Genomic DNA, 495,708 nt, shown 5'->3' with positions numbered 1-495,708 from the left:
GTTCGTTATGCCCTTCCTGGGAGGAGGACTCGAGGGGTACATGGTGCAAGAGACCATGGGCGGGGCAGGCGTGGGAGGGCCGAGCAGGAGAAAGGCTGTCCGGCGCAGAGGAAGAGCACGAGAGAACAGCCTCCTCTGCACAGTCCCCGCCTCCGAGGCCCCACGACTTCGGGGACCTTCGGCCCCGGACAGCGGAAGAGTAGGGAGCGGAGAATTGGGGGAACCATCGGCGGCTTAGATGGACAGCGGGGGAGTCCACGCTGGCGCCCTCTGGCGTCTCTGCTGGGGCTTGCACGATGCTGCCTGACCATCCCACTTACAGACTCGAGGCCCATGCACCTCCCCCCCACAAGACCTGGCCATACGACTCTTGCAGGACACAGGAGTTCCTGAGGATGTTCCCGGCTCCTAACCTGCCCTCCTTCCGTCCTTTCCTCGAGTCCGGGGTCCTCCTGTTGACGGTTCTGACCTCGCCGCCCTCCAGTGCGCGGGCCTGCGCGCTGTCTAGCAGCGCCCTCTGGCGGGGGTTTCTGAAAAGTACAGGCGCACTGCGGCCGGGACAGGAATATGCCTGCAGATCCGCTGGGCCTCGGCCTGATTGTTGAGAGCATGGTTAGAGGGGACAGAGATGCAATGGCCTAATGAGAGCTGGGCATCTCTTCCCACTCCTGTCTATTCTGGGCCTCTCAGCCTGCACGCAGATTATCTGCTCATGAACATGGGGCCCTCTTATCCGTCAGGAAAAAGGCTCTCAGGTGATGGGGACATCAGTAAGACAGCCAGTCTGCAAGCCTAAGCTCTCCTCTTCTCCCTGGGCCTGGGGCCTCTGCTGTCCTGGCTTCCTTAGGGAAGGTCCCATGGAGACTGAGGTGGATCAGGCAGGCTTGGGACATTTCCCAGGGTTCTTGGAAAGCTGTGCAGGCAAGCTGTACCCCTTGTCCCCATGGCAGTGTCATTCTTCTTCCAGCTCACCCTCCCCACCTCTGCAGTTTCTCTTTCAACCAGAGTCATTCTCAGATGTGTATAAGCTCAGAAAACTAAAAAAAGCCTTTCTCATTAGGTCTGAGGATCTCTTTCTCCAAAGGTGAATGAGGGATGGACAAGAGGAAAAAGGGATTTTCAGGGGAAGCCTAGGTTTGGGAGAGTTTTTGTTTTTGTTAATTGAAGTATAGTTGATTTACAATGTTGTGCCAATTTCTGCTGTACAGCAGCAGTGTCTCTGTCATACGTATTCTTGACTTAATATTATTTTCCATCATGGTCTATCCCAGGCAATTGGATAGAGCTCCCTCTACTATACAGTACGGACTTATTGTCTATCCATTTTATTATTTATTTATTTATTTATTTATTTATTTATTTATTTATTTATCTTTTTGTCTTTTTAGGGCCACACCCATGGCATATAGAGGTTCTCCGGCTAAGTGGTCTAATTGAAGCTGTAGATGCCAGCCTACGCCAGAGCCACAGCAACGCCAGATCCAAGCTGCGTCTTCCACCTACAGCACAGCTCATGGCAACGCCAGATCTTGAACCCACTGAGTGAGGCCAGCGATCGAACTCGCAACCTCATGGTTCCTGGTGGATTCGTTTCTGCTGCACCACAACAGGAACTCCCATGTCTATCCATTTGAAATGCAGTAGTTGGCACCTATTAACCCCAAACTCCCAGTCTATCCTACTCCCTCCCCCACCGCCTTGGCAAGTCTCTTTGGAGAGTCTTGAGATTCATCTCCCCACCCAACCCAGGCTCATACCTCCAATGGTAGAAGCCTCTCTGTCCACCCAGGCATGATCTTCTGCTTTCAATCTGCCATAAATTCTGATAGGCTCTTGACATTCATTCAGTAAATTTATGCTAGGTTTCTACTGTATGCTTCTGGGGACAAAACTCAGGATAGGTAACTTGCTGAAAGTCACACAGCTGGAAATTGCTAGAGCCAAGATTCTGCTTCAGGTGTGTGCCACCTTAGCCCCGCCTCTCCTCTTGCACCTGGATGATTTCAGAGGTCTCCTTATTAGCCAGGGCTCCACTTCAGAACTCAGCCCCCTCCAATATGCCATCCACACCCTTTGCTTAAAAACCTACAGTGGGGTCTACTACTTTCAGGATAAAATCCCAAGTTCTTGGGAGGCATACATGCTCCCCTGTGACCTGAACAGTGTCTCCCTTTTCTGTGTCCCCAACACTCCCACCATTCCAGGTGTCTTCATTTCTCAGACTCTCATGCCACCCACTTCCTGCCTCTGTGCCCACTTGCAGTTTTTCTGCCTGTAATACTCTTGTCTTTCTCTCTCTCTCTCTCTTTTTTTTTGTTTTTGTTTTTGTTTTTGGCCTTGTCCGGGGCCAGGGATTGAACCCACACAGCAGCAACCCAAGCCAAAGCAGTGACAACACTGAATCCTTAACCGGCTCAGCCACCAGGGAGCTCCTACTCTTCTTTCTTGAGTATTTTTTAGATTCCAGGCAGATGTCACCTGCTCCATAAAATCTTCTGACCCAGACCTATCTTCTTTTGATAAAAGACCAGCTGAGCCTGCGGGGCCATGTCTGCCTCTCCTGCATTTTCTTCTCCTCCTGCCAATCCATTGACTCTATCAGGTATAGCCACCGGCCCACTGGGACTAAATCACTGGCCCACCCTGAGGCTCTCCTGAGCACTGAAGTGAGACGGGGCTGGGAGGGTCCAAAGTGGCCTGATGGAGTCAGTGCTGTGCCAGCACAGGCGATGAGGGAGCAGAGAAGTGGAGAGGAGAATGGAGCAGATACATAGCAAGGCCAGGAGGAAAAGCCATGGGGCTCCAGAGAGAGAGAGAGAGGGTGCCCTAGACCTTCTCATGGGGGCTTCTGCCCTCCCTGGCAGGAGTCTTGCAATGAGCCCCTTTCCGTTGGCCTGCCTCGAGTAGGATTCTGTTCCCTGCCACTGCCAGCTCCCTGGCCCAGATTCCTCCTGCCAAGCCCCGCCATCCTCCCCCATGTGCCCTCCCACGTGGGCAGCACCTGGCAGTGGGCACATCTCACCAAAATGGCCCTCCTGAGGACCTGGCAAGAGTGCTTCTGTTGAGCCAGCTGCAGGGCGCCACCGTGTGGCGGTTGTGACAAGCACAACTTACCATCCTGTACGTAACCAGCTCAGAATGGTGCACTTAGTGGTTCACCTTGGTAATAGCTTAGGATTTGCCTTTTCCAGATTTGTTCACAGGGTGAGAATTTGCTAAGAGCTAACTGAGTGGGCATGTTGTACCCACTTACAATATGTGGGTTGTATTCTAAGCGCTTCATGATTTTTTTTTCTTTTGTCTTTTTAGGGCCATACCCGCAGCATATGGAGGTTCCCAGGCTAGGGGGTCGAATTGGACCTGTAGCCACCAGCCTACACCACAGCCACAGCAGTGCAGGATCTGAGCCCCATCTGTGACCTACACCACAGCCCACAGCAACTCGGGATCATTAACCCACTGAGCAAAGCCAGGGATCGAACCCGCAGCCTCATGGTCCCTAGTTGGATTCGTTAACCACTGAGCCACGACGGCAACCCCCTAAGCGCCTCATGATTAATCTTTACAACCATCCATATGCCACAGAGGCTCTGACTTGCCTCATTCAACAGATGAGGAAACCAGGGAACAGAGATTAAGTAATTTACCCCAAGTCACAGGTAGTCAGTGACTAAATCAGGATGTGAAGCCAGAGTTCAAGTTCTTTTTTCCTATTTTCTTTTCTTTTTTTTTTTTTTTAGGGCCAAATCCTAGGTATGTGGAAGTTCCCAGGCCAGGGGTCAAATTGGAGCTGCGTCTGCAACCTATACCACAGCTCATGGCAACACCAGATCCTTTGCCACTGAGTGCGGCCAGGGATCGAACCCACAGCCTCAAGGATACTAGTTGGGTTCGTTTCTGCTGAGCCACAGTGGGAACTCCTTTTTTCCCATTTTTAAAGTTTTATTGATGTATGGTTGATGTATAATGTTGTGTTGATTTCTGCTGTATGATGTTATACATGTACACATATCCATTTTTTTCCAACTTCTTTTCCCATACAAGTTATCACCCAGTACTGAGTAAAGTTTCCTGTGCTCTACAGCAGGTCCGCATTGACCATCCATTCCACATATATGTAGTGTGCATATGCCAATCCCAAACCCCTCATCTATCCCTCCCCCCACTTGTCCCCTTTGGTAACGCTACATTTGTTTTTGAAGCCTGTGAGTCTGTTTCTGTTTTGTAAATAAGTTCATTTGTATCATTTTTTTTAAGATTCCACATATAAGTGATATCACAAGATGTTTGCCTTTCTCTGTCTGACTTCACTCTGTATGATAATCTCTAGGTCCATCCATGTTGCTGCAAATAGCATTATTTCATTCTTTTTTATGGCTGAGTAATATTGCATGGTGTATATGTACCACATCTTCCTCATCCACTCCTCTGTCAATGGACATTTAGGTTGCTTCCCTGTCTTAGCTATTGTACATAGTGCTGCAGTGAACATTGAGGTGCATGTAATGTATCTTTTCAAATTAGGACTTTCTCCGAATATATGCCTAAGAGTGGGATTGCTGGATCATATGGTAGTTCTATTTTCTTTTTTTTTTTTTTTTTCTTTTTTTTTTCTTTTTGCCTTTTCTAGGGCCGCACCTGCGGCATATGGAGGTTCCCAGGCTAGGGGTCTAATCAGAGCTGAAGCCGCCAGCCTATGCCAGAGCCACAGCAACGCCAGATCCAAGCCGCACCTGCGACTTACACCACAGCTCACGGCAACGCCAGACCCTTAACCCACTGAGCAAGGTCAGGGAGCGAACCTGCAACCTCATGGTTCCTAGTCAGATTTGTCAACCACTGCACCACAACGGGAACTCCTATTTTTGGTTTTTTAAGGAACTTCCATACTGTTTCAGTTATACCAATTTATTTATTTATTTAAAAAATTCAACTCTTCCAGTTTATTTACTATTAATTATTTTATTATTTTTGTTTTTATTTTTTTGCTTTTTAGGACCACACCTGCAGCACATGGAGATTCCTAGGCTAGGGGTCGAATCGGAGCTGTAGCCGCCGGCCTATGCCACAGCCACAGCAATGCCAAATCTGAGCTGCGTCTACGAACTACACCACAGCTCATGGCAACGCTGGACCCTCAACCCACTGAGTGAGACCAGGGATCAAGCCTGCAACCTCATGGTTCCTAGTCGGATTTGTTTCCGCTGTGCCACAGCGGGAATTCCTTTTGTTTTCTTTTTCAGCTTCCCTGCGGCATATAGAATTCCTGGGCCAGGGATCATATCCAAGCCTCAGTTGCAACCAATGCTGCAGCTGTGGCAACGCTGGATCCTTTAAACACTGTGCCAGCCCAAGATCAAACCTGCGTCCTAGTGCTGCAGACATGTTGCCAATCCTGTTGCGCCATAGCGGGAACTCCTAGGTTAAACTGCCTCTTGACAATAGTTTTCCATTGTCCAATTTCCTGTTCATATTATCCAAATGTCCATTAAAAAAAAACCCAGCCAGCACTTTTTTTTTTTTTTTTGTCTTCTTGCCATTTCTTGGGCCGCACCCATGGCATATGGAGGTTCCCAGGCTAGGGGTTGAATCAGAGCTGCAGCCGCCAGCCTACACCAGAACCCAGCCGCATCTGCAGTCTACACCACAGATCACGGCAACGCCGGATCTTCAACCCACTGAGCAAGGCCAGGGATTGAACCTGCAACCCCATGGTTCCTAGTTGGATTCGTTAACCACTGAGCCATGACGGGAACTCCGAAATCCAACCAGCATTTATCAGACTTTACTGCGAGTCAACTCATCTGTTTCCCCCACATGACTCTGAGCCCAGGGAGGGAAAAAATCGTGTCGTATTCATCTCCACATTCTCAGCATCTAAATTCAGAAGACACGGGCAACATTTGATGTCCCGGAAAGCTGCACACTTCTAGGGATAAGATGCTGCTGAAACAAACACTGTGCAGAATTTTGCCTCTTTTCATTACTCCCATGGCAAATTCTGGCATCTCTCTTTCAGAGACGGCAACAGGAGTCTTTGAATTATTGCACAGAAACCTCCTCACATGGTGTTTTGGAGAAAAAAACCTTGTCACTAAACAGCCACAGCAACACAGGATCCGAACCACATCTGTGACCTACACCACAGCTCACAGCAATGCCAGATCCTTAACCCACTGAGCAAGGCCAGGGATCGAACCCCCATCCTCACGGATACTAGTTGGGTTTGTGACTGCTTAGCCATGATGAGAATTCCCATGATGTCTTGACCAGGACTACAAAGGACAAGCTTTGGGGTATAACTCACACCCCAGGGCCTTCTTCAGGAATAGGCTGAGGCTAGGACTTTGCTGGAAATCCCATGTTTGCTGGGCTTCTGCCCCTTCCCTGTCCTGCTTCCCTCACTCCCTTCCCCCTTCTGCTGGAGCACGTCCATAGCCCATGCACTCTTACCTTGAAGTCTGGTTTTGGAGAAAGCTGACCAAAGATGGCTTCTTAATTTAAAAGGGGCTTTGACTGACAGAGTGGTCAGGCCTTTGGGGACTTTTGTCCTCAGGCTGTGGAAACAGCAGGGCCTAGGGCAGGGGGGAGGGGTTCTGCCTGGAAAGAAAAGACTAAGGGGATGCTTGTCCATCGAAGGTGCACCCAGAAGCCAGAACTGCCCTGTGATGGTTAATTTTGTGTCTCAAAACTTGACTAGGCTTGGTGCCTGGTTGCATGGTCAAATACCAGTCTAGATGCTGCAGCGAAAAAGTTTTTTTTTTTGGTTCTTAAGGGCCGCATGTGCATCACATGGAGAGTCCCAGGCTAGGGGCCGAATGGGACCTACAGCTGCCAGCCTACACCACAGCCACAACACCAGATCTTTAACCCATTGAGCAAGGCCAAGGATCAAACCCCCATCTTCATGGGTACTAGCTGGGTGCGTTACTGCTGAGCCACAACGGGAACTTCTGTGAAGATGTTTTTTTAAAGATGTGATTAATATTTAAATCAGTGGGCTTTGGGTAATGCAAATTATCCTCTATGGTTTGTGTGGGCCTTGTCCAATCAGTTGAAGGCCTTAAGAGAAAAAGACTGAGGTCCCCTGAAGAGGAAGGAATTCTGCCTCCACGCTGCATTGGACTCAAGATTGTAGCAACAACTCTTTCCTGGGTCTCCAGCCTGCTCTGTGGATTTCAGACTTGCTAGCCCCCATATCTATATAAACAGATTGCTCGCTCGCTCTCTCTCTCTCATTTTTTTTTTTTTTGGACTTTTTAGGGCCCAACACATGGCATATGGAACTTCCCAGGCTAAGAGTCAAATCAGAGCTGCAGCTGTGGGCCTACACCACAGCCACAGCAATGCGGAATCCCAGCTGCATCTGTGACTTACACCGAAGCTCACAGCAACACCAGATCCTTAACCCACTGAGCGAGGCCAGGGATTGAACCTGCGTCCTCATGGATACTAGTTGGGTTTGTTGCCACTGAGCCATGACAGGAACTCTACTATCTCACTCTCTTACTCTCCCTCTCTCTCACATGTGTAGTTCCTCTCTGTCTCTGTCTCTGTCTCTGTCTCTCTCTCTATACACATATACTATTGGTTGTATTTCTCTGGAGAAATCTGACTAATTCATGCCCCAGGCCAGGGCCAGGCTCTAGGTTGACAGCACCGTAGCAGGGTTCACCACAGGAAGGATGACAAGCCAGGACAGTGAAGGACCTGAATGCTAGGTGGAGGCCCAACCCCCCCCAGGAAAGGAGTTCCCATCATAGTTCAGTAGGTTAAGAATTCAACTAGTATCCATGAGGACGCAGGTTCAATCCCTGGCCTCACTCAATGGATTAAGGATCTGGTGGTGCTGTGAGCTTCAGTGTAAGTCACAGATGCTGCTGGGATCCCACATTGCTGTGGCTGTGGTGTAGGCTGTCAGCTGCAGCTCCGATTTGACCCCTAGCCTGGGAACTTCCATAGGCAGCAGGTGTGGCCCTAAAAAGACTAACAAAACAAAACACAAACAAAGAAAAACACCCCAGGGATGGGCAGGCAGATGGCACCAACCAGTCCCAAAGCCTCACTGAAGACATCCCCCCACACCCCAGCTGAGCAGCCAAGCAGAAGCCACAGTACAGTGGAGCAGGGTGACCAACCCCAGAGCCTTTCCTGGCATCACCAGGGAGATGTGCGTTGACCACTGTGGCACCTGCCAAGGAGGAGGCTGGAGCTGCCAACAGCACGGCTGGGGACCCCGAGCCTGACACCAGCCTTCTCAGAGTCCCCGTTCTCATCTCCACTCCCCACGCGATATGCTGTGGGCCTTTGGGCCACCGATAGCTTTTTTGCACTTGAATTTTCATACCTGTAGAATGAGGGTGGTGGTGTTCTCTCTTTGGGGAGGTTATTGAAAGGATTAAATGGGATATTGTTAGAAAGCGCTGAGGATAATGCTTGTATGCAGTTGATCAATCCGTGTTAGATGCCAGCTTTTATTATAGCCACAGCCCCACTCTCAGGCCACACTAATCTCACGAATAATCTCACAAATCGGAGATTTCAGTAACTTGATCTGCCCAAACAGGAAATGGGCTTCCTGCTAAGGTAGTGAGCTCCCTGTTGTTGGAAGTGGGTAAGCAGAGCCAAGAGGGTGGGTGAATGGGACAGGGATCCCCTCAGGCTATAGTTCAACTGGGGCTTCGGATGAACTGTATTTTTGTCCGTTTGTTTGTTTTTTGGCATTTTAGGGCCATACCTGCAGCATATGGAAGGTTCCCAGGCTAGGAGACGAATCAGAGTTACAGCTGCTGGCCTACACCACAACCACAGCAATGCCAGATCCGAGCCGGGTCTGCGACCTACACCGCAGCTCATGGCAACACCGGATCCCCAACCCACTGAGCGAGGCTAGGGATCAAGCCCTCAACCTCATGGTTCCCAGTCAGATTCGTTGCTGCTGCACCATGTCGGGAACTCCTAAATTGTGTTTTTAAAGCCTGTGTTTTGGAGTTCTCATTGTAGCTCAGCTGGTATCCATGAGGACATGGGTTCAATCCTCGACCTCGCTCAGTGGGTTAAGGATCTGGCGTTGCCCCGTGGGTTGTGGTGTAGGTAGCCGATGTGGCTCAGATCTGGTGTGGCTGTGGCTGTGGTGTAGGCCGGCAGCTGAAGCTCCGATTCAACCTCTAGTCTGGAAACTTCCATATGCTGCAGGTGCGGCCCTAAAAAGCAAAAAATAAAAATAACAAATAAAGCCTGTGTTATGCGCCCAGCCTGCACACGCCCCTCCTGATTTTAGCCCTTAACGGGCTGCTGGTCTCCTTCTCCTTTGCTTTCTCCTTCTCCCTGATTCTCTGCAAAGTCCCTATGACTTGGCTCCCTCTTCTCCCCTTTTGGTGATTGAAGGTACCTTCTGCTTAGGCCAGGGATGCCAGCCGAGGCCTGGATCCCTCCCTTAGGTCTGAAACAAGGAGTTTTCAGGTCCTTGCTTTGGCTTCAGAAGGAGTCTGGCAGGCACTCTGCCTCTCTGCAGATATCTCTGCCTGCCTTGGCAACTGTGGTCCCCACCCTGTGGCAGTGTAGCTTTGATCATTTGAGGAGCAACTGTGTTCAGCTAGGTTTGCCTCCTGAGCCAGGGCCCCCGTGGACAGTTGTGCAGGTTGTGTACTGCTTTACTCCAGGGGGTGCCATTCATATGTGCTCCGGTCCTTCTCCTCAGGGTTGCATGTTGCAGAAGGAAGCGAAGCATGTCAGAACCTTAGGGGAGGAGGAATGTCATTTTATGTATGTAGGTATGTATTTTTGGTCTTTTTAGGGCCGCACTCAAGGCATATGGAGGTTCCCGGGTTAGGGGTCCAATCAGAGCTACAGCTGCCGGTCTACACCATGGCCACAGCAACATGGGATCCAAGCCGCATCTTCGACCTACACCACAGCTCATGGCAACGCAGGATCCTTAACCCACTGAGCGAGGCCAGGGATCAAACCTGAGTCCTCATGGACGCTAGTCAGATTCATTTCTGCTGAGCCACAGTGGGAATGCCAGGAATGTCATTTAAAAAAGTACATCCAGGAGTTCCTGTTGTGGCACAGCAGAAATGAATCCAACTAGGAACCATGAGGTTTCGGGTTCAATCCCCGGCCTCACTCAGTGGGTTAAGGATCCTGCGTTGCCATGAATTGTGGTGTAGGTCGAAGACGTGGCTTGGATCCCATGTTGCTGAGGCTCTGGCGTAGGCTGGTGGCTACAGCTCTGATTCGACCCCTAGTCTGGGAACCTCCATATGCCGTGGGTGTGGCCCTAAAAAACAAAAAGACAAAATAATAATAACAATAAATAAATAAATAAATAAATAAAAAGTACATCCAATATTGGGATAAAATTTCCTTTTTAGAAAAATGAAATCCTGCACTCTTTAGGCAATACAACTCCGGAGAGTAAAGGTGGACTAAATCTTCTCTTCTGATAGGGTCTGTGGAGAAGATCTTGATGCTTAGCGATGTGTGCAACTGATCGGGGAGAGAAGGAGATGTTTATGTCTGTTAAAAGGTGATCAGAGAGCAAGTTCCCGTTGTAGCACAGTGAAAATGAATCCAACTAGTATCCATGAGGATGTGGGTTTGATCGCTGGCCTCGCTCAGTGGGTCAGGGATCTGGCTTTGCCTTGAGCTGTGATGTAGGTCACAGACTTGACTTGGATCCCATGTTGCTATGGCCATGGTGTAGGCCGGCAGCTGTAGCTCTGATTGGACCCCTAACCCGGGAACCTCCATATGCCTTGAGTGCGGCCCTAAAAAGACCAAAAATACATACCTACATACATAAAATGACATTCCTCCTCCCCTAAGGGTTCTGACATGCTTCGCTTCCTTCTGCAACATGCAACCCTGAGGAGAAGGACCGGAGCACATATGAATGGCACCCCCTGGAGTAAAGCAGTACACAACCTGCACAACTGTCCACGGGGGCCCTGGCTCAGGAGGCAAACCTAGCTGATTCCACCCCTAGCCTGGGAACTTCCATATGCCGCAGGTGTGGCCTGAAAAAGAAAAAAAAAAGTCTATGACTCTCCATGTCTGTGAGGCTCTTTCTGTTTCATAAAAGTCCATTTGTGTCATATTTTAAATTCCGCATATAAGCGACATCGTGTAGTAATTGTCTTTCTCTGTCAGACTTACTTCACTTAGTATGATAATCTCTAATCCCATCTATGTTATTGCAAATGGAATTATTTTGTTCTCTTTTATGGCTGAGAAATATTCCACGTATATTTTTATCACATCTTTTCTATCCATTCTTCTCTTGATGGACATTTAGGTTGTTTCCACGTCTTGGCTATTGTGAATAGTGCTGCTATGAACATAGGGGTGCATGTATCTTTTTTTTGTCTTCTTAGGGCTGCACCCATGGTGTACGGAGGTTCCCAGGCTAGGAGGCAAATCAGAGCTGCATCTGCCGGCCTACACCTCAGCCAAAGCAACACCAGATTAGAGCCGTGTCTGTGACCTACACCACAGCTCATGGCAGTGCTGGATCCGTAACCCAATGAGTGAGGCCAGGGATCATACCCTCATCCTCATGGATATTAGTCAGGTTCATTCCTGTTGAACCACAATGGGAATTCCATATCCATCTTTTTGAATTATAGTTTTGTTCAGTTTTTTTTGTTTGGTTGGTTTTTGGTTTTTGGGTTTTTTTCTGCACTTTTTTGTGGCCTGATGTGGGAATCTCAGTTTCCAGCCCAGGGACTGAACCCTGGCTGCAGCCGTGAAAGTGCCAAGTCCTAACCAGTAAACCTCCAGGGAACTCCCAGTCCAGATATTACTTTTTTTTTTTTTTTTTTTTTTGTCGTCTTTTTGTTGTTGTTGTTGTTGTTGTTGCTATTTCTTGGGCCGCTCCTGAGGCATATGGAGGTTCCCAGGCTAGGGGTTGAATCGGAGCTGTAGCCACTGGCCTACACCAGAGCCACAGCAACGCGGGATCCGAGCCGCGTCTGCAACCTACACCACAGCTCACGGCAATGCCGGATCGTTAACCCACTGAGCAAGGGCAGGGACCGAACCCGCAACCTCATGGTTCCTAGTCGGATTCGTTAACCACTGCGCCACGACGGGAACTCCCCAGATATTACTTTTTTTATGTCACTTTTTAAAAAGACTCTGTCTCCAAATGTAGACACATTCTGAGGTACTTGGAGTTAGGATTTTAACCTACGAATTTGGGGGAACCCAGTTCAGCCTACAGACGAGCTGCATCCCAGCCCCATTTCCCATCTTGGCAGGTGAACCCCAGCCTGCTGGGACCAGTTGGGGCTGGAGAGAGAGGGATGATCACACTGCAAAGACCATCCCCAGGGAATTTCCGTCATAGCACAGTGGAAACAAGTCCAACTAGTATCCATGAGGACACGGGTTTGATTCCTGGCCTCGCTCAGTGAGTTAAGGATCCGGCGTTGCCATGAGGGGCAGTGTAGGTCACAGATGCGGCTCGGATCTGGCGTTGCTGTGGCAGGGATGTAGTCTGGCAGTTGTAGCTCCGATTCAACCCTAGCCTGGGAACTTCCATATGCTGTGGGGGGGCCCTAAAAAAAAAAAAAAGCAAAGATCATCCCCATCCACCTGCTAACGTATGCAGTCTAAGTGCATAGGTCTTCCCTGGTCTCCAGGTCACTGGACTCTCTTGTTCCCCCTCCCCAACCCCGCTGCCATCCTTCCCTGAAGCCTAGTGCGGTCCCTCACTCCCTGAGGGTCCTGCTGTCATTTCCTGATCCACACCCACCAATCCCCACCTCACACATGCTCAGAAATCTGCCACCGTCTCCTTTTAGCCATCAAGTCCCGCATTCACCCTGGAAACTTGGACCGCTCCAGGCTGACGCTGGCCCTGACTTCAGCCTGCTTTCGGAGGGAGACTCCGTTCTTTTGCATTTTCCCTGTCCTGCCCCTGCAATGCGGCCAGCCAGGGCCAGCAGTGGGCATCACTTCACTCCAAGCTAGAACGAATCATGAGGCCTCTCTCCCCCATGGCCTATTGTCCTCTGCCTAAGGCCTTTTGTTCTAGAGATCGGCTGGTTCTAGATCAGCAGAGATTCTTGTGGCATAAATCAGGGCCATGTTGCCAGCAGCCTGGGCAGGTGGCGTCCGTGGGTGTTTGAGTTTCAGCTAAACTGAAACGCAGTGATGCCAACCTTCTGGGCCACAGGGGCAGCTCCCAGCCCTGCTAACCAGTTAGTCATCACCTTGGCAGAGCCCGAAGATCCACATAAACCATCTGGAGTGAGGAAAGCTCAGTGGAGTGAGAGATCAATGGAAAACAGCCAAGGGTCCAGGCAGTCACAGATATTCCTGTGTAAATGATTATAGGCAACCACAGAATAAGAATCATTCTGTTCCCCCCCCCACCACCGCAGTTAGTCTCCATCCCTAGAAGAGGGGATCGAGGCAGAACACTAACTGGGATAGTCAGTGTAGGAGCAGGGGCTTTGAAGCATTCTTTGATATGGCCATTGATGAACATTTGTGACTTAAGGGCTCCAGGGAGTAACATCCCCACAGGCCTTGTTTACTGTAGGGAGTGTACCTACAGTATGGACATTAATCCCTAACCCCCTGTGACCCCATTTACGGGAAGAGAAGGGCAAAGAAACCATGAGACTTACAGGACATTTCCACCCCTAAGACCCCTATTGGATAAGGACTGATACAGGTAATTGGGCAAGGCCAATGGGAGAAAACCACATCTTTTTGGACCCCACATTGGTAACCTCCTCTTTAAGGGATCAAAACCCCTATAGGACAATGGGTGGGCTCTTCTCTTGGCTCCCAGCTGTCCTGGAAGCTATTTGCTTTCCTGTAAAAAAGACTTTGCTTTCTTGCTGAAAGAAAGAAAGAAAGAAAGAAGGAAGGAAGCAAGCAAGCAAGCAAGCAAGCAAGCAAAGAATCACTCTGTAGTGTCAGGTGAAAGACAGGGGGAGAATGTCCACTACATGAACTGAAAATTACGCATGTAGCAACTTCAAGAAGTACACACACCAGAGTTCCCTTCATGGCTCAGTGGTTAGCGTACCTGACTAGGATCCACGAGGATGCATGTTCGATCTCTGGCCTCGTTCAGTGGGTTAAGGATCCGGTGTTGTGGTGAGCTGTGTGTCACAGATGCGGCTTAGATCCCATGGTGCTGTGGCTGTGGTGTAGGCTGGCAGCTGGGGCTCTGATTCAACCCCTGGCCTGGGAACCTCCATATGCTGCGGGGTATGGCCCTAAAAAGCAAAAAAAGAAGAAAAAGTACATGCACCAAAGCATCCTCAGTGATCATCATCTATGGGTTATTATGGGCTTAGGAAAGGTTCAGATTCTCTGTTGGTTGGTTGCTACTGGGGGCAGGCATGGCAAAGGCAACCTGGGTCTAAGTGGGATGCAGACAGTCTGGGCTGGCCTTGTAGACCAATAGCGCTTATAACCAGAAGGCTGCTCTCATGTGACCTTTGGGAACTACAATTCTTGCTTCACCTTCCTGCCACCCAAAACTCTGGTCCCCAACTCTAGCATGTGTAGGGGTCTCCCCATATCTCCAAGCGACTGTCGGACTCCAGCCGAAGGTCCTATAATTCAGATCAGTTCTAATGTCTTCCACCCAGAGAGCATCAGATTCCACAGGTTAAGCCCTCAGTCTCCCAAGACCACCTTCGACTTCAGATGCTGGGTGCAAGTCCGAGGCGCCACCTGGGCTTCTGATCAGGTGGCTATAAATCAGAGGTTTTTGCCACTTTGGGTTCGATTGATTTGCTAGAGCAACTCACAGAACTCAGGAAACTAGTTTATTCACTAGACTACTGGTGTATTACAAAGGGTATTAAAGGATATGAATCAATTACTGGATGAAGAGATACGTAGGGCAAGGTCCTGAACAAAGGAACTTCTGTCCTCTTAGAGTTTGAGGAGTTGGAGGCCCGGCATGGTAGCCTGTGGGAGGGTTCTGGTTCACCGACTTACTGTCCTTTTGGCTTTTTATGGTGGCTCCATGACGTAGGCATGTTTGATTCACTCATTGACCGCAAGTGGTTAATTCCATCTCTCTATTCCCTGATGGTCACAGAGGGAGACAGAAAGTTCCACCCTTCTCTTCCAGGTTAGTTCCTCTGGCAACTGGCCCCCCATCTTTAGAGGATTTCCAAATGTCCCTCATTAACATGAAACAGTTGTGGTGGAAAGGAGCTTATGAATAATAAGATGCCCATTTCACTCTTCTGACTCTGAAATGATTTCAGAAACTGAGGACTAAGAGACTAAATATTAGAACAAAAGTTGCTCCTTTTTTTTTTTTTTTTTTCCTTTTCTAGGGCCGCTCCTGCAGCATATGGAGGTTCCCAGGCTAGGGGTCCAATCGGAGCTGTAGCTGCTGGCCTATGCTGGAGCCACAGCAATGCGGGATCAGAGCCGCATCTGTGACCTACACCACAGCTCACGGCAACACTGGATCCTTAACACACTGAGCAAGGTTAGGGACCGAACCCGCAACCTCATGGTTCCTAGTCGGATTCGTTAACCACTGCGCCACAAAGCGAACTCCTCCCCTTGCTTTTATTGCTCAGGAAAATCCTAGGGTTTGGGGAGTCTTGAGCCGGGATCCATAGATAAGAGCCAAATGTACATCTCTTACAAGTCACAACATCACAGGAATCTTCTGAAAGTTTATAAATTCTGTAATAACAATGCTAATAGCTCATTTCCATGGACTTTACAAGGGGCCAGGTATTTGCCAAGCCGTTTGTTTTTTTCTTATGGCCGAGCCTGTGGTATGTGGAAGTTCCTGGGCCAGGGACTGAACCTATGCCATAGCAGTGACCCAAGCTGCCACAGAGACAATGCCAAATCCTTAACCTTCTGTGCCACAAGGGAACTCCACAAAGCCCTCTCCAAGCAGTTTGCTCTGATTTTTTTTTTCTTTTCTTTCTGTCTCTTTTGGGCCATGCCCACCACATATGGAAGTTCCCAGGCCAGGGGTCTAATCCGAGCCACAGCAGTGACCTATGCCACAGCTGTGGCAATGCCAGGTCCTTAACCCACTGCACCACAGCCCGGAGCTCCCAGTTTGCTTTGATTTTGATGCACAGGTGCCACTGGCATCCCCATCCTACAGATGAGGAACCCGAGGGCCGGTGAGGTTGCATAACTCATCAGAGTCACACAGCGCTGAGAACCCTGATTTTAGCCACAAGCTCTGACCGTGAGTCACAGTTCCCTGTGATCTTGGGAATGGCCTCCCTCCATCTTCCCATTCAGGGAGACAGGTGCTCAGGGTGTGTGCTGGGGGCCAGCTGACAATGCAGACAGACCTCAGTGGGTTGACAAACTGTGCAACTTGTCCCTGAACCCATATGACATGTCCCCAGAGGCTCTGAGGAGTACTGAGGGGTGAGACTGGGGTGGGGGGCAACAACACCTGCAGGAGTGAGGAGCACTATTGTCACAGTCATTCCATCTGTACCCACAAGGGGGCGCTGCCAGGAGAGAGGATTTAACTGCTTTTTGTCTGCGGTAGGAAACTTTCAGAAGTTACAGAGTTCCTGCCTGGAGCAGTGGGTTAAGAATCTGACTGCAGGGAGTTCCTGTTGTGGCTCAGCAGAAAAGAATCTGATTAGGATCCATGAGGATGAGGGTTCGATCCCCGGCCTCGCTCAGTGGGTTAAGGATCCAGCGTTGTCGTGAGCTGCGGTGTAGGTCACAGATGCGGCTTGGATCTGGTGCGGCTGTGGTGTAGGCTGGCAGCTGTAGATCTGATTCGACACCTAGCCTGGAACTTCCATGTACTAAGGGTGGTGCGGCCCTAAAAAAAAAAAAAACAAACAAACCCAAAAAACAGAATCTGACCGCAACAGCGGCTCTGGTCACTGCGGAGGTTTGAGTTAGTTGGATCCCTGGCCCAGCACAGTGGGTTAGAGGATCCAGCGTTGGTGCAACTGTGGCTGGGATTCAGTCCTTGGCCCAGAAACTTCTGTATGCCCCGGGCAAGGCCATAAAATGGAAAAAAAAAAAAAAGTGACACATGCCTGTCATAATAAGGCAGAAGTGTACAAAGAAAAAACCTCGTCGTCAATCCATCCCCTCCCCCATCCTCGTCCCGTTCCCCCCGCTGCCTCCTGGTTCTCCCTCCACCCAGGAAAGCCAGGTTGAATCTCTCCGCTCTCTTCTCCATGTTCCACCAACCACAGAACACACAGGTGGGAGTTGTTGTTGTTTTTAAACATTGCTTTATTTGTTTATTGTACTTTTTACAGTATAGGATCCTTTTTTATACTATAGGATCATCCTAAACTTCGTACTCTGCAACCTTCAGTTTTCATTGGGCTGAATATCACAGCATCCGTCCAGATTAATGAACGGGTGATTTGCGTCATTTAGCACGCATGCTCTATAAAGTCCCATGGGAACGGGGACTAGCAAAGGCTGAACTAGCGTTCCTAGAGCAACATGGGTTAGGTTCCTGCCAGCCTCAGATCCTCATCTTCTTCCTGGATGAATCAGTAGGTGATTATAGAAACTTGTTTGGGGGATGTTTCTACATCAAGGTATCTTCTTTACTGTGTATCGTAGGTTCATTAACGTTGCACTCAGGGTTAGCAGCACTACGAACCAAGCTAATCTAACACAGGTATTTTCTCCTTAAGGCCCATGGCAGCCTAAGTGGCTCCACTTAGAACACCAGACAGTCTTTCACTCACCGCTATGCTTGCGGGTCACGTTAGAGAACGAAATCACCCACAAAAAGTGCATACATGTGAAAACAAACAAAAAAAGGTGGCCCTGAGTAAACCGCCAAAAGGACATTTGTTTGTGGTCGGAGAGATGAAACAAGAAGGCAAAATTCAGAGTTCCTGTCGCGGCGCTCAGCAGAAACGAATCCGACTGGTATCGTTGAGGATGCAGGTTCGATCCCTGGCCTTGCTCAATGGGTGAAGGATCCGGTGTTGCCGTGAGCTGTGGTGTAGGTCGAAGAGGTGGCTCGGATCCTGCATTGCTGTGGCTGTGGTGTAGGCCAGCAGCTGCAGCTCCAATTTGACCCCTGGTCTGGGAACTTCCATATGTCTTGGGGGCAGGCCTGAAAAACAAAAACAAAAACAAAAACAAAAAAAAGAAAAAGAAAAAAGAAGGGAAAATGCTGCCTTTTTGGACCTCAGCTGGAAACCCCAGGGCGCCACAGGCTCTGCCTGTGTTCAGTATTGTGGAAATCACACCACATATTGATTTTGGGGTCACAGATGAATTTTAGAGAATAAGTGAATTCACAAACACATATCCTATGAATAATGAGTATGGATTGTATATTGATTCAGATATATTTTCTATGGAGTTGTCTTGTGGCACAGTGGTTTTAGGATCTGATGCTATCACTGCAGTGGCTTGGGTTGCTCCTGTGGTGCGGGTTCAATCCCTGGCCCAGGAAGTTCCACGTGTCTCAGGCATAGCCAAAAAAAAAAACAAAAACAAACAAACAAAAAAAACCCAAAAAACAAAAAACAAGCTATGTTTTCTAAAATTTCTACAATCAGGAGTTCCTGCTCTTGTGCAGTGGGTTAAGGATCTGGCATTGTCTCTGCAACAGCATGGGTTCAATACTCGGCCCTGCACAGTGAGTTAAGGATCACAGTTAAGCTGTGTTGCAGCAGCTGTGGTATAGCTTACACCTGTATTGCATAGTTACACCTGTATTGCATAGGTGTAGGTTACACCTGTATATGGCAGCAGCTGTGGTGTAGGTTACAGCTGTGGTGTAGGTGGCAGCTTTGGCTTGGATTCGATCCCTGCTCTGGGAACTTCCATGTGCTGCAAGGGTGAGGCCAAAAAAGAAAAAAAAAATTTCTATAAGAAATGTGTAGGTTTTTTGGTTTTGTCGGGGGTGGGGGGAGGTGGTAAACAGACAAAATATTGGTTACTTAAAAAAAAAAAAAAAGCAGAGTTGGTGGGCGGTGGTTATGTTTTCACCTCCCCTGTTAATGCCATTTGCTGCTCTGGTCCTTCATGCAGAGTGAAAGTGGAAGCCACCTAGCTGGTCCCAGGAGGTAGCCCTGGGCATGGGCTGGCTGGGGCATATGGGAGGCTACAGCTCTCCCCGCAGGGCGCACAGAACTGTGATGAGAGCCAGAGCTCTCCTCACCCTGAAGCTCCCACACCTGAGGGCTCCCCTAGCTGTGTGGGAGGCAAAGGCTGCTTTTCTCCCCATATTGCAGATGAGCAGTGGTGGTTCTCAGAGGTCTGCTGCTGAGGCCCCATAGTGCTCTATGCAGCCTACCTCGGGCTCAAGCCTTTCTGTTTGTTGCATCATGCTGATGTCTGTGGAGTCAGAGCCACTTCAGTGCCTCTGGGTTTGAAGAAATTTGTGTGGAGTTCCCATCGTGGCTCAGCAGAAATGAAGCTAACATCCATGAGGATGTAGGTTTGATCCCTGACCTTTCTCAGTGGGTTAAGGATCTGGCGTTGCTGTGAGCTGTGGTATAGGTCATATCCCTTGTTGCAGTGGCTTTGGTGTAGACTGGCAGCTTCAGCTCTGATTCAACCCCTAGCCTGGAAACCTCCACATGCCGTGGGTGCAGCTCTAAAAAGACAAAAAGAAGAAGAGAAGAAAATTGTAGGTTTTCTCTTCCTTTCCAGGTGGGTCTGGCTAGAGACCCTGTTGGGCCTAAGGGGCTGCCCCAAAGAGCAGCAGAGCCTGTGGCAAGGCCAAGGGGAGGTCTGTGAAAACAATGAGTTTGAATCCTGCCTCAATCCTGTGACCTCACGTAAATTGTACTAGAAACCGCTGGGCCTCAGCGTTCTCATCTCTTGAAGGGCAAAGTCATGGCCTCATCGGGCACTTGTGAGGTTCAGCTGCAGTAACCTCGGCTGCCTCCTTACCCAAAGAGGATCTGGTTGTCTGCCCACACCCCCTGAGCTGGCTGGCCCAGCAGCAGGGCAGGTGATGGCAGGACGGGCCAGAGAAGGGGGCCAAATGCCTTTTCTTCATTTGGCCCATTCCCCTGAATGCAGTGTCCCAAGAATGAGCCATTCTGCCTGACACTGAGGGATTGGGCTATGTCACATCCAGGCCAGACCCCCACTCACTCCTGGGCATGATGGCACGGGCCTTGGGACCCCAGATGCCAAAGTCACCAGGACCCCCACAGACCAGCTGGTCTAGCCCCTTGTTTTTACTGAGGGGAAGGCCAATCACTTAGGATTCTTTTGGCTACAAGCAACAGAAATCTGATTCAAACTTGTTTTGGCAGACAAAGGGGGAGTTGATTGGCTGACACAGCCAAACTGAAGCTGGGGAAGGGACGCCCGGAACCTGATGTCATCGAGTTCCGATCTGGCTCTCCTTTCCTCTCTGCAGGTCAGACCAGCTGCCACCTCACCACAGGTGCATGGCTGCAGCAGGTTGGAGACCTGACTCTTCTAACCACTGTTTAAAAAAAAAATCCGGAGTTCCCGTCGTGGTGCAGTGGTTAATGAATCCAACTAGGAACCATGAGGTTGCAGGTTCGGTCCCTGCCCTTGCTCAGTGGATTAACGATCCGGCATTGCCGTGAGCTGTGGTGTAGGTCGCAGACATGGCTCAGATCTGGCATTGCTGTGGCTGTGGTATAAGCCGGCAGCTATAGCTCTATATTCGACCTCCAGTCTGGGAACTTCCATATGCCTCAAGTGCAGCCCTAGATAAGAAAAAAAAAAAAAGAAAGAAAGAAAAGAAAAAGAAAAAGAAAAATCCCAAGCAAAGAGCCTTATGGGTTCCCTTTGGCTCACCTGCCACCTGTAGATCAGTCTCTGTGGTCAAGGTGTGGCTGAGCTTTTACAGACCACCTGTGGGTGGTGGGGTGCATGCACAGGGTGGAGGGGAGCAGTTACACAGAGGGTCCTTCCAGAAGAATCATGAAGACTTAACTGTCCCCTGCAGTCAAGTTGAATATGTGTCAAACCAAGGAAGTGGAGAAGAAATGGAGGAGAGGAATGACTTCTTTCTCTTTTCTTTCTTTCCTTCTTCCTCTCCCCACCCTTCCTCCACACCTATAGCAAACGGAAGTTCCCAGACTAGGGGTCGAATTGGAGTTGCAGCTGCCAGTCTACACCACAGCCACAGCAATGCCAGATCCGAGCCACATCCATGACCTACGCTGCCGCTAATGGCAACATGGGATCCCTAACCTGCTGAGGGAGGCAGGAATGGAACCTGCATCCTCACGGATGCTTGTTGGGTTCTTAACCTGCTGAGCTACAATGGGAACTCCTTTCTTTTTCTTTTTTAAAGTTTAATGTATTTTTGTTTGTTTTTTGTCTTTTTAGGGCTGCACCTGTGGCATATGGGAGTTCCCTGGCTAGGGGTCGAATCAGAGCTACAACTGCCAGCCTCCACCACAGCCACAGCAATGTGGGATCCGACCCGCATCTGCGACCTACACCACAGCTCATGGCACCACTGGGTCCTTAACCCACTGAGCGAGGCCAGGGATTGAACCTGTGTTCTCATGGATCCTAGCTGGGTTCGTTACTGCTGCGCCACTGCGGGAGCTCCTAATGTATTGTTTTTGAACAGTAACAAGTTCACCTTCAAAATTCAAAAGCTATGGCAGGATTAAAGTGAAAAGTCAACCCCTGGTCCCTGCCCCTGGGAGGCATTGATGGTGTCTGGCATTTCTGGGAAGACAAAGAGCCTCTGCCTCTCCCCTGAGGACCTCCAGGGTGGAGGGGAGGCCGAGGAGAGGACCACGAGCTGGGGTTTGCTGCTCTGGTCTGGCCCAGGGGCACCTGCCTCTCCTCCCCCTCTGTCCTCAGCAGCTGAACCCCGGGAGGAGCACGGGTGACCTGGGTGCCAGGGTGTGGAGGGTCCTGACTGGGGCTGTTCTGTGTCGGCAGCTTCCACCACACCCTCTCCTTTCTACCCTCACCTGCTGGGGCTTCAATTCCCATCCAGGGAGTCTGGCCTGATCGTGGCCTCCCCTGTCCCTACATCTCTCCATAGCCCAACAGACCCAGGACTGGCAGGGAGTCAGGGCACCTGGACGGGTGGTCACAGTCTGCCCTCTGCCAGCTGTGGGCTGCCAAATGGACCAGACCCACCCCGACCTATGCAGGAGGTGCTGAGCCAGAACAGCCAAATCCCACCCACCTGGATAGTTGAGGAGCGAGGAGCCCTGTGCCAGAGGGTCCGGGCAGCCACTGTTGCCCTCTGACCTTTGAAGCGGAGACATACTTTTCCCTTGGGTTCCTGCTGGGAGTCACTGCGTTTCTCCGCAAACCCAAGAAGGGGCAGCTGGTCTCTGCCTTCTCTCTCTGTGGTTTCCTGGGGCTCCTCGCTTTGCCCAGGGCCCCCCACACCAGGCACACCCCTTGTCTGGAGCCACCAGGCTTCCTCAGCAAGGTCCCCAGAGTTCCTCGTCTGCCTGGTCAGCCTGCCCTCCTGCCAGCTTGTGTCCCCTGCTTTCCAAGATGCTGCTGGTCTCTGAGCTGAGGTGCTTCAGGTCCCAGGTCTGGCATTCAGCCACTCTTCCCTCTCAACTCCAAGTAAGTAGGGGTCAGAAATTGGGGGGAGTTTGCTGGCAGGTTTTTTTTTTTTTTTTTTTTTTTGGTCTTTTTAGGGCCATATCTGCGGCATATGGAGGTTCCAAGGCTAGGGGTCTAATTGGAGCTGTAGCCACCGGCCTAAGCCACAGCCACAGCAACACCAGATCCGAGCTGCGTCTTCAACCTATACCACAGCTCATGGCAACACTGTATCCTTAACCTACTCAATGAGGCCAGGGATCGAACCCACATCTTCATGGATGCTAGTTGGTTTCATTTCCACTGCATAGCAGTGGGAACTTCATTTGCTGGCAGTTTTTAAGGGTAGCCAGGCAGTCCCTCTCCTGGATCCCCATTCCTGGGGACCTGCAGAAGCTGTTGCAGAACTTAGCCAGAAACCTCAATGAGCCCTTGTTCTCAGACCATGGGCCAGGCTGAGGGCAATGAGGAAACAGCCCCTGCCTTCAACGCTGAAAGCCCGTGGGCATTTCCCTGATGCTCTTGCAGCCTAGGTTCTGGGGTGATTTATATTCTGCCTGGGCAGTTCACTCTGAGAGATCTGAGAGGCCAGAGAGAGGCAGGGGCTGCCTTCCTGTGGCCTTGGCACAGACCTGCCCGCTCTGGCTACCAAGACTGTTGTCACAGCCCAACTCGATGTGTCACTCTCTAGTCACTGGATTTACATTGTGGTGGCAGCAACAGTGGTAGCCGTGGCAACAGTGGCTTCCTTTCCCCTAGAATCTGGCTCCAGATCCCAGCCACAGTAGAGTGACCTTGAAGTAAGTCACCTGCTGATACCCCCTCTGCCAGCCCTTCCAGCCATCTTTATTCACGCTAGCAAAGGTCTGAACCACATCTCGGTTGGTTTGTTGCTTGTTTTTTGGGCGGTTTCTTTCCCCCTTCCTTCCTTTTGCTAAAACACAAAAGGGCTGCACCTGCAGCATGTGGAGGTTCCTAGGCTAGGGGTCTAATCAGAGATATAGCCGCCGGCCTACACCAGAGCAACGCCAAATCCAAGCCCTGTCTGTGACCTACACCAAAGCTCACAGCAACACTGGAGACTTAACCCACTGAGAGAGGCCAGGGATTGAACCCAGAACCTCATGGTTATGAGTTGGATTCATTTCTGCTGTGCCACGATGGAAACTCCTCTCTCTTTCTCTCTCTCTCTCTTTTTTTTTTCTTTCCAATTGTGCCTTCAGCACATAGTAGTTCCCAGACCAGGAATTGAAGCCGGGCCACAGCAGTGACAACACCAGATCCCTAACCCACTGAGCCACACAGGAACTCCCACATCTTGTTTTGCTTGAAATAACCAGTGTTTCCTAGTTCTTGCTCTGAACTTGGAATGACATGATGGATAGAAAGGTGAATGAGAATTTATTCATGGAGTTCCCTGGTAGCTCAGTGCATTAAGGACCCAGTGTTGTCACTCCTGGGGTGTGGGTTCGATCCCTGGCCTGGGAACTACTGCATGCTGGAGGTGTGGCCAAAAAAAAGAATTTATTCTCACTGGGGAGATTCCTTGGTTCATGCAACAAATATTGATGGGGCGCTTCCTGCCCTGTTCTAGGTGCTGAGGATGTAGAAGAGACCAGACACAGCTCTTGCTGAGCTCATAGCTGGGTAGATGGGGGTAGGATTTAAACTACCACAGCCATGTGATCCGTACCACAGGGGGCAGAGGGAGCCTAGAGGAGGGTCTTGGTATCAATCAACATTCAGTTTCAGGAGACAGAGACTTTTCCAGATATTTTATTTTTATTTTTTTAGGGCCGCACCCACAGTATATGGAAGTTCCAGGCTAAGGGTCGAATTGGAGCTGCAGTTGCTGGCCTGCACCACAGCCACAGCAATGTGGGATCCAAGCCGCGTCTGCAGCCTATACCACAGCTCGTGGCAACGCTGGATCCTTAACCCACTGAGGGAGGCTGGGGATTGAACCTGCATCCTCATGGATACTAGTCAGGTTCATTTCTGCTGTGCCATAATGGGAACTACTAGGTATTTTAATACAAAAGGGCTCAGTACAGGGAATTGGGTTTTTACAAACCTTTGGAAGGGCTGGCCCTCTAGCTAAGCAACCATCACAGCCATGCCTGGAACTTTGCATCAGTGTAGTGCTCTGAGGCTGGGGCGGCCTGCCAGGCTCATCACCACATGATGAGCAGCAGTGCAGCAGTAGTTCTGGTGACCTTGGGCCTCTCGTGTTCTTAGATGAGAATGGCCGTGGCCCCCTCACACGTCCTGAAAGAACATGCAATCAATATTCTTGGTCATCTGGTTTAGATCACCTCTGTTGATTAGGCCTCACTTCATTGATGTTTAGTCTCTTCCAAATCTGGCTGGTGCAGAGCTACCTTGGCTCAGGTACCTCATGCCTGAGTCCAGACGGCTGTGGTTAGGGGAGCACTCAGCCAGTTCCCTGGGGGAGTGGGGCTTTGGGCCTAGCAGGCCCTCGGAGCCTCCTGGCAGGACCCTGTGCTGCTCACTCCCATATGCCGCGGGAGTGGCCCTAGAAAAGGCAAAAAGACAAGCAAAAACTTTGGCAAACGAATTGCTAGGAACCCACTTAACCATCTCTGGCAGGCGCTGTCGGTCAAGGCTGGGTGGGCAGTGCTATGCTCATCCGCAGGGGGCGCTGTTGGCAAAGCCGGGCCTGGCCAGGCTCTAATAGATGAGGACTTGGGATCGAAGTTTTGCCGCTGGTGAAACAGGCCCCAAGCTCTGGCCAGAGCCCTGGGATATTTCACTGCTTCAGGAACTGAGGGTTCTGCCCTTCTCTGTCTGGAGAGATAGACTGCACTGATGACATGGCCCCCAGGATGGATGCTGGTGGGGACTTTTTTTCCGTGATTTGTAGAAATGTCACTTCCGTAAATCGGCATTTGCTAAAAATGTGGAGAATAAGTATGCAAATGTATTTTGTAGAAGGCAGTTCAGTCACCTTTTTGGTGTAGATTGAGATGGTTGGGGTTGATTAACATCATTTCAAAAATGAAGTTGTCTTTTTTTTTTTTTTTTTTTTGTCTTTTTAGGGCCGCACCCGCGGCATATGGAGGTTCCCAGGCTAGGGGTCTACCCCCCCGCCCCCCGGGTCTACCCCACCCCCACCCAGAGCCACAGCAACGCCAGATCCGAGTCGCGTCTGCAACCTACACCACAGCTCACGGCAATGCGGGATCCTTAACCCACTGAGCAAGGCCAGGGACCGAACCCGCAACCTCATGGTTCCTAGTCGGATTCGTTTCTGCTGTGCCATGACAGGAACTCCAAAAATGAAGTTGTCTTTTTGACGGAGAACTTCATCTTTATCTTAAACTAAGATACAGTAACTGAATGTCTCCTTATTATATACTATTCAAAACGTTTCATTCTTCTGATGGAGGGACTTATTTTCAGGTATGGATTTTTGTAAACTGGTTAAATTTCTTTCTGGTGTTGTTATTTATAAATTTTATATATTAAGAAGTTCCCATTGTGGCTCAGCAGTAATGAACCCAACCAGTATCCATGAGGATGCAGGTTCCATCCCCAGATTTGCTCAGTGGGTTAAGGATCTGGCATTGCCATGAGCTGTGCTGTAGGTCGTAGACATGGCCCTAAAAGGCAAAAATAAATAAATTGTATATGTTAAATTCTCTATTCAATGTATATTTAATATATAAAGTTTATATTATATGTATTCAAATTTATAATGTGGTAGTTTTCAATTTACGATAGAAATAAATCAAGTTTTCTTTTCTTTTCTTTTTGCTTTTCAGGGCAACACCTGCAGCATATGGAAGTTCCCAGGCTAGGAGCTGAATCAGAGCTACAGCTGCTGGCCTGCACCATAGCCACAGCATATCTTCATGGATAATAGCCAGTTTTGTAACCCACTGAGACACAGTAGGAACTCCAAGTTTTCTTTTATTATTATTATTATTATCATCATTGTCTTTTTAGGGCTGCACCCAAGGCATATGGAGGTTCCCAGGCTAGGGGTCAAATTGGAGATGTAGCCACTGGCCTACACCACAGCTACAGCAACACCAAATCTGAACTTCATCTGTGACCTACACCACAGCTCACAGCAACACCAGATCCTTAACCCACTGAGCAAGGCCAGGGATCAAACCCACATCCTCATGGATACTAGTCAGTTTTGTAACCCACTGAGCTACAGTAGGAACTCCAAGTTTTCTTCGAAAATACTTCTCTGTATCAGAGATATTTCCAGTATTATAAATTGTTGTGGAGCTAAGGTGAAATTACAGCAGCTTGCAAACTGCAAACTGCAGGGCACCTTGCAAATGAAAGGATCTTATGCATGGCCTGGTCTTACCTCAGTGAAATTTACTTCAGTGAAATTTAGCTTAAGATATATACAAAAAAGCTCAATCATGTGTTCAGCAAATATTTAATGAGCATTCCCTGAAAGTTCTTTCCATCACAAGCAACTGGAAATCCAACCCAGAGGAGCTAAAGCAAAAAGGGACTCTTGCCATTGGAAATGTCAGCATTGACTGACTCTTTGACGATATGAAAGAGATACTGTTCATTTTTTGGGTGGAATGCCTGATAGACGTGGCTTCACTAATAAGCCCAGTCCCTGGCTGTGGGGACTGAGTCAGCTCCTCAGCCCTGGCCAGGAGTCAGGGCAATAAAGAGCCACCTCTGTGTGTCAGGTTTCATGCTAGGGACACACAAATGGGACGGGGCACTGTCTCTTCCAGGTAGGAAGCTTCTCATCTCAAAATGATTTGCACTTCCATCTATTCCTTCTTTCCCCTCAGATGACATGAGCCTGACATAAACCATTATCCTTCTGAATTATGAAGCGTATTTTGAAAATAGGTTATGCCTCTCCTCCCGAATTGCACACACATCCCAGTTTGATCCCCTATGTGTAGACCGAGACCTGGAATGGCAGAAGCTGACCCCAAATGCGCTCCCCCCCTTTTCACGTGTTTGTGCTAGAAACAGCTCAAAAGAGATTGTTGCCTTCTACCTTCTGAAGCCCAGTAGCGCAGGTCTGGTTATTTCAGGGACAAACACCCTAGAGGTGTAGCACAGGCACAGCTTTTATGGAGGTGCTGACATAAGAATTATCACACCTGCTATTTTGTGAGTGGTTGCTCTGGGCCAATTACCGTTCTCAGTGCTTTACACAGAGAATTTTTTTTCCTTTGGTCTTTTAGGGCCCACATCTGCAGCATATGGAAGTTCCCAGTCTGGGGGTCTAATTGGAGCTGCCAACTACACTACAAGCCACGGCAACACTGGATCTGAGCCACATCTGTGACCTACACCACAGTTCACAGCAACACTGAATCCTTAAGCCACTGAGTGATGCCAGGGATTGAACCCGAGTCCTCACGGATACTAGTCAGGTTCCTCACCACTGAGCCACGATAGGAACTCCTACACGGTGAAGTCATTTGACCCTCAGAGCAACTCCATGGTGTTGGTGCTTTAACTGCCCCATTTTACGGATGAGGAGATTTATGATCTGCAAAGTAAATACTATTTGGTTACAAGACTTCCCCTTCTTCTTCCTGTTCCTCTTGTTCAGCTCCCTTGGGGGGGGGGGTCCCACTGGTCAAGCACAAAGGAGGAAGTCTCATGACAAATATTAGTAAACTTGAATGTTGTTTTCTGACAAATATCAGAGGGGCAGCTATTAGTGTGACCTGGGATCTTATGTGGACCAGTAGCAAACCCGGGATCAGGGTTGGTTTTCTGTCTCCTCAAACTGGCTTTCTCCCCTGTGGGGTGTTTAATGGTCTTGCAGAAATGGCTGGTGGGTTTGAAATCATACGATGTTTGGGTCCTAATCCAGGCCCTGGACTTGCTGTGTGATTTTTGAGTGAGCCAACCTCATACTTGTTAACAGAGACTTTCTTTTATCCTCTGCAAAATGGAATAATAGGAATTTCCATCGTGGCTCAGCAGTAATGAACCAGACTTGCATCCATGAGGACGTGGGTTCGATCTCTGGTCTCAATCAGTCAGCTGAGGATTTGGAGTTGCTGTGAGCTGTGGTGTAGGTTGCAGATGTGGCTCGGACACCACGTTGCTGTGGCTGTGACGTAAACCAGCAGCTACAACTCTGATTTGACCCCTGGCCTGGGAACCTCCATATGCCTTGGGTGTGGGCCTAAAAAGACGCCCCCCCCCCAAAAAAAAGGAATAAAAATAGTACCCATGTACCAAGAGTACTGAAGGCGTTATTGAGCAGATTAAAGGAGACGGCACTCTAAAGCATTTAGCTGGGTTCATTTGGCAGTGGTAGCTTTTGATAAAGGCAGAGCAGTGATATTTTCTCTCCTAGGCAGAAACTGCTGAAGCTGGGCTTGGCAAATGTGACAGAAAATGGTCAGGAGGTGAGCTCACCAGAGGGACCCAGGAGGAGCAGGCTGTGACCAGAGAGTCCCTGAGTCAGCAGCGGTGATGCAGAGTCTGCACCAGCCTGCATCTCTAGCACCAGCCCATGTCTGGCACATGGCTTTGGAGCAGCGTCCTCGGCTTTCAGGGGTCATGGGTGTTTCCTGTCTAATGGGGCTATTGAAATCCTTGCCCCAGAGCAGTTCTCCCTGGGTTCACATCTTGGGGACACTCTACTACTTACTGCTGTAGGATTTCAGCTTCCCTCCTTCACCATTCTGTGCCTCAGTTTCTTCATCAGTGAAAGAGGATAATAACAATGTCTCTATCCTGTGGTCAATGTGAGGATTAATTAAGATGTAAATTTAATTTAATTTTTTTTTTAGCACCGCAAGTGCGGCATATGGAAGTTCCCAGGCTAGGAATTGAATCAGAGCTATGGCTGCCGGCCTACACCACAGCCACAGCCACAGCCACAGCCACAGCAACACGGGATCCAAGCGTGTCTGTGACCTACACCACAGCTCACGACAGTGCTGGATCCTTAACCCACTGAGCAAGGCCAGGTATCGAACCCACATCTTTGTGGATACTAGTCGAGTTCATTACTGCTGAGCCACAACAGGCACTCCAGGATTCATTAGTTTAGATGCCAGCACCTGACATCTAGTAAGTGCTGGTTGTTACCAAGCTCCAGCCAGGCCCTAGAGCTTCCAGTGAGACACAGGTCTGTCTTCCCAGGAATTGACAGCAGTAGAAGGGGAGATTTTTTAAAAATCTGCTTTTGGAGTTCCCGCCTTGGCACAGTAGGTTAAGAATTTGACTGTAGCAGCTCAGGTCACTGCAGAGGCACAGGTTCGATCCCCGGGGCAGTGGATGAAAAGATCTGGTGGTTGCTGCAGCCTGTAGTGTAGGTCGCAGCTGTGACTCAGATTCAATCCCTTGCTGGAGAATTTTTTGTGGCCATAAAAATAAATAAACGAAAAGTCAGCTTTTGTTCCAACTGAAGTACATGCTTTGCAAGAAAATACAGAGTGTTTTGATTAGGACAGGGGGTTCCTAGTGAATTGGTCATGGATTGTATTAGTGAATTGGTCTCTTGCTATGTGGAAGGAGAGGTCAAGGGAATTGTAGGGAAATGTATGTGGCTTCTCAGGTACCACCAGCAGGCAGCTGGGCAGGAATGGCTCATGCCTCTGGATACCCTCTCAAAGTAGGTACCAGTGTCTATCACTTTTGCCCTTGCTAAAGATTCTAATTCCAGGGCTAGGGTACCAGACTGGCCTGAATTAGCCTTCTGGGAGGGGCAGGCATGTCAATGGGTATTTCCTGGCACTGAACCTAGAGGGAGGGGGGCTCTTCTCCTAGTAGATATCATGCAGGCCCAGCAACAGTGTCCCCAGGAATGACATTCAGTTAGGCAAGGGGAACCTAGCTTTTTTGAGCCATAGACATCTTCTAAGAATAATCCTTGTTTGTTTGTTTTTGCCCTTTATCTGGATAGGGGTCTAATTGGAACTGCAGCTGCGGGCCTACAGCACAGCAACACTGGATCCAAGCCTCATCTGCAACCTACACCACAGCTCGGGGCAACTCCAGATCCTTAACCCACTGAGTGGGGCCAGGGATCTAGCCTGAGTCCTCAAGGATAATAGTCAGGTTTGTTACCGCTGAGTCACTCACAACGGAAACTCCTTAAGAATAATACGGGGTTTTTTTGGTTTTTTTTAGGGCCGCATCCACAGCATATGGAAGTTCCCAGGCTAGGGGTCTAATTGGAGGAGCTGTTGCTGCCAGCCTATGCCACAGCCACAGCAACACCAGATCTGAGCTGCGTCTGCAACCTACACCACAGCTCATGGATTGTATTCGCAACCTCGTGGTTCCTAGTAAGATTCGTTTCCACCACACCACGATGCAAACTCCTGAGAACAATGTTTTTAAATGCATACAAAGGAAATCAAAGATAATGAAACATTAGAAAGAACACAAAGGTGATGTAATTTTTGGTTAACTCATTTTAAAAGGAGGCCTAGGAGCAGCCTAACACACTTCTGTTTTGCAGTACAGATGAGCGTGAACAATCTGCAGCAACTGTAATGTTTTATGGGAATATCTGTGTTTGCACTCAGGGGCAAAGTCTCGGGTACTGCTAACCCTACTGCGGCTGCTCACCTAACCTCATAATTGAAGGAAATGCTAAATCGCAGAAAAAGATTAGAGGAAATAATGAAAATGTTTTCCCCACTTAGGGACTCCCTGAGTTAAGCCTTGTCTTGGCATTTTGTAAAAAATATCAGTGGTAACATGGTTAAGCGACAAGAAAAACCCAGATTATAAAATGCTGAATTTTCAGTTGAGTGTAATTTTTGCCAAGAGAAAGAACCAAATAAAAGTACTTTTCTGTGTATATTAAATATATCTTGGAGTTCCCGTAGTGGCGCAGTGGAAACGAATCCGACTAGGAACCATGAGGTTGCGGGTTTGGTCCCTGATGTCGTTCAGCGGGTTAAGGATCTGGCGTTGCCTGTGAGCTGTGGTGTAGGTGGCAGATGCGGCTGGGATTCCGCGTTGCTGTGGCTGTGGTGTAGGCCGGCAGCTGTAGTTCCGATTAGATCCCTAGCCTGGGAACTTCCATCCATTTGCTGCAGGTGTGGCCCTAAAAAGCAAAAAAAAAAAAAAAAAAAAAAAAAAAATGTATGAATTGCAACGTGTAAACAATATTTCATACTTAAAAATAAAGGGAGGGAGTTCCCTGGTGGTCTACGGAAGGATCTAGAGTAATGCTACTGTGAGGCCTTCACAGACCTTTTCCTGGGGTTTTCTCTGCCTTTCTGGGTGGGTTGTGTCCGCAGGACAGGTGGGGAGTGTGTTTTCCTGGGTATCTCCAAACCGCACCGCTGAAAAATACTGAAGGCCGTTGTCAGATCCTGGTGTCCTGGCACAGGCACGGGCTGGAAGGTGGGGACTGACTTTCGGTGAGGCCTCAGTGTTGACCCTCATCAGCTGTGTGTCCTCAGGTCTGTCTCAGATCGCTCTTAGCCTCACTTTCCAAATCTTCGTAGCTGTGTCTCCAGGATCCAGGTTCTCCCTTTCACATGGGGCTTAATCTGAGTAGTACTTGACAGTTTATCAGCGGGATGCGCGGACAGGAGACCGCAAAGACTGGAGGGCAGCTCCCCGCGCTGGGGCGAGGGCTTAATATCCGGTTGCAGATTCCGGTTCGGTGAAAGGTAGCGTTTGTACCGTCAGAATTGCCCCAGACGGGGAGAGGAAGGGTCTGCCTCAGGTGCCAATTTCCACCATTCCGACACATCTAATGATTTGAAACCAGTGCCTCGGCTTAGGATGCCCGCCAGCTTTACCTTCGTGGAGGTACACGCACGGCAGATGACTGTTAGAACCGTACTGCGGCTTCCCCACGCAGAGGAGCAATTTCGCACCGACGTACGGGGCGTGGTGGATGGGGACCCGTACTTCCCCAGATCTGGGTGTTTCCAGACGTCAGTGAACTGTAGTAATTGGTAACAGCGTCTCGTGCGGTCCTGGCTAAATACCTAGGAAGGTGCAAATCAAAAAGGGTAGCTGAGCTTCCGACCGCGGCAGGACTCGAACCTGCAATCTTCTGATCCGAAGTCAGACGCCTTATCCATTAGGCCACGCGGCCGCCCGCTTGCTGTTACTCTTTGGACAGCCTAAACTATATTTTTACCGCCTACTGTCTTGCCTGGGACCAACCCACCTGCTTCTTGAGCGGGGGAGGTTGGACCTTGATTCCCAGAGTTCCGTAGGGAGAGCCCACCCGGAAGTCCTATTCCCCCCCCACGGGCGGACCGGTCCATTTGTGACTCTCCTATTGGTCGCACTGGGAGTCTCCCGCCTGCCTCTCGGGGTAGCCGCGGGACCGAGCGGGACGCAGACGGGAAGTTGCGGCTGCCAGCGAGGCGGACTGGTCGGGTGGAAGCCACAGGCCACGCCGAGGCTGCAAAGGCCGCGCGAGGGGAGACGCCGCGTCTCTGGCCTGGGGTCGGCAGCCGCCGACTGAGAAGCTCCGGGTGGACTGAGGTTTCCGGAGGGTCGGCGCTGAGGGGAGGTCGGGTCGCTGAGCGGTGGCGAAGGGAGCGCGGCCTTGAGCTGGGCGGAGGCTCGTCCCAGGGCGCACCGCGGCGCTGCCGCCGGGCTCAGGCGGGCTGGCGGCCGGGAGCGCCGGGGGCCTCTGCCGACGCCACCTGCCGGGCTCCTTCGGCCCGCTGGGCCCCGGCCCGGGCGTGGGTGGGGACCCCGCGGGACGGCGGCCTCCCCGGACGGGTTCGAATCCGCGCGCTGGCTCCTAGAGGCGCTAGGGCCTCGGGCTGCGGCGGTCACGGTAATGGCAGCCACCGTTAGCCGAGCATTTGCCCAGGGCTGGGCTGCCCGACCTGGTCGCCCTGTGTCACCCGAAAAGCTGTCTGTATGGCTGGTAGAACTCATAACCCCATTTCAAAGAGTCGGGAACCGGGGCCTAAGAAGCTTGCCCAAGGTCATAGGTCTCCTAGGAGCCGGAGCCGGGATTCAAACCTGTTCAGAGTCTGCGCTCTTAGCCACTAACCTTCATCTTCCCCAGTGAACCCATGTGAGCCCCAGTTTTCCTCTGGAGGGATACTGATCCTTCTCAAGGTTGTCTGATGATTAACTGAGAAAATGTACCCAAAGGCGCCTGGCACACTGCCTGAGACGCAGCAAGTGCTTAAGAGCGATGGTTGTTAATGTAGCACGTGTTGGGCATTTCATAAGTTAACACTGTCGTCTGTCTCCTTTAGGATTTGTTGGGTGGAAGGCAGGCATGATCAGGACCGTTTCACTGACAGGAAAAGAGAGACGGGACGTGTCTCCCTCCACGTCTTCCCGCCAGTAAAAGCTGCCAAGCTGGAGCCCAAAGCCAGGTGTCCTGACTCCCAGCGGGGGGCTCCCTGCACCAACCATGAGCCGCCTGCTCTGGAGGAAGGTGGCCGGCGCCAGCGTCGGGCCAGGGCCGGTTCCAGCTCCAGGGCGTTGGGGCTTCAGCTCCGCCCCCGTCCCCGTCCCCAGCGACGGGCAGCCGCCGCCGCAGCCGCCGCAGGTGCCCTCCTCGGAGGACGGGCAGCTGCGGCACAACCCACTGCACATCCAGATGCTCTCGAGAGGGCTCCACGAGCAAATCTTCGGGCGCGGCGGGGAGATGCCCGGCGAGGCCGCGGTGCGCCGCAGCGTCGAGCACCTGCAGAAGCACGGGCTCTGGGGGCAGCCGGCCTCGCCCTTGCCGGACGTGGAGCTGCGCCTGCCGCCCCTCTACGGGGGCAACCTGGACCAGCACTTCCGCCTCCTGGCCCAGAAGCAGAGCCTGCCCTACCTGGAGGCGGCCAACTCCCTCTTGCAGGCCCAGCTGCCCCCCCGGCCCTCGAGCTGGGCCTGGGCGGAGGGGTGGACCCGGTACGGCCCCGCGGGGGAGGCCGAACCCGTGGCCATCCCCGAGGAGCGGGCCCTGGTGTTCGACGTGGAGGTCTGCTTGGCAGAGGGAACTTGCCCCACATTGGCGGTGGCCATATCCCCCTCGGCCTGGTGAGTAGGGGCTGGGGTTGGGGACTTCAGCACACGTGGGGGGCCCAGCTTAATAGTTTGGTTCAGGGAACATTTGCTGAGCTCCAACGATGTGTCTGATAGGCGCTTTTCCAGGGATTGTGAATTCAGCAGTGAGCTAAAATAAGTTGGACCCCAGCTTGTACAGAGCTTACTTTCTGGTGGGCAGGTGGGTGGTAAAGGACACCCAAGCAAAGGTCAGGTGGTGACAGGGGCTCTGCACAGAATCACAGTGGAGTGCTGGACTTGAAACTGACTGGGAGACCACTTGAGATCACCTTGATTTGGTGCCTTATGGCTTCCTGAGAAGTTGGCCCGAGACATTGGACTGTGTTTCTATCTGGGGATGCTAATGGTTCTTTTGAGCAAGAGAAACCTCCCTTTTGCGGCAGTGTCCCAGGCAGTGTAAGAGGCTTAGCATCCCCAGCTGTTCCCTTGAATGCCAGACTAAACCCCGCCCCCTTCAGTGTTTCCAAATCCTTCCCTCCCCCCAGGTAACACCCCCCCCCATTTGAGAAACAGTGTTTCCTTTCCCCAGCCTCCCAAGGCATTGGTGCAGGCATTTTGGTCCCTCAAAGGTATATCCCATCTCTTTCCTTTTTAAAATAACTTTTCTAAAGTGCTACCCACGTTTCTTTTTCAAACAATGATGGCAGTACTGTTTCTCCCCTTTTTTTATTCTTCATTCCAGGATTAAAATACTATTTACAACCTTAATGCTTTCAGGCATGGCCAGCAAAAAAAGTTGGCAGTTTCTTTATTCCTATTGGAAGCTACATCTTTGTAAAGAAAGCTGCGAAATGTTAAATATGCAGTTGAAAATGGTGAAAACATGGCTAAATAGATAAGGTAGGCATTAATGGCTGAAAAGAGAAAAACTAGATGATTCCTCATTGATTTAGTTGCAGTTAAGATGAGACTCTCAGTGCTTACTGTGTAACTCGATGGTCAGAATAGAGGGAATGCTGTCCATCATTTGAGGAGATGCAGTAGGCTGTGGTGGCTGAAAGGAAATGAGGGAACCAGTGACAAGAAGGACTTGTCTTTTGAACTTTTGGTCATTTGGGGCCACTTTACCCAAAGTCCCCTTTTTCTTTTCGCTGCCTCCTTCTTCCTCGACTAACTTTTCACCTCTTTCAGTTTTCTCTCCCTTTCCCTCCCACCCTCCTCTCATTCTCATTCCATTTCTTGCCAGTGGTACCAGGGGCACTGCTGGGTCTGCCTGGCGGCAGAGGTCATTGCTGAGGAGTGGGCTCGTGTGGGGCCTTCCTGGGAGCTGGGGTGGGGTGGGGGTGGGTTGGTGCCCGATGGGTCCCTGCCAGCAGCCCACTCTTCCTCTGGGCACATCCTTGCCACGGGGCTGGGGAACGTGAGGCTCCAGAGCAGGCCGCGGTTTCCATTGGGAAGGAGAAGCCCATAGGGCAACTTCCCCAAGGCTGCTGGTCAGGGCTTTGGTCATCAGACCAGAGGGACATTGCACAAGCTGTCAGTGCTGATGGACGAGTCACAGGGAAAGTGCAGTATGAATGGCAGTGGTTCTAACTCATCTTCAATTTGCCAGAGGTGTTTGTGTTTTGGCCTCTTTTTTTTTTTTTTTTTTTTTTTTTTTTTTTTTTTTTAAATCACAAGTCACTTTAACAAGGTGGTTCTCATGCATAGCTGCAGCCCTAGAGCTTGACCCCAGTCTGGCTTTTTATCACACCCAAAGTTCCTGTCATCACCCTGGCCTCCAGTATTTGCCATTCTTCATCCTTCTGTGTTGTTTTTAAGGACCTTGACACGCTGAATTGAAAAGGGAGGAGGTTTCAGCTTGAGTCCCTTAGTGTATTCCTACCATTTGGAGTATGAGTTAGGGTTTATTAGGTTTAAAACTGGGAACCTTTTTTTTTTTTTTTTTTTTTTTTGCTGCTAGGCCCTTCCCCGAAGAAACGAATTTTTTGTCATAAGCGTTGAGGCAGATAATCCTCCTCCCCTGTGTAAGGGGAGCAGGGGGGCTCCCTCAAAGCTGTGGTGGCCACTGTGTCACCACATGTGGCCTCGTCACTCACTTTGATACTGAGTGGCTTTGACCCTTTGGCATGATCTGTGGGCCATTGCCCCACACTTGGCCTGGTGGATCTGGAGCCAATTTCAGCCTTTTCCTGAATCCGTGTCAGCCCTATCCCCGTCGTCCCCCTGCCCCCGCCGGCCCAGCACGTATTTCCTAGCCCGTGTGCACATGCTTCCTCCATTCTGGCACTTTCCCTGGTCTCTCACTGAGGGTGGTTGCTTAGAGGCACAACACCTTCAAGGTGTGTGATTTGCTCTTTGTCCTTCCAATTCTTTCCAGGTGTCAGATGAGTCATCCTATACGTGTGTGCAGCATTTGTCTTTTTTTTTTTTTTTTTTTGTCACTTTGAATTACAAAATTCCACTTTGGGTTCTATTATAATTGTCTCTCTCCTTTGCTGGCACTTTGAACATTGGCTGCTTTGAGATCATAGACACGCGGAGTCAAGAATGTTCTAAGATGCCTCAGGGCCAGGCCCAAACTTGGTGAACCCTGGACCTCACAGACACCTTGGGGGGCCCAGGCTGGACGCCTGGCTGGGACACCCGGCCCTTTGGCACTTAGCTCCCTGTCTGTCTGTGGCAGTTGAAAAGTAAAGAAGCATCTGTAACTCCTTCCGCTCTGAACTCAGGCCCCTTCAGGCCCCGCCCAGCCCCCTGGTCTCACGTGTGTCCCCAGCTGCTAGTGCAGGACCTGCATGTGGCAGCAGGTGTGCAGTGGGGGTTGGGGAGCAGAACCTTAAGGCCTCCGTGCCCAAACTGCCTGCCTCTTACTATCCTCAGGTATTCCTGGTGCAGCCGGCGGCTGGTGGAAGAGCGTTACTCTTGGACCAGCCAGCTGTCGCCGGCTGACCTCATTCCCCTGGAGGTCCCTGCTGGTGCCAGCGGCCCCCCACAGCGCGAGTGGCAGGAGCGGTTGGTGGTGGGGCACAACGTTTGCTTCGACCGAGCGCATGTCAGGGAGCAGTACCTGATCCAGGTATGGGTCCCGGGGCCCAATGCAGGTTCTGGGCTGAGAGCCTGTCTCAGGGGCTGGGAGGGCGCTGCGTTTCCAGGCCGAGGCCTCCGTCGCCTTTGTGGTAGCTGCAGGGCCCCCTGTTGAGCAGCCTTTCCTGTGTGCCTAGGCCCAGCTGTTCTGTCACTTGGCTGTGCCTGGCACAGGACCTGAGTTGCCACAGAGTGCCAATGGCCTGCATTTATGTGTGGCATTTTCGAGCTTCGCGTGGGTCTTTGGAGGCTCTAGGCCGCGCAGCCTGGCTTCTCATTCTGCCTCGCCCGTTGGTGAGCAGCCTGAGCTTCTTAGCCATCCCTGAACCTCAGTGTCCTGGCTTGTAGAAAGAGGGAAATAGCAGAAACCGCCTCATAGGGTGGCTGGGACAGTTTGAACAATACACACATTGGACGCTCAGAACCACGTCTGGTGTGTGGTTATGGCAATTGTTAATTCTCTGGAAAGTGCCCTTGGAGAAGGGCAGGGCAGGTGAGAGCAGCCTTAGGCTTTGGCGGGGCTGCTGAAGCGCAGACTCCCAGGGCCCCAGAGCCTGTGAGGGCCGAGCCTGATAGCTCAGAAGGCCTGTTGTGGCCACTCTGGTCCCGAGAGCTCTTGCTAGATGCTGGGAAGGATTGTGTGCTGGGTCCGAGCCAGGCCTGTTCTTTCAAGGGTGGCAACAATTTGCAGTTCCGGTGTGGTGCAGCAGAAATGAACCGGACCAGTATCTATGAGGAGCCTGGTTCGATCCCTGGCCTCGCTCAGTGGGTTAAGGATCTGGTGTTGCCGTGAGCTGTGGTGTAGGCTGGCAGCTCTAGCTCCAATTAGACCCCTAGCCTGGGAACCTCCATGTGCTGTGGGTGCGGCCCTAAAAAGCAAAAAAAAAAAGAGGGGGGTGGGTGGCAAGGATTTGAGAGGGCAGGGCCCTCACAGGTGGAGGGACCAGCGGGTGTGAAGGCTGTGTGCTGGGAGGGGCCAGTTGCTAAAGCACCAAAGTGGCAGCGATGGGCCGGCCGCTGAGCTGCAGCCTCTCCTCCTCAGGGCTCCCGCATGCGCTTCCTGGACACCATGAGCATGCACATGGCCATCTCCGGGCTGAGCAGCTTCCAGCGCAGTCTGTGGATGGCAGCCAGGCAGGGCAAGCACAAGGCCCGGACCCCCCCACAGCGGGGCCACAAGTCCCAGAGCAAAGCCAACGGCCCAGTGGTGAGAACACCCTGGGGGACCGAGCGGGGGGGCATTGGGACCCCCTTACTGGCCTTCTGTCTGGCTTGAGGCCAAACTCATCTGCTGTGTTCCTTGCTCTGGCTTCCAGATCTCATCCTGGGACTGGCTGGACATCAGCAGTGTCAATAATCTGGCAGATGTACACCACCTCTATGTGGGGGGGCCTCCCCTGGAGAAGGAGCCTCGCGAGCTGTTTGTCAAGGGCAACATGAAGGACATCCGTGAGAACTTCCAGGTATGGCGATGGAGAGGGGCTCTGGGGACATGGGCTCTGGCAGACCCCTAGCGACCCTGGGGAGTGTGGCTTCCAGACCTGACCCTGTGACTGGCGGTGGCAGTGGGACGGCTGCCCACCCAGCGCCTTCCTGTCACCTGTGCCAGGACCTGATGCGGTACTGTGCCCAGGATGTGTGGGCCACCTTTGAGGTTTTCCAGCAGCAGCTGCCACTCTTCTTGGAAAGGTGAGGAAGTGCCCCTCTGGGGCCCCTGGGGTTGGGGTTCCTGCTCCCTGGGCCTGCTGTAACCAGGCGGGGGCCCTAGCTTTCCTGGGCGGGTGAAGGGAGCCACTCTGGCCAGTGGTGGCCTTCTGGGCCTTGGACTCTGGGGTTTCTGCAGAGGCCCTGGGTGGGAGGGGGATGAGGCTGTACTTGTTTCAGATGCGTGGTCCTGGTTTGCCAGGTGCCCCCTTTGAACCTAGATCTTGTGCTAAGGGCTTCACTTCCGTCTTGGTCATGTTTGCTGGTGAATTAGTCTTATGATGTGGTTGGTCAGAGTCAAAAGTGTCAGCCAGATCTGGTTCTGGTCTTGACTGTCCTATCCAGCTCATTTGACCTTGGCCAAGGTTACTTGGTTTGTCTGGGCCTTGGTGTTCTTATCTGTGAAACACACCCAAATACCCTGATTATTCCGGCTGTGAGGTTCTTGTATGGGCTCTTCTATGTATGGGGATGTTAGCACAGCACCTGGTGCTTAGTCGTTACTGGGCAAATGGCAGCTCCTTGGTTTTTGTGATCTGTTATTCCCACATTACCCCCGAGGACAGGATGACATTGTTTGCATCTTAGAGATGAAGCAGCTTGGGCTCAGAGAGATGCAGTGCTTACCTAGGGTTCTCGGCTGGGAGGTGGTAGAGTGGGGCTTAATCCCCTGTCTCTCTGACACGTGGGTGCTTGGGTTGAGGCTTGGCAGCTTGGCTCCAGGATTAGGCCAAAGCCTGGCCTCTTGTGGTCATTTATGGCAGCCCTGGTGCTTGTCCTCAAGGTGTCCCCACCCAGTGACTCTGGCTGGCATGTTGGAGATGGGCGTCTCCTACCTGCCTGTCAACCAAAACTGGGAGCGTTACCTGGCGGAGGCCCAGAGCACCTACGAGGAGCTCCAGCGGGAAATGAAGAAGTCGCTGATGGACCTGGCCAACGATGCCTGCCAGCTGCTCTCGGGAGAGAGGTAGCCAGGCCTTGGGTGGCAGGATCCCTGCAGGGGACAGGCAGGTGGAGTGCTGGCCTTGGGCTTGGCCTTAGTCTGCCCTGGGGGACTGGCTGTGCAGGTACAAGGAAGATCCCTGGCTCTGGGACCTGGAGTGGGACCTGCAGGAGTTTAAGCAAAAGAAGGCAAAGAAGCTGAAGAGGAAGGAGCCGGCCACAGCCAGCAAGTTGCCCATCGAGGGGGCTGGGGCCCCGGGTGATCCCAAGGAACAGGAAGGTAGGGAATATGGCAGGAGGGGTGCAGGAGTGGGTCCTGGGTCCCTCCAGCCTTCCAGAGGTGAGTCGGTCACCTGCAAGATCCCTCCCTGGTCCTGATCATCCCCCCCTCTCCTGCCCCCGTGCAGACCCCGGCCCCCCCAGCGAGGAGGAGGAGTTTCAGCAAGATGTCATGGCCCGCACCCGCTTGGAGCAGCTGAGGGGGACCACGGAGCTCCTGCCCAAGCGGCCCCAGCACCTTCCTGGACACCCAGGGTGAGCCCTGTCACCCAGCAGGTCCACAGGCCTCCCTTGGCGCTCCCTTCCCTCTGGGACATGCCTATTCTGGGCCCCAGCGCAGGGTTGGTGTACAGATGGGCCCTCCTTGACCTGCACCCTTTGTCCCTGCCGTCTTTTAGTCCTGCTCTCACTAGTTTTCTCTGAGCTCTGGGTCATTTGACTGACTCAGTACAAGCGCCCTAAGCAACTGCTGTGTGCTGGGCCTCACAGAAGTCACCGAGGTTACAAATAGGGCCGTTAACTCCTTTCCAGTAGCTGCTCCCTGGGAGGAGTTGGTTGTGCAGACCAGCCAGAGCCACTGGTATTTATATCCATGATGAGACAGAAGAGTGATCAGTGCTAAGGCAGTACCTAACTCTGCCTGGAGAAATCCAGGGCGGCTTCCTTGAGGAGGTGACCCTTCATTCAGACCCCAGAGGGTGGCAGAGATGAGAAAGTAGGGGCAGCCAGTGTGCACAGCAGGGTGCCAGTTCTTGTGCGCTGAGTGCCTCACTTGCCTCAGCCTTGTGTTGACTCTGGTGAGCAGCACGTGCGAGTCAGAGCTCTGAAGACCCTGGTGCGTCTGCAGAGCAGGTAGGAGGGCACATGGGCTCCTTTGGTCAGTTTCCCTGCATAAAGAGGAGCTTAGGAGAAGCGCAGCCCTGGGCTGTGTTTGTGGGTCCTGGCTTCTGAGCAGAACAGGGACACTGACATAGGCTTTTTCCTTTTGGGATATTTGAATTCTCTTGGATTCCGTGGGGTTCCTGGCTGCATCCCAAGAGGAGGGGATGTGACTGTAGGCTGAGGTCATACAGAAGGCTTTGGCGTCCCAGAGAGTGGGTGGGGCGCAGTCACAGGAGACAACGCCTTCCTTGCCATCACACGGTCATCGTCACCATTGTGTAGTGTCCCCTTGGTGCCCCCCCCCCCGTGACACTGCTCTCTTTGGGGGTGCAGGTGGTATCGGAAGCTCTGCCCCCGGCTGGATGACCCCGCATGGACGCCGGGCCCCAGTCTCCTCAGTCTCCAGATGCGCATCACGCCGAAGCTCATGGCGCTGACTTGGGACGGCTTCCCTCTGCACTACTCAGAGCAGCACGGCTGGGGGTACCTGGTGCCTGGGCGGCGGGACAACCTGGCCAAGGTGCCGGGCATGGCCCCAGCATCAACAGCAGTGCCCTGTCCCTACACGTAAGGCGCTGGCTCAGGAGCAAGTGGCTCCATTCTAGGAATCCCCTCCCCTTGCTGGAGAGACTCAGCTCAGGCGAACAGGGAGCTTGGTGTGGGTGGGCCAGTTTCCTTCACAGGAACCTGGAGAGGGAGGGCTGTTGGAAGTGACAAGGGGGGATGTTGTGCCCTGCCTCCCCCCACCCCGTTTTGGTCTTTTTAGGGCTGCACCCATGGCATATGGAGGTTCCCAGGCTAGGGGTTGAATCGGAATCACAGCTGCCGGCCTATACCACAGCCACAGCAACCTGGGATCCGAGCCATGTCTGTGACCTACACCACAGTTCATGACAGTTAATCCACTGAGCGAGGCCAGGGATCAAACCCATGTCCTCATGGATACTAGTCAGATTCGTTTTCACTGGGCCATGATGGGAACTCCCTGTGCCCGTCTTTTTGAGTATAAGCTATTGAGCGCTGACTGTGTCCTGGGTACGAACCTTTTACAGTACTCCTCTTGTCTGCTCCCCAAGCAGCCCCATGAGGCAGGATGCTGGTCTTCCTTTTATTTTTAAAATTTTTTTTTATTATTTACTTATTTATTTTTGTCTTTTTGTCTTTTGGTCCTTTTAGAGCTGCACCTGCGGTATATCGAAGTTCCCAGGCTAGGGGTCTAATCAGAGCTGTAGCCACTGGCCTACTCCGGAGCCACAGCCACGCCAGATCCGAGCCACGTCTGCGACCTACACCACAGCTCACGGCAACGCTAGATCCTTAACCCACTGAGCAAGGCCAGGGATCAAACCCGCAACCTCATGGTTCCTAGTCGGATTTGTTTCCGCTGCTCCACGACGGGAACCCCATGGTCTTCCTTTTAGAGTTGGCAAAACAAAGGCCTAGGGAGATGAGTTTATTGTCTGAGATCTCAGCCCTTGAGCTTTGACAGGCGGGGGTTGTGGAGAAGCCCTGGCGCTCTTCAGGTGGCCCAGAATTGAGAATCCTGGCTCTGCGGGGCAGCGTGACCCCCCTGCATGGGGCCTGTGGGCAGAGGGACAGGGATCCACCTGCCCTTTTGAGCTGAAGGATGGACAGCGGGTTGAGGGCAGCCTGTGGGGAGGGGGGCAGGTCTGGCCCTGACCTGGCCCCACTTTGCTGGAGTTTTTCCTGAGGCGGCAGTGGCTCTGGGTGAGAGATGCTTAGATTCGAGTCGGCCCAGGCCTCGAAACCCACCCTGCCACCCATGTGCTATCATCTTCAATTTGTCCCCCTGTCTGTGAACTAAGAAAAGTGCTGTCCATGGGTGCCTCAGAGCTGATTCTGAGGACAAAAAACGGGGATCGTGGAAGGTCCCAGCGAGCTACCTGGCCTGCAGGGACACCCCGTACTCAGCGGCTGCTGTTCTCTGCACAGAGCCATCGAGTCCCTGTACAGGAAGCACTGTCTTGAGCAGGGCAGGCAGCAGCCGGAGCTGCAGGAGGCAGGCCTGGCTGAGGAGTTCCTGCTCACCGACAGCGGCACCGTGTGGCAGACGGTGAGGCCCGAGGGGCAGCGGTGGGGTTGGGGGAGACTGGACGTGCCAGGCTGCTCATCCCGGCCATCCTGGGCCGTCTGTATGTTGGAGGGAGGGGCTGGTGGACTTGGGCTGACTTAGCCCCCTGCTTCATCCCCTTGGGACCTGGGCCCATCCAGGTGGAAGAACTGGGCTGCTTAGAAGTGGAGGCTGAGGCCACGTTGGAGAAGCTGCGAGCGGCAGATCCGGGTCAACCCCCAGCTCTGGTGAGCGGGGCGCCTGCTCAGGGTCCTCTGGGTGGGTGCTGGGTGGCAGGGCTCCCCCTTGCACCCATGTCGCTCTTTCCCTCCATGGAGTTCCCACAGTCTTGGATTGGGGGGCTGGGTGACAGGTGCTCCTTGCCTTTGTTGGAGGCCCGGGAGGAAGCCTGGGGCCTCGTGGCCGTCCCGTCGTCTCCCTGCTCGCCGTTTCAGGCCCGTTTCCCGCCCCCCGTGGCCCTCGCTGAATGCAGGTGCTGGAGCAGGGCCTGATGTGGGTGTGTGGCCCCCACAGACTGCTACGGGCAGCCCCCAAGCCAGCCGGCCAGCTCATCACCATGGCAATGGGCCTTACAACGAGGTGGATGTCCCCGGCTGCTGGTTCTTCAAGTTGCCTCATAAGGTGCGTGTTCCGGTTTGCGCCATGTTCCACGGTGTCCTCGCTGTGCCCCAGGCACACAGTAACCCCCATGACTCACTTGGAGAGCGCCTTTTTGCAGGAGTGCCGGTGGTAGTGGGGCGGAGTGTGATCTCAGACCCAGGTTGCCGTCTCTCTGAGCCCTTGTTTTCCTTCTGAAAATTGGGTGGTGAGGGGCCTGGTGGTGGACTTAAGTGACATTGGGCACGTCGGGTGTTGGCACTACATCTGGTACATGATGGGGTCTGTTGACTGAGGGCTGTTCCTGTGAAGGGAACCAGGTTTCTGTGTGTGTGTTTGTGTGTGTCGGTGGTGGGCAGAGCCCGGGTGTGCAGAACACTGGCTCCCCAGCTGGGGGTCTGCCATGTGCCTCCAGCCCTACTCCCTCTGTTCTTCTCAGGATGGGAACAGCTACAATGTGGGCAGCCCCTTTGCCAAAGACTTCCTGCCCAAGATGGAGGATGGCACCCTGCAGGCTGGCCCAGGAGGCGCCAGTGGGCCCCGTGCCTTGGAAATCAACAAAATGATTTCTTTCTGGAGGAATGCCCATAAACGTATCAGGTGGGCCACCGTGTGGGCAGAGACATGGCCCAGTTAGCACAGCCCCAGGGGGCCCCTGACAGCCCGTGCGGCCCCAGAAGGACGGCCCAGCTGTGGTCCAGAGGCCCAGCTGTTTGCGGTCCTGGTGCCAGGGGACCACAGGCAAGTCTCCTTCCCTCTCCAGCTTTAGTTCCCTGTTCTATACAGAGTGCTACCATAGGGCCTCGGTGGCCCCTCCTGTGGAGGGCTGCCAGACTGTAAGCTCTGTTGGGGGCTGGGTGCCAGGTCCTGGCAAATGGATTGAAGGCTGGTTTCAGGGCAGTTGTGGCTGCCGGCAGCACACGCTTCTGACAAGCTGGTGAAGTCTGTCCTGAGCGTGAAAGAGGTGGTGGTGGCAGGACTGATGTCGGATGCCTCCTGGACACGCCAGGATAGGGGCAGAAGCTGCCTCAGATACCTGGCCAGTTCCCAGATGCCTTATTTTACAGGGTGGTTAATGCTGGCACTCAGACCTTGGCTGCATCAGGGCCCAACCCGAGTCAGAAGGGCTGAGGCCACGCAAGCTGGGCTGAGGAGAGCCGTGTGGTGACGGGGAATGGATTCTTCTCCTCACGGCTGTGCTGAGCAACCTCTCTGTCCCCACAGCTCCCAGATGGTGGTGTGGCTGCCCAGGTCAGCTCTGCCCCGTGCTGTGACCAGGTATGGCCAGCCTGTGGTTGTGGGGGTAGGAAAACCGAGTGGGGCGGGTCCCGGGACCAGAGCAAGCTGTTGCTGAGACTCACGTTCTTCTCACCCCCACCCCCCACCAGGCATCCAGCCTTTGATGAGGAAGGCCGCTACGGGGCCATCCTGCCGCAGGTGGTGACTGCTGGCACCATCACCCGACGTGCGGTGGAGCCCACGTGGCTTACTGCCAGCAATGCCCGGGTACGTGCCCTCTGTACCTCTGGTCCTGCCCTTCCTCTCCTGTGTGTCTAGAAACTGGAGTCGCACAGGGCTTTTACTCTGAGGAGCACAGAAAGGGACCTAAGACCTGGGTCAGGCAGGACTCAATTCGAGTTCAAGTCTAGCTTCACAGCTTACCCATTTCTTCAGCAGACACGTTCTAGGCACCTGCTCCCGGCCAGCCGTTGACAAGGAATGATAAACACAGCTATTGTGGGCCTAGAGGGGCTGTGTATAGAGTCAGGCGTGGAGCAGGGGCTCTTCACCTGTCACCCACACTGCTGCCAGGTGGCCAGCCCTGGAATTGTGGCCTTTGGGGCAGTGCTCCCTGGCATTCCCTAAAACCATTCCCCTGGGAAGGGCCCAGCGTGCAGTCTCGAATGGTGACTGGAGTCCAGGCCTGGGTGGGAGGAGTCTCCCTGAGGGCCTGACCTCACTCTTCCGGCAGCCTGACCGTGTGGGCAGTGAGCTGAAGGCCATGGTGCAGGCCCCACCTGGCTACGTCCTCGTGGGAGCTGACGTGGACTCTCAGGAGCTGTGGATCGCAGCTGTGCTCGGAGATGCCCACTTTGCCGGCATGCACGGTGAGCAGGAGCCGGGGCTGGAGTGGAGGCAGCCTGAAGCCTCGCTGGGTGGGGTTCTGAAGTCGCCTCGTTCACCCCTGCCCTGCCCTCCAGGTTGCACAGCCTTTGGGTGGATGACACTGCAGGGCAGGAAGAGCAGGGGCACCGACCTGCACAGTAAGACAGCTGCCACGGTGGGCATCAGCCGTGAGCACGCCAAGATCTTCAACTACGGCCGCATCTACGGGGCGGGGCAGCCCTTTGCGGAGCGCCTGCTGATGCAGTTCAACCACCGGCTCACACGGCAGGAGGCAGCCGAGAAGGCCCAGCAGATGTATGCGGTCACCAAGGGCCTCCGCCGGTGAGGGTGCCACCCCCATCCAGTTACCCCCAGGGCCGCAGGCTGGCTTTTACGACCCCCAGGGTTATCTCTTCCCATTATCTGACCCCTCACCCGGCCCCTCTCCCTCCAGGCCCCTGTGACCTAGCTCCTGGCTGGTTTGTCTTCAGGTTGTGATGTTTGTTTGCTTAACAGTTTTCTTCATGGGGTTAAAGCTGTACTTTTATGTTGTCACCCAGCAGCAGCTGGTCGGTAGCTCTGGTTGTGCAGAATAAACAGCAGTGTGGGGGTTGCACTCATAAGCCTGCAGGGAATGAGAGTGAGCCGAAGCGGTCGGTGTAGTAAAAGGCTGCTGATGGGAGAGCCTGAGGAACACCAGAGGTTTTAGACTGACATTAGCAGAGGAGGAAGCCTTCCCAGGGCTCCAGTTTGCTTCCTCCGATGGTACCTCGTGTGCTCAGGGCCTTAGGAGTCTCCTAGGAGGGAGCCTGATCTCCTGGTGAAAGACGAAGAGTTAGGTCATAATGGTGTAGTAACAGAAGAGGGGGCCGGCACTGTCCAGTGGGGCGGGGGGCAGTGTGCGCTCAAGGAGGCAGGGCCTTAGTTGTAGAGCGCCTTTGAAGGCTTCAGAGAGGCGTCTGGACTGAGACCCTACATCTTTGAGCAGAGGAGTGACATAGCTCCAGAGCCTTTAGGGGACAAGTCTGGTGATGTCTGAAGTTGGGCTGAGGTTGGGAGTCTGGGGGCAGTGGGACTGGGAAGGCTCAGCCAGGCCTGGTCCTGTGTTCTATCCCCTGCTCCTCTAACGGGCCTCTCCCCTTCAAAGAGCAGCCCCTTCTGTCTGCCCTCCCCCCAGTCTGGGGTGGGAGCCCTTACTGCCTCCTCAACTAGTGCAGGCCACCTGGGGGTCACTCAGCAACACAGGTTCTAAGGCATTAAGGCAATAGTAATGGCAATGACCTTTGTGTTCAAGTCTGTCCTTTACTGGGGTAGCACAACATCCTGGGTTTTTGTCTAGGCTCTGCCTCTCCCTGGCTGTGTGATACCAGCAGGTTGCTTAGCCTGAGCCTCTCCTCCTCTGAAGTTGAGCCTGGAGGGACAGCATGACCCCAGGGGTGTTGTGGAAGTGGAGGGAGGTGGTATTGAATCCTCCAGCCTGGGGTTTGGCACAGAGGAGGCCTCCCCCAGGAATCAGTTGTGACGCTGCCCCCCCAGGTATCGGCTGTCAGATGAGGGCGAGTGGCTGGTGAGGGAACTGGACCTCCCTGTGGACAGGACCGAGGACGGCTGGATTTCCCTGCAGGACCTGCGCAAGATCCAGAGAGAAGCTTCGAGAAAGTGAGTGCCTGCTGAGTGTTAAGCTGGAGGGAGGGTCCGGGTTGGCTCCAGGACAGCTGGGATGCTTTGTTTTTAGCTGAGGCACTGAAAGACCAGGCTTGTCCTCTCTCTGTTCTGGTCCCTCAGGTCACGACGGAAGAAGTGGGAGGTGGTTGCTGAACGAGCGTGGACGGGGGGCACAGAGTCAGAAATGTTCAATAAGCTGGAGAGCATTGCCACGTCTGACACGCCACGTACGCCGGTGCTGGGCTGCCGCATCAGCCGAGCCCTGGAGCCCTCCACTGTCCAGGGGGAGGTATCTGTCTGGCTGCCCTGGGAACCTGGGGAGGGAGGCACGGGGAGGGCCTGTACCACCTCCTACTCAGGACATGAACCGGCGTGTGGCCTTCTCGCCTGTGCCCACCTTCCCTCCAGTTTATGACCAGCCGCGTGAACTGGGTGGTGCAAAGCTCAGCTGTGGACTACTTACACCTCATGCTGGTGGCCATGAAGTGGCTGTTCGAGGAATTTGCCATTGATGGGCGCTTCTGCATCAGCATCCATGACGAGGTTCGCTACCTGGTGCGGGAGGAGGACCGCTACCGTGCCGCCCTTGCCCTGCAGGTCACCAACCTCTTGACCAGGTAACTCTGGCCGTTATGCCAGGCGTGTGGGGCTTAGACCAGGCTAAGCATGATCTGAATGTTCATCTCTCCACAAATAGATGTTCCACCTCTTATCTCAGTTTCTCAATTCATAGGAAATTGAGATATTTTCCTTAATATGTAACCACTAATTCTTAAGTGCCAAGAGTTTGTTATTCTCTTTACCAGCAGAAGAGAAACCATTGTTCATGGGGAAACTCAAATGTGATTTTAATAGTATTCTATACTTTTTTTTTTTTTTTTTTTTGTCTTTTTGCTATTTCTTGGGCCGCTCCTGTGGCATGTGGAGGTTCCCAGGCTAGGGGTCTAATCGGACCTGTAGCCACCAGCCTACGCCAGAGCCACAGCAACACGGGATCTGAGCCGCGTCTGCAACCTACACCACAGCTCACGGCAATGCCGGATCCTTAACTCACTGAGCAAGGGCAGGGACCGAACCCACAACCTCATGGTTCCTAGTCGGATTCGTTAACCACTGCGCCACGACGGGAACTCCGTATTCTATACTTTTTTATATTTAGTTGTATTTTCTTGTATTCTTAGTTTATACAATTGAACTAAATGATATTACAGTTTCATGTTGATCTGTCCTGATTAATGGGTAAGTAAGGTTTTAATAAAGATAACAAAAGGCCTCAAATTCAAACTCTGGCCCAATAATTGAAAGAAATTCTTTATATCAATACAGTGTACCAAGCTGGAAAAAAGGTGTGTTTTGAGTCTATAACTGCATGTTAGTGTCACAGTGGGAGGCATCTGGCTGCTGGACGGAGGGCAGTGCTGGCCCTTCAGCCTTCTTCACTAAGTGAACACATAAGTTGGGTGCAGGGAGGCCCTGCTGGAAGGGATACTGGGTCATTTCTCTGCTCACGACAGGGACGTGACTGAGAGATGGTTCTCTTTCAGGTGCATGTTTGCCTACAAGCTGGGTCTGAATGACTTGCCCCAGTCAGTCGCCTTTTTCAGTGCAGTTGATATTGACCAGTGCCTCAGGAAGGAAGTGACCATGGATTGTAAAACCCCTTCCAACCCAACTGGGATGGAAAAGAGATACGGGATTCCCCAGGGTGAGCACAACATGTTTGTTCCTTGTTACGTGTAGGCCATGAGGCTGACTAGAAAGTAGTCTTGAACAACAGGAGGCCTGGGGCACCAGAGGGTGTGATCCGTTTCTAACGTGTCCTGGGTCTAAAGTGAACATGACGTCCAAACACAAAGGGATGCGTTTCTGGCAAGCTGTTCTCCCATCTATTCTCTTTCCTCTTCAATTACAACAGAAATACTTCAAGATTTATTGTATAAAGTCAAAGTGCAAACTTACATTAAAAAATGGTGCTTTCAATGTCCAACAAGTAAATCACAAAGTTTCTATTTAAAATGTATATAGAACAAACGTGTACCAGAAGAAAGCAGACCCTCCCACATGTACTGTTACCATGCCTGGCAACCTCTCTGAGCACTTCCATCCTTTTTAACATGATGCTCCTCTTCTCACTTAGCTCTGAGCACAGTGTTGAGAAAGCATCCTAACAAATTTGCACTGTTTTCCAGGTGAAGCACTGGATATTTACCAGATAATTGAACTCACCAAAGGCTCCTTGGAAAAACGAAGCCAGCCTGGACCATAGCTCTGCCTGGAGGCTCTGAATTTGCTCCCGTGGAGCTTCATTGGGGCGGTGCAGGCTCTAAACTCAGGCTTTCAGCTGTGCTTTTGGCAGAATGGCTGGCCTTAGGCCAGTCCTTTTTCAGTAGTGGGACCCGCCAAGAACGACTGCCTCCAACTGAAGGTGCAGTTGAGTTCAGTGGGTTCAGAACCAAGATGCCAACCTTGGTGCAGGCTGTAGGACAAGGGGGCGTTTTTGCTTATTGGGTAAAAAGCAAGCAGAAGCCCCAAAGTTCCCATTAACTCAGGCATTTCATTTCTTTTCTCCTTTTCTTCTTGGCTGGTTCTTTGTTCTGTCCCTCATGCTCTGATGAGGTACCCTAGAAGGGAGAGAGGTCATGCTCTAATGTGATCAACCTGCTCAAAGGCCGTGGAAATAAAAACAGAAATCCTTTATCTTCTCATCAAAGCCTGTGTGAGTCATGCTCTCGCCCCTCTGCCACTCGTGGCAGGTAGTTAGGCTGGCGATGGGGGGACCTCGGCAAAAGAGGAAGGTGGTGGTGACCCCTTTCCTTTGGACTGTTTGACCTGGGGGGATAGATACATGGGGACAGGCAGGCAGAGAAGGGGCCTCAAAATGCTAGACTCCCCTGAACTCAGGTGCCCAGGGGCAGAGGGAAGGGTGGGGCCAGGTGCTTTACGACCTGGAGTGTAAATTAAAGAACATAGGTTCTGGTTGTGAAATGCTAGCAAACTGAGGATGTTTTATGTGAACTTCCACTTTGAAATGGAGTGGAGCACTGATCTGCTCCTCCTTTTCTGGACAGACAGGTGATGGAAACTCTAGGTAAGGAAACACCTGCGTCCAAGATGCTGCAGGGCTCACAGTGTGCTAGGCGGCTGCTCTGCTCCCTTTAGTCTCAGCAGAGGAGAAAGGAGGATAAGAAACTGTCATGACCACCTGAGCTGATGACAGGGGGGCCCTACTTTGAATGAGGGTGGGGTAGAGAGGAAGTAAAACAGTTTCACAGGGCTTGAGCTCCTAATTTTCCAATGGTTCAAAAGATCCCAGAGGGAAGACCCACAGTAAGACCTCGTTTTCATCACCTTCTTTCTGGAAATGTCTTCCCACAGTGTACTCAAGCCTGGGCATCAAGGTTCAGCCTTCACAACACCTCTCTTGACACTCCTCAGTGTCACCTTTGACTGCTTTCTGGCCCTTTCCTTGTGGTCGCTGCCCCTCCATTAATCTGGATGTTCACAGAGCAGCTACTAATAACCAGCTGGGAAGGGTAGCTGGGGCTAACTGCACTCCAGTCAGAAGCAGGCACTGACCTCTTCATTTTCATCCTCATCCTCTCGAAGAACCATGTCCAGGATGTTCCCTTTGATCTTGAAGTCTCGGGAGGTGCTGAGCTTTATGTGCTGCATCAGGTTCACCTGTGATAGGATCATGAACACAGGCACGTTTTCCTACCGACTGATGACTGAGCCTGCCCATGAAGGCCTAGGCCATCTCCAACAAACCCTGCAGTGCCTGCCTAAAGAGCCCCCCCCTTTTTTTTTTTTTTTTTTTTTGGCCTTTTAGGGCTGTACCTGCGGCATATGGAAATTCCCAGACTAGGGGTCGAATTGGAGCTGCAGCTGCCAGCCTGCACCACAGCCACAGCAACACCAGATCTGAGCCACGTCTGCAACTTATGCAGCAGCTTGCAGCAATGCTGAATCCTCAGCCCACTGTGTGGCCAGGGATTGAACCGCATCCTCATGGATACTAGTTGGGTTCTTAACCAGCAGAGTCACAACAGAAACGCCAAAGGGCTAACTTTCTTTTCCATCAGTTTCCTTGCACGAATGGTAGGCTTCAGGCCATGAGATCAGAAACAGCGAAGAAACAGAACTAGGTTTTTTTTCCACTACAGTCATGCTGTTTCAGTTTGCCAGGTCCTTGCAAGAGGCAAATGCAATCGGTAGAAAACAACAAGAGTATGTTTACCTTGGATCTCTTAGAAAGGTGGATGAGAAATTTTTCATACTGTTCGATGGCAAAGATGAGATTAGGGATCGGCTTGGTTTCCCGAAGAACTCTGGCCTATAGAGCAAAGAAGAGAAGACCTAAATTTTGGGTTTAGGGATTTTTTGAAGTCCTCTGAACTGTCCATAGCAGATGTGGCTCACGGCTTTGGGGAAAAGCTAATCCATTCAAATGCAGTTTTACTTAAATATGAGTAATTAAGACTGTTCAGACAGTTTAACCATTAAGAGACCTACATGCCATTGGAGACAGCAACAAACCCTCCCATGTATATTTCCTAAGTATTACCTAGAGACTGGCTGAGGGAAGGACGATTTGTAGATACTTGGTTGCCTCTCTGACTTAACATTCTTACAGCAATGAGCTATTTCCCCTCTCTGGTCTCATATTCATCTTCACTGCCAGGATAATCTCTTTTCTCTCAACTTGAATTTTAATTTGTAGATCCCTTTTTAGGCATACAGACATGTTTATATTTATTTTTTTATAATATTTTTTTGCTTTTTAGGGCCACACCTGCAGCATAGGATGGTTCCCAGGCTAGCAGCTGAATCAGAGCTACAGCTGCTGGTCTACACCACAGCTCACAGCAATCTCGGATCCTTAGCCCAAGAGTGAGGCCAGGGATTGAACCTGCATCCTCATGGATACTAGTTAGATTTGTTTCCATTGAGCCACAGTGGGAACTCCTTTGGAGAGAACTCTATGTCTGAACATTTAGGTTTGTACTTTTTCATGTCTACATAGTATTCTATGGTAGAAATGTACTCCAAGTCCTTTCAGCCAGTCCTCTATTAGTGGGTATCTTAGTTTTCCCAGTATTTCACTTTTACTTACAACATTGCTAGGACTATTCTATACATACGTCTTTGCAAATTCTATACCCTAGAAGAGGAACTGTTGCATTAAAGTGTGTCTGCAGTACACCAGACAACCCACTTCCTGCAGCCGCCCAACCCTTCACACCCTGGCACGCACTCACTGTCCGTAAAACCACTTCTTCCCCAGTGGTCATCCCTAAGCTATCTCTATTTTTAAAGAAAGAGCTCAAGACTTTCTGATACTTCGTGAATAAAGCATATGTTTTTTCGTTCAGAGGAAAAAAGATGTGCCATCTGAACATAAATTCCATGAGCTAAGGAAGCAGCCATACAGAAATATTTTTTTCCCAGCTTTACTGAGATACAATTCACACACCATACAATTTACCCATTTACATTGTACAGTTCATTGAGAGAGTTGTACAACCATCACCATAATCAATTTTCGATCATTTTCACATCTCCCCCCTCAAAGAAACCCTGTACCCGTCCTGGCAGGCACCTTTGCAGTTTTTCCAACAACCCACTGCCACCCCACTCCCCAGTCTAGGCAACCACGAATCTGCCTTTTGAGATCTGCCTTCTCTGGACATTTGGTATAAATGGACCACATAGCCTGGGGCCTCTTTCCCGTAGCCCAGTCCCCTGCAGACTCCCGCAGTCACACCCGAGTGACCACCGGCAGCGGCTTACCACGGCCGAGGCACCCGCAGCGGCTTTCTCCTTCTTTTCTCCCGTATGTTTTAGGCTCTTACTCTTCTTGTTCTAAAGAAACAACAACAAATTCTCTCATTCCTGAAGATTTTTCTGCAGCCCGGTGGCAATTTTCTAGTAAGGTGACTACAAAGTCTGGGTGAAGAGACTGTCCTGCAGCAGATGCTGGAAGGTGGGGACATCCTGTGACACTCCATAATCCCCAGATAGTATCTTTGTAGTTTTTGTTGTTGGGAGGTTTACAGTCTTGCTCTTCGCATTGGCACATGAAAGTGAACCACTATTATATCAGCCAGCCCAGGGCACAGCGAGGCACAGAAGGGCTGGGAAAGTGGGGGCTGGCAAGGTGGTAGCAGGGATAGGGGTTTCCCTACTGGGGAGTTAGCTAAAGGGGTGCCTAGAGGAGAGGACGCTGGAGAGGCTGTTCCCGGAGCCATCCGTCCTACATGACAAGTGGTTATGTGCTCCAGGAGGGTTTAAAGGTCACAGGAACACTTGTTTCCCAGAGAATAAAGAGCTCCTAGAGAAAGGAACCAAGAGGTACAGGATTCTGATGAGGCAGAAGAGAACTGAGACATGAATCAGGAGAAACAGGGGAGAAAAACTACCCAAGTGTGAGGTACACAGAGAAGAACCTTCTTCCTGAAGGGGAGTTCTATGCTCTCAAAGAATGGAACATGTCAGGCTCCAAGTAAAAGAAAAATAGACTTGCAAATGGAGAAATTATTTTACTGGCGCCACATGAGAGGCAGGAACATGGTTCACACGGCATGTTCTGGAAAATAAGAAAATGCAGGAACCCCAGAGAGGCTGGTCTGAAGAAACCTATTCTTGGCCTTGGAAGGCAGGGTAGAGGGTAAAGACTTTTTAAAGGAGGGGCAGAGAAACAGCCATAGAACTGTGAACAAATGAGAAGTAAGCCGTCTTCCTAAAGGTTGTACCCAAGATGGGCCCTCACTGAAACTCACCAAATCAACCCCATCTACTGCCCATTTCTGCTGGTTCAGGCAGGACTAAACTGCAGCTAGGAGAGAAGCATCTCTTAAAGGTAGACAGTTTTGAGCAATGGCTTTCATTGCTTTCTTCCTATTAAGATCCGAGACTATGGGGAAAAAAGAAGGGGCTACGAGAGAATAAATAGATCTGAAAGATTGGCAAATGCAACCCAGACTTCTAGATAAAAGTTGGAGTTAATGGAACCATGGGCTCTCTAACAAAGAAAAAATGCCTGTGGATCAGCTGACTTGTCAAGTATGGCTCTAAGTATGGATAGAGAAGGGAAGAAATATCCAGGTTTTTGTGTAATACAGGAAAAAATAGTCTAGAAGGTGCCTGGTGATATGTAGAAGCAAATGCTTGAGACCTGGGTCGAACGCAAAACCCCAAAACCTTCCAACATTTTACATGTCAGCAAGAATCAAGTATGATCCTAGAGCAGAGGGGTTGGGTAACTACAACCTATAGGCCAAATCCAGCCAAACTGCTTGTTTTGAATGAAAAAAAGTTTGGGGAGTTCCCTGGTGGTGTAGTGGTTAGGACTTGGCACTTTCAATGCTGCAGCCGGGGTTCAATCCCTAGCTGAGCTCCCACATTACGCTGCTGTATGCCATGGCCCCCTCCTCTCCCCCAAAAGAAAACTGCTACTGAACACAGCCAAGCTCATTCATTTGTATACTGACCATGGCTACTTTCAACAACAGAGTTTAGTCATGACACCAACTATATGACCTGCAAAACCTAAACGCGCTTACCATCTAGCCCTTTGCAGAGAAAGTTTGCTGACCCCTGTTGCAGAGTCAAAGTACCCAGGTTTGGGTCACAACTTTGCCTCTTAATTTGCTATCTGTCCTTGGCTTTTTAAATAACTAACATTACCATTTGGCAGAACATTCCAAAGCTCAGTCTGGGAAACGCTGCTGTGAGACTACGTTCATCTTACTAGAAGAGGTGACAGGTAGAGACGCTTGCCTGGTGTTGTGTGAAGCACCATCCGTGCGTCACTTCATTCGTCCTCGCTATGCTCGCTGCGGCTTCACTCACATCCCCAAAGGATACCCGACGGCATGGATGTGGAATCATCCAGAAATAAACCAGCTCGCTGAACCCAAGCATGCTTGTTTCTTCCCGGCTCCAAGTGCAAACATCAAATGTGTTTTCTCTAAATCAAACTTTCATTTGTCTTATATATATAAAGATTTCCTCCTGCCTTGGCTTGTTCTCAAATGGGCACCTCTGGCTTATGGTAAACAGGGAACAAACTTCATGTATGCTCAGCTCAAGTGGCCTGGCCGTCGCCTGGGAATGTGAGGGGTCTGTTCTCACTTGAAGATACATTTTGATGCAGGCTCTGACTCACTTACCTGCATGTAGGAAATGAAAGAATAGCACAGAGGGGTCAGATGTGAACCTGAGAGCTTCACCTGCAGCAAAGGAGAAGGAAACCAATGTAATTGTAGGAATAAGATGTTTCCCCCATTCCTAGGAAAGGCATTCTCAACTCACCAGCTTTTCCATATTTTTCGGAATTCCTCCAGACCGCTGACACACCTGGAGATACTAATAAGAGGTTCCAAGATTGGCATGTCAACTTATATAAATGTCCCATGAAACCATAGGTAGGTGACTCTGAGCAAATGGAGTGTGACTTACTACTAAGGGGAGAGGGAAAATAAAACAAGCTACCATATTCACGGAAAATCCTAGACTTAAGGATTCCTCTTCTTCCTCCTCTAAGCTTCAAAAGCTTCCCAGACAGAAGGCGAAAAGGGCTCCTATTTCTGACTTGTGCAGTTTATTGCTTTAAACCAATGACTTTGCTATTTTTCCTTAAAAAAAAAAAAGGTGTCAATTTTGAAGGTTCTCAGTATTTCTACCACAGAAGCTTAATGGCCACACCACACAGCCAGAGCTACAGCTTTACAGAAATAGCTGCACTGCTGTTTGAGTATGTGGTGTAAGGTGGTCCAGCATCTTTCTTGGGTTGTCTGTGTCTAAGTATTTAATGCAAATCATCACTAGAGTCAGAACTAAATCACCAGGTTCTTAACACTCTTTGGATGTCTGTTGAAAATAAAATATTGCCAAGTACAAAGAAAGTTTCTGTTAATAGATTCTAAGAAGCAGTAACCTAAACTCAAGGGTACGTCTGCTTTGAATTTTTTAAAAATAAACTTACTCCCTGCCCTAGTTACCTGACCTGCAAGGCATAACACCTTCCTGTTAAAGGAACAAACACCTTTTCAGTGCCCAGACTGCTTTGAAATAGCCTAATTTTTTGTGCAACTGGAATCCAATTAAATTCTGATTAAATATCAAATTAAATCTGTAGTTTTTGTTTGCTTGTTTTGGTCTTTTTAGGATCATACCTGCAGCATATGGAAGTTCCCAGGCTAGGGGTCTGGGAACTGCAAATTGGAGCTGCAGCTGCCGGCTCATGCCGCAGCCACACCAGATCTCAGCCAGATCCTTAACTCACTGAGTGAGGCCAGGGATCGAACCCACATCCTCATGGATACTAGTCGGGTTCTTAACCTGAAGAGCCACCAACAGGAACTCCTCTATAGCTGCACTCTCAATTGGATGCCACATACTTAATATGCAAAGGAAATAAGGGCCTCTAAAAACAGATTTAGAATTATGCCATCAACTGTTTTTTCCAGGCCGGTGGAGACACCTGCCACCTCCTGATGGAACCATGACTTGCAGAGATGCAGGCGAGAGCTCAGCACAGGGGCTTTCTGCAGCAGTGGGTAGTGGCCTGCTAGGTGGGGCAGGATGGGGGTGATGACCAGTTCTCCAATACTCACGTATCTGACAAGTGCTGTGAGGATGGTGTACATCTTGCAAAGGTCCTTTAACAAGGTTTCCACACAGCTGCCCGATGGCAGAGCCGTCTGCACTAGCTCATGGAAAAAGGTAAGCAGAGTTCCCAGTTGTATGATGATGGCTTTCTCAATGGGATGACTTGGGAGAGTTGTCTGAGAAGAGGCCTCTTCTGAAGGGAAATGAAAATGGCACATTCAAACCCAAGTGGCCTTGTTTTCTAGTTCAGGTGAGATTTAGAAACCAACTGAACATCATTAACTAGGAATCCTGTAGGGAAAATGAGCAGGTAATTCGTCAGGCAGAATCTCTTCATAACTGTGTTGTCATAAGCCACACTGCCTCCTACTTCTTTCGTTCCTTTGGAAATCCAGCACCAACAAACCGATGAACACATAGAGCTCAGGGCCTCTGCCTTCATGTGGGCCTCCATGGCTTTGCTTCGATCACAATTCCTGGAACCACCCCCCCCCCCGACTCATCTTACCTGGTGTGATTTCTTGGCTCACTTGTCCCTTAAGCTTGGTTATAAGCCAGTCCACTTCTTCTAGGACCTTCTCAGCTTGACTCAGAACAACTAGCTGTGAAAGAAAAAAAATGCCTGCCATGGCTCACTGCACCTGGCTGCTGGTATAATACAATAACCATGGCCACCTGCCATGGTTACAGGCCGCAGGATGTGAGCCACTGTAATTCACTCCACACAGGAAGTAAAATGCAAAGTATGACAAGGCTATTGCCCAAGGGTCCAAGATCAACACTTACACAGACTGTAGGGGCAGCTGTTCTCAAATTCACCATTGCAAAGTGGTTTGTTTTCTCCACTTCTACATCCTGGGGAAGGAAAGACAGGTGGGATGTCATGACAGTGAGGCTGTCCCCTGGCCTATTTCCCCAACTCAGGGGCTGTACTGAAGGCTCACGCTGGTACCTGGTCTATGTCTCCAAGATGCCCGTGGATATCCTGGGATAGGTCACGCAGCAGGGTGACAGGACTCTTACACAAAACATGGAGGCTGAAGAGCAAATTCATCAAGCCCTTGCAAAATGAGGCATCCTCTACGAGTAGGAAGGAAAGAAAATTAAGATGTTATAATCTAGTCAGTCTTTTAGAAGGTTGGGGAGCCTCACTGGAACATATAGCCAGTCACGTTTCAGGCGTGAGACCCCTGTGCTGCGCTGTGTCCACAAGCCCCCAAGAAGGGAGACACTTCCCCTTACTGCTATCACTCTCACTGCAACACTAGCACACAGGTCAAGAAACAGAACCCTACCAGCAGCCGGATCCCCCTCATCATCCTACCAAGGAAACAGTTATTCTGACTTGTAACCCCACACCTAGTTTTGTCTGATTTTGAACCTTATCTAAATGGAATTGCATAGCAAGTACTCTTTCTGCGTCTGTTGTTGTTTGGTCAACACTACGTCTGTGAGATTCCTCTGTTATGTGTTAGAGGACTCTGTTCACTTTCACTGCTGTGCAGTATTGCACTGTGACTACACAGCACAATTCCTTTATCCATTCTACTGTGGATAAACACCTGGGTTTAACTTTGCCTATGAGAAGGTGCTGCTGTGAGAATTCTTCCATCTACTTTTGCTGGGAGTGGAGGGGCTGGATCATATGCATATGCTTAATTTTAGCAGTCAGATGTTGCTGAACAATCTTCCAGAGTGTTATACCGACTCGCCCTTCCAGCAGCAGTGAATGAGAAGTTCAAGTGCACTATATTCTTTCCAACTCTTGGGTACTGGTATTGTGTGTTCTTTCATTTTGGCTGCTCTGGTGAAGGTATAATTTTCTAAACGCTGTTTGGTGGGAGTGACTTTATATAAAGCCTAAAAGGAAACACGCCAAGAAACTTACCCCAGCTGTTTTCCTTGCAAATCTTGGATGTCCAGGATAACATCTGCACAAACTAGAGATCATTTAGATATTATAGAAACATGTCAAAAGACAGATGGAGGTGCTGTCAGACTGAAAGAGCCCTAGGCTTTTCCAGGTCTAAGCAAATCATCCAGGCAACACATGCCTAGATCTACAGTGGTAATCTACTAAAAACAGGACAAAAGTCAATCCAAAATTATGAGAAGACTTGATACTTGTCTTAAATGCAGCCTATGACTGAATTTGCAATGTCTACGCCCTCACTAATGGCCAAAGGTCCTGTCTAGGCTCTTACCTCTGTGTTCCCTCTGCCCCTATCCAGTCTGGGGCTAAAGCACTTTTTTCCCTTTCCATGCCCCAGCTTCTGTGCAGTTGAGACATCTTTAAGGATAGTAAGCTGACAGAGATGGGCAAGAGAGTAAGATCCTGACCACAGAGATAGCTGAATTAACTTTCAGGAGCCAAGAAACCACAGGAGGTTAGAAGGAAGCAGGAAAGGAAAAGGAAAAAAGGCAACAATCAGAGTTCGGGTGGGCATAAGGTCTGGGACAATAGGTCCTGCACCGCCAGATGCACAATCGGCTTTCTGCTTCGGTGGTTCTTTGGCACGGGCTTTCAGCCACAGAGGCACTGCAGTGCAGTGATACTCAAGTGTAAAACGACCAGTGAAAATTCAGTTTTTGATCCGTTGGGGGAAAAGAAATTCAGAGTCTAACGAATTGAAAGTTCTCTGTGAACTTATATAAATAAAACAGGACACTGAACAAGCTTTTGTGTGAAGAGAGGTAGGGTTGGGAATAAGAATCTATATTCATATTGCTATACAGGAATAAAACAACTCTTTACATAAGAAACTAAAAGAAGGTATTTATTATTTGGGAGAAAAAGAACGGAACAGATGGAGAACACGAAAAGGAGGGAGACCATTTCCTATAAATCTTCTTATAATTTCTGGTTTCCAAATCATAGGACTTTTATTACCCATTCAAAATTAAATTAAAAAATCTTAGAGAGTTCCCACTGTGGTGCCACGGAATTGGCAGCGTCTCAGGAGCGCTGGAACACAGGTTTGATCTCTGGCCCAGCACAGTGGCTTAAGGATCTGGTGCTGCGAAAGCTATGCCTTAGGTTGCAACCATGGCTTAGATCTGATCCCTAGCCCAGGAACTCCATATGCCGTGAGGCAGCCAAAAAAGAATAGGAAAAAAAAATTTTTTTAATAGACTTACCTGAAGTTATGAGGAGTGGATGGTGAAAATTAAATTTAAAAAAATGTCCTGTTTATATTAGCCCTTCCAAATCTATTTTTCCTCAGATGTCCCTAAGTTCCAATTCTCTGTGTTTCTTTCCTAGCTCTGGGCCCCCTGCAGCAAAAGCAGCAACATGAAAGAATGCAGATGAAAGAAAAGTGGAGATATCTTGTTTCGATCTACGATGAAACAAGCAGAAAAGGGACTTTCTTTGGGCCACATGGAAAAAAAACTAGTCTGCTTTTCAGTGCTCGACACCATAACACACCAGGCTATGGTCTGGCTAACTCTTCCTAAAGCAAGAGCTCACACTCCAACTTGTCTCCTCACAGATCAGGAAGTAGCTGTCGAAGGACCACAAAGCCCTAGGCTCTCAAGGATACTCTTTATTATCCTATAGGGAAATTACTCCTGAATGGAACAGACCTACAAAATGTGGTCCCTCTCTCTCTCTTCTTTTTTGGCCACCCTATGGCATATGGAGTTCCTGGGCCGGGGATCAGAGCCAAGTCACAGGTGCGAATAGTACCGGATCCTTCAACCCACTGTGGCTGGGCCGGGCATAAAACCTGCATCCTGGCACTGCAGAGACACCGCCGATCCCACGGCGACACAGCAGGAAGGCTCATGTGGGTACATACTTTCTGTGTGGAAAGACCCATACACATGTACCTAAAACCTATCTTGGCAGAACTGACCCTGCTTTCTGACTTAGCACCTTTTGCTGAATCTCTCTCAAAGTCAGTACCTGCCACCATGATGAGAAAGCCAACTGCTGAATGTCAGCTATCTTGGTAATTAACATACTTTCACCTTAGAAAAGAAAGCACCAAGAATGGAGAAAAACACAGGTTAAGGCTGTTTTTGTTTTGCTTTTTTAGGGCTGCACCTGTGGCATATGGAGGGTCCCAGGTTAGGGGCTGAACTGGAACTGTAGCTGCTGACCTACACCACAGCTCACAGCAACACCCGATCCTTAGCCCACCGAGTGAGGCCAGGAATCGAACCTTTGTACTCACGGATGCCAGTCAGATTCGTTAACGGCTGAGCCACGACAAGAACTCCTGAAGTCTGGTTTTTCTTTTAGTTTTTTTGTTTTTTAGGGCTGTACCTGCGGCATATGGAGGGTCCCAGGCTAGGCGTGGAATCGGAGCTACACCACAGCCACAGCAATGCCAGATCTGAGCCATGTCTGCAACCTACACCGCAGCTCACAGCAATGCTGGATCCTTAACACACTGATTGAGGCCTGGGATCAAAACTGCATCCTCATGGATGCTAGTCGGGTTTGCTACCCACTGAGCCATAAGGGGAATTACAACAAAGGTTAAGGTTGAAGTGTGTAGAGATAAACAGGATTTTATTTTCTATAGTGTTTACTGTTTACCCTTGACAATGGCCAAACAAAAACTGTAATTATGTCACAGTAGAAACACTATGTAGGGAAGCATACATCTTATAGATCTTATATTAATTCAGGAGCATAACTGAATATATTATTTTAAATAAGTCAGAACTCGGAGTTTCTTGGTGGCTCAGCAGGTTAAAGATCTATCCCTAGCCTGAGAACTGCCATATGTGTGGCCAAAAAACAGCGAGGAGTTCCTGTTATGGCTCACTGGAAACAAATCTGACTAGTATCCATGAGGTTGCACATTTGCTCTCTGCCCTTGCTCAGTGGGTTAAGGATCTGCCGTTGCCGTGAGCTGTGGTGTAGGTCGAAGAGGAGGCTCAGATCCCGTGCTGCCGTGGTGTAGGCTGGCGGCTGCAGCTCTGATCCGACCCCTAGCCTGGGAACTTATATATACTGCAGGTTTGGCACCAAAAAGACAAAAAAAAAAAAAAAAAAAAAAAGCCAAACTTCAAGAGGACATTTAGGTATATACTTTAAGACATAGCACTTCCTGCCTTCTGAGGGATGCGAGGTGGGACTGAATGAGTGGTAGTCTTACCTGAGGGGAGGAGGGCTCCAGTAGCTTGGACAAGCTGGAGAGAACAGTGACTAGTAGGAAGGCTTCTTTGCTATTAAAGTCTTCCTCCTGGCTGCTGAGTATGTTTAACAAGGCCCTCTGAGAAAGGAAAAGCATATACAGAAACATTACCAGACATGTTACTAGCAGGAAGTAGAGACACTTAGCAGAGAGTCCTAACGCTGGGACAGAAAGGATTCAAAAAATACCAAAAATCCAAGAGGATAAAATCGGAAAATAAACTTAGATTGAACAGGTAGTTTCCTATCCTATTTTGGATGGTAAATCTGAGCTTTCTCCTGAAAGCTATGGACTCGTTCTCCTCCAATCCACTGCCAAATGTACATCAGGAATGAACAGTGCACCCAGGATGGGGTAGTTCCGAAAGTCCTGAAGCCCATCCACTGAGCCCAGGGTTAGACCACGTCCCAGTGCTGGCGTTCCCCACACACCTTCCCTGTTTTCCTTTTCTCTGTTCCTCTCCTACCACCTCATACACTCTCTATTTTGTCTGTCGATCTCTTCCCACTATAGTGTAAGCTCTGTGAGGGTAGGGTTTTCTCTCTTATTCCCTGCTGTATCTCCAGCACCTGGAACAGTCGCTGGCACATAATGGGAACTTTAAAATTATTTATTAAAGATATTTTCTGTGGTAAAAGATCCGGAGAGTGTGACAACCAGTGGTTAGAAATTAAATAGGCTTCCTTGCCCAGGCTTTATGCAATCTGGCTGACAAGGACAAATTATAGTTCATACTTCAATGGGCTCCTGGTTACCTCTTAATATCAACTCAGTGATTCTCAGAGGCAAGGAGCACTGCAGATTGGGGTGGCCTCGTAGACATCCTGCCTGGTATCCTTTTAAATGCATCATCTTTCATTCTAAGAGTTCCGTCTGGCTGCCTGGATGATGATCCAGAAGACCCCAGTCCTACCTGCTCACTGCTGGCCCTGCTGCAGCTCCTTTCCAAGGACCCTCACCTGAAACTGCCGGATCTGGAATGCTGCTCTCTGAGTGATGCTGACTTCCACCTCTTCTTCCTCCTTATCTGAGGCATCTAAGAAAGGAAAAGAACTCTATCTTCTTTGAAATGGGTTTTTTTAAATTGCCTGTTCATAGCTAAAATTTTAGAAGACCAGAAAAGTCTGAAGACAAACTTAATTATATTCCTAACATTCTGCAATTTCTTAATATTGTACTCCATTTTCTAGTAACTGTGGTTAAATGTAATCCAGTTAAGTGCCAACTCTAAATCCACTAGATGTCACTCCTTAGCAACATTAGGATTGTTCTCAGGTGTCCTCTGGTAGGTTAACAAACAGAATCAACAGTTTTGTTTAAGGTGTTCCCGTTGTGGCTCAGTGGAAACAAATCTGACTAGTATCCATGAGGATACAGGTTTGATTCCCAGCCTCACTCAGTGGGTTAAGGATCTGGCATTGCCATGAGCTGTGGTGTAGGTTGCAGATGCAGCTCTGATCCTGCGTGGCTATGGCTGTGATATAGGTCAGCAGCTATAGCTCTGATTCGACCCCTAGCCTGGGAACTTCCACACCACAGGTGTGGCCCAAAACACAGACAGACAGACAGACAGACACACACACACACACGATTTGGTTATGAAAGAGAAACTCAGCTCAAGCCAATGTATCAACATTGAAATGCCCACCCAGAGCCCTGAGGAAATGATGAATCTGGGGCTGGTAGAACTGCAGCACGACACTGAATATCTTCTGCAAACCCTCCAAGCACAGCAGTGAGATACTCTTTCCTTTCTCTTTCTTCCCTAACTCTTCCACTGAAGTAGGAATTGAAGTGTATCTCCAAAGCAAGACCCTGGGAAAAAACAATATTTTTAAAGTCAGGTTTACTGAGGTACAATTTACATACACTGAAATTCTGATTCTGTAGATGTATGGGTCTAAGAATTCTGACTACCCTACACAGCTGTACACTCATTCCCACAATCAAGATACTTCCATCATCCCCAAAGTTCCCTCATGCTCCTTTGCAGTCAATTCTTTCCCCGTGGTTTTCTAAGCAACCACTGATCTGTTTCCTGTCCCTATGGTTTTACTGTTTACAAAGTACATAAAAGTGGTATCATTCATTATGCAGCCTTCAGAGCCTGGCTTTGCTCACGGCATATGCTTTTGAGACTCATCTATGTTGCTGGGTATGTTCTAATTGGACCCGTTTTATTGCTGAGTAGGGATATACCTCAGCTCACCCATTCACCAATTTATCCATCAAAAGACTCTTTGGCTGTTTCCAAATTCAGCTATTACAGATAAAGCTGCCATATACAAACCTTTATGTGGATATCTGCTTGCATTCTTTCTGGGTAAAAACCTAAGAGTGGAACAAGTGTATCGGGTGGTAGGTGTGTGCTTGACTTTTTTCAAAAGCGGATGCATCATTTTACATTTCCACCAACACTGCCTAAGAGTTCAGACTCCTCCACACCCATGAGAACACCTGGCATGGTGAGTATTTTTTTTTTTTTTTTTTTTTGTCTTTTTGCCTTTTCTAGGACCGCTTCCGCAGCATATGGCGATTCCCAGGATAGGAGAATAATCAGAGCCACCAGCCTACACCAGAGCCACAGCAACGCAGGATCCAAGCAAGCCGCGTCTGCAACCTACACCACAGCTCATTGCAACGCCGGATCCTGAACCCACTGAGCGAGGCCAGGGATCGAACCCGCAACCTCATGGTTCCTAGTCAGATTCGTTAACCACTGTGCCACGACAGGAACTCCTGGTATTTTTGTTTCAGCATATTAATGGGGTGTTAGTGATATCTCATTGTGATTTTGATTTGCATTTACCTAAAGATTATGTTGATCATCCTTTTCTGTTTTTGTTTTTTTTTTCCTTTTTAGGGCCACACCCTCGGCATATGGAGGTTCCCAGGCTAGGGGTCTAATCGGAGCTGTAGCCACCGGCCTATGCCCGAGCCACAACAACGCCAGATCTGAGCCATGTCTTCAACCTGCACCATGGCTCACGGCAATGCTGGATTCTTACCCACAGAGCAAGGCTAGGGATTGAACCCGCAACCTCATGGTTCCCAGTGAGGTTCATTTCCACTGCGCCACGATAGGAACTCATCATCCTTTTGTGCCCACCTGCGCATCTTTGGTAAAGTGTCTGTTCAAATATTTTACCCATTTTTTATTTCAGTTGTTTTCTTAACAAGTTAGAAATTTCTTTATATACTATGGTTACCAGGCTATCATCGGGTACCAAGGTAATTACATCAGCCTCCTCATAAAACGAGTGGGGACTGTTCCCTCCTCCCTTCTCTCTTTTCTGGGAAAGTCTGTGTAATTGGTAATACTTACTAAAACATTTGGTATAATTCACCAGTGGAGGGAAAATTTTAAATCACAAATGCAATTTCTTTAATAGAGATATGATTACTCAGGCTACCTATTTCTTCTTGAGTAGGCTTTAAAGAAATTTGTCCATTTAAGTTATCAAGTGTACTGGCATAAAGTTAACATTCTGATATCATGAATTTTTCACATTTGTAGAATCAGTAGTGATGTCCCCTCTTCCTCATATACCCAATATTTATAATTTGTATCTTCTCTCTTTTCCTGAACAGTCTGGAAAAGGTTTAAGTTTATTGATCTATGAACCAGCTTTTGCTCTGATTCATTTTCTCTACTGTTTTCTGTTTTTATTTTCAACGATTCCACTTTGCCTTTATTATTTCCTTTCTTTTGCTTACTCTCATTTTGATCTGCTCCTAGGGGTCAAATCGGAGTTGCAGCTGTCGGCCTAAGTCACAGCTTGCAGCAACACCAATCCTTAACCCACTGAGCAAGGCCAGGGATCGAACCCCAGGATCCTCATGGACACCACGTCAGGTTCTCAACTTGCTGAGCCACAACGGCAACTCCTGTTACTGCTTTCTTGTTTAATTCTGTTGTGGTCAGCAAACATACTGATATAAATTTTTTTTTTTTTTTTTTTGTCTTTTTGCCATTTCTTTGGGCCGCTCCCGTGGCATATGGAAGTTCCCAGGCTAGGGGTCAAATCAGAGCCGGAGCCACCGGCCTACGTCAGAGCCACAGCAACGCGGGATCTGAGCCTCATCTGTGACCTACACCACAGCTCACGGCAACGCCGGATCGTTAACCCACTGAGCAAGGGCAGGGATTGAACCCACAACCTCAGGGTTCCTAGTCAGATTTGTTAACCACTGTGCCACGAAGGGAACTCCTCAAATTTTTTTTTTTAAGGGCCGAACCTGCGACATATCTAAGTTCCCAGGCTAGGAGTTGAATCGGAGCTGTAGCTGCCAGCCTACACCACAGCCACAGCAGCACAGAATCCATGCAGTGTCTGCGTCCTACACCACGGCTCACAGCAACACGGTGATCGTTAACTCACTACTAAGCAAAGCCAGGGAATGAACCCGCATCCTCATAGATACTAGTCAGATTCATTTCTGCTGCACCACAACGCGAACTCCCTGATACCAATTTCTAAAATTCGTTAAGTCTTGAGTTCCCTTGGAGTTCCCGCCATGGCTCAGTGGAAACGAATCTATGAACTGGGAGGCTGCAGGTTCGATCCCTGGCCTTGCTTAGTGGGTTAAGGATCTGGCATTGCTGTGAGCTGTGGTGTAGGTCGAAGACGCAGCTTGGATCTAGTGTTGCTGTGGCTCGGGCATAAGCCAGCAGCAACAGCTCCGATTAGACTCCTAGCCTGGGAACCTCCATATGCCACAGGTGCGGCCCTTTAAAAAAAAAGTCTGGAGTTCCCTTTGTGGCTCAGCAGGTTAAGGACCTAATGTTGTCTCTGAGGATGCAGGTTTGATCCCTGGCCTTGCTCAGTGGGTTAAGGATCCAGTGTTGCCAAAAGCTGTGCAGTAGGTTGTAGATGCAGCTTGGATCAGTGTTGCATGGCTGTGGCATAGGCCACAACTGAAGATCTGATTCAACCTCTGGCCCAGGAACTTCCATATGCTGCAGGTGTGGCTGTAAAAAGAAAAATAATTGTTGTTTGTTTTATGGCCCCCAATATGGTCCATCATGATGAATGTACCATGCACACATGAAAGAAATATGGATTTTGAAACTTACTGCATGTTCTATATACGTCGATTAAGTCAAGCTGGATGATAGTGTTGTTAATGTCCTTCATGTCTTTCCTGACTTTTTAATCTAATTCTATTGATTACTGAGAGGGGTAGATTATTTGTGTATTTCTCCTTCAGTTCTAACCATTTTTTCCCAAGCGTTTTGAAGCTCTGCTGTTAGGTGCATGTATGCTCAAAACTGTTACATCTTTTTGACAAATGATTCAGTCATTATGTAACACCCCTCTTTTTTCCTGGTAATAGAATAACATTTTGTATGTGATTAACAATCCACACCAAAACAGGACTAGGAAAAGTATCGTTATTAGTGACTGCGCTTTTACTTTAGGGCATGCCCAACCTCAGACTCCCTTCGTCCCCACCCTACTTTCCTCTCTTGGAGACTCGCAACTAGTGGAACACATTTCTAAGGGCATGTGACTTACCGAGTTATGTCACAGAGGTTCTGAAAGACCTTCTCTGGGTTGTGGCCATCAGGGCCACTCACGTGCCCGGTTTCCTTTAGCTGCTGTACCTTGTGCAGGGCTACACCCACTGCATAGCGCATAAACTCAGTGCTGGACCTCAGAACAGAGAGGCTCTCCTCGTGACTTTGGGCACTGTCCCTACAGAGAGAAAAAGAGAGAGGAGGAGATTCCCCTACTGCCAGTGGGACCTGGGATTAGGTTTTCTAGGGACTGTTCAGAATAGGAGCCCCCAGCAAGCTTTAATTGATAGATTCTAGGCAGCCCGCTGCAGAATCACTGCCATGGCTGTACCATTCTCAGAGTTATCGCACTCTCTCCCCCTCCTCCAATCCTTTAACTTTGATAAACTTAACTTTTTCTTTAGTGGCTTTTTTGTTATTGTTCCTCTGGGGTTTTTTTTGTTTTGTTTTTGTTTGTTTTTTCCCCTTTTTTGGCAATGCCCACAGCATGCGGAAGTTCCCATACCAGGGATGAAAGCCATGCCACAACTGTGACAACCCCAGATCCTTAACCCACTGAGCCCACAAGAAGACTCCATGTTCCTTTAGGGTTTGTTTTGTTTTTGTTTTTTGACGCACCCATTGCATATGGAAGTTCCTGGGCAAAGGACTGCATCTGAGACACAGCTGTGCCAATGCTGGGTCCTTAACCCAGTGCACCAAAGCAGGAACCAATCCTTTGGTTTTTTTTAAATCACATGGGTTTTTTTTTTTTCCCCTTCTCTTTTTATGTGTTAGGCTGTTCGAGTTACTTAGGTAGATTTTCTTACAACACACTGTTGGGATTCATCCCTCTTTCCATTCATGAGTTCCTTGTTACTCATTTTTCCTTTAATAATTCAAGGTATCTCTTTAAATGCCCACGTAGGATTTCTCTGCTTTCATTTTAAGAAAACTGCGAACCTCCTGACTTGCTTCTTACTGTATAATATGTTAGGATTGTGAATCCAAACGACTATCAGTAACTCTCAGTAGGTGTTTTTATCTTCACTGCACTGCTGTGTTTAAGGACTGTGTTAGAACCTTACCTGAAAAGAGCAGTGAGAAGATCAGACACAAATTTCATGGACAAAAAACTATCATTTGTTTTGTTGGCCACTTTAGTTTTGCCTTTACCAGCTTTTTCATTAAGGATGTCAGCGAGTTTCTTGTAACACATAAATAAGCTCAGAATCTTCTCAAACTTGTTCTTACTGTGTAAAAGGAAAAAGAGACCACCAAGGACAAGCATCAGAACACTGTGGTCTACTTTCATACATAGTAATAAGGCAATCACACTGCTTCTTTAGATGTCATAGTTTAGACCCAACATCGCCAGTGAATGGATCTTCACACAGCACTCCCAGGTCAAAACAATCTATCTGGGTTATTTCTTTTTTTTTTTTTTTTGCTATTTCTTGGGCCGCTCCCGCGGCATATGGAGGTTCCCAGGCTAGGGGTCGAATCGGAGCTGTATCTGCCAGCCTATGCCAGAGCCACAGCAACACGGGATCCGAGCCGTGTCTGCAACCTACACCACAGCTCACAGCAAAGCCGGATCGTCAACCCACTGAGCAAGGGCAGGGATTGAACCCGCAACCTCATGGTTCCTAGTTGGGTTCATTAACCACTGCGCCACGACGGGAACTCCTATCTGGGTTATTTCTTTTCTTCCCATATTTACACCAGTCATTGCAGTGCCCACTGAAGAGAACCAAAGTTTAATATGACCACCAATCAAAATTTCTCTACTAAAATCAGGAGTTCCTGAGTTCAGGATCTGTAGAACTTTGAATAAATTAAAGGCTACTGGCAAAACAAAATTCACCAACTTGTGTGGTATACGTTTTGGTGTTTCCTAGTAGAAAGGGCAGAGTTTGGTCTCAGGCTAGATGTCCATGTAAGAAATGGTGTCATGGTCTGTGGTGTGTTCGTACCTAGCATATTGTTAATTAAACTCTCTCTCTCTCTCTCACACACACACACACACACACACACACACACACAAAATGAATAATTCATCAAACTGCAAGCACAGTCATAACTATACCTTACCTGAAATTACTTATGGAGAAATTATATTCTATTAGAACCTCACAAACTCCCATAACAAGAGAAGCACAGATATTATTTTTGATGCCAGTACTAGTGCTCTGAGAAAAATCTGCTGACTTGTCCTAAGAGACACAAAATAAAATTAATAAGCTACTAAAAACTTCCATTACTCAACAGAGCTGAGACTTGGCAATTACCAGTTCAAAGTCCTCTAATTCACTCTTAATCATTCTACTAGTAATAGATTCCAACATGTCATCTAAGTCTTGATAGAATCCTTCTTCTTCTTCCTCCTCTTCTTGCTGTAGGGGCATCACTCTACTCTTATACCAGGCCAAACAGTGCTGAATACAACATAGCAGATAATCCTGTAGAAGAAAGTAACAACTGAATATTCTTGTTAAAAGATAACCCATGAAACTGTTGATAATCACCAAATAATCCTTATCTAAAGGCTAAAGTAAGTCATTCATTAGCATCACAAATTAAGCCAATCTGGATTAACAAAATTAGGAAAAGAATAACTGAACTATTAACAGAGGCATTGTTTTCTGGCCTTTCCTAAGGCACTGGCTTCATAAGTAGCTGACAGGCAACCAATGCAGTTATTAGATGTGCTATCTCTGATCTGGTACAAATATCATGGAGCCAGGGTGTGAACCTAAATCTTCTCTAGCTCCTCTGCATCCCAGAGGCTATTCTAAAGATAAGGGTTCTTAAATTGAGGGAATCTCTGGGAAACCAACATAGCATCTCTGATCTAGGCTGAGGATATCTCAATTGTAAGTCACTTGGGATGAGGGAGTTTCAGTTTTTATCTTTTCTGTCTTTTTGATGGCAGACAACTAGAACAGAAAATCAACCTGTCCTACTTCCTCTGAAGGTTCAACAGGATGCCAGTTCTATCTCAGCCTAAATAATATACTCCAGACTAATGAAACAGGTCCCCTGGGTTCATCTGCTCTTGGTTAACATCTTTCTCCCCATTCTAAAGCTTATTTACTTAGTATATGCAATCAAAGAGCCACCAACAGGAAATAAAACGCTCCTCGGGTGAAATGATGAATGCCTTGATTTAGTAAAGTACTGACATACAGATACCTCATTAACAGAACCAAGGTGATAATGGGTCAGAAAAGATACGCAGGGAAGAGTTAAGAATAAAAATTCATTGACAGTACCAGGAAGAGAGCTTCACAGGGAAGGTAACTCTGACGATAAACCATATCAACGGGGCTGATGTTCGTACTTATGAGTAAAAATAGTGGTTATAGAAGGAGGAAAAAAGTCTTACCAGTGGTTCTTGTAGAGAGATCTGATCTCCTTGGGTCAGAACACAAGCTTCGAATTTCAGAGGTGGCAGCACATCAGGTTCTGGCTCATAGAATTGTTTTAACTGTGTATTTTATGGAAAAAAACACCATGGCTCATGAATGCTTTTCACTCTTTTTTTTTTTTTTTTTTTTTTGTCTTTTTGCTATTTCTTGGGCCGCTCCCGCGGCATGTGGAGGTTCCCAGGCTAGGGGTCTAATCGGAGCTGTAGCTGCCAGCCTACGCCAGAGCCACAGCAACGTGGGATCCGAGCTGCATCTGCAACCTACACCACAGCTCACGGCAATGCCAGATCCTTTAACCCACTGAGCAAGGCCAGGTACCAAACCCGCAACCTCATGGTTCCTAGTCGGATTCGTTAACCACTGTGCCACGACAGGAACTCTGGCAATCAGCACTTTTGATACAGCTTGATGGTTAACAATTTATGCTCTATGATAACAAATGAACATATTTACAAAACAGAAACAGATTCACAGGCTAGAAAACAAACTTATGGTTACAAAATGGGAAACGGGAAGAGGGATAAATTAGGACTTTGAGATAAACATATATATACTATTATATGTAAAATAAATAGAAAACAAGGACCTACTGCACAACAGGGAACTCTACTCAAAATTCATTAATAACCTATCTGGGAAAAGAACCTGAAAAAATGCATATATGTATATATGTATAAATGAATCACTTTGCTGTACACTTGAAAATATGCTGTACCTTGAAACTAATACAACATTATAAATCAAGTATACACCAATATAAAATAAAATTTAAACACTAATCCAAAAAATTATAAGACATGCAAAGAACCAGAAAAATATGATCTACAATAAGGAGAATAATCAATCATTTGGAACAGACTCAAACCCAACTAGTATCCCTTCAATCTCTGGTCTCGCTCAGTGGATAAAGGATCTGGGATTGCCATGAGCTGTGGTGTAGGTTGTAGACATGGCTTGGATCTGGCGTTGCTGTGGCTGCAGCTCTGATTCAACCCCTAGCCTGGGAACTTCCATATGCTGCAGGTGTTGCCCTAAACTCACACACACACACACACACACACAATACAAGAATGCTTTGGAGTTCTCTTGTGGCACAGTGGGTTAAGGCACTGTCATGGCAGCTTTGCTGCTGTGGTGCGGGTTCGATCCCTGGCCCAAGAACTTCCACATGCCATGACCGCATGGCAAAAAAAAAAAAAAAAAAAAAAGAAAGAAAAAGCAAAAGAAAGAAAAAGCGCACAGGCTCTAGAGTCAGAATGGCTGAATCCAATACCCCCACAACCACACACTAAGTCAATAAAGGTGTCTATACCTTGGCTCCTCATCTGTGAAATTAGGAGATTTTAATACAAATGTGTAAATATATATCGCAATTAAACATGCTAACACACGTAAAGAGCTTCAAATACTACTTGCCACATAACAGAGCTCAAAAAAATGTTAACTCAGCCATAAAAAGAAATGAAATAATGCCACTTGTAGCAACATGGATGGACCTAGAGATTTTCATAATAAGTGAAGTAAGCCAGAGAAAAACAAATACCATATGATGTCACTTGTTTTTTACTTTTATTTTTTAAGGGGCCGCACCTGTGGCCTATGTAAGTTCCCAGGCTAGGGGTCGAATTGGAGTGTTAGCTGCTGGCCTACACCCCAGCCACAGCAATGCCAGATCCAAGTCATATCTGTGACCTGCACCACAGCTCACGGCAGTTACTAGATCCTTAACCCACTGAGTGAGGCCAGGGATCCAATCTGCATTCTTATAGATACTAGTCGGGTTCTTAACCTGCTGAGCCACAATGGGAACCCATACAATGTCACTTATATGTGGAATCTAAAATATGATACAGAAATTCCTGTTGTGGCTCTATGAGGATTCGGGTTTGATCCCTGGCCTCGTTGAGTGGGTTAAGGATCTGGTGTTGCCACAAGCTGCAGCGTAGGTTGCAAATGAGGCTCAATCTGGCATTGCTGTGGCTGTGACATAGGCCAGCAGCTACTGCTCCAATTTGACCCCTAGTCTGGAAACTTCCATATGCCCCAAGTGTAGCCCTAAAAAGACAAAAAAAAAAAAAAAAAAAAAAAAAAAAAAAGATACAAATGAATTCATTTACAAAGCAGAAAGAGACAAACAACATAAAAACAAACTTAACAGTTATTCCAGGGGAAAGAGGGTGTGGGAGGGATAACTTAGGAGTTCGGGGTTAGTAGATACAAACTGTGAAACAGAAAAAGTCTTACTAGACAACACAGGGAACTATATTCAATATTCTGTAATAAATCATAATGGAATATGGAAGAGGATATATATATATATATAAAACTGAATCACTTTGCTGTACACCAGAAACTAACACAACATTGTAAATCAGCTATACTTCAACTTAAAAAATCTTAGTTATTGCTTCCCTTTTTCACTTTTAGAGTCTAAAGAATTTTACTGGTCTACATACTAACCTGAGTTGGGAGGCACTGCTCTATGTCTTCAGTCATACTCTGTGATTCTTATTAAATGTGCGAATGTGGATGGACTGATCATTATGGTTTGAAAGATACAACTAACAGGATATATCTTGTATGTAGGATCAAGTCCAAGGCCCACTGAAAAGCTTTTGATGAATAGCATAGGACCTTTCAATAATTTCTACACATCCAAGACCTTATTTTCAAACAAAGGTTGTTCAGCAGAATTATCACAAAGACATAAAAAAAGAAAGAGGGCGAAGGAGCAGGAAGGAAGGAGAGAGAAGTTCCATTTACAGCAACATAGTGGACTTGGGTTCAGAGAAACCCTCCTACACACAGAATGAGAGAAACACTGCATTAAAATCTTTATATAGATAAGTTTTTAAATAGAGAGCTAAGATGATAGTCAAGTAGAAAAAGAATAATGAAATTAAAAACAAAGCCTAGGCCACCACGGGGTGGAGGTGGTATCAGAGACCCTCACATAAAGCTCGAATTCTCAAAAGGAAATAGACGTCATTAGCAGACAAAACTAAAAAAATAAATCTACCACATAGAGGAAGATATGCATCTCTGCGGGTAGGGCTATGTACCTACCTAACCGACCCTTGACATTAGGTGACAGGGGAAAAAAAGTCTCCTCTGGGACTTTCTAACAAGCTAGTCTCCAAATGTAGATTGGGCTTGAATTCACACTACTTATATGGTCTGAAAAATCAAAAGCCAACCATTTAAAGTTTAAAGAAAGTATATAACTTTGAAACAAGTAAGGAAAAAAATGGAATAAGAGAAATAAAGAGACAATTTCAAATTTTACCTAAACTAGAAAAAGAGGGAACATTCCCAATCATTTTACTAAGCTCAGACTAAACCAAGGAAGCTGAGAAATGAAAATTATAGGTCATTCCCTCTTATAAACATATATGTAAAAGTCCTAAATGAAAACTCAACCCACCAGTGTGTGCAAAAAGTAATATATCCTAGTCAATTTGGGTTTATCCCCGGCATGCAAAAAATAAAAAAATCAAACCATACAATTCATCACAGTAACAGATTAACGGAGAAAAACCACATGGTCATTTCTATAAATTAAAAAATGTTATTTGATAACATTTAACATAAATTCAAGAATAAAACAACAGACCTGAAACGGCAGAACAGTAAATAAACTTGAAGATAGATTATGAGAAAATATCAAATTTGAATAGTGTAAAAACACTGAGGAAAAAATGAGACAAGTCTCAGGGATCTACAGAATAATATGAGGCTTTACCACTGAAGTCCCAGAAGGAAAGGAGAGAAAGGAGGAGAGAAAAAAATAGTTGATTAGATACTGAGTGGACACTTCTCAAATATGGTGACAAGCATCAATTTACGGATCCAAGAAGCTTACTCCACCCCATAGGAGAAACACATGCTTGGGCTCTTGAGCCACAAGATCTGGGTTCAAATCCCAACTCTGCCATTTATTAACTCTGTGACCTTGGACAAATTATATTATTTAATAATCTCTCATAGCCTTAAAAATATAAATCTGTAAAATGGAGGTAACAATTCTTATTTCACAGGGTTTTGTGAGGACTAAATGAAATCATCTACCATACAGTGCTTCATAAATTGCTTTGCTCTCTGTAAATGCTGAACATTGGGGACTGTTGTTATTACTATTAGTACATAATTGTATCTTGAACTCTCTCAACATATAAAGATTCATGTAATGAATAAAAGGGAGTACTGAGACACACTACAACATAGATAACCCCTGAAAACACCATGCTAAGTGAAAGAAGCCAGTCACACAAATCCATACATTGTATGATCCATTTATATAAATGTCTAACTAAATGGTATGGGGTTTTCTCTGAGGTGGTAAAATGTTCTAAAATTGATTGTGGTGACAGCCGCACAACTCTATGAATATACGAAAAACTAATCAGTTGTATTCTTTACATGGGTGAATTGTATGGTATGGGAATTATACCTCAATAAAACTGTCAATATAGGGGTTCCCGCTGCGGCGCAGCAGAAACGAATCTGACTAGGATCCATGAGGTTTCGGGTTCGATCCCTGACCTCACTCAGTGGGTTAAGGATCCAGTGTTGCCATGAGCTGTGGTGTAGGTCGAAGACGCGAATCGGATCTGCCACTGCTGTGGCTCTGGCGTAGGCCAGCGGCTACAGCTCCAATTAGACCCCCTAGCCTGGGAACCTCCATATGCCGCGGGTGCAGCCCTGTAAAGACAAAAGACAAAAGACAAAAAAAAAAAAAAAAAAAAAACCTGTCAATATAACATTCAAGAGTTCCCACTGTGGCTCTGCGGTGACAAGCCTGACTAGTATCCATGAGAATGCAGGTTGGATCCCTGGCCTTGCTCAGAGGGTAAAGGATCGGGCGTTGCCATGAGCTGGGGTGTAGGTCGCAGATATGACTTGGATCCGGCGTTGCTGTGGCTGTGGTGTAGGCTGGCAGCTGCAGATCAGATTCAGCCCCTAGCCTGAAAACTTCCATATGCTGCAGGTGTGGCCCTAAAAAGACAAAAAAACCCCAAACACACAAACAAAAAAACCCATTCAAACAAATGCTTAACGAATAAATATTGAGAGTAAAAAAGTCTTTACATCATTCTCCAACTGAATTCTTCTAATCTTGATAGTCAAGTATTTCATAATTTAAAAATTTTTTTAACTGAGAGGTGCAGAAAATAACCCAATAGACACTCATCAATGTCACCGAGATTTAACAAAGTCAATCATTTTGCTATATTTGTTCCAGATCTCACTTTTTCTTCTTTCAGAAATAAACATAACAAAAACAGCTGCTGATGACCTTTGTACAAACAGTTCTTCCAAATGCTCTTCTGACTTAGGATGTAGACTGTTAACTGAGAGGGGTAACTGTCAGATGATGGCAATACGGTAGGTAGATAAGTGGTGATTAAAATAAAAGAACTTGAAACAGCATTGCATACCCCATCCATGTTCACAATGTGCCTGTGGAATTATTTCATATTTTGAAAAGTACAAAAAATGACAATTGCCTCTTAATGCCCCATTATACACAAAAAATATTTTACCTGTGAGAGCAGAGTTTGCATGACTGAATTAGCCAGCTGAGAATTCCTTCGAAGGACATCATAGAAGCCCTAAGAGGAATCAAGTAAAGGACAAATAAGCCCTTTCTCAAGGATACTAGTGATTTGGACAATCATAGCCTTAAAATAATCCTACGTATGTTTTACTCTGTTCGTGGTTCTTTGAAAAAGATGGAGACTGTATTTGCTAGAGAGAGAAACGATTCAGAAAATTTAACTTATTTGCCTAAGCTAAAGAGGGCTCTCTGATCACTGAGAACTGGCTTATAAACTGACCATAATCCTCACCATTTTTAGACATCAGGTCACTTCTATAGCTGTGGAGTATTTTTCTCCTTTACAGTCAGGGATGCTGAGGCCCTCATTCTTTTATAACAGCTGTTCTCTGAAATGACTTCCACTTATCTGCTTGCTAGATTATCTAATGCTCTCCACCCTATGAAATATGTATGCTGAAGTACCCCCGTGCTAAATGCTAGAGACTGCAGTGTAATCCTCCATGACTGCACACTTTCGTTCCCTCTGGCTGGATTATATCCTAAGTACAAGTAGTTATATTTGTTCCACTCATTTGCTGTCATTATAATTATGTGATCTAATCAGATATTCTGTAAACTCTTGAAAACCAAGTGCAAAATGAAAAAACCTGCTTTTATAAAAACTAAGTTGAATGTTTTGGGAAGTCTTAATAAAAGTAAATCTCTAAAACCAATTTCTGATGAATTAAGGGTAACACAATTCTAAAAAGTTAGGAGGAGTTCCCTTGTGGCACAGAAGGTTAAGGAGCTGGATCTTGTCACTGAAGTGGCCCAGGTTGCTGCTGTGGCGTGGACTCCATCCCTGGATCAGGAACTTCTTCATGCCCGTCAGCGTAGCCAAAAAAAAGTTAGGGAAAAAAGCGAATATATCTAGAAGACTTCTGTACTAAGACTATATCTAAAGTGTCTTAAAGTTTCTATCCTGCTTTAGGTAAACAAAACTTGAAATTATAGGCATAAAATTAAGGTTATGGCTTGTTTAAGAGACAGTAAGTTCCAAATGTCAGATTCATTCACAAAAGCAAAAGAACTTGGCCTTAAAACAAAAGATTGGTAAATTTTTTGTTTTAATGGCCGTACCTGCAGCAAACAAAAGTTTCTGGGCCAGGAACTGAATCTAAGCCACATCTGTGACCTATGCCATAGATGCAGCAACGCTGGATCCTTTAAACCACTGTGCTGGGCTGGGGGTCGAACCTGTGCTTCCACAGCGACCCAAGCTGCTGCAGTCAGATTCTTAACTGCATTGCTACAGTGAGAACTCCGAAAGACAAGTAAATTAATAGAATATTTAGGAGTTCCCATCATGGCACAGCGAAAACAAATCTATCATCCATGAGGATGCAAGTTTGATCCCTGGCCTTGCTCAGTGGGTTAGGATCTGGTGTTGCCGTGAGCTGTGGTGCAGGTCACAGAAACAGCTCAGATCTGGCATGGCTGTGGCTGTGGCCAGCAGCTACAGCTCTGATTTGACCCCTGGCCTGGGAGCCTCCATATGCTGTGGGTGTGGCCCTAAAAGAAAAAAAAAAAAGAAAAAAAAATTAGTACATTTAAATATTTCAAATTAAAATAAAACATGTAACTATTCCTTTCGATTCCTCACTAACTACTGGTCCTAACTGCATTAAATAAGAGCATACCTACTGTACTTTTATAGTCAGAAAAAAATTATTAAAATTAAAAGGATTAGTGTGAGGGGGGGAGTACTACATCAACTTACCTCATAAAGCATGAGTCGAACATCAGCCTGCTGACCTAAGCATCTCCTTAAACTATCCATGATCTCAAGGCAAAAGGTTTCATTGGCAACAGAATTGTAACGGCTGTGGACATCCACATGGACCTGAAAGGAAGGGAGGCCAGTTCTCATGTATGTTACCACAGTTAAGTAGCTTTCATTAAGAGGGTAAAAAGAGCTTACACTTAGCTTTCCCCACATGCCAAAACTCAGGACTGAGGCAGAAGTGGTAATCATTACGAGGCCATGATAATATCACTCTTATTTAATTACCGTAAAAAGTTTTGTTTTCTCAGATTATAGGATTTAATAGAAATGCAAAGTAGGAGTTCCCATTGTGGCTTAGTAGTAATGAACCCAACTATCATCCATGAGGACTTGAGTTTGATCCCTGGACCCACTCAGTGGGTTAAAGATCTGGTGTTGCCATGGGCTGCAGTGCAGGTCACAGACGTGGCTCAGATCTGGTGTTGCTATGGCTGTTGTGTAGACTGGCCACTGCAGCTCAGATCTGACCCCTAGCCTGCGAACTTCCATGCGCCATGGTGCAGCCCTTAAAAAAAAAAAAAAGAAAAGAAAAAAAAAAAAAAGGTGCAAAGTAAATACACTATTAAAATAGGGAAAAATAACAGTTATCTAGCCTCAGAAGATTGCTGTGACGATTAAATGAGAAAATAAATGTGAAGAACTTAGCATACTGTCTAGCACAGTGCTGTCCAAAAGAAACATGATACAAATAAAAAATACAAGCCACATAATGTAGTATTAAATTTTCTAGTAGCTAAATAAAGAAAAGTAAAAGAGGAGTTCCCGTCATGGCGCAGTGGTTAACGAATCCGACTAGGAACCATGAGGTTGCGGGTTCGGTCCCTGCCCTTGCTCAGTGGGTTAACGATCCGGCGTTGCCATGAGCTGTGGTGTCGGTTGCAGACGTGGCTCGGATCCCACGTTGCTGTGGCTCTGGCGTAGGCTGGTGGCTACAGCTCCAATTCGACCCCTAGCCTGGGAGCCTCCATATGCTGAGGGAGCAGCCCAAAGAAATAGCAAAGACCAAAAAAAAAGAAAAAGAAAATAAAAGAAACTGGTGAAATTAATTTTACTTAACCCAACACAGCCAAAATATCTCAAAATGTAATCAAAATAAAAATTACTAGATACTTTATATTCTTTTATCCTCACACTAAGTCTTCAATTTGAACTAGCCACATTTCAATCTATGTTTAGTTCAACAGCCACCTGAAGGCTAGTGGCTACCGTATTAAAAAGCAGTTTAATGCACAAAAAATCTGCAATTAATAAGTGTTAGCTGATATCATCATCACCACCACCACCATCATCATGAGACCCTCAGGTTCAGGATCATGTATATAACCAGACAAGAGTAAAAGAAAACAGCCTGTACATCAGCAACTGCTGCATTCGTGCACACACTATAAGCTGGTGTGAGAAAATCCTTACCTGGCTAACACCAATAGACTGACTGCACTGAGAAGACGACAAGCTGCCTAAAACTTTAAAGTTCTTCAGGAGCAGCAAAAACCCAGCAACTGCAGATTTTCGGGCACCAAGTTGGCTAGCTCAGGAATAGACAGAGAACAAGTTACCAAACAGTACTGATTTCACAGGAACAGGCTTCTGGGTCAGAAAAATCCAGTTAATTCTGCCCAGAAGAGGGAAATGAAGCACAGAGCAAAATAAATTGATTATGTACTCAAAACAAGGCATAGCTGTTCACAGCAATTAGAAGCACAGGAATTCAGTTGAATTCTTCGTTATCTACTTAACCTCAAGACACTATACTTTTTTCTGTCCTACTGGTAAGTCCATGTGGTAAATGAGAACAAGAGTTCTGAAAGGCTGTACAATGGGTTGATAACTCAATATAAGTACGAAATAGCAAAAGAAATTGTTGATTTTTTTCTGTGTCTGAAGGAGCACTTCCCCTTTTCAAAGAGGAGTACAGAGTTTGGTGCGTCCATCCAGATAAAGGATACACTCATCTCACTGAGGCTCAATGGTTAATTCATGTTGTAGATGCTACAATGTACAGCCTTGGCCTATTAGATATGCTTTTGCATGAGGACTAACAAAAAACTGTCAGTTCTAGAAAGAGATAAGGCATATGGCTAGCTACTAGTTGGGAGTGTATTATAACAGGTGATATTAATCTGCTATCTTACCCTAAAGTAACAAATGAGTCTCACATATTACTCATCTCATAATATCTTTAGGAGATGATCAACTCTAGCTTAGGTTAGGAATTTGGATGGCTGCTGTGAACAGGTTGTACTAGAGACGAAAACGGAGAGGACTTTAAATATTATTAGAAAGCATCGCTTCCTAGGGTCTCATGAGGTGCTACACACCTGGCAAACATAGATTTCCGAAGAACAAGTATCAAGGAGTCTCTCATTGACATGCTGACCTTGAGAAGGGGCTGAAAGAGGAAGAATCAGTAGGTAAAGAGAATAATTTGTTTATTAGCCTTAGCCCATTACCACTGGCTTATATATCAAAATACGGCTCTGTTTTAAAAACATGCTGCAATGTTTATTACACTTAATAGTAATAAGGACAACCTTATACTTTGAAATGCTGAACTGGAGCTAGTCGTGAATACTTTTCAATCTATTGTCCTCAATTAACAATTTTCTGGGGTTCCCGTCGTGGCTCAGTGGAAATGAATCTAACTAGGAACCATAGGTCGAGGGTTCGATCCCTGGCCTCACTCAGTGGATTAAGGATCTGGCGTAGCCGTGAGCTGTGCTGTAGGTCGCAGACGCAGCTTGGATCTAGCATTGCTGTGGCTGTGGTGTAGGCTGGCAGCTACAGCTCCAATTCGATCCCTAGCCTGGGAACCTCCACATGCCATGGGTGCGACCCTAAAAAACAAACAAACAAACAAAAAAATTTCTAAGAGCCTTTCAATTACTTCACTAACTTTGGTTCACTGAAATGAACCAAATGAGAGAGAATAATAATACTATGAAGGGGGTAAACTTGGAACACAGGGTCTAGCTCAGTGCTCCTGCCCTTTTAATTCAGTTTTGTGTTTTACAGTGAAGGGAAACAGATATCATGTTTATGAAGAAACACATTGGACTTCTACTAGACAGTTCCACTTCTGCTGTGGCAAAGCTCCTTAGGAGTCAGAAGACTTACCTGCACTGCCTTCAGCAGCCCCTGTACAGTCTGAAGGGGCAGGAAGGACAGATAGTCAAAAGTTTCTGTGATTTTAGAAGAACAACTCTGAAGAACTAAGGGTGAATGCACGATGATATCTGAAAGCAGGTCTGAAAAACAAAATCTAGAATCAGTTGCCTCAAATAACTAAGGGTTTCAAGTAAAGTAACATAAATATGGGGAAAGAAATAGTAAAAATTTTTTGTTTCTCAAATAATTCAAGTACACTGCAATACAGATTTTTACTGATCCTAATACTTTTAAGGTCAATGAAATTTTAGTGATACTTTAAAATTTCTTCCAGCAATAGTATAGGACTACAAAAATTAAAGTCTAAAGGAAAGGAAGAAACCTATTATATACTGCCTGAACAAGCAGCACACACTGTCTTATTTCCAAGTTGAAATAAATCAATACTTTTTTATGAATTTTTACTATGTGCAAGCATAATATGGTCCTATAAGGAATATATAAAAGTGAAAAACATGGTCTCTTTTCCTTCAAGAATATTAATTTAGTTGGAAGTCAAGAAAAAAATATTTTAAAAGAATGAAAGAATAATATAAGGATATCAAATATCTAATAATTCCAAACATAGTTTATTATCTAGCAAAAGGTAAAGAAAAGAGTTTAAAAAAGGAGTTCAAAAGAAGAGATCATTGTGAGTTGCTTTAGGAGAGCAAAGAGAAGGAACTTCAGCTGGATTCTACAACATGGGTAACATTTAGATGCACGGAGAACTGGAAAGGACTACCACCTGGAAAGGGAAGAGTATGAGTAAGAGAACAGGAAAGATGAGTGTAAGGCATTCTCAGAGGATGGTGGGGAACTCAGTGGACATAGGGGGAAGGATTCAGGAAAGTAAATTACGGAAGCTAATGTTGGAAAGGTGGGTTGGATCAAATCGTCAAGGACTTTAAATACCAAGATAAAGAGCTGATAATTTACAAAAGAAGGTATTGGTGATTTCTGAGTGACCGAGTGTTATTTCAGCAATACTGATCTGGTAGCAACATGCAAATGAATTGCTACAGAGAGAAAAGAAAGCAGGGAAACCAGTTCGGAAGCTGTGGCAGTAGTCTACATGCAAGGTTACAGGCAATAGGTGTGTGTGGGAGGAGGGTATAAAAAAGACAACATTATGAGGGGGGAAAAAAGATGACACTTAGGTACCAAGTGCATTTTAGAATATTAGAAGGAATTTCAGGCTCTGGGACTCCGAGAGTTGCATTTCAGATAACAGAAATAGGGACAATGGAAAGGGGAATTTGTTTAAGGGAAACTATACTACATTTGAAATAAAAGGAAAGAAAGGAAAACTAAATGGAAATAATCATTTAGCAGGAATGAAAGATTTGAAACTAAGGAAAGAGGAGAGTCTTGACATAAAGATTTGGGAGCCATGCCCACAAAAGTCCACGAAAATAACTGAAATCGTGAGAACAGGTATGATATCTACAAGTAAAAAAACATAAAAAGAGAACAGACACTTTTTATGGAGTAACAGTGACCAGATTTATCTTCCCACTTTAAACATCTATAAGCCAAAGTATATGAAACAATACTTTTTAGGCACTAGACAAAAAGCACTACAGACAATGATCCCTGAGGAAAGGAAAATAAACGAGGAGTCTTATAACTGGCCCATTTTACCACCCAGAGAGTTTCTAGGCAGCATCACAGAGAGGGGAAACTCAGAATCCAGTAGTCTTCCTGAGCCAAAGGGACAGAGGTGAGAATTCAGGAAAGCCAAGACAGCGAGAATTTACAGGACAGAGCGCTGTATGGAAAGCATGCTGGAGATGTACAGGGAGCTACCCTTGTATGTCAGCTGCGTGCTTGTCAGTGCATGTGTGTGAGAAAACTACCTGAAGCCGAGGGAAGAATTGCTGTCAAGGAGCAGGCAAATCCATTCTCAGAGGTCAAAGAGGACAGGAAATAATCCACATTTACAACAACCACAGTGGAGACACCTCATAATATACAAGGATGAATATTCAGAAAGGCACTGCTTTAGTTGTAGAACCAAATTAGGCCTAGATTAAAGGTTGTCTGGTCTTACCTAATACAACACAAACACAATCATCAAAAGGGTTAAATGCTTTCAAAAAAGAAAAAAAAAATTTTTTTTTTTTTTTAAGGGCCGCACCTGAGGTATATGGGCTGTAGAAATTCCCAGACTATGGGCTGAATTGTAGCTGTAGCCACTGGCCTACACCACAGCCACGGCAACATGGGATCCAAGCCTGTCTGCAACCTATACCACACCAGATCCTTTAACCCACTGAGCAAGGCCAGGGATCAAGCCTGTGTCCTCATGAATACTACTCGGGTTCATTACCACTGAGCTGCAATGGGAACTCCCCCCAAAATTTAAAGCTCAAGAATATTGAAGAAAAAAAAATCCAGGAGTTCCCGTCATGGCTCAGTGGTTAAATAATCCAACGAGGAACCATGAGGTTTCGGCTTTGATCCCTGGCCTTGCTCAGTGGGCTAAGGATTCGGCGTTGCCGTGAGCTGTGGTATAGGTCGCAGACATGGCTGGGATCCTGCATTGCTGTGGCTCTGGCGTAGGCTGGCAGCTATAGCCCCAATTGGACCCTTATATGCCTCGGGTACGGCCCTATAGAAAAGACAAGAAAAAAATCCAGCAAACCAACAATGTGAAATTCACAGTGTCTGCCACCCTATCAAAAATTATTGATGCAAAGAAGCAGGAAAACACAACTCAAGATGAAGAGGAAGTACACCAATAAAAACAGATCAGAAGTGATAGAATTAGTAGAGAAGGACATTAAAAGAACCAAAATAAATACATGTCATGTTCAAGAAGGTCAGGGAGGCATGATAACAAGAGGGAGGGAAGATATGAAAGACAAATCAAACGTCTAAAAATGAAATTTTATTGGATGAGATCAAAAGCAGAAGATCTGGGAATCTGCATTTATAGCAATATAAACTAAGATAAAACACAGAGTAAAAAAGATGAAAAAGAGGTCATCTGTGAACTGCATGACAACTTAAGGCTACTTAACATATGTGTAAGCAGAGTCCCAGAAGCCTCTGCATGTGAGAGAGAGAGAGAGAGAAAGTAACCCATAGGTAACCCATGTTAACTATAAAGGTAAGGATGGGGAGTTCCCGTCATGGCGCAGTGGTTAACGAATCCGACTAGGAACCATGAGGTTGCGGGTTCGGTCCCTGCCCTTGCTCAGTGGGTTAACGATCCGGCGTTGCTGTGAGCTGTGGTGTAGGTTGCAGACGCAGCTCGGATCCCGTGTTGCTGTGGCTCTGGCGTAGGCCGGTGGCTACAGCTCCGATTCAACCCCTAGCCTGGGAACCTCCATATGCCGCGGGAGCGGCCCAAGAAATAGCAACAACAACAAAAGACAAAAAAAAAAAAAAAAGACAAAAAAAAAAAGGTAAGGATGAAGATGACATAAAACAAATTTTGAAGAAAAAATACCTTCAGAATTTTCAAACTTGATGAAAACCATAACTTAAGAGATCCAAGAAGGCTGACAAACCCCAACCACAAGAAGCACGAAGGAAACTACCCTAAAGCACATAATCAAATTGCATAAAACCACTGAAAAAGAGAAAATCTAAAAAGAAAAAACATATAAAGGACCCAAGATGAGAGTGAAAGCAGCCTTTTCACTGGAAATGATGAAAGCCCAAAGACGGTTGAGCAATCTTAAAATCTTCAAAGTACTAAAAAGAAAAAAATGTTAATCCAGAATTCTATGCCCAGTGAAAATGTCCTCTAAAAAGTAACACGAGGAGTGGTTGTGTGGCACTGTGGATTAAGGTTCCAGTGTTGTCACTATAGCAAGCTGGGTCACAGCTCTGGTGCAGATTCAGTCCCTGGCCAGGAAATGTCTACATGTCATGGGTGCAACCAAAAAAAAAAAAAAAAGGCAAAATAAAATTGTACATTACTTATAACTATAAAGACATAAATAGTTAAAACTAAAAAGATGCAAAAAATATACCATGTTAATACTGATCAAAACAAAGCTGAAGAAGTTATATTAATATCAAAGTAGACTTCAGAGTAAAGAATATTACCAAGAACGAAAAGGTCATTTCATAACAATTAGTGGATCCATTAACCAAGAGACATTACAATCCTAAATGGATGCCCCAGTAACAGTTTTAAAATACCTGAAGCAAAAACTGATAGAACTGAAAGAAATAGACATTTCTATAAATACGAAGTCAGAAATTTCGACACTCCTTTTTTTTTCTTTTCTTTTTTCGTCTTTTTGCTATTTCTTGGGCCGCTCCAGCGGCATATGGAAGTTCCCAGGCTAGGGGTTGTATCGGAGCTGGAGCCACCGGCCTATGCCAGAGCCACAGCAACGCAGGATCCAAGCTGCGTCTGCAACCTTCACCACAGCTCACAGCAACGCTGGATCCTTAACCCACTGAGCAAGGGCAGGGATCGAACCCGCAACCTCATGGTTCCTAGTCGGATTCGTTAACCACTGCGCCACAACGGGAATTCCTCTTTTTTTTTTAACTTTATTAAAGTATAGTTGATTTACAATGTTGTGTTAATTTCTGTTGTACAGCAAAGTGACTCACTTATACATATATATTCTTTCTCATATTCTTTTCCTTTATGGCTTATCACAGGATATTGAACACAGTTCTCTGTCAACACTCCTTTCTTAATAGTTAACAGAAAAATTAGAAAATCAGCAAGAATATGGAAGACTTGAATAATCTGACTTCAGTGATATAGAAAACTACCTAACAACAGAACACATATTATTTTCAATAACATGTAGAGTATTTATCAAAATGGACCATATTCTAAGAATAAAATAAGTTCCAACAAATTTTTAAAACGTCACATCATATAAAGTATGTTTTAAAGTAACAAATAAAAATCAATAACAGGAAATCTGGAAAATCCAAATCCTTGAAAACTAAACAAAACACTTCTAAATAATGCACAGGTTACAGAACAAATCACGTGGGAAATTGAGTGACTGGATGGAATAAAAATAAAATTTATGGGATGCAGCTAAAGCAATGTTTAGAGGGAAATTTACAGTTTAATGCTTGTATTGAAAAGAAACAAAGGCCTCAAATTAATGACATAAGCTTTTAACCCAAGAAAGCACAGATTAAACCCAAAGTAAGCAGCAGAAAGGAAACAAAAAAGAGCACAAATTGGTAAAACTGAAAACAGGAAAAAGCAGAGAAATTTTATGAAACCAAAAACTGATTCTTGGAGAAAAATCAATAAAACTGATAAATCTCTTGTTAGACTCATCAGGAAAAAGAGAGAAGATGCAAATAACGACTTTCAGCAGTAAGAAAGGGAACATAAATAGAGATCCTGGAGACATAAAAAGGAATATTCTGAACAACTTCGTCATAATAAATTTGCTAAGATGAAATGGTCAAATTCCTTGAAAGACATAAATTACCAAAGTTCACTCAGAAGATTCAGGTAACCTGAATAGCCCAACTTCTATTAAAAGAATGGAATTTGTAGCCAAAACTCTTCACACAAACAAAAGGAACCTTCATACATCAGGAAGGAAAAAATAGCAATATGAATTATCTAGGTAAAATATAATAGACCAGAAGATGGCACTTTTTTTTTTTTTTTTGTCTTTTGTCTTTTTTGTTGTTGTTGTTGTTGTTGCTATTTCTTGGGCCGCTCCCGCGGCATATGGAGGTTCCCAGGCTAGGGGTCGAATCGGAGCTGTAGCCACCCGCCTACGCCAGAGCCACAGCAACGCGGGATCCGAGCCGCATCTGCAACCTACACCACAGCTCACGGCAACACCGGATCGTTAACCCACTGAGCAAGGGCAGGGACCGAACCCGCAACCTCATGGTTCCTAGTCGGATTCGTTAACCACTGCGCCACGACGGGAACTCCTGGCACATTTTTTTCTAACAAAGGCCATACAATAACTTTTTAGGCGTAAGGGGCCATGTGGTATGTGTCACAACTCAACTCTGCTGGTACAGTGTATGTATAAGCAAGATAGACAACACATGAACAATTGAGCATGGCTGCATTCCAATAATACTGTATTTTATGAACTCTGAAAACTAACATTTTCATGTATCAATTCTTCTTTTGATTTTTTTCCAACCACTTAAAACAGCAAGATAAACCCAAAGCAAGCAAAAGAAGTAATAAAAAGCAGAATCTGGTGAAGTTGAAAACAAAAAGCAACTGAGAAAATTCAAACTAAAATCTTATTTCTGGAAAATTAGGAAAATTGACAAGCTTCTAAGCCAGATTGAAAAAGAAAAAAGAAGGAGTTCCCGCCGTGGCGTAGTGGTTAACGAACCTGACTAGAAACCATGAGGTGGTGGGTTCGATCCCTGGCCTTGCTCGGTGGGTTAACGATCCGGCATTGCCATGAGCTGTGGTGTAGATCACAGATGTGGCTCGGACCCCGTGTTGCTGTTGCTGTGGCTGTGGCGTAGGCCGGCGGCTACAGCTCTGATTAGACCCCTTGCCTGGGAACCTCCATATGCCGCGGGAAGTGGCCCTAGAAAAGGAAAAAAAAAAAAAGAAAAAGAAAAAAGACAAATTACTGATATGAGGAATGTCTAGATTTACAGATGATATGATTTCTATGTAGAAAATCCTAATGAATTGCCAAAAAGCTACTACAACTAGTAAGTGGGCTTAGCATGGCTGCAGAATATAAGGTCAATATTAAAAATGCAACTATTTCTACATGGTAGCAAATAATCAGAAATTGAATTTTTTTTAAAATGCCACTTATAACTGTGTCTAAAAAAATGAATTACTTAGAGCTAAACTGACAAAAGATATGCAAGTTCCATACACTGAAAACTACAAAACACTGCTGAAACTGAAGACAGATCTAAATAAAAGGAGAGATATGTTGTGTTCATCAGTTAGAAGGCTCAATATTGTTAAGATGCCAGTTCTCTCCCAAATCAATTCACAGATGTGAGGCAATCTCCACGAAAACTTGAGCAGACGTTTTAAAAAACTTACTGATTAGAAAATTTATTTGGAAATGCAAAAGACCTAGAATAGACAAAACCATTTTGAAAACGAACAAAGTTAAAGAATTTTTACAATATTTTAAGTCTCAATATAAAGCTACAGTAATCAAGACACGAAGAGACACGCAGTTCATTGGAACAGAAGACATTCTTAAAATAAATCCACATTGAGCTCCTGTCATGGCGCAGCAAAAACAAATCCGACTAGGAACCATGAGGTTGCAGGTTCAATCCCTGGCCTCGTTCAGTGGGCTAAGGATCCGCCGTTACCACAAGCTGTGGTGTACCCTGCAGACACAGCTCGGATCCTGCGTTTCTGTGGCTGTGGCACAGGCCGACAGCTATAGCTCCAATTAGACCCCTAGCCTGGGAACCTCCATATGCCGTGGGTGCAGCCCTAAGAAAAAGCAAAAAAATAAAATAAAATAGACCCACACACATATGGTAGTGGTTTCAGTAACAATGCCATGGTACTCAATGAAGAAAAGGTAATCATCATAAAATTGTGCTGAACCAACCAGCTAGCCACAAGCAAAAAAGTGAACCCTGTTACCTCACACCATATACAAAATTTACCAAAAACGTGTCACAGATCTAAGTATAGGAACTGAAACCGTAAAGCTTCTAGTAGAAAACATAGGAGAAAATTGTAGTGATCTTGGGTTTGGCAAAGGTTTTAATACATGACATAAAAAGCAAGAACTATACAAAGAAACTGATGAACCGTTAACAGATAAATTAAAAATATGTGCTCTTGGGAGTTCCTTGGTGGCTTAGGGATTAAGGATCTGGCATTGTCACTGCTGTGGCTCGGTTACTACTGTGGGACAGGTTTGATCCCTGGCCTAGGAACTTCCACATGCAGGTGCAGCAAGAAAGAAATTTATTTTGCTCTTCATATGACACTGCTACAAAAATTAAAGTCAAACCACAGACAGGGGAAGAAACAAAGGAAGAGCAGTCAAGAAACAGTGATGCGGGGGGAGACGAGATTAAGATGGTAGAGGAGGAGGACTGGAGTGTACCTTCTCTCATAAAAGCAACACAATTACATCCAAGTGCTGAACAACCTTCAACCAAACAGATATCCTACAACCAGGAAAGATATCTTACTCAGGAAGACAAAAAGAAGGCTGCATCAAGACGGTAGGAGGGGAGTTCCCTTTGTGGCTCAGCAGCTAAGCAACCTGACTAGGACCCCTGGGGATGCAGGTTCAATTTCTGGCCTTGCTCAGTAGGTTAAGGATCTGGTGTTGTCGTGAGCTGTGGTGTAGGTTGCAGACATGGCTCAGATCCCAAGTTGCTGTGGCTGTGGTGTAGGCTGGTGGCTACAGTTCCAATTGGACCCCTAGCCTGGGAACCTCCATATGCCATGGGTGTGGCCCTAGAAAAGGCAGAAAAAAAAAGACGGTAGGAGGGACATGTACTCCAATATTCACTGCAGCACTCTATGCAATAGCCAAGACACAGAAGCAACCTAAATGTCCACTGACAGAGGAGTGGATAAAGAAGATGTGGTGCATATATTCGACAGAATATTACCCAGCCATAAAAAGGAATGAAATAATGGCATTTGCAGCAACATGGATGGACCTAGAAATTATCATGCTAAGTGAAGTTAGATGATGAGACACAAATATCATATGCTATCACTTGTATGTGGAATCTAAAAAAAGGACACAACAAACCTATTTGAAGAACAGAAACTGACTTACAGACTTTGAAAAACTTATGGTTTCCCAGGGAGACATGTTGAGGGGTGGAGGGATGGGAATGTTGTAAAATTGGGATGTGATGATGGTTGTACAACTACAAACATAGTAAAATTCACTGAGTTAAAAAAAAAAAAAGACAGTCGGAGGAATGATTATACGATATAAGAAACCCCATATCCACAGGGTGGGCAGGCCACAGACTGGAAAGTAACTATATCACAGAGGCTCAACCTCAGGAGTGAGAGTTCCAAGGTCCATGTCCAGTGCCCATGCCTGGGGATCTGGCACTGGGAAGAAGGAACCCCTAGAGCATTTGGTGTTGAGGGCCAGAGGGGCTTGTGCACAGGACCCCCATGGGACTGGGGAACACAGAGACCCCATTCTTGAAAGGTGCACACAGGCTTTCATGGGCACTGGGTCCCAGGGCAAATCAGAGATTCCAAAGGGATCTGGTTCAGATCTGACTGCGGTTCTTGGAGAATCCCTGGGAAAACGGGGTGACTGTGGTTCACTGTGGGGAAGGACATTGGAAGCAAAGGTCTCTGGAATAATCATCAGTGTGAGCTCCTCTAGAGATGACCACTTTGGAAAAACATGGCCCCACCCATCAGGACTGAGAAGCCCCAGGTGGGAACAAACCAGGTGGGAACACAACACCACCCATCAGCAAACAGGCTGCCTGAAGACCCCAAGGCACACAGCCCTCTAATCTCACCCAGAGACAAAGCCCCACCCACCAGAGGGATAAGAATCCAGTGGGCAGGACCAGTTCTTCCTGTCAGGAAGCCTATAGCAAGCCCCTGTACCAACTTCAGTCACAAGGGGGACAGACATCAGAAGCAAGAGAGGCTACAATTCTATTGTCTGCAAAAAGGAGACCACAGCAAAAATCTATACAAAATGAAAAGGCAGAAAATTATGACTCATAAGGGAGCAAGAAAAAAAAAAAAAAAAACAGAAAAATAGCTAAGTGACCTGAAGACATTAGACTGATGATAGTAAAGATAATTCAAGATCATGGAAACCAACTGGAAGCAAAGGCTGAGCAAGAAACACTGAGAAAAGACTAAGCAAGCAGAGATACAAAAGGCTGAGCAAGAAACACTGAGCAAAGATTAAGCAAGCAGAGATGCAAAACACAATAACTGAAATAAAAAATTCATTAAAAGCAACCAATAGCAGAATAGAGGAGGCAGAAGAACAAATAAGCAAGGTGCAAGATAGACTGGTGGAAATCACTGACGTGGAACAGAAGAGAGAAAAAAGACTGCAAAGAAATGAAGACAGGAGAACTCTGGGACAACTTTTATTTTTATTTATTTATTTTTTTTTAGGGCTGCACTAGAGGCATGTGGAGGTTCCCAGGCTAGGGGTCTGATCGGAGCTACAGCTGCCAGCCTACACCAAAGCCACAGCAACGTGGGATCCGAGCCACGTGTGTGACCTACGCCACACAGCTCATGGCAATGCTGGATCCTTAACCTACTGAGCCAGGCCAGGGATCGAACCCACAACCTCATGGTTCCTAGTCGGATTCGTTTCTGCTGAGCCACGACAGGAACTCCTGGGACAACTTTTAGATGCACCAATATCCGTATTATAGGGGTGCCAGAAGGAGAAGAAAGAGAAAGGGCCAGAGACAATATTTTATTTTAAGAGGTAACAGCCAAAAACTTCCCTATTATGGGAAAGGAATCACTCACTCAAATCCAGGAAGCACAATGAGCACCATATAAAATAAACCCAAAGAGAAACACCCCAAAACACATATTAATCAAACTGACCAAAATTAAAGACAAAGAGAAAAAAAATTGCAAAAAATACAAACACGTGGAGACAAAACAATATGCTACTAAACAACCAATGCATCACTGAAGAAATCAGAGAAGAAATTAAAAATTACCTAGAAGCAAATGACAACAAAGACACAATAATCCAAAACCTATGGAATGCAGCAAAAACAGTTCTAAGAGGGAAGTTTACAGGAATACAAGGCTACCTCAGGAAACTAGAAAAAGCTCAGATAAACAACCTAACTTTATACCTAAAGCAACCAGAGAGAGAAGAGCCGAAACTCAAAGTTAGCGGAAGAAATCATAAAGATTAGAGCAGCAATAAATGAAATAGAAATGAAGAAAACCATAGAAAAGATCAATGAAACTAAAAGGTGGTTCTTTGAAAAGATCAACAAAATTGATAAACCCTTAGCCAGACCAATCAAGAAAAAAAAGAGAGGACTCAAATCAATAAAATTAGAAATGAAAAAGAAGTTACAACAGCCATCACAGAAACACAAAGGATCATAAGAGACTACTACAAGTGACTACATGCCAATAAAATGGACAACCTAGAAGAAATGGACAAATTCTTAGAAAAGTACAATCTTTCAAGACTAAACCAAGATGAAACAGAAAAGATGAACAGAACAATCACAAGTTCTGAAACTGAAACTGATTATAAAATTTCCAACAGGAGTTCCCATTGTGGCGTAGTGGAAACGAATCTGACTAGTATCCATGAGGATGTGGGTTTGATCCCTGGCCTCACTCAGTGGGTTGGGGATCCCGTGTTGCCATGAGCAGTGGTGTAGGTTGCGGACACAGCTCAGATACCACACTGCTATGGCTGTGGTGTAGGCTGGCAGCTGCAGCTCCAATTCAACCCCTAGTCTGTGAACCTCTATATGCCACGAGCGCAGCCTTAGAAAGCAAAAAAACAAAAAAAAAACCAAAAAACACAAACTTTCAACAAACAAAAGTCCAGGACCAAATGGTTTCACAGGCAAATTCTATCAAACATTTAAAGAGCCAACAACTATCCTTTTGAAATGATTCCAAAAAATTGCAGAGGAAGGAACACTCCCAAACTCATTCTATAAGGCCACCAGCACCCTGATACCAAAACCAGACAAAGGCGCCACAAAAAAAAGAAAATCACAGGCCAATTTCACTGATGAACATAGATGCAAAAATCCTCAACAAAATACTAGCAAACCCCATCCAACAATACATTAAAAGGATTGTACATCAGGATCAAGTGGGATTCATGCCAGGGATGCAAGGGTTCTTCAATATCCACAAATCCATCAGTGTGATACACCACATTAACAAACTGAAGAATAAAAACCATATGATCCTCTCAATAGATGCAGAAAAAGCCTTTGGCAAAATCCAACACCCATTTCTGATAAAAACCCTTCAGAAAATGGGCATAGAGGGAACCTACCTCAACATAATAAAGGCTATACATGACAAACCCACAGCTAACATCATTCTCAATGGTGAAAAGGTGAAAGAATTCCTGCCGAGATCAGGGATAAGACAAGTATGTCCACTTTCACTACTATTCAATATAGTTTTGGAAGTCCTAGTCACAGCAATCAGAGAAGAAAAAGAAATAAAAAGAATCCAAATTGGAAAGAAAGAAGTAAACCTATCACTATCTGCAGATGACATGATCTATACCTAGAAAATCCTAAAGATGCTACCAGAAAACTGTTAGAGCTCATCAACGAATTTGGTAAAGTTGCAGGATACACAGAAAGGCACTGCATTTCTAGATACTAACAACAAAAGATCAGAAAGAGAAATTAGGGAAACGATCCCATTTACCATCACATCAAAAAGAATAAAACACCTAGGAATACACCTACCTAAAGAGACAAAAGACCTGTACTCTGAAAACTGTAAGACGCTGATGAACAAAATCAAAGATGCCACAAACAGATGGAAAGACATAACCATGCTCTTGGGTTGGAAGAATCAATATTGTCAAAATGACTATACCACCCAAGGCAATCTACAGATTCAATGCAATCCCTATCAAATTACCAAGAACATTGTTGGGTCCAGAACCACAAGAAAAAATTTTTTTTTGTCTTTTTGCCATTTCTTGGGCTGCTCTCGCGGCATATGAAGGTTCCCAGGTTAGGGGTCGAATCAGAGCTGTAGCCAACGGCCTACGCCAGAGCCACAGCAACACAGGATCCGAGCCGCATCTGCAACCTACACCACAGCTCATGGCAATGCCAGATCCTTAACCCACTAAGCAAGGGCAGGGATTGAACCCACAACCTCATCATGGTTCCTAGTCGGATTCGTTAACCACTGTGCCACGACGGGAACTCCAGAACCAGAAGAAAATATTTTAGTTTGTTTGTAAGCACAGAAGACCCAGTATAGCCAAAGCCATCCGGAGAAAGACAAATGGAGCTGGATGAATCAGGTTCCCTGACTTTAGACTACACTACAAAGCTGGTCATCAAAACAGTATGGCACTGGCACAAAGACAGAAACGTAGATCAGTGGAACAGGATAGAGAGCCCAGGATTAAACCCACATACCTACAGTCAACTAATCTATGACAAAGGAGGCAAGAAAATATGATGGAGAAAAGACAGCCCCTTAAATAAGTGGTGCTGGGAAAACTGGACAGCTACATGTAAAAGAATGAAATGAGAACATCCCTAACACCAGACACAAAAATAAACTCAAAATGGATTAAAGACCTAGATATAAGACCAGACACTATAAAACTCTTAGAGGAAAACACAGGCTGAACACTGACATAAACCACAGCAATTATCTTCTCAAATCCACAGCATTACTCCTAGAGTAATGACAATAAATACAATGGGATCTAATTAAACTTAAAAGTTTCTGCACAGCAAAGGAAACCCAAAACAAAACAAAAAGACAATCCACAGAATGGGAGAAAATATTTGCAAATGAAGTGAATGACAAGGGATTAATCTCCAAAATTTATAAACACCTTCTGCAGCTCAATACCAAAAAATATAAACAACCCCATCAAAAAATGGGCAGAGATCTAAACAGTTCTCTAAAGAAGACATAGAGACGGCCAAAAAACACATGAAAAAATGTTCAACATCACTAATTATTAGAGAAATGCAAACCATAACTACTGTGAGGTACCACCTTACACCAGCCAGAATGGCCATCGTCAAAAAATCTACAAACAAAAAGTGCTGGAGAGGGTGTGGAAAAAAATCCTCTTACACTGTTGGAGGGAATGTAAATTGGTGCAACCACTATGGAAACCAGTATGGAGATTCCTCAAAAAACTAAAAATGGAATTACCATTTGATCCACCACTCCCACTCCTGGGCATCTATCCAGAGAAAACCATGACTCAAAAATGTACACATACCCCAGTGTTCATTGCAGCACTGTATACAATCGCCAAGATGTGAAAGCAACCTAAATGTCAGTTGACCGAGATGTGGAAGCAACCCAAATGTCAGTTGACCGAGGAGTGGAGTAAGAATATGTCATACATATATACTCAATGGAATATTACTCGGCCATAAAAAGGAATGAAATAATGATGTTTGTAGCAATATGGATGGAGCTAGAAATTATCGTGCTAAGTCAAGTTAATCAGACAGTGCGGCACAAACATCATATGCTATCACTTATATGTGGAGTCTAAAAAAAGATACAACGAACTTCTTTGCAGAAGAGAAAATGACTCATTGACTTTGAAAAAGTTACGGTTACCAAAAGAGACAGGTTGGGGTGGGGGGAGGGATAGGCTGGGGGTTCGGGATGGAAATGCCATAAAATTGAGTTGTGATGGTCATTGTACAACTATAAATATAATAAAACTTATTGAGTTAAAAAAAAACCCACGGATTGGGAGAAAACATTTACAAAACATTTATCGGACAAAGAACCTGTATTTAGAATATATAAATAAGCCATACAACTCAATAATGAAAAGGCAAACAACTCAATTTTTAAAAACAGACAAAAGATTTGAGCGGACATTTAAAAAAGATGATATTCAAATGATAGACAGTTGTCACTTGTATATCACTTGCATTCACTCAGAGGCCTCTCTCCACAGGCCCAGGCTATAACCCACCAGTACGTTTGCTGACTCAGCTTGAACAATCACCCCCTGCTTCTTCCCTTTTACTCGCCCACTCGCCCAAAGTGTGGAGGGAACAAGGGATCTGGGCAGCTTGAGCCTCTTCCCACAAAGGGATTTGATTTCCCCCATACTCACTTTCTTCTTCCCCTCAGTGATGCCATTACTAAGAAATAAATCAACTGTTATATCCATGCCCCCTGCTCCCCTAAAAAAAGAGTTTGTCAACTACAAACACTGCTGATAGGAATATAAAGTGGTACAACCACTTTGGAAACTAGTCTAGCAGTTTCTTAAACTATTAAACATACACCTACCATATGGGGTACCCATTCTATGACACTGCGTTTCTATATAGAAATGAAAGCATATGTCTTCAGAAAGACTTACACATCCATGTTTACAGCAGCTTTATTCATGATAGCCCCAAACTAGAAACAATCTAAAGACCTATTCACAGGTGAGTGGACAAATAAATTGTGGTTATATTCATTATTAGGAAATATTACTAACAATAAAAAGAAGTCAACTACTGATACATGCGATGCTCACTGAAAAATCTCAAAAGAATTATGCCAAGTGAAAGAACCCAGAACACCACAACCAAAAAGGGAGTGCATACGGAAGGATTCCATTTATATAAAATTTTTAAGATGGCATTTAATTCATACTGAGAGAAAGCAAACCACACTAGAGATGAAGTGAGGAGGGAGAGAAGATGGAGAGCAAACTAAAGAGGCATCAGGAAAACGTTCATTTTGACTGTGGGGATGGTTCCCATTTCACAGGTGCATACATGTGAAAGCCACCAAACTTTCGTACTTTAAATATGTGGACATAACTGTACTTCAATTATATGTCCATTAAGCTGTAAAGAAAGAAAAAAGTAGAATAAAATGTCAGCTACAGAGCTTTGAAGAACCCTGATATTTAAGGGTAGAAGAGAGAAAAGGAAAAAGAAAAACTGGTCACAAGCATAAGATGTAAACTATTACAATTATCAGAGAATCTACCTAAGAAAGCGTCAGGGGAGTTGCAAACAGTGTAGAATGACAGAGAACCTAAGAATGCTGATGACCAAGTTAAGACCAGTGGATTGAGGCGTTAGGAGATACGTGTGAAAAGAGCAAAGAATTCAGAGGTCACCAAAGAAACCAGTACTGAAGTCAAAATATCAAGGGTCAAGAGAATGGGAGGTCCATTAGTGGTGGCAGGAGGACAGCACTCACTTGAGAGGTATGAAAACAAAAAAGAGGGAATGTTGATGCGAGAGAAGTTTCACTCTTTACGCTTCATTCCTTCCTGACAACCAGACAATATAAATGCATTTATGTTTCACTGGCATCATAATCAGAGACTTTATAAAGTATCTTTTATAAAATTACTTTTAATATTATGTATTAATTTTTTTCCTAGGACCGAAAGCATTCTGACATTTAAATGAACATACTCCTGACAAGCTGATCCACCTTTTCCAAATTCAATACCTAAGAAGCGACTGATCGGGGACGATGCTCTGGTAATAACCCTGTTCAGGACTTGCTCTAGAATTTCTTGTCTGATCATCTCATGGATCTAAAAAGAACAGAAGAACCAATAAAATATTCCTTGGTGAGTTTCAGCTTACAATTTTATCAATGCGTGTTAGGCAGCATGAAGAACAGTTTGAATGTGGGTAAAACTGTGAAAACTTATTTCAAAGACAAATAATAGTGTGAATCATCTGGAAAACATCACTCAATTCTACCCTCATTCAGTGCTCAGACAATTCATTAGCAGGGCAAACATTTATGAGCCTAAAAGAGGACCACATGAAACTACATATAAGGCCCAGCATCAAACAGAAATAATTCTACTTAGGTACCCATTATACGCCAACATCCATATTTGATAGTAAGCACAAATTTAATTTAAAATGTAAAAGCCTATGAAAATTCCTAAAAATCTATATTCACCAACCGCTTCTTCAGTTTCTAGAAGCAGAGGAGTTGCCTAAAAGACCTGAATTTTTACTTGAATTTTAGCTACATTTCTTACCTGAACATCATTACTCTGAGGTACAGACTAATTTCTTCCAGACCTCAGATTAATAATTAGATTATTAGTAAACTATATGTTCTACAGATACCCTGATAAAGCCAACATCTGTGTGAAATCAAGTGGAATCTTCTTAGTTTTAAAAAAGACTAATTTAGAAACAAAAACTATTAAAAACTCTTATTCTAAGAATGTTTCTAATTAGATTACTATTAAGAAGAGGCATATGTATCTACACACTTACAACACTTAAGGACATGGCGTTCACTTCACATTTCTGGATCAAAACATTAGTTCTTGTTGTGGCTCAGTGGTAACAAAACTAATATCCATAAGGGTTTGATCCTTGGCCCGCTTAGTGGGTTAAGGATCCAGCATTGCTGTGAGCTGTGGCATAGGTCACAGATATGGCTTGGATCCTGCGCTGCTGTAGCTATGGTGAAGGCAGGCAGCTGCAGCTCCAATTCAACCCCTAGCCTGGGATCTTCCATATGCCACATGTGGGCCCCCCCACCAAAAAAAAAAAAAAAAAATCCACTAGATTTACCTTTAAATTGGCCTCCAAATTTTCAGCAGACACTTTCAGTGTATAGATACACTGAACAACTGAATGTGAAGACTGTTACTTAGAGAAATCACTAGTACAGCAAATTTGTTTAGCCTCAGATATGATTTTTTTTTCACTTGAAAGGAAATGATTTTTTAAAGCTATTTCAGAAATTAAGATTGAGATGACAGTTGTAATATGGCAATGAATTAAAACATTATAAATTCCCATTTTGGATTCTTCAAAAACAATGAATCCATAGCATGATTCTTCAAGCTTGATGTACTACTGTGATCTAACAGATTATTTTTTGGGAGTTCCCCTCGTGGTGCAGTGGAAACGAATCCGACCAGGAACCATGAGGTTAAGGGTTTGATCCTTGGTCTCGCTCAGTGGGTTAAGGATCCAGGATTGCCGTGAGCTGCGGTATAGGTCACAGATGCAGCTTGGATCTGGAGTTACTGTAGCTGCAGAATAGGCCAGCAGGTACAGTTACGATTAGACCCCTAGCCTGGGAACCTCCATATGCCGCGGGTACAGCCCTAAAAAGACAAAAAATTAAAGATTATTTTTTATATAAGGGAATTAAACCCAGAAATAATTTCACTGCTTGGAGGAAGAAGAGAAAGCCATGAGGAAGCTAACTTATATTTAAATTTCTAAGAAATAGTCCCAAAGAACAGAAATTAGAGTAAATGGAAAATTGTTATAGTGAGAAAATAAGCATTCCATTAAACTGGGTGTATAACATTTCAATTACTACCCCAATCTCTGTTCTGGGAGACTACTACATTCTTAAACTGCCCTGTCTCCTAAACTCTCAGGTTAATGCCCTATTTGTAATTTAACAAAATTAGGAAATGGTTGCCAAACTAGAGTCTTACCTTGAAAGTTTCCAACAGGATATTGGCTCCCAGCTTACAGGCATGCTGGTTAGACACTCTAGAAAGACCTGAGCTGGTGTCAATAGCTTTTCCATCAAGAATCTTCTTTGGGCCATAGGAGTCCATTAAAATGAAGCCGAGTTCCACCAGGCCCTGAGTAACATGATCCCAACTATGAACACTGCAAGAAAACAAAGATTAATTACGAAGAAAAACTTAGTAAGATACCTTCCCATTATAGACCTGACCTGGATAACCAACACTCCATATGAAGTTCTTCTCTTCATGTAGCCTTATCTAGCAAAATCCTGAATTCCTAGATGTACAGTCATAGGAATAGTAGGCAAGGAATCTCACTGAGAGAACCCTGAGGAAATCCAGAAACTATACAATAGTAAAAAACATTCGAAGAAACTGGAATATTTCAATGTGCTGAACATTAGAGAGTTTCAGACTAGAACTGCTGCTTCATCTATTCCCCTCCTGACACGAACAACACTCATATTATATATATGCTTATAAGTTTGCTTCCCTCTCTAGACTGAGATTCTCTGTGGTGGAGGGCACATTGTAGTCATATTTTTACCTCTGTGGCCTAGCACAAAGCTGGCATAGAGTAAATATTTATAGTAGGGATATTTATATATTCATTTTTAGAGTATAAACTGATGAATGAGTGGGTTTCAAAAGCATGAGCTAAAACTAGAAATAACCTTTTGTAAAGCAGTAGACTCGTTGGTGATTTTATACCACTTAATGTTACCCACTACAGTAGAAATGGTATGTTCATAATAACCTTTATATCATTATATCTACCTATAAGTAGCAACAAATTAAAATGCAACACTATAAAGAACGAAGGAGGTTGTTGTAAATAGATTCTCATGACATTTTGAGAGATTTTAATAGTCACACTCTGGAGATCTGAGGTCAAGATTTAACAGACTGAGCACATGTGCCATTCTTCCCACCCCAAATACCTACAAATGACAGAAAAGATACACACGCCTGTGTGTGTGTGTGTGTGTGTGTGTGTGTTTATATGTGTATATATACATGACAATGTGGAAAAATAAGGTGTTTTCGACTGACTAGAAATTAGGAAGAATCCTTAAAAAGTGCAAGGAATATAAGAATGAAAGAGGAAGCCCCAGAACACAGTGCAAAATGAAGGACTGCCTATAAAAGCAGATACCAAGGGCAGATATATTGTGAATTCCAAGGAACCCTGGGGAAATTTTTGTGGTGATGGTTGGGACACCTCAGCATGAAAAGTCCGGTACACAGCAGCCTTCTCTTTTTCTCCAAGACTCCCATGTACCTGCAGTTTATACCAAGAAGGCTCAACCATGAGGCTTCCCTGTGCACAGAGGAGCTTGGGCCTGAGAGGCAGAATGGCACTCTGAGAAGATGACAACGTGCTGGAGGATTAGGAAGGCCCCACACCCTGTGCCCTTTGTATATCCTACCACTATCCTCAAACGACAGAGGTAGAATATGCTAAATAGATACGGCACTCAGCGACAAACTAATGGGAACACCACAAACCAATAAGGAGACAACCAATAAATACCAAATACAAGAAAATAATTCCACCATAAAAGCACCAAAGTTAAAGAAAGAGAATTAATCCCTAAGGGAAAAGATTAATGAAACAAACAGAAGATTTTGAAAATAAAGTCAATGAATCAAGAAAAAATACTGTAGCGTGAAACAAAAAATAAACTACTATAAAAAAACTGAAACAAAAAACAATTTTATAAGTAAAAAAAATTCAACAGTTAGAGTGAAAAACTACAGATGGACATAAGAATAAAAGGGGCAGAGCTGAAGAAATAATTACTGAGAAAAGTAAGGGATTTTTGTAGACCTTGACATAAAATGACACAAATACAAAAAGCAGAAATAAACTGAAAAGTTACTTACATAAATTGCGCTAAATTTCAGAATGTCAAGGATAAAAAACAAAGTCTTAACTTTCCCATGAAGAAAATAACAGATTATCTAAAATAATACAAGAATCAGATAATCATCAGACTTTTCATCAGCAATTCTAGATGCAAAAAGACAATGAAAACTGATTACAAACATAGAATCTTTTTATTTTTTATTTTTTGCTTTTTAGGGCTGCATGGGCAGCATATGGAGGGTCCCAGGATAGGGGTTGAATTGGAGATACAGCTGCCAGCCTACACCACAGCTCATAGCAACGCCAGATCCCCGATCCACTGAGCAAGGCCAGGGATTGAACCCGCAGCCTCAGGGATACCAGTCAGATTCGTTCCCACTGCGCCACAACAGGAACTCCAACATAGAATCTTATACATGCTCCAACTATTATTGTTCAAGTGGAAGAACAAAAAACAAAGACATTTTCAGATATGCAAAGTTTACTATCTGTAAACCCTATCAGAAAGAATTACTGCGAAAATCACATATATAAGGTATATTTCTAAGTGGAAAGTATGAGATTCAAAAGATAGATATAAGCGTAGAAAACGGTAAAATTGCACAGTCTAAAGCAGTGTTTGTTAATAATAATCTTAACAGGAAGGAAGTGGAGAAAAAGTGTATGCTGTGTGCTAAGGTTCCCATCTTGGAGGGAAGACACAGTTACAGTGGGTTTGCTACAAATGTCTACCTAACAAGGAAGAGTGCAAACACAGTTGGTAAACAGAGGAGTAAGTATAACCTGGGAGTTGTATTGGTTCACAGGTGATTTTTTTCCCCTAGTATATTAATATTTTGCACCTCCAACTACTTGCAGGTATACACAAAGTCTATCAACGGAGCTGAACGTAGCAAACCATGCAGACGAACCACAGACAAAGCATGGCACAGTAAAGACTGTTAGAATAGTGAATGTATATTCTGAAATACAACAGCAAACATTAAACTGCTAATTCAATTCCATCAGTCCAAAGTAAATAACACTTTGTTTTCCACTCACCTAAAGAGCCAATGAAGACTCAGGTCATAAAGAGTTAAAGTATTGTGAAAGGAGCAAAGGTACATGCTTCAGTTTTGTATTCTTACGACGAAGGTGGCCAAGAAATCAGACCTTTGGGATTCAAGGATTTTCTGATACAGGAAAGCTTGGTTGACCAATTTTAAGAGATTTAAACCTTAATATGTGAGGCAACAGGTGTAGTCATCAGTTTTCTGATGGGCTGTAAGTATAGTACCATATCACATTTTCTGACATTAAATACATTATGAACCTACTAGGGGCATGGGTCATGAACTTACCTATTCTTTACCACTTCCAATATCATAGTTGAAACACAACATCTATGAGGAACCAGATTCTGAAGAAATTTTGAGCCTTGGAGAAGCTGAAGATCCTTGAAGTTTTTTATAACCGAAGACTTTAAAAGGTCAAACACCTAACATAATGCAAAAAATAGGAAAATGAAGCAAAAAATGATAGCCTGTACTCTATATAGACCCTTAACCCTGTAACTATTCCTACTCGCTGCCATACACTCACATCCCTATGACAACGGTCTCACTAAACAAATATGATTCGAAAATTATGACTTTCAGTGGGAACTTAAAAGAGTTGAAGACAGGCCTTCTTTGAGAGAAAAAAAGCTAAAAATCAGCACTAATATTACCCACAACCTAGGAAACACATGTGAGAAAAAGGGTAAAGGACTTTACATTTTCATTCTTGCAAATAACCTAGTCCCATTAATTTCAACCCCGTTAGGGACAATGTCTTAAAAAGCAGCAACATAATAAAACTGCTGTGAACACCCAGCGACACTTCCCAATTTTGCTACATGGACTGTGTGATGCTTCCACTCTTATTCCCATCTATCTCACCACCTGGCTTACCACACAACAGGGAATGGAGGTATAAACCAAGTATCTGAAGATGTTTTTAAGCAGCCCCCAGAAAACAGTGCGGGCCTACATGTCTTATAGGGGAATTTGCTGCTGGTAGGATGGGAGAGGAATAGTTTAGAAAAGGATTAAAAAAAGAGGCTCTTGTACCCTTTATCAACTACAGAAGAAACCATAGTTTCATAAATACCTGTTCCTCAAACCTCTGTACCCTTGTCACAGAGAGCAAGAGGGCAATGCTGAAAGGACATATATTACTACTGAAATCTCCTTGCTGTCCTGCCTAGAACAGATAAACCAAAAAGGAATCATTACTTACATCTTAAAAGTATAACACAGCTTACTTAAACAGGTCCTTAAATGGATCAGAAACCTAAGAGCTAAAACTATAAAACTTTTAAAAAGAGATATAGCCAAAAATCATCAAGACTTTGGATTAAAGATTTCTTAGGTATATAACACCAAAAACAAAGTTTAAAAAAAAAAAAAAAAGGTCTTTGAGCCATAAAAGAAATGATAGCCAAGAAACAAAAGAAAAAAAAAATAAATCTAAAATCAAAGATGAATAAAATAGAAAACCAACAAACAAAAATAAAATGGTAAACAAATACAAAGCTGGTTCTTTGAAAAGACCAATAATAGTGACTATAAACTTAAATAAAAAAGAGTGAACAGATAAAGACAAGATAAAGGAGCTTAAAAGACTAGCTCCCACATCATGGGCTTTAAAACATCCTTTCCTACAAAAGGGACCCAAGGCTTTTTGGAGATACCAGGATGGGGCAAGAAAAGCAAAGGTGGGTCTTGGAGAGCTTATGCCACCAAAGTGCTCAAAAACTAATGGGGTCATGTCAGAAGGACACATAAACCAACCTGAAGGGCCCAGCTGTCCAAATATGGGTCCCTTTGAGTACTGCATACGAGTACCATGAATTTTAAAAGGTTCATTGTTGCATGACAATATCCAAAAAAAATAGAGGGGAGGCTCTCTTCACAGCAGAAAACTAGCTAATAACGTAGAAGGAATGACAGAATTAAAACCCGTCTTGCAACTCCCAGTATAATTACTGATTTAGGCCAAGAATCATCAGTAGATGAGAAAACAAAATCTACTCTGTGAAAAGTTGCTGAGGAAAAGGATTTTCCCATGATCCCAAATTATGAATGATCCCATGGATTACTTCCTAATTACAAAGGGAAATGTATATCTCTGCAATAAAGAAAACTGATGGTCATTGTCTTAACCAAATGATTTGGCTAAGACTGCCTAATACTATGAGCCTTCTAATGTACCCTAATAGAATAGTGGTTGGCAACCTACAGACTCTGGGTCAAATCTAGCCCATCACCTATTCTTGTACAGCCCAGGAGCTAAGACTGGTTTTCACATTTTTAATTGCTGAGGGGGGAAAAAAATCAAAGTAAGAATAATATTCTTGTAACACATGAAAATTAAATAAAATCCAAATTTCAGTGCCCATCTAGTTTCGATGGCATACAGCCACACTCATTCACGTACGTGCTGTCTCTGGTTACTTTCTTGCTTACAACAGTGGAGCAGAGCAGCAGTGACAGAGACCACATTGCCTGCAAAGCCTAAGAATGGTATCTGGCCCGTTAGAGAAAATTGGGTGATCCCTATAAGATAGAGTATACATCACTTACCATTCTTGCCAACAAGGTTTAAATTGAATCTAATCATAAGGAAACAATCAGACAAATCAGACGTGAGACCCAAGAAAACTGGGCTGGAAGCTTCAAAAAATTCAATTAAAATGTATTAATCCTTATTCTTAGGAGACATATATGGAAGTATTCAAGCAATGAAGTGTCAATTTCTTCAATGGTTCAGAAAAAATATATATACTTGAGAGAAAGTAAGATAAGGTAAATGTAACAAAATACTTAAAAAGTTATTTTTTTATATTCACAAATATTTAATGACAAATGACTTGGCTTCAAGAAACACCCTAAGATACTACTAGATATAGGCAATTTCCCTGATTCACAAATAGGAAAACAGAGGTCAAGACTGAAGCTCACTTAAGATAATGATGGAGTTAAGATTAAATTTTGAGTTTCCTGAACAGTCTTCATCTTTTTTTTTCTTTTTAAACTAGAACATTTAAGGTATGATTTTAAAATAGAACTTAAGAATGTAGTGACGTCATATATCTTCAAAGAGATCCTCTAGACCCAAGGTCATTTTACAATATTTCTATGTCATTTCCTGTCAATAGCAAGCATAAAAGAGGTCTGAGCTCAAACATTCCTGTTTCGTAGAGAGATCCTGGATAATTAAGAGTTTGGTGCTACCTTTAAGTGTTTCAGTAGTTCTCTGCCTAGTTCACAGTCCAATTTGATGGCAAACACAATGTGTAGAATAACGGTGCCTTCCACATGACGAAGTTCACCTGATGGCACGGTAACAAGATCCAACAGCCTAAAAGATTCAATGGAAAGGTAGGAGCTATGGTTTGAGCAAGAGACCATAGTGCATATGCTCATATGAACAAACAGAAAAACATAAGCTGAACTAACACGATCACCAGAGGCAGGCAGAAAGTACGACATCTACCGCTTCATTTTCTGCTCCTTTTTTACAAAACTTCTTGAAAGAACGTCTATAGTCATTATTTCCACTTCTTTACCTCTTTCCAGCTCAATCCAGTTCAACAGGCTTCTGCCCCCTCCCTAACCTCCCTTCCAACGCTATTTGCTTATTCTTGCAAGGGTTACAAATGACCTCTATACTGTCAAAACCAATAATCAAGTCCCATCTTAATTAAAGCCTTAGTTTCTAGGGCATTGTCATTGGCCTCTTAATTATTTTTGCTGGCTCATCCGCCCTTTAAACAGCAGAATGCCTCTGAGCTCGGTCTTGGATCTCGTTCTCCTCACGTGTTCCCTCAGTGACCCTATCCAGTCCAAAGGCTTTAGTCCCTTCTACTCTGTATCTCCAGTCCTGGCCTCTCCCTAAAACCCTAGACTGCCTGATCATCCCTCCACATGGGATACTAATATACATCTCAAACGTACATGGGCAAAAATGAGCTTATTTTCCCCTAAACCAGCTTTTCCGTCAGTCTTTCCTAACTCTGTATACAAGACTACCTTCTAATCAACTGTTCAAGCCAAATAACTAAAAGTTATTCTAGATTAGAAGCAGTAAACTGAAATAGGATTAAAAGCCTGAATTGTGCAGTCAAACTGCCTGAATTCAAATCCTAGGTTCACCAATTTATGACTATATAACCTTGGGTAATCTTTTAATTTCTTTGTGCCTTGGCTTCCACATGCATAAAATAGAGGCAAAATAGGGTTGCTGTAAGGTTTAAAGTGCTCAGAACAGCACCTGGCACAGAATGAGCACTGTAGAAATATTTGCTTCAAAAAAATCCTCTTTTTCAGTCACACTATGCTGTGTCCTGCCTTTGTACTCACTGTTCCACCAACAGAGAATATTGTTTTCCCTGACCTACATTGGTGGCTCTTATCATGCAGGCTTCAGTTAAAACAGCACATTCTCAGAGAGATCTTCTCTGACCACCCAATCTCAATTAGCTATGCTGTCATTACCACATCATCCATTTGAAATATCTGCACAGCATCTTCCACAGGAATCTTTTTCTTGTTGCTTACTTTATTTTCTCTTCTCACTAAAACTTAAGCTCCATGACAGCAAGGACCTTGTCTGAGTGATTCATCACCGTAGTCCCAGGACCAAAGAGTTTCTGACACTTTTTTTTTTTTTTTTTTTCCTTTTTAGGGCTGCACCTAGAGCACATGGAAGTTCCCAGGCTAGGGGTCTAATCAGAGCTACAGCTGCCAGCCTACACCACAGCTCACAGCAATGCTGGATCCTTAACCCGCTGAGCAAGGCTAGGGCTCAAACCCACAACCTCATGGTTCCTAGTCAGGTTCATTTCCGCTGCGCCATGACAGGAACGCTCAAGAGTTCCCGACACTTAATAAATAGCTTTTAAGCTCACAACTTACAAAACAATTATTGCTATTTTCCTGAAAGATTAAAATGAAAGAGTTGAAGAGACTGCACTATACTATACTTTTATAATTTCATTACTGAGCAGCTAAGAGGACCAGGGAAACCCATGCTGAGGTGAAGATAGAGGCTGAAGGGTTAGATCAACAATGAGAATTTGGAAAACTGATTTCATTTCTGAATTACTCACTCATCACCACTCTCCTCCTCACTGTGCTGCTTATCCAGCTTGCTGAAAAAAGCTATGATTCCGTCCAAAACCCTCTTTCGGCATCCCTAAAAAAAAGTACATAAGTAAGCTCTCCCCATAAAGGACAAGTTGAACTTAAAGTGCTTTTCAGCTTAAAGAATTTTCAAGTATGAATTTTTTTCTTTTTCTTTCTTTTCTTTTTTCTTTTTATTTTTTTTACCACAGCACGCAGTGGCTTGATGTGGGATCTCAGTTCCCAGACCAGGGAATGAACCTGGGTTGCAGTGGTGCAAGTGCCAAATCCTAACCACCAGACCAGCAGGGAATTCCTCAAGCATGAATTTAAATAAATTATAACCTAGAATCACACTAAGAATTTAAAGAATACTTTCATGTTGAAACTGAGCTTGAAATACATCTTAATGTCAGACTTTAAGGGGCCTAGAGTCCACCCTTTCTGATATCTGTATCGCTTTTTTTTTTTTTTTTGCTTTTTCTAGGGCCGCTCCCGCGGCATATGGAGGTTCCCAGGCTAGGGGTCGAATCAGAGCTGTAACCACTGGCCTACACCAGAGACACAGAAACACAGGATCTGAGCTGCATCTGCAACCTACACCACAGTTCACAGCAACGCTGGATCCTTAACCCACTGAGCAAGGCCAGGGACCGACAACCTCATGGTTCCTAGTCGAATTCATTAACCACTGCGCCACGACGGGAACTCCATCTTTATCGATTTTACGACCACACACACACATACAAAATGTGGTACTGTAAGAGAGAACGTATGTTTACTTTGGCTGAGGACCATGATCTTTTTACTAGATCAAATTATTATATATGAAATGAAAGCATCTATGCTCTGGTATGTAAACCAACAATATGAATAAGCCGAATAGTGCCAACTAGTCATTTTACTAGAACTGAGAAGAAATAATTTTTTATTTATACCTTTGAGGTGAGCACCAGAAGCTGATAGACCAAAGGTGGTATTTCTTGAAGATTCAACTTGGAGAACATGCTCAACACTTTTTCCACCACAAATTCCATCTCTTCTGCAGTCAGGGGAACATCCCTGTGGATCCAACATTCCAAAGGTGAGAGCCTGACTTGGGAGATGTTAGAATATTATAACTACCTCTTTTGATATGTCTCTAATGGAAATATTAGAGGCCAATAGCCTTACCTAAAGGGGACCAATACTTGAGCCAGGAAAAGAGAACATCTATTAAGACTCATGTCAGTAGCTGAAAATGTGGTTCACCTCACAATTCCCCAACAAAAGGAAAAACTAGGATAATTCTTCCTCTGAACAAGATCGCTTTATGCTGTTGGCATCATTATTTCTTCAAAAACTGCAACTCTAATTTTATTTCTGCAGTTGCCTCTTACTTTTCTATGGTCTCATCTGCTAAACTCCAGTTCCCATTACAATGCAATTTCCCATTTTGTTATTTTCTTGGAGTATAATCGACAGGAGCAAAGAAAAGAAAAAAGAAAAGCAGAAAAGAAAAATGGAGGAGAAGAACAGAGCAAATCCGTTGCAAAAAGTGAGACACCAGAAACTAAAAGGCAAGATAAGAAAAAAGGAACAGACAACAGGAGTGCTGGGGCAGGAGAGAGGGAAGAGAGAGACAGACTGAGACTCAAGGGGCATTGTAAGGAAGCCCTGTGTCCACCTGAAGTGTGACTTTATTTGCCCTCATTAAATGTTGGCTTATCTTTGGTAAAAATAAAATAAAGGGGACCAATAACCTTACCTAAGCTAAGTTATCTTGGGGAAAAAAAAAAATCACAAAGTTACACTTTAAATAAGAAATTAAGAAAAAAAGAAAGGGAAATTAAAGTAAAAAAGAGTGGAGGGAAATCCTGTAACAGAAAAGAGGTACCAATACTCTTACTCGGGGGAGAGTGGTACTGAGCTTGCTACACTTCAGTTTCTAGAAGGTAAGTTCTCACAGCAGGATATAAAAAGAAAACGGAATGATGATGCTTACTTGAACATGGAGGTGAGCTGGATTACATACTGAAGATCCCATCTGATGAAAGAAAATGACAAAGAAACTTTGTCATTTTTAACTTATTTACATATTATTTTGTAAAATTAGTAAGGAGGAAAAAAATTAGGGCCATTTTAAGTTTGATTCAGTACCACTGGGAAACAAGACCACAGAAATGACACTGAAAACAAGGAAATAACAGCTTTTAACCTGTCAGACTGGCAAAATCAAAGTCTGTTGATATGCAATGCTGGTGATATCTTGGGAAACATTCTACATACTGTTTTAGGGGAAGTACACAAATGCGATGACCCTTTTGGGAAGACAAGTTGACAGTCTTATCAACTACTTATCATCTTTAAAAATGCACATAACCGGAGTTCCCGTTGTGGCGCAGTGGTTAACGAATCCGACTAGGAACCATGAGGTTGCGGGTTCGGTCCCTGCCCTTGCTCAGTGGGTTAACGATCCGGCGTTGCCGCGAGCTGTGGTGTAGGTCACAGACGTGGCTCAGATCTGGCGTGGCTGTGGCTCCGGCGTAGGCCAGCGGCTACAGCTCCAATTAGACCCCTAGGCTGGGAACCTCCATATGCCGCTGGAAGTGGCCCTAGAAAAGGCAAAAAGACCAAAATAAATAAATAAATAAAAATAAAAAATAAAAATAAATAAATAAGAATGCACATAACCATAGACCCACCCAACTTACTATTAGAAATATATCCCATGTACACGCTTATAAAAGGTCACCTAGGAGTTCCTGTCATGGCTCACTGGTTAACAAATCTGACTAGGAACCATGAAGTTGCAGGTTCGATCCCTGGCCTTGCTTAGTGGGTTAAGGATCCGGCGTTGCTGTGAGCTGTGGTGTAGGCCAGTGGCTACAGCTCCAATTAGACCCCTCACCTGGGAATCTCTACTTGCCACGGGTGCAGCCCTAGAAAAGAGAAAGACAAAAAATAAAATAAAAAATAAAGGTCACCTAGATATATAAGTATGGATACATAAAGAGGGTCACTGCAACCCTTTTTTATTATTTCGGCCACACCCAAAGCATGTGGAAGCTCCCAGGCCAGGGACTGTATCCAAGCCACAGCAGTGACAATGCTGGGTCCTGCTGGGTCCTTAACTGCTAGGCCACCAGGGAACTGGAACTCCAGCAATAATTTTTATAACAGCAAAAAACCAAATAACCAAGATTTTTTTTCTTTTCACAACTGCACCTGCAGCATATGGAAGTTCCGGGCCAGGGGTCGAATTGGAGCTGCAGCTATGGCCTATACCTCAGCCACAGCAATACTGGACCTGAGTCACATCTGCAACCTGTGCCAGAGCTTATGGCAATGCTGGATCCTTAATACACTGATCAAGGCCAAAGATCGAACCCATATTCTCACAGGGACAACATCGGGTCCTAAACCCACTGAGCCACAATAGGAATTCCCAAATAACCAAATATTATTTACTGGCAAAAATAAATAATGCAACAACTGGAATTAGCCAAATAATACAACAGAATATATGGAACTATTAAAAAGAATGATGCAAAGTGGTACAGGCTGACATGAACAGTTGTGTTAAATGAAAAATGCAAGGTATATACAATGTTATGAATGGACTCTTTTGTATAATTAAAAATAAATGAGTAGATAAATATACATGTGCTGATACATGCCTAAAATTATTTCTGTAAGAGATCTTATGCAAGGAACCACAAAAGCAGTTACCTCTGGTTTTGATAATCTTGGGTATGCCCTTCTAGTTCTTTTTAACATACTGAAGTGTGATCACGGTATTATATAACTTAGTATTCTTTTTATTTCACTGACTATACATATTTGACAAACCTCAACTTACTTATCTCTATTATTGTATGCTTAAGTTGAGCATTAATTTCTGTGTTGAAATGTTCATGTACAAGAAATTTCTTGTACGATGTAGTCTTTCCTTAGTCTTTGCAGATTCTCATATTTCTGCTTTAAAGATATAATTATCACTTACAAAAAAAGCATAAAAGATAGAAGCATAGTGACTTTCCAGTCTTAGGGACCTTGGGACTCCAAATAATGCTATAAGACTAAATTGCTATGTTAACATAGATAAATAAGTAGACATTATATGTACAGTCTTAGAACAGAAAATACAGTAAATCTCACAAAAACTCATCAAGGATTAAACAGTTTTATAGTGGTACATCGTAAACAAAAAAATGGAATAAAAACTTCAGCAAGGGAGCTCCTGCCATGGCTCAGCAGAAACAAGTCTGACTAGTATCCTTGAGGACGAAGGTTTGATCTCTGGCCTCACTCAATGGATTAAGGATGCAGTGTTGTCGTGAACTTCGGTGTAGGCCACAGACAAGGCTTGGATCCTGCGTTGCTGTAGCTGTGGTGTAGGCCAGCAGCTATAGCTCCGATTCCACCCTAAGCCTGGGAATCTACACATGTCGTGCAGCCCTAAACACACACAAACACACACACACACACACACACACAGAGTTCCCTTCGTGGCTCAGTGGTTAACGAACATGACTAGGATCCATGAGGATGCAGTATGATCCCTGGGCTCACTCACTGGCTTAAGGATACGGTGTTGCCATGAGCTGTGGTGTAGGCCAGCAGCTGTAGCTCTGATTCGACCTCTAGTCTGGGAACTTCCATATGCTGTAAGTTTGGCCCTAAAAAAGCAAAAAAAAAAAAAAGCTTCAATGATATAAATTCCTGAAACAAACTGTAATTCTATTTTTGGTTACTCGTAGTCCTGAGAAAGCTCTACATATTAATGAGAAATACTCACCTGACAGAACAGAGGGTCTTAATCAACTGCTTCTTATAGTCTTCCCCACTTAGTTCACCTAGAAATACAAAATATACTGAGAAATAATTTGATTAAGTAAAGAGAGAAAAAGCCACTAAGATTGAAAGAAAATTACCTTTTCCATAAGCCTTTTCGGTAGCAAGCGCAGTGAGAATGATGGGTAATAGCTCCAAAGATTTTCCATTTGTTAGGTTGCCCTCTTTGATAGCACCAACAAATTCATTGGCTAATTCAACCAATGATGGTCCAGGAAAATTGTGAACCTACAAGTACATGGGATTAAAAAAATGTTAAGTAGAAACTGAAATATTTGATATCTCTTTCCAAGAAATAGTCTTTTGCTTGGTCCTATAAATGGTTCAGGGAATCATTCTGCTCTGGTGTAAACTTTTAATTTTAAAAGTCCTCCACCACTTCCCAGATGTTTTCAAATATATCACCTCTTCAAAGAGATACATGGCCATGATATCAAAACGTAATGTAAACATTGAGGTGGTTTCATTCATCAACTATTTTGTTTTATAACAGTAGTTCTGATTTATAAATAGGAACCATGCTAGGTTAGGCACATTTAAGTTTCCCTCCCTCAACAAATTACAAACACCCCCAAAATCCACCCAACACCAAAAAAGTTTCTGTTTTTCATCTCACCTCCAGCATTAGTATTCCTATAATTTCAGATGAGACTTCTTTCTGCAAATCCCCTGATTCCAATAACCGGATACAACAACTGTATATCTTAAGTCTCCTAAGAGCTCCAGCTTCCTCAGAACAGGGGGAACCTATTGTTTTAAACAGGTGGTACAGAAACAAAGAAAAAGAAAAGGGAAAAGTCTTACAAGGTCGAAGGGCAAGTAGGAAAAACAAGCAGCTTTGTAGTTGAATAGATACAGAATTATCAAATTACTGATAACTATGGTGTTTGGAACAGCAGTATTTAGGAGCTTTGAAAAATATTTTAGACGGAAAACTGAAATACCACCTTTCCTACTTCTACCTATGACATTAATTTTTAAAATAATTTCATAGGTGCAGAAGAAGGAAAACCTAATATATATCTTACAGCTTTTCTGGGATCCAATAACCCAAAGCAAGTGCTTTTTTTTAACATATTTCGAAACATCATCACCGAGTGATGCCAGCAGGAATGGGAGTCATAAAGACCTCAGAAAATGCTCTCCTCCATAAAAAAAAGAACACTGAAAAGAATAGTGAAAACAAACTTGGAAATTAACCAAAGACTTGCAGTAATCCAGGAAGAGTTTACTTAAGATAAACAGCTGAATCTCAGAAAGAACAACAAGCTTTGTGGTGTTTTAACATGTCCTATTCCCCTTCCTACCCCACCCCTACCAACCCAGCAGTCTTTAAAACCAACAGTTCACACTCATGGTAAAAGCCATCAGCCTGGCAGATTACGACTGGAGCTCCGCCAAAGCCCAATTCCCGGATAAATGTCTAGCTATCCTCTAGAAATTTTCACAAGCAAAGCTTGTCTTTATGTGATGTAACTTAGCTACAATTAGCCTTTTACCAGGGACCTCTGTCTGGATGAGTTGCAACTGATTCCTATTTCAGCTACCTTGACAGCAATGACAGTTGGGTAAGCAACAAGGTGACCAAAAAATTTAAGGAAACCGTGAAGAATATGTGCATAAGAACTCTGAAATAATCTATCATACTCTTGGGAATCTAGAAAGCCATACAAACACTCAGGGCTGTGCACGAGGACAAGGCTGTGTGTGTGGCTGGGCAACACCCGAGAGGATGCTCTCTCACCTCTCACCTCTGGCTGACTTTTAGGCTCTGCACAGCAGAGAGGCTAAGGAGGAGTCATGAAGTACCTGCCTGAGAATTGAAGATGTGCCCCTGACAGGCAAGGGCCCCTTAGCAAAGGCTAGGAAACTCACTGGTTCCAGGCATTAAAGGATATCTCTGAGGAGTTCCCGTCGTGGCGCAGTGGTTAATGAATCCGACTAGGAACCATGAGGTTGCGGGTTCGGTCCCTGCCCTTGCTCAGTGGGTTAACGATCCGGTGTTGCCGTGAGCTGTGGTGTAGGTTGCAGACGCAGCTCGGATCCCGCGTTGCTGTGGCTCTGGCGTAGGCCGGTGGCTACAGCTCCGATTCAACGCCTAGCCTGGGAACCTCCATATGCCACGGGAGCGGCCCAAGAAATAGCAACAACAACAACAACAACAACAACAACAACAACAACAACAACAACAAAAAAAAAAAAGGATATCTCTGCCAAATCATTAGCTGACCACAAAGCTAACCAAGAAGAAATCTCAGTGGACACACAGAACATTGCCCCTACATAACAAACAATACGTATTTTACAAAATTAGTTCAGAAGAGCCATCAAAACAAAAGGAACACCAGAACAGCAAAAACAGATCTGGGGGAGGAAAACTGTATCTGCTTTCCAGAATTTCCACAAAACAGTATTTAAAATGTCCAGTTTTCAATGAAAACAAAAAATAAGACACACAGGGAAACAAGAGCATGGCTTATACACAGGAAAAAAAAAGAACCAACAGAAACTGTCTTTGAAAGCCCAGATATTACATTTACTAGACAAAGATTTGAAATCAGCTATTTAAAATATGTTCAAAGAACAAAAGGAAACCATGTTTAAAGAACTAAAGGAAAACATAAGAATGGTGTCTCACCGGAGTCCTTGCTGTAGCACAATGGAAACAAATCCAACTAGTATCCATGAGGATGCATGTGGATTCAATCCCTGGCCTTGCCCAGTGTCTTAAGGATCTGTGTTGCTGTGAGCTATGGTTAGCTCAGATTCCGTGTTGCTGTGGCTGTGGTGCAGGCCAGCAGCTGTAGCTCCAATTTGACCCCTAGCCTGGGAACTTCCATATGCTGCAGGTGGTGCCCTAAAAAGCAGGGGGGGGGGGGAAGGATGGTGTCTCACCAAGTAGAGAATATTAATATAAAGATATAAAGAGATGGAAATTATAAAAAAGAACCAAGTAAAAATTCTGGAATTAAAAAGTACAACAACTGAAATGAAAAATCCACTGTAAGTGCTCAATAGGAGATCAGACCTGGTAGAAGGAAGAATCCAAGAACTTGAAGATAGAACAATTGATATTATCCAGTCTGAGGGGAAAAATGAAAAAGGAAAAAAGCGAACAGAGTTTCAGAGACCTTCAGGATACTATCATGAGTACCAACATAGATGTAATTAAAGTCCCAGAAGGAGAGGAAAGACAGAAAGGAGAAGAAAAGGAGAAGGAATGGCCAAAAACTTCCCAACGTTAATGAGAACACTAATCTACACATTCAAGAAGCTCAATGAACTTCAAGCAGGATAAACCCAAGAGATTCACACTTAAGCATACCATTGCAAAGTACCAAAATCAAAGACATCTCATCATTAAGAAAAAACAAAAAAAACACTACATGTGAAAAACCCACAGTTAACAGCATACTCAATGAGTAAAGACTGAAAGCCTTTCCATAAGACCAGGAAAAATACAAGGATGCCCACATCTGCCACTTTATTCAAACATAATACTGGAAGTACTAGACAGGGCAATTGTGTTTAGTGCCACTGAACTATACACTTAAAAAAAGCCTAAGACAAAAAGACAACTTTGAAAGCAACATGAGGAAAGTAACACACCTGTACCCAATAGGATTAACAGCTGATTTCTCACTAAAAACATCACTGAGGAACAGGAGGAACTGGGATAACATAGTTGACATGCTAAAAGAGTGTCAACCAAGAACTCTACATAAATAAGAGAATTTGCTGCTAGAAGACCTGCCCTAAAGGGAGTCTTTCAGGTTGGAATGAAAGGAAACCAAACAGTACCTTAAATCCACATGAAATGGAGAACAACACTAAAGGTAACTACATAGGAAAATATAAAAGTCAGTGTAAATGTACTTATTTTTGGCCACACCCATGACATGCAGAGGTTCCTGGGACAGGAACTGAACCTGTGCCACAGCAGCAGCCCAAGCCACAGCAGTGACAATGCTGGGTCCTTAACCCACTGAGCCACCAGGGAACTTCCATGCTTTTCATTTGTGATTATTTTTTCTCCTAGCTGATTTTAATAAGACACCGCCTAAAGCGAAAACTATAAATTTGTGTTGATGGAAACAAATGTGTAAAGATGTAATTTGTATGACAATAATAGCACAAAGGAGGAAGATGGAGAATGAAGTAGAGCAAAGTTTTCTAACTATTAAATCTAAGTTGGTATTAATCTGAACTAGATTGTTATAAATTAGCACATCAGTTGTAATCACCAAGGCAAGCACTGATAACTCAAAATATAGTACAAAAGGTGACAAAAGAATTAAGTTCACTAGAAAATATCTACTTAACACATAATATATAAGGCAGTAACAGAAGAACAAAAAGACACAACATAAAGAAAACAAACAGCAAAAGAGCAGATGTAAATCCTACCTTATCAGCAATTACAGTAAATGTAAAGGGATTAGACACTCCAATCAAAAGGCAAAGATTGGGGGTGAAACAGATTTCTTAAAATCCAATTATGCCCTCAACCAGAGACACAATTTAGATTCAAAATCACAAATAGTTTGAAAATTAAAGGATGGGAAAAAACATACCATGGAAATAGTAATCAAAGAAACCTGATGTAGCTATACAATATCAGGGAAAAAAAGACCTTAAAGGGAATAAAGGGGCACTTTATAATAATAAATGAATTAAAACATAACAATTATAAACATATAAGCACCTAATAAAAGCAATCCAAAATACACAAAGCAACAAATGATAAAACTGAAAGAATAGAAAATTCAACAATTGGAGACTTCAACATCACACTTTCAATAATCAATAGAATAATTAGAAGATCAACAAGGGGAGTTCCTGTCATGGCACAGCAGAAATGAATGCAACTAGGAACCATGAAATTATGGGTTGGATCCCTGGCCTCATTCAGTGGGTTAAGAAGCCGACGTTTCGGTGAGCTGTGGTGTAGGTCACAGATGCAGCTTGGACCCTGAGTTGCTGTGGCTGTGGTATAGACTAGCAGGGGTCTATTTGTAGCTCCCATTAGACCCCTGGCCTGGGAACCTTCATATGCCACGGGTGTGGCCCTAAAAAGCAAAACAAAACAAAAAACAAACAAACAAAAAGGAAGATCAACAAGTAAGGAGCTCCCAATGTGGTACAGTTGGTTAATGGTCCAGTTTGTCTCTGCAGTGTAGGTCAAAGCTGTGGCTTGGATTTGATCACTGGCCCAGGAACTTGCAGGTGCCACAAGTGCAAAGGAAAAAGAAAAAAGAAAAAAAAAAAAAAGATCAACAAGGAAATAGACCCAAACAACATATTAGATCTAACACAGCTACACAGAACACTATACACAACAAAAGCAGAAGACACATTCAAGTGCACAGGGAGCATTCTCCAGGATTAAACCACACATTAGGCCATAAAAAAATTCTCAATAAATTTAAAAGGACTGTAATCATATACCATTTATGTTCTGTGACCACAGTAAAATGAAACTAGAAATCAATAACAGAGGAAATCTGGAAAATTCACAAATATATGGAAATTAACATAATTTTAAATACCAGTGGGTCAAAGAAGAAAACACAGGGAAATGAGAAAAATACCTTGAGATAAATGAAAACAACACATTCCAAAAGTTATCCAATACAGTGACAGCAGTGCTTAAAAGAAAACCTATAGATGCAAATGCCTATATTAAAAAAGGTCTCAAATCAATAACCCAATCACCCACTGTAAGAAATTGTAAAAAGAACTAAATTCAAAGCAAATGAAAAGAATATCAAAGTAAAATCAGACATAAATGAAATAGTGAATACAAGAATAGAGAAAAATAAGGAAACTAAATATTTTTCTTTGAAAAGATCAACGAAATTGAAAAATCCTTAGACTGAAAAAGGGGAGAAGAATCAAATTACTAAAATCAGGAACCAAAGAGGAGCATTACTACCAATGTTACAGAAATAAAAAGAATAAAGGAATACAATGAACAACTGTATACCAATAAATTAGATAACTTGTATGAAATGGATAAATCCCTAGAAAGAAACAAACTATCCAAATTCACTCAAAAAGATAACAGCAAATCTCAACAGATTTATAGATAAAGAGACTAAATTAGCAAACAAAACTTTTCCACAAAGAAGGCCCAGAACCAGATAGCTTCACTGGGGAATTCACCAAACATTTAAAGAATTAACAGACTCTTCCCCCCCAAAAAAAAACAGAAGGGGAGGGAATACTTTCCAACTTATTCTACGAGGCCAATATTATCTTTATATCAAAACCATAAAAGAGCATCCTAAGAAAACCATGGACCAATATCCTTGTGACTACAGATGCAAAAACCTTCAGCAAAATACTAGCCAACTGAATCCAGCAACATATAAGAATTATACCCTATGACAAAGTGGACTTAACCCAAGACTACAAGATTGGTTCATGTATGAAAATCAATGTAATATACCACATAAATAAAATAAAGGATAAAAACCACACGATCATGTCAGCAGACACAGAAAAAGCATTTGAAAATTCCAATACACTTTCATGTTAAAAAACACTCAACAAACTAGGAATAGAGGGACTTCCTTAACCTGATAAAGGGCATCCATGAAAACCCCGCAGCTAGTATCATACTCAATAATAAATAATTGATTTTTGCCTAAGATCAGGAACAAGACAAGGATGCTCACTGTCACCGTTTCTATTCAATGATGTACTGAAGGTTCCAATCAGGGTAATTAGGTAAGAAAAAGAAATAGGAGTTCCCGTCGTGGTGCAGTGGTTAACGAATCCGACTAGGAACCATGAGGTTGCCGGTTCGGTCCCTGCCCTTGCTCAGTGGGTTAACGATCCGGCGTTGCCGTGAGCTGTGGTGTAGGTTGCAGACGCGGCTCGGATCCCGTGTTGCTGTGGCTCTGGCGTAGGCCGGTGGCTACAGCTCCGATTCAACCCCTAGCCTGGGAACCTCCATATGCCACGGGAGCGGCCCAAGAAATAGCAACAACAACAACAACAAAAAAAAAAAAAAAAAAAAAAAATACTAGAATGTTGCAACTAGCAAGACGTTAATTTCCAAAATATACAAACAGATCACAGAACTCAATAACAAAAAAAAAAAACAACCCAATTAAAAAAAAAAAAGAAAAAGAAAAAGAAATAAAAGGCATCTAAACAGAAAAAAAAGTAAAATTATATCTATTCACAGATGACATAATCTTGCTTATAGGTAATACTCCCCAAAAATATATTTTTTTTGGTCTTTTTAGGGCCTCACCCGAGGCATATGAAAGTTCCCAGGCTAGGGGCCAAATCGGAGCTGCAGCTGCTGGCCTACACCACAGCTCACAGCAATGTTGGATCCTTAACCCACTGAGAGAGGCCAGGGATCGAACCTGCATCCTCTCATGGACACTAGCTGAATTCGTTATCCTAAACCATGATGGGAACTCCAAGAAAATATTTTAAGTAGGTGAATTGTATGTCAATTATATCTGAATTTCAAAAATTGTGCACTTTAAAGGGGTGAATTTTTTAGTATGTGTATTATCCAAGATACAGAAACAAATATGCCCCACTGGGAATTAAGAATCCCTATATAAATCATCTACGATACTCCATTTCATTAAAACCCAGAGCTCCCTAGGCTCTTGCTAAGCACAGATTAAGTATTAAACTATTTTCTTCTCCACAATTTTAAAAGCACAAGTAAACCAAGGCAGATTTTAGAAATGCATCCTTTACAGGCTCCAAAACCAGCAATACAATCTCAAGTAGCCACTTCAATCCCCTTCAGCAAAATTATTTAAGTCCACAAGACCAGCGGTTGATTGCTGCCTTAGCTGATTCTGTAAAATCCCCCAAAGAGAAAAGTCTCAGTGGGGCTTCAAACAGTAAGAAAGGCAGCAATGGGGGCCATGAGTTAACAAATACACCAATGACCCCAGAGAGACAGAAGTGGTGTTACTATTACCTTTGAAGATGGCTCTCAGGAGGGCTCCAGCAGCTCTTCCTTTCACGGCCTGATTCTGTAGGAGATTAGCCAGCTGCAAACAAGGAAAGAAAAAGCTCCAGGCCCAGGTAACAATTTCCCCAACCAAACAACCTTAACCCCCAATGTAAAAACCCCTCAACTGTCGGGTTCCCATCCTTCGGAGACTCGAGGTATCACAAATAACATGTTTATTTACATGCAGCAGGGTAGATCTTAATATGAGGTTGGCCTGTCAAGACTAAAATGTCTCCACACATTCATTCTGCAAATATTTATTAAGTATTTAATCACCACTAAGTATCGAGCTATGTTTCGGGGGATACACATTCACTCAACAAATACTCTTGGAACATGTTCTTCTTCCTAGGCATTAGGGACACAAGATGGACATGATCATTTGACTCAGTTTACAGTAGAGCAGGAGGAAAAATGATGCAGAAAAACCATTTCTGTAAAGGAAACGAACGGCCAGGATAGACGGTAACTGAGGAGGGAAGCGAACTCCAGACAGCGTAGTGAGGGAGAGAGTGTCCCTGAGGTAGATGACATCTCCAGAGACGTGGAGGATGAGAAACAGCCAGTTATGCCAAGAGGGGAAAGGAGGGCCTTTCAGATAAAAGTCTCATTATGTGATGTTCAAAGAGTCCCAGATTTAACCAATGGAAGCCCCCACCCCCACCCCAGCTCCCCCTTCCCAGGTGTAGGGTATCAGCGCTATACTTCATAGCAAGCATCTGGAAGTTTTCCCTAGTATGTACATTTCCTTACATACTATACATGCTCTAAAGCAACTTACATAGTATTGGGACGCTACCTTTTACCTCTGATGTTGAAAGGTTTGGTAGAAGTCTCCTCTGAAACTATACCTACCTGGGCCTGGTGTTTTTGTGTAAATTGCTTGATAATTCTTCTTTTCTTCTATGGAAATTGATCTGGTTAAGCTTTCCATCTCAAACTGAGTCAATTTTATTAAGCTGTACATTCCTAAGAACCACTTTCTCTAGATTCTCAAATTTATATCTCTATATATTAGACACTTGCAGAGTAGAAGTCTCTTAGTATTTTTTGAGATTTCTCTATGTATTAACAGTTACTTCCTCCTTGTCTTTTTTTTTTTTTTTTTTTGGCCACCCTCAGCATATGAAGTTCCTGGGCCAGAGATCAAGCCCACACCACAGCAGTGTTAACACTGGATCCTTAACCCACTGAGCCACCAGGGAACTCCTGTCATTTCTTATTTAGAATATTTGTGTTTACTCCACTGTCTTCCTATTTTTTCAAAGAACCATGATTCTGATGCATTAATTTGATCTACTGGTTTTCTGTTCTCCACTTTAGTAACTTCCCCTTTTATATTAGCAGTCCTTTTTAGATTCTTCCATTCTCTCTAAATCCTTGAATGTAAATTTTCCCATTGCTGAATATGTCAGTCTTCATCATGGTCTTCCTTACTGTTTTATAATTTTTTATTCTAAGAAAAATTATGGACATTTTATCAAATGCATTGAATGTACATTTTGCTGGAATGCTTATCAAATTTGCAAGGATATAAAAAGATGATTAACACAACGGTCAACAGAATCAGGACAGAAAAGAAGGATCTTGATGGAGTGAAATGAAATTAATCTAAAAAGATAAATAACAGACTTAAAGAAAAAATTTTAATGTGGGGAGATCCTGTCGTGGCTCAGCGGTAACGAACCTGACTAGTATCCATGAGGATGCAGGTTTGATCCCAGGCCTCACGCAGTGGGTTAAGTAAGGATCTGGCATTGCCGTGAGCTGTGGCATCGGTCGCACAAGTGGCTCAGATCCCGTGTTGCTGTGGCTGTGATGTAGGCCGGCGGCAGCTATGATTTGCCCCCTAGCCTGGGAACTTCCATATGCTGCGGGTATAGCTCTAAAAAAGAATAAATAAAATAAATAAAAATTTTAATGGGGGTTCTAAAAACTAATTATAGTCAGAGATGAAGGAAATTTAGCCCATGTGCAAAAATGACTTAGGGTTTTTAGTTGTTTTTAAGAGCAATGAAACAAAAATATGACATTGCTGCCAAAAAGTTGATTCTGCATTAATAGAAGATTGAAGGAAATATCAGTACCCCTCTACTCCCATGCAGAACACACATGAGCACTGTGTTCACTCTGAGGTATAAAACTTTTAAAGGAAATGTTAACAAAACAGAAAATGTTGAGGACTGTGTTGATATGGGCAAAGAAACTTAAAACCAGAAAGAGCTGAAGGAACTTTCCTAACATTTATTCAGTGTCTACTGGATGCCCACTGAATCTATTAGATATCAGATGCATACATTATCTCATTTCATCCTCACGAAAGCCAAGATAGGATTTTTTTTTTTGTGATGAGCATCAATCAGAGAAGTAATTTATAGCATCTATCATTGATTTTGTCCTGGTTCTTATTTGTGCTTATTTTATACTGTAATGGTAAAGTCTTCTCAAATTCCTTTAGGAAGCAGGTAAAATATAAATTCTAAATAAATACATAAATTGAAAGCTGGTTTCAAATTTTAAATTGTCTATAGGATGATCTGACCTGCAATTCATGCAATGGCTGTTTCAAAAAATGTCACAAAAGCAGTTTCTGGATAATTTCAAAGAAAAGAAAAATCAGAGCACATCCCTACATCAATTACCAATTAGTGTCAGATAACAAATATTAAGATACACCTAACTTCAATGATCACAAAACTAGCATATAAAAATTTCCTTAAAAACAACACTCAAGGAGTTCCCACTGTGGCTCAGTGGTTAACGAATCCGACTAGGAACCAGGAGGTTGCAGGTTCAAGCCCTGGCCTTGCTCGGTGGGTTAAGAATCTAGCGTTGCCATGAGCTGTGGTGTACGTCGCAGACGCAGCTCGGATCCTGCATTGCTGTGGCTCTGGTGTAGGCCGGCGGCTATGGCTCTGATTGGACCCCTAGGCTGGGAACCTCCATATGCCACAGGAGCGGCCCAAGAAATGGCAAAAAAGACAAAAAAACAAAAACACTCAAGGTCTTAACCTGTCTATACATACATATTTATGTTTAAAATTAATCTTGAGGGATTATTTTCCATGTTAGGAATCTGAATAAGCTGAAATCAGTTATGAAGAAAAGAATATTATCAAGAGAGTAGGATTAGAAAGAATAAACAGCCTAACATGTAGGTAATTATTGTCCCATTTTATAATCCTATATAGTGAAGACACACCATGGATTGGTTTTTGCTTTTATAATAATATCAAAATATTTTACTGCTTAAGAATTTAGCTTCTCTAAGGAAAGACATAAAGAAACATCAGAAGTTCTCTTCATGGCTCAGAGTAACGAACCAGATGAGTATCCATGAGGATGTGGGTTTGATCCCTGGCCTTGCTCAGTGGGTTAAAAGATCTGGCATCGTTGTGAGCTAGCTGTGTGTGGTGTAGGTCGCAGATGTGGCTCAGATCCTAAGTTGCCAGGCTATAGCTATGGCTGTGGTGTAGGCTGGCAGCTACAGTTCTGATTCAACCCCTAGCCTGGGAACCTCCAGATGCAACGGTAGAGGTCCTTAAAAAAAAAGAAGCCCTAAAAAAAAAAAAAAAAAAAGACAAGAAGCATCAACGGGCAAATCTAACATCTCCCATCAATAACTACAGGCTGGATATTATCTTCAAATAGGATTGTTCTAAGTATATACATAATTTCCTAGTTCTTTATATATATATGTGTATGTATGCGTGTGTGTATATATATAGTATAAATATATACATTTCTCCTCCTCTTCCCATTTCCTTATATCTGTGAGTTGTTATCAAATAAATCCTTGTCTCCTAAGGAGAGTATGGGGTAGACGAAATGACAGAATTAATTTTTCTAACATGTCCCTTGAATTTGTCATCATGCTTGACATTTGCTTTTGGCAGAACATGGTCCTAATACTCACATCATCTTCTCTCAGGGTTTGAAGAAACGCCTGCAGTCTGTCTGCTGTTTTTTCTGTTGCTAGAGATAAAATTTTCTGGTCCATTGTTGCTCACCTCAAGGAACTGTAAGGGGGAAATGTCAGAGCTAGATGAAACTTCCAGAAGCAAAGAGTTTGATTTTTTCCCTCCTCTACCTGCTGAGTATCTGATACATATTACAATGTATGCAGTGGGTGTTCAATAGGCTAAGGACTGCCTTAACCGAATCAAAATAATCTTGACAATTTCCTGGAATTTCCTTATTAGAAAGCTGTGTTGTAAGCAAGTGGTTTCATAACTTTTGCCCACATTTTTATCCAATTTTTTTTTTTTTTTTTTTTTTTTTTTGTCTTTTTTGCTATTTCTTGGGCCGCTCCCGCGGCATATGAAGGTTCCCAGGCTAGGGGTCTAATCCGAGCTGTAGCCACCGGCCTACGCCAGAGCCACAGCAACGCGGGATCCGAGCCGCGTCTGCAACCTACACCACAGCTCACGGCAACACCGGATCGTTAACCCACTGAGCAAGGCCAGGGACCGAACCCGAAACCTCATGGTTCCTAGTCGGATTCGTTAACCACTGCGCCACGAAGGGAACTCCTTATCCAATTTTTTTAGCATCTACTTAGCATCCTGCCTAGAACAAATCTGTCATTTAACAGTACAGCAAACATATAACAAATTATTATCAACATATAATAAGATTATAACATAATAAAGGAATATTTGACAAATAAACAGCACTGTAAATGCATTTATAACAAGTAAATGATATAAAAACAAACGAGAATTTAACAAGGCCAAGAAATAAATCAAGAAGGCTTCTCAGCAGAGGAAAGCTTGAACTGGAACTTAAAGATTACGTTCAGAAAGTCAAGATAACCAAATGGTATACATTATTGGGAAGGAGCATACCATGGAGAAAGACATCCAGAAGTGAATTTGAAAAACTTACTTAGGGAAAATGAGTAAACTGAAGTACAGCAGTCAAGGAGGGGATTAGTGAGTAGGAAATCTGGAAAGAAAGGCTGAGAATAAACTGTACAAGAACTTAAACGTCAGTTTAAGGAATTTAAGATTTTATTCTGTAAGTAACAGATAATAGCGAAAGTTTTTGGAGTAAAAAAGAATCTGACAAGATTAAAAGGATATTTGAGGAAAGTGAATACGGTATCAATGTGCAGATTAAAGTAGGGAAGGTGTTGGAGCTCCCGTCGTGGCTCAGCAGGTAATGAATCTGACTAGCATCCATGAGGACCCAGGTTTGATCGCTGGCCTTGCTCAGTGGGTTAAGGATCCAGCGTTGCCTTGAGCTGTGGTGTAGGTCGCAGATGCAGCTTGGGTCTGGCGTGGCTGTGGCTGTGGCGTAGGCCGGCAGCTGCAGCTCTGATTCAACCCCTAGCCTGGGAACTTCCATATGCTGCGGGTATGGCCCTAAAAGGCAAAAATAAAATAAAATAAAAAAAGTAGGCAAGATGTAAGGAGGAAGAGCAGAGGCTCAGAGGTTACTGGGGGCAATCTGAGTGTAGTGACAAAGGCCTGTGTTAGGGTGCAACCCTGCGGAGTGGAAAGGAAAAGGTGACAGGGAAGCACATTAGGTGGATAGGACTTAGTGAGTAGCTATGGAAGTATTATGGGAAGGGAGAAAAGCAGCCTGGAGGAAAGAAAACCTGCTCCTCCTCTATTTCCTCCTGTTTCCCATCTCTATAAATTGCACCATCAATCCACTCAGCTGCTGAAACCAGAAACCTGGGCAACATTCTTAACCACTTCACCTTCATCCCCTACACCCACTAACAAACCTTGTCAAATATTACCCCCAAACATCTCTCAAGGTCACTTCTTTCTGAGACCCACTACTACCACATCACTCCAAAGCCACCAACATCTCGCACCTGAACTACTGCACAGCTTCCTCTCTTGTCCCCCACACAGCAGCTAAAACGTTTTTGAAACACAAATCAGATTACGTGCCATATCCTCCCTTCTCCATTTTCATCCCCATCTTGAAACTTGTCACTGGGAGTTCCTGTTGTGGCGCAGCAGAAACAAATCCGACTACAAACCATGTGGCTGCGGGTTCGATCCCTGGCCTCGCTCAGTGGGTTAAGGATACAGTGGGTTAAGGATACGGTGTTGCTGTGAGCTGTCATGTAGGTTAAAGATAAGGCTCAGATCCTGTGCTGCTATGGCTGTGGTGTAGGCCTGCAGCTACAGCTCTGATTAGACCCCTAGCCTGGGAACCTCCATATGTGGCGGGTGTAGCCCTAAAAAGCAAAAAACAAACAAACAAAACAACCCCAAAACTCTTCAGTGGCTTTCCACTGCTGTCCTATCAGTTCAAAATCCTGAAGTCAGGATAAAAAAGTCTGGTTCGTGACTAACCCCCCACTCATCACTCTATACTCCAGCACACTCAATTACTTTCAGTCCTTCAAACCCTCAACTTCATTCTGCCACAGACCCTTACATATGATTTTCTAACTGGAACTTCCATAAATACACCTCCTTTCATCCCTTGCTCACCAATCTTTTATTGTCAATTCCTACAAATCCGTCAGATCTCAGCTCAATCTACACATCCTTAGAAGCTCAGTCGAGGTTAAACGCTCCCCTTCTACATCCTTTCAAGGCAACTGGAACGGCTCTTTCCAAAACCACACTTTTAACATTATATTATTATTAGATTAAGAATTATTAGATTAAGAATTCTATCTCCCACACTACTACAAACTCCAGGAGGGCGAGGGCGGGGTGGGTTGGAGGGGCTTGTCTGGTTTTATCACTGACCCTCCAGTACTTAGCCTAGCTCATAATAGGGAGTCCAATAAGTATTTGCTGAACAAATGAACTATCGAACCACCACAACAGGCAAGACCCTGTTTACACTTTACATGCATTACTTTGATCCTCACCCCTACTCTATGAGGTTGGTGTTATTACCCCCAATTAGATAAAGATCTTTTGGGATTCAGAAAGTCTGAGAAACTTCCCTACGGTTAGAAGGCTAGTAAGTGGCAGAGATACAACTGAAACCTAAGTCTGTCTAGCTCTAGACCCCACATCCCATCCTTTCACCTATTACCTCCTGTTAGGGCCTGGGTGGTCCTAAAAGATGCAGAAAAGGCCTCCCGACCAAAAGAGACGCCTAGCCCTAAGGGGAATATGCTAAACTCCTCATATTTCAGCAGATACCTCTCTAAATTCGCCCTAAAACCGGAGACAGACAGGTGGCTGTGAAGCCCCTGTGCGTACAGCAGATTCCTTATCAAGGAGCCCCCAAAGGGAAACTGCCCGGAGAGCAAGAAGGAAACACAAATAACGAAAAAACACGAGGCAGCCAGCGAAGTGGGCTGGGACCGAACCACAAAGGTGACACGGGGTTAAGAGAAATTTCTCAGACGCAGGGCAGAACCCCGACGGAGAGGAAGACTTTAACGGGAAGGCCGTGAGTGCACGGCGCCTGGGAGCAGGGAGCCGCGAAAGCCCCGGGGCACGCGGGGACAGCGGGGCACGGCGACCCTCCCAGGTCCGGGAAAACGCCAGAACGCCACCGCGGAAGGGGCGCCCTCCCAGACCCGCTCCCTCCCGGGGCTGAGTCCCACCGCCTCTGCAGCGCGCGAAGCCCCTCTGTACCCTCACCTCAGCTTGCCCGCCGCCACGAACTTCCAAAAAAGCCCGCTCAACTAGCCGCCTCCACACTTCCGTTACCCGGAGCAACGGGTCCCGCCCCCCCACCACTCACTTCCGCCGCCCGGGAACCCACGGGTGGGGCGTACCATTAAGGCAGACGGAGAGGGGGGAACTGCTGGAGTCCTTGGATGTGCCCACTCACAGTGGGGGGGGCGCAGCCTGTGAACTTGAAACTGGGACTGCAGAGTGAGTGTGTGCAATGGGACTTGGACGTAGACACCGCGGTGTCTTCACCAGTTAAGCCCTGTGGACTGTTGAGGAAAGGGTCAGTAAGGAAGATGAATCAAGTGATGTCTTTGCACTGGAAGTGCCTGGAAGGCAGAGGAGCGTGCCTTACTCCTGTGCCAGTGGAGGTGCCAGTAACCCCTGTAAAGAGAAAAAAAATGTTGCCTGCCACTACAGTTCTACCAGATCAAGTCATAAGCCACTGCAGTCACCAGCCTTGGTGTTCCTGCGGGGAATTCAGGATGGAGAAAATCAGGAAACCTGTGCTTTGGATAGTCAAGATGCTTATCTAAGGAACAATTTCAGTGAATTCAGATTCCTACACCTGCACATACATAGAAATGCACTTAAATTAACTTGAAATGTCTGTTTTTTGTTATCAGCAGTAATCTTTTTTTTTTTTTTTTTTTGCTCTTTATAGGGCCCCACCTGTGGCAAATGTAAGTTCCCAGGCTAGGGGTTGAATAGGAGCTGTAGCTGCCGGCCTACACCATGGCCAGAGCAACGCGGGATCCAAGCAGTGTCTGCGACCTACGCCACAGCTCAGGGCAAGGCCAGATCCTTAACCCACTGAGTGAGACCAGGGATCGAATCTGCAACCTCGTGGTTCTTAGTAGGATTCGTTAACCACTGAGCCACGACGGCAACTCCAAACAACAGTAATCTTTTGATGTTGGACTACGACCTCTCTCCATCCCGCACTACCACCTGCCCAAAAAACTCATCTATGGCCTGGCTCCTCCCTTAACCCTTCAGAGTGGATCCTCGAAGCTCTCCGGCCTATAGTCCTCAATAAGGTCCCCAGATAAAACTTAATCACAGCTTTTAGGTTGTGATTTTTCTTTCAGTCACCAGCCCTGAGATGTAAGCCCCATGTGACTAGGGGGCTTACTGTGTGCAAAACCTCAGCACTTAGTACACAGCCTGGCAAAGCAGTAAATGCTCAGCAAATTACTGTTAAATAAATAATTGAGAGCAGAGCAAAGACCAAAGGAGGGGAGGGGGCCAAGAGCCTGTATTAGGCTGAAGGGTCGGTTTGTGCATGGGGCCTGACAGCAACAAGTGATTGAGCCCCTGACTGGTTCTGAAGGTGAAGGTGCTTTGGGGAGGGGGCAGGGGGAAAGCATGGGCTTGAGAGTCTTTTTCACATCAGGAGCAAGCAGGGAACAGCTGAAGTGGAAATGATTGTATTCGCTTTGTAGGACCATATTTCTGGCAGCTGAGTGCTGCAGAGATTCAAGAGAGCAGATGAGGATTGGAGGCAGGACCCCTTAGGAGGCTATCAGTTGTTCAGGACATAGGTGGTGGTGGCCCAAGCTTGGGACTCTCCCAAGGGAGCAGTTGAAGGCTATTTAGGCTCAAATGACTGGTCAGGGGGTGGGTTGATACCGTCAATTGACTGCCGCACAGGGAAGGGTGCAAGTTTGAGGGTGATGATGAGGATTTCAGATTTGGACATGCCACATGTGAGATGCCCATGGGATGGCATGTGAAGGAATGCTAAGATCAGGGGGCATTCAGGCTGGAACCCAACTCCCAGTTTCCAGTGGTGGGATGGGTCTACTTTGCCAGTTCTGGAAGCTGCCAGAAGAGAATGATTCCTCTCAGCTGTCTAGGTCTGCTGCTTGCTCATGACCCTTCCTTTTTTTTTATTTTTTGTCTTTTTAGGGCTGCACCCATGGCATATGGAAGTTTCCAGTCTAGGGGTCAAATCGGAGTTATAGCTGCCAGCCTACACCACAGCTCATGGCAATGCTGGATTCCATTGAGCAAGACCAGGGATCAAACCTGCATCCTCATGGATACTATTCAGGTTCTTAACCCACTAAGCCACAATGGGAACTCCTGCTCATGCATCCCTTCTTAAGCATTTTTTACTTCTACCACATTTCTGGCCCAATACTAAACTGTGATATGTGCCTAAAACACAGCAGCTGAGTTGGAATATTACCCCTGAGAGGAATCCTTTGGCTTGCCAAGGAATCAGATGACTTTACCGCATCCTCTTTCCCCACAAAACCAGCCTTCTGGGCTGCTTCTGGGACTAGAACATGCAGCCATGAGTTTGTGTGTCTGGGTAGCTCCAACAGGCTCATTTGCCTTCTTTAACTTCCATTTTTGCATCCCAGATGCATTTAACTGAATCGCCTGTGTGTCAGCAGCATAATGGTATTGAGGGGGGGGTGTTTGCCTCCCTTTGTTGTGTGAATGTATCATCTGTGCTTTCCATTAGTGCTAATGGGTGTTACATTTGCAAAGAAAGAGAACAGATGCTCAAGGAAAATAAGCTTCCCCACCCTGGCACAGGCCTCCTTAGGAAGCAGCAAATCTAACTCATCTGCTTCAACCACATACAGGGCAGTTAGTGTTACACCGATTTAAGAAAATATAGCCAGTTAAAAACAGGTTTACAAGGCTGGATCTTGACAGTAGTTCATGTTTGGGAAATAATATTACACCTATAGATATTTGCAGGAGTCCAGAGAAAAGGTATGAAAGGAGCCCCTTCACCATCATTCCCCACTCAGTCCTGCAGTGTGAGGGGCTTCATGTGCCTATCTGTGGGCACCCAACCTGAAAATCCACACCGTGTCTCTCCCCAAAGCTGTTCTTGGCTGCCCTTTGGGCCTAGGACAGGTCCACTCTGGAGAGGGTGGACGGAGGAACAGGTCTTATAGGCCAGGGAAGCCAGCTTAGGGATGTTTGAGGAGGTACCCAGAGCATGGTCCAAAGGAGGGCATGTAGGCTCCAGTGGGTGCACGCTCCAGGTTCCTCAAACTCCTCAGCATCTAAGAAGAGGGCCACTGAGGCACCCACCCAGCCTAAGTGCTCCAGTTGCCTAGGTTGAAGGGTGGCATTGCTTGAGGGAATAATCGAGGTGGCAGGTATAGAGACCTTAGCACTTAGAAGCATTTAATAGAGTTTGTTCCCTCCAGCAATCCCACTTCTGGGGATGTACACAAGAGAATTGAAATCCAGGTCTCAATCAGTTATCTCTACACCCATATTTGGGGAGGCATTATTCACAGCAGTGAAAAGGTAGAAAAAACCCAAATGTCCATGGACAGATGAGTGGATAAACAAAATGTGGTATAGCCATACAATGGAATACTATTCAGCCTTAAAAAAGGAATGACCTCCTGTCACATGCTACAACATGGATGAATTGAAGGACATTATGTTAAGTAAAGCAAGCCAGCCGTAAAAAGACAAATATTGCATGATTCCACACACATGTGGTATCTGAAGTAGTCAAACTTGGGAGTTCCCATCTTGGCTCAGTGGTAATAAACCTGACTAGAGTGCATGAGGACTCAGGTTCAATTCCTGGCCCCACTCAGTGGCAGTGGGTTAAGGATCCAGTGTTGCTGTGGCCATGGCATAGGTTGCAGACACATCTCTGATCTGGTGCTGCCACGGCTGTGCCTCCAGTGTGCCTAAGCTGCAGCTCCAATTTGACACTTGGCTCAGGAACTTCCATATGGCTGCAGAGGCAGCCATAAAAATAAATAAATAAATAAATAAAATGTTAAATTTCAAAATGAAAAATTTCTCCTAAAAATCTATTACTGGAGTTCCCGTCGTGGCTCAGTGGTTAACAAATCCGACTAGGAACCATGAGGTTGCAGGTTTAATCCCTGGCCTTCCTCAGTGGGTTAAGGATCCGGTGTTGCCGTGAGCTGTGGTGTAGGTCACAGACTCGGCTTGGATCCCACGTTGCTGTGGCTGTGGTGTAGGCCGGTGGCTACAGCTCTGATTAGATCCCTAGCCTGGGAACCTCCATATGCAGCGGGTGCGGCCCTAGAAAAGACCAAAAAAAAAAAAATATATATATATATACACACACACACACACATATATATTATATATATACACATACATATATATTATATATATACACATATATATTATATATACACATATATATAATATATATACACACATACACACACACACACACACACATATATATAATATATATATATACGACCATGTCGCCTCAGCCACTTATTCTCATGGTCACATCCTGAGCCACCTCCAAAACCCTTACATCAGTTTCCTCTTCCCTTGCCCATTCTTCCCACTCACCTATTCTCTAATCTTCACAGTCCCCGACTCCTCCTCCATCTTAAATTCCAAACTTTAATGCTTAAATCACATTTTTACCAGTCTCTTCAACTTTCCATCTGCTCTGTCCCTGTCTGGCAAACCCTAAACCTGTACAAAGCCAGCCACATGCCTTTATCGTGGCTACACTTGGGTTGCTGGGTTGCACAGAAGGATTCAAGTGACTGTGTTCATGGAGCCCTTAAAAAGGCATTGTGATTCATCTCAAGCCTTCAGCATGGCCAATCTTCCCTAAGAAGTTTAGCCTTTTTCTCTACATGAGATTTATTTTATTTATTTATTTTTACATTTTAAGACCGCACCCGCGGCATATGGAGGTTCCCAGGCTAGGGGTCAATTTGGAGCTGTAGCCACCAGTCTACACCACAGCACAGCAACTCTGGATCCCAGCCACATCTGTGACCTACACCACAGCTCCCAGCAACGCCAGATCCTTAACCCATTGAATAAGGCCAGGGATGGATCTTGCGTCCTCATGGATACATCTGGTTCCTTACTGCTGAGCCACAATGGGATCTCCCACCATGGTGTAATTTTAAGGAAGGTTCAGAATGTCCCTTGACTTGGGTTTTCCTAGTTCTCGAAGGAGGGGTTGAGGCCCAGGTACTCCTTAGGGTCCTTCCTGGTCCGGGAGAATTAGTACTGGCCAAAGAGGGAATGACAACGACCAGACTCTTCCCTCCTGAAGCTGCTCCCAGGAAGGGGACCCCAGGAGCCAGGGGCAGTCACACCTGTGCAGCTCTCGCTTTTGGAGAGACAGACTGCCCAGGGTATTGAGTGATGTTGAGTGTGACCAGGACTTGACTCTTTCCCAGCTGTGTGGCTTTGAGCAGTTCCCTCACCTCTCTGACCCTGAGCTCCCTCTTCTGTGACAAGGGGGAATTTATTCTCCACTTCACAGCTGAAAGGACTGATGGGGATAACACTGGAAAGGCTCCTGCCCCAGTACAGAATGGGGACACAGCAAATTCAAGGCCCCTCTCCTGCTGCCTGCAGCCTGGCAGAGAGAGCCAGAGAGCCCACAGTGCCTACCAATGTGGCTGGCACAGGTGTCTGAGCCAAGAAGGGCAGCGTCTCCTCTTGCACAGTGGAGCTATTGTTCCTACCAGAGGAGCTGAACATGAACGTGACTCTTGGGAGGTGGGGAAGAGCAGGGCAGAGGCAGAGGAGGGCTGTGAGCAGAATGCCACAGAAAGCTCTGTTCCTTAAACAGGGCCTTGCAGCCTGCCAGCATCCTGAAAATTTCTGTGGACAGCAGCCCACTGCCATCCAGGCCATGCTATGTACTTGAACGTGTTCTTAGTGCACAGGAATTTTTTTCATGCTGGAGTCCATCACCCAGTTTTTAATTTATTTTTTATTTATTTATTTATTTTTTGTCTTTTTTTTGCCTTTTCTAGGGCCACTTCCTGCAGCATATGGAGGTTCCCAGGCTAGGGGTCTAATCAGAGCTGTAGCCCCTGGCCCATCACCCAGTTTTTTGTGGGGTTTTTTGCTTATTACTTTTTAACAGCTGCACCAGCAGCATATGGACATTCCCAGGCTCGGGGTTGAATCAGAGTTGCAGCTGCCAGCCTATACCACCGCCACTGCAACGCTAGATCTCAGCCGTGGCTTCGACCTATACTGCAGCTCATGGCAACGCCAGATCCTTAACTCACTGAGTGGGGCCAGGGATCGAACCTGCATCCTCACGGATGCTAGTTGGGTTCATTAAGCACTGAGCCAGGACGGGAACTTCCATCACCCCATTTTGACAGAGCCTCTTTTGGGGCCTCGATGGTTACTTCCTATAGGGCACCTGAGCACCCAGCCTCCACCCCACCTCCATTATCTCCCATGAGCCTCACACTCTGTGAAGTACCTGGGGAGAAAAATCCAACATCCCACCTGTATTAGTTTGCGAATGCTGCCATAACAAAGCACCACAGGCTGAATGGCTTAAACAACAGAAAATCATTTTCTCACAATTCTCAAGGCTAGAAGTCCAAGATCAGGAGTCAGCAGGCTGGTTTCTTCTGAGACACCTCTCCTTGGCTTTCAGGTGGCCCCTTCTTCCTGCGTCTTCCCTCTGCAACTGTCTGTGTCCACATTTCTTGTCCTTATAAGGACACCAGTCATATTGGAATAAGGCCCACAGCAATGGCCTCACTTTACCTTAATTACCGCTTAAAGACCCTATTTCCAAGTACAATCACATTCTCAGATACAGGGGGAGAGGACTCCAATATATGAATGGGGGGCAGGAGGAGGACACAATTCAGCTCACATTTCACCAGTGTTACCGCTGAGGCTGGAGACAGTCGATGCCCTGTGGTAGGCAGGGCCAGGCCCAGAATCAGGTCAGGGTACTCTCCTTCTCTGTCCTGTCTCTGCTATCCTCAGTCCCAACTAGGCCACCACTGCCCTGCCCAATGAGGAAGAGGATGGTGGGCGACGGGGGTCCTTAGTCTACTTGCCTACCAATCCTCAGAGCTGATGGGAGGTGAGGTCAGGCCAGTCAGTCACTGGGCTGGGCACAGGCAGGAGAAAGAGAGGCTGAAAACTCTCCAGTGCACTGGGATTCTTGCTAAAATGCAATTCTGACTTAGCCTATCTGGGGAAGAGCCTGAGATGCTGCATTTCATTGGTTTTCTTTTTTCTTTTTGTCTTTATGGCTGCACCTGTGGCATATGGAAATTCCCAGGCTAGGGCTTGAATCAGAGCTGCAGCTGCCAGCCTACACCACAGCCACAGCAAGGCGGGATCCAAGCCACATCTGCAACCCTCACCACAGTTCATGGCAACGTTGGATCCTTAATCCACTGAGTGAGGCCAGGAATCAAACCTGCGTCCTCATGGATACTATCTGGGATCATTACCAATGAGCCATGATGGGAACTCCAAGGTGGTGCATTTCTAACAAGCTCCAATTTGAGGCTAAAGCTCCTAGTCTACAGGCCATACTTTGAGGGGTGACAAGGTTTAAATTAGCACTGCTCATTAGAAATATGATGGGAGCCAATTAAAATTTAATTATAATTAGAAAAATTTTAAAAAGAGTTCCCTGGTGGCTCAGCAGGTTAAAGATTTGGCATTGTCACTGCTGTGGCTCAGGTCACTGCTGCAGCATGGGTTCAATCCATGCCATGGGCATGGCCAAAAGAAAAATAAAAAGAAATGAAGAAAATTAAAATGTTTCTAGTAACCAAGAGTTCCCGTCATGGCGCAGCAGAAACGAATCTGACTAGGAACCATGAGGTTGTGCGTTCGATCCCTGGCCTTGCTCAGTGGGTTAAGGATCCATTGTTGCCATGGGCTGTGGTGTAGGTTGAAGACGCAGCTCGGATCTGGTGTTGCTGTGGCTGTGGCGTAGGCCAGTGGCTACAGCTCCAATTAGACCCCTAGCCTGGGAACCTCCATATGCCATGGGTGAGGCCCTAAAAAAGACAAAATGACAAAAAAAAAATGTTTCTAATAACCACATCAAAAATGGTGAAAAGAAACAGGTGAATTAAACTCTATTCTTAACTCAATATATACAAAACATTATCATTTCAGAACATTAAGCTATATAAAAATTGTTAATGTGAAAAATGTTACATTCTATTCTTTGCCCTACATCTCTAAACTCTAGTGTTTTATACTTACAGCACCTCCTACTTCATACTCTAAATTTTTATCAGAAATACTTGATCACAAAATTTACAGTTGAAAAGTAGAATAACACACTGCGGTCCTTCCAAACATACTCAAAGTTTTCCCAGTAACTGAATCTAGTATCCATTTTCAAATTTAAATTTAAAATTAAATAAGATTGGAGTTCCTATTGTGGTTCAGTGGTAACGAACCTGACTAGTATGCATGAGGACATGGGTTTGATCCCTTGCCTCGCTCAGTGGGTTAAGGATCCGGCGTTGCCCTGAGCCATGGTATAGGTTGCAGATGCACCTTGGATTCCAAGTTGCTGTGGCTATGGCTGTGGCTGACAGCTGCAGCTCCAATTGGATCCCTAGCCTGGGAATGTCCATATGCCGAGGGTGCGGCCCTAAAAAGCAAAAGCAAAAGAAAAAATAAAATAAAATTACATGAAATTTACTATTCAGTCCTTTGGTCTCACTGACACATTTCAAGTGCTGAAAAGGTACATGCAGCAATGGCTTCTATTGTTGGACAGCATGGCCAGGAAGCAGAATGATAGAGATGGGGGATTTCCTAGTTCCCAGGGAGGATGTGGGAGAGTAACAGCCCAAGAGCCAGTCAGCAGCCACAGAGCGAGCCAGGGGAAGAGGCTGTTGGAAGCAAAGGACTGGAGGTTATTCAGTGGCACCCCAAGATCCAAGATCCAAGGCCCAGGCAGCATGGCTGCTCTAGAGGAGGGTGTCCAGAGAGGCCAGTGGGGTTAGATGCTGGTCCCAGGGGCACTCTTACCAGCCCAAGGGTGTCTACAGAGGGCACAGGAAGAAAAAGAATCCCAAACAAATCCAAGTAGGGATGGATTGAAAAAGAAAAACTATTTCTTTTTTATATATAATTTTTTTTTTTTTTGCCTTTCTGTCTTTTCTAGGGTTGCACCCACGGCACATGGAGGTTCCCAGGCAAGGGGTCTAATTGGAGCTGTAGCCACCAGCCTATGCCAGAGCCACAGCCACGCCAGATCTGAAGCGCGTCTGCGACCTACACCACAGCCCACAGCAACGCCGGATCCTTAACCCACTGAGCGAGGTCAGGGATCGAACCCACAACCTCATGGTTCCTAGTCGGATTCATTAACCAATAAGCCACGACAGGAACTCCATTACATATAATTTCTTTATTATATTATAGTTGTACAACGAACCATCACAACCCAATTTAACAAAAACTATTTCTGAGGAAAACCAAAAAGTATCTCTGGGGATGGAAGCTGGAGAATGTCCTGTGCATAGGAGCTTGACCCTGCCCTGGGATCCTCTTTTAAGCAAATCAGGGACTGAAAGTGACAGAAGACTGCTTGGGGCTCAGACCAGGGATGAGCGTGAAAACAGGGAGGACTGGAGTTTCCCTTGTGTGTGGCTCAGAGGTAACAAACCCGACTAGTATCCATGAGGATGAGGGTTCAATTCCTGGCCTCGCTCAGTGGGTTAAGGATCTGGCATTGCCATGAGCTGTGGTGTAGACCACAGACGTGGCTCAGATCCTGAGTCGCTGTGGCTGTGGTGTAGACTGGAACCCGCAGCTCTGATTCAACCCCTAGCCTGGCACCCTCCATATGCCAAGGGTGTAGGCCTAAAAAGTTTTTAAAAATAAATAAATAAATAAAAAATAAAACAGGAAGGACTGGAGTTCCTTTGTGGCTCAGTAGGTTAAGGATCCAGTGTTGTCACGCTTCAGCTTTGGGTTGCTGCTGTGATGCAGGTTCAATTCATGGCCCAGGCACTTTGGCAGGCTGTGGGTGTGGCCCTAAAGAAAAACAAATAAACAAACAAGACACAGGGAGGATTGTCCAGTAGTGGAAACAGGGAGCTCTCTGCCCTTGGAATCGTAGAGAGAGAATGTTTATTTATTCATTTTTATTTTTTATTTTTTTGCTTTTTAGGATTATGGAAGTTTCCAGGCATATGGAAGTTTCCAGGCCAGGGGCCCAATTGGAGCTGCAGTTGCCGGCCTACACCACAGACATAGCAATGTGGGATTTGAGTCACATCTGCAAACCTACACCACAGCTCATGGCAACACTGGATCCTTAATCCACTGAGTGAGGCCAGGTCTTGAACCCACAGCCTCATGGATACCAGCTAGGTTGGTTTTCATTGAGCCACACCGGGAACTGCAGAATGTTACTATTTGGAAGGCATCACCATGCCCCATGCTCTGAATGCCAAAACAGAGTCTGGGAAGCCACCCGCTGAGGGGCCGCAGGAGGAGCTTCTTGCTGTAAAAAGGGTTGAATAATATGAGTCCCCTCCACCCAGATGCTTGTTGTTCCTGTATTTGGAGTAACTGCCAACATTTACTTCGCATTTACACGTACTGTGTATGAGGCATGAGCCAAGCCCTGGGTTGCCGTCTCATCCTCACTAAAGCCATGAGCCTATCCTCTAATTATCCCACTTCTTGGAGGAGGAAACTGAGTCACTGAGTGGTGAGGTCCCTTCTCACAGTGAGACGGTGCTGGAGCTAGGATTTAAAAGTGGGCAATCTGGGAGTTCCCTTGCGGTGCAGTGGGTTGGGTGTCAGGCATTGTTGCTGCAGCAGCTCGGGTCACTGCTGTGGCATGGGTTTGATCCTTGGCCTGGGAGCTTCCATGTACTGTGGGCATGGCCCACCCCCCACCCCCCCAAAAAATTAGTGAGCAGGAGTTCTCATTGTGGCTCAGCAGTAACGGTAACAAACTTGACTAGTATCCATGAGAATGAGAGTTTGATCCCTGGTCTCGCTCAGTGGGTTAAGGATCCGGCATTGCTGTGAGCTGTGCTGTAGTTCGCAGATGTGGCTTGGATCCTGTGTTTCTGTGGCTGTGGTGTAGGCCAGCAGCTGTAGCTCTGATTTGACCCCTAGCCTGGAACTTCCATATGCCGCAAGTGCAGCCCTAAGGAAAAAAAAACAAAAGAGGCAGTCTGGTTCCCAAGCAGGCTCTTCTCAATCCCCATTGCCTATAAGTGGGTCAGCCTGTCTTGTCCTTAATCAGCTGCATTTCCCAACTAGCCCCCCTCATTGGCCCTACCCTGCTGGACTGGGGGAGAAGATGACAGGCTTGGATTGGCCAAGGCCATTGCCATTCCATCTGCAATCATACTTAAAAGTTTCCCTCTGTCTCGTGCATGTCTTACTGTGGGGTGTGCTTTCTCAAACCCCCACTTGTGATGAGAGCGAGGATGGGGAGAACAGAATAGGACTGACCCAGATCCCATCCCCACCACCCGGCTTCCACATGGCTGAGCAGGAACTCCAGAGCAGACACACACAAAGGAGGGCTTTGAGGTGGCTCTAGCCGGGCCCAAGCTGATCCCCTCTCCCCCCAGTGCGTCACTTGCCCCCATCTGGGCCTCCCTGTTAGCCCGATTTAACGGAAACTGTGGGCTGTGAGAAGTTCCTTGTGACACTCTAATCCCAGCCTGCTGACTGGACCACGCCCCCGGCAGAGGCAACCTCCAGGCTCCTGGAGGACACGGGCACCAGGTGCCCCAAGGAGGAGCTGCTGCCTTGGCAGGTAAGTCAGTAGCAGGGGCCCGGCTGGGCCAGGGAGCCTAGGACCGGGGTGAGGGGTTGCTGGGGGGCTGCCTGAAAAACTGAAACCAACTGGCTATTCTCCAGGTAGAGCCAGACCAACCTGATGACCGATTCAGCAAATAAAAATCTAGGCAATCCAGTTCAATGTGAATTTCAGATGAACAACAAATACTTTTTAGTATAAGTATGTCCCAAATATTGTACGGCACATACTTACACGTCAAAAAAATTCTGTTGGCATTCCTGTCTGGCTCAGCAGGTGAAGGATCTGGTGCTGTCACTGCTTTGGCTCAGGTTAATGCTGTGGCACAGGTTCAATCCCTGGCTTGGGAACTTCTGCATGCTATGGAATGGCCAAACAAACAAAAAAGAAAGAACGAAAGAAAGACAGAAAAAGAAAAAAAAGTTTGTTCATCTGAAATTCACATGTAATTGGCATTCTGTATTTTATCTGGCAACCCTAGATGGCAGGGAACAGGCATGGACTGAGGGGTGGGTATTTTTTCACTATATTTATAGCTTGTAAATCAATATTTTAAATATTGAGTTCCCACTGTGGCATGGTAGGTTAAGAATCAGACTGCAGCAGCTGGGGTGGCTGTGGAGGTGCAGGTTCGATTCCTGGCCTGGTACAGTGGTTTAAAGGATCTAGCACTTCTGCAGCTGTGGCTTGGATTCAATCCCTGGCCAGGAACTTCCATATACTGCAGGAGTGGCAATAAAAAAAAATCAAAATTAATAGGTTAAGCATATTTTTTTTTGGCTGCCCCACAGCATACAGAGTTCCCAGGCCAGGAATCAGATCTGAGCTTCAGTCGTGACCTAAGCTGCAGCCGTGGCAATGGCAGGATCCTTAACCCACTGTGCCAGGCCAGGGAGTGACCCTGCATCCCAGGGCTCCCAGGATGCTGCCCATCCCGTTGCACCACAGCAGGAACTCTGATTGAGCGTATTTTTCAAAAGAGTTGCTATACTGATTTTAACCCTCTATTTCTAAGATCTAAGCTCTTGTCCTGAGGATCTGCTTAACTGGCTGGGGAGGGTCTCCTGTCTGAACTCCTTGCTCAGGGTGTTCTATCAGCAGCTCCATTTCTGTTCCAGCAAAACCCATGTGAGAGCACAGCAGCATTTCAGTCTGTCTTGTATCAATGCCTGCATATTTGGAAGTCTATCCGCCAGAAAGGTGACTTAGATTTGGCTCCTGTGGGTGGGTGACAGCCTCCCAGTGGCGTGGGAGAGGCAAGAAATGGGAGATTTGCTGAGATCTCTAAGTATCTCTGTGCAGGTTGCGGTAATGATCAATGTGATGCTAAGAAAGAGATAAGGGCAGTTCCCGTCGTGGTGCAGTGGTTAACCAATCCAACTAGGAACCATGAGGTTGCGGGTTCGGTCCCTGCCCTTGCTCAGTGGGTTAAGGATCCGGCGTTGCCGTGAGCTGTGGTGTAGGTCGCATACATGGCTCGGATCCTGCGTTGCTGTGGCTCTGGCATAGGCTGGCAGCTACAGCTCCGATTAGACCCCTAGCCTGGGAAACTCCATATGCTGTGGGAGGGGCCCAAGAAATGGCAAAAAGACCAAAAAAAAGAGAAAGAGATAAGGAACTATATTTTGGAGCAAAACACTGTGCTAGGGACCCCACAGAAATTCTGTGCTCCTCATTACCATTCTCTTCAGTCACTATGGTTATTATCCCCAATTTGCGGATGAGGACACTGAGGCTCAAAAAGGTTCATTACTTTGCCTAAGGTCATACAGGTGGTATGGTAAGTGACAAACCCTGACTGAAACCTGGGTCTCTCTGACCCTCAAGAGTTTCCTATGACATCAGCTCTCCTAGGGAGTTTGCCTGGAGATGTCTTGGCTCTCGGGGTCAAAGCAAGTCTTGGTGTTAGGCAGACACAGGTTCAAGTCCTCCCTCTGCCGCTTATCAGCAGTGAACAGGTGATGGAACTGACCAATCGGTACCTGGTCAGAGGCAAGAGCAGGTGGTGAAGGGTCTGGGGACATTTAGATGGGCGAGGAGAAACTCTGCAAACAGAAGCACTGTCTCCAAAAATACCCCGTGGGTTGTCAGGTGGGCAACGGATGAAATCTGTTCTGGGAGCCAAGCCCTGATTCTGCATACATTGTTTAATCAGATCTTCATAAGCTTGCATCTCCCTCTTACAGAGGTAAACCAAGATTCAGGTTAAATCTCATAGCTTGCCATTGAAAAAGACAGAATGTTCACCCAGGTCTGCCTTTTGCTACAACAAGCTGCCTCTTGGTGCTGACAGGAAGTCCCAGCTTGGGCTTGAGTCCTGATCCCTGGCTATTTCTGGCTGTGTGACCTTGGGAAAGTCACTATTCTCCGGGGTCTGTTTCCTTCTATGGAAAATGGGAATAATAATGCTGACCCTGAGACGAGGGATTGAACACAGGGCATCACGAGGCACCGAATACATCCTCAGTTATGACTGTGTAACTAGCATCCCCCTCCGGAGAGTAGGGAACATGGACATCTGCTAACTAGGCTGGGAAGTTTCTGAGGTGCTCTGTTGGGCTGGAAAAGGAGGACCACACATAGGAGGAGGGATTGCCTTATCCTGCAGGGAGCATGTAACTGAGAATAGAGGCCAAGCTTAGGCTTCCCCTGGCTGGGCCAGCTCATCTTGGGAACTGAGGTTTGGGGTATTTTTGTGTATATTCCTTCTCAAAGGAGTACCTCCCAAAGTAGAGCCCAAGAATCACCTTTTTCAGAGCCTCTGAAAGTGCCTCTTTAAAATGCAGATTCCCAGAGTTCCTGTTGTGGCGCAGCAGAAACAATCTGACTAGGAACCATGACGTTACAGGTTCGATCCCTGGCCTCGCTCAGTGGGTTAAAGAGCCAGCATTGCCGTGAGCTGTGGTGTAGGATGCAGACGTGGCTTGGTTCCTGCGTTGCTGTGGCTGTGGTGTAGGCTGGCAGCTGTAGCCGCAATTCAGCCCCTAGCCTGGGAACTTCCATATGCCGCTGGTTCGGTCCTAAAAAAAAAAAAAAAAAAAAAAAAAAAAAAATTGAGGTCCATTGTTCTGAAAGAATAATGGAACAGTTTCTCTGTATCACTGCAGCCCCAATGTCTTCTCCTAGGAAGGCAACTGCCTGGACAGGCCAGGACAGAAGAAGTGGAGTCTTTCTTTATCTGAACCCTCCGAGTCTCCCAGAGGCAGCATGTCAGAGGGGGTGAGTACCCCTGCGCCTTGGGGCTCCCCTCCACCCACCCTCCCTCTTTCCCCTTCTCCCTCCTCTTCCTTCACCATCTGGTCTGCCTCTCTGTGGTCCCTGACTCTACCCAAAAGGCAAAAGCTCAACGGTGACCTTGGGCAAAAGCATCAGACCCATTTGAGTGGCTTGCTCAGGCTGATGGTGGCCTCTTCCTGTCTTTTCCTGACTTCCCTCTGCCCAGGCGGGCACATTCCGCATGGTCCCTGAAGAGGAACAGGAGCTCCGTGCCCAGCTGGAGCGGCTTACAACCAAAGACCACGGGCCTGTCTTTGGCCAGTGCAGCCAGCTGCCCCGCCACACCTTGCAGAAGGTGAGGTGGCCCCAGGGTGAGGGGAGGGACAGGGTAGGGAGGCACCAAAGGGGAATGTTAAAAGCATCCCTTTTCCTGAAGAAAGGGTCCAGCACTCGCTCTCCGGGTCATCCTGGATCTAAAGGACTGGCTCATTCTAGGGGCATCTCTGAAGGTCAAGGCTATGGAAACAACTGGGCTGACTAGATGTCCAGGCTTGCCTACTTCAAGTCTACAGCACCTACAGGGCCCCCTGAAATCAATGCCAGGACCAGGATCATCCTACTCTCACATGGGAGGAGCATTGGCTGGCAGGTGGCCTTGGAGAATAGGGATCCAACTGCTGCCCCCACTGGCTAGGAAAAAGCCTGAGTTCTTGTGTGTGTGTGTGTGTGTGTGCGCGCGCGTGTGTGTTTGCCTTTTCTGGGTCTGCTACCGTGGCATATGGAGGCTCCAAGGCTAGGCGTCGAATCAGAGCTTTAGCTGCTGGCCTATGCGGGAGCCACAGCAACGCTAGATCCGAGCTGAATCTGTGACCTACACCACAGCTCACGGCAACACCAGATCCTTAAGCCACTAAGTGAGGCCAGGGATGGAACCCACAAGACCAGGGATGGAACTCGCAACCTCATGGTTCCTATTTGGATTCGTTAACCACTGTGCCACGACGGGAACTCCCTGAGTTCTAATATCAGACCAACTTCCAACTTGCTGTGTTCAGAAAACTGCTATCCCTCTCTGGGTCCATTTTCTTTTTTCCTTTTTTTCTTTTTAGGACATACCTGGGGCATATTGAAGTTCCTAGGCTAGGGGTCAAACTGGAGCTGCAGCTGCTGGCCTATGCCACAGCCACAGCAACTGGGGATCCAAGCCCCATCTGCAACCTATACCATAGCTCATGGCAACACCAGGTCCCTAACCCACTGAGTGAGACCAGGGAACGAATCTGCATCCTCGTGGACATTGGTCGGGCTTGTTACTGCTAAGCCACAATGGGAATTCCCCCTCTCTGGGTCTCGCCTTCAATACTTTTGAACGAAGATTGAGCAGCTCAGAGATTATCAGACTGTGCTGTGTGGAGGGTGGCAGAGCTCTCTTGGGGTTCAGCTGGGCCTGCGCTCCTGGCTTGCATCTCTGTTCTCTGGGCATCTCAAGGGAATGCTCCCCCAGACCTGCCTTCCCCCCACTCATGCCATCCAGAGGACTGTCCCTGGCATGCTGAGGAGTTCTCCAGGTTCAGCCAAGCAGAGAAATGTGAGGCAGATGGCAGCTGCCTGGTATCTTTGCTTTTGAAAGGCTCCAAAATGAGCCTGAGAGGCAGCAGAGTGAAGCAATTAACAGTCCAGCCTCAGGAGTTCCCATCATGGTTTAGCAGGTTATGAACCCGACTAGTATCCACGAAGATGCATTCAATCCCTGGCCTCGCTTAGCGGGTTAAGGATCTGGTGTTGCCGAGCTGTTTTGTAGGATGCAGACATGCCCACATGGCTGTGGCTGTAGTGTAGGCTGGCAGCTGCAGCTCCCTCTCTACCCTTAGCCTGGGAACTTCCATATGCTGGGTGCTGCCCTAAAAAGCAAATAAATAAATAAATAAATAATCAAAAATCTTGACCTCTGCTAGCCTGAGTCTGCTCACCCTGAGAAATGGGAATAAGAATACGACCTTACTGTGATGATTTGCTGCAAAGATTTAAAAGCATAATGTATCTAAAGGACTTAGCAGTGTGGTAAATTAGGGTTCCCGTCAATGTAGGCTTTCACCATTGGAAACATTTAGATCTTTATCTCCTGCAAACAAGCTCAGGACGAGCAGTTCCCTCTAATTTTCTCCAAATAAAACTAGCAGTCCGAGGTACTCCCTGCCCAGATGCTGCCTTTGTGGGCAGAGCGACGGCCCCGGCTGCCGCGTCCTCTGCCCTTCAGCCCACCCGGCTCCACGAGAAGCCCCTCGCCCCGGTGCCTACCTGACGTCGGGCTTGCACCCCACCCCTGTTCCAGGCCAAGGACGAGCTGAATGAGAGGGAGGAGACCAGGGAGGAGGTGGTGCGGGAACTGCAGGAGCTGGTGCAAGCGGAGGCAGCCTCGGGGCAGGAGCTGGCCGTGGCTGTGGCCGAGAGGGTGCAGGGAAAGGACAGCGCCTTCTTCCTGCGCTTCATCCGCGCGCGCAAGTTCCACGTGGGGAGAGCCTACGAGCTGCTCAGAGGTGAGGACTGCACAGAAGGGAAGGCCCTGGGAAGGTTGTGGGGGCTGGGGTGGGAGGGGGTCGGGGAAGAGGTCATGAGGATGGTGTTGACCCTCGTTCAGGCACCGAGGACACTGACCCCTCCACTTCCCTCTCATTCCCTGCCCGGTTCAAGTTACTCTCCCTGAGCCTCCTTACCCTGATCTGTAAAATGGGTGTGTGAACTAAAGAGCTTCAGGATCCCTTCCAGCTCTGATACAATGAATGAGCCTGGTAGGACCAGGTTCCTAGAGATATGCTTCACTCGCTTCTGCCAGTCTCAATGAGTAGAATCGAGTCACCTAAACTGGGTGTCCAAGATGGGGGCATTTCCTCTCCAAGCCCTGTTCTCCTCTCCCCATCTGCCCAGCCTAGGCTTTGGCTCTGGAGCACTTCGGGGGAGGTGGGTATGGGCCTCTCAGCAGGTACCCAAACCTCCTGCAGAGTGGAACTGAAGATGGGGCCAGTCCTGGCAGTGAGCCCTGAGGATAAAACTGTCCTGGCCATGCCCACTGGATGAAGACAAATGTCCTAGGGAGATCAAGTTCCTTTTTTTTTTTTTTTTTTCTTTTTTTGTCTTTTTGTCTTTTTCTAGGGCCGTACTCTCAGCATATGGACGTTCCCAGGCTAGGGGTTGAATCGGAGCTGTAGCCACCGGCCTACGCCAGAGGCACAGCAACGCAGGATCCGAGCCGCGTCTGCAACCTACACCACAGCTCACGGCAACGCCGGATCGTTAACCCACTGAGCAAGGGCAGGGACCGAACCCGCAACCTCATGGTTCCTAGTCGGATTCGTTAACCACTGAGTCACGATGGGAATTCCCAGGAGATCAAGTTCTTGATGCTGGTGGAGAGAAGGGGTGTCTCTGCAACTTAATGATTCTCATTCTTCTTCCTTCCTTCCACATTTTTTTTTTTTTTTGTCTTTTTAGGGCCACACGCATGGCATATGGAAGTTCCCAGGCTAGTTGGTCAAATTGGAGCTGCTGCTGCTGGCCTACACCACAGCCACAGCAACACCAGATCCGAGCCTCGTCTCTGACCTACACTATAGCTCATGGCAGTGCCGGATCCATGACCCACTGAGTGATGCCAGGGATCGAACCCACATCCTCATGGATACCAGTCAGGTTTGTTATGGAGGAGCCCCAGTGGGAACTCCCGCAAAATTTTTTTTTTGCCACACCCACAGCAGCATGCGAAGTTCCGGGGTCAGAGATCAAATCTGCACCCCAGCAGTGACCCTAGCCACAGAAGAGACAATGCTGGGAACTCCTGAAGTGAGCCACCAGGGACCTCCTCTTTCTTGCAGATGTTATTTCACTGCTGTGCTGTGCCAACCGCTGTTTTAGGCCAAAGGATGCCACAGAGAATAAAGCAGACAAGGACTGCCTACCCTTGTGGGCCTTCTGTTCTAATGGTAGAGGTAGTAAGAAGAGATAATGAGAAAAATAAAGGAGGCAGATATAAAGGATTGAGATAAAGATGTTTTAGGTAAAGTTGGCTAGAAAGGTGCCACTGCAAAGGGGACTTTTAAAGAAAAACGGAAATGAGATGCCTGGGGAGAGGCCATATAGCACAGAGGCAAGGACAAAGGCTAGAGTGTCCAGGATGTTGGAGGAACAGTGAAGAGGCCAGTGGCATTTCCTAGGCAAATGCTCCCCACACACCTCCTCTGGGCCTGGTGCCTCCAGGGTTTGGTGGTGGAGACAACCATGGAGAGGCAGAGACCCGATTCGGGATGGATCAGGGTTGGGTAGTAGAAGTGCCACTGGAATCAGAAAGGGCCTGTCCTGGAGTTCCTGTCGTGGCGCAGTGGTTAACGAATCCAACTAGGAACCATGAGGTTGTGGGTTCGATCCCTGGCCTTGCTCAGTGGGTTAAGGATCCGGCGTTGCCGTGAGCTGTGGTGTAGGTCGCAGACGAGGCTCAGATCCCGCGTTGCTGTGGCTGTGGCGTAGGCTGGTGGCTACAGCTCCGATTGGACCCCTAGCCTGGGAACCTCCATGTGCCATGGGAGTGGCCCAAGAAATGGCAAAAAGACAAAAAGACAAAAAAAAAAAAGACAGGGCTTGTCCTGCTTGGGATTGGGATTTTATCTGGGAGTCTCTTCTCCACCCTGGCTCAGCTAACCCTGGGCCCAGGGTTAACTGACAAAAGCCTGTGCCTCCCACTCTGGGAAAGAGAAAAGTGACAGGGAAGAATCGTCCTCAGATTTCGGATTACACCTCATGTCTACAGTTTACAAATGGCAGTTGGAATCTCGTTTGATGATCATGGCAATTTGGTGAGATAGGCCCGGGTTATCCTTCTATTTTTTTTTTAAGGCCACACCTGCAGCATATGGAAGTTCCCAGGCTAGGGGCTGAATCAGGCTGCAGCTGCTGGCATATACCACAGCCACAGCAACTTGGGATCCGAGCCACATTGGTGACCTATACTGCAGCTCACAGCAAAGCTGCATCCTTAACCCACTGAGCAAGGCCAGGGATCGAATCTGTTGATGGTTTTTATTAATGGGTGTGATTTTCGGATATTGGTCATTAGGGTTCTTGTAGTTGAAATACAACGATGATTTTTCATGTCATTGGTCGTGGTTAGATTGGTAAAGACAGGAGAAGCAGCACAGCTGTAATTAGTACTGATCAGACGAATAAAGGTGTTTGGTATTGAGAACTGGGAGTCCTCATGGATATGAGTTGGGTTCTTAACCCGCTGAGCCACGACGGGAACTCCTATCCTTCTGTTCTTTGGACAGGAAACCCAGAGCACAGAAAGGTTGAGTATCCTGCCCAGCTACACACAACAGGCGTGTGGAAGAGCTAGGCAGGAGCCTGGGTCTCTGGACCAAGTGCTACCCCATGTTGGGCCGGCTCCCTAAGGGGCCTCCTCTGCTCTCCGTCTGCCAGGCTATGTGAACTTCCGGCTGCAGTACCCAGAGCTCTTTGACAGCCTGTCCCTGGAGGCCATCCGCTGCACTGTTGAGGCTGGCTACCCTGGGGTCCTTTCCACTCGGGACAAGTATGGCCGAGTGGTCATGCTCTTCAATATTGAGAACTGGGATGCCGAAGAAATCACTTTTGATGAGGTCAGTGGGGGGTCGCCTGGCTCCCTCCCATCCCCTGGGCTGGGTTCCCTTCGGTAAACCTGGCCTCTATGGGACCTTCGTTCCTGGCCCCTCAGGAGCTGAGATTTGTAGGGGAATGGCCAGTAGCCCATGGCACCAAGCCCTTTCCAGGCAGGAGGAGAAGTTTTAGGATGGGCTGTGACAGCTGGAAAACCCAGCAGCTTTGTAGGCAGGGCCCACTGGCCAATACCTGGCTGCCTCCTGCTTTCCTGCCAAGTGGAAGAGACAGCTGTGGGCCATGTGCTGTGATCAGCCCTGGCAAATGCTGAAAGCTGAGAGTGACACAGAACAGGGCTTTGTGGACTGTGGGCTGGGGAGAGATTCTGGAAAACATAGGTTCCAACCTATTTAGCAGCCTGAGTTCTTTGTGTGCATATATATACACGTATATATATATACACACACACATATATATGTATATATATATACGTGTATATATATACACACACACATATATATGTATATATATATATTTTTTTTCTTTCACTTGTCAAGCCCTTGAGAGAGCTGTTCTAGAGGGGGAATTAGGGTTTGTCTTGGGGGAACTTTGGCATATGCCACCAAGCCTTAGAAAAAAAAAAAAGGTACAAACTCATTTTAGAAAATGCTGTCTCGTTGTCGCCATGGCATTTATTTAAAAGTCCATCTTTTTTTTCCCCGATGACTTAAGAGGCCATATTTATCATATTTTGCATTTTCATATGTACTTGGGTCTATTTCTGGATTTTCTATTCTGTGCCATCAATCTGTATATTCATGCTCCAATACCACCCTGTTTTAATGATAAAAATGGTATAGAATGTTTAATATCTGTTGGGGTTAGTTCTGTCCTTAAGGCTCCTCTTTTTCAGGGCTTTCCAGCTATTCTTGCATCTCTGCTTTCCCATATGAGCTTTAGAATTAACTTGTTTAGCTCCAGGAAAAATGTTAAGAGTTTTTATTGGGATAACATGAATGTAAATAACAATCTTGGGGAGAATCTGCATGTTTATGAATATGCAACATCCATGACCAGTGGTACCACATCCACGAACAAGGGATATCTTCCCTTTTACATTTGGAGCTTTTAGGAGTGTTTTAAAGTTTTCAAACAGTATGCACGTTTCTCATTAAATTTGTCTTCAGTATTTATTTTATTGTTATAAGTGGGGCTTTCTATTTTTTGTCTTTGGAGGGCCTCACCTGTGGCATATATAAGTTCCCAGGCTAGGGGTCTAATTGGAGCTGCAGCTGCCAGCCTACACCACAGCCACAGCAACACGGAATCACAGCCGCATCTGCAACCTACACCACAGCTCATGGCAATGCCAGATCCTTAACCCACTGATGGAGGCCAGGGATTGAACCCACAACCTCATGGTTCCTAGTCGGATTCGTTTCCACTGCGCCATGACGGGTACTCCCTAAGTGGGGCTTTCTTTGCCATCTTTTTTTTTTTTTTTTCATGTCTAATTTTATTGATTTGAGTCCTCTCTCTTTTTTTTTTTTTTTGTCTTTTGTCTTTTTTGTTGTTGTTGTTGCTATTTCTTGGGCTGCTCCCGCGGCATATGGAGGTTCCCAGGCTAGGGGTTGAATCAGAGCTGTAGCCACTGGCCTACGCCAGAGCCACAGCAACGCGGGATCCAAGCCGCATCTGCAACCTCCAGCACAGCTCACGGCAACACCGGATCGTTAACCCACTGAGCAAGGGCAGGGACCGAACCCGCAACCTCATGGTTCCTAGTCGGATTCGTTAACCACTGCGCCACGACGGGAACTCCTCTTTGCCATCTTCTAATTGGTTATTTTGTATCAATGAAGATTATTGGTTTTGTATGTTAATTTTGTATCCTGGTATTTTAGTGAATTCTTTGGTTATTCATGTTAGTTGTATAGTTGACTCTCTTGGATTTTCCAAATATACTATCATATTATCTGTAAATAGAGGAAATTGTTTTTCTTTTTCTTTTCTAGTTCTTAGGCCTTTTAAAACAAACAAACAAACAAACAAACTTGATCACATTGGCTAATACTTCCAACATACAGATGAATGGTGATAGGGAAACTGGACATCCTTATCTTGTTCCTGATCTTATTAGGGATGATTTTTGTATTTTCCACTGAGTAAGATACTGACTCTCAGACTGAGGCATAGATATATATATTAAGGAAGAGACTTACAAATATTTTTCTTATTGTATAAGTGATATATACTCATTTTAGAAAATATGAAATACAAATTTAAAATCATTCACAGTTCTACCACCCAGAGATTTCTTTTCCTTTTTTTTTTTTTTTTTTTTTGTGTGTGTGTGTGTGTTTTTGCCATTTCTTGGGCTGCTCCCTCAGCATATGGTGATTCCCAGGCTAGGGGTTTAATCGGAGCTGTAGCCACCGGCCTACAACAGAGCCACAGCAATGCAGGATCTGAGCCATGTCTGCAACCTACACCACAGCTCACGGCAACGCCGGATCCTTAACCCACTGAGCAAGGCCAGGGATCGAACCTGCAACCCCATGGTTCCTAGTAGGATTCATTAACCACTGCATCACAACAGGATCTCCATCCACCCAGAGATTTCTACCACTGACATCCTCCCAGCCTATTTTTTCTAGAAACCTTGAAACAGACATGCATGCCTGCACATGCATGTGCACACATACGCGTGTGCACACACACACACACCTTTTTCTTATAAAATGGGATCATACTCTACAGTGATATACCATGAATGGACACTAGTCTTATATATCACTGTTCCAGAATACTCCATGGCATGAATATACCATAATTTCCCCAGTCCCTTGTTGGTGGGCATGTAGGTTGTTCCACTGTTGTAAGAGTACAGGGATGACCATTCTGGCCTTTACCCATGGATTTGACATTGAAGATTATTTTCTTGGGATACATTCACAGAGGTGGACTGTGCCAGCTCAAAGCCTGTGACAAATTACCTCTGAGAACTGTTTTTGTGTGTTGTTTTTTTTTTAATTTTTAATTTTTTTAAATTTCCCCAATACATTATTTTTTTTCTACTGTGTAGCATGGTGACCCAGTTACACATACATGTATACATTCTATTTTTGCACATTATCCTGCTCCATCATAAGTGACTAGACATAGTCCCCAGTGCTACAGAGCAGGATCTCATGGCTCATCCATTCCAAAGGCAATAGTCTGCATCTATTAACCCCAAGCTCCCAATCTGTCCCACTCCCTCCTTCTCCCCCTTGGCAACCACAAGTCTGTTCTCCAAGTCTATGGTTTTCTTTTCTGTGGAAAGGTTCATTTGTGCCATATATCAGATTCCGGTTATAAATGCTATCATAGGGTAATTGTCTTTCTCTTTCTGACTTACTTCACTCAGTATGAGAGTCTCTAGTTCCATCCATGTTGCTGCAAATGCTGTTTCCTCTGTCCCCAAGATCTTACAGGCATATTGTTTCATCCTGGAGAAGCTACTGGAGAATGAGGAAACTCAAATTAATGGCTTTTGCATCATTGAGAACTTCAAGGGCTTTACCATGCAGCAAGCTGCTGGACTCCGGGCTTCTGATCTCAGGAAGATGGTGGACATGCTCCAGGTGAGGCCTCAGAACCCGATCCTCTCACACGTGGGGAGGCTGGGTCTGGTTTCCTGGTTTAATGGTGCTGGCAGGGACCTGAGGAGATGACCACCTAATGCCAAAATGATCAATAACAATCACAGCCCCGCCCACAAACACTTCTTGGCCAGTGATACTTTGCCACGTGTTCACATTCATTTACTCCTCAAAAGCAACCTCTCCCTGTTTCCCTGCCTCATTGTATAAACCTGGAAACCCAGGCTTAGAGATGAGTGACGTCTCAAGGTTACACAGCCATCAGGTGCTAGCGGCGGGACTTGAACCTGCCTCTTCTGACCTGGAATCCCATTCTCTGTCAGCATATGTCATGCCACCTCGCCTCCCTGTGAACGTGAGTTTATCCTGAGAAACATGTTGCTAATGCTGCCCCAGACAACTCGCTCCTATATACTAATGTGTCAGAAGCCCTTTCTTAGAGCTTATCTTAAATGTGTTTGGGGGAGTTCCTGTTGTGGCTCAGTGTGAATCTAATTAGTATGTGTGAGGATGTGTGTTCGATCCCTGGCCTTGCTCAGTGGGTTAAGGATCCAGCATTGCCATGAGCTGTGGTGTAGGTCACAGATGTGGCTCAGATCCTGTGTTGCTGTGGCTGGGGTGTAGTCTGGGACCCCTAGCCTGGGGACTTCCACATGCCGCAGGTGTGGTCCTAAAAAGGAAAAAAAAAACCTGTTTTGTCTTGGAAAGGAGGACTGGGAGGTGGGGGTCATGGGCAGTGTTGAAAGACACTGAGGCATGACAGTAGCGTCCCTCTGGTCTATAATAGTTTCCAGTCCACTCAGCAGGCACGTGGATTTGAAAAAACTCGTCACCTAAAAACCAAGCAAGGTTACTGTTTCATTTCTTCTCTCTCTTTTTTTTTTTTTTGTCTTTTTGTTGTTGTTGCTATTTCTTGGGCCGCTCCCGCGGCATATGGACATTCCCAGGCTAGGGGTTGAATCGGAGCTGTAGCCGCCGGCCTACGCCAGAGCCACAGCAACGCAGGATCCGAGCCGCGTCTGCGACCTACACCACAGCTCATGGCAACGCCGGATCGTTAACCCACTGAGCAAGGGCAGGGATCGAACCCGCAACCTCATGGTTCCTAGTCGGATTTGTTAACCACTGCGCCACGACGGGAACTCCTCTTTTTTGTCTTTTTAAGGCTGCACCTGCAGCATATGGAAGTTCCCAGGCTAGGGATCGAATTGGAGCTGCAGTTGCCAGCCTACACCACAGCCACAGCAACATGGGATCTGAGCTGCGTCCACAGCCTACATCACAGCCCACAGCAACGCTGGATCCTTAACCCACTGAGCGAGTCCAGGGATCAAACCTGTGTCCCCATGGACACTAGTTAGGCTCACTACCACCCAGCCACAACAGGAACTTCTAGCTGTTTCATTTCTTTGTTCCACCTACTTGCAAGGTTTCCTGCACCAGCAGGGAGAGGGCTGGGGTCTGTGACCTCTGGGGCTTCCTTCTTCTAGTTTGAAGCGACAGCGAAGCCAGGGATCCCCAGTTGCTGGCCCAGGGCTGGGTCCTTGGAGGGTAGCGGTGTGATAATGACAACCGCTGTCCTGTGTCATGGCTCTGAGAGGAAGTGGGGGCGTGAGTGAGACCCTGTGAAGTCTTTGTGGTGGGGTGTTGTCTGTCTTTGCAGGATTCCTTCCCAGCTCGGTTCAAAGCCATCCACTTCATCCACCAGCCATGGTACTTCACCACAACCTACAACGTGGTCAAACCCTTCTTAAAGAGCAAATTGCTCCAGAGGGTGAGTGTGTGGCCGCTCAGGGAAGGTGCCCAGTGATTATCTGGTGTGGGAGTGGGTGAATGGGGCTGTAGCAAGAAAGAGCTTAGGGGATAAGAGGGAGGAGGGTGGAGGCAGAGGGGACCCCACCTGAGCCCTCCTCAGACTCTGTGCCATGGTCCTGAACCAAGTGGATCCCACAGACAGCACAGCAAGGACTGTGGAAAAGGGTGTCACCAGGCAGAGATGGCATTGTATGCCTTTGTCCTTCTGTCCTTCTTCTCCCAACCATCATCCTTAGGGAGCCCCCTTGTTCAGCTCCATCTCCTCTGCTTCCCTGTAGGTCTTTGTCCACGGAGAAGACCTCTCTGACTTCTTCCAGGAGTTTGACGAGGACATCCTGCCCTCTGACTTTGGGGGCACACTGCCCAAGTACGACGGCAAGGTCGTTGCCGAGCAGCTCTTTGGTCCCCGGGCCCAAGCCGAAAACACAGCCTTCTGAGAACGTCTCGTGCCATCTGACCTGTAGTTAGCACCCCTGGGTCTCTCCAAGGCTGTCCTGGACCTAGAAGGCTGGAGAAAGGGCTGCCCGGTGGTGACTGGTTTTCCCTGAATCTCCCTAAGCTTGGGTGAACTCTGGTGTCGCCCTCTTCCCAAGTTGGAGGATAATAAAGCAGGGGAATTCCCTTGAGCGAGAATTGAGGGCAGTTACATTCCTACTGCCTCTGAAGCTTTGGGACAGAGACTTGTGTCCGGGGATTGAGTTTCAAGGATTCTAACCAAGGTTCTCAATGCTTTTGTCGTAGAGCTTTGCCATTTAGGGTCTGTAAAAATAGGCAAGGAGGCTGGGTGAAGAGTCTCTCCCCCACTAAAAATACAAAAAAAAAAAATGATGAAGAGGAGTTATATAAGTGTCAAAGATGTGACAAGTATAACAATCTTGGTGGCCGGAAGGCAGGTGAGGGTTTTCCGCGTGGAATTCCAGGGTGAAAGCTGCCTTGAATGGCTCCATTTTGGGATGGTCTGGTCACCTGCAGTCAGGGGCCCTGTGATGTGTGCAGTGATGATTAGGAACTTGGATCTCCTTCAAGGGTGGCAGCGGTGTCCCTCTCCTTCTGTCCCTGGGATCACTCCACCAAAACTCTCTCCTCCAGACCCCTGGCCTCAACAAACAGTTTTACTTAGGTTTACAGATGGTATCTTCTGAGATCACTCTGCAAGTCCTGAAGTTACACAGTGAAGGCTCTTTGTCTTTGGTTTCAGGCACTTTACAGCAGTGAACTTCTACTTTTAAGTTCTGCCTATTTTGACAAATATAAATGCTTTCTTTCCTTTCTATGGTATTGGTTTTCCACAAGTGTCTGGTGATTTTTGAGTGTGTGTGGGTCATGCTGTTCCCTCTGGGGAAAGGGCTGGCTTCCTCTGGCCTGGGGCTCAAGGGCTGACAGATTCTCCTCCCAAGATCTTACACTGGCCTTCCTCCAAGAGGCAGACCCACGTTCTTGTTGTCTGGCTCATGGTATTCGGTGAGGGTCCATGGGCCTGGCTGCTCCCACTGAAGTACCCCAGTGATCATCCCAAGGCTTCTGTGCTCTTGCCTCCTGGGCATGAAGCACCCCTGATGCTACACATCTCCCTTTGGGGGCAGGACTTTGGGTGGTTTCCTGGCTGTGGGTTCAATTCAGTGCCCTGTGCTTTCACTCCTTTAGGAATTTCTCTGATCCACTGAATTCTCTTTCCTGTTTTCCAGTGTGGCTGTGTACATGTTCACATATATGTGACTGTATATACATAAGCATTTCTCTCTCTTTTTTTGTCCTTTTAGGGCTGCACCTGCAGCATATGGAAGTTCCCAGGCTAGGGGTCCAATCAGAGCTGCAGCTGCCAGCCTACACCACAGCCACAGCAACACAAGATCCAAGCTGCATCTGTGATCTATGTCGCAGTTCATGGCAATGCCAGATCCTTAACCCACTGATCAAACCCTTGTCCTCATGGGTGCTAGTCAGGTTTGTTATAGCCGAGCCACCGTGGGCACTCCTGCATTTCTTATATCTTTTCTTTCATTTCTAGGTTTTGCAGTGTATGCTCATCACCCAAGTACCTTCTTTATAACATTTACAGTCAATAATGTATGGTCATAAATGATACTTACATAGGATTTCAAAGCTGGAGGAGGAATCATAGCAAATTATTGTGGGTGGCTGACCAGTAAGGATTTCTCCCAAGCCCTTCTTCAAACTCTGTAAAAGTGGAAACTTTTCCAGGGAGTTCCTGCTGTGGCACAGTGGGTTTAGGGTCCGACTGCAGTGCCTTGGGTTGCTATGAAGGTGTGGATTTGATCCCTGGCCTGGCACAGTGGGTTAAGCATCTGGCATTGTCACAGTTGTGGTGTAGGTCGCAGCTGTGGCTCGGATTTGATCCCTAGCCTGGGAACTTCCATATGCTGGGTGGCGGGGGAAGCTGAAGCTTTTCCAAATCAAACCTTACATGGAACTCTAGTATTAAGCCTACAAAGGGTGGAGCTGCTCTGGTTGAAGGGGGATCAGGAGCCTCTCTCTCAGCTCTCCCAGAACATCTGGAGCTAAGAAGGCACAAACATGCTGTCAAGGGGTTGCGTGATAAGAGAATGGGGCTTGCATTTGCAAGAACGGGGCACTGGTGACCTGACACTACAGGTACTGGTAGAGTGGGGACAGGGATGAGGCTGAGTTAAAGACATTATCAAGATACAGTTTTAGGAGTTCCTGTTGTGGTGCAGCAGCAATGAATCCGACTAGTATCCATGAGGACCTGGGTTTGATCCCTGGCCCTGCTCAGCTGGTTAAGGATCCAGCGTTGCCATGAGCTGTGGTGTAGGTTGCAGACGCGGATCCAATCCCATGTTGCTGTGGCTGTGGTGTAGACTGCAGCTGTAGCTCTGATTTGACCCCTAGCCTGGGAACTTCCATATGCCATAGGTGCAGCCTAAAAAGCAAAAAAGAAAAGAAACGAAACATTAGCCTTGCTTGATTTTTAGGTGACCGAATTTTTTCAAATCCATTTGTCTGCTGAGTGGACTGCTAACTATTACAGATCAGAGGGATAGTGGGTCCTATAAAGCAAAAAAACAAAGCAAAACAAAAGATACTTACAATTGTTTTGTAAAGGAGTTGGGTCCCCAATTTGCAGAAACCTGTGGGTGATCCCTCTTGGATGATGCCTATCTTTCCCCTGGCTCCTAATTGCCAGGAGCCCTCCTAGTCCCACCCTCTGATTTGTGGGGGCTGTAATTTATAAATGAGATCAGAATGTGGAGAAAACTGCAGGCAGAGGCCTTTGGCATAGCTTTGGCTCTTACTCAAATCCAAGTGGGATGCAGGGGATCCCCCTACAGTCAGCAGGGCTAGAGCCTTTGCTTGGGGTGGGGCCTGGCAAAACCCAGGGGGCCCTAGCAAGAAACTGCAAGGTTGGGACCCAGTGAGTCAGTTCTGACTGTGGACTGCCACTGCCCCCTGCTGGCTGTGTCCTGGCACTGCCTCTCCATGCTCCCAGGGAAAGACAGGGCAACAACAGAGTGAGCCAGTCCTTGCTAGGGAAGTGGTGCTGCCTGAGGGAGAAGGTGCTTGAAGACCATGAAGGTTAAAAATGTTGAAGTCTGGAGTTCCCGTCGTGGTGCAGTGGTTAACGAATCCGACTAGGAACCATGAGGTTGCGGGTTCGGTCCCTGCCCTTGCTCAGTGGGTTAACGATCCGGCGTTGCCATGAGCTGTGGTGTAGGTCGCAGACGCGGCTCGGATCCTGCGTTGCTGTGGCTCTGGCGTAGGCCGGTGGCTACAGCTACAGCTCCGATTCAACCCCTAGCCTGGGAACCTCCATATGCCGTGGGAGCGGCCCAAGAAATAGCAACAACAACAAAAGACAAAAGACAAAAAAAAAAAAAAAAGGTTGAAATCTGGAGTTACTCCAGCTCAGCACTAATGAACTCTCGACTAGTATCCATGAGGACATGGGTTCAATCTCTGGCCTTGCTTGGGTTTAAAGGATCTGGCCGTGAATTGTGGTTAGGCTGGTGGCTACAGCTCTGACTTGACCCCCTAGTCTAGGAGCCTCCATATACCGTGCGTGTAGCTCTAATATATATATATAATATATATATACTATATATAATATATATATACTATATATAATATATATATACTATATATATACTATATATAATATATATATACTATATATATACTATATATATACTATATATATAATATATATATACTATATATATACTATATATACTATATATAATATATATACTATATATAATATATATATACTATATATACTATATATATATACTATATATACTATATATAGTATATATAATATATATATACTATATATAATATATATATAGTATATATACTATATATACTATATATAATATATATATAATATATATAATATATATATAATATATATAGTATATATATATACTATATATATAAACATTTTAAAATAAAAATTAAAAAAAGATTAAAAAAATGTTAAAATCTGATGTGCTCTGTCCCACAAAATCTGAGCCTCCATGCTGAATTCCTAGAAGTGGCCACCAACTCCCCAGTAATGAGAGAAAGAGGGACAATAAAATACACCTAAAAGCCACCAAACATGGGGAGGGTACAACCAAGCATGACCTTTATGTCAACGATTTGCTGCTCAGAACACCTTCCCTTCTAGAGACATCTGGGATGAAGCTGGAATTTGAAAGTAATTTTTTTTTTTTTTTTTTTTTTTTTTTTTTTTTTTTTTGCTTTTTTAAGGGCATATGGAGGTTCCCAGGCTAGGGGTAGATTCAGAGCTATAGCTGCCGGCCTATACCACAGCCACAGCAGCGCCAGATCCAAACCGCGCCTGCGACCTACGCCACAGCTCAGGCAACGCCGGATCTTTAACCCACTGAGCAAGGCCAGGGATCAAACCAGCAACCTTCTAGTCGGATTCGTTTCTGCTGTGCCATGACGGAAACTCTTGAATGTAATTTGAGCAGAGCAAACGTTGGGAAGTCACAGTGATATATTTCTGCTACCTTCTTGTGGACCTTGGGGGAAATACTGTCAGCAGATGGGGGCATTTGCCGAGGTGTGGGTGGAAGTCTCAGTGGGGCAATGGGCCATCAGCGTCAGAGAGCCTCTGAGCAAGACTGGCCACAGCTTAGCGCCTCAAGTGTACCCAAGGGACACTGGGAGGCTAATGCTACCTGGCATCCTGGCAAAGTCTTCCTGGAAGAGGGATACCCAGATCTTCAGGCAACCAGAGAAAGAGCTGAACTTCACCACTTCAGGGTGACTTGCACCACTTTTCATCCCACTTTCCATGGCGGGTGTGGCTCTGGTGTGGGGACAGCTCAGCAGTGCAGGGTCTGGCAGCTCACAGGATATCTGGGAGCCTCACTGCTCCAAGTATGGTCCCAGGAGAGGGTACCTGCCCCACTTGGGAGCTGACTTGTGATGGAGAGAGAATCTTAGGCCTCACCTCTCTGAGCTGCTGAATCATAATCTATATTTTAAGATCCTCAGGGAAAGTACACAGCTTCCTGAGCAGTTTTTTGTAATCTCTTTGCAGGCTAGTCCTCCTGGGGGGGGGGGGCGGGTTATACCTACAGAGGCCTGGGCAGCAAGAGCTTTCCAAGCTCCCCAGGTAGTTTAAATGTGCACTGCTCAAGGTCATTTTTTTTTTTAAGTCTTTTTAGGGCTGCACCTTTGGCATAGGTCCAATCGGAGCTACAGCTGCCGGCCTATACCACAGCCACAGCAACAGGGAAGCTGAGCTGTGTCTGCGACCTACACCACAGCTCATAGCAATGCTGAATTTTTTTTTTAACTTTATATAATGATTTTTATTTTTTTCATTATAACTAGCTTACAGTGTTCTGTCAACTTTCTACTGTACAGCATGGTGACCCAGTCACACACACGTATACATTCTTTTTTCTCCCATTATCATGCTCCATCATAAGTGACTAGACATAGTTCCCAGTGCTACACAGCAGGATCTCATGGCTTATCCACTCCAAAGGCAATAGTCTGCCTCTATTAACCCCAAGTTACCCATCCATCCCACTCCCTCCCCTTCTCCCTTGGCAACCACAAGTCTGTTCTGCAAGTCCATGATTTTTAACCCACTGAGCGAGGCCAGGGATCCAACCTGCATCCTCATGGATACTACTCAGGTCCATTACCGCTGAGCCACAATGGGAACTCCTAGGTCATGTGTTTTGATACAGGGAGGAGATGAGGATTTGGAGGAACCATCGGTTTAATGTTGGATTTAAAGGCAATCTCTGCACTTGGTTCTTCTTGAGCAGAGAATAGAGAGAGCAGGGCTGCAAAAACCATATGGGGTGGCAGCAGTTGCTGCCTGGCTGTCTGTCCCAGAATTAGAGCAATTTCCTCCCTGGGGCTGTGCCCAGAAGTTGCCCTGCCTTCAGGCAGGAAATGTGTAGGGAGGCACACATAATTTCTGAAGGTGATCATATTGAGGAAAGAGGAGATAAGGGCCAGGGTTGGATTTTGCATACACGTGGCTGGTCAGCACTTCCAAGCCCAGGAATGTTTTTGAAAACTACACCCATGCCCATCTCTGCTTTCCTCATGGGCCCAGCAGTTAAGATGTCCCAGTTAGAGCCATATCATGCTTTTCTTCTGGTTTATACACTGTTCCAGAAGGTGACTTATGAGTGGGAACCAAACAGACTGCCCAGAATAACACTAACACTTTGAAAAATATTATTATTTGATCCTCTCAATATCCCAAGATAGGCATTCTTCTTATGATCATTCTAAATCAACTATAATGGAAAAAATAAAAATCATAAAATAAAAAAAATTATTATTCCTATCTTTCAAGTTTTAAAAAAAGGGAAAATCAAGGGTAAATACTGTCGAGGGTCTAAATCGACTATAATAGAATATAAAAATCTGAAAAAAAAAAACACTGATCAGGGTCACAGAGCTAGGAAGTGGCTAGGATGGAACCTTAACCCAGGAACTCTGGGCCCAAAACCCTTGGCTCTGTCACTACCAATGCTTTGTCCCAGATGTGTATGTATTTTTCGGGATACAGAAAATGTAAGTAGAAGCGAGAAGAGGAACCATGGAAAAAGAATTCCATTTATTCCAGGTCAGTTTCATGAACACCTTCAGATAAAGGAGGAAATGCCTTTAACAGGAAACCAGATGGTCTTAGGAGAGACACTGGGGTGTTTCCAAATGGCACAGACGGCGTGAATCAGACAGAAGTGCTGGGTGCACACGGCCGCAGAGAGAGGGGCCCGAGTTGTCTTCTCTGGGGAGAGATGGAGCTGCTCAACATTAAACTTTCCTGGAGTTCCCATCGTGATGCAGCAGAAACGAATCCGACCAAGAACCATGAGGTTGCGGGTTCAATCCCTGGCCTTGCTCAGTGCGTTAAGAATCTGGCGTTGCCGTGAGCTGTGGTGTAGGTGGCAGATGCGGCTCAGATCCCGAGTTGCTGTGGCTGTGGTGTAGGCCGGCAACTGTAGCTCTGATTCGACCCCCAGCCTGGGAATCTCCATATGCAGCAGGTATGGCCCTAAAAAGCAAAAAAAAAAGAAAGTTTAAGGTGCACATAATGTCTTCACAACCACTCAGCTACAAGTAACCCCCCTCCAAAGGGGGATGCCCAAGAAAGAAAGGAGGAGAAAGGCTGTCATACAGATGGAGGGTCATCCAGTTAGGTGTTTCGTTTGTTTGCTTGTTTTTGCTTTTTAGGGCCTCATTGTGGCATGTGGAAGTTCCCAGGCTAGGGGTTGAATTGGAGCTGTATCTGTCGGCCTGCGCCACAGCCACAGCCACGTGGGATCCCAGCCTCGGCTGCGACCTACACCAGAGCTCACAGTAACACCGGATCCCCGAACCACAGGGCAAGACCAGGGATCAAACCCCGAGTCCTCATGGATGCTAGTTGGGTTCATTTCCGTTGAGCCACAGCAGGGAGCTCCCTGAGGGGTCTGTTCATGAAAGGTATGATAAAAGCTATTCTGGGATAGTGAGTGATTATAGACAAATGTCACTGGGAACGAATCTATAACATAGCACCAGGGGAGGCACCGCTTTGTGCCAGCCACGTAGGCAAGCTGTTGGTGTCAACCTGCTGAACACCCTGGACCTGAAACCTCTCCCATGTGGTACTTTTCATAGGTAGGAGTCTTTGCAAGTTGGTTTTTTTAGATCAAAATAGTCTGGCTATTTTGGGGGGCGGATAGGAAGCAGATAGGAAGTTGGCTTACCAGAAAGGGATGCGCTTTGAAATTTGATCTTGGACATTCTTCAGTCATGCACATCCTCCAGAAAAACACTCCCCATTTGCTTGGCTCATCACAGGTTTTGCGTGGCCACAGAGGGAAGGACATTCCAGGTGCAAGGTTCTTGGGGTTGAGGGAGCCTGGCTGGGCCTGTGCTTGGCCCTGGGAGGCCCTTAGCTTGGACGCAGACAGATACAAAGGGGAAGAAAACACCACTGTCACTCAAGTGACCCAATCAAATCTTCATTTAAGTCATGTTCACCCAGTCTTTTCAAAGAATACTCATAGGAAAGCATGTGAATCATGACTGGCAGCCTCCATTTCCATCTCACCTTACATTTTGCCTACATAGTTCACTTTATAGGGTAAGTGATTAAAAATGATGATCTCAGGCCTCGGCTTTCTTCTAGGAGAGGATAATTTTTTTTTTTTTTTTTTTTTTTTTGCTTTTTAGGGCATATGAAAGTTCCCAGGCTAGGGGTCCAATGAGAGCTACAGCTGCCGGCCTACACCATAGCCACTGCAACGCCAGATCCAAGCCGTATCTGTGACCTACACCACAGCTCACGGCAACGCCGGATCCTTAACCCATGAGCAAGGCTGGGGATCGAACCTACAACCTCATGGTTCCTAGTTGGATTTGTTTCCGCTGTGCCACGATGGGAACTCCCGGGTAGGTTTTTAAAGATACCTGTGGGCTGGTCATTTCCTCAGTATTTGCAAGGCTGGGTTAAAAATCAACTGTGATGAGAACTTGGTGTTTTGTCCATTTCTTTCAGGCTTGTGCTTTGTGAAGACACAGGAAGAATCCTTTTAGATAGAAAAATCTCCACTTCAAAGGACACACAGCCACGCCACATTTTTAGTCTTTTATTTTTTTAAGTAAAGAAATTCCATTGAATCAAAGATAATAAAAGTACAGTTTTTGTTTGTAATGATCTTTGTTTACCACCACACAGAATCAAAATAGAACCAAACATAAAATGAGAAGATAAAATGATCAAGGATACCATTGTTTAGTATAGTTTCTTAATAAAGGTAAATATCCTCATATTTAGAAAAAATTGCATTGCTAGTTGCAAATCTTAAACACCTCAGTGCTGGGGGATCCTGTATCCGGCCCTCCCCCAAATCCAGCAGCACGGAGGCTTTCGGAACACAAACTCAAAAAAGACATTATTTTCAGGGCAGCATTTGAAGATTCAGAAAATCAAACAAAAACAACAAACAGAACAACAAAACGAAATCAAACAAAACAAACCAAAGTTAGGAATGTGAAAGTGATGGTTCTCATAAATCAATCTGGAAGCAGATTTGCTAACAGAAGAACATGGTTAACAGGAGTCTAACCAGGAAAGGCGGGAACTGCAAACTGGCTCCTTGCTACCCCCACCCCCCCAGCCCCTGGTGTCACTAAGGCAGCTGCAGTGGCAGACGTCAAAAGCTCAGGTACAGTGAAGGTCTTCCTGAGGCAGTGGGGGGGGGACCCAGAGCATCTGAAACTGGTGTGGATAGGTGACAGGATTCTACGTGGACTTGTGCTTTAGGAAAACTAAAGAGGCCAAAATGCGGACCAAACAAAAGCTAACGCCCACGCCCAGGAGCTTGGTCCACCCACCCAAACAGCCTGGGAGGGAGGTGGCTGGCCCTGGGGCTGAGGGGCAGCAGCACCTCTACGTGGCTGTTGGCTGCTCCACGTGGGTGGTCTGGAAGGAGAATGCCCATCGCGACGAAGGCTGTTTCTGCAGGTGCTCTAAGTGGACCGTCCCCAACTTATGGCGATAGATAAGTTTCTTGGCTAGTGGGGACCGGAGGGGGGTAGGTTCTAGGTTTCCTTACTAAATGGACAGGAATCGAGTGAAAGGACTTAATTCACTGGTTAGAAATTCACTTTTGCTTATTCACTAGACTTAGCTGAACACTTTACCCACTTACATGCTGGGAAAGATGGTTCAGAAGACATGGTGTGTGGGGTGGGGGGGTGGGAGGCTGGTTCCTACAAAAGGGGCAGCTGTCTACTGCCTGGGGTCTGAGAATGGCTGACGAGCTGGGCTCTGCTGCCTGCTTCCAACGGCCACCTGGGGGGATGCCTGGCCGCAGGGGCAGAGGCAGGAGCAGCGACACAGGCAAGAGGAAGCACTGTTAGTGCTGGATGACACTTGGGCTCTCACTGCCCGTGTGGTCTGCTCCCCTTCAAATATAGTTTGGCAAAAGCAACCCTCGTTTGAAGGTGGAGGGGGTACGTCCCTCTGCTTTGATAACAGAGGAAAAAGGAAACTCTCCCTCAATTGCTTGGCCTCTAAATGTCACAGGTAGGCTACTTCTCATGGCTTTTGGAAATATCCAACTCATCCCAAGTGGCTTCAACAATGGAGGGAGGGTGACAGGGAAGAAAGGCATCTGAGATGAGGTGTGTGGCCAGTTCTGGATTGCTCACTGTCACGGGGTGAGGGGTGGGGGTGCCTACTGTAAAAGAGGCTGCATGAAGAAATTCTCTGGTCTTGCTGTGGCTTCATTTTGAGCTTCTACAAAAGAAGAATTTGAATTCCAAAGCCACAAGATCATTGTCATGCCAGGGGCTGTCCTAGAGGCCAGGTAAGGCTTTCTGGGCCAAGAAAATGATGCCAGATGACATTGTGGGCAGACGCTACAATGAAATGCTTCTTAATAACTTCGCTGTCCTGCCTTAGAGGACAAAGATCTGAGTTCTTTTAATTCAACGTGATGTCTCAGTGATCGTTACTTTAGCTCTAAGTCAGGATCGATGCCATGGGAAAAGAAAAGCTTCTCACATCTCAGACATCTGCCTGCCTGGCAAACACAAACAAGAACACATGTATTGTTTGCCTGGAGCCGGCAAAATGAATCTCCAGCCACCCGGTGACAAAGAGAGCGCTCATTCAGATGCCAGGCATATAGGCTCAGCTACCCAGAAAGTTCAGCTTTAATGAAGGCTGTAGTTTTAGAATGAAAGCCTGAGCAGGAAGGATTTCTGTGCTGGGAACTCTCAATGCTTGCCCGAGTCCCATAGAAGGATGGGGCTGGTTGCCTCGTTCCAAGGGTCAGCACCTGGCCCGGTCATAAGACCACCCTCGGCACGGAAAAGATGGTGAGATGACAGTGGAGGCTCTGGGAGAAGCAGGTCAGAGACACAGGGCTCTGGGCCGTGTCAGAGCAAAGACTTCACCAGCAAAGACTGAACACAGTAGCCGCTCTCCAAGTCCCCTCAGGATGAGCCTTGACATACTAGTTTCCACCTGCAAAGGCTGTAGAAGGCGAGTGGGGATGTTCTGGCAGAGGCCGTGTAAATAGGGGAAGGGAACTTAAGTCGAAGATGAGGTAACCCGGGCCCAGGGAGGTGAAGTGATTACCCATAATCCAATGGGGATTAGAGAGAAGACAAGAACCCAGGCCTCCTGGACCCTAGTTCCGTAACACCAGTCAAGAAAGGGATGCTGCCTACTCTTAAGGTGTGTGTAAAACCCTGCAGGGAGGTTCAAAGAATGTAGTGACAACTAACAACTCTGCACCTTCATTCTGCTCTGGAATCACTGGTGCACACTCACAACAAGGAAGGTAACAGGTTTTCTTCAAGTGCGTTACACTCCCTATGACCATAAACGCAGGAAGGAGGCTTGAGACCATATTTCAAGTCAGATAATCCTAATTTGATGGGGAGCAGTTACTCAGTATTGTCTTGAAACTGTTTAGAGGCAGGGAGTACAACCTGGACAAATGTGAAAACCTGCTTTTTTCTTTTTTGTCCCCTTTTGTTTTTTAGGGCTGCACCCACGAGATATGGAAGTTCCCAGGCTAGGGGTCTAATTGGAGCTGTAGCCGCCGGCCTAGGCCAGAGCCACAGCAACACCAGATCCGAGCTGCGTCTGCGATCTACACCACGGCTCACAGCAACGCCGGGTCCTTAACCCACTGAGTGAGGCCAGGGATCCAAGCCACAACCTCGTGGTTCCTAGTCGGATTCGTTTCTGCTGTACCATGATGGGAACTCCTCCTTGGTTTCTAACATGCTCTTCCTGCAATAGAATTGTCTGGGTCTCAGAGTTCCCTGGTGGTCTAGTGCTTAAGGATCTGACACTGTCACTGCTCTGGTTGTGGGTTTGGTCCCCAGCCTGAGAACTTCCACGTGCCTTGGGTGCGCACCCCCCCTACCCCAAAACTGTGTATGTCTCTGCGATTTATATCCTTAATCTGATTTTTTTTCTTTTTGGGTCTGCCCATGACTTGTGAAAATTCCTGCCTGGGATCAAACTCGAGCCACAGCAATGACAACACTGAATCCTTAGACTGCTAGGCCACTGCTAGTTTAAAATCAGGAAACTCCCTGATTTTAAAATACACTATTCAAATGCTCTTTGAAAATTCAGCCTTGTTTTAGCCCTAGTCGAACCTCAATAGCAAGAAGAGCCCACACATTATCATCAGGAATGAATGAAAAGCAAGAAAAGCTGACCTACATATAAAATGCTGCTCCCTTGTTTAGTAGGCAAGCTTGCATCTCTGTAAATTCAATGCCTCTGTGCTCTCATTCAGAGACAAACAAGAATTTTCCTGTAAGACAGCCACAGATACACCCTCATTTCCATGCCCGAGAGCCTAAAGCTTGAACAAAGGGCTTCAGTTGATTTCATGTGAGCCAGAATGGAATATAAGTGCCATTCAGAGTCATACACTAAAAAGATTTCAGCTGGGACACGGCCCCCACAGCCCTGCGGGGTAAGTTCCGGTTGCGTGGTGACAAAGTATGCCCTGAGCCCTGCCTCTCCTACGTGGGCCATCAGAACCGCCATCCAGACTCCAAGGACTTCTGCCCCCCCGCCCCCCCAGGGTGTAACAAGACTGTTTTCTCCTCCTGAGTGGAGTTGGTATCTGGCCACTGCTTCGCTGGAACAGATCAAGAGACATGACCTAAGGCAAATGAAAGGAGCCTCTTGCTTTCCGACCCCGTGAAGTTATTGCTTCGTTTACCTAATTTCACAAAAAGGCTTGAGACACGAAGGTAGGAAATATGACTACGAATCTTCTAGAACACAGCTGCGGTTGGAGGTTGGAGGTTGGAGGGACAGTACCAGGGGGAGGGACTAGCTTCCAAACTGAGGGGTAGATGATAAAGTGCCAAGTTGTGCTAAAAGGATGTGAAAAAGAAATGCACTCGAAAAATAACACCCGGGAGTGAGGGCGTCACAACGATGAATTTGATGTGTGTGAAAAATTGTACCGAAGCAAAGCTAAGACCACAGAAGTCTCAGTCTTGTCAGGTAATAGCAATTTTTGTTGTTATAGGTTGGGACGATCTGGTGATTGTCAGAAAACAGCTTCTGCAGGTTACAGACATTACTGTCGTATGCCTCGGACTGATGCCCAAGTCGCAGCCACCTCTGGCCATGAGGGTGGCATCCAGGCCCCCAGGTGGTTCCCTTTACCCCTTGGACACCCACATGCAGACTCATCATTTATGTTCCTGTCAGTCCTAGAGAAGAGGAGAGGAATCAGGGAAATTTATCTACATCTTTTCACTCATCATTCTGTTTAGTCCCAGAATCTGCTGATTTTTCAAAAAGTGCAGGGTTTTTAGACATTCAAGTACCACAGGGTTGGAGGAAAGGAGTACTTGAAATGCAGAGTGACTTCTCATTTCAGAAGACACACTCTGGAAAGGTCTAGCCAACAAATAGAAACTATTAAACATGTTGCAAAATCACACCCTCTTCAGTTGGGAAGCTGTTTCTCCAAACTCAGATCCAACTTTTGAATGGTTTGATAGCAAAAGCCAGAGTTAGAGAGAACTGGATTAAAAAAATAAAATTATAACTAAGTGCTTTAAAAACAAACAAACAAACCTCTTTCTATGAAATGAGGGAGGAAAAAGAAAAGGCAAATGATGACATCTATATGCTTACACTAGCTCCCAGGCTCCCCTGGAGAGGTGTTCTCTCAAACCTCAGTAAACTGAGTTTGTCATTGAACTTTAGAACTGGTAGTGATCTCGGCAATCTACCTGGTCCAAGCCCCCCACTTTACAGTGAAGAGACTGAAGTTCAAAGGAACGTTTTCAGGGTCATATAGCCAGTGAGAAGCAGCGTCAGGCGTGGCCAGAAGTCCTCGACCAGGCCCAGGCCCCTTCTGAGCTGTCTCACGGCGATCACACCAGAGCAGCTGCACTCGACAGGCCTTGCTGTCTTGGAGGTTCCTGGGAGCTAAGGGACACCTCTGACAGCTAATTTCAATAACACAGGCTACCGAGATGCTTCTAATTTAAAGGCCTCGCTCAGCCGTATTTCCCACGTTTGCCTGGTGATGAGAATCACCTGGGACACTTGTCAAACATTAAAATCCCCAGACCCCTCCCCAGACCCAGCAAGGGGAGGGACCCGGGAGGCTGAATTTTTAACAAGAGCCCCAGAGAACTCTTATCAGCAGCAGGGGGTCAGCAAACTGTCTTAGGAGATCGTGAGGGAGAAACTCAGCTTGTGACGCAAAGGAATTTTCATTGCCACGTGAGAGGCCACAGTCTGGCCTGGGAGGCCCGGGACTTGGGGCTCCCAAGCTGAGCTGCATGTGCAGCATTGGCTATTTTTAGGGTCGAAGTAAGGACACATACAACCACCACAAAATAACATACATTCTTCACTGCCTTCTTGGGGAAAAGCCTTTTGATTGGCAAAGCAAAACTGCTGTTGAGACACATTTTTTTATAGGGAAACTAGATGTAATTGGCTTGAAAGCAATCAGATGCTGAAGCTGGACGGGAGGGTAAGAATCCCGTTGCTCGTCACCATGGCTAACAATGCAATGGAGAAAACCAGGAACTGAGCACAAAAATATGCCTGGAGCTCCCAGGGAAAGCCACCTACTGTTAAGACGGGTGTGCCTGGGGGGTGTTCCCCCGCTGATGGTGTGAGGTCAGATCCAGGTCACTGAGGGAGATGGGAGACCTGAAACAGCCATCATCGTTGAGGGACGCGAGTTCCAGAGGAGGGGGCTGGAGCGCGTCAGAGTCTGGGGAGGGGGGCCTCACTCCAGGTCGGCCTCCACCTGCTCCGTGTCAGAGCACTGCGACTTGTTACGTTCCCACTGGCAAATGGCATTGGCGTACTCCACCACCAGCTTATCCATCCACGTCAGGGGCTCAGGGAACAGCACGGAACCCTCAAAGAAGCCCAGGTGGCCCCCGTGCAGCGGCAGCACAAACATGACATTTTCTCGTTTCTCTGCAGGAGAAAGGCAGCTGAGTGAATCACTGTCCTCCCGTCAGCTCCAGGACAGGAGGTGTGACAGCGAGCTGGCCAGAGTGGCCCAGGCTCATCCCCATGGATGACGGTGTCACCTAGGTGGGCATCTGGCTTCCACTCACTCTGCCTCGTCTGCCAAAGTGGGAGGGCAGGTTTGGTGGGGCAGACAAGATGGTGGGACCTTGCAGGTTTGGGAAGATCAGCTTGGCTCTGGAGCAGGATGGGTAAGTGCATAAGAGATCCTTAGGCCTCTAAGTCATTTGCAAACAGCTGCATATCAGGATCACTCGGGTTTTTTAAAAAAACGATCCTTATGTTGCTCCCAGATTCTGATTTGGGGGTGGTAGGTGACAGAAGAAGCCAGGCCTTGGTGTTGCTAAAACTCCCTAGGTGACACCACTGTATAGCTAAATACTTCCCAACTTCATGCATCTAAATCACCTGGACTACCTTCTTGAAATGCAGATTCTGCTTTGATAAGCTTGGAGGAGCTGAGATTCTGCATTTCTCCCTTCCTTCCTTCCTTTCTTGGGCCATACCAGCAGCATATGGAGGTTCCCAGGCTAGGGGTCGAATCAGAGCTACAGCTGCCGGCCTATACCACAGCCACAGCAACGCGAGATCCGAGCAGCGCCTGCGACCTACACCACAGCTCATGGCAACACCGGATCCTTAACCCACTGAGCAAGGCCTGGGATCGAACCCACGTCCTCATGGATACCGGTCAGGTTTGTTACCACTGAGCCACAATGGGAGCACCTAAGCTTCTGCATTTCTAACAAGCTCCTAGGTAATGCCGATGCTACTGGCGGGGGCCAGGCTTTGAGGGGGGATTCATAATACACTCTTATTTACTAGAGAACCAAATGAATTCAATGGAGTCAATGATGTTTCATTATAGAACTTCATCTTTCAAGACTAAAGCTGCACGTTTTCTTAGACGATGCCCGGGCTCTCAATGGCACATGCTAAAAGGTCATCTGAGAATTACTGAGCTGGAGCTTGACTCTGAGTTCACGTTTAAGTTACTCCCACGTGGGCTAGTAAAACCATTACTGAAGAGGTGTGCAAAACGGGCAGCCAGTACAGTGAGGTGCCACCAGAGGTATCCACCTTCCCAGGGCGACAACTGACAAAGGGGCCCCTGCTGGCTGTTCCAGGCCTCTAAGGAGCTTCCTGGTACACACATTTCTGATTCTTTAGGGCTCTTTTCTTTTTCTTTCTTACTTTCTTTCTTTTTTTTTTTTTTTTTTGTCTTTTTGCTATTTCTTGGGCTGCTCCCGCGGCATATGGAGGTTCCCAGGCTAGGGGTCGAATCAGAGCTGTAGCCACTAGCCTACGCCAGAGCCACAGCAACGTGGGATCTGAGCCGCATCTGCAACCTACACCACAGCTCATGGCAACGCTGGATCGTTAACCCACTGAGCAAGAGCAGGGACCGAACCTGCAACCTCATGGTTCCTAGTCGGATTCATTTCCGCCGTGCCACAAAGGGAACTGCTTAATTTTTTTAATTTTTAATTTTTTTGTCTCTCTAGGGCTGCACCTGCAGCATATGGAAGTTCCCAGGCTAGGGGTTGAATTGGAGCTGCAGCTGCCAACCTACACCACAGCCACAGGATCTGAGCGGCATCTTCGACCTATACCACAGCTCACGGCAATGCTGGATCCTTAACCCACTGAGCAAGGCCAGGGATCGAACCTGCATCCTCATGGATACTAGCTGGGATGGTTTCCGCTGTACCACGACGGGAACTCTCCAGATAGCTTTTTATCACTGAACACACCTGTGACACTTGGATTCACTCTGTCTGGGTGTGGGGGCCTTTGTCTGCTGGCTGTATTATCTACTCTTTAACTTGGGATCATAGGAGAACCGGAAGTACCCCTCGTGATATTGACAAGAGGAAATACAATCAGAGAGAACTGTGTGGGGAAGAGATTAGGTCTGAGGAGTCAGAATTCAATGCAAAGTAGCTTTCTTTGGATTGTGTGTCACCCAAGTGTTTCCTCCTTGTTTGTCTGGTAGCTCCGAGCACGGTGGGAGCCTGTGCCAGCCTTAGACACCGAAACATTCCCACAAGCAACACTCTTTGCTTTTACAGTTGCTTGTATTTTTATCCTCAAAGCAGACGAGGGCGCTGTCTGTGCTAAGAGGTAGCAGAACTGACTTTTTTGTTTTGCTTTTCAGGTCAAGTGTTAAGTCTAATCTCTCTCTCTCTCTTTTGTCTTTTTAGGGCCGCACCTTCGGCATATGGAGGTTCCCAGGCTAGGGGTCTAATTGGAGCTGTAGCCGCCAGCCTACACCACAGCCACGGCAACGTGGGATCAGAGCCACGTCTGCAACCTACACCACAGCTCACGGCAACGCCGGATCCTTGACCCACTGAGTGAGGCCAGGGATCGAACCCACAACCTCATGGTTTCCAATGGGATTCATTAACCACTAAGCCACGATGGGAACCCCAAGTCTAATATCTCTTTAAGTCAAACTGTCAGACTTAATGGAACCACATCCTGGAGGCAGTAATTTCACAGAGCACCAGGGGACACTCCACACCTCTTGGCTATAGATAGAAATGATCCCGTCTCTTGCACCAGGACACAACATGAAAAAGCTCTACCTGGGCTTCATCACAGCCTAGGACTCTCAGGCTAGACTAAATAAGAACACTGCCATGAGATGCCCTGGTCTCCAGGCGATGACGGCCAGGTGAAGGTGACACACTGTGGCAGTTTGCTGAGTGGTTGAGGGCGCAGCAGGGAGAAACACTTACCCGAAAGAGATTTTGGAATGGTCAGAAGACTTTCATGCACCAAGGGGTCATCAGCTGCATTCACCAGCATGAGAGGCACATAAATCTGAAATAAAAAAATAAAGTAGCATTAAACGATCAAATCCCTCCCCCCTTTGTCTTTTTTTTAGTGCCACATCCATGGCATATGGAAGTTCCCAGGCTATGGGGTCAATTCGGAGCTGCAGTTGCAGGTCTACACCACAGCCGCAGCAAGGCCAGACCTGAGCCACTTCTGAGACCTACCTATGGCTCATGGCAATGCTGGATCATTAACCCACTGAGTGAGGCCAGGGATGGGACCTGAGTCCTCATGGATCCTAGTTGTGTTGGTTACCACTGAGCCATGATGACGGGAACTCCTGATCAAATCCCTTTTTGGAACCCCACTGATCCAAGGCTCAAATTCACTACTAGACGTCTTTGAAGCAAAAGGAAGAGGGTAGGTGCTCAGTTTGCTGAACAAACAGACTAAGGACACCTTGGATTCCCTGGATGCAATAGGAATAACCACCACTGTGATGATGGCCCAGGTAGGCATGTGCAGGTGCCTCGTCCTGGGTGACCCACGTGCTCTGATGGATCGAGGGTCAAGACCCTATGATGCTCACTGGCACAACACTTCCGATCATCTTCACGGTATTTCAGATTAGCCATATCTTTCACAGCAATGACTTTACTGAGCGTCATGGACATATTCATTCAATTTACATTGTGGAGAGGCAAAAAGGAGTGTGTGCTTCACTCCAGACAAAGGAGGCTTTCTAGAAGAATCTGAAGGTTGAAAAGAGAAGGCTGGTGGATATCAGGAAACTCTGGCAGGTTTGCAGTCAACGTCCATTTTAGCAAAACAGCCAGTAATATCCTGTGGGTTTTTTTTTGTTGTTGTTGTTATTGTTTGTTTTTTTTAGGGCTGCACCTATGGCATATGGAAGTTCCCAGGCTATGGGCTCTATCAGAGCTGCAGCTGCCTGCCTACACCACAGCCACAGCAATGCCAGATTCTTAACCCACTGAGCAAGGCCAGGGTTCAAACCTTTGTCCTCATGGTCACTAGTCAAGTATGTTACTGCTGAGCCATGACAGGAACTCCAGGAATGTCCTTTATCATTTTAGCAGAGACGGAGCTGATGAGGGTGCTCAGATGTTACTGAACAGCCGTGCCAGGTAGTAGGATGATGGTTGTTTAACTTGGAGCCCCTCGACCTTAGCTCTGGATAGCTCAATGTTTCTGGAATGGCTTAAATGACGACACAAGAAGCCTGGATGGCGATACTAAAAGTAGGAGGGGTGGCGGATAGGACAGATGGCAGAAGTGTGATTTACAGTGATCTGCTTTAGCTGGGGGAGTGGTGGCCCAAACCAATAGGTAGACACTGACAGGGATAAATGGTAAGTCCTGTGTTTGAATAAAAGGAACAATTGCTCAAAGGCAGAATGAGAGGGGCTGGTTTGGTGGTGGTTCGGGTTAAACAAATGAACATGGGGTTATGATTGGCCATAAAGTTACTCAAAGTTGACTGTAGCTGCTAAAAACTTCCTTAATATAAAATTGTCTACCTTGCCGTGAGCTGTGGTGTAGGTTGCAGACGCGGCTCGGATCCTGCATTGCTGTGGCTCTGGCGTAGGCTGGTGGCTACAGCTCTGATTCAACCCCTAGCCTGGGAACCTCCATATGCCGCGGGAGCGGCCCAAGAAATAGCAACAACAAAAAAAAAAAAAAAAAAAAAAAAGACCAAAAAGACAAAAAATTGTCTACCTTGACCAAAAACTTGCTCCTCTAGCATTCTGATACAGAAATGCATTTATTTTGACTCTGTGCTTGCCAGATCACAGCAGGAATTTTGAGTTCAGTCCTTGGCATCACACCCACAAAACACACACTGGCCAAAAAACGGAACTGTAAGATATCTACATGGATCTCCTAAGAGGCACCATGGTAGGACCAGGCAGGATTATTCTGTCAAAAGAAGACTAAGAGAAAAATGAATGTGGCAGCAACTTCAAGGGCGTTCATACAGACTGAGGAGCTGACTGGCCCTGCACTGCGCTAAGGGGCAGCTCTGGGATGATCAGATAGAGGTCACAGAGGAGCTGAGTTGGGCTCAATAAGAAACCCAAGTGAACATTTAGGGCGGTTGGAGGCAGATGCTGGTGCAGGGAAGCTTTAGGAGGGATGCTTGTTATACCATGGGTGGAGCTGGACGGCATGACACCAATTCCGTGGTGCTCCTCCCTGAGCTGGTGCGGCCACTCACCCTGTGCAGGTACCTCATGCAGCTTTCTTCCTCGTAATATTCCTTCAGGGAGTTATAGCCATGAAACTTCCTGAGACACACATACACAAAGGAAAAAGACAAAACAGCACTTGAAATAAACAACACTTGGAATGCTGACTTTTTTTTTTCCCAGTTGATTTTATTACTATGGCAGTTCCCACAGCAACTTGTCATATCAGTAAAATACACACAGGTACCAGAGTAAGGGGTTAAGAGCATCCAGCTTTGGCATCTGGGTTCAAATCCTGGCTTAGCCACTTATTTTTATTTATTGTTTTGGCCTTGCCCAGTGGGCATGTGGAAGTTCCCAGGCCAGGGATCGAACTCACGCCACAGCAGTAACAATGCCAGATCCTTAACCCACTGTGCCACAAGGGAACTCCCTGCCCCTTATTGACTATGTGAACTTAGGCAAAGGGCTTAACCTCTCTGAGTTTCTCCTCTGTAAAATGGAGCTAAGGATAGGATTTTTTTTTTTTTTTTTGTCTTTTTGCTATTTCTTGGGCCACTCCCGCGGCATGTGGAGATTCTCAGGCTAGGGGTCCAATCGGAGCTGTAGCCACCGGCCTACACCAGAGCCACAGCAATGCAGGATCCGAGCTGCGTCTGCACCTACACCACAGCTCACGGCAATGCCGGATCATTAACCCACTGAGCAAGGGCAGGGACCGAACCCGCAACCTCATGGTTCCTAGTCGGATTCGTTAACCACTGCGCCGCAACGGGAACTCCAGGATAGGATCTTTTTTATCAGAACTGAGATTTGTGACATTAAAGCAACATTTTACTAGCACAGTGACTGGCCCAGAGTAGTAACTCAATAAGTGTTAAGGGCAATTATTAGCAGATATTACTTCTCTCTCTCTCTCTCTTTTTTGTTTTTTTTTTTTTGTTTTTGGTCTTTTTTATGGGGCTGCACCTGTGGCATATGGAGGTTCCCAGGCTACGGGTCTAATTGGAGCTGTAGCCACCGGCCTACGGCACAGCCACAGCAACTCGGGATCTGAGCCATGTCTGCGACCTATACCACAGCTCACGGCAATGCTGGATCCTTAACCCACTGAGCAAGGCCAGGGATCGAACCCACAAACTCATAGTTCCTAGTTGGATTCATTAGCCACTGAGCCACGACGGGAACTCCAGATATTATTTCTCTTAAGGCAGCATAAGACCAGGTCCCTGTAGACACTAAGAAACTGCATGTCAAAGGCATTTATGAAGTTCCCTTGTGGTACACTGGTTAAGGACCCAGTATTGTCACTGCTGTGGCCCAGGTTCAATCTCTGACCCAGGGATGTCCACATGCCATGGGTGTGGCTAAAAACAAAACAAACAAACAAAGGCATTTACTAGAACTTTGTTTTCAGAATTCTTCCTGGCAGAGTGACCTGGACTGCTGTGAACTGGAATGAAATATGTATTGGATAAGAGAAATGAGACAGAGATTCAAAGTTACTGACTCTGTCTCCTATGGAGCAGTGGTCAGAGTCACACTGACATGAGCAAACCCTTCAGTGGTCCAGCAAACAGGTCCTGCAGCTTTGCCCTGCCCTGTGCCCTGGGATGCTGGCATCATTCAGCTCAGAGCTCTGACAGCAGCAGGTGGATTCAACTGCAGGTCAGAGGATCTCTGAAAACCTCACTTCTTTCTGATGTATTTCTGGTTTCTGAATGGTGGTGGGTTTTTTGGTTCTGATTGGGATCTTCAAGCTATTTCAGGAGTTCCCTTCATGGCTCAGCGGTTAACGAACCTGACTAGGATCCATGAGGATGTGGGTTTGATCTCTGGCCTAGCTCAGTGGGTTAAGCATCCGGTGTTGCCATGAGCTGTGGTGTAGGTCCCAGATGTGGCTTGGATCTGGTATTGCTGTGGCTGTGGTATAGGCCAGCAGCTGTGGCTCCAATTGGACCCCTAGCTTGGGAATCTCCATATGCCTCGGGTGCGGCCCAAAAAAGAAAAAAAAAAAAAAAATGGGTATTTCGGCTCCCTTGAAGCCGTGGCTCTTCCACTCCCAGGCTCCTTGACATCCCTGCCAGGGAGGGACCCAGGAAGCTCAGGCCAGACTATTGGGGCCAAACTCCAAGGAAGCCAAGTGCAGAGATCATCTCTGGGGCATTTGTCCCCATGAAGGCGGTCCCTGCGCAGTCTCAGTGGGCCAGGAAGGCATGTCAGTCCTCCAGGATTACTGGTGATGAGTTGATGATAAGACTGGCTACACTGGTTATGGTCTGAAAAGTGCTGCTATCCAGCACTGTTAAAAAGGGAAGAGTTTGGGGGAACACTCTTTTGGGCTTAAAACAATCTAGCAGATAGAATGAAATTTAAATGGGTTTGCTTTTTTTCTCATTAGTGCTGCTCTATAGTAAAGCTGCACGCCCTACTGTAAATAAGAGGGGGTAAGTAAAATTCATTTTCACCTTCTGATCACACCAGCAGTTTCCTATTTCCATTTTCACTGAGTAACTGTTCATGAGCACGTTCTAAAGTTACTTGGTGTAAGAAGGCTACAAGAATCCCATAGGGAAGTAAGTACAAATCCCATACCTTCAGGTCAATATCTGCCTATCTACTGGATAAACACCACATTGCTTTGTTTTTGTTTGTTTGTTATTTTTTGTTTGTTTGTTTGCTTTTGGCCATGGTGTGCAGGGGCTTGATGTGAGATCTCAGTTCCAGAACAGAGATTGAACCTGGGCTGCAGCAGGGAAAGCATCTTAACTACTGGACCACCAGGGAACTCCCAACACCAGCTTACTTTTTAAACCATACCTGAAGGTATCAAATAATCATTAGATAAAAAGGATGATGCTTTTATTTTTTATTTTTTAGTCTTTTTAGGGCCGCACCCACGGCACATGGAGGTTCCCAGGCTAGGGGTTGAATTGGAGCTGTAGCCGCCGGCCTACACAACAGCCACAGTAACATGGGATCCGAGCTGTGTCTGCAACCTACACCACAGCTCACAGCAATGCCAGATCCTTAACCCACTGAGCAAGGCCAGGAATTGAACTTGTGTCCTCATGGATACTAGGCAGATTCGTTTCCACTGAGATGATAGGAACTTCTTTTTTTAAAAAAATTTATTTGTATTATTATCATTATTCATTATTATTGTATGTCTTTTTAGGGCCTCTCCCATTTCCACTGAGCCATGACAGGAACTCCAAGAATGATGTTTTGAAAGAGAACGATGACGTAAGAGATCAACTTTACCTTTTCCAGCAAGGCTAACCTTAACCAGAAACTACTGGTGCCAGCAAAGGGGACACTATCAGCGTGGTGACCTCACCTGTCTGGAGAGGCCTGGAGGGGCTGGGCAAGGAAAGGGTAACTCAGAGAAATGGGTGGAGATTGCTTATGACATGCCAAGTCTTCATGTTCCTACAGGCTCTGCTTTTTCTTGCAACACACAGACAGCTCTTTTGGTCTATTTTTGGTTTTTCTACTTTTGATAGAGAGGTAGGCAGGTACAATAAGTATTTCCCTTTCTTTTTTGTCTCTTTGCTTTTTTTTTAGGGCTGCATCTGCGGCATACGGAGGATCCCAGGCTAGGGGTCCAATTGGAGCTGTGGCCGCCAGCCTACACCACAGCCACAGCAACTTGGGATCTAAGCTGAATCTGTGACCTACAGCTCATGGCAATGCTGGATCCTTAACCTACTGAGCGAGGCCAGGGTTTGAACCCACATCCTCGTGGATCCTAGTCGGGTTTGTTAACTGATGAGCCATGAAGGGACCTCTGAAAGCTTCAGTATTTAAACAGTTATATATATGTATATATATATATGCATATATATATATATATATGTATATATAAATAACACCAATGCCCTTAACCCTTAACACCAAAGTGGGCAAAGGAAACCCTTGGTGCCGGGCAGCGCTGGCCTGATGCCTCCCACCCCCGAGCCCAGGCATACCGCATCACATTGTCGTCGATCTGCATCAGGGATGTCGCCGTGTAGAGGCGGCTCAGGTCTGTGTCCTCCAGGCTCTGGGGTTTCTTAACATGGTCTCCAAAAAGAGCTTGCCTAGAATGAGACAAAAAGCAGAGAAGAAAAAGAAGATGACAAACCAAATCATCACGTTTTCCAACAAAGTATCGTATAATTTTGTCAATTATACTTCATTCAAGCTGGGAAAAAAATTTTTTTTTTTCCTCTTTAGGGCCATCCCTATGGCATATGGACGTTCCTGGGCTAGGGGTTGGATTAGAGCTGCAGCTGCCAGTCTACACCACAGCCACAGCAAAGCAGGATCCAGGTGCATCTGTGACCTACACCACAATCTGCGGCAATGCTGGATCCAACCCGCATCCTCGTGGGTATTAGTTGGGTTCTTGACCCACTGAGCCACAACGGGGACTCCAGAAAAAGATTTTTTTAAAGCACATGATAAACAACCACAGCTGAGCTTGCTTCCTTGTCCAGAGGCAAGCCAGGAGAAAGTCTGATAGACTGCATGTGGGTAATTAGGGATGATTTAATCCCTTTGGCCTTCATAATGTCCCAGAGGATAAGCGTGTACGACTGACAGTTGAATAAAGAAGAAGGATGAACGTCAAGACTTTATTTTCCTTTGTGGTTTTTTGTTTGTTTGTTTTGGCTGCATCTGTGGCAGGCAGAAGTTCCGGGGCCAGGGACTGAACCCAAGCCACAGCAGCAACTGAGCTGCAGGAGTGATAACACCGGATCCTTAACCCACTGAGCCACCAGGGAACTCCAAGACCTTATTTTCCTTTGAAGGGGCAGCTAGACAAACCAAAGATTGGGTTTGAGCCTAGATGACTGTTACAAAACCTGCACCACCAAGAGAGGTCTCAGGATGCGCTCTGTGGCCTGGGGTCGACTGTCAGCCAAACAGTGGGAGAACTTAGCCTAAAGTTCTAGGGGCCCCATCTTTACGATGGTGTTGACACCGTCCTCTTTGGCAGAACCCTGTTCACTTTATGAGCTCTTTGTGTCACTTAACAGGGAAGATAAAGATTAATCCATTTAGCACTTGGGCAAATGCACAGCTGTCCAATATGTTAGTTAAAAAGCTGGTGTAGGAGTTCCCGTCGTGGCGCAGTGGTTAACGAATCCGACTAGGAACCATGAGGTTGCGGGTTCGGTCCCTGCCCTTGCTCAGTGGGTTAACGATCCGGCGTTGCCATGAGCTGTGGTGTAGGTTGCAGACGCGGCTCGGATCTCGCGTTGCTGTGGCTCTGGTGTAGGCCGGAGACTACAGCTCCGATTGGACCCCTAGCCTGGGAACCTCTGTATGCCACGGGAGCGGCCCAAGAAATAGCAAAAAGACAAAAAAAAAAAAAAAAAAAAAAAAAAAAAAGCTGGTGTATACTCAGAAGAATAATCACTTCTACTAAAAAAAGATCCATCTGGACAGGATGGCAATAAAAGCAGAGGTAAAAATGTGCACATTTAGGAGCTCCCATTGTGGCTCAGTGGTAACAAACCCAACTAGTATCCATGAGGACGCAGGTTTGATCCCTGGCCTCGCTCAGCGGGTTAAGGATCCTGGGTTGCTGTGAGCTGTAGTGCAGGTTTCAGATGTGGCTTGGATCCTGCATTGCTGTGTCTGTGGAATAGCCACTTGGCCTGGGACTAGCCTAGGAACTTCCATATGCTGTGGGTGTGGCCCTAAAAAGCAAAAGAAAACGAAAACAAAAAGAAAAAGTGCACGTTTAGACTTCCATTTCCAGCAAGGGCTCTCATCATATAGCTGATGAAGAAGAACTGAGGTTGCTTTGTTTGAGGTTTGGCCCTACAATGGGAAAAATTCATCATGGAAACCAAATGTTCTGGTATTCATCCACGACCTCTCCCAAAGATCGGATTTAACACCTTTTTTTCCCCCCCAAAAGAGCATTAGGAAGATTATATAACTATGGGATAGAATTCCCAATTTTAAGTGTCCCTACTACACAGGGATGTATGTCAATTACAGCTCAATAAAACTTGAAAAAAAATTTAAAAAGAGATCATGCTGATGAGAAAAAAATTATAATAACATGTCCCTAAAATCTCTGGACATTTAGCTTTCTGTGGCAAATTTAAAAAATGTAGATATAGGAGTTCCTACCTGGCTCATTGGTAACGAACCCAACTAGTAACCATAATGATGTAGGTTTGATCCCTGGCCTCACTCAGTGGGTTAAGAATCCAGTGTTGCCGTGAGCTGTGGTGTAGGTTGCAGATGCGGCTCGGATCCTGTGTTGCTATGGCTGTGGTGCAGGCCTGTGCCTACAGCTTCGATTCAACCCCTAGCCTAGGAACGTCCATATGCTGCAAGGGCAGCCCTGAAAAAAAAACTGCAATGATGAAATTCATCACTAATATTTTTTGAGTCTTCCCGCAGGCCAGGTGCTGCGCTAAGCACTTGTCAGGGGCTAACCCACCACAGAATTCTGAGCAGAAGAGAGGCACGGTCACTGTGGACAGTGATACTTTCCACCAGTGGCCAGACTCCCATCACACTGCTGCTTGGTCAGAACTCCAAAAGCCAGGAGAGAATGATTCTGCAGCCGTAAGCACAAAAGTATCCTAAGCAGAAAGATCCTAAACGATGATGTGCCACGCTCAGGATTGCCCTCCCTGGGAAAGAATAGCACAGCACCAATTTCTCTTTCTTCTTGGACCTTTTGCAAATTATGGAAGCAGAAAGCGATCTGGTGAGGTTGGTAGCTTGGGACAAGTTACTTTTGAACCTAGTCACAGAGCAGTCAGCTGAGAATTTGTACCACCCCGGCCTTTTTTTTTTTTCTCTCCCCCGAAGAAGGAGGAGTTTTGGCTTTTGGTGACTCTGAAATAAGCTGAGAGAGGAGCCAGCTCCCTAGGGAGGAGGGAGGCACTGCACCTGTGCGAGAGGATAATCCTCTTCATGTTGTCAGCCATGAGGAAGTTGTAGAAGCGCCGACACTGATCCCACTGCATGAAGGTTTCCTGGGCCCTGGAAGAAGCACAAGTGAGAGTGAGCAGGACTGTGTCCCGGAGAGGATGCGGCTGGCGCTGGCGCGGGCGGGATGCAGGGCTATTGCCACTGCAGAGCGCCGGCTCCCTACGCTGCAATGTGGCCTTTGCCGCGGGGTCCTCAGACTCTCTGTAGAGACACCACAACAGCGCTGCTAACGTGAGGCCCTGGCCAGCGACTCTCTGGGGCCACAGGCTTTGCTGGTGACACTCCTGACACCCTCCCCATCACCTTGGCCTTCTCTTTGCCATAGGACCTGGGAGTACCAGAGTCTGCTTCCACTGCAGGCACATTTTTTCTGGAGGACTGTGTAAGGGGGTGGCGGGGGGGGGCTGCAGAAGAACAGTGCAGGGAAAAGCCTACACACACTTCTTTCCATTACTTACATGTGGAATGCAACAAACTAGCGACTATAACAAAGAAGAAGCAGACTCACAGAGAACATACTAGTGATTACTGGAGGCAGGAGAAGGGCCATACAGGGGTCGGGGAAGAGGAGGGTTTTATAGGATTATATGAAACCATGTGCATGAAACTTACAAATTGTAAAGCACCGAGTTCCCATTGTGGCTCAGCAGTAACAAACCCAACTAGTGTCCATGAGGACAACAGTTCGATCCCTGGCCTCGCTCATTTGGTTGGGATTTGGAGTTGCCATGAGCTGCGGCGCTGATCCCACGTTGCTGTGGCTGTGGCGCAGGCCGGCAGCTGCAGCTCCGATTCAACCCCTAGCCTGGGAACCTCCATATGCTGTGGGTGCGGCCCTAAAAAGCAAAAAAAAAAAAAAAAAAAAAGTTATTCAATAAACTTTAAAAAATGAGAAGGAAAAAATTAAAGACACTCCTTTTGTTGCCATTTGCAAGGCAAAGGAAAATGATATAACTTAAGCTTTCTTTTTGATTAGCCTTTAACATTTAAGGGGCAAGGAATGGAAGAAGGAGAGAGGCCACCAACCCTTTCTAGGCACGGCTGCTGGGGCTGGTCCCAAGTCTTTCTGCCTCTAGAGCTAGTGCGTGCTGTTGGCATGGCAAGACTTTCTGATATGGGGGTCACCAGGCAGGTCCCTGCTTCCAGATCAGCAGACCACGGACTCAGAGAGGTCAAGGGATCTGCCCAGGGTCACTCCAGCACAGTCAGGTACGGCTGAGGTTTAAGCCAGGTAGCCTGGCTCCAGCGCCTGTGTTCTGCCACCACCACCCTGTGCGGCAAGGGGACACAGCAAGGCCAGGCTCCTCTCCACGCTGCTGAGGCCCGATGCCCTCGGCCACCTGTGGTGACTCCCAGGCTGTGGCTCAGCCCTCCCCGCTCGAGCTTTCTTCCCTCTGTGAGACCCAACACGGCTGCCACAGAGTCTCTCTGACCTTCATTTGGCAGATTTCTGAGGCCTGAGGTCTGATCATCCCCTGGGAACGGATCTGGGTGTCACTGTTCCCACACAGAATCCCTTGGTTTCATCCCCCTATGGCCAAAGAGGGGACTCTTGAGAGAGAGAGGGTGGCTCATAGGGTTGTGTTTTTTTTTTTTTTTTTTTTAAATCCAGGGAGTTATAAAAGCAATTTCCGGAACCAGAGCTGCCAGACCTCAATTTTGGAATAGGAAACATTTCCCATAATATCGCAGTTAAAAAATAAGGAGCCAGTGGGAAATTAAAAGCAAAGAGCATGTGGATTTAACAGCCTGTGACATGCTCATAAAACTTGGGCTGAAGCTCACATGAAGGCTAACGCTGACTTCAAAGGTCAAAGGGCATTCTATAAATGTTTGGGGGGTGGGGGACGCCCCCAAACACTGCAGGGGCAGAAAAGACAGGCCACACACTTTGGGCAGGATCCCGGCTAAGGCAGAACTGACACCTGCCTCTGGGTCTGAGGGAGGAGGAGCTGCTGCCTCGGCGGCCCCCTCTCCTCTGACCTTGGACCCAAGCTGCCCCTTCCTCAGAGAGCCAGAGGTCTCAAAATGCCAGATTTTTCCTGCCCTCACCCATTTCTCCCTTTGCTGACCATCTAACTGCTTTTGTAAGTACCTCCTTCATATTAAAGGGACCGCAGAGGAGGGAGGGAGGAGGCCCTGACTGTAAACTTGAGCTACGGAAAGACTGCAGATCTCTGGTCGGAAAGGCGCAGAGGTGCCATCACTAGAAGGCTCTGGGGATTCACAGGGGCCCAAGGCTCAAGGGGACCGGGATAAGGATGCTGGGACCAGTGTTTCACCAGGCAATGCTGGCTGACACGGATTCCTCGTGTCTTTGGTTACCACTCAGCACATTTAGGGCTATCTTTCACCATCTTTGGGTATAAACTTGAAGGACTGAAAACAACTTTATATTGGCTTAATAAAACACAATCAAGATCAATATATAATAAAAAATTCATTCCACATATTAAAAAAAAAGCCCTGACTTCTTTAATACTAAAACCAACAAACTGAAAAGAAAGAAAAGGGAGGAGTTCCCGTCGTGGCGCAGTGGTTAATGAATCCGACTAGGAACCATGAGGTTGCGAGTTCGGTCCCTGCCCTTGCTCAGTGTGTTAACGATCCGGCGTTGCCGTGAGCTGTGGTGTAGGTCGCAGACACGGCTCGGATCCCGCGTTGCTGTGGCTCTGGTGTAGGCTGGTGGCTATGGCTTCGATTAGACCCCTAGCCTGGGAATCTCCACATGCCGCGGAAGCAGCCCAAGAAATAGCAAAAAAAAAAAAAAAAAAAAAAAAAAAAAAAAAGAAAGAAAAGGGAGGGGAATCTTACAGACTCAGAGAAACAATAAGTCCAAGGTGTAGACGTTTTGTGGATCGCGATGCCAACAAACCACCTGTTAGAAAACTTCCCCTAGACAATCAAGGAAATCTGAACACAGCCTAGAAATGTGATGATATTAGGAATTACTGTTAATTTTTTAGTGGGAGACTGGCATTGTGATTATGTTTAAGAAAAAGCCAGTGGAGTCTTTTAGTGCTACCTAGTGAAATATTTATGGATGAAATGATATGATGTCTGGGACTTGCTTGAAAATAATCCAGTTTATGGGGGAGCGGATGTGGTGTAGAGGGAACTAAAGCAGCCAAAAGTTAAGCGTAGTTGAAATGGGTGATGGGCCCATGGGGGTTTGATATCCTATTCCTTTTATTTTGTAAATGTTCCATAATAATGAAGGAGGGGGAGGAGAAGAGAGAAGAGGGAAAATCTTTTTGGATTATGAGATACTGAAAATTATTTACTCTGCTGAGGAGACCCATGTCAGCTTTTACTGTTAACCATGAGCCTCTATAAGCATTTGCAGGGATGGCGAAAGACCAGCAGGTGGTCTGGAACCACTACACGCATGGCCCCATCAAGAACCTCACTCGTGCGGTTCCCATCAAAGCCAAACTCCAAATTACCTGCCCTGTTTTTGCAGTGAGAGAAGGCAGGAGACAGAACCTGGCAAGTGAGCTGAGGGCTGGGTGCTGGCAATGGGATAACAGTCTAGCAAGACGTCCAGTCCACCTGGCTGGCAAGGGTCAAAGCAGAGGCTTGAACTGACCCCGCTGGGTAGTCTACCAAACTCTGCAGAAGCCAGTTCACCCCTGTAAGCCTTGGTTTCCTCATTGGTCAAATCGGGAGGGGGAACTAGAGCGGCAATTTTTTTTTTTTTTTTTTGCTTTCTTTCTTTTTTTTCTTCTTCTTTCTTTCTTTTTTGGAGCTGTAGCTGCTGGCCTATGCCACAGCCACAGCAATGCTGGATTGGAGCCTCATCTGCGACCTACACCACAGTCACAGCAACGTGGGATCTGAGCCGCCACAGCTCACGGCAATGCCAGATCCTTAACCCACTGAGTGAGGCCAGGGATCGAATCCGCATCCTCGGGGATCCTTGTCGGGTTCATTAACCACTGAGCCATGAAGGGAACTCCCTAGAGTGGCAATTTTCACAGGCGGATGGCTGTACAGCTGAGGTATGTAGACAGCTCTATCACAAGCCTGATGGAGGCTACCCTGGGGGCCTTGGTGGGGCCTTCATCGCTTGTGTTATCGGTGGCTGGGCTTCTGCAGACAGGGGTGGATGTGGTGAGCAGGGAGCTGGCCAACCGCTGGTGTTAAGGTCTCGGCAGAAGAGACCTGAGGATGGGCGAGCTCCAGGGCATGCATCTCATGAGGACAAAGGGAATGTCTGCCTGGAACCCAGGTGACTCAGTCAAGGAGGTTTAAAGAGAAGGGTGGTGGGTGGTGGGTGAGACCACGCAGATGAGACTATGACCACATAAGGCACCGTGGCAGAATGGCTTCAAGGAGGACAGGGTGATGGGCAAAGCAGTGCCAGGAGACCACCTGGGAAAGGAAGGGGAGGGAGGGATGACCTTTCTAGTCTCAGACACCAATGTGCCAATGGGAAGGGCACACACAGGTGAACTTAACTCCAGAGAGTCCTGAAGATTCCAGAGGGGTCAGTGAAACTTGCTGAGATGGGACCAGGAACCCCTGTGATGGACACTGTGTAGCTATCCAAAAATAAGGAAAACTTTGGAGTTCCCATTGTGGGCCAGTGGAAACGAAGCCGACTATTATCCACGAGGATTCGGGTTCAATCCCTGACCTCGCTCAGTGGGTTAAGGATCTGGGGTTGCCTTGAACTGTGGTGTAGGTCACAGACACAGGTGGGATCTGGCACTGCTGTGGCTGTGGTGTAGGCTGGCAGCTGCAGCTCCAATTTGATCCCTAGCCTGGGAACCTCCCTATGCCATGGGTGTGGCCCTAAAAAGCAAAACCAAAACAAAACAAAACAAAAAAACAGAAAGAGGTAAACTTTGAGGAAGAGAAGCAGAAAAGTGCTAAATGGCAAGAAAATACAGACCAGGGTGGAAAAACAAGTGGAGAAGGTTTGGATGAGATCTCCCAGGGAAAGAATTGTCATCTTTTGATGTGACCCACAAAATGGGCACCAAAGCCAGGGGACTTCAGCTCTCCAGACACTGAATAAATCCCTTACTTGACTACTCAGCAAAATGCCCAAGTTCTTTTTTTTTTTTCAGGACCACACCTGTGGCCATGTCGTCATGACAGAGAGGAAGGCCTGTGTGATCCAGAGTGGACCCCTGTTGGAAGGCAGGTTGGCTTCATCGACTTTAGAGAGAAGCAGGATGACTTACAAATGAGAAAGGAGAGAACCCCAAGACACCAGTAAGCCTTCCCTTGGGGTCTCCTCCCAGAATGACATGCATGGATTTTAAAAAAACTGTATCCATTGATGGATATCTCAGTACTATCAAAATGAATTTGATTATTTTAAAATACCTTTATTTCTCATCAGTGTAACATTACAGAATAAAATATTATCTGTATTGGTTTTCCAGGCGTCTGCTGGTGAGGGTTGTCTCTCTGCAGGGTTAAAAGATTTTTAAAAGGTGTTGTGGAAGGAGATGGATTTTTTTTGTTTTGCTTTTTAGGGCCCTCGGCATATGGAGGTTCCCAGGCTAGGGGTTGAATCTGAGCTGCAGCTGCCGGTCTACACCACAGCCACAGCCACGTGGGATCTGAGCCACATCTGCAACTCAGATATTCATGGCAACACTGGATCCTTAACCCACTGAGCAAGGCCAGGGATCGAACCCACATCCTCATGGATACTAGTCGGGTTCATTAACCGCTGAGCCACAACGGGAATTCCAGAGATGGATTTTTAAATCACATAGAGTCCAAACCAAACAGGGGTCGACAGTTATGTTCAGAGCAATCCATTGGGTAAAGGAGAGCTGAGCCAAATGCTTATGCTGCTGGGGTGCTGCTCAGAGGAAGCTCAACCTCTCCAACTCATACTTTGCAAAATGAGTAGACAAAGCACCGACTAAAAGGAATTAAAGCCGGAAGGGAATGACCTGGGGAAAGAATGCACCTAACACCCCAAAGAATTCAAGTCTCCTGGCTCATACAGATTACAGTGCAGAGCGCTGAGAGGCTGTGAGAACGTCAAACAGCTTTCCTGTGGTCTTTGAGAAAATATGGAGGATGAGAATGAGAAAGGGAAGTTCTGGGATTGGCAAGCATGACTTTCATATTCCAAAAAGAGCAAAGAAGGCAGGGGCACTGCCAATTACGATTGGCGAGGATTTATTAAATATGGTCTGAAGCGATATTAAAAAATATCTTGAAAGTACTATGCGAAAAAAACCTTCAAGCACATTAGGTGTTTTCCCAAAGCCCTACCACACCAACATAACAAACATTTTTATTTGGGGAGGGAGAGGGTTCCTTTCCAGGCTTTACTCATTATCAGTCATTAAAAATTGTTTTTTTAGGAGTTCCCATCGTGGCGCAGTGGTTAACGAATCCGACTAGGAACCATGAGGTTGTGGGTTGGACCCCTGGCCTTGCTCAGTGGGTTAAGGATCCGGTGTTGCCATGAGCTGTGGTGTAGGTTGCAGATGTGGCTCGGATCTGGCATTGCTGTGGTTGTGGCATAGGCCGGTGACTACAGCTCCGATTAGACCCCTAGCCTGGGAGCCTCCATATGTCGAGGGAGCGGCCCTTAGGAAAGGCAAAAAGACCAAAAAAAAAAAAAAAGAAATTTTTTTTTTAGTTGTGGTAAAAACACCAGTCATAAAAAACCCCAACATATCATAAAATTTGCCATCTTTACCCCTTTGAAGTGTCAAGTATATCCACACTGCTGTGTAACAGGTCTCCAGAATTTTTTCATCTTTTTGTTTTTGTGTTTTTGTCATTACTTGGGCCGCTCCAGTGGCATATGGAGGTTCCCAGGCTAGGGGTCGAATCGGGGCTGTAGCCGCTGGCTACACCACAACCACAGCAATAGCAACGTGGGATCCGAGCCATGTCTGTGACCTACACCACAGTTCACCGCAACGCCGGATCCTTAACCCACTGAGCAAGGCCAGGGATCGAACCTGCAACCTCATGGTTCCTAGTCGGATTCGTTAACCAATGGGCCACAATGGGAACTCCCAAAACTTTTTCATCTTGAATCTGAAACTATACACCCATTAAACGACAACTCCCCATATCCCTCTCCCGACAATGATTTTTTTTTTTTTTTGTCTTTTTGCTATTTCTGGGGCCGCTCCTGCGGCATATGGAGGTTCCCAGGCTAGGGGTTGAATCGGAGCTGTAGCCGCCGGCCTACGCCAGAGCCACAGCAACGCAGGATCCGAGCCGTGTCTGTGACCTACACCACAGCTCACGGCAACGCCGGATCGTTAACCCACTGAGCAAGGGCAGGGACCGAACCCGCAACCTCATGGTTCCTAGTCAGATTCGTTAACCACTGCGCCACGACGGGAACTCCCCGACAATCATATTTTGACATAGCCACCTTCCCTCCTACTTTTTTTTTTTTTTTTTCCCGGCTGTGTCCATAGCATGTGGAGTCCCCAGGCCGGGTATGGAACCCGAGCCACCGCAGTGACGATGCAGACCCTTAACCCACAGAGCTAGGAGAAAACAACCCTCTCCCACTTTTAATAGACAGCATTTGCCATTTTATGAATTTCCTTAAATTTTTTTTTTTGTCTTCTGTCTTTTTAGGGCTGCACCTGAGGCATATGGAGGTTCCCAGGCTAGGAGTCGAATTGAAGCTGCAGCTGCCGGCCTACACCACAGCCACAGGATCTGAGCTGCATTTTCGACCTACACCACAGCCTCGCGGCAACACCAGATCCTTAACTCACTGAGTGAGGCCAGGGACTGAACCCGCATTCTCATGGATATCAGTTGGGTTTGTTAACCACTGAGCCACAACGGGAACTCCTGAACTTCCTTAATTTTAAAAAATACAAGCAGCCTTGTTTTCCACTGAATTGATATATCATCATTTACAACCATCCCTGATGCTGGACGTGTGGGTTATTTCTAGCTTGGCCCTACAAGAGAGTCATACTGCAGTGGGGGCAGAGCCAGGACTAGCCTTGAACAGCAAGGCCTCTGGGAGGAAGACGGCAGCACCTCTAGACCCAGGAGACCCTGGCAGAAGCTGGTTGCCCTTCAGAGGCAGGGCTGACCTGCAGAGAGGGCATTACCTCTAGCTAGCTCAGCTTGAGATTGCAAGCAAAAGAAAACCCCTCTCTGCCATAGGGACTGGGTCCCGAATCCTACCTACCTGCCTGGCTGGGCTTTGTGGCATGATGGGGCAGGGAGCTCAGACAAGGGTGAGTGGCCACCTGTCAACCCCCTTTCTTCCTCAGCAGGATGCACTTCTGCACGAATGGGATCCGTGAGTCAAAGGGCTTATTATATACTCTCCTTTTTTTTTTCTTTTTTGACTGCCCTGTAGCATTTGGAGCTCCCCCGCCAGGAATCAGATCCTAGCCATGACTGCCACCTAAGCTGCAGTTTGGCAACGCTGGATCCTTAACCCACTGTGCTGGGCCGGGGATTAAACCTGAGTCCCAGGGCTCCCGAGATGCTGCCGATCCTACTGCGCCACAGTGGGAACTCCCACCCTCATTTTTTCTGACTAAAAAATTTACAGCGAAAAATAGACAAAAGTCCTTGAGGACAAACTGGTTAGCTTCATAACCCAGCGGTGGCAAAGCTAGGAGGTTTCCGAGGTTGGAGTTCTGTCCATGGAGTTTTGTCTCAACTCAGCAGATTTTCCCCCTTTGCTTAGCCCTGATACAAAATTACTGAGTATTAAAATGATTTATAGCTCTACAACTATAAACAAAGATTTGATGAAAGTATAACTCTACAGAGAGACTTTTTGAACACGGTTGCTTTTGTCATAAACTTATCCATAGTCTGGAGTTTGCCCATTAAAAGCAAGAGAGAACATATATACTGCTTGTCAGGGAAAGTGGGGCCTGGTCCTTCCTTGGGACAGGAGAATGAATGTGACCAGCATCCCAAAGGACACAGGTTCAATCCCTGGCCCTGCTCAGTGATTACTGGTGGATTCTGCAATGCAAAATTCCTGAGGGCTTCCTCAGGAATGAAGACTTGATTTTACCTGCAATGAGACCACAGAAGCTTCCCCTATCTCTTTTTTTTCTTTTTCTTTTCAGGGCCACACCTGCAGCATATAGAAGTTCCTAGGCTAGGGGTGGAATCGGAGCTGTAGCCCCCGGCTTATTCCACAGCCACAGCAATGCCAGGTCTGAGCCGTGTCTGTGACCTACATCACAGCTCACGGCAATGCCGGATCCTTAACGCACTGGGCAAGGCCAGGGATCGAACCTGCATCCTCATGGATACTAGTCCTGTTCTTAACCAGTTGAGCCACAACAGGAACTCTTTCCCTTCCCTTTCCTTTAAGCACCACAAGGGCAGGGAATCTATGAGCCTTGTTTAAGGCCGTGCCCCATCACCCAGAGGGGTGTCTTGCAGAATGAATCAAAGAACCAATGAACAAATTAATTGGAGGTAATCTCTTAGCATCACTGCTTCTCCTTCTCACATTCTTGTCTGCTTGTTACTCACTGGGTGAATGTATAATCAAGGAGCTTCATAATAGCGTCAAATGATTAATTAAACCAGAGAGTTGGGCTGAATCTGACCACGTGTTTCCAGGGCTAGTTGGCAGCTGTTCATGCTGAGGGAACATGTTAAGCCAGCTGGATGCCATGTCGTTTCGGGGCATCTGTCTCCCCCCCTCACTGGTTCAGCACCTCATCAGATTCGAGCTTGTTTAGCAGCAGCTAGACTTTGCTACCTACAGCAAGCAGGTGCTGGCTTCTGAGCCTGGAGTTGGCTCTGGCTAGCGGGAGGTGCGCTACTGGGAAGAGAAGCCAGAGGGAACGGATGAATCACTGACAAGCGGGTCTGTAGACTCAGCTAGGAAGGATTTACCAGAAGCATGACCTCCTGAGTGGCCCCTGCAGAGGCAGACGAGCCCTCCCTGCTCCACCTTGACGTAAAGGAAGCATGGCTGCCATCATCTCAGTGCTGAAAAGGCTCATTGCCCTAAAGCCTTGGCAGGAAAGAGAAAACGTTATACTGGTTTAAAGTAAGGCACAGGCCTTCAGCAAGATCTCATTAAAATGTTGAGGGGGAACTCTATCCAGTCGCTTGTGATAGAACATGATGGAAGACAATGTGAGAAAAAGAATGCATAGATACATATGACTGGGTCACTTTGTTGTACAGCAGAAATTGACAGAGCATTATAAATCAACTCTAAAAAAAAATAAATCAACTCTAATGGGAAACATAAAAATCTTTAAAAAATGTTGAGGGGGACCTGAGCCCCAGGCGGCCCCAGCACACACAGGGCAGTGGTATTCCTCTGATGTGCTCTCAGTCCTGTGTAGGGTCACAGGATCTTACTGCTCTAGCGGATAAAGAGGCTTGTTTCTTTCCTCAGTGCGGGAGACTGATGTGACAGTAAGTATGAGTATGAAGATCTTTGAGGTCTCAAAGAGGAGTGGTGTAGACCATGTCTGCAAGACGTATAGCGCCTCAGAGGTGTTGGTTAGTTTCCTGGTTTCTTAAACCTCTTTGATTTATTTTTAACACCTCCGTTTATCTGTGCTTGGCCAGCAGCAGGTGGCGCTGTTGCAGTGAAATGAAATGACGTGGTTGTCATTTACTATTCTGTGGATTGAAAAAAATGAAAAGACGTGTCCCAGCTCCTCCATCAAAGCCAGTGCTCTTGGAACACCAAGTCAGTGTTCCCGGTAATTTCACAGCACTTGGTTTAGGAGGGGACACCCGTGGTTCTGATTTTACAGATGCTAGAAGGTTTGCCCCAAACTGGACCACTCGGCGGATGAGAGAGCAGGTGGGACGTCCTGCCACTCCTTGTTCCCTGGGGTCCCCTGGCCACCCCTCTGCTCGTCTCTCAACTATCCCAGTCACTGGATGGGATGGGCCTTTGGTTAACTCTGGTTATGTCATGGCTACGGATTGGGAGCTGGTTATTTCTAGTCAAGCCAGCATAAAGCAACCTGTCAGGCTCACCAGTGTACAGAGGGCAGTGAAGGGGAGGATTCCCATCAGGAGGACGAGGGGACTGACCCAGTCCTACCCTAGAGCTGGAGAAACCACGGACGCCTCCAGGCCCAATGCACCCACATCTCAGAAGCTACCTGTGCAACGGGCCCAAAAGCAGATACCCGGCCCCGTGCCCCAGGGTCATGAATTAGATCTCCAGGGGTGGGGCCCAAGGGAATGAATTTCTTTCTAGCATGACCCTCCAAGGGATTCTGAACCAAGTGAGGCGGTTCCCTAGACTGGTCTTTGTGATCTCATGTTCTAGCCCACTTCTCATTTTACAATGAGTAATGATGATAATTAACAGTTACCCACTTAACTTTCTACGGGGGTGCTGGCACTGTTGCAAATAATTCATACCCCTGAACTTGTGTGACCCCCACTGTGGCCCAAGAGGTGGGTACTGTTGATTATTACTGTCATCCCCGTATTGCAGGTGGGATCGAACAGGGACTGAACCTGCATCCTCATGGATCCTAGCTGGGTTCATTTCCACTGAGCCACAATGGGAAATCCAATCAGGGAGGGTTTTTTTTCCCTTGGAACTTAGGAAATGACATCAGCAGGGATGTCTTTCATGTCTGCTTTTGGGGACATTGAATTTCTCCTCTTTGCCCAGCTTTAAGGCTCAGGCAGGGGCTGAATTCTAAGCCTGCACTTGCCCTTTGGAGACTTCAAATTCCAGCACTCGATATTTTTAGAAATAACGTGGCCTCTATTCATTAGAAAGTGACAAAACAGGCTTGAACTACACCATGAGAGATATAGGTGAGCCAAAAAGTAAGGATTCATTCATTACCTGTAAGGATTGTTTGTTTGGCATTAGACTGCAGTAATCCGGGAGGGTTTTTTGCTTTTTAGGGCCCCACCCGCAGCAAATTAAAGTTCCCAGACTAGGGGTTGAATCGGAGCTACAGCTGCCAGCCTACACCACAGCTCATGGCAACGCCGGATCCTTAATCCAGTGAGCAAGGCCAGGGATTGAACCCGAATCCTCATGGATCCTAGCTGGGTTTGTTTCCACTGAGCCACAGTGGGGAACTCCAATTGGGGAGGCTTTTTTTTTTTTTTCCTTAACTTTTTTGTGTGACTTTGGATTTCTTCAAGAGATCTTTAATAACTGGTCATACCCATTTGTAAGAAAAAAGACATTATCATAAGGAATGAGTACAGGAAAAAATATGAATGCCTCTGAAGAGTGTGGAGAGTGTGTGAGTGTGCACGTGTGTGAGTGTGTGTTGACTCTGGCGGGATCTAGGACAACAATGATGTTGGAGGGTGGTCAGGGCAGACAATAACGCCGCCCCTGGTGGGGCTCATCCTATGCGGTACTGTTATGAGGGTCTGAGGGGAGAGGTAACCCTTTACTCAGTAGGTCCTCGCTTGCGTGTGAGTCTAGGATGCCTGGGAGAGGGGACTACTTGGAGGTAAGGGTGTGAACGAAATGGCTTCTACTGATCCCTTCCAGATGCCATCTGAGACTCAACTCTTCAGTATTTAGGAGGCATCTGGGCTCATAAGGCCCTGCTCTAGCACCTGGTTTGCCAAGTATCCCATGTTTTCATAAGCTCACAGTTCTGCAAAAAGCTCTGGGGCACAGGTGAAGTCACACCCCAGAGACTTCAACGGGAAACAGCAGCTAGGAAGGGAGGGCTCTGGCTTATTCAGTTATAGATACGATCCCCCAAAACAGCTGCAGAGCCCAGGCTTCCAGGGTCTGATAGGACAATTTCAGTGCATGATGTGGAAGCGAAAAAGGTGAACCCCCGACCCAGAACTTCTACTCAGTCTGCCCCAGCATTTCCCCCGGGGCTTCCAAGGTCAGTGTCTGGTGTGATGGGGCATCTCCATAGATGAGCGCTCACTCGGGGACTGGATGGCAGACAGGAGGGGGAGCACACGGCCGGCATCACTCACCTCAGTGCGCTGTAGCCCTGGCACACGCTGACGCAGCAAAGGACCTTTTCTTGGTTGGCCTGGGTCTCCCCCAAGTATTTACACACGATATTACCGCCCAGGCTAAAGCCCACAACCACCAGCTGGGTGAGGGGATACGTCTTCTTGATGTAGTTGACCATGGCTCCAAATTCCCAGGTACAGCCTGTGGGCATAGAGGTAAGACCACATGGTCATTTCAGGTATAACCAAGACTGGACAAAATGTGAGCTGGAGGGTTACTGAATGGTTGCCAAGATACTGAGAGAGAGAAAGAGAGGGAAAGATGTATGTAGACAGCTAGCCCTCTGTACCTCTCAGTTCTGCATCCACAAGATTCAACCAAACACAGATCGAAAATACTCGGAAAAAAAATCACAGAAAGTTTCAAAAAGCAAAACTTGAAAATGCCATGCGAGGCAACTATTTACGTAGCATTTACATTGCGTTAGATCTAAGTAATCTAGAGATGACTTAAGAGTATACAGGAGGATGTTCACCCGTTATATGCAAATACTATGTCTCTTTATATAAGGGACTTCAGTGTCCATACATTTTGGTATGTACAGGTGTCCTGGAGTTTCTGTCCTGGCTCAGCAGTGATGAACCTGACCAGTATCCCTGAGGATGCAGGTTCGATCCCTGGCCTCGCTCAGTGGGTTGAGGACCCAGTGTTGCCATGAGCTGTGGTGTAGGTCACAGAAGTAGCTCGGATCTGGTGTTGCTGTGGCTGTGGTGTAGGCTGGCAGCTACAGCTCTGATTTGACCCCTAGCCTGGGAGCTTCCATATGGCACAGGTGCAGCCCTAAAAAGCAAAAAAATAAAAAATAAAAATAAAAAAATAAAAAATAAGTAAATAAAAAAAAGAACACAACAACTACAGAGGTCCTGAAACCAATTCCCTGAGAATAATGAGAGACGGCTGTATAGGTGTGTGTGTGTCTGTGTATGTGTGTGGAGAGAAAGAGAGAGAGATACACATACATCTAGGCAAACCTCTCTTTGGCTCCTTCAGAGAAGGTCCCAGATGCCCCTCACATGAGAGGAAATGGGGCATTAGCAGTGCCCATGAAGGAAGGGTCCGTGTATCAAACACACATGTTCAGTGATGCTCCTTTAAGGGTGGGTTGTGAGAGGCCTATCTGGACACTTATGAAAACCAGAAGACATTCAGGGTGTGCATGACCACGTATGTTCACACCCAGATGTAAACCAAAACAAGAGCAAAACCGTCTGGGCTTCACTTCTTAGGCTAGCAGAGAAGGCTGTACCCTTGTGTACAATGATTTGCGGTGCTAAGTACCAAGTGGATGTTATTTACAGGATCGTCTTGTCACTGTGGAGAAGGGAAGGAGAGACAATCTTTATGCCAGAGGGACGGTCATGATGCTCTGTGGGATTAGGACAAAATGTTCTTGGTGACATAGGGACTGGTGCCAAGGGAGGCAAACCCATTCAGAAATGCACAGAGGAGACTTCTGAATGGAGAGGGTGTGAGGGCCTAGTGTGCCCTGGGCGGATGATGTCAACTGGTGTTCCTTTGGGAAGCTATTATTTTTCAGTCTATTTAGGGCCACACCCGCAGCATATGGAAGTTTCCAGGCTAGGGGTCAAATCGGAGCTTCAGCTGCTGGCCTATACCGCAGCCACAGCCACGCCAGATCTGAGCCGAGTCTGTGACCTATACCACAGCTCACGGCAATGCCGGATCATTAACCCACTGAGCAAGGCCAGGGATCGAACCTGCATCCTCATGGATGCTAGTTGAGTTCCTTACCACTGATCCACAACGGGAACTCCCTGAAGTCAAGTCCCAGCAGCTTTGCTAAGAGGAGGAGGTTGGTGGCCATAGATGACTGAAAGGATTCATCACATCCTTCTAAGGCCCACCCCAGATTCTGCAAGGGGGACAAAATAAAACCTAACAGGGGAGGCGAGGGATTTTGGTAAGAAGCATGCACAAGACTGGCCAGCATAAAGACAATAAGGATTTTGTTCATTTAAAAAAAAAAAAAAGATGGGTATTCCTGTTGTGGCTCAGCAGTAATGAATTTGACTAGCATCCTTTAGGATGCAGGTTCAATCCCTGGCCTCGCTCAGTGGGTTAAGGATCCGGCTTTGCCGTGAACTGTGGTGCAGGTCACAGACTCGGCTCAACAACTCCTCTTTGCATCTAGCCTAGGCCAGGCCAGCACAGCCTCATGCAGGGGGTCTCAACCTGCAGGGTATGTGGAACCACCTGGAGCAGGTTTTAAAACTGGGTATTCCCGGGCTTCACCTCTAAAGAAGCTTATTCAGTAAGATGGGGCCCCAGCCCAGGAATCTGCATTAAAATTTTTTGGGGAGTAGGTTATTTGTGTACACGGCACAAAATTCAAATGACATAAAAGACACGGTAAAAGGTACTTTCCTATATTCTTTTAAAAACATCTGGTGTTCCCGTTGTGGCTCAGTGGTTTACGAACCCATTAGTATCCATGAGGACGTGGGTTTGTTCCCTGGCCTTGCTCAGTGGATTAAGAATCTGGCGTTGCCATGAGCTGTGGTGTGGGTCGCAGACGCGGCTCGGATCCTGCGTTGCTGTGGCTGTGGTGTAGGCTGGCAGCTGTAGCTCTGATTAGACCCCTAGCCTGGGAACCTCCATATGCCATGGGTGAGGCCCTAAAAAGACAAAAAAAATCCCACCAATGTCAGCACGCATATTGTTTAGTCCCATGTTTTTAACAGTATGTTTTGGAAGTCACTGTGTAACAATACACAAAAAGCTGCCTTTTTTTTCATTTTTCTTTTTAATGAGGTATAACATATACTCAGGAAAGTGCACAAGCGTTTACACCTACGTAACCACCGCACAGACCAAAATGTAGAATATTCCCAACCTTCCAGGAGGCCCCCAGTACTTTCAGATTGTGATCATGAGTCAGAATCTAGAAAGAAGAATGAGGGTGCCTCCTGGAATGGGTGTTCTTTTACAGGCTCTGCGGGTGATTCCAAATTGCAGTCCAGGTTGAGAAACGCTGGTCTAGGAAACAAGGATCTCTCCTGCTCAAGAAGGGAAAAACATTTAAAAAAGCATATGCCCAAGGTCTCTGGGCCAGTCCTTTTCACTTGCAGTAAGCAACCTTCACACATGGGGGCGCTGCTCTGCTCTTCGGCAGCTTTCCAAATCTTGTCTCAAAGCCAGATTTCCACAGGGGGTGAGCCCCTGCTCAACCCAACCAGGCATCTCTTATGGGCCTATCAAGCTCCTAACAAAAGCAATCTTTAAAGCTCCTTTTTAGTAATGGTTCTTGTAGAGTGAATCAGAAAAGCTGCATTGAGGTTAAATACTATTGCAAGAAAAATGTGCCAGTTTAGTGGTTCTCAGAGTGTGGTCCAACAGCTTTAGAACTGCCTGGGAGTTGTTCAAATTGTAAGTTCTTCTTTTTCTTTTAAATTAAATTACTGTTGACTTACAATGTTGCGTTAATTTCTTTTTTTTTTCTTTTTGCTATTTCAGGGCCTTGGCATATGGAGGTTCCCAGGCTAGGAGTCGAATGGGAGCTGTAGCCACTGGCCTATGCCATAGCCACAGCAACGCAGATCTGGGCTGTGTCTGCAACCTACACCACAGTTCACAGCAATGCCAGATCCTTAATCCACTGAGCAAGGCCAGGGATCGAACTTGTGTCCTCATGGATATTAGTTAGATTTGTTTCTGCTGAGCCACAACGGGAACTCCTATTAATGCTTTTGATAGGACAAATCTCTGGTCCTGCAATTCCACTTCTGGGGACCTTATACTGCAGATGTGTAAGAAGATGTATGCAAATGAGTGCAGACATATGCGCCAGAATGTTCACTGCAGTGCTGTTTGTAGCAGCAAAGGATTGAAACAACCTAAATTTCCATCAATAGATGACTATTAAATGGCTGTGAAAAAGAACAACGTAGAGTCCGGTCTGCTGACTTGTACTGACTCAGAGCCATCTTACCGAGGGGCAAAAACCAGGGCGTCAAAAGCAGTGCCACCATCTCCTGGGTGTACTTGGGCTTTAAAGGGGTTGTACCTGCACACATATCTGATTTGGTATTGGCCGAAAAATGATAGCAGATGTTGCTTTTCTGGAGAGGATGGCTAGGATGGGAGGCAGATAAAGATGTTTCAGTCAGTGCTAAATACACCCAGCATAGCTCTCAGGCTGGAGCAGTGACTTGGTTGGGGACATTATTTGCCTGGGTAAGAAATAGTTCTGAGGGACTTATTTTCAATTATTACTATCCCCATGTCCTTGGGGTCCTGCTGAATTTTGTTCATCCTTTGGTTAATTATTTATATCTTTGTTTCGTTCTAGCGCTGAAGGAACCTCTACTAGATTATAAATGCCATAAAAATCTATTAGATTATAAAAAATCTATTAAATCTATTAAAGATCTATTAATCTATTAAACATCTACTAGATTATAAATGCCATAAAAAAGCAAAGATATTCTTGGTCTCATTCACTGCTGTATCTGCGGGCCCTCAACCATTATCACCTAAATGAATGGGAAAGATGCACTTTGTTCCAGGTCCTGTGCTAGGAACTTAAACACAGATGAGGAAGTGGATTTAAAAAGATCACATGACCCCCAACCTCACACCGTGAGTGAATGAGTGGGAGCCTCAGGCTTTGGACCATGTCTAACTTCAAAGGCCAAGTCCTTTGCCTGATGTCCCAAATCTACCTAAGTAATTGGACTGCCAAACTTTATTTTTTAATTGTTTTTTTAAATTTATTTTTTTTTATTATAATGATTTTTATTTTTATCATTAGAGCTGGTTTAGTGTTCCATCAATTTTCTACTGTACAGCATGGTGACCCAGTTACACATACATGTGTACATTCCTTTTTCTCACATTATCATGCTCCATCATCAGTGACCAGACATAGTTCCCAGTGCTGCACAGCAGGATCTCATTGCTAATCCTTTTAATTGCTAAAAGTCTTACTTTCTCACCATCTGATGCCTTTTGGACCTAGCTTCTTTACCCAGGTTTGAGACTAAATATCTGAAACCGAAGGATGCTCAGATGTCACGGGGCAGTTACAAAACTTGGATTTCGTTACGCGGATTTGCTATGCTGTTAAGGAGCAATTATAGCTAATTGTGTAAGCACTTCAGGAGCCTCAATTTAATTAAATCCAAGCATTTCTGATCTGGATGAAAGGCCAGCCCTGCCTCGTCCCAGACAAGCTGCTGGGCATTTTGTGAGGAGCTGCCTTTTCTTCCAGACAAGGGAGCGGCAAGCACATGGTGTCTTCCCAGCTCCAGGATCAGCCTCTGGTAGATGCTGGGTCATCCCGGGATTTCCACTCCATGTCAGTTACCAAACACCCTCAGGGTCTGGAAACACCTCCCCCTGCTCTGTTATTAAGAGTTACAGCTCAAGTTCCCATTATGCCTGTTGTATAGGTCGTGGCTCGGATCTCGAGTTGCTGCATCTGTGGTGTAGGCTAGCAGCTGCAGCTCCGTTTGACCCCTAGCCTGGGAATTTTCACATGCTGAGGGTGTGGTCCTAAAAAGAAAAAAAAAAGAAAAAAGAAAGAAAGAAAGAAAGGAAGAAAGAAAGAAAGAAAGGAAATTTACAGTGATCTGTTTTTTAATACCAGGAGGGTTTTTTTTTTTCTTTTTTCTTTTCTTTTTTTTTTTTTTTTTTTTTTTTCCTTTTTGGGGCCGCACCCAAGGCATATGGAGGTTCCCAGGCTAGGGGCCGAATCGAAGCTACAGCTGCCAGCCTACAGCACAGCTCATGGCAATACTGGATCCTTAACCCACTGAACGAGGTCAGGGATCAAACCTACATCCTCATAGATACTGGTCGGGTTCGTTTACTGCTCAGCCACGACGGGAATCCAGTAATAGGAGGATTTTAATGAGGTTCTATGTATTTAATCCTTAAGGGATTAGCACCAGTAACAAGATTTAAGTATCTAATCTTGCTGTAGCTTTTTAAGACAAGATGAAACAGAAGCCACTAACCTGGCCTTAGAGACCTGAGTACCACGTGACTATCTTGGAAAAGCAAACTGCCAAGGACAAGAAACCTCTAAACGAAGGCAAGGCTAAGGGTGCCTGAAAACTACTATTTCAAAGGCCATTTCCCCCCAAATGGCACTAACATGACTCAGTCGGCTCAAACACAGGCACCCAGAGACCTGGTGTTCCTAGTGGATGGAGGCTTTGCGTCATCTCTATACCCTCCACGCTGGGCCTGGGCCTGGCACACGGTGGTGGGTGTGCCACCGATGTTAGTTGAATCATGTGGAGCGAAAGCACACAATATCAGCCAGTGTGACTGTGCAGGGAACAGGAGAGAAGAACCTAAATATCTTTCCCACTAAATTTAATCTGAGAGAGTGATCTGGTCAGGCTAATGACATGGCTTGCTGGCAGGTGGCTGGGGGCTGAGCAGCCCCTAGCATTTTCCTGGTGAAGGTATGTGAGTCATTTCTTAGAGCTGCGGGCAGGCTACTGCAGAGCTGAGTCACTCCGGAAGAAAACAGCTATAGAAATAAAGTGAGAGCCCTCTTTGCTCACCATATTCAATGGCCTTGCCTTTCTCTCTCAAAAGATTTTCACAAATGAGTGCTTTGGGTTTTTTTTTTTTTTGTCTTTTGTCTTTTTAGGGTCATACCCTCGGCATATGGAGGTTCCCAGGGTAGGGGTTGAATCAGAGCTACAGCTGCCAGCCTACACCACAGCCACAGAAACGTGGCATCTGAGCCATGCCTGTGACCTATACCATAGCTCACAGCAACGCTGGATCCTTAACCTGCTGAGCAAGGCCAGGGATTGAACTTGCGACCTCATGGATACTAGTCCGGTTCGTTAACCACTGAGCCATGATGGAAACTCCTGGCTTTGTTTACTTGGGTAATCCTGAAAACTGCCCTCTTCTGACTGAAGGTAAACATTCAGATCTCATCCTGAAAGCACAGACCAGTTGATGCTTCTCCACAGTTCTGCTCGGGATATTACTCCCCAACACGTCCCTAAACTCTGGGTCCCTGGGCATCTCAATGCTCGGTGACTCTCAGCGGATGGTCCTGTCAGATGTTTTACTAAGATGCTTGAACTTCTGCACATTCACTGCCTTCACTTCCTCATTCTCTCTCTCTCCTCACCCACTTCCTCCTCCTCCTCCCTTCCCACAGTGTCCTTCTGCCATAACCCTTGACTGTTGCAGAGGCAACACAGTTCAGGGCTGTCGTCTAGAGTCACAAATACAATTCGAAATGGGTCTGTGTCAATGAAAACGGTAGATGTAAGGGAGATCCCATTGTGGGTCAGCGGTAATGAACCCAACTAGCATCCACAGGGATGCAGGTTCTACCCCTGGCTTCCCTCAGTGAGTTAAGGATCTTGCATTGCCGTGAGCTGTGGTGTAGGTTGCAGATGAGGCTCGGACCCTTTGTTGCTATAGCTGTGATGTGGGCTGGCAGCTGTAGCTCTGATTTAGCCCCTACCCTGGGAACCTCCATATGCCAAGGGCTCGACCCTAAAAAGACAAAAGACAAACACAAACACACACACACAAAACACTCTGATTCAACCCCTAGCCTGGGAATGTCTGTATGCCTCCGGGGTGGCCTTAAAAAAAAAAAAAAAAAAGAAAAAAAAAAAACCTTTTTAAAAAGAGAAAATGGTAGACATGAGAAGCTTACAGAAACATTTATGTTCATGATCTAGTTAAGCATCTTCAGGAACAAAGTAGAAGTTCCTTAAAGATCACTGTCTGCAGCTCTTTGTGGCAAGATGTCTTGGATCATGGGTGATCTCTGCAGCATGCTGTGAGCAGGGTGACCACACATCCGTTTTTGCCTGGAGAGTCCTGGGGTCTGTCTGTTATTCTGATGCAGTTAATTAGTAAGATCCTCTTTTACACTCAAAAGTGATCTAGCTGGGATACTAAATTATATGGTCACCCCAGGTACAGGGCCACACTCCCTTCTAAGATGGAACTGCTGCCCCCTAAGCAAGGTAAGGTTTTCTGATCTTACATTGAGGTTCTGAAAGCCAGTTTAACAAAAAATTCCAGGATTAAACCCAACTAGACATGAATGAAGACTCTCCTCCAAGCAACAAAAAAGGCAGCGCTGAACTTTCAGGCACCTCTTCTCCACTTGATATCTAAAACAAGAAAGTCAAGTGCTTCAGAATTAGGAATAAGTGGAGAGCCCACTTCACTGTTTCAACTCACAGGAAAAGGCCACTTAAGTCATTTGATACCATTATCAATGCCAGAGTGTCAAAGTTTTCTTTCTTTTTTCTTTTGCTTTTTAGGGCTGCACCTGTGGTACGTGCAAGTTCCTAGGCTAGGGGTCACATTGGAGCTGCAGCTGCTGGCCTATGCCACAGCCGCAGCCAATGCCAGATCCATAACCCAGAGTGGGGCCAGGGATTGAACCCACATCCTCATGGATACTAGTCAAGTTCATGACTGCTGAGCCTTGACGGGAACTCTGTCGCCTTTATTCTAGTGAGCAATATCCTAAAAAGGCAGTGAACACTGTGACAGAAGCGGTACTGAGTTGGGGTTAAGAATCATGCAGTTTGAATGCTGGTCCTGCCACTTACTGGCAAGGTACTCAACCTCCCTAAGCCTGGGATCTGGGGAAGCTAACGCCTACCTCTGAGGCATCAGGAGGAACCAGGGAACTAATACACGTGAATGCTAAGTGGATGTCTCGCACTGTTAGAGCAAGACAAATGGTAACTGCTGTCATGTGGGATTTTCCTTAATGAATTTATCTTTCAAAGGCAGCATGAAGGATTCTAAATTGCAGAAGTGTCTAATTATTCATCTAGGAAATCCTTGTGTTCAAGAGAGATCCATTTCTAACAATTTCTTTTCTTTTCCTTCCTTCTTCCCTCCCTCTTTTCCTTTCTTTCTCTCTTCTTCCTCTCTTTTTCATTTTCTTTCTTTTCTTTCTTCTTTCTTTCTTTCTTTCTTTCTTTCTTTCTTTCTTTCTTTCTTTCTTTCTTTCTTTCTTTCTCTTTCTTTTCCTTCCTTCCTTCCTTTTTCCTCCCTCTTTCTTTCCTTCCTTCCTTCTTTCCCCATGCCCATGGCATGACAAAGTTCCTGGGGCCAGGAAGCAAACCCATGCCACAGCAGCGACCTGAGCCATAGCAGTGTCAACACCAAATCTTTAACTTGCTAGGCCACCAGGGAACTCCCTCCAACAATTTCCAATCACATTAGCAAAGATGTATAATAACAAGGGATTAGTATTTCAGTGGTTTAGAACAGAGTTATTCTGATAAGGGGAAAAAGGTCTTTTGCAATTTTCTCAGAAAGAGAAGTCTCATGGGGGAGGGGGGTGTTAAAAAGTAGGAAAAGAAGAATGCAGGTTCATACTGATGCCCTCTTTAGTCAGCCTCTGGTCAAGACCACAGTTTCTGAAGGCCAAAAGTGCATCACAGTGACTGGCAGGCCTGCTGTCTGCTCCAGGGTGACATGGTGCACAAGGGCAGGTCACATAATCACGCGACACATCTGCTTGAGACACACTCGTTTGTACGTCACCTCACATCCACAAACCATCCTTCTGCATCCCTGCCCTTGATCCTCCCTTGGCCACACAATGTAGGGAGCACTCTGTATGGGCCAACAGGGTTCGAGGCACGGGCGGGAGGCGGCTACAGCAGCACACGAAGACTGCCGGAGGGAGCTTGTGGAGGGGACTTTGGGGATAGAGACAGGAAGCAGACATGTGAACAAATACACCATTTCACCGAGTCACAAGTGCCTTGAAGAACGGACACTGGGGATTAGACAGAGAATGACTGGGGGTGAGGGGTCATGGAAGGACTCTTCCAGAAGGTGGTCTCTTGAGCAAGATCTGAATGACAAGGAGAAGCCTCAGGAGGACCAGAGAAGGGCCGTCTGCACAGAACTCAGGCAGATGGGCAGGCCCCTTGGGGCAGCGCCTGGCACCTGCACATGTTCTGTATGGGCTGTGGCAGGTCCCAGGGAGCCAGATCCCTCTTCGTGTCACAGCCGGTCACCCCATATGGAGGAGGCTGGCCTGACTGAGGGCTATTTAAAGGGAAGGGAAGGGAATTTAAAAGACATTTTAGGAAACTTTCAGCTGACCACAATGTAATGGACCCAATTTAGATCTAGATTTAATCTAGTCCATTTGACTAATACAGAAATTCAACAGAGGACTTGACAAAATAATTCTAAAGTTCAACTGGAAAAATAAAAATGCAGAAAGACGAAAGCACATGTTGAAGAAGCAATGAATCAGGTGAATCCTATCAGATATTAGGCCATATAACAAAACAGCAATAATTAAAATTTAATAATATTTAGGTACATAAATAGAAGTCGACAAATACACTTGTACTGAAGTACAGAAAGTCCATAAATAGACAACTATTTGACATACAACTAACTGTGATGACGGCTGTTCAGTTCTAGCATGCTAACTCTTGAACTGCCTCAGTTTACCAGTCAGAAGAAACAAACATGGGCTTTGTTCTAATACGGCCAGCTTGGCTGAAGGATTGCTCCTTATTTAATAGTCCAGGAAAATTTATTAAAACTCATTCTTGGAGTTCCCATCGTGGTGCAGCAGAAGTGAATCTGACTAGGAACTATGAGATTGTGGGCTCGATCCCTGGCCAGCGTTGCCGTGAGCTGTGCTGTAGGTTGCAGATGCAGCTCGGGTCTGGTGTTGCCGTGGCTGTGGTGTAGGCCGGTGGCTACAGCTCCGATTGGACCCCTAGCCTGGGAATCTCCATATGCCGCCAGGAGTGGCCTTAGAAAAGGCAAGAAAAAAACAAAACAAAATAAAAAAAACCAAAAAACCCCTCATTTCCTTATTTTTTTATTTTTAATTTTTAACTGAAGCACAGTTGGTGTATAATATTATATAAAATACAGGTATACAATATAGTGATTCACATTTTTTTTTTTTTTGCTTTTTAGGGCTGCATGTACCGCATGTGCAAGTTCCCAGGCTAGGGGTCCAATCAGAGCTATAGCTGCTGGTCTACACCACAGCCACAGCAACGTGGGATCTGAGCCACATCTGTGACATACACCACAGGCTCACAGCAACACGGGATCCTTAACCCACTGAACAAGGCCAGGGATGGAACCTGCATCCTCATGGGTACTAGTCAAGTTCGTTACCGCTGAGTCACACAAAAGCAACTCCATGATTCACAATTTTAAAGAGTATACTTCATTTATAATTATAACATATTTGCTATCTATATTCCCTGTGTTGTACAATATATCCTTTTAGCTTATTTTATATTTAATAATTTGTACCTCTTAGTCTCCGCCCCTTCACTGCCCCTCCCCCTTCCCTCTCCCCACTGGTAACCACTAGTTTGTTCTCTGTATCTGTGAGTCTGCTTCTTTTGTTACATTCACTAGTTTGTTTTATTTTTCAGATTCCACATACAAATGATATCACATAGTATCTGTTGTCTGACTTATTTCACTTACCATAATGCCCTCCAAGTCCATCTATGTTGCTGTGAATAGCAAAATTTCATTTTTTTTTTTCCTTGCTTTTTAGGACCACATCCATGGGATATGGAGGTTCCCAGGCTAGGGATCGAAATGGGGCTGAAGCCACTGGCCTAAACCACAGCCACAGAAATGCCAGATCCAAGCCCCGTCTGTGACCCACACCACAGGTCACAGCAACGCCGGATCCTCAACCCACTGAGCAAGGCCAGGGATCGAACCCTTGTCCTCATGGTTCCCAGTCACATTCATTTCCGCTGCACCACGAGGGGAACTCTGCAAAATTTCACTCCTTAAAAAAACCTTTCTTTTAAGTTAAAGTTGTATCAACAGTACTGAAGGAAGCATAAACACTTTCTCTCGAAGCTACCAAAGATATCTGATTGTTCAAATTTCAACAAAATGTCCGAGTTCTGGATTTTTGACCTAAGGTCACATTTGTTTGGCTTTTTTTTTTTTTTTTTTTTTTTTGACTTTGAAAACAAATTTATTGTTACCAAAGGGGAAACACCTGGTGGGGGGAGGAATAAGGAGTTTGGAATTAACATATACACACTACTGTATATAAAATAGATAACCGACAAGGACCTACTGGTTAGCATAGGGAACTCTATTCAGTATTCTGTAATAACTATATGGGAAAAGAATCTCATAAAGAATGGATATATGTATATGTATAAATGAACCACTTTGCTGGACACCTGAAACTAACACAACATTGTAAATCAACTATGCTCCAATTTAAAATAAAAATTAAACTAAAAAATAGGAATTATTCGGTGTCATTTAAAAATGGTCTCCTTTTAACTATGAAAAGACTGATTTTGTATATATTTAATATCTGAGTTCTCAAGATGGGCTAATGATGCACAAAGCTTATGGTCTCTTCAGAGCCGGTGTTATGAATTAGGACACACATGCTGCAGGTGATAGTGACCCAATAGTAATGCATTAGTTTATTTTAATGATAGTTTTTTGTTCCTTTCCTTTTAGTTGAGAAAGATTTCAAACACATATAACAGTAGAAATAATCATGTAGTCAACTCTCCTTGTTCATGGCCATGGCCAATGGTCTTTCATCTATGCCTTTATTTCCTCCCTCCCCCCATATTCGTTCAAAGCAAACTCAGTGAATTCATCTTTCCATCAAACCTGGTTTTGAAACTTTTTTCACTTTTTTATACCATGGTAAAGATTATTTGCTATGCAGACTTTGAGGAAAGCAAAAATCTGCATTGAAGTTTAAGTAGTTAGATTACAAAAAAAAAAAAAAAAGAATCAAACTCAGAGTTCACTGTTGTATCCACATTCTCAGAGCTCATAAGAGGCAGGGGAGCAGAAACAAGTCTTCTCTGAATCCAAATCCTGCATCTTTTCCCATCACCTTGTCTCTGGCCACTGGGGTAAGGTTTCAGAGAACTATGAGCATTTAGGGCACTATATATTTTCTAGAGGATAATGACCCCAAGACCTCTTTAAAGTGGACCCCAATTGAACAAATGAACAAAACTATCACTCTTGTACCATCTAGGGAAGAGTTACAGTTATAATCTAACTACTTAAACTTCAATGTTTGGCCTTTTTAACCAGTGGTTAAACAACGCACCTCAACAGTTAAAAGACGTAGTGATAAGCAAAAGCACAGCTAGAAAAATCATCCAAATCTTCTAGGTCACCTGTCTTTCTGGAAAGCTACTAAAATGTAATAAACTATAAGTATTTACTTCTAAAATTCTTTGGGTGTCTTTTTAGGGCTGCGCCCTCAGCATATGGAGGTTCCCAGGCTAAGGGTCGAATCAGAGCTACGGCTGCTGGCCTACACCACAGACACAGCAATACAGGATCCAAGCTGTATCTGTGACCTACACCACAGCTCACGGCAATGCCGGATCCTTAACCCACTGAGTGAGGCCAGGGATCGAACCTGCATCCTCCTGGATACTAACTGGATTCATTTCCACTGCACCATGATGGGAACTCTTGCAAGGCAGCTGTGATGCTGTTTCCCCCCACAGCCCACTCCCCTCTATTTAGGAACTCCAACCCTTCCTCACCTTAAGGACCCGGTTCAAAGGTGTTTCCTGGGAGAAGCCTTCCTTCCATGCCCGACTCCTTGCCTGTGAGACAGGCTGATTTCTCCATGTTGCTGCTGCGTGCACAGCAGACCCTCTCACTGGTGCACTCATCACACCACACTGGAATTGCTATTGATATTCCCATCTTCCCCTGCAGCACTCGTCTTATTTATCTGGACCACACAGAGCCCTGCTCATCTCTCACGGGCATTAATGGATCTTTAAGTATTTGAATGAGTCGAATATTTAATGAGTGCTTCCTAAAGGTTAGGCCCTCGATTGCCTGCGAAGTCCTTAGTAACCCATATTTAATTGTACAACGCCAACTCCCACTTTGCAGTTGAAGAATCTGGAACGGAGGTTCAGCAAACTCAAAGCCACACAGCTGGTCAATGGCTGGGCTGGGGAAGCCCCTTGGTGACCAAGTCCCTCACTGAGTCTTCTCTGCTCCTTCCGCCACTAGCCTCCCCAGGTTGCACGCAAATGCCCCCTAATCTAATCCATCTCCACGGCTCAGCCCTCTGGGGCGCGGGGACTAGCAAGGGCGCAGACCCAGCTCTTCTCCGCAGATGGTGGAGGCAGGCGGGGGGCGGAGATTCAGGCTTTCGGTTGGCTTTTCCACTGACGGGCTCTAAGCCCTGACCGAATTACTTACCCTCTCTGTGCTTCAGTCTCTTCGTCACAGTGTTACTTACTAACTGCCTCACGGGTTGCTGTGGAGGTGGATGGGATTACGTCCACCGGAAATAGGGGCACTGTGATGGGCACACATTAAGCGCTCTCGCTGGCATTTCTTGTCTTGTTGTTGGCACATCATGCCGTTTGGCAGCACTCCCATCCCAGGCCCTGTGGCCATGCCACGTCTTCCCACCCTCTACTTGTGCAGACTATTTATCTGCACATCCAAGGAAAGGACCTTATAATTGTTCCCCATTGTTTCATTTTTGTTGGTGTCTGCCTGCTTCTGTCTTTCGGATCCAAACCTGTCTCCCATTTACTCATTATTCGCCATGTGCCTGTGTTCTGAGTAAATCTGGATCTTCACCTAGATCTTCAAGGCACTGACCAAAGGGTTGAACAGAATAGAGTCCATAGAATGGGTATCTTTAGGTGAGAGTGCACACAGAAGAGGAGTGGGATGGGGAGCTCCCAGCCTGGCACAGGGCAGGTGCGTCTGCTCGTGCTTCCCTACCCGCCTTTACATGCCACCAAGGGCAGCGTAAATTGGAGCAACCTCGCTGGAGGACAATCTGACAATGTGTACGAACGTACATAGAGATGTTGACTCCAAAATTCTACTCCAATAAATTCATTCCCAAGAAGTCATGAAAAAGAAGAGAAACATTCTATGCAAAAGATATTTATAGCATCATTATTTAAAATCTGAAAAAACTTTAAATAACCTAAATGGTTACAAAGAAGAACGGTTAAACTATAACAGGGTAATCAGAGCAATGTGGTTCTTAAGAGATTAAATATAATGACTATGCATCTTTATGTTAGTGAATATAGTTATTTAAATTAAGCCACCGTAGATAGACATACTATGACTGCACCTAAATAAAAACTATGCACATAGAAATAAAGAATGGGACGATGAAGAAACAGAAAATCAATTATGCTGAGACAGTAGATATAATTTTCAGTTGCTTCCCGTGAAAGAACATTATAATTGATATGGTTGTAAACATCCCAAATGTTGGTGCATAGACAGACACACAATTTAAGTGTTTATTATTTATGTGTGTATATTTAATTTGAAGGGAGACTTAGATCAAGAACGAACAGTCCAGGAGTTCCCATCATGGCTCAGGGGAAACAAATCTGACTAGTATCCATGAGGATGTGGGTTTGATCCCTGGCCTTGCTCCAGTGGGTTAAGGATCTGGTGTTGCCGTGAGCTGTGGTGTAGGTCATAGATGCGGCTCAGGTCCCATGTTGCTGTGGCTGTGGCGTAGGCTGGCAGCTACTACAGCTTGGATTCGACCCCTAGCCTGGGAACCTCCATATGCCAAGGGTGTGGCCCTAAACAGACAAAAAAAAAAAAAGAACGAGCAGTCCAGAACACAGAGCCTTACCTAACCAGGACTTCAAAGAAAGGCAAGACACATTTGACTAATTATAAGATCCAATTCCTGTCCTCAAATGGCTTGTTTGTTTTGCTGTTTGTTTTTGCTTTTCTGGCTGGGCCTTCCGGTGTGTGTAGTTCCCGGGCCAGGAATCGAACCCAAGCCATGGCCTGGGAACTTCATGTCATGATGATGCCGGATCCTTAACCCACTGAGCCACCAGAGAACTGCTCCAGTGGCTAGGAATCTATTGTGTTGTTAATGTGCCATATGCCCCTCCCGCTGACATCTATGGGCTTTACCACAGCGCTTGCCTGCCAGTCACAAGGTCCCTAGGAATGAGCATTCGGAGAGCATTAACTTACCAGCGGGGGGCCTTGGGCAAGACCTTCCCCTGGGAGCTTATAGTCAGTTTCTGCCCCGATGAGATGGGATGAGATGGGATGGTTATGGTGTTCATCTGAAAGGCTGATGTGGGATGTGGTTTCACCCAGTACATGGTTGATGGCTGCTGTTACAAAGGTGAGCCCCACCATCTCTCGCAATGGAATGCAAGTCTTAAACTTAGAAAAGGAGGGCACAAGCAGAAGCACACCTGCAGGGGGACCGGAAATAAGGGGACCTGCACTTGGCCGCGGCCCAAGCTTACCGTAGGTGAACATGCGTGGCGAGGTCAGCTCAATGTTAGGCAAGGCGCCCAGGTGGTTCAGCACAGCGCACCGGTAGCCATTTTTCTGGGCATAGTCGACAAAGGTGCGGATGTACTGCTTCTCGCTGTGATTGGCAATTCCAGGGCAGATGACCATGGTAACGTCATCTACATGGTAGAGAAAGAGATCCCGAGACAGTCAATAAATCTGACATGGGAAAGGGACACAGCTTTGCTGCCCTGGCTTAGAAAACAGGAGGAGAGAATTTAATATCCATCTTTCACTCATTTCTCTGGGAAAGCATATTGTTCCCTTCCAGCTGGTGCTGTTTGTGAAAGTACTTCCCAGACTATTTATGGTAAAGAGTCCGTTTTAAAAGTTCCAATTCATTAGGGACAGAGGCTTTTGAAAAATAAACTATAGGAGTTCCCGTCGTGGCGCAGTGGTTAACGAATCCGACTAGGAACCATGAGGTTGCGGGTTCGGTCCCTGCCCTTGCTCAGTGGGTTAACGATCCGGCGTTGCCGTGAGCTGTGGTGTAGGTTGCAGACGCGGCTCGGATCCCGCATTGCTGTGGCTCTGGCGTAGGCCGGTGGCTACAGCTCCGATTCAACCCCTAGCCTGGGAACCTCCATATGCCGTGGGAGCGGCCCAAGAAATAGCAACAACAACAACAACAACAAAAAAGACAAAGAAAAAAAAAAAAAGACCAAAAAAAAAAAAAAAAAAAAAGAAAAATAAACTATAATAAAAATTAATTACTAGACACCTGAAACAAAAAATACAAGTCTCAATTTTTTATAATTAGATTCAACAGGTATATAATTACTCATCAAATTGCTACGTGTTTCTGAACATAACTCAATTTCTATATGAATTTCTGTATGAATGAATGAATGCGTGGAAAAATAAAAAGCAGTGTTTGCATAGACCTCTTTGACTCAGCAATTTCACTTTCAGGTATTTATGCTACAGATGTATAGCATATACACAAAACCATATATATACAGTTTAGATTGTAACTGCAAAAGACTGAACATAACCTCAATGTCCAGAAATCGGGGTCTGGTTAAATAAATTTTTACATATCCAAATGATGAAATATTATGTGGCCCTTAAAAACTGGAGTTCCTGTTGTGGCTCAGCAGGTTAAGAACCTGACTAGTATCCGTGAGGATATGGGTTCGATCCCTGGCCTTGCTCAGTGGGTGAAGGATCCAGCATTGCTGTGGCTGTGGTGTAGGCTGGCAGCTATAGCTCTGATCTGACCCCTAGCCTGGGAACTTCCATATGCCACAGGCACCGCCCCCCCCCCCAAATGAGACGTCTTTATATACACTGATATGGCAAGCTCCTCAATAGGTATTAAGTAGAAAAAAACAAGGTGCAGAGAAGGGTTATATGTGCTACCGTTTGTGTGCAGAAAAAAAGACACCTATGATTATAAATGTATACACTAACTCTGGAATCATACGCAAGAATCCTAATAGTGGTACCAGTGGGGAGTAAGGGTGGGAGAGAGACTTATATATGTTTTCTTCAAAAGAAAGATAGTGCTTGGGTTATTAAATCTGATCATAATTTTCCTTCTGAAAGTTTAGATAAAAACAATTTTAAAGATTCTTACACAATATGCATAAAGAACCTCAACATGTTTATAAACCTTGACCTTACAATTCCACATCTTGGAATTTTGCCTTAAATTCTGATTAAGGATGCTTTGCAAAGAATTTAGAAATAACAAAATTATATGCAAGCTAAATGTCTAAAAATATAACGATTAAATTACCATTTGACCACACTGTAGACTATTAAGCAGTCATTAAACTTTTGTTACTGAGACTTTTAGACTTTTAAGACATGGGAAAATACAATATAATGTACAGTAATTTAAATTTTGGAAAAACTTTGCATAGACCTGAAGGTAAATGGAACAAAATGTTAACATTAGCTTGCTGGGTGTGGGATTACAGATGAGTCTTATTTTCTTTTTAAACATTTTCTGTATTATCTACATTTTCTAAAGTATTTATTCCTTTTGTAGTCAGAAAAAATCATAAAAAGGAAAAAGGGGCTGCTTTCCTTAGAGCCTTTCTTGGATGTAAACACCTTCCAGAACCACCCCATCAGTCCTTTCGGGGGGCAGGGGTGACAGAAAGACACAGACATGCACCAAAAAAGAATCAGTGCTTTGTCCTTTTCCACTTTACACCTCTGTCCTGGGAGAGCAGGTTGGTTAAATTAAATTTCGTGCTTTAATAGTAGAAGTCAGAGCATTAGAAACAAGGGGAACGTGTGACTGGGTATATGGTAGAGAAATAAATATTTGAAAGATCAGACACATTGTAAAGGCACAGTGAACGCCCAACCTATTTCTGTTCATTCCTCCTGTGACTGTTCCCTGGACTTTGGGGATGCCTACAGTCTAGCAGTCAGACAATAAACAACTACACAAACAGGTTTAGAGAGTGGCAGGTAGTTCTTCATGGTACCTGCCATGGTACCATGAAGAACTACAGCAGGAGGGAGGGATGGATTTCTTGGGAAGGAAACACTAGTTAGATGGAAGCAGGGACCATCCCTCTAAGGAGGTGACAAGGAGGCAGACCTGAGAAGGTCTGGGACAAGCATTCCAGGCAGAGGGAACATAAGAAACTCTGTCTAGCTACTCAGCAGTTCTAGCTGCTTTAAATAACTGAGAGTTGTAAGATGTTGACTAGAATTTGCCCCTAAATGTCTACTGAGCAGCTATAAAATAAACAAATGAGGTGCTGCTGAATGCTACACAACTCAAAAGACATGTTCTCTTCCGGTAGGACCAGGTTTTATGTATGTATGTATGTATGTATGTATGTATTTATTTATTTATTGCCTTTTCTAGAGCCACTCCTACAGCATATGGAGGTTCCCAGGCTAGGGGTCAAATTAGAGCTATAGACACCGGCCTACACCACAGCTCACGGCAACGCCGGATCCTTAACCCACTGAGCAAGGTCAGGGATTGAACCCTCAACCCCATGGTTCCTAATTGGATTCATTAACCACTGAGCCACAACGGGAATTCCAGGACCAGCTTTTAAAGGATGCAGCCATCTAACTCCACTTCCTCAAAAGCCCTCACTGTGAAGCCTTTTATGAGTGTTCACTGTGTAGCTGGGACAGAGCAATGCGAGTTCCATCAGTAATAGAAATTGTGGTTGTTTCTGAGAAGTAGGTGTCTCAGACCCCTGGAAACCTAAGAAGAGGGCCTCTAAGAGCTTTTGTTTTTTGCTGGTATGCCACAAACAAGACCAGCTACCCTGCATCTAAGCTGCAGTTTCCTCATCAGCAAAGTAAGGATGATAAGGCTCTGACTTCTCAGGATTGTTGGGAGGGTTAAATGAGATGAGAGCATATAAAAAGCACTTAGATAGTCCAGCTTCTGTTGCTGTCATCAAACCAGAGGCCTGGGCCCAGGGCACCGGGGCTCCAAGTTCTTATACAAAGCTTATGTATTTCATAAGAGGATTGAAAAGCTATTCAACAATGCTATTGAAAGCCCTACGGGAGTCTCCTCCCTCACTGACTCAGCCACTCCAATCACAGGACCTAAACCAGCTCACCTCCCACACAGTGCTCAGCCAAGGGTTCGAAGAGGTCAAAGGTCGAAGTGGCTCCATCGGACATGGTGATGAACTTCCGGTGCCCATACGGGTGTGGTGACCTCACCCTTCCCATCTTCCCATACAAGGCTGTCTGGATGTGCCCGCTTTTCCCCCAGATCAACGGTGGAATGTATCTAAGAAAGAAGGAGAGCAGAGGTCAATTTTCCCACATTTCTTCTTTTTTTTGCCTTTTTTTTTTTTAGGGCTGCACCTGCAGCATATGGAGGTTCCCAGGCTAGGGGTCCAATCGGAGCTGCAGCTGCTGGCCTACACCACAGCCACAGCAACGCCAGATCCGAGCCACGTCTGTGACCTACACCACAGCTCATGGCAATGCCAGATCCGTAACCCACTGAGCGAGGCCAGGGATTGAATCCACAACCTCATGGACCTGTCAGATTCGTTTCCACTGAGCCACGACAGGAACTCCTGCATTTCTTGAATAATGCTCTAAAAAACCTTGGAACAAGAGTCTTTCAACCTGTTTAAGACTTTTTTTTCCCCTAACAAATTCTGTACACCAAGCATAAATATGAGAATTTTAAAAAACCTTATATCCATGCCACGGTTTACCCCCTTTCCCCATTTATGCATCAGATTAGCTTTAGAAATCAACCAGAACCTGCTTATATAGACAGGATTTCGAATGCAAGGTGTTAATTAATTCAACATGGGTTATTTCCATAACGTACAATAGAAAGAAAATAATACCTTTGAACACACGCTTCTCTTAGCCTCATTATCGCATGAGCTAATGTATATAAAATAGCTAGCACGGCGCCCACGTGCACCGAATGCTCATTTCTTCGCCTTCGCCAATGAGGTAGCCACAGCGCAGGGGTTCCTCCATAAACCAGACCTGCTGCCTCTATGCAACTCTTTGCAGGTTGGAAACCCTTCTGAGAGCCTGTTGAGTGCCTTGTGTGTGTTTGTTGAGGGGGGGGCACTGTGTGCTCTGGAGAATGTGCTGGAAAGGCAGAGCAATGTAAATATTTGTTGGATGCATGAAGGATAAAGCCTTGTTAGCATAATAAAGGCATGATGCCACCCTAACAACCATCCTCGGTGAAAACAGAGTGACTCTGGTCCTCAGTAGCAAGGGCAAAAATCAAAAACTAGTTAATTACTGGGAAAACAAGGTGCTCCAAGTTACAATTAAGAAATGATTACAGTTCATAACCACAGGGCAAGATGATCGCCTTTACTGAAACTGCTATTGGTTTCTGTTTCCATCTTTGAGCTCACACTTGATGGCTGACTAAGATTTGTGTTAAATATAAGCTAGAGACATACAATTATATATTAATGGCATCAATCCTTCATCTCTGTATATATCACAGTGATGAACATTTTATTAAGAATTTACATAATCTTTTTGCCAGTTCTTGCCTATCATTTCTATTAGACCAGATGATCCTGGAAGCACTTCTTAAACCAGATTTACTTTTTTTTTTTTTTTTGGTCTTCTCAGGGCCACACCCGTGGCATATGGAGGTTCCCAGGCTAAGTGTCAAATTGGAGGTGTGGAGGCGTAGCCACCAGCCAACACCCACAGCCACAGCACATGGGATCCGAGCCGCATATGTGACCTACACCACAGCCACAGCAATGCCAGATCCTTAACCCACTAAGCAAGGCCAGGGATTGAACCTGTGTCCTTATGGATACTTGTCAGATTCCTTCCCACTGATCCACTGTGGGAACTCTCTCTCTCTCTTTCTTTTTTTTTTTCCTTTCTTTCTTCTTCTTTTTGTTTTTTGGTAATTCATTAAGTCTACACAAATTTAAGAGAAGTTATCACCTTAAGCAAGCCAGTTCCCAGACAAGCAACAAGTTTCCTCTTTGGGGGCAGGGAGGAGAAGGAAGAGTATTTTAAGACCTAAGGACATGAAACCACTTGCCAGCATAATACCACAGGTGCAAATCTCAGCACAGAGAACTTGGCCTTTGGAAAGCAGGCAAAGGCATTTATAAGGAATGAGTGGACCATGACAGCAACAAAAAGCAAGCTTATAACAACAATGTCAATTGGACAGCTGAATACTATATGAGATTTAGATAACAGAATTTATAAAGGGTTTCGGACTAACAAGTTGGACAGTAAATTGTGCATAAGGGAGGAGAATGGGCCAAGAAACCAAACTTCCCATGGCTCCTGGAGGAAAAGTTCAGAGAAAATGTTGTTTATAATACAAATTAAAAACAGAAAGGTGCTGGGAGTTTCCATGACAGGAACTCCTACCTGGAGCTATTTTTATCCTGAGTACCTTTGCTCAAGCTGTGTCTTCTGCTGCAATGCTGTCTCTTCCTCTCTTTTTACACCCAATTTTCCTCCTGTCCAGCTATTACTCGTCTTTCAAGAATCACTTCCGATCAGGTTGTTGGGGGAACTCCCCCTCTCTGTGTCCTCGGCCAAGCACCCTACACACTGCTCAGTCTTAGCATCTGCAGGGCTAGATTAAAACATACTCTTTTTGGACTTCCCGTCGTGGTTCAGTGGTTAACGAACCCGACTAGTACCCATGAGGGTGCAGTTCGATCCCTGGCCTTGCTCAGTGGGCTAAGGATCCTGTGTTGCTGTGGCTGTGGTGCAGGCTGGCAGCTACAGCTCTGATTCAACTGGGAACCTCCATATGCCTTGGGTGGGGTCTTAGAACTAACAAAGACAAAAAAATAAAATAAAATACACTCTTTTAAAGCATGCTCCCTCCTCCCTGCTCCCTGCAGGAGCCAGGCTCATTCTCCTTTGCATCTATCCTCAGAGCACAGACACATACCACGCTTGCAGGGAGGACTCGCTGATAAACAGAGTTACAGACCCACATAGTATATCTGCAAAGACAGAGATATGCTTACAAAATCACATGTGCTATAATAATGCAGATTTGGCTGTGGCATGATTGGTGTTGGCTGTGGCATGATGGCTGTGGGCTACTGTTCTCTTTCCAGGTTACCTAGGACCCTTCTGGGACGGGGCTGGGAGAAAAGTCTCAAGCTGTACTTGCGTGGGAATAAGCGACTGCCTCAGAATCACCTGGAACTTCCTCAGTTTGCTGTGAGGTCAGCTGTGCACAGGGGAAGTTTCATAATCTCTAAGTTTAGGATAATACCACTTACTGATAAAACACTGGTTTGAATTAACTTCACAGTAACACAACAAGAGGACTTATGTAATCGAGTTTTTGTGTAACATTTACCCTGGTGGAGTTTTACTATGTGCTTTTGTTTGTTATGTAACTTATGCACAGATCACAAGAGAAACATTAAGAAATAAAAGAACTAGGGAGTTCCCGTCGTGGCGCAGTGGTTAACAAATCCGACTAGGAACCATGAGGTTGTGGGTTCGGTCCCTGCCCTTGCTCAGTGGGTTAACGATCCGGCGTTGCCGTGAGCTGTGGTGTAGGTTGCAGACGCGGCTCGGATCCCGTGTTGCTGTGGCTCTGGCGTAGGCCGGTGGCTACAGCTCCGATTCAACCCCTAGCCTGGGAACCTCCATATGCCATGGGAGCGGCCCAAGAAAAAAAAAAAAAAAAAAGAAATAAAAGAACTAGAATAGGAGGAACCGTCCTTACATCATAAGAGGCCCATTCCTTCCCTACTGATTTCAATTGTCATTTTATTTATTTTTCCCTCCCTTCCTTCCTTTCCTTCTTTTTTTTTGCCTGCAGCTACAGCATATGGAAGTTTCCAGGCTAGAGGTCGAATCAGAGCTGTAGTTGCCCACCTACACCACAGCCACAGCAATGCCAGATCGGGGTCACATCTGCAATCTTGCAGCAGTGCTGGATCCTCAACCCACTGAGCAAGGCCAGGGATGGAACCTGCCACCTACGAGAGGCAACGTCGGGTCCTGAACCCAGTTGAGCCACAATGGGAACTCCCACAACTGGCATTTTAAGTACATAAGTTCTCAGTTAAATATTTGGGTTTATTTCCAACATTTTCTATTCTGGATCATCAATTTTCTTGTCTATTCTTGTGCTAATATGACACCACTTCAATTAATACAGCTTTATGGAATATTTCGAGAGTTGATAGTGTAGGCCTACTTCACTCTTTCTCAAAATTTTCTTGGTAGATTTTGGCATTTTTATTTTCCAGATGAACTATAGGATTAGCTTGTTCTATGAAAAATTGGGGATTTTTAAATTGGAAACACATCTAACACATACTGCTTTGGGAAGAATTGACATCTTTACAATTTTGACGTGGCTCATGTAAAAACATGGTGTATCTCTCCATTATTCAGGTACTTACGTCCCATAGTGAAACTTTAGAGTGTGCTTCATGTTTCAATATTCAGGTTTTACTACACTAAGTTGTATGCATTTCTACATTAAAAAATTCTTAATGTCAGAATCTGGGCATGTTTTACTCCTAACTCCCAGAAAGCAAAAGGGATGTTTTCTACTTCTTTACTTATCTATCTAGATGGTTTTGACCAACATCGTGCTGTGGTCAGTGGTTAATGAATCCTGTTACTAAGAAAGAAACTAGAAGACCGCAACAAAATATAGAGGCCAGCTTGTCTTTATCTTTTGAACCTATTTATAATCAACATCTGGCCCTACTAGCAGAATTGCCCAAAGGGAAAGCCCTCAAGGGGAAATCTGGAGCTCCCTCCAACCCACATCCCTCCAAACACACACACACACACACTGCCTTTGGGCAGATGAGGTTCACATGAGCAAGGACAGAGGGATGCCGCGCTGTTTGAGAGAACCGAAAAAAAGCTCACTAGTGCTCATCTTTGCCCTAAATCTGTGGGTGACCAATTCTTTCGGTGGGTCCTTGGCTTGTAGATCAACCCACTTTCTAGCTATGGAACCCAGGCTTCGCTGTTATTCCCTTTGATTCTCTCCCATACCTTTCTACCAAATCAACCCAAGGCTTGGCACTTGGTAGGTATTTAGGATATGGCGTCTGAGCTGGAGTCCCCCACCCTGACTCCCAGCCAGTCCTTCCCAGGGCACCAAATTCCACCAGCAGCTACCTGTCAGCATTTCAAGTCTGTTGAAATCTCCATGTTGTTCATGCTCAAGCAGGGAACAGGATGCTTTGGTTAAAGTAACACAGCCCAGCTCCCAATAACTTCAGAAGGGATTATGTTAGAGGGGTGCTGGGGTGCTCACCAAATGGACAAGAGGCTGGAGAACCAGAAGAGGGCAGGATCCAAGAAGGAAACCAGGGGGCTGCTCTAGGGATGTGTCCTTTACACAGTCAGCAAGACCACCCCCACCCAGGAAAGTCAGTGTCCCAGGAGTGAGGTGCCTCGAAACAGGCAATTTCAGAGTGGGTGGGCGGGGCAGCTTCATTGACTACCTGCATGCAATAGAAGAGAAGAACTTCCCCAAAAGGGAATCTGTGCGCCCTTGGAGAGGAAGAATGGATGCTGTGGATGCTGGGCAGTAGGAAAGTGACAAATATCCCTACAAGGTTTTTAGCGGAACCAGGCTTTGGTTCAAGAGGCTTTTTCAGTGCCCCTGATACCTTCCAGCCCTCATCAAACCAGTGTTCCCTCTAGTTCTTCCTAAGTCTCCTCTTTCTTTCTGTCTGTTCCCCAAACATGGTCCCAGCATTTAGTATTTCATAGCCTTCTCAAATGTTACCTACTTTGAAACATCTTCAAAAAAGCTTCATATAACACAACGTAGTAGATCAGAAACAGGCAACCTATCTGCTGAAGTATTTTTTTTTCCACACCCCTCTCTTTCTAAAAGCACATTTTATCAAAAAAACCTCCAAAGAATCTGTGTTGTCTTCTTCAAATGAGATACCTAGAAAAGTAGAGTTTTATGACTCCTGGTCAAGGACCTTTGCTGGTCTTAAAGTAGCACATTTTGCTCAATCTATCACTTTGCCTCCACTATCTTTTTGAGGTAAAATTCACATATGGTGGAATTAACCATTTTAAAATGTACAGCTCGGTGGCACTTAGTACATTCATGACATTGTGAAACCATCTTTATCTAGTTTCAGAGCATTTTATGACTCCAAAAGGAAACCCTCTATGCATTAAGCAATCACTCCCCACCCCCTCCCCCGAGCCCCTGAAAACCACTCATCTGTTTTCTGTCTCTGTTGTGGATTTACAGAGTCTGGATATTTCCCATAAATGGAATCATACAATATGTGGCCCTGTGTCTTGTGACTTTTCACCTAGCCTTACGTTTTCAAGGTTACTTCATGTTGTAAGCACTTCATTCTTTTTATGGCTGTAGTTTATTCTTTGCATGAATAGGCTACATTTTGATTATCCATTCTTCTGTTGATAGACAACTGATTGCTGTCACTTTGTGGCTATCATCAGCAGTGGTGATATAAACACCTGTGTGCCTGTTTTTGATTGAATACATGTTTTTATTTTGTTTTTTTCTTTTATGGCCGCAACTTCGGCATGTGGAAGTTCCAGGGCTAGGGGTTGAACGGGAGCTGCAGCTGAGGTCTATGCTACACCCACGGCAGCACTGGATCCAAGCCATATATGTGACCTATGCCACAGCTTGCAGCAACTCCAGATCCTTAACCCACTGAGCAAGGCCAGGGGTCAAACTTGCATCCTCAGAGAGACAACATCAGGTCCTTAACCTGATAAGCTACTACGGGAACTCCTGAATACATGTTTTTAATTCTTTGGGATATATACCAAGGAGTGGTATTTCTGGATCATCTGGTAATTTCAGCCTTAACTTTTTTTTTTTTCTTTTCTAGCTGCCCCATGGTGTATGGGGTTTCTGGGTCAGGGATCAGATCCAATCTGGAGTTTTGACCTAAGGGCAATGCGGATCCTTAACCCGTTGTGCCGGGCGGGGGATCAAACCTGCTTCCCAGAGCTCCCAAGATGCTGCCAATGACACTGTGCCACAGTGGTAACTTCCCATGCTTAACTTTTTGAGGAACCTCTGAACCATTTCGCATATCAGCTGCAACATTTTACATTCCTACCAGCAACGTATGGAGGGCCAGGGTCGCCACATCCTTGCCAACACTTGCTCTTTTCTACCAGAAACCTTCTCATAGTAGGTACGAGGTGGCCTCTCACTGCGGTTTGATTTGCATTTCCCTAGTGACTAATGACACTAAACATCCCACCCTTTGGACTCTAGGCTGTTTCCTTCCCCTCCATCTCTACCTCTCACATTAATCACAATTTAAAAGATGAACTCGGTAAATAAATGCATACCACCAGTCTTCTGTTCATTTCATAATGGCTATTCCTGGTAGAAAGAATCGAATCAGAATAAAATCAACTTAGAAACAGCATGTGGTGTAATTCAGGATTGTTCACAACGTGACCAAGGGATCTAGTTTTCATAAAAGCATTGAGACATGCAAAATTTAACCGAGAGAATTGGTCTTGGTGAAATGAGCAGCCACAAGAGTGTTCTCTATAGAAGCAGCTATGGTCAACAACATACGACATGGACCAAAAAAATACCCATACGGACAAAAAACTGATTCCAAGCTTCGTAGAAAAAGTTAAGTGGAAAACAAAGCTAATGAAGGCAAATTTATAATATAATATATAAATATGTATATATACAAAATAGAATTTATTATATTTTTAAAATCACCATGGAAGCAAATTGGCTCAGTAGAATTTGTTCCTGAAAACAGTTTCACTAAAAGTCTTTAATGTTAGCATAACTGTGATGAAAATATTTGTATTTATTTATTTATTTTATTTCATTTTTTGTCTTTTTGCTTTTTCTAGGGCCACTCCCGAGGCATATGGAGATTCCCAGGCTAGGGGTCTAATCGGAGCCATAGCCACTGGCCTACGCCAGCGCCACAGCAACACGGGATCCGAGCCGTGTCTGCGACCTACACCACAGCCCATGGCAACGCCGGATCCTTAACCCACTGAGCAAGGCCAGGGGTCCAACCCGCAACCTCATGGTTCCTAGTTGGATTCGTTAATGACTACGCCACGACAGGAACTCCAAAATACTTATTTAAAGTGTCCTCAGCGCTTCTGCTGTGGCCCAATGGGATTGGCAGCATCTTGGGAGCACTGGGAGGTGGGTTTGGTCCCTGGCCCTGCACAGTGGGTTAAGGATCTGGCATTGCCACAGCTGTGGCTTAGCTTAAGGTTGTGGCTTGGACCTGATACCAGGCCTGGGAGCTCCATATGCTGCGGAGCAGCCAAAAAAGAAATAGGAGTTCTCATTGTGGCTCAGCAGTAACGAACCTCATAATATTCATGAGGATGTGGGTTCGATCCTTGGCTTCACTCAGGGGGTTAAGGATCCTCCACTGCCGTGATCTTCAGCGTAGGTTGCAGATGTGCCTCAGATCCTGCATTGCTGTGGTATAGGCCAGCAGGTGCAGCTCCGATTTGACCCCTAGCCTGGGAACTTCCATATGCCGTGGGTGTGGCCCTAAAAAGACGATAAATAAATAAATAAAATAAAGTGTCCTTGGCGTCAATCTCTCCTAAGCCTTCTCCCGAGGGGCGTGAAGGTGGGTAGAGCCCACCTAGAGCTCCATTCCTGCACGCTCCTCCTTTTCAGCCCAATCCAGACAAAAGGCCCTGGGCTGACAAAGGCGCGAAGAACTGAAAGTCAAGGAACTGGTGGAAGAGGAGATCTCAAGTGCAGGGCCCACTCAGGGGGTGAAGGTCCGGGAAGTCATCTGAGAGGCTGTGCTTCTCCTCCATGACAAGGAAATAATAGAGCTCACGATTTCACGAAGAAAAGGGAAATGGGAGAGAAGTCACCATACTCTGTAATTAGAGTGCAAGAATGAGATGTATGTGAAGATGCATACACTGGAATCTTACTAGAGCAAAGGAACATCACCTGGAGTGAAAGCCAGAGCCTCTCCCGTCATGACCTCAGGCACACTAAGGATGTCCCCTGAGCCCTTTGCCGAAGGAAGGCCTGGGTGTTTGACGTATGGTCATGGCTCCATCACTACGAGTGTATTTACCTCTTTTTTTTTTTTTTTTTTTTGGTCATCTTTTTAGGGCCACACTCGCAGCAGATGGAGGTTCCCAGGCTAGGGGTTGAATTGAAGCTGCAGCTGCTGGCCTATGCCACAGCCACAGCAACGTGGGATCTGAGCCTCGCCTGTGACCTACACCACAGCTCACGGCAATGCTGGATCCTTAACCCACTGAGTGAGGCCAGGGATTGAACCCGCAACTTTATGGATCCTAGTCTGGTTCATTACTGCTGCGCCACCATGGGAACTCCTTACCTCCTTCCTTTTTTTTTTGGTCTTTTTGCCTTTTTTAGGGCCGCTCCCGTGGCATATGGAGATTCCCATGCTAGGGGTCTAATCAGAGTTGTAGCCACCGGCCTACACCAGAGCCACAGCAATGCAGGATCCGAGTCGCGTCTGCAACCTACACCACAGCTCACGGCAATGCTGGATCCTTAACCCACTGAGCAAGGCCAGGGATCAAACCCGCAATCTCATGGTTCCTAGTCGGATTCGTGAACCATTGCGCCACAACGGGAACTCCCTTCCCTCCTTCTTTGAACAGAGCACATTTTATTTATCTGGAGCATGTTGCAATTTTTCAAATTCCTTTCTGTGCAAGATTTCATTTGTCTTTGATGACAAGTGTGTGAAATGGGCAGCTGTTGTTAACCATGGGGACTCCGAGGCCCAGAGAGTGAAAGGCTTGGCTGTGGTCACTCTGCTACTCAAAGGCAGAGTTAGGACTTCAATTGAGGCCTTGACCACTGCTTCCATTTGGATGAAAAAACAGGCATGATGAGGACAAATAGATGCTTTCACTCCAGAGACTCCTACAACTCTACTAGTCATCCTTTAAAAATATTTATCTAGAACCAGTGTAAATGCAGCTAAACATATCTTAAGTAGGCAACAGCCAGCCTCTAACTTTAAAAGTACATCAAGGGAAAATCATGGACTTGGAGAACAGACATGTGGTTGCCAAAGTGGAGGGGGAGGGAGTGGGATGGATTGGGAGTTTGGGGTTAATAGATGCAGACTATTGCCTTTGGAATGGATAAGCAATGAGATTCTGCTGTGTAGTAATGGGAACTATGTCTAGTCACTTATGACAGAGCATGATAATGTGAGAAAAAAGAATCTATACTTGTATGTGTCACTGGGTCACCATGCTGTACAGTAGAAAATTGACTGATCACTGTAAACCAGGTGTAATGAAAAAAAATCATTATATATAAAATAAATGAATAAATATGACTATCTTAATGTGAAAAAATAAAATAAAAAAATAAAAGTATGTCAAGGAGTTCCCGTTGTGGCTCAGCAGGTTAAGAACCTAACATAGGGTCTGTGAGGATGCAGGTGTGAGCCCCACCCTTGCACAGGGGGTTAAGGAGCTGGTGTTGCCATGAGCTGTGGTGTAGGTCATGGATGGGGCTTGGATCTGGCGTTGCTGTGGCTGTGGCATAGGCCCTCAGCTGCAGCTCCAATTAGACCCCTAGCCTGGGAACCTCCATATGCCACAGGTGCAGCCCTAAAAAGAAAAGACAAGTATGTCAATTTAACATATATTTATTTCACAGTTGTCTGTTCTTAAGGCTGTGGCTGACCAGGGGCTTCTCAGCTACACAGAGAGCCCTGGGATTTACTGGGTCACCATGCTGTACAGTAGAAAATTGACAAATCACTGTAAATCTGATATAAATCTGCTTATTGATTTACTCCTGATATAAATCTGCTTATTGAGCCCAAAGCTGGCAGCACACAGGAAGAAAGGGCAAAAGCTCAGACCACACTCTGCGGCTTGGGTAAGCATCCAGGTCACAGTTAGTGCATCATTTGGGAGGGACCTTCTTCTGTTTTAACTTTGCTCTCTCCTCCTCAGGGTCATTCTGTCAGTGTCGTGGGGTCATGTCTCATCTGCTTGATCCCAAAGTTAGAAGGTCAAGCTCTCAACTACTGTCAAATCACCCCCTGAACACCCTTCGTGACAGAACACACCGTCTCCAGGACGCAGAGCCCAGACAGCTCTTGTCCACTGCACGGCAGATGGCTGGGACTGCCTTAACCACGGGTGGCACTGGTGGCCTGAGGGTGTGCAACCAATTGGTGGCCTAGGGCTGTGTTGTGAAACCAAAACACTCAAATCTTTTTTTTGGGGGGGGGGCAATATATTTTATTTTATTTTATTTTTTGTCTTTTTAGGGCTGCACCCTCGGCATATAGAAGCTCCCAGGCTAGGGGTCAAATCAGAGCTTTAGCTGCTGGCCTACGCCACAGCCACAGCAATGCAGAATCCGAGCCTCATCTGTGACCTACCTCACAGCGCATGCCAATGCCAGATCCTTTACCCACTGAGCGGGGCCACGGATCAAACCCAAGTCCTCATGGATCCTAGCTGGGTTGGTTACAGCTGAGCCATGACAGGAACTCCATTGGCAGTATTCATATTCATTTATTTAGCAGACTCGTTCTGAGCTTTCAACTAATAGGCACTTGGTTGTTTTTTTCTTTTCCATTAGGGTTTATCATAGGATACTGAATATAGTTCCCTGTGCTATACAGTAGAACTTTGTGGTTTACCCATTCTGTATACAACAGTTTGCATCTGCTAATCTCAAACTCCCAATCCACTCTTTCTCCATATCCCCCCTCCACCCTGGCAACCACAAGTCTGTTCTCTAGGTCTGTGACTTTTTCTGTTTTGTAGATGCATTTAAAAAACCCACGTCTTTTTTATTCTTTTCTTTTCTTTTTTTTTTTTAGGGCGGGACCCATGGCACATGTAAATTCCCCGGCTAGGGGCTGAATCGGAGCTACAGCTGCCGGCCTATACCACAGCTACAGCAATGCGAGATCTGAGCCGCGTGTTCAACTCATACCACAGCTCATGGCAATGCTGGATCCCCAACTCACTGAGCAAGGCCATGGATCCAACCTGAATCCTCATGGATACTAGTCGGGTTCATTACCACTGAGCCATGATGGGAACTCCTAAAAACCCCACATCTTTAAATGCAAGGATGTAGCAAGGTGCTCCCTCTTGCAGGAGAGGCACACTGCCCTGGCACTGCCAGGCAGTGGGGACTTGAAGCTCCCAGCTCACACACAATGGGGGCTTGCACTGGTCTGAGTACTGATGGGCCAGCACAAAGGAAGTGACACTGTGTATGTTTTTCTTGGTGCAAATACTTGAATCTGTACAAGTTAAATTACATATGATGAAACTCCACCGAAAGCTAGAAACAATATCAGGGTAATAAGGAAATACTGTAATTTTTTTTTTTTAAGTAGGAATTTAGTTTACCCCCTACTTAAATTCCAGGCACTACGTAGAAGAAAGAGGTCCTGGCACAGAGCCATCTGTCAGCAGGGTTCCCCCAGGCATCCAGAGCCACCAGCGGTAGTCACCTGGAACTCACTCTTGGGGTTTAAATGGTCGTCTGGCAAAGCGAGTGGCCAACTTCTCAAGGGTTGGTGACTGGTGACTTTATTTTATTTTTTGCTTTTCAGAGCCACATCTGAGGCATGTGGAAATTCCCAGGCTAGGGGTCGAATCAGAGATACAGCTGCCAGCCTACACCACAACCACAGCAACCTGACGTGGGTTCAATCCCTGGCCCTGCCCAGTAGGATAAGGATCCAGCATTGCCATGAGCTGTGGTATAGGTTGCAGATGTGGCCTGGATCCCGCATTGCTGTGTCTGTGGTGTAGGCTGGCAGCTGCAGCTCTTATTCAACCCCTAGCCTGGGAACTTCCATGTGCTGTCCTAAAAAAAAAGATAAAAAAAAGCATACCCTCAGGTACCAAAACACACATTTTCCATTTCAGGAAAAATATCTGCCCATGGAGAAGAGAGATGACCTTTACCCTGACCAAGAGATTTGTTTGGGGACTGACCGCATGGACCAGGAATGGCTCCAGGAGCACGTGGTTGGCATTTGGGACCAAACCAAAGACCTTATGGGGACTGAGCCTGCTCCGCCTATGTTTTCTTTTGGTTCTTGCATGTTGAGTCAATAAAACTCAGAGATTAGCAAGACACATGGCCTGCCCTGGTAGGGTTCACAGCCTGGGGGTAGAGCCCATGAGGAATCCATAGACAACCATTGCCACAGAGAGGAGGAGTGGCCAATGGGGTCAAAAAGGATGGGATGACATTATGGGGAGAGGGTCACGTGGCCGAGAGGTACACGTGAACTCAGTACATGCTGGGGAGTGTTAAGGATTAAAGGTTCGTGTGCCCCTAACATTCATATGTTGAAGCACCGCCCACCCCATGGGATGATATTTGGAGGTGGGACCTTTGGGATGTAATTAGCTTTAGTTGAGATTATGAGGGTGGAACCCCCATGATGAGACTGGTATTCCTATGAGAACGGAATGAGAGACCACAGCTCACTTTCCGTGCCTCTGCCCCGCCGCAGTGCAACAACACAGTGAGAAGGGGGCTGTCGAAATCCCCTCAACAGGAAACAAGCCTGCTGGTCCCGTAATCTTTGACTTTCCAGCCTCTGGAACTTTGAAAAAGAAAGATCTGTTGTTTAAGCATCCCAGTTGACAGGATTTTGTTACGGTAGCCTGAGCTAAGACAGAGGCTAAGGCTCTCAGAGAGAGGGGAGATTTCTGAGCACCCAACCTCTGAGTCAAGGACTCAGTTACATCTGTCATTTAATCTTCATGACAGTTCTGCACGGTGGTATCACCCCCATATTCCAGAGGAGAAAGACAGAGTCTTGACTTGCTTGGTGTCACAAAGGCAGGATTAGGGGTCAGATCTCTGAGTTGTGTCCAGAGCTTTTCTTACTAGGCCACACTCAAGACTCCCTCAACGGCAAGTCAAAACAGCAATTAAACGCCCTCAGGCCTGTTCTTTCCTGTCTGATCAACTGACAGAATGTTGTAGAAATCATGTTTTTGCAAACTGATAATTGAATTTGTTGGAACTTCTCTTTGCTGTTGTTCACATACATTAAAAAAAAAAAAAAACCCAAAACACCCTTGTCTTTGATTTTACATGTTTTTCACAACTGTAACCAACTTCTTTGTGTTAGTGGAATTTTTTCTCTGCGGGAGATCCATCTGGAGGGTAATTCATTTGAATATTCACGTTGATTACTTCAAGATGAGGCCAGAATGTTAATAAACTCATATCGAGTGTCTCTCCCAAGGTAACGAGACCCAGGAGAGTGACGATAGTGAGAGCAGGGCGCTGGATGCGCTTTGGGAAAGGTGAGAGGCGTCTGCTTTGGGGGAGCATTTTTACCCTACGTTAATGAGTGAGAATCAATTAATCAAGACAAGCATGAGTGAGGGTGGGGGGAACACTGGGTACAAAGCTTTGTAGCAACTACAGAAGTCAGAAAATGGACTTCAGGCCTTCGTGTGTGTGTGTGTGTGTGTGTGTGTGTGTGTGTGTGTGTGTCCACATAGAGGAGGTGAGGAAGCAGGAGAGGGGCAGAACCCTTTAGAGCTTAGGGGAACATTCTGTACATACTTATCCTGGATCCTGAGCTGTCAGAGCCTCCCCTTCACGATGCTGAACCCATGACTCCTGCTGCTCCTTCCACGAGAGCCTTTGGTTCCTTGGCTTCTTCTGCCCCCATCAAGCCTGGCTGACCTGAAGCCAGCAGGGCTTTTGTGAGCCCAGCCCACTGAGCCTCCCCTTCTCTGCTCGGACACAGCCCCATGGAAGCCCCTTTGCATGAGGCCCAGATGCGGAGGAGACCTTGTACCACATACCAGTCCTGCTGGAGAGGCAAGGCCGGGGCTGGGGAAGGACTTCACATCATTAGCTTTGGAAACAAACATCTGGGGCCTTTTACCTCAGAATGGCATATATTCAGCTCTCCTGACACCCATCAGAAATACGCTTTGAACACAGCATTTTTTTCCCCACTGGAGGCAGCTACTTCTTCACAGCTGTCACACATAACATTTTCACTGCTGTTGCTAGATGCTCTATCCCTGAACTGCAGGAGAGTGCACAGGAAAATTCCAGTGCAGAGATGATGCTTGTTTCTGCTTGAAATGACCAGAACTGGCCTAAGGAAACAAGACAGAAATCAACTTCTGTCCCTCTAAGTCTTTTTTTTTTCTTTTTCTTTTGGCTGTATCTGTGGCAGGTGGAAATTCCCAGGAGTGATAATGCCAAATCCTCACTGCTAGGCCACCAGGGAACTCTAGCGTAAAGTTTTGTTTTGTTTTTTTTTTTTTTTGGTCTTTTTAGGGCTGCACCTGTGGCATATAGAAGGTCCCAGGCTAGGGGTTGAACTGGAGCCGGAGCTGTCAGCTTACACCACAGCCACAGCAATTCGGGGTCCAAGCCGTGTCTGTGACCTACACCACAGCTCACGACAACACCAGATCCTTAACCCACTGAGTGAGGCCAGGGAACGAACCTGCATCCTCATGGATCCTAATCGGGTTTGTTACCGCTGAGTCAGGACGGGAACTCCTAAAGTGGTTTCTAAATATGGGACACTGGCCCATCTATGACCCATCTTGTGCAAGCCATGACATATGCATGTTAACAAGAACAAGCACATGAGTGACAATAATGAAACCACTTAAAAAGAAACTGCACATTTTTGCTCTAAGGAAAAATAAACTCCCTTTGAAAGTTCAAAGAGAACCAGTTAAAACCCCTCTGAAGTGTATTGATGTGGTAAATGTCTCTGACCCTGTTATCGCCCTGCACACTTAGCTCTGGTCACAGTCCTCTGTGTGCAGAAGGGAGGAGCACAGCCCTCTCTCATCCTGACCATCTCGATCGGGTTGGCATGTCATGCCCTAAGCAGGCCTGTCGTTTGTTACAAGGCTCTAGGGTCCCGCCAACAATCACCATCCATTAACAAACTAGTCCTGCAAAGATCCAGTCAAATATTTGTTACCTAATTAAGAGACTGCAGCACAGCCTCTGGAGTTGGGTACCCAAGATGCTAAACCATTCTCCCACTTCACCTTTCTTATCACTGAGTCAGGCTGTGCTGACCCAACAGGATGTGGCTGATGCCCAGCACACAGCACAGCTTGCTTTCGTCCCCGTCTCCCTGCTCATTCCTCCCCTGTCTGGAGGAAGTGCACAGCGATGTCAACCGTTTGCTCTTTGCTCAACCCCTTTGGGCCACTTCTCAGGCCAAGATCACCTCAAAAGTCTATGCAAGGGCTGGGCAGGAGGGAAGATCAGCGCTGAAACATCACATCGTAATGCTACTGTTCCTAGCGTGGGGAAAACTGGAAGATCTAAGGGTGACGTTCCTGGGAGTTCCCATCATAGTGCAGTGGAAACGAATCTGACTAGCATCCTCGAGGACACAGGTTCGATCCCTGGCCTTGCTCAGGGGGTTAAGGACCCGGAGTTGCCCTGAGCTGTGGTGTAGGTTGCAGACACAGCTTGGATTCCGTATTGCTGTGGCTGTGGTGTAGGCTGGCAGCTATAGCTCTGACAAAAACCCTAGTCTGGGAACTTCCATATGCTGCGGGTGTGGCCCTAAAAAGACAAAGAAAAAAAAAAAGGGAAGTTCCTGGTTTACCTACATGGAAGGCCCTTTGAAGAACACTTTCATCAAGAGATTACTATAAGGATTAAAATGTTAACATTCAACATCACAGGTATCTTGCCTTTCTTTGATATGCAGAAAATAATTCACAAAAAGGCGAATAATGATGTTAGGAAACAGATGGGTTCTTAAAGTATTTAATTAAAAATATGCTTCTTTTGGAGTTCCCTTGTGGTGCAGTGGGTTAAGGATCTGGTGTTGTTTTGGGTCACTGTTGTGGCGCAGGTTTGATCCCTGGCAGGAACTCTCATAACCTTTTTTTGGGGGGTAACCAAAAAAACAAAAAATTCTTCTTGGAGTTCCCTTTGTGGCTCAGTGGTAATGAAACTGACTAGTATCCATGAAGACTCGGGTTTGATCCCTGGCCTCACTCAGTGGGTTAAGGACTCAGTGTTGCTGTGGCTGTGACGTAGGCCAGCAGCTGTAGCTCCAATTTGACTCCTAGCCTGGGAACTTCCATATGCCGCAGGTGCAGCCCTAAAAGGACTATATATATATATATATATGCATCTTTTTTCCATAATTATATATCTCATTACTAATACTCTAATACTCAAAACCTGGCTCTATCCTTGTTCCCAGGGAATTCAGTCGTGAGAAGGAGATGAGAAGGAAAGTGTACGAAGCTGCTTAGGGCTCCGGAGACTGGAATGAAAGAGCTTGTGTTGGAAAACTCAGCATTGCAAACATGCCGGTTCTCCCTAAGTTATCTACAAATGTCACAGGGACACAGCTAAAAGAAGAGGATTTTATGTTTGGAATGAAAGAAGCATTCTAAAGTTCACATGGAAAAAGGAACCAGCTCTAATAGTCAAGGAAATCATGAAACACAAAGGCAGTGAGAGGGTAGCAGCACCCACCCCAGGGCCCGCAGTAAAGTGTGCTAAAAAGCTACAAATCTGCTAATGGTTCATATTCAAGATTATCAACTGAATGGAATAGACCGGAAACATGCTGAAATACATCCAGGAAATTTAGGAGAAAAAGATGGGGAGTTCCCGTCATGACTCATTGGAAAGGAACCTGACTAGCATCCGTGAGGACGCAGGTTCAGTCCCTGGCCTCGCTCAGTGGGTTAAGGACCTGGTGTTGCCGTGAGCTGTGGTGTAGGTCTCAGACTCCGCTCGGATCCCACGTTGCTGTGGCTGGGGCGTAGGTTGGCAGCTGCAGCTCTGATTAGACCCTTAGCCTGGGAACCTCCATATGCCACGGGTGCAACCCTAAAAAAAACAAAAAAACAACTCCTCCGCAAAAAAGAAAACGTGGCATTTCAATAAATGGGGTAAAGATGACTTGTTCAAAAATGTGGTTGGACACAGGGTAGCCATCTAGAAAAAAATTAAATTGGAGCTATGCTTCACATCAGGGAAAATTCCAGAGAGAGCAAACATTTCAAAATAGAAAATGAAAGCATACATGTACTGAAAGTAAGTTTGGCATTTATAGAATAATCGTACAATGAAGACCTTTCAAAGGAAAACAGAAATCCCAGGAGCCAAAAGAAAACGATCCAAATATTTGACTATGCAAACATTTAAAAAAAATTCTGCAAGGCAAATACCGCCGTGGGCAAAGTCACAAGGCAAATGACAACACGAGAACAAATATTTGCAACTCACACTGCAAAGGGCTAGCACATAAAGAGCTCTCTCAGATGATTCTGAAAAGACCCATGACCATCAGGAAAATGAGCAGGGACTACCAAGAGGCAGTTAATAGAAAAGGAAATAAAAACAGTTCTTAAATATAAAACAAAGATGTGCAGAGTCTCTTTCAGAAGAGAAATACAAACTAAAATCACAGTGAGAAAATACCTTTTACTTAGCAGATTGGCAAATATCAAAAAGCAGAAGAACCCCTTATGTTCGTAAGGTTTGGGGGAAATGGCATTCTAATCCTCTTGGTGCTTGTGGGGACAGGCTTTAGGGCATTAGCTAGCACAATTTTCCACGCACATCCTCTCTGACTCAGCAATTCCACGTCTAGGAGTTTATCCTACACGGACACATATGCACCATGATGTAAATGCAAAATTATCTGTTGCAGCACTATGAAAGTGAAAGGTTAGAAGTAAATGAAAGCTCCCTCTAGCAGACAAACGAAACAAATAACATCCTGTTATGAAATACTAAGCAGCCGAGACATACATGGAGGGAGCTCTTTCTACATTCATATTCATATTCATATGGTGGTACTTCATGAAGAAAAGCAAGGTGCAGAGGATTATGTAGGATATCATTTGTGCTGTAAAAGGAAGTGTGTGTGTGTGTGTGTGTATAATTGTTTTTGCAGTCTGAAAAAAACAGTCAAGCTCTTGGAAACATTGGTTGAAGGGAATTGGATGATGGCTGGGCAGTCTTTTCATGGGATGCGACCTGTTTTTAAAGAAAAAATAGAAGCTATCCCAGAGTTAAGGATGTTTAAGATATGTATCACTGTTACAAATTTACTCTGAAAAACCTCAGAGCCTACAGATGGCATGGGCAACACTCAAGGACAGAACAAGGTCATACTCTCTTGGTTGATGAGAGAACTACTGGGAAATGCAACCACTGCTTCTTGAGCAGAAATGTAAAAGGAAGGAAATGATGCAGCTGCCCTGGAGCTTTCAAGAAGAGGAACGCAGTTCCAAAAAGCTCAAAGAAGCCACTGTTGTCAGCTGTGGTTTAGCCCTGTTGAAATGGCAGCCTTTTTCTGTGACACGAGAACAGAAAAATATTTCCTCATATAGTCAACAATTCCACCCTTGAGAAAACTCATGGCAACTTAGGTAACAATTTTTGTTCACAGGACAAGAGAGCATCACAAAAAGGCACAGACAGGCATATTCTAGAAAGTTCTGCAAAAGCAAAGCACATCTCTCCTCACAAATGAAGGACAGATTCAAAAGATTCGTGGCTGGTGTCACTGCTTATACCTATTATTAGCAATGGCTTATAAACGGCTTTCTTTTCTTTTCTTTTTTTCTTTTTTTTTCCTTTCAGGGCTGCATCTGCGGCATATGGAGGTTTCCAGGCTAGGGGTTCAATTGGAACTGCAGCTGCCGGCCTATGCCACGTCTCTCTGACGTGACAGCCCATGCTCCCTCCCCTGCACAATAGCAACGCCAGATCCGAGCCATGTCTTCGACCTACACCACAGCTCACGGCAATGCCGGATCCTTAACCCACTGAGAGAGGCCAGGGATTGAACCCTCAACCTCACGGTTCTTAGTCGGGTTCGTTTCCGCTGCGCCAAGACGGGATCTCCTAAACAGCTTTCAAAACTAGAGAGGAAATGTATGTTCAGAATCCTCTGAATGTCATTTCATTCTCAATTTGAAACAGCTAGAAGAAATCAAAAGTTTGAAAATCATCCATATCCTCACAAACTGTTACAAAACTATTTTTTACAAAACTGTTTTCATTTCCTGCACCTTTTATACAGTCATAATCTTGGTATACAGATACACAGATATAAAATTTTGTCCCCTGCTTTTTTTTTCACTTATTCCTTGTTTTTACATATAGATATTATACTAAGGCCTGGATGGCTACACAACATCCTAACCTGTTTATTAGCTACAGTTAGGTACATTTATCTGGCACCTTCTGTGGACACATTATGTAATTTAATTTACTTTTCACAGCAACATTTATTATCAGGGCCTCTTGCTCTCTTTTTCGGTCTTTTTAGGGCTGTACTCGAGGCATATGGAAGTTCCCAGGTGAGAGGTCAAATCAGAGCTATAGCTGCAGGTCTACACCACAGCCACAGCAACTTGGGATCCGAGCTGCGTCTGTGACTTACACCATAGCTCGTGGCAATGCCAGATCCTTAACCTCCTGAGCGAGGCCAGGGATCGCACCCGAGTCCTCATGGATACTAGTTGGGTTCATTACCGCTGCGCCATGATGGGAACTCCTATCAGGACCTCTCTTTACAAACCAGGAAACAGTGTCCAGAGATCCATCGGGCAGCAGACCTTGCACTTGACCTCCAGGTCTCTCTGATGTGACAGCCCACGCTCCCTCCCCTGCACAACAGTCCTGCTGCCCCTGTTGGGGGCACTTTTGTTCCCCATGTTTACTGTAATATACAGTGTTGCTAGAATATCTTTCCATATTTCATTTTCACCTGTCTAGGCTTTTTTTCATTTTCTTTCAACATCGTAAAAAAAGTCCAACAAGATGCCTCCTTACCTATTTCCACCTCCAATTCCTGCTTTTAGAAGACAGCTATTTCAACTCTGTTAGTTGCCCCTATCATCCCACTCTGGCCCAAATGTATGCTTATCCTTCGGGTTCTTTAATTTTAGTTTCCATATCGTCTATTGAATTTCCTGCTATGGAAGGTGTTAGCTCTCTTATACCTCCCCTACAACATCCATTTTCTTCATCCCCCATTCTTTTTTTTTTTGGCTACACCTGCTGCATGCGGAAATTCCTGGGCCAGCGATAGAACCTGTGCCTCAGCAGCGACCCAAGCCGCTCAGTGACAATGCTGGTTCCTTAACCCGCTGTGCCATGAGAGAATTCCTACTCCCCATTCTTTTCAATATTTCTATAGCAACACGTTTGGTTGAATTAATGTTCAGCATTTTCATTATTATAACTATGTAAATATTAGTCACAACTCTGTCACACATTGCATTATTTTCTTAGAACTCGATTTCCCCTCAGGTTATCACTTTCATCATTTTCTCATTAGCTTAGTTTTCTTTGCACCAATCACCAACGTATTTCCAAACTCTAAAGGACCAGTAAGTCACTGGATGAAGACATCAGACAATCTCCAGTTTTACTTTCTCCTGGAGACACTGCTCAAGAGGCCCTCTGTGCCTGCCCTTGCTGGGAGGGCTTCCCTTCCCTCTATCCTGAGAGGTCTTTTCCTTTTCTCCCATGCTGAGGACCCCACGGCCACTCTTTCTTGGCTTAGTTCCTTCTTTTGGTCGAGGTCAGCTACCAGTATCTTCCTCTGCTTTTTTTTTTTTTTGTCTTGTAGGGCTGCACCTGTGGCACATCAAAGTTCCCAGGCTAGGGGTTGAATTGGAGCCATAGCCACTGGCCTATGCTACAGCCACAGCAATGCCAGATCCAAGCCGAATCTGCAACCTACACCACAGCTCATGGCAACACTGGATCCTTAACCCGCTGAGCGAGGCCAGGGATCAAACCTTCCTCCTCAAGGATGCTTGTCAGATCCACTTCTGCTGAACCATGACAGGAACTCCCCAATAGCTTCTTCTTCTTCTTTTTTTAATAACGATTTTTATTTTTTCCATTATAGCTCATTTATAGCCCAACAGCTTCTTGAGTCTCGCAGGGTTCCCACTCTGCAAGCCTGGGTTTCAGCTTTCTCTGCTCTTCTCATAGTTTCTACTTGTCCATCCGCTTTCCACTTGACGAATACCATGTCCGATTCAATTTTGTGTTGATGATATTGTCAGATGTTCCTCTGAGTATCAAACAATACTCCACTTTTAAAAGTTATATCATCACCGAGACTGAAATTATTTGGTGTTTATTACCAGTATTTCCTCTTGTGGAAGTTACCTAGTCATATCCTTTCCTCACCTATCCGCTAGGTCTTACAGATGTTCAAATATACTTGTATAGACTTGGTGTGCATTATGACCTTTGTCATTTTATACAACTGATCTAGCTAATAATGGTAATATGAAAAAAGCTACAATATAGCAGCTATGATTATTATTATTTAAAAAAATTTTTAAATTGTTATTTCCCCAATACAATTTTTTTTCTACCGTACAGCATGGTGACCCAGTTACACATACATGTACACATTCTTTTTTCTCCCATTATCTTGCTCCATCACAAGTGACTAGACTTAGTTCCCAGTGCTACACAGCAGGATCTCATTGCTAATCCATTCAAAAAGCAATAGTCTGCATCTATTAACCCCAAGCTCCCAATCCATCCCACTCCCTCCCCCTCCCCCTTGGCAACCACAAGTCTGTTCTCCAAGTCCATGATTTTCTTTTCTGTGGAAGGTTCATTTGTGCTGTATATTAGATTCCAGATAAAGTGATATCATATATTTGCCTTTCTCTTTCTTACTTCACTCAGTATGAGTCTCTAGTTCCATCCATGTTGTTGCAAATGGCAGCTATGATTATTTTTTTGGCCACGCCCACGGACCAGAGACCAAACCTGTGCCACAGCAGTGACAAAACTGAATCCTTAACCCACTGTGCCACCAGGGAACTCCAGCAGTGATGACTGTTGAAGTCTTACATGTGCTAAGCAGCCTACAGACCATTTCACATCTATATCTTTAAACCCTCATCCTGAATTTATGAAATAAGGTTGGTATTATGCTATCACGCCCATTTTGCAAATTAGGGAACAGGGATTTGGCAAGGTGACGTGGCCTGGCCCATAGGAGGACAGAGCTGACATTTGAGCCCAGGTGGTCTCACCACAGAGCTGGAGCTCCAGATCTCCAGGCCCAACAGCTCACTAACCTCCTCTGCCTGGTGCCCTGGCCCTCACCGTCCCAGTTTTGGGAACCTTTACCCAATCTGGTTTTCCCCTCCGGCTTCCTATTTTTTCTCCTTTTTCCAACTTAGCATTCCATATTTGTTTTTTTTGTTTTTTGTTTTTTTTAAATTTTTTGTTTGTTTCTATAGGCAGATTTCTTTTCTGACTCTACTACTGAAAAAACATCCTCAAAAATCCCTGATTCTTTCTGGCCGCGCTCTAAGGCCTTTGGTCAGCTCTCACTATTTCTTATTTTTTTTGTGGTTTCTGATATGGACTCCTTCCATGCCTTCTTTCTCTGGCTTCTGTGACACCCGAAGCTCCTGGTTCTCCTCTAACCTTTCTGGCTGCCCATCTCTAGCTCATCTGCTGCCTCTTCCCCTGCCCACCCCACCTGCCATTGGTCCTCAGCTCTCTCTCCCACTCTGCCTTTCTCCCTGCTGCCAGCAGTTGTTTTGGAATCTGCGTGTCTGGCCTTAAGCTCACACCAAAGTTTTTTGGTTTTTTTGTTTTTTTTTTTTTTCATTTTTTTTTTTTTTGGCGGGGGGAGTGTACCCGAGGCATATGGAGGTTTCCAGGCTAGGGGTTGAATCTGAGCTACAGCTGCCAGCCTGCACCACAGTCATAGCAACGCCAGATCCAAGCCGCATCTTTGGTCTATACCACAGCTCATGGCAACACCGGATCCTTAACCCCCAGAGCGAGGCCAGGGATTGAACCCGCGTCCTCATGGATACTAGTCAGGCTTGTTACCACTGAGCCACAAAGGGAACTCCCACACCTAAGTTCTGTTACCACCCTTGCACCTGCACATCCTAACAGGCTGCTCCAAACTAGATAGCATTACCTGAGAAGCAGCTGCCCCACTGGACTTCTCTATTTCTGTCACTGACTCTATTCTCTCGATGGCTCAATGACCTTGGCATTTACCGTGAGTCAGCCCTTCCCTCTAACCCCAAGGCCATTCCATTATCCACCAAGACTTATGGATTCTCCCTTGAAAGGCCTCTGGTGTTTTTCCCATCCTTGCATTTCCTGCCACCAATAGTGCTCTTGGGATCAAGTCCAAACTCTTCCTTTTGGGGAACTTGTGACTCCGCGTGATGTGACCTCCTCTTTCTCCCCCAAAGACCCGGAGCTCTCTGCTATAATCAGACAGCTCTTGTCACACATCATGGCAGAAGGACCTGGCAAGGATCTGGCCAGGAGGCAGTTGTGGAGACTAGGCCAGTGATGGGGCCAAAGCACATTAGCGAACAAAACCAAGAGCACGGTGAGCAAAGGGCAGAGAGAGTAGCAGGTCTAAATGCCACACAAACAGCATGGAGGAGACTTTTGACAATTGCAAAAGAGATGGTCAAAGCCCAGCTCAATAAAGATCCTGGAACTGGGACAACAGGAGCAGAGTGCTTGTGGGGTCAGGGCAGAGCAGTGACAAGGAGGAAAAGTGCCAAATCGGTAAAGACTCCATCATCTTGTGTCTTTTTTTAGGGCCGCACCTGCAGCATATGGAGATTCCCAGGCTAAGGGTCAAATTGGAGCTGCAGCTGTGGGCCTACACCACAGCCACAGCAACACAGGATCTGAGCCACGTCTGTGATCTACACCACAGCTCATGGCAACACCGGATCCTTAACCCACTGAGTGAGGCCAGAGATTGAACCTGCGTCCTCATGGATACTAGTCGGGTTCATTACCACCGAGCCACAATGGGGACTCTGACTCCATCATCTTATAATCTGGTCAGGCTGGCTGGAAGGCCAACAGGACCAAAGGACAGATATGGATGGGTGAAACGTGTGGACGTGGAGAGTCAAGTGGGCTTTCTACCAGAAGTGCTTGCTTAAATGCCGGATTTCGCTGGCTCATGCTCACACAGCCTCTCTGTCTTCCCTCGCACTGTCCCACCTTCCAGATCAACTCGTCAGTCAGGATCACACGAGACAGCATCCAAGCCTCTACAGTACCTTCTTATAACTTATCTGGATTTCGTTCTCTTTTAACTTATCTGAATTACTCATTCTGACCGTCAATCCCAGGGGTTCCTACAAAAACTAACTACAAACATGATGGTACCCTGACTGCGAAAAGCAGTACCCATAGAGAATACAGAAAAGCTTAAGGTGGTATCTGTCCTTAAGCCTCTCCGAACAGAGGAGATACACACGCGGAATGATCTCATTTACACCCCTGTTGTTAGGTAGGAGCCCAAGGGACAGAAGAAGTGTAAAAGTTAGAGAATACTGGAGGAGCTAGAATGTGAGGCGGCCCTGAGTGATGAAGAGGATGCTGATGGACAGAGGAGATATGAGAACAAGGATTCTCATATGTACGGGAGGGCGTGCGTGTGGTGTATGCACAGTGAACACACTGGAAGAGCAGGCTACTAAATATTAACGAACTTAAAAAAATATGTCTTTCTTGATTTACTGAGAAGCCTTGCCCTTTACTGAAATAATAAGGAAGGAAAAATCTGTAGTGTTATGACTTGGCAGATTTCAGATTGAAAACACACGCAGGTGAGGTGGAAATGTCAAATGAGGTTGTGATGATGGCTGTACCACCATCAATATAATAAAATCCATCGAGTTAAAAAAACATAGGTGGAGTTTCTCATTGGATACTGATAAGGAATTACTGTTCAAACTTTTGTTATCTGGCCGAGAATACCAGTTCAGAGAATTTCGTACTGCACGTCAACAGGAGAGTCAGGTTGCTTAGCAACGGCCTCAGTATCCAGTGGAAAGATGGAAAAATACAGAACCTGCCTCTTCCCGAGGACCTCTCCCTTCCCAGGAGGCCATGGGTGGTTCGGGATCAACCACGGGCCTCCAGGCAAGGAGGTTTCCCAAATGCTCTGGAGCACAGACCTTTGATGGCTACCCCTGAAACTAAGCCGTCCAACCTGATGCCAGGCACCCACGCTAGCCTTGAGTCCTCAGTCTGTGATTAGAAACAACACAGGGTGGAGGCTGAGGATGGTTCACAAACTGCCACAAGGGCTGACTCACTTCCAGGGCTCCTGGTGATGCTGCACTGCAGGCAGCTACCCTGGGCAGATGAAGAATGGCTTTGAGGGGGACACAACCCTTGGCAGAGGGCACTGCTCAGCCTGGCGGTCACTTCATAACAGGGATGGCATCTCATCCAGTCACAGGAGAAATCAATTTGTTAAGGATTACAGCTTTCTCTTTGAGTAAAAGCTTCACTTTTTTTTTTTTGCCACACCCACGGCATATGGAAGTTCCCCAGCCAGGGATCAAACCCATGCCATAGCAGTGACCCGAGCTGCTACAGTGACAATGCAGGAGGCTTAACCCGCTGGGCCACCAAAGAACATCACTTCTGGGAATTTCGTATAGGGAAGATTTCCTTAGAAACCCAGAGGAATCCTTTCCCTCAGTTAATGTGATACCACCCAGCAGATTCTGAGCCTAAAACTCAGTCCTTGCAACTGACTCCACTTGCACTTGCACAGAAGGTACCCTCGAACTGCTAAAGAAGACTGGGGAGATCCTGTCGCAGATCAGCTGTAACGAACCCAATTAGTATCCATGAGGACGTGGGTTCGATCCCTGGTCTTCATAAGTGGGTTAAGGATCCTGGTGTTGCCCTGAGCTGTGGTGTACGTTGAAGATAGGGCTTGGATCCCGTGTTGCTATGGCTGTGGTATAGGCTGGCAGCTGCAGCTCCGATTTGACCCCTAGCCTAGGAACTTCCATATGCTGTGGGTGTGGCCCTAAAAAGACAAAAAAAAGGGACAATGCTTCCTTCCAAAGCACTGCTGCTTCAGACAAAGATGAAGTAAAGCTACAGTTAGCTCTTGACCCCCCAAACTGCTGGACAGCTACAGGGACGATTAGAGTTTAGAAACCATACTTATTCACCCTCTAGAAAACATTTTCAAAGTCAAGTTGCTGTCTTAGTTAAACTTTACCAACAAAAGCATACACAGTTTGGCCGTATCAAGTGACCTCCATTAGGGAAGGGAGCCACGCCATGGAGCAGGCCAAGAAAAGGAATGGTGTGAGAGATCAAAACGGATGATCCCTAAATTTACAGGAGCAGGAGAGCATGAGAAGCTGATAAAAGTCGGCTACCCTTGGACACTTTAGACCTTCTAGAAAATGAAGACCATTTCCTGTTCCTGGATATTATTCAGTCAACTACATGTTGAGAAGGACTGTGAAAGTGTGGATCTGGTCCCAGGCAAATTCTGTAAAGTGAACTAGGTTTAGTTAAGCTGTTTAGGTAAAATTAAGGATGATTGGTGGACAGAGATGGACCCTGGAGCCTAGTCTGGGAAAGACTGGAAGAAGGGTGACTTGGCAATGGGACAGGCCTTGCCTGGAGCAGGTGTCCTCTGGCCCATCCATATGTGCTGGGTTTGACACTGTGTCCTGCGATGGGATCGGCTGTAGCACCTGCTTCTTTTGCCTTTTTGAAGACACGGTAGAGCCGTGACGAATAAACTCAGGCATGATGAACAGGGCAATAGGTTGGTGATACATTTTTGGAAACTGAAATCAATAGTTTTAAGCTTATCGCACATGGGGGATGAGATTCCTTCCTTCCATCTGAACTAAATCAAAGAAGTCTTGAATAGTCTGCACTCTTTTTTTTTTTGGCCACATCCATGCCATGTGGAAGTTCTCAAGCCAGGGATCGAACCCACACCACAGCAGTGATAACTGCTGGATCCTAACCCACTGAGCCACCAGGAAACGTCCTGAATATTCCAGATTCTGAAACTTTTGGATCTTTCAGCAATTCCTGCATGAAGCCACGGGGTCTCTAACAAGAAGCCAACCTGTACCTAAGTTAGAGAAAGTGGATGAATTTCTCTATGGACTCAGCTTGATCATCTGAATTCAACACAAGAGGCCTCAAAGACGGTAGCGCTCTCCTCCTGGCCTCTTGGATAAGTGACCTGCCAGGGCAGAGACAGTACGTGGGGGTGGGGGGGGGGGCAACATCCAAGAGTTAAATTCAACCTGATCACCGGCGGACTGGACAGCTACCCCTGGAACACACCTGCTTAGAAACCCTCATCATCTGACCGCAGGAGACAGTCACGGAGGCTGACCACTGTGTCCCTGCCTGTCTGTAACTTCCTTGGTTTTAGCATCAAAAATCCTATATTCTGGGAAACCTACCAGTCTTGGGAAAACTGGGGTGTTGGGTGACAGAGGACAGTATCTGAGGTTTAGCAATTCCATTTGCTCACCTTGGCAGTTTTGGTTTGGGTCGTGTCATCAGAAACATGAGCAATTTTAAGCGAAAGTCACCTGAAAACGTGACCTCACTGAAGCGCACCATCAGTCTCAACAGAGTTGATTTTGGGTCTTTCCTCTTTCAAGAACTCCCTTGTACTGTAAGTTCCCCAACAAATGTGCTCTGAAGGTTTGGTGCCTACATAACAAGCGCATCAGAGTGCCACAGACCCACTTATCAATTGTTAATGGTTTACCACAAGCATCCAAGGAAATATTTGCACAATTTGTAAAATGGGTAAAATCAGGTCAATGGAATTAAGACTCTCAGTAATTAGGAGATTATCCTATAAAAAGGATGAAGCTTTGGTGTTCAGCCAAGGGGGAAAGGATCTAAATCTGATCTGGAATGTCTCTCTCTGTGAGCAAGACGGAATGAAGAATTTAAGCTCAAGATAATGAAATTCTTTTCAGCGTTAACTCACTATAAATCAGCTGTACTGGCTCCAGGATTTCTACCCAGGAGGGGCCTGGGGCTGGCCATCTGACTAGAAGGGAGTGTGTGAAGCTGCATTTGCAGGACGTTTTATTTAAGACTGTGAAAACACCAAAGTGTCCATAGTCAAGACTGCCCTAGCTTCCCCTTTGATCTGAACACGGCAAATAAGACAGTATAATAAAAAGGAGGCAAGGAGGGAAATGGCAAAGGGGAGCAGGAATCTATATATGGAGTTCTTTGTTTTTTAGATCTTAGAAACTATTCCACATATTGGTTACACTATCAGAGAGATCTGAGTTACTGCTTTTCTGTTGAGCAGTTCTAATTATTTAACATGTCTTTGGTATACTAGGACAAAAAGTGTATCTTGGTATACATATGGCATACCAAGTATATATATATCTGGAATATATTTTTATATATAGAATCAGGCTTTTATTGGTGATAAAAGAAAAAGGAATATTACTGTTAGGAAGGGAATATGTATGCCTGCAATAGAGAGGGAATTGGTATTGCTTGAGGGAAAAATCAAAAGTAGATTTGCCCTGTCTTATCAGAAATAATTAGGGAGCACAGTGTGCAGAAACCAATAAAAAAAAAAAGTGCCTCTAGAAAATTTCCACAATGAAAGTGTTTTGAAAAATGATCCTTTTTTTTCATACTTCCCAACAATGGAGTCTCAGAGAAGTAGACTCTCAAATGGTTCTTAGCCAGGATTAATGGAAAAACTACTGGCAGAAAAACCGAAGATATGGACTAATTATGATGAGGACAACACTGCAACAGGATTCTCATTTGTCCTCTGGTGAATGAGGAGAGAAACAGAAAAAAACCCACAGAAGATGAACCTATTGGAGTTCCCGTCGTGGCTCAGTAGTTAGCGAATCTGACTATGAGTGATGAGGTTAGGGTTCGATCCCTGGCCTTGCTCAGTGGGTTAAGGATCTGGCGTTGCCGTGAGCTGTGGTGTAGGTTGCAGATGTGGCTCAGATCCCGTGTTGCTATGGCTGTGGTGTAGGCCGGTGGCTACAGCTCTGATTAGACCCCTAGTCTGGGAATTTCCACATGTGGCGGGTGTAGCCCTCAAAGGACAAAAAAGACAAAAAAAAAAAAAAAAAAAAAAAGATGAACCTACTAACAACCATGGAAAGGTCACAGGGTTTCTGCCATTCTCTTCTGAGTATCTAAAGCAGCTTCAAAGAGGAAACCCTCAGGGAGGGGACCGTGGCATAGGTGAGTCAACTTCTGTTTGTAGCTTGATGTTGGAATGGGTGTGGCCCTCTTCTTCAGGTTTCAGGTGTCTTTCAAACCCACGGAGAACAATAATATCCAGTTCTTATTAATATAGGTGGCAACTGGTTGCAGAAGAAAACTATTACCTCTTTGTCTCTGGGGAAGAAGGGATCCACAAATACGTGGCTCAGGTTTTGATCACACTGCTTCCTTTCTCCAGACCCTGTAGGGACTCACGGATGTCTCTTGTATCCAATAAAAACACCTCAGCTAACTGCTTTTAGGCTTGTCTGTTAGCTAAGGGCTCCATCACATTCCTCCTCAATGCCTTCATCTTTAGCTATACTATGACCCATACTGACAGGTCTGCTAGTGAGTGAAAAAGCAGAAGCCTGCCTTCCCACAGGGAATACACACATTTTAATGGCAGGCACCTGCTTCCTGTTTTCTCTATCTAACCAGGACCTGGTAATGGAAACTTCAGTGAGGCCCAAGGGATGGGTGGAGGCTGTAAACTGCCTTTATGCATGTACCTGGGTGGCCTTGACTTAACTTAAAACCAAACAACCGGAGTTCCTGTCCTGGCGCAGTGGAAATGAATCCCACTAGGAACCATGAGGTTGCAGGTTTGATCCCTGACCTTGTTCAATGGGTTAAGAATCTGGTGTTGCCTTGAGCTGTGATGTAGGTCACAGACACAGCTTGGATCTGGTGTTGCTATGGCTGTGGTTTAGGCCCGCGGCTACAGCTCTGATTTGACCCCTAGCTTGGGAAACTCCATATGCCATGGGTGCGGCCCTAAAAAGACAAAAGACAAAAAAATAAAATAAAATAAAACCAAACAACCAATGTATCTTCTTTCAGAGATAGCAGAGTGACTTCCTAATGAACAAACCTTGATCAGAGCCAAAGGTGCACTGGGTTCCCTGGCACACCCCCAAGCAGCACGGAAAGACTGGGCTGTCTTTCACTGGAGCACATGGCATTGACTGACCAAAATGGGCACATCCCTCATCCACACTTGTCGATGGAAAACAAGAGACAGAAGGGCATCGTGTTTAAGATTTGAGCTGCTAGGGATCCTGTTCTGTTTGGTCAAGAGTATGACTCTTGATGTGGGTATGTGCACTCCACTGATGAAGAAAAGAGACAGATGCCAATCCCTATAGACAAAGGTGAAACATTCTAAATGGACACCGAAGCTACATGCTGGGGAAACATGGGCAGGAAGGTGAAAGGGGAGTTGGGCTGAGTCAGGGACTGTTTCTCAGAACAGAAGTTACATAAGTGTAAGTGCAGGGTGAGGAGGCATCGTGGTAGAGAGGAAGAAGGGGCTTGAGGGAGTCAGGGAGGAGAGCCTCAGGAGAAGGCACTTAGTGGGCAGCGGGAGATGCCATGGGTAGTGAGGCTGGACAGGTCGGCTGGGGTCACACAGCAGCACCCTGGGTGCTGGCCTGCTGGAGGAGCCCGACTCAAGTGGTATTGTGACAGATGGGTGGGTCAGAGGCAGCGAGGTGATTCAGGACAGTCTGGTAAAGCCCAAGGGAGTGGTAGCTACACAGGCAAATCTATTTGCAAAAGGCCTGAGCTTATACTTAAGGTTTGTGTATTTTACTGTATGTAAATGATAGCTCAAAAAAGTCCTTAAAAAGAACAAAGCCAAGGGGACCCAGTGTCCCCTTGTCCTGGAACAAGGGGAGTGGGAATAGTTAGAAGAGGGCAGATACACAAGAAAACCCCTCTCTGGGTTCTTGAACCTTATCTTGTAGCCAAGGCCCCCAAGCCGAGGGTTCTTCCTCTAAGAAACTCTTCCAGTGCTTGGTGACAATGGTCCTAGACTCAGAGGATGCTGGCACTGAAGGGTACTTAGGAGAGCTGCCTGTCTTATTTCATGTATTTATTTATTTATATTAAACTTTTTTTTTTTTTTGGCTTAAACAACAGAGATTTATTTCTCACAATTTCAGAGGCTGGAGGTCCAAGCAAGGTGTGAGCCAGTGTACTTTTTGGTGAGAGCTCTCTTCCTGGCTTGCAGAAGGCCACCCTCTGGCTGTGTCCTTATATGGTCCACCAGAGCACGGGTGTCTCCTCCTCTTCTTTCAAGGGCACTCATCCCACCCACATGACCTCATCTTACCCATACTGTCTCCTAGAAGCCCCATCTCCAAACATCAGTTCAGGATATAGGGCCTCAACGTATGATTTTAGGAGAGGCATATCTGTAGCTGAAGCTACTCCCCAAGCCCCAATGGGATGGTTCAGCGTGAGTTAGGATGGGAGAAGGGGTAATATAAACAGTTAGAATAATGGAGTCAATCAGCCTGGTTTTTATTATGCTTATAGTTGAAGAATTATCATCATAAACACTCAAATTTTTCTTCATGGCTTAAAACTATGTGTGTGTGTGTGTGTGTGTGTGTGTGTGTATATGTATATATATGTATAAATATGTGTGTATATATGTATGTGTGTATAAAAATATATGTATATGTGTGTATAAATGTGTATATGTGTGTATAAATATATGTATGTGTATATGTGTGTATATATGTATTGTGTATACATATGTGTATATATATGTTTATACATGTATATGTGTATAAATACATGTGTGTACATATATGTGTGTGTATAAATATGTGTATGTGTGTGTGTATATATATAAAAAGCACAGCTCTAGAATGTCACCTTCTTCATGGCTCTGTGACAACTAGTTATTGAGTCATTCACCCCAACAAAAAGCTGGAGTATTAGAGGTCTAGGTAGTGTCCACCACATGTATAAATAAAAAGAACACTGGTGCTGCCTTGGATAGCACTTTCCTGTCATCGCGTCATGATGAGAAGTAGCTCTGTGAGACCATTTCACTTTATACACAGGGAAACCGAGGAAACCACTTGGTCCAGGATTGTGCAGCTAGTTTAGAAGACCTCGGTTTGCATCCTAATACACATTTCAATTCTAGGCTTTTTCTCTATACCAACTGCTGCCAGTAGCCACTAGGAAATTGGAGTGGTTGACAGAATTCTGAAGCTGTTAAAAAATCAAATGTGAGAGCATTGTGGGTAAGTGTCTATGGCATACTAATTATTAAAGGAGGTTACCGAACACTATACATGCCCTGATTTTGGTGGGGAAAAGTAGCTACAGCAGAAAAAAAAAAAAAACCCACAGGGATGATGGTCAAAGTCCCAGATGGTATGCATTTCTGAGAGGGAGACTTAGATTTTTGTGTTTCACTTTATTCTTCATTTTTTAAAAAACAGAATATGAATTAAATTTTTTATTCAGGAAAAAAATGGAGACCAATATCATCATCTATATTTTTTCATGATTCTTTTCTTTTTGCTTTTCAGGGCCATGCCTGCGGCATATGGAGGTTCCCAGGCTTGGGGTCAAATTAGAGTGGGAGTTGCAGCTGCTGGGTATACCACAGCCACAGCAACTCTGGATCAGAACCGTGTCTGTGACCTACAGCAGAGTTCACAGCAATAGCCAGAGCCTTAACCCAATGAGGGAGGCTGAGGATTGAACCTGCATCCTCATGCGTACAAATTGGGTTTGTAACCTGCTGAGCCACAACGGGAACACCTAGATTTTCTCATAATTCTGATTGACACTTTTAATCTTCTTGTTTCACTGAAAGCAAACACTTCTTAAGAACAAAAAAATGAATCATTAGATAAATACTGATCTGTTGCTAAGTGAACAAGAGACATATCCTCCCTTCTTAGAAAAGTTTTGCTTTAGACATTAAAAGACTTGTTTCCATTGTATCTTTGGATAGATGATCTCAAAAGAGATTTAAAAACTGCCTTTAATGCTGAAAAGAGGGGAAAAAAAATCCATGTTCCCCTAACAGGTTTTCAATGTTCACTTTTCACCGACTTTTAGCGAGAGGCTATGTCCTGATTCCACATATAAGTTGTCATAACTGGCCACTTTCAGTCAGGGTTACTGAATAACAACCATCGGCTTGTTGTAAACCAATTAACTGAAATTTCTAGGCTAGACGATTGTTTGTGAAAGCTGCAGACAGGCTTCCTCTAGGAAAAAAATCTTCAAAGTCGCAGGAGAAGCACTTTTATCCATAACAGATATGTTTCCTGCCCTCAGCTTCAAATCTATGGGTGGCTGTTACAGACACGCCACACAGAGAAAGAACATCAAAAGGCCAGTGGCATCCAATAGAGTGATTAAAATAGAAACAGGGTCATGCAGGAATCGGAAGGCCACTCTGGGGCCAGTCCAGCTACACTCTAATCATGGGCCGGCCCCTTACTGTTCTCGGCCTTGCTTCTCTCGCCCGCATCCTGAGAAAGGTCTCTGTGCCCCTCCCTGTGGATGAGAAGGAAGGTCCCAGACTTGGGTTCAGCTTCCTCCTCTCCTACTCCTTGTTTCCCCATCCTTAGAATGAGGGGAAAAATGAATCTAACCACAAAGCTGTTCAGGGGATTAAACAGCATTGTGTCTATGAAAGATACTCAAAACTTTAAATGCTATAATGTGCTCAAGGGAGAGTAATATGAGAAAACATTTTGGTGATCCACTACGTGAATGCTTGCCTGGACGCAGGCAAGATATAGTTTTTTCCCCAAATTAGAGTCTAAATAAAAAAAAATAAGAGGTTAGTTGAAAGATGGAGGGGGAAAAGTGAACCCTTTTGCTCTTTAATAATCATTTGTCACAGATGACTGGATTAAGAAGACGTGGTATATATATACACAATGGAATAGTACGCAGCCATAAAAAAGAACAAAATAATGCCATTGGCAGCAACATGGATGCAACTAGAGACTCTCATACTAAGTGAAGTAAGTCAGAAAGAGAAAGACAAATACCATATGATAGCACTTCTATCTGGAATCTAATATACAGCACAAATAAACCTTTCCACAGAAAAGAAACTCATGGACTTAGAGAACAGACTTGTGGTGGCCAAGGGGGAGGGGGAGGGAGTGGGATGGACTGGGAATCTGGGGTTAATAGATGCAGATTATTGCCTTTGGAACGGATAAGCAATGAGATCCTGCTGTAAAGCACTGAGAACTCTATCTAGTCACTTATGATGGAACATAATGGAGGATAATGTGAGAAAAAGAATTGTATATATGTATGTGTGACTATATCAATTTGCTGTACAGTAGAAAACTGGCAGAACACTGTAAACCAACTATAATGGAAAAAATAAAAATCATTAAAAAAAATCATTTGTCATGATCAAATTGGAGAAGTTGGGAGTTTCGCATTTAGCTGCTTAAGAAATGCTCCAATGTGGAGTTCCCATCGTGGTGCAGCGGAAACGAATCTGACTAGGAACCATGAGGCTGCAGGTTCGATCCCTGGCCTCGCTCAGTGGGTTAAGGATCCGGCTTTGCCATTGCTGTGATGAGCTGTGGTGTAGGTGGCAGATGCGGTTCGGATCCTGCCTTGCTGCGGCTGTGGCATAGGCCAGTGGCTACAGATCCAATTCGACCACTAGCCTGGGAACCTCCATATGCTGTGGGTGCATCCCTAAAAAGCAAAAAAAAAAAAAAAAAAAAAAGACCTGAAAAAAAGAAATGACGTACTCTATGAGAGAATTGCTGGTCCGAGGCTCAACGGGACAGGTCATGGAAGTACATTGTTTCTGGGGAATTTGTCCCTTTACAGCCACTTTCAAACTGTAGCTAAGTTTTAAACATGCATCAGTTCTGCCTTTAACCTGGGCCGACGCCACCCTCCTCATTTAGGTTTCACTAGGAAGGAGAGTGGCAACTGGTTAACGAGAAGGGTGGGGCAAGAGGGTGGCCAGAGCCACAAGGTCCAAGGTGACCAGGATGCACGTCCATACCAGGAGGGTGGGTTGGGGCCATGCCAACAGAGGTCACATGGCGCCAGGCTAGTGCCCAGGCTCATTGAGAAAGTGTGCCAGGAAGCAGAAAAATCAGGGAAACTGTTGGACTTATGTCCCTGGGTTATTTTTCTTTTCTTTTTTCTGATTTTTAGGGCTGCACCTGCAGTACATGGAAGTTCCCAGGCTAGGGGGCAAATCAGAGCTGCAGCTACTGGCCTATACCACAGCCACAGCAATGCTGCACCCAAGCCACATGTGCAACCTATGCAACAACTCATGGTAACACTGGATCCTTAACCCACTGAGCAAGGCTGGGTATCGATCCTGCATCCTCATGGCTACTAGTGGGATTCGTTTCTGCTGAGCCATGACGGGAACTCCCTCTCTGGGTTATTTTTCAAAGGAGAACAAGAAAAGAGGTTTAAAAAAAACAAAACACAACAAAAAAAACCCTGCCAAAATCAGCTTTTTTTTTTTTTTTTTTTTTTTAATGCTTTGAACAATTAATGTGGAAACAAACCTTATGATAATAAGGTTTGATGTTTCCCCAGAGCTTGGGCAGGAGCAGCTTTCCCATGGCTTCCTCTAATTACTCAGGAACAGATTCTGGGTGGAAATTTGTACTCATCTTCTATAAGCTTACAGGGCTTTTAATACCTTGGTGTTCAAAAACTATCTACAAAGACCCAGGCACCGGGTCTAGTCGGGTCCCACTCGGTCTGAAACTGGGTACAGATGTTCCTTGTCAGTCCAGACAAGTGAATTACCTAAGTTAAGTTTGTATTGAAGAAAACTGCTGGATGATTTGGAAAACATACGTGCATATGCCTGAGGGAGGAGAGGTGTCAGTGCAAACACTGTTTCCCAAGAACACCATGCATGTCCTTGTCTAACCCTTGTAAATACTGCATAGTCCTCTTGGCAGAGGCAGGTCCAAATTCATGATGATGATAGTTATACGGTACACGGCAGTCCACAGGTGTGAGGCAATATGATCGCGTTGTAAGTTTCTCTCAAAATTGATAGTATGCAATGTATACATCTGCAATGTATACATCTAAGGATGACCTGACCCCCTTGCTGTACAGTGGGAAAATAAAAATAATAATAAAAAAAAAATTGATAGTAACTTCAGGGCAGCAGTGGCGGGGGCAGGGGGAAGCACGGCACTGTTATTACAACTCTGAGCAAACTGTACACCGACACCCCAAACACCCCGGGCCCAGGGTCCTTCACCCTTGGCTAACAGCACGTGAAAACGAACTTGACAACCAAAGAGGGCAAAGCAAGAGCCCAAACGCTCAGCTGTCTCTACTGCCCGTTCGCTCTTAGAAGAGAATTGCTGATCCGGGGTCACCAACCCCCAACAGAGGGGGTGAGAGGTTACACCAGGATAGATGGAAGGGGACTTCCTGTTGTGACACAGGGGAAGCAAATTTGACTAGGATCCATGAGGATGTGGGTTTGATCTCTAGCTTCCCTTAGTGGGTTAAGGATCCGGCATTGCAGTGAGCCGTGGTGTAGGTCACAGACGGGGCTTGGATCTCACATTGCTGCGGCTGTGGCTGTGGTATAGGCCAGCAGCTGTAGCTCCAATTTGACCCCAGCCTGGGAACTTCCATATGTCCCGGGTGCGGCCCTAAAAAGAAAAAAAGAAGGATAGACGGAGGAGCTTCTGCTATGGTCCACCAAACATTAGACACTCTGTTGGGCAGATGCTCAGGGACATGGTTTGGATAAGACAGCTCTCCAGCAGCTGCCATCTGAAAAGGCACACCGGGCAGAAAGGAACAGGCTTGAAGAGGCACAAACAATCAGTGAAGGTGTCATGACAAGGGAGGAGGAAGCACTCAGACTCAGGAGAGCATGGAACGCTTCACGTGAGAGGCTCGACCCCCGACCTGAGGGAAGATGAGGTTACTCAGAAGGCATCAGCAGGGGGAATTTCTCAGCATATCTCCTGAAGGCAGGATCTGGACATGGAAGGCAGTTTCTCAGTTTAACAACTACGATCTCCTCTATTGGAAGCACTGCCACCTCCAAAGTACAGACCCGGGGCCTCTGTGGGGACATGGGCTTCACTCGGCAGGAAAACATTCTCGTTAAGTGGCTTCTCTTAGCTAATGTTCAGGGTCTTTTCAATAAAACAGAGGGAGAGCATCCAACTCATGAGCCCTGCGCTTTCTGCTTATTAATTATTTGGGGTCAGGATGATTCCTCTGACTTAGAACTGGCAACAGAGCACTTGATTAAGAGCTAGGTATGGTCCAAATTTTCTGGATCTACTGAAAAATGACTACTGTTTTCTGCAAGGTCCTTGTCATGGGTGATGACATCGCACTGCAGAGGAAGAAATGTTTCTAGGCAACAAAGATCTGATTCTGTCTCCTACCCGCCAGGATTCAAACACCAGACTCCTAGCGAGGCTGTGGCTATTTTAACACCAATGACACTGTTTTATATGGATGCCTTGAGGACACACTATGAGCGGGTTCTTCTCTGAACACTGCATTGACCAAACAGATCAGCAGGCGGGAGACCAGGTGGGTTTGGTTCTACTCACTCTTTGGTCAGAAGAGGACAGGACTTGAGCAGGAAGCGTGAGAGCCCTGAGTCCTGGAAGTAGAGGTCAGGCGGGGCTGTGGGGCTCTTCAGGTTCAAACACCGGACGATCACATACAGCACAGCAGCCACTGCGGCCAGCTTCACCCCATCAAACACGGCCGGAAGCTCGGAGGTCTCCAGCATGGCATTCATCTTGATCTGGGGAGCGGGGGTACAGGTAGGTTTAGAAGCATGTGAGGAGCAGAGGAGCCCACCACCCTAAAAGGCAAAGCCAGTGATGATCTGTCACTACCCAGATGTGTTCACAGAACCCACCTGGGCCGATTCCCGCTGGCGCCTTTCAGCCGCCAACAAACGGGCAACCACCCCCATCACAAACAGTCTTGAGCACTGGTAAACTGGGCCGGGTGGTATTTCTTTATCTTTTTCTTTTTTTTTGCTATGTCTTTTTGCTATTTCTTGGGCCGCTCCCGCGGCATGTGGAGGTTCCCAGGCCAGGGGTCCAATCGGAGCTGCAGCCACCGGCCTACGCCAGAGCCACAGCAACGCGGGATCCGAGCCGCGTCTGCAACCTACACCACAGCTCACGGCAACGCCGGATCGTTAACCCGCTGAGCAAGGGCAGGGACCGAACCCGCAACCTCATGGTTCCTAGTCGGATTCGTTAACCACTGCGCCATGATGGGAACTCCTGGGTGGTATTTCTTTAATCTGATGAACATTTATTTCTAAGACAAGCAAATTGGAAAATGCTGAGAAGAGGGTCCTGTTGGGAGCAGGTGAAAGAAGTCCAGTAGGGACAAGGGGGACCAGAAGGCATGCTTGATTATTTCTGTTACCAGGCAGCCTTAAATCCCTCTGCAGACTTAACCCGCCTGTTGCACCAGGTGTGTGTGGGGTGTAGTGTTTATCATCTCGGACAGAGACGTGATATGGGGCTGCTGTTGCCACCAGGTGTGGCTGTACCGTCTGCTGGCCCCACCTCCGCTTTCAGAGCAGAAAGGGCCTGATTCAGCCTTCTGCTTTCTTGGAGGCAGCCCCAATGCAGGGGTCAAGTTCAGACTCGGCCCAGGTCCCAGGGGTCCTTGCTCCTGGGCATTGCAGGCAGTGTGAAATGGAACTTGGCCATTTCTTGCCCCCTGATTAAGGCATCTGACGACAGCCATCAGTCCAAAATTGGGCTAAAAGTGGACCCAATTCAACTGCTAGAACAAAATTAAAAACCGGAATGTGGAAAATGTATATGCATTATCTGGCTTTTCATTTTTTTTTTTAAGGTAGCTTTATCTTGTATACAACACCCACACCCACACCCACCCACACACACCCATTCCAAACGTATAACACCAAACATCAACAGCAACAAAAATCCAGTCTTTCCTTGCTGCACGGCAGGAAAACAGAGCATCAGCTGTCACCTTAAAAATCAGGGAAACCACAAGCTAACACAAAGGAGAAAATGGTAACTCTGGCAGCCAAGGTAGCTATGGCAACAGCTTCTCCTGGAATGGTTTCAAGTAGCCGCTGCTAAAAACAGTCAGCACAAGAACTCTGGTGGCCAACAGTGCAGACAGAACAGGCAGGACAAAACGATCTCTCAAAAATGTGTTTGGGGCATCACCAAATGAACTCCCATGAGACCTACATCCAGAGAGGCCTCAGAAGCCCTTTTCTAAAATCGAGGCGACGCTGGTACATACAGGGCCCAAACACACTGCAAACCATCTCGGGCAGGGGTTCCAATTCAGTGAGGACAGGCCTTCAAAGATCCCAGCTCCTAAACTCACCCAGGCAAGAAAAGGATTTCTTTGTCTCATTGATTTGATTGAGAATCTAGGCTGGACCTCAGAATATGCTTTTCAGCTACACCAACCTTTGAGCTGACAGTTGTTTTATGAGCTGAGCTTCCTTAAAACTGAACTCTAGGGGACATGTCACCTTACTTCTGCTGTGGCACAATAGGATTGTGAGCATCTTGGGAGCACAGAGACACAGGTTTGATCCTCAGCCTGGCACAGTGGGTTGGGGATCCGGCATTGCCCCAGCTGTGGCTTAGTTCGAGACTATGGCTCGGATGTGACAACTGGCCCTGGCCCTCCATGCTGTGGGGTGGCCAAAAAAGAAAGAAAAAAGAAAAGGAAAAAAAAAAAAAAACCCAAAACAAGCATTCTTAACTTGGTCTCTGGAACTGTATGAAATCATATGTGAAAGTGTATGTGTGTATGTGCACCATTTTCTGGGGAGAGGCTCTGCAGATTTAACCAGGTTCTCCAAGGGGCACAGCTCCGAGCTCACCCCTTGTCTCTCCAGAGCCCTGCTACTTGTGCCAAGTCAATGAGAAATAACCAAGATGCTTGTTAACAGGGACTTTTTTTCTTTTTTCATTTCATTTAGGGCCACACCTGCAGCATATGGAAGTTCCCAGACTGGGGGTCAAATTGGACTGCAGCTGCCAGCCTACACCACAGCTCTGGCAGCACAGGATCCGAGCCTCGTCTGTGACCTATACCACAGCTCATGACAACGCTGGTTTCTTTCTTTCTTTCTTTCTTTTTTTTTTTTTGTCTTTTTGCCTTTTCTAGGGCCGCTCCTGAGGCACATGGAGGTTCCCAGGCTAGGGGTCTAATCGGAGCTGTAGCCACTGGCCTACTCCAGAGCCACAGCAATGCGGGATCCTTAACCCACTGAGCAGGGCCAGGGATTGAACCCGCAACCTCATGGTTCCTAGTTGGATTCGTTAACCACTGCGCCATGATGGGAACTCCAACAACGCTGGTTTCTTAACCCACTGAGTGAGGCCAGGGATTGAACCTGTGTCCTCATGGATGCTAGTTGGGTTCATAACTGCTAAGCCATAATGGGAACTCCAGGGCTTTTTAAGTGCAGTGAGTGAAGGGCCAAAACCAAAGTCAAGCAGGAATTCCAGTGTCTCTGACATGATGCTGGTGACAGGGAGCTGAAGTAGACATCCTTCTTGTCCCTTTGGCTGCAAAGGGAACAGAGCTTGGGTGGCTCAACCAGTTTCCTGACTGGTCAAGAGTAGGCTTATTGAACTAAAAACATAAAATAAGCCAGGAGTTCCTGTTGCAGTTCAGGGGTTAACGAACTCGACTAGGAAACATGAGGTTGCGGGTTCGGGCCCCGGCCTTGCTCAGTGGGTTAAGGATCCGGTGTTGCCATGAGCTATGGTATAGGTCGCAGACTCGGGCTCGGATCCTGCGTTGCTGTGGCTGTGGTGTAGGGTGGTGGCTACGGCTCCAATTCAACCCCTGGCCTGAGAACCTTCATGTTCGGAGGGTGTGGCCCTCAAGAGACAAAAAAGACAAAAAACAAAAACAAACAAACAAAAACCGAGGGTCTCAGCAATACGTACCTCTCCACTGTGACTATGAACTGTTCTTGAGGAGTTGTATGGCTGGGCCAGTCAGGTCAGATCCCTTATTCAATTTAACCTAAAAGTTGAAAAAGATTGGATGGTGAGGTTTTAAAGGCCGAAGAAGAAGCAATTTAATTGCAATGTAAGCGTAGTCTCAGTTTTTCCTACATTTAAAGTCTTTAGGGAAAAAGACAATTTCTTTAATTAACACGTGTGCCACATTCTTGGCCATTTGGACAGGCCTGCTGGGGGAAGGCTTTGTGAATCCATTGACAGGCTCTCTATGGTTTCCAGGACAAGTTATCTGCTGCGTTCAGAACTCGTGCTAACGCAAACTCACACTGCTTTTACCCTTTATCTCATAACATAATCTTCAGAGACACCTGACAGCTATCAGCCCTGTGTGACCAAGGAAGTAACTTAGCCAGGGTGAGGTCAAGACAGCAGGCAGTTGACTTGTTTCAGCTCTTCGAAATGTACAGCAACAACAGGGAAGGAAAAAAAAAAAAAAAAAAAAAAGGAGCTCAGAAAAAAGGACACAGGTAGGCTCAAAATCACATTTTCAGAAACAGAACAGAAAGTCATGGGTGAGGAGCCGAACCCCCTGCTGGATCTGGTCCACACTGGGGGGCTGGAGGCTGCCTGCATGGGGGCATTGTGAGGTACAAGGGCTTACAGTGAGAAGGGGAACCAGAGCCTGGCCCACTGGGCTGAGTATCTATAGCTTCCAAAGCAGCAGAGGAGACAAAAAGGAGAAAGGGGGAGGGGGAGAGACAGCCAGTGTCTCCATAGCTCTGGATGTGTGCCAAGCTCTGCTCGTCACCCTTTACACAAACAAATGCTTTCCATCATACCTTTGAGGTCGGTGCTATCATTATCCCCATTTTATAGATGAGGAAACTGAGGCATAAAAACTTGAGTAACTCGCCCAAGGTCACACAGCTAGCAGGTGGAAAAATCAAGATTCCTATCCAGCTCCACAGAGAGCCCTTTTAAACAGAACTTGAAAGCAGGAAAGGTAAAGAAAGAGGGAGAAACAAGAAAGAAAGCAGACGGTACAGGAAAACACAAATGAGACACCAAAAGCTGGCTCAAAGTCATACGACTGTGAAAGACTAGAGCTGGAATTCGAGCCTAATTTTCTCTGATTCCCCTGCACCAAAATGATTTAAAAAGAAAATGAAAGCCAGTAGAAGGGGAGATTCAATTAACCTTCAGAGTAGCCTTGCTCAATTTCCAACTCTTATTTGTTCTTCCTATTCTGTGACAAATTAGCCACAGAGGGCCAGGCTTTGATGAGGAGGGGACGATAGAGCAACGTCTGCAGCCACATCACAAGCCACCTGACCTTTCCAGGGCTCAGCGGCCAGCTAAAAAACAATGGACGTGTCAGAGCAAAGATCCTAAACTGGCAACCCACAGGATGGCACTGCATCGGGCTGGCATTTTCAAAAACAGAATTTATTTATTAGCTGCTATGTTATAAACATCAGGAGATTTCAGATTAAAATCTGGATTTCTGATTTCTCTTGGAAAAAAAAAAAAACAAAAAACTCAGCAGATTTAGCAGGACTGATCCAGCACAGTCACCTGGCAGCAGTGAAGGGAGCTGGGTGGGGGGCACCCCCTTTCCATGCTGCCATGTCCCCACCAGCCCTGTCGTGGTCCCCAACTTTGATCCCTGGCCAACTTAATCACTAGTGATAATTGAATGAGCCCTGGAGGCATCTGAATGTGCAACATTTGGAGAAATCTAGGGTCCCTTCTAGTCCCGGATAAGGCTGTATTGGTTGAATATTTAAAACATACGCTATCAGTATACATAGAAATAAATTTTTAAAAACAATATGGAAAGGCAGAGTAGCAGATACCAAAATGTAGTACGTGTTATTCATTGCTATTCACATGGATGTTTATTTACACCTTCACTCTTCTTTTTTGTTGTTGTTCTTTTTTGTTTTTTTTTTTTAGGGCTGCACCTGTGGCATACAGGGGTTCCCAGGCTAGGGGTCAAATCGGAGCTGTAGCTGTCGGCCTACACCACAGCCACAGCAACTTGGGATCCGAGCCATATCTGTGACCTACACGACAGCCCACGGCAACACCGGATCCTTAACCCACTGAGCAAGGTCAGGGATCGAACCCACATCCTCGTGGATGCTAGTCGGTTTGGTTAACCACTGAGCCATGACGGGAACTCCTTAATCTGTACTTTCTAATGACATAGAAGGAAGTACTATTTCCCCGAATCTTTATAGATGCTACACTGGCTGGGTTATTATTAGCACACAGGCAATTTTTCTTTTTCTTTTCCAAAATTCATGATGACTATACACATTTTTATGACAAAAAAAAAAAGCTTTAAAAAGCAACAAACAAAATCTAAAATGAAATTAAGCAACTCTGGACAAGGAAAATACCTATGTCAAGATATACAACAATTAAGTATACGACTAAGCCTATACTGGAGCTGAGCTTTCTGACTGCCAGGGGGAAAAGGAAAATCTAATCAGAACGGCAGTTCTCCTAAATACAGAGCTAACAGATATGACACTCTTCTTACCCCAGCAAGTACAACAGACACTCAGAAAAAAACATGGTTTTTCTGGCATGGATTTATTTTATTTTACTTTATTTTTATTTATTTATTTATTTTTTGCTTTTTAGGGCCACCCTTGCAGCATATGGAAGTTCCTAGGCTAGGGGTCACATTGGAGCTACAGCTTCCAGCCTAGGCCACAGCCACAGCAACACTAGATCTGAACCAGGTCTGTGACCTACACCACAGCTCATGGCAACACTGGATCCTTAACCCACTGATGGAGGCCAAGGACCGAAGCCTCATCCTCATGGATACTAGTTGGATTCATTTCTGCTGTGCCACAATGGAAACCCCTCTGACATGGATTTATTTAAAAAAAAAAACTAAAATTTCTGCGGGATTTTACATCAGGGGCCCAGAAGGATGTGATAGGCAATGTCCTCCTACAACTTTTTTTTTAATAGAAAATGCAGTAGAGAATTAATCTACTCAACCCTTGAAAAATGCCAAGACTTTAAAATTGAATTAATTCAATTCAGTGAAGGCAATCCTATGAGAGGTTTCTAATTATTATGGTCCAAATACACAGCAGCCTTGAACTGAAGCCTTGAGGAGCAGGGCAGTCCCACCACATATCACTAGGGCTACCTCCCTCGTACTTCAGGGGCCTCGAGGACCTGATGACCTACTGTGTGCCTGGCACTGTGCCAAGTGATGTGCAGAACCACAATCAAGCAGAATTCTCATTTCAAAGGAGGAGAAAAGGAGTTTATGTTAAGGCCACGTAGACTTTAGAAACGTGGGGACAAGAATAAATAAACTAGGAAGGACTTACAGAGCAGCTAGAACCAGCCCTAGGACTTACTGAGCACAGGATTTAGAAAAAGTGTGTGTAAGTGTGCCTGAGAGAGACTGTGTGTGTGTGGGTGCACCAGACATACTACACCAACAATTAAATGACACTTGTAGAATAAAACTCGTGATATTCACTTCAACTTATCTGGCTGCATTTTAGTTTCCAGTGGTCTTTCTTTTTCAGTTTGACCTGCCTCTAGAAATGAACATTTTGCACTTATTCCAGACATAATGAACGCTGTTTCTATTGTACTGTTTTGTCTGCCCTCTCTCCCTTTCTGGGCAGGTGAAATCTAGTTAAAATGGACATCAGGGGTGTTCTGGTTATGACGCAGCAGAAACAAATTTGATTAGTATCCATGAGGACGAGGGTTCGATCCCTGGCATCGCTCAGTGGGTTGAGGATCCGGCGTTGCTGTCAGCTGTGGTGTAGGTCACAGATGTGGCTCGGATCCAGTGGTGCTGTGGCTGTGGCGTAGGCCAGCGGCAACAGCTCCAATTAGCCCCCTAGCCTGGGAACCTCCATATGTTGTGGGTGTGGCCCTAAAAAGACAAAAAAGCAGGAAGAAGAAGAAGAAAAAAAAGGACATCAGGCAGCCTAGGGCCAGGTATGTGGAAGAGACGGAAAGGAAACATTTTCCCACCCCCGCCCCATCCGTTTCCATCTCTGTCTCTGTGACGAGCTGAGCTTACGTGCACCTGATCAGCTCTTCTTCCATCAGGAGCCCCACACTCTCCTGCTCCCACCACTGCCTTTTTATGAGTGGAATTGAGTGCTGTCTGTAAGAGTTAAAACTCCATTTGCCATTTCTACATTCACAAAGAAATCCAAGAAAGCTGCCAGAGGCCCAGCAGCACAGGAACCTTCAGTACTGCCCTTGACCTCTAAGACATGCCTCACAGCATCTCCACCAGCAGGAGGGTTTCTGCTCTCTCAGGACAAAGGGCCTTCTTTTCAGGAGGAGGCTCAGATTCAGCAAGAGATGCCCCAGCCTGGGGGGTCTGAGACCTGGGTCCTGGTGTCTGCTCTGTCCCTTCTTAGCTGGCGACCTTGAACAAGTTAGCTAACCTTTCTGGGCCCTAAAAGGATTCATTTGTAAAATGAGAGCATTAGATTACAAGTCGATGAGGCTAGAGGTCTCTCTCAGCTCAAAATTTCTGAGATTCTAGGGATAGAATTGCAGTTGTTGGCTAAAGAGGGCAGGACACACTCTCTCTCAGTGTGCTCTGTAACAGAAGACAGCCTTATTTTCCAGCCTCCTTTGGGGACCATTAAACAGTAAAACTCTTAAGAACTAACAACCCTCGGGGCCTTTGTTCTTCCTCCAAATAAGTTAAACAGTTACATAGTTTCAGCTGTGCGATTTATGCCAATAATTCCAGCCTATTCATGCCACCTCCATGGGTGAGTGATGACTTCAACCTTGGAATATTAATGTTCACTGAGAAACTAAAACTGACAGTGAGAGGGGAAAAAAAAGGAAAAAAACGCAGCAGAGACCGAAAACATGGAAAATTCATGACCTGGGGTAGTGGGGTGAATATCATTCTCCCCAAAACTCATGCCCACCAGGAACCTGTGAATGTGACTTTCTTTCAATATGGGGTCTTTGCAGTTGCAATCAAGCTAAGATGGGGTCACACTGCTTAGAGCAGACCTTAACCCCACCGCTAGTGTCCTTGTAAGAAGAGAGAAATTTGGACAATGAACAGAGGCAAGGCCGTATGAAGGCGGACGTAGAGACTTCCAAACCAACAACACCAAGGATGGCCAGCAACCATCAGAAGCGGGCGAGACGCTGGGAACAGGCTTTCCCCCAGAGCCCTCAAGAAGAACCTTGTTGAAGAACCAAGCCTCAGAACCTTGTCCACACCTGATCTCAGACATCTAGCTTCCAGAACTGTGGCAGCATTGGCTCAAATTACCTCTCGTGACTCAGCACTTCCACCCATCCTTTAGAGGCTGAAGAGACCCTTTGCCACATCTTTGGTTGTTTGTTTTTTTTTTTTTAACTCAGTGAATTTTATTATATCTTGAGTTGTACAATGATCATCACGACCCAGTTTTACAGCATTTCCATCCCGAACACCCAGCCCATCCCTCCCCTCGTCACGCCTTTTCGAAAGGTGCCTGTGGAGTTCTTGTCGTAGCACAGTGGTTAACGAATCTGACTAGGAACCATGAGGTTGCAGGTTCGATCCCTGGCCTTGCTCAGTGGGTTAAGGATCTGGCATTGCCGTGGTGTAGGTTGCAGACGAGGCTCGGATCCTGCGTTGCTGTGGCTCTGGCGTGGGCTGGCAGCTACAGCTCCGATTGGTCCCCTAGCCTGGGAACCTCCATATGCCGCGGGAGTGGCCCTAGAAAAGGTCAAAAGACAAAAAAAAAAAAAAAAAAAAAAATTAAAGAAAGGTGCCTTGTTACCCAGACCAGCTCCAACTAAGACAGACCACATTCAGCCAACAATACGATATTCCTAGGCTACCTGCTAACACAGGACAAACTGTATTTTGTGCACAGGTGTTTACTGGCCTGGCCTCTCTGACTCTGTGATTCAGGGTCATCATTTCCTCTCCTGTCATCAGAAAAGTGAGGGAGCCCAGGGGCAGAGACATTGTGGGGTGGGTGGGGAAGGCCCTCTCTTCCTCGAAACCCAAAGGACTTAAAAAAAAACACACACACTTTCAATACATTCATAGGTCCCACGGCAAATACTTCTCAAGGAAAACCAAAGCAAACCAAACTCCTAAAGGATTTTTCTCTTCCAATCCCAATCTGGTTGAAGTGGATTATGTTTAGGTTCAGGTCTTGGTGTCAAGTACCTGATCCCAAGTTACGTATCTGTCCTTGGGCAAATTTCTTATCTCCTCTGGCCTCATCTGCAAACTGAAGGTGTTAATACACAGAGAGTTTTATTTTACTTTATTTATGTATAGAAAGAACATCAACGATTATATCAGCATCACATACGACGTCTTTTTTTTTTTTTTGTCTCTTTAGGGCTGCACCTGTAGCATATGGAAGTTCCCAGGCTAGGGGTCGAATCAGAGCTGCAGCTGCCGGCCTACACCACAGCCACAGCAACGTGGGATCCGAGCCACGTCTGTGACCTTACACCACAGCTCATGGCAACGCTGGGTCCTTAACCCACTGAGCGAGGCCAGGGATCAAATCCATGTCCTCATAGATACTAGTCAGGTTCATTACTCCTGAACCACAATGGGAACTCCCCACAGAGTATTTTAAAACAATCCCTGGCATACAATAAGTGTCCCCCAAATATCAGCTATCCTGTCACCACCATTAAACTCTTGTCTATTTTGCCTTTGTAAACGCCCTAACTGAAGAGACAGAAATTCCCACAATGGATACGTTTTCCCAGTGGACACAGAGTCTTCAGCAACAGTGAAATAACCAGCAGACCCACTGCTTGGGCCTCCTCCAACAAGATGAAAATTAATCCCAGGACACACTCTTGATTCTTCTAATGCGGAACTGTATCAGAAAGAATAAATCGCTGGATAACAAGCGCTCATCACCAAGGTCCATTATCAGTTCCAAGAGGTGTTGTTTCTGGGCTAAAAGGGGTCTGGCAGTGCACAGCCTGGGCGGGCCCCCTCTTTCTGATACACTCACCCTCCCGCCTCCTGCTGAGGGGCCCCTCCTTTCCCACAGAGAGACTATTCCTTCCCTGCCACCTACTTCCTGCAGGTAAATCCACCTTACCCAGCTCAGGTCTCCTGGCAGACCTCTTCAATGCCCTGAAGTAAAAACCCTGGGCCAGCCCAGTAAGCCTCAGGCAGGCTTCTTCCCCCCAGATGGCACTGCTGTGAGCTGTGGCATAGGTCAGATCCCACGTTGCTGTGGCTGTGGTATAGGCTGGCAGCGGCAGCTCTGATTCAGCCCCTAGCCTGGGAACCTCCATATGCTTCAGGTGTGGTCCCAGAAGGGAAGGGAGGGAGGGAGGGAGGAAGAGAGAAATAACTAAATCAGGCCTCCGCAGAAGTGAACAAGCCCAGGCGAGACCACTAGAACAAAGCCCAGCTCTTTGCATTTGTTACGCTGGGACACTGACAGAGACACTGCCAGAAGGTTCTGAGGTGTGTCCTGGTCTACCTAGACCTTCGCACCCTTGGAAACCTGGGCTGCTTTGGGTCCCATTCTGATCTCACAGTGCGATTTCAATTCCCTGGGTGATCGCCTCTGCCAGAAGCTCGCAGAACCATTTTCTCGGCACATCCAGGCTGTTCCAGTCCCGTGTGACTTCTCAAGGAGAGTTCCACTGGCTGAGTCTTTAGGGCAACTGGGTTTTGAAATCCCCCCTCTCACCATCACCAGCACCTCAGGCCTCAGATGATGGAGAACACTGGCAATAACATTAAGTATCAAATACCTAGACCACTTCCTTCAGCAGATCAAACCAGGGTGCAGCCCTGGGGGCCTGGGCCTGGGCCTGGGTTATGGTGCCTGGAAGTGGCTGAGGGCAGAGAGACTGAAGGCAAGATCTACTCCCACGATGCTTAGAAGTCAGGTCTTTGGAGGTGAAGGGACTGTCTTAAGTCACACACAGTTTGGTAAAGAGAAGGAAATTTACAGATAATGAAATACATTTAGGTTAATGTCACTTTCAGGTGCATTTCAAATAAGACCTTTTTGTGCAAACTCATTTCATGTGATAATGAGTTTATTATTATTATTATTTTTGTCTTTTGGGGCCTCACCAAAGGCACATGGAGGTTCCCAGGCTAGGGGTCGAATCTGCAGCTGCTGGCTTACATCACAGTCATAGCAATGCCAGCTCTGAGCCACGGCTGCGACCTACACCACAGCTCACAGCAAAGCTGGATCCTTAACCCACTGAGTGAGGCCAGGGATCGAATCTGTGTCCTCATGGAGACTAGTCAGATTCGTTTCTGCTGAGCCACAAAGGGAACTCCAACAATTATTTTTAATCATATTCTTCTACAAAGTTCTAAGGTCATACACTCATCCTGTTGAAATTTCAGAAAATGTCCTACCAGTTCCTACCCTGAGGAAAGTTATCTTGTAAGAGAAAATGTGAACTTCATGTTTAAATATCAGGAATGGGTCCTAACCCACAGCTTTCAGCAAATAAAGTCACTAAGCTAAAAATAGCTGGAAACTGAATCACCAGTTAAGCATGCACATTTAATTAAGCACTTTTCATGTCTTTACTGAAATACCAAAAGGGAGCTGGCCTCTCCCATTAGCAAAGAGCCTTGCTTCTACTGGAAGACATCGGATAGAGCACTTAGTAAAATCACAAGCAAAATTATTTTCCCCGCCGTCAAGAAACAACTCAATGCACACCTGAGAGCAAGGCAAAAACCCTCAGCTCAGGCTTTCCTCTATGGAGATGGAAGAATTTTCTAGCAGGACAGGTATTTTGAAGAAGATATTTGAAAGCTCTAACACTGCTTTCAAAAAATACTGTAATTAAATTCTGTAACATCAAAAGCAAAATCTCAGTTTACCAGAACCCAACAAACCCAAGTGCCTCGTTTACGGAAAGTTTTAAGAAACAGTTATAAGCGAAGAGAAGGGCATCTCCAGATTTATGGCACAGAAAAAACTTCTGGAATAACAAGGATCACATTCAGTCTTCTCTGACTGTGAACAAGCTTCCAGAAGGAGGGACCTGGGGGATGGGGTGGGAGGGCAAGACTTAGCACTCAGTACAACCCATGGCTGAAGAATCACGGACCCCATGGAATTCACTAGAGCAGAGAAGAGAGTTTCACCCAGAGCTGCAAGAGAAAGGACTTACAGCTCCCTTCAGTTACTGAGAAAATAGACAGAATGGGGCAGCCCCATTCCTGAGCATTCTAGTGTCCCAAGGGTCCCAGTGGCAGGTCAGTGCACAGTACTTGGCTAAAACACACTTCTTTTTTGGCCATGCTTGCGGCGGTACATGGAAATGCCCAAACCAAGGATCGAACCCACGCCACAGCAGTGACCCGAGTAGTGACAATGCCAGATCCTTAATCCCCTGGCCACCAGGGAACTCCAACATCCACACCTTAAAGCTGTAATGGGAGCATTTACCACATTCGGCCCGGCCCGTATCATTCTGACACTTGACTTTCAACCCAGCAGGCAGCAAGAAGTAGCTCTGTGAGGGTCACGGTGCTCGCCCCTCCCTGAGTTAGAACTGCTTCCCCCGCTCGCAGGGCTGGGCCAGGCTGAGCTCATGGGCTCCAGGCTGTTCCCAGCGCTGGGCTCTTTGATGATGAATTCTGTCCGGGAGTGAGAACTGTAGCTCTCCTCAGGGCTCGCCCCAGAAAGCAGGAAAGCTTCCCGGCTTCCTGTCCTTCTGAAACCGAGGGAAGGTTCTAGGCGCCAGGGTAGGCAGTCCCATGGCATTCGAGGCGTGCTTTACTTATTTCTGTTTTATATACCACAGGCTCTGTGGGTGGAAAAGGGATCTCTTGCCAGCTTGGAAAGGTCACAGGCGTTTCATTGCGACAAGCGCCCAAGTCCTAGAAGACAAACTCCAGAGAAATCCGAAGGACCAGCTCACACTCAGGCCCTGAGGCTACAAAAGCAGGCCAGAGTATGACAGGAGAGTCACTCTTCTGGGGCTGGACAAGCCCACACTGGGCCTCCAGGGAGCCGTACCCAGCCTCTGCCATCCTGGTTCAGAACCTGCCTCTGGTTCTGAGAGCTAAGCAGAGCCTCACCCTCTGCTTAGATCGCTGGCAAGTGGAAGGACCCAGACGGACATGCTGGATTCTGGACGGCAGAAGAGGAGGGGGCCCCCGTTTGTGTCTCCATTCAACTTGCCTCCAAGGGCATCTGGAATTATTCTCCACTCCGAGGATGCTGTGCTGTGTAGCTGTAGGCAAGTCACGTGCTCTCTCTGGGGATTTTGAAGTTTACCTTAAGAGCCCATGTGGTATAATCATATGGCAGTGATTTTATTTTTTTCCTTCCAGTTTTATTGAGACGTAGTTGACATACAGCACTGGGTAAGCTTAAGGTGAACAGTATCATGATTTGACTTACATACGTCATGAAACGATTACCACGATAAGTTCAGGGAACATCTGTCACCTTATGTAGATACAAAATTAAAGAAATAGGAAAAAAACGCTTAGGATTTACTCTCTTAACAACTTTCGCATGTAGCACAGAGCAGTGCTGCTTATAGTTATCATGCAGACAGCACATCCCTAGTGTTTGTTTATCTTGTAACTGAAGTCTGAACCTTTGGGACTGCCCTCATCCAATTCCCCTCCCTCCCCCTGGTAACCACAAATCCGATCTCTTTATCTATGGGTTGTTTGTTCATTTGTTTTTGAAGGGAAATTGACCTATGACACTATGTTATTTCCTGTTGCCCAACACAGTGATTCAATATTCCCATACTTTTTGAAATGACCACCACGTGTAGGTAGAGGATGTCACCATGCAAATACGTTAGATAATTCCTGACCGTATTCTCCACCTTGAACATGTCATACTTGTGACTCATTGATTCTGCAATTGGAAGTTTGCACTCTTAATCTCCCTCGCCTATTTCTTTTCTCCCTCCAACTCCTTCCCTTCCGGCAACCACCTGCTGGTTCTCTCTGTCTCTAAATCTGTTTCTGTTTTGTTATGGCCATTCCTTTGTTTTGTTTTTTTAGACTCCACATATAAGTGGAATCATGTAGTACTTGTCTTTGACTGACTTCTTTCACTTAGCTTAATATCCTATGGGTCCATCCATGCTGTTGCAAATGGCAAGATTTTATTCCTTATCACGGCTGAGTAATATTCCCCTGCGTATATATACTATATCTTCTTTATCCAGTCACCTACTGATGGGCACTTAGGTTGCTTCCATTTCTTGGCGATTGTAAATAATGCTGCAATGAATATAGGGGTGCATATATACTTTCTAATTAGAGTTTTCATTTTCCTCACATATATACCCAGGGTTGTAACTGCTGGATCATAGTGCAGAGTTCCAATTATAATTTTTCAAGGACTCTCCATTACTGTTTTCCACGGTGGCTGCATCACTTTACACGCCTACCAACAGTGCTTGAGGACGCTGTTTTCTTCATATCCTTGTCAGCACTTATTGTTTGTTCTTATTTTTTTTTTTTTTTTGTCTTTTCTGTCTTTTTTTAGGGCTGCACCCACAGCATATGGAGGTTCCCAGGCTAGGGGTCTAATCGGAGCTGTTGCCACCGGCCTACACCACAGCCACAGCAACGTGGGATCTGAGCCACCTCTGCGACCTATACCACAGCTCATGGCAATGCTGGATCCTTAACCCACTGAGTGAGGCCAGGGATTGAACCCGCAACCTCATGGTTCCTAGTCGGATTCATTCCCACTGTGCCACAGCCAGGGCATTTTCAACAGGTGAGGAACATAGGAAAGGGTCCCCCGGCAGTCTTGAGCTTGACTTCATGAGACCCTTCTACGGAGGACACTGCACATCTAGAAAAATAAGAATTCAAAGGCTCTGAGAATTCAAAGGCTCTGAGATGGAAAGGGCGGCCGTCTGGGTTGATGTATTGGGGTCTCAGTTAAAGAGGCGGCTTTTCCAAGTAAAGAGACAGGAGGAGGTTCACGCCCATGAAAGTCCCATCTCACCATTCATCCAGCATGAACATCTCATATTGTTCTGGACATTCCTCCCTTTCCACCCACTTTGGACGGGAGCTTTAGCAGCCTTCTTGAAAGCCCGAGGGCAAGTCCCAACTGTCACCCTTAGTCGCCCAGCAGCCTTCCTCCTTTAGTTTTGTCTCAATTTTGCCTGTTTCAGGCAGGCATTTGCCCCGAGTCCCTCCCCTCTTCATGGGAGCAGAGACCCAACCACGAGTCTACTTTACAGGTCTTCCTCTGCTGGGCTTTCCCTATGTGTGTGTGCTGCAAACCATCAATTTCCAGGAAGGCAAAGAACTCTCCATCCAGGAAGATTATTTCATTGGAAATGAAGGAAACACTTCTCCATCACTGGGAAAGAAAGGGATCCCTTTTCCCCCAAACTGGCTGACCTGTATAAGGTGAGAGCACCTTCATGGATAAAGCAGCGGTTTGGGAAAGAAAAGGACAGAACTCCCCCCCTCCAAAAAAAGTGTGTCAATACTACTGGGGGAGACATTTGCAAAATGACACCCCCTTCAGACATTCCACCCTGTTCTCCACAGGTACCAAAAGCTTCAGTTCCATTCTAAACTCTGTGGGGACAATGAAAGAAGAAAATACATGCATCCAGGAAATAATTAGAAAACAGTGCAAAACCATGTATAATTAAAAATGAAATCCTGACGTTCCAACTATAAGTATAGAGGAAATCAAAGAAAGGCAGAGAGAAGGAGGAGGTAGACTCGGGTAGCTGGACGACCACGGTAAGGGACAGAACAGAAGAAGTGGGGGTGGGGTGGGTAGAGACCCCACAGGCGGAGCTGAAGTCTGGGAATGCTGGGCAGCTAGGAGACTGGCCGGCAGGGCTAGCGGGACGGGTTTGGGAGCAGTGGGAGTGAGCCATTGTGCAAGAAGCTTCAGGGCTTTACTTCCCGGAGGGATTACAGACATTCAGCCTGGAAGACGGTGCCTTGATGGAGACTGCTGGCCGGCCCACTGGGGACACACCTGCGTTGGTAGGTGTGAGAAGCCTTCACTGGGCTTGTGCATAACCTGACCCGTGGGACGTTGGACAAGTGTTGTCATTAACTCCTTAAATGTCACCCTGAGCCCCCAAGGCATCCAGATCGTTTTTGTACAACCTGCTGAACTTTTCAGGAACCTTCATCTGAGGGCTATCCCCTCCAGGCCCTAAAAATCTTACCATTTCCAACCTTCACATTTTGCAAATCTTTCTGTCTTTTTTTTTTTTTTTTTTTTGTCTTTTTAGGGCCACACCCATGGCATATTGAGGTTCCCAGGCTAGGGTTCAAAGCAATGCAGGATCCAAGCTGCATCTGTGACCTACACCACAGCTCACGGCAACACCGGATCCTTAACCCACTGATCGAGGCCAGGGATCGAACAAGCATCCACATGGATACCAGTCGCGTTAATTTCCACTGAGCCACAATGGGACCTCCTGCAAATACCCTTTCATGACTGGAAAATCTCCAAGCCTCATCTCCGCATAAAAGTGATGATTCATATTTCTTTGATCTCTGTTGGGGATTCTGGTCTATGCCCTTCTAATTCAAACCTTAGCGTAATTCAAACTTAATTCTACACAAGTTTATTTATTTACTTTTTAATTTATTTGTCTTTCTGCTCTTTTAGGGCCGCACCCGGGGCATATGGAGGTTCCCAGGCTGGGGGTCTAATCAGAGCTACAGCTGCTGGCCTACGCCATAGCCACAGCAACGAAAGACCTGAGCTGCATCTGCAACCTACACCACAGCTCATGGCAACACCAGATCCTTAACCCATTGAGTGAGGCCAGGGATTGAACCCGCAACCTCATGGTTCCTAGTCGGATTCATTTCCGCTGTGCCACGATGAGAACTCCCCTCTATACAAGTTTATATTTAGGGTGTGGAGCTTGGGGTGGGCACTCGGTAAATATTTATTGATGGGCAGAGCCTGTGGAAAAGGCCTAACATATTACCATTCTGATCCCTTGAGGAGAATTTTCTCATGAGGAGGTTATTACATCAGGCTGAGAGGTACAGGCCATTATGAGTAAGTGCCATATTACCACAGGTCAAGAGAAAAAGCTCAGTGTGACCTGGGCTGTTGTAGCTCTTGGATATTTTAAAGAACATCTTGAAGTTCAGGCAAATAATTATCCACCTAAATGAAAGTTTTCCACTTTTCTTCACTCAGAGAAGCTAACCTCCAAAGCCATATTTCTTTTTATTTTCCAGAACCTCCAAAGCCATATTTCTTTTTATTTTCCTGCTGTTTGTCTAAAGGTTCAGAGAGTTATAAATCTACTTCAGAAACTCCTCACAAATAAAGATGGAGAATTCAAAGCAAAAACAGGCTGTTCTATGGAGAAGAAAGGAAAGGTGCCTAAAGAGAAGATAAAGGAAAGCAAGATCAGAGTTCCCGTCGTAGCTCAGTGGTGAACGAATCCGACTAGGAACCATGAGATTGTGAGTTTGATCCCTGGTCTTGCTCAGAGGGTTAAGGATCTGGTGTTGCCGTGAGGGTATAGGTTGCAGAAGAGGCTCGGATCCCACATTGCTGTGGCTGTGGTGTAGGTCGCAGACACAGCACCGATTAGACCCCAGCCTGGGAACCTCCATATGCGGAGGGAGTGGCCCTAGAAAAGACAAAAAAAAAAAAAAAAAAAAAAAAAAAAGGAAGGAAAGATGCCTAAAGAGAAGACAGGCAGAACAGGGAACGGCATCTAGTCACCTGTGATGGAACATGATATATGACTGGGTCACTTTGCTGTACAGCAGAAATTGACAGAACATTGTAAATCAGCTATAATAGAAAAAAAATCTTTAAAAAAAAAAAGGAGAGAAGGTAGGCAGAAAACTATCCATTGATTTTTTTTTTTTTTTTTTTTTTTGCCTTTTTTAGGGCCACACCCACGGCATATCCAAGTTCCCAGGCTAGGGATCGAATTGGAGCTGTAGCTGCTGGCCTACACCACAGCCATAGCAATGTGGGATCTGAGCCGCATCTGCAACCTGCACCGAAGTTCACTGCAGTACTGGATCCTCAACCCCCTGAGCGGGGTCAGGGATTGAACCTGAGTCCTCACGGATGCTAGTCAGATTCATTTCCACTGTGCCACAACAGGAACTCCCCACTGATTGCTGATATTCAGCTAAATACTGAAATACCATTAGAAGACTCATGATTTCTGCTTTTCACCCCAAAACATCAATGCAACAAAATTGTCTATGGCATTTTCCATCTGACCTGAGCTTATCTGATCCAGAAAATATAAGCTGAATACAGTTAATCCTAGGTTAACCTAGATTAGAGGTTAGTGGAATTAAAAAATAGGAATCCTTTTTAATAGCTAAGAAAAATGGAAAAATCCATCCTTAAATATCTATGGTATCTGAAACTGGTCTGTGTAAATAGGTCAGAACAAGTGTTGTTACGAAGACTTCTTCATGGAGATGCTTCCTGTGGGTGTGCACTGATGGCGGGGTGGTGAGGCCACTTGCTGTTGGGTGACAGACTTTGGGAACAGATAGATCTGGCCTGAATCACAACCCTACCATTTACTCGTTCTAAGATTTGAGGCAAGTTTCTTAACCTCCTTGCACCTCAGTTTCCTCACCCATTAATATGGGGATGATAAGAGTGTCCTGCTATTACAATCAACATTTTATTTTCGTATTGTTATTTTTTAACGGCTGCATCCATGGCATATAAAAGTTCCCAGGCCTGGGATTGAATCCAAGCCACAGCTGTAATCTATGTGGCAGCTGCGGCAATGCCGGATCCTTTAACCCACTGTGCCCGGCCAGAGATCAAATCCGTGCCTCCACAGAGACCTGAGCAGCTGCATTTGGAGTCTCATCCCACTGTGCCATGGTGGGAATTGCACAGTAAACATTTTAAATGCAAACACGATGACTTAGCAATGGTGTGTTCACCAGAGAAGGCAAAAGAGGGGCTCACTTTATCCCACAAAGGCCAGAGGGGCCCAGGGCAGAGCCCAAAGCCTGGGTCTTCAAGCCTGGTTAGTCCAGTTACTAACTTACCTACAAGTGATCACTACCAATCCCAGTTTAACCATCTTTTTTTAAAATAAAAAAAAATTTTTTTTTTTTAGTTTAACCATCTTTTGCAGGTACCAGGTAGAGCTCAAATGTAGAACATGTTGCTGTACCCATTCCAGACCATTAGCTTGTCTATCAGCCTCCCCAAGAGAAGATAGTGAGTTTGTGAACTGCAGGTTAGGGAGGTCAAAGACCCTTATCCCAGGATGCAGTAAGCGCCCTCTGGCTAATAGTAACTAACAAGTCATCATATCTTCCAAAGGAAGGAGCAGAACGAGATGAAAATAAAATGCCTATTTGTGTAGCTCTACAGCTTATCAACTGCTTGTGATTTAAATACATTACCTCGATTAATCCTCAAATGGGTCACAAAGTGCATTGGTGCTGACAGCGGAGACCAATACATAATTTACTGTTTACAAAGTGTGTCCCCAGACATTACTTCATTTGGTACTTATGACAGTTCTGTGACTTATTATGACTGCAAGTGAGGAATCTGAAGCCTAGAGAGCCACCTGCGCCAGACCTGGGAAAGGCTCTAGGAATGCAGAGGAGACCCGGCACCTGTCTGTCTTAGAAGCCCTTCACAGAGCTGGAAAGTCCTCTCCCAAAGAGAGCCTTAAAGAAATTTGCATTCCTCTCATAAACAAATTGGGTGGCAAAGTCAAGATTTCTCTTGCAAATTCAGTGTAACATCCAGCTTTCTATGCAGAGTCAATAAATAGACCGATGGGTGATACTAATGACGGGCCGAGGGAAAGGGACTACATTTTCTAAATTGGGAAAAATATCCTTGGCTATAATCTACTTGGCATTTTCCATTATCTTACTATTTAGAAGGGCACATTTTTCAATGTCATTGACAAGAGCAAGTGAGCGCTTTATTTACATGGTCAGAATAGAAAAGGGAATTGCAGCCAGGGTATCTGGAATCTGAGAAGCTAAAGTCTACAGTGTGAATACAGTTCAGGCCACCCAGGGAGCTAGTCGAGAGGGGCTGAGAGCTCAGCAAGCATTCATGGAAAGCCACCTCCGGGCCAAGCCTGGGCCAACAGTGGCGCGGAGGGCGTCTAAGGCTCCAGGGGGAGCCTGGACGGCAGAGGCCCAGCAGAGAGAGGACTCGATGAATGTGTGTTGTTAAAATTTTAAAAACACATGTTTGCTGAAAGACTCTAGTGCAACCACATCGTCCTAGGAATATTGTTTCCCTCAACTTTTAGAGAGCAGCCATGTCATCACTGGATACTTAAGAAGGCTAATAGTGCCAAACAATCCATGAGGAAATTTGCTAAACTGCATCATCAGTCCACGCTAAGAGAACAAAGCAAGGGACAGAACAACACACAGGCTATGCTACCAGTTACATAAAAAAGGAAGGTAAAGGAGAGAAATATACACTCATTTGCTGGGATATGCATAAAATGTCTCTGAAACAACATATGAGATACTAGCAGCATTTGCTGCCTCGGGGGGAGGATTTTTGTTTTTTGTTTTTAGCTGCACTCGAAGCATGTGAAAGTTCCCAGGCCAGGCATGGAACCCTCGCTCCAGCAGTAACCAGGGCCACAGCAGCGACAATGCCAGATCCTTCACCTGCTGAGCCATGAGGGAACTCCTGGGGCAGGCGTTTACCATGTTGTAGCTTTTGAATGTTACACTGTGTGAGTGTATTACTTGTTCCAAAATAAATATCTCTACAGGAAAAATACCCCAGTTTCTACAAAAGAACTGCAGAGAAAAAAAAGAAAAAGAAATAGACTTCTAGTTTAAAAGAGACAGAAATGACAGAGCCATCAACCACAGTGTGTGAACCTTATTTGAATCCTGGTTCAAAAATATTAAACTGAGAGTTCCCTGGTGGCTCAGTGGGTTAAGGATCCAGCATTGTCACTGCTGTGGCTTGGGCAAAAAAAAAAAAAAAATTAAACTGAAGAAGAAGAGTACTTTTGACATTTTTGAATGACTAGAACTTTGAACAATGATTAAGTAGCCGACTTTAAGGAATGACTTAACTTTTTAAAAAAGTACCACTAGGGAGTTCCCGTTGTGGCTCAGTGGTTAACGAATCTGACTAGGAACCATGAGGTTGAGGATTCGATCCCTGGCCTTGCTCAGTGGGTTAAGGATCCAGCATTGCCATGAGCTGTGGTGTAGGTCACAGACACGGCTTGGATCCCGAGTTACTGTGGCTCTGGTGTAGGCCGGTGGCTACAGCTCCGATTCCACCCCTAGCCTGGGAACCTCCATATGCCGTGGGAGCGGCCCTAAAAATGGCAAAAAGACAAAAAAAAAAAAAAAAGTACCACTAGTACTGTGGTTAGGTTTAATAAAGGAATCCCTATCTCTAAGAAATATGACAGAAATATGGAGAGATACAGCTGCATGGTTTTTAGGGTCTACTTCAAAAGTGATGCGAGCTGGGGCAGCAGCTGGAAAAGGAGACAGAAGTGGTCACGCGTTGATCCCTGTTGAAAATGGTATTGGCTACGTGGGAGTTCCCTAAACAATTCCTTCTACTTCTGTACAGCTTTAAAATGCCCATCGTAAAAGCTAATAAATGAATGAATGCCTATTTAGCAACAGTACAAACAGTCTCAGTAGTCACTGAGGTTCAAGTTCACCCCCAGCTTTGGGCGACGGTCAAACCTTTAGTTCCTGGGCTCATGAGTCACTTCAGGCTGTTCCCAGCTATGGCCCTTCTGGTCGGCGCGTGGGTCACGAGAATAGCAATAAAAACACTTTATCACTCACTCCAAAATTACATAAAAACAATCAAAGAAATTACTCTGGGGGGAGGGCTCCCCTCCATTGGTGCGGACACTTAGTGTTGGCTGCACTCACAAATAGGATCTCATTAAGGTGGTGTGGCCATGATGCAAACTAGCTCTTCATTTAGACTCAGGAGTTCTCAACATGTGGAAAGGTGCCACACACGGCACAAACATGACCAGAAATCTCTGTTTGAGGTTAGTTTCCTACACGGGGGTCTTTCAAATTCAGGAGCCTGAAGTGACTCATGAGCCCAGGGACTGAAGGTTTGACCGTCGCCCAAAGCCGGGGGGTGAACTTGAAATTTTAAATTGAATTACTTTGATTCGATTATTACTTATTATACCATTTCTTAAAATGTCCTAACATGAAACTAGACATAACTTTTCTTTTTTTAATAGATTTTTAAAAATTAAAGTATAGTTGATTTACAGTGTTGTGTCAATTTCTGCTGTACAGCATAGTGACCCAGTCATACATTCTTTTTCTCATACTATCTTCCATCATGTACTATCCCAAGAGATTGGATATAGTTCCCTGTGCTATAGAGTAGGACCTCATTGCTTATCCATTCTTTTTATTTTTTATTTTTTGGTTTTTTTAGGGCCGCACCCGTGGCATATGGAGGCTCCCAGGCTAGGGGTCTAATTGGAGCTGTAGCTGCCAGCCTATGCCACAGCCACAGCCACAGCAACCCGGGATACGACCCACGTCTGCAACCTACACCACAGCTCACGGCAACGCTGGATCCTTAACCCACTGAGTGAGGCCAGGGATTGAACTTGAAACCTCATGGTTCCTAGTCGGATTTGTTAAACACTGAGCCACGACAGGAATTCCCTTATCCATTCTTTTTAAAAAAAATTTTTATTATAGTTAATTTACAATGTTCTGTCAATTTCTGCTGTACCGCAAAGTGACCCAGCCATATATATATATATATACATATATATATATGTTTATATATACGTATATATATGTACACACATACATACATTTTTTTTCTCACATTATCCTCCATCACATTCCATCACAAGTGACTGAATATAGTTCCCTGCGCTGTATAGCAGGACCTCATTGCTTATCCACTCCAAATGCACTAGTTTGCATCTATTAACCCTAAACAACCAGTCCAAGCCACTCCCTCCTCACTCCCAACATAACTTTTCTTAGTACTTTGACAATTATGCAGACTAAAACAAATGCGCAAATAAATACAAAGAAAACTACCCAAACTGTAGGATTCAAATGAACTACATGAATATAATGAGGCTGGTGCCATTTTGCAGACCTGAAATTCCCTAGACAACAAAGAGGGCTCCCACCAGCTCCTAGGTAGGTCTCAGGGCCTGAGAGTACCGGGTGCAGTGCGGGGACATATTCTCGTGTCCCTTTCCTCTGCTGGGACCACTGTTTCAGCTTTTATTTGTACTCTTGGCTTCCCCCGAGGCGATCTCCTCTTCTCCACATTAAGTCCATCCCTTCATTTCCCTCTGTAGTAGGTTAACCTGGCTCTAGCTCATCAGAAATTCACACACAAATAAGGGGTCCTGAGGTGGCGTGGCAGGAGCCTGATATAATTAGGTTGTCCCAGTGACCCAGGACACACTTTTAAAGTATTTCTACTTATTGTAACACAAAACCAAAAAGTATGGGCATTCCTTTTTTTTTTTTTTTTTTTTTTTTTTTTTGTCTTTTTAGGGCTACACTGGTGGCATATGGAAGTTCCCAGGGTAGGGGTCAAATTGGAGCTGTAGCCGCCGGCCTACCCCACAGCCACAGTAACTCGGGATCAGAACCTGCAACCTATACCACAGCTCACAGCAACACCAGATCTTTAACCCACTGAATGAGGCCAGGGATCGAACCTGCGTCCTCATGGATACTAGTCAGATTTGTTGCCGCTGAGCCATGATGGGAACTCCTAATTGGGTGTTCTTAATTTAAGGAGAGCTCCAAGAAACTCAGGAATATATCCCTGGTCTTGGATTGGGAAACACCCATAACACAAGAAGGAAAGTTGTGGTACTTACTGTTGGAGGGGAACAAAAGGTACCAACTCGGGTGAGATGTACATTATATCTCAGAAACAATATGAGCCACCAAGTGACGTATTACATCCAGAATTTAATAAGTGCAAGCATACACTTCAAAAGACTGATGCGTAAACACATCACATCAAAGGGCTTCATTCTGGCGGGTTGTGGAGACCCGGCCCCAGCCTCCCCTATCCCTCGTCTTAAAGAACTACAACATGGTACTTTAGACAGGACCACACCAGCCCCCACCAAGTCCAAGAACAATTCCCACCATCAGCTCACATCGCTGTGATATGATGTTACGACTGCATATTGACACAGTGTGGTCCACACCACCTGGAAAAACAGGGCCCCAAACCACATTGAATGATGCCCTGGCTCGGTTACTGGCTAAGTGAATGGCCTGGTTTCCCAGCAAGAGAACAGCGGGCATTGTTTAAGGAAACTGAAAAAGTGGAACCTTCCTTGAATAGGATACTCTACTCCGGGCCCTCTCCAATGCCATGACTCAATTTCCATGAACTCAACCTTTTCATCAATCTAACTATGTTCTGTTTAGAAGGATGCTCTTTATTCTGGGATACAGACCTTCCCACATTTTTTGGTGTTAAAATGTCTTTTCTTAAATGATGGCAATGATGGGAAATGACAGGGCTTTCTTTTTTTATATTACTTTTTTCACTTTTAGGGCTGCACCTGTAGCATATGGAAGTTCCCAGGCTAGGAGTCGAATAGGAGCTGCAGCTGCCGGCCTCCCCCACAGCCACAGCAACGAGGGATCCGAGCAGCACCTGTGACCTACACCACAGCTCACGGCAATGCCGGATTCCTGACCCACTGAATGAGGCCAGGGATTGAACCCACATCCTCATGGATACTGGTTGGATTCGTTTCTGCCGTGCACAATGGTAATTTTGACATGGCTTTCTTATTGGCTTGTATGAAAAACTTAAAATTTGGCAATCCTATGTTGGACTTCCTGATTTTTTTGGGGGGGGGTTCTCATTGACACAACTAAGTAAACAGTACACAAATGCATGCCCAGAATGATTGTGCAGAAATGGGGGCAGTTTTTCAAAGCTTCTATCTCTTCCACCCCAGACAGACTCCAAAGAGTAACTGATAACATCACTTGCCTTTCCAAGTATTATATAATCAGTTGAATCTACAGTACAACTGATCCATAATGTGGACACCCAGCAACAAGCATAGATCCAGGGAGTTCCCATCGTGGCTCAGTGATTAAGAACCCGACTAGGATCCATGAAGATGCAGGTTCGATCCCTGGCCTCGCTCAGTGAGTTAAAGCTCCTGCATTGCTGTGGCTGTGGTGTAGACTGGCAGCTACAGCTTCGATTCGACCCCTAGCCTAGGAACCCCTAAAAAGCCGAAAAAAAAAAAAGAAAGAAAGAAAGGAAAAGTAAGGACTCCCGATTAGACCAGCTGACTAACATCTTGAAGAGTCCATTCAGTTTCAAGGTGACTCTAAACTAGACTTGGAGGGAAATACAAGCAAGATGAAGATTGAGGCACATTGAAAGAAAAGAAACACAGCAGCAGGAAGGAGCTGGGAGCCACATGAGACCGGAAGACCATGTTTAAATCAGTGTGATTCTACAAAACCTAAGTGCAGCCGCAGAGAATTCAAACCTGAGGAACCCCTAAATTCTTAGAGGAATCATCAGCGAAGGCTTTAACAAGGCCGTGTGGGGCTCAGAGACCTTGAAAATGGACAGATGATGTGGGCAAGGGGAAGCACTCTTAAGGAGAGCAACAAAAGTCATACTCCCGAATGTGTGGGAAAGATGCTTCTCAGAGGTGCAGGTGTGAGAGCTGTTTTTTTCTGGGGTGAGGCGCTTAACAAAACTGTCCCAACAGGAAGTCCCACCATGAAGGGCAGGGCTCCTTTCTGATGTCCAAGGGCGAAGACAGACAGAGCCAAGGCTGGGGTGCGAGGGGCCAGGATGAGACGTGGTAGGGATGCTGAAAGGCGTAGCAGGCAGGCCAGAGGAAGCGCCCCAAGCTTCCCCTGGCAATTCCCGCACATTCTGCCTAGAGGGCAAGCGAAGGGCCTAAAGGCCCAGCACTCCTTATTTTTCAATGCTCCATTCTCTCCTTCAGGGGATGACTTTCAGGAGAAACCCTCCACTTCGGCCAGCTTCTTCTTAGGCTCAGAGCTACGAAACGTAGAGAAGAAAAATATTTGCCCCCAAATAGCCACAAAATGCCTTAAGGATCCCCACGTGAAGCTGTTGCCTAAATAAGACTGGTCCTTAGCGGGCTTAGAAACGGAAAACAGATCTAAAACAGATCACCTTCGTGAAAAATGAGGCCGAAGCTCTTTCCATAATACAAGGAAATGCTAAGTGAAAAAAGGCAGGGTTCCAAATGGCATGTACAGTAAGTAGGCTACCATTTGTGTACCAGGGAGAGATGGCAGTAATGGATTTGCTAATAGCTGTTATAAAATATCTTGGCTGTGCCTGGAACACCTCCGGAGGATGAAGAAATCAGTTACCACTGGTACCTCTAAGGAATAACACCAGGGAGTGGGAGTTAGGGGTGGACAGAGATGTATGTACTACCTTACTTTTGTGCCTTTGGAATATTTTCTTTCATCATATACATGCATCGCCTATGAACGTTTTTAAAATTAAAAACACTGAAAACTTAGAAATGTAAAATAAAAACAAAATAGTCTTTCTGCAGCAAACCAAATGGCCTTGTTAATCTAGACAGCTGTCTTCCTGGCACACACCAGATGCTCAGTTTGTTGAACTCGATGAACCTCCACTTAAAGACAACAAAAGAAAAGCAGAAACGGGGCCAACCCAAGGGTATCTGTGCTCCAATTCTCTCCTATGCTCTTTACCTGTCTACTACTTTAACTATTGCGAAAGATCACAAAATGGGTCCTTGTGTAACAAGCCCTGCCCCCAGCTGGGCCTGGTGGGCAAACCTCATGGGTAACAATAGGTCTGGTGGCCCGCCCACACCAGCCATTTTATAAATAGAAAACATTTAAGCCAAAAGCATGATGCCCTGGAACTAAGACAACAAAAACAAACGTGCAGATATGAAAACGATCCCTAAGGGAGATGATGTCAGCAAGGTATCAAGACAGAAATAGCAGCATGAGGGTTAAAAACGATATGTACTGGCCCACAAGGTTGGAACACGCAGAGCCTCTGTAAAATCCGAGGGCCAGAGGGCATTGAGAGGCAGCCTGACGTCCCCGTGTTCTATTCCCAGGGATGGAACAGCCCAAGATGAAACGGGGAGGCTTAAAATCTCAAATTGGCCAAGGAGAACTCTCAAATTGGCCAAGGAGAACTCAAAACCCGCATTACAATAAAACCCAGAATACTGTAAGCAGAAGGTCACGGCAGAAATTCTGCTGCATGTAATTCCATGATGGTGGAAAGCTCTCTCTCCTAGTGCTTTTCAAAGAGCCAGGTTTTAGGCCAAGAATAAGACTCCACCTCAGGCTGCCTCAGGACCAAAGAAAGCCCCTTCCTGGGCAGGAGCCTGAGGCAAGGGGGTGGGGAACCACTATGCTTTTGGTGGGCCCTGCCAGAGAGTCCCAGGAGGAAGACGGACGTGGAAGACATAAGGAACAACAGCAAAGGAGAAGCCTTTTCACAAGAAGATATGACAAGAGCGAAAGGAAGGGGCCCATATTAACACACAAGGGAACAAGAACAATTATCCTAAGATGGCTAAGTTTTAGAATGTCCTAAACAAAAAACCCAAACACGGAATCAACTCTAAAGAAGGTGCCAATCCACGAATAGTGATCATCTTTCATTCATTCTAGAAAACATGTAAAAACAGAGAAGGGAAAACAAAAGGACCGGATTCCTGTAAGAAATCAAGGATACAGGTACTTCCAGTTGGCCAGGGTACTGGCTGGCACACTGAGAGTAGAAATCTATCAGAGCAGTGAAGGTGATACGGAGAATGCAGGTGAAAAGCAGAAAACAAAGAGAGGGAATGTCCCCCAACTGAAACGAGAGGAGGACTGTTCCACTGCACATGCCATCTGGTTTATTTCATGCTTAAGAAAAGAACAGGAAAAAATGCAGTAAAATTAGGGAACGAGCTAGATTACCAGCAAGAATCAGTCACACGCTTGTGCTTCTGCCAGGCAAGGCAGGCGCTGCTGGCGCTCCAATGACTAAGTAACTTGCTTAAATGCATTTGACACACGATCCTTGAACTTCCGAAAAGCACTTAATACAGTGGCTCATGAAATCTTAATCTAAAAATGTTCACCCATTTATAATCAAGCTGCATCACACTGACAACTGGGAAGGAGGGCCAAACAGAGGGAAGAGATATTTGGAAGGATGCCCTAGAGAATGGTATCATCAGCGACTTTGTTTATCACTTTGAGGGACAGTCCCCCCCCCACCTTTTTAAGAGAATGAGATTTGGAGTCTAAAAAGAGTGTAATTACAAAGAGAAGGCTAACAGAAAATGAATAACCTGATTCAATAAAAGACAGAAAAATAAGACATAAAATGCAATGTGAGTTGGAAAACTCTGCAGATATCTACGCTGCCATGAAATCTGGAATATGTTTAATGAATTGGGGGAAAGGAGGTAGGAAAAAAAATTAGCTCCTGCTAGAAAATAGTTGGTGGTAGGTATGAAGAAAAGCTGTATGAAAAGGCAACAGAAGATCGTATTTAATAAATCTATGGTGGTTATTGGGTGCCAGGCACCATTCTAAATGCTTCAGATAAAGTAATTCTCAAAACCACCTTCTTTCTAATCTAAGTACTATTATTATTCCTGTTTTAAAGGTGAGCAAACAGAGGCACGGACAGGTTAGGTAATTTGCCCAAGGTTACAGCTAGTAAGAAGCAGTGCTAAGATTCAAATCCAGGCACTCTTGCACCCAAATCTGAGCTCTTAGCCTCGTTGGACTCCCTTACAACTTGAACATCTAGAGTAAGGTAAGTAGGCTAGGAGTAGAAATAACAAGTCATGCACTGGCCAGATCCAGGATCAACAGATGCCTTAGTCATAGCTCTGTGATGACCAGTCAGTCCTGTGACCTCCCCAGGCCTTCGTCTCCTCACCGGTGCATTAAAGACAGATTAGGTGAGTTCTATCTAAGGTAGCTTCAGCTCGAAAATGCCACCAGTCCATGTTGGCGATCAGGATTTGGACTGGCTTGCTTTCTAACTGGTTACTCAAAGGTTAATTCATCCTAAAACAGATAAAATGTTGTGCTAAGGTTCTGCTTCTGCCTCCTGACCTTCAGAAGATTATTATTCTACTCTATTCAGGCAAATGACAGGGGGCAGTGAAAGGGGGCTACTGGATGGCTTCTCTTTTGGACTCTAAAAAGCTCGGGGCCAGATCACATTAACTCTGCCAAACCTACAGTCTCCCACCCCCACCCCGGCAACTCTCCTGAGTCTGATCTTGGAGCCTGCCTTTGGATCTGGTTACTGGAATGCAAGTCAAACTAACACACTGGAGGTGGAGCAACCAAGAGAGAGGAATTAGGAAGATGATTAGAGGCAGCCCACGTAGTTCAAATTAAGGAGTTTCATGATGGCTAAATAAGCTACTTGGCAGGGTCCATTCTCTTTGCTAGCACAGACTCTTGAGAGTTGAGACCACACAACATCCACTTTCAAACTAATGGACCCCCAGCAGTACTCTTCTCAAGGTAGGCATTAAAGGTCACCCAGAGTGCCTCTGTGAGTGGAGAAGGGCCTTACAGGTGGGTCATGCAGTCTTCCCTTTCGAGTCCTTTCTAAGCATCCCTGACAGGTGGCTGTCACTTGGCCTCTGCCTGGTCACTTCCAAGGTCGAGATGGTGACTGCCTCGCCTAGCAGGGCCTGCTGCTGGACAGCTCTCACTGTGGGGAAAGATCACGAAGAGCCTAGAAAGGTGCCGGGCGCAGGGCCGAGCTCCCTAAGTGCGCCTCCAAGTGGGTCAAAAGCTACCTCCCAACTTGAACCTATCAGTCCTGGGTGCGCCTCTTGAGCCCAGAAACACAGAGGGCCCTCCGGTATTCCGGGTTTGTAATTAGGCCCCCGGCCCTCTCCCTATAGGCGCGGGTCCCATATCTCCTTCACCAAGACCCCTGCCTCAGACCCCAGAGGTCCCAAGGGTGCGCACGGATGCAGGAATGGCTGGCAGGGAGGCCGCAGTCGGGAATGTCCCCAGCCTCTGTGCCCGAGGCGAGAGGGGACAAAGAGCTTTCAGGAAGGCGTACCCCACCCAATGTGATCCAGGCTGCTTCCCTCCCCGACGGCCCTGGGGACCCCCGAGGCGCCAGGTGACAGGCCCCCGAGGATCCCGAGCCGCAGGCAACGGCGCGATGGGCCGAGCCACGACAGGACCGCGGGGCTCAGGGGTTTAGCCCAACTGATCCGGGGCTCGATCGCGGCTTAGCGGAGCTAGCTCGACCGTGGCTTTACCTGAGCGCGGTTGACTACAGCGGCCCAGCTCGCCCTCAGTCCAGTCTCCGCAGCTCCGCCGCTGCCGCCGGCGCTCATGGAAATGCAGCCGGAACCCCTGGCCAGTGCAGCTCCCGCCGCTACCGGCCCCGCCCAAGCAACTGCCGCCCCGCCCCTGACGACCGCTTCTACCACGCCCCTAACCACGGAAACTAGCCCGTTCATTGGGCCGCCCGGCTTCTGCTCTATGAGCCCCGAGGGCTTTTTACATCCAGAGGGTAGCCCATTGGTCAGGGGACCTGCTCCTCAGAGTGGAGGCGGAGCCCTCAGCCGAGAGCTCCACGACAATTGGTTATTCTTGACGTCTTTAGCCAGTGGGTCAAGACGCTATAGGATAAAGCCAGCCTGGAGTGGGCAGGGCAAAGATAAGAGCGCGGAAAGCTGGGTAGTGGTTGATGTTGATGGAGGCGGGGTACCGAGAGGGAGGCATTTGTGACCGCAGCTGGTTTGGGGGGCTGGGTAAGGTCAGACGTCTTCTGGGGCTGGGAGGAGGGAGGCTGGCTGGTAGCTCAGCTGCCGGGCTTGAAGGCTCCAGGTCGACTGCTGGACTCACCTGTAGTTCAGGACACTGGTGGCAAGATTTGGGGCTCGTGTCCCAGGAGAGAGGAGGGAAGTTAGTGAGTCACCAAGCCATAAGGAGAAGAAAGGATGTGAAGGCAGCAGCCTCTGGCCTCTGCCAGCTAGGGAAGGATGATGGGGACGTGGCAGGCAGGGTGGACCTCAGTCATTGTCCCACTGTCCTTTCAGCTCTTAAGATGACCCTTGCTCAGTTGAAAGCAGCCTGGAAGAACGTAGCCTTCGGAAGCAGATCTTAGAGTTGGAATCCCTCTTGGTGTGTACAGGTTGCATGGCCCTGAGCAAGTCATTTAATTTTTCTGCATGCATCCTGATTATTTTTCATTTGGCAACTGGGAGTAACAACAGTAGTTAATGAGAAGTTTAAATAATTCTGGTAAACACTAACAGTGCCTGGCACTCAGTAGGCGTTCAATCAAGACTGGTTCCCCATCCACTTACCCATTGGTTTGTGGAACTAAGTCCAATTCTAAAATTCTATGAGTCTGAAACTGCTTTTGCAATGGCATGTGCTTTTACCAAGAAGAGAACACTTGACTAGCTTGAAAAGCAAATGCTTAAGGGCAGAGAGGGCTACCCTGCCAAGGCACAGTAGGGCTGGAAGAGAGAGAGCAAGGAATGAGATGGGAGTTGTGATTTTAGCCAGAGAAGGAAAGTGGTATTTGCATTCATGTTAATTTTTTCAACATATTTCAGGATTTTGAAAAATGGAGCTTCCTTTTTCCTGTTCACCCAACCATGTGTCCAGTGGCTCAAGTTTCGTGGAGTGAGACCACATATCCTTTGGAAGGCTGATCAGCACTGCACCAGAAACCACTGCATAAAATCTGTCAGGAACTCCTGAAGCCCATTCCCCATTCCGAAGCTATGGAAGTCCTAGAATATGAATGGAAATAGCCTCTCAAGGCTATTTCCCAGCTCCTTTGGGCCTACCTTTGAGAGAACCCATACCATGGTGCTCTCGAGGGAAGAAGGAGAAAGAATCCTCTGCTTTGTTTTTCATTCAGTTGTCACGTTACTTAAAACAAAAAGTTTTATTTCAGCATTTATTTATTCCTCTATATTCTCTTCCGTTTGGGGAAAGAAAAACCTGAACAGAGGGTTATAGTGAGGGACTCCTGTCGTTCTGACTCTTTGTGTTAAAAAAAATTGGGGCTTCCAGAAAAGAGCTTTGGATCTGTTGCCACTTTGTGTGTGTGTGTGTGTGTGTGTGTGCGCGCGCGCGCGTGCTCGCATACCCCCACACACTTGGTTCTGCTCCATGGTTTTCCAGTTCTTGTGTCTTTGAATAGTACTGCTCGGTGGCCATCTCTATGTCTGCACTCCTGCTAGGGAAACAGGTTTGCTCCTGCTCATGTTTGCTAAAGGAGACTGAGATGTCTTGTTAGGCCCTGAAAAACCTGATGTGGCTCCCGAGATCCAAAAAGATTTCTCCAGCTGGATTCAGAGCCACAAAAAGTGGCTCTGGGGAGTAGGGTGCAGATGGCTTATCATTGTGCAAATGGAATTTTCCATCCATGTCAGGAACACAGCTTTAGCCAAGAGTTCCAGGAAGGGATGCTCATCAGGTTCAGGAATTCTAGAACACAGTTGTGTCACTAAGGCTCAAAAAGAGGCATAGAATGAGCCTAGACAGAGAAGAAAGAGGGGAAGGCCATGTATATCTCCTTCCCAGCTCTGGCTGGTTTAAATAATGATCCGTTACTCTTTGCAACATAGAACTGCTTTTTTCTTTTCTTTCTTTTTTTTTTTTTTTAGGACCTCATCCATGGCATATGGAGGTTCCCACGCTAGGGGTCGAATTGGAGCTGCAACTGCCAGCCTATACCACAGCCACAGCAATGCAGGATTTGAGCTCCATCTGCGACCTACACCACAGCTCATGGCAACATCAGATCCTTAACCAACTGAGCAGGGCCAGGGATCGAACCTGCACCCTCACAGATACTGGTTGGTTTCATTTCTGCTGCGTCACAACAGGAACTCCTAGAACTACTTTCTTATTGGTCTCTGGTTTCTGTTTCCTCTTCTTTGCTTTGGCTCTTGCTGTATTCTGTTGAATTATGTTATTTCATTCAATATAGTGGTTCTGTGGGAGGCCATTTAGGAGACAGAATGGACTCATTTTTGCCTTCAAGTTTAGTCACCTGTCGGGATGGAAGATTTGGTGAGGCTTGGTCTGGGATAACCAGTGGTTTGGACTTGGCTATGAAGTACATTTCTGAGAGCATGAGAGTGCCTTGTTATAAAAGAGAACCAGCAAAGAGTTCCTGTCATGGCACAGTGGAAACAAATCTGACTGGGAACCATGAGGTTGTGGGTTTGATCCCTGGCCTCGCTCAGTGGGTTAAGGATCCGGATGGTGTTGCTGTGAGCTGTGGTGTAGGTCACAGATGTGGCTCAGATTCCAAGTTGTTGTGGCTGCGGTGTAGGCTGGCAGCTATAGCTCTGATTGGACCCCTAGCCTGGGAACCTCCATATGCTACGGGACAAAAAAATTAAAAAAAAAAAGAGAACCAGCAAGAGGGCATGCACCCACCCACATTCTGAAATGACTAAAGTTTAATCACTTTACTGAAGAGGAACTGGCTCTAAGATCACCTGGGTTTTCTCAGCAGGATCTGGGAAATTCCTTGGGGTCCTCAGAGAGGCATCAGGCAGCAGAGGTCAGAGCAGATCGTGGGCTCTATTTATTTTCTTCTAGCAAATCAGTGATTCACTCAGTTTGTCATTTTCATTATTCTGTCATTGTCATTATCCTTAATGGATGATCGACAGCAATGGGCTTTGGCTTCTCTGCTGCTGAGGCTTGAATCCTGACTCTGCCTCTCCTAGCTTTGTGACCTTGGGCATAAACCGTGCCTCTCTGTGCCCCACTTCCATAAAATTTAGGTGACAGTAAATTGTGCTTTCCTCATGGGGTGCTGGGAAGAGCAGATGGTTTATAGATGTTAAGTGCATCAAATGGTGCCTGCCATATATTTCAGCTCTTAAATGTTTTGTTTGTAGCTGTTATAGATCATTTAAGGATGTTTCTTGGAGTTCCCATCATGGCTCAGTGGTTAACGAATCCGACTAGGAGCCATGAGGTTTTGGGTTTGATCCCTGGTCTCACTCAGTGGGTTAAGGATCTGGCATTGCTGTGAGCTGTGGTGTAGGTCACAGATGTGGCTCGGATCCCGCAGTTGCTGTGGCTGTGGCGTAGGCCAGAGGCTACTGCTCCAATTCGACCCCTAACCTGGGAACTTCCATATGCCTCGGGTGCGGCCCTAGAAAAGACAAAAAAAAAGATTGTTTCTCAAAGTGCTAACTCATCTTCTAAGTTCTGTCCCTCAGAAGTAGTGGTCACGGGATTCGGGATTTGCTTTTATATAGACTTCATTTTTTAAAATGGTTTTAGAGTCACAGCAAAACTGGACAGAAAGTACAGAAAGTTCTCATTTACCCATCACCCCAACAGTTGCAGGATTTTTTTTTTTTTTAAGAGTCATATATCTACCACCTGGTGAGAGAAACGTTTCCTTTGGAATATCCTTAGCAGAGAGGGTTTGGAGGACTGAGTAAAGACCTCATTGACATAATCACTCTGAGGGAGATGGGAAAGTTTGTGGGTGAGTGAAGAGCGCAAAAAGTTGCAGCCTGGGTGTTCCTGAAATTCTCCTAAGGCCCCAGATAGCTCAGGCTCTGAGGAATCCAAAATTATCGCTTAATTGTCACACACAGTGCTCCCTGTGCATGCAGTGGGCAGTGAGTTCAGAATGCCCCAGGGCCCGGCTTCCTGGCTAGCTTCTGCTTGATAACAGAGATGAAGTTTGTTGGGAAGTTCTATGTTCCCCACATGCAATAGTTCCATGAGGACAAACTATGAGGAAATTTAAGGGTTTAGCCTTTTTTTTGTTGTTAGGAAAGCCTCCTGCTGGCTAGCCAAACAGTGACAAGTAATAAACTTGTCTGTGATTCGGGCTCCTTCCTTAAACCTGCACGTGGATTTGTCCATAATCATGTCATAAGGTGGTTTTACATCCAGAACAATCTTGTTTTATGCCTGCTGTCCTGGCAAAATGTTAATAATGTCCCCCTTTCATTCTCAGATGGTATCAATTTGAATGATAAATTACATGGTACCACGTATACACATAGGACCCAGGTATGAAAATAGTCATGTCTTCCCCCCTCCCACACGCATGCACAAAGTTGTTCCAGCCTTATAATCAGATACACACAGAGTGTCAGACAGGCGGTTGGCTAAAGATGACTTTTTAGTCACCATGCATTCCTTTTCTTGATGTCATCTTTAATTACAGTCATAAAAATTGAGTTGTTCATGCGGTTAACGCAAAAGAAGTCAGTAAAACTTCTACATTGAATAAGTGCTTCGTGGAGTTCCCGTCGTGGCTCAGGAGTTAACCCACCTGACTAGGATTCATAAGGACACAGGTTTGCTCTCTGGCCTTACTCAGTGGGTTAAGGATCTGGCATTGCTGTGAGCTGTGGTGTCGGTCACAGACGAGGCTTGGATCTGCATTGCTGTGGCTGTGGTGTAGGCAGGCAGCTGCAGCTCTGATTCAACCCCTAGCCTGGGAACCTCCATATGCTGCAGGAGCAGCCCTAAAAAGACAATAAAATAAAAAAAAATAAAAAAATTAAAAAGTGCTTCATAAGTCTTTCCTGAATAATTTCATGTTCTTGAGCCATTTTAAATTGTTTACATCCTTCCAGAGACCCCGCTATTGTTTTACTGTGTATTTGAATTAACAAGAGAGTAAATATTTTTACCAAGCAAGATATTTAGTATTAGAGGCAACCAGGAAGCAAAGTCCTATAGGGCAAAGGGGAGATACTTGAAGATGTGACTAAAAGTCTGAGAAGTGAGCAATACATTGTAATCAATATCATGAACAATTATTCAGAGGAGGGAACAATTTCTTCTGATGTAGATTCTTAGAGACTTGAACTAGTCATTGAAGGTCTATGGGCTGAAGTCAGGGTGGGGGTGGCGTGGCATTCCAGGCAGATGAAGGCAGCAGCCACAGAGTCCTCTCAATGGCAGAACATAAGTCGGCTTGTCTCAATCCAAGTGGAGAAGCAATAGGAGAGGAGATGAAAAGATAGAATGGACCAGTGACAGGCCAATTACTAGCATCGTCTAAGTTTACGGCCTCCTCACTGCTGCCTGAGAGTTTGGATATCCTAGCTCAGTGCACAGCATATCCCAGGCGTCCTTAACTCTAGGGACCTGCATATCAGCTTCATCCTTTTGACCCATCCTTGCTTATTGTTTACTTAATAGTTTCATAAAACCCACTCACTTTTTTTATTTTTATTTTTGTCGTTTCTAGGGCTGCTCCCACAGTATATGGAAGTTCCCAGGCTAGGAGTCTAATCCGAGCTGTAGCCTCTAATTGGAGCTGTAGCTGCCAGCCTATGCCATAGCCACAGCAATGAGGAATCTGAGCCACATCTGTGACCTACACCACAGCTCACGGCAACACCGGATCCTTAACCCACTGAGTGAGACCAGGGAACGAACCCTCAATCTCATGGTTCCTAGTTGGATTTGTTAACCACTGAGCCACGACGGGAACTCCTCCACTCACTTTTTAAATAAAATATCTTCTTCTTCATCATCCTAAATCAGTGGTTCTAAACCTATCTACAAAACAGAAACAGACCCACAGACAAGGAGAACAGACTTGTGGTTGCCAAGGGGAGAGGGGAGGTTTGAGATTAGCAGAGGCAAACTAGTATATATAGGATAGATAAGCAACAAAGTCCTACTGTATAGCACAGGGAACTATATCCAATTTCCTGGGATAAACCATAATGGAAAGGAATATTTTTTAAAAAAGAATGTGTATATGTGTATAACTAAGTCACTTTTCTGTACAACAGAAATTAGCCCACATTGTAAATCAACTCTACTTTAATAAAAAAATTTAAAAATAAACCAGTGGTTCTCAACTGGGGGCAATTCCACCACCCCAAGGGATATTTGGCAAGGTCTGGAGACATTTTTTGGTTGTCACAACTGAAGGGAGTGCTGCTAGCATCTAGTGAGTGGATGCTGCTCAACAGCCCCCCCCAAACAATTATTTAACCCCAAATGTCAGTAGTGCTGAGGCTGAGAATCCCTGTGGACCTAAGCAATGATATCTAAGATAGTGCAGGCTTGATGTGCTGTTAATATTTATTCTACTCTACATTAAAATAATTTCACAATGATTACATTTTAAAATGTTCTTCCCTGTGCTATTTGATTCAGACAAATATTTGTACAACCATGTCCATTGCAGCATTATTCACAATAGCCAAAAGGGGAAAACAACCCAGATGTTCCTTGATGGATGAATGGATAAAGAAAATGTGGTATTTACACACCATAGAAGCTTATCCAGCCTTTCCAAGGAAGGAAATGCTGACCCACGCTCCAGCATGGATGACCCCTGAAGATGTTAGGCTAAGTGAAATAAGCCAGTCACAGAAGGACAGATATTGTAGGTTTCCACTTATATAAGAAACGTAGAAAAGTCGAATTCATAGAAACAGAGAGTAGAATAGTGGCTACAGGGGACCAGGGGAAGGTGATAACGGGAGTTAGTATTTAAAGGGATAGAGTTTCAGTTGGGGAAGAGGAAAACTGTCCTGAACCTAGCTGGTGGTGATGGTTTTACAACAATGTGAATGTGCTTAATACCACTGAATTGTACATTTTAAAGTGGTTGAGAGGGTGAACTTTATGTATATTTTACCACAATAAATTGTTTTTTTCTCAGAGTTCCCACTGTGGCGCAGTGGGTTAAGAATCTGAATGCAGGAGTTCCTGTTTTGGTTCAGTGGTCAACGAATCCAACTAGTATCCATGGGGTTGTGGGTTCGATCCCTGGCCCTGCTCAGTGGGTTAAGGATCCGGTGTTGCCGTGAGCTGTGGTATAGGTCACAGATGTGGCTCGGATCCCAGGTTGCTGTGGCTGTAGTGTAGGCTGACAGCTGCAGCTCCAATTCAACCCCCTAGCCTGGGAATTTCCAGATGCTGCAGGTGTGGACCTAAAATACAAAAACAAAACAAAACAACAAAACAAAAGAATCCAAATGCAGCAGCTCAGGTCGAGGTGGAGGAGCGGTTTTGATCCCTGGTGCAGCACAGTGGGTCGCTGGTGTTGGCTATAGCAGCAGCTTGGATTTAATCCCTGACTCAGGAACTTCCATATGTCAAGTGTGTAGCCATTTTAAAAAATTATTTTTCTCAAGATTACCTGTGATACATCTTATTGTTCACAGCAGATGTCGATAATTTTTGTTGAATCAAAAGGAATTTGATTTATCTTTCTCTAAGCCATATGAAGCGACTGAAGAACGTGCTTTAGAGACAGAAAGGGACGAATTCAAATCTAGGTTGTGGCATTTATTAGTTGTGTTTTCTTGGGGAACTGAACTAAGACTTTATGAGTCTTGGTTTCTTCATCTATAATATAGAGAAAAAAATACCTAACTAATAATGTTGAAAAATGAGATAATGTGTGTGAAATACTTAATAGAGCACCCAGTATATAAGTGCTCTATAAATAGTATTATTATCATGATTTTTTAAAAACAGCTTTATTGAGATGTAATTCACATACTACACAGTTTACCCATTTAAAGTGCATAAGTCCATTTTTCTTTCTTTTTAGGGCTACACCTGGGCATAGGGAGGTTCCTGGGCTAGGGGTCAAATTGGAGCTGCAACCACAATGCCAGATCTGAGCCACATCTGCGACCTACGCTGCAGCTTGCGGCAACGTGGGATCCTTGACCCGCTGAGTGAGGCCAGGGATCGAACCTACATCCTCATGGATACTAGTCGGGTTCTTAAACTGCTGATTCACAAGGAGCAGTCCAGGTTTTTTAATCAATTTACAGAGTGTACAACCATAACCATAATCAATTTAAAACCATTTTTCTCATCCCCCAAAGAAACATTTCTCCCATTTCTACCAAACATTAGGCAACCACTGATCTACTTTCTGTCTTTATAGGTTGATTTATTCTGGACATGTCATATAAATGGAATAATACAATATGTGGTCTTTTGTGACTGTCTTCTTTTACTTAAAATAATGTTTTTAAGGTTCATCCACATTGTACCATGTATCAGCACTTCTATGTATTTTAAAAAATTAAGTCGTAAGCATTCTTTATATATTCTAGATTCAAGCCCCTCATCAGATGTATGATTTGCAAATATTTTCTCCCATTTTGTGAGTTGTCTCTTCATGTTCTTGTTGGTGTACTTTGAAACACGAAAGTTTTAAATTTTGATGAAGTGCAATTTATTTATATTTGCTTGTACTTTTTGGTGTCATATTTAAGAAAGCTTTGCCCAGTTCCAGACCCATGAAGAGTTACTTGTACATTTTCTTCGAAAAGCCTTATAGTTGTAGTTCTTACATTTAGGTCTAAAATCTTTTTTTTTTGTTGTTTGTTTTTGTCTTTTTGTCTTTTAGAGCCACACTGGCAGCATATGGAGATTCCCAGGCTAGGGGTCGAATTGGAACTGCAGCTGCTGGCCTACACCACAGTCACATCAATGCAGGATCTAAGCCGCATCTTCGACCTATGCCACAGCTCATGGCAACACCAGATCCTTAATGCACTGAGTGAGGCCAGAGATCGAACCCGAAATCTCATGGATACCAGTTGGGTTCTTTATCCACTGAGCCATGATGGGAACTCCTAAAATCTGTTTTGAGTTGATTTCTGTGTATAGTGTGAAGAAGGAGCCCAGCTTCATTCTTTTTTTTTTTTTTTTTTTTTTTTTGTCTTTTTGCTATTTCTTGGGCTGCTCCTGCGGCATATGGAGGTTCCCAGGCTAGGGGTCCAATCGGAGCTGTAGCGGCCTACACCAGAGCCACAGCAACTCAGGATCCGAGCCACGTCTGCAACCTACACCACAGCTCACGGCAACGCTGGATCCTTAACCCACTGAGCAAGGGCAGGGACCGAACCCGCAACCTCATGGTTCCTAGTCGGATTCGTTAACCACTGCGCCACGACGGGAACTCCCCAGCTTCATTCTTTTGCCTGTGAATGTGCAGCTGGCCCAGCACCATTTGTTGAAAAAACACGTATAATTTTCACAAGGAATGTCACCCTGTCATCCTGTCAAATATCAATTAACCAGAGATGTATGGGTTTATTTATGGATTCTCAGTTCTATTCCACTGATCTGCACATCTGTTTTTATACCAATATTGCTCAATGATTGCTGAAGTTTTGTAGTAAGTTTTGAAATCGCTAAGTGGGAGTCTTCCAACTTTGCGATCCTTTTTCAAGGATGTTTTGGCTATTCCGGGTATTTTAGTGAATTTTTTGCTCCAGTTACTGAACTTTTTTTTTTTTTTTTTTTTTTTTTTGTCTTTTGTCTTTTTTGTTGTTGTTTTGTTGTTGTTGTTGCTATTTCTTGGGCCGCTCCCGCGGCATATGGAGGTTCCCAGGCTAGGGGTTGAATCGGAGCTGTAGCCACCGGCCTACGCCAGAGCCACAGCAACATAGGATCCGAGCCTCGTCTGCAACCTACACCACAGCTCACGGCAACGCCGGATTGTTAACCCACTGAGCAAGGGCAGGGACCGAACCCACAACCTCATGGTTCCTAGTCGGATTCGTTAACCACTGCGCCATGACGGGAACTCCTGAACTTTTTTTTTTTTAAGGCCACACCTGTGGCACATGGAAGTTCCCAGACTAGGGGTTGAATTGGAGCTACAGCTGCCAGGCTACAACACAGCCACAGCAACGCCAGATCTGAGTTGCGTCTGTGACCTACACCATAGCTCACAGCAACGCTGGATCCTTAACCCACTAAGCGAGTCCAGGGATTGAACTCACATCCTCATGGATACTAGTCGGATTTATTACCATGATGAAAACTCCTAAACTTTTGACTCCAGAATTTCCATTGGTTCTCTTTTATAATTTCCCATTGTTGAGATTCTCTATTTAGTGAGACATTGTCATCAAACTTGACTTCTTTTAACATGATTTCCTTTAGTTCTCTGACCGCATTTCTACCAATTGCATTGAAGGCTTTGATAAGTCTGATATCTGGGCCCTCTGAAAAGGCAGTTTCTGATCCCTGCCTTTGTGTGTGTGTGTGTGTGTGTGTGTGTGTGTGTATAGGTCATGCATTCCTCTTTCTTTGTGTGTGTCATAATTTTTGTTGTTGAAAATTGGATATTTTTGGTAAGGTGGTAACTTTGGATATGGATTCTTCTCCCCTCTAGGACTTGTTGTTACTTTTGTTTGCTTGTTTATCTGTTTAGTGACTTGGCTGGACTATTCTAATGAAGACATAACTTACAGCAGTGTTAATTATATTTATCATGTTGTATGACTCCCACTTTTCCTACTAAGATTTAGTATATTTTCTTGAATTAAAGTTTCTCAATTTACTACTATTATAACAATTTTCAGGAAGTTCCTCTTGCAGCTCAGTGGTAACAAGCCCGACTAGCATCCGTGAGGTTGCGGGTTCGATCCCTGGGCTCGCTCGGTGGGTTAAGGATCCAGCATTGCCCTGAGCTGTGGTGTAGTTTGCAGATGTGGCTCAGGTCTGGTGTAGCTGTCGATAGCAGCTGAAGCTCTGATTTGACCCCTAGCCTGGGAACTTCCATATGCTACAAGTTAGACTCTAAAAAGGAAAAAAATAAAATAAAATAAAAGGAAAAGAGCAAATAGTACATTGTGACATGAAAGGCAGGATCAGAGATTAGGGAAGAGGTTGAGTTTGGTAGGCAAGGGTTTTTGGAGTCAGACTTTTCATGTAACCCTTTGCAAAATTGTCCACATACATGATAGTGGAAGTCATGGGAATAAATAATTTCAGAGAAGGAGAAAATGAGACCTGTTAACTCAGACTTGGGGGAATGGACTTTTAAGGTACAGTAGTAAGGAGATTGACAAGTTAGCACAGGAAATGTAGGAATAATGATAGCCAACCCTTATTAAACCGATACTAATAGCCAAGCATGGTTTTACATTCTTTCTTTCTTTTTTTGGCCACACCCATGAAGGTTCCTGGGTTAGGGAATGGACCCACAGCATAGCAGTGACCCAAGCCACAACAGTGATAACACCAGATCCTTAACCTGCTGAGCTGCCAGGGAACTCCAAATTTTTACACATGCTTTCTTAAATTTAATCTTCACAAATTTAATACTCCACACAGTGCGTATTATCCCCATTATATAGATCAAGACATTGAGGCCAGAAAGGTGAAATAATGTATGCAGTAGAGCCAAAATTAAAACCTAGGCCGTCAGGCACAGCATTCATACCAGTGTGTACCCAAAGAAACAGACATCCACCGGTGTTCTTAGCAGCACTATTTGTAATAGCCCAAGACTGTAAACAGCCCCAATGCCCATCAGCACAAGAATGGGTAAGCAAACCAGTATATTCATATTCAATAGAACATCACACAGCATTGAGAATAAATAAACCCTTGCCATAAGAAACAGCATGGATATACTGTTGAGCAAAAGAAGCCAGTCACAAAAGAACACGTTATATGTGGAGTTCCCGTCGTGGCGCAGTGGTTAACGAATCTGACTAGGAACCATGAGGTTGTGGGTTCGGTCCCTGCCCTTGCTCAGGGGGTTAACGATCCGGCGTTGCTGTGAGCTGTGGTGTAGGTCGTGAGCTGTGGTGTAAGTCGCAGACAAGGCTTGGGTCCCGAGTTGCTGTGGCTCTGGCGTAGGCCGGTGGCTACAGCTCCGATTCCACCCCTAGCCTGGGAACCTCCATATGCTGCAGGAGCGGCCCAAGAAATGGCAAAAACAAACAAACAAAAAAGAACACGTTGTATGAGTCTATTTATGGACATTTTGAAAAGAGGCCAAAGGAATGCAAGGCATCAGTCACCTCTGCGGGGTAGTAGAGAGAGGAGAGGGAATGAGGGAGTTCCCATGATATTCTGTGTCCTGATCTTGGTGGTGGTTACACAGGTGTGTTCCTTTAGGAAAATTCATCAAGCTGCATACCTACAATTTATGCATTTCTGTGTAATAGGTAATACTCAATAAAGAGTTTACTCAAACCAAAGAAAGCAAAAGAGAACTAGGCCATGTGATTTGAGGACATGCCTTTTTTTTTTTTTAAGAGCTGCACCTGTGGCATATGGACGTTCTCAGGCTAGGGGTCGAGTCAGAGCTGCAGCTGCCGGTCTACACCACAGCCACATCAACAGGGGATCTGAGCCATGTCTGCCACCTACACCACAGCTCATGGCCATGCTGGATTCTTAACCCACTGAGGGAAGCCAAGGATTAAACCTGCATCCTCATGGATGCCAGTCAGATTGATTTCCACTGATGCATGATGAGAACTTCCACTGAACATTTTTTAGATACGAAGTTTTTAAAGAAGAAGAAAATTAACATTCTGTGTGCCAACAAAGGAACCGATTCCCATGACTTCGTATTTTCCTTTTTTTTTTTTTTGGTGTTTTTGTGTTTTTTTCTTGAGCCGTTCCAGCGGCATGTGGAGGTTCCCAGGCTAGGGGTCCAATCGGAGCTGTAGCCACCGGCCTACGCCAGAGCCACAGCAACGCGGGATCCGAGCCGCGTCTGCAACCTACACCACAGCTCACGGCAACGCTGGATCGTTAACCCACTGAGCAAGGGCAGGGATCGAACCCGCGACCTCATGGTTCCCAGTCGGATTCGTTAACCACTGCGCCACGACGGGAACTCCTTTTATTTATTTATTTATTTATTTATTTTTGTTGAAATTTTTTATTGTAGTTGATTTACAATGTTCTGTCAATTTATGCTGCACAGCAAAGTGACCCAGATGACTTCCTGTTTTCAATGTTCTGTCTCAGTTGAGAGAGACAGAAGGAGCAGGCACATTGTTGGGAGATCAAGGGGGGAGGGAGTGGCCTTGTGGTCCCCATGGCAGTGCTTCTATCTCTGCTCCTCTTGCCGCACCGGACGGGCTCTGACCAGGTCACCATATCCCCCACCCAGTGCCAAATATTGCAGTTGCCTTCATCCCCCTTTCTTGACTGTTGGGTAGCCTGGGACTCTGGTGGCAGGCACCTCTGCTTTTCCTTGCTTCCCCCATTAGTCTGTATTGTGGACTCTTCCTCCCGCGTCTGACTCTTCAGCCAGGGCTTCTGTGCTCAGCCTTCTGCTCTTCTCTCCTGTACACTCTTCCCCAGTGGTTTCCTCCCCTCCTAGCAGCTTAAGTGGCTGCCAGGCTTCCTTTCAAAATTCAATTTTAATCAACTGATTCCCTTGTTGGGACCCAGAATATTCCGAAAGCAATAACACTGGAGCGCTTAGTGGAGGTACCACAGGTCCTTCAGCATCTCTGTGCAGGCACCTCCGCCTCCTAACCACCTTCCCTCTCCAGCCTTCCCTCCTCCCATTCCCCCACCCCTCTCCCTGTCAGCCAGTTACACCATCACCATTTCTGGAATGTTCCCTGCTGTTTCTATTTTCTTTTCTTTTTCTTTTTGTCTTTTTTTTTTGCCATTTCTTGGGCCGCTCCTGCAGCATATGGAGGTTCCCAGGCTGGGGGTCGAATAGGAGCTGTAGCCGCTGGCCTACACCACAGCCACAGCAATGAGGGATCCGAGCCTCGTCTGCAACCCACACCACAGCTCACGGCAACGCTGGATCCCCAACCCACTGAGCAAGGCCAGGGATCGAACCCTGGTTCCTCATTGGATTCGTTAACCACAGAGCCACGACGGGAACTCCCCTCCCTGCTGTTTCTTGCCCCCATACCTTTGACCCTGTCTGGAATGCCTACCTTTACCCTCCCTGACCTGGAAAACCCTACTCATCCTTTGGGACTCTGGCTGCAAGTTCATTTCATTTATAAAGCCTTTCTTCCTCTTCCTGTGGGGCTCATTCTGTCAGTCAGTCATTTATTAATTCATTCACAAAATATTTATGCTCAAGGCCCTGTGCTAAGGCTTCGTGCTGGGGTCAAGGGCCCACATAGTTCACACTTTACATCATGGCTCTTATCTCATCAGTTCTATTGACTTGTTTATGTAATAGCCATTCCTGTACCCCACCCTTCGAGGCCAAGGATATGACTTATTCATCTTTGTACCTAGTGATAGCAGGTACCAAATATGTTTGTTCCATTGAATTGAAGGAGAATGATTACTGAGAGCACGGTATATCAACTATCATGGACAAAAGCAAAATCATAAAACTGGTTTATCAATTTCCAGGGGAAAAAAAAAAGAAAGAAAAGTCCTTTGGGGTTGACCTGTCAAACACTCTTGATAGTCTTTCTGTGTCTACATGGTAAAATTTAGGGTTAGTGATGGAGAGAACAAATCCTTCTTCCCCAGTGGTCAAGGAGACCCTAGAAATTGACCCAGTTGTAGGTCCTGTACTGGAAAAATGTATTCCTGAGAAGGGGCAGGAAACAGGATGGCAGCAGGTTTGAGTGATGGGGGTGTTCAGAGTATTTTTTATTATTATTACTTTTTGTATTTTTAGGGCCACACCCATGGCATAAGGAGGTTCCCAAGCTAGGGGTCGAATTGGAGCTGCAGCCACTGGCCTACACCGCAGCCACAGCAACTCAGGATCCGAGTTGCGTCTGTGACTTACATCACAGCTCACAGCAACCTGGATCCTTAACCCACTGAGCGAGGCCAGGGATCGAACCCGCATTCTTATGGATCCTAGTTGGGTTTGTTTCTTCTGAGCCACAGTGGGAACTCCATGTTCAGAGTATTTTAAGAGACACAGGGAGGCGCCAGTGGGAAAAAGGCTTCAGATGCTAGTGAGAGGAGGCAATGACAGAAACAAGATGATGCAAGTGACTAGGGGTTTGGGGGGGGATGGAAAGGGGGACCAGATGAGCCTTGGACAGGCATGGAGACAACTCTTCCTCTGAGGTGGAAGGGAAGGAAGAAAGCAACAACAGGAAAGAGGAGGAAGAGCAGCCTGCCTCATGCCAGATCCATGCTGTACATCTTCATTTTACTTCATCCCCACATAATCTTCATTTTCAGATGAGGAGAATGGCTCAAAGCATTTCAGTGACCCTCCACCCTGACTATACAGTAGGAGCATCTGAGGAAACTTTGTCAACTGTGGCTCTGGGTTTTCCAGCTTTTCTTGATCTTTTTTTTTTTTTTTTTTTTTTGTCTTTTTGCCTTTTCTAGGGCCGCTTCCTTGGCATATGGAGATGAGGCTAGGGGTTGAATTGGAGCTGTAGCCACCAGCCTATGCCAGAGCCACAGCAATGCAGGATCCGAGCCGCATCTGTGACCTACACCACAGCTCACGGCAATGACGGATCCTTAACCCACTGAGCAAGGCCAGGGATCGAACCTGCAACCTCATGGTTCCTAGTCGGATTTGTTAACCACTCCCGCCACGATGGGAACTCCCCACAGCTTTTCTGATTGAATTTGACCAGGGATAAGACATTGGCTCTTGTAAGTTCTTCAGGTGCTTCTAGTGTACAGTTAGCGTGGAGTAAGGACTTTGTTGGAGGTGGTCCACTTGCTGGTGTGGAATTCAACTCTGGTCAACCTGATTCCAAAGCCTGCACACTTTCCCCTAGAGCAGTGGTTCTCGGTGTGAGGTCCCTAGAACTTTTCCAGGAAGTGGGGGGGCCCCCACTTTCCTGTTTACCTACTAAATCAGAACCTCTGGGGCGGGGCCCAGCAGTCTGATTTAGCAAGCCGGCTCGTAGGTCTGATACATAGTCAGGCTGGAGAGCCACTGCTCTGAAGTCCTGCTACTCAAAGCAAACTTGTCTTCTACACACAGGCAGCATCAATGTCATCAGGTCCTATCCAAGACCCACTGAATTGGAATCCATTTTTGGGAAGATCCCTAGGTTCTTTATATATCCATCAAAATGTGAAAAGCACTGGGAGTTCCTGTTGTGGCTCAGCAGTAACAAACCCAACTAGTACCCATGAGGTTGCGGGTTTGATGCCTGGCCCTGCTCAGTGGGTAAAGGCTCAGGTGTCGCTGTGAGCTGTGGTGTAGGTTGCAGATGTGGCTTGGATCCCAAGTTGCTGTGGCTGTGGTGCAGGCTGGGACCTCTAGCCTGGGAACTCCCATATGCTAAGGGTGCATCCCTAAAAAGACAATCAATAAAATTTGAGAAGCACTACCTAGACCAGTACTTCCCAAACCTGGCTGACAATCAGAATTAACTAGGGAGTTTTGTTTGTTTAGAGTACTAATTCCTTAGGTATTTCACCCAAGTTTCTAATTTACTAAGTCTGAGCCATATCCCTTTTTTAAGCTCCCCATAAACGTGATCAGTTAAGTTTAGGGACCACACCACTCAACAGTGCTTTCTCTCGGCAGAAAGGGACATTTTTGAGTATACTTCTTGTCCCAGCTATCTCAGAAGGTGTTTCCCTTATGACTGCATTGCCAGATTTAGCAAATGAAAATACAGGATTCCCAGTTCAATTTAAATTTCAGATGAAAGGTAAGTAAATTTTCAGCATAAGTATATCCCAATCATTGCCTCGGATGTAGTTATTTAAATTATTTTTAATAGTAAGGAATTTTAATTTTGTGAATTTACTAGTAAAATTTTTTAATTTAATAAATGTGGTCAATTTAAATTTGGTAAAAAAAAATTGTTAACAATTTGGAGTTCCATCATGGCTCAGCAGAAATGAATCTGACTAGCGTCCATGAGGTCACACGTTTGACGCCTGGCCTCGCTCAGTGGGTTAAGGATCCAGCGTTGCCATGAGCTGTGGTGTGGGTTGCAGATGTGCCTTGGATCTGGTGTGGCTATGGCTGTGGTATAAGCCAGAGGTTGTATCTCCAATTAGACTCCTAGCCTGGGAACCTCCATATGCCATGGGTGGGACCCTAAAAAGACAAAAAAAAATCATTGTTTATCTGAAGATTGGATTGGGCCTTCTGTCTTTTGTCTGACAACCCTACTCACGATAGTACCAGGGTTTCAAGGAGAAATGTGGCATGATCTTAGGGAGGGAGGAAGAAGCAGAGCCTGCCAGGACATCAGCCAGAAATGATGAGTGAATGGCTGGGTGTCCGAAACACCATGTCCAGCCGTCTCAGTCAGCTCAGGCTAAGCTATGCCGAAGGCTGCAATGAAGAACAGCTCCCACGTCTTCCTGGCTCATAACCACAAAGATGTATTTCTTGTCCAGTTACACGTCCACGGAGGCTTCTAAGGAGGACATTTGTGAGCTCCTGAAACAGGAGAAAAAGAACGTGGTTGGCCAAGCGGCGATTCTTAAAGCTAAGGTGACCCCAATATCCCATTATGCCCAGGATTGGGGCCTTCCAGGGACATGCAGCGTCAGTGCTAAAACCAGAGTATCCTGGGCAAATTGAAATGGTTGGTCACCCTGATAAAGCTTCTACTCTGTTCTGTTTGGAAGTGGCACATGTCACCTGTTTTCACATTCCATTGGCCAAAAAAGGGTTATGGGACCAAATTTGTCATTAATGGGGCAAGCATTTATGAAGCCTCCAGTAGAGAGGAGAACGAATACTCTGACTACTAATGCAGTCTACCACAGAAAGCAAGAGGAAAAACCTCACAGCACCCAGGAGGGCATATGCCTCCTTTAGGAGGAGCATAGAACAAGAAGGACCTCCAAGATGGGACAGGAAGGAACTGTGAGGGACTGTGGCCTGATGAGTCCTCTCACCCCTAAGAGCAAGACTGAGACCCAGTCAGGAAATGTTCCCCCACTTGGGGTCCATGCCAACCCAGCAAGATGTGTAGATTTGAATGGACCAGTGACTACTATGTTGCCCATCCTTTCCTCTCTCAATGCAGTGTTTACTGGGATTGTCCCATTCCGATCTCCCTTTGTCCATTGGGTGTGTAGAAGGCTGATAACTTGTCTTTTTCATTCTAGACTTCCAGATCAAGAGGAGCCACATCTAGGCCTGATGTAGGAATTCTCCTGACTCATGACTTTAAGTTTCTCATGACTTAAAGTCTGGGGCTATGGTTAGATGAGAATTTAGGTTATCTCCTGTGAGAGGGGTGAGTTTATTTTGCAGAAAAAGTAAAAAAAAAAGACTGTGGTTGCTTAGAGGGAGGGAGTGGGACAGATTGGGAGCTTGGGGTTAATGGATGCAAACTATTGCTTTTGGAATTGATTAGCAATGAGATCCTGCTGTGTAGCACTGAGAACTATGTCTAGTCACTTATGATGGAGCATGATAATGGGAGAAAAAAGAATGTGTACATGTATGTGTAACTGGGTCACCTTGCTGTACAGTAGGAAAAAAAAATGTATTGGGTAAATAACTTTTGGAGTAGATTGTGTTTTTATCCAAAATATTTGTCGCCCTTCTAGGATAATGGGGCTTTGGGGTCCATATCTACATGAGGATTATGTTTTCAACCCCATTAATCTTAGGCTTAGCTGCATGACTTACTTTGGCCAATCAGGAAGCCAGAACAGACAAATGTCTCTTCTGAGCAGGAGTTTGAAGAGCTAGCTCATGGCCCATCATCTTCTCTTTTCCTTTTGCAATGACACTTGATATTCTGGATAAGGGCTGCTCCTTCAGCCTGGATCCCAGAGCAGAGTTGCCGCCAACCCACAACATATATGTGGTATGTTTATAGCTATAAGCCACTGAGACTTTGTGATGCTTGTTACCGCAGTGTAACCAAGCCAGTCCTACCTGACCCAAGAGTAAATGAACAAGATCACATAAGTATACCTCTGTATGAGTCTATCTTTTATAAAGTTTGCAAACAGGCAAAACCAAACAGTTTTTATTATTTAGGAACAGATCTGGGGAGGCAAAATTATAAAGGAAAAAAGAGCATAATTAACATCAAATTCAGGAGAGTGGTTACCTTTGGTTGAAGGTAAGGGAGACAGACGTGACTGGAGAGTTCTGAACTCTTCACATGGTTTTTTAAAAAAATTTTATTATGGTTGATTTATAATATTCTGCCAATTTCTGCTGTAAAGCAAAGTGACCCAGCCATACTTCCATAGACATTCTTTTTTTTTCACATTATCCTCCACCATGTTCCATCACAAGTGATCAGATAGAGTTCTCTGTGCTATACAGCAGAATCTCATTGCTTATCCACTCCAAATGCAATAGTTTGCATCTACTAACCACAAACTCCCAGTCCCTCCCACTCCCTACTCCTCCCTCTTGACAACCACAAGGCTGTTCTCCAAGTCCATGAGTTTGTATCATTTCTGAGATAGGTTCATTTGTGCCATATATTAGATTCCAGATATAAGTGATATGGTGTGGTGTTAGTCTTTCTCCTGACTTACTTCACTTAGTATTAACTCTTCATATGTTACATTTACTCCTTTGTGTGTGGATTATCCAATTTAAAGGAAAAAAAAAGAGGAGTTCCCACTGTGGCTCAGCAGGTTAAGGACCTGATGTACTCTCTGTGAGAATGCAGGTTCAATTCTTGGCCTCTCTCAGTGGGTTAAGAATCCGGTGTTACCACAAGCTGTGACATAGGTCGCAGATGCGGCTCAGATCTAGCATTGCTGTGGCTGTGGCGTGGGACTCAGCTCCAGCTCCAATTTGATCCCTAGCCTGGGAACTTCCATGTGCCCCAGGTGTGGCCATTTAAAAAAAAAAAGAAAGTCATGTTTTCCAAAGATGGACACGATAATTCCTTCTAGAGACTTGCCACCTCCCCGTGCCCTGAACGTGGGCAACTGTGTGACAGCCTCAGGCAGTCTAGAATAGCAGTAGTGATGCTATTTAACTTCTATGGCTGGATCATGAAAACAGCATGCACTTGAGCTTTGCTTTCTTGGAGACCTTCTCTTGGATGCCAGCTGCAAGCTGGTTTGAGCAAGCCCAAACTAGCTCCATGGGGAGAGACCACACGTAGGTGTTTGGGCTGACAGCCCAGCTGAGGTTCCAGACAACAGCCAGCGTCAAACAGTCAGGAATGGAGTTCCCTGGAAAGGTTGCCTGCAAAGCTGGCCTTGGTTTCACTCGGGGCCTGCCTCAAACACCGGGGAATGTGCCAGGCTGTTTTGAACTGGTCATCTGCACCTGCAGGTGGCCAGAACAGTCAAGGATGGGCAGGTAATAAAACTCCCAAGAGGGAGCTCCCATCGTGGCACAGTGGTAATGAACCTGACTAGGATCCTTGAGGATGCAAGTTCGATCCCTGACCTCGCTCAGTGGGTTAAGGATCTGGCATGGCGGTGAGCTGTGGTGTAGGTCGCAGAGGCAGCTTGGATCCCATATTGCTGCAGCTGTGTGTAGGCCACCAGCTGCAGTTCTGATTAGACCCCTAGCATGGGAACTTCCATATGCTGTGGGTGCGTCCCTAAAAAGAAAAAAAAAAAAATCTGGTTCAGTTATCTACTATATAAAATTCTTTCTCCCGGGCCCTTTTAAAGTGAGTTTTCATGGTTAGATGTAAGATGGTAGGAGGCCGCAGAATGGCCTGCAGGGGCTCAGGCAGGAGGGGGCCTGCGGGAGAGGATGTCCTGGGCGGGGCTGTGAAGTCCAGGGCGGTGGTCTTGGGGAAAGAAATTCCTCCTTTCCTTGGTAAAGGAAGGAGGAGTTCCTTCTGTATCTATGGCGACAGTTCCGCGGAACCCTGACTAAACCCTGATTGGTTCACTCGTTCATTCATTTACATATTCATTCTTTCATCCTAAGCTCCAGACTAAAGGGTCTCCACCCCTGGGTGTGGACCTCAGAGCCTAGAGCGGGTTAGACTGGCACCACGTAGCGAATCCCCTCCCAAGTGTGGGCTTGAGGGTAGAAGCCGGCGGAGGGTGCTATGGAAACCCAGCCAGCTTTCCAGCGAAATGTCTGAGGTCCCACCGTCTGTTCAAACCTTCCTCTCGATCCTCCAGAATTCGGAGTGAGAAGATCAATGACTCTCCAGACCGTTTGCCTCTTTGTTTATTTGAACCCGAGCTCCCTAAGCCTGGTGACCTCATCACCAGGATCCAGCCGCATTTTCCGCAGGGCTCGGCATCCGGGCGGAGGATGACTCACGCAGCTGGGCTGTGTCACTGCGCCCTCGGGAGCTCCGGCTTCCCCACACGTCCGCCTAGCCTCTGGGCTGGCCTGCAGCCAAGGGGTCCTTTGCCCCGGAAGGGGCTCTTGCTCAGCACACACTTGTATCCAGCTCTCCCGTTGTGGATTTGGCTCAGGAAGGTTCTCCAGCATGTCGCGTTTACCTGTCTGAGCAGGAGTCTGTGTTCCTGCTATGCTCAGAAAGCACAGAACTCAGGGGAACGGCCTGCTGATAAGGGTGCCCAGGGTGGGTGGTGGGTTGAATTGTGTCCCCTTAAAAGATAGGTTCAAGTCCTAACCCCCAGTATCTATGAATGTGACTTTGTTTGAAAATAAGGTCTTTGTAGGGAGTTCCCATTGTGGCACAGTAGAAACCAATCCGACCAGTATCCATGAGGATGTGGGTTTGATCCCTGGCCTCAGTCAGTGGGTTAAGGATCCTGTGTGGCTGTGAGCTGTGGTGTAGGTCGCAGTCAAGGCTTGGATCCCGTGTTGCTGTGGCTGTAGTGTATGTTGGCAGCTGCAGCTCTGATTTGAACTCTATCCTGGGAATTTCCATATGCTGTGGGTGCGGCCCTAAAAAGCAAAAAAAAAAAAAAAATATATATATATATATATACACACACATATATATATGTATATATACATATATATATTAGAAAATTGACAGAACACTGTGAACCAACTGTAATCGAAAAAATAAAAATCATTAAAAAAATAAAATAAGGTCTTTGCAGATGTTCTGTCAACTTAAGATGAGGTCACACTGGATGAGCGTGGGCCCTAAAGTCAATGACATGTCTTTATAAGAGAAAGGAGAGGGACACAGAGAGGCACAGGGAAGTAGGCCATGTGACCACAGAGGCAGAGGTTAGAGGGATGCACCTACCAACCAGATGACACTTAGAATTGCTAGCAGCCACCAGAGGTGAGGAGGGAGGTGTGGAAGAGAGCCTCCCTCTTGGCCCTCACAGGGAGCCAAGCCTGCCAAAACCTTGATTTTGGACTTCTGGCCTCCAGAACTGTGAGACAATAACGTTTTGTTGCCTTAAGCCTCCAGGTTGTGGTTCAGCAGCTGAGCATATGAACACACCCAGGGAAAAAAAAAAAAATTCTAAAAGTTGCACAGATTTAATTCTTTCCAAAGAGAAGCTAGAGAACACCGTGCTTACCCACAGGCTTTAGTGATGCCCAGACCTGACCCCAATTCTAAGCTGATCATTCACTAGCCAGTGTCTTTGGATGCATGACCAAACCTGAGTTTCCTTTTATGCAAAACAGTAAAATTTGTTTTTCAAATAATTTATGTAAAGTGCTGGGAACATAGCAAACATCAAGGAAATGGTAGCTAAGACTAGTGCACTCACTCCAGGTTCCATCCCCTGCAATCACCAAGGAAGCTCTCCTTTTTCCCACAGGATCCTGTAATAGGAGAGAAGCAAAGAGGATATTGGCTCTAAGGTTGCAGTTGTTTCTAAATTATGGGGGCTTCTGGAAGGAGGGGGTTTGCAGACGCCTGAGGACAGCAAAGCTCTAGTCTGGATAGAGGAAGGGTAGTCAAAGAGGGCAGCTAAACCTTGGCTGAGTAAACATGGAGAAGCCTATAGTCACTTGGGGTAGAAGAAATCTTAATCACTTGTGTTGCTTTTTAATTAAATGCCTCCTCAACGGGCATTTAAATGAAACAGTGTCTGAGATCACTGTTTGTTCTTAGGAGCGGAGTGTTTGTATATTCATTTTATCCAAGAGGGGCCTGCAGGTTGTCCGGAAAAGAAATGAAAGGACATCAGGAGGAAGGACATCCTGTATCCTGGGGCAGGGGTCTCCAAAGGGACAATTTGGGGATACCAGAGTCCAGCCGGAGCAGTTCTACTGAAGGCCCCCTTGTTCAGATTTCAGGAAAATGTGCTGTGGAAAATTATTTTGCTAATGGATTAGCCTTAATGGTTGAATAGGGGTGGAGATGGAGGTTGGAGGGATTCTAAAGTGATATCAACCTTGTAGGAAGGTGGGTTTTCTTTCTTTTTATTTTCCTTTCTCTTTCTTTTTTTGTCTTTCTAGGACTGCACCTGTGGCATATGCAGGTTCCCAGGCTAGAGGTCGAATCAGAGCTGCAGCTGCCGGCCTACACCACAGCCACAGCAACACGGGATCTGAGCCACATCTGCAACCTACACCATAGCTCACGGCAACACCAGATCCTTAACCCACTGAGCAAGGCCAGGGATCGAACCTGCTTCCTCATGGATACTAGGGGGATTTGTTACCACTGCGCCACAACAGGAACTCCAGATTCTCTTGAAGGAGATGGAAAATCACAGCAGTGATAGAGGAGGCCCCTCAGGTGGAAAGATTGGATACTCTGAGTCTAGAAAGGAGGCCAGGAGCCAAGGTGCCTGTAGTACACCTGTTCTTTCTTTTGTCCTATAAGTTTATCATCAGGATCTAGTGTATGTGTGTGTGTGGTGGAGAATACATATTCATACGCTAAAATTATAGAGAAAAGCATGGGAATGTTTAATGCCAAATCAGGAGAGTAGTGCCTCTAGGGGGATGAGAGGTTGATAAGCTGGGGCATGCCTCCAGAGGCTTTTAAGTTTCTGATAATACTTATTATTATTTCTTTTTTTTCCATTTCTTGGGCTGCTCCCGCAGCATTTGGAGGTTCCCAGGCTGGGGGTCAAATCGGAGCTGTAGCCACCGGCCTACACCAGAGCCATAGCAACGCGGGATCCAAGCTGTGTCTATGACCCACACCACAGCTCACAGCAACACCGGATCCTTATCCCACTGAGCAAAGCCAGGGATCGAACCCGAAACCTCATGGTTCTTAGTTGGATTCATTAACCACTGAGCCACGACGGGAACTCCTACTTATTATTATTTCTTAAGCAGGAACTGGGGTACAGAGGTGTTCATTTTATTTTTATCTTTTAAGCTTTACAAATATAGTATATCTTCTCATCATGATATATTTTCCAATAAAATTTTGTAAAGATTATTTATCCCTGAGGTTTATCAAGTACAAATTTGGAAACAATCCAGTGTTCATTACCACTAGTCTGGTTACATAACATAAAATATCTGTTTAATGAAACAGTAACAAGCTATTAAAATAATAGTGTAGACAAAATAATTAATAGTGTAATCATACCTTATCAACATGAAACAATGTCCATAATTTATTAAATGAAAAAGGCAGCTTACAAACTATGTGTACTTACTCACAGGTGAGCGAGTAGACAAAATGTGGTATATAATGGAATATTATTCAGCCATGAAAAGGAAGGACACTCTGACACAGGCTATAGTGGTTGAATCTTGAGGACATTTTGCTACGTGAAATAAGCTGGTCACAAAAGGACAAATACCATACGATTCCATTCTCAGGAGATACTTAGAGAAGTCAGAGCCGTAGACAGAAAGATGGGTGTTTCCAGAGGCGGGGGTGGTGGTGGAAGCAAATGGGGAATTGATACTTGAGTTTCATTTGGGGGAAATGAGAAAATTCTGGAGATGGATGATGGTAATTGTTGCACAACAATGGGCATGTGTTTAATGCCACAGAACTGTGCACTTCGAAATGGTTAAAAGAGTAAATGGTAAAATGGTTAAAATGGTGGCTATTTTACCACAATAAGACATGGCTATACATGCAATACAATTACTGTGTGTGTGTGTGTGAGAGAGAGAGAGAGAGAGAGAGAGAGCAGGAAAGGGAGGGAAATATATGAGAAAAAAATCTGGCAGGATTTGTATCCATATATCTCCAGTGGGTATCTTTCGGTGTTCAGGTTACAGATGATCCTTATTCCTCCCTTATACTTCATGCTTTTCTATATATTATGGCTTTTTGGCTATAGTACATTTTACACGTATAATCAGAAAAGAGGAGTTCCCCTCATGGCACAGTGGATACGAATCCGACTAGGAACCATGAGGTTGCGGGTTCGATCCCTGGCCTTGCTCAGTGGGTGAAGGATCCGGCATTGCCATGAGCTGTGGTGTAGGTCACAGACATGGCTTGGATCCCGAGTTACTGTGGCTCTGGTGTAGGCTGGCAGCTATGGCTCTGATTAGACCCCTAGCCTGGGAATTTCCATATGCCGCAGGTGCAGCCCTAAAAAGGACAGAAAGACCAAAAAAAAAAAAAAAAAAAAAAAAAAGAATAAAGCTGATTTAAAAAGGAAGGAATTCCATGTTCTATCAAGAAGTGGGGGAAAAAAAGTGGCAATTGTGATGGATTGGAGAGAATTGACATAGTCAAATAAGCAAAATGAAAAAATTAAAAGGAAGTTATCCTCCAATGAAAGTGACTCATTCAGTCAACAGTAGAGATGAACAAGGCCAGTTTCAGATCTCCTTCATGCCCATTTGACAGTGGAAAATCTCAAACAACACTTAGCTTCTCTTTGCCAGCAAAGATGTCTTTTCTTTAAAATCAGTTCCTTGACTTGCTGCAGACTTACCCCTGATGCACATCATGCCTGAATGGCCTTAACGTTCCTGGTTGAATAGCAGTCTGGGGCCTGAAATACCCATTTGCACATGCTGTACTTTTTTTTGGACCTCAGCCTGGCCTTTCAGCCCTAGGGTCCAAAAGCTTCTCTCTTCCCATTTGTGGCTGCACCATACTGAATTCATGTCTTAAAAGTGTCCTCAAATTCTGGTGCATCTGGGAATCTTGGCCTTAGCTCAGCCAATTCCAGCTCCTCTCAGCTGCCTCTGCTCTCCCCTCGCCTCAGGCTCAATCATGCCCCCCTCAACCCTTGTTGCTGTAGCTTTGGCCTTATGACCTGGTGAGGCTTAGAATTAAGTCTTGCAGGGCCAGGCTTTTCCTATACTGCCAGGATGCACAAGCTTCCAGAAAAGCCATTTTTTTTTTCTTTTTGTCCTTTCCTAGGGCTGCACCCGCAGCATATGGAAGTTCCCAGGCTAGGGGTCAAATGAGAGCTGTAGCCTCCGGTCTACACCACAGCCACAGCCACAGCCACGCCAGACATACAGCACAACTCATAGCAACACCGGATCCTTAACCCACTGAGCGAGGCCAGGGATCGAACCTGCATCCTTATGGATGCCGCAGGATGCCAGTCAGATTTGTTTCCGGTGAGCCGTGGAGGGAACTCCCCGAAAAGCCATTTTGGCAATTTGAAAGAAGATCCTGAAATGTTTGTAGCTTTGGAAATTCTGACCTTCTAATTCCATTTCCGGGCCTCTATCCCAAGGAAGTCCCCTAAATGGATGGACAGGGGTTAATGCAGAAACATGCATCACATAATTTGAGTTAGCAAAACAACAGAAGCAGCCTAGATGTCCAAGAGCAGAGGATTGATCAAATTAAGCAAATTATAGCCTCTGCACCTATTGTGGATAGTTATATGCAGCCATTAGCATGTTTGTGGAATATCATTATTAAAGCCATGGAGTAAATACCCCTCATCGAAATAATGTATTTGGTATGATTTCAAATGAAATAAAAGCATCATCGAACAAAAATAGAAAAGAAATATGTCAAAATAGTAATAATTTGCCTCTGGGTGGTGAGATTACAGATACATTTTTTCCATTTGTCTTTATACTGACACTTTCCACGTGTTCCACATGAGCACAAATCTCTTTTAAAATCTGTAGGAAAAACTGGAGTTCCCGTCGTGGCGCAGTGGTTAACGAATCCGACTAGGAACCATGAGGTTGCGGGTTCAGTCCCTGCCCTTGCTCAGTGGGTTAATGATCTGGCGTTGCAGTGAGCTGTGGTGTAGGTTGCATACGTGGCTCGGATCCAGCGTTGCTGTGGCTCTGGCGTAGGCTGGTGGCTGCAGCTCCGATTCAACCCCTAACTGGGGAACCTCCATATGCCGTGGGAGCGGCCCAAGAAATAGCAAAAAAAGACAAAAAAAAAAAAAAAAAAGTGATCTTCTCCATTAAAAAAAAAAAAAAAAAAAAATCTGTAGGAAAAACCTCCAGAAGATGTTGCACACACAGAAGAAAGAGCTTGATTACCCTTGGGCTTGGTGTCCTGGTCCGAACCGGTGGCTCATGGAGTGTAACTTGTGTTTCATCTTTGTGTTGAGGTAGCGTGGGAGGCTCCTGTGGACCGTGGGGACAGAGGCTGTTGGGGCTTTTGAATGAGTGCCCTAGTTGATGGCGCTCTAATGTGGAGGGAACGGCAGAAGAAATTCTTTGTTTGGGGGCGTTGGTGTTGAAAAACAGGCCCTGGGGTGGTCCTCAGGGACTTGGGGGAGAAGGAATAGGGTTGATATTCATCGAGAGGCAGCTGCCTGAGCCCTGGTCCCTCTGTGAATGGTGAAGGCCTGAATGGACTGGGCACTGAGAGCCAAGGCCCTGGGAGCCGAAGAGGGGGCCCCCAGGCTCACGGAGGAAGGCGAGTTCCTCTGAGGGCCCCAGGTGGCATGGGCAGGGACAGTGGAGCGAGAGTTTCCCGTGGCACCTGTGACTGGGAGGAAGTGCCGCAGGAGACTCAAGCTCCCCGATTCCCATTGACAGTGCAGCCCAGTGGCAGGTCCCCCTGCAGTGACAGCCTGCCGTCCTACCTCATTCCCCGGGCCCAGCCACTGCCCCTTGCTCACTGTCTCTGGACTGGCACCCGAGACTCCTGGGCCATCTTGCAAATCACAGGCAGGCCAGTCACACTTCCCAACCCAGTCCGGCATTCGAGTGGAATTCTCCAACTCTTTCGTTCCAGCGTCTCCCCACCCCCACAACCCTTTAACTCTTTCTAAACCATTGTCTGCCCAGCATGGAGACAGCAGATCCAAGGCTTCCTCCCCAGGTTGTGAGTGATGACCATCTGACCGAGTTTATGAATTCTGATCAGATTCGGGAGTCAGGGAATCGGAACAGGAAGTAATCTGGAGGGGTCCTTCCAGGGGCAAATGAAAGCTGGTTTGGGGCTCCTCCAGGTTGGGGGGTACCAGGTGGTCAGGACGGTGCTAGCTTGCTGTAGCAACGATGCACATTTTGTTGAGGCTGCTGGGGGATGCCCAGTCTGGGTGAGGAGAGGTACCCTTGGCATCTGGGCATGGCTGGTGCTGGCCTGGAGTCTCAGAGGGGACAGAAGGGGTGTGAGCAGGTATAGCAGAGCAGGGAGCCCCACTGAATGTGGAAGGTGAGCATGAGGGGGGTGTCAGAGAGGAGAGAAAATTTCCATTTGGCTTTTCCAGCTCCTTGTCATGTGCCCAGAGCACAGCCACTTGGCCATCTGAGTGCCTGATCCTTAGTTCTTCCTCATGAATTTTTCATTTTCAGGCAAAGAGCCCTTATCTCTCACTGGGGCTGCTTTCCGGGCAGCTGGAGACAGAGCAGATGAAGAATTGCATTAAGGACAAATTATCTGTCCCTTGAGCCAGGAAGGGCACCTCATGCTCTTAGAAGGACAGGCCCTCCCCCCGCCCCCCATTACTGTGGGCCTCTGTTCTTCATAAGAAGGTGGGATTGCTGTTTTCTTGAGATATGGTCAAGGGCTGAGAAGGAAAGGCTGGGGTCGGGGGGCGGGTAGTTACTGTGGTCTTGCCCAATGGGTGAGGTCTTGCCTGATGCCAATCACTGGACTCGAGGGGGGTCCAGAGCAGTGAAGAGGAACCAACAGGGGACTTGGCCTCTCTCAATCCAGATTCCTGGAGTCCAGATGTCTCGGAGCATACCCCGTGGTGAAGGGTTAGGGACCACCCTGGCCAGAGAATCCTGCTCTGTACCTCTTCTGACTGCATCCCTTCCTGCACGCGAGAGTCCGTATGCCCACCTTGCTATGGGTTGAAATGAGTGGCCCCTAAAGATATGTTGAAACCCTGAACCCCAGAACCTCAGACTGTGACCTTATTTGGAAATAGGGTCTTTGTAGACGTAGTCAGTTGCCATGAGACACAGACACATGGGAGGAGAAAGCCATGAGAGGACGGAGCAGAGGTTGGGGTTCCCATGGTGGCACAGCAGGATCAGGGGCCTGGCACAGTGGGTTAAAGGATCCTGTGTAGCTGCAGCAGCTATGGTGGAGGTTGCAACTGCCCCTCGGATCTGATCCCTGGCCTGGAAACTCCATATGCTCAGGGTGGCCAAAAACCAAAACCAAAAAACCAAAACACAAAAAAACCGATGGGGAGTTCCCATCGTGGCTCAGTGGTAAAAAATCTGACTAGTATCCATGAGAACATGGGTTCGATCCTGGCTTCGCTCAGTGGATTAAGGATCCAGTGTTGCCATGAGCTGTGGTATGGGTCACAGACGTGGCTCGGATCTGGCATTGCTGTTGCTGTAGCTGTGGTGTAGGCCAGCGGCTACAGCTCCGATTTGACCCCTAGGTTGGGAACCTCCATGTGCCACAAGTGTTGCCCTATGAAGCCAACAAAACAAAACCACAAACAAACAATAGAAGATGGAGCAAAGGTTGGAGTGATGCAGCTGGAAGCCAAGGATTACTGGGGACCCCCAGAAACCAGGCTTTGGCCAGGAGGGATTCTCCCCTCAGGTTTCAGAGGGAGCATGGCCTTGCTGATACTTTGATTTCGGACTTCTAGCCCCCAGAACTGTGAGATAATGAATTTCTGTATTTTAAGCTACCTAATTTGTGATACTTTGTTACAGCAGCCCTGAGAAACTAACACACACTCCCAGGCTACACCCTGGGTACCAGGACCCCAGAATACCTGCTAAATTAGCACCAAGCTCTCCATTTGTCCTCTTGGCTGAGACCCCATAAATGTCATGGAGCCTGACATTTGGAGATGGGAAACTAGCCCTGGTGTCACTGGTGCACAAGAAGGAGGGCTGTGAACTGCAGGGAACAATCTAGACCCAAAGAGCTTGAGTTCTAACTCATGGTGCCCTCTGAGACTATTTCCCTTTTGTTATTCTTCAGCTTTGAGGATAATCTTGTTGGAAAGTTCCAGCAGGTTTTACAGCTTACAGAAGAGCAGGGCTAAGTGACCGTGGTTGAAGAGGGAGCAGTGCCACCCTGAGGCTATAGTGGGAACTGCAGCAAGAACTCTTGCAGCGTCCTAAAGACGCCTGCCTTTGAGAGCCTGCCCTATGCATCAGATAGGCCCGTCCTGATTCCGCAGCTGCTGCTGTGTTAGAGGTTTTACCTGTTATTTTCTTACCCAAAATAGCCTTTTCCTCATGGAGGCCTCCCAGGGAATTCTTAGCTGTTTACTAATGGTGAAAATCAACCTTCAGTGCCCCCAAGGAATGCAGCCCTCAACTTCCCACGGGTCCACATGTAACCCCCTGCTTCTCTCCATCCCCAGAAACTTCCATCACCACACCAAGTGCCCATGAAACTTAGAGATGAAACCTCGGGTAGCTTAGAAGAGCTGACCTGGACACAGCCTGTCTCAAGCAGAGCTCACATTTTGAATTGAACCAATTATAGTTTAAACTGGATTAACAGTGTGAAAATTATTAATGCCTCCTTGCTCTCTTTGTTGGCCTTGCCCTCACATCTATGCTGATGGGTAGAGGTTGTTACCGTCCTCATTTTCCAGACACAGAGGTTGAGGCCCAGGGAGATGAATGACTTGCTCAAGGTCACGCAGTAATAAGGAACATTGCTGGATCTGTCTCATCTTTTTCATCATCGCACTGTTCTATCTTCTGTGATCATCTTTGAAAGGATTAAACACTCAAATCCCTGCCACCATCCCTACCCTGAGGCCTGGGGTTCTTTTTTTTTTTTTTTGTCTTTTTGCCATTTCTTGAGTCACTCCCTCGGCATGTGGAAGTTCCCAGGCTAGGGGTCTAATTGGAGCTATAGCCACCGGCCTACGCCAGAGCCACAGCAACGCGGGATTGTTAACCCACTGAGCAAGGCCAGGGATCAAACCCGCAACCTCATGGTTCTTAGTCGGATTCGTTAACCACTGCGCCACGACGGGAACTCCTGGGGTTCTTTTTTATGTTACATATTCAAGTGTTTTCTACTACATTATTCAAGTTTCAAAATCAATACATGTTTATTATAACTAAACAAATTATCTCCACAACCGCTTCCTAAAGTGAAGAAAATATTAACAGTTCTGTGAGTCTTTTCCTATGGAGATACAAATGCAAATTTGTAAAAATGCATATAAGGTGTTCCCACCTGTTTACCAAATTTTAATCAAAAGCAAAAATCACCTGGAGTTTCCGTCTTGGTGCAGTGGTTAGCGAATCCGACTAGGAACCATGAGGTTGCGGGTTCGATCCCCGGCCTTGCTCAGCGGGTTAAGGATCCGGCGTTGCTGTGAACTGTGGTATAGGTCGCAGGCACGGCTCAGATCCCGCGTTGCTGTGGCTCTGGCTTAGGCCAGTGGCTACAGCTCCGATTAGACTGCCAGCCTGGGAACCTCCACATGCCACGGGAAGCAGCCCTAGAAAAGGCAAAAAGACAAAAAGACAAAAAAAAAAAAAAAAAGCAAAAATCACCTTATACAGTTAGTTTGTGACCTACTTTTCACTACTTAACAATATACCATGGTCACTTTTACAAATAATATTGATCCATCTCATTCCTAATAGCAGTCCCAAATTTCATAGTACAAATGTGCCATAAATTATTCAGTCGCTCTCTTATTGGTGGATGTCCAGGTTGTTTCTAGTGATTTTTGCTACTATCAATAACATCGAAATCAACATCTCTCTAAATATATTCTTAGGATCCACTGGGGTGTCTTCCTAAAAGTAGGTTATTAGGTCAAAGTGTATGCACATTAAACCTGAGAACAAACTCAATTTCCAACAATAGGAGATTATATCCCACACAAATGAACATTCCCTACGATGACAAATTTCTATTGGTTTTGATTTTTTAAATGTTTTAAAATTTTTAAATTTTTATTTATTATCATTGTTATTATTTTCTTTTTGACTGTGCCTGTAGCATACAGATGTTCCCGGGCCTGGGAACAAACCCACGCCACAGTAGCCACCCAAGCCACAACAGTGATGACAACAGATCCTTAACCCACTGCACCATAAGGGAACTCCTCTATTAGTTTTTTAAGATGTTTATGAGAGACTGTCTAGGGAAAAACCATGTTTTAACACTACACATAGGGAGTTCCCGTCATAGCACAGAGGAAATGAATCCACATCCTAGTATCCATGAGGATGTGGGTTCAATCCCTGGCCTTGCTCAGTGGGTTAAGGATCCTGGTGTTGCCCTGAGCTGTGGTGTAGATCGAAGATGCTGCTTGGATCCCGTGTTGCTGTGGTTGTGGCTGTGGTGCAGGCCGGCAGCTGTAGCTCCAATTCGACCCCTAGCCTGGGAACTTCCATAGGCTGTGGGTGCGGCCCTCAAAAGCAAAATAAATAAATAAATAAAATAAAACCACATATATAGTATTACCTTATTTTGTAAATATACGTGCAAAGTCTTCATCAAAGACTTTGAGGAAGAATGAACACGGAAATATTGACAGGGTCATTTCTGAATGGTGCGGTGAAAAGTGACTTTTGCTTTCTTATTTTGCTTTGTCATTTTTTATAAGGATCCTCTGCTGCTTGTGTAGAAATGTGTTAGGCTCTCTCGGGTTGCAGGGGGGCAGAGACCAGCTCAGGGGTCTCGCCTGGCTGGGGTGAGGTCATATTAAGGCTCTAAGCGGGGGTGAGGATGCCAGGCGTTGGGGAGGCTGGCACATTATTGGGATAACAGTGGCTCTGGCAGCCCCTGGGAGTGACGGGGTGAGCCTCTTCTCAGCCTTCAAGGCTGGTGGCGGTGCTCTTGCTCAGAAGGATGCCCTCCCAAGTGGGTCCCGCCTTGGCTTCTGTATCACCCTTGAGTCTTTGTCTTTGTTGCTGCTCCCAGTGCCTGGCTCCACCCTCCTGTGCTTGAGGGATTTGCTCCTGACCAGCTTCCCCACAGCTTCTGCTTATGGATCTCCTGGTCTCAGCTCCTCTCTATCCCACGTATCCTCCTCCTCTGAGAGTCTTGCACTCTCCTTAAAACCCTCAAGAGGAGTGCTCCCATTGTAGTGCAGTAGAAATGAATCAGACTAGGAACCGTGAGGTTGCAGGTTCGATCCCTGGCCTCGCTCAGTGGGTTAAGGATCCGGTGTGGCTGTGAGCTGTGGTGTAGGTTGAAGATGTGGCTCAGAACCTGTGTTGCTGTGGCTGTGGTATAGGCCGGCAGCTGCAGCTCCAATATGACCCCTGGTCTGGGATCTCTTACAACTGGGCCACAGGTGTGGCCCTAAAAAAAAAAAAGAAAAGAAAAACCCTCAAGGAAGACAATCTCACTGAGTGGCCAGTATGGGGAGCATCCATGGGCATAGCTCCAGCACCAGTCCAGGTGGGAGGGCACTGGTCAGCCTTTGTTAGAGATCCCTGGCCCAGCCAGCCATCACAAAGATGGTGAGATTATGCTGCATGTCACCTAACTGTGCTTCCTATAATAGCTGTATTCATTTCCTAGGGCTGCTGTGCCAAAGCACCACCAAGGTAAATAACAGGAATATACTGTTTAATGGTTCTGGATGCTAGAAGTCTCAGATCAAGGTGTCAGCAGGATTGCTTTCTTCTGAGGGCTTTGAGGATGAATCTCATCCATGCTTCTCTCCTTTTGGTGGTTTGCTAGCAATTTTTAGAGCTTCTCAGCCTGTAGCATCACCGCAGTCACTGCCGTTATTGTCACATGGGGATATCCCTGTGCGTGAGTGTGTCCACGTCCAAATCCCTACTTCTCCAAGGACACCGGTCATAGTGTCCTTAGAGAAAGGGGTTAGGAGGCATTTACATCAAACAGAAATGCTTGGCCACTGTGCAATTCTAAGACGAGCCTGCTTGCCGATTTGATGGTAATTTACAACTTACTTCATGTCGGCTTCCTGGAAATGGACTATACCTTAAATACATAATCATAAATGTATGTCAGCTGATGGCTTTGTTATTACATCTAGCCCTTTTTTTTTTTTGGTCTTTTTAGGGCCATACCCACGGCATATGGAAATTCCCAGGTAGAGGACAAATTGGAGCTGCAGTTACACCACAGCCACAGCAACACTGGATCTTTACCCCACTGAGCAAGGCCAGGGACTGAACCCGTGTCCTCACGGGTGCTAGTTGGGTTCATTACCACTAAGCTACAACGGAACTCTTTAAATCTATTTTATGATTTCTTAGGTTGAATCCTCTCCTAAACCAAGTCCTTGGCCTATGGTGGGGTCCAGCCCCCCTAGAAAGTAGTTATGCCCCAGCCCTCCCATCTCTCTGAATCCTCAACGAGGGACTAGATCTGAACGATCTGGTTGAGTAACACTGTGGGGGAAATCCATTTTCATCCTCTGGCCTAAGAACCTAGCCTCCATTTATGGTCCTGTTCCCATGGGAAAATGCATTCCAAATTCCAAACAACTGATCTGCACATGAACTTTCACTCTGGAGGTTAGGAACCGCCAGAATGTGTTTTCTTGTAGCTCAGCCTCCCAGTAGCTTCCCACGAGTCCTGTCTCCTGTCCCCCTCCTCACTTCCTACCTCCCCTGAACACACACTCGGCCCTCGTCGGGTACCTCTTCTGCGAAGCCTCAGCCGGATCCTCAGCCTCCCTCCACTGAGCTCCTGGGCCTTTGGGCCTCAGCTGCAGTGTCTGCCTTGCTTTGCCTGGGTTCTAAACTGTGTGCACGGGTCCTGACCTCTTAGAGGATCTTAAGACCCTTGAGGTGTATTCTCTGTACCTTTCTTCCCAGGAGGAGTAGGAGGGATATGGGTCAGGCCCTGAAACTGTGCTTTTTTGCATAACTTCCTTTACTTATCCACTTGCATCCAGCTCAGGACTGGCCACATATTAGATGCTCAGGTGATATATATATATATATATATATATATATATATATATATATAGTCTTTTTAGGCTGTGCCCGCAGCATATGGAAGTTCCCAGGCCAGGGGTCAAATCGGAGCTGCAGCTGCTGGCCTACACCACAGCCTCAGCATCGCAGGATCCGAGCCACGTCTGTGACCTACACCACAGCTTATGGCAATGCTGGATCCTTGACCCACTGAGCGAGGCCAGGGATTGAACTCACATCCTCATGGCTACTAGTTGGGTTCGTTATTGCTGAGCCACCTTGTGAGCTCCTTGGGAGATAATTCTTAAAAGGATTGAGCCCCCTGCTACGACCACCTGCACACAGGCTTCTTCCTCCCAGTCTTCTTCTGGCCCCTGGAGCCTGCCCTCCCAAACCCTAGGACTCATGAGTATTAATCAGGCTGCCCACCGCCCCCCTCAAGGCTGACAGAACCAGGCAGGTGACAGGATTCAGTCCCTGGGGAACTGCCAACCCTTTCCACTCCACCTCCTATCCCAGCAGAGGAGACCCAGGATTTTGCTAGCCCCCCTGCTCCAGTGAGAATGGGAACAGATTGGATCCTCAGGGGAACAGGTGCACTGGGGGAATAGCTCAGTCCACAAACAGGTGCACAGGAGGTTTAACTTCGTGTTTCATAAATCAAGCCCTCTGTGAAACTGTGGGGAGCTTCACCCCAGTTCTTGTTGGAGATGAGTTCCCTGCTCCCCTGTCCCATCCTATGGTTGGTTCCAGTTCCCAAATCCTGGGCTGTGCCAAGCTGTTTCATCAGACATATGTCCACATGCTTACTGGTGAGGTGTCCACAGTCCTGCCTCCGGCCTCGCAAACTACAGGCAGCATCACAACTAACCCCCCACTTAGACACGTTCTCCCGCCAACTCGCCAGGGGTCGCACATGAGGCTTCTGTGGTCTGCCAGGAGCGGGAGCTGGTCTGCGCTGCTCCTGGGACCCCTGACCTGCCTGCCCCTCTGCCCAGGCCCAGCGTCTGAGGGGTCGGGATGCCTGGCCATCTTCCTTTTTCTCCAATGTTTGTTCTCCTCGAGGAAATCATCTCCACTTCACAGCCTCAGACCAGACCTATGGAAACAGTCTAGGAAGGGAGCTGGTATTTAGTGGGCGACTTTTGTGTTCTGCCATAGCCCTGCCCAGAGACAGCGAGCCCACACCTGTACCTTTGGATGGATGGAAATGAGAACAATATGAGGAGGAGGGAAAAACTCCTAGATGAGTGTATCAGATTGTTAATCACAACTTTATAGATTGCCCTGGACCCAGCTAAGGCAGGGTGGGCTGCATTCTCAGAGGGACTCTGTGTCCTACTGCTGTTTGTCTACAGCCGTGTTGCTCACTTTCCTGGCCACCCTGATGGTGTTGAGAAGAGCCTAGGGTCTCATCCCAGCTGTTGGTACTGGCATAAAGGCAGATCATGGAAGCCCTGGATCAGAGTGAGGAAACCCATGAACACAGGCAAATTAAGAAATAAATGGGGACTTCCTGTCGTGACTCAGTGGTAACGAACCCAAGATCCATGAGGATGCAGGTTTGATCCGTGGCCTTGCTCAGTGGGTTAAAGATCCCACGTTGCCATGAGCTGTGATGTAGGTCACAGATGTGGCTCGGATCCTGCGTGGCTGTGGCTGTGGTGTAGGCCGGCAGCTGCAGCTCCAATTCAATCCCTAGCCCGGATATTTCCATATGTTGCGGGTGTGGCCCCCCCAAAAGAAGGAAAGAAGTGATGAATTTCTGGGAGGGGAGTAAGTGGGACATCTTCATGGAGGAGGTGGCATTCAGTGTGAGGATTTAGATTAACTGGAGGCAGCGGAGACAGGAGTGGCCTGGCTGGGGAGCCGGTGGGGGTTGGCTGGGGGGGGGGGACTGTGCACGTATTTGCCCCAGAGCAACAGCTTTTCAATTTTGAAGCTAATATCCTGACCTAGTGAAAAGATGTTTGAGGGAGCAGAGTAAGGGCAAGACCAGGCATTATGGAGAAGGTGGTCAAAACCTTGGATATTATCGCTGAGCGGTTCTGAGCAGGCTCGAGAACCAGACTGCCCGGGCTCAAATCCTGGCTGTGCTACTCAGCAACCTCGTGTCTTTTGTCCAATGACAAAATGCCTCCGGCCCGTGGATTTCTCAGCTACAACGTGTTGATGATAATAATCCTCATCAAATAACCGTGTGAGTGAATTAGCACATGTAAGAAAGGGTTCAGATGCTTACCTAGCACATAGTAATGGCTCACTGGACGTCAGCAATGGCGGTGGTGGTGATGACGGCGATGATGAAGTTGATGGTGTCACCTGCACACCCTAGGGGACCCTGCCAACCACACCACACACCTAGGGAACCTCTACCCTCGTCCCATCCCGACCCCACGCCCCAGCCCCTAAGCCTCCGATTCCAGGTAGGGAAGATGCTTGTGTTCTTCCAGATCTAAGGTTCTTTATTCTGTGACCATCTGATGGCTGCCCTGATCTATGCTCCTCTGCCCTTCAAGGGCAGGATCTGGGAGAGGCGGGCCCTGCTGATGAAGGCAGAAGGTCACCCCTGCTCAGCAGAGCTGGTTGAGGGCAGAGCTGCTTCCCCAGCTCCAGCTCTCGTTTGTTTCAGCTCTGCCCTTAGCCATCTTCTAAGACATGTAGCCAGAAACCCTGACAGAGGCACAGGTTTACCCAGATCTCACAGCCAGTGAATGGCCAAGGCTGGATTCAGACAGAGGCTGCTGCAACCAAAGTCACTGCAGTAGATCCAGATATCAAGGACGTTTCCAGGACTCTTGAGACCTTAGCAGCCCGAGGCAGGCAAATGCTGATAGGCGAAACTCGGAGGAAAGGCAATCCTTTCTATTCCATTACAAAATACCCCCCAAACTTTGTTGGCTTAAAACCACAAAACTCATATTTGCTTATGATTCTGCATCGTGGGCAGGGCTTGGCAGGGAGAGCTTCTCTCTTTTTCTCATGGCGTCAGAGGGCTGCTCAACTGAGGCTGGGGGATGGTGCACTTACTTGGCTGGAAGTTGATGTTGGCTCTTAGCTGGGGATCAGCTAGAGCTGTCAGCCCAAGAGGTTCCTTGTAGCCTCCCTATGTAGCTTAGTTGGACTTCCTCAGCAGGACAGCTGGGTTCTGAGAAGGAGCACCTCCAAAAGGACAGACCAGGGGTTCAGGGACTTTTCAAATCTCTGCCAGCAGAGTTCCTGCTGTGGCTCAGCAGAAAGGAATCTGACTAATATCCATGAGGACTCAGGTTTGATCCCTGGCCTTGCTCAGTGGGTTAAGGATCCGGCGTTGCCATGAGTTGTGGTGTAGGTTGCAGACGTGGCTCGGATCTGACATTGCTGTGCCTGTGGCATAGGCCAGTGACTGTAGCTCTGATTCAACCCCTAGCTGGGAACTTCCATGTGCCTTGGGTGTGACCCTAAAAGACAGACAGACACACACACACACACACACACATCTCTGTAGGCATCTATCTTCTTGCTAATGCCCCATTGGCCAAAGCTTGTCTTCTGTCCAAGCCCAAAGTCAGGGTGGAAGTTACTACACACAGGCATGAATACCAGGAGGAATAGCTTGTTGGGAGCCATTAAAGTGGCAGGCAGCCTCCACTCATTTTTCGAAAGGTTCATCTTTCATGCACTGGACACCCTCCTTCCAGCCTCCTTCAAAGTGTTGCTCTATCCAATAGTCCTTCTCACTGCAGCCATTGCTCCCTCTTCACTGAATCGCCCCTTTCAGCCAACAAACCACTTGAATCACAGCTATCTCCAAACAGCTTCCCTCAGTCCTGCTTCTCCCTCGAGCTACAGCCCTGTCTCCTTCACTTTTAAAATTCTTCAAAGAGCTGTTGATGCTGGAAGCAGAAAAGGTCACCCAAAGCCAATTTGCTAAATTTATTGAATTTTCTGATTTGCCCATTTAAAAGAAAAATGTCTTTAATGTTTTCAATGAATATGTATGTGTACATCTAATGGATATATAAATAAATAGATTCAATAGTATACTCTTCATGAATATAAGTAAGAAAAGAATATATTCATAAGAAGCCTAAACTGCCCTGTGACACTTAGCTTTCAGGAAATTGATGTTTCATAAAAAATATATTCATGTTTGTTGAGAAAAAATTTCTTCAAAATTACTTTTTCATAAGTTTTCCAAAATTGGCACAAATGTCTATATTGAAAAATTCCATCCATCCATTCATCCATCTAACAGATATTCACTTAATGTTATTACATGCGCAACACTGGGGACAAGTGTGGTCAAACACACATCCGGTCCTGACCCTCTTTAAAGACTAGTAGGGGAGATACTTGTGAATCAAATGATTATTTGAAAGAAAGAGTGAAATTGCAACTATGACTTTCTTTTCTTTTCTTTCTTTCTTTCTTTCTTTTTTTCTTTCTTTCTTTCTTTCTTTCTTTTTCTTTCTTTCTTTCTTTCTACCTTAAACATGGTTGTGATAGCTTGAGCTACAGCAGCTACCTTGTGACCATGAAGAAATAAGCATGAGGGAAAGCCAAGAGGATTTCAGAGATCCCTTCTGACCCTAACATCACTGGGCCACTTTAATTAACTCCCAGCACCCTATCACTTACAAACTTCCTATTATATAAGAAAAATAAACTTATTTGTTTAAGCTAGTGAACATCAGATTTTGTATTGCCTGTAGCTGTGTATATTTGGATACATTTTAAGTATTCAACCTTGGTGTTTTCTTATTGAACAGCCTCTTACAAGGCAGTCTCATGGTTTTACATACACAGCCTGTATGTCTAGACATGCACATTTAGACCAAAGCCCTACCTTTCTCTTGAGCTCCTCACTTATGTATCCATATCTCATGGGCTTGTGCCACAGGCTACTCAAACCCAGTGTATCCAAATCTGAATGTATATTTTCTCCAAAACCTATTTCTTTTCTTGAGTCCCCAGTTTGATTAATTACCCCACTTTACTATTCACTCCAGGGTCCTGGTGACACATCTGAGAACTGTGTTAAAATCCTCCCACTCCTCCCAAATGGCCTACCTTTACCTGACAAATCTCTTGAACTCACCTCAACACCTTCTTTTCCTCTCAGTGCCCAATGCCTCTGCCTCCTCTTAGACTCTCACATTTGTAAGGCTGAAGTTTAATTGCTGTGAAATTCCTTTTTCAGAGCCTTGCCCATACTAGGCGTGAGATAAATGTTTTTTTTAAAAAAAGGCCAGGAGTTCTCATCGTGGCACAGTGGAAACGAATCCAACTAGGAACAATGAGGTTTCGGGTTTGATCCCTGGCCTTGCTCAGTGGGTAAGTATCCGACATTGCTGTGAGCTGTGGTGAAGGTTGCAGACGCGGCTTGGATCTGGTGTTGCTGTGGCTGTGGTGTAGGCTGGCGGCTACAGCTCCAATTAGACCCCTAGCCTGGGAACCTCCATACGCCGCGGGGTGTGGCCCTAAAAAGCAAAAAAAAAAAAAAAGCCATATCTGACATGAAAATAATTCCCTGGGTGCCCATCAGGGGGCACACATCCCCATTTATACTCATTTTCTTTTATAGACTCTAAAAATTTGTCCCGCAATATAGACATTAAAGATAGTCTTGAGGGAAAAATAATACATGTATGTATTTGCCTTTATATGCACAAGATATCTCTGGAAATACCCATAAGGAGATACGATATTCCATCAAATCTAAGGAGCCATCGGTTGCAAGATGCTCGATTATTTTGTGTAAAAAAGAGAAAGAAAACGGACTACCAAGCATAGACAACATGGCATTGAAGGAGAAGAATAAAGTTAGAAAATGGACACTACCCAACTTAAAGACTTAACTCCTGTAAAGCAGCATCAAGACAGCATGGTATTGGTGCAAGAATAGAAAAATAAATCAGTGGAATAAAAGAGAATAGAGAACCCAGAAATAGACCCCCATAAATATAGTCAACTGATCTTTGATAAAGGAGCAAAGGCAATACAATGATGGAAAGATAATCTTTTCAACAAATGTTTCTGGAACAACTGAGCATCACATGCCAAAAACAACAACAATGACAAAAGGAATCCAGACATAGACCTTAAATTTTTCACAAAAGTTAGCTTAGAGTAAATCATAGACTTAAATGTAAAATGGAAACCTATAGAACTCTTTAAAAATGTTACAGTAGAAGATCTAGATGACTTTGGATATGGCAGTGCTTTTTCAAATACAACACCAAAGGGGCAATTCATGATAGAAATCACTGATACGCATTGTGGCTCAGTGGGTTACGAATCCGACTAGGAACCATGAGGTGGCGGGTTCGCTCCCTGGCCTTGCTCAGTGGGTTAAGGATCTGGCATTGCCGTGAGCTGTGGTATGGGTTGCAGATGCAGCTCGGATCCCGCGTTGCTGTGGCTCTGGCATAGGCCCTGGCATAGGCCGGCAGCTACAGCTCGGATTAGACCCCCTAGCCTGGGAACCTCCACATGCCGCAGGAGCGGCCCTAGAAATGGCAAAAAGACAAAAAAAAAAAAAATCACCGATAAGTAGATCACATTAAATTTAAAATCTTCTGCTCTGTGAAAGACACCATCAAGAGAATGAAAAGATAAGCCAAAGACTGGGAGAAAATATTTACAAAAGACATTTCCGATAAAGAACTGTTATCTAAAATATTCAAAGAACTCTTAAAACTCGACAGTAAATGAATAACCTGAATTTAAAAATAGGCAAAAGACCTGAAGAGACACCTCTCCAAAGAAAATATGCAGATGGCATGGAAAGATAATCCATGTCCTATGTCATCAGTGCACTGAAGAGTAAACAACAATGAGAAACTACATGCCTATTACAATGGCCAAAATTCAGAATACTGACAACATCAAATGCTACGGAGGATACAGAGCAATAGGAACTGTCATTCATTGCTGGTGGGAATGCAAAAATGGTACAACCACTCTGGAAGAGCATTTTGGGAGTTTCTTATAAAATTTAAACACACTCTTACTCTGTGATCCAGCAGTCATGCTCCTTGCTATTTACCAAAGGAATTGAAAATTTATGCCCGCTCAGAAACCTATACAGAGATGTTTATAGCAGTTTCGTTCATACTTGCCACAATGTGGAAACAACTAAGATGTACTTCAGCAGGTGAGTTGATATATACGTTGTGGTACATTCAGACAACAGAATATTATTCACGGCTAAAACGAGATGAGCTATCAAGCCATGAACAGTTACAGGGGAAACTTAAATATGCGTTACTAAGTGAAAAAAAGCCAAACTTAAAAGACTATGTACTACATATGATTCTGATTATGAGACATTCTGGAAAAAGCAGAACAATGAAGACAGCAAACAGATCTGTAGTTTCCAGGGATTAGTGGGGAGATGGAGCACAGAGGATTTTTATGGCAGTGAAACTGTTCTGTATGACGTTCTACTTGTGGTTACAAGTCACTCTATATTTGTCAAAACAAGTGAGATGTATAACACCAAGAGTGAACCCTAATGTAGACTATGGACTTAGGGTGACAGTATTGTATGAGTGCAGATTCATTGACTGAAACACATGGAGGGCTGTGGAGTGTTGATATTGGGAAAGGCTGTATTTGTGTGGGGACAAGGTACTCATGGGAATTCTTTGTACTTTCTTCACAGTTTGCTGTGAATCTAAAACTGTTCTAAAAATAAAGTCTATTTTTAACAAAAGAGGCTGCCAGGAGCTCCCAATGTGACTCAGTGGGTTGCAAACTCAACAAGTGTCCATGAAGACTCGGGTTCGATCCCTGGCCTTGCTCAGTGGGTTAAGGATCTGGCATTGCTGTGAGCTGTGGTGTAGGTCACAGATGAGGCTTGGATCTGGCATTGCTGTGGCTTGGCATAGGCTGGCAGCTGCAGCTCCAATTCGACTCCTAGCCTGGGAACTTCCAGATGCTGCAGGTGCTGCCCTAAAAAGACTAAGAGAGAGAGGGAGAGATTGCTAGCTACGTGGATGATGCCCTAACAACTGTCCTATATGGCAGACGATTGGTCACACCAGCCCTTCATTGCTTCATCTATTCTGTGAGATCTGGCAATTTCCTTTGCTCAAGGCTGTGTTTTCGGGCCAGACTCTTGCATGGATCTAAATAGGCAACTGCTCTTCACCTGTTCTGGGTATCTTCCTCTCTTGGGTCTGCAGAATGGACCAGGTGTGGACCAGCAGCATCAATAGCACCAGAGAACTTGTTAGAAATATAGCATCTTGGACCTGTGCCAAATTTAGTGAATCAAAAACTGCATTTAAAAAAAAAACATAAATGAAAACAAACCCCCCCCCCCCAAAAACAAAAACTGCATTTTATCCAGATCCCAGGGGATTCATGTGCACTTTGCAGCTGGAGAAGCACTGCTGCAAAAAAGCAGTCTATGGTTGCTCTGTAACAGTATAGGCCACTGAGATCATTTCTCCAGCAATGTATACATTTGTACCCATTTCACAACAGTGAAATTTAGTACTTCACTGTTGTTTCTGTGACTTTGTGCATCCAGAGTGACCTTTCATTTCAAGGCTGTACCATGATCTTTCTGTTTTTTTTTTTTTTCTCTTTTTTCTTTTTGTTAGAGCCTCACTTGAGGCATGTGGAAGTTCCCAGGCTAGGGGTCAAATCGGAGCTACAGCTGCTGGCCTGTGCCACAGGCATAGCAATGTCAGATCCGAGCCACATCTGCAACCTACACCACAACTCACGGCAACGCCGGATCCTTAACCCACTGAGTGAGGCCAGGGATCAAACCCGAATCCTCATGGATCCTAGTCGGGCTCGTCACTGCGGAGCCACAATGGGAACTCCCTATAATGTTTCTGAAGACATTTTAAATAGCAGTTAAGCTCAGCACATGTAGTATCAACAATGCACATAAATCTTTTGAAGTGGTAACAATACAAAAGATATAGCTAAGTTTGCACATGTTCCAGTAATGGCATCAATATGATAAGAGCCACTAAAGTGACAGTTTAAGACATCCTGATTTCAGAGATGTTAAAATATGAAAAAAATATGTATTTTAAAAATCCATGAAATGTGATAAAATAGGTTTTTCTGGGAAAGGAACTGGATGACTGGAGAATGAATGGGAGGGAGATATTTCATTGCATACCCATTTGCATTTCTTGAGTTTTGAGTCTTGCTAACTTATAACATGTTTTAAGTTTATATATTTAATAAGCTTGGCTCTAATCTTTACAAAATTCTGCTTTGTGATCCAAGAACCCAAATCTCTGAGTTATCTTTGGGATCCTCAGTGGCAGTAGACATTGTTTTCAATGTAACCTAATGTTGAGTTGGCTTTTTGGAAGACTCCCTCACACACTAGTAGTTCATTTTGAAGTAATAAGAAAAAACAAACGAAAGAAAACAAAACCTCTAAAACAGACCTAAGTCCATAAGATTTTACTTTTCTTTTTGGGGTATGGAGCGATGGGTAGCATGAGGGAGGTTTATATTTATCCTTGGTTGGGTAGGATGCTGTTGATGTCAGCCTGTTTTTCTTAAATTTGGTTCTCAAACTCTCATGTGCATCAGATCCACCTGGAGGGCTTATTAAAATAGATATCTGGGCCCCATCCCAAGAGTTGATTCAGTAAATCTGGGATGGAAAACAAGAATTTGGATTTCTATTAAGTCCCCAGGTGATGCTGAGGGCTCTGAGGACCACACTTCTACCATTGGTCTAACTAGCCTGCCCTTTGCAATCATGATGTCATTCTCCAGATGGTAGCTATCTCTCCCGACCTGTTTTCTTTTTTTTTTTTTTTTTGTCTTTTTGCTATTTCTTTGGACCGCTCCTGCGGCATATGGAGGTTCCCAGGCTAGGGGTCGAATCGGAGCTGTAGCCCCCGGCCTACGCCAGAGCCACAGCAACGCAGGATCCGAGCCGCGTCTGCGACCTACACCACAGCTCATGGCAACGCCAGATCGTTAACCCACTGAGCAAGGGCAGGGACCGAACCCGCGACCTCATGGTTCCTAGTCGGATTTGTTAACCACTGTGCCACAATGGGAACTCTGCGACCTGTTTTCTGTATCCTCATCTAAGTCTTTGATATAAAGTTGAGCTGGGAGAGACTGAGGAGCCGGGTTTGCAGCAAGAAATGTCAGGCTGACACTAATCTACTCATTGGCGGGATATGATGATTTGATGATGGATTTCTATCAAAGAGAAAGCCAGTAGCCGTATTCCTCAGCCTGTAAGTCTCCATCCTGTTCCTGGAAATAGCACAGAAAACCTTACTGAAATCTAGAAGGCACAGTGTTCATTTTTTTCATCCTTTTGAGGGTTGTTTTCATGACCTAATTCAAGGCCGTGTGATTTTCGGCTGTGACTCCTTCCACCTCATTTGGGTGAGTCCAGAGAAGCTCAGGTACACACATTTGAGTTAGTCACTCTGCTCAGCATCTTTGGTCCCTAAAAGACCCCTCTCCAGACCACCAGCCCCAAACAAGACTTCTTGTTCCATCTAACTGATTATTCCCTGTGCGAATCAGAACGCCAGGGTTGTGCTGCAGTAACAAACACCGCCAAATCCCAGAAGCATAAAACAACAAAATTTATTTCTACTAAAACTAACTGTCCACTGCAGGTTGGTGGGTAGAGGGGAGGGGAAGAGGGGCCGGTCCTTGTTTTCACTCAGAGATCCAGGCTGATGGATGTTTCTTCTCAACTTTCATCTGTGGTAGAGAACCAGAGCGTTGGATGACTCCCATCAGAAATTAAATGCTCTAGTCTAGGATTGGCACACATGACTTCCACTCACAACTCCTCAGACAGAACTAATCCCACAACCCTGCCCTACCCTGGGTGAAGGTGGGCAAAGAAGGGCAATCCTCCCACATGCTTGGGAGGAAAGGAGAATAGCTTATGGGTAAGGTCTAGAGGACTTTATGATACTCGATTCAGAGTGGTCTCCTGTATTCACTCCCACACTCTTCTTCTCCATAAATAGCCATTCTCATATATTTGATGTGTATTCTTTCATTCGCATGTGTTCTTGCGAAATATATAGTATTGTGTTATGGGCATCTGCTTTTAATTTATATAAGGGCAATTTGCCATAGACCTTACGTTATTTCTTTTTTTCACTCAACACTTTTTTTTTTAATATGCATCCATTTTGGTAAATATGCCTCCAATTTGTTATTTCTGATGAATGCATGTAGTGCAACTTGCATATTTATTCTCCCTGGGCACCTAGATTGCTTCTAACTGTTTAATATTGCAATGCTCTCATGAACATTCTTAAATATGTACCACACAGAATTATGAAAGAATGTCTTTGGTAGATATACACCTAGGAGCAGAATTGCTGGTTATGGACTGTATGACTCAACTAAGCAGTACCAGATTGACCCTTTTGCACTCCTACCGATAATGAATCAGTGTTCTTTCTCCCTCCAAATTCCTGCCAACCATAGACATTGTCTTTTTAATTTTTGCCCTTTTGATAGGGAGGCAAGTGATGTGTATTATTGCTTTAATTTTCTATTTCTTCAATTACTGGTGGGCTTGCCTATCTCTTTAAATGTTCACTAGATTTTGGGGTTTTAATTGTGGAGAACGACCTACCTATTTATAACTTTTGTCCATTTTTCCTTTCGAGTTCCTATAGGATTTTTTGGCTGATGAGAGTTTTTTTTATATGATTTTTATTTTTTTCCATTATAGCTGGTTTACAGTGTTCTATTTTCTACTGCAAGAAATTTTTATACATTTAAAACTACCCTTGGAGTTCCCATCATGGAGCAGCAGAAACAAATCTGACTAGGAACCATGAGGTTGCAGGTTCGATCCCTGGCCTCATTCAGTGGGTTAAAGATCCGGCATTGCCCCCAGCTGTGGTGTTGGTCGCAGACACGGCTCGGATCTGGCATTGCTGTGGCTGTGGTGTAGACCGGCAGCTACAGCTCCAATTAGACCCCTAGCCTGGGAACCTCCATATGCCCCAGGTGTGGCCCTAAAAAGCCAGCAAACCAAACCAAAACAAAACAAAAACAACAAAACCTACCCTTTTAGGTCTTTGATGTCACATGTGTATTTTGTCAGCTTGTGATGTGTATGGTAACTTTCTTCTTGATGTCTCTTATTGAATCAAAATCCTTAATTTTATTCTGTTTATTTGTTTTCTATTTTTTAATTTTTTTGTCTTTTCTAGGGCTGAACCCGCAGCATATGGAGGTTCCCAGGCTAGGGGTCAAATTGGGGCTATAGCTACCTGCCTACACCACAGCCACAGCAATGCTGGATCTGAGCCGCCTCTGCAGCCTACACCACAGCTCCTGGCAATGCCAGATCCTTAACCCACTGAGCGAGGCCGGGACTGGAACCTGCAACCTCATGGCTCTTAGTCAGATTCGTTAACCACTGACCCACGACGGGAACTCCATAAATCCTTAATTTTATAATCTGTCCATTTTTTTTTTTTGCCCTCAGAGTTTCGTTTAAGAAGTTCTTCCCCATCGCTGCATTCCCCTATATGATCATTGTTATGCTTTATTACTTTCCATTTCAAATTTGGAAATCAAATCTACTGGATTACCAGCTTCGTATATAGTATTAGGAAGCAATCAATTTTATTTTTCTCCATGTATGTAGGCAGTTTTTCCTCAATGAAGTTTATTAAATACCCCACCATTTCTGCGTTGATATGTGGTGATTATTTATTATATATAAGTTCTTATGCATATATGGGCCTATTTTTAAAAATATATCTATGTTTCATTTATTTATGTATATCATTCCTCCTTCTATCTTGATAGCTCCTACCATAGGTCTCCTTTACTCATATATGTTTTCCAAGCACCGACTTTTGGTTTTATTCCTTTTCTCTATTTCTATTGTTCTTTATTTCATTAAAAAATAATTATTTTTATAACTTCTTGTTTCTTTAGGCCTGCTCTATTGCTTCTTCTTCTTTTTTTTTTTTTTTTGCTTTTTAGGGCCACAGGTGGAGCGCATGAAAGTTCCCAGGCTAGGGGTTGTCAGAGCTACAGCTGCCAGCCTACACCACAGCCACAGCAAGGCAGGATCCAAGCATATCTGTGACCTACACCACAGCTCATGGCAATGCCGGATCCTTAACCCACTGAGCAGGGCCAGGGATTGAACCTGCATCCTCATGGATGCTATGTTGGGTTTGTTTCCACTGAGCCACAACAGGAGCTCCATCTTTCTCCACCTTCTTGAACTAAATGTTCACTCATTTTATTTATTTATTTATTTATTTGCCACACCCATGGCATGCAGAAGTTTCCCAGGCCAGGGATAGAACCCATGCCACAGCAATGACAATGGCAGAACTTTAAATTACTGGCCTTCAAAGGAACTCTGTTTACTCATTTATTTTATTTTATTTTATTTATTTATTTTTATTTTTTGTCTTTTTGTCTTTTGTTGTTGTTGTTGTTGTTGTTGTTGTTGTTGCTATTTCTTGGGCCACTCCCGCGGCATATGGAGGTTCCCAGGCTAGGGGTCGAATCGGAGCTGTAGCCACCGGCCTACGCCAGAGCCACAGCAACGCGGGATCCGAGCCGAGTCTGCAACCTACACCACAGCTCATGGCAACGCCGGATCGTTAACCCACTGAGCAAGGGGCAGGGACCAAACCCGCAACCTCATGGTTCCTAGTCGGATTCGTTAACCACTTCGCCACGACGGGAACTCCTACTCATTTATTTTAAATCTTTCTTGTTCCCTGGTAAGTATAAGTGAAGCTATATATTTACATCTTCAAGTATACTGCTTTAGTGATGTCACTTAGATTTTGACATGTAGTATTTTTCATTGTCATTTAGTTCCAAGTATTATATAATTTCCCTTACGATTTTTTTAAGCCCAAGGGTATTAAAGTGTATGTTACTTTGTTTCCAAACATCTGAGATTTTTAGTCATCATTTTGTGATTGATTTTTTAAAGAAGCTTCTCTCTGGTCCTTGCAAATAGCCCCCTGCATCTCAGCGCCAACACAGGGCATCAAATCCTTCTCATGCTTCCATGTCTTTAATGCAGCTAGAAAAATTTCTCCACTTTTAAAGACTTGTTTTACTTTTGCTTTGTTTTGTTTTTGAAATAGGTTAGACAATAGAGGAATTCACCCAGAGGACATAGAGGGATGTCACAGAGTTCAGCTCTGGGAAGGTCAGAGTGGGAGCTGAGACTTAGAAAATCTCCAACCATGGACTCGAAAACCACCAGAACTCTTACCATTCTTTTTTCTGCTTCCATCTATCCATTTCTCTCTCCTTCACTGCACATGTACCAGAGAAAGAGCAACTGTGCTTGCTCTGAAATTCAAAAACTCCTGGGGAAGGTGCTGATTGGCTGGCCCTCTGATCCACCCTAGACCAATCAGTTGTGACCAGAAGGGTGGAGTCTATAAGAAAGAACATGGCGGCTTCCATGGCTTGGCTCCACATGGTTAGAGTGTGATGGATGTGGCAGAAGAGAAGAAACTTCTTTCTTTTTTAAAAATTCATTTTATTTAAAGTGAAACACACAGACACACACGAACCAAACAAATAACAACAACCACTGAAAATACTTCATCCATTTCTCCTCCCTCCAATTACAATTATTATTAGAGAACATAGTCTGTGTGATGGTGATGCTTTATTTATTAAACATTTATTAAAGCTTTCTTTGCAACCAAGTGCACAGGAAATGGTTTGTAAATATCCCAGATGTGTTGGGAAAGAACTTGTACTCTCTGTTTGGGGTTGTAGCATTCTGCATAATCTAACAGATTTTTTTTAAGTTTACCAATCTTATGTTTTTGATCTTCTAGAATTCTGCCTCTTTGTTACTGTTGTTACTGTGGGTCAGAAATGTAGGCATGGCTTGATTGGGTAGTTCTGGTGTATATTCACTCATGAAGTTTAAGTTATCTGAATGCTTGACTGGGGCTGGAGGGTCGGTTTCTGAGATTCCTCATTCATATGGCTGTTGGCAGGTGACCTCAGCTCCTCACCACATGGGCTTCCTCATAGGGCTTCTTGAGTGTTCTCAGGAGATGGCAGCTGGCTTTCCCCAGACCAAGTGCTCCAAGAGAGAGAGCAAGGAGGAAACCACAATGCCTTTGAGCACCTAGTCTTAGAAGTCACACACTGTCACTGCCACCATAGTATATTTATTGAAGCAAGTCACCAAGGCCAATCCATACTCAGGGAGCAAGGACTCAGCCACCCCTTCAAGAAAAGATTATCAAAGGGTTTATGTACATACTAAAAAAAAAAAAAAAAAAAAACCCATTTGTGAATGTCCTCTCTTAACCCTTTGAACTTTTTAAAAATTTTTTAAATTCTTTTTTAATTATTATTTTTTAATAGTTATTTCCCCAATACAATTTTTTTCCTACTCTACAGCATGGTGACCCAGTTACACATACATAAATTCGTATTAATTTTACTTCATGTGATACATTTTGTTCCTTTTTCTGTGTATGTGTGTTCTTTTGATGGGATATGTATCTCTCAGGTCTCTGATGTTTTGGCCTTCAAGTCCATGTTTCCATCGCAGTATCTAACACTCTGTAGAGCACACTTAGGTTTGTGCTCTAGGCTGTATCCCTGATGAGTTTAAGGACAGTGGCTTGAAGCCAGGCATGGAGCCCCATGCACCACTACTGATCCCCTGCCTCCCTCCATGTTGGTTGCAGAGGACCAACTAAAGCCTCTGGTCAGAGATTCGCTTTGGACTCTTGGAAAGAAGCAGTGCTGTGAGGCGAGAGCTTCCTCAAGGAACACTACAGTCCTGGTGGGACAGTGGGGGCGGGGAGGAATGGATGTCTGGGGGAAGCTGATTGGCCACACCTGTTCTCACCATCCTCTCCCTCCAGCAGAGCTTTGCCAGGCCCTGGTATTTCCCCAGGACACCTGAAACCTGCGCTATTACTCTAGCTCCTGTCACACACACACAGTGGGGCAGCAACCGCTGTCCCAATCAATGTGGGGAAGAAGCAAGACAAAAGCTTAAAGGATCTTTTTCAGTATATTCTCCCACTGACGTACTGGCCCGCTGTATTTTCAGGTTGGTGCCCCCCCCACAAGCGGCCCGCTGTATTTTCAGGTTGGTGCCCCCCCCCCAAACGCCCACCACACACACACCAGTTTATCACAGCCTTGGGTCTTCCTGGGAGCTCTCACAGTTCTAGGTTTGTTTCTCAGATCCAACCTTCTCTCTTTTTCAAGAGTTTCCCCAGAGTTGACTTCGTGAACAGGCACCTGTGCCCCTGCTAAACCACCACCTTGTAAGGAATCAGAAGTGCTTCCACCCCCACCCCCTTTCCTCAGAGTCTTTATAAAATAATGGGGGCAGGAGTTCCTGCTGTGGCCCAGTGGGTTAAGGGTCTGGTGTGTCTTTGTGGAGGCATGGGTTCGATCCCCAGTCTGGAATGTTGGGTTGAGGATCTGGTGTTGCCACAGCTGTGGCATAGGTTGTAGCTGTGGCTTGGAGTCAGTCCTTGGCCCAGGAACTTCCATATGCTGCGGGTGTGGCCAAAAAAGTAATAATAAGTAAATAAAATAAAATAATGGTGGTAGATTAGATCAGGGTCACCATTCAAAGGTCTGCTGGAGTAGACAGATTACACTGATAAATGAAGCTGGCTAGGGTGAGGCAATAGAGAATGATGGGGCCTGGGGTGAATTGGAGTGTGCATACCCATGATTTATCTATCAAGGGCAGTGAATGTAGGCCATTATCCTCATGAATCTAGAAAGGCAGATTTGATGGGAAATGCATTTATTTAAAGTTCCTGGAGTTCCCGTCGTGGCTCAGTGGCTAATGAACTAGCATCCATGAGGACACAGGTTCGATCCCTGGCCTTGCTCATTAGGTTAAGGATCTGGCGTTGCTGTGAGCTGTGGTGTGGGTTGCAGACATGGCTCAGATCCCTCATTGCTGTGGCTGTGGAATAGTATGGGAGCTGTAGCTCCGATTAGACCCCTAGTCTGGGATCCTCCATATGCTGTGGGTGTGGCCCTAAAAGACAAAAAGATCAAAGAAATAAAAATAAAGTTCCTGAGGGTTGAATTCATTTGGGAGTCACTAGTTTGCTATCCTTGGTTTTTTTAATCCCTAAAGATCCTTTTCAGATTTAACAAGCCAGGAGTCTTGGAGTCTAGAGTATTCCCCCTGAGTAACCTTTCAGGGGAGAACTTTCTCAAAAATGGAAACAAGACCTGTCTGGCATAACCCAGTCTTAGCAAGCCCACACTGGAGCCTTGTCCAGTTCCCCAGCCTGCAGTTCTTAGCATCGGCTTGTTCCTCTTTTGGAAAATTAGAACAACATTTGCCTATTTCCAGTCAGGTGGCGCCTCGCCCATTCTTAAAAATTCCTCAAAGATTACAAACATTGGTGGGGCCTTGGAACATAACCAAAGCAGGCCTTGTTGACTTTAGAGGATTTAAAAATTTTTCTTTTTTAAAAATAAGCCTCACCTCATTCTGGGCTTTATTTCTCCCCACATGTTCTTCTGATGCTCTATCACCATTTAAAAAATAATCACCTTGACTCTAAACTTCAGATTAGGTTTCACTTTTCCTTCTCACACATCCCATCCCCAGCCTACATCTAACCAATGGAGAATCCCACCATAGTTGTGTGGTCTTAGGCAAAACAATGAAACTCTCTGTGCCTTAGTATTGCCTTCTATAAAATGAGAAACTTAAACTGGCTGGTCACCAAATTTCCTTCTCGAGCTAAGTTTTGGGGTTAAGGATTCTTTTGACAATTGGTTAAAAACCATGGACACTCATTCTAGAAAAAACGATCACATGGCTTATGCTGGCTTAGAGACACGACCTCATACCTTGTTTTGGCTGCCAAGACCACTATTTCCCCTTCTTTCAGGGGACATTTCTCCCTGCATGCCAGCTACTAGACTCTAAATGGGCTACCAATAAAAGTACTCTGCCTAGGAGTTCCCATCATGGCGCAGCGGTTAACGAACCTGACTAGCATCCATGAGGACGTGGATTCAATTCCTGGCCTCTCTCAATTCAATTCCTGGTTAAGGATCTGGCACTGCAGTGAGCTGTGATGTAGGTCGCAGATGTGGCTCGGATCCCGAGTTGCTGTGGCTGTGGCATAGACAGGTGGCTACAGCACCGATTTGACCCCTAACCTGGAAACCTCCATATGCCTTCAGTGTAGCCCTAAAAAAAAAAAAAAAGTACTCTGCCCATAAGAGTGGGGTGTCAAGACCTTTTTTGCTTTGTTCTTTTCATTTTTCTCCTTCTGAATAGAACCAGAAGGGAAGAATTATTTTCCTCTTTGGTAGAAAGCCAAGGTGTGAGTCCAGATCTGCTGGGGCCGTTTTCCTGCTTTGCAGAGAAAGCCCTTCTGTGTAGACCACAGGGAAGGAGAAAGCCTGGGGGTGAAGGGAAGAGGTGAGAGCAGTCCCCAGGCATTTCAGGCCTGGATTCAGCTGTCCCTGGGGCTGACCCATTCTTATCCATCCAATCCTTTGGTTCAATGAACCAATATTTTGTTTGTTTGTTTGTGTGAGTTTGTATGACTGGCATTTACAGCAGAACGAGTCCTGGTTAGCACAGATGCAACCTTACCCTACTTTGTACCACGGACCCTTATAGTTTAATACTGTCCCCTTACTTGTCCTCACTGTCCTCACAAGTCTAGCTAAGCTCTTTTAAGGCACTTTTAAAATACCTCAGGGACTCAGCTGGTTTTGATGGAATTAAACAGAATTTTAATTATTTCCTCCTATGGACTCGTGTCATCACCCCCCCCTCTCCCGGAAAACCATTATGTTTTAGGAGGACAAGGACATTGTTTTCTACGTTTTGAAAACTCCTGAAATGTCTTCTGCACACAGCAGGAGCTCACAGAGCGCTGGGGGTTGTGGTGGCAGTAACCACAACGCTGGGGGAGGAGCTCACTAACCTCACGCTCTGGAACATTCTTAAACACGCTCTGCGTGCTGGCACTAGAGACAGCAGGACACGGTCACAGGCAACAGAGCCCCTCTGCCCCGCAGTCCAGCCTGGAAGCTGAGGGTACACGTGACTCCCCACCACGCCTCCAGGGAATTCCAGTCAGCCCTGGCGAAAGAGCACAGCAGCTTCTGGAACTTCCCCCAAGAATGGAGCCCTGCGCAGCCAGAGCCTAAATACGGTCAGCCCGTGGCTACAGCAAGCGTCTGTTTTTAATACAAGAGCCAGAGTGGCCTGACCTGGTTAGTAACTCCTGTTCTGGGAAGCTCCTGAAATTAAAGCGAGGCTGCTGGGCGCACACACATGTAGGCACACCAAAGACTTGTAAGCAAATAGCATGCTTTACCTCCCATTGTAACTGCCACTTTTCAAAAACATGTTCTCAAGCAATAGATCTTACAAGCACATTTACTGTGGTGAGCGTGTGGGGAGGTGAGGGTGGATGTGTGACGGGGTGACAGCGTCAGGGAAGCGTTCTGTCTTGCAAAAGAGTCCCTCATAGAATCCGAAGCTGGGGTGGTTGAGAGGAGGTGAGAAACCAGTGGGTCCTGTCAGCCACTAGAGGGCGCTGGGGAGAAGCACATAGCAAATTTGGGCGGGTGTCACAGTTTCCTCACTGCATCTCAAAGGCCAGAGGTGGGGCCCCTTTTTACAGCTGGAGATCAAGGCACGTGGCCAGTGGGGATTGAGTAGGAACACAACTGCACACCCAGTGTGGTGCTTTGGGCGTTTCATAGCTTCCGCTACCAGGAAAGTGCAGGGAAGTGCTACCTTTGCGGTTAAGCTGGAACAGCCCTAGGGATGTCTCTTAGCTTCATTTTCATTCTAAATCGGTCCTCTTTGTCCTAGCCAGTTCTCCAGACCCTAAGCCAAATCTGAGTGTTCCTTATGGCTCACTCGGGTACTGAGGGCAGGCCCCCCCGGGCATTGAGGGGATTAGGTAAATGTGGGGAAGGAGAGAGAAGGCAGTCATTTCTACCTACAATGGCCCCCTTGTCTTCCTTGATGGCGGTAGCGGAAGACCTGCTCTGACCAAGAGCAGCCTCAGTTTTTCCAGGTGAGTGGGTGTCCAGGAAGTGCCCACAGAATTGCCTCCGGGAGAGTGAGTCATTTATTGGGAAAATGGTGAAAGAACTTACTCACCAAGACTATGGAGTGGGTTTACCCAGGAACAGGAAGTGTGTCTTTTTCCGTTGCTGCCCTAATGTTGTCACTGGCAAGGCAGCCCACTGCAGAAACCAACAAAAGGATTCCTGACCCTAAAAAAGCCTTTTGAGCAATAAACAGACCATGGCCCAGGAAAGTTAACACACCAAAGTTGCTCCCCTGGGCTTAGAAAGGTCAAAGGAGGAGTTCCTGTCATGGTGCAGTGATTAATGAACCCGACTAATAACCATGAGGTTGCAGGTTCGATCCCTGGTCTCACTCAGTGGGTTAAGGATCTGGTGTTGCCCTGAGCTGTGGTGTAGATTGCAGATGTGGCACGGATCCTGCGTGGCTGTGGCTGTGGCTGCGGTGTAGGCCGGTGGCTAGAGCTCTGATTAGACCTCTAGCCTGGGAACCTCCATATGCCATGGGTGCAGCCCAAGAAAAGACAAAAAAAAAAAAAAAAAAAAAAAAAGGAGAGAGAGACAGTGGTCAAAGGAAACTTATTCCTTAAAATCCTCAACCCCACACTCCTCTAAATCAGTGGAACTCATTTCCCTTGTTTGTTTGTTTGTTTATTTATTTATTTATTTATTTTAGGGCCATACCCTTGGCATGTACAAGTTCCCAGTCTAGGGGTCAAATTGGGGCTGCAGCTGCTGGCCTACGCTACAGCTTACAGCAATGATGGATCCTTAACCCACTGAGCGAGACCAGGGATAGAACCTTCGTCCTCAGGGATACTAGTTGGGTTCATTACCACTGAGCCACAATGGGAATTCCCCCATTGCCTTCTTATTGAATGAGCAGCTACAGACCCTTTTCTGGGTCAAGAAGCACATATTAAGTGCATTGCATATGATACATAAGGTAATTAAACTTATAAGCAAAATAAAATGAAAAGACAACCTATGGAATGGGAGAAAATATTTGCAAATGGGTAACCAACAAGGGTTTAATTTCCAAAATATATAAAGAGCTCATATAGCTCAATATCACAAAAACAAACAACCCAATCAAAAAATGGGCAGAAGACTTAGACATTTCTCCAAAGGAGACACACAGATAGATGACCAACAGGCACTTGAAAAGATGTTCAGTATCACTAATTATTAGAGAAATGCAAATCACAACTACAGTGAGGTCTCACCTCGCACTGGTCAGAATGGCCATCATCAAAAGATAATAAATGTTGGACAGGATATGGAGAAGAAGGAGCTCTCTTGCACTGTTGGTGGGAATGTAAATTGATGCAGCTACTATGCAAAACAGTATGAAGGTTCCTTAAAATACCAAAAATAGAGTTACCATATGACACCACAATCCCACACTTGGGCATATATACAGACAAAACTCTACTTAAAAGAGACACATGCACCCGCATGTTCATTGCAGCACTATTCACAATAGCCAGGACATGGAAATAACCCAAATGTCCATCAACAGATGATTGGATTAGGAAGATGTGGTATATATACACAGTGGAATACTACTCAGCCATAAAAAAGAATGACATAATGCCATTTGCAGCAACATGGATGGAACTAGAGAATCTCATCCTGAGTGAAATGAGCCAGAAGGACAAAGACAAATACCATATGATATCACTTATAACTGGAATCTAATATCCAGCACAAATGAACATCTCCTCAGAAAAGAAAATCATGGACTTGGAGAAAAGACTTGTGGTTGCCTGATGGGAGGGGGAGGGAGTGGGAGGGATCGGGAGCTTGGGCTTATCAGACACAACTTAGAATAGATTTACAAGGAGATCCTGCTGAATAGCATTGAGAACTATGTCTAGATACTCCTGTTGCAACAGAACAAAGGGTGGGGAAAAAATGTAATTGTAATGTATACATGTAAGGATAACTTGATCCCCTTGCTGTACAGTGGGAAAAAAAAAAGAATGAAAAAAAAAAAAAGATGTGGTGTATATATACACAACAGAATAGTACTCAGCGATAAAAAAGAACAAAATAATGTCATTTGCAGCAACATGGATGGAACTAGAGACTCTCATACTAACTGAAGTAAGCCAGAAAGAGAAAGACAAATACCATATGATACCACTTATATCTGGAACCTAATATATGGCACAAATGAACCTTTCCACAGAAAAGAAACTTATGGACTTGGAGAAGAAACTTGTGGTCCAAGGGGGAGAGGGAAGGGGATGGAGTGGGATGGACTGGGAGTTTTGGGTTAATAGATGATAACTATTGCCTTTGGAGTGGATAAGAATGAGATCCTGCTGTATAGTACAGGGAACTATATCTAGTCACCTATGATGGAGCATGATGGAGGATAATGTGAGAAAAAGGATGTATATATGTATGTGTGACTGGGTCACCTTGCTGTACAGTAGAAAATTGGTGGACCACTGTAAACTAGCTATAATGGAAAAAATAAAAAACCATTAAAAATTACAAAAAAAAAAAGAAAAGAGGCAAACTCTAATTTGAAAAGATCCATGTACCCCAATGTTCATAGTGGCACTGTTTACAATAGCCAAGACATGAGAAGCAACCTAAATGTCCACCAACAGAAGAATGGACAAAAACCATGTGGTATATGGAGTTCTCTTGTGGTGCAGCAGGTTAAGGATCTGGCACTGTCACTGCAGCAACTTGGAGTCACAAGGTTTGATGGTACAGGTTTGACCCTTGGCCCAGGAACTTCCACATGCTGCAGGCTTGGCCAAAAAAAAAAAAAAAAAAAAAAGAAACAGTCATTATATACACAATGGAATATTACTCAGCCATAAAAGAATGAAATGTTGCCTCTCGCAGCCATGTGGATGGAATTAGAGAGTATCATACTATGTGAAGTCAGACAAATGTGATATGATATATATATGTGGAATCTAAAATAATGATACAAGTAAACTTATTTATAAAATAGAAACAGACTCAGACATAGAAAACAAATTGATGGCTACCAAAGGGGAAAGGGGAGGGGAGGGATAAATTAGGAGTTTGGGATTAACAGATACACACTGCTGTTTGTGAAATAGATTAACAACAAGGTCTTACTCTACAGCACAGGGAACTATATTCAACATCTTGTAATAACCTTTAATGGAAAAGAATCTGAGAAAGTGTATATATATAGATAGTGCGAGCGAGAAATGAATATGTATATGAATATATATGATTATGCATATGAATCACCTTACTGTACACCTAAAATTACAATATTTACAAAATGTTATAAATCAACTATACTTCAATTAAAAAAATAGATAAGCTCCGTGGAATGAATGACTGTTTCATGGAGAAAAGAAAGGGCCCAGTTAAATGCTGGACTTACTTCCTTTCTCCCTCAAAATGTTATATACTTTCTTTCCTCCTTCCTTTCCTCCTTCCTTCCTTCCTCTCTCCTTCCTTCATTCCTGATTTGTTCCCCTCTTTCTTTCTCTTTTTCTCTTCTTTCTTCTTTTTTTTCATGTACCATAAAATTCACCTTTTTAGAGTGTACAATTTATTAGCTTTTAATATACTCAGAGTTGTGCAACAGTCATCACTAATTCCAGAACATTCATCATCCAAAAGAGAAACCCTAACTCATGAGCAATCACTCTTAGCTTCTCTCTAACCCTCAGCTCCTGGAAACTGCTGATCTACTTTCTATCTCGATAGATTTCTTATTCTGGACCTTTTATATAAAGGGAATCATACAATATGTGACCTTAGGTGGCTGACTTCTTTCATATGACTTGTTTCATAACCCTATAATAGAGGGTTTTCAAGGCTCACCCACACTGTAGCCTATGTTGTTACTTTATTCTTTTTGATTGCTGAATAGTATTCCATTGTGGGGATATACTGCTTGGTTTATCCATTCATCAGTTGATGGACATTTGGGTTGTTTCCACTTTTTGGCTGTTACACATAATCTTGTTATGAACATTTATGTGCAGGTTTTTGTGTGAACATGCGTTTTCACTTCTCATGAGTATATATGTGGGAGAGGATTTGCAGGATCATCTGGTAACTCTGTTTGATCTTTTGAGGCACCTCCAATCTGTTTTCCAAAGTGGCAGCACCATTTTATATTCTCATTATCAAAGTGTGAGCATTCCAATTTCTGCATATCCTCACAGACATTTTTGACTTCCTGTCTTTATGGTGAGTGTCATCCTAGTTGGTGTAAAGTAGTATCATATTGTGATTTTGATTTGCATTTCTCCAGTAGCTCATGATATTGAACATCTTTTCATGTGCTTATTGGTCATTTGTATATCTATTCAAATCCTTGGCCTATTTTTAAACTGGGTTGTCTTTCTGTTGTTGAGTTATAGATTCCTTACATCCTAAATATTAGACTCTTAAGAGACAAGTAATTTGCAAGTATTTTCTCCCATTCTGAGGATTGTCTTTCCCTTTTTTAATAGTGTCTTTTGAAGTGCAAATTTTTTAGTTTTGATAAAGTTTATCTATTTTTTCTTTTGTTGCTTGTGCTTTAAGAACGGAGTTCCTATCGTGGCTCAGTGGTTAACCAATCCAACTAGGAACCATGAGGTTGCGGGTTGGATTCCTGGCCTTGCTCAGTGGGTTAAGGATCCGGCGTTGCCATGAGCTGTGGTGTAGGTTGCAGACGCGGTTTGGATCCCGCGTTGCTGTGGCTGTGGTGTAGGTCAGTGGCTACAGCTTCAATTAGACCCCTAGCCTGGGAACCTCCATATGCCGCAGGAGCAGCCCTAGAAATGGCAAAAAAGACCAAAAAAAAAAAAAAAAAGAAAAAAGAATCATATATAAGAAACCGTTGCTTAACCTAAATCCATGGAGATTTGCTAGTATGTTTTCTTCTAAGAGTTTTATAGTTTTAACTCTTACATTTACATTTTGATCTATTTTGAATTAATTTTGGTATATGGTGTAAGGTAGGAGGCCACCTTGATTGTTTTGTGTGTGAACATCAACCTGTTCTAGCACCACTTTTTGGAAAGACTTTTCTTTCCCCAGTTGAATGGCCTTGGCACCCTTGTCAAAAATCAATGGCACATAAATATGTGGGGTTACTTCTAGACTCTCAGTTCTATTCCCTTGATTTGTCTGTCCTTATTCCAGAACTACATAGTCTTAATGTAGCTTTGTAGTAAGTTTTGAAATTGGGAAGTGTGCGTCCTCCAACTTTGTTCTTTTTTCAAAATTGTTTTAGCTATTCCGGATCCCTTGAGTTTTCATATGAATTCTAAGATCAGCTTGTTAATTTGTGCAAGAAATGCAACTGGAATTTTGAGAGGAAATCTGTACATTAATTTGGGGGAGTATTACTATCTTAACGATAAAAGTTTTGTAGTCCGTAAACAGGGTTGACTTTCCATTTATTTAAGTTTTTTTTTTTTTTTTTTTTTTTTTTGTCTTTTTGTCATTTCTTGGGCCGCTCCCGAGGCATATGGAGATTCCCAGGCTAGGGGTTGAATCAGAGCTGTAGCCGCCGGTCTATACAGAGCCACAGCAACGCGGGATTTGAGCTGTGTCTGCAACCTACATCACAGCTCACGGCAACGCCGGATCCTTAACCCACTGAGCAAGGCCAGGGATCGAACCCACAACCTCATGGTTCCTAGTCAGATTTGCTAACCACTGAGCCATGACGGGAACTCCTTATATAATTCTTTAATTTCCTTCAACGATGCTTTGTAGTTTTTAATATAAAAGTCTTGTGCTTGTTTTGTTCTCAAGTATTTTGTTCTTTTTGATGCTATTGGAAGTGGAATTGTTTTCTATTCTTTTCGTCTTTTTGCCTTTTATTGGGCCGCTCCCGAGGCATATGGAGGTTCCCAGGCTAGGGGTCTAATCGGAGCTGTAGCTGCCAGCCTACACCAGAGCTACAGCAACCCAGGATCCAAACTGCGTCTGCAACCTACACCACAGCTCACAGCAATGCCGGATCCTTAACCCACTGAGCAAGGCCAGGGATCGAACCTGCAGCCTCTTGGTTCCTAGTTGGATTCATTAACCACTGCGCCACGACAGGAACTCCTGGAATTGTTTTCTTAATTTCACTTTTTGATTGTTTACTTCTAGTGTATAAAAATACAGTTGATTTTTATGTATTGATCTTTTATCCTGCAACCTTGCTGAATGTATTCATTTTCATTGTGTATGTGTGTGCGTGTGTGTGTGCGTGCGTATGTGTGTGTGTATTTCTTAGGATTTTCTGTGAAGAGAGAGATAGTCATCTCTGAATATCTGTAAATGGAGATAGTTTTCCTTCTTCCTCTTCAATCTGGATGTATTCTATTTATTTTTCTTGCCCAGTTGCCCTGGCTGGCACCTCCAACACAATGATAAATGGAAGTGGCAAGAGCAGATATCCCTGTCTTGTTCCTGATTTTAATGGCCAAGCATTCATTCTTTCACCATTATGTATGATATTATCTGTAGGTTTTTATAGAAACCCTTTATTGGGTTGAGAAAGTTCCTTTCTATTCCTACTTTGTTGAGTATTTCTTATCATGAAAGGATTAGATTTCTAATTTTTTGAAAAAATTAGATTTTTTTCAAATGCTTTTTATTTGCATCAGTTGAAATTATTGAATGGTTTTTGTCCTTTATTCTACTAATACAATATACAACATTGATTTTCATTGTTAAACTAATTTTGCACTCCTGGGATAAATCCTACTTGGTCATGTTGGGTAATTCTCTTCAAATGTTGCTAGATTCTATGCATTCTTTCTTTCTATGTCATTATGTACTTTTTTCATAGATTAGTTTTTACTCAGCTTCTTAAAATATATTTACAACAATAATTCATGTACAACCATAAAGAAATAGTAATTGCTTCAGTATAACAGAAATATCAAAGTCTTCTGCTTTACATTCCTCAACCCACAGCTCAGAGGTAATCATTTGGACATCTCTGTTTCATGGCCCTGTTTGGGGGCCTTTGTTTTTTCGAGCAGTTTTAGGTTCATAGCAATTTTGAGCAGAAGGTACAGAGGTTTCCCACACACCGTGGCCCCCTACACATGCACAACCTCCCCCATCAGAGTGGTGTGGTACATATGTTACAATTTATGAACCTACACTGACACATCATAATCACCCAAAGTCCACAGTTGACATTAGGGTTCACTTGTGGCGTTGGACTTCACACAGGTTTGGATATATTTATGACACCTATTGGCCACTTCATATTTCTTGATTTGCTAACATTTGAGGGTGTCTAGAGTAAGTAATTGTCAAGCTCACTCTCGGCTCCCTTCCCACCTTGCTTTTCCCCAGTATCAATTATCTATTTATTTTCTCCTAGTGTCATGATAAACGGTGTTTTCAAACGTGACTGCCACAATATCTCCCATCCCACATGCCCTCCTGCAATATTCATTTACTGTTCTTCCATCAAGAGATGGAGTCTATTTTCCCTTCCTTTGAATTTTGACTGGCCCCGTGACCTATCTTCATCTATAAAATTCAAGAAAAGTGAGACTGTATCCCTTCTAAGGCTGGACATGAACAGACCTGTGACATTTGTCTTCACCTCTTGACACGTTCCCTCTTGGAAGCCAGCCATCGTCCTGTGATGAAGCCAAAGCAGCCTCTAGAGAGGCTCCTGGCTAGGGCTCCCTGCCGAGCTTTAAGCTGGCAGGGAGCACCCACTGAGTCACATGAGGAAGGCTATTTTGGAGCATCCAGCTATCCCAGCTCCCCAGCCAACACTATGGGGAGCAGAACCACCCAGCTTAGCCTCTCTTGCATTCATCACCCATTAAGTCCTGACCAAAAAAAAAAAAAAAAAAAAAAAGAATGCTGTTTTAAGCCATTAAAGGTTGCAGCAGTTTGTGACACAGCAATAGGTAACTGAAAACCATGGTTAATTTGTAATTCTAAATTCTATCCTTAAACTTCTATTTGTGGATTCACTTCCTACTATGTAAAGTAAAAATTTATGCATCCTGTTGTAGACAACGAATTTTGCCGGCTTTTATGATAAAGAATGCATGGCCTTCAAGCCAGCAGCCACTGTAGCTGCCCTCTCTGAGGATATACCCTGAGGGATTCAGGATAGAGAAAAACAGGATACTGACCTAAATAGTTATGATGCATATCAAAGGAATGATTTCCATAAGCCCAGACTCTTGCACGTTCCTAAGACTTATATAGAAAAGCACAAAAATCATTAACTTGAGAGGTCTGGTTTTGTGATTAGCAATAATCTGTTGATGTTTGACTACACCCACCACCCCACCCTCCACACACAGCAAAAACTCCTATGTAGGAGTTCCTGTTGTGGTGGAGCAGGAACGAATCTGACTAGCATCCATGAGGATGTGGGTTCAATCCCCGGCCTCCCTCAGTGGGTCTGGGCTCCGGCATTGCCGTAGGCTGTGGTGCAGGTTGCAGATGTGGCTCGGATCCTGCATTGCTGTGGCTGTAGCTCCTAAAAAGCAAACAAACAAACAAACGAAAAACTCCTATGTATCCTGGCTCCTCCCTTAATCTCTTTGGAATAGTTCCTCAGCGCCATCTGAGAGACTGTATCCCAGGCTAATGGCCTCAGTAAATCTGCCAAATAAAACAAAATTCTCAACTTTTAGGTTTTGCTTTTTTTTTTCAGACAGCGTTTTCTCCTGAACCTCTGTGACTATATCATTACTTCCACTTTGTCTATGTTTAATATATGTCCATTCTAACTTATAATTGATAAACTATTCTATGCATATGAATATCCTCTGCAATGAATTATTCTTTGCATTATTTAGCTTTGCTCTTTCAAACGTGGTAGCCACTGTCCACAAGTCGTTCTTGAACACTTGAAATGTGCCAGTCTGATTTGATATGTGCTACATGTGTAAACTGCACACCAGGTTTCCAGGACTTAGCGCTAAAAAAAAAAGAGTAAAATATCTCATTAATGATTTTTTTTTTCTTTTTAGAGCTGCACCCATGGCATATGGAAGTTCCCAGGCTAGGGGTCGAATTGGAGCTGCAGCTGCTGGCCTACACCACAGCCATAGCAACACCAGATCCAAGCCTCATCTGCAACCTACACCACAGCTCACAGGGGGAATGTGCATTGATGCAGCCACTATGGAAAATAGTAGGGAGGTTCCTCAAAGTATTTAAAGTAGAACTACCTTGTAAACCATCAATCCCACTTCTAGTCATTTATCCAAAGGAAACGAAATCCCTATCTCAAAGAGGTATCTGCATGCCCATGTTCACTGCAGCATTATTCACAATAGCCAAGACAACCTAGGAAGGAGTTCCCGCCATGGCTCAGTGGAAACAAATCCACCCGACGAGTATCCATGAGGATGTGTGTTTGATCCCTGGCTGGGATCAGTGGGCTAAGGATCCAGCATTGCCCTGAGCTGTGGTGTATGTTGCAGACACAGCTTGGATCCTGCATTACTGTGGCTGTGGTGTAGGCCAGCAGCTGCAGCTCCAATTTGACTCCTAGCCTGGGAACTTCCATATGCCGGAAGGTTCAGCCCTTAAAAAAAAAAAAAAGAAAGAAAGAAAGAAAATTACATATATTGTTCACATTTATTTTATTGGCAGCTTCAGTCTAGATGTTGGCCAACTGTAGTGAGTGGAATTGTGAACCCCATCCCCCCCACCCCATACCCAGTATGTCCATGTCCAAAACCTGTGAATGTGACTTTACTGAGGAAAAAGGGCTTCATCAATGTAGTTAAGAATCTGGAGGGGAAGAGATTGTGACCATTGTGACTGGACCCATAAAGAAGTGAATGTAATCCTTGGCACTACCCTTGCGCTGCTTGAAGGATATGTTCTAAGATTCAAGGCCAAATGGGCTCTTGTTTATTGTGTTCCATCTGTTTCTCAAGATGAGCTTGTTTCAGATCAGTGGTTGCTTTGGGACGGTTGAGTGGGAAGGGATGCGGGGGAATTTTCTGGAGGGCTAGAGATGCTCTTCATCTTGTAAATAAGTGATATTACATGAGGGTAACATTTGTCGTAGCTGATTGAGTGGTACTGTTAGGATCTGAGCACTTTCATATATATATATATATATATATATATAATATTATATATATATATATATTTTTAAGCTCAATTCTAAATAAATAAATAGCTTGCTTCTGATGGGGTTCAGGGCAGGTTGCTCCCAAATATGCCACTTTGGGATAGTGATTATTTTGAGTTACAGTTACTTGAGAAAGAGCCAAGACAGGAAGGACTGTCTGACCTTTCTCTCTGTCCCCCTGAAAGCAGGAAATAAATCTCCCACCATGAAAGTTACCCTCCCTGCGCCAGGAGGTTGAGACGTCCTTATCGCCAGAGATAGGGAATTCAGGGCTGAGAAGGCTGTGTAAACAAACTCTGCTTTGTTTCTTCACTAATTAGTTCCCAGGCATAAATTTGTCTTGTTAGTTCTTCAGAAACTGATTATTTCTTTGCCTAGAAGATAATGATAACCTGCCTCGATTGTTTCTTTGAGTCTTGCATTTCTCTGCACTCCCATACATGCAAAATTAAAATTTTATTTTCTCCTATTAATCTGTCTGCTGTCAATTTAATTAATAGACTAACCAGAAGAACCTAAAAAGGCAGAGGAAAACTTTTCCTCCTCAGCACTTCACAGATGGGCCATGACTTTCTTATGCTATTTTTTATTTTCCCTAGAATGTTTTTATTTGCTTCCCTCCTTTATTTTATTTTATTTTACTTTATTTTTTTCTTTTGTCTTTTTAGGGCCGCACCTGTGGCATATGGAGGTTCCCAGGCTAGGGGTCTAATTGGAGCTGTTGCTGCCAGCCTATACCACAGCCACAGCAATGCCGGATCCTTAACCCACTGAGCGAGGCCAGAGATGGAACCTGCAACCTCATGGTCCCTAGTCAGATTCGTTTCCGCTGCACCACAATGGGACCTCTGAAAGATCATTCTCTTTCATAAACATTATCTGTTGACTGGTGTCCATTTTCCCCTTGAAAGCATTCTTCATGTAACTCCTTGACTTCTTATTCTAGCTGAGCTACTAATTCTGTGGACAATGGTCACTCTGGGTACCCTCCCCCCATTATGCATTTCTTTTTCATGAATTTCTTTTTCATTTTGTTAGAGTTTGCCTTTGATTTTTTTTTTTTCCAGAAAAGGCACATGAGGAAGTCAATGTTCTGAATCCGTCTAAATCTGAAAAAAGATTTTTACTTGATCTTTTGGCTGGGCATACAGTTATAGAATTCTCTGAGGACTTGGAAGGCATTGTTTCAATCTTCTGTTCTCCAATATAGCTGATGAAATGTTTGAGGCTAGTTGGATTTTATTTTTTGCAGGTGATCTGTTTCTCCCTCTGCAAACACTTGGGATTTTTTTTTCATTATCCTTAGAGGCTGTAGTACCACCGAGGCTGCGTCTAGGAGTTTTGTTGGGGTGTTGTTTTGTTCCTTTGTTTATCTTGCTAACACATGAGTCGTTTCAATTTGAAGATTCACGCCTTTCTTCAGTTTATGGGTATTTTCTTCTATTATTTCCATCTCCTCTGTTTCCTTCCTTCTTTCTCATCTTCTCTGGAACTGTCAGAAGGACTGTCCCTCCTGTCCCTTATTTTTTTTTTCCTCTTCTTTGGAACTTTTTTATCTGCTAGTGTTTTAAGTGCTGGAATTTCCCCAGTGACCAACCAGAATGTCCCTTATCATTCACCACTTCTCATTGGGATGATCACAACCACCCCATAACTTTACCTCTCGTCTGTATTTCAAGGCCTGTCCAAGCCATAATGGCTTCCTTCACCACGCTTATGAGCTTCAGACCCAAATTTCCTTCCACCTGCTCAGTCCACATGGTATTTCACAGGTAAATTAAAATCTTAACCCAAATCACTCTCTTCCATTCATAAAGAAAAAACACACTCCCATGTCTCTTCTGTTCTCAGTACTCTGCTGCAACACTTCTGACACTTGTGATCACTGTGTGTGTGTGTGTGTGTGTGTGTGTGTGTGTGTGTGTGTGTGTATTGGGGGGTGGGCTCCCCATGCTAAACAATTCTGTGGCACCAGCCAGATATACCACAGTTAACTCTATTCTGACACTTTCTACCTGGAGATAACATCATATCCACTGGTTGAGCTCCCCCAACCCCACACACCCATCACCAATCACAAGTCCAGGTTGTCACCTGTGCTTCGGACCCACTGGCAGTAAATCAGAGGTTCTCACCACCCCATCCTCAAGTTCAGTTAGTTTTCTGGAGCATCTCATAGAACTCAGGAACTCAGGAAAACAATTTACTTACTTGTTATTGGTTTATTACAAAGGATAAAGGAAAAGCCAGATGAAGAGATGCATTGGGTGAGAGGCAGGTGGATTCTGAACACAGGAGTTTCTGACTGCAGGGAGTTTGGAGTGTGCCACCCCTAGTGGCCTGTGGATGTGCTCTTACTCACCAACCCATCCTTTTGGGTTCTTATGGAGGCTTTATTACATAGATGCAATTGATTAAACCATTGGCCATTGGTGATTGGACACACTTTGCAACCCCTCTCTACTCTGCTGAGGTCAGGGCAGGAGGTGAGAGGCAATGGGGGCTAAAATTTCCAACCTTCTGATTACAGAGCTGGCTCTCCTGCCAACTAGCCCACTCCCAGGGGGTTTCCAAAATTCTCCTCTTTAATATAAACTCTGGTGTGTTTGGAAAGGGCTTACTGTGAGTAACAAAAGACCTCTTTATGGCTCTGATCACTTAGGAAATTCCAGGAGTTTTAGGACCCCTGTGCCAGAAATGTGGAAGATGAAATATATATATTCCTATCATAAATCACAATATCATACCACCCCTTTGCCAAGTCTCTCCACATCCTTTGATGAGCCAGTTCCCAGGCTCTTAGACATTGTCCACTGTGTCTCTGGATGGTCTCCTATACCGGCGCCTGTCCCTGTCCTTCCAGGCCGAAGGGTCTGGCTCGGTTCCTTCCCTGGTTCCTTCCCTGGTTCCCTTGCTTCTTTACTTATTTGTTTATTTATTTTAATTTTATGGCTGAATCTCTGATATGTAAATTCCCAGACAGGGATTGAATCCGAGCCACAGCTGCCACCTGCACTACGACTGTGGCAATGCTGAATCCTTTAATCCACTGCACTGGGCTGGGGATCATACCATTGCCTCTGCTGTGACCCAAGCCCCTGCAGTTGGATTCTTCACCCACTGCACCACAGTGGGAATTCCCTGTCCTGATTCCTTACAGTCACCTTTGACAGCGCCCCTTTCTCGGTCCCATGAGAAATGAGAGAAAAGGTAAGGAGGAAGTGAGGCAGAGAAGAAAGTAGGAAGGAAAGGAAGATTAGAGGCTGGAGGGATGGTTCATTCTGGAAGGAGTACAGCTGCCCTGTGGGGGTCCCATTGTGGCTCAGCAGAAGTGAATCTGACTAGTATCCATGAGGAGGCCAGTTCCATCCCTGGCCTTGCTCAGTGGGTCAAGGATCTGGTGTTGCTATGGCTGTGGTGTAGGCCGGCAGCTGCAGTTCCAATTTGAACCCTAGCCTGGGAACCTCCATATGCCACAGGTGCAGCCCTAAAAATAAAAAACAAAACAAAAAAGATGCCATGTCTCTCTTTCTCTCTCTCTCTCTTTTTTTGAACTTTTTTAGGGCCATACCTGCGGCATATAGAAATTCCCAGGCTAGGGGTCAAATCAGAGCTGTAGGCTCTGGCCTACACCACAGCTACAGCAATGTGGGATCAGAGCTGCGGCTGGGACCTACACCACAGCTCACAGCAATGCTGGATCCTTAACCCACTAGTGAGGCCAGGGATTGAACCTGCAACCTCATGGATACCAGTTAAGTTCATTAACCACTGAGCCACAGTGGGAACTCCCCTGCCATATATCTTTGATCCATACACTTGTTTTTATACTGCTGGAATTAGGATAAAATCAAGCTCACGGAGAGCCTTAAAGGGGAGAAGAGATGCTGTCCCACTCAGCACAGGGGTGAATGTGGAAGGGGCATGTGTGTGTGGGGGGGTGTCCAGGGGAGAGAGGTCCCCAGCTCACTCTGTGCAGGGCTCTTCAGAACTAGCTGGGGGAGCCCCTCCTTCCCAAAACCCCCCTCATATTCCTACAATGTAAACAATTCTTGCTGAGACCAGGAGCCTAGGTCCCTGAAGCCCCATGGATAGATCTGAGAATACAGGAAAAACTGGGTTGATTCTGGTTGGGCAGGAATGGAGTGGGCTGGAGAGAGTTTATTTTAAGGAATGGCTGATAGAGCTGAACTTTTGAGGGCAGGCTGGTAGGCTGCAAACTCAGGCAGGAATTGGTGCTGCTGATTTTTCTTACCCAGGGAACCTTGGGTTTTGCTCCTCTGGCATTCGACGGATTGGATGGGGCTGGCACGCATTCGAGAGGATCATGGCCTGTACTGAGAGTCAGCGGACTGCGGCTGTGACTCATAGCTACAAAGCAGCGTCACAGCAACTCTTAGATTCGTGTTGGGTTGCATGCTGAGTGCTAGACCTTAGCCAAGTCAGTGCATACAGTTAACCATCATAGTAGGTGAGGTGGGGAAGAGAACAACCAGATGCGTTTTCATTTCAAGGCAGTAGAGAGTCCCGCGGAGTGGAAAACGGCAGTGTCGTTGCGTGACTCACCATCTTGAATGAAAGTCAAGCAGTTTCCTAAGGTTCGGCTCCTGTTGATTTGAACACTGGGTGTTTGGTTTCACCGAAGTCCTGACACTTGCCCAGGACCAGTGTCTTCCAACCAGATGTTAGACAAGGAAGGAATGGAGACTCGGATTATTTTCAGTGTTCGATTTTTAACTGGAATAGGCAGGATGGACCTATGGGCCAGCTGTGACACCCATCTTGGGGTTACACTGCCCGGTTAGTTGATTTCCTTTAGGTTGTGTCGTGGTAACACACCACCCCCACATCTCAGTGGCTTGCTTCCCACTCACATCAAATGTGGTGGCTACAGCTCTGCCCACGTGACTTCTCATTCTAGGACCTACCCTGAAGGAGGAACTCCTATCCAGAACCCCTGGCAAAAAGAAAGAGGGCAATTGCTGGAAGAACCCTGCAATGGCACCTCAGGCTTCTGCTGGGAGCTTGCACAGGTCACATCTCACAGGTGGTGCTAAATCACACGGCCGGGTCTGATGACACAGCGGGCAAGGCATCCTCCTCCCTGGGGGGCGCCACTCATTTCACGGCGGAAATAATCCTTTTACAGGAGGGAAGGCAGTGGATCGAGGAGCCTTATCACAGTAGACTGTGCCGGTCCCCTTGCTTCTCCGAGTTCCAACTCGTCTCTTTAACAGCCTAATTTCACTAACACAACTGACAGAGAAAAAAGTCCTTTTACACCGAGGAGTCCGTGGGAGCACAGTCATAAAACCACGTGTCACGCACCCAGATTCTTGGACTCTTTAATGAATAGAAATTGATGAGAGGCCAGATGAGAAAAGCAGGCAAGGCTTTACTGGGATGGGGCTACAGCACGAGGGAGCACAGTGCCCTCGATTGCGCCCTCCAGGGAGGGAGAGAGCTGGTGCCTTAAATGGGTGAGGGTGGGGTGGGTCCGGTGAAGGGGTGGCTTGGGGGTAGGGGTCCGGCCACCCCCTTGGTGGTGCTGTGCACAGCGATCATGCGCACTACCCCTGCTTTTGCACCTCAAAAATAGCAATTGCTTTGTGGCCTTTTGGTATCTTACTGTTCATAATTTCCTCGGCCCATGCAGTTTTTTTTAAGTCTCTTTCATTTTCTTTGTATTCTCTTGCCAGACGAGACGTTTGGCCAGGTACAACACTCCAGGTCCCAGGGCCCAGTTGAGCTCAAAAGGGCTGGTTGAAAAGGTCAGAACTCAGACTCATGGTATTCTGTCCAACTTATGATATTCTGGCTGGGATGTCAGGAGGAGGCCCAGCCCTCCTGCGGTCTCTGGGATTTCCCCCTGGCTGGGGCTCAGGGTGCTGTTCTCCCTGCCTGTCTGGGACCTTGGTGGTAGGGTTTTTTTGGGTGTTGTTTTTTTTTTCTCCCTAATAAACAAAGCCAAGGCTCAGATGCAATGAGCTGACCATATTGTCTGAAACCTCCGGAAGTGCTGTGGTTTGGATTTCTGTAAACATCTGGATGTAGGAGGCGGTGTGGGCAGATGCAGGCAGAGAGGAGAACCACGGACTCCGGAAGCCACAGGCCCTGAGCTATCTATTGCCCTCTCCTTGTTTTAGTAAAAGAATAGGATTATTAGAATAGTAGAATTTCTTTCTCTCTCTCTCTCTCTCTTTTTTTTTTTTTGGTCTTTTCTATGGCCGCACTCCTCACGGCATATGGAGGTTCCCAGGCTAGGGGTCTAATTGGAGCTGCAGCTGCTGGCCTATGCCAGAGCCACAGCAACTCGGGATCCAAGCGGTGTCTGTGACCTACACCACAGCTCACAGCAACGCCGGATCCTTAACCCCCTTGAGCGAGGGTCAGGGATCGAACCCTCGACCTCATGGTTCCTAGTTGGTTTGGTTAACCACTGTGCCACGGTGGGAACTCTATAGAATTTGAGATCAAAACTAGAATTATATTCTTATAAAAGGCAGGAGTGGACGGGCCTCTGGCAATCATCCGGGCGCAGCCTATTGTGAAATGAAAGCCCAGATGTGGTTTAGCGACCAGAGGTCCCGCAGGGAAAACTGGGCACGCTGTAGCCTGTCGCCCTAGTCCCCAGCACCTAGCATGTACTAGGTCTGTGTTTGCTCAGTGAGAGAAGAACAGCAGAGGGCACGAATCAGTGGATCCCTATTGATAGGCCTCCCACCTCAACCCCTGGAAGGGCCAGGCAACCTGTACGGGTCTTTAAGATCTGAGATTCCTTTTATTTACCTAGTGGTGGGGAAGGGGCACCTTAATGCCTCTCCTGATATGGGACTCCAGCTTTTCAGGATTGGGTCAACTCAGAGCAAAAGCATTTTGAGATGTCCTGTGAATAATCTATGGGAGTTCCCATTATGGCTCAGTGGAAATGAATCTGATTAGTATCCATGAGGACTCAGGTTCGATCCCTGGCCTTGCTCAGTGGGTTAAAGATCTGGTGTTGCTATGGCTGTGGTGTAGGCCAGCAGCTGCAGCTTTGATGCGACCCCTAGTCTGGCCCTAAAAAGACAAAAAAACCCAAAAAACCCAAAAAACCAACAAAAAAAATCTATGACCCAAGCCAACCAATCAGTGCACATAACCCTTGGGCCTGTGAGTCTGGTGAGGAAAATGTTAGAAGTGTCCTTGGAGTGGTCTGCGGGAAGTGGGACTTTGAGGCTTTATTTTTTATTATTTTATTTTATTTTTTTGTCTTTTTAGGGCTGCATCTGCAGCATATGGAAGTTCCCAGGCTAGGGGTTGAATCAGAGCTATAGCTGCCGGCCTACACCCCAGCCACAGCAGTGTGGGATCCGAGCCACATCTGCAACCTACACCACAACTCACAGCAATGCCAAATCCTTAAACCACTGAGTGAGGCACTAGGGATTGAACCTGCATCCTCATGGATACTAGTCAGATTCATTTCTGCTGAGCCACAAGGGGAACTCCAGACAACAGATCCTTAATCCATTGCATCACAAGGGAACTTCCAAAAATTGCATTTTTAAAATTAATTAATTAATTAATTTTTGTCTCTTTAAAGCCAAACCTGTGGCATGTGGAAGTTCCCAGGCTAGGTGTCGAATTGGCGCCACAGCTGCCAGCCTACACCACAGCCACAGCAACTTGGGATCCGGGCTGTGTCTGCGACCTACACCACAGCTCATGGCAACGCTGGATCCTCAACCCCTGAGCGAGGCCAGGGATCAAACTCACATCCTTGTGGATTTTAGTTGCGTTTGTTACCACTGAGCCATAATGTGAACTCCTGAGGGTTTATTTCTATTTCCTTCATCTGCGATTTCCACTTCAGAAGGTGAATGCTTATAGGTGTGAATGAAATGGTAGGAAATGCCAAATTAAATAAAATTTAACGGGTTGTGTTAACATAACAAAGTCTAATTTTATTGAGCCCTTACTGCATGCCAAGCACTGATGGCAATGCTCTAAATGTCTTTACCTAACGAAACATTCATAAGTAGATACTGCTATGAAAACATTGGGGCACAGAGAGGGTCAGGAACTCGTCCAAGGTCACACAGCTAGAAGGCAGTAAGAGCTGGGATTCGAATACTGACAGTTGGGCTCCAGAACCCCCACCCAGCCTATACTACAGTGCCTCTAACTGGGCAATGACCTTGGGTTCTGGGGGAGGAGCATTTGGCTGGTGCCTTAGAGCTACCTTCTTTCATTCACTCCAAAATAATCTCTTCAGATGCGAGGTAGTATTTCCACTTAATGCAAGAAGAAACAAACTCAGAGAGACAACTTGCCCAGGGTCTCAGCACTAATGGGTGAGGGGACTGGAATTCTAACATCAGCTTAATTCCCAACCCCCTCCTCTTCTCCCATGCTCATCTTTTTTTTTTTTTTTTTTTTTTTTTTGTCTTTTCAGGGCCACACCCATGGCATATGGAGGTTCCCAGGCTAGGGATCGAATTGGAGCTGTAGCCACCTGCCTGCACCACAGCCACGGCAACGCCAGATCTGAGCCTCCTCTGCAACCTATACCACAGCTCAGGGCTACGCCAGATCCTTAACACACTGATCGAGGCCAGGGAATGAACCTGCATCCTCATGGATACTAGTCGGGCTGGTTTCCGCTGCATTCTTGAGCAAGAGAGGCTGAAAGTCGAAGAGGGGCTGTAGTCGGGGAAGGAGAGAACAGGTGCAGGAAGGGGCTCCTGAGACCCTTGGATCCCAATTGGTTTACCTGGCGTGTCCCTCTAGTGAGCCCTGCCTCCACCAGGGGCCGCTGGGCGGAGGGAACCCAGAGCTCCAGGCTGAAGCCCTGCTGGCTCCTGGGTCCTCCCCTCCCACATTCCAGCAGCCACTGTTCCTCTTACTGTGGTTTACTTCTGCTTTCAAACCTCCTCATCATTGTCTTTGTGTTATCACCAGGGGTTTCTTTAGGAGTGAGGTCGACCTTCTTTGGTTCTTTGTGACTTTCTTTTAAAAAAAAGAAAAGAAAAGAAAAATAAGTCCTTTGGATGTTTGCAAAAAACAAAAGCAAGGTAGGGTCCTGTCACTGACACTTGGAAAAGCATGGTCATCAATTATACCTCTGAGCAAAAGGAACAGACGGGTGATTTTGGTCTGACCGTTTTTTGTTTGTTTTGGTAAAATATACATAACATAAAATTCACTAGCTTAGCCATTTTTGGTTTTCGGCCATGCCTGTGGCATGTGGATGTTCCCCAGACAGCGAATGAACCCACGCTGCAACAGCAATCCTGGCCACTGCAGTGACAACATCTGGGTCCTTAAGCCACTGCGCCACAAGGGAACACCTAGTTTAACATTTTAACTAATTTTTTTTTGTCTTTTTAGGGCCACACCCGCAGCATATGGAGGTTCTCAGGCTAGGGGTCTAATTGGAGCTGTAGCCGCCGGCCTACACCACAGCCACAGCAATGCCAGATCCAAGTCATATCTGTGACCTGCACCACAGCTCACGGCATCGCTGGATCCTTAACCCACTGATCGAGGCCAGGGATCGAACCTGCAACCTCATGGTTCCTAGTTGGATTCGTTTATGCTGCACCACAGCGGGAACTCCTTTTTAAAAATGTTTTAATTATTTTATTAGCCATTTTTAAAGTGTACAGTTCCGTAAATTAATACCTTCATCATCTTGTGCAGTCATCACCATTATCTACTTCCAGATAAATGGAAACCTTCTTATCTCTTAACCCGTCACTCCCCGTTTCACTGTCCCCCACACTGACAACCACGAATCTGCTTTTTTTTTTTTTTTTCCTGTGGGTTTGCCTGTTCTGGACACTTCATATAAACGGACTCATAGTGTAGGTGGCTATTTGCCTGTCTTCTTTCTCTTAGCATAATATTTCTAAGGGCTGTCCATGTTTTAGCATGTATTAGTATTTTACTTTTTTTTGTTGTTTGTTTTTTTTTTGCTTTTTAGGGCCGCATCTGCGGCATATGGAGGTTCCCAGGCTAGGGGTTGAATCAGAGCTACAGCTGCGGGCCTACACCACAGTCACAGCAATGCCGGATCTGAGCGGTGTCTGCCACCTACACCACAGCTCATGGCAACACTGGATCCCTGACCCACTGATTGAGGCCAGGGATTGAACCCATATCCTCTTGGATGCTAGTTGGATTCATTTCTGCTGTGCCACAATGGGATCTCCCAGTGTTTTACTCCTTTTTATCATTGAATGATATTCCATTGTATGGCTATGTCACATTTTATTTATCCATTTATCAGGTGATAAACGTTTGGGTTGTTTCATCTTTGAACTATCGTGAATAGGGCTGCTATGAACATCTGTGCACATGTCCTTGTTTGAATATTTGTTTGCATTTCTTCGGGGAATGTACCTAGGAGTGGGAGTGCTGGGTCCTATGATAATTCTATGCTTAACGATTGAGGAACCCAGGTTTGACTTTTGCTAAGTAATTCAAATCCTAATTTTAATGCCAGTTCCCTATAGAAAACATGTAAAGTGATATCAAGCCACTTTTCAGGGCAGGGGTGCCAGCTCATATGGGTACCAGAGTGGCCTGCCAGACCAGGGCCACCTATAGGGGCAAAGAGGCCATGGGCCTGCCTGCTCCCCTTCCTGCCTCTGGCTCCTAGGGCCATGACAACAGTGATGATAATGGCCAGCAGGTATTCAGGGCTTATGATATTCAAGGCACTGTTCTGGTTGAAAAATGTGAATGAAAGCGTATGTATCCTCTTAACTAACCCTTGCCCACAACCACCCCCACTGTCCATTTTAATATTGTTTCAGTTGTTTAATGAAAATGTCAAGGTGTGTATGGAGTTGGGAGATTATCTCACAAGCTTTGGCGTACTAGGTCCCTGCCCCCTCAGTCCCTGTTGGAGGACTCATGTGTCCATGACCCCTGGACCTAAAGGAGAAGCTAACATTAGGGCTCAAATGTGGTCTGCACCATCTCCTAGCTGTGTGACCCAGCTCAGCTTCCTTAAACCATCTGCTCTTGAGTTCTCCTTCTAGAAAAGCAAGTATGTCTTCATAAGGTTGTTGTGAGGTTGATAAGACATCCTAAAAACGAGAATGTGTGAACGTGACCTTATTGGGAAAAGGGTCTTCGTTAGATGAATTTAAGGTAAATATCTTAAGATCATCCCAGATTTTGCCCACATGGGCCCTAAATCCAGTAACAGGAGTCCTTATAAGAGACAGAAGAGGAGAAGACGGCACAGAGAAAAAGGCCACATGAACATGGAGACAGGGCTTGGCTGATGCAGCCACCAGCTAAGGAGTGCCTGGAGCTGCTAGAAGCCAAAAGAGGTATGGAAGCATTTTCTCCTTGAGCCTCTGGAGGGAGCATGGCCAGATTTATTTTCTTTTCATTTTATGGCTGCGCTTGCAGCATATGGAATTTCCTGAGCTAGGAGTCGAATCCAATCTGTGGCTGCCGGCCTACGCCATAGCCCCAGCAACACCAGATCCTTAACCCACTGAGCCAGGCCAGGAATTGAACCTGCATCCTCACAGAGACAACATTGGGCCCTTAACCCGAGCCACAGTGGGAACTCCTGATGACTTGACTTTGAATGCTGTCTTCCAGAACTGAGAGAATAAATTTCTGCTGTTTTAAGCCAGCATGTTTGTGGCTTGTGATTTGTTATGGTGGTCACAAGAAACAAATAGGAAACTTAAAAAATAGAGCTCTTGGAGTTTCCTGAGGGCCTAGTGGTTAAAGGATCTGGTGTTGTCACTGTTGTGGTTGGGTTGCTGCTGTTGGAAAGGGTTGGATCCTTGGCCCAAAGTGAATATCTTTGTGCCAGGGGTATAGCCAAAAAATAAACAATAACAACAACAACAACAAAAGGAGAACTCTTGCTAAGTGCTCTGAGAGAGTTAATTACTATGATGTAAGTGTTAGCTGTGATTTTGTTCACTTGCTGGCATGTCCTGCAGTGTGCTGGGCTGCAGACCCCTCCAGGCCATATGTTGGGGCTAGGGAGGACTCTGGGCTCCAATCCTCAGCTTCTGAAAGGAGGTGGTGGCCCAGGCTTCTTTCCCAGAGGACACCCCTTCTTTCCCAGAGGGAGCCAGGGATCGACCCAGAACTTCAGCTTCCTCTGGACTCAGGCCAAATTCCCCAGCATCAAGGCACATCTGGCCACTGGGAGATCCTCCAAGGACCTATTCTAGCCGGGGCTGGAACTGCTGCTTTGAGGACTTTTGGGGACAGTGGGGAGGTTCAGCCCACACTGCCCGGGGCCAGAGGGTAGGGTCTGACGTGGTGTGCCTGAGGCCCTCTGACTAGGGGCCCTCACTTGTGTCGAGAGCCCACTCATCTCCTTGGCAGCCAAGGAGGCCCAGGCAGGAAATGCTGCCTCCGTCTGTGTTCAGTTGTGCGGCTTTGCTCTTGAGGGAGGATGAGGCTGAAATTTAAGGAATTTCCAAGTGGACGGGGTTGGTCTTAGGGAAGCTGATACTAAAAGGAATGTGAGTGGCTAGGGGTCTGGCTGGAATGGTGAAGCCCTCAGCTCTACAGGGAGCTGGAGGCCTCTTCCCGAGCTTCTGCAGCAGCAGCAAGGAGGCCAAAGCTTCATTCATCCCTCTGCTCTCTGCGGGTACTGTCCCCACAGGATCTCCTTCTTTCTTTTTCTTTCTTTCTTTCTTTCTTTCTTTCTTTCTTTCTTTCTTTCTTTCTTTCTTTCTTTCTTTCTTTCTTTCTTTCTTTCTTTCTTTCTTTCTCTCTTTCTCTCTTTCTCTCTTTCTCTCTTTCTTCTTTTTCCTTCCTTCCTTCCTTCCTTCCTTCCTTCCTACCTTTCTTTTGCTTTTTAGGGCTGCACCCGTGACATATGGAGGTTCTCAGGCTAGGGGTCTAATTGAACCTGCAGCTGCCGGCCTACACCACAGCCCCAGCAATGTGGGATCTGAGCCATGTCTGCGACCTATACCACAGCTCATGGCAACGCCGGATCCTTAACCCACTGAGCAAGGCCAGGTGATTGAACCCGCGTCCTCATGGATACTAGTCAGGTTCATTACCACTGAGCCACAATTCGAACTCCAGGTGAGTCATTTTATAACTAGAATGATCATCCTCTGGTTTACCCTTTCTGCCCAGATTTGGGTTTTATAGATTAGGTTTCCTGAAGTGGTTGCACGAATAAAGGAAGAAAAGGAGGAAAGCAAAGCCAGACTCACATGTGTTCCAAAGGAGCAGGTTCCACACACAGTCAGGGTTTTCTATTGTCAGACATAATTTTTTTTTCTTTTTCTTTTTTTTTTTAGGGCCGCACCCACAGCATGTGGAGGTTCCCAAGCTATGGGTCTAATCGGAGTTACAGCTGCTGGCCCACGCCAGAGCCACAGCAATGCCAGATTTGAACCACGTCTGTGACCTATATCACAGCTCATGGCAATGCTGCATCCTAACCCACTGAGCAAGGCCAGGGATAGAACCCGCAACCTCATGGTTCCTAGTCAGATTCATTTCTGCTGCGCTATGATGGGAACTCCCTGTCAGACGTAATTTTTTTTTTTTGTCTTTTTTGTTGTTGTTGTTGTTGTTGCTGTTGTTGCTATTTCTTGGGCCGCTCCCGCGGCATATGGAGGTTCCCAGGCTAGGGGTTGGATCGGAGCTGTAGCCACCGGCCTACGCCAGAGCCACAGCAACACGGGATCCGAGCCGCATCTGCAACCTACACCACAGCTCACGGCAACGCCGGATCGTTAACCCACTGAGCAAGGGCAGGGACCGAACCCGCAACCTCATGGTTCCTAGTCGGATTCGTTAACCACTGCGCCACGATGGGAACTCCAGACGTAATTTTTAAGCCATTAAATATATTCCCCCATTCACTTTTTACAACCACCCCGTGCGGTACGTGCAGTACCCCTTCTTGGGGATGGATACAGATGTGGGAGGTTCTGAAGCATATAAAATTGGGGGGGGGCTCTTTAAAGAATTCAATTGTAATTATAGAATTATATGCACACAGTTACCTCTAGAGCCTTGGCACAGGAGGGGCTGTGAAGCTTTGTTAGTTTTGCAAGTGCAGAAATTAAAACGAGAGGCTCAGTCATTTGTCCAGGGCCACACAGCTTGTAATCAGTAGAAGGGAAATATAAAGCCAGCTCTGCCTGATTCTCCACCTTCACACTGCCCTGCCCTGTGAATGAGAATCCACGTGCAGCATCAACTCTGTCCCAGCACTGTTCCAAGCATGTTACTATTTTATTTTATTTTATTTTACTTTATTTTATTTTCTTATCTTATCTTTATTTTATTTTATTTTATTTTATTTTATTTTATTTTATTTTATTTTATTTTATTTTATTTTATTTTATTTTATTTTATTTGTCTTTTTAGGGCCGCCCCTGTGGCATATGGAGGTTCCCAGGCTAGGGGTCCAATCGGAGCTACAGCTGCCGGCCTATGCCAGAGCCACAGCAATGCCAGATCTGAGCCGAATCTGCAACTGACCTATATTACAGCTCATGGCAATGCCGGATCCTCAACCCACTGAGCGAGGCCAGGGTTTGAACCCGAAACCTCATGGCTGGCTGCTAGTCAGATTCGTTTCTGCTGCACCACGACTGGAACTCCGAATGCTACATGTTTTAAATCAGTTCTCATCACAACCTATGATAGAGGTGTTAGTTTAACTCCCCACTTTGGAAGAAGACTTTGAGGCCCAGAGAGGTTAAACAATTGGCCCACGTCACACAGCAGTAGGTGAGAACTCTAAGATTTGCTGAGACATAAAGTTTGAGTTTCTAGTAAATAGAACCTAGAAGGTGACCTTCAGTCTCCTTCAGTACCGAATGCTCTTAAAAAAAAAAAGAAAATTGAACTGGAACCTCTTGTTTTGTGGCTTCTCTGAGCTCTTAACCCCTAATACCAGCCAAATCCTTGGATCTCAGCCTGAACTTATGGCAACTTTGTCCAGCTCCAGGACTAAGAAAAAACTACCTTAAAGAGATAAGGTGGTGAATTTATCAGACTTCATCCAGTTAAATGAGCTGTATCATACTCGTAGACCCAGTCATTCTTATGGAAATGTGCTCCGAAGAAATCATCTTAAGGAGGATGCTTTACACATAATAATGTCAATCACAGAGTAAAAGCTGGAGAATTATTCTAATGTCCCCCAATAGCAGAATGGTTAAACAAATCATGGATGAAGCTTTGGCCAAGCAAACATGATCTTTACAGAGTTATGATAAGGTAGGAGAATGCTCACGTTGTTACGTAGGCTTTGAAAATAGTTTATAATTTATATATACATAGTTGATTAGTTATAAATTGATGGATAACTGTAGTGGCTTAAAACAATTCACACATTTATTAGCTCACAGTTTGTGTGTGTTAGGACTCTGATCACAGCTTAGCCAGTCCTCTGCTTCCGAGTTTCTCTAGAAGCTGCGAAGGGTCAGTCGGGGCTGTTGTCTCATCTGAAGACTCAACCGTGGCAGGTCTGCTTCCAAGCTCCTTACATGTTTGTTGGAAGGATTCTGGACCTCAAGGTTGTTGGATGAGACTCTCCTCAGTTCCTTGTCAGGTGGACTCTTCTCTATCATGGCGAGCATGTGAGAAGAGCTAGAGAGAGATGGTGCCAGCAAGATGGAATTCAATCTTTTATAACCTAGTCTTGAAAATGACATTCTAGAGCATTCCCATTGTGGCTCAGTGGTAACGAACCCTACTAGTATCCGTGAGGACACAGGTTTGATTCCTGGCCCTGCTCAGTGGGTTAAGGATCTGGCATTGCTGCGAGATGTGGCATAGGTCACAGACGAACCTTGGATCCTGCATTGCTGTGGCTGTGGTGTAGGCTGGCAGCTGCAGCTCCAATTCAACCCCTAGCCTGGGAACCTCATATGCTGCAGGTGCGGTCCTAAAGAAACAATAATAAACAAACAAACAAATAAAAGACATTCTATCACTTTTGCCACACAATATTCATTATAAGCAAGTCAGCAAGTCCAGTGCACACTCAAGGGGAAGAGCTTAGGCAGGGATTGACCAGCAGGAGGTGGGGGTCAATGGGGGTCATTTCAGAAGGCCTCCTGTCACTTGTGGCATACTTTAAAAACTTTGTCAAAATTGCATGCATTAGACAAAGATTGGAAGAACACAGATGATGGCCACATGATGATTGTGGCTCTTTCTGGCCTGGTGGATTAAGGCATGTCTTTTTCCTTCTTAAAATGCTTCCAGATTTTCTGTAGTTCTAACAATGAGCATGTAATTACTGTGAAAAGATGGTGCTTGGTTTTATTTACTGTCCAAGCAGGGAAGAGTCTGACCACTGTGAAGCCGCAGTCCTGTGCTGGGTGAAGTCACTGTGATGGCAGTGGGCACAGGGTCAGGTCACCTCTACCCAGTGCCCTGGTCTTGCCCAGCAGAGGGAATGGACCATCCTAACACTGTGTTGGAGCAGCTGGACCCAGAGGGAAGAGGTAAATGAGAGCAGGAACTCTGGGTGACACTTGGCTCATCCTGGATGCTGCTAGGGGAGGACTACAGAGGCCAACTGCACACCCTGGGACCCTCATCTGGAGGATGAGGGGCCAGTTCCCCAAAAACAGAGCCTGCTGCCTTGGTCTCCATAGCTGACTAAGCCAAACTTACTCTCAACCCTGCCATCACTGATTCCCCTTCTTGGAAGACCCCCTTCTTTTTTCCCTCTGCTTCAAGGCTCAATTCCAAGATCCACCTGCTAAAGGACTCTTCAGATTACCCCTGGGAATGAGAAATACCAGTTATACTGTATAGACTTACACCACTCATCCAACATTTGCTCCTTTCTGTCTTGAAATGCCTCATTCCCTCTTCTTGCTTGCAAAAATAATAGTAGTTGATAGAGCTCTGGATCAGGCACTTCTTATGGACAGTTTGCCTCCTTTCTATAGATCATCTCATTTACCCCTTAAAACAAGCTAGGCAGCTGCTTTTGTCAAATCCATCTTACGGACAAGGAAGCAGAGGCTGAAGCAGTGAAGTATCTGACCTGTGGCAGGGCCAGGACTCCAAGAGCAGATAGCAGTCTCCTCTTAACCTCTTTGTGCCCGACCTATCTTCCTATTAACCTGGGAGCTCTAAGCGATGCCTGAGACCTCTTGATGTCCTCACGGCATGGCGAACGACTAGTACAGAGTGGGCATGCCGTGTAAATGGAGATGTGAGGGAGGGGCTGGGGGCATTTTGAAAAGATTCATCGCCAGCTAATGCCAAGCGTGGGGCAGTGAGGAGAAACCAGAGACAGAAGCATATGTTTCTTCTGCAAATGAATCTCTAGGCTGGACCTGGTCCAGCAGGAGGCTAGATTTTAGATCCAATCTCATTGCCATTAGGCCCTAGCCCAAAGTCCTGCCCTCATCAGTCAAGGACTGGGTCCCTTGCTCTTCTGAAGGCTGACCTTGAAAGTCACGTCATCATGGAAGGGTCTGATTTTCACTTTGTGCTGGAGTCTCCAAAGATCTTAATAGGTTTTCTAGTTTCTACAAATGGTCCCAGGTCCCTGGGAATAGGATGCCAACCCAAGATCCATCATCCATCACTTCCAGGTGTGTGACCTTGGGCAGGTCCCTTTGGGACCCCAGGGTCCCACACACAGAGCAGGAACATTGTGTCTCCTTTGCACCCTCCGCTGCCCAGCAGCACCAGCCTGTGTGCGCACGCGCACATGCTTCTTAACCCCAGGGCTCTGACACTGCTTCCTGTCATGTGCTGCCTCCTGCTGACTTGTCATTTATGTTAACTCGCTTCATCCTCGCAGTGATCCAGCAAGGTCCTCACTGCTACCCTTGGGTTTTGCTTATCTAATTCAAATTCTATTTTTAAATATATAGTAAGTGGAACAATTCAAAACTTTAAAGCTCCAAAAGTACACTCTGAGAAGTCTCTGTCCCTCCTTTGATCTGCAGCCACCAAATTTCCCGTCCTAGCAGCAACCCAAACAGCCCACTTTTTGTTTATCCTTCCAGAAACGCTTCATGCACACACAAGCAAACATGTGTAAATATTATGTCCCCTCTCCTGCCTTCTCAAGGGGTGGCACCCTGCAGTCTGTACCTCACTTCCTTTACGTAGCAATATACCATCTCCGTATTATTTATGTATTTATTTATTTTTAGGGCTGTACCCATGGCACATGGAAGTTCCCAGGCTAGGGGCTGAATTGGAGCTGCACCTGCCGGTCTACACTACAGCCATTGTGACTCGGGATACGAGAAGCATCTGCGACCTACACCACAGTTCACAGCTGCACTGGATCTCCAACCCACTGAGTGAGGCCAGGGATCGAACCCCATGTCCTCATGGATACTAGTTGGGGTCATTACTGCTGAGTCACAGTGGGAACTCCCTCATTATTTTAAATAAGAGAACCCCGAGGTTCCTGGGGTTACAGAGCCTGGCTGGTGGATCAGGCCTCTCAGAATGCAAAGCCCATGAGGCACTGACTCTGGGAGGGAGCATCCGCTAGCCTGGGCCTCCTGGGTGTGCCTATTCAGGGCTTTTCCTCAATGGGCCTGGGCAGCCCTGATCGCCACACCTCCTGGTGCCAAAAGAGCTGGGAAAGGACCAACCAATGGCCCAGCCTGGCAGAAGGTTCCAGGACCTGGAGAAAAAAGGGTTTTGTTCTGCCTCCTGAAGACTGGCAGAAGTTGGCCTGTTTGGCCATGCTGCCTTTCTCTCTGCTCTCTGTAGGAGTAAAAGTGTGTTCTCTTCCTGCCAAGACCTGAAGGCTGTACGGCGGGTCCTGTGGTGGTCCCTCCAAGGGCCCGGCTCCCACGCCTCACCAGCCTTTGATGGGCTTGCTGGCTATGGGCAGCCGCTGGAGTCCCTGCCAAGGCCTGGGGACCTGGCCTCCCTAAAAATGTGCATCTGCTCCATGTCTGGTAAGGAACTCTCCGTGCCCACGGTCCATGCCAATTGGACCACGGTCCACGGCCCTCTGGGATTGGCATGGGGTAGGAAGCCAGCCAGTCTGAGCTGATGAGGAAGTGTCAGTGGTAGTTCAGTGTGTTTTTCTGCTTTTCCCTACAAAGAGCCCCATTCGTGGCCTCTCTGTCCCCCTCCCCCGTTCCCTCGGTTCTTTGCTGCTCAGTCTGAAAAGTCCCAGGGAGGCTGCAGGCAGTTTCCTTCCGGTGCGCTTGCTTCTCCCGTCCAAGCTCGCTGGCAGAGGGAGGGTGCCTGGCGGTAGCCTGGGAGCTGCCCAGCGCTGACAGTTCTGATGAGGTTTCTTCCCAGGAGAGCCAGTGTCCCAAAGCCAGGATCTATGGTTTTTTGGCCCTCAGAGACTGCGCTTCCAGGCAAACCCCAGCAGATGACAGGTTTCTCTGAGCCTCATCATCCCAGCTGTGAAATGGGCACAATCAGGGGATCTGATGGCGGTGAGGCAGCCCAGATGAAGGGGGTGGAGGGAGGCGTGCTCCAGCCAGTCTCTATGGGAGAAGTTGCTGGAAGAGCAGAATTAGAGGGAGGTGGGGAGACAAAAGAGCTTTGGGATGGCTGGGTCCACATTCTTTCGTCCACCCTGGGGGGAAGCTGGCCCCTAAACTAGCACGAGGGAGACACCCCCCAGCATCTGCAGCAGTGGGCCTGTCCTTTGGGGGATGGCAAGAAGGGGCATCCAGTGTTTGGAGTGTAGGGCCTGCCCCCTTGGGAACTGAGCAGCAGGTTGCAGTCAGCATTCACTCGAAGGGGCTGCTGGTGGCAGCTCGAGGAGGTTATGCAAGCCAGAGATTTCAGCTGCAGCAGGGAAAATGGTCGGGGTGATTGGGGTGGGCAAGAAAGAGCTTGTGGGATCTCCCATTATGGTGCAGCAGAAACGAATCTGACTAGTAACCATGAGGTTGTGGCTTTGATCCCTGGCATTGCTGGCTCAGTGGGTTGAGGAGCTGGTGTTGTCGTGAGCTGGGGTGTAGGTCGCAGATGTGGCTTGGATCCTGTGGCTGTGGTGTAGGCTGGCAGCTGTAGCTCAGATTTGACCATTAGCCTGGGAACCTCCATATGCCGCAGGTATAGCCCTAAAAAGACAAAAAAAAAAAAAAAAAAAAAAAAAGAAAGAAAAAACCTGTGGCTTCTCAGTGGGGGTGGGGACTGCAGGACGGCAGGTGTGCGCCAGTTCTCTTGGAGATGCTGGGGAAGCCGGTCTGGAGGACACAGGAACAGGTGCCAACTCTGAAGTGGGTGGAGACCCCCTCCCTCCCCTTTTATCGGAAGGTCCAGCAACTGGTGGGCATCCACTTGCTACTTCCAGGAGGAAACGGCTTCACAGGGCTCTGCTGAGATCCCCGCCAGTGGGAAGGCTCAGGGCCGCACCCAGAAGACCCTATGGAGAGAGGCATGCAGTGTGTGATGTGCAGTTCTAGCTATTTGTCCAGAATCTGAGAGCCACTGTGCTCTTCGTTAGAGTGTGTCGTGGGGCCCCTATCACCATCTACCTTGTTAGCCCTGGATGAGCCCTTTGCCTCTGAGCTTCAAGCCCCTTCCGGTCACCTTTATGTCCCTTTGGCATTCAGCGCCAGGCCTGCCAGAGACTAAATGCCTAGTATGAGGATGGAGAACTGAATGAATCATCTGTAACTTTCCAGGGCCACTTTGCAAGCATAGATAATCTGGAGCATCTGTGGCTTGTACTTTGAGGGGTCTGACGGGTTTCTGTACCCCTCCCCACCTTAACTCCTTCTCTCATTCTAATAGAAAAGAGGTGTTTTAGTATAATAATGCAGCAAAGTCAAGTTCAGAGGTGATGTGGAAGGTCTGCCTGAGCAGCTGACTTGAATCTTGATGAATCTGAGAGACTTGAACCCTCTAGAGACCCCATCCCAGCCCTCCTGCTTAAGATGGAACTGGGACCAAGATCCCAGGGCTCTGGGTTACACATGGCAGCTGCCAGGGTGGAGCCAGGCTTGCAGGCAGGTGGAGAGGACAAAAGGGGGAAAGGAAGGGACACAAGAGAGAAAAAGGACTGCCTGGATCTCCATTCAAGCCTGTCTTTACAGGAAAAATAAGATCTTGCACCATCCTCTGAAATTCATGATTGACTAATGTTGCTGAACCTCTGCCGGTCCACCAGCACTGATTGGAAACTCAGAGACAGGAGTTCCTGTCATGGCTCAATGGAAACAAATCTGACTAGGAACCATGAGGTTGCGGGTTCGATCCCTGGGCCTGCTCAGTCGGTTAAGGATCAGGCGTTGCCGTGAGCTGCGGTGTAGATCGCAGATGAGGCTTGGATCCCATGTTGCTCTGGCTGTGGTGTAGGCCGGCAGCTGGAGCTCCAATTCGACCCCTAGCCTGGGAACATCCATATGCCACGGGTGCTGCCCTAAAAAGAAAAAAGAAAAAAAATCTTCTCCTAAAAATTATCTGACTATCTGAAGACTTGTTCTTCCAGTTTTCCTAGAGCACAGGGTGCCCCGCGCCTGATCTCCACCCTGAGCTCCTCTCAGGGGCTGCTGCCGGCCCACAGCTACTGTGGCCCATGATTTAATCCAGGTAGAGGCAGGTGGCACGAGGTGGCATGTGCCAAACTCCATTTCACAGGGCTGTGCCTTTTCTTTTGCTCTGGGCCTCACACATTATGTAGTTGGTCCTGGTTACCCAACTGCAAATGGCAGAGTCAGGTTCCACCCCAGTTTGGAGAACTCAGAATTCCATGGCCTTCTCATGCTTTTTTTTTTTTTTTTGGCTTTTTGGGGCTGCACCTGAGGCATATGGAAGTTCCCAGGCTAGGGGTTGAATTGGAGCTACAGCTGCTGGCCTACACCACAGCCACAGCAATGCGGGATCCGAGCTGTGTCTGCAACCTACACCACAGTTCACGGCAATGCTGGATCCCTGACCCACTGAGAGAGGGCAGAGATCTAACCTGTATCCTCGTGGATACTAGTCGAATTCCTTTCTGCTGAGCCACAATGGCAGCTCTGGCCTTCTCCTGTCTTAATGTTGCCTGAGGGCAAGCAGGCCCTGGAACCCTCTTAATTTCCCCTTGCCCCATCTTCTTCAAGTAAGGGGTGAGTGGGGAGGGAGCTGGGCTGAGGTAAGAAAGAGCATCTCTGAAGAGATGCATAGGTTCTGCCTTCTCCCAAGGGCTCACCCCTATTTTTATTGCCAGGGAAGCCACCTTGTAGAGCTGATGATTTTCACATCTGTCTGTCTGGGTCACTTAGCTCCTGAGAGCTTTATTGCCAACTTCTGGGATGTCTCAGAGGACATCTCAGCTTTTCATCCTCACCCACAAGGATCCCTGGAAGAGTGACCTCCCCCACCCCACCCCCACCCCCACCCCCAGAGAGTAGGGTGGAGGAGGAGGAGGGCCACCCTGGCTAAGAATGCAATCACCTTTACAAGCAGTCATTTCAAAGCTTTCGCGGGCTCTTTTTGGGTAGCTGAGAGGAGCTTTAGGGAGGCTGTTCTTCCCTGAGACCCTTTGCCCAAGGGGCTGGGGTTGGGTGGTGTGAGGTACTCGCTCAGTATCTGAGGGGCAGCCTTGGAAACTGCAGGGAATATTGTTCTGTCCTTCTTATGGCTTAGATGGTGCTACTCCTAAGAATGAGTGTTTGCCCTTTGGAAACGTGGGGGTATCTGATTGAGCAATGATGAGCTGGATTGTTGGGGAAACGAAGAGGTTTTCTGTAAGTCACCTTGCTGGTGGGACTCCCAAGAGGTCTGGGCTTGGTGGGCCAAACCTCCCCCGCCCAAAGGCCACCATACTGTCAGGAGTCCTCAGGGCGTTACTCAACATTCTAGATTCTAGGAAGACAAACATATCCTAGAATCTAAATTCCAGAAAGACAAATAGCCGAGACCTGTGGAGATGCTGGGGCAGAGTGGATTCTGGCTCCAGGCCTGTGTCACAGGGAGTTCCTCGGCTGAGGTTAGTAGACACTTGGAGAGTGAGAACAGGATGGGGTCAAGGCCGGGAACTAGTATTAACCCCCCCCCCCGCCACCGCCCCCACTCCTGCCCCTGCCGCAGAGGGTCCTGTGAGAAGGATGGAATATCTTAGGATCAAGAGGTTGGTAGTGTTAGCTGAGGACTTTAGGGGCTCCAAGTCTTGTTGAGAACTGGAGGGTAGAGCAAGATTTGTTACAAACTTTTCTACTCTCTGTGATCGGTTGGTGGGGGCCTATGAATTAAAGTGATGAAAGATTGATTAACAATAATCTGTTTAACACACAGGTGTGCTCAGTGATGAGTAACTTGGGGGGGGGGTGGAATTAGGAGCCTGTACATCTAACTTAGTAGGAGAAAAGACTCCTATGGAAGAAGTAGGTTTCTCTAGAAGAATAAAGGGGCCCTAGGGATGTTTGTGATAGGGAGTTCCCATTATGGGTCAGTGGAACAAACTTGATTGGTATCCATGAGGATGCAGGTTCGATGACTGGTCTTGCTTAGTGGGTTATGGATCTGGCATTGCCATGGGCTGTGATGTAGGTCACAGACGAGGCTCGGATCTGGCGTTGCTGTGGCTGTGGGGTAGGCCAGCAGCTAGAGCTCTGATTCAACCCCTAGCCTGGGAACCTCCATATGTTGCAAATGTGGCCCTAAAAAAAGCCAACAACTTTAACCAGCTCGGGAGTCCTGAGAGTGTCCTCATACCACATAGCTTGATGGTTGCTCAAAAAAATACTTTTTTTCCCCCTGCCTTTTCATGGCTGCACCCGTGGCATATGGTATTTCTCAGGCTAAAGGTTGAATCAGAGCTACAGGTGCCAGCATACACCACAGCCACAGCAACCCAGGATCCGAGCTGCATCTTCGACCTACACCACAGTTCACGGCAACACCGGAACCTTAACCCACTGAGCGAGGCCAGGGATCGAACCCCCATTCTCATGGATACTAGTTGGGTTCGTTACCGCTGAGCCACGATGGAAACTCCCAATGAATACTTTAGAATGAATGAATGAACACAGTAGGGATTAGATAGGGAGGCTGTTATTTGATGGCCTCACATGTGACACAGCATTTGGGGCAGGAAGTCCAAGTGCCCCATATGGTCATGCTAGGCTCCCCATGGGCTCAGCGGCATATTTGGAATCTGGCAAAGGCTGAGCAGACCAGCTTGTTCACCTGGCAACTTTACAAAGTTTCTAACATCTGTTAGGATTTGGGAGTTGAGTTTCAAGGCTTTGAAGCCAGAGCTACAGACTTATAGGGTTGAACCAAAAAATTAGAAACTTTCAGTCAGCTACTCAGTTCATTGAGAGTTAAATAGCAAAAACTCAACCAAAGAAAATTTTAAAGATCTAATTGACTTTGTTAAACTATGCGCATATCTAAAAGCATCCCACATAGCGAGTTGAAAAGAGCACTGCTGAGCTGGAAAAAAGGAAAGATTTGTAAAGGGTGGGGCGGGGGGGGAGGGGGAGGATAAAGAAAATTACTAGGAAAAAAAAAATAAGCATCATTTCAGGCAAGGTTGCCCTCCTAAGGGAAGCAGAAGGGGCCTATCTGGCAAGCTATCTCATTAGTGCTGACCAGGTAATTTCAAGTTAGTTAAAGATTACATTCCTGGGGGCGGCTGTAACTGCAGTTAGGTTAGGTATTAAGTCTCGGTTTGCTGATGTGGGGCTTTAAAACAGGTGATCCTGATTTGAACCTTTTGTCTCTCTTTCTCTTTTTTCTTTTTTTGCTTTTTAGGGCCACACCCATGGCATATGGAAATTCCCAGGCTAGGGGTCAAATCGGAGCTCCAGCTGCCAGCCTACACCACAGCCACAGCAACTCGGGATCCAAGCCATGACTGCAACCTACACCACACCTCACTGCAAAGCCAGATCCTTAGTCCACTGAGCAAGGCCAGGGATCGAACCCACATCCTCGAGGATACTAATCAAATTCGTTTCTGCTGCGCCACAATGGGAACTCCCTGTTGTCTCTTTTTTAAACAAAAGGATCGACTTTTTCTTGGAAGAAACAGCAGAATGAGTGTCTGACAAGTTCTCCTGGGGCTCTGGCTTGAAAAGCAGGGTGGTGGGGTGGCAGGAGTAGGAGAGGTCAGGGATCTTTGCACAGACAAGGCATCCAGGTCCTTAAAAGGAGCTGAGAGAGGGTTGGCTGGAGCTGTGGGGGCTACAGTGACAGACCTTCCTGTGCCTGTGGCTTACTAACCACCTCTTGATCCTGCTCAACCTGGGGCTCTGGCTTCAACCCTCCCTGGGTTTGATTTCCAAGAAGGGACTTGATGTTCTTCCGGAAATGTCCTCGCTCTGGACTCAGACGTGAGATGGGTTTTCCAGATGTCCACTGGCCCGGTGAGAAAGGCTCTGAGCAGAGCCCCATAAAAATAGATCTTTCTAAGGCATTTCGTCCACATCCTTTCTACTCTGCAGACAAAATCCCTGACCCAGGTGTGGGTGTATTTCTTTTCCACACCAGAGGCTGACTTCTAGAACAGCTCTAGGCCAGCAAGGCAACTTCCCTTGATGTCACTGAGAAAGAGTGGGAAGGAGGAAAGGAGGTAAACTTTGAATGAAGAAAATAAATGTGCCTGATTAGCAGCTTGGTAGAGTCACCAGGCAGGTAAATGTGAAGCTGGGGCTCAAATCCAGGTCCCAGGTCTCTCTGTCTCTCTTTCTTTCTTTCTTTTTGTCTTTTTAGGGCTGCACCCACGGCATGTGGAGGTTCCCAGGCTAGGGGTCAAATCGGAGCTGCAGCTGCTGGCCTACACCACAGCCACTGACACACAGGATCTGAGCCTCCACTGTGATCTACACCATAGCTCAGGGCAACGCCGGATCCTTAACCCACTGAGTGAGGCCAGGGATCAAACCTGCGTCCTCATGGATGTTAGTCAGATTCATTTCTGCTGAGCCACGACAGGAACTCCAGGTCTAAATCTTTCTGTATAACACCTACCTGCCTGTCTCAGGGGAGCAGACAAACCAGGTGAGGAGGCATCTCAGGTGCCACTCAACTGGGGACATGAGCCCTTTGTCTGCTCTGAGCGTCAGGGCTTCAGGAGTTTAGAGGGAATTAGGGTGGAGGCCAGATGCTCTAAGCACACATCAGGGGAAATTAGTGACGGCAGTGATCAACAGAAGTCCCAACGTAAGTAAGGAAAATCACCTAAAGGAACCTCAGAATTTGGTCCACCCTTTTGGTTTTCAGTGAGAACACACTTTTCCAATTTTAAACTGAAAGCATTTATTCCCCAGCACTGGCCCCTGGCCTGGCCTTTGGCTTAAAAACAAAAGGAAGTTGTTCAGTCCCTGGGCTGGGATGTTTGCTCACAGATCACGATGTGTGCTTAGAGCATCTGGTCTGCAAAAGGAGGCATGCATTTGGAGAGGGTGAGGGTGGGGCTGCTGTGCTCTTCTGCTCCAGCCCAGATGATGCCTGTATTCACGGATGCTGGAGAGCAGAAGAGGAGGGGCTGGACCAACAAATTCCTCCCTATTGAGGAGTTGGGCAGTGTTGACAAATAGGTAACCATAAACCAGCATCTTAGCTCTCAGAGAATACCTGTTCTCACTGTGCCTCTCATACTCAGTCCTCCTGACATATACCTTTGCTTAAATTTCCGAAGCCACAGGGAGCCCACCCACAACAATAGCAGTCCATCTCCCAGTGCATACAGAGCATTGGAGAGCATTGGTTTCTTTTTGAGCACTTTCCGGATGCTCCAGGCTCATCTTGGACTCTCCCTGCTCTAGAATCAGCCATTTCTCCAAGGAACTCTGATCTCTTTTGTTGGAGAATGGTATTAGAGACCAAGGTCTGAGCACTGAGGTGCTCATTGATCTTGGGGTGTCACTATTTCTAGGCCCTCTCAGGAGACAGAGCTAGGAAATAAACATATGTATTACAGCCATTGTATACACACATTATTTCTTATCTATCCATCTGTATTGGGTTAAATTAAACACAGATTCATACAGATATCTCTGATTCTCTAGTACCATGTGGTTTCTTGCAGCCTCTTTCCTTGTTTATCTATAACATCCTTCTCCAACACTGAGAAAGCTGCCTCCTGCCATCAACCATCCATTTAGCTGTTTAACCCTCAATATATATGTACATGTTAACCTGAATCCCCATGAAAAACAGTTTTACTGACTTTATTGCCTAGGGTTCAGGAATTAAGTACAGTTGCTTTTGACTTTAGCCTTACAGTTTCCAGTCAAAACACTGTTTTTCTTTTCTTTCTTTCTTTCTTTCTTTCTTTCTTTCTTTCTTTCTTTCTTTCTTTCTTTTTTTAGAGCTGAATGCTTAGCATATGGAGGTTCCCAGGCTAGGGGTCAAATCAGAGCTGTAGCTGCTGGCCTATGCCATAGCCACAGCAATATCAGATCCAAGCCAAATCTGTGACATATATCACAGCTCACGGCAATGCCAGATTCTTAACCCAATGAGCTAAGCCGGGGATCAAACCTACGTCCTCATGGATGCCTGTCAGATTGTTTCCCCTGAGTTTCAACGAGAGCTCTGAAAACACAATTTTCTAAAGTTACTTAGGTCAGTTCCTCTCCAATCCCCTTCTGTCCTCCCCCATCAGCTACTTACACTGAGGTGTTTGTCATACGTTTGCAATAAAGTTAGATTTTTTGGGTCACAGTCTGAGGTCTCTAGCAACAAGGTTGATTTTTAAAAATTTGCATATGTTAAAGTTTACTCTTGTGCTATAAACTTCTATGGATTTGACAGTTGGGTAGCATCCAGTATCTACCACCACAGTATTATACAGTATATTCTTTTTTTTTTTATTATTTTCCCACTGTACAGCAAGGGGGTCAGGTCATCCTTAGATGTATACATTGCAGTTACAGTTTTTTCCCCCACCCTTTCTTCTGTTATACAGTATATTCTATCACCTAAAAATTTCTCATGCTTCCTCTTGGCAGTTGATCACTCCCATATCCCCAAACCCCTGGCAACCATGCAGCCATTTTTCACCCCTAGGTTTACTTCTCCCAGAATGCTGTATGCGGTCCTGGAAAAAAAAAAAAAAAGATTATCCTTTTCCCATTGCATTGCCATGGCATCTTCGTCAAAATTCAGTTGGCTATATTGGTGTGTATATTGGGGTCAATTTCTGAGCTCTCTGTTCTGTTCCTTTCTCAGAGCTTTGGCTTCCTCAAATCCTTGTAAGTCTGGCTTCTTATTCAGGATAGGCATGAAAATTATCTTTTCAAAGAGGCCTTTCCTGGCCACCTTATCTAAACTTTCCCCCTTTTCTTCCTCCTTATTCAAAACAGGCATATAGGTTAGTGGTTGAATTGGAGCTGCAGCTGCTGTCCTACAGCACAGCCATAGCAACATGGGATCTGAGCCGAATCTGTGACCTACACCACAGCTCACAGCAACACCGGATCCTTAACCCACTGAGCAAGGCCAGGGATTGAACCCACATCCTCATGGATATTAGTTGGGTTTGTAACCTGCTGAGCCACAAGGGGAATTCTTGAAATTATCTTTTCTTACCTATGTAAGACCCATGTGAACACTGGTACTATGCACAGGTGTTCCCTTAGTGTCTAGAATGGTGCTTGGCTCGATAATATTGGGGGAATGAAATAACAATTCAGTTCTCTTTTTAAAATTACATTTTTATTGTGGTAAAAAATGCATATCATAAAATTTACCATCTTAATTTTTTTTATGGCCTCACCTGTGGCATATGGAATTTCCCAGGCTAGGAGTCAAATTGGAGTTGCAGCTGGGGGCTACATCACAGCCATGGCAACTCCAGATCCGAGCTGCATCTACATCACAGCTTGTGGCAATGCTGGGTCCTTAACTCACAGAGTGAGGCCAGGGATCAAACCTATATCTCACAGAGACAACATGGGGTCTTTAACCTGCTGAGCCACAATGGGAGCTTCTTGACCATTGTAGGTATACAGTCCAGTCATATTAAGTATATTTACATTGCTGTGAAGGAGATCTCCAGAACAGTTTCATCTTGTAGAAAATTCTATACCCATTGAACTGCAGCTCCCCTTTTTACCTTCCTGGGGGTAGGAGTGATGCTTACTAAGGGCTGGGGCCCTTAGTAAGTGCCATTCCTCTTTCCACGTCTGTGAATTTGACTGCTTGAGATACCTCATATATGTGGAATCATGGAATCATAGAGTATTTGTCGTTTTCTGACTCAGCTCTCTTTTGCATTTTGTTTTTATATAGATACACATTTATGCATGAGGTGTTTTTTACATAGGCGTGCTGCTGATGATTACGAAGGCTTTAGAAAGGCATTCTGCTTTGCCAGTTCATGCCAATTTCCATATCCTTTTGACTTCTTATAACTATGCTGTGGTCTGTCTTAGCAAGTTTGTTTAGTTCTTTACCTCTGGGCATTTTGGACTATCATCAATTTTCTCAAAACCACAAATAGTGGGGCTATGCTCATCTCTGTACATTACTTTTTATTTGGGTAATTTCTTTGCAGAGAATTTGCCCAAAGCAGAATACCAAGTCAAGTGTTGTCAGTCTTGCTACAGTCCGACTTCGATCCGGAGAGCCTGCATCAACTTGTAGTTCTACCAATTCGATGTGAAATAATTGATTTCCCCACAGCCCCATCAACTTAGAGCTTTGTCAATTTAATTGATTTTTGTTCACGTTCTGGAAGACAGGGTATGTTCTCTGATTGTGGAGGAGCATGTCTAAAAAATTTAAAGGTATACCTGATGTCCTGTCATCTATGTGAACAAAAAAATCTGAAAAATTTAAAGTAGACTCTCTGTTTAATATAATCACATCCACATCATACTGTTGTTAGAAAATCCAGCCAAATCTTATAAACCTGTGATGCTCTTGTGCTGAATAAGAAAATGTTCAGGCCAAGGAGATACCAACCCACGGAACTCTACAAGGGTCAGATCATAAAAGAAAATCCCCCTCCTCTGCATCCCTGTCTCACCTGTTAAATCCCCTGTCAGCTCCAGATCCCAAGATCCAGGTCTCTTGTCTCTCTTCAGTGAGTTCCCCTACTAGTCACATATTAGCCTTATCCAGGGAGCTTTAAAAATACTGATTCCCAGGCTCCACTCCAGGGATTCTCATTTGGTTGCTTTGGAGTGGGGCCTGGTCATCTGTATTTTTAAAAATCTTCCCAAGTGATACTGGTGTGCAGCCAAGGTTATTGGCTCGAATGCCCGCCATAGTTGGTGCTCAAGAAATGCTTGTTGAAAAAAAAAAAAAGAAAAAGAAATACTTGTTGAATGACTCAATGATGAAATGTGCCCAATTGGATAACTCTGTTTGTACCAGGTGGATGGCAGAAAGTTGTTGAGGGTGATCAGGAACTTCAATTCTGCTGGAGTATGTGGCATTTACCAGCAGGGACACTATAGTCACAATCCTTTATATCTGCTGAGGTATAAAGGACTCTCTCTCTTTTTTTTTTTAATCTTTTTTTAAGGCCACACCCATGGCATATGGAGGTTTCCCAGGCTAGAGGTTGAATCGGAGCTGTAGCTGCTAGCCTGCACCATAGCCTCAGCAATGCAGGATCTGAGCTGCGTCTGCGACCTACACTACAGCTCACAGCAAAGCCAGATCCTTAACCCACTGAGCAAGGCCAGGGATTGAACCTGCGTCCTTGTGGATGCTAGTCAGATTCATTTTCACTGAGCCACAACAGGAACTCCTGAGGTGGGATCTCTGAAGAATTATATTTTCTTTTTATTGAGATATAATTCATGGAACATAAAATTTAATTTTTATTTTATTTCTTCTTCCTCTTCTTATTTGGTCTTTTTGCCTTTTCTAGGGCCGCTTCCCAAGGCATATGGAGGTTCCCAGGCTAGGGGTATAATCAGAGCTGTAGCCACCAGCCTACATCACAGCCACAGCAACGCAGGATCCAAGCCGTGTCTGCAACCTACACCACAGCTCACGGCAATGCCGGATCCTTCACCCACTGAGCAAGGCCAGGGATCGAACCTGCAACCTCGTGCTTCCTAGTCAGATTCTTTAACCACAGTGCCATGATGGAAACTCCTAAAATTTACTTTTTAAAAGTTCAGTGGTTTTAGTATACTCACAAAGTGGGACAACCATCACTACTAATTTTAGGACATCTTGGTCATCCCCCAAAGAAACACTGTGCCCATGAACAGTCCCTCATTCTCCCCTCACCCCAGGCCCTGACAATTGCTCCTCTACTCTCTGGCTCCATGGATGTGCCTATTCTGGGCCTTTCATGTAAATGGAATCACACAATGTGTGGCCTTTGGTGTGTGGCTTCTTTCGGATAGCATAGCGTTTTCAACGTTCCTCTACGTGGCCACAGTGAACAGTACTTCATTTTCGTGGCTGAATCACGGTTCATCGAGTGGATATACCACCTTGTTCATCCCCTCATCAGTTGATGGACATTTGTGTTGTTTCCAATTGTTGGCTATGAATAATTCTGTTTTTAACATTCATGTATAAGTTTTTGTATGAACCCGTTTTCAGTTTTCTTGAGTATGTACCTAGGAGTAGAATTACTGGATCACATGGTAACTCTATTTAATTTTTTTTTTTTTTTTTTTTTTTTTTTTTTTTTTTTGCTGTTCAGGGCTGCACCCGGGGCATATGGAGGTTCCCAGGCTAGGGGTCGAATTGGAGCTGCAGCTGCCGGCCTACACCACAGCCACAGCAATGCTGGATCCCTGACCCACTGAGCAAGGCCAGGGAGGGAACCTGCATCCTCATAGACTCTAGTTGGACTATTTCCTCTGCACCACAAGAGGACCTCCTGTTTAAATTTTTTTTTTTTTTTTTGGAGGGGTCTTTTTGCCTTTCCTAGGGCCTCTCCTGTGGCATATGGAGGTTCCCAGGCTAGGGGTCTAATCGGAGCTGTAGCCACTGGCCTATGCCACAGCCACAGCAACTCGGGATCCGAGCCGTGTCTGTGATCTACACCACAGCTCACAGCAACGCCGGATTGTCAACCCACTGAGCAAGGGCAGGGATCGAACCCGCAACCTCATGGTTCCTAGTCAGATTTGTTAATCACTGCACCACGACAGGAACTCCCTGATTAAATTTTGGAGGAACACTCAATCTGTTTTCCACAATCACCGCACCATTTTACAATCCCGTCAGTAATGTATGAGGGTTCCAATTTTTCTATATCCTCACTAACATTTGTTATTTTCTGTCTTTTTGATTACAGCCATCCTAGTGGGTATGCGAAGTGGTATCATGTGGTTTTGATTTTGATTTCCATTTTTCTGATGGCTAAGGACCTTAAGCATCTTTTCATGGATATCTTCCATTTGTATATTTTCTTTGGAGTAAATTGCCATTTGAATTCTTTGCCCATTGGAGTATCCACGAGGGTATGGATTTGACATCTCCCCTCGCTCAGTGGATTGGGGATCTGGCATTGCCATGAGCTGTGGTGTAAGTTGCAGACTCAGATCCCGAGTTGCTGCTGCTGTAGTGTAGGCTGGCAGCTACCGCTCTGATTTGGCTCCTAGCCTGGCCTAGGAACTTCCATAGGCTGCAGGTGCAGCCCTAAAAAAAGCAAAAAAAAAAAAAAAAAAAAAAAAAAATTTAACCATTTAAAAAACGACTTATCATCTTGTTGTTATGAGTATTTTATATATTCTGAGTATTAGACCCTTATCAGACAAATGGTTTGCAAACATTTCCTCCTATTTTCTGTGTTGTCTTTTCACCTTTTTAAAGGTGTCCTTTGAAATACAAACATTTTAAATGTTAATGCAGTTCAATGAATCTACTTTTTGCCTTGCTTGTGTTTTAGGTGTCATCTCTAAGAAACCATTGCCTAATCCAAGGTCATGAAGATTTATGCCTGTTTTCTTCTAGGAGTTTTATAGTTTTAGCTCTTAGAGTTAGGTCTTGAATCTAGTTTTTTGTATAAAGCGTGATGTAGGAGTCCAGCTTTATTCCTTTGTGACTATTCAGTTGTTCTAGCACAATCTGGTGAAAAGAGTGTTGTTTCCCTACTGAACTATCTTGGCATTCTTGTTGAACATCTATTGACCATGGAGGTATGAATTTAATTCTGCACTCTCAGTTCTACTGCATTCATCTAGGTTTTTGTGTCAGTACTACACAATCTTGATTACTGTAGCTTTGTGGCAGGTTCTGGAAATGTGAAATGTCAGTCTTACCACTCCGTTGTTCCCCCCCCCCCCCCAGTTATTTTGGCTGTTCTGGGTCCCTTCCATTTCTATACGAATCCTAGGATCAGGTTGTTCTGCATAAAAGGCAGCTGTACTTTTGATAGAGTTTACGTTGAACTTGTAGATCACTTTGGGGTGTGTAGCCATCTTAACAATTTGTCTTCCAATCTGTGAATAAGAATGTCTTTCCATTCATTTAGTTTTTCTTTAATACCTTTCAATAATGTCCTGTAGTGTTCAGTGTAGAAGTCTCCCACTGCTTTTGTTGAATTTATCCCTAAGGATTTTATTCTTTTCGATGCTATTGTAAATGGAAGTTTCTTAATTACACTTTTGTATTGTTCATTTCAGTGTAAGAAATACTGGATTTTTGTATATTAACCTTGTGTGCTGAACACTACAAAACATGACTGAAAGATATTTGCAACCTCGTTCAACACATTTATCTATGTAATAGATTTTTTTGGTATGTGGATTCGTTACAGATTTCTATATTTAAGATTGTGTCATCTGTAAATAGAGATGGAGATAGTGTTTCTTCTGTCTTTCCAACTTGGATGTCTTTTATTTCTACTTCTTGCCTAATTGTCTTGGCTAGAATCTCCACTGCAGTGTTGAATAGAAAAGATGAGAGCAGCATCGGGTGTTTTTTTGGTCTTTTTAGGGCCACACATTCAGCATATGGAAGTCCCCAGTCTAGGCATTGAATTGGAGCTGCAGCCGCTAGCCTATACCACAGCCACAGCAATGCAGGATCCGAGCCGGATCTGTAACCTACATCTCAGCTCACAGCAGTGCCGGTTCCTTAACCCACTGAGCGAGGTCAGGGATCGAACCTGTGTCCTCATGGTTACTAGTCGGGTTTGTTACCACTGAGCCACAGTGGGAACTCCATATGTCTTTATTTTGTTCCTGGTTGTAGGGGAAACATTCAGTCTTTCACCATTAAACATGATATTAGTTGTGGGTTTTTCATAGGTATTCTTTATCAGGTGAAGAAGCATCCTTTTACTCCTCATTTGTTGACTGATTTATCATGAAGGGGTGTTGAATTTTTACCAAGGGCTTTTCTGTGGCTACTGGATCATATATACCTTTAAGCTGAATAGCTTTAAGAAGGGACTCTGGCCAGTAGTTAAGCCTGACTCTAGTCCCAACCTAGGTCTCAACATTCCTGGTAGGGAATATGGCTGCTTTTTTTTTTTTTTGGTGGTTAGTCCAACTAGAACACTATTATTCTTTTTTTTTTTTTTTTGTAAATAGGTAATACCTGCATATGATAAAAAAACAAACCTTGGGAAAAAGTCAAGTCTCTTCCCACTCTGATACTCTGCTTTCCCCTTAAGTGACCACTTTGCTTATTTCCTGGAATATTGTCTAGAGCTGTTTTCCTGCTACCAGGGCAGAGGTGAATAGTTGCCCCAGAGACCTCATGGCCTGCAAATCCTAAACTATTTTGTATCTTACCCTTTACAGAAAAAGTACGCTGCTGATTACCTTTTTTTAAAAAAAATTTTCCTCCCTTTTTTGGCTGCCAGGCAGCATACGGAGTTCCCAGGCCAGGGATCAGATCCAAGTCGCAGTTGCGACCTAAGCCGCACCTGCAACAATGATGGATCCTTGACCCGCTGCACTGGGCTGGGGATTGGACCTGAGTTCCAAAGCTCCCAAGGCATCGTGTATTCTGTTGTGCCAAAGCAGGAACTCCTGATTCCTTTTTTAGTCTCTTACAAGGATGCTGCTATGATAAGCTATGATATTTTTGTGTAGATGTCATTTTATACTTGTGTTTCGGTAAAGTGAACCCCTATAAGCAGAATTGTTAGGTCTCACAGTCATAAGCAGAATTGTTAGGTCTCACAGTCAGCATTTGTCATTTTGATAGATACTACCCCACAGCACTCTTGAGAAGCTGAACCAATTTACATTCTGTCCAACAACGCATGTTTGAGCCTGTTCCCCGTAGCCTCGCACTGACAGTGTGCTAATGATTTGATATCAGCCAATCTGATCATCGAAACATGGTGCTTATACTTTTCATTTGTGTTCTTTTTCTTATAAATAAGGTTCGCATCTTTCTTAGGCCTAAAATTAAAAAAAGAAACAAAAACGAAAAGCAAAAACAAACAACTCCTTCTAAGCCCTTCCCTGCCCGGTCGACTCAGGACTCCCGGCTGGTGGGCCGCACTGAGCGGGATGTAGGGCGTGGCCGGGGCAGGGGCGGGGCGGCCTCGTAGCCCCGCCCCCAGCCCGCCTCCGGCGGGCCTGGGCGGAGCACGTGGCCCAGTGGGAGGTGCTGCGCTGCCCGATTTATTCCCGTCCAGGAGAAGAAGTGAGAGCCCCCGGGTCTGAACCGCCGAAACGCCGGCTCCCGCGCCCGCGTCCGCCCACCATGCCAGGCCCCCGTCTGCTGACCGCGATCTGTGGCGCGCTCCTCTGCGCCTCCGGCCTCTTCGCCTTCTCCGGTGAGTCGATCGCGCCGCCTCCTCGCCCTCGCCCCTCCTCTCCGCGCCGCTCGGAAGTTCGCGCCGCGCCCTCCCTGTACCTCCTCTGTTTACAAACTTGGTCAAAGAGCCGGGGGCCGCGGAGGGGCGACTTCTCCGGCAGCTCTCGGACGGAAGGCGGGGATGCACTCGGCTGTCTCCGCGCCGGGGGGTTTTGGCCGCTGACGGAGGCTTGAGCGTTGGGCGTGGACCCGGGACACTGGGTGACAGCCCAGCCTCCCCCAGGGATGTGGTTTACACAGAACAAAGGAATCTGCTGTGTAGGGCCTCTCTTTTCCCATCTGTAAAATGAGGCCGGTGAACTGTGAGTCTGACTCGCGCGCCTTCCGCTGGGAAGTTTCTGGGACTCTTGTATTGATAAGTCTTCTCCAGCCAACTTTTCTTGTAACTCTCTCCCAAGCCCTGGCGGCTGGTTAGTTCCCTGGAGTTTTGTCCTCCTCTTAAAAGTAGGTATCTGGTCATATAAACGAAGGGCTGGGGAGTGGATAGAATGGATGAGGCTTCAGTGGGGCCCGGGAGGGGCTGGGAAAAGGGCTGCGGCTCCTGACTCCTCCTCCCCCCCCCCCCCCCGCCCCCGTGGCCTTGGCCTAAAGCTCTATCTTCCTTGGTCCTCCTCCCCCCCGCCTAGGAGGCAACCTGCAGACTGCAGGCTGGGCCTGGGGATGCTCCACCCGCCTCACAGTAGGCTGAGGAAGGGGTGCCCGCAGGGTGGGGGGAGACGGCAAAGACTCTTCAGGTGCAACCCCCGCCCCATCATTTTATTATAGAAAGAGGATTGACCTAAGCAAGGAGGGGGTAGGTTGTTTGTCACAGCGGGACCCTGGCTCTGTCCTCCCAGGTCTGGAGCGGAAGCCTTAAGGCCACTCCAAGCTTCCTCCGGAGACAGTGAGATGGTCTTAAAAGTCCCCTGCCACTCCTCTCTAGCCCCAAAGCCTGAGAGGCCTGGGGAAATCTCCCAAAGAGGCCAGGACCCTAAAATCCCAAAGGTGGTTTTGGAGAGGGGGAGCTGGCTTTTCAGGAGGGGGACGCACCAGGGCTGCAGTGCCCAAGTGAGTCTGTCAAGGGCCTGCCAGGCAGGGGACACCTTTAACTTTCCCATTTTTCTGCTAGCTAGCTTTGCCCTGGTGCGGTTGGGAGAGGGAGAGAGGGGAGTTGGACCTTGCTGGCATGGGGAGCTCAGGGCTCTGGCCATTCCCAAGCCTCTGTCCCGGGTAGTGCCTGCTGCCTGTCAGGTCAGGGAGGGGATTAACCTGCTATTTAAAGCCAATGACTAAATAGCTCCTTGGGAGCTGCCTTAAGCTCCTGAGGCCCACGCTCTAGCGCTCATTAACGGTGCTCTTCCTGGAGCTCCAGCCCAGCTCTCAGGGGCTCTGGGGTTTCAGAAGGGCCTTCCAGCCTGGGATGGTGTGACTCTGGGGAGGAGAAAAGGGTTCTTCTGTCTTATCCCAAATGACAGGTTTGGGTGTGGGGTCTGGGGCAGCCCTTTGGGGTTGCCGAGGCCAGCTAGGAGAGGTTCCACAGGCCTGGCTGACCCAGTGGGCTGAAGTTCACCCAAGTCAAGCAAGGGATTGGGGATAGCGCCTCTGTCCCCCAGGTCCCCAACCAGGAGGCATGTCGTCCTCCTCCGGCCCTCTTCCCATCCCGGGTTTCTCAAACCTGCTCTTCCTCCTCACCCCTCCGCCCACCTTCCTCTCTTACCAGAGGCGAGTTGATAGCCTCCTTGGTGCTCTCCTGGCCTCCTGCCTCACCCGCTCCAGTCACATTGCCACCCAGAGCTGGAGGGATCTTTGTGTGCCTACAAGAGGCCTCTCTGCCCTCGGCCTTTTCTTCACTTTCTCCTTCCCCAAAGAGGGAAGGGGTTTCCCACTCCTCCCTCATGCTTGAGAAGCTCTGATTTTTTTCCCCTGGTGGACAGGGGTGGGGAGGCTGAAAGAAGGATAAGAGCCCCTGTTCTGCAGGATGGAACATCTGAACTTGTTATTCTTTTTTTTTTGTCCCTTTTTGTCTTTTCTAGGGCCGCACCCACAGCATATAGAGGTTCCCAGGCTAGGGGTCTAATTAGAGCTGTAGCCGAGGCAAAGCAGGATCTGAGCCGCGTCTGTGACTTTCACCACAGCCCACAGCAACGCTGGATCCTTAACCCACTGAGCGAGGCCAGGGATCGAACCTGAAACCTCGTGGTTACTAGTCGGATTCGTTAACCACTGAGCCACGATGGGAACTCCAGAACCTGTTGTTCTTAAGAATCCCTCCCCACCTACCTCTTCAGCCGCTCCTTACTGTCCTCCCGCGTAGCATGTCCTCTGTGCTTCTGCTTTTCTTTAGAAAGATCTTTCCTCATTTCTCATGCTGGGCATCCTCCCACTCTGACTTTTCCACCAGTTCGAATGTCCCCACCTCTGAAATGTCCAGCTCTCTGGCAGAAACCAGCCTTCACTGGCCTGTTGTGCAGACCTCTATGAGAGCTCATGGCATCATTACCTGTGTACTTGGCCACCTCTTTCCTCTGGTTGTTTTTTTTTTTTCTTTTTAGGGCTGCACCTGCAGCATAAGGAGGTTTCCAGGCTAGGGGTTGAATTGGAGCTGCAGCCGCCGGCCACAGCCACAGCCACAGCAACGCCAGATCCGAGCCGTGTCTCTGACCTACACCACAGCTCATGGCAACACTGGATCCTTAACTGCCTGAGCAAGGCCGGGGATCGAACCTGCATCCTCATGGATACTAGTCAGGTTCATTACCGCTGAGCCACGACGGGAACGCCTCCTCTGGTTTCTTTAGGCCTGGGCTGCACCTGATTCCTCTGTCTCAGGGACCCAAGATGCACATGGCCGTCGTCATCGTCGGTCCCCCAAATATTTACTGAGTGAGTGATTTGTTGTTTCTGAGTCAGAACTGTCATTACAGGTGACTTCTGTGATTCCAGCCAGTGCCTGAATGGTGGGACCTGTTTGTTGGACCAGGATCCCCAAAACCCCTTCCACTGCCTCTGCCCTGAAGGTTTCACGGGCCTCATATGCAACGAGACTGAGAAAGGTACCTGCCTGGGCCTTGCCTGGCCACTCCCCACCAGCTCCCAGTTGCAGCACAGGCTGCTGGGCGGCGCTCATCCTGAAGTGGGCACTGGTCCTCAGCCCCCTTCCTGTCATCCCCAGCTTTTCCCTGGAAGCTCCCAGGTCATTTGGAAAGCGGGGTGCCTCCTTCATTATTAATGGCCTACACATGACCCTCCTTGGCTCCAGGCGGGACCCAGACCCCGTGGGGCAAGACTGGGGGGGGGTCGGGGGGGAGGTGGGCAGTGGGCTGAGTTTGGGCCAAGGGGCCTTTCGGGCTCGGCGCATCTGCCTGCTGTGTTCCCAGATCCTTCCTGATCCTCTACCCATGTTATCTGCTCTCCCACCCCACCCCCAGGTCCCTGTTTCCCAAATCCCTGCCACAATGATGCGGAATGTGAGGTGATTGATGACGCCCACCGAGGGGATGTCTTTACCCAGTACATCTGCAAGTGCCCTCATGGCTACACGGGCATCCACTGTGAGATCAGTGAGTATCTGGGGGTGCCTGCCCAGGGGCGGGGGGACCCACCCTGAGCCACAGTCCTGTGCTGGCCTTATTCCTGTGTCAGGGCCTCCTCTGGGTAGATTGGGAGTGGGACAGAGCCGAAGGTAGGCTGGGGGGCCGAGGGGGACAGAGGAGGGAGCCTTCGTCCAGCCTGGCCCTCTCTCCTGGGACTGCAGGCCAGGCCTGCGGTCCCTGCAGGGAAGTGAGGGGTGGTGGTGACTCCAGAGGTCGTGGGAGTGTTATTTTCTGCCACCATGAACCAGACACGTAGCATCAGAGTTAAGACCTGGGGTTTTTCCACCTAGAGGGGAGCACCAACGCGATCTTAATCTTTTGGGACCAGGAGGTCAGTTAATGAGACATGGGCCTGAGTTCTGGTCTCGGTTGCAGAACTCAGGGAGGTGGGAGGGGGCTGGGCAGGCTGGGCCGATCCCTCACAGTCAGGCGGTCAGAGGCCCGGCGTGTGCAGAGGGGCTGAGCAGCCTGGCTGCTCGGTTATCTGCTGAGCCACAGAACGGCCCTCTGAGCATAGCTGGGACCTCCCACAAAGCAGGCTTCTTCCTCACCTGTTGTGGTTGGAAGAGTCCACATCCAGGCCCGGGGGGTAGGTGGCGTTAGATTTCTGCAGTCCAGAGGGTCTGTCGCTGAGCATCGTGGGCGGGGGACAGACGGGCTGTAGGCAGATGTGCGGACAGACACCAGGAGGAGGGAGGGCTAGGCCAGCTGTGTGGGAGCCGGCTCCTGGGGGAGGGCAGGTGAAGTGCCTGCAACACCTCTCACCTCAGAGGAGATGGCCCGAGGGCCCTGGGCTGAGGCCAGTGTGTCAGAGACACTGGCTGGACGAATGTGTGGGGGGGGTGTGCGTCACCAAGGCTGAGGGAGCCCTGGGTGGGGCCAAGTGGGCCCACTAATTACTGTGCTGGGAGCCCAGGTAACCCTGGGTGTGCCTGAGTTGGAATTACTCGTCTAGCCTCCCTCTGCTTCTTGGCCTGGGGTCTGTCCCAGGCTGGATAGGGCAGCACCTTGGGCAGAAGAAGGTAGGAGGTGACCACAAAGCCGGAGGACCCTCCCAGAGGGACCTTGGCTGACCCTCCTTATTTGTTTTTGTTTGTTTTGCTTTTCAGCGCCCCACCTGCTGCATAGGGAGGTTCCCAGGCTAGGGGTAGAATTGGAGCTACAGCTGCCAGCCTATACCGCAGCCACAGCAATGTGGGATCCAAGACACATCTTCCATCTACAGCACAGCTCATGGCAACACCGGATCCTTAACCCACTGAGCGAGGCCAGGGATCGAACCCGCGACCTCATGGTTCCTAGTTGGAATTGTTTCTGCTGCGCCATGATGGGAACTCCCCCTCCTTATTTGCTATATAGTGTGTTTCCTTGGAGCCCACAAGGACCCCATGTTTGGGGCCCAAAGGCCCAAAGAATGCACCTTTGGACATGAGAAGGTGGGACAGTGCGGACCTGTTCAGACCTCTGCTCAGCCAGTGGTTGGCTTTAATCTTTCCCCGAGAGAGTGTCATTCCCCGAGAGAGTGTCATTCCCCGAGTTGGACACAAGCCTGGGGTGTTGGGGTGAGGGTGGATCTACTCCGGGTTCTCTGCTTGGGAGCGGAGGCCCAGGCACCCCAGCCCAGCCCCAAGGACCACATCACTGGGGTAGCGGTGAAAGTGATGGGCCTCAAGGCTGGGGGTGACTTCCCAGATGGCTTGGTCAGGACCGGCAGGTGGAAGGGGCAAAGGATTCGAGGGAAAACAGAATGGCACTCACACCCCAGCCAGAAGACTCCTGCCAGTGGGATTCTGGAAAACTCCAGGCAGACGAGCTTGTTGCTCTATGTGTATGTTGTCCACTGTGCATGCTGTCCACTGTGGTGGTGAGGCACCCCTTCCTCCACAGCCATCGTCCTGGGGAAGCCAGGGGCTGGGCTGGATGTGGTGGTCCTCCTGGTGGGGTGGGGACACGAGGAAGAGGAGGTCACACAGGTATATTCTGTCACCAGCCTGCCCCCTTTCTCTGTTAGAATAATTGCTGCTCGGTGCCCTGTAAAAATAAGACCACCTACCGCAGCCTGGCAGGGGCTCCAGTTGCCAATCCCAGCAGTGCCATGAGTGCCCATCTGGTCTGGAACCTTCCGGCAGCCTGGGCCCCAGATCCCCATGAGTCTGCCAGGCCAGGAGTACCTGCTCCTCAGTCCTCATTGTCCCTTTGCAGTCTCTGCTCCGGGTTCTTGGCAGAGCCCATCCTGTCTTGTCCTCATGTGCTCTGGGTCCCACCTGTTTGGGTGGCCCTCTGACTGCCCCCTCCCCTCCCCCCTCCTCCAGTCTGCAATGCACCTCTGGGCATGGAGACGGGTGCCATCGCTGACTTCCAGATCTCCGCCTCGTCCATGCACTTGGGTTTCATGGGTTTGCAGCGCTGGGCCCCGGAGCTGGCCCGCCTGCACCGCGCTGGCATCGTCAATGCGTGGACAGCCAGCAACTATGACAGAAACCCCTGGATCCAGGTGTGGAAGGGATGGCTCGGGGTGGGTGCTGTGATGGGAGGTGAGAAGGGGAGAGGAATGTGCCTGCTTTTGGGGGTCACCACGTGAGGGTTCATAACCGGAGTCCAGGTAGCAAGGTAGCAGCTTCCCATGGGTGCAGTCTCTTTACGTGTAGGGCAGCTTTTTTTTTTTTTTTCTTTTTAGCATAATACCCACGGCATATGGAAGATCCGAGGCCGGGGGTTGAATCTGAACTACAGCTGCAGGCCTACACCACAGCCACAGCAACAAGGGATCCAAGCCGTGTCTGTGACCTACACCAATGGCAATGCCAGATCCTTAACCCACTGAGTGAGGCCAGGGATTGAACCCACATCCTTATGGATAATACTTGGATTTGTTTCCGCTGCGCTACGATGGGAACTCCCAGTATAGGGCAGCTTCGAGGGGCTTGGAGTGGGTGGGTGGGATGAAGGGGAGTGGTTGCTAGGCTGCAGAGGGCCTGTTTGCACTGGATGCAGCCTCTGGGGGCTCATCCTTGTATGCTTCCCTGAGCATAGGGTTCAAAGCCTGAAGAGGGCCACATGAGAAAGTTCCCCTCCTTTATCCTGCTTGGGTTAGGGGAGGGGTGGGGGTGGGAAGAACCCGGCAGACAAGGGTCCTGTCCTCCCTGCCCTGGTCCAGGTGAATCTGCTGCGGAGGATGCGGGTGACGGGCGTGGTGACACAGGGTGCCAGCCGTGCAGGCAGCGCCGAGTACATAAAGACTTTCAAGGTGGCCTACAGCAGTGACGGACGCAAGTTCCAGTTCATCCAGGGTGCAGAGGAGTCAGGAGATAAGGTGAGCTTGTCAGAGCCCTCCAGAAGGGCTGCATTCAGTGCTGTTTGAGGGACCCCAGTGAAGCAAGCCTATCCTGGGTGGGTTTGGCCATGAGGCGGGTTTTCAGGTGCATCTTGGTTCTCAGAAATTGGGAAGCCCAGATTAGTTACAAGTCGTAGACCCATTTTAGAGCTTAGACTAGTGAAACTCAAAAAGCTGCAGTGACTTGTTGAGGGTGACGCTAGTGGTAGAGACAGGATGTATTCAGAGCCTTTGGGGATACCAGGTACAGTTGTACAGGTTGTACACTGCTCAAGGGTATCATTACTGTCACCATTCACAATATAGACATTGTATGTTTGTGTACTTCTGTCTGTAGAATTGTTCTAATAAAGTGGGTGTGTTTTGTTTTTAATTTTTGGCTGTTTAGGGCTGCACCCGAGGCATATGGAGGTTCGCAGGCTAGGGGTCAAATTGGAGCTACAGCTGCCAGCCTATGCCATAGCCACAGCAATGCCAGATCCGAGCCACATCTGTGACCTACACCACAGCTCACGGCAATGCCAGATCCTTAACCCACTGAGTGAAGCCACGGATCGAACCTGCAACCTCATGGTTCCTAGTCAGATTTGTTTCTGCTGTGCCACGACGGGAACTCCAAAATGTTTTTTTTGTTTGTTTGTTTTGCTTTTTGGTCTTTTTAGGGCTGCACTTGCATCATATGGAGGTTCCCAGGCTAAGGGTCTAATTAGAGCTGTAGCCCCTGGCCTACACCACAGCCACAGCAACTCCGGATCCGAGCTGCGTCTGCAACCTGCACCACAGCTCACAGCAACGCCAGACCCTTAACCCACTGAACAAGGCCAGGGATCGAACCTATGTCCTCATGGATACTAGTCAGCTTTGTTACCGCTGAGCCACGACAGGAACTCCTAACAAAGTGTTTTGAGAAAGGTGCACCTTTTCCTAACTTCCACAGAGGCACACCATAGATCATTGGTGGCCCTGTGTGACAGACGGGGGCTTATGCCCAGGCTTCATGGTGACCAAGGAAGGTCCAAAAAGAGGAATCTGTGTTGAGGACTGTGAGGTGGCCAGAGGAAGGGCTGAACCCCTGCTGGCTCAGCTAAGCCCCCTCTGCCTCCAGGCTGAAAGGGGCAGGGGAGGTGGGACTGCCCACACTGACTCACTCCTGCTTCTTCCCTCCTAGATATTTATGGGTAATTTGGACAACAGCGGCTTAAAGGTCAACCTGTTTGAGGTCCCTCTGGAGGTGCAGTATGTGAGGCTGGTGCCCATCATCTGCCACCGGGGCTGCACACTCCGCTTTGAGCTCCTTGGCTGTGAGCTGAGTGGTGAGTGTTGGGGGCTTCGGCATCCCCGGAGATGGCCTTCCACATGCTGAGCTGGGGAGGGTGGCAGTGAGGCCTGGGAAGCTGGGCTCCCCCAGGACATGGCCACCAGAGGGCTCTCCTGGCCCGCTTTGGGTGTTCACTCTCTGCTGGTTGGCAGAAGAAAAAAGATCCCACTTCAGTTTTCAAAGTGTTTTCACTCTGATTTGGTTCCTTGAGCTTCTCAAACATGTAAGGTAGTTCTGTTTTGCAGATGTCTGTTTCACCACAAGGGCGGGGGTTTGGTTTTATTCATTGCTGCGTTCCCAGTGCCTAGACCAGTGCCGGATCATAGGCGCTCAATCAATATTTGTTGAATGAGTGAGTGAGTGAATGAATGAATGAATGGGGAAAGTGAAGCCCAGATAAATTATCTGTCAAGGACACACAGCTGGTAGGTATTCAAAGTTAGTCTGGGGAGTTCCTGCCATGGCTCAGTGGTAATAGACCCAACTAGTATCCATGAGGATATGGGTTCAGTCCCTGGCCTCGCTCAGTGGGTTAAGGATCCAGTGTTGCAGTGAGCTGTGGTGTAGGTCCAGATGTGGCTTGGATCCCTTGTTGCTGTGGCTGTGGTGTAGGCTGGCAGCTACAGCTCCAATTTTACCCGTAGCCTGGGAACCTCCATATGCCAAGGGTGCAGCCCTAAAAGGACCAAAAGGAAAAAAAAAAAAAAAAAAAGGAAGAACTTAGTCTGAATCCCTAGGCTTTTGACACCCACCCATCCACTGTTTGTCCCCCCAAACCCTTAGTCTGCATTCAGGAGAAACAAGGGGTTTCTAGGGCCATAGGATCATAGGGCTGGAGCTGGTGACTCTTGGTGCCCTTTCCAGAGAGATTCTGTGATGGAGGGCTAGGGGACCAGAAAGGGACAGGTTTTTGCTGAGCCATAAAAACTCAGCATTGAATAGTCGGGGTGCAGGGATTGGGCTAAAGGCCTTATCTCAGCCCAGCCCCCTCTGAGGGCGGGTATTTCCGGCTCTTTGCAGCCACAGTGCCACCTGCTGGCCACCAGCAGAACTTTAGGGCTCCCTAGGCAGAGCTGCAGGGCGGAGGTTGTTCTCTGCTTCTCATTGTCCCCAAGACCCACCCTTTCTGGCACCTGTTCCTTTTATCCCATTTTGGTTACCACCCAGTGCCCCTCAGGGCCGAGGTCGGTGTGTGGGGTTAGTCTTGTTTGTAAAGCGTGAGCTTAAGTCAGCCTGTTCTAGCTCCCTGGGAACACTGCCTTCTGAGCCTGATCGTTTTAAGTGGTGAGTGACTTTGCCTTCTGCTGAAAGGAAATTCAGGTGGTTGGTAGAGGACAGAGACAGGTCTGGGGGCCACCATCCTGGGCTCTTCTCTCTGGAGACCCTCACCTCTTGCCGTCACAGTCTGAAGCCTCTGGCTATTTCAGTTACCTTCCTGAGCCTGTCACCTCCGGGTCCCTCTAAGGCCAGGGGAGGGTGGATCTGGTGAGGTGAGGAAGTGAATGTTCCCTGTCTGCTTTCCCTCAAGGGCCAGACTGTCTCCTTTCCCTCATAGGCATTCCAGGCGGCTGGAGAGAGCGTTGGTGTGCACCTCTCTGCATGTGCGTGTGCACTTGTGCAGTTGTGTGGGGCTGAGGTCTCGGCATTTCCACACATGCTCTGCACCAAGGTTCCTCTGTTCCAGCAGGCACAGTGTCTTTGGTGAATCGATTAGTTATTTACCCCAGGAGAGATGTTTTTTTAGGATATTTATTAAGCTCCTTCTAAGTGTCTGGCTCATAGGAACAGTACAGGTGAAATCCCTGACCTCATGGAAATTGCATTCTTCTTCTTCTTCTTCTTCTTTTTTTTTTTTTTTTTTTTTTTTTTTTTTTTTTTGGCTTTTTCAGGGCCGCACCTGCAGCATATGGAGGTTCCTGAGTCCAGGGATCGAATCTGCATCCTCATGGATCCTAGTCGTATTTGTTTCTGCTGAGCCATGACGGGAACTCCCAGAATCCTCATTTTAACAGGGAGAAGCATTGCTGTGGTACCTCACTTTGCAGGAGGGGAGTCTGAGGACCCGAGACTGGAAGGGACTGCCCAGGGTCACATGGCGAGTGATGGAGCTCAGTCCTTCTCTCCGCTTGGTGCCCCTCCTAATGGCATTTTATCTGGAAGGCTGTCTGACTTCCTGGGGGGAAGTGGCCCAGAAGTGAAGGAGGGGGGTGCATGAACTCCTGTAAGCAGATGGTCTGTAGAAGGGTCCACCTTGAGCAAGCGATGCCTTGGTGGCCTCAGTGGCTTGCTCCAAGCTTGTGCCAGTGTCATGGCTCTCCGGGTCTGGAGCTGAGAGATGAGCCACCCCCCAGCCCAGCAGCCTCTCTCTGTGGGGAGAGGGTGGAGCTGACCTGGTGCACAGCTGCCCTCACAAGGAAATGGCACGGCTGGTCTCATCAGCTCACTCTGGAACCATATGTCTTTAGTGGCAAGGGTGGGAGCATCTGGGGAGGCAGAGATGGAAAGCATCATGAACCATAGCCTGCTCTCAGATGGGGCCACGGCTTTCCAGACCCACGCCCACCCCCGATTCTGCAGAGGGACAGGCAGAATGGAGTGGAGGTTCTGTTACATGTGAGACATGCCCATCGTTCTCTTGGGAGTCTTTTTTTTTTTACCTTTTAGGGCTTTGCCTGCAACATATGGAAGTCCCCAGGCTAGGGATCCAATTGAAGCTGCAGCTGCTGGCCTATGCCACAGCCACAGCAACACGGGATCCGAACTGCATCTGAGACTTACACCACAGCTCATAGCAACACTTGATCCTTAACCCACTGAGTGAGGCCAGGGATCGAACCCGTGTCTTCATGGATACTAGTTGGGTTCATTACCGCTGTGCCACGATGGGAACATCCTCTTGGGAGTTTTATCGCCTGCCCATCCTTGACTGCTCTGGCTGCCTGCAGGTACAAAACAGCTGGGCATATTCCCGGTGTTCGGGGCAGGCCCCGAGTGAAATCAAGGCCAGCTTCTCAGGCAGCCCTCCCAGGCCTGTCTGAGTGCACGCCCTGTAGTGAGTGTGTGAAGGCCCTTTGGGAGGGGCTGCTGGGCAGAGATTCAGGGATCTTCCTAAGCCCCAGGAGCTCTGATTTTTCAGCTTCCACCTGCTGGAGAGCAGGAATGCTGTCCTGGTCATTGCCGGGTCACCACCAGGCAGGTGTTCATGGCTCTGGTTGCGTGCATGCATAAGTGGTGGAGATAGTATCGTAGTGTGGCTGGTGATGAGGAGTGTGTGTGTGTGTGACTTAGGCACAGTGCTTAAAGGCTCTCAGCCTCAGTCTTCTCATCTGTGGAATGGGGTTACTGTTCATTCTGGTTTGGGGGCGGTAGATTGAATGACTGAAGTAAGTACTGAATCGATGCAATGGGTGTTATTAACCCTCTGGATGGTACTCGCAGGACTCAGTGTAGGAAGTGCTATGAGTCGGAGGAGGGAGAAGTCCCACCCAAGTGAGGTGGTCTGGGCAGCTCCTTGGAGGAGGCATCTCACAGTCTGGCCTTGAAGGAGGGTGGGAGGTGATGGGTCAGGGTCTGCCCTGGGGCACGGGGACACGAGTGGTAGGTGACCTCTGCAGAGAAAGTGGGGGGTGGTTTGGGGGGCTGAATTGCGGAGCAGGTGGGGCAGCCACAGGACAGTAGAGCTGTTGGTTCTGAAAGGTGGAAGGAGCCTCTGTCTGTGGTCCAAGGGAAGGCCAGAGGCTGGGCAGGAGCCGGAGTTGTTTTCTCCTTCATCGCCTCCCACTCACACCCCGGGGAGGCTGCGGATCCCAGATCTGAGTGACAGAACCCCCCTTTGGCTGGCAGGATGCGCTGAACCCCTAGGCCTGAAGGACAACACCATCCCCAACAAGCAGATCACAGCCTCCAGCTTCTACAGGACCTGGGGCCTGAGTGCCTTTAGCTGGTATCCCTTCTATGCGCGGCTGGATAATCAGGGCAAGTTCAATGCCTGGACCGCCCAGTCCAACAGTGCCTCTGAGTGGCTGCAGGTGGGTCAAGCTTCCTCCTGGGAAACAGGGTGGGGGTAGGGTGGGGTTGGGTGCGATTGGGTGGGGTGGCTAGATCTTTGACCTGGGCCCAGCGAGCTTTCTGCTCCCTGGAGGGAGTTTCTGCAATGCTTTGGTTTTGCTCTGTCTTCCTCTCATGCCCCCACCTTTCTCCTGATTCTGTGACTTCAGAGGGGGGATAGTGGGGGTGCTCAGGGCTGCTTTCTGAGGCCCCCAGCCCTGGGTGGTGAAGGTGTATATGTGTAGGGGGGGCCGCCTCCATTGGCTGCCACCTGGTGAGAAGGCTGAGCCCATGGACAGGAGGGAGTTGGAGAAGGGACATGGGTCCCAGACACCCCGGGATTTTCTGCCTGAACATAGAGGATGCACTTTAACGCACTGTCTGAGAACACGCCATGGGACAGCCCTTGGGTTTCCTTGAAATTTGAAAACAGGGGAGTCATAGACAATCAGAGCATCCCTGAGCTCCCTGGCGGTGCAGTGGGTTAAAGAGCCTGGCGTTGTCCCTGCTGTGGCTCTGGTTGCTGCTGTGGCACGGGTTCGATCTCTGGCCTGGGAACTTTTGCGTGCTATAGTCATGGCCCAAAACAAAAGGCCTGGGTTTAAAAACAAAAAGACAGGCTTTCTTCTTCTTCTTCTTCTTCTTCTTCTTTTTTTTTTGCTTTTTAGGGCTGTACCTGTGGCATATTGAAATTCCCAAGGTAGGGGTCAAATCAAAGCTGCAGCTGCCGGCCTACACCACAGCCACAGCAACACGGGATCCGAGCTGTGTCTGCGACCTACACCACAGCTCAGGGCAACACTGGATCCCTATTCCCCTGAGCGAGGCCAGGGATCAAACCCACATCCTCATGGAGCCTAGTCGGGTTTGTTAACCACTGAGCATGACAGGAACTCCAAGACAGGCTTTATGCTTAAAAAAAGAAAGACAACCATAGCATCCACTCATCTTCTAGTTGAGGGAACCAGGTCCTGACAGGGTAAGGACTTCCTGGGGCTCACCTGCTGGTTGGCAGTGAATTGGGTTTGCAGCCTGGGTCTTGGCACTGCCTGCCCAGGGGCTAGCAGGCAGGCTCCTTGGGATGGGCAGGGGTGGGGGCAGAAGGGGTGTCTCTGGGTTCCAAGGAGCCTGTGGGGCCAGGTTCCATGACCAGCTGCTCACCTTGGGACCCCCTCAGGACCCATATCAGGCTGAGGACAGCCCTGCAGGGGCCTCAGGAGCAGGTCATGCGCCTGTATGTGGTTGCGGCCTCTCCTGTCCCTCTTCCCATCATGCGAGAGGTTGGCCGTGAGTTCGGGGCCCTTGCCCTGAAATCTGAGCTTCATCACAGTGAAGGGCTTAACGTGTCTGACCAAGTAGGTGGAGTTATTTCTGCCAGCTTTATAGACAGGGAAACAGGCTCTGCCAAGCGAAGTGGTTTCCCCCAAACTAGAATGGACGCCCCAGTGTGTCTGCCTTTACGTGCTTCCTGGAGATGTTCCAGAGCAAGTGGGGTTGATTTTGTCCCCCTGTAGATTGACCTGGGCTCCCAGAGGCGAGTAACTGGCATCATCACCCAGGGAGCCCGAGATTTTGGCCACATCCAGTATGTGGCAGCCTACAAGGTGGCCTACAGCGACGATGGTGTGAGCTGGACCGAGTACAGGGACCAGGGGGCCCTGGAAGGCAAGGTGAGTGCATGCCCAGCCATCCTTGCTGCCTGCCTCCCCAGTGCCCTGCGCGTCTGACGGGGGGCCCTCCTGTCACCCCCTCTGCCCCCAGATCTTCCCTGGCAACTTGGACAACAATTCCCACAAGAAGAACATGTTTGAGACGCCTTTCCTGACCCGCTTTGTGCGCATCCTGCCTGTGGCCTGGCACAACCGCATCACCCTTCGTGTGGAGCTGCTGGGCTGTTAGCGGGTGGGGGGGCCCGGGTGAAGTGGCGGGCAGGGCCGTGGGGGCACCCGCCCGTCCCCTGGTCCTCCTGGCCTTCTGGGACCTGCTGCCTCCTCCTCCTGCCCTCCCGATTGTAGCTGACCTGGGGGCGGGGGGTTCAGTCACCTCTCCCTCCCTCCTTCCCTCCCCCTTCCCCCCACATGCCCCTGGTGCCCGGCCCTCATGCCATCCTGTTTTCTTAGGCATGGTGGGAGTCTGAGATAGACAGGGAAGGGCGAAGGCGGGGATATGGGTCACCTGCACCTCTCTGGTCCCTGCTCCCGGCTTCTTGCCTCCCTGGCCCATCACCCACCCTCCTCGTTCCCCTGGCCCTGAGGCCCCAGCCCAGAGAGAAGATCTCTTCTTGCCCCTCAGCCGTGAGGCCCGATGTCACCACTCCTGTTGCTGCCACCAAGCCCCCCAACCCCTCTCCCACTTCCCTCCAGGGACCTATCTTGCCCCTTGTCCTGAAGCCTCGGAGGGTGGATGTGGGGGGCCCTCTGTACCGATTCTGCACCCCAGAGTACACAGGCAACTTCCAAAATATATTTATATCACCCCCTGAACTCTCTCGAAGTGGTTCCTCTTTGCTCTGTTGAAATGTGCATTGGCTTTGGCTGGTTCCCCCCTTAGGCATTCTGGTGTCACCTGCCTTCTGACTACGGAGAGGCAGGAGCTACGGTGGGGGGGTCCCACGGGAGGGGCCAGGACTGTTCCCCTCGGTCCTCCCACTCTTCAGACCCCTGCGGCCCTGGGGTAGCTGCTGTCAGGCGAGCGGCCCAGGGAGCCCATGCAGAGGCCAGCTTTTGGATGCCTTTGCTCCGGTCCCACACCGGAAGACAGGCCAAGGCTGCTGGTTTTCCCCATCTGCAGTTTGCGTGTTCTCTGCAACGGGAGGGGGGAGTGGTGGAGTGGGGGTTGGGGTGGGCTGAAGGAACTATTAGAAACTCTATGAACCCCGGCTGCAGTCAGAGCTGTAGGAGGCCCTGGGGTGCGGTGTCTCGTCATGGGGGAGGGGGCCGGGGTTCTGCCAAGCAGGCAGGAGGCCTCCTGGCCAAACCCACTGGTTCCTGGGAGGCCACTGGCAACTTCCCTCCTGGGCCTGTACCCCTCTCCCCACCCTCACACCCACCCGCCCAGGCCGCAGGCCAGTGATCTAGGGGAGGGCTGGCCGATGAGTAAAGGGGGAGGTGAAACATCCCAGCATTCAATGCCTGGGGACACTAGATGAGTTTTCCTGAGCAGCCTTTGGGAGCCAGGCCGTGCTATGTACAAGTACCTCCAGGCAGCAGATCTGGCCAGGCAGCTGCCAAGGCGAAGGTGTGGCTTTGTTGGAAGGTCCTCAGGGAAATTAGGATGGAAGGTCCCCCCCCCCCATCTGTTACCAGGGCTTCTTGGCTGGGAAGGGACAGAAGAAAAGGCCCTGGCCGTGGAGGTCTCTGAAGAAGCTGAGCACGTGGGGTCCCCACTGCTGCGAACCCCTGGGCCCACGTCTTCCTGTTTCAGAGCTCTGCCCCCTGGAGCCGCATGGGTTGGGTTTGGAGTCACTCCTTCGGGGTGGTTGCTGGCCTCAGGTCTCCTTTCCTGCCACCATCCTGCTCTGGCCTCTTCTGGGGACTGGCAGACAGTGGAAGAAGCATCTTTCACCATGCCCCAGCCCTTTCGACCCCCGCATCTCTGCTCTGGGGTGGTTCTGCTTCCCCCAGAATTAATTGTGGTTCAAGCCTTGTTAGAACCCAGGAATCCCACCTGCAGAGGGGGAAACAGAGCTTCACTCCCATGTGTCAACTTGTCCCTCTTTGAGGCATTGAATTTTCTGCAGGCCAGACTCATTGGCTGGCTGGCAGGGTGGTCTGGTGAGCAGTGGTCACAAGTCCCCCACCTGGCCCAGGAGACCCAAGGTGACTCCAGAATTGCCTAAGCCACCTCTCAGTCCCTTCTTCCACTCCTCTTTGCAGCCTTGGATGTGTTGGCCTTCTGAAAGTCCCCCTCCTGGGACCCTGGACTGGGGGCCCCTCATTTCTGACCCCTTCTGCCCTAGGCTGTTGCTGAGCAGGCACCTCCACTTCACCAGCATTCACCATCACCTCTGCAGATTGAGGTTTTTATTCCTGACAGCAGTCCTGAGAGCCAGCTCTGAGATTCCACCTACTGGCCAGTCCTGCCACTGGCTGGGATGTTGAGCTTGCTTCGTTGTAGCAAAACTGACCTTCTCAGCTGTCCATTCCTCTCCCTACCCCTGTGGCTGTCCCTACCCCTGTGGGCCCTTGACCCACCGCTCCCGGGAGTCGAGTCTCCTTTCCGTTCCTGGTTTTAATAGAGTGGAGGGGTTAGGAGCACAAGGCCTCAAGTCAAGAGGACCTGGGTTCAAATCCTGGCTCTTGAGTGCCCTTGGGCAATTTCCTTAAACCTCCCTGGGCCTCAGTTTCCCTGTTTGTAAAGTGGGAGGAATAGGACCTACTCCATGGTCTTGGAACTGATGGAGAGAATGTATGCAAACACCTATGCAAAGCCTGGTGGCAGAGAAGCTTGTGAGTTTCCTCCTTGGAACTCATGTCCTGTTTTTTTTCTCTTGCCAGTCCTCTTGCGTCCAGTGCTCAGACGGGTCTCTCTTCCTTGTGGAGGAACCTTCATTGGTTCCCTTTTGTTCATCATGCTGCCATTCACTTTGGTGCAATTTAATCTCATCCACCGCAGCTCTTCATGCTGTGATTTACTCCTGGCTGCGTGTGTGCAACACCCCCCACACACACACACACCCCCACACGGGCTGTCAAAATTGTGTTTAGAAAGAGGCTCTGGGTTCAGTGACCACTTGGCCAGCTCCCAGCCGAGGCTGAAGGACCTCCTGAGGCTTTGCTGCTGCGGAAATGATAGGGCTGTCCAGGCCAAGCCTCCCCGTCGATCTGGAGGGGAAAAAAATCACCCCGTCCAAACAGAGGCATCCTGGGAAGTGGCTGCCTGATGGCCTTGCTGACAGGTCAGGCGTCTAAGGCAGGGTTCCGCCCCTGTTAGAGGGCCAATCAGAAGGCCCATCGCTCCTGCGGGGCCTCTGGCAGCACCATCCCTTATCCCTTGGATCCCCTTCCCCCAGGGCTGCTCATTCAAGCCCCGCCTACCAGAGGCCGCGTGCCTGTACCTGACCGTGAGTGAGGAGGTTGGCGGGCCATTTCCGGTGGCCAAATTCCGGGGCAGGAGGACTGTCAGCGACCCCTTGCCTTCTATGGGGGACAAGGCAGGCATATAGCATGCTCAGCCCTCCCTCTCCTGCAGGTGGGGGGCAGTCGGAGCCTGCCTGCCGAGGGTGGAGAGGGGCTCCTCCTGCTTAGTCCCATGGCTTTTGGCAAAGCCAGAACGTTCTAATGAGACCCTCCCTCTACAGAGGCTCCTCTTCCATCCCCCCGCACCTCCTTCCCCCAGATGGGACAGCCGCTCAAGGCCCGGACCCTCCTCCCTTCACCGCACGGCCGGCAGTTCCGAGGGTTGGGGGTGGTCCCCGGCCGAGCCTGGAGACAGCCCGCGTCGGTAGGCACCTCCTCCCTTGGGCTGGGCCCAGAGGGCAGGAAAAAGGGGCGTGTGTTTCTTTAAGGAGTTGGCTCTTTAAAGAAGCGCGGGGGTTTGTTCGCAGCCCCTTCCCTTCAGGCCGTTCAAGACCCTCAAATCTGTCCGCTTCCTCGGACCTGGTCAGCTTGCAGCCAGGAGCACTCGAGACGTCAAGAGCCAGACGCCTGGGGACGGTACGTGGCTCGGGTGGCCTGGCTCCTGGGACCCCTTTGGGCCAGTTCCGCCCTTTCTGCTTTGGGTCTCCCGCAGGCCCATTGCGTCCCAGGGCAGGGGCTGGGGACGCAGGCAGGAGGAGTGCGCTGGGCACCGCGGAGCCGGGGCCGAGCTGGTCGCAGGCTGGGGTGCCAGGCTGGGAGCCTTGCGGGGCGCGAGCTGACTTGCGTTAGACCCTGTGCACAGACCTTTGTGGGAGAGGAGACAAATCCCAAGGGAAACCCGTGGCCTCGGAGACCACTGCCCGGTCCAGCCCCTTTCCCTCTGGGAGCCACCAGGTCCCTTCCGATCTCATCCAGTCTCGGGCCTGCAGCCTCCACCACAGCGATCCGGGCTCTGCCCCCAGGCATGTGTCGGATCCTCTGGGGCCCCAGGAACCCTGGGAGGGCTGGGGACACCTCCTAAGGCAGAGCGGGCAAGCGAAGTGCGCCTTTCGGCATCGCCGGTCTGCTCTGGCTGTTCCAGGGCAAACGCAGCAGGTGCTGTCGGTTTCGGGCTTGGATTCGCCGGGGTCTCTATCTCAGGCACAGCAGAGGGGCCGGGAGGGTGGCGAGTGGGGAGCCCTGGGTGGGAGATGCGTTGCTCAGGGAGGAATTCAGGGCTCGTAAGCAGCCTGGAAGGAAACGGCGCAGAGCACTTGGACCCAGCTCTGTCATCGACTCCCTGGGTGGACCCGACCTGTGACCCAGCCTGGTGTCCAGCACTGACCTCCAGAGTGCCTTCACCCTCTGCGGCAGGGGAGGGGACTGAGTGGCACCCTGGCCCCACTCCCGGGGCTCTGCACGGGCCAGTTGCTGGCAAAGCTGGTAGGAAACACCTCCAGCTTCCACTCCGCGGGAGCCACAGTTTTCAAAGGCGCTTGTAAGCCTTGCCCAAACTGGGGGCATCCAAGTCAAATTTCTCTGGGGGAGCCAGGCCGTTGGAGACCTGGCGGGCAATGCTGCCCCCTGCTGGTGTCTGGGAGACGTGTCCTCGGTGTAGGCAGGCAGCCTGGCGGGGCTCACTTTTCCTTTCAAGTCAGGGTTCAGTTATTCCGCTATGCGGAGGGGTCCTGAGGCAAGGGGTGCTGGGAAAAGGGAAGGCTGGTCCTTCAGGAGACCCGAATTTCTCTAACCTGTTCACCAAAAATAGAATCCTGCAAAGTTTGACGCACCGCCCGCCCCCTCCTGCCTCAGTTTCCCCAACAGCCGCTACTTTCTCTTCTAGTCCAGGAGAGAGAAGGAACTGCTGAAATCATAGGAGATCTCACTTTGCAAACTGCTAATGGCAGTAATCACAGCTAATATATATTTTTATTTTTTATTTTTCTTTTTTCCCTTCCAGACATTGTTCTAAATGCTTTGCAGACATTCTCTTCTGTAGTTGTCACAACAGTGTTCTCTGGTCCGAATTGTTGTGACCCTGATTTTACACATGAGAAACCAAGGCTCCGTGACTTGCACAGTGACAGACTGTCAGAAAAATGGGAGGAACCAGCGCTGATTCCGGGTGGCCAATCTGATCCTAGAGCCCCCCCCGCAACCTGTCACGTTCTTCTGCCAATATGTATAAGCTATTTCTTGGCCACCTGCTATGTGTTAGGGCCTGAGCAAAATTCCTCTTATCTAATCCCCAACACAGCCCTATAGGGAGGTGCTAGTATTATTATTATTTTTTTTTTACAGGTGAGGCAGTAGAGGCTCAGAGAGGCTGAGTGACTTTCCAAAGGTCACACAGCACAGTGCAGGTGTGTCCAGCTCCAATGCTGAGCCCAGACCTGGGTGCCCTAATCAGCTGGAGTCACCCACGGCCAAGGTCACTGGGCTGGACTCGATCGTGGGCTTTCTAGTTGGTGGCACCTCTGTGGTGGTCCTGAGGGGTGAGTGGCTACGCCAGACAGGGTAGGGGAGCAGAGGCCATCCATCGCTCCCTGTAATAGCTGCGGTTAGGGGTGAGCCTGGGGCAGGACAGCCACTAAGCAGCACTTGCCACCTCTGACTCACACCCCGGACTCCACTCTGTGCTCTAGCCTTAACACTCAGGGCAGGCTTGTCCTCAGCCCCCGAGCCTCCTCTTAGTATTCTCATGGATGGGGGGATCCTGGGACATCCAGCTCAGCACCCACAAGCCTCTCCATCCTCTTGCCTTTCTCTCCACATCCCAAACATGAAACCCCAAGGAAGGGGAAGGAAACTAACACCTAGGAGGGACTACTCTGTGCCAGGCACTGGGCTATGTGCTTTATCCATGTCTCTTGCCTGAGTTTGACATGGTGGCACCAGACTTTGGAGCTGCAGTGGGTTCAGGTCCTGGCTTTGCTACGTCCTAGTCGGATGACCTTGGGCAGATTGCTTCATCTTCCTGTGCCTTGATTGCCCATCTGTAAGGTGGGGACACCAACAGATTGCCCACCTCTAGGGATTGTGGTGAGGATTAAATGATATATCTAAGTGCTCATTAAACTCCGCCGTTCATATTTTTATGCTGATCATAGCAACCCTGTGGAGCGAGTTATTTCTTCTTTTCTTTTTGTCTTTTTGCCATTTTTTGGGCCGCTCCTGCAGCATATGGAGGTTCCCAGGCTAGGGGTCGAATCGGAGCTGTAGCCACCAGCCTATACCAGAGCCACAGCAATGCGGGATCCGAGCCATGTCTGCGACCTACACCACAGCTCACGGCAACGCCGGATTGTTAACTCACTGAGCAAGGGCAGGGACCGAACCCGCTACCTCATGGTTCCTAGTCGGATTCGTTAACCATTGCGCCACGACAGGAACTCCAGAGCAAGTTATTTCTTAAGCCAGGGTGGCTATGTGTTCATGAAGAGTCTCAAATGTGGTGGCTGAAATGCTTTTGTTTTTCTCTCATGGTACAGTGTAGGTGGGGGAGGCCCAGGGCTGGAGGGGTGGCTCTGTCACCTAGTCAGTGGTTTCCAGCTCTGAGCTAAGGTGGCTACTCTGGTTGCTAGCAGGTTGGGGGAGAGACTACCAGGGAAAGACTATTATAATTTTTTGAGTATTTTAATAACCTTTTCATTTTTCTTCTGCTTTTTTTTGTCTTTTTAGGGCCGCTCTTGCAGCAAATGGAGGTTCCCAGGCTAGAGGTCGAATTGGAGCTGTAGCTACTGGCCTACACCACAGGCACAGCAGCATGAGATCCAAGCTGCATCTGTGATCTACATCACAGCTCATGGTGACGCTGGATCCTTAGCCCACTGAGTGAGGCCAGGGATCGAACCCACATCCTTGGATGCTAGTCAGATTTGTTTCTGCTGAACCACATTGAGAACTCCCCAGATTATTTTAAATGTAAGACCTGCATGTGGCATGTATTAGTTCTACACCCAGTCACATCGTCTCTCCTAGCTGCAAGGGAGCCTGGAAATACAGCCTTCCGCTAACTGGTCACGCACCTATCTAGAACACATTTGCGATGGGGGAAAAGTGGGACGTACTGGTGGAAAATATGCCACAGTAAAGTGTATGATCTCCATTTCACGAATGAGGAATCCTGCCTAGAATTACACGGCTATTAAGGAGTGGAGATGGGATTTGAACCCAGAGCTTCCTGCCCTGGTTGTTTGTGCTTAGACTGCCCAGATCCAAGTCACCAAGAGGCTTTGTTGGGGCCACCTGGGGATTCCGTTTGGACAAGAAGCGAGGCTGACAGTGTCCTCCTGGCGTGCACAGCACAGAGGGCACATCTGGGCCTCAGGTTCTCTGCAGAGACGTCTAAAAGAACAGTGGAGTCTACCCTCGACTTCCTCCACAGCCGTTCCTCCGTCTCCAGCAAGAGCTCCTACCTGCTCTGGGAAAAAGACTGCTTCCTGCACAGTCCACCCCTTGCAGGCCAACACTTTTCTTTTTCCCCTGCCTCGCTTCCTCCCTCTTTCCCTCTTTTTTGCTGTTCCCTTCTGGTTCCTATCCCCAGGCATTCTTTTTTTTTTTTTTTTTTGTCTTTTTGCCTTTTTTAGGGCCACTCCTGCAGCATATGGAGGTTCCCAGGCTAGGGGTTGAATCAGAGCTGTAGCCACAGGCCTACACCAGAACCACAGCAACGTGAGATCCAAGCCACGTCTGTAACCTACACCACAGCTCACGGCAACGCTGGATCCTTAACCCACTGAGCAAGGCCAGGGATCGAACCCGCAACCTCACGGTTCCTAGTCTGGTTAGTTAACCACTGCACCACGACGGGAACTCCCCCAGGCATTCTTAGAGTCAACATACTTACAATCACAGCAGAGTGGCAATTCTATGCTCTGCTTTGTCTGTTTTAAATTATACCCTAAGCTCATTCCATGTTGCTGCATGATCATCATAATTCTGCTTTCTAATGTCTGCTGTCCACTCTGGTCTTGCTGCCCTATAGTACACGTCAGCCCCTGGAGGAATGTTGCTACGATATGGGTCAGGTCCTGTAGCTCCACTGCTTAGAGCCACCACTGGCACCCCAGGCCTTTGGGACAAGGGACAGGCTGCTGAGTCTGTCACCCAAGGGCATGTAGGCACTAGTCTTGCACTCCTCTCCCCTGTAGCAGTCAGGGCCTTGGCGGGAAGCAGAATTCACTGTAGATATTATTATAAAGAGACTCTAGGAGCTCCTGCTGTGGTGCAAGGGGATCACCAGCATCTTAGGAGCACTGGGACGTGGGTTCGATCCCTGTCCTGGCACAGTGGGTTGAGGATCTGCGTTGCTGCAGCTGTGGCTTGGGTTGCAGCTGTGGCTTGGGTTGCAGCTGTGGCTTGGATCTGATCCCCTGCCCAGGAGCTCCATATGCTGCAGGGTGGCCAAAAACAGAAAACAACAACAAAAAAAAGTGAGACTCTAATGATGCAGTGATATTTATGTATGTGTGCATTTAATTCTTTTTTTCTTTGTTTTTTAAGGCCGCTCCCATGGCATAAGGAGGTTCCCAGGCTAGGGGTCAAATCAGAGCTACAGCTGCCAGCCTACACCACAGCCACAGCCACATCAGATTCGAGCTGCATCTGCGACCTACACCACAGCTCACAGCAACACCAGATCCTTAACACACTAACCGAGGCCAGGGATCAAACCCACATCCTCATGGTTCCTAGTTGGATTCGTTTCTGATGCGCCATGACGGGAACTCCTTTATGTATTTAATTTTCGAATTGCATTGTGACCGTGCCTAAACCCATGGTCTTCGGAGTCAGAGTCAGGAAGCCAACCTAAGTTCCGTATCAGCTGCTTGTGGTCTGTGTGACCTAGCTGAGCTCCTTAGACCTTTTTCCAAGCCTCAGTTCCTGGAGCCCCAAATTGGGGTCCCAGCATGGTGGATTTGATGAGGGGTGTCTTCCTGGTCATGTCCTCGCATGATTTTCTTTAGTTGGTGCATGGGTGGGAGGGGCAGGGGGGTGGAGAGAGAGAGAGAGAGAGAGGCAGAGAGAGCGCCATGGTGACAGAGAGGAGGGAGTGGGCAGTGCAGAGACAAGCACTGGCAGACACTGTCCCCAGGCTCACGGCTTGGGGCTCAGGGCTCGAGGGGAAAGGGGAAGAGCATTACACGAAGGGACACAGGTACCCGGTACTGCAAAGACACAGCTCTGTCTCTCCCCTCCTGCCCATCTCCAGTGCGTGCCTCTCGTTGGCTGAATCCAGCCTGAAGCCAGAGGGCCCGGGGCCCTGGGAGCAGTGACACACGGGGAGCAGTGCAGGGCTCCGAGAAGGGCAGAGATGGGCTTGACAGGGTGGCAGACACAGGTGGACAAATCGCAGCACACCCCAGTCCCCCACATGCCCTCTGGCCTCTGCATCTTTGCATGTGTGGCGCCCCCTGCTGTTCAAACCCTGCTGTCTTTTTCCATCTGGCTCCCTAGCTCCTCTTCCATACCTTATTTATTTATTTATTTTTGCTTTTTAGGGCAGCACTTGTGGCATACGGAGGTTCCCAGGCTAGGGGTCGAGTCACAGCTCAGGGCAACACTAGATCCCTACCCTGCTGAGTGAGGCCAGGAATTGAACCCACATCCTCATGGATGCTAGTTGGCCTCGTTACCACTGAGCCATGACAGGAACTTCTATACCTTTATCTTTGAACTCAGCATATCTCCTGCCTGTGATTTTGCCCCTCCTTGGACTGAGCTCCTCGAAGATGTGACCCGGTCTTTTAATGGTTGAGAACATTCAGTAAATGGCAATCCGCAGGCCAGGAATGAGGGGAGGTGAGTGAGGCACTCACCTTGGGTGTGTATTTAAGGGGAGAAGTGCTTGTGCCAAAAACTCAATAATCAAGATATAATATTTTGAAAATAGGTAATTAACAAGAGCCTACTGTATAGCACAAGGGAATCTACTCAATAGTTTGTAATAACCTGTATGAGAAAAAATAATGGATAAATGTGTATCTGATTCACTGATTCACTTTGCTGTACAACTGAAACTAATATAACGTTGTAAGTCAACTATACTCCCATAAAATGAAAACAAAATGTGCAATAAGAAGAGGAAGATTAAATCAATTATATTACATCCCTCAAATGAAATATTAAGCGGCTGTGGATACAATGTCACCAGAGATTTTTTTTTTTTAATGGTGGAAACCTACGTGAAAATGTCCAGATCTATAGCGAGAACATATGGGCGTGTGAATTACATGCAATTTTTATTTTCTCTTTTATGCTTTTAAATATTTTGTAATTTTACACAATTTAACTATATCCATCACTGAAAATATTCTTTGAAATAAAAAACATTTGGGGGGTTCCCACTGTAGTGCCACGGAAACGAACCCAACGAATGTCCACGAGGACATGGGTTCAATCCTTGGCCTCACTCAGTGGGTGGGGGATCCAGCATTGCCGTGAGCTGTGGTATAAAGTCGTTTTGTGCTTGGATCTGGCGTTGCTGTGACTGTGGTGTAAGCTGGCAGCTGTAGCTCCGATTCTACCTGGGAAGTTCCATATGCCTCAAGTGTAGCCCTAAAAAACAAAAAACAAACAAACAAAAATCGATGACAAAAAAGACGTAATATTTTGACGCAATATAAATCAATTGAATCAACAAACTACAGCCCCTGGCCTAGCTGCCTATTTTATTTGAGTGTCCACTGAAATGGGCATAGCTCCTCGGAAGTATTCTAGCATGATAGAAAAAGTTTTTTGAACTTGACCCAGGGTAAGAAATCATTTCACATTGCGACCCCCTACTTCATCCCCACAGATCTTGCTGGACCGAAACAAAAGCTTTGCAGTGCAGGGCTCATCATCACTAACTCTGAATGCAGCCTGATATCTTCGAGGCTGGTTTAGTCTTTTCAATGTCATTAAAAAATGCTGTTTGCAACCTTTCCAGTTCAATCCTACAGTTTCAAAAATGTTGACACCGTCCTGCTTGATTTTCTCCACCGTCTTTTTGCTGCCTCCTACCTCCTGTTTCAGATATGTTGGCTTGCTTGCTGCCCATTGTGCCTGCAGGGTGCAGTCCCCTGAGAGCAGTGACGTCATCTAAGCTCATCACCATTGTCTGCTTGGCCCCCAAAGTGGTGCCTGGTGTGCAGAAGATGCCCCATAAGAGCAAGTGAATGAGTGGGTGCTGAAACCCAGGGGGTCCCTGGCACCCCCACTGTAGGGCTTCTCTCATTGGCTTGTTTTTCTCCTCTTCCCAGTTTGCCCCAGGCCCCTGCCTCGCCTGGGATGCCCTGGCACTGCCACATGCATGACACCATGGGCCTGCCACTCCTGGTCCTGCTGCTCCCGCTGTGCTGTGTCTCCGGCCTGCCCTTCTACAATGGCTTCTACTACTCCAACAGTCTCAACGGCCGGAACTCGGGCAACGGCCACGGCGAAGGTGGGTGTCCTCCCAGGTCAGCTCTTGGCTCAGCCAGGTGACCAAGACCTCTCCTGGCACCTGCTGTGACATCTAGTTTCCATGAAGCCAGGAGCCCCTCTCGCATCTGGGCCCATGCCGTGGTCCAGCCTCATTTCTTTCTTTCTTTTTTTTTTTTTTTTTCCTTTTAGGGCTGCACCTGCTGTGTATGGAAGTTCCCAGGTTAGGGGTAGAATTTGAGCTGCAGCTGCCTGCCTACACCACAGCCACAGCAGGGCCACATTTGAGCCATGTCTGTGACCTACACCATGGCTCACAGCAACGCCAGATCCTTAACACACTGAGTCAGGGATCGAACCTGCAACCTCATGGTTCCTAGTCAGATTCATTTCCACTGAGCCACGACAGGAACTCCTTTTTTTCTTGCTTTTTAGGGCTGTACCTGAGACAAGTGGAAGTTCCCAGGCTAGGGGTCAAATTGGAGCTGCAGCTGTGGCCCTACACTACTGCCACAGCAACGCCAAATCTGAGGCGTGTCTTTGATCTTCACCATAGCTCAAGGCAACACTGGATCCTTAACCCACTGATTGAGGCCAGGGATCGAACCTGCATCCTCATGGATACCAGTCAGATTCGTTTCTGCTAAGCCATGACGGGAACTCCCCTATCAGTTCATTTCTTATGCATAACAAACCTAATGGCTTGAGATGACAGCCCTGTCTTTTGCACGTGATTCCATGGGTCAGCATTTGGGGCTGGGCTCTGTTTCTTTGGTCTTGGCTGCGCCTGTGATTGGTGGGCAGGTTAGCTGTGGCCTGCTTGGTCTAGAATGGCCTCAGCTCCATGCGTGCTCATCCAGCAGGTGAGCCCAGGCTTGTCCTGATGGCAGTTGCCAAGGTTCTAAGAGAGCGGCCCAGCCTGCCCTCTGGAGCCTCAGCTCAGAACAAGTACTGCAGAACAGTCACTTCTGCCATAGTCATTTGGTTAAAACAAGTAGCAAAGCCAGCAAGATTCAGGAGGAAGAGGCAGAGTTACCTCTTGATGGAAGGAGAGGTAAAGTCACCTTGTAGAGCAGGTGGATGCAGGAGGAGGGGCGGCACTGTGGCCATTCCTGAAATCTAGGACTCCTGGGCCTGGCAAGGGCTAGAAGTGGCCCTTGCAGGGGTACAGATGTGCTGCAGCAGGTCCCCATCTGCACCCCACTTCTCCCCCTATAGGCATCTTCAACGGAGTGAAGCTGGTGGTAGAGACGCCTGAGGAGACCCTGTTCTCCCATCGAGGGGCCAATGTGACCCTGCCCTGTCGCTACCGCTACGAGCCGGCCCTGGTCTCTCCACGGCCCGTGCGCATCAAATGGTGGAAGCTGTCCGAGAATGGGACCCTGGAGCAGGACGTGCTGGTGGCCATTGGGCTGAGGCACCGCTCCTTCGGAGACTACCAAGGCCGGGTGCACCTGCGGCGGGACAGGGAGCAGGAAGTGTCACTGGAGATCCGGGACCTGAGGCTGGAGGACTATGGGCGCTACCGCTGCGAGGTCATTGATGGGCTGGAGGATGAGAGTGGCCTGGTGGAGCTGGAGCTGCGGGGTGAGACCCTGACTGGGGCTGAATCCTGGGGGCTATGGGGAGGGGACCCTGAGAAAGCTTTGTACTTTCATCAGGTAAACATTCTTTTTTCTTTTTGGCTGTGCCTGTCACATGTAGAAGTTAAGGACTGAATCTGTGCCACAGTAGCCACCTGAGCTGTAGCAGTGACAGCATCAGATCCTTAACCCATTGAGCCGCCAGGGAACTCCAAGCAGATAAACATTTGATCCTCACAACAACCCCGTGAGGAAGCTACTATTATTCTCACCCTCATTGCACAGATGAGAAAACCAAGGCACAGAGAAGTCAAGTGACTTACCTAAGGTCACACAACAAATGGCAGCATAGGGGTTTGACCCCAGGCTCCAGAATCTACTACTCTTGACTTCTTCTTGCTCACATCCTGTTCAGAAGGAGGGAGACAGAAGCTGGTCACACAGCTGATCAAGACAGAGCTGTGAGTCAAGCAGGGTTGGCAGGCAACACAAACCAATGAGGCAGCCAGGGTAAGTGATAGGGAGTGGTGGGGACTGGGGCACACTCCTGAGCCCTTGTCCTGTCTGAAACGGCCACCATACCCAGGCCCAGTCAATCAGAAGCAGGGCCAGTGTGGTCCAATTTTCTGATTTGACAAGAGGAACTTACACTTTTATGTGAAATCCCTAGGTTTGTTAATGTATATATCTCCTAATTAAAAAACTCCCTGGGCTGTTCAAAGTAGCCAGACTGGGCCAGGCAGATCTTGTGTGAGGGCCCCAGCTCCGATCTCTATGGGACCCCTACCTCCTCTGTCCCTAGGATGGGGCTATCTGTCCTCCTAGCTCTCCTACCTGGTGGGAGGTAGCGGGGTGGGGAGGTATGTAGAGATGGGCGACCTGACTGCATGTCCACCCATCCCAGCTGTGGCACCCTGGGTCAGTGCCTCCCCTTGGAGTGCCAGTCCCCTACGTGTGAAATGAGGGGTCAGTGGTAGCATCTCCTTTGACTTCTGAGATGAGGGCAAAATGTGAGTCAAGGGCCAATCAATCAGCGGCAGACTTTGCCATCAGCAGCCAACATCAAGTCCCAGTCCACATGGCTTAGACTGTGGTCCAGAGGGGCCAGGCTCCTGGTCCCTGACACTGGGGATGGCGGGGGATGGGGCTGAGAGAACCATTTCTCTGGGGACCACAGGGCAGCCAAGAGAAACAGGAAATAGCCCCCTCAGCCTATTTCCGGGGCTAGGATGGCTGGGAATTTGGGATAGAACCAGGCATGAAATAACCGCCGTGCAAACACACAGAGGTTGTGAGCCAGTGGTCGAGGGCCTCTCTGACCCCTCAACCTGGCTCTGGCCAGGTGCCTGGCTTCCTACCTCAGGTGAGATGGGGGTGTGGGGACCAAGATGCTTCCAGGGCCCTGGCCACAGGAAGGAGCTTCCAGGGACACCCCTTCTCCTTAAGGTTTCATCTGACCCCATAGAGACTCAATCCTTAGTGTTTTAAAACCTTTTTATTTTAATATTTTTTGTGTCTTTTTTTTTTTTTTTTTTTTTTTTTTTTGATCTTCTCAGGGCATACCTGCAGCATACAGAGGTTCCCAGGGTAGGGGACCAATAGGAGCTGTGGCCTGATCTGAGCCACGTCTGCAACCAGATCTGAGCTGCGTCTGCGACCTACATCACAGCTCATGGCAACGCTGGATCCTTAACCCACTGATCGAGGCCAGGGATCAAACCTGAAACCTCACAGTTCCTAGTCAGATTTGCTACTGTTGTGCCATGACAGGAACTCCTAAAAACTTTTTATTATGGCAAAACTTCAAACATGATTGGTGGCTTTTTTTCTTTTTTTTTTTGGTCTTTTCAGGGCCGCACCTGAGACATATGAAAGTTCCCAGGCTAGAGGTCAAATCGGAGCTGTGGCCTCCAGCCTACGCCACAGCCACAGCAATGTGGGATCTGAGCCTCATCTGCAACCTGCACCACAGCTCATGGCAATGCCAGATCCTTAACCCACTGAGCAAGGCCAGGGATTGAACCTGTGTCCTCATGGATCCTAGTTGGGTTCGTTTCCACTGCACCACGATGGGAACTCTGAAAGGTAACTTTTGAGGGAGCCTGCAGCCCCTGTCAAACCCTCGCACCAGGAAGGGGAGCCTCCTGCCCGGGCCCTCCCTGACCTTGAGCCTCTTTCATTAAGATCTTTTACCATCCGTCCCCCTCCCCTGAGACTCATCTGTCACATTGTGGAAAGCTCTTTGCCTTCTCGTAAGGAGCTTCCACATTAATGTTAATGCAGATGATCGGGTCTCAGCTACCGAGAGCCAAAGCAGAGACCAAAGATGCGCCGTGTCCTGTAGATGGCAGCACCGCCTCCTCATGTCTTGATTCCGGATGCTGTAACGACATTAAATAGCCAGACTGACTTAGAAACTACAGAGATTCATTTCTCACAGAGTTCTGGGGGCTGGAAGCCTGAGGTCAGAGTGCCAGGATGGTCAGGTGGGGGCCCTCCGCCAGGTTGCAGACTTCCTGTTGGGTCCTCATGTGGTGGAAGGGCTGGGGGTAGGGGGTCTCTCTCTCTCTCTTTTTTGGCCTTTTAGGGCATGTCGGTGGCATGTGGAAGCTCCCAGGCTAGGGGTCAAATCAGAACTGTAGCCGCCAGTCTATGCCACAACCACAGCAACGCAGGATCTGAGCCACATCTATGACTTATACCACAGCTCATGGCAATGCCAGCTCCTTAACCCACTGAGCAAGGCCAGGGATCGAACCCTCGTCCTCATGGATACGTGGCGGGTTTGTTACTATTGCTCCACGAGGGGCTCTTCCTGGGGTCTCTTTCATAAGGGCACTAACCCCATTTTTGAGAGCTCCACCCTCCCGACCTAATCACCTCCCAAAGCCTCACCTCCTAATTCCATCACACCGAGCATTAAGGGTTTAAACACAGGAATTTGGGGGAAGCACATTGAGACCATAGCACTGGGGTTCTTGCAGCAGCCCTGTGAATTAGGTATTTTTTCCATTCTGTAGTTGGGGATAATAGGTGGGTGGTTCATTTCTTCCCTTAATGAGCTAATAGTTTTCTGCCTACTTCCGTGTGCCTGTCTAGTTCTGGGAAGGAGGCATAAGGCACATACAGGCTCGGCATTGGACCTGGATAATGAAGAGGAGATGCTAGGTTTACAGAGCATCTCTGAGAGATGCTGTGTGTGTGTGTGTGTGTGTGTGTGTGTGTGTGTGTGTATGTGTTTGCTTATGCACATGCATGTATGCACTTGCTGAAGGGAGCATCTGTCCCAGTGGACGTGGGTCTCCAACCAGCTGGGCCCCTGCCCACCCATTCCAGTCGCTTTTTCCTCTTTCCCCAGGTGTGGTCTTTCCTTACCAGCACCCCCGAGGGCGCTACCAGTTCAACTTCCACGAGGCCCAGCGGGCCTGTGAGGAACAGGATGCAGTGGTGGCCTCCTTTGAGCAGCTGTTCCGCGCCTGGGAGGAGGGCCTGGACTGGTGCAACGCAGGCTGGCTGCAGGACGCCTCGGTGCAGTACCCCATCACGCAGACCCGCCACCCCTGCGGCGGCCTGAGCCTGGCACCCGGCGTGCGCAGCTATGGCCCGCGTCACCGCCGCCGACACCGCTATGATGTGTTCTGCTTTGCGGCTGCCCTCAGGGGTGAGTGGAATGGCTCAGCACAGGCCCGCAGCGGGGAGGGTAGCATATGGGGAGCTTCCTCTTCTCTGCCCACCCTGCTGTCACCTCCACCTGGAGGTCTGGAGCACCTGCATATGTTGAAGTCTGTCCAATTTTTTTTTTTTTTAAGTTTCAGTGCTTTTATTATTTATTTATTTATCTTTTTTGGGCCACGCCTGCGGCATATGGAGGTTCCCAGACTAGGGGTCAAATCGGAGCTGCAGCCGCCTGTCTACGCCACAGCCACAGCAATGTGGGATCCGAGCCGTGTCTACAACCTACACCCCAGCTCACGGCAATGCCGGATCCTTAACCCACTGAGGGAGGCCAGGGATCGAATCTGCGTCCTCCTGGATCCTAGTTGAGTTTGTTACCACTGAGCCACAATGGGAACTCCCCAGTTGGGTTTTGAGTGCTTTTCTGCTCTTGCTTCCCACCGATCATTGGTTTGGGCATTCACCAAACATTCTCATGGGCGCCTACTGTGTGCTGGAGCCAAGTCGAGGAATCTGTCATCACAGACAGATACAACACAGTCTGTCCTCACAATGGGAAGATCAATGAGTAAAAACAAGAAATTGCTTCAGTGCCATAGCCTGAGCACTTAGAAAAATGGTGCCCGGCACATAGTAGGTGCTCAGTAAATGATCGAGTGGATGAGAGACACCAGTTGGTCAGGCAGGAGGTGAGGTGTCCCCGCAGGGTGCAATGAGGGAAGGCCGAGGAGGTGTACAGACATGAGTGGAGGGACCTCAGCCCCATGGCCGGTGGGATGGTGCTCTCAGGGAGGGGGCGAGGACTGGGAAGGAACCCCCAACAGTATCACTGCAGATACCCAGAGCATAGCAGATCTCTGGGCTCAGACAGCTGTCAGGTCTTTGGGGGCTGGTTGGTGAGGTCTGGACAAGCTGGCATTGCTCCAGGCCCTGCTGGCCTCTCTGACTGCTTAGCCCTCACTTCCCGCATCCCACAGGACAGGTGTACTACCTGGAGCACCCTGAGAAGCTGACGCTGGCAGAGGCAAAGGAGGCCTGCCAGGAAGATGGCGCCCAGATCGCCAAGGTGGGCCAGCTCTTTGCCGCCTGGAAGTTCCGTGGCCTGGACCGCTGCGATGCTGGGTGGCTGGCAGATGGCAGTGCCCGCTACCCAGTGGCTCACCCGCGTTCCAACTGTGGGTCTGTGGAGCCTGGTGTCCGAAGCTTTGGCTTCCCAGACCCACAGAGCCGCAACTATGGCGTCTATTGCCACCGCCCACGCTAGTACCCAGGCATCAGCTTTGTGCCCACCCCTGCCTCCTCCCCTCACGGGCTGTATTTATTACATAGTTCATTTTCCCCTTGCAGGTTGGGGCAATTTTCATTTTGTTTTTATACTTTTCAACTTCAAACAAATTTGAATATTATTATTATTATTTTTTGGGGGGGGTAAATCCCATATTTCCAAATCTTCCCTTACCTCAGGGGGACACCCCAGGGGTCTCCCCTTCCAGGGATCCTTCCAGCCAGCCACCCCTCTCCTCTGGGACGTTTGAGCTTCATGGGCTCCCGAGGATGCTCTGCCGTCACCGAATCTAGCCCCGCTCCCTGCCCCCAGAGGCTAATGTCCAGAGTTGGCAGTGGAACAAGGAGCCAGGGCATGGTGACCCTCAGTCTTGGGGAGGCAGAGGGCATCCAGGGCAGCTCTTAGGCTCGGCTTTGGCCTTTGCAGTCTCCTGCCTTCTCTGGCTACTTCTTCTCTCTCTCTCTTTTTTTAGGGCCATTCCTGCTGCACATGGAGGTTCCCAGGCTGGGGGTTGAATCAGAGCTACAGTTGCCAGCCTACACCACAGCCACAGCAACTTGAGATCTGAGCTGAGCCTGTGACCTACACCACGGCTCATGGCAATGCCAGATCCTTAACACACTGAGGGAGGCCAGGGATCGAACCCCATCCTCATGCATACTAGTCAGGCTCGTTTTTGCTGAACCACGATGGGAACTCCCCTCTCAGGCTGCTTTATGAAGCCACAGGCTCACATCAGCATGGCTGAGTCCTTAGGGCTGGAAGTGGGTCCCTAGGCCTCTGTGTGAAATCCGAGAGAAAAGAGACATTTCCCACTCCATTATTTCCCCCCTCTCTTGGTCCCCAAAAGTCTGTATTTTATCCTCATTTTCCCCTATTTGGGGAGCAGCCCTCAGGTGTGTGTACTTCTCTGGACAGTAAATGGTGCTGTGACCCCTCCCCGCCCTCCTCCTCCTGGTGTCACTCTAGTTCACTCAATCTCAGGGCTTGGCTCCCTGCCCAGTGGGCAAGGGGGACAGTTGTGTCCTAGACGTCCAAGGCTGGCTGGGTCTGTGCACTGGGCTGTACCTTCAGGCTGCCTCAGGGGCTGGCCTAGCAGCTGGAGGCCACGGCTCGCTTTCTCACCAGCCCACTCCCTGGCTGTGTTTCTGCGTGGGCCGTGCACAAGCCTGGGAGCTGCCTTGTGGGAGACCCGAGGAAGCTGTGCCTTGCAGAGGAGGCACCCTCTGGCCCCACCCCTATGCCACCCTCTGGGAACCAGACCTTTTGCTGCTGGCACAGGCACAACTCTGCCACCCATAGTCAATCCCTTGGTCAATCTTTCACGGAGCCCAGTGCTTCTCGAAGTGTGGCTGGTGGCACCAGCTTCACCTGGGAATGTGTTTCAAAATGCAGATTTCTGGAGTTCCCGTGGTGGCGCAGTGGAAATGAATCAGCCTGGGAATTGTGAGGTTGCGGGTTCGATCCCTGGCCTCGCTCAGTGGGTTAAGGATCTGGTGTTGCTGTGAGCTGTGGTGTAGGCCGCAGATGCTGCTCAGATCAGGCGGCTGCAGCTCTGATTGGACCCCTAGCTTGGGAACCTCCATGTACCGTGGCGGTGGCCCTAAAAAGACAACAAAGGAACAGTCAAAATGTAGATTTCTGGACCCCACACCAGACCTGCAGAGTCAGACACTCTGGAGCGGGGTCAAGCGCGAGCCCTCTTGATTCTGCTACAGGCTCCAGGTTGGAAACCAACGACACAGTTGTGTTCCCGAGGAATCACTTAAATCAGTAAATTGCTGAATTATTGAGTTCTTACTAAGGGACCATGGCTACGCCCTCAATTTTTGTGTACTGATTCTTTTGTGGATCCAGGTAATCTCACGGACTCAAACTGGCACGCATTAACCAACACCCACACCCCTTCACCAACAGGCTCAACAGCCCCCTGAGCAAGTGTGATGAGAAACGTTGCTGACCTGGCATCCTGGGGGGAACTGGCTGCCTGGCACGCATGCTCCAGCTCCTCTAAGGTCTTCTGGGGAAATCCATAAACCATTGAAGTCTTTTTTGTTGACATCCCACAGCCTACTTAAGGGCGGGATGCCCAGATTTTTGTAGGGGCCAGCTGACCAATTTACCTAAAAATGTGTCAGCAGGATTCACTATTCCCAAGCTGTCTGCAGTTTTTTTCCTTCCCTCTTATAAATCCTGATTTTTTCCCTCTCTTCTTGGACTCACTCTACCAATGGACTCCTCCTATGTGAACAAACAGTGTCAATCAGAGGACCAAGCTACGAAAAGTGACCAGATGCCTCATTCAAGTTGTTCTTTGAAGCCTGCCAACTGGCAAATGCACACGCAATGCCTGTTGGTTGTCACTCTGTGTGTGTGTAGTGTGTGTATATATTACACACACTCTGCGTGTGTGTATATATTAATACACACATACATAGAATCTATCATACAAATGGCCACCCTCATAAAAATAAAGCACTGCAGGTGTGGCTTCCCAAGCTTTCTGATCAGGCCAGATTTGCACGAATTTGGGGTCATTTGATCAAAGTGTGTCCCCACTGCCCCCATTCCTAAGAGCTCCTTCATGGCTAAGATGTCCAAGAGCCCCTGGACCATGGCTACCTTTTCATTAAATTTACAAAAAGAAGGGAAAAGAAAAGTAGATCTCTTCCAATGTCTTTATTATTATTATAATCATAATCTTTAGTTTTCAAAAATATAAATAGATGCACGGAACCCTGGTGCCTGCACGGTCCCGGGGGTGGGGGAGGGAGGGGGGAGGGGTGGGTCGCACTCCCACCGGGAAGGAAGTGCCCCCCACCCAGCCCTGCTGAGAGCGACACCTGCTGGGGTGGCAGACCCAGGTGAGAGGACGCCGGAAGTGGGACCCTCGGAGGGACCCTGACCCCCACGCAGCAGACGAGCCCTCGGTGGCTCCCTCTGGCGGCCGGAACCCGCCCCCCTCTGCCGTGGCTTCTCCCCGGACACAGACAGCAGACCCTCCGACTCCATCTCTCCAATACATTCAGCTGCGGTTCCCAATCCTTCACACCCCTGGGCCTCTGCACCCCCCTCCCTCCTCTCCCTGGAGTTGAAAGAAGCAACGATTGCACTGCTCTTGGATAAAGTCAGGAAACAAAAAATAATCTTCTTTATTTAACTTAACCCCTCCCCTTCTCCCCCTGTCCCTGCGCTGGTCCCTGGAAAGGCACAACGGGAGATTGAAGAAATGTCTCTAAACTCAGTCCACGGGTTACAATACATCTGCATTTGCTTTGGCGTTTGAGGGGAAAATTAGATGCAGTTTTGGCGATTGAGGGGGTGGGTGGGTGCATACACAATGTGGGATTTTTTTTTTTTCCTTCTTTAATGGAATTCCTTATATGACAGAAAGCGACAAGGAGCGGACACCATCCGTGTGGGATGTCAGCCTGGCAAGGCTCCTGGGCTCAGCATCCTGGGCACGTCCTGGAAGCCCCTCTCAGGGGCCCGTGCTGGGGCGGCTCCTCCGCAGGGACCGTGAGCTCCGCTTCTGTAGTCTGCGCTTGTAGGTGGCGGCTGGGGTGAAAGGGAGATGACAAAATCCCGGTGAACCCTGGGAAGAAAGGAGGCCAGCCGAGCCTCTCCCCGTCCTGTGCCCGCTCTGCCGGCTCCCCTCCCTGCAGAAACTTGAGCCTCATGAAGGCAACCGGAGGCTTTGCCCGCTTCCCAGCTTGGAGTTTTCTTGGAACCCCTTTGGGCTAAGAGGTTTCGCGCTGGTGTGGAAAAGGAAAGCGGGCCACCGGCTCCACCTTCATCCTCTCAGGGGAAGTGACCCCCCCTCCTGGGGGCAGGGCTGGGGCGCAAGGATCTGTGACTGAGCATGAGCGTGCGTAGAGCAGGCAGTGGGAGTTCAGGATCCCAGGAGAGGGCCAGCCAGGCTGTGCCTGGGGACACGCTGGCGGAACCTAATGCTGGGTGGGGCGATGCTCACGGTCTGTGCAGGTGATCCGAGGCTCCTCCCAGTGCCCGCTGGGCTGGCACCGGATGGTGGGCACGTGGCGCTGGACAAAGCCCTCGGTGCACTGGTACCGCACCAGGGAATTGATCTCGTACCGGTCCTTCTTCTGCCCGAAGATCCTGGCGTGCTCCACCACGGGGGGCTCTCCGCAGGCCACTGAGGGGCAAATACCCTTCAGAAAGGGCTCTCGGAGGGTCTCCCATGACGCCCCATGGTGTGACCCTCGCTGGCTGGGATGAGACAGCTCGGAGCCGGAGGACAGGGCATGGAACCTGGACGGCAGCCGTGAGCCCTGACTGCTGGGGGAAGGGTGCTTTCACGCAGCACTAAGAATCTGGAAACCACTGCTTCTATTGTCTGGGTTCCTCGATGATTTAGAACAGCCCCGGGCGGGGCGGGAATAGAAGGGAGAAAGGTGGGGAGAGACCACGAGAGCCAGGCAGACTGTCTGTGACTTCTCTATGGAAACAGTGTTTCAGTGTTTCAGGAGGAAAGGAGGCCTGGGTCAGGCACATGGCCAGGAACAGGAACAGGTAGGGAGGGTCCTATCCGCCCCTCAGTGTCCGGATCTAAAGCTGAGGCCTGACAACTTTGACTCCAAGACGGTGGACCTGGGAACCCCAGAGAGGGAAGCTCTCAACCTATGTGCCATCCAGGGGGACATTCTGTGCCCATATCCAAGGCACTGTGTGTGTGTGTGTGTGGGGGGGAACTGTCTGCTAAACCTGTGACTGTCACCTTCTCCCTGTGCCTGGAAATGGTCCCTCAGAGTAGGCTGGCCCTTGCTATTGGCTCTGGGATGCTGGCACTGAGAACGGCCCCCCAGGTCAGCTCCAGTCTTCCTGTTGGGCAGGTGAGGTGCCCTCAGCAGCCAGGAGTCACACCGAGTCATACAGCAGGAGCCTGGGGTCTGGATTCTATCCACACTGGAGGCCCCCCCACCTCCCGCCCAGGCCGCTGCTTACCTGTGCCCTTTTTACACGTGAAGGGCAGCTGGTAATTGCAGGGCACGTCATTCCACTCGCCCTTCTCGTGCCAGATCATCACCACGCAGTCCTCTCCAGTGGCGAAGAAGTTGTCAGGCTGGTTGGGGCGCCAGTTCTCAAATTGCTGTGCGAGGGAGTGGGGAAGGGGTGAGGAGGGGCAGACTCCTTATGTCTGGGCCTGTTCCTTGCCTCCCCCATCGCCCCTCCAGACCCGCCACTCTTCATTTATCCAGCCCTGGGCCAGTCTCTGAAGGGGAGAGGAAGGAGACACGATCCCCGACCTCAGGGCTCCCATTTCAGCTCCATGAATGTCTGTATGTGGTTTGATTGTGTCTCTCTCTGGGGCCTTTGTTCACCTCCTCTGTGCTGCCACCTAGGCTGCGTGCCCCGGCAGAACTCACCAAGGAGTGTCCATCTGACCAGCGGAAGTCCCCTTCGATGGTCTTGTCGTTCAAGCCAATCCACTGGTAGTCCTGAGCGTTGTCTGGAGAGAGGGCATGTGTTTGGGGTACCCCGAAGGTGTCTGAGAAACTTGAGTTCATAGAGGCAGAGGGGATGGAGGGATGGCAGGAGCTGGGCGGGCTCCTAGGAGCGTGCCGCCTGCTTCCAGGGTCCCGACAAGGGTCTTAGCATGTGAATGCTTGAAGTGCACTTTGCTATATTTTTTTTTTTTTTTTTTTTTTTTTGCTTTTTAGGGCCGCACCCGTGGCATATGGAGGTTCCCAGGCTAGGGGTTGAATTGGAACTGTAGCTGCCAGCCTCCACCACAGCCACAGCAACACCATATCCAAGCCCCATCTGTGACTTACACCAGGGCTCAAGGCAACGTGGGATCCTTAACCCCCTGAGCGAGGCCAAGGATCGAACCCACAACCTCATGGTTCCTAGTTGGATTCATTTCTGCTGCGCCACGACGGGAACTCCTGAAGTGCACTTTAGATACCCCCTAGCTCCCCAGTCACCAAGCTGACATGGACTGGTGACAGCCACAGAGACAGTCTGGGGGTGACTTTGACAGCTAGCCTGAGCCATTGGCCCTTCAGGCTGTGAAAATGCGCTGCCCTCCTTTTCTGCTCCCCCCATGTCTGCAGCCTCACTGGACCCCAGTCTGCTGATTTCTGGCGAGGGCAGTCCTTTGCTCCGGTAACCATTCTCCTCTGGGCCCCCGAGGCACCTCCGACCCACACTCACTGTTGACAAACTCCTGCTCCTCGGGGGTGACGATGCTGCTCAGGTGTGACTGCTGCTTCCGGCACTGGCTCTCTGCATCCACCCAGGTCGCCCGGTCAGGGAAGTGGCGGTAACAGTGGCCCTGGAATTTGGTCCAGCCGTTCTCACACAGCTTCTGGTCTGCAACACAGGTCAGGGGCTTGAGGGGAGGGCCCAGAGGCCACTTGGGGACAGCGGCGACTGCCAGTCTCATGGCAAGGATTCCAGCATTCACCCCGCCTTCTACGTCGCCCCCAAAGGAAGGGAGAAGCCCAACTGGATGGAGGCTCCAGTAGGAAGAGGCCTGGCCTCCCCCTCCTCCCCCATGAGCCCTGGCCATGTTCCCAGATTCTGGGGAATGGCCAGGACCCCTTCCTTTCCTGATATGGTTTCCCCCCCCCAAACCTTTTCTCCTATTGATGCTGGAAGTATTCAGCAGGCCAGGTCAAAAGAGGGGGGAAAGTAGGCGGTGTTGAGGCTCTAGGAATAACATGGCTCAGAGGCTCCGAGGGGTTCTAGGGAGAGAGGGAGCTGTGGGGATGTATGTCAGGGTGGCAGCAGCAGCAGCAGTGCTGGGGCGGGGGCAGGAAATGGGAACGAGTCAGGACAGAGGAGCAGACAGGAGTCCAAAGAAGAGACTGAGCTCTAAGTCGAGGGAGCAGAGTTGGCCTGAGCGGAGCCCATGATATGGGCTTGGGGGTCCGTGACCCAGGGACCTTGGCTTTTCATTTTGCTTCTTGGTGGCAGATGAGAAGAGGAGAGGGGCTTCTCTTCTCCCAAACCTACACTGGTAATGGGTTCTGAGTCCAGGAGAAGGGGCTGATTTGAGCTCCTGGAGCAGCTTAGAAGGGTAAACAGAGGCACGGTCGTGCTGGAGCGGGCAAGGAGTGTGCCGGGCCTTTGGTGACATCACATTGGTGATTTTCACTGGCCCTCAGGGGAGGATGAGTCTGTAGAAAATGGCAGATGCTACAAATCAGGGATCCTTCTTCCTCTCTGAGACCCAGTTGCTAAAGGTGTGCCAGCACAGCTCTGGACAGAAGGAACTCCCTCTTCCTTCTTCCCCTGGTCCCTCCAGGGTGAAGGGCTGCCCCCAGGGCCCTGGGGCTGAGTGTGGGGCTGTGTGGCAGCCTCCCTGGTCTGGCTGTTCCAGAAGAAAGGACCAGTATGTGAGCAGACGGATGCTCAGGCTGAAGGAGAAGATGCTTGGCAGGGCTGGAAGCCAGACACTTGAAAGAGCAGGAAGAGAAGAGCCAGGGGCCAGTGGCCTTTGACGAAAGAGGCAGAGCAGCAGGAGGGCTGAGAAGGAGGCTGCTGGTCCTCTGCTGCCAATCCCTCCTTGGGGGTGGGGGGCGGGGGGCAGGCAAAGGTTTGCAAAGAGGCACAGAGGCTTCAGAGGGAGCTGTGCTGAGGAGGACAGAGACGTCATCCCCAGACTGACTTGTGGGGACAATTCATGGGCCATCACAGTGCCTAAGGGCTGAGCCGGAGGGTGCAGCTGTGCTGGGTGGGGCCGGGGCCATGCAGAATGGAGGCTCTAGGGCAACAGCCACAGATTTCCAGGAATGCTGGAAGGAGGAGCAGGGCCAGAGCCAAGGCTTGAGGCACCCATGGGGCGGTGAGTGCTCGGGATTGATGTGGAAGAAGAGACGTAGCCCTGCTTTTGTGGCAGGTGCAGCTCTGTGTGGGCTCTTCTCGCAGTCTGGCACCCAAAAGCTGTTATCTGCATGAATATTCCAGACCTTTCTCCTTGTGGCAAATATTCTGGCACCCTAAGGAGAAAAGCCTTGTAATTCCCCGCTCCCAGCCGAGTCAAAGATCCCCATGTATCAATTTCTCAGAGTCTTGGAGGGCTGTAGGGAAGAAGGGTCCAGGCCAAGACTTTTCTTCCAGAAGTTCCTCCACTGGTCTAGCAACTTGGCAGTGTCTCCAAGGAACATGCAAGCCAAAGCTACCTCCCCACATTGCTCAGGAGTTTCAGCTGCTGTCTGGAAGGTTCTGGGAGGTCCAACTTAGCATTCAGTGAAAATGGTTTTGAGCCCCTAAACCCTTCCAGTTCTGCAAGGACCATTGCTGCTGGCAACTGCGAGCCCCCCTTCTGAGTTAGGGCAACCCCGAGATCTAGGAGGACAGGGGGACTAGGAGACACCAAAGGTGAGAGAGCTGCAGGCTCAGTCTGGCCTCCGAAACTTCCTGGCCCACAGCTCCCCTTGGCAGGGCCTGGCCCAGATGCAGAAGCAGAGGGGTTGGCAAGGCCCAAGAGAGCAAAGTCAGGCCCTGTTCCCTGCAACAAGGCTCTGTTCTCTCTGATCAGCCTTTTGCCTTGCCTAGGGGAGGGAGAGAGGAAGCGTGAGCTGGAGTGGCATTGGCTATAGCGCCTGTCACGGTGATGATGAGGACAAGGTGACATGCAACCATCCCTGTGCGTTCATGACTTGAGCAAGCTCGTGATGCGAGAGCTTTCAGAAAGACAGACCATAGCTCTTGCCAGAGAAGAAGAGGAAGGCAGCTTGGCCACTGCGGCACGGTGGCTCCCAAGGCCGTGGAGGGCCACGAAGGTCCTGTGGGCAATACAGCAGGCAGACACATGCCAGGGCCACGCTGGGAAGATCCGAGGGTATCATTTGGAGCAAGAACCAGTGACTCCCACCCATAGCTTCCTTCCAGACAAATGCACAGAATCAGTTCTGTCTTCTTAGGCTGAGGAATGCACCAACTCTGCTGCTAGCATCTGGCAGCCCTGGGCAAGGTTAGTATTTGAAAAGTCCCCCAGAGCCCCACCTTCCAAAGAGCAGGCTGGCCTGGCCTGCAAGTCTCTTCCTTTTTTTTTTTTTTGTCTTTTTGTCATTTTCTTGGGCCGCTCCCTCGGCATATGGAGGTTCCCAGCTAGGGGTCCAATTGGAGCTGTAGCCACTGGCCTACACCAGAGCCACAGCAACGCAGGATCTGAGCCACGTCTGCAACATACACCACAGCTCAGGCAACGCCGGATCCTTAACCCACTGAGCAAGGCCAGGGATCGAACCCGCAACCTCATGGTTCCTAGTTGGATTCAGTAACCACTGAGCCACGATGGGAACTCTTGCAAGTCTCTTCTGCAATCAGCTCAGCCAGTGCCCCAGAGGAGGGCTTCCACAGGGAACAGCAAGAGAAGGAGTGGGAGTGAGGAAGGGCCCACTTTTCAGTTGTGGCCCCTGACGTGGCTGTCTGGGTGGATCTTGGGGGCCCCCAGGCAGGGCCTAGAACCTGTGGTTAGCAGGGAAGAGTGAGGGAGGAGAAGGGGGTGCAGCAGTTAGTAACATTAGCTGAAGCCGAGACGGCCGTACCGATCTCACACAGGTCCCCTTGGTAGCTGGGAAGGCATAAGCATGTGAAAGAGTCGATGGCATCCACGCAGGTGGCTCCATTCAGACAAGGGCTTGAGAGGCACTCGTCAAAGTCTGCAAGAAACCAAGGGCCACCATTAGGACGCCCGCCAGCAACTCCAGCTTCGCAAACGTGTTGCAGCTTCTTTATGGGTGGCCAGCCCTGCTGCTCTTCTGAGCCCTGGCAGGGGTGGCTGGGTTTCCTAAGAACTGTTGCTGCTGCTGCTGCTGCCGCCATCTTGGAGTGCTGAGCCAAAGATCCAGCAAGGGCTTTCTTGGATGTGTGTGATTCTTGATTGGCAAGGTTGGAGGACTGAAGCCAGGTTTCCCAGTGGGTGAAGATCCAGTGCTTCTGAAGACAACTACCTATTGTGAGAGTGAGCTTGGCATTCCCCCAAGATGCCCTCTGTTGCGAATATTTCAGGAGGCCTTGGGATCTGAGTAGGCTCTGAACAAGGTGGTGAGCAGGGACACTGGGATTCAAGTTCTTTTTTTTTTTTTTTTGCTTTTTAGGGCTGTACCTAAGGCATATGGATGGAAGTTCCCAGGCTTGGGGTTGAATTGGAGCTACAGCTGCTGGCCTACACCACAGCCACAGCAAGATGGAATCCAAGCCACATCTGTGACCTACACCACAGCTCATGACAACACCAGATCCTTAACCCACTGAGAGAGGCCAGGGATCAAACCCTCATCCTCATGGATCCTAGTTGGGTTCGTTACTGCTGAGCCAAAATGGGAACTCCCTGGAATTCAAGTTCTTGAAGCTTGGTTAGAGCTCTTTCTTTTCTGAGCTTCTTTAGTTATGAGCCAAGGAAAGAGGACATGGCCATGAAGTACTAGAACAAAAACACTAGAAGTGGTTTGCAGAGTACAGGACCACAAGAAAATGGCAGCATGGAATACATGCATGAGATTCAATAGATTTTTTTTTTGGTTTCAGATACCTTCTTTGTCTTCAGTAAAGAAGATTCTAGAATGTCTTATAAAGATGAAGCCAACACTGTTATCTCAGGGGGAAGGGACAGGAACCCAGTCTAATATTTTCCCAAGTAATCTTCTAGCTTAAGGCCTCAGAACATGGGCATCTCCAATGAGTTGTAATTTCTACAAGGGTTGTCTCTCAGCCAGCAGGAGATCTGTGTTTGAGGCCCATGAGGTTCTTAGTAAGTGGTCATCCACCAGCACCAACCTGGGATGCAGGCAGATCCCCATCAGCCTCTCTTCCCCAGAAGACTCTTCTTTCCTTCTGTTCTTCTGGTCCAAGATGTTCTTTGTGATCCAAATTCTTTGTGGCACTTCTATTGCTACGTCATTGGCCTTTGCTTCAAATTTTCGTCCATTAGCCAAGGTGAGAAATGGCTCTCCCAATCTGGTCTTTTTGCATCTTGCAGAGAAGCCAGAAGATCTATTCTACTGTCTTCATATTTGTTTTCCAAAGGCACCTGCTGGTTTTTTCTGGTTACTTTCTCTGAGAATGTGATAGAAGGTATTGTGAAGCTCTTCTTCCCAGGAGGTCAACACACTTCTGCAGTGAATGGGTTCCCCTCGCCCGTGGGACAGCATGATATGTGCAGCTGCGTTCAGACAACCTTTAGGACCCGACGTGTCTATGGTGATCTCCACATAAGCAGCATCCTAAATACGTTCTAGGACTAAGTTCTTGCCTCTCATAAGAGCAGACTAGACCTTAAGGTCAACCCTCTGATAAGAAGATCAAAGCATTTTCTTCTGGATCCTTTTCACTACAGCAAAGCAGATGTCCCCTAGATCAGAGCTGGGTCTGTGCAAGAGGAGGCCTGAAAATCTCAAGTCTTCAGATACGTCTCTTTTCCCACGACGTTCTTAACTTCATTTCAGGGAGCGTACGCCATGGGTGAGAAACCAACAGTTCCAAGTTTGAAACTGTTCCAAGCAAAACCACAATGCATGGAGGAACGGATGGAAGGCCCAGCATGCACTTGGATTCCCAGCATGCACCAGGATTCCCAGCAGCAGCAGTAGCAGCAATAGGTCAGGCTGATGGTGGGCCGGGCGGAAGCTGGGGGAGGATCTCCTGCTTCAGAGAAGCTACTTTTCCTTTTTGTCCATTAGCGTCATTATGGGAGATGGGAAGCACCGGGCAAGGGGGTATTAGGCAAATGTAGGCGCTCAAGCAGTTGTACAGAGCAGGGGACAGGAGTGGCCCGTGGGGAGAAGAGCCAGACATCGGCCCTGGGGCCTCTGGCCATCCTGGGGGTAGGGGGGTGGGGTGGGGCGGAGGCCCCAGGGTGGTTGGGGTCAGGCCAGGTGGCTTCCAGTTGTCCCAGAGGCTTATAGCACGTCCTTTGCCTGGCCCCCACTCAGGCGGCCTGGGGTCCGGGAGCGGTATTGTTTTCCTTCGGTGTTTGGCCAGGGCACAGAGTCTGAAATGGCTGCAGGGGCTAAAACCAGGTTCCTGGACCCAGAAGCTGTTTTATGCAGTTCTCTGCATTCACAGAGAAGGATGGAAGGGCCATACTCCTGAAGACCAGAGAGCCTGCGAGTGGCATTGGGGTGGCTTAGAGAGGCCTTCAGCAGTAGTGGGAGGGCTGGGCATCCTGCGGGGGACCTTCTTATCAGCCCTTCAGGTCTCCCCTTTTCCTCTCGCTGGCAGAGCCACTCTGGCCCTGATCCACCCACCTCTTTCTGTGCAGGCAATGAGAATATCACTCATCTTCGGAAACCTTGAGAAGAGTGGGGCTGGCCCTCGCTATGAGGACCCAGGGACCCCAGAGAAGGTGACAGCAGATGGAGGATGGGGGGCTTTGGGCAAATGAGCAGACTGTGTGAAGGAAGAGAGGAAAGAGAGGGAGCTGATAACTCTGAAGAGTCTTCTCTGAGCCAGACACATGCATTGTCCTCTCAACGGCCCGATGGCCTGGATGTCATGGTGCCACTGTACAGATAAGGAGACAAAGGAAGTGACCTGCCTACCCTGGGGAGACATTTGGAGGAGATGAAGGAGAGAATTAGACCATGAGGCTGAAAGCTGGGCCTCTGTTCCACGTGGAGAGAAAAAGAGAAACAATGGAATCCCGAATCTCAGCATCCCATGACCATTTCTGCTGCACTAGCCAAGGGCTCGTTGGTTCTCACTGAGCTGGGTCTCTGAGTCCTCTTACCACCACTCTAGCCAGATGGGACGGTGTGTTCTTGCACAAGGCCATTTAGTGATATTTCTCTCTCTCTCTTTTTTTGGCTGTGCCCCCGGCCTATGGAAGTTCCTGGGTCAGGGATTGAACCCGTGTCACAGCAGTGACCCAAGCCACTGCAGCAACAATGCTGGATCCTTAACCCACTGAGCCATAAAGGAATTCCAGCCTTTAGTGATATTTTTAACATAAGTGCTAAAATAACTGAGAGCCCCGGTGAAAGTGAAGGGTATAAATATATTTGCAAATAATCACTTTGGCTTCTGAACTGGGGACCTCAGGCCTCCAACCTGAGTAGGTCTTGTCTAGCTGTTGCCTATGTCAGAGCCCAGGACTTTCAAGTTAGAGAGCTTATTTGGTTCCTAGAAAAAGTGGAATGAAGAGTGACAGCAGGTGCTTTTACTCAAGTGATACCCAACCAAAGGGGCTGCCACTCATAGAGATTGCAGTATGAATGATACCCGTCCAGTTGCTCAGTGCACAACCTGTGCAGCTGTATTGGTGATCTTGGACATAACTTTCCTGGACAAGGATGGGTGAAAATACACCTGAGAAGCACAGAGATAACAGAGCCAACGGATGCTCTGAACCCTGCAAAGGCATAGTATCAATCAAGATGAACAGACTTGAGTAAATCCACTAACTTTCTGGTATATCACAATTGATAGAAGGATTATAAGAGCATATTTATCAATTTTGAGTTGCTCTAAAACCAAACATGATTAAATCAAAAGTATGTTACAGTTATTTATAGTATCAAGTCTTTCATATTTTTAAAAGTTGATGTTGAATGTAACTTTAATATCCTGCCTCTTTTTTTTTTTTTTTTTTTTTTTTGTCTTTTTGCCATTTCTTGGGCCACTTCCATGGCATATGGAGGTTCCCAGGCTAGGGGTTGAATTGGAGCTGTAGCCACTGGCCTACACCACAGCCACAGCAACGTGAAATCCGAGCCACGTCTGCAACCTACACCACAGCTCAAGGCAATGCCGGATCCTTAACCCACTGAACAAGGCCAGGGATCTAACTCCACAACCTCATAGTTCCTAGTCGGATTCATTAACCACTGTGCCAAGACAAGAACTCCAATATCCTGCCTCTTCAATTCAGTTAATTGTCTGTTATGATCTACCCATGAAGGAGTTCCCATTGTGGTGCAGCAGAAATGAATCTGACTAGTAACCATGAGGATGCAGATTTGATCCCTGGCCTCGCTCAATAGGTTAAAGATCAGTGTTGCTGTGAGCTGTGGTGTAGGTTGCAGACATGGCTCGGATCCTGTGTTGCTGTGGCTGTGGTGTAGGCCAGCAGCTGCAGCTCTGATTCAACCCTTAGCCTGGGAACTTCCATATGCTCTGGGTGTGGCCCTAAAAAGCTAAAATAAATGAATGAATGAATAAATAAAGAAATCTGCCCATGTACTTCTTAAGTCAAGATGGTGTGATGGTATAATTTGCAGTTTTCACTTGTAACCCTGTATTTTCACTTGCTTTGAAAGCATTTCTCCCATCCTCCAGGGATAAGGTTTCACTGGAATTAAAACATCACCCCATTGGGGGAGAGACAGTGTCAGACCATAAATCAGAACCCCAAGTTCCCAAAGTGAAAAATACATCAGAAAAACAGAAAAGAAGCTGATGAGGAGTTTCTGTTGTGCAACAGAAACGAACCTGATTAGTATCCGTGAGGATGCGGTTCTTCACACACAGCACAGCAACTTGGGATCCGAGCCACGTCTGTGACTACACCACAGCTCACAGCAATGCTGAATCCTCTACCCGCTGAGCGAGGCCAGGGATTGAACCCTTATCCTCATGGCTACTAGTTGGATTCGTTTCCACTGCTCCACACAGGAACTCCCCACTTGCTCTTTAGAGATGACAAAGTTTTTGTTCATAATGAGTGGGATGATCGATGGGGAAGGGGAATGGGTCAGAGGCTCAGAGAGGATCCTGTCTTCACAGCAGTACTTCTCAGCTCTGCCTGCGCATTGGAGTTACCTGGGAGCTTAGAAAAAGAACCCAGTGCCAGACCCATTCCAATCAGAATCTGTGGGGGTGGGACCCAGGCATCAGAATTTCTTAAAGCTGAGAACCACTACCTTTGACCCTATTTATAAATGAAGCAGTGGAGGCTTGTCTGTGTCCAGTTGTACCAACTCCAATTCTACAGCTGCTTACATTCTGGTTCTCCTGAGGTCTGGTTTCTAGCTCTTTTATTTTATTATTATTTTTTTATTTGTCTTTTTTTTGTCTTTGTAGGGCCACACCCGTGGCATATGGAGGTTCCCAGGCTAGGGGTCTAATCGGAGCTGTAGCCTACACCACAGCCACAGCAACGCGGGATCTGAGCTGAGTCTTTGACCTACACCACAGCTCATGCACGACGCTGGATCCTTAACTCACTGAATGAGGCCAGGGATCGAACCTGCATCTTCATGGTTCCTAGTCAGATTCGTTAACCACCATGACAGGAACTCCGGGTTTCTAGCTCCTTGAAGTCTGTTTTTCTATTTATGTATTTACTTATTTGGGGTCTGCACCTATGGCCCACAGAAGTTCCTGGGTCAGGGATTGTACCCAAACCACAGCAGTGACATGAGCCACAGCAGTGGCAATGCCAAGTCTTTAACCTGCTGAGCCACCAGGGAACTCCAGCAACTGGTTTTTATGTTGAAGAAGGAGTTTTTTATTTAGCTGAGTGTGTTAAACAGCAAAGAACTCAATTCTTGATTGGATTCCCTTAGTGGAGTTAGGCAAATCTCTGAAACTCTTTCTTTTTTGTCTTCTTAGGGTTGCACCCGTGGCACATGGAAGTTCCCAGGCTAGGGGGTGAATGGAAGCTATGGCTGCTGGCCTATGCCACAGCCACAGCCACGTGAAGTCTAAGCCATGTCTGCGACTGACACCACAGCTCACAGCAACTCCAAATCCTTAACCTACTGAGCGAGGCCAGGGATTGAACCCTCATCCTCATGGCTACTAGTTGGGTTCATTAGCACTGAGCCACCACAGAGATTCCTATGATGCACTTTGAAATGGGGATGATTACCAAGCTTTCAGAGCAGCCTGGGAAGAAACTGTGGGAAAGAGAGTCCTTTAGAAAGACAATGATTTGAGAAAAGCTGTCCTTTACAGCAGATTAGTTAAGGTCCATTGTCACCTACTTCTAATTTCAGAGGTGCCAGGACACGAGCCCTGCTGTGTGACTTCTGATACCATGGTTACATTTTCGCTTCAGGTATCAGGTTGGGGAAGGAGTTGCTAAGAATGGAGAGAGGTGTCAGAAGATCCTAACCAAGGACAAGGGGGTTCTGGTCCTGGCTGCTGCCCCCATCCCAGAAGTGCTGTTGGGCTCTGAGTCTATTCTTCATGAACCTGGGCTGGGCTGGCCGACACAGCTGAGCATCGCAGCACCTCACCCAGGATGGGTGCCCTGTGGCCCCCTGCCTGCACACCCAGACCTAGGGGAGGCAGTGTCTGCACTCCTGCATGATATCCACCAGGGGCGCTACTCATGGGACAGACAGTGCCATTGCCACTGCTGACGGAGGTCTCTGCACCCTGCTTGCTGAGATCTCCAGGTTTTCATCAGAGGCAGCCTCTCCCAGGACAGAGGCAGCCTCTCCCAGGACATAGGCAGTGCTCTGCTTTCCCCCCGGGGGTGGATGACAGTTAGGGATGTCTACCACCCCCTGAGGTCATCACGGCTCAGTGGAAGTACCGTCCCCTTGGTGGAAAGGCCAGGACTTTCCGAAAAGAGCCCACCTTGTGTGGCCATGGCAACCCATGGTCTCTTCAGTCACGACGCCCAGACATGGGCACAGGTTGATGCCCAAGGGGGCGAGAGTGGATAGATATGCGCCCTAGTGCCTGTTTATATAGACATATATTTCCTGCATAAGTGCAAAGCTCAGAGCATATCTATATCATATGAGTATATAGTATACCATGAGGTGTCATTTTATAAATATGTTCATATCTATACACACAAAATGCTTCTTTGGGTATGATGTAAAGGCATTGTGCATGTGTCCCAGGAATGAAGCCCTCTCACGAAAGGCCTGGGGTCTCCAATTCCTGACTTCAGACAGAGGCGGGGGTAAGGGCATGAGGGCAGCGCACAGAACTAACGCAAGGATGTGAGCTTGGAGGGAACTGGGCGTTTTGTCCCTCAAGGGTGGTGATTTGATGAGTTGAAATGTCCTCACAGTTCCAAGGTGTTCAGGGAGTGACAGGTAAATTCTAATCATCTCACTTTGGGGGGCCACCTCCAATCAGAGGACCGCCCCCTCTCCCCAGCTCCTCACTCATCTCACAAGCTACTGGACCCAGGGGTGCAGCACCTCTGGATCCCAGTTGACCTGCAGGCATGAATCCTAGGGTTGGGGGTGACAAGCACTGTGTCATCTTCAGGGCAAGAAGAGGACCCAATACCCCTCCCCAGATCCAAGCATGGAGGGGACTGTAGGGGGTCTCTGGTGAGGTTCACTCTGTAGGATGCAAGACTACCCCCTTGGAGTTTCCCACTCCTCAGCTCAACCTTTCTTTGAAGCCTCAAGTTTTATCTTCAAAATTCAAGCATACTTTACATTCCACCCATAACACAACCATGACCTGACAAAACCCAACCACTTCTCAATCACTTGAGTTTTTTCCTCCTAAACCACCAGGTAGAAGACACATTCTAGAAAGCTGTGCCAGCTTTATCCTGTGGCTGCTACTACATGTCACTGTGTACCACCCCTTCCCAGTCTGAGAAGCTTGAGCCTCAGCTGACCTTGGTCGCCTCCTCCTGACCCCTCTGCCTGCACCCCTCACAGCCAGTGAGGTTCTCCCCCATGTCGCGGAGCTTGCCAGTGTGGCCAGGGGGGCACAGGCACATGACCTGTCCCTTGGTCTCCTGGCCGGTCCCAGCACTGCAGGGCTTCTCAGCACAGGACCTGGCGGAGGCTGCCACCCCCGGGGAGAGGCTGAGCATCAAGAACACAGCCGCCTGGGGTGCAGTGTAGCCTCCAAGAACTTGAGGTCTGGGCCCGAGGCCCCAGAAGCTTAAAGGCTGGTTTGGGGTCACCATGATTCTGGGGACTGTGTCCCCGGCGGGGGCGGGGGGCGAGGTCTCTGACTGGGGAAGGTATCTCAGTGCACAGGGGGATGCCAGGGGTCCCCAAGCAAAAGGCAGAGGAAAATTGTTAGCTTCTGGTGCCCAGTGCCAGGTGTAGGTCAAGGGGAGGCAACAGCTACAACATAGAGGATGCACTTGCACCAGGGTGGGGGTCGGGATGCAAGGTCTAAAGGCGGGACACAGCAGACATGACCCTTCAGAGATCCCTGAACTGTGCAGGTTTTAACCCTGCACAAAGTAAACTCTGGGGCACAGATGTCATCAGCGGATTCATTCTCTCATCACACACCCACTCCATGGGGAAGGGGCGCAGGCAGAATTTCCAGCATTAACTGGTGTTTCCTGTGCCAAGGACAGACCATGGAATCCCCATATAAATGTTCCTGTGTTGTAACTCCACTGTGACAGCAACAGTCACCAATCTGTAAGCATGTACATCTGTAAGTATGAGGCTAAGTGCTTTTCTCTCTACATGTGAACCTTGTTTAAACTTCCCTGGTACTAGTCCCATTTTACAGATGAGGCTCAGAGAGGTTACGAAACTTGCCCAAGGCTGAACAGCTCATGTGCAGTGGAGCTGTGCTTCGACCTCGACTCTACACCTCTTAACCATCCTACAGTCTGAACTACTCGAACCCCTTTCAAGGCAAACAATCCTGACCATACCTGCCGTGGTTGCCTCTGATTCATCTGTCTGTCCTGGAGGGGTTGGGATGGAAGCCTCTGTTTGGGAGGTGGCGGGTTTGGCTGTTGGCATCTCTTCTCCTGAGTGCACAGGGCTTGAGGACTCAATTTCGAGAGGGGCCTCTGCAGGGCGCTGGGTCTGCTGGGTCCACGCGTATTCTGGGATGGCGGTGCTGATGGCAACCTCCAACCCCGATGTGTGGCCAGACAGGTCTCCGCTGACCTCAGTTCTGTCTCCGGAAGACACGGGAGTGGCCAAAGGCAAGCCTGATGCCTCTGGGCCCACATCATAGGTGGTGGTCGACTCTCTGCTCACTTCTGGGGCAGCTGAGACCTCCCTGGTGCCTTCCTGAAAGGCTGAGGTGCTGACGCTCACTCCCAGGCCTGAGGTTCCCTCCAGGTCAGCTTCATGGAAGGCAGAGGTGGCTTCAGTCAGATCGGGGGACCCAGAGGCTCCTCCACTGGCCTCAGGGGCAGCAGATGCTCCTGTCTCAGCCTCAGGATAGGCCGATGACTCCCTGCTAGATTCTGGGATTGGTGGTGCCTCTACCCCAGACCCGGGGAACCTGGGCACATCCCCAGATGCAGAGGCTTCTCCACTGGACTCAAAAAGCTGGGGCGTGTGGGTTACAGGGGGTCTCTGGCCAAGTTCCTGAGAAACGGTTGGTTCAGTAACACCCTCCACGAACTCAGAAGCGATTAAAGTAACTTCTGGAAGTCCCGAGGCCTCCCCACTGGTGCTCGTGGCTGCAGAGGAGTCCCCACTTATATCGGTGGTGACAGAAAAGTCCCCACTAAAATATGGAGTACTTGCTGGCTCGCCACTGGGCTCTGCCAGCCCAGATTGAAGCCCGCTTAGGTCCACAGATCCAGAATGGTCTCCAGACATGTCTGGTACTCCAGAATGGGCACCGCTAAGTTCCAAAGTGCCCGGAGGCCCTTCTCCTGCTTCTTGAGCCGTTGGAGCCTGGGTTACAGACTCCACCAGAGTTCTATCCACAAGATAGACAGTGGGAGCACTGAGGGGAAGTCCGCTGCCGTCATAGGCTCCGGAGGGCAGGCTGCTCCCAATTTCAACACCAGAGGATTCTCCACTGACCTCCGTTACTCCACTCGGGAGGCCACTGAATTCTGGAGGCTGAGATGTAAACCCGCTGGAGTCAGTGGCTCCAGAAGCGAGTCCACTGACATCCACTACCCCAGATGCGCCTGAGAGATCTGCCTCTCCCGAGGGGAGGCCGCTGAGTTCCACGGACCCTAAACCTTCTTCTTCTTTCCGGGTCGTTGGGGTCACTTCAACCAAACTGGTGTCCACGAATGTAATGCCAGAAGATTCCCCACTGCCACTCGTGGCACTCGAAACTAGGTCAGGGGTTCCGGATGGCATTCCACTGAACCCTGGCCACCCCGATGGCTGCCCACTGAGATCAGGGACCCCGGATGTCTCTCCACTCACGTCGGTGAGGCCAAATGGTTGGCCAACGCCAGAAAGAACTCCTGAAGCATCCCCACTGATGTCTGGTTGTCCGGAGGACAGTCCACTAAGCTCGGTCACACCAGATGTTGCCCCAGAAAATCCTGACGGCTGCCCACTGACCTCAAAAAGCCCAGACGTTCCCCCGCTGATGTCAGGAAACCCTGATGGCTGTCCACTGACGTCAAAGAGTCCAGATGTTTCCCCACTGATGTCAGGAGACCCAGATGCCTGGCCACTGAGTTCTGCTCCTGAAGGGTGCCCGCTTGCTCCCCCGCTAATGTCCAACTCACTGAAGGGAAGCCCAAATGTTTCTCCAGCGCCACTGACACCAATGGTTCCTCTTCCTTCTAGTTCACTTGCAGTGGTGGCGGTGACCATCTCCACCAATGTAGTATCCACGAGGGAGACAGTTGGGAACCCAGATGGAAGTTCACTAAAGTCAGGAAGGCCAGAGGATGGGCCACTTCCAAGGTCCACCCCAGAATATTCACCACTAAATCCAGAAGGAAGGCCACTTACTTCTGGAGCTTGCCCACTTTCTAGTGTTCCAGAAGGCATCCTGCCAACATCCAAGTCCCCAGAAGCTGACCCAGCCAAGTCTTCTTTCCCAGAAGTCAAACCACTGAGATCCTCAGCTCCAGAAGCATAGATCTCCAGACCTTCCCTTCCAGAAGGAAGTCCACTAAGGTCCCCTACTCCAGAAGCAGAGCTCTCTAGATGATCCTCACCTCCAGAAGGAATTCCACTGAGGTCCTCCACTCCAGAGGCAGAGGTCTCTAGATGACCCTCTCCTCCAGAAGGAAGTCTGCTGAGGTCCTCTACTCCGGAGGCAGAAATTTCTGGACCTTCCCCAGAAGGAAGCTGGCTAATGTCCTCTACTCCGGAGGCAGAAATTTCTGGACCTTCCCCAGAAGGAAGTCTGCTGAGGTCCTCTACTCCGGAGGCAGAAATTTCTGGACCTTCTCCAGAAGGAAGTTGGCTAATGTCCTCTACTCCAGAGGCAGAAATTTCTGGACCTTCCCCAGAAGGAAGTCTGCTGAGGTCCTCTACTCCGGAGGCAGAAATTTCTGGACCTTCTCCAGAAGGAAGTTGGCTAATGTCCTCTACTCCAGAGGCAGAAATTTCTGGACCTTCTCCAGAAGGAAGTCTGCTGAGGTCCTCTACTCCGGAGGCAGAAATTTCTGGACCTTCTCCAGAAGGAAGTCGGCTGAGGTCCTCTATTCCAGAGGCAGAAATTTCTGGACCTTCCCCAGAGGGAAGTCTGCTGAGGTCCTCTACTCCGGAGGCAGAAATGTCTGGACCTTCTCCCGAAGGAAGTCTGCTGAGGTCCTCTACTCCGGAGGCAGAAATTTCTGGACCTTCTCCAGAAGGAAGTCTGCTGAGGTCCTCTACTCCAGACGCAGAAATTTCTGGACCTTCCCCAGAAGGAAGCTGGCTAATGTCCTCTACTCCGGAGGCAGAAATTTCTGGACCTTCCCCAGAAGGAAGTCTGCTGAGGTCCTCTACTCCGGAGGCAGAAATTTCTGGACCTTCCCCAGAAGGAAGTCTGCTGAGGTCCTCTACTCCGGAGACAGAAATTTCTGGACCTTCCCCAGAAGGAAGCTGGCTAATGTCCTCTACTCCAGAGGCAGAAATTTCTGGACCTTCCCCAGAAGGAAGTCTGCTGAGGTCCTCTACTCCGGAGGCAGAAATTTCTGGACCTTCTCCAGAAGGAAGTTGGCTAATGTCCTCTACTCCAGAGGCAGAAATTTCTGGACCTTCCCCAGAAGGAAGTCTGCTGAGGTCCTCTACTCCGGAGGCAGAAATTTCTGGACCTTCCCCAGAAGGAAGTCTGCTGAGGTCCTCTACTCCGGAGGCAGAAATTTCTGGACCTTCTCCAGAAGGAAGTTGGCTAATGTCCTCTACTCCAGAGGCAGAAATTTCTGGACCTTCCCCAGAAGGAAGTCTGCTGAGGTCCTCTACTCCGGAGGCAGAAATTTCTGGACCTTCTCCAGAAGGAAGTTGGCTAATGTCCTCTACTCCAGAGGCAGAAATTTCTGGACCTTCTCCAGAAGGAAGTCTGCTGAGGTCCTCTACTCCGGAGGCAGAAATTTCTGGACCTTCTCCAGAAGGAAGTCGGCTGAGGTCCTCTATTCCAGAGGCAGAAATTTCTGGACCTTCCCCAGAAGGAAGCTGGCTAATGTCCTCTATTCCAGAGGCAGAAATTTCTGGACCTTCTCCAGAAGGAAGTCTGCTGAGGTCCTCTACTCCGGAGGCAGAAATTTCTGGACCTTCCCCAGAAGGAAGTCTGCTGAGGTCCTCTACTCCGGAGGCAGAAATTTCTGGACCTTCCCCAGAAGGAAGTCCACTGAGATCCTCTACTCCAGAAACAGAGCCCTCTGGGCCCTCACCTCCAGAGGGCAATCTGTCAACTTTAGAAGTGCTGGACCACGTAATTTTATCTTCATCCCCTGAAGCCAGTCCGCTTTCCACAGGCAGGCCTGAGCCCACTGCAGAGGTGAGCCCACTGGAATCAAGGTCTTCAGAGGGCAGTCCACTTGCAATTTCCCCTGAGGGCTGCCCACTGTAGTCTAGGTGTCCTGAAACTTCTCCACTGCCTGTGAAGTCACCACTGACTTCAGGTGCCCCGGATACTTCCCCAGAACCTGGCAGCTCAGTCCTGCTGGGCACTGGGGCTGAAAGGGTAGATGGCTGCTCTGAGGGGAATGGCTCCTCTGAAGCTGATGGCTTCTCTGAGGGGAACGGCTCCTCTGAGGGGAATGGCTCCTCTGAGGGGAACGGCTTCTCTGAGGGGAACGGCTCCTCTGAGGTTGAGGGTGCTTCTGTTGCAGAAGGGCCTTCTGTGCCCTCCTCTGTTGCTGCACTAGTGGGAGGCCACGTAGGAGGGATCCCTGAAGGAAAGGAAGAAGAAAGATGAGCTGTGGATTTAGAAACTCTGCCCCATTTTAAGCTTGTGCCAAGAAGCTGAACTCCATTCCTTCCACAGTAAAACTTCTCTCTTAAGAGCTCAGAGATGTGTGTGGACATGTTCTATTTTTTTTTTGGCCACGCCCACAGCATGTGGAAGTTCCTGGGCCAGGGATCAAACCCACGCCACAGCGGCGACCTGAGCCACTGTAGCAACATTGCCTGATCCTTAACCCCCTGAACCACATGGGAACTACCAAACATTTTCTTACGGAATCTGAATTCCACCAGGGACCGGGAAACAACCTGCCTCAGGCTGTACTTTGTGAGACTCTAGGGGGTGCTGCCCACACAAGCCACAGAATGTGGGGGCCTGGCTGCCACTGAAGACAGTCAAGGTCACTTTTCACGTGCTTCCGCCTTATCACCTCATTTATCTAAAACTATGATTTTTAAAGTGTGTTTTCTGGACCATCTGCACAAGCAACACTTGGGAGCTTGACAGAAAAGCAAATTCTCAGATCCCATCTCAGTTCCACAGAATCAGGAACTCTGGGGTGGGACACGGCACAGTGTGTTTCTTATTTATTTATTTAGTCTTTTTGCCGTTTCTAGGGCTACACCTGCGGCATATGGAGGTTCTCAGGCTAGGGGTCGAATCGGAGCTGTAGCCACTGGTCTACGCCACAGCCACAGCAACGCAGGATCTGAGCCGTGTCTGCAAACTACACCACAGCTCACGGCAATGCAGTGAGTGTTTTAATACGCTCTCTCAGAGTTCCCATTGTGGCTCAGCGGTAACGAATCTGACTAGTATTCATGAGGATGTGGGTTCAATCCCTAGCCTGGCTCAGTGGGTTAAGGATCCGGTGTTGCCATGAGCTGTGGTGTAGGTTGCACACGCAGCTCGGATCTGGCATTGCTGTGGCTGTGGGATAGGCCGGCAGCTGCAGCTCCTATTCAACCCCTAGCCTGGGAACTTCCATGTGCCGCAGATGCAGCCCTAGAAAGCAAAAAAAAAAAAAAAAAAAATTTCTCCTGACTATGCTGATACTCTCTGAGTGTCTGTTCACTGGAACTCTTCCGTTTGAAGCTGGGAGGGCCAGATGATGTTTGCAAAAATAAACAGCATTTTAAATTCTGAGAGCCCCGTAACAGAGGATTTGGAAAAGAGAAAAACAAACAAACAAAAAAACCCAAACAACAAAACTCCATCATCCTAATAATCGAGGTCACATTATTTCCTGTCTTGTTTCCTCTGACTTTTAAAAATGACTGTCTGGGATTGTCCCTTGCATGTATTTTTCGGCTAATTTCCCGGGTGGAGAACCTGGGCACAGAGGGTCCTGGATCCCAGCGCGCAGGCTCACAGCGTACTCTCCTTAAAGGAGAATCCTGGAGGGTAGGTGGGGAGTTCAGTAGAGCAGTTGTGGCATCCAAGAGGCTTGATATTTATATATACATATCAAAAAAGCTCTGGGATGGCCACTTACAGACATGATGGAGCCTTTCTTCTAAAAATAAATTTAGGTTTCTTTTCAAAAGCAAAGCAGTTTATTTTATTTTTTTATTTTTTTGTCTTTTGTTGTTGTTGTTGCTATTTCTTGGGCCGCTCCCGCGGCATATGGAGGTTCCCAGGCTAGGGGTTGAATCGGAGCTGTAGCCACCGGCCTACGCCAGAGCCACAGCAACGCGGGATCCGAGCCGCGTCTGCAACCTACACCACAGCTCACGGCAACGCCGGATCCTTAACCCACTGAGCAAGGGCAGGGACCGAACCCGCAACCTCATGGTTCCTAGTCGGATTCGTTAACCACTGCGCCACGACGGGAACTCCCGCAAAGCAGTTTAAAGAAAAAGATATAGAATGGACAGTGGTGATAAGATGGTTCCCAGATATGGCTCTAATCGGCAAGGTGGTGGGAGACTGAAGCAATATTGGAAAACCTGTTTATGGGGCCGACAGTGTCACCTCTCACAGATAATAACTCCCATCAGTGGCTCCCAGAGTCCTGTGCCAAGCCACAGGTTCATGCCAAAGAAGACATGGTTATGCTTGTCCCGGTGAAGGGCAAGGAAACGGCCATGGGCGGGTGTGGCTGCCGGATGAGGTCTCTGGGCCAGAATCCCACCTGCTCCACCCACATGCCCTCATCTTTGGGTTTTCCGCTTCCAGAGGAGCACCCGATGTGGCCAAGTTGCTTGGGAACTGTGTGCATTGCTTGAGTATCTGGATGAATTCATGGGAAGCGCTGATATATTCCTTTTTTCAAATCCATGTGCCCCTTGGCCAGCTGACTTGCCCAGACGCACACTCACGACTGTGCCCTGCTTTAATGCAGCCTTACCCAAGCTGGGCCGAGGCAAAAATGGCCCTGTGGTCAGATGCATCTGGAACTCTTGCCCCCTCTGCCTTACAGTGCATATTAGCATTTCCAAGGCTCTGAAAAGATTGCGGGGGTGGGGGGTAGCTTGCTAATCATTCTGGAAGCCAGCATTTCCCAAACCTTATGGGTAGAAAACACTTTTTCTTCTCTTTTCTCTTTTTTGTCTTTTTTTTAAGGGCTACTTCTGAGGCATATGGAGGTTCCCAGGCAAGGGGTCAAATTGGAGCTGCAGCTGCCAGCCTAAGCCACAGCCACAGCCACAGCCATGCCAGACCCAAGCTGGGTCTGTGACGTACAGCATAGCTCATGGCAACGCCGGATCCCAGACCCACTGAGCGAGGTTGGGGATCGAACCCGCCTCCTCATGGATACGAGTCGGGTTCGTCACCGCTGAGCCATAAAAGGAACGCCTAGAAAACACTTTTCCCAACAGAGTTTGGGGACTGTTGCTTTCATCCCATCAAGTCCCAACTGATTTCATCACGAGAGAGGCTGCTCGGGAAATGCTGGCTGGGGATACCTGGGCCGGAAGAGGGACAGAGGAGGAGCAAGGCAAGGAGAGAGGTCACAGTCAGACTGCTAACAGCACCCCCTACCCCAGGTCATTTCCTCTCTACTCCTTTCCCTCAAGGGCGCCTTCTCCAAGAGAGTTTTTAGGAGGTTAGGGATCAGGGGTGTAAAGAAAGGAGCACAGCATATGTGAAAATCGTCTGATGGATACAGTGCTGGGCATCTGGGGTGTATAGATGGAAAAGAGTGAGTGGGGTGGGGTGGGGGGGGAGAGAGAGGGAGGGAAGGGGAGAGAGTGAGAGAGAGAGGGAGGGAGAGAATGTGTTTCACAACCCGAAGCTGCCTTTTCTCTCCCTTGGGGGTCGGTCTAGCTGGAGTGGCCCAGGTGGCTGGCGTGGCCCACAGCAGCATATCAACTGTTATTAGGGCTGGACAACCTGAGCACAGGTGCCAGGGAGAGAACACCCCCCCCCCCGGCCCCCAGAGCACCCCCTCGGCTGACAGACATGCCCCAGAGCCTGAGCCGCACAGACCTGGCAGTGGGGAAGTGCCCACTGGGGTGTAGACGAATTCCCATTCTGTCCGGTTTTCTGGCTCAGTGGTGAAGGCTGCGACTTCTGTCGTCTCCTCGCCCACAGGGACAGCAGCCACCCCGGGCCCCACTTGGGTAGCGATCCGTTCCTCTAGGTCTGGGAGAGAGGTGGGCGTGCCACCCTCCTCTTCTCCTGGAGAGGGCGCCACCGCCGAGACACCTAAAGGGGACATGGGTGGTGAGGGTTCCTTCTCACCAGTGTGACCCGTCTCCGGCTGGCACTCCTCAGGGCAAGGAGGGGACTCTGAGTGGGCCAAGCCTAAGCATAAACTTCGGGTCCTTCACCTCCCACTTCCCACCCCGTCCAGTGGGATGGCTCTGGTCCTCAATTAATAAGAGCCTTTTGCCGCATCTATATCAATAAGCACATACCATCAGCACTTTATTTCAGGGTAGTCTGAGGCACTTCTGCAGAATATATTACCCCTGCCAGGCTTTGTTTAAAGGTGTTACGGGAGTTCCCATTGTGGTGCAGCGGAAATGAATCTGACTAGTATCCATGAGGATGTGGGTTCGATCCCTGGCCTCACTCAGTGGGTCAGGGATCCAGCGTTGCCATGAGCTGTGGTGTAGGTTGCAGACGCGGCTGTGGTATAGGCCGGCGGCTGTACCTCCAATTTGATCCCTATCCTGGGAACCTCCATATGCCGCGGGTGCGGCCCTAAAAAACAAACAAAAAAAGTATGATGCCATCCTGGCACTGGAGGGGTAAAGGCAGGGTTCACTGACTGGGTAACTGTTCTGCTTTAGGGGAACCCACCAGTGGGCTTGATGGGGAAGGAAGCTGAACTTCTTGGCAGTTATATACAAGGCTGAGATCATGGAGGGTCAGGGATGGATGGCGGGGATGCGCGGCTGGGAACTTGCTGCGAGGCTAAACCTTCTGATGCCCAAGAGCACGGAGAGGGGTACGGGGGGCAAGAACCTCATCAAATCTTCTGGGAGGGAAGTGGCTTTCTTGAGGCTGGCAGAGTGGGACGGAACTTTCTATGAATTGGGTTTTATCTATTGATCGAATGTCTTTTTAGGGCATATGGAGGTTCCCAGGCTAGGGGTCGAATAGGAGCTGCAGCTGCCGGCCTATGCCACAGCCACGCAGGGTCCTGGCTGCATCTTTGACCTATACCACAGCTCACGGCAATGTCGGATCCTTAATCCACTGAGCGAGGCCCGAGATGGGCACCCACGTCCTCATGGATCCTAGCTGGGTTTGTTAACTGCTGAGCCATGATGGGAACTCCCTGAATTGGGTTTTAAAAGGTGACTTGGGATGTCTGGGACACTTGGGGATGCTCAAGATTTTTTTAAAATGAACTTTATTTTGAAATAATTATAGATTCACGGGAAGTTATGAATTACTGAGTTTTGATGTGTAATATATAAAATGGGACACAAGCCATTACTACCCTCTGCATTCTAGGCAGTGCATGGAGCCTGTGGAGACTCACACAGTCAGAGCCCAGCAAGGCCTTGGTCACACCCTCGCTCACTGAGTTATTCGTGGACCTTACTCTCAGAACGCTGGACAATTAACAAGTGTGAATTTTGGGTGCTTAGTGAAGAGAAATAGAGCAATCTGACATTTCTGATCACAAAAATATTTAGAAACATGAAAACGTGACAAGAGTGTACAAATTAAAACAGACTGTGTGTGAGTGTGTGTGGGATTTATTTATTTATTTTATTTTGTATTACTCAATGAATTTATTACATTTATAGTTGTACAATGTGTGTGATTTATTTATAACGAAAACCCTAACATTTACTGAGCATTTACTATGTCCCATGCACCATACCAAGTGTTCTGTATGCACTACTCCAGTTACTCCTTCCAGCAACTCTTTAAGGTAGGAACTATTTCATCACAATTTTATAGATGAATCAGGAACAGAGAGGTTAAATGACTTACCCAGGGTCACACAGCTACTGACCAGCAAAGCCATAATTAAAATTTAGGTCTGCCTGAGTTTAGAGCCCATGCTCTCAGTCATTTCTCTCTATGTGTCTCTGGGGGCACTTTATTCTTATTTCTTTTTAGGGCTGCACCTATGGCATATGGAGGTTCCCAGGGTAGAGGTCAAATCGGAGCTGTAGCTGCCAGCCTACACCACAGCCACAGCAACATGGGATCCGAGCCACATCTGTGACCTAAATCACAGCTCCTGGCAACGCCAGATCCTTAACCCCCTGAGCGAGGCCAGAGAGCGAACCGTGTCCTCATGGATACTAGTCAGGTTCATTACCACTGAGCCACGATGGGAACTCCTGGGGGCACTTTAGAAGGATGTACTTGCCTGGGGGTCAAAGCCTAAGGCCATGTTAGCTCCAGAGCCGCCCCTGCTCAGAGGGTGGCTTTTTCCTCTTTTTTCTGATGAGTGAACAGAGCTCAGGAGGGGCCAGGAGGGGTGAGCCCAGGGGAGTCACTCCCAGACAGAAGATAGGCTAGTGGAGAGGTGAGGTCACGTACCTCGGAAGCAGAAGGCGTGGTGCCGGGACAGTGGGTCCAGGAGGCCCGTCTGGTTGGGGTAGAGGTAGACAGTTCTCACGCCCGGCTTGTCCCCACCGCAGGCTGGCCTTGGGGTGACAATGGGGTAGCGGAGGCTGCCGTCAGCCAGCCAGCCGGCGTAGCACTTGTCCAGGCCGCGGCTCCAGGCAGCGTAGAGCTGGCCCGTGGAGGCCAGTGTGGCATTCTGGGATTCACAGAACTCCTGGGCTTCCCGGAAGGTGAACTGCTCCAGGCGTGTGGCAAAGAACACTTCCCCTGGGGGGCAGAGGCAGGTGGCAGGTGTGACCCTCCACGGTCATGGCCAGTGCACCCCTCTGCTCACCCAGGGGCAAGGCAACTGAGCTAAGACGAGGCGGTCACTTTCCATGGAAACAACCTCCCCTCCTGTCTGAATTCTCATCACACGTAGGCACCCCCTCCTCTGGCTGAGAGGCACTCTCTTGGGCACCCTGTGCTCCCCTAAATCACAGCACTTAATCACTGGGCACTGAATGCTGTGGACCTGAGGCCCCACCCCCACTCTCACCCCCACCCTGTGGGCCACTGTTGGGGGTTGGGTCCCAACATCCAGGACCCGACCCAGGTCCCTGTCTGACGTGGGGGATGGAAGTTCACATTTATTGAATACCTGCTTATCCCAGGCACTTGCCAGGCACATCTCATTTTAATACTCAAAAGAGTCTCTGCTATGAGCATAAATCAGCCCCATTTGACACATGAGGAAATTGAGGCCTAGACAGGTTAAGTAACTTGTCCATGTCCCACACCAGTGGGTGGCAAGGGACATTCTTTCCAGAATATGTGCATGTCCAAAATTGGGTTCGGTGGAACAGTAATTTGAGGAGTTAATTGAAATGGAAAGAAATGACACAAATCCAAATAAATGGTCTGTCTTTAAATAAGCTTGGGCGATGCTTGGTTAAGCAGAGTCAAAGAGGTTTTTCTTAAACTGCAGGACTTCTCAGAGCTTTTGATTTGTTTGCGGGCGTTGGGATTCTCTGTGAGGTAGATGGTGTTATTACACTTCTTGGTATAAGGAAATTGATTGATTTATCCACAGAATTCATTGCCTTTTAAAGAAACCAAAGCTCCCCTGCAAGGCTGGGAAATTCACATGGACTGTCTGGGAAGGACAGAAGGGGGAGGACCTGAGATAGAAGCTGGGAGGGCCTCCCTTCTTAAACTGGATCCTCCCCCCGCTCCCCTCCCAGGTGGGAAGAGGACTAGGCAGTTGGTACCTCCCCCTCCTCTGTGTCTCCCCATCAGCCCCCTGCCCATCCAGAGCCCAAAATGCGAGCAGGTGGCCTGTACCCTCGAGTCTGTCCACGTAGCAGTAGACATCATAGGTTTCTGATGGTGGCCGCACGCCGTAGGTCCTGACCCCAGGGGTGCTGTCCTTGTCACCCACACACGGAGTCCGGGGGCTCACAATGGGGTATCTGCAAGCAGACAGGAGGGGCAGGTGAAGGCCTGCTCTGGGGCTGGGGGACACGGGGCCCCAGGGTGATGATGGCAGGTCCCTCGGGGACCCCGGCAAAGGTGTCATCTACTGGCCGGTGGGATTCAAACCAGGAAGGGGAGGGGTCTCGGGGCCCCTGGGAGATGCCTGGATTTGGAAGAAAATTCCCACTTCAGAGATTTTTCTAGCTGGAGGGGACTGGGGGGCTGGGTGAGGGCTCTTTCACTATGTCTCTTGAGGCAAAATGACCAAGGACTTAATGTCACCAGGGGCCCACCTCCACCCTCTCAGAATATGCCTTGGTTCTGGGGGAGAAATTACAGGGGTAGCCATGAGCTATTAGTTAATGAACCCATGGTGTGGCGGGTCCCCCATCTGTGCTGGGCCATAGGCTCTGCCTTCTCATGGCAAGGTTTGGGCTGGGAGGGGTGCCCCGCTTATCTGTCACCTGACAGTCTGGTCCTGCAGCCAGCCGGCGTCACACTGCTCGTAGCCTGCTTCATAGGCGGCCTGGAGTTGCTCAGGCGAGGCGATGACAGCCCCAGTGCGCAGGCAGGCCTGCTGTGCCTCCTCGAAAGTCAGTGAGTAGCGGGAGGAGCCCGGGCGGTAATGGAACACAACCCCTGGGTAGGGAGGAGAAGGGAGAAGGAGAGACGGGGCAGGCTCAGGGCATGGATGGGGCACCACAGTGCTAGTGCCCATGGTGCCTGGCTCTCAAGCCTCTGTGGGCATGGAGGGAGCCCTGGTTCCTTGAGGAATAACCTCTCTTTATCCACTCCTTCTTTTCCTACTCCTGATCCTATTCCTAGCTGAGTTGTTGCTCTCTGCTTGTTCAAACTGCTCCTGAAATCCATCTCCCTGAGAGAGCCTTCTAGGACTCTTCTGCCAGGCTTGTCCCCAAAACTCCTTTCTGGGCTCTTCACTCCCAGGCTGCTCATTTGTCCCCTTACTCTTTTCTTTTCTTTTCTTTTGCTTTTTAGGGCCACACCTGCGGCACATGGAAGTTCTCAGGCTAGGGGTCAAATCAGAGCTGTAGCTGCCCGCCTATGCCACAAGGATTCGGGATCCAAGCCGTGTCTGTGACCTACATCACAGCTCACGGCAGTGCCAGATCACTGACCCGCTGAGCGAGGCCAGGGATCAAACCCATGTCCTCATGGATACTAGTTGGGTTTGTTACCGCTGACCCACAATGGGAACTCCTGTCCCTTTACTCTTTAAAACAAATGCATTTTTTTTCTTATCCTAAAAAGAGTAAACAATCATGACAGAGCATTTGGAAAATACAGAGAAGGATAAGAAAAAATCAAACTGTCACCGGCGTTTCTTCCATCTGGCCCAGGGTCCTGGGTTCAGAGGGTAGGTGGTCCTCCTGACAGTGGCTGCAAGAGTTTGTGTACACTGGGTGTATTTCTGGGGAGTAGGCGCATAGATTTGCCAAATTTCCAAAGAGGTTGGGGTCCACACAGCCTGTCGTGGGGCCCCTACCCACTCTGCCTCTCCATTGCGTTCAGCTGGATACACATCTGCTTTTAACACTTCCCTGTGTGACCGGCTATGTCCCTATGTCACAGCTAGAGATTCCCCATCTGAGTCTGTCCCAAATTCTTTGTCCCGTCCTTTGTTAGATATTCATCTGTCCATCGGTACCTTCCCTTGTGGCGGCCACATGGACAGAGGGAGGGTCTCTCTGGCCCTAGGCCAACCCTGGGACCCAGCTGTCTTTGGTGTTATCCCCACAGTTCTCAACAATTCTTCCTGCTCAACATACTGTATTGATCTGGGCAATTCAGGTTGAAATTCAGCCACCTGCTGGCTTCCTGGGGGAGACGGTGGATGGCAGTAGCCACTTGCACCTCCCCCAGCAGGGGACATCACGAAGGCCCTTAGGGAGACCACCCCAATATGTCCTTTTCTCCCTGGACTTCAGTTTGCTGACCCGCTGAGCTCTGTGGGATGTGACATCCTGATTATCCAGACATTTATGAAGCACCGGAAACACCCTCATCTCAGGACAGGGCTGGCTTCCGGTTTTTCTAGAAAGGGCCATACAGAACACATTTTAGGCTTGGTGGGCCCAAAGGGTTCTGCACAACTGCTTGATCCCACCATTAGAGCCCTCAGTGGCCACAGACAACATGTTGCTATATGGGTGTCGCTTTGTTCCAATCAAATTTGTGGACATTTAAAAAAAATTTGAATTCTACATAATTTTCATTATATATCACAAAATAGCATTCTTCTTCTTTTTTTAAAAAATCATTTCTTGGGCTGCTCCTGCGGCATATGGAAGTTCCCAGGCTAGGGGTCTAATCGGAGCTGTAGCCACCGGCCTATGCCAGAGCCACAGCAACGTGGGATCTGAGCTGCATCTGTGACCTACACCACAGTTCGCGGCAACGCCGGATCTTTAACCCACTGAGCCAGGCCAGGGATCAAACCCGCAAACTCATGGTTCCTAGTCGGATTCGTTAACCACTGAGCCATGATGGGAACTCCAATATCATTCTTCTTTTGATTTTTCCCCTCCACTGTGTAAAAAGGTTCTTAATTCTTAGTTCAAAGGCCACAGAAAAACAGAGGATGGATTGGATTTGGCTCAAGGGCCTCACTTTACCGACCTCTGTCCTGGAGGGTCAGTGCCGCGAGGGGCCCAGTGCAGCCTCTATTCTGGGAAGTGCCTGGTGGGGTGAGGAGGGTCCCTGGACCACAGGGACCCTGCTCTCCGCAGCACTTTACCTCTATCTGTCGATATAGACACTGGTTTCCACCCACGACTTCCTTTGAAGGAAATGCTTTGTGACAAAAGAGCCACACACACAGACACAAAGAGTGTGTATGTCACTGGTCTGGCCCATCGCCCTTGTTTCACGAGAGAGGAGTGCCAAGTCTGACAGGAAGGAGGCTTGTCCCCAGGTCCCAGGTCACGTGGGAAGTACTGAAGACCACCCAGGCCAGGCTCTTTCCACCTGCCCCCTATGCGGCCCCCTGAGAGGTGGGCGCTTACCTCCTGGAAGTCGTGGCTGCCCAGGGAACTCAGTCGCACCAGGGGCCATGGTCACCTGCACGACGAGGTCCTCGCTGGTGAAGGCCGTTGGGGCCCCCAGGCCTGGTGTGGACTCCTCGGGAAAAGCCCAGGGTCTGGTGGCCTCACCGGTCCTGTTCTCGGCCTCAGGGAAGGCAGTGGCCCCTGTGCCAGGGGCAAATGTAAAGGGCTCCTCAGGCTCGGGGGCAGTGGGGGAGAATTCGAAGACGGGTTTCACCGTGAGGATCACGGTGCCTCGGGCTTCACCCTCGGTGATGTTTCGGGGCAGGGGCAGCTCCACGTCAGGCCAGGTCACTGTCTGGATGGTGATGTCCTCTTCACCACCCACCCCGAAGAAGTTCTCGGGGATGTCCACAAAGTCTTCACCTGGGGCAGGAGGCAGAGACAGGCATTAGCGCTCATCCCGGGGCTGGCTTAGGGCAGACGGACATCAGATCACCTCCTCCCCTGCTACGGGAGGAGAGCAACGACTGTGTGCCTGGCACCTGGTCAGGCCCATTTCAGAGGTCCTCAACGATTTGACGCTTCAGTAGAGGGCTGCCCAGGGTTTCCAGACTGCAAAAGAACGCAGTCACCACAGCACGAGCAATTGATCAATCAGCTCACTGCTTGTAAAACCATCCTGCTCCAACATCCCTTCCTGATCAACGCCAGCTGCCTCCTTAACTATTTTCTGAGCACCTTGGGAACCATCTGATGTTGGAACTAGCCAACGGGACAGTGTAAATCAGGTTCACAAAGAAAGCGACAAATCTTTCCAAAGATGCAGGAGCTGGATGAAAGTGCCCTGAGAGGACGGCCCGCCTCGGTCATGAACAAATGAGGGTCTGGCAGAAGTGAGCCACTTAGTAATTAATAAAGAGAGCAAGCACAGGGTTGCTACGACTTCAATCAGGGTGTTTGGGAATAGTGAAATGTTAAGAGAAGCTTTGCGGGGGAATCCTAATAATTTTTGCAAAAACAACCCTTTTTGTGTAATATCAGGATGTGGCAGTTAAACATGAAATGAACTATGTCACCGTGCTAGCACCAATTTTGTCATAAGACTCATGCAACTCCATGTTATTCACAGTTCTTTCCCTCCAAGAATTAGCACTGAATTGCAATTATAAAATAGACTGTGCAAAATATAAGATAAAAATGTTATGGATGGAACTAGAGATTCTCATACTAAGTGAAATAAAGTCAGAAAGAGAAAGACACATATATATATGATATCACTTGTATCTGGAATCTAATTTTTGGCACAAATGAACCTATCTACAGAATAGACTCATGGACTTGGAGAACAGACCTATGGTTGCCAAGGGGGAGGGGGAGGGAGTGGGAGGGACTGGGAATTTGGGGTTACAAACTATTACATTTGGGTGGATAAGCAATGAGGTCCTGCTGTATAGCACAGGGAACTTCCACTTGTGATGGAAGATTTTATGAGAAAAAGAATGTATATGTATATATATGACTGGGTCACTTTGCTATATAGCAGCAATTGACAGAACATTGTACACCAACTATAATGAAGAAATTAAAAAAAGTTTTAGACTAAACTTTCAAAATAAAGTCATGGTCAGAACGAATTTCCCACTCTTTTTAGTAACGTCTTGGCTCTCCTTTCAAAGCACATTAATTTAAAAGGGCAGCTCACAGCACCCTCCCATGGGGCATAGTTTCATGTCAGGATCTGCCATCTGGGACCACCATCCTTCCCCTTAGACATAAGAGGAAAGTGAAGCTCCAGGCCTTGCCTTTGCCATGGCCACACAGTAGCAAGGGGCAGAGATGTGGTTCGAACTTCAGAAAACAGACTCTAAACTGCATGCGTTCCCCCTGCTCTGGGCTGATGATAAGGCTGGTTATGCTGCAGCCTTCCGTGATTCTACCTCAGCTCTTCTGGGAACCAGTGAACTTTGGAGGTTATTGTGACATGGGGTTCAGGTATCCAGTGGCCTCTTGGAGGGGGTCCAAATGAACCCTCCTATTCCAGGATCTCTCCCTCAGGGCCCCAGTTTTGGTGGTGCGATCCCCCTTCTGGCATCCAGCCCAACCCCACCTGTGTAGCAGATGGCGTCGTAGCGGGATGAAGGATCTGGGTAGCCCGTCTGGTTGGCGTGCAGGTAGACGGTCCTCACGCCCAGGAGGTTGCCCCCGCAGTTGGGCCGGGCCTTGGAGATGGGGTAGCGCACGCTGCGGTCAGCCAGCCAGCCGGCGCTGCACATGTCCATGCCGCCCTGCCAGGCCAGGTAGAGCTGGCCCGTGGTGGCCAGCCGGGCGCCCAGCCGCCGGCACTCGTTGGCTGCCTCCTGGAAGGTGAACTTCTCCGGGGATGTTGCGTAAAAGACCTCACCTGTGAAAGACACCGTCGCCAGGGTGAGGACCACCCTCCCTCCCCTGCGGCTTGGACCCCACGTCCCCAGGGAGATCCATGCAGCTCCTTGGCTTTGGCCTCTAACGTTTCAAAGCCTGGGTCCCAGATGTCTCTATCTCAGGTCCTGCCCTCTACTTCCAGGGTGACATCGGTTTCCTGAAAAAGCGAGAACAACAAAGAGGCCACCAAAACGGCAAAGAGATGAGGCAAGTGTGGGAAATGTGAGGCCCAGGACCAAATTCCTGCTGCAAAGCATCTTCACTGGCACTTTGTGGTGGAACTTCCAGCCACCGGGGCCTCTTTCCCATCAGTCAAGCACTGCCCACTTGAGCAGTCCTTAAAAAAAATCCAAATTCTGATGGGAAAAACAGGCAGTAGCCTTTGACTCTCAAGACTGTGGTTCCCAAACTGGGGTCTCTAGTGTCCATAAAAGCAAAAGGACTGTGGGGCTTTTTTTTTTTTTTTTTTTTTTTAATGGCCGCACTCGTGGCATATGGGAGTTCCTGGGCTAGGGGTTGAATGGAGCTGTAGCTGTCGGTCTATGCCACAGCCAGGGCAATGCCAGATCTGAGCCGCGTCTGTGACCTACACCACAGCTCATGCCAACGTCGGATCCTTAACCCACTGAGCGAGGCCGGGGATCGAACCCGCATCCTCATGGATCCTAGTCAGGTTCTTAACCCCCTGAGCCACAATGGGAACTCCCAGCCCTTTTGACTGTTCCTGAAAACCTAACAAGGGCGTGTGGGTAGGGACCAGGTGCTAGGCTTCTGGGGGTAGTCCTGGTGGTCCCTGCTCAGGAGCAGCTCTGGTTGGCCATCATAAGCGTCTTTGATTAGCCCAAGTGGGGACACAAATATTTGTTACTTAATAAAGTGACTTGGGCCCTGGAGTGAGACTAAGGGGAGGGACCATGGTGGTGAGAGAGCTGGGGATGGTCCTGCCCCACAGTGAGCCAGGCTGTGGGCTCCTTTTTGGTCTGGGGGCAGCTGTGAGCTGGGGGTGGCGGTGAGGTGACAGAGGCTGGAATGTCCAAAGGGGTGAGTGAGAGCAGATGGGGGGAGGGGTGGCATTCATTTGCCTGGGTAACTTGTGCAGCTCTGTGACCAAAATTAGTGCCCTTTACAAATTAGTGCAGAGAGAGACAGCTGCAGGTTCCTACCTGCTGCCCCCAGTGCTCTCCAGAACCAGCCCTGTGGGTGGCCTGGATAGGTAGGGGGCTGGCAGCAGGGAAGCAGAGAGACGGTGGCTGGGAGGCCAGCTCTCCTGGGGACTACACTTCTGACGGGCCCACCACGGAGTGGACTGGGGCAGGGGTCCTTTGTGGGGGGTGCTGAGGCTGGGCTGGGCTGTGATGGTGCAATGGCACTGGAGGATGGTGATGGATGGGTTAGGCAGCAGGGGTCCTGGCTGGGAGGGGCTGTCCCAGGTGAGAGGCCAGTGACAAGTATTCTCGGGCCCCGTGGTGGCTGGATTTGCAGGTACACTGAGGCCTTCTCTAAAGCAGAGAGCCAGGGAGCCAGACCCTCCTCCCTCCCCCTCCCCCACCCAGGCTGGGCACCCCGAAGTGGGCTGAAGGGTGTGGTGCCCTGGGTTAGTGCCCCGCCACAGCGGAGGCCCGCATGATCCCTGAGAGGACTAAGGGGATGGGCAGGGGGCTCGAGGAAGGGGAGCAGGCAGCCTCACCCTCCATCTCCTCGGCGAAGCAGTACACGTCGTAGGTCTCATTGGTGTCACGGATGCCGTAGGTTCTCACGCCAGGAAATTCATCCTTGTCCCCGTAGCAACCTTCCCTTGGAGTGTGGATGGGGTACCTGCCAGGAATCCAAAGTAGGGGCGTCACACTCCGGGGACAGAGGGGGCCGGTGACCTGTGCCCTTGTATCATCCTCGTCCCTTGCAAGAGGAAGCAGAGACTTACTGATGTATTTGCCAAGATCTGTCCTAGCTTGGTGGGCTGCTTGTGTTCATGGTTTTCCCCCCAGCTTTACTGAGATACATGTTTTCACCACTTTGGTGATGAAAAGGCAGCCCCTGGTCTGAATATTTATTGGTGCCAAACATGTTCTGTCACCAGCTTTTTGCAAACCTTTCCTGCAAAAGGCCAGAGAGTAAATATTTTGGGTCTTGCAGGCCCTAGGATCTCCACTGTGACCATTCAAACTTGCCATTGTTGTGCCAAGCCACCATGGACAATAAAGAAAAGACCAAATGTGGCTATGTTCCCATAAAACTTTATTTACAGAGACACGGGGTAGATTGAACTTGACCCATGGGGCATAGCTTGCTGACCCCTGCTCGGTATCGTTTGAGTCTCACACCAACCTAATGAGGCAGGTGCTATAACAACTCTATTTTAACTTGGAGGAAACGAGGCCCCAGAGACATTAAACAATGCATTCATGGTCACACAGCTTCCAAGGGTCAGAGCTGGGGTTTGAGCCCAGCTCTCTCTTGCTTTCTTTCTCTTTTCTTTCTTTCTTTCTTTCTTTTTTTTTTTTCTCTTGCTTTTTAGGGCCGCACCCTGGGCATATGGAGGTTCCCAGGCTAGGGACTGAATTGGAGCTATAGCCGCTGGCCTACACCACAGCCACAGCAATGCCAGATGTGAGCTGCCTCTGTGACCTACACCACAGCTCACGGCAATGCCGGATCCTTAACCCACTGAGCGAGGCCAGGGATCAAACCTGTGTCCTCATGGATGCTAGTCGGGTTCATTAACCACTGAGCCACAACGGGAACTCCTCATCTTGCATTTAAAAAAAAAAAAAAAAGTTAATGGGTTTTGTGTCCTAAGATCTTTTGCCTATTCCAAGATTACAAAGATATGTCCCTTGCTCTTTCCGTGGCTTCCAGCTTTTGCATTCAGAGCTCTGGTCCACCCCAAATGAATTGTCTGCTCTTGCTTTTACAGACTCGCTCACACAGTTGTGGTCCCTTGAAGACAGGGCTCTGACTCTTTTGCTGGGCAACGCATCCCTCAGCAGCATTGTTCAGGGAGAAACGTGCCACGAAGCTTAATTGATGGATGTCTTGCCTTACTAAAAACAAGCAGCATGTAAACCGGTTTACCAAAACATATAGGGAGTTCCCACTGTGGCGCATGGAAAACAAACCCGACCAGTGTCCATGAGGAAATGGGTTCCATCCCGGGCCTCGCTCAGTGGGTCGGGGATCTGGCATTGCCGTGAGCTGTGGTATAGGTCGAGGATGTGGCTCAGATCCTGTGTTGCTGTGGCTGTGGTATAGGCCAGCAGCTGCAGCTCGGATTCAAGCCCTAGCCTGGGAACTTCCATATGCCTCGGGTGCAGCCCTAAAAAGAAAAAAAGAAAAAAACAAAAAAACCAACCAACCAATCAACCAAAAAAACCTCTAAAAACCAAAAATGTATAAACGCCAAAGTTGACAAAAGAGGTAAGTGAAATGGTGGCAAAGGGAAAAGTGAGTAGGAAGCAGAAAGACATGTCATCTGTGCGGAGAAAATGGTCACATGGGGGGGATGTTGCTAGTGGTCACTCCCCTGACCACAGGATGGAAGACCAAGGATTTGGGACAGGTCATCGGGTGCCTGACCTAGAACCGGCCAAGGCACTGCTGCAGCCCCAGCCTAGGCTGGCCAAGGTGTTGTGCCAGCACTGGCTCAGGGCTGGTCCCTGTTCCAGCCCATCCCCCACCCTCCTTGGCTGTGGCCGCGGGGCTCACCTGACAGTCTGGTCGGCCAGCCAGCCGGCGTCACACTGGTGGAAGCCGTCCTCATAGGCGGCCTGCAGCTGCTCTGGTGTGGCGATGATGGCGCTATTCTGCAGGCAGGCCCTCTGTGCCCTGTCGAAGTCCAGGGTGTAGCGTGTAGAGATGGCTCTGTAATGGAACACGATGCCTGCAAGAGACAGGAAGGTGAGAGAGCAGGTCAGCCACAGCCTCCCATCATTGAGGCCCTCGCAGGATCATGGCCAGAGTCAAGGGGACCTTAAAGACAGCCAGGTGGACCTCTCGCTGATGAGTGGATCCCTGCTCCACATTTGCATGTGGTCCTTCTGCCTTTGCTGGAACATCTCCAGGAACAGGAGATGCTCCTCCCAAGGCACTTTCTTGGGATACCTGTGATAATTCTGATCATCGGAAAGTTCCCTCACTTGAACTAAAATATGCTTCCTTATAATGTTTTCTTGTCCTTCCAGGACCCCATATTTGCTTTGCAGAAAGAGGCATTTACTGTTCCCTGTACCCTCAGCCCAGGGCCTTTCTAGTGGGAATCCTGTTTAGGACACAGGCAGGGAATGAAACGTCTCTGGTGGAGCCTTTCAACAGGAAAAATTTGGGCTCTCTGAGGTTCTGAAACCAACCAAGGACACAATCCTTGGTCCCTCAAGGGTAAGGTAACCAGGGAGTTCTCATCCCTTTCTTTGGCTTCTGGAAGTGGAGGTGGGCAGAGGGACAAGCCACCTGCATGGAGAGTCAGGAGATGGCTCAGGCTCACTTCCAAGGAAATGTCAGGCAAGTCGCTCCACCTCAGTTTGCTTGTCTGTAAAATGGGGAGGGTCACAAGGCCCATCTCATCCCAGGAGTGCCTCAAGTACAGACTGTCATGTGGCTGTGGCTGGGGAGTATTCAGTTCCCTCAAAGTCCAGAGAAAGTGACATTACCAGTTCCGCGTTACAGAGGAAGCAACTGAAGTTAAGTCACTTGACTGAGATGCAAACCACTGGGGGGGTTGGGGAGGAGCTGGAACGTGGAAGCCAGCCAGTGGGGATGCCGTTCTGGTTCTTTCCACAGGTGAAGCAGGGTCCCTGTGGGAGGTGCTCACCTTTGACCACGACCTCCAGGGTGGCCTCGCTGTCCTCGATGCCGTGCATCACCTCGCAGCGATAGATCCCAGAGTCATTGGAGCGCAGGTTCTGGATTTCCAGGGTGGCGTCGCTGGGGATGGCCGGGTAGTTGGGCAGCGTGACCCTGTCCTGGTAGGCACTGTTGACACGCACCTGCCCTTCCGTGGCCACCAGGAGCACCACCTCCTTCTCCTTGGAAACGCGGCTCCACTTGATTCTCGGGGCGAGGGGGGCGGTGGAGGGGGCGGTGGTCACGGGGTGCATGGGGTCGATGAAGTAGCAGGGGATGGTGAGGGAGCCCCCCAGGAGGACCCGCAGCGGGGACGGTTGGGGGATGCTGACACTCAGCGAGTTGTCAGGCTCTGTGAGGGAGAGACGTGTGGGAGACAGGCCTGTTAGTGCCCAGACAGGCCCACCCAGCCTCCCTGTCAGTCCTTCTGAAAGTGACGAGGCCCCATGAGCATGTTTGTGTCCATGCTGAGGGAAGCTCCTGTGCTACATGGAATTCCCTCTCCAGAGCAGTTTCCTTAAGATCCCTGGTCTCTTGGCCTCAAGACAGGAACTGCGGAGGCAGAAGGGGATGCAGAGGAGGGCAGGTGGACCTTCAGAGGTGGGACCACCTCTCTGTTTCTCAAACTAGGACTGAAAAGTCAGCCAAGGGCTGAAAAGTCATAGGATCAAGAGGATCTGTCTTTCTGGAAGGATGGCAAAAAACTATTTGGGGTTATCAAAAATTACTATGGGGAAGAAAAAAAAATACACACACCTTTTAAAGCTCAGATACAAAAATGTCAAAGGTGGGAGTTCCCACTGTGGCTCAACAGAAATGAACCAGACTGGTATCATCCATAAGGATATGGGTGGGATCCTTGGCCTGGCTCAGTGGGGTAAGGATCTGGTGTTGCCATGAGCTGCAGTGTAAGTCACAGACACGGCTTGGATCCTGCGTTGCTGTGGCTGTGGGGTAGGCCAGCAGCTGCAGCTCGGATTCAAGTCCTAGCCTGGGAACTTCCATATGCTGCAGGTGTGGCCCTAAAAAAAAAAAAAAAAAAAAAAAAAAGCTGTCAAAGCTGTGTCCCACTCAAGAAGGTCTGTTTCTGGCTCTATCCAGATCTTGCAGAAGGACAAGTCATTCTCTTCTGCTGGTGGGGGAATCAGGAATCTGGCTGGAGAAGCATCCGAGAAGATCAGACATTTAAATCAGCAAAGAGTCAGTCCGTCGGGGGGTGGGGTTGGGATATGATTAGATTCCAGGAAAAATCATGCAGACTATTGATAGGGAAGCTGGAGAATGTTTGCCAACCCTATCAGAAGGCAAAAACCTTCCTGGAATGGGAAAGAAAGAGCCTTTGAAAAAAAGAGCCACATTCATGGAGAGTTATACACTTATTGAAGCTTTTTTTCTTTTCTTTTTTTTCCCAGGAGAGGTTGCTGGCTGAAAATAAAAATGTTTCAGATATTTGTGGGTGGTAGATACACAGCATGGCAGAGAAGGGGGGACCAGCAATGCTGGGGGTCCAGTCCTAACCTTTAGATGTGCTGGGCTGGCACCACCAGGCCCTTTCACAGAGATCTCCCTCTGATGGTCAGTCCTAGCACACACACAGCGTGGTTTTAGGGGCGGCGGTTCTCCAGAGACAGCTGACAGTGACAGCAGTGCCCGGTTCTGCCGTTTTTAAAGCTTTCAACCAACTCTCGTGAATGGACTGGCCTGTGGGCAACGAGCTCCCGGGAACAGCCCAGAGCAAGGGTACAAATGGAGACCCAAAGACCTTATGTCTAAATATTTAAAAGTTATAAACCAAGCCAACGGCGTGTTAAATAAAATATGTTCTATCTTCTTGTTTGACAATGATACCTTTCAAAATGAAAAGCCTGATTCAAATGTAGAATTCTTGGATTCCCGAGCGTTTTGCATGGGGATGTGGTGGCCAAGTCGGACCAGAGGGAATCAGGGCCCCTTTTCTTCCCATCGTGGCTCTGCTCTGTGAGGTGTCTGTGTTTATCCCAGGCCTCTCATCCCAGCCCTGTCCGCGCTCAAACAGCCGCCACTTTACCACACCCTCAGCCTAAGGGCAGCCCACCCCAGAGACGTGGTCCTTCCAAGAGAGGATGGACCCAGAGGAGAGACCCATGCAACCCTGGGAGTCACTTGAGTCCAACTGGACAGAGAATTCTGGACGTTCTGGGTACTCAGAGGGAGCACAGATCTGCGTGAACACCTCTCACTGGCCCTATGGATTCCTCATCCTTTCGGGAGCATGGAGCGGCAGGAGGATCAGAAGGGACTCCTCCCAAGGGATGGCAAACCAGAGCACACCAGGACCAGCAGTGCCAGGTTTGGTCCCCGGGCCCCAGAGTCCAGTCCTCGGTGCCTGCTGGGTAAAGGACACACGTCAGGGAATGTCCTTACCAGAAACTTCTACTGAGATGGCTGCAGCGATGACCCTCAGAGTCACAAACACCAAGAGTAAAGTGGTCATAGTTCACCTGGGAGAGAAGAGGCAGACGTGTTATTTGGAGGTTCAGAGACGGTGAGGTTGAGGTCACAGGTCACATAACAAGTGTGATCAACTCCATGCTCCCCTGGATCTGAAATCAGATCAAACTGAGAAAGAGACAAGAAGATATTGAGAGATATCTTCCTCAAGAAGCCCCTCCTCAGAGTTCCCATTGTGGCTCAGCGGTAATGAACCCGACTAGTATCCATGAGAATGTGGATTCTATTCTGGCATTGCTCAGTGGGTTAAGGATCTGGTGTTGCCGTGAACTGTGGTGTAGGTCAAAGATGGGTCTTGGATCCTGCATTGCTGTGGCTGTGGTGTAGGCTGCAGCTGCCCCTCTGATTTGAATCCTAGCCTGGGAACTTCCATATGCTTTTTAGGTGTGGCCCTAAAAAGCAAAAAAAAAAAAAAAAAAAAAAAGAAGCCCTTCCTCACAAAACCTTCATGGATTTCTCAGTCTAGTGATAGGTGTCAAGCTGGAAACCTCTTCCTACATTTTCCAGGGAACCCCTCACCTGACCAGCAAAGACTCATCCTTAGGGATATCTGCAATGGTTTGATTTTGTGTGTCAACTTGATTGGGCCAAGGTGTGCTCAAATATGTGGTCAAATGTTATTCTGGGTGTGTCGGTGAGGGTGTCTGGGACGAGATTAACACTGAAATTGGGAGACTGAACATAGAAGATTGCTCTGCTGAGGTGGGTGGGCCTCACCCAATAGGTTGAAGGCCAGAGTATTACAAAAAGGCTAAACTTCTCAAATAAGAGATAATTCAGGAGGTCCCATTGTGAAGCAGCAGAAACCAACCCGACTAGTATCCATGAGGATAGGGGTTCAGATCCCTGGCCTCACTCAGTGGGTTAAGAATTGGGCGTTGCCGTGAGCTGTGGTGTAGACTGACTGCTGTAGCTCCCATTTGATCTCTAGCCTGGTAACTTCCATATGCTGTGGGTGTGGCCCTAATAAGAAAACAAGCAAAAAAAAAAAAAAAAAAAAAAAAAAGAAGAAAGAAAGAAAAAAGAGAGATGATTCTTCTGTCTGATGACCTTCAAACTGCCTTTAGACTTGAACTGAAGGATTGGTTCTTCTGGGTCTCAAGCCTTCAGACTCAGGCTGGAACCATATCCTGCCTCTCCTGGGTCTCTAGCTTACAACCACGTGAGCCGGTTCCTTATACTAAATTTCTTTTCGCATGTACATGCACATTCAATGCTTCTATTACTCTGGAGAACCCTGACTAATGTAATAGTCCGCCCAGCTCGGAAAAGTGACACAAGTTCCCCAAGCTCCCTGATAAAATCTGGACCTGCCACCAACTCCAAATGTAGGAATTTTGTGTGTGTTAGAATGGAGAATGCTGTGAGGTTTGCCAAACAATTTAGGGGCCTGACTTAAGTCCAGGGAGCTGTGAGATAGACAAATAATGTGGGACAGAAACAAGAGCCCAGGACCTCTGCAGCCCTCATGCTGGCCTGAACATTAACTTCATGTGAATTAGAGAAAGAAGTTTTCCTTATTGGCGTCTGCTCGAAAAGTGCTAGGCTAAGTATACTAATCTGTTGAGGTCCCATCGTGGCGCAGTGGAAACAAATCTGACTAGGAACCATGAGATTGTGGGTTCGATCCCTGGCCTCGCTCAGTGGGTTAAAGAGCCGGTGTTGCCGTGAGCTGTGGCGTAGGTTGCAGGCGCGGCTCGGATCTGGCATTTCTGTGGCTGTGGTGTAGGGTGGCAGCTGTAGCTCCGATTTGACCCCTAGTCTGAGAACCTCCATATGCCATGGGTGCGGCCCTGGAAAAGACAAAAAGCCAAAAAAAAAAAAAAAATACATAGGTATACTTATCTGTGACAATGACAGGTAAAGGACATCACCTACACAATTGGGACCCTTACTCCAAGTGGGCTAGTGTACGTAGACTCCAAAAAAGAAGAACCCATTGGAATTTATAGGAGATAAACCGGAGCGGAGGTTCTTGGCCTTGGCTGCACATTGAAGTTACCTAGGCTTCAGCCTGGATTCCAGGTGCTTTAACAGCTCCCGAGATGGTTCTAATGTGCAGCCAGGACAGGATCCCACTGGCTCGAGGGTGTGCAGGTCACCCTGCAGACACCTGTGACTTGTGCCCCATGACACATGCCTGAGGATGTTTACTGAGTTGCTGTGTTGATAGACCTGCACTGGAGCCTTTCTTGGCCTCCTCCCAGCCTGTGAGCCTTTAGTCTTGGTTTAAGAACTGTTTGCACCACAGATGAGCCGAAGGGTGGAGTTAGGAAGCCTGCGACTAAAGACAAGAAGAGAGCTTGGAGAAGTTCCTGCTATGACTCCGTGGGAATGAATCTGACTAGCATCCATGAGGATGCAGGTTCGATCCCTGGCCTCACTCAGTGGGTTAAGGATCTGGTGTTGCCGTGAGCTGTGGTGTAGGTCACAGACAGGGCTTGGATCCCAACTTGTTCTGGCTGTGGTGTAGGCTGGCAGCTGCAGCTCTGATTTGACCCCTAACCTGGGAACCTCCATATGCCAAGGGTGTGGCCCTAAAAAGACAAAAACAAAAAACAAAAACCACAAAAAAAAAAACCAGAACAAAACCCAACAAAAAACCCCAACCCGACCGACCTGACCTTGACTCTGTCAGTGTCGGGCAGCCCAGCAGGCGTCGCTGTTGGCTCAGTGACCATCAGCTGGGGCTGGATGGCACAGAGGCTGAGGGGGGCTCCCTCAGTTCCCAAGAATGTGTGTGGGTGGGAGGGGCAGGGTCCACAACCCTGAGGACACTTGGGGTGACCCCAGTTTGTTCTCTGAGTGATCTTTGCACAGCTAAGCTCCATTCCCTCCACTTCTGGACGGAATAAAGGGCTGCCTGGGTGGGCCCTGCTGGGGCCCAGATATGGACGTGGAGGCTCAGGACACACAGGAAGCCTGGAAAATCCCAAAGACCTAAGAAGCAGCCCTTTGCTTTTCCTGAGACGCTGCTTTCCAAAAAAATAAAGTAAATAAAACCACCTCTGGAGCGCCAGCTGCTGGCGTGTGAGGAGCCTCTGAGCTGTGGCTCTTTTTCAGGCCCAGTGTGACCAGAAAATGGTCCCCTGGAGGCTAAAGGGTCAAGGGTCCCCTCCACTGCGGGGAGGGGGCTGGACTCACGGGCGGCTCCCTTCCCAGAGCCTCAGGGAAACTGTGTCCAGACACAAGGCTGGCCTGTTCTTCTCCCCTCAGAACACCCTTCATGGGGAAGGTTTGTGTGTGTTTTTGGAGTTGTGTTTCTCGTCTCCCTCTCCGAACAAGCTGGACATTGTCCGGGATGCGGTGGTTCAGTGCGGGCCTCGCCAGGAATGACAAGGGTAGGGAGTGGGCAGGGGGCGGAGTGTGGGCAAACTCATTTTCTTTCTTTTTTTTTTCAAAGACAAACTTTGGGATAGAAATATCGCCATAAATATGCTCCTGTGTTTGTGTGTGTTTTCTCAGCTGTAAAGAAAATAGGGAGAAATTCCATTCTGTCTGGGTTCCAAGTGTCTCCTGGACTCACTGCACTCACTCTGCCAGCCCTGTCAACAGGGAGGCCTCTCTCTGTGGGGAGGAGTGAGGTGGTGGCAAGGGGACTGGGTGGCTGGGGCTCTGGGAGGGGCAAGGGGGTGTCTGAAACGAAGGGAAGAGCCTTTGGGGGAGCAGGCAGTGGGTGCTGGGAGAAGGTCGGGGTTGGGGAGTGGAGCTTCTGTGGGATCCGTGTGTGTCGGGAGCTGGGGTCCCCATCAAGGAACTGGCTCTTACAGCACCAATGAACCTTTCCACAGAAAAGAAAATCATGGACTTGGAGAATAGACTTGTGGTTGCCAAGGGGGAGGGGGAGGGAGTGGGAGGGCCTGGGAGCTTGGGGTTAACAGATACAAACTATTGCTCTTGGAATGAATGGATTTACAATGAGATCCTGCTGTGTAGCACTGAGAACTATGTCTAGATACTTACTTTGCAGCACGACAATGGGAGAGAAAATTATGTATACGTGTATGTGTAACTGGGTCCCCATGCTGCACAGTGGGAAACAAAAATAATTAAAAAAAATCATTAGGAGGCTTGATGGGGGAAAGGGAACTTGCTGGTGCTTTGAGCCTGAGCTGAGGCTGTGTATGTGTGTGTGAGAGAGAGAGCACGAGGGAGGGAAGACATTCATGGTTAAAGACAGTGAAACCTTCCACCTCCTTATCAGCTAGACTCTGTCCCATCGTTGCCAGCTCTGCTGGGACCTTGACTTTTATTCCATCAGATTATGAGCTTGAACGGGCTGCTCACAGGCTCGCCCTGAATTCCTGCTCCAGACCTGGGTCCAGGTTCTGGCTCAGCCTCCTCCTGCTTTAATAACCCAGCATGCACTTCCATGGCTGTTCCAGAGACGGAGTGAGAGAGAGAATGTGCCAGGCAGGCCCCCTCCTTCCGGAAGGTGGGGGCTGTGTCTCTGGCTTGGTACCCAGCCCAGGGGCTGGCACTCGGGGGGGATCCATCAGTGCCACTCTCTTCCTACCCGCCCTGGTGAGCCTCTCAGAACCTGGGGACCCGAAGAGTGTTGAATGGTTATATGGAGGCTTCTTGCCCTGGGATGAGGGTTGGACAACATGATTTCCATAAAGGATAACACCGTCTTTGTGTTTTATTTTTCTTTTTGCTTTTTAGGGCTGCACCTGTGGCATATGGAGGTTCCCAGGCTAGGGGTTGAATCAGAGCGGCAGCTGCTGGCCTACAGCACAGCCACAGCAATGCAGGATCCAAGCCTCGCCCATGACCTATGCCACAGCTCACGGCAATGCTGGATCCTTATCAAACCTGCATCCTCATGGATCCTTGCTGGGTTTGTTTCTGCTGTGCCACAAGGCGAACTGCCTTTTCTTTCTGCTTTGAGGGGGCTTACCAGCACGCTACTGGAGTTTCTAATACTAAATAAAGAAAAAGACCAGGGGAAGGGTAATGGGCACTGTTTCTAAGGAAGTCTTACTCTTCATTCATTGTGCTGTCCTGCATGAGTTCGGACGCTGACGCTGAAACCAACACCAGTTTGCCAGCCTGCGGGCAGGATGGGTCATCTCCATGTTCCAGTCCCAGGCCCAGCCCGACAGCCACGTTGGTGTGGACTCAGCACACATGGCTGGGTATGTGAACGTGTCTGCTCCTCTTCCCTGACCCTGCAGGGCTCCTGTATCCTCCACGAAGCCTCATCAGGCCCTGAGCCTCCGTTCTGCTCTCCCAGCTAGGGCTGCTTCTACAGCCACTTTGGCACTTAATTTTTCTCATATTGTTTTACACACATAATGAGGCTTGGCCTCATCATGCAGATTGTGACCTTAAGGTTAAAGTCAGGCCTTCAGTTAAAAAAAAAAAAAATCCTCCTACGTTAATTTACAGAGTTTGGGTGTGGTGGAGGGAACACCAAAAAAATGGCATTTGACACCTACTTGTTAAATGAATGGGTGGACGGTGGAATTTAGCTGACCAGTAAGATTTGCCAATACCCAAGTGACTCTGTGTTGTGACTTAGGTCCTGGGGAGAGATTCGAAGGGAGCAAGGTCAGCCATTCCCCCAACCACCAGCATGTCACTTAATTGCAGGCTCGAGCAGTCAGTGCATAAGCGGTGGCATATTCACTTGAGATGGGTGTTTTAAACTCTTCGTACTGTTCTGTGATAATCGGCAGGAAAAAAGAGTCTGAAAGAGAATGGATGTGTGGACCTGTATAGCTGAATCGCTTTGTTGTACAGCAGAAATCATCACAACCCTGTAAACCAACCATACTTCACTAAAACTGACCCCCGCCCCCCAAAAAAAACCCAGCGTTGGGAAAGGGGCAAGGATCCTACCCCAAGGACATTTTTGGCCAGAGTGACCCCAACTGCAGCTGCTGATTTTCTTTTTTTTTTTCTTTTTCTTTTTTTTTAATATTTTTAAAAATTTTCCCACTGTACAGCAAGGGGGTCAGGTTATCCTTACATGTATACATTACAATTAGCTAATTTTCTATATATTATAAACAGACCCAGTGGGAGGGTGTGCAAAGGGGGAGCCAAGAAACTGATTCCAGGGGAACTCTCGTAAGCCCTCGGTTTTCCCACATGCAAATTGGAATCAGAATGCAGGCTTCACCCCAGGAACACCGTGAAGGTTTTTTTTCATAGATGCTAATACTCTTTCCGTATTTCCTCCTCTTCCTCCTCTCTCCCTTTTCCTTATTCTCTCTCCATCTATGTCTTTTTCCATATAGCTGATTTCCTAATTCCTATTTTATTACTTGCTCTGTCACCAGTGAAGCATATTAAATCCTGCAACTGTCTTCCTGCTTTCAGGAGAATTAAGGGGGATCACTGAAAAAGGCTGCTGGCAGTGGGGTGGGGTGCTGGAGAGGGACCTTTCAAGCCCACGGTTTTGTCTAGGATTGGCCTTGAGCAGTGCTGTGCTAAGACAGAGGGGCATAGTGAAGTGGGGAGGAATGGTTTTCCTCTGAGTTGCTTATAGTCTAGGGAATGGAGATAAACCTATACCCAGAGATAGCAGATATGAGTGACTGGGTGCTGGATCCTAACCTTGACCCTCTGCCTAGAATGACCACGTGACCCCAAGCCTCAGGTTTTCCATCTCTGATGTGGGGCAGGGTGGGAGAATTGGCCCTGGAGACCTCTGGGATTTTATTTTATTTTATGTATTTATTTGTCTTTTTGCTATTTCTTGGGCCACTCCTGCGGCATATGGAGGTTCCCAGGCTAGGGGTCAAATCGGAGCTGCAGCCGCCGGCCTACGCCAGAGCCACAGCAACGCGGGATCCGAGCCGTGTCTGCAACCTACACCACAGCTCACGGCAACGCCGGATCGTTAACCCACTGAGCAAGGGCAGGGACCAAACCCGCAACCTCATGGTTCCTAGTCGGATTCGTTAACCACTGAGCCACGACAGGAACTTCTCTCTGGGATTTTAAATGCCAGCTCCACATAGTGTAGAAGAGAGACTCATTTGATTCAGCGTCAGGGTGAGTCACATCTCACTCATCACAGCCTCCCCATATTAGGGACCAGCTCATCTCTCGCTTGTTCTGCTCCTGCACCAGGTCAGCTTTTTTCTCTAAGGAGGTTCAAGCCCACTTGGAAAGATGTCCTCCGTGCCCTTGATGTGCTGGGCAAGAAGCGATGGAGGGATGCAAAGAGGGGAGCTGTGAGGTTGTGAGTGTCCTGCCTGAGTCTCAGAGGAGTCAGGAGAGGCTGTAAGGAGAAGAGCAAAGCTCAGGTGGAGGAATTGGGAGGAAAACAAGGAAATCAAGAAATGACTCAGGTCCAGAAGGTGTCACACCTCCCGTCTCGGCACCCTCTGCTAATGCGGCCGTGGGCTTGTCTCCTCAGCTTGGGTCTGGCCCTGCCCTGTTCCTTCTCTCCTTTTGCTCACACAGGTTGTTCCTTCCAGAAGATTCTACATCTGTAGAACAACTCTACATCTGACCTAATCATAGCCTTCTCTAAACGCAGTGCAAATGGTACCTCCCGGGAACTTGCAGATACCCTGACCTGAAACCATCTCCTTTCTGCTCATGTGCTTTGTCATTCCTTGCTCTTGCTGCCAACGAACTAATGAACACATTTTAGCTTGTGACTTCTCTCCCATCACTGTTTTAAACCACCGCCCTCAGGAAACAGTGCACATCTGACATCCAGAATCAGCTTACACAGTGGTTTCATGGACAATCTAAAGGCTACCTATATACAGGCCTCCTATGTTCCAGGAATTCTGCTCTGATCACAATGGTACATAATGCCATGCTTCAAACCACCTTTCAGCGATGGGTACTGTTAGCCTCACTTCGCAGATGAGACGACCCCTCAGCTGAAGAAACTTGCCCCAAATCACACAAACAGTAAGGATTGAGTCTGGCTTGGAACCCAGGTCTTAGGGCTCTAAATTCTACGTTTTTTTTCCCCTCAACATTTCCAGTCCCTCCATAGTCATTAATTTTACTCATTCACTCCATTCTCCAGTCAACATACATATTTCAAGTAAGGGGAAGATGGCGGATGTTCTCACTGAATTTCAGATCCAAGGGCGTTAGGGGTTGGTAGAGGGTAAAACGAATCCCTAATTCATAAAAGAGGGAAATCCAACATCTCCTCCAGCTCTGCCCAGGACTACATAGCACCTAGAATATGGGCAGCGCTGGGGTGGGAGGATCTTGACAGTGATTAACACAGCGTCCCGTCTGGAGGAGATGAATTCCCAAATGAGAGTCCTGATGCATTCTTGGAGCCCCCACCAGCAGGGAGGAACCTGGTCAGATCTCTGAGTCCTGGCTTTCCCTGTGCCCCAGAAGCCCAACAGGGGACGGGCCCTGCAGCCCCACACAGCAGCTCTGCTCCAAAGTCCTTCAGGAAATTTGCCAGAGGGCTCAAACAAAGATGGCACTACTACACAAATCCACTTCTGCTCCGCAGGGCTTCAGGCAGTCTTTGCTAACTTCCTTTCAGGGGTTTTCAGAACTTTTTTTTCTTTTTGAGGGCCACACCCATGGCATATGGAAAGTCCCAGGCTAGGGGGTGAATCAGAGCTGCATCTGCCAGCCTATACCACAGCCACAGCAACATGGGATCCAAACCACGTCTGGGACTTACACCAATGCTCATGGCAATGCCGCATCCCTAACCCACTGAGTGAGGCCGGGGATTGAACCCACATGGTATTAATTGGGTTTGTTACTGCTGAGCTACGATAGGAACTCCCAAGTTTTTAAACAGAGCTCCAATCAAGTCATTTCTGAATGAATGAACCAAGTCTTGGCCAGTATCTGCAAAGGCACGAACATCACTAGCTCATGAGTAATTGGTCTCCTATCAGCCAGCTCACCAGAAAAGTCAGTAGAGTGCTCCCTTGGGCTGGGTCTTCTGGACCTTTCTGATGTCCCACCCTGCCATGTGAGGACCCTTGCCATCAGCAGCTGGAAGAGCTGGCCAACTCCCTGCAGGGAGAGGTGAGTCAAGGGAAGGAAGCCGCTTCTGAAGTGCAGCCCAGTGAGCCATCTCTGCCAATGACACTCTGTGGCCAAACTCAATGTCCCTACCAGGGGCCAGGAGGATGCTGGTCCCAAGCAAAAACAGCGCTGGCCTTTGTCTGCTGAAGGCCTGTGTGGGCTTTAAGGGCCCTGCCTGCGGAGGTAGATGATGGGCATCATGGGAAACTGGAAGGAGAAGACCCTGGTTCAGGGCATGGAGCACGGAAAATACTTTTGAAAACATCATTGCTCCTCTCTAGGGTCTTTCCATCTTGATTCCTTCTGATAAAAGTCCTTCTAGTAAAAAAGGCCCTGGATCTATTATGACAGAGATAGGCTGTTTTTCATCTTCTCTCTGGGGTCCACTTTGAACCCGGGATCTATGCAATTTCTGGAGATGGCCTCTTGGTTTCCTGGGAGACCATATGGTATAGGAGAGGGTGGGTACTTAAATTACAACCATTCATCCCTTGGACCCATCACTTGCTATCGGGGTGAACTTAGGGAAATGTCTTGGCAGCTCTGGCTGGAATATCCATGAACGAGGCCTCTTGAAATTGCTGACTTCCAGTTAGGAGGAGGGGCAGAGGAAGCTGATTCCCACAACAGATTGCTCTGAACTTGTCATTTCCTCTAAATCATTGAACAGAAGTCCTTATGTCCCCTGGGTAGTATGATCCTATGGTGGGGGAATGGCAGGAGGAATTGGGGGGAAGGAAGCTTGTATCACACTGGAATCTTTTTTTTTTTTTTTTTTTTTTTTGTCTTTCTAGAGCCGTACCTGTGGCATATGGAAGTTGCCAGGCTAGGGGTCTAATTGGTGCTGCGTCTGCGAACTACACCACAGCTCACAGCAACACTGGATCCTCAACCCACTGAGCGGGGCCAGAGATTGAACCAGCAACCTCATGATTCCTAGTCAGATTCATTTCCGCTGAGCCACGAAGGGAACTCCCCACACTGGAATCTTGAATGAGCCAGGGATGTTGAGCTCAGGTCAGAAGGAATGGCTAAAGCAAAAGGAACCTCAGCCCGTATTTCGGGGCAAAACAGGACGAATTCTTGGAGTAAAATCCAGCCCCTTTCAGCTTATGAAGGTGCTACATGATACACCACATCATGCCTCTATTCCCAACCACATTCTAGCTGTTTTCTGAATATTAAAAACTTGTTTCCTCCTAACAGTTTCTGTACCTGCTCGTCCTCCTTCCTGGTACACATTTCTGGATCTTTCCCTAGCTGATCACTTTTCATCATTCCAGCCTCAGTTCGAAGGTTCCTTCCCCGACCACTCTGTTCCCTCACCCCACCCAGCGCCTTCCTATCATGTCGCCCTATTATTGTTTGTTTATGTCATTATCATTGTTAGAAATCGTTGCTTTTTTCTGTTTGATTGTTTATTGTCTCCCCTACTAGAATATACATTCCATGAGGGGAGGGAATATTGCCTGCTTTGCTCACCACTATACTTCAGTTGCCTGGAACAGTGCCTGCCACATAGTAGGTGCTCACCAAATATCTGTTGAATGAACAAATGAATGGTGCTTCAAGAATGGGCTCTGTCCCTGCTGGATTAAGTTCGAGAATGGAAGGAGTGATAAGCTTAAGACTGGTCATAGCAGTCGAAAGTCAACTGATTTCAAAGCATTCTTGATTCCTCAGCTCCAGAACAGGCTAGAAACTCTATGAGGGAGGGTGACTCTGAGTGTGGCTTGCAGGAGCAGACACATGATCCCTGAAAAGACCTATTCACCTTCGTTTCCTGTGAGGAGAGGATCAGGGCTGGGCAGGATGGGCCTGGGGGCCATCAAGCAGGCAGTGGCAGGGGTGTGACTCAGGAGACAGCATCCAGAGAGAAAACAGAACTCAGAGCCATGTCTGCAAGCCTGAAGAAGGCTGCATTGCCAAGGGGCTGGGAGTGAGCCAAGTCCAGGAGCTGGGAAGGAAGACTGGCCATGATGCTGCTTCCTGGGGTAGGGTGGCTGCAGGCAAACCCAGCTCCGAAGTAAGTGACTGGCCCAGGGTGGGCACCCGAGGGAAGAATTCAGTTCAACGCTACGAACTTCCCCATTATCCCCACATATTTCCACCATCCACTGCAAATTCCCAGTAAAGCCAGTTTAAAGTGGAGAGGTTCACAGCAGGATTAGTGGTTCCTGATTCACTCGTCCACAGACATTGAGCTTCGCCCTGTTCTCTTTGTGGAAAAAAACCCGGTACTGGGGACCTGCCCCTTCCTGGTCTCAGTCTTCTGTTCCAGCCCGGCACTTGGAGGTTTTCTCTGCATTAATTTCAGACGTTGTGTAAATATCAGACCTGGGATGTTGGAAAGGAGGACCTTTCAGCCCAAACTTTCCATCGGGCACAAGCACCTTTCCTGGGGCAGGAATCTTGGGCCAAGAACTGAGTTCCCTCAATTTGGCGCTGACCACCAACCTGGCAGGACAGAGAGCTCCTTCCTGCAGGAATTTGGGAAGGGGCTGTGGGGCCCAGCATGACTCCTTGGTGGCCTCCCTGGGTGGGAATTGAGCCCAGGTTTCAAAAATGATCATCAGTAAATGTTTCGGGAAGTGGAGGGTCCTGGCCAGAAAGGGCCATCAGGCATTTGGAGCTACAGCCGAATTCCTGGGCCAGGTCCCTGGGATGCAGCTGAAAAGAAACAATGGGCATCTAGCCTGACCCCTTAAACTTGGGGGCAGATCATCAGGCTCTTGGAGTTTAGTCCTGGGGTCTAGTCAGGAGTAAGAAAGAAGATGGGCCATTTGGAATCAAACCCCATTCTTTTTTTTTTTTTTTTTTTTTTTGGTCTTTTTAGGGCCACACCCATGGCATATGGAGGTTCCCAGCCTAGGGGTCTAATCGGAGCTGCAGCTGCCGGCCTACACCACAGCCACAGCAACGCAGGATCCCTAACCCACTGAGCAAGGCCAGGGATCGAACCTGCAACCCCATGGTTCCTAGTCGGATTCGTTAACCACTGAGCCAGGACGGGAACTCCAAACCTCATTCTTTTGACTCTAGTTTGCACACTCTGATTCTAGGACTGGAAAGACTTCATAGAGAACGTCCACTTAGCTCCTTTTGGTTTGTGCTTCTCTTTGAGAGCCAAGGGGAGATGCAGACCTGGCTCCCAGAAGGTAATGTCTAAGCCCTTATTTGCCTGGGAGCCTTGGGCCATGCTGGATAGTCTACTGCTAACCGTGTGATCTACTGTGGGGTCTTGGGTCATGTGGTATCAACTTGACCTCTGGAGGGACTGGCGACTAAGACCAGCCATGTGGGTGGTCAGCCATGTCTACATCACCAACCCCCAGTGGAAACCCTGGATAGCCAGGCTCAGGTAAGCTTCTCTGGTTGGCAATACTCTGTGCCTGTTGTAACCCACTGCTGCTGGGAGAAGCAAGCATTGTCCATATACCTCTCTTGAGAGCACAACTGGACACGCATGCCTGATCTTTCTGGGGCCCTGCTCTGTGTGCCTCCTCCCTCTGCTGATTTTGAGCTGTATCCTTCTGCCATAATAAACTGCAACTGTGTGTATAGCAGCTTTGATGAGTTCCGTGAGTCCTAGTGAATTACCAGACCAGGAGGTGGTCTTGGAGATGTCCCGAAATGCCATCTCCAAGGACACTGGAGCTTGTCCTGCCGAGGGTGGCTCAGTTTGGGTTGAGTGGACAGTCCTTCGGTGACGCTGCTTTCCCTTCTTGGCGCATGTGCTCTGAAGAGCTGAGCATTCTTTTTTTGGCCCTCATGTGAAAGGAATAATTGCCTTTCATCTGGAAAAGTTCCGTGCACTTCTTGGCTCTCCTCCCTCCTTCGTTTCCTCTGTTGAACACCCACCATGTGGAAAACTTTGCAGCAGGTGCTCGGGGGGGATCCAAGGAAAGACCAGTGAGAATTTACCCCCCAGGCTCAACTGTGAGGGACAGGAGATGGGATGTGTGAAGAAATCCTACAATACAAGAGGGGAGCGTCATTCAATGAGAGGGCTCTGGGAGCCGAGAAGATGCAGACACCACTCCGGTTGTGGGAACCTGGGAGAGCGTGGAAGAAGATATGGCTTTTGAGCTGAGCCTTGCCAGATGGGGACACTATGGGCATAGAGAGGAGGGGAAAGGGCATTCTAGGAAGAAAGGATCGTCTGCACAAAGACATGAATAAAGGAGTAGCTTCAACTGATATAGAATCAAATCAAATTAAAAACAAAGCTGGGCTAGGTTCTGAAGAGCCTCCATTGGATTAGTGAGTTTGGCTTTATTCTGTAGGTGAGGAAGGGGCTCTCAGGGGTTAGGGAATGACCTGATCTCTAAAACAGGAGGAAACCACAGCCTCCACTCTATCTGCTGGCTGATTCCTGCTTTGAGACGTCTCCGTCCTGACCGAGTTCACCCTCTTCCATCATAGCAGGAACACGTGCTGCCTCCAGTGTTTGTCTGCTTCTGCAGGATGACTTTGCCCCCTGGGGGTGTACCCTGGGCTTGTCCATCCTTGGGTCTCCCTCATCGTAATTACTTCCTCTAAAAATGGCTGTGTATTGAAGATGGATCCCAGCCCAGCAGCAGTGTGGCCACACAAGTCACCTCCTAGGAGGACATTGTTACTAGTTCTATTTTAGAACGGAGGCTCAGGTGGCTAAAAAACTTACTGTAAATCCCACAGCCAGGGAGTGGCAGAGTCAGAATTCAAACCCAGATCAGATCAGTCTGACTCCAAAGCCAGTGCCTCTTCTTCTTCTTCTTCTTTTTTTTTTCTTTCCTCCCCTCAGGGCCGAACTAATGGCATATGGAAGTTCCCGGGCTAGGTGTAGAATTAGAGCTACAGCTGCTGGCCGATACCACAGCCACAGCAATGCAGGATCTGAGCTGCGTCTGTGACCTACACCACAGCTCATGGCAATGCTGGATCTTCAACCCACTAAGCGAGGCCAGGGATCGAACCTGTATCCTCATGGATTCCAGTTGGGTTCGTTAAGTGCTGAGCCACGAAGGGAACTTCCCCAAAGCCAATGCTCCTAACCACTTCCTTGCTTCCCATGCCCTTGTCAGGGATGGGGGTAGGTGCCAAGAATGGAGGTTTGTTCTCATCACCCAAAGGCCTTTGACAACCTGGGGTCTCAGCTTAAACACACAGGTTTGATGGGTAGACAGTTGTTGTGTGTCTCCTCCAGGGGAGAGGCTTTGCATAGACTGGGGTCAAAGTCAAGCTTTGATTCAAAGCACTGAGGCTCCTCAGGGGTTAGAATAAGACTGGAACCTCACGAGAGGCAGAGAGCTTGCTCTCTGAGCCCTTTAGAGACCTCTCTCACTCGTGACTTGTTCCAGAACAGTCGGTGCAGAGCTGCAAATGTTGCCACCCTTTTCCTGTTCCCTTCCTTTCCAGCTGTCTCTGGCATGTCCCCAGTTCTCTGCCGGGCTGTTCCTGGCTGTGTGACTGTGTCCTGCAAGGCTATCAGCATTATGGTGCCTAACAGCCTCCCGACAGGATGCCAGAGCAGCGAGCTTCACGAAAGCGCCTTCCAGGGAATTGTGCTGTGTGCTGCCTCCCAGCTCCTCCCAGACAGGGTTTCTTCAGTGATACCGTCCTCACAAGAAAGGTACCTTTCCTTTTCAAAAAAATGGATTTTTAAAAAAATGGTGGTAAAACACACATAACGGAAAACCTACCGTCTTAACTATTTTTAAGTTCCAGTATTTTACCGTTCAGCGGCATTAAGTGCCTGAATGTTGTTTGGTAACCATCACCACCATCCGTCTTTAGAACCTTGCTCATCTTGCCAAACTGAAACTCTGTACCCAGGACACCGTAACGCCCCTCCCCACCCCCAGTCCCTGGCAACTGCCTTTCCACTTTCTGTCTCTATGAACTGGACGACTGGAGGAAGCAAAGCTATATCCTATCTAGCAAAATTTCTAGAGATCTTTACGTGCTATTCCAATTGCACAAGTTCCCTTTTATTTATGTATTTATTTATGTATTTATGTATGTATTTATTTATTTATTTTTGGAATGTTTTGCATATGCCAGGAAGCCTTCATCGTACCCAGGACCCTCTTGGGTACCACACTGCCTCCTGCATCCCAGGGCGCCATCGCATGCTCCACAGAAGAGCTGCATCTGCCTGGGGTTGGGCTTTAAAGCTACATGCAGGATGGAAACCAGGCATGATCAAAGTTCCCCTTGAAAATCTCTTAGGAAGGTGTCCTGGTGGCACCCCCTCCATATTCTCTCTGAGTGAAATGAACACAATCATCTTTCTTCCACTACTGGGTGGGACTGTTGTTTCTTTATCTGAGATGGATCTGTTGGTTTGTTAGGAAGGCTGTGTTGTTTGAGAAACATACTGTTAAACATTAGATACATGCAGGGTGCCTCAAAATGCTCACATTGTGAGAAGAATGAGGGAACTGAGGCCAACTGGGGTGGCAGCAAATTCGAGGTTCTTGTCTCTGGTGCACTGGGGACAAGGCCATCAGCGGAGTGCCTGCAATTTCTCACTAAATGGTGCTCTCTCCCAGTGACTGCTGCTGCACTGGAGCTGAGTCTCAAACCCAGCAGAGGTTTGTGGGGGCAGCTGTGCCAATTTCCCTTGATGGAAAAATTCACCCAGAGCTGCAAGGAACTAGGGCTCTCTGCATCACCTGACTAGCAGACATCTCTCTCTCTCTCTCTCTCTCTCTCTCTCTCTCTCTCTCCCACCTAAGTTCTGGGCTGTCCTGAAGGTCAAGGAAAACGTTTCATTCCTTTTGTTTTCCCTACCGCGTCCAATAGCGAGCCTGGCATGTAGAATATTCTAATTACAGAAAACTGTTTACTGACTTGGAAGCATGTTCATCCTATATCATAAAGCACAAAAAGCAAGTTGAAAAATAATAGGTAGAATGCAATTCTATGCCATTTTTTCTATATATCTATTCGCAGAAAAAAAAAAAGACCAGAAATATACACAGAAATTTAACTCTGGTTACTTCTGGGTGGAGTGTTTATAGTACATTTTATTTTTCTTCCATTTTGCATGTTTGTATTTCTTCAACTTTCTATGCTGGTTTTTTTTAATTATTTTTTATTAATATAGAAGTTCCCAGGCTAGGGCTCAAATCAGAGCTGCAGCTGCCGGCCTACGCCATGGCCACAGCAACACTGGATCCTTAACCTACTGAGCAGGGCCAGGGATCAAACCCACGTCCTCATGGATCCTAGTCAGGTTTCTAAGCTGCTGAGCCACAACGACAACTCCCTTTATTATTTTTTTAAGGAAAAATGTTTCTAAAAATAAAATGAAATTGTATATCCTTAAAAAAACAGTCCACCTTCAAGGCAATCATAGCAGAAAATAAGCTCCAGTCCTGGCAGTCCATTAGGAGAACTGAAGTTTGTGTGTAAAAGCCAAAGGACTCTCCAGTGACCAAGGTGACAGCCAGTTGGGGTGGGGGGGTGGAGAGGAGTCTCTCAGTGGGAGGAGACAGAAAGTCCTCTATGTAAAGTCTTGGGAATCTGCTAGGAAACACAATTTTTTTTTTTTTTCTGTCACAGTGAGTGTTCAATAGACTCTGGGCCCAAGGGCTTTCCAATTCCTAGTTTTTTTTCCTGGAGGTGGCCCCAACTCTGAGCCAGGGAACCCCCACAGAGTTTACAGCCATGGTGTGCAGGAGTAAATAGTGCTTTGTACATACACCCTAAGAATGGGCCCCAGACCAGGTGACAAGCCCCTTTGCTTCTCTGCCTTATGCTAGATGTCAGGGTCTGATCTGAGAAATTCATCTTCTCTCTGGGCATAGTGTAAGGACGAGCCAGGAAATCATGAATATGATAATCAGAGAGTCATGAGTTCAAGTTCTGGCTCTACCACTAACCAGCTTTGCCCTACCTTTATGATCTATAAATGAGGGAAAATAAGACCCACTTTCCAGAGCTTGCTGCTGGCTCAGCATGAAGTCTACGCTTGGGGAGCTTGACTCAGGTCCTAGGAGGGCATTTTTTTTTTTTTTTTTGGTCTTTTGTCTTTTTAGAGCTGCACCCGAGGCATATGGATGTTCCCAGGCTAGGGGTTGAATCGGAGCTATAGCTGCTGGCCTATGTCACAGCCACAGCAATGCGGGATCCAAGCCGTGTCTGCAACCTACAACATAGCTCACAGCAACATCGGATCCTTAACCCACTGAGCAAGGCCAGGGATCGAACCTGCAACCTCATGGTTCCTAGTCGGATTTGTTAACCACTGAGCCACGATGGGAAGTCCGACATTTATATCCTTTGTACTCAACTTGCCCAGTCTCTAGTTCACATAAAGGCACTGACCTATTGGAGGATACGTCATTTATTGAATCTGCCTTTCCTGATAGAACTTCCTTTACATCTTACAAATGAAGTACAGAAAATATAATAGCAAGCCCATAAGGCTGCTATAGGTTGAATTGTGTCCCCTCCCACCCCCAAGAAAAGATACGTTGAGGCTCTACCTCTAGCAGCTGTGAATGTGACCTTATCTGGAAATAGAAGCTTTGCAGATGTAATCAAATGAAGATGAGGTCATCACGATGGTACAACAGGGCAGTTTCCAGATGTGTCAGGAGACCTGCACTAAATTCAAGGGCATCAGCGTGTGCCAGGGCTCTGGTTGCATTCCTTGGGCCCCTTCCTGCTCCAAGCTTGCACGAGTACTTTAAGAGCATAAGCAGGCAGAAAAGCAGCTGAGGAACTTCAGTTTGGGCAAGAGGCAGCCACACGATCATCTGACCCATCCTATAAACCTTCAGGTTGTGAGACATCGGGAATGAACCTGCCAACATTCACAATGAACAGCAGTTACTGTTCAGAGAGCACACACTCTGTGCCATGTACCTTGGTTTAGCTATGTTTCCTTGTTTTGTCCTCCTGACAAACTTATGGGGTAAGAGTCATCGTACCCACTTTACAGATAAGGACACTAAGGCATGCCGAGACTCATCAACTCTGGCAAGGTAACACCCCTAGGGAACTGGCCAAACTGGGCCTGGGGCCCTTCTACCCTGACTCTACACTTGGAAGACAACGGCCTGATGGATTCCTTTGAGAATCCAAGTGCTAGATGCCATCAGGAAGGGAGCTGGGAATAAAACATGGGGGAGAGTGTGCTAGATTTTCTGTCACACGAGAAAGACAAGATGGACCTGGCAGTCCACAGAAGGCCCACGGTGAGGCAGGCTGAAGAGAACAGGTGCAGAGCTGGAGGGCAATGCTGTTCAGGATGGATGGCGAAGGCTCAGAAGAGTTACCCATGGAGGTTTCCATAATCAAGAAGATTCTGAGCTCCCAGGCTAGGGAAGCCAAGTCTTGTTCCAACTCCTCTCCCCAGTTCCTGGCCTGTCTCCTACCATGTCATGGAGTATGCTGGGACCCTGCATCTTTAAAAAAAGGGACAAAAAATGAGATGAAAGATGGCCCATGGCCCATGCTGGGCGGCCCCGTTCCAAGGTGGTAGAACCTAAAAATGTCAATTTATTTCCAAAAGCAGGTGTTTCAACATGATGGAATCATTGTGAACTACTAAGGGACGCTCTGAAGGGAACGGCGAATGGCAGGGTCTCAGCTGGGTCCCACGGGTGGCAGAACATGAGCTGGCCCAGGTGGGGCCCATCTGACTAGGCAGAGTTCCTGGGCCCTGGCTGGGGTGGGATGGGGCTGTTGAGGTGTCTGGGGCCAGGGGGGGCTATTCTTAGACAGCCACCATGTTCAGTAGAGCACTGGGAGCTGGGATGTTGAGCCCCGGTTCCAGCTCTGACAGCCACACCTGCAGGCAGGATGTATTCTTTTTTTCTAGGTCTCAGGCTTCATAATCTATGACAAGAGCAGGATATGCCACACGATGGCTTTTAAAAGATGGAAAATCAGAGTTGTTCTCATAGACTCTGACGCAGGCCCTCACGATCACTCAACTCACTTCTGTGGCCCCGGCCGCCGCCCCACCCACCAGACTCCCTGGACCATGCTTTGAAAAGCACTGGACTGAAGTCACTCAGCAGACTTTAACTGAGCACCTACTGTGTGCAAAGCATTTTCTAGGCATTGGAGATAGAAGACGATCAAGACAGGGCTCCTGTCCCAGGAAGCTTTTTGTCTTTGGAGGGGCTGGGAAGGAGACAGACAACTGCCAAGAGAAACAGCCAAGCAGAAAATTTTACTCAGTGATAAGCCACGGGACAAAATGCCACAAAGGACCGCTGGATTGCGGGGGTGGAGGTGTTGCTCATCTTCTTTAATTGGGTGGTCAAGAAAGGCTTCATGGAGGAGGTGCCCCTGGGACCTGAATGACCAGAATGAGCCAGCCTGGCAGAGCCAGGCAGGGAGACCAGGAGGGCAAAGGCCCTGAGGTGGGAATGAAGCAGGAGGCCAGCGGGAGAGGGGAGGCCAGTGGGGGTGGGTGGTGGGGAGGGGATACTGAATGGCGGATGTTAACGGGAAGTGGAGACCAGCTCCTAAGGCCTGTGGGCAAAGGCAGGGAGTTGGGTTTTATTTTAAATGTGAACGGACCAGGTCTCTAAAGTCCTCTAAGAGCCTCTGCTGTCCCCAGAGGGCTGAGGAGGGAGTGATTGCTGCCTGCATCTAAGGGTAGCGCATGCCACCCAGGACTCTCAGTGAATAAGGAAGGGGCCAGACTAGGTGCCACTGAGGTTGCCAGAGCCTGATGTGGTGTAGATGGGTTTGACTAGCCTCTGTGGGTTAAGCCCGGGAGCTCTGAGACACTTACAGGGCCGAGGGAACAGCGGAAGCCCATGCTGGGAGCTTCCTTGATTGACAAAGCCACTGCCATCCCCAACCTGACTCCACAGCCTTAGGAATGAGCATGAAGACGCTGTAAGCAATCGTGTTCCCGGCCACTAGGGGGACCCACTCTGCCACAGCAGCAACAAAGCAAGTTACGGCAGCAGCCAGGGCAAGTTGAGGAGCATGTGGGAATCCCGGACTGAGGCTGCCTATGGGGCACTGATGGCTGAGGAAGCGGGTGAAAAAGCCCCCTGGTTGGGCTGTGTGGGCCTGGGTGCTGGAGGTGACCATGGATGGAGTGGCGGGGACGGGCGACAGAGACGGGCAGACGGGCAGAGCTCCTCTTTGCTCAGCTCAGGGGCTGCCATAAACCCCTTGGGCGGGGGTGCTATTCAGAGACTTCTGGGAGACTGGTGCCCCCTGGAGTCAGACAGCGAGTTGCGCGCACAGGCTTAGGCTTGCAGCCCAAGGGGTGGGGCGGGGAGAAAGAGAGTTGGGAGGGGGGCAGCCAGGTCCGGGGTGAACCTGTTCAGAGGCAGGCGGAGCCAAGACCCCACCCTCCGGTAAACCGCGCTGAATGCTCGACGTCTCTCCCCATTAAAAAAAAAAAAAAAATTATTTAAAGGAACTAAACTGAGCTTCCAGCATGACCAACCTTTAGAGGTAAAGGCGGCAGGTAGGAGGTGGAGAGGTTGGGTCCAGCCTTGCCCTGGGGGGGGGGGGGGGAGCAGGCTTGGTGGCTCAGTGACTACTTTTGAGGTTTAGGGTTTTAAGCCCTAGCTGGTGGGGGTCTCTCTTATCCTGGGCTGGCCCTGGGGCTCTGGTGCAGCAGCCTCCTTGCTGCGGGATCAAACCTGGCTGACTGCCTGGATCAGTGTCCCTAGAGCGAGTTCCTCAATCTGCTCTAGGGAATAAGAGTTCTCTGGTCAATTCAATGTGAGGAACTGGATGGAGATTTCCAATGTCCATTAGCATGTTGAGACATCCTGCCGGAAAGGCATTTTTTTCATTCTGTTTAACCCTTGGGGATGAGATCCTTTTTACATGCAATGCGCTTCACATCTCTGGAAGGAATGCTCCACTTTGGGGAGCCCTGGCCTAGCTTCTTCTGCCCCTTGGGACAAATAAACATTAACCTAGAGTCAAGGACAACTGAATTAACAAGAAGGGCCCTTGTCTCAGGCAAGAGAGGGGAGACCGGGAGCCTCCACCTCCCTGGAAGGTCAAAGGGCAGATGCTGCAGGTTTTTTTTTTTTTTTTTTTTTTTTTTGTCATTTCTTGGGCCGCTCCCATGGCACATGGAGGTTCCCAGGCCAGGGGTCGAATCGGAGCTGCAGCCACTGGCCTACGCCAGAGCCACAGCAACGCGGGATCCAAGCCGTGTCTGCAGCCTACACCACAGCTCATGGCAACGCCAGATCCTTAACCCACTGAGCAAGGGCAGGGATCGAACCTGCAACCTCATGGTTCCTAGTCGGATTCGTTAATCACTGAGCCACCACGGGAACTGCCAGAGGCTGCAGTTCTGTCTGCAAGAAAGGGAGGTCCAGTCACTCTGGGATGGGGGCTTAGAGCCAAATGCAACAAGAAGAACTTATTCGGGCTTGAAACTAGGGGTTCAGAAACCAGACTGTACTTGAATCACCCAGGATGATTTTGAATAGTACAGATTCCTATCCTGTCCCACCCTCCAAAAAAAAAAAAAAAAACCAATCTCTGGGGGCACATAAGGCCCAGGCATCCATGTTTCTCACAACTCCTCAAATGCTTCTGGTTCTGGGGACAGAGGAAGCCTCTGGTGACAGCTCCCAGTCTCCCTTTTTCAGTGTCTCGTAAAACTGAAAAACATCTGCTCCATCCCTGAGTCATCCTGGAATCTAGGTGTTCCCCTGAACTGAATGGATAAGCGGGTCAAAGTGAAGGGGTTCTGTGGGGAGAGGAAGGGAGCCCCTGATGGGGGTGGGGGAGCAGCAAGGGGAAGGTCAGCCCACACATGACCCAGGGTGGTGGCTGGGATGAGGAAGCTCAGGCTTTTTGAGGGAGCTAGGAAGCTGGGCTCCCTCTTGCCTTGGCATTTCTCTTTCTTTAAAGGCTTTCTTCCCTTTAAGCAGTCCTGGGACCAGCAAGGACCCTGGAGGGACAGAGCCAGAAGGTGGCCCAGGGGTGGGCAACTGGTGGTCCCAGGACAAAATGTGTCCACAGTTGGGTTCTGATGGAAATGGCACAGTGTTTCTGTGATCTAGCACCTCCTTTGACTGATCTGAATGTGACATGTGACATGGAGGGAGGAGCCTCAGCAGTCTGGTTAAAGCTCTGGCTCTGCCAAGGCAGCCTGTGCCCTCCCCTCTCTGGGACTCAGTCTCCTCCCCTGCATGATGAAGGAGGCAGATGACTCAAGTGTCCCTTATGTCCCCCTGTGCCCTGATGCTTCATAATTCTGAGAAGCCTCGGGGAAGCTTGTGGGTTTCCAAGATCCTCCTGTATGGCTAGTGGCTTTCAGTTAAGCCCTAATTTATTGTGATTTCAACTCCACGTTGAATGGCTCCATTTTAAAGAAAGGAAAATGGAGGTATTCAATGACACACCTGCACTGAGAGAATCCTCCGGGCTCCTAATCCTGATTTGGTCCTCTTTTCAGCAGCTCCCTCAGTTCTGCTGTCCATTCCTTCCTCCCTCTCCCTGTGGGGACCCTACCTTGGCACTGTCACAGCTCAGTGGCCAATCTGCAGTTCCTTCTAGAGGGTGCTGTTGCCGGTGCGGCAGCTTGACCCTAGGAGGTGCTGGCAACCTCCAGCGTCTGGCTTTCTCAGGATGGAGGAGTGATAAAACGGCGAATGCCCATCTGGGTATTGCTGGCACTTTGTCAAGAATTGAAAGGAATTTATATAGTACAATGATATAAATTGGTTGGTTGGTTGGTTCGTTCATTCATTCATTCAGTCGTCAGCCTGTCCAGCACTGGCTCAGACATGGAGCACACCAGATACAAAAGGTTCCTGCTTGGGATTTACAGGTGCCCCCGCAAGGCAGCTCCCTGGACAGCAATTTCTCTCTGGGTCTTGACCTGCAGGACAGGTCTTCGCATCTCCATTTTACAGATAAAGAACCTGAGGCTCAGAGAGGTGAAGCAGTTTCCCAACATAACACAGCAGCCAGTGCCCAGGTCACGTGACTGCAAGTCCAGGGCTCCTCCCACTGCACTGGAGGATACACACACTGGGATTTTCGTGGAAGCAAACCCTTCCCCCATCTTCTCACCCCTTGCTGGGGGCTGTGCGTGTGAGGAGGTGCTGATGCCCATCCTCACAACCAGAAGGCACAATTGTGGCAACCGTGTCCCAAATAGCAAACTTCTTTGACCTCAGGATCACATGTCTAGACCTGCTGATGCTGTAACTTTCCATAGTGAGACCTTTAAAAAAATCTCAGATCTATTTTACTGTAGGTCTACTTTGCGTCACTTGACTTTGCTCCAGTGTCCCCCAAGCCTTGTTTCACAGGTGCAGAAACTGAGGCTCAGAGAAGATGACTTATCCAAGTGCTCATAGCTGGGATTTCAACCTGGATCTGGGCTACCAAAGTTCAAGTTCTTTCTATTATACTTCTGGGGCCCTGGCTCTTTTTTCATGTGTCTGCTCTTTATCGCCTGCAAATTCTCCCTTCTTGCCCTCCTGCCCACAGCTTCCTGCTGTTACACACAGTTGGACATGACCTGACCCAATGACTAAATGAAGATCTGGAGCAGGGTTTCTTCGTCTTGGCACTACTGACATTTTGGGCTGCATAATTCTCTCTCTCTCCCACCCGCCCCCCCCGCACCTGTGGCATGTGGAAGTTCCCGAGCCAGGGATTGGAACCTGTGCCACAGCAGCAGCCTGAGCCACAGCAGTGACAATGCCTGATCCTTAACTTGTTGTGCCGCCAGGGAACTCCTTCCCTCTTACTAAGGAGAAAGGGCTGTCCTGTACACATCGCAAATGTTTATCAGTCTCCTTAGCCTCTATGCACTGATGCCAGCAGTATCACCCCTGTCCTGTGGTGACAATAAAAACTATCTCCAGACCTGGCTAAATGTACTCAGGGGGGCAAGATAGCCCCCTAGCTGAGAACCACTACTTTATAGACAAGAGGGGTCAGGGTCGTGCTGATTATAGCCTGTCTCCCCACTTAGACCATGACCAGCTGGAGAGCAAGAAGCAGGAATTATTTCACCCACTGCTGTGACACCCACACCTAGTGCAGTGCCTGGCATGTGGCAAGTGCTGCTGAGAGAAGAACAAATGAACGAATGAATGAGTGCTTTCTGCGGGCATGGTATGTTTCAGGATGAGATCCCCACTGACCTAAAATGGGCTGGTCTGGGGCACAATGCCTTTTCCTCTCTGGGCCCGGTCCCCCTTGCCATCTCTTAAATGAGGGTCCACACAGGCCCTGAAGCCCTGGACATCGGTGGTCAGTGAACTGCCATGTTCCACCTCAGGGGCTCAGAGTCCAGGGGCTGAGCAGGGGGCCGTCTCTCAGGCTGGACATTAAGATCTACCTTGTCTTGAATTTCTCCTCCCTACCATCCCTGCTTAAGCCAAATCAATTAAAGACAGACAGGCAAGTGCCGCCCCCTCCACCCCCCAAGACCCTATGCAGCAGAGGTGGCTCCTTTTTTTTGGGTGTGTGTCTTAAAAGGAAAAACATGTAACCTCAAAGGTAACCAAATACCCAAATCGTCATGCCCAGCATCACACACCCCAAATCCACCTATTCATGAGTTTAACAAAAAGCTTCTTTAGGATACACTGTAAGGCCATTGAGAGGGAGAAAAGTCACCTCTTACACATCCAGGCCAGCCCGCAGGGCCGCCCTCCCAGCACACACACACACACACACACACACACACACACACACACACAGCCGCTTACAAGAAGGCTCTGAGTTTTAAAAGTAAACTCTGCCGTTTCAGCTCTTGCCCTGGATTCAACTTTTGAAAAAAAGGAACCGTTTTACCGTTTTCCCCACAAATTCCCCCTCTTTCTGCCCAGGTTCCAGCAGCCCTTCCTCCACTCCGGACCCCCTCGCAGCGATGGGGGTGTCCTTGGGGGGGGGGTCAGAGGAGAGAAAGGAGACTCCTCCAGGGGAGATGCCACACATCCAGCCCAACCTTTGCCTCCTGAATGGGGTCTTCTTAAGGAGGAAGGGTGGGAGTGAAGCTCCCATCAGGGCCCAGAGTGTGGCCAAGAGGGCACTTGGTGGCAGCAGAGAAGGACAGCTGTCATCTCCAGCTCTTCTCATCCACAGACCTCATTTCCCAGCCCGTTAACCCTGTCCCCTCTCCTGCTCCACTTGCAAGCTGGCCTGTCCTCTTCCTTGAACTTGCCCTTTACCTCCCACCTCCAGCTTCCATCCCTTGCTGCCTCTGCTCCCAAGACACTCAAGGGTCTTGTTCCTCCACAGGCAGCAAGGATCCCCCAGCCTCGCCAGCTGGGGTCACAAGGCAGGAATTTCTCAGAGTCAGAAACATCATTGGGATCAGAGTCTTTCAAACTCTTTGGATCACAACCAGCAGTAAGAAATACATTATACAAATACCAAATGTGTGTGTGTCTATATACATATATGTCTATACATATATATTATCAATACAAATACACTTATGTCGAACTGCAAAATATAGATCAGAAATGAACGTTTCCAGAAGCAATACTTACCTTGACGACACTGAGAGGCACTACGAGATTATTCTTTCCTATGTCATTAAACCTCCACTAAATAGATTTCAAAACGGGCAGTTGGATAACTCCTGTGTTAGATGTTCTTGTGGGAGCAGACTAAATATAACACTCCAAACAGGGGCCCAAGGGCTTCCTCTGGCTCAGCTGAGGTCTTCCTAGTGCCCAACAAGAAGGACCTTGAGAGGGACAAGGTTCTAGAAGGGATCATTAAAAAAAATCCACACCAAAGGAGTTCCCGTCATGCCGCAGTGGAAACGAATCCGACTAGGAACCATGAGGTTGAGGGTTCGATCCCTGGCCTCGCTCAGTGGGATAAGGATCTGATGTTGCTGTGAGCTGCGGTGTAGGTCACAGATGAGGCTTGGATCTGGTGTGGCTGCGGCGCAGGCCGGCAGCTGCAGCTCCGACTAGACCCCTAGCCTGGAAACCTCCACAAGCCTCGGGTGCATCCCTAAAAAGCAGGAAAAAAAAAAAAAAAAAAATCCACACCAAAAGTTGGGACACACAGTCCTTTACTGAGACAGAATATTCTAAAATGGTGCTATCCTGAATTTAGGATTTGTGACCTCAGGGGGGCCTAGAAACCACTCAAGAGGAATTTGCGGTACCTGCTGAGAGCTGAACAAAGCACCCCCACCATGTCTTTTAATCCTCCCCCAAATTCCCAGTTGGAGCTTTTCCTCCCCTTTTTAGAGAAGAAACTGAGTTCCATGAGGGCCAGTAACTGTGACAAAGTCATGTAATGAGTAGCTGGCTGAGCTGGGATTCGAACCCAGGTCTGCCTTCCGGGGCAGGCTGCCCACCCACATGGCTCTTCCCATTCCCCAGCAGCTCAGGAGGTGAACTCTCTCTTGGACTCCCCTCCCCCCTCCTTTTTTTTTTGCCTTTTAAAGTTCAGCATATGGAAGTTCCCAGGCTAGGGGTTGAATTGGAGCTGCCGCTGCCAGCCTGCACCACAGCCACAGCAACGTGGGATCCGAGCATGTCTGTGCCCTACACGGCAGCTCACAGCATACTAATTGGGTTCTTTACCACTGAACCACAAGGGAACTCCCTGGACTCCCTTTTTGACTGTGGCGTTGAACAGGCCATTCTGGGTACCTGAGAATGGACAGTGCCTCATTTCGGCATGCAGAGGTGCAGGCTGCCTGGGAGAGGAGAGTGTGTGTATGATGGTGAGCAGGGGCGGAATGTGTGTGTGAGTGTGAGGAAGGGCGTGGGGTCAGGTGTGGCTCACACCAGACAGCGCAGGCAGGCCCTCACTACCCAAGCACACAGAGTCCCCTCCAAGAAGTAATAATATATCTGTTGTTGGCCCCTCTGGATTCTTTGCTCCTATATGGACCAGAGGGCTTTCAAACAATACAGAATCTCAATAAGGATGATTTTCATTGAAAATTCTAGGAAAAGAAAAAGGTTTCCTTAATATTCAAATTAATAATAATAATAACATCAAGCAACTTGGAGTACCTGTCTGGTGTACTCGGGTATTCGAAAAATCAAAATTTCAGTACTTCACAATATTCCATGACACGCTGGTACTGTTAATTATCAGATGGTAAATGCCATCAAATTATAAGGGTAAAAGCAATATAAGAGAGAGAGTCAGGAGTTCTCTTGTGGCGCAGTGGGTCAAGGATCTGGCTTTGTCACTGAAGCAGCTTGGGTCACTGATGTAGCACAGGTTTGATCCTGGCCCAGGAATTTCCACATGCCGTGGGTGTGACCCCCCCCACTCCCCAAAAAGATAGTAAAAAATAATACCGTAAGGAAAAGTTAGGAAGAACTGTCCCTTATGGGAAGGGCTTTGCTTGGGTCATGTCACAGTTACCTTTTATTGAGGACCTGCTATGGGCCAGCACTGAGCAGAGGGCTTGGCACCTAAGGTGTGCTTAGAAGATGCTGGAGAATGAATGAGCATACCTGATGGTGAGCTAGAAAGTGCCCGTAAATACATCTAATTTAAACACAGTTTGATGTAACTTGAAGGGTTCTAGCATTTCTGAGAGAGATTCTCTTCCTTTTGATAATTCCTCCATCCAAAACTTTTTAAATTGGTGGGATCTTTTGTTTTATAATTTGTTTTCTTGCAGGTTAGAAACATCTCCCCCCACTCTACAGACCCCACACTCCCACCCCTAACAAGCCTTTGCACTCCCCCCGCCCCCCCACACCAATTGCCCTTCCATTCCTGGGCCATCTCTTACTGGCTCAGTGATTGACTCCTACCTCGTTCTTCACAGAGCCTCCTAAGCTGCCTTTCCCTGAAACCCAGGCAGCAGGACTGCTCCTTCTCCTTGGCAACCCAGAAGGCAAGGAAGAGAGGGAAGGATTCAATCCCAGACTTCTGGACCCTTCGATCAGGACTAGCAATCGGCTGTGGTCTCAGAAAACCTAGATTCTAGTCCTACACCACTGGGCAACTAGTTCTAAGGCACAGTGCAACCTTTAGTGAGTCATCACATCTTTCTGGGTTCACTTTCTCCATCCTGAGATGAGATGAATGTGCTTCCAAGGTTCAGGCTCCCCGCACACCCCTGCAACTGTCAGACACCCACCTACGGCAGCATCCAGGACCAGAAATGCCACACTAACCCAATTCAGCTTTGTGTCTTCTTTCCTTCCCTTCTGGCAGCCAGCCACCCCCACAGAACTGGAATTTACACATCAATCAAAATGCAGAGACCTAAGCTCCTCAGTGGTGAAACCCTAGACCAACTCCATCAGAACCTCGCTTACAACGGCCAAGGAGGAGAATGGTGAAAAAGTTTAGGTTGGATCCTGTCCCCCAGTAGGAGATGACCCCCATCCCTACAGTTTGCTCTAGCCTGGAATCTGGATTCCACTGACATTGACAACAGCTCACCCAACCCCAGGTGGAAAGAGTTCCTGCTCCACTGACACTGGCTGCATCTGCAGAGGAACAAAGAGACAGAGAGTCTCCCTCGGCCATGTGTCTTCATCCCCCATCCCCTTCCTTGAGAAATGCCCCTTCTCGGTGGCATGTTCAAGAGCCCAGCTCTTATCCCTCTTGTGGGCAGCCCAGGACCTGTCCCAGGTTCTGCCCATTCTTCCTGGCTCTCCCTCAACCCTCTGGGTGCCCAGGGGCCCCGGAAGTGAGACCAAAGGGTTTTCTCAGTCTCTGCCTAGGTAACTGCTGGGTACCTGACACCCTGCCTATGACATTTCCTTTACTGCCCAGCCACTGGGCCAAGGAGGCCTCCTCCTGCCTCGCGGACAGAGGGCAGGCCAAAGCTCAGGAAGATTTAGCAACTCCTCCAGCTCAAAAGTAGCACAGCTGGATGTGAATCCACAGTTCTCTGACTCTGAAGCTGCCACTCTGCCCACTCTGGCTCCTCCGAGACCTCGGGGCCCGAAAACAGACGGAAGTTTGGAGTGAAGGCCCCCCTGCTCTCAATTCCTTAATTCTGGGGACCAGGAGCCCGCAGGCCCTCCTCACGTGTTCCTTCGCCCCATTTACTCGGAGTCTGCAGCAGCCAAAAAGTTTGCTCAAGTCCACAGCGGGTGGATGTCGGGGGTGGGGTGGGGCCCAGCACACACCTCCCTGAGGGTAGACAGGGGCAGCGCAGCCTCCAGCACAGAGGGGGCAGCCGCAGCACCGCTCCTGGCTCGCCAGGCGCCCTGGGAGAGCCTCTCCCTGGAGGGCAGGAGACAATTACCTTGAAGAGTTGGGCTCCCTTCTCCGAGAACTTCAGTCCCATACACCTGGCAGGGCAGCGGGGGCTCCTGGGGCCGGAAGGCCCGGGTCTCGCGGCGCCGCGGGGCAGACGCTCTGCGCGGGCGCTGCGCACCCCTCCTGCTGCCGGCGTCCTGTCCGCAGGTCCCCTCGGGCTGTGGCCGCAGCGGCAGCGGCAGCGGCAGCGTCTGGCTTGCAGAGTCTCGGCCGGCCGAGGGAAGGGACCCTGAAAGGCCCCCAGTGCCCTCTGGCACCCGGGTCAGATGCCGGCCAGCGAGGGTGCGGAGAGAGAGAGACCTTGAGCAGCGCCAACCGCGTCCTCCGCTCTGCGAGCCCCCTCTGGAGCGGCGGGAAGGTAGGTGGGCGGGCGGGCGGGCGGGCACCGCGCGCGGTGACACATACATAGGGGCGGGCGGGGGAGGGGACGGCTCGGGCCGGGGCGGGGGCGGGGCGGGAGGGGGGCGAGCGCGAAGGGAAACCCCACCCCCGGGGGACCCGAGGGGTGGCGGGCCGGGGGAGGGGAAGGCAGAGGCGTCTGGAGTGCGCTGGACCCCGGCTCTGGACCCGCGCGCCGCTGGGGAAGCCGCCGGGCGCGCAGGGCGCTAGAGGAGCTCTCCCCGCGGCGGCGCGGGAAGGGCTGGAGGGCCCGCGTCTGCAATGCGGTCGGCCGCTCAGCAGGCTGAGGGGCCCCAGGTGCCTGCACCCGCACAACAGCCCCCGGCGGGGTCGGGCTCCTTGGCCGCAGCGGCCGGACCCGGCTCCCGGGAGCCCACGCGGGGGTCTGCAGCTGACGCGCCGCCAGATGCGATCGGGACGGACACGGCTCCCGACCCCCAGGTCACGATTTGGAAGGACCCTAGGGAAAAGCTAGCTGCAAGTTTTTGGGGTTGGGGTGCACCGAAGTAGCGGAGGAGTTCTGGGAGAGGAGGCAGTTAAGGGGCAAGCGGGAGGCGCGCCGGGACTGGGAGCTTCAAGGCAAAAGGCTGAGTCTTCAAAATCCATGAGAGATCAAGGACATCTCAACGAAGCAGGGATTCTCCACTACTGCTGTAGTTCCTGAGACCACCCTCCATAACGATTTTTTTCCCAGCTGAACGAATAAAAGAATTGACAGCTTTTGAACCCCTTCCATGAGCTGCTTGCTGAACACACATTAATGTCTCATGTAATTTTTCCAAAGAGTCCAATAAGGTAAATATTACAACTACCTCCTAAAAGATGTGAAAACGGAGGCTCAGGGAGTGATGGTGTTACCTCTCAAGGTAGGGTCTAATTTCAAACCCTCAGTCACACTCTGCTACACAGGTTCCTGGTTCAGCGCTGCAGTTTTGGGGGGGACCTAGGCTGGCTGGTGCCCTTCATGGTCCTTTTGGAGGAAACTACTGGTGATTGGCACTAAGATTTAGTGGGCTTTGGTCAGTGTGGTAGAAGCTGCTTGATCCTTCATTGGGCAGGGACTGAATGGAGAAAGAGAAGTGAGATCTTTGTGGGCTGCCTGTTATAGAGATATAGCCTCAGCTTTTCCTGATTAAAAGGAGCCAGAGTGCCTTAGTTTCCCCAGGGTGACTACTCTGGAATCGTGTGTGGGTATTTTACTGGCCCTGGCCCAGCACATTCTCTGGAGCCTCCCCCCCCCCTCCCGCCCCCAGGAGGGCATGGTGCCCACTCCACCTGCTGGTCCTGGGAACTGGAGCTAAAGTATTCCATTGGTTGGTGGTTCTTGGCATCACCTCTGTTCTACCTGAGTGTTGGTTTCTCCCAGTCAGGTCTCTAAGTTGCAGAGGGCTTTGAGCACTGCTGACAGGACAGTCCCCTCAGGGGGACACAGCATTTTTCCTCTCAAAGAAATGGGATGAAATCTTATTAGTTACAGATCCCGGTGTCCAGGCCAGGGGAAGAAAAAAATGATCCTTAAAATTCTAACAGGAAGGTCATGAATTCTCATGTCAGTATTCATTCCTGTGAATTCATGCCCTAGGTGAGAACAAACTGTACCCTTGTCAGTCAAATGGGGTCTTATCTGACATACATCCCAGGACATGTGGGGTTAGTGAAGGACAATTAAATTCAAGGACAGAGAGGGAGTTACCATTGTGGCTCAGTGGAAACGAATCTGACCACTATCTATGAGGATGCAGGTTTGATCCCTGGCCTCGCTCAGGGGGTTAAGGATCCAGCATTACCATGAGCTGTGGTGTAGGTTGCAGACGCGGCTTGGATCTGCTATTGCTGTGCTTTGGTGTAAGCCAGTGGCTACAGCTCCGATTTGACCCCTAGCCTGGGATCCTCCATATGTGGCAGGTGTGACCCTAAAAAGAAAAATTGTTCAAGAACAAATATTAGATAATGAATCTTTGTAGTGTAGGGAATGAATTGATCATCTAATGTGTAACAGGGCTAAGAAGCATATCATGGGCACCAACCCCTAGCAGGTGGCTTGTATTCCCATTTTACACACTAAGAAACAGCCTCAGGGACCACCCTAGTGGTGAGTGAGTGCAGGGTGGCTTGACTCTGCATTGCCTGACGTTTCTGGCTGCAGAAAACCCAGCACGATGGGACAGCATTTAGACCCTTGAAAGACTGTGTTCAGACAATCCAAGGACATTTGTGTCAGAAGGCCCTTGGTGGCATATGGACACTTCCCTCTTCACTGCAGGGGTCTACACAAGGAAATCCTTGTGTAGTATTTCTCTCATGGTTTCTATGGGTCAGGAAGTGGGGAGACGTCTGCCTGGGCAGTTCTGGCTTGGGCGGTCTCATGGGGTTGCCGCTGAAGGCTCAACTGAGGTGCGAGGCTCCAGGTCTTAGGCTCACTGCCATAGCTGACTAGTTGGTATGGCTTTTGGCCAGTGGCCTCAGTTCTTCTCCATACTGGGCCTGCCAGGGGGGCTGCCTCATGACCTGGCACCTGGCTTGCACCACAGTAGGTGATACAAGAGGCCAAGGGGAAGCCACAGTGTTTTTGTGTGGAAGTCACACACTGTCATATCCCCTGTATTCTGTTTGTCAGCCCTGAGTTAGTGTGGGAGGGGATGTACAGGCTATGACAACCAGGGGATTGGGACGGCCAGGTGGTGTCTTGGAGACTGGCTTCCACGCTCCATTACATTGACTCTTAAGAGGATGGCCAGTCTTCCAGTCCATCTGACTGTATCGTCACCAAGTGCTTGTTTCTGTCCCTTACATGGATCCGTGATACCATGTAAGAGCCTTGCCAAGTCCCTTGCCAAGTCTGGTGATACCATGTAAGAGCCTTGCCAAGTCCCTTGCCAAGTCTGATGATACCATGTAAGAGCCTTGCCAAGTCTGGTGATACCATGTAAGAGCCTTGCCCAGTCTGAGTGTTAAGGTGTTTGCAGAATGTTTCCAATGCGCTGTAGGAGTAAGCGGTCTAGCCTGCTCTCGGGGACAACGCATCGGTCCGGTCCCAATTTCTGCAGGAAAGCCTTCATTTCGTCCAAGGGGGTTTTCATGTCACCCCTCCATGCCTCTTCTCACAGCGGGATGGATGTTCACAGGTCTTTCAACGGTTTTTCAGAGGAGCTTCCTTCTGGCCTCCTCACTCTCTGGAAGCTCCTGTTTGTGAGTGCCCCTCTAACATGTCATTCCTGGCAAAAGATGCCCAAGGCCAGCTGTGCGCTGACTTGGGAAGAGCCAGGGCAGCCTTTCCTCTCACCATTTGGACATTCTGCTCCTACGGTGCCTCCAAAGATTGTTGTATTTTAGAGCTACATCTGGCTTTTGGTTGATATTAAAACTTGTGGACGATTGAAGAGTTTTGGCTCAGCGGTAACGAACTGGACTAGTATCCACAAGGATGTGGATTCTATCCCTGGCCTCGCTCTGTGGGTTAAGGATCTGGCGTTGCTGTGGCTGTGATGCAGGCTGGCGGCTATAGCTCTGATTCGACCCCTAGTCTGGGAACTTCCCATTTGCCTAGGGTGCGGCCATAAAAAAATAGAAAAAGGAAAAGAAAAAAACAAAACACTTGTGGACAATTGAAATCATTAGACATATTTCACACTGGCCACCAGGGAAAGGCTTCCTGTGTATCTCAAGCCACAAAACAGAGGGTCAAGGAGAGGAAGGTTCTCTGTGTGTTCAAGAGCCTTGGCTGTGAATCCTAGTTCGGGCACAGGGACCTTGGGCAAGTATCATAATCTCTTTGGGTCTTGGTTGTGCTCCTCTGTGAAACAGAGCTACATTATAGAATTAGAATAAGAACTGGGATGTCAGGAGTTCCTGTCTTGGCTCGGTGGTTAATGAATCCGACTAGGAACTCTGAGGTTGCAGGTTCGTTTCCTGGCTTCACTCAGCGGGTTAAGGATCCGGTGTTGTCGGGAGCTGTGGTGTAGGTTGCGGATGTGGCTCGGATCCTGCGTTGCTGTGGCTCTGGCGTAGGCTGGTGGCTACAGCTTCGACTGGACCCCTAGCCTGGGAACCTCCATATGCCATGGGTGGGGCCCTAGAAAAGACAAAAAAAAAAAAAAAAAAAAAAAGCAAAAAACAAAAAACAAACAAACAAAAAAAACCTGGGATGTTAGCACCTGACAACCTCTGTGGTTCAAGGTGCACGGTGGTTACTTTTCTTCCCTGCCCCTCTTCACTGCAATTTGATGTTCCTGAATAAGTGCCTTCTCTTCTGGATGCTGGCTTCTGGATTTGTAAAAGGAGCTAAAAATACTCACCTCATAGGAGCGTGGCCATGATTAATACTATACGTAATGTGTGTAGAAATCATTGAGATTCTTTCTGGAAGTAAAGGGGCCGTAGAAATATGATATAGAAAAGCCTTGTTATTACAGAGCTGGGCTGGGGAGGGGAGTCTTGTGAGAACCAGTGGAACATTTGAAAAGGGCCATTTTATTTCTTTAACACCGTGCGAGTAACTGACTCAGAGGGAAATGTTCTAATAATAAAGAGCATGGGGTAACGTTAATGAAACACTTACGATTCCACACGGGAGTGTGTGGAATAATGACGTACGGTAACAGGAAAGTGCTGTGTCACTTAGACACAGAAGGGCACATTTAAGGAAACTCGTTTCTTAAAGATTCAGCTTGATTTTTTTCACCCCTGGATTCATCGCAGATGCTGTTTTCTTTTCTTTTTTCTTTCTTTCCTTTTTTTTTAGGGCCACACCTGTGGCATATGGATGTTCCCAGGCTAGGGGTTAAATGGGAACTGCAGCTGCCGGTCTACACCACAGCCACAGCCACGCCAGATCCGAGCCCTGTCTATGGCCTACACCACAGCTCACGGCAACGTGGGATCCTTAACCCCCTGAGTGAGGCCAGGGATCGAACCCGTGTCATAGATACCAGTCAGTTTTGTTACCGCTGAGCCATGACAGGAACTCCTGCAGATTCTATTTCCAATGAGCCATTTATACAAGAAGAAGATTATGGCGGGTATTTTACTCGTGACTCAGTTGTGTTTTATCCTTGAGGATACGCGGAGGATGATGCTGAGTGGGGTGTTACTGGGTTAGCCTGTATCCTCATCCCCATCCTATTACAGTGTTTTCCATGCAGGTCTGGGGTAAGAGGCGGGGTAGGAGGCTATGTCCCAGGCGGCTCCAGCCCCAGAAGCTCCTGGGACCTTCTCCACCTTCTCTCTGAATCCCGTGGGGCACCTCCCACACCCTGGACCTGAGCTGGCTCTTCTCTACTCTTTCCTTCATTCCAGCCATCAGAGTCTCGTGGGACTGACCACCCCATCCTAGTCATATGGCACTTGATGTTTTATGTGCTTTCATTGATAAACATTGGGTCATTCTGAAAAATGTTTGTACCAGAGTTTTACACGTTATGGTATAGATGTAAAAATGCATATAAAATGAACGAATGTGGTATCCCACAAACAAATGCGTGCTGGAAATGAAATATAGGAGGGACAGCGAGCAACTCCATAGTTAAAAAATGATCTGCTTGAAGTTCCCACTGTGGCTCAGCGGGTTATAAACCTGACGAGTATCCATGAGGATGCGGGATCCCTGGCCCCCTCAGTGGGTTAATGATGTGGCATTGCCGCCAGCTGTGGTGTAGGCCGCAGATGTGGCTTGGATTCCACATGGCTGTAGCTGTGGCTGTGGTGTAGGCTGGTGGCTGCAGCTCCAGTTCAACCCCTAGCCTGGGAACTTCCATATGCTGCAGGTGCGGCCCTAAAAAGGAAAAAAAAAAAAAAAAAGAAAAGAAAGAAAAAAATGATCTGCTAAG

The 495,708-nt window shown here is 47.4% G+C and overlaps 7 protein-coding genes, 1 long non-coding RNA gene and 2 other non-coding genes across 44 annotated transcripts; 6 read left to right on the top strand and 4 right to left on the bottom strand.

Moving 5' to 3' along the window:
* Nucleotides 1-32,478: 32,478 nt before the first annotated feature.
* TRNAR-UCG (transfer RNA arginine (anticodon UCG)) lies at nucleotides 32,479-32,551 on the bottom strand. The gene has a single exon. It is a non-coding gene; the product is annotated as a tRNA-Arg (tRNA).
* Nucleotides 32,552-32,807: 256 nt separating this feature from the next.
* POLG (DNA polymerase gamma, catalytic subunit) lies at nucleotides 32,808-50,487 on the top strand. Of its 20 annotated transcripts, none has more exons than XR_014810470.1 (23): nucleotides 32,808-32,949; nucleotides 33,684-34,461; nucleotides 37,312-37,507; nucleotides 38,558-38,722; nucleotides 38,832-38,978; nucleotides 39,125-39,204; nucleotides 40,004-40,186; nucleotides 40,287-40,441; nucleotides 40,569-40,695; nucleotides 41,656-41,889; nucleotides 43,276-43,396; nucleotides 43,555-43,641; nucleotides 43,887-44,035; nucleotides 44,451-44,611; nucleotides 45,236-45,289; nucleotides 45,400-45,517; nucleotides 45,984-46,119; nucleotides 46,213-46,459; nucleotides 47,654-47,776; nucleotides 47,903-48,071; nucleotides 48,191-48,399; nucleotides 49,327-49,487; nucleotides 49,972-50,487. XR_014810470.1 is itself a non-coding variant. In XM_001927064.6 (23 exons), the coding sequence occupies exons 2-23, from the start codon at nucleotides 33,845-33,847 to the stop codon at nucleotides 50,046-50,048; spliced, it is 3,675 nt and encodes a 1,224-aa protein (XP_001927099.1). In that variant the 5' UTR covers nucleotides 32,808-32,949; nucleotides 33,684-33,844; the 3' UTR covers nucleotides 50,049-50,487. The 20 variants fall into 20 exon arrangements, 15 of the variants coding, with proteins under 15 accessions (XP_001927099.1, XP_084824727.1, XP_084824719.1 ...); XR_014810471.1 differs by having other exon boundaries at nucleotides 32,808-32,977; XM_001927064.6 differs by having other exon boundaries at nucleotides 43,928-44,035.
* FANCI (FA complementation group I) lies at nucleotides 49,689-128,618 on the bottom strand. The gene is made up of 38 exons (XM_001926870.7): nucleotides 128,552-128,618; nucleotides 124,894-124,996; nucleotides 120,942-121,014; nucleotides 113,598-113,728; nucleotides 113,062-113,209; nucleotides 112,926-112,983; nucleotides 110,130-110,171; nucleotides 109,084-109,207; nucleotides 108,133-108,218; nucleotides 106,256-106,382; nucleotides 104,130-104,222; nucleotides 103,340-103,476; nucleotides 100,091-100,271; nucleotides 98,110-98,197; nucleotides 81,975-82,105; nucleotides 81,179-81,249; nucleotides 80,271-80,385; nucleotides 78,795-78,917; nucleotides 77,019-77,087; nucleotides 71,433-71,534; nucleotides 70,336-70,506; nucleotides 70,139-70,260; nucleotides 69,133-69,297; nucleotides 68,064-68,243; nucleotides 64,193-64,359; nucleotides 63,504-63,580; nucleotides 62,506-62,622; nucleotides 59,283-59,334; nucleotides 58,347-58,474; nucleotides 58,181-58,249; nucleotides 57,903-57,996; nucleotides 57,400-57,587; nucleotides 56,096-56,149; nucleotides 55,954-56,013; nucleotides 53,573-53,644; nucleotides 52,020-52,115; nucleotides 51,359-51,463; nucleotides 49,689-50,403 (listed from the first exon to the last, which is right to left on the bottom strand). Exons 2-38 carry the CDS (start codon nucleotides 124,975-124,977, stop codon nucleotides 50,323-50,325), a joined length of 3,981 nt encoding a protein of 1,326 aa, XP_001926905.3. The 5' UTR covers nucleotides 124,978-124,996; nucleotides 128,552-128,618; the 3' UTR covers nucleotides 49,689-50,322.
* Nucleotides 128,619-140,056: 11,438 nt separating this feature from the next.
* On the top strand, nucleotides 140,057-155,704 carry RLBP1 (retinaldehyde binding protein 1). Of its 3 annotated transcripts, none has more exons than XR_014810469.1 (8): nucleotides 140,057-140,126; nucleotides 143,256-143,348; nucleotides 143,572-143,700; nucleotides 145,678-145,882; nucleotides 148,812-148,990; nucleotides 152,435-153,139; nucleotides 153,930-154,385; nucleotides 154,705-155,251. XR_014810469.1 is itself a non-coding variant. In XM_021098958.2 (8 exons), the coding sequence occupies exons 2-8, from the start codon at nucleotides 143,337-143,339 to the stop codon at nucleotides 154,861-154,863; spliced, it is 954 nt and encodes a 317-aa protein (XP_020954617.1). In that variant the 5' UTR covers nucleotides 140,057-140,126; nucleotides 143,256-143,336; the 3' UTR covers nucleotides 154,864-155,704. The 3 variants fall into 3 exon arrangements, 2 of the variants coding, with proteins under 2 accessions (XP_020954617.1, XP_084824717.1); XM_021098958.2 differs by having other exon boundaries at nucleotides 152,435-152,593; nucleotides 154,275-154,385; nucleotides 154,705-155,704; XM_084968591.1 differs by having other exon boundaries at nucleotides 143,260-143,348; nucleotides 152,435-152,593; nucleotides 154,275-154,385.
* Nucleotides 155,705-163,517: 7,813 nt separating this feature from the next.
* Nucleotides 163,518-283,855, bottom strand: ABHD2 (abhydrolase domain containing 2, acylglycerol lipase). 9 transcript variants are annotated; one of them, XM_084968590.1, is made up of 11 exons: nucleotides 283,770-283,855; nucleotides 256,446-256,524; nucleotides 253,071-253,270; nucleotides 214,595-214,890; nucleotides 211,112-211,351; nucleotides 194,789-194,972; nucleotides 181,844-181,936; nucleotides 178,909-179,019; nucleotides 174,967-175,036; nucleotides 172,691-172,775; nucleotides 163,518-169,892 (listed from the first exon to the last, which is right to left on the bottom strand). In XM_084968590.1, exons 5-11 carry the CDS (start codon nucleotides 211,266-211,268, stop codon nucleotides 169,696-169,698), a joined length of 897 nt encoding a protein of 298 aa, XP_084824716.1. In that variant the 5' UTR covers nucleotides 211,269-211,351; nucleotides 214,595-214,890; nucleotides 253,071-253,270; nucleotides 256,446-256,524; nucleotides 283,770-283,855; the 3' UTR covers nucleotides 163,518-169,695. The 9 variants fall into 9 exon arrangements, 2 of the variants coding, with proteins under 2 accessions (XP_084824716.1, XP_001926024.1); XM_001925989.8 differs by having other exon boundaries at nucleotides 211,112-211,279; nucleotides 214,715-214,890; XR_014810459.1 differs by lacking the exon at nucleotides 163,518-169,892 and having other exon boundaries at nucleotides 172,701-174,268; nucleotides 174,468-175,036; nucleotides 211,112-211,279; nucleotides 214,715-214,890.
* LOC146401626 (uncharacterized) lies at nucleotides 169,903-187,091 on the top strand. Its single transcript, XR_014810468.1, has 3 exons — nucleotides 169,903-170,012; nucleotides 178,116-178,183; nucleotides 186,961-187,091. It is a non-coding gene; the product is annotated as an uncharacterized LOC146401626 (long non-coding RNA).
* Nucleotides 283,856-284,198: 343 nt separating the features above from the next.
* On the top strand, nucleotides 284,199-285,550 carry LOC102161272 (uncharacterized). 2 transcript variants are annotated; one of them, XR_001308352.3, is made up of 3 exons: nucleotides 284,199-284,267; nucleotides 284,556-284,640; nucleotides 285,081-285,550. It is a non-coding gene; the product is annotated as an uncharacterized LOC102161272 (transcript). The 2 variants fall into 2 exon arrangements; XR_014810467.1 differs by lacking the exon at nucleotides 284,556-284,640.
* Nucleotides 285,551-384,767: 99,217 nt separating this feature from the next.
* On the top strand, nucleotides 384,768-399,099 carry MFGE8 (milk fat globule EGF and factor V/VIII domain containing). Its single transcript, NM_001122984.1, has 9 exons — nucleotides 384,768-384,888; nucleotides 387,833-387,961; nucleotides 388,337-388,468; nucleotides 390,814-390,995; nucleotides 391,659-391,814; nucleotides 393,004-393,148; nucleotides 396,997-397,181; nucleotides 398,715-398,870; nucleotides 398,962-399,099. Exons 1-9 carry the CDS (start codon nucleotides 384,816-384,818, stop codon nucleotides 399,097-399,099), a joined length of 1,296 nt encoding a protein of 431 aa, NP_001116456.1. The 5' UTR covers nucleotides 384,768-384,815.
* Nucleotides 399,100-402,746: 3,647 nt separating this feature from the next.
* Nucleotides 402,747-419,865, top strand: HAPLN3 (hyaluronan and proteoglycan link protein 3). 3 transcript variants are annotated; one of them, XR_014810458.1, is made up of 6 exons: nucleotides 402,747-402,854; nucleotides 410,504-410,685; nucleotides 411,882-412,250; nucleotides 415,605-415,907; nucleotides 416,899-417,679; nucleotides 418,778-419,865. XR_014810458.1 is itself a non-coding variant. In XM_013996976.3 (5 exons), exons 2-5 carry the CDS (start codon nucleotides 410,532-410,534, stop codon nucleotides 417,183-417,185), a joined length of 1,113 nt encoding a protein of 370 aa, XP_013852430.1. In that variant the 5' UTR covers nucleotides 402,747-402,854; nucleotides 410,504-410,531; the 3' UTR covers nucleotides 417,186-419,865. The 3 variants fall into 3 exon arrangements, 1 of the variants encoding a protein (XP_013852430.1); XR_014810456.1 differs by having other exon boundaries at nucleotides 416,899-417,783; nucleotides 418,716-419,865; XM_013996976.3 differs by having other exon boundaries at nucleotides 416,899-419,865.
* Nucleotides 419,866-420,329: 464 nt separating this feature from the next.
* Nucleotides 420,330-490,063, bottom strand: ACAN (aggrecan). Of its 3 annotated transcripts, NM_001164652.1 has the most exons (19): nucleotides 460,235-460,304; nucleotides 457,800-458,183; nucleotides 456,698-456,872; nucleotides 454,683-454,810; nucleotides 452,682-452,975; nucleotides 450,593-450,997; nucleotides 448,034-448,208; nucleotides 447,438-447,565; nucleotides 446,088-446,381; nucleotides 443,562-443,780; nucleotides 439,381-440,115; nucleotides 438,697-439,326; nucleotides 435,730-438,186; nucleotides 426,728-426,841; nucleotides 423,384-423,542; nucleotides 422,594-422,676; nucleotides 422,172-422,316; nucleotides 421,180-421,362; nucleotides 420,462-420,764 (listed from the first exon to the last, which is right to left on the bottom strand). In NM_001164652.1, exons 1-19 carry the CDS (start codon nucleotides 460,302-460,304, stop codon nucleotides 420,688-420,690), a joined length of 6,855 nt encoding a protein of 2,284 aa, NP_001158124.1. In that variant the 3' UTR covers nucleotides 420,462-420,687. The 3 variants fall into 3 exon arrangements, with proteins under 3 accessions (XP_020953956.1, XP_020953958.1, NP_001158124.1); XM_021098297.2 differs by adding an exon at nucleotides 489,471-489,860 and having other exon boundaries at nucleotides 420,330-420,764; nucleotides 435,730-440,115; nucleotides 460,235-460,311; XM_021098299.2 differs by lacking the exon at nucleotides 426,728-426,841 and adding an exon at nucleotides 489,471-490,063 and having other exon boundaries at nucleotides 420,330-420,764; nucleotides 435,730-440,115; nucleotides 460,235-460,311.
* Between the last annotated feature and the right edge of the window lie 5,645 nt (nucleotides 490,064-495,708).

The sequence above is a fragment of the Sus scrofa genome, chromosome 7, assembly GCF_054392235.1.
Source record: "Sus scrofa isolate SSC_HxYL_T2T_F1_AM1 chromosome 7, Sscrofa_HxYL_maternal_Yorkshire_Landrace_v2.0, whole genome shotgun sequence".
Taxonomy (NCBI): domain Eukaryota; kingdom Metazoa; phylum Chordata; class Mammalia; order Artiodactyla; family Suidae; genus Sus; species Sus scrofa.
This window is presented reverse-complemented; position numbering and strand designations above follow the sequence as displayed.

Coding starts and splice junctions, on each gene's coding strand:
- RLBP1 (XM_021098958.2), top strand. Junction 143,701..145,677: donor CCCGCCACACCTTGCAGAAG/GTGAGGTGGCCC, acceptor CCCCTGTTCCAG/GCCAAGGACGAGCTGAATGA. Junction 145,883..148,811: donor AGCCTACGAGCTGCTCAGAG/GTGAGGACTGCA, acceptor TCCGTCTGCCAG/GCTATGTGAACTTCCGGCTG.
- ABHD2 (XM_001925989.8), bottom strand. CDS start 253,264: ATGAATGCCATGCTGGAGACCTCCGAGCTTCCGGCCGTGTTTGATGGG. Junction 214,891..253,070: donor TGTCCTCTTCTGACCAAAGA/GTGAGTAGAACC, acceptor CTTCTTTCTTAG/ATACATTCCACCGTTGATCT. Junction 181,937..194,788: donor CAGGGCTACAGCGCACTGAG/GTGAGTGATGCC, acceptor TGCTTCTTCCAG/GGCCCAGGAAACCTTCATGC.
- ACAN (XM_021098297.2), bottom strand. CDS start 460,304: ATGACCACTTTACTCTTGGTGTTTGTGACTCTGAGGGTCATCGCTGCA. Junction 422,677..423,383: donor GGAGCAGGAGTTTGTCAACA/GTGAGTGTGGGT, acceptor CCCTCTCTCCAG/ACAACGCTCAGGACTACCAG. Junction 420,765..421,179: donor TCGGATCACCTGCACAGACC/GTGAGCATCGCC, acceptor CTTTCACCCCAG/CCGCCACCTACAAGCGCAGA.
- FANCI (XM_001926870.7), bottom strand. CDS start 124,977: ATGGACCAGAAAATTTTATCTCTAGCAACAGAAAAAACAGCAGACAGA. Junction 121,015..124,893: donor AAACCCTGAGAGAAGATGAT/GTGAGTATTAGG, acceptor CCTTGTTTGCAG/CTGGCTAATCTCCTACAGAA. Junction 52,116..53,572: donor CTGCGGGTGCCTCGGCCGTG/GTAAGCCGCTGC, acceptor TTTGCTCTATAG/GCCAGAGTTCTTCGGGAAAC.
- POLG (XM_001927064.6), top strand. CDS start 33,845: ATGAGCCGCCTGCTCTGGAGGAAGGTGGCCGGCGCCAGCGTCGGGCCA. Junction 43,397..43,554: donor GCGGCACCGTGTGGCAGACG/GTGAGGCCCGAG, acceptor GGGCCCATCCAG/GTGGAAGAACTGGGCTGCTT. Junction 47,777..47,902: donor CAGAGAGAAGCTTCGAGAAA/GTGAGTGCCTGC, acceptor CTGGTCCCTCAG/GTCACGACGGAAGAAGTGGG.
- MFGE8 (NM_001122984.1), top strand. CDS start 384,816: ATGCCAGGCCCCCGTCTGCTGACCGCGATCTGTGGCGCGCTCCTCTGC. Junction 384,889..387,832: donor CGGCCTCTTCGCCTTCTCCG/GTGAGTCGATCG, acceptor CTGTCATTACAG/GTGACTTCTGTGATTCCAGC. Junction 388,469..390,813: donor GGGCATCCACTGTGAGATCA/GTGAGTATCTGG, acceptor CCCCTCCTCCAG/TCTGCAATGCACCTCTGGGC.
- HAPLN3 (XM_013996976.3), top strand. CDS start 410,532: ATGCCCTGGCACTGCCACATGCATGACACCATGGGCCTGCCACTCCTG. Junction 410,686..411,881: donor GGGCAACGGCCACGGCGAAG/GTGGGTGTCCTC, acceptor CTCCCCCTATAG/GCATCTTCAACGGAGTGAAG. Junction 412,251..415,604: donor GGTGGAGCTGGAGCTGCGGG/GTGAGACCCTGA, acceptor CTCTTTCCCCAG/GTGTGGTCTTTCCTTACCAG.